This window comes from Gorilla gorilla, chromosome 10 (genome assembly GCF_029281585.2).
Source record: "Gorilla gorilla gorilla isolate KB3781 chromosome 10, NHGRI_mGorGor1-v2.1_pri, whole genome shotgun sequence".
Taxonomy (NCBI): domain Eukaryota; kingdom Metazoa; phylum Chordata; class Mammalia; order Primates; family Hominidae; genus Gorilla; species Gorilla gorilla.
This window is the reverse complement of record NC_073234.2, coordinates 136367727-136870672: the sequence shown is the minus strand read 5'-3', so window position 1 is coordinate 136870672 and position 502946 is coordinate 136367727. Positions and strand designations below refer to the sequence as shown.

General features: G+C 47.1%; 8 protein-coding genes, 4 long non-coding RNA genes and 3 other non-coding genes across 40 annotated transcripts; 8 read left to right on the top strand and 7 right to left on the bottom strand.

Moving 5' to 3' along the window:
* Positions 1–2390: 2390 nt before the first annotated feature.
* RNF34 (ring finger protein 34) lies at positions 2391–26619 on the bottom strand. 5 transcript variants are annotated; one of them, XM_063694429.1, is made up of 8 exons: positions 26454–26576; positions 23892–23957; positions 21591–21855; positions 10331–10549; positions 8798–9205; positions 6383–6475; positions 5939–6140; positions 2391–3356 (listed from the first exon to the last, which is right to left on the bottom strand). In XM_063694429.1, the coding sequence occupies exons 4-8, from the start codon at positions 10532–10534 to the stop codon at positions 3166–3168; spliced, it is 1098 nt and encodes a 365-aa protein (XP_063550499.1). In that variant the 5' UTR covers positions 10535–10549; positions 21591–21855; positions 23892–23957; positions 26454–26576; the 3' UTR covers positions 2391–3165. The 5 variants fall into 5 exon arrangements, with proteins under 5 accessions (XP_063550499.1, XP_055214203.1, XP_030856751.1 ...); XM_055358228.2 differs by lacking the exon at positions 21591–21855 and adding an exon at positions 24581–24637 and having other exon boundaries at positions 26454–26556; XM_031000891.3 differs by lacking the exon at positions 21591–21855.
* A 6919-nt stretch (positions 26620–33538) lies between these two features.
* LOC129525903 (uncharacterized) lies at positions 33539–51575 on the bottom strand. The gene is made up of 2 exons (XR_008670446.1): positions 51169–51575; positions 33539–34425 (listed from the first exon to the last, which is right to left on the bottom strand). It is a non-coding gene; the product is annotated as an uncharacterized lncRNA (long non-coding RNA).
* A 27601-nt stretch (positions 51576–79176) lies between these two features.
* On the top strand, positions 79177–123242 carry ANAPC5 (anaphase promoting complex subunit 5). 2 transcript variants are annotated; one of them, XM_004054034.3, is made up of 17 exons: positions 79177–79883; positions 84146–84225; positions 85022–85131; positions 85996–86188; positions 89911–89977; positions 94580–94681; positions 96250–96440; positions 100539–100620; positions 101297–101386; positions 103470–103651; positions 104742–104877; positions 111492–111566; positions 112132–112253; positions 113306–113413; positions 113490–113637; positions 122040–122202; positions 122908–123242. In XM_004054034.3, the coding sequence occupies exons 1-17, from the start codon at positions 79677–79679 to the stop codon at positions 123117–123119; spliced, it is 2268 nt and encodes a 755-aa protein (XP_004054082.1). In that variant the 5' UTR covers positions 79177–79676; the 3' UTR covers positions 123120–123242. The 2 variants fall into 2 exon arrangements, with proteins under 2 accessions (XP_004054082.1, XP_004054083.1); XM_004054035.4 differs by having other exon boundaries at positions 79481–79883; positions 103509–103651.
* An 11076-nt stretch (positions 123243–134318) lies between these two features.
* On the top strand, positions 134319–193145 carry CAMKK2 (calcium/calmodulin dependent protein kinase kinase 2). Of its 9 annotated transcripts, none has more exons than XM_055358217.2 (17): positions 134319–134453; positions 156455–156984; positions 160085–160132; positions 161446–161499; positions 162338–162389; positions 167075–167208; positions 170665–170701; positions 175192–175213; positions 175358–175446; positions 177345–177544; positions 178103–178156; positions 180796–180869; positions 180956–181043; positions 182100–182228; positions 185590–185690; positions 186214–186256; positions 190288–193145. In XM_055358217.2, exons 2-17 carry the CDS (start codon positions 156514–156516, stop codon positions 190327–190329), a joined length of 1638 nt encoding a protein of 545 aa, XP_055214192.1. In that variant the 5' UTR covers positions 134319–134453; positions 156455–156513; the 3' UTR covers positions 190330–193145. The 9 variants fall into 9 exon arrangements, with proteins under 9 accessions (XP_055214192.1, XP_030872495.1, XP_030872497.1 ...); XM_031016635.3 differs by having other exon boundaries at positions 189961–193145; XM_031016637.3 differs by lacking the exon at positions 190288–193145 and adding an exon at positions 186700–187244.
* Positions 193146–196714: 3569 nt separating this feature from the next.
* On the bottom strand, positions 196715–220892 carry P2RX4 (purinergic receptor P2X 4). Of its 2 annotated transcripts, none has more exons than XM_055358223.2 (12): positions 220603–220892; positions 213622–213769; positions 208926–208997; positions 208744–208816; positions 207877–207973; positions 202293–202373; positions 202040–202181; positions 201807–201943; positions 198307–198400; positions 198138–198203; positions 197728–197823; positions 196715–197297 (listed from the first exon to the last, which is right to left on the bottom strand). In XM_055358223.2, the coding sequence occupies exons 1-12, from the start codon at positions 220734–220736 to the stop codon at positions 197271–197273; spliced, it is 1167 nt and encodes a 388-aa protein (XP_055214198.1). In that variant the 5' UTR covers positions 220737–220892; the 3' UTR covers positions 196715–197270. The 2 variants fall into 2 exon arrangements, with proteins under 2 accessions (XP_055214198.1, XP_055214199.1); XM_055358224.2 differs by lacking the exon at positions 220603–220892 and adding an exon at positions 217236–217334.
* On the top strand, positions 220879–268644 carry LOC129525898 (uncharacterized). Of its 2 annotated transcripts, XR_008670441.2 has the most exons (4): positions 220879–221052; positions 227270–227372; positions 231507–231521; positions 268340–268644. It is a non-coding gene; the product is annotated as an uncharacterized lncRNA (long non-coding RNA). The 2 variants fall into 2 exon arrangements; XR_008670440.2 differs by lacking the exon at positions 231507–231521.
* P2RX7 (purinergic receptor P2X 7) lies at positions 242766–298041 on the bottom strand. 2 transcript variants are annotated; one of them, XM_019039068.4, is made up of 13 exons: positions 297779–298041; positions 275794–275962; positions 274601–274669; positions 269773–269845; positions 268237–268333; positions 265377–265457; positions 264642–264771; positions 263206–263342; positions 255334–255424; positions 253599–253664; positions 253365–253514; positions 250355–250456; positions 242766–246507 (listed from the first exon to the last, which is right to left on the bottom strand). In XM_019039068.4, the coding sequence occupies exons 1-13, from the start codon at positions 297901–297903 to the stop codon at positions 246010–246012; spliced, it is 1788 nt and encodes a 595-aa protein (XP_018894613.1). In that variant the 5' UTR covers positions 297904–298041; the 3' UTR covers positions 242766–246009. The 2 variants fall into 2 exon arrangements, with proteins under 2 accessions (XP_018894613.1, XP_018894612.1); XM_019039067.4 differs by having other exon boundaries at positions 242773–246507; positions 269644–269845; positions 297779–297997.
* Positions 298042–310480: 12439 nt separating this feature from the next.
* Positions 310481–319715, bottom strand: LOC129525893 (uncharacterized). Of its 2 annotated transcripts, XR_010129437.1 has the most exons (5): positions 319035–319715; positions 314228–314337; positions 313863–314037; positions 313551–313694; positions 310481–311648 (listed from the first exon to the last, which is right to left on the bottom strand). It is a non-coding gene; the product is annotated as an uncharacterized lncRNA (long non-coding RNA). The 2 variants fall into 2 exon arrangements; XR_008670435.2 differs by lacking the exon at positions 319035–319715 and having other exon boundaries at positions 314228–315058.
* A 4288-nt stretch (positions 319716–324003) lies between these two features.
* Positions 324004–324134, bottom strand: LOC115930319 (small nucleolar RNA SNORA70). Its single transcript, XR_004066959.1, has one exon. It is a non-coding gene; the product is annotated as a small nucleolar RNA SNORA70 (small nucleolar RNA).
* Positions 324135–345686: 21552 nt separating this feature from the next.
* LOC115930351 (small nucleolar RNA U13) lies at positions 345687–345790 on the top strand. Its single transcript, XR_004066987.1, has one exon. It is a non-coding gene; the product is annotated as a small nucleolar RNA U13 (small nucleolar RNA).
* A 3788-nt stretch (positions 345791–349578) lies between these two features.
* On the top strand, positions 349579–349679 carry LOC115930365 (small nucleolar RNA U13). The gene has a single exon (XR_004067000.1). It is a non-coding gene; the product is annotated as a small nucleolar RNA U13 (small nucleolar RNA).
* A 17583-nt stretch (positions 349680–367262) lies between these two features.
* LOC129525892 (uncharacterized) lies at positions 367263–380063 on the top strand. The gene is made up of 4 exons (XR_008670432.1): positions 367263–367423; positions 371274–371486; positions 374793–374948; positions 379098–380063. It is a non-coding gene; the product is annotated as an uncharacterized lncRNA (long non-coding RNA).
* A 25445-nt stretch (positions 380064–405508) lies between these two features.
* On the top strand, positions 405509–423485 carry OASL (2'-5'-oligoadenylate synthetase like). 2 transcript variants are annotated; one of them, XM_004054030.5, is made up of 6 exons: positions 405509–405982; positions 411012–411294; positions 413145–413320; positions 415976–416217; positions 419649–419796; positions 422720–423485. In XM_004054030.5, exons 1-6 carry the CDS (start codon positions 405785–405787, stop codon positions 423215–423217), a joined length of 1545 nt encoding a protein of 514 aa, XP_004054078.3. In that variant the 5' UTR covers positions 405509–405784; the 3' UTR covers positions 423218–423485. The 2 variants fall into 2 exon arrangements, with proteins under 2 accessions (XP_004054078.3, XP_055214145.1); XM_055358170.2 differs by lacking the exons at positions 415976–416217; positions 422720–423485 and having other exon boundaries at positions 405736–405982; positions 419649–419759.
* Positions 423486–427793: 4308 nt separating this feature from the next.
* On the top strand, positions 427794–482308 carry C10H12orf43 (chromosome 10 C12orf43 homolog). 7 transcript variants are annotated; one of them, XM_063694413.1, is made up of 8 exons: positions 427802–427956; positions 433131–433173; positions 433351–433449; positions 437889–437962; positions 439190–439280; positions 439794–440011; positions 463151–463281; positions 473552–482308. In XM_063694413.1, the coding sequence occupies exons 1-8, from the start codon at positions 427812–427814 to the stop codon at positions 473564–473566; spliced, it is 816 nt and encodes a 271-aa protein (XP_063550483.1). In that variant the 5' UTR covers positions 427802–427811; the 3' UTR covers positions 473567–482308. The 7 variants fall into 7 exon arrangements, with proteins under 7 accessions (XP_018894661.1, XP_004054076.1, XP_063550483.1 ...); XM_063694412.1 differs by having other exon boundaries at positions 439791–440011; XM_063694414.1 differs by lacking the exons at positions 463151–463281; positions 473552–482308 and adding an exon at positions 445185–446023 and having other exon boundaries at positions 439791–440011.
* HNF1A (HNF1 homeobox A) lies at positions 443075–465356 on the bottom strand. Of its 2 annotated transcripts, XM_055358168.2 has the most exons (10): positions 464834–465356; positions 455111–455310; positions 450532–450718; positions 449833–450074; positions 447823–447974; positions 447494–447695; positions 446563–446754; positions 444875–444996; positions 444637–444781; positions 443075–443202 (listed from the first exon to the last, which is right to left on the bottom strand). In XM_055358168.2, the coding sequence occupies exons 1-10, from the start codon at positions 465157–465159 to the stop codon at positions 443075–443077; spliced, it is 1896 nt and encodes a 631-aa protein (XP_055214143.1). In that variant the 5' UTR covers positions 465160–465356. The 2 variants fall into 2 exon arrangements, with proteins under 2 accessions (XP_055214143.1, XP_055214142.1); XM_055358167.2 differs by having other exon boundaries at positions 444637–444996.
* Positions 482309–502946: the final 20638 nt, after the last annotated feature.

The window sequence follows — 502946 nt, the reverse complement described above, 5'->3', positions numbered from 1 at the left end:
CCTGGGAAGCTGAGGTTGCGATAAGCCAAGATTGCGATAAGCCAAGATTGCGATAAGCCAAGATTGCACCATTGAACTTCAGCCTGGGCAACAGAGCAAGACTCTGTCTAAAAAAAAAAAATTGTTTAAAATTATCCAGGCATGGTGGTACGCATTATATGCCAGCTCCTGGGGAGGCTGAGGCGGGAGGACTGCTTGAGCCCAGAAGTTAAGACTGTAGTGAGCTCTGATCATGCCACTGTACTCTGCCTGGGTGGGCAACAGCAAGACTCTGTCTTTAAAAAAAAAAGGGGGGGGGAGGGGGTAGAAAGGCATGCCAGTTTAAAAATTCAAATTCCAGGGGGAAATGCTTGCCCTCTGCCAAACAAGCCAATTTCCAAGTATCAAGCCTGTTACACTAAACATTTCTGTTGTCTGACATTTCTGTTATCTGGCTAATAAACCAGGGTTACTTCAAACTACTATCTAAAAAATCCACCAAGCATTTTGTACTCTTTCTATAAAGAAGCCACTAAAACTTAATACACAAATCTAAGAGTAAACATTAAACTGCTTTAAGCTAAGACTGTTATAAATCTGAATTTTTGAATTTAAGTTTAGACAAAACCAGCACCTACTGCTTAGCTTCTATGGCCTGGATTTAAAGACTTGCCACCACCAAGTTACCAATTTGGAGGAAATGTTAAAATTTCCAGAGTCTCATGAAAAGATTACTTTGGGAGGAAGAGGCGGGTGGATCATGAGGTCAGGAGATCGAGACTATCCTGGCTAACACAGTGAAACCCCGTCTCTACTAAATATACAGAAAAATTAGCCGGGCGTGGTGGCAGGTGCCTGTAGTCCCAGCTACTTGGGAGGCTGAGGCAGGAGAATGGCATGAACCCAGGAGGTGGAACTTGCAGTGAGCTGAGATCGCGCCACTGCACTCCGGCCTGGGCGACAGAGCGAGACTCTGTCTCAAAAAAAAAAAAAAAAAAAAAGTTTAGACAAAAAGCACAAGTGCCCACAAAACTCTGGCAACTTATGCTGCTTCTAAAGGGAAACCATGACCTGCTCAAGCCAGTTACTACCAATTGTGGTTGCAGACAAACAAGTGGGAGGCCTTGATTTACATGCTTTGATCTTCAAAAGCAGAAAATTTTTTTCTTTACTATTAGCCACACAAACTTTCTGCCCAAAGCACAGGGGCATCTGCCTCCTGGTGTTCACAGGTATTTTCAGCTCTGTTGATGGACTAATAAATTCTGAGCACCCAAGGCCATATGTGTTACTCACTGCAGAGTCAGGAGATAACAGACTCTGAGAAGTGGCCACTCCCAGCTGCACTGAAATGACAGCTGGTCTCAACTCAACCATCCTGAGTCAAGTCAAGTTGGACCTAAAAGAGATTTCACAACATTTCTGCATAATAGCTCAAGTTCCTCTTTTTTTTTTTTTGAGATGGAGTTTCGCTCTTGTCGCCCAGCCTGGAGTGCAATGGCACGATCTTGGCTCACTGCAACCTCCGCCTTCCAGTTTCAGGCGATTCTCCTGCCTCAGCCTCCTGAGTAGTTGGGATTACAGGCACCCGCCACCATGCCCAGCTAATTTTCGTATTTTTAGTTGAGACAGTTTCACCATATTGACCAGGCTGGTCTCGAACTCTTGACCTCATGATCCACCCGCCTCAGCCTCCCAAAGTGCTAGGATTACAGGCATGAGCCACCACACCTGGCCCAAGTTTCTCATTTCTTATGTGGTACTGGAAGGGTTAAGAGCAACTCTGGCATCAGAGCTAGGTTCAAATTCTGCATAGCCACTTTTTAACCATGAGGTTTTAGACAAGTCTAACTTCTCAGGTTAGAGAAGCAAAGCAATGTTTATTTCAGAAAGTTGCTTTGAGGACTGCAGAGGCAACCACAGCACCTAGCGCAATACCTGGACACAAGAAACAGCACATCAGCAGTTAACCTTACTGATAAGCAAGCAGGAAATGTAAGCACTGTTGCTCATGTGGCATTTTTTTTTTTCTTTTTTTTCTTTTTTTTTTTTGAGACAAGGTCTGGCTCTGTTACCCAAGTTGGATTTCAGTGGCGTGATCTTGGCTCACTGTAACCTCCACACCCAAGGCTCAAGCCATCCTCCTACCTCAGCCTCCTGAGTAGCTGAGACTACCATGCCTGGCTAATTTTTTCCAAAGACAGGGTTTCGCCATGTTGTCCAAGCTAGTCTTGAACTCGTGAGCTCAAGCATTCCTCCAGCCTCAACCTCACAAGGTCCTAGGATTACAGGCGTGAGCCACCGCACCTGGCCCCCATGTGACATCTTTGAAGGTGCTCCCACCATCTCTTCTGAAGAGGGGTGCTAGGCCAGGTCACCTGATTTAGGAACTGACCAAGACAATGTAAACAAAAGCTTTTAAAACTAATTTTATTCCTAAAGTTAAAATCAGCTAGCGGGTAGCACTGAAAATACACCTTCACTATACAAAACAGTGTAAACTGATTACACATTAATAAGGAATTTAGCACACACACTTCTAATAAAAGAAGCTAGATGCAGCCCTTGCTATAAAAAGCTATACCTGAACAAAAATGGACATGTGAGTCTAAGGCCCTGGCAGTCGACTAGAGAATGTCAGTTGTTCCCAATTATGTTTAAATGCAGAAACAGCAACAATGTGGAAACTTACATTCATCAAATGTTAGCATTTAAAATATACATGACTAATAAAGTGAACATTCAGAGGAGCCACTGCTCAGCATGTTCCATGTTGGCCACTTGTGGACACTGATCTCATCCAAAGAGGACAGAAGTTTCAAATATCTGAGCAGTTTAAGTTAAAAATAGGATGAAGGGGAAATAAGAGAACAGGATAAGTGTCCTCCCAAGACAGCAGTGGCTGATGCCCACATGGTGCAAACAGGCTGACTTCAATGAGTGTTCACGGGATGTGTGATAAAGCCCAGCTGAGCCCGGGAAGCTCACGTGTCCACAGGCAGACAGGTTCACGGCATGGACCAATGTTTCCACAACTCAGGATGGATCTTTCTGTCCCCACTTAGTAGTCAAAATAATGTTTTAAAATAGCTTCAGCCTTTGAACAGTAACTTTCCAGTCCCTTCTGTGCATTGAAATGTTTGGGGTCAAGTTTGGGGGTGACTGTCCTGGTGAGGGGAGCCTGTTTCAGGACTTGAACACGTGCACGGCTCGCACCACATACTGCCGGCAGATGGGACACTCACTCATGCGCTTGCCGCACTTGGTGCAGGTAACCATGTGCCCACACTCCAGTAGGACACAGTCGATGACGGCATCCATGCAGATGCGACACAGGCTGTCGTCTTCCTCATCCTGCAGCTGCAGCCGCTCGCCATCTGAAAGGCAACAGAGAGCTAAGGCCTCGGCTTCAGGCATGGCCAGCCAGCCACCCTCCCAGTCCGAAGCTGAGCAGCCACCTGCTGAATGACCACTGCAGGCCCAATGCCACCCCAGTGTTGTACAAGAAATAATCCCAACTTCTCTGCACTTTGGTTCTCTCCACTAGAAATAGCAATGATAAAAGCTATACCTCAGGGTTTTGTAAAGAATAAAATGCTTGATGAACCCAACAAATGTTAGCTATGTATTTCTATTTTCTGTCTTTGTCTAATTCAAGACATCTGTGATAAGGATATATTACTTCTGTAACTAGAAAAAGAAACCCTCAGGTGGTCTTCTGCAGATGGGCTTTGTAGTCAGGATGCTATTGGAATTTAACTCAGTTGCCCCAGCTTTGTATCCCTGGGAACATCACAGTCTCTGGAGCCTCATCTCAGTAGGAAAAGGAGCCTTAGTTCCCCTCTTAGGAAAGTTAGGAATAATTGTGCATCCTTCCCTCCCGAGCCTTAAAATCATCTCAAGCCATCTGTGTTCCTGGCCCTGCTGAAGTCTAACTTGAAAGAGATGGGCCGTCCTGGCTCTTGGCCCACCTTTACATCTGAGAAAATCCAGTCTGTGAATAAGAAAGACGATGAATAAGTTAAAAAAAGTTAACCCCAGCCTGAGATTTGGCCATAGGGCTATGGATTTGGGTGCTTCCCTTTCTACAGGTCAGAGGAGATCAAAGGGAATCATGAATAGTTGGAACAGAACAGGAATTCAAGCTTGAAAGGTCAGTAGTCTCTAGATTTAAGAGAAATGTTTTACTGCCATTCATGGGGAGAGATTCTTGTGATCTGGGGTCTTAGTTCATGGCCCACGACTACTGGTGTGGACCTGGGGAGAAAGGATCTATGGGATGAGATGGCAGATATGCCAGTGGAGAAGGCACTAGGCAACTCAAGATGAAATCAGAGTGGGCCTTGGTCTCCCCTTCTGTGTGGAGGGTTCCTTCCCACTCTTTAGAACTTAGGAAAGCAGAGGAGCCAGTATCTTGTCAGGGATATGGGAACAATCTTGGTAGTGACTTGGAGCCAGTCAAGCTAGGAAAGATGCCAGCTGTGCTCAAAACAAAATGTGTGTTCCACCCAAGCCAGAGATTGAACTAGGGTTAGATTATGCAGTGAGTTAATGGAGAAAGACACTGGAAACCATGCTGTCATAATAACAACCATGTTATATCCTACACCGCAAAGTACTTAAGGGTGGGAATGGCATTATCGTTGTGCACTATACATAGTTGCTATTTACATTTATGAAGTCAACTGACTTCTCCCCTCACTGCCAGAAAACCATTTCCCAGCCAGCAGCCTACGACCTCTGAAAGCTCTGAGGATGAAGATTCCTGCATCTACCATTGTGACATCATCTTTGAAGTAGGATTGCCAAAATATTTTGTGCATATTCTGGGCATAAACCTGTTCATCAACAAATGCTGTATTATAACCAGCTTTTAAAGGAGAAAACTCAAGATGATAAAAGTTAATGATGGGAGGGCTGTTTAAGCTAGATAGGAACATAAGATTTGTTAGTCTGAACACCACTGAGGGCCAGGCATGGTGGCCCACGCCTAATTCAGCACTAGTCTGGGCAACATAGTGAGACCCTGTCTCAATTTAAAAATATTAAGTACATATATATATTTTTTTACAATTAAAAAGAAAAAAATAAATACAACTGAATTATTTTTTCTTGTCCATAAATGTTCCGTGGCTTAATCGTGTTACCAGCTGAGGAAGAATTTCTGTGCCAAATTTCATCAATGTATAGTTGAGAAGTTTTTGTTCTGTTTTATTTTGTTTTGAGACAGTCTTGCTCTGTCACCTAGGCTGGAGTGCAGTGGCATGACCACGGCTCCCTGCAGGCTCAAGCAATCCTCCCCCCTCAGCCTCCCAAGTAGCTGGGACCACAGGCTGGTGCCACCACACCTGTTTTTTTTGTTTTGTAGAGATGGGATCTCTCTATGTTGCCCAGGCTGGTCTCAAACTCCTGGGCTCAAGTGATCCTCCTGCCTCAGCCTCCCAAAGTCCTAGAATTACAGTTGTAAGCCACCAAGCCCAGCCTAGTTCAGAATTTCTTAACCTCAGCTTTTTGTGACTTACACAGAAATCTACAGATAGTTGATGCTAAGAACTATGTAACATCTGGGCTATAGGGAATTTTCCCCCTACTGTTAGATTTAAAAGTTGAGAGAACCAAGGTACTGGCCGGCCAAAGGCATTAGTGAGAAAATAAGCATTTTTACAGAGACGAGGAATTTAATTAGGGTTGTAACAAATAGTTAATTATAGTAAGAAAAACCAAATTGAATAATTTTCTAACTCACTTGGCAGTGGTGGTCTCGCAGCCATAATGAACATCACATAATGAAGTTACTACTTTCCAGATCTATAAACAGGCTCATGTAACTAACTGATACTCAGTAAAATGGTACACAGCTTTCTCAAAAATAAATTTGACTTAATTGTGACAGAAACAACCCAGTTTTTAAAAGCCTAAGGAAAAATACTATAGGGAAAAAATGAAAAGATAAACCTACAGGACTTTTGGTTTTCTTCATTCTCTTTGTATAACCGGTTTACTTTCTCTACCAGTTCCCATTTTTCACAACAGCCAGAATAGTTGACAAAATTCCGAGCCAGAATTTCCTTCAGCTGGCGCACGCTCATTCCTTCCACATCATCAAGGCTTGACAAGTCAGACAGCGAAGCTCTCACTCTCTCCTTGGAGAGCCCGGGGTTCTGAAACCACAGAGCATCCATTAGCCCTGGTCCCATAAGTCCAGACCCTCCCCATTCTAAACTCATCACTGGCCCTGAATATTCTCCCAGCCATCTCAGCAGTCCTAGAAATGTTTCAGTATACTGTCCTACATTCAAACCAGAATAAACATCCTGTACTAATCTAGAGAAAGTCCGCAGGGCACTGTCCCTTCCTGTCAGGTTGACATGTCAGGGAAACCAAATTTTATAGGTGGCCTCACCCGATCCTCCGCGTTTTCTTCTTCATCATCATCATCCTCATCATCGTCGTCATCATCATCTTCTGTGTTTGCTGAAGTGATTTCACTTTGTACCTACACTTACACAACGTATCTGATTAGGTCAGGAATCAATCCGTATTTATCACTAGAGAAAACCTTGTCATCGATGCTCCCCATGATGACCAGAAAGCCAGCATAATGCACATCTTTGGATTCAGAATGCTGCTGACCCTTCCAAAAAGTTGGGCCCTACAAAATTGCATGAAGAACCTACCTTCCATAAAGTTAGCTCAAAACACAAATTCCTGTGTGTGTGTAAAGTTATAAAATCTAACCAGAGTATTAACTCTCTCAGGAAGGTCCCATAATGGAATGCCAAAGCCATTAAGGATATGGGACAGCACTGTGTCATTATCAAAGTACCTGCAAATGGCTAGTTTAACTGGAGCCTGTAAGATGCAGACAGAAAAAAGCTAAAACTCTGATGGGTCAGCCCAAGCATCAGGGGCACCTGATTTGAAAGATCTCAGTCCTACCACAGCATACTTAGACAATCTAATTCCAACGAAGGCTTTCTAGACTTCACTGATGGCTGAGGCTAATTCTAGTTTTTAAAATTTCTCAATCAGAACACTTTAGAAAACACAAATCTCTTCAGTTTGGGTTATGTACCTGCCTTCACATATTTTCTTTTGACTATATTTGACAATAGCTCTCCAATAAGCTAGGTCGGTTCCCAATTTCAAATATTCCACCCTACTGATTGCCAGGCACCATACTGTAGCATCCAACAATCCACACCACCCAAATGGTGGTGTATACCCAAAAGGGGTATGTAAGTCAGCTGTGCCTTATGTTTGCAGCATAAATATGCCAATTCTCATTTGGGAGAATAATAAAACTCCTGGCTTGGACTTATCTAATTTACGACTACAGTATGTGTTGCTTGACGACTAGGAGACGTTCTGAGTAATGTGTCCTTAGGCGATTTTGTCATTGTGCGAACATCAGAGTGTACTTCCACAAACCTAGATGGCACAGCCTGCTACACACCTAGGCTATAGGGCATGGCCGGCTACGAAGCCGTACATCACGTTAGTGTACTGAATACTGTAGGCAGCTATAACACAGTAATAAGTATTTGTATATCTAAACACAAAAAAGGTACACTAAAAATATGGTATTATAATCTTACAGAACCACTGCCGTGTATGTGGTCTATCACTGATCAAAACATTATTAGAGGACACAGGACTATATCTAGAAGGCAATTAGACCAAATTTCCCTCTGCATTTATTCATTTACTAATTAAAAGACACTCTTGGCCAGGCGCGGTTGGCTCATGCCTGTAATCTTAGCACTTAGGCCAAGGCAGGTAGATAACCTGAGGTCAGGTATTCGAGACCAGCCTGACCAACATGGTGAAACCCCATCTCTACTAAAAATACAAAAATTAACTGGGGTGTAATCCTAGGTACTCGGAAGGCTGAGGCAGGAGAATTGCTTGAACCCAGCAGGGCAGAGGTTGCAGTGAACTAAGATCTCGCCACTTCACTCCAGCCTGGGCAACAGAGTGAGACTCTGCCTCCAAAAAAAAAAAAAGTCTTGCTATGTTGCCCAGGCTGGGGGTACAGTGGCTATTCACAGTTGCAATCATGGTACACCTGCAGCCTCGTACTCCTGAACTAAAGCAATCCTCCTGCCTCAGCCTGCCAAGTATCAGACTGCAGGCTCACACCACCGCATCCAGCTTTCCTCTACTTTTAATAACCCCCTTCTTCAGAGAAGAAAATTAAGCGTGAAAAAATTTGTTCAAAACATTTCTTTCAGCAGTTTAGAATCACTCACGTACAAGTAAATATTAATTACAAGCCTTTACATGTTATTCAATCAGGATGTCCAAGGACCTCATTGGGACAATATTATTAATTACAATTAGTAAATAACTACATTTTTTCACTAATTCAGATGGCTCTTTCATTAACTAAATTAGAACAATTTCACTGTAGCAAGACAAATGGGCATTAGGCTAACTTACACTACTGATTGTTTTCTGTGGTCACTGAAACACGTGCACTAACACATAACACTACAAATGTGTATGTGCTACTTTTTCACAGCCCTTTCTTCAACAGTTAGTGTCTAACTGTGTAAGATAGAGAAATTAACTAAGGCCAAGAGACTGATGAGCTATTTTGGGACCCTTCAGACAGCAGACTTTGGAGCCACCTAGCACCTCAGCAGACACTATACATCAGGACAGCCTTTAAGTGCAGAGTTCAGCTGGGTGTGGAAGCTTCACTCCAGCACATGACTTGAAGTTTATCAGAAGTCATCAAGCACTAAAGGCCCCACCATATACGGCCAAAAATAAGCATGTCGGGCCCTGGGTGTAATTAGTTACCCCCTCGTACCTGTGCCGGCACTCCAGATCTGGATGTTTGCTCTCCATCCATAAGCTCTCCCTGAAACGAAGACATAGTAGCAGAGGGGGCTGTATAGTTTGAAAAAAACGAACGTGTAAAAAAGCTAGAAGTCTGGGACCTTGAAGAATTCAGACTGCTTGTGTCCATGTCGTCCTCAGAGCCTAGTCCATGATGGCACAGTACTAGATCCACCAAGTCTTCTTTCTCACGACAAGTATCTATGGGTATATTTCTCAGAATGAGATACTGCCGCAGGTCCTTCACCTTCAGTCGCATTAACTGAGGGCGCTGAAATGCTGTCTCTTGTAATAAGTGACAAGTAGAACATCTACGGAGATTTTCTTGTAAGACTGAACAAACGGAGCAAAAATCCTTCTTGCAGTCACAGCAAACATGCTGAAGAAAGAAAAGCATTTGATGACAGCAAGATATAAACCATATGAAAACATGAGTTTTCTTTCTGCCTTCTATTAAAATTTAATTTTAGTTCTTAGTGAAGTCCCCAGTGGCACCAGACTATTTCCAGAGGTATTTTCATGTTTCAAAAGCCATGAAAATCAAAATATTCATTGCCAAGGCAGTCTGGATTCACAGAAGTTCTAATATAGGGCTTTAAGAAAAACACACTCTTGTGTTAATGAATTAAGACCTTTCCACCCCTTGGTATAAACATGTAATTAACAAAACAGAGCTTGAACCACACAGAGCAGAAAGCAGAATCACACTTCCTGGTCTTTTCCTACATGAACAATTTCCTCCATTTAAAGAGCAGGAGACAAAAAGCATAACAGACTGACAGGGAAAGAGAAAGGCAACTGATCTCTCAAGGTGAATCCAAGAAAATACAGGACCCACTAATACAGTAATCTGTAAACTACACAGCCTAATCACAATCAAAGCCTTGCCACTAGAGAAGCTTAAAGAGGGCACTAAGATGTGGTCGTTTCTGCTCGCTGCATTGTTCCCGCAAGCTAACATTTTTTTTCCTTAAGTATTTCAAAAGACTAAACTAAAGATCAAAGAGAGCAAGGAGGCCTACCAATATGATGGGTCTCTGAATGACTTTCCATCTTAGTGAAAATAACTGTTAGCTAAGTATTTTATGTTGAATCTCTAAAGAGTAGTTAATTTATTGCATTCATTTATTCATTTGAAAGTTAAGGTACGGGATACTTTTTTGAAACTTGAATCTGAATCATAGTTACGGTAAATCATTTGTGAACAAAACTACAGACTAATAAATTTCTTGCTTTTGGAAATAAACATAATAGAAAATAAAATGATACAAACAGGTCAAAGTTCAGGAGAAAGGATGCCTGAACATGAGAAACAATGTCTATAAAACTTGAGCAGTAATATAATCCCTCCAATTAAGTATTTTTCTAGATGGAAAATGGCTAATGGAACTAAGCTTTTGATATTTTTATAAACAGAAATGAAAATTCAATAGCTATTCAAAATAACCTACAATCAAGAATTCTGACCCATGTGTCTTGTTATGTAACATTTCATCCAACTCACCTTCTTTCTAAAGACTGAAAATGAAAGCCCACAGGCTTTACAAACTATGTTGGGCCCTTCCGTAGCTGCTGGTGGGTAGGTGGAAAACTCAGGGTTTGGTGTAAATCTGAATGGACCGGTGGCTCCTGCAAATGCTGACTGCTGGCCCCTGACAGCTCCAGTTCCCATGACTTCATTCAGCAGCCCACAGCACGAAGCCCACATAGACGTGGCGCCCGCCTAAAAAGGAACACAAATCCCACAGTTTAAAGCTAAGTGGAATCTGGGCTCTCTGGGATCCTCGGGGAATGCTATTCTGGAGAGGTAAGTTTGCCCTCAATAACTTTGAGATTACTATATTCCTCTGGGCACTGAAATTTCAAGCCATTTGGAAAGAATTTTCTGCTATTTCCAAAGAATATCTGGCATTGCCAATACCCATGATCTCTTGTTTAACAAAAAGAGAACATGATCCAAATTTTACAGAACAAAAAACCTCCCTACCCACCCAAAACAGATACATGTACACAGGCATGTAAAAAAAAAAAAAAGACTGGACAAAAGTCTGTCCTGTGCTATATTTGGGATATGCATATACTAAAAATTCTTTGTTTTTCATCTGAAATTCAAATTTTCAGGCACCCTGTATTTTACCTGGCAACATTAGGCTGGTGGCCATTGCACCACAGTTCTACAGTCTAAGGCAGATTTTCTCAGCTATTATTTAACAGAAATAACATCAATTTATCTATTTAAAATAAATTTATTTATTTAAAAACAGGGTCTCACTGTCACCCAGGCTGGAATACAGTGGCGCGATCTTGGCTCACTGCAACCTCCACCTCCTGGGTTCAAGCGATTCTCCTGCCTCAGCCTCCCGAGTAACTAGGATTACAGGCACACGCCACACACTTGGCTAATTTATTTTTAGTAGAGATTGGGTTTCACCATGTTGTCCAGGCTGGTCTCAGATGCGTGGCCTCAAGTGATCTGCCTACCTTGGCCTCCCGAAGTGCTCAGATTACAGGTGTGAGCCACTATGCCAGGCCCATAAATTTAAATTACTTCATTTCCTTAAACCTCTGTTTTCACATTTGTAATTGGGTATAATATACTATAGCATATGTAAATAATTTTTTTAAATGACTTGGAAAACATCAAAACACCAACTGAAACTCTCTCTAGATTTTTTTGTAGCTGAAGTTGTAGACAAACCAGAATAGATTTTAATGTATTATGTGTAATTTATTTTCTCTGAAATTTTCTCTACTTTCCAAATTCTTCTCTTTCTTGAGATGGAACTTCACTCTTGTTGCCCAGGCTGGAGTGTAATGGTGTGATCTCGGCTCACTGCAACGTCCGCCTCCCGGGCTCAAGCGATTCTCCTGCCTCAGCCTCCCCAGCAGCTGGGATTACAGGCATCCGCCACCATGTCCAGCTAATTTTTTGTAGTTTTGGTAGACACAGGGTTTCACCATGTTGACCATGGCTGGTCTCGAACTCCTGACCTCAGGTGATCCACCCACCTCGGCCTCCCAAAGTGCTGGGATTACAGGCATGAGCCACCGTGCCCAGCCTCCTAGCTTTCAGCGAGGGCCAAAGGCACGAGAATTGCTTGAATTCGGGAGGCGGAGATTGTTGTGATCCGAGATGAAGCCACTGCACTCCAGGCTGGGCGACAGAGCGAGAGTCCGTCTCAAAAAAAAAACAACAACAACAACAGGAAAGTATTTTTTTATTTTACCTTTTCAAACTGAAGATAGTAAACATAATTTTTAATGAGTTGATAACCATCATGACCTTCCAAGGCGTAAGGGCTATTTCCTACTCCACTAAATGGCCCAGAACTAATGTATTGCTTTCTATGGTTTTTTCCTTGTCTCTTCCCTCTCTTTGAGCCACCAGGGCTATCACTATACCTGCCCAGAGTAACCTGTCTCCTTTTTACTGCAGTCTCAGAAACCTGATAACCATGCTTGTCCCAAGTATACATAAAAGAATAAATTTTCAGCGAGGGCCAAAGGCATTTTCCCATGCTTAAAATAAAAGCTATAGTGCTTAGAACGAATAGGCTTTTGCCTTTGTCCTAATTCTTAAGCATATTCTAGAATCTAGATAATGTGATAGGTAATGGAAGTCGAGATAGCTGAGGTATTAGTTAAAATGGCAGCACATAATAATACAGTTCCATTTATTTTATTATCTGATTCTGTCAAACATTTTATAATAGCATGTAAAACGCTGGACTGTTTGTCCAGCAAGCTCTTAAAACAAAAAGCAAATAAAAAGCCCTCAACCTTAAAATGCAAAAGGCAATTTGGAATGCAACAGAAGGATAATGGCTGTTTCTGCTATTACCCAGAAGTAATGTTGTATTATAAAGAAAGGAGAAGGTAAAGAAGAAACCACAGCACAAGGTTCAAACAGTCTGAAGTATCAAAGCCAAGGATTTCAATATTATAAGTCTTCACACCCTATAATTCTCAAGAAACAGTGATGCCTTTAAAAGTCAGGTGAAGCCGGGCGCGGTGGCTCACACCTGTAATCCCAGCACTTTGGGAGGCTGAGGCGGGTGGATCACGAGATCAGGAGTTCAAGACTAGCCTGGCCAACACGGTGAAACCTGTCTCTACTAAAAATACAAAAAATTAGCTGGGCGTGCTGGTGGGGCCTGTAGTCCCAGCTACTCGGGAGGCTGAGGCAGGAGAATGGCGTGAACCCGGGAGGCGGAGCTTGCAGTGAGCCCAGATGGCACCACTGCACTCCAGCCTGGGCAACAAAGCGAGACTCCATCTCAAAAAAAATAAAAAAAGCTGGGCATGGTGGCAGGCTTCTGTAATCCCAGCTACTAGGGAGGCTGAGGCAGGAGAATCGCTTGAACCCAGGAGGCGGAGGGTGCAGTGAACCAAGATCGCGCCACCGCACTCCAGCTTGGGCAAAAGAGCAAAACTCCGTCTCAAAAAAAAAAAAAGGACAGGTAAAATTATAACAGTCCATACCTTTAAATGATTATATACCTCAAACTCTACAGCCATGGTGTGCTTAAAAGCATGAAAATCTGGCCAGGCTCAGTGGCTTATGCCTGTAATCCCAGCACTTTGGGAGGCCAAGGAAGGTGGATCTCCTGAGGTCAGGAGTTCAAGAACAGCCTGGACAACATGGTGAAACACCGTCTCTACTAAAAATACAAAAAATTAGCTGGGCGTATTGGCAGATGCCTGTAATCCCAGCTACTTGGAAGGCCAAGGCAGGAGAATCACTTGAATCCGGGAGGCAGAGGTTGCAGTGAGCCTAGATCGCACCATTGCACTCCAGCTTGGGTGACAGAGTGAGACTCTGCCTCGAAAAGAGGAAGGAAAAAAAAAATAGCCTGGGCACAATGGCTCATGCCTGTAATCCCAGCACTTTGGGAGGCAGAGGTGGGGGAGCAGATCATGAGGTCAAGAGTTCGAGACCAGCCTGGCCAACATGGTGAAACCCCGTCTCTACTAAAAATACAAAAATAGCTGGCGCGGTGCCCAGGCACCTGTAATCCCAGCTACTCGGGAGGCTAAGGCAGGAGAATTACTTGAAGCCAGGAGGCAGAGGTTGCAGTGAGCCGAGATCACGCCACTGCACTCCAGCCTGGGTGACACAGCGAGACTCCATCTCAAAAAAAAAAAAAAAGCATGAAAATCTAGATTCACTAAGAGTTAATTTAAAGTTAGTGTTCAGCCAGGCACAATGGCTCACATCTGTAATCTCAGCACTTTGGGAGGCCAAGGCGGGTGGATCACATGAAGTCAGGAGTTCGAGACTGGACTGACCAACATGGCAAAACCCCATCTCTACTAAAAACACAAAAATTAGGCCAGGCGTGGTGGCTCACGCCTGTAATCCTAGCAGTTTGGGAGGCCAAGGCAGGCAGATCATGAGGTCAGGAGATCAAGACCATCCTGGCTGACAAGGTGAAACCCCATCTCTACTAAAAAAAACAAAAACAAAATTAGCCTGGCATGGTGGCGGACACCTGTAGTCCCAGCTACTCGGGAGGCTAAGGTGGGAGAATGGCGTGAACCTGGGAGGCAGAGCTTGCAGTGAGCCGAGATTGCGCCACCGTACTCCAGCCTGGGCAACAGAGCAGGACTCCATCTCAAAAAAAAAAAAAAAAAAAGATTAGTTGGGCATGGTGGCACGTGCCTGTAGTCCCAGCTAGTCGGGAGGCTGAGGCAGGAGAATCGCTTGAACCCAGGAGGCGGAGTTTGCAGTGAGCCAAGATTGCGCCACTGCACTCCAGCCTGGGTGACACAGCGAGACTCCATCTCAAAAAAAATTAATAATAATAAAGTTAATGTTCTTTTAAGTAAAGGATTCAATCCACAGTTCTTTAGAGTATGCACTCTTAAAACCGGAAAAAACTTTGTTCTAAAAAATTTAGTTTGCACGTTACATTTTTTGGGGAAAAAAATACCTCAACTGCAGAAAGTACTCCCATGATAAACTTCTCTTCATTCCAGGGTTAACAGAAGTGCAGTTTTACAAGTTTAGCTTCCTACTAATGTAGCTACTAAACCAACAGCTCTCTTAGCTTTTATCCCCCTTCTAATTCATATCTGATGTTGCCTCCTGGACTACAGTGAAAGTTCCTCACGGACAAAAACTTTTTCTCCTGCTCCTCTTTCCACCATGGTATGACTGACAAGTAACTGTGTAAAAAATTCCTATTATCTCTTCACAGACAGTGTAACATTATAAAATTTTACATGCTATTTGGAAAGTTCAAAATATGTTTTCTTGGTAAAGAAAACCAAAAATCTCAAATGACACCCCCTTTTAAAAGCAGCACTGTCAGAGATTATGACCTTTGTATCAGGGATAGTTTTACAATGAATTAGGGAAGGATACAATTTTTCAAACCATGTTAATGAGTATGAGCCTTAAAATTCTAGGCTGAAAATTTTTTTTTCAACTACACAGCTCTGGTAAAGGGAATAGAAGGACTTATTTTGGGAAAACAGATGGATTCTCTGTGTAGATACCAATTTTGGAGGGGGACAATTTTGTCCCATTCCTCACGTTTCTATACAAGGAAGGGAATTTCCTCTTTGTTTCCCAGAAAGAAAATGAAGAAAAACACTTAATTTAGCCCTCATTATAAAATAAAAAATTAAAAACAGGCCAGGAATGGTGGCTCACACCTGTAATCCCAGCACTTTAGGTGGCCAAGGTGGGAGGATTGTTTGAGGCCAGGTCAAGACCAGCCTGGGCAACATAGGGAGACTCTATCTCTACAAAAAATAAAATTAGCCAGGTGTGGTGGCATGTGCCTGTGCTCCCAGCTACTCGGAGGCTGAGGCAAAAGGATCTCTTGAGCCTGGGAGGTTGAGACTATGGTGAGCTATGCTTACGCCACCGCACTCCCGCCTGGGTGACGGAGTGAGACCCTGTCTCAAAAACAAACAACAAAAAAGCCCAAGCCAACCTCCAAAGTGTCCCAGGCAAAAATGTTGCTATAACCCAATATTCAGTACAACTCAGACACATATTAACTACTGTCAGCCAAATACTACAGGAATAGAAGGTAAAGAAGCAATCCTGAAAAATTCAGGTTGCAGCCTCATTAGAATCTCTGAACTTAAATTTGGGCAAAATCTTCCAATAAGAATATGATCTCCCAGTGAGAGAATAACCTTAGCATCATATTGAAGGGCAAATCCACTTATAGTTATCATCTCTGAGAGGAGCATTTGCAACACTCCAGCCTTCTGGAAAGTTCAGAAATTTGAAGCAGGGGAAGCCCCTGTCACTAGTATATTTGAAGTATTTTTTTTTTCCCATCCAGCAATTTTTTTTTTTTTTTTTTTTTGGTGGTTTTGAGACAGAATCTTGCTCTGTTGCCCAGGCTGGAATGCAGTGGCACAATCTTGGCTCACTGCAACCTCTGCCTCCTGGGTTCAAGCAATTCTCCTGCTTCAGCCTCCCGAGTAGCTGGGATTACAGGCACCCACCACCACACCCAGCTAATTTTTGTATTTTTAGTAGAGATGGGGTTTCACCATGTTGTCCAGGCTGGTCTCGAACTCCTGACCTCGTAATCCGCCTGCCTCAGCCTCCCAAAGAGCTGGGATTACAGGCATGAGCCACCATGCCAGCCCCATCCAGCATATTTGAAAATTTTAATTTCCATCTCCCCTTTAAGCCCCATATTTCCTGGCATCCCAGTGCTGAAATGAACATAATTCCTTTTCTTTTTTTTTGAGACGGAGTTTTGCTCTTGTTGCCCAAGTTGGAGTGCGATGGCACGATCTTGGCTCACCGCAACCTCTACCTCCCAGGTTCAACCGATTCTGCTGCCTCAGCCTCCTAGTAGCTGGGATTACAGGCATGTGCCACCATGCCCGGCTAATTTTGTATTTTTAGTAGAGGCAGGGTTTCTCCATGTTGGTCAGGCTGGTCTCGAACTCCTGACCTCAGGTGATCCACCCGCCTCGGCTTCCCAAAGTGCTGGGATTACAGGTATGAGCCACCACGCCTGGCCATGAACATAATTTCTTTACATTCATTTTAGCACTGAAGTGCCAGGTAACACCAACCCCCGCTGCCCTTCATTGGAACAGGTGTTTTAGTCCTGTACCTTCGTAGCTGCTGTCAGTACCTCTTGCTAAGGAATTGCCTAGGGTTGTGAAACTGCCCTTAAGAGAATGGTTTTCAGCCTTGGCTGCATGTTGGACTCACCAGGCAAGTCTTTAAAAATACTGATTCCTGGGGTCCCAGCCCCAGAGATTCTGATTTCACTGGTCTGTGGTGCAGCCTGGGCACCAGAATTTTTTTGAAAACTCCCTGGGTAATTCTGATATACAGGCCAGGTTAAAAGCTTAAGACCTGCTCAGTCAAAGGGAAGATGTCTTCTTCCTGCCTACACTGTTTCAGCTGGAACATCACCCTCCACAAATTCCTGAGTGGAAAGGGCTGTGGTTACTTTGGAAGCCTGTGGCCCTAGAGTTCTGGAACTAATGCCTCGGCAACATACTCCCCAAGACCTGTCTATGTGTTTTTCTGTTGTGGGATATGTAGTATTTCGCATCCCACTTTGGTTTTACCCAATCCTTTAAGAAAGGGTCAGCTAAGTTTTGGCCAGGTGTTGTGGTTCATGCCTATAATCCCAGCAGTTTGGGAGGCCGAGGCCAGCAGGTCACCTGAGGACAGGAGTTTGAGACCAGCCTGGCCAACATGGTAAAACCCCGTCTCTACTAAAAATACAAAAATTAGCCGGCGTGGTGGTGCACGCCTGTGGTCCAAGCTACTCGAGAGGCTGAGGCAGGAGAATCGTTTGAACCTGGGAGGTGGAGGTTGCAGTGAGCAGATATCACACCACTGTACCACTGCACTCCAGCCTGGGTGACCGAGCAAGACTCCATCTCAGAAAAAAAAAAAAGAAAGGGTCACCTGAGTTTTTAACAATCTGATTCTTCAATGAATCCCTTTCCTTTTTACCACAGATTGGCCTGTAACTTTTGCTGGACTTTGGTGCTCTCCTTGATTTTATTTGCTCTTTGCTTTTGGGCCCCAACTTTTATTTCCCACCTTAACTCCTCTGCACGTTTTCTTGTGTGAAATCTCCCAATATGAGGAGAAAGTCAGTGATTTCTGGGTCTATCAAAAGCAGCCACTGTTCAAAGTATTTTTGTCCTTCTTCACCTCCAGGCTGAAGAATCCATCCAGAAGATAAATCCTTCCAAGCTTGGACTCCATCTACCTGGCTCTCCTTTAGTATGTTTCATCTTCCTGTACTTTCTCATAAATTTCAGAAATTTATTCTGCATGCCTCCTCAGGGCAAAGGCATCTCTACCTACAACTGTCACCTTGACACTCACCTAACAGTGCTTGAAGTGTCCTATACTGATCTTTCCCCTCTTAAATCTGTACACATTTTCTAGTTTTTATTTATTTTTATTTTTATTTTTTAGACAGAGTTTCACTCTTGTTACCCAGGCTGGAGTGCGGTGGTACGATCTTGGCTCACTGCAACCTCTGCCTCTTGAGTTCAAGTGATTCTTGTGCCTCAGCCTCCCAAGTAGCTGGGATTACAAGTGCCTGCCACCACACCCTGGTAATTTTTTGTATTTTTAGTAGAGATGGGGTTTCATCATGTTGACCAGGCTGGTCTCCAACTCCTGACCTCAGGTGATCTGCCTGCCTCGGCCTCCCAAAGTGTTGGGATTACAGGCGTGAGCCACCACACCTGGCCATTTATTTTTATTTTTTTAGAGATGGGGTCTCGATATGCTGCCCAGGCTGATCTCAAACTCCAGGGCTCAAGGGATCCTTCTGCTTCAGCCTCCCAAATCACTGGGATTACAGGCATGAGCTACCACGCTTGGCCCACATTTTCTGGTATGACTTGACAGAACCTATAAAAGCAATTGGAGAACTATTTAAAAGACAATTTCCCCAAGGGTTTATTGAATCTGAGCTCTTACAGTGGAGAGGGGGACAAGGGATGGGGGGAACATATGCCAATCTATTTTCTGAGCTCTTCACACTCTGCCTCTGTTATATTTCCTTGGAACCCAGTTACCATATCCGGTAGGGTCATAACCAACAAGGATCCCTCTTCTGCACCCTCCTTTTAAAAGCTTTAGAGACCTAAGTTCATGTTCTTTCCTGTTCCATTTCTGTCTTCCCTATACTTTAAGATCTTCCTCCAGTTAAATTAGCCTGTATTCCTTTATTTTTCTTTTATTCATTCATTGCTTCCATACTGATAGTAAGACTGAAGCATCTTCTACAAACCACTCCATTTCCTCCTAGATTTTGAGAAAACTCAATTCCTGGAAAGACAGCATACTAGGCGTAGCCCTTGGGCTTCTGAATTTGCAGTCAGTTCACCGAGTTGTTGTATACTAGGCATACGCCTTTGGCTTCTGCATTTGCAGTCAATTCATTGAGTTGTTGTATACTAGGCATACCCCCACCTTTGGCTTCTGACAGTATACTAGGCATACCCTTTTGGCTTCTGAATTTGCAGTCAATTCACTGGCCTCAATTCCAAAGTGGTGCCTTCTTTATGGAAGGGTCACCATCCATTATTTGTCCACTGGGGGAAAAAAACCCTACAGTTACTCCTCCGTGAATAAAGCCCAAAGCCAGATCTCTGAAAAGTCTGGAACTTTGAAAATGCAAGCCATGATCTGGGCTTTCATGACCTACTTGGGGACCTTAGTTGGCAGCAAAACTCCATGGGTTATACCACATGAATCCAAGTGGCATGTAAGAAGTATAACCCTTTTTCTAACAGTTTAGAAAGAACAATAATCTGGGGGGAGGGGGAAGGAGGGAGGAAAGGAATAAGGGGTGAAAAACTAACTGTTGGGTACTGTGTTCACTACCTGCTGGCGGGACCAACTGTACCCCAAACTTTAGCGTCACTCAATATACCCATGTAACAAGTCTGTACATGTACCCCCAAATCTAAAAGTTGAAATTATATTTTTAAAAAAGAACGATAATCGTGAAGATAGCTAAATTTCCTCTCTTGACCATGAATGTAGTTTAAAACAACATAGAGAATAAGAGAATGAGGCAACTGTCTGCCTATGCCTAGCACAAAACTCCAAGCTCAGAGAATTCACCTGTGTTTGGAGTTTATTTTCTAGCCATCAGTGATTACTAAAAATAAATGACTTGTTCTTGATAGTCTAATCCCTTTCCTACCCACTCTCTTAAGCCAAACCTGCTCTCAGTAGAGCCACCATAGGACCATGGTCTGCCTGGCTTGTATCAGTTAAAAACCAGGTATCGTATTTAAAAACTTAACACCTAGCCCGGCGCGGTGGCTCACGCCTGTAATCCTAGCACTTTGGGAGGCTGAAGTGGGCGGACTGCTTGAGCTCAGGAGTTCGAGACCAGCGTGGGCAACGTGGTGAAACCCCATCTCTACTGAAATACAAAAAATTAGTCGGGCGTGGTGGCAAGTGCCTGTAGTCCCAGCCACTCGGGAGGTTGAGGCACAAGAATCACTTGAACTGGGAGGCAGAGGCTGCAGTGAGCTGAGATCACGCCACTGCACTCCAGCCTGGGCAACACAACAAGAGTCTGTCTCAAACAACAACAACAACAACAACAACTTACACATTCCATAATAAGAAATCAAATTCTAAAACCTGCCTGGACTGCCTCAGACACCTAGATATCCTCATGTCATTCTGGTACCCAATGCCAGTTCTCTCTTTTCTTCAAAGACAGTGCACCAAGATTTTAGGGAGCCAGTAACAGTACCTTTTTTCCACATCCAATTTGGAGCTAATTAAGAAATAAGACAGGCCGGGCGTGGTGGCTCATGTAATCCCAGCACTTTGGGAGGCCGAGGCGGGCAGATCACAAGGTCAGGAGATCGAGACCATCCTGGCTAACATGGTGAAACCCCGTCTCTACTAAAAATACAAAAAATTAGCTGGGCGTGGTAGCAGGCACTTGTAGTCCCAGCTACTCAGGAGGCTGAGGCAGGAGAATGGGGTGAACCTGGGAGGCGGAGCTTGCAGTGAGCCGAGATTGTGCCACTGCACTCCAGCCTGGGCAACAGAGCAAGACTCTGTCTCAAGAAAAAAAAAAAAAAGAAATAAGACCGAGGCCGGACACAGTGGCTCACGCCTGTGATCCCAGCACTTTGGGAGGCCGAGGCAGGAGGATCATCTGAGGTCAGGAGTTCCAGACCAGCCTGGTCAACATGGTGAAACACCGTCTCTACTAAAAATACAAAAATTAGCCAGGCATGGTGGTGGATGCCTGTAATCCTAGCTACTCAGAAGGGTGAGGCAGGAGAACTGCTTGAACCTGGGAGACGGAGGTTGCGGTAAGCAGAGATTGCACCACTGCACTCCAGCCTAGGTGACAGAGCAAGACCCTGTCTCAAAAAGAAAAAAAAAGCAAGAAGACAAATGGAAATTAAAATGTTTGTTTTTACTGATAGCATCAACTGGAGAACAGGACCTTAGCTCTGTAGCCAACAAGTCTGGATAATATACAGCTGACCAAGAGCAGCTTACCAGCTAGTTGACTGGAGACCAGAACTCCATCTTCACTACAGGAAGACAAATGTAAGAAGGTCCCAGAAAGTACTGAGCCAAGCATGTCAGTTCCTTCACTGAAACTCCTCAATATTCAAGTCCCTCTTTTTCCTCCCATAGCAGAGACTGACAGTGTTTCTCCCATACTGTTCCCTCCCCAAAAATGAATTAGAAGCCCCCTCCCCTCTGTAGGAGCAAAGGAGAGGAAGCAAATGGGAGGGGAAAGAATACAAACCTAAATAATCTGCGTAAGAGTAGGAATGACAGTTTCCAGCCAATAAGGTTATAAGGACTCTCTCAGGTTCCTCAGTCAGAGTCAAACAATATAAGCCCATGAAACATCATTACAGTCAACAAAAGCAAGAGGAAAGGTGTTCTGTTTCTTTGCAAGAGCAGCAGCCCAGCTCTCTTTCTGGCACAGTGCCAGGATTTTCAAATGGCCTCAAGGTTCAGCTGTCTTTGCTTCTGTGTGTGTATAATCTAATATGCTTTCAGAATCCCTGTGGGGAGAAAATACTTCAAAATGCTCAATTTAAAGAATTCACAAATTTACCACAAATTTTCAACCCTAAACTTTTAATCATTCCATTAAATATATTATCAACCAGCCAGACTAGAATGAAGAATCAGAAAAGCTATGGTAGTTTCCATGAAGATTAAATGACAGGCTGGGCGCAGTAGCTCACACCTCTAATTCCAGCACTTTAGGAGGCCAGAATCACTTGAGGTCAGGAGTTCAAGACCAGCCTAGCCAAGACGGTGAAACCCGGTCTCTACTAAAAATACCAAAAAAAATTAGCTGGGCGTGGTGGTGCACACCTGTAGTCCCAGCTACACAGGAGGTTGAGGCAGGAGAATCACTTGAGGCCGAGACTGTAGTAAGCTGAGATGGTGCCACCGCACTCCAGCCTGGGCAACAAAGAGAGACTCCATCTCAAAAAAAAAAAAAGATTAAATGACAGCCAGACACAAGAGAAGTATAGGGGGAGAGTGGGAAAAGAAAGTTTATGAATATGAAAACAGACAACTAGGCCAGGTGCCATGGCTCAAGCCTGTAATCCTAGCAGTTTGGGAGGCCGAGGCAGGTGGACTGCCTGAGCTCAGGAGTTTCGGACCAGCCTGGGCAACATTGTGAAACTCCGTCTCTACCAAATACGAAGAAAGAAAAAAAAAAAAAAAAATTAGCCGGGCATGGCAGCTACTTGGGAAGCTGAGGCAGGAGAACTGTTTGAACCCGAGAGGCAGAGGTTGCAGTGAGCTGAGATCGTGCCACTGCACTCCAGCCTGGCGACAGAGTGAGATTCCATCTCAAAAAAAAAAAAAAAGAAACAGAAAACTAAATGATCTAAGTCATTCACTTTTTATTAAACTAGGTAAATAGCAAGGTAATAATAATGCCATAGACTCTTCTCGTAAGAGTCTATCTTGCTTGCCAAAACTCTAATATGTTACTACACAGTCATTCACTTTTTATTAAACTAGGTAAATAGCAATGTAATAATAAAGCCATAGACTCTTCTCATAAGCGTCTACCTTGCTTGCCATAACTCTAAGTTAAATATATTATTTACACAGCTATTTTAAGGATGAACCTAGAAGTTTTAAATTCAAAAATAATTGTCTCGGATGCTACATGAATCTACAAGGACCAAGGAGCGATACTATTCTTCTATCAATGAAAGCTTCCTCAGAGAACTCACCCACTATATGTCCAGGGTTTGTTTCAAACTCTGGACAACCTTCAATTTGCTAAAACTCAATGTCCTGTGTTAAACGACAGGAAAAAGATGTATTAAATCTTAGCAACGGTGATATAAAATAATCAGTTTTACAGTTTAATCTTGGTTAGGTTAAACTTTCCTACATAACTAAAAGCAAAGCAGAAAAAACAGTTGATAAAAAAGCAAAATCTTTATCCTTTTATTTTTTGTTTTGGTTTTTTTTTTTGGAGACAGAGTCTTGCTCTGTCACCCAGGCTGGAGTGCAGTGGTGCAATCTCGGCTCACTGCAAACTCTGCCTCCCGGGTTCACGCCATTCTCCTGCCTCAGCCTCCAGAGTAGCTGGGACTACAGGCGCCCACCACCACATCCAGCTAATTTTTTGTATTTTTAGTAGAGACAGGGTTTCACTGTGTTAGCCAGGATGGTCTCAACCTCCTGACCTTGTGATCTGCCCGCCTCGGCCTCCCAAAGTGCTGGCACTACAGGTGTGAGCCACCGCGCCCAGCCTCTTTATCCTATTTAGAGCCATTTGAGAAACATATGCTCCTTAGAATGTGAAAGGATTTCTTATCAAAACTGCTGCTTCAACTGAAATACAATATGCAGGGACCTAACTCTTTCTTAGTGACCAAATATCCGACCACATACCACAAAGGAAGGAATTCTACATCCTAAATTATTTCTCTCATACCATTTGGACATTAAGCAGGTTGCAAAAACAGATGATGAACTCTAAAATGTAATACTTTTAGACAAGACATTGGCCAAACTGATAGATTATTACAATAACGTGTGCTATAGATATAAATGTTACCTTCCTCATGCTTGGGTTTTTGTTTTCTTTTAACAGTATACTTGATCCTTAGCACCACTCCCCCACCTTTCAGAGAAAAAAAAAGGAAAAGGAATTACATTCAGTAGATTACTTTCTCCTTGATATCTCATTTTGAGCTTGGAAGAACCCAGATTAGCACAATTAATGGTGAGATCAATATAAATAAGGAAAAATGGGAAAGAGGATTAAATCAAATTAACACAGGGCACCAATTTGGATTTTTTTTTTTAATCCCTTATAGGAAGTTGATTGGATGTTACTGCAAGGTTAAAAAGTTACTTGAGTCTGAGAGGTTTAGAAGTTTCTAAACCAAACCAAACCAAACTAAACCACCAAAGGGAGAAAGTAAATACCCATTCCGTACATATACTAAAACCAGCTGCTCCAGGTTTGAGTGAACATGTACTTATCCATATAATTGCTTAGCTTTTCTTATTTTTAACTGCTTAACTTTTTTTTTTCCTTTTTTTCTTTTTAAAATAATTTTTAATCGAGACAGGGTTTTGCTATGTTGGCCAAGCTGTTCTCGAACCCCTGACCTCAAGTGATCCATCTGCCTTGGCCTCCCAAAGTGCTGGGATTATAGGCGTGAGCCACTGCACCCGGCCAGGTATACTTGCTTAGCTTTTAATGTAATTTTAATTCCACAGAAAGAAGTATTTCCTTACATGAACTTTCACATGTTAGCATTCCATGACATCAGGAATCAGTCTCTGCCCAGAAATCTACAGATGAGCATACCCACAATTAAACAATTTCAATATAAATCAACATTAAGTTAAATAATAAACATTTAACAGCCCAAATCCTAAATGGTGTAAATCCAGTTTCACAAAAACAAAAGCATCATTTATAACTGTCATCTTGCACAGGCTGATGTCTATTCAGGTCCATATTTTGCTTCTGAAAATACGTATCTTTTCTATAATTTCAATTGCCACCAAACTTTGTTTCTAAAATTTCATCTTGGAAAGTAGTACCTTCCACTTCAATTCAAAACACACGTCTGTTTTCAAAGAACTTGTTTAAAAATTTCAACACTGGACCTGTCTCTAATTCTTTCCTTCGATAGCTAGTTCCTTAATGGGCCACAAATTTAATATTAATAAAGATACTGATTCTTCGAGGCATTATATATAAAGATCCCTGCTTTGTTTTTGGATCTTAACACAGCAGAGGGTGGTTTTCAGGAAATAAAGCTACTTCTAGATACTTTAATAGATATTTCAAGCTGTAATAATATTTTATAACCAAACTGGAAAGTTAAAAATAAGCTTTTACAATATCCTCATACTTCAAGGCACAGTTCCAAAGTTACCTATTCCAAAAATATTCCTTGCTTTCTGTAGCCAGAAGTATCCTTTCTTGCTCCTGTGTTTTGTCCCTGCCTTTTTTTTTTTTTTGATACCCATAGCCTTCTGCCTTGTAATATGGTTACTTACAAATAACTCTTGTTTTGAATGGTAAACTGCCTTCCTAAGGGATGAGACTGTATTTTGAATTACTTCTCTTCACCATGTCTCCCTCTTGGCTAACGCACAGAAAACGTTCAACAAAACGTGCTGAATTTCTGTGACCAGCTGACACTCTTTTTCAATCTTCCATAGTAAACCTTTGACGCTTTATGGAGACAGCGTTAATCTCGCAGCTCACCTGCTAGGTTACCCACCCCCAGCACACCTCTGCACTGAGATTAACGAAATCGTCTAGGTCTGAAAGTTATCATCACCTTATGACTCATCCCACTTGGTTTGAGTTCGGCTAATGAATCAATACCCTGAACTGACTGCTGTTCACAAAGCTCTTCAGAACTCTCAGTGATCGGGTTGAGTGAGAATCATCTCTCAGAAGTAGGCCGGAAACCCCGCTCCCCTTCCCCCTTTTCTTCAACTTCTCATCAGTAATGCTCCCACGCTCTCACTCCCACCTTGGAGAACTCAAGCTGCTAAATTCCTTGCTGCGTTTACCTAGTGGCGATGGAGGCACATCCAGCCTTCTCTAGGTCGCGGCCCCGACGTGCAGCCTACGAAGCACCCCTTCCGGGTGGCATCCCCACCCTGAGAGTTCTTTAACCCGTTAGCCTGGCCCTAGCCTCACCACCCCCTGCACCCCTCCTGTTCTCCTCGGTCCCACGATGTCCCTAACACTTGGATTAGTTCAAGGACTCGGGGCGGGAGAGGGCACGCCGCGAGCCAAGGGACCGAGGCTCAGGCGAGCCCTGGCGGCTCTGCCTCAGGCCCCCGAGGAGGCGCACAGGGCCCGGCGCAGAGAGGGGCCCACCCGGCGCGAACGCTAGGGGCGCCCGGCTTCTCCCCACCGCTCGGGTCGCTGACGGGGGTGGCACTGGAGGAGCTCGAGAGGGTCCGGCAGCCTGCCCTGGCTCGGTTGGGGCACCTGAAGCCAGGCAAGCGACCCCCCTCAGCGCAGCTCTCCGAGATGACGACTAGGTAACCGCTAAGGCGGAAAGAAAGGAGGCGCTTCAGGTGCCCTGGCTGGATAGGATTGGCGAGGAGGGTCTGTCCGGCTCCACCGGCCCCTCACCTTCATGGCCGCGACCGCCTCAGCTCGGCCGGCTCTACCAGGAAACTCAGCACCATAGCAGCTCCTCGCACTGCCGACCTCCTTTCCTCTGGGCGGCGATTACGGCGCCCCGGGAGGCGACCGAGCGTCCGGACGTAAGGGGCGTGGTCACGCTCGCCGCGTGCCCCGGTAAAAGCGCAGAGCGGCGGCCAAGACGACCAATAGGAAGCCGACTTTCGGGAGGCCGGTCACCAGAGCCAATGAAGCGACAGGGATTGGGCGGGGCCTCTGGCGTTCCTCCTGGCTGGGAGTGCGCGGGGAGGATTCTTTTCCGCCCGGAGCGAAGACCTGAGGACTTGGGCGTGGCGGAAGGCGCGCTTCGGCGCTGCTTTCTCGGTTGGGTGTTTGAAATGGGAGACAGCGTCCCTGAGGAAGCTGCTGCGGCTTTCTGGGCTAGGTGGTCAAGTTTCCGGGGAGGGGAGCGCGGGAAGGGCCGTGGTGAATTTGAACACGCCGGTTGGCTCGAAGGCTTTTATGACCTTCAGAGCAGGGCCTCAGATTTCCTTCCCAGACGTTCCCGCGTTCATGCTCGGTGATGACCTCGGGGCTCCTCACTCGTGGGTCCGGTAAGGAGCGGCAGCTGCACTCGCTAGGACGCGGCCTTTAAAAACAAGACTTATTGAAAACACTTAGAAAACCAAGGGCTCTCAAATCCCAAGTGCTCTTTGAAAAGCTGTATTCAAAATAACCAAAATCGTAGCATAATAAAAGAATTTGCTCGAGTCTTGGAATTGCCTTTGGACAGAGAAACTGAGGTTGTAAATTAAGGTATCGATTTCTTCAGCTGTACTGGATGACAGTTTATTTTCCTACACCTTTTTTTTTTTTTTTTTTTTTTTGACAAGGTTTTGCTCTTGCCCAGGCTGGAGTGCAATAGTGTGATCTCGGCTCACTGCAACCTCCGTCTCCCGGGTTCAAAGAATTCTCCTGCCTCAGCCTCCCTAGTAGCTGGGACTTCGTGCGCCCGCCCCACGCCCGGCTAATTTTTTCTATTTTTAGTAGAGACTGGTTTTCACTGTGTTGGCCAGGCTGGTCTAGAACTCCTGGCCTCAGGTGAGCCGCCCACCTCGGCCTTCCAAAGTGCTGAGATTAGCCACCGGGCCCAGCCGATTTTCCTACACTTTGTAATCTCACCTCCAACTTAACCAATATTTAAGATTTTAAACATGAAAAAGTCAGTTCGCTCTTCATGAGGACCTAAGACTGTTCTGTTATTTATATACATTATAGATTTGCTTCGACAAGTTGTGCTATATTAGATTAAAACACACGGAGAGAGAGAGAGTGCGTGGCAGGCCACTTCCTTAGACTGAAATAATGCATCAGAGTATGTATTTCTCTTGCTTCAAGTGCTGCTCAGATAATGTCACTTCTTATCCATAATAGTCCTAGGTTTTCTTTTTTGGAAAAATGTACAGAAAGCCTTTCATTCACGATGCAGGACGCAGCTGAGCTTCATTGGAAGAGAAAGTATTAATTAATTCTCCTAATGATCTAGACACAAAGAAACTCAATAAAAATGTTCTTGGGGTACAAAGCCATGGTTGTCCCTCATTAGAAAAGGCCTGGCAGGTCTCCCTCCAGAGTTAATAAGCACATGAAAAGATGCTCAACATCATTAACTATCAAGGAAATGCACATCAAATCCACGGGTACCGCTGTGCGCCTGCAAGGATGGGTAACATTAAAAAGAAAGAAAATAGATGGTGAGGTTGTGGAGAATTTGGAATCTTCATACATGAATGGTGGGAATGTAAAATGATGCAGCTGCTATGAAAATGTCTGACAAATCTTAAAATTTTTTTTTTTTTTGAGACGGAGTCTCGCTCTGTCGCCCAGGCTGGAGTGCAGTGGCGCGATTTCCGCTTACTGCAAGCTCCGCCTCCCGGGTTCACGCCATTCTCCTGCCTCAGCCTCCCAAGTAGCTGGGACTACAGGCGCCCGCCACCGCGCCCGGCTAATTTTTTGTATTTTTAGTAGAGACGGGTTTCACCGTGTTAGCCAGGATGGTCTCGATCTCCTCACCTCGTGATCCGTCCGCCTCGGCCTCCCAAAGTGCTGGGATTACAGGCGTGAGCCACCGCGCCCGGCCCAAAAATGTTAAAACATACAGAGTTACCGTAAGACTCAGCAATTCCACTCCTAGGTGTATACCCGAGAGAAATGAAAACCTAGGTCCACAGAAAAACGTACATGCTAATGGTTCTTAGCAGCATTATTCATAATAGTCAAAAAGTAAAAACAACCCAAATGTCCATTATCTGAGAAATGGTTAAAGGAAATGTGGTCTCTCTATGCAGTGGAATATTATTAGACCAAAAAAGGAATGAAGTACTGATACATACTGCAACATGGATGAACCTTGAAAACATCATGCGGCTGGCTGAGTACAGTGACTCACTCCTGTAGTCCTAAGGCTTCAGGAGGCCGAGGCGGGCGGATCACATGAGGTCAGGTGTTCGAGACCAGCCTGGCCAACGTGGTGAAACCCTATCTCTACTAAAAATACAAAAAAAAAAAAAATAGCCGGATGTGGCGACGCACGCCTGTAATCCCAGCTACTCGGGAGCCAGAGGTGGGAGAATCTCTTGAACCCAGGAGGTTGAGGCTGCGGTGAGCCAAAATTGCACTACTGCACTCCAGCCTGAGCGACAGAGCAAGGCCCTGTCTCAAAAAAAAAAAAAAAAAAGAAAAAAGAAAAAAATAATAATGCTAAGTGAAAAAAGCTAGATACAAAAAGATTACATATTGTATGATTCCATTTACAGGAAATGTCCAAAATAAGCCAATCCATAGAGATAGAAAGTAGAGTAGTGATTAAGGTCTCTGAAGGAGCAGGGGGGAAATGGAGTGACTGCTACTAGACACAGGTTTCTTTTGGGGTAATGAAAACATTCTAGGAGGCTGGGCGCCGTGGCTCACACCTGTAATCCCAGCACTTTGGGAGGCCAAGGCGGGCGGATCACGAGGTCAGGAGATCCAGACAACGGTGAAACCCCATCTCTACTAAAAAATACAAAAAATTAGCCGGGCATGGCAGCAGGCGCCTGTAGTCCCAGCTACTTGGGAGGCTGAGGCAGGAGAATGGCGTGAACCCGGGAGGCAGAGCTTGCAGTGAGCCGAGATCATGCCACTGCACTCCAGCCTGGGTGACAGAGCAAGACTCTGTCTCAAAAAACAAAACAAAACAAAACATTCTAGGCCGGGTGTGATTGCTCATGGCTGTAATCTGAGCACTTTGGGAGGCTGAGACGGGAGGATCACCTGAACCCGGGAGTTCGAGACCAGCCTGGGCAACATAAGGAGATTCCCATCTCTACAAAACATAAAAACAAAAATTAACTGGGTATCGTGGTGCACACCTGTAGTCCCAGCTACTCGGGAGGCTGAGGTAGGAGGATCACTTGTGCCCAGGAGGTCGAGGCTGCAGTGAGCCACTGTACTCCAGCCTGCGTGACAAAGCGAGACCCTGCTCAAAAAAAAAAAAGGAAAAGAAAACGTTCTAAAATTAGCTATGTGAATGGTTGTACAGCTCTGTGAGTATACTAAAAACTACTAAATTGTATAATTTAAACGGGTGTATTATATGGTATGTGAATTATATCTCAATAAAGCTGTTAATATTGAGGAACACAAAAAGAAGAGTTAATGCAGCTGGAAAGTGGCCACAGAAGGACAATGAAAACAACAAAGGCTAGGGAGAAACTTAAGTATCAGGGGAAAATTTAAAACAGTGCAATACTTGGGAAGACTTGTCTTATTTTGTCCCCAGCACACAGATCTGTACCTAGCATAAGCAAGCTCCCAGTAAATTGTGTTTGGTTTTTTGTTGTTGCTGTTGTTTTTGAGAGAGTCTCCCTCTGTCACCCAGGCTGGAGTGCGGTGGTACAATCTCTGCTCACTGCAAGCTCTGCCTCTCAGGTTCAAGTGATTCTTCTGCCTCAGCCTCCCGAGTATCTGGGATGACAGGCGCGTGCCACACACCCGGGTAACTTTTTTATTTTTAGGAGAGATGAGGTTTCACCATGTTGGCCAGGCTGGTCTCAAACTCCTGACCTCAAGTGATCTGCCCACTTTGGCCTCCCAAAGTGTTGGGATTACAGGCGTGAGCCACCGTGCCCAGCTGAATTGTATTTTTTTTTTTTTTGAGACGGAGTCTCGCTCTGTCGCCTAGGCTAGAGTGCAGTGACGCGATCTTGGCTCACTGCAACCTCTACCTCCCAGGTTCAAGTGATTCTCATGACTCAGCCTCCCGAGTAGTAGCTGGGGTTACAGGTGTGCACCACCATGCCCAGCTAATTTTTGTATTTTTAGTAGAGGGGTTTCACCATTTTGCCCAGGCTGGTCTCCAAGTCCTAGCCTCAAGAGATCCCCCTGCCTCAGCCTCTCAAAGTGTTGGGATTACAGGCATGAGCCACCACACCCACCCATCAATAAATGAGTGAATACTTTTTTTTCTGGAAGGTGGAGAAGGAAAATGATTTTTTTTTAAAAAAAAACATAAGGCAGTAAATAGGTTACACATGAGTTTACAATGCCTTCCTACTTGAAGTTGGGACCTTCTGAAGTTGAGAGAGATTTGTGCTTAAATATCACTCTTTTTTCAATGAAAGAGATGCATTTTGTGATCATAGTTTTTTCTTTGTTTCAAATTTAATGACCCTCTTTTTTTTTTTTTTTTTTTTTTTTGAGATGGAGTCTTGCTGTGTCGCCCAGGCTGGAGTGCAGTGACGCAATCTCGGCTCACTGCAAGCTCCACCTCCCGGGTTCACGCCATTCTCCTGCCTCAGCCTCCTGGGTAGCTGGGACTACAGGCGCCCACCACCACGCCAGGCTAATTTTTTGTATTTTTAGTAGAGACAGGATTTCACTGTGTTAGCCAGGATGGTCTTGATCTCCTGACCTCGTGATCCGCCAGTCTCAGCCTCCCAGAGTCCTGGGATTACAGGCGTGAGCCAGCGTGCCCGGCCAATGACCCTCCTCTTTCAATTGTGTACTAATTGTACCAATTGTGGTTCAGGAAATTTTTGTCTGTTAAGTTATGATCATAACAACCTAATACTTTGTATTTCAGAGATAAAAAGTAGGAATGCCAAGACACATGGGATAATTTATTGCAACTCAATGCAATTGAGGATGCATTGGATCCTTAGGATGTAGTGGGGCCATTTTCTGAGTTGTTTCTTTTTAGCACCTCAAAAAATTATTTTATTGAATTCACAATGTGCTGAAAGTCAATTAAATAATTTCAAACCTCTCTCAATGTCAAGAAGAAGCAAAAGTTTCACTATCTAAATTTTTGAGACCTGGCATGGTAGCTCACTCCTGTAATCCCAGCACCTTGAGAGGCCCAGTAGGGGGTTCGCTGAGCCCGGGAGTCTGAGACCAGCCTAGGCAACATAGGGAGACCCCATCTCTGCAAAAAACACACACAAAAATTAGCTGGGTATGGTGGCATGCACCTGTGGTCCCAGCTACTTGGGAGGCTGAGGTGGGAGGATCATGTGGGCCTGGGAGGTCACGGCTATAGTGAGCCATGATTGTGTCACTGCACTCCAGCCTAGGTGACAGAGTAAGACCCTATCTCAAATACATAATTAGGTTGGGCATGGTCTCTCACACCTATAATCCCAGCACTTTGGGAGGACAAAGTGGGAGCACCACTTTCAGGCAGGAGAACAGGGTCTGGAGACAGGGAGCCTAAGGCCAACCCGCAGCAGACTTCTTGGAACTGGACCAAAAGGAAAACCCCACCTCTCCATGCCCAAGTGATAAGGGGCCAGAGGTTCCTCGCTCTACAAAATCCCCTCTCCCTTAGGTCACAAACAGTAAATGCCTCTAATTGGTAGAGGGCCAAGCCTTCACTTCAGCCTTTGATTGGTTGTGGGCAAATCCTTCATTTGCATAGGATGTAAGCAATTGGAAGCCTCTAAAGGGTACCTAGGGATGTTGCGAAATTCTTTTAGTTTAATAAAAACCCTAAAGAACATTGCAGCTGGGGCTCTTGAGCTGCTTGCTTGAGTCCGCTCCCACTCTGTGGAGTGTACTTTCATTTCAATAAATCTGTGCTTTTGTTGCTTCATTCTTTTGTTGCTTTGTGCATTTTGTTCAATTCTTTGTTCAACGCGCCAAGAACCTGGACAACTCGCAATCAAGACTTTCCATTCGGTAACAGCTTGAGCCCAGGAGTTGGACACCAGCCTGGGCAACATAGTGAAACCCTGTCTCTACAAAAAATAAAAATTTAGCCAGGTGTGGTGGTGCACGGCTGTGGTCCCAGCTACTCAGGAGGCTGAGACAGGAGGATTACTTGAGCCCAGGAATGTGAGGCTGCAGTGAGCCGTGATTGTGTCACCGCACTCCAACCTGGACGACAAAACAAGACCTTGTCTCAAATAAAACTAATAAGTCCAGGTGCAGTGGCTCATGACTGTAACTCATGACTTGAGAGGCCAAGGCAGGCAGGTAACTTGAGCCGAGGAGTTTGAGATCAGCCTGGGCTCTACAAAAAACACAAAAAATTAACTGGGCATGGTGACAGGAGCCTGTAGTCCCAGCTACTCCAGAGACTCAGGTTGGAGGATCACCTGAGCTCTGGAGGTTGAGACTGCAGTTAACCGTGTTTGCACCACTGCATTCCTACCTGAGTGAGAAAGTGAGACCCTGTTTCAAAAAATAATAATAATTAAATTTTTGTAAGTTACTGAATAATCTTTTTCAACATGATGTGTACTTAAAAGACAATAGGCCAGGCGCAGTGGCTCACGCCTGTAATCCTAGCACTTTGGGAGGCCAAGGCGAGTGGATCACGAGGTCGGGAGATCGAGACCATCCTGGCTAACACGGTGAAACCCCATCTCTACTAAAAATACAAAAAAATTAGCCGGGCGTGGTGGTGGGCGCCTGTAGTCCCAGCTACTTGGGAGGCTGAGGCAGGAGAATGGCGTGAACCCGGGAGGCGGAGCTTGCAGTGAGCCGAGATGGCGCCACTGCACTCCAGCCTGGGTGACAGAGCAAGACTCTGTCTCAGAAAAAAAAAAAAGACAATAGGGTAGAAGGCTTTATTATTATCCTAACAATGGAATCACCCAATGATAACAAGTCATAGAAGGAAGATAATATGCCTTTTTAAAAGTTGGTTAGCAACTTGTTGTATTAAGCCATTTCTTATTCTAGAAAACGTCAAACATATTTAAAGTAAATAGAATAATACAATGAACCCTCAGATACCCATCACCCAGTTTTAACAGTTCTCTACATTCTGCCATTCGTGTCTCATCTCCAGCATGTGTACCTCTCTACCCATGCCCCACCACTCTCCCATCTAAGCTCAACTGCATCATCATTAGACGAGTGCCCAACTCTGGTTGCCTAGATATGAGCCAGATCAAAATATTTGAGAATTGGATCTGGTTTGCTATGTTTTTATTTATCCTTGGTCACTTTAACAAATATAACTATTTTACCTACTCAAAGTAATCCATCTTTTTTGGACTCATTGCATAAGTTTTATAATATAAAAGATCAAATAAACTCTAACCATCCCTGCTTAACCTGAGTTTGCAAATGCCAAAGTTGTAGATAGGTCATAAAGTTGACTCAATGGTAGAAATGACGAAGTGTCTCTTCATCTGAATGCTTAAACCAGCTCCCATCTGAATCCGGACTGTGATTGACTTCCGCTACAGTAAAAATGGTTTCAACAATACTTATTGCACTTTAGAGAAACATCTCTGCAGCTGGAGAACAGATGGCTCCCCAGAATCATTTTCTTTTGGACTGATAACATCTTTTTGGAATTCTGCCAGTGAATTATGCTGTCAGCTCGTACATGTAATCTTCTTCTGCCTTACGTCTCTCCCTCTGTAAAATGGAGAAAATGGTTGTGAACCGGGAACTTATGTCTTCATCTTTGCCAAATAGCTGAAGAATCCTGAAAGTGAAACAGAAACAGAACTTTCTGTGGTTCCCAGGCCAGGCACGGTAGCTCACGCCTATGTCCCAACACTTTGGGAGGCTGAGGCGGGCAGATCACTTGAGTTCAGGAGTTTGAGACCAGCCTGGCCAACATGGTGAAACCCTGTCTCTACTACAAATACAAAAATTAGGCTGGCATGGTGGTGCGTGCCTGTAATCCCAGCTACCCAGGAGGTTGAGGCATGAGAATCACTTGAATCCAGGAGGCGAAGGTTGCAGTGAGCCGAGATCATGCCACTGCACTCCAGCCTGGGTGACAGAACGAGACTCCGTGTCAAATAAATAAATTTAAAAAAAAAAAAAGGCCAGGCACGGTGGCTCATGCCTGTAATCCCAGCACTTTGAGAGGCCAAGGCGGGCAGATCACGAGGTCAGGAGTTCGAGACCAGCCTGGCCAACATGGTGAAACCCCATCTCTACTAAAAATACAAAAATTAGCTGGGTGCGGTGGTGGGCACATGTAATCCCAGCTACTCAGGAGGCTGAGGCAGAATTGCTTGAACCCGGGAGGCAGAGGTTGCAGTGAGCCGAGATCATACCACTGCACTCCAGCCTGGGCCACAGAGCGAGACTGTCTCGAAAAACAAAATAAATAAAATAAATAAATAAAGTGGTTTCCAGAGAGTGAGACAAATAACACAGGGCCAATTGATATTTCTCTGAAGTTGGAGCACTTTACAGGCTTTTTCTCCAATAACCCTCCTTAGCAGGCAGAAAGGAGAAAGGGTTTTCTTCTTTTCATGGCTTGGGAAGGTGAGCTGTCTTGCCTGAGGCTCAGTGAGGCAGTGATGAAAGAAGAGCTGCCAACTCTCCTATCCCCAGTCCAGCATGATGCTCACCGGAATTACGATTCTTCCAATAAAAAGACAGACCTTCCAAAACAAGTTCATTCTTGTACAGTAAATCTACATTCATATACGTCTTAGTCCATTGGTGTTGCTATAAAGGAACACTTGAGACTGAGTAATTTAAAAAGAAAATAGGTTTATTTGCAGGGCTGGGGGAAATGGCTCACACCTGTAATACCAGCACTTTGGGAGGCTCAAATGGGAGGATCACTTGAGCCCAAGTGTTATAGACCAGCCTGGGCAACACAGCAAGATCCAGTCTGTAAAATCTACCAGTGAGTCGATTTTATGACCTATCTCCAACTTTGACATTTGCAAACTCAGGTTAAGCAGGGGGGTGGTTAGCCAAGCGTGATGGCACATACCCATAGTTCTCACTACTTGGGAGGCTGAGGCCAGAGGATCACTTGAGCTCAGGAACTGCAGGCCATCCTGGACAAGAAAGAGAGACACTGGCTCTAAAAAATAATAAGTAAATAAATAAAAATTTAAAAGTTTGCCAGGTTCTCATCTTGCTAACAGTTGTATCATAGTATGGTTTTGCTTGAACGGAGTCTCACTAAGATCTAGAAATTCTGAACTTAAATAATGAGTCCTGGCAGAGCACAGTACCTCACGCCTGTAATCCCTGCACTTTGCGAGGCCCAGGCAGGCGGATCACCTGAGGTCAGGAGTTTGAGACCAGCCTGACCAACATGGTGAAACCCTGTCTCTACTAAAAATACAAAAAAATTAGCAAGGCGTGGTGGCAGGCACCTGTAATACCAGCAACTCTGGAGGCTGAGGCAGGAGAATTGCTTGAACCTGGGAGGTGGAGGTTGCAGTGAGCAGAGGTCCTGCCACTGCACTTCAGCCTAGGCAACAGAGTGACACCTCGTCTCAAAAAAAAAAAAAAAAAGAGTCCATCATTTGCTATAAAGTTTTTGAGCTAGAAGGGCCCTTCAAGGTCACTTTATGTACTTTCTCAATTTACATTGACAAAGTGCCTCCCAGAAGAGTTAAGTGTGCTCAGGATCACACATCTAGCTACAGGCAAAGATGGGACCAGAAGCCAAGTCTGACTTAAGCGCATGCTTTTTGCTGGCAACTTTGGAAAAAATCCAACCATTCTTTGCTCTAAATTCAAAGACAACCCAGGCTTCAAAGATGGAAACTATCTGATGACTCCTTGATAAGGATGTTGGGAATTTACCTAGACAAATCTTATACTCCAAACTACAGTAACTTCTAAACCAGAAAAGGGTTTAAACATATTTTTTAGAAAACTAAGAGAAAGCATATCATGTATATTTCAGATATAACATGAAACAGGTTTCAGATTTCTTTTCTTCTTAAACAATTTTTTGGCCAGGCACAGCGGCTCATGCTATAATCCCAACACTTTGGGAGGCTGAGGTGGGCGGATCACCTGAGGTTGGGAGTTCGAGACCAGCCTGACCAACATGGAGAAACCCCGTCTCTACTAAAAATACAAAGTTAGCCGGGTGTGGTGGCGCATGCCTGTAATCCCAGCTACTCAGGAGGCTGAGGCAGGAGAATCACTTGAACCTGGGAGGCAGAGATTGTGGTGAGCCGCGATCACACTGCTGCACTTCAGCCTGGGCAACAAGAGCAAAACTCCGTCTCAATAAATAAATAAATAAATAAATTTTTTGAGTCAGGATCTTACTCTGTCACCCAGGCTGGCGTGCAGTGGCACCATGATGGCTCACTGCAGCCTTGATCTCCTGGGCTTAAGCAATCCTCCTGCCTAAGCCTCCTGAGTAGCTGGTATTACAGATGTGCACCATCACATCCAGCTAATTTATTATTATTTTTTGTAGAGACGGGGTCTCCCTATGTTTCCCAGGATGGTCTCGAACTTCTGGGCTCAAGCAGTCCTCCTGTCTCAGCCTCCTAATGTGTTGTGATTACAGGCGTGAGCCACCGTGCTGGGCCACCCGCTCTACTCTCTTGGTTTTTCTTCTGTCTCTCTGAGCAATTTCTTCTCCATCTCCTCTACCCACCCTTCAAGTTTTGGTGTTGATACAAGTATTGCAGGCCTTTCCACTTCTCACTCGACAGATTCTCCTGGATGACCTCACCCTGTAACTCCAGATAGGTAACCATTCTCAGGAATTCCCTGTCTAGGTCTGTATATGGGTCTCCTGAGCCTCTGCCAATCCGTCTCTTCCCTGCGTTTCAGATTTGTCAGCTCAGTACCCACTTCCTTCCAACCCATGCTCCTCTTCCTGGGTTCCCTACCATGCTCTATGGCACCATGCTAGAGAACTGCAAGTCATCCTTGACTTTGCCTTTGAGCAGCTCTAGCCTTGTGCACCACTCACATCCATCTACTTCTTCATCCCCTTGGCCCATGGCTCTTACTGTTTCTCTTGCTTCATTGCAGCTGCAGGAGCTTGAGCTCCCATCTGCACTACCCCACCACCCCCACCACCTGCTTAGTCATCCCCACTTCTGGTTTGCTCTCTATCCTGAGGACAAAAGCCTCTTTACACGAAAAGTCTGACTTTGTCTTTTCCTGTTTAAATTCCCTTGGGATGGTGGGGCAAAGCGGCTCATGCCTGTAATCCCAGTACTTTGGGAGGCTGAGGTGGGCAGATCAGTTGAGGCCAGGAGTTCAAGACCAGCGTGGCCAACATGGTGAAACCCTGTCTCTACTTAAAATACAAAAATTAGCCAGGCATGGTGGTGTGCACATGTAATCCCAGCTACTTGGGAGGCTGAGGCAGGAGAATCACTTGAACCCAGGAGGCAGAGGGTGCAGTGAGCCAAGATCTCACTCACAAATATGTGTGTGTGTATATAAATACACACACATACACATACACACACACACATTTATTCCTTTAGGGTTTCCCAATGGCCTCATGAAAAAGTCCAAATTTATTAAAATATGGTTACAGAGTCCTTTATCGTCCATTCCCTGCTCACCCCTCCAGTCCTACTTCCCACCACCCTCACCTCACAACCTCCACTGTAACCATACTGAACTGCTTGCAGTGCCCCAGTGGGTCATACTCTCCTACCTCTGGGCCTTTGCACAGGCAAGCTCTTTTGAGATGTAAATTCCCCATCTCTTCCAAGTTCAGAGGAAGCGCTTCATTGGCTTCCTGGACTGGCTATCTTTAATCAACCTTTAGCTACCAGCTCTGTAGACTTTCTCAAGGAGCTGTACTCTTAACTTCTAAAGTTGTCAGGCACACTGATACACATGTACATCATACGCGATACTCACTGTCATACCGTATTATAATCGCTATTTTGCTACCTTGGTTTTTCTTTTCTTTTTTTTTTTAAATTGAAGTGCAATTAAGGTATAATAAAATGCATGAAACTTAAGTGTTCAGTTCAGTGAGTTTTGTTCTTGTTTTGAGACAGAGTCTCCCTCTGTCACCCAGGCTGGAGTTCAGTGGCGCAATCTCTACTCACTGCAACCTCCGCCTCCCAAGTTCAAGTGATTCTCCTGCCTCAGCCTCCCAAGTAGCTGGGATTACAAGCACACGCCACCGTGCCTGGCTAATTTTTGTATTTTTAATAGAGATGGGGTTTCACCATCTTGGCCAGGCTGGTTTCGAACTCCTGACCTCATGTGATCTTCCTGCCTGTGTTGGGATTACAGGCGTGAGCCACCGCACCTGGCCACTTCGGTGAGTTTTGATGACTGAATACATTCATGTACTCACCCAGAACAAAATAAGAACATTTCTGTCATCCCAGAAATGTGTGTGTTTGTGTCTGTGTCTGTTCCTCTCTAGTCAACATCTCCTCCCATCCACAAAGGCAGCCCGCTGTGTAACTGGTTACTTGTCTGGATAGACTTTACACTCCATGAGGGCAGTTACCATGTCTACCTTCTTTTTTTGCCCAAGCTGGAATTCAGTGGCACAAACATGGCTCACCAGAGCCTTAACTCCTAGGCTCAAGCAATCCTCCTGCCTTAGCCTCCTGAGTAGCGGGGACCGTAGGCACATGCCACCACACCCAGACAATTATTGAAAAAAGTTTTGTAGAGACAGGGTCTCCCTATGGTGCCTAAGTTGATCTCAAACCCCTGGGCTCAAGTGTTCCTCCCACCTCAGCCTCCCAAAGTGCTGGGATTACAGGTGTGAGCCACCACACCTGGCCTCCATCTTCTTTATACATTTCAAAACCTAGCACATAATAGACAACTTAATAAATATGAATGAATGCATAGAATATTGATAGAATGGATAGAACTAACTGCTAGGTGTGGTGGCTCACGCCTGTAATCCCAGCACTTTGGGAGGCCGAGGTGGGCAGATCACCTGAGGTTGGGAGTTCGAGACCAGCCTGACCAACATGGAGAAACCCCGTCTCTACTATAAATACAAAATCAGCCGGGCGTGGTGGCAGATGCCTGTAATCCCAGCTACTCAGGAGGCTGAGGCAGGAGAATCGCTTGAGCCCGGGTGATGGAGGTTGCAATGAGCCAAGATCGTGCCATTGCACTTCAGCCTGGGCAACAAGAGTGAAACTCTGTCTCAAAAAAAGAAAAAAAAAACTGCAGTGATTACATTAATTTATTGGGATATTTTAGAGATTAACATCACTGACTAATAAAAATAGTTAAGAGGCAAAATATAGAAGTCTCCTGTCTCCTTGAGGCTTTGTTCACCCCTGTGCTGGTAATGAGACCCTTCTGTTGAAGTTACAATTCAAGGATTAGGCATTCCATCCCCAATAACAGTTGGCAAAAGTCAAAATAAATATTTTTGGATTCCACAAAATTTGAATTTCACACTGAAGTGATTCAATTTTAAAACATATTTACTTCAAGTCAAGTGTCCAAGTACCATACAAGTAATAATATCATCTCAAACAGCTACAGAAATGTGAAAATACAACATTTCAGACATTCACCAACAGACGTCACTGATACGTTGCAGTTATCGTATTTAGCATAAGCTTCAGGTATTAAAAGTAGGCCAGGTGCGGTGGTTCACGCCTGTAATCCCAGCACTTTGGGAGGCCAAGGCGGGCAGATCACTTCAGGTGAGGAGTTTGAGACCAGCCTGTTCAACATGGTGAAACCCTGTCTCTACTAAAAATACAAAAATTAGCCGGGCGTGGTGGCGCATACCTGTAATCCCAACTACTTGGGAGGCTGAGGCACAAGAATTGCTTGAACCTGGGGAGGCAGAGGTTGCAGTGAGCCGGGATCACACCACTGCACTCCAGCGTGGATGACAGAGTGGGATTCTGTCTCAAAAAAAAAAAACATGTAGATTAAGTCAACTCTCCCCACCCTCTTGAGAAGTGCTGACAGGGTCGAGAAGACGATAAATGGGACTAAGCCTTTTTTCAAAGCTCATAATCAACACATTTATTAAAACCTTAATTGTGTGTAGTGCTATGCCATGCTAAATGATTCACACAGAGAATTAGCTAAACCTTGCCTCTCTCCTCTAACAGTTTACAATCCAAGGCAGACAGGCTGACGCTCTTGCACATTTATAGCCAAATTAGACAGACACAATGAAATACGAACATTATCAACTGATAAATGAATAAAATAGACATTCAGGGAGGGAGACATTCAGATGGTTGTGATAAGAAGAGTTGCCTTGAAAATTCCAATTTCAGACTATGCAGGATAAAAAGATTAGTACTCTTATCCATCACCACCTTCATTTACAATCATGTAAGAATATACATGTGCCTAGGCTGGGCACGGGGGGCTCACGCCTGTAATCCCAGCACTTTGGGAGGCCGAGGTGGGTGGATCACAAGGTCAGGAGTTAGAGACCAGCCTGACCAACATGGTGAAACCCCATTTCTAGTAAAAATACAAAAATTAGCCAGGCATGGTGGTGTGCGCCTGTAATCCCAGCTACTCAGGAGGCTGAAGCAAGAGAATTGCTTGAACCCGGGAGACAGAGGTTGCGGAGAGCTGAGATTGCACCATTTGCACTCCAGCCTGAGCAACAGAGTGAGACCGCATCTCAAAAAAAAAAAAAAAAAAAAAAAAGATACATGTGCCTAATAATTGTTCCCAAAAATGTCAACCTTTGTCCATCCTCATTCTGAAACCCTTACACCTTCTAGAGTCACAATACTTGTAGCAGTAATTTTTTTTTTTCTTTTTGAGACAGGTTCTTGGTCCGTTGCCCAAGCTAGAGTGCAGTGGCAAGATGATGGCTTACTGCAGCATTGACCTTCCTGGCTCAAGTGATCTTCCCCCCTCAGCCTCCTGAATAGCTGGGACTACAGACACCATGCCAGGCCCGTCTTTTTTTTTTTTTTTTTTGTAGAGACAAGATCTCACTATGTTACCCAGACTGGTCTCAGACTCCTGGCCTCAAGCAATCCTCCTGCCTCGGCCTCCCAAAGTGGTGGGATTACAAGCATGACCCACCATGCCTGGCTGCCTGTAGTAGTTTTGTAAGACTATAATTTCAAATGGTATTCTTGAACACACATCTGACTATGTCTTTGCTAAAAGGTTAATAAAATAGCCTTTTCTTTTCAGCACTGCTGCCAAGATTTCCAAAACAGCTCTTTTGATCTTGCATTGATATTTTTTTTGTTTCAACTGATTCAATTCTATTTAATTCTTATCTCCCCTACTTCAATTTTTTTTTTTTTTTTTTTGAGACAGAGTTTCGCTCTTAGTTGTCCAGGCTGGAGTGCAATGACAAGATCTCAGCTCACTGCAACCTCCACCTCCCGGGTTCAAGCAATTCTCCTGCCTCAGCCTGCTGAGTAGCTGGGACTACAGGTGCACACCACCACACTCGGCTAATTTTCATGTTTTTTTTAGTAGAGACGGGGTTTCTCCACGTTGGCCTGGCTGGTCTCGAACTCTTGACCTCAGGTGATCGACCTGCCTTGGCCTCCCAAAGTGCTGGGATTACAGGCCTGAGCCACACCACCTGCTGAAGCTAATTCTTTAGAATGGCCCCTTTAATTTGAATGGCTAATTATTACACCATTAGACACTTGAAAAAAATACTTTTGGCCAGGTGCGGTGGCTCAGCAGTACACATATGCAGGTGTGTATATTGATATGACACTCACAGAAGAGTTCTTGGAATTTGCTCGATGTTTATAGCTGGGTGTGAACAGATAGTCCTGAAGCTGAAAGTGGAAACTCCAGTACCTAGATTCAGATCCATGTTTCAAGTCACTCTGAATATCACTTTTTTTTTTGTTTGAGACAGGGTCTTGCTCTGTTGCCTAGGCTGGAGTGCAGTGGCAGTCACGGCTCACTACAGCCTCCACCCCTGGGCTCAAGCGATCCTCCTGCCTCAGCCTCCTGAGTAGCTGCAACCACCAAGTGGGTGCCACCACACCTGGCTAATTTTTGTAATTTTTGTCGAGATGGAGTTTTGCCCTCTTGCCCAAAGTGGTCTGGAACTCCTGGGCTCAAGCAATTCTCCCACCTCAGCCTCCCAAAATGCTGAGATTACAGGCATAAGCTACCACACCTGGCCTGAAAATTATCTTTAAAATGACCTCAGATGCCTGGCTGAGTAATGTGTAGGTACTAGAATAGGCACAGGGGTGCCATAAAAAATGTTAGTAGATGAATGACATAATCCAAGTTTGTTGGTTTTCGTTGTTTTTCCTGTAAATGAATGACCCCTAATAGAAATTTTCAGTTCATGACTGTTAATGGGGATGGGGGAGAAATGTCCAGATCTGTTGTAATCCTTAGCTTTCTAAAATTCTTGCCCAGCTTCTAAAGCACTGCTCTCCAAATCTTATTATGTCTAAGAATAGAAATATCCTGGAGCGCTGACCTGATAGAAGTATTTTTCAGTTGTTTGGTAGTGTTCACCTTGACTCTTATTAGAAGAGAGGGTAGCATAGATTGGGATGCCTTTCCAAAAATATCGAAGCCTTTATCCAATATGGAATCACTGTCCCACAGCAGTGAGAATTACCTTGAGCAAAGTTATCCTGCTTAGAAAGTTGACTATAAAGACGGCTATGAGGACCGAAATCTTAATTTTCTTTTTTTTTTTTCTGATTACAAAAGGAAAATGCATTATTGTGAGAAATATAGAAAAGTGTACAAAAGAATATTAAAATTACAATTCCACTACTTAAAGATAAGCAGTACCAGCATTTTGATGTACATCTGACAATTACAATAGCCAGACTTAACATTTACTGAGTCTTCTAATTTTTTTTTTTTTTGAGAAAGAGTCTTGCTGTGTCGCCCAGGCTGGAGTGCAGTGGCGCCATCTCGGTTCACTGCAAGCTCCACCTCCCCGGTTCACGCCATTCTCCTGCCTCAGTCTCCCCAGCAGCTGGGACTACAGGCGCACGCCTCCATGCCCAGCTAATTTTTTGTATTTTCAGTAGAGATGGGGTTTCACCGTGTTAGCCAGGATGGTCTCCATCTTCTGACCTAGTGATCCACCCACCTCGGCCTCCCAAAGTGCTGGGATTACAGGTGTGAGCCACTGCGCCCATCCGAGTCTTCCAATTTTTAAAAAGGCCAGAGGCCGGGTGTGGCACACACCTGTAGTCCCAGCTACTCGGGAGGCTGAGGCAGGAGAATCACTTGAACACGGGAGGCAGAGGTTGCAGTGAGCCGAGATCACGCCACTGCATTCCAGCCTGGGCAACAGAGCAAGGCTCTGTCTCAAAAAAAAAAAAAAAATCTATCTATCTATATCTATATATAGACAGAGATATATATGCTGGCCGGGTGTGGTGGCTCATGCCTGTAATCCCAGCACTTCGGGAGGCCGAGGTGAGAGGACCACCTGAGGTCAGGAGTTTGAGACCAGCCCGGCTAACATGGTGAAACCCTGTCTCTACTGAAATACAAAAATTACTATTTGGACATGGTGGCTCACACCTGTAATCCCAGCACTTTGGGAGGCCGAGGAGGGCGGATCATGAGGTCAGGAGATCGAGACCATCCTGGCTAACATGGTGAAACCCCGTCTCTACTAAAAATACAAAAAATTAGCCGGGCATGGTGGCGGGCGCCTGTAGTCCCAGCTACTCGGGAGGCTGAGGCAGGAGAATGGTGTGAACCCAGGAGGCGGAGCTTGCAGTGGGCCGAGATCACGCCACTGCACTCCAGCCTGGGCGACAGAGCATGACTCTGTCTGAAAAAAAAATAAATAAATAAATAAAAATAAAAATAAAATACAAAAAGTAGCCAGGCGTGGTGGTGTGCACCTGTAATCCCAGCTACTCGGGAGGCTGAGGCAGGAGGATTGTTTGAGCCTGGGAGGCAGAGGTTGCAGTGAGCCGAGATTGTGCCACTGCACTGCAGACTGGGCAACAGAGCTTGACTCCTTCTCAAAAAAAAGAAAAAAAAAAAAAGCTAAGCACTATGCGTTAGAACACAGATGTTCTCATTATTTTAAAGACATGGGGGTCTTGCTATGTTGTCCAGGCTACATTCAAATTTTTCCAGGGAAAGGGTGTATCAATTTGCATTTCTATTGGTTTTGTATAGAAACAGCCCAATTCTCTGCACTCTGGTCAGCACTTATTAATTTACTCAAGTCTTGGCCAATACTGTGTCTATTTTATTGATTTATTTATTTGAAATAGGATCAAGCTGGGCATGGTGGCTCATGTCTATAATCCCAGCACTTTGAAAGGCCGAGGTGGGCAGATCACCTGAGGTCAGGAGTTCAAGACCAGCATGGCCAACATGGTGAAACCCCATCTCTACTAAAAATACAAAAATTAGCCTGGCATGGTGGCAGGCAACTGTAATCCCAACCCTAATCCCTGTAATATTCTGGAGGCTGAGGCAAAAGAATTGCTTGAACCCAGGAGGCGGAGGTTGCAATGAGCCGAGATAGTGCCACTGCACTCCAGCCTGGGAGACAAAGCGAGACTCCGTCCCCCCCCCAAAAAAAAAAAGAAATAGGATCTCACTCTGTCACCCAGGCTGCAGTGCAGTGGCACAATTATAGCTCACTGCAGCCTCAAACTCCTGGTTTCAAGCAATCCTCCCACCTCAGCCTCCTGAGTAGCTGGGACTATAGGTACGTGCCACCACATCTGGCTAATTTAAAAAAAAAAATTTTTTTTTTGAGACAGAGTATCACTCTTTCACCCAGGCTTGAGTGCAATGGTGAGATCTCTGCTCACTGCAACCTCCACCTCCTCGGTTCAAGCGATTCTCACGCCTCAGCCTCCCCAGTAGCTGGGATTACAGGTGCCTGCCACCATGCCTGGCTAATTTTTGTATTTTAGTAGAAATGGGGTTTCACCATGTTGGCCAGGCTGGTCTCTAACTCCTGACGTCAAGTGACCCACCTGCCTCAACCTCCCAACATGTTGGGATTACAGGCATGAGCCACCACCCCCGGCCAAAAATTTTTTTTTGTAGAGGTAGAGTCTTGCTATGTTTCCCAGGCTGGTCTTGAACTCCTGACCTCAAGCAACCCTACTGCCTCAGCCTCCCAAAGTGTTGGGATTATAGGTATGAACCACCATGCCTGGCTTTTTGAGTCTAAATAATGGCATTTTTCTTATTTTGATTTGCATTTCTTTTATTTTTGGTAGAGTTAAACATTTTTCTTTTTCTTTCCCTCCCATCTTTATTGAGGTGTAATTGACAAATAAAAACTGTATATATTCACGGTGTACAATATGATGTTTTGATATATTTATACACTGTAAAATGATCACCACAGCCAGGCGTGGTGGCTTATGCCTGTAATCCCAGCACTTTGGGAGGCCGAGGCGGGCGGATCACCTGATGTTGGGAATTCGAGACCAGCCTGACCAACATGGAGAAACCCCGTCTCTACTGAAAATACAAATTTAGCCAGGTGTGGTGGCCCATGCCTGTAATCCCAGCTACTTGGGAGGCTGAAGCAGGAGAATCGCTTGAACCCGGGAGGTGGAGGTTGCAGTGAGCCCAGATGGCGCCACTGCACTCCAGCCTGGGCAACAAGAACAAGAGCGAAACTCGTTGTCAAAAAAAGATCACCACAGTCAGGCTAATTAACATATCCACCACCTCATGTAATTACCATTTTTTTGGTGGCAAGAACACTTAAGTTCTATTGTGTTATAAAATGTCAAGTATACAATACATTGTTATTATTATTTATTATTATTTTTTGAGACGGAGTCTTGCTTTGTCGCCCAGGCTGGAGTGCAGTGGCACAATCTTGGCTCACTGCAAGCTCCACCTCCCTGGTTCACGCCATTCTCCCGAGTAGATGGGACTACAGGCGCCCGCCACCATGCCTGGTTAATTTTTTGTATTTTTAGTACAAATGGGGTTTCACCATGTTAGCCAGGATGGTCTCGATCTCCTGACCTCGTGATCCACCCGCCTTGGCCATCCAAAGTGCTGGGATTACAGACGTGAGCCACCGCGCCCGGCCTACATTATTATTAATTACGGTTACCATATGCTATATTTTTGATCTCCAGAATTTATCTTATAATTGAAACTTTCCTTTGACCAAAATTCTCCTGTTTCTCCCTCCCTATGGCTCTTGTCAACCAACTTACTCTCGTTTCTATGAGTTAGACTTCTTTGGATACCACACATAATGAGATTATGCAGTGTTTATCTTGAGTTGAACGCAGTGTTTATCTTGAGTTGAACTTTTTTTTTCCCATCAAGCCAATTGTTTTAGCGTCTTTATGTATTTTAGAAGCAAATGAGAATTGTAATGGATAAACAGGCCTTCAGCATTGACTAGTTTGGAGCTAACTCTTAGAATACAAAAAGGTAGTTCCTGGCCGGGCACGGTGGCTCACGCCTATAATCCCAGAACTTGGGAGGCTGAGGCAGGTGGATCACTTGAGGTCAGGGGTTCAAGACCAGCCTGGCCACCATGGTGAAACCCCATCTCTACTAAAAATATAAAAATTAGCCGGGCACAGTGGCACGTGCCTGTATTCCCAGCTACTTGGGAGGCTGAGGCAGGAGAATAACTTGAACCTGGGAGGCAGAGGTTGCAGTGAGCCGAGATCACTCCACTGTGCTCCAGCCTGGGCAACAGAGCAAGATTCTGTTTCTTTTTTTTTTTTTTGAGATGGAATCTTGTTGTGTCATCCAGGCTGGAATGCAGTGGCACAATCTTGGTTCACTGCAGCCTCTGCTTCCGGGTTTTAAGCAATTCTCCTGCCTCAGCCTCCCCAGTAGCTGGGAATATAGGCACGCACAACCACGCCCGGCTAATTTTTGTATTTTTAGTAGAGGCGAGGTTTCACCATGTTGGCCAGGCTGGTCTCGAACTCCTGACCTCACATGATTCATCCACCTTGGCCTCCCAAAGTGCTGGGATTACAGGTGTGAGCCACAATGCCCGGCCGAGACTCTGTTTCCAAAAAAAAAAAAAAAAAAAAAAAAAAGGAATTAGCATTCTACTCCTAAGTATATACTCAAAAGAACTGAAAACAGATACTAAAACAAATACTTGTACATGAATGTTCATAGCAGTGCTATAAACAAAGAGTCAAAAGACAGATATATCCCAAATTTCCATCAACTGATGAATGGATTAAAACATTGTGGTATATATACACAACAGAATATTATTCAACCATAAGAAATGAAGTACTGATACATGTTACAACATGAATGAATCTGGGTAACATTTTACACTAAGTCAAATAAGCCAGAAACAAAAGGTTACATATTGTATCACATCCCCCCCTTGTTTTTGCAGGGACAGGGTCTTGCTCTGTTGCCCAGTCTAGTCTCAAACTTCTGCTCTCAAATGATCCTCCAGCCTCTGCTTCCCAAAGTGCTGGGCTTACAGGCAGGATTCACCATGCCTGGCTCAGTCTATTTGTATGAAACGCCCGGTATAAATGAATCCATAGAGACACAAAGCACACTGGTGGTTTCCAGGGGCTGAGGAGAGTGGAGGAATAGGGAGTAATTGCTTAGTGGACACAGGGTTTCCTTTTACGGTGATGAAGAAGTTTTGAAACAACGTAGAGTTGGTGGTTGTACATCATGGTGAATGTACTAATATTACTGAATTATTCACTTTATTTTTAAAATTTGTATTTATTTTGATGGAGTCTCACTCTGTTGCTCAGGCTGGAGTGCAGTGGTGCAATCTCTCCTCACTGCAACCTCCACCTCCTGGGTTCAAGTGATTCTCCTGCCTCAGCCTCCCGAGTAGCTGGGATTACAGGTGCTCACTACCACGCCCAGCTAATTTTGTGTGTGTGTGTGTGTATTTTTAGTAGAGACAGGCTTTTGCCATGTTGGCCAGGCTGGTCTCTTAACTCCTGACCTCAGGTGACCCGCCTGCCTCGGCTTCCCGAAGTGCTGGGATTACAGATATGAGCACCACGCCCAGGCTGAATTATTCACTTTATTTATTTTTGAAATGGAGTCTTGCTCTGTTGCCCAGGGTGGAGTGCAGTGGTGCAATCTTGGCTCACTGCAACCTCCACCTCCCAGGTTCAAATGATTCTCCTGCCTCAGCTTCCCGAGTAGCTGGGATTACAGGTGGCCACCACCACACCTGGCTAATTTTTTTTGCTTTTAGTAGAGATGGGGTTTCACCATGTTGGCCAGGCTGGTCTTGAACTCCTGAGCTCAGGTGATCTGCCCACCTCGGCCTCCCAAAGTACTGGGATTACAGGTGTGAGCCACCATGCCTGGCCAAATTATTTACTTTAAAATGGTTAACTTGATGTCATATGAATTTCATCTCAATTTTTAACAACCTAAACAAAATAAAAGAATTTGCTTTGCCACTGGGCACAGTGGCTCATACCTGTAATCCCAGCACTTTCAGAGGCCAAGGCAGGAGGATTGCTTGAGCCCAGGAATTTGAGACCAGCTTGGGGCAACATAGCAAGACCCTGCCTCTACAAAAAAATTAAAAAATTAGCCACGCAAGGTGGTGCGTGCCTGTGGTCCCAGCTACTCATGAGGCTGAGGTGGTAGGGTGGCTTGAGCCTGCACAGTGAAGGCTACCATGGTGATTGCACCATTGCACTCCAGTCTGGGTAACAGAGTGAGACACTCAAAAAAATTTTTCTTGGTCTTTTTTTTTCATTTTGATTTTGTAAAAAGTTTGATAAGTTCTCCAATATAGTGGAGCCATAGATAACATTCAAAGTATTTTTTCCCTAGCATGTTTCTATTTTCAATCTTCATTTAATCACTAGCGTTAACATGTAGAAAGTAAACCAGGCACAGTGGTTTACGCTTATTATCCCAACACTTTGGGAGGCTGAGGTGGGAGGATGGCTTGAGGCCAGAAGATCAAGGCTGCAATGAGCTATAATCATACCACTGCACTTTAGCCTGGGTGACAGAGTGAAACCCCATCTGTTAAAAGTGGAAAATTATGGGCATGATGTTGTTGGACTTAATTATACCTGAATGCTTTTCCTGAAAGAAAAAGAAAAATCATGTAATTTGAGTTCTCAGGATAATCTGTACTTAGGAAAAATCAAATCCAGAAGCTTACTATCCTTTTCCTATTACTCTAGAGTGGCCAAAGAGGAGTTAAAAGATTAGCTGGAAATTTACATTCCAAATGGATTAATTATTAACAGAGAAACAAATGAAATGTTCAATCATCTGTTCAAGACTGTTGCTTGGCACCTGTTTGCCAAATGTGCTATCTTCCTATTTATGTTTACCATTTGTGTAAAGAGATTGGAATCAGGTATATTTCCAAGGTGTCTAAAATTTGAGATGGAAGGCCCCAGAGTTTGGGTGTTAATCTCCACCCCCTCCGCACCTTCCCCACTTCCTGCCTATTCCCCAAATGTTGTCCACTGCCTATTCACCATTGGTATTTCCGAACAAAGGTTCAGAAAATATTTTGGAATGGGCTCACGCCTGCAACCCCAGCACATTGGGAGGTCAAGGCAAGAGGATCACTTGAGTCCAGGAGTTCAAGACTAACCTGGGTAACACAGTGAAACCCTGTCTCTATAAAATAAAATACAGCTGGGCATGGTAGCTCACGCCTGTAATGCCAGCACTTTAGGAGGCCAAGGAGGGTGGATTACTTGAGGTCAGGAGTTCGAGACCCGCCTGGCCAACGTGGTGAAACCCTGTCCCTACTAAAAATAGAAAAAATAGTCAAATGTGGTAGTACATGCCTGTAATACCAGCTACTCGGGAGGCTGAGACAGGAGAATTGCTTGAACCCAGGAGGCGGAGGACGCAGTGAGCCAAGATCGCGCCACTGCACTCCACCCTGGGTGACAGAGCAAGACTCCATCTCAAAAAAATAAATGAATAAAATAAGATATAAAAATAAATTTAAAGAAAACAAAATATCTTAGGCTGAGTGCAGTGGCTCGCACCTGCAGTCCCAGCACTTTAGGAGGCCAAGGCAAGCAGATTGCTTGAGCCTAGGAGTTTGAGACCAGGCTGGGCAATATGGTAAAACCCCGTCTCCATAAAAAATGCAAACATTTAGCTAGACACGGTGGTTGACACCTCTTAATCCCAGCACTTTGGGAGGCCGAGGTGAACAAAGTACTTCAGGAGTTCGAAACCAGCCTAGCCAACATGACGAAACCTCATCGCCACTAAAAATACAAAAATTAGCCAGGCGTGGCGTCGCTCACCTATAATCCCAGCTACTCAGGAGACAGAAGAATCGCTTGAACCCAGGAGGCAGAGGTTGCAGTGAGCCAAGATCACGCCACTGCACTCCAGCCTGGGCAATAGAATGAGACCCCCCCCGCCCCCCCAAACAAAATACTGACATGTAGTGGGGGAAAGGGAAACAGACATACTTTGAAACAATATATTACAAAGGAGTTAGTGATGATCAAGAATATCAAATTACTCCCCAAATTCAAGGTTAGGGGTCAGGGAGACCTTTTACTAACTACGATATACAAATCAAGAATCAGCGTCAGTTTTGGCTAGGCGCAGGGGCTCCCACCTGTAATCCCCGTACTTTTGTGTCCGGAAGTGGTGGGTTCTTGGTCTTACTAACTTCAAGAATGAAGTGCGGACACTCGCTGTGAGTGTTACAGTTGTTAAAGGCGGCGTGTCTGGAGTTTGTTCCTTCTGATATTCCGATGTGTTCAGAGTTTTTTTCTTTCTGGTGGGTTCCTGGTCTCGCTGGCTCAGGAATGAAGTTGCGGACTTTCGCGGTGTTACAGCTCTTAAGGCGGCGCGTCTAAAATTGTTCGTTCCTCCCGACAGGTTCGTGGTTTCGCTGGCTTACATGAGTGAAGCTTCGCAAACCTTCGCGGTTGAGTATTATAGCTCATAAAAGCAATATGGCCGCAAACAGCGAAATAACTAAACCAACCACACAGTTGAGAAGCACCCCAAGCAATTGTCGCTGCTGGCTCCGGCAGCCTGCTTTTATTCTCTTATCTGGCCCCACCCACATCCTGCTGATTGGTCCATTTTACAGAGAGCTGATTGGTCTGCTTTACAGAGAGCTGATTGGTCCATTTTGACAGGGTGCTGATTGGTGCATTAACAATCCCTGAGCTAGACACAAAAGTTCTCCAGTTCTCTACTTCCCCTCTAGATTAGCTAGACACAGAGTGTCCATTGGTGTATTTACAAACCCTGAGCTAGACATAGGGTGCTGATTGGTGTGTTTACAAACCTTGAGCTAGATACAGAGTGCTGATTGGTGTATTTTCAATCCCTTAGCTAGACATAAAGGTTCTCCAAGTCGCCACCAGAGTAACTAGATGCAGAGTGCAGATTGGTGTGTTTACAATCCCTTAGCCAGACTTAAAGATTCTCCAAGTCCCCACCAGACTCAGGAGCCCAGCTGGCTTCACCCAGTGGATCCTGCACAGGAGCTGCAGGTGGACCTGCCTGCCAGTCCCGCGCCATGTGCCCACACTCCTCAGCCCTTGGGTGGTTGATGGGACCGGGTGCCATGGAGCAGGAGGGACAAGCTTGGCTCGTCCGGGAGGTTCCGGCCACCAAGGAGCTCAGGGCGGGGGGAGGCTCAGGCATGGCGGGCTGCGGGTCCCGAGCCCTGCCCCAAGGGGAGGCAGCTAAGGCCCTTCGAGAAGTCGAGCACAGCAGCTGCTGGCCCAGGTGCTAAGCCCCTCACTGCCCAGTGCCGGCGGGGCCGGCTGGCCGCTCCGAGTGCGGGGCCCACCGAGCGCATGCCCACCGGTAACTCGCGCTGGCCCGCAAGCGCCGCGCACAGCCCTGGTTCCCGCCCACGCCTCTCCCTCCACACCTCCCGGCAAGCTGAGGGAGCCGGCTCCGGCCTTGGCTAGCCCAGAAAGGGGCTCCCACAGTGCAGCGGCAGGCTGGAGGGCTCCTGAAGTGTGGCCAGAGTGGGCGCCAAGGCCGAGGAGGTGCCGAGAGCGAGCGAGGGCTGTGAGGGCTGCCAGCACGCTGTCACCTCTTGCTTTCGGAGGCCGAGGTGGGCGAATCATGAGGTCAGGAGATCGAGAGCATCCTGGCTAACACGGTGAAACCCCGTCTCTATTAAAAATTAGCCAGGCTTGGTGGTGGACGCCTGTAGTCCCAGCTACACGGGAGGCTGAGGCAGGAGAATGGCATGAACCTGGGAGGCAGAGCTTGCAGTGAGCGGAGATGGCGCCACTGCACTCCAGCCTGGGCGACAGAGCACGACTCCGTCTCAAAAAAAAAAAAAAAAAATCGGTGTCAGTTTGAAGGATAAGGTGATAAATTTCTTTAGTTTTACCAGAAATGTGGTTAAGTCTCAAGTGTCGGCAGGACAAGCCATGCCAACAACTGTTAAAGCAGGCTGGAGACACTTGATGGGTCAAATTACATCAGCATCTCCTCCAGAGACTGAGATTTACTCTAGTTGAAACCTTCCCTGACCATCATCCCTGATGGATGATTTTTTCCCTCCCATCACATCGGCATTCACTCCTTTCTTTTTTTTTTTTTTGAGATGGAGTCTCACTCTGTCGCCCAGGCTGGAGTGCAGTGGCGCGATCTCAGCTCACTGCAACCTCTGTCTCCCAGGCTCAAGCGATCATCCCACCTCAGCCTCCAAAGTAGCTAGGACTACAGGCGTGTGCCACTGCACCCAGCTAAATTTTTGTTTGTTTGTTTGTTTTTGTTTTTGAAACGGAGTTTCGCTCTTGTCGCCTAGACTGGAGTGCAATGGCGCAATCTTAGTTCACTGCAACCTCCGCCTCCCAGGTTCAAGCGATTCTCCTGCCTCAGCCTCCAGAGTAGCTGGGATTACAGGCGCTCGCCATCACGCCCAGCTAATTTTTTGTATTTTTAATAGAGATGGGGTTTCACCATGTTGGTCAGGCTGGTCTCGAACATTCTGACCTCAGGTGATCCACCTGCCTCGGCCTCCCAAAGTGCTGGGATTAGAGGCATGAGACACTGCGCCCGGCCCGGGCTAGTTTTTGTATCTTTTGCAGAGACAATGTAGCCACGTTGCCCAGGCTGGTCTTGAGCTCCTGGGCTGAAGCGATCCACCTTCCTTGGCCTCCCAAAATGCTAGGATTAGAGGCATGAGGTATTGTGCCTGGCCTGTTCCAGAATCTTTGACCTAAGAAGATAATTGCTGTTACTACCACCTCCTTCCTTCCAGATTTTATTTTTCTTTCTCATTCATCTACTGTCTTTCTAGTCTTGGCCCTTGCCGGCTCACGCTTTCTTCTTTTCCCCAAAATACAGTTTTGCTTAACATATTTTCCCTGATTAAATTCACCCTAGTCTGCCTACTCTTGAGGACTTTTTTTGTCTGAATTCTTTCAGCATGAGGTTGGAAGAGACTTTAGAAATATTCTTGCTCAAATGCCTGCAAGTGTATCAATCCACGCTTGTATCTTTTTTTTTTTTTTTTTAATAGATAGAGTCTTGCTCTGTCACCCAGGCTAGAGTGCAGTGGTGCAATCTCAGCTCACTGCAACCTCTGCCTCCCGGGTTTAAGCGATTCTCCTGCCTCAGCCTCCTGAGGAGCTGAGACTACAGGCACATGTCACCACACCCAGCTAATTTTTATATTTTTAGTAGCGAGGGGGTTTCACCATATTGGCCAGGCTGGTCTCGAATTCCTGATCTCAAGTGATCCGCCCACCTCAGCCTCCCAAAGTGCTGGGATTACAGGCGTGAGCCACCGTGCCCGGCCTGTATCTTTTGACATAAACGTAAATCTCAACAATTTGTGTGGGTTGGGAAAATGTCTGTCTGAATTAGTGAAAAGTCTGAATTATAAAAATTTTGAAAGTGATGTGATTGTAGCACATCTAAGTGTGTGCGATAACTCTGAATAGACCAAATACAATTTAGGAAAATTGAAATTCTTAGAAATTTGCTTTTACACGGCTGGGTGCGGTGGCTCATGCCTGTAATCCCAGCACTTTGGGAGGCCAAGGCGGGCGGATCATGAGGTTGGGAATTCGAGACCAGCCTGGCCAATATGGTGAAACCACGTCTCTACTAAAAATACAAAAATTAGTCGGTCATGGTGGCGTGGGCCCGTGGTCCCAGCTACTCAGGAGGCTGAGGCAGCAGAATCAGTTGAACCCGGGAGGCAGAGGTTGCAGTGAGCTGAGATCGCATCACTGCACTCCAGCCTGGATGACAGAGTGAGACTCTGTCTCAAAAAAGAAAAAAGAAATTTGTTTTTACAAATAGATAATTATGATTTACCCTGCATTCAATAAGAAATTTATGTTTGTACAATGCTTTATAGTTTTCAAACACTTTTTTTTATTATTTATTTTGAAGTAGAGAAGGCAAGTGTTATATTTCCAATTTCAGAGGGAATAAGAAAGCTAGTGACATGGCCAGGCATGGTGACTTGCACCTGTAATCCCAGTACTTTGGGAGGCCAAAGTGGGCAGATGATTCCAGCCTAGGAGTTTTAGACTAGCCTGGGCAACATGGTGAAACCTGGTCTCTACCAGAAAAAAAAAAAAAAAAAAAGAAAAGAGGAAAAAAAATAACTTGGTGCAAGAGCAATTGCGGCTTTTGCCATTACTGTCAATGGTAAAAAACCGCAATTACTTTTGCACCAACCTAAAATACAAAAATTAGCTGGGGATGGTGGTGCACCCCTGTAATCCCAGCTGCTTGAGAGTCTGAGATGGGAGGATCACCTAAGGCCAGGAGGTCAAGGCCACAGTGAGCTGTAATTGTGTCACTGCACTACTGTACTCCAGCCTGGGCAACAGAGAGAGAGAGAGACGAAGGAAGGAAGGGAGGGAGGGAGGGAGGGAGGGGGGAGGTGGGGGGCCGGTCCCGTTGGCTCACACAAGTAATCCCAGCACTTTGGGAGGCCGAGGTGGGCAGATCATGAGGTCAAGAGATCAAGACCATCCTGGCCAACATGTTGAAACCCTGTCTCTAATAAAAATACAAAAATTAGCTGGGCATGCACTCCTGTAGTCCCAGCTACTCGGGAGGGTGAGGCAGGAGAATCGCTTTACCCTGGGAGGCGGAGGTTGCAGCGAGCCGAGATCACTCTACTGCACTCCAGCCTGGCAAAAGGCGAGACTCCGTCTCAAAAAAACCCAAAAAACCAAAAACAAAGAGAGAAAGAAAGGAGAGAGGAAGGAAGGAAGGAAGAGAGAGACAGAAAGAAAGAAAAAACAGAGGCCAGGCACGGTGGCTCATGCCTGTAATCCCAGCACTTTGGGAGGCCGAGGCGGGCGGATCATTTGAGGCCAGGAGTTCGAGACCACCCTGGCCAACATGGTGAAACCCCGTCTCTACTAAAAATCCAAAAATTAGCTGGGCATGGTGGTGCACATCTGTGATCCCAGCTATTCGGGAGGCTGAGGCAGGAGAGTCACTTGAACCTGGGAGGTGGAGGCTGCAGCAAGCTGAGATTGCACCACTGCGCTCCAGCCTGTGTGACAGAGCAAGACTCTGTCTCAAAAAAAGAAAAAAAAGAGAAATCTGGTTTCTATTCTGCCACGAAAGGGATGGGTGACCCCCAAGGCCTCAGTTTCCTTATCCTAAAGAACTCAAATTATTTTTGAGAAGGTCACCAGCCAAGTAGCTTTTATTATAAAATGCAGATGTTCATATTTTTTTCTAGTGTGGTAAAATTCCCTTAACATAAAATTCACCATTTTAACCTTTTTTTTTTTTTTTTTTGAGACAGAGTCTCACTCTGTCACCCAGGCTGGAGTGCAATGGCACGATCTTGGCTCACTGCAGCCTCTGCCTCCTGAATTCAAGTGATTCTTCTGCCTCAGCCTCCCAAGTAGCCTGGATTACAGGCACACACCACCACATCTGGCTAATTTTTGTATTTTTAGTAGAGATGGGGTTTCGCCATGTTGGCCAGGCTGGTCTTGAACTCCTGACCTCGTGATCCACCCCCCCCCTCCTCAGCCTCCCAAAGTGCTGGGATTACAGGCGTGAGCCACCACGCCCGGCCTTAACCATTTTAAATGGTACAATTCAGTGGCATTTAGTACCTTCACATGCAACCATCACCGCTATCTGTTCCAGAACATTATCATCTGCATATGGATTATCCGGAAGAGTTAAATCCATAGAGACAGGAAGATTGGTGGTTGCCAGGGGCTGGGGAGAGGGGAAAGTGGGCAGTGATTGCTTAATGGGTACAGAGTGTCTTTTAGGGGTGATGAAAATGTTTTGGAACTAGATGGAGATGATAGTTGCCCAACATTGTAAATGCACTAAATGGGACTGAATTGCTCACTTTAAAATGGTTAATTTTACCTCAATTTAAAAAGAGAAAGGGGAAAAAGATAGCTTTGTTTATTAATTAATTAAGCACTTCAGCTGTAGAGAGAGAGAATTTAGATTAATGGGCTAACTCAGTGAGACCCAGCCTAATGCCCCCATTACATCTACAGAACTGTGCCCTGAGATTTTAATAGTGGAGACCAGTTAGGCTATTCATGAGCTTTTACGTCTCAAAGTATAGTTAGAGGACTCGTATTCTCAACATCACCTGGGAGCCTGTTAGACATTCACAACCCCAGGCTGCCCCAGACCAACTGAACGAGAATTTGTACTTTTTGATTTTATTTTGTTTTTGAGACTGAAGGAGTCTCCCTCTGTCGCCCAGGCTGGAGTGCAGTGGTGCAATCTCAATTCACTGCAACCTCCGCCTCGTGGGCTCAAGCGGTTCTCCTGCCCCAGTCTTCCAAGTAGCTGGGATTACAATGCATGCCACCACACCTGTCTAATGTTTGTATTTTTCGTAGAGATGGCGTTTTGCCATGTTGGCCAGGCTGATCTCAAACTCCTGGCCTCAAGTGATCTGCCCGCCTCAGCCTCTGAAAGTGCTGAGATTACAGGCGTGAGACATCGCGCCCGACACAGAATCTGTATTTATTTAACAAGCTTTCCAGGTGATTCACTTGCACGTTAAAGTGTGGAAAATCACAGTTATAGGAACGCTGAAGTGGTACAAGCTTACCCCACTCTAGGCAACCAAATATATATTAACATAATTTCAGTTCTGTTTTTGTTTTTTTTGAGATGGAGTCTCACTCTGTCACCCAGGCTGGAGTGCAGTGGAACGATCTCAGTTGACTGCAACCTCCACCTCCTGGGTTCAAGCAATTCTCCTGCCTCAGCTTCCCGAGTAGTTGGGATTACAGGTGCATGCCACCATGATCGGCTAATTTTTTTTGTATTTTTTTTTTAGTAGAGATGGGGTTTCCCCATGTTGGCCAGGGTGGTCTCAAACTCCTGACCTAAAGTGATCCGCCGGCCTTGGCCTCCCAGAGTGCTAGGATTACAGGCCTGAGCCACTGTGCCCGGACATAATTTCAGTTTTTTACGGAGGATGCATTGCGGTATGACTGCTTGCTTAACAGGCTCCCATTAGTCTTTAATTTCCAATCTCCCTTAAGGCACTGGAAAATTTAACCACCATCAAAAGATTTAGCCATGATTTTCAAGAAACTCAGCTTCTGAGTAGATGAAAGTCTTTACAATACAAAACACACACCAGCGGCCAGAAAATGTTAATATAAGCTTCCAAGTCAGCCAAGGAAATTGCCTTCTTATGTGAGATGTGGCAGAGTTTATTTAAGGAGTGACGTACCTGTAATTCCAGCACTTTGGGAGGCCGAGGTGAGAGGATCACTTGAGCCCAGGAGTTTGAGAGAAGCCTGGGTAAGATAGGAAGACCCATCGCTACAGAAAATTTTAAAAACATTAGCTGGGTGTGGTGACACGTGGCTGTGGTCCCAGCTACTTGGGAGGCTGAGGCGAGAGGATCACTTGAGCCTGGGAGGTCAAGGCTGCAGTGAGACTGGATCAATCATGCTACTGCACTCCAGCCTGGGTGATAGAGTGAGACTCTGTCTCTGAAAAAATAAGCTAAAGAAAAAAGAGGCCGGGCACGGTGGCTCACGCCTGAAATCCCAGCATTTTGGGAGGCCGAGGCAGGAGGATCACCTGAGGTCAGGAGTTTGAGACTAGCCTGGCCAACACAGTGAAATCCCATCTCTACTAAAAAGACAAAAATTAGTTGGGCATGGTGGCGCATGCCTGTAATCTCAGCTACTCAGGAGGCTTGAGGCAAGAGAATTTCTTGAACCCAGGAGGCAGAGGTTGCAGTGAGCCGAGATTCCACCACTGCACTCCAGCCTGGGCGACAGAGCGAGACTCTGTCTCAAAAAAAAAAAAAAAAAAAAAAGAAATTAAATGTTTTAGAGTACACCTCTGAATAGGATTTTTTTTTTTTTTTCGAGACAGGGTCTCACTCTGTTGCCTCCGCCTCCTGGGTTCTACCGATTCTCCTGCCTCAGCCTCCCAAGTAGCTGGGATTATAGGCGCCCACCACAATACAGGGCTTATTTTTGAATTTTTAGTAGAGATGGAGTTTCACCATGTTGGCCAGGCTGGTCTCGAACTCCTGACCTCAAGTGATCCGCCTGCCTCAGCCTCCCAGTGTGCTGGGATTACAGGTGTGAGCCACCGTGCCAGCAGGATTCTTTTTTTTCTTTCTTTCTTTCTTTTTTTGAGACGGGGTCTTCCTTTGTCACCCAGGCTGGAGTGCAGTGGTGCGATCATGGCTCACCGCAGCCTCAAACTCCTGGGCTCAAGTGATCTTCCTACCTCAGCCTCCTGAATAGGTGGGACTACAGGCATGCGCCACCATGCCTATCTAATTTTTTTTTTTTTTTTTTTTTTTTAAGTAGAGAAGCGGTATCGCTATCTTGCCCAGGCTGGTCTTGAACTCTCAGGCTCAGGTGATCCACCCACCTCACCCTCCCAAATTGCTGGGATTACACATATGAGCCACTGTGCCTGGCAGTGAACAAGATTCTCAATGAGTGATTTTAAAGAGGCTGTTCCCTTCAGCCTAGGGTACCCCACCTTTTCCCTGTGCTTTGTTCCTGTCTTTAGTACTTCCTCAGTATCCCAAACTTGAAAATCAAAAGATACAAAGCTAACACGATGATACCCATATTCTACCTAATTTTATGGTAAAATTTGCTTGGTTTAACTTTCTTTTTTTTTTTTTTCTTTTTTAAGATGGAGTTTCACTCTTGTTGCCCAGGCTGGAGTCAATGGCACAGTCTCAACTCACTGCACCCTCCGCCTCCCAGGTTCAAATGAGTCTCCTGTCTCAGCCTCCTGAGTAGCTGGGATTACAGGTGCGTGCCACCACGCCCGGCTAGCTTTTTTTTTTTGTATTTTTAGTAGAGACGGGGTTTTATCTTTTTGGTCAGGCTGGTCTTGAACTTCTGACCTCAGGAGTGATAGGATCATGGTTTGCTGTAGCCTCCACCTCCCAGGTTCAAGTGATCCTCCCACCTCAGCCTCCTGAGTAGCTAGGACTACAGTTGCACACCACCATGCCCAGCTAATTTAGTTTATTTTTTGTAAAGACAGGTCTCCCTATGTCTCCGCCCGCCTCGGCCTCCCAAAGTGCTGGGATTACAGGCGTGAGCCACCACGCTGGCAGTTTAACTTCTTTTACCAAAATTTAAAAACAAATACATTTAACAAATATTTATTGCATGCCAATTACATACTAGATGCTGCTGCATGTATGGAGATTTAGTAATGACCAAAGAAAAGGGAAATATATCAAAATGACATAGAAGTTATCACTGGGTTGTGGAATGATAGTTTTGCTATTTCTGATTTATCTTGTTCTCCTTTTCTATATTTTTGATGTTTTCTGCAAACAGTATGTATCACTTTCTATAATACCTGAGAAAATATGGATCGGCTTAGTGGCTCATTCCTATAGTCCCAGCACTTTGGGAGGTAGAGGCTAGAGGATCGCTTGATTCCAGGAGTTCGAGACCAGCCTGGACAACATAGGGAGACCTGTCTCTACAAAAAATAAACAAAATTAGCTGGGCATGGTGGTGTGCAACTGTAGTCCTAGTTACTCAGGAGGCTGAGGTGGGAGGATCACTTGAACCTGGGAGGTGGAGGCTACAGTGAACTGTGATATATCACTGCACTCTAGCCTGGGCAACAGAGCAACACGCTGTCTCAAAACAAAAAGAAAGACAAAAAAAGAAAAGAAAAGTAAAAAGAAAAAATATATAATTATTTAAACGTTTTAAAAATAAATCCAGTGTTATGTCAATTTTTTGTTTGTTTGTTTTTTGTTTTTTTTTTTTTGAGACGGAGTCTTGCTCTGTCACCCAGGCTGCAGTGCAATGGCACGATCTCGGCTAACTGCAAGCTCCGCCTCCCGGGTTCATGCCCTTATTCTGCCTCAGCCTCCCCAGCAGCTGGGACTACAGGCGCACGCCTCCATGCCCAGCTAATTTTTTGTATTTTTAGTAGAGACGGGGTTTCACCATGTTAGCCAGGATGGTCTCAATGTCCTGACCTTGTGATCCGCCCGCCTCGGCCTCCCAAAGTGCTGGGATTATAGGCATGAGCCACCGCGCCCGGCCCACTATCAGTTTTTTGTTGTTGTTGTTGTTGCTGCTGTTGTTTTGAAACAGAGTTTCGCTCTTGTTGCCCATGCTGCAGTGCAGTGGCACAATCTTGGCTCAGTGCAACTTCCACCTCCTGGGTTCAAGCTATTCTTCTGCCTCAGCCTCCTGAGTAGCTGGGATTAAAGGTACCCGCCACCACGACTGGCTCATTTTTTATATTTTTAGTAGAGACGGGGTTTCACCATGTTGGCCAGCTGGTCTGAAACTGCTGACCTCAGGCGATCCACCCACCTTGGCCTCCCAAAGTGCTGGGAGTACAGACATGAGCCACTGTGCCTGGCCACTATCAGTTTTATTTTAATGTGGGATAGTGATTTAAATATTTATATATAAATATATGTTTTCGTATATTTACCAATATATTGTATATAAATTATATAATATACTGTATAGTATATATTATATGTTTATATGTTATATATAATTTTATACATATATGAAAGTGTGTGTATGTATATATATGTGTATATATATATGTATGTGTGTGTGTGTATGTATATATATATATATATATATATATATATATATATATATACTTGGACATTGGGTTTCACTGTGTTGCCCAGACTGGTCTTGAACTCCTGGCCTCAAGCAATTCTCCCACCTTGGCCTCCCAAAGTTCTGGGATTACAAGGTATGAACCACCATGCCTGGCCTGATAGTAATTATAAAAACTGTTAAATTATTATGCTTATCTACATTTTTTTTTCTTTTGAGACAGAGTCTTGCACTGTTGCCTGGGCTGGAGTGCAGTGGCATGATCTTGGCTCACTGCAACCTCCGCCTCCCAGGTTCAAGCGATTCTTCTGCCTCGGCCTCCCCAATAGCTGAGATTATAGGTGCCCGCCACCACGCCCGGCTCATTTTTTTGTATTTTTAGTAGAGACAGGGTTTCACCATGTTGTCCAGGCTGGTCTCGAACTCCTGACCTATGATCCACCTGCCTTGGCCTCCCAAAGTGCTGGGATTACAGGCGTGAGCCACAGCGCCTGGCTTTATCTACAGTTTTTTTGTTTGTTTGTTTGTTTGTTTGTTTGTTTGTTTTTTGAGACAGAGTCTCACTTTGTCGCTCCGACTGGAGTGCAGTGGCACAATCTCGGCTCACTGCAACCTCTGCCTCCTGGGTTCACGACGATCTTCTGCCTCAGCCTCCCGAGTAGCTGGGACTACAGGCGCCCGCCACCACACCCGACTAATTTTTTGTATTTTAGTAGAGACGGGGTTTCTCAAACTCCTGACCTCAGGCAATCTGCCTGCCTCGACCTCCCAAAGTGCTGGGATTACAGGCATGAGACACGGCACCCAGCCTCAGTGCACCTTTAATGTACTCTCTAAACAAATTAATCTCTTCTTTTCTTTGGGATAATGGATTCATTCTCTGAAAGCTTTCTGTCCTCTAAGAAAATGTCCATTCTTTTATTCATTAATTGACACAAATTAAGACCATGAAGAAGTGTTTCCTTCCTTTACCCCATACACACGCAGTGAATAAAATACTCATTCAAAGAACTCAAAATGACCAGAAGACTAGAGAAGTTTTCTGGCAACTTAATTGCTTTTGTGGTTCAAGACCATTAAGAGCCTGAAAAGAAAGAGAGAATCATGTAGTTTTTAATACTGAATGAATAATGCTCAGAAGTTCCAGAAGCTTATGGGAAACATGAGCTCCAATGCTCTGGCTGGGAAACATGAAACCACTTTGAATTTTCCGATAAATCTGGCTTAACAATGACTCATTAATCATTCCCTCAAAATTGGGCTAGGCTTTAGAGCGAGTATATCCCTGACCTCTTGTAGAAATAGGGATTTATTTTATTTTATATATCAGAGATGTTGCCCAGGCTGCTCTCGAACTCCTGGGCTCAAGCGATCCTTCTGCCTCACCCTCCCAAAGTGTTGGGACTACAGGCAAGAGCCACCATGCCTGTTTTTGTTTTGTTTTGTTTTGTTTTTTGAGATGTACTTTTGCTCGTCACCTAGGCTGAAGTACAGTGGTGCAATCTCAGCTCACTGCAACCTCCACCTCCCAGGTTCAAGTGATTCTCCAGTCTTGCCTCCTGAGTAGCTAGGATTACAGGTATGTGCCACCATGCCTGGCTAATTTGATATGTTAAGTAGAGACGGGACGGGGTCTCACCATGTTGGCCAGGCTGGTCTTGAACTCCTGACCTCAGGTGATCCACCTGCCTCAGCCTCCCAAAGTGCTGGGATTACAGGCATGAGCCACCGCCTGGGCTGTTTTTAAGGACTAAATAAGAAATTTGTCCTGATCAATCTCTGAGACTTTGGAAAGTTCCAGCTTTGAATTCTAATATTAGGAAGGTTTTTTTAAACTAATTTTTTAAAATTTATTTTTGAAATGGAGTCTCGCTCTGTCACCCAGGCTGGAGTGCAGTGATGCAATCTTGGCTCACTGCAACCTTGGCCTCCCGGGTTCAAAAGATTATCATGCCTCAGTCTCCTGAGTAGCTGGGATTACAGGAGTACACCACCACACGTGGCTAATTTTTAATTTTTTTAGTAGAGACGGAGTTTCACCATGTTGGCCAGGCTGGTCTCAAACTCCTGAGCTCAGGTCATCCACCCGCCTCAGCCTCCCAAATTGCTGGGATTACAGGTGTAAGCCACTGCACCCAGCCATAAACTAACTTTTTTAATTGATGCATAATATTTGTTTGTTGTTTTTTTAGACGGAGTCTCTCGCTGTTGTCCAGGCTGGAGTGCAGTGGCGCAATCTCGGCTCACTGCAACCTCCGCCTCCCGGGTTCAAGCAATTTTGTCTCACCCTCTCGAGTAGCTGGGACTACAGGTGCACGCCACCATGCCTAGTTAATTTTTGTATTTTTAGTAGAGATGGGGTTTTACCATATTGGTCAGGCTAGTCTCGAATTCCTGACCTCAGGTGATCCACCCCCCTCGGGCTCCCAAAGTGCTGGGATTACAGGCATGAGCCACTGCGCCCAGCTGATGCATAGTATTTGTACATATTTATGGGGTACATGTGATATTTTGTTATGTACATAGAATGTGTAATGATCAATTCAGGGTATTTAGGGTATTCATCACCTCACATATTTATCATTTCTATGTGTTGGGAAAGTTTCAAGTCCTTTTAGCTATTTTGAAATATATAATGGGCTGGGCGTGATGACTCATGCGTTTAATCCCAGCACTTTGGGAGGCTGAGGCAGGTGGATTACTTGAGATCAGGAGTTTGAGACCAGCCTGACCGACATGGTGAAACCCTCGTCTCTACTAAAAATGTAAAAATTAACAAGGCGTGGTGGCAGGCACCTGTAGGACCAGCTACTTGGGAGGCTGAGATGGGAGGATGGCTTTAGCCCAGGAGGCAGAGTTTGCAGTGAGCTGAGATTGCACCACTGCACCCCAGCCTGGCAGACACAGTGAGATTCCGTCTCAATAAAAATAAATAAATAAATAAAAATTAGACAAAAAAATCGACTGTAAAGGGGATGAGAACGGACTGCCTTGAGTGGCTTCTCCTTTGGGGTATTCTTCGCCTTTCCCTGTGTTCAGGATTTTTTGCTATTTTTTGCTCTGTAGCTCTTCTGGCTAAACAGGCAGGGTTTATTTCCTGACCCTTGAATCTGGGCTGTACTTAATGCTTTAGCCAAAAAAAATGTGGCACAAGTATTGTGTGCCACCACTGAGCTTAGGACTCAAGAGACCCAGATGTTTCCCCTTTTGCTCTCTTGCACCTCCACCTTCACCGCAATATCATTCTCTGGGGTAGCCTGATGGGGAAGAGACAGAGAGAAACACTGTGGTCACATCCGTTCTAGATTGGCCACTCAGCCAGCCCTCTCATCTGTGATCCAGCGTCCCCAACAAGATCAGCAAGGCTCCCCAGCCACCCACAGATGTGTGAACAATTATGCTTATTGTTATATCACTGAGGTTTTGTAGTTGTGACACAGCATTATTGTGGCAGTAGAGACCTGACGTATTGCCGTTATTTGGCATTGCATTGCCAAATAATCCATTATCCCATTATTTGGCAATGTGTCAGTTCCCTACTGCCACAATACATTATATGTATTCATCAAACATTACAGGTCCAGGAAGTCTTTCACACTCAGATGTATGCTTTTTTTTTTTTGAAATGGAGTCTGACTCTGTCACTTACGCTGAAGTGCAGTGGTGCCATCTTGGCTCACTGCAACCTCCACCTTCCCGGTTCAAGTGATTCTCCTGCCTCAGCCTCCCGAGTAGCTGGAATTACAGGCATGTGCCTCCATGCCCAGCTAATTTGTGTATTTTTAGTAGAGACGGGATTTCACCATGTTGGCCAGGCTGGTCTCGAACGCCTGGCCTCAAGTGATCCACCTGCCTCGGCGTCCCAAAGTGCTGGGATTATAGGTGTGAGCCACCGCACCCGGCCAAATGTATACATTTTTTAAAAACCAAGGAATTAACATCCGATAAGAAGGAAAAGCAATGAGCAAATGTAGTTTCTACTTCTATTACTGAAAGTAGCCAGTTCTGCTGGCAACTGCCAGTTAAACATTGAGAGTAAGTCAGGGTGGCCCCAAGGAAATGAAAAAGGAGAGTGTAAAATTATGTAATCTTTCTCTGATTAGCACTAAGAGATATGGGAAGTGGGTTTAACCAAGCAAATGATGAGAGTTGACAATAAAAATGTAAACTCAACCCCAAATAATTTGTCCATTGATCCTTCAGCAGCAGATAGTGATGTCTACTTTGGATGAAACAAGCGGTCCAGAGACAACAATGAGAATTCCTTTCCCCAGGGAGGGAGGTCAATTCAGTTCGTGAGCCTTGAGAAGCTGAAATGCTACCTTGGATCTGGAAATACTTAGTGATGCTTATCAGGCTAGCGATCGAGTTTCCCCAGCAGCTCAGTTAATTACCCCGAACTTTCTGTATTGAGTGAGTCCTAAGACTCTGCGTGACTCTCTCAAAGTCAGGCCTCATTTTATTCAATAGGAGACATTTTTCCCCCTTTCAGCTGGATTTTCTTGGATTATCAAAAGAGAGTGTTTATGCATGCACACAGGAGAACCGGTTCACACATTACATTTTCCTTGCCCAGAGGAATCAGAGCAATTATCCATTCCCTCTAACATCATGTCTCAGAATTGTAGGGTTAGGGTTTGTCATTTTCAGAAGTTTTAGATCTGAGCAGCAGCAGGTCAGCATGCGTGCGGTGACACTGCTGGGTTTCCCATCCTGGGTGGATGCTGGGAATGATGTGTCAGCACTTAGCTGCTGGTGAACTTCTGTCTAATGAACAATGGAGAAAATTGGCTCTAGCTGGCACAATTCTACTTGGGGTGTACAGTGTTCAGAGATACATGAAATCAGGAATATAATCATCCATTACTCAGAATAACTTTAAAATCTTTGATAATTATTTAGTTCTTTCAAAATCATCACATTGCTGAACATGATTCATGGTTAAATAGCAAGCTGGGTTTCTCATGCTCATTGAAATGTAGAGTCATTGCTGGTGGATGTAAAATGGTGCAGCCACTTTGGAAAACAGTCTGGCAGTTCCTCAAGAAGTTAAATGTAGAGTTAGCATACAACCCAGAAATTCCACTCCTAGGTATGTAACCCAAAGAACTGAAAACATATGTTCATCCAAAAACATATATGTGAATGTTCATACCATCACTATTCACAATAGCCAAAAGGTGGAAACAGCCCAAGTGTCCATGAACTGTTGAATGGATAAACAAAACGTGGTCTATCCATACAATGGAATATTAGTCAGGCATAAAAAGGGATAAAGTCCTGATCCATGCTATGGTGTGGATGAACCTCAGAAACATGAAGCTAAATGAAAAGAAGCCAGACACAAAAGGCCACATACTGTATAAATCCATCGGAATGGAATTTCCAGAATAGGTACATCTACAGAGACAGAAAGTAGGTTCGTGCTTGCCAGGAGTTGGGGGAGGGAGAATAGGGAGTGACTGCTACTGGGTATGGGGTTTCTTTTTAGGGAGATGGAAATGTTCTGGAATTAGATAGTGGTGGTCGCAGGCTTCTTTTCCTGGCTCCCGAGTCACCCTGATGGGTTGAACTAATAGGAGACCCCACAGGGAGATTGGAGGACAAGGGAAAAGGAGAAGCTTCAGAATTTCTTGCCCTTTCTCTCTGCCTCAGGCAACATCCTCCAACAGTGGCTGTATTTTACTTGGCATCACCAACTCCTTCTCAGTGGCTCTAGCTGCTCACCACTTCCTTTGTCCATTTTGACCTGGGAGTGGCATGATCTTGTTACTCATTCTCTCTCTCTCTCTTTCTTCTTCTTCGTCTTCATCTTCTTCTTCTTCTTTTTCTTCGTCTTCCTCTTCCTCTTCCTCTTCTTCTTCTTCCTCTCTGTCTCTCTCTCCCTCTGACTCTCTCACTCTCCCTCTCTCTCTCTCTGAGACAGGGTCTTGCTCTGTTGCCCAGGCTGGAGTGCAGTGGCACAATTGTGGCTCACTGCAGCCTTGACCTCCTGGGATCCTGAGATTCTCCCCGCTCAGCCTTCCAAGTATTTGGGAATACAAGTGTGTGCCGCCACACCCAGCAATTTTTTTTTTTTTTTTGAGACAGAGTCTTGCTCTGTCACCCAGGCTGGAGTACAGTGGCAGGATCTCCAGCTTACTGCAACCTTTGCCTCCTGGGTTCAAGCACTTCTCCTGTCTCAGCCTCCTGAGTAGCTGGGATTACAGGCGTACGGCAGCACACCTGGCTAATTTTTGTATTTTTAGTAGACATGGTTTTGCCATGTTGGTCAGGCCAGTCTCGAACTCCTGACCTCATGTGATCCGCCCGCCTTGGCCTCCCAGAGTGCTGGGATTACAGGCATGAGCCACCGTGCCCAGCCCACATCCAGCAATTTTTAAATTTTTTTTGTAGAGACGAGGTCTTGCTATGTTGCCCGGGCTGGTCTTGAACTCCTGGGATCAAGCAATTCTTCCTCCTTGATCTCCCAAAGTGCTGGAGTTATAGGTGTGAGTCACTGCACCCAGCTTTATTGCTAATCTCTGTCCCATTTGGGTTCTTAGATCTTTCATTACTTGTGGAACCAATTCTCTGTATTCATCTTTTTGTTTGTAGCTTCTGTTTCCTGCCTGCACTCTGATGGATAAACCCTTCTAAGGGCTGTATCAATTCATATTCCTTCCAGTACTGTGTGAAACTGTCAGTTTCCTCCAAACCTTACTGCATTTTATCATTGTGGGAAATTGTGTCCCCCGCTTCTACCTGCCCAAATTTATATGTTAAAGCCCTAACCCTGAATAACTCAGAAGGTAACCTTATTTGGAAATAGGGCCATTGCAGATGTAGATTAGTTAAAATATGGGATCCTATGAATCAGGGTGGGTCTCTAATTCGATATGACTGGTATCCTTATAAAAGGGTGAAATATGGACTGGACGCGGTGGCTCACGCCCGTAATCTCAGCACTTTGGGAGGCCGAGGCGGGTGGATCACCTGAGGTCAGGAGTTCGACACCAGCCTGGCCAACATGGTGAAACCTCGTCTCTGCTAAAAATACAAAAATTAGCCAGGTATGGTGGCGGGCACCTGTAATCCCAGCTACTTGGGAGGCTGAGGCAGGAGAATCACTTGAACCCGGGAGGCAGAGGTTGCAGTGAGCTGAGATTGCGCCACTACACTCCAGCCTGGGCAACAGAGTGAGACTCCGTCTCAAAAAAAAAAAAAAAAAAAAAAAAAAAAGCGGGGGTGGAAATACGAACACAGGTATGCGTACAGGCTATGTGAAAATGACCATCTCCAAGCCAAGGAGAGAGGCCTGGAACGCATCCTTCATTCATACCCTTCAGAAAGAATTGATCCTGCACACACCTTGATCTTGGACTTCTAGCCTCCAGAGTTGTGAGGCAACACATTTCTGTTGATTAAGCCACCCAGTGTGTGGTGCTTTGTTATGGCAGCCATAGCAAATAAATACTGTTTTTTCGTTAGGCATTTTTAAAAACACTCATGCACAAAAAAGAATTGATGTTTTAAACCGGGCACAGTAGCACCTGCCTGTAGTCCTAGCTTCTAGGGAGGTCGAGGCAGGAAGATCACTTGAGCCCAGGAGTTCAAATCCAGCCTGGGAAACATAGCAAGACTACATTTGTAAAATAAATAAATAAATAAATAAAATAAAAAATAAAGACAAAAAGGGATGTGTTATGACAGATCAAGGATATAACAGGGAGATACAGGTGCTGGAGTCTATGGGGAAGAAAGCAAGAAAGAGGACTGAAGTGGTGGGGAGTCTTTAACAAAGAGGAGGTTGGGCGCGGTGGCTCATGCCTGTAATCCCAGCACTTTGGGAAGCTGAGACGGGTAGATTACCTGAGGTCAGGAGTTCGAGACCAGCCTGGCCAACATGGTGAAACCTCGTCTCTACTAAAAATACAAAAAATTGCTGGGCATGGTGGCATATGCCTGTAATCCCAGCTACTTGGGAGGGTGAGACATGAGAATCGTGGGAACCCAGGAGGCAGAGGTTGCAGTGAGCCAAGATCATGCTGCTGCACACTCCAGCCTGGGTGACAGAGCGAGACCGCATCTCAAAAAAAAAAAAAAAAAAACAGGCAAAGATAGAGGTAAGCAAATAAAAACTAATTAGGTGGCAGCCTGTAATGTCCTTCCATTTAACTAACATGTATTGAAGGCCAGGAGTGGTGGCTCACGCCGGTAAACCCAGGACTTTGGGAGGCCGAGGCAGGAGGGTCGCTTGAGCTCAGGAGTTTGAGACCAGCCTGGGTAACATAGTGAGACCGTGTCTCTACTAAAAATCAAGAAAATTAGCCGGGCATTATGGCATGTGGCTGTAGTTCCAGCTACTTGGGAGACTAAGGTAGGAGGATCACTTGAGCCTGGGAGACGGAGGCTGCAGTGAACTGTGATTGTACCACTACACTGCAGCCTGGATGACAGAGTGAGACCACCATCTCAAAAAACAAAAAAAACCCCAAAACAACCCAAAACCATGGACTGATTGTCATGCCAGAAGCAGGGTGGTCTGAGGGGCACCCAGAGGTCCCTGCCCAAGCTTGCTGAAATTCAGCCACTCAAATGTTATTTTTATTTTTATTTTTTGAGATAGGGTCTGGCTCTGTTGCTGAGCCTGGAGTGCAGTGGCACGATCTCAGCTCACTGCAGCCTCCACCTTTGGGGCTCAAGTGATCCTCTCACCTCAGCCTCCCGAGTAGCTGGGACTACAGACGCTCACCACCATGCCCAACTTTTTTGTTTGTTTGCTTTTTGTATATTTTGTAAAGATGGGGTTTCGCCATGTTGGCCTAGCTCATCTCGAACTCCTGGCCTTAAGTGATTCATCTGCCTTAGCCTCCCAAAGTGCTGGGATTAAAGGCGTGGGCTACCATGCCCAGTCTCACAAGTTTTTTTTTTTTGAGGTGGAGTTTCGCTTTTGTTGCCCAGGCTGGAGTGCAATGGTGCGATCTCAGCTCACCGTAGCCTCCGACTCCCAGGTTCAAGCAATTCTTCTGCCTCAGCCTCCTGAGTAGCTGGGATTATAGGCATGCACCACCACGCCCAGCTAATTTTGTATTTTTAGTAGAGACGGGGTTTTCTCCATGTTGGCCAGGCTGGTCTTGAACTCCCGACCTCAGGTGATTCACCCGCCTCGGCCTCCCAAAGTGCTGGGATTACAGGCGTGAGCCATCGCACCCGGCCTAAGTTATTTTTTGTTAAGCGCTATTTTATTCTGTGGCCCTGTGAGAAGATTAAATACTCTGAAATTTGAAGACACAGGTTCATTGCAGCATTACTCACAATAGCCAAAATGTGGAAACTGCCCAAATGTCCATCCATGGGCAAATGGGTAAACAAAATGTGGTCTCTCCATACAATGGAATATGATTCAGTCATTAAAAGGAATGGAGTGGCCGGGTACAGTGGCTCACGCCTGTAATCCCAGCACTTTGGGAGGCTGAGGCGGGTGGATCACAAGGTCAGGAGATTGTGACAATCCTGGCTAACACATGAAACCTTGTCTCTACTAAAAATACAAAAAAAAAAAAAAAAAATTAGACGGGCATTGTGGCGGGCACCTGTAATCCCAGCTACTCTGGAGCCTGAGGCAGGAGAATGGCGTGAACCCGGGAGGCAGAGGGTGCAGTGAGCCGAGATCGCGCCACTGCACTCCAGCCTGGGAAACAGAACGAGACTCTGTCTCAAAAAAAAAAAAAAAAAAAAAGGAATGGAGTACTGACACGCTGCAACATGCATGAACCTCGAAACAACGTTATGCTAAGTGAAAAAAGTCAGATCCCAAAGGCTGCATATTGTATGATTCTGTTTATAGTAAATATCCTGAAAAGGCAAATCCATAGAGACAAGAAGCAGCCTAGTGATTTCCAGAGGCTGGGGAGAGGGGATGGGAGAATGGGGAGTCACTGCTGAAGTGCGTGGGTTTTCTTTTTGGGGATGATGAAAAAGTTCTGGTACCGAATAATAGTGAAGGTTGCATATCACTGTGAATGTACTAAATGACACTGAATTGTGTACGTGATTAAAATGGTAGGTTTTTTTTGTTGTTGTTTTGTTTTGTTTTTTTGAGATAGAGTCTCCTCTGTCACCCAGTCCGGAGTGGAGTGGTCCGATCTCGGCTCATTGCAACCTCTGCCTCCTGGGTTCAAGCGATTATCGTGCCTCAGCCTCCTGAGTAGCTGGGATTACAGGTGCGTGCCACCACGCCTGGCTAATTTTTGTGTTTTTAGTAGAGATAGGGGTTTTGCTGTGTTGGCCAGGCTGGTCTCGAACTCCTGATCTCAAGTGATTCGCCCGCCTCACCCTCCCAAAGTGCTGGGATTACAGGCATGAGTCACTGCGCCTGGCCTAAAATGGTAATTTTTTTTTTTTTGAAAGACATGGTCTCACTGTGTTGCCTAAGTTGCTCTCAAACTCTTGGGCTCAAGCAATCCTCCTACTTTGTCCTCTCAAAGTGCTGAGATTATAGGTGTGAGCCGCTGCTCCTGGCCCTAAAATAGTAACGTTTACGTTTGACCTTTAAATTATTATTATTACTGTAATTATTAGAGACAGGGTCTCCTTCTGTTATCCAGGCTGGGGTGCAATGGTATGATCATAGCTCACTGCAGCTTCAAATTTCTGGGCTCAAGCCATCCTCCTGCCGCAGCCTTCCATGTAGCTAAGACTACAGGTGTACGCCACCATGCCCAGCTAATTTTTGTACTTATTTTTGTAGAGATGGGGGTCTCACTATGTGGCCCAGGCTGGTCTCGAACTCGTAGCTTAAAATGATCCTCTTGCCTTGGCCTCCCAAAGTGTTAGGATTACTGGTATGAGCCACTGTGCTTGGCTGACGTTAATTTTTTTTTTTTTTTTTTTAGATGAGGTCTCAGTCTGTCACCCAGGCTGTGGAGTGCAGTGGCACGATCTCAGCTCACTGCAGCCTCCACCTTTGGGGCTCAAGTAATCCTCCCACCTCAGCCTCCTGAGTAGCTGGGACTACAGGCATGCACCACCATGCCTAACTAATTTTAGTAGAGATGGGGTCTCACCATGTTACCCAGGCTGGTCTCTAACTCCTGAGCTCAAGTGATCTACCTGACTCGGCCTCCCAAATTGTTGGGATTACAGGTGTGAGCCACCGCATCCGGCTGCTGGCTGACTTATTTTTAAAACATTTTTTTTTTTGTTTGTTTGTTTTTGAGATGGAGCCTCTCTCTGTCACCCAGTCCAGAGTGGAGTGGTCCGATCTCGGCTCATTGCAACCTCTGCCTCCCGGGTTCAAGTGGTTCTCATGCCTCAGCCTCCCGAGTAGCTGGGATTACAGGCTACTGGGATTACGCCTGGAATCCCAGCACTTTGGGACGCCGAGGCAGGCGGATCACGAGGTCAGGAGATCGAGACCATCCTGGCTAACACGGTGAAACTCTGTCTCTACTAAAAATACAAAATTAGCTGGGCATGGTGGCAGGCGCCTGTAGTTGCAGCTACTCTGGAGGCTGAGGCAGGAGAATGGCGTGAACCCGGGAGGCGGAGCTTGCAGTGAGCCGAGATCGCGCCACTGCACTCCAGCCTGGCGACAGAGCGAGACTCTGTCTCAAAACAAACAAACAAACAAAAAATTTCTAAATAAAAATAAAGAGTAACAAGTCAGAATTTTAGCACTGCAGATGACTTAACACATCATCTAGTACAGACCTTTCATTGCGAAGGCGATTAACCCAAGAGAAAAAACTAGGTTGTTGCCTTAATTACAGAGCTGGTTTCGAGGCCAACACTAGAACCTGGGGGTTCTGATTCCCAGGGTAGCTCTTTTGTCTCATCCATCACAAATATTCTTGAATCATGGTTTTTCTCATTATGCTTGATTCTATTTCTCTTTGCAGATTGGCCTTCTTCTCTTTCTCTACAGGCAGCAAAGAATATGCCATCTACATACAGCCTTGCTTAGCAACCTCAGGAGAAAGGGAGCTCTTCTTTCTCTAGAGTCCATAGCGCAATCCCAGAGAAGCGTTGATTAGCAGTGCTAGGGCTCCATGCCCATCCCTGTATCCAGAGGGACATGTTCTACAACTTCGTACAAATTAAAAACAACACATTTTTGGGGAGGACAGTAGAGTATGCTGGGCAAACTAAATAAATAAAAATAAATAAACCAAAGTCCACTGCAGGTTACAAAGCCCTGCTTCCTTTATTACCTTGGAGTGCTGCTTTGAAATATTGGTGTGAGGAACAGCATTTATAGCAGCCAATGACCCATCTATAATGGCAGGTCCTCCTTAGTCTCCTGGAGACAGAGACTGGTTCGTCAAAGGGACTTCTGGCTAGTTTCTTTCTTTTCTTTCTTCCTTTCCTTCCCTTCATTCTCTCTTTGTTTTCTTTTTCTTTTTCTTTCTTTTTTTTTTTTTGAGATGGAGTCTCACTCTCTTGCCCAGGCTGGAGTGCAGTGGAGTGATCTTGGCTCACTGCAACCTCTGCCTCCTGGGTTCAAGCAATTCTCCTGCCTCGGCCTCCTGAGTAGCTAGGATTACAGGCATGCGCCACCACACCCAGCTCATTTTTTGTATTTTTAGTAGAGATAGGGTTTCATCATGTTGGCCAGGCTGGTCTCGAACTCCTAACCTCAGGTGATCCACCCGCCTTGGCCTCCCAAAGTGTAGGGATTACAGGCATGAGCCACCGCGCCCAGGCCTCTGTCTTTTCTTCCCTCCCTCCCTCTGTTCTTTCTTTCTCTCTCTCTCCTTCCTTCCCTCCCTCCCTCTCTCTTTCTCTTTCTCTCTTTCTTTCTCTTTCTTCTCTCTTTCTTTCCCCTCCCTCCCTCCATTCTTTCTCTCTCTCTCTTTCCTTCCTTCCCTCCCTCCCTCTCTTTCTCTTTCTTTTTTTCTCTTTCTTCTCCCTCCCTCCCTCCCTTCCTTCCTTCCTTCCTTTCTTTCTTTCTTTCTTTCTTTCTTTCTTTCTTTCTTTCTTTCTTTCTTTCTTTCTTTCTTTCTTTCTTTCTTTCTTTCTTTCCCCTCCTTCCTTCCCTCCCTTCCTTCTTTCCCTCCTTCTCTCTCTTTCTCTCTCTCTCTCCCTTTCTTTCATTTTGATACAATGTCTCACTGTCACCCAGGCTGGAGTATAGTGGCATGCTCACAGCTCACTGCAGCCTTGACCTCCTGGACTCAAGTGATTCTCCCACCTCAGCCTCCTAGTAACTGGGACTACAAGCACACACCACCATGCCTGGCTATTTATTTATTTTTTTAATTTCTTGTAAACACAGAGTCTTATCATGTTGTCCAGGCTGGTCTTAAACTCCTGGGCTCAAGCAATCCTCCCACCCTCGGCCTCCCAAATGCTGGGACTACAGGCATAAGACACTGTGCCCAGCCTTGGGTAGTTTCTTATGACAATTGTTTTCCTCCACGAGGTCAAGCACCTAGTTTGTATATTCACTGCTGTACCCGCATGGACTTAGCACAATGTCTGGCATATAGTATGTACTCAAAAATATTTGTTGAGTGAATGTAAGGATTTGCAGCACAGTTGACTCAAAGGCATATTGACAATAACTGAGCATATACTAAATGTGTCAGAAACTAAGGATGCAAAGATTTTTTTTAAAAAGCAAACCTGCTCCCTGCCTATGACAGTCCATCAGAGGAGGCAGTTACTTAAGTAAGTCATTGATATAAAATCATACACATAATAAATGAAGCTTGAACAAAGTGCTACAAAAATGGTCACATGATCTCTAAGATGATGGAGTAAGTCCAAAAGAGTTCAAATGTTTTCAGGGTTTTGATATTTAGCCATGTTCTTTTTTTTTTTTTTTTTTTTTTTTTTGAGAAGGAGTTTCGCTCTTGTTGCCTAGGCTGGAGTGCAATGGAATGATCTTGGTTCACTGTATCCTCTGCCTACTGGGTTCAAACGATTCTCCTGCCTCAGCCTCCCAAGTAGCTGGGATTACAGGCATGCGCCACCATGGCCGGCTAATTTTTCATTTTTAGTAGAAAAGGTTTCACCATGTTGGTCAGGATGGTCTCGAACTCCTGACCTCAGGTGATCCACCTGACTCAGCCTCCCAAAGTGCTGTGATTACAGACGTGAGCCATGGCGCCTGGCCTAGCAACATTCTTAAAATCAGATATATACATATAGGAAAGTCTAGGCCGGGTGTGATGGCTGGCACCTGTAATCCCAGCATCTTGGGAGACTGAGGTGGGAGGATTTTGTGAGCCCAGGAGTTACAGACCAGCCTGGGCAACACAGTGAGACTCTATCTCTACAAAAAAATTAAAAATTAGACACATGTGGTGGTGCATTCCTGTGGTCCCAGCTATTCGGGAGGCTGAGGTGGGAGGATCGCTTGAGCACAGGAGGTGGAGGCTACAGTAAGCTGTGATCATGCCACCGCACTCCAGCCTGGGCCACAGAGTGAGACCCTGGCTCCAAAAAACAAAACAGAACAAGACAAAAAACCCAATAACGATTGATGAGGATTGTAGTGAGTTGGAAACGGCATGCCCTAAATAAAGGTGGCTTATTTATTTATTTATTTATGAGACAGAGTCTCACTCTGTCGTCCAGGCTAGAGTGCAGTGGTAATCATAGGTCACTGCAGCCTTGAACTCCTGGGCTCAAGGTATCCTCCGGCCTCAGCCTCCCAAGTAGCTGGGATTACAGGTGCATCCCAGCATGCCTGGCTAATTTTTGTATTTTTAGTAGAGACGGGGTTTCACCATGTTGGCCAGGCATGTGTCAAACTCCTGGCCTCAAAGTGATCCACCCACCTCTGCCTTCCAAAGTGCTGGGATTATAGGCATGAGCCACCACCTCCAGCCTATTTATTTATTTATTTATTTTTGAGATGGAGTTTTTGCTCTGTTGCCCAGGCTGGAGTGCAGTGGCATGATCTCAGCTCACTACAACCTCTGCCTCCTGGGTTCAACCGATCCTCCTGCCTCAGCCCCCCGAGTAGCTGGGATTACAGGCACCCGCCACCATGCCTGGCTAATTTTTATATTTTTAGTAGAGACAGGGTTTCACCATGTTGGCCAGGCTGATCTTGAGCTCCTGACCTCAAGTGATCTGCCTGCCTTGGCCTCCCAAAATGTTGGGATTACAGGCATGAGCCACTGCTCCTGGCCAAAGGCAGCTTATGCTGTGCATATCCAGTCAGTTGTTACCATCTAGGAATAAATCATGTTACCAAATTTTCTAATTTTTCAAGTGAAGCTGGAAATGTAGTTCTTTGTTGGCAGAAATATTCTAATTTTTAAGTGTTGGCAAACACCATGCAAAGCAAATAAAATATATCTAATGAGCCGCATTTAGTTTAGATTGCAACTTCAGTTTGCAACTTCTGGCTTAGAAATTCATCCCTTTTGGTCCCCAGCACCTAGAACAGTGCCTTAAATATAGCAGGAGCTTAGCACAGAGTTACTGAATAAATGAATCAATGGCTTGAAAGTCTTACCAATTTAGAGTAAAATTGTTATTTAGGATTTTGTAAAATTACTTTCCTCTTTCCATTCATTAAGTGTTCCTACTCAGGATTTTAAGGTTGAATACTAGTTTATTCCATACAGACCCTTTGTCAAACCTTATTTATGGTATACACATATGCAAAAATATTCTAAAGAGCTGGGAGATTGTAAGTATGCTTTTTCATTAATAGAGTGAGGCATAAAAATAAACCGAGGCAAAGAAAGAGGTTAAGTAAGTATTAAATTCCTGGCAAAAGCCAGCTTCTCCTTTCACAAATAAAAGATAGTTATATAATAATTATGTATGGTAACTAAAACATACAGAGTTCTCAAGATAGGAAAGCTTGTATTTCAAGATATCAATGTCTTCTTTTTTGATAGCATCATTTAGCTTATACATATCTGCCTTCTTTTTTGTTTTTGTGAACTAATAATGCATATTCATTCATTATTCATTAAACAAATAGCGATTGAGAAAACAAAAACCAGGCATGAGGCTGCATGCAGTGGCCCATGCCTTTAATCGTAGCAATCTGGGAGGCTGAGGCAGGAGGATCACTTGAGTCCAGGAGTTTGAGACCAGCCTGGACAACATCGCAAGACCTCGTGTCTACAAAAAATAAAAAAATTAGCCATGCAGCCAGGCGCAGTGGCTCATGCCTGTAATCCCAGCACTTTTGGAGGCGGAGACGGGCGGGTCACCTGAGGTCAGGAGTTCAACCAGTTCAAGACCAGCCTGGCCAACATGGTGAAACCCCATCTCTACAAACAATACAAAAATTAGCCGGGCGTGGTGGTGCGTGCCTGTAGTTCCAGCTACTCGGGAAGCTGAGGCCGGAGAATTGCTTGAACCCGGGAGGTAGAGGTTGTAGTGAGCCGAAATCGAGCCACTGTACTGCAGACTGGGCGACAGAGCAAGACTCCGTATCGGGGAAAAAAAAAAAAATTAGCCATGCATGGTGGCGCAAGCCTGTAGTCTCAACTACTCGTGAGGCTGAGGTGGGAGGATTGCTTGAGCCTGGCATTCCTGAGGGCGAGGGGGTCTCCTGCCCTGCTCATGTCTAATTACCTACTTTAAGTGGAGGCTGAGGTTGCAGTGAGCCGTGAGCGTGCCACTGCAGTCCAGCCTCGGTAGCAGAATGAGAGAGAGAGAAAGTATAATTTAAACAAACATAAAAATGGGCACAAGGCAGGCCGGGCGCGGTGGCTCACGCCTGTAATCCCAGCACTTTGGGAGGCTGAGGCGGGAGGATCACGAGGTCAGGAGATTGAGACCATCCTGGCTAACACGGTGACACCCCGTCTCTACTAAAAATACAAAAAATTAGCCGGGCGTGGTGGCCGGTGCCTGTAGTCCCAGCTACTCGGGAGGCTGAAGCAGGAGAATGGCGGTGAACCAGGGAGGTAGAGCTTGCAGTGAGCAGAGATCGCGCCACTGCACTCCAGCCTGGGCGACAGAGGAGACTCCGTCTCAAAACAAAACAAAACAAAAGGCACAAGGCACAGTGTGTGCATGTGGGTAGCCAAAGTTGAATGGTATGTGGTTTTTCTTTCAAGGGACATAAAGACTAATAGGGATACCAGATCATTAATAATAATTCAGGGTATAGAGAACTAAGTGTCTTGGGAGAGGTACAAATGAACGGAAGGGGAATTGTGAAAAATCAGGTTCAAAATGTTGGCTGGGGATTGCTTTTGGAGGGCTTTGAAATGCAGAGTATAGATTTTGTAGTTTATTAGGTAGGAAACTGACTCAGCACATGGAGGTGATATTGCTAATCTTCTATTTCACGTAAGGATACACTGGCAACCTGATCTGGCTGTCTGCAAATGGCATTTGTGAAACGCTGAAGAAAAATCTCATGTTCCTATCTTTAAAAAGACAGAGTTAAATGAAACTCCTAAACATTTGAGTTTAAAAGTAACATAATGAATTAAATACATACTTTAAGGGTGCAAATTTAATTTCGGTACTTTTAAACACAATCATTTAAACATTCTATTTGAACTATTTTCAAATTACATGAACAAGCCAGGCGCGCTGCCTGTAGTCCCAGCTTCTCGGGAAGGCGGGAGGATCGCTCGAGCCCAGGATTTGGGAGGGTGCAGTGCTCTTTGAGGGCGCCTACGAATAACCACTGCCCTCCAGTCTTGGTAACATAGCGAGATATCGTCTCAAACAACAACAACGACAACCACCACCACCACCACCAACAACAACAACAACCAACAACAACAACAAAACCACTTTGGGAGCTCCTCAGTCCTTTCAGCCCCGACCCCAAGCATCGACTTCCCCTCCCATCCGGTCCCTGTCCACGTAGCCTGGGAACCTGCTCCCACTCGGCAAAAGTTTCTGTAGGGAGTCAGTCTTTTGGTGCACCCCTCCCCGCACTCTTGTACATTCTGACTGGCTGTCGCTCTCCCATGTGCTCTGACAGACTGCTCTGATTGGTTAACAAATGCCGCGAGCACGCGGATGTCTGTTTCCTGGGATATCGTGAGGGCGGGCGGAGATGCAGACCCGGTAGTGTTGTGCCTTGTGGTGAAAACTGGCGGCAGCGCGCCGCGGGCCCGAGACTTAGTCTCGGGCCGCCATGGCCAGCGTCCACGAGAGCCTCTACTTCAATCCCATGATGACCAATGGGGTTGTGCACGCCAGTGTGTTCGGCATCAAGGACTGGGTGACGCCGTACAAGATCGCGGTGCTGGTGCTGCTGAACGAGATGAGCCGCACAGGCGAGGGCGCCGTCAGCCTCATGGAGCGGCGGAGGCTCAACCAGCTGCTCCTGCCCCTGCTGCAGGTGAGAGGCGCCCGCTGGCTCCTGCTCGTGCAGCAAACTTTTACTGAGCATCTGCTCTGTGCGGAACCCTGGGCTTGGGGACACTCGTGTCCATTAGATACTCTCCCTGCCTGGAGGAACGTGAAGAAATAAAGATAGCTACTACCGGTAGCTAACACGTACTGAGCGTTTACGGTGGGCCAGGCGCTTTACATGCAATTTTTTTTTTTTTGCAAGTTCATGTCTGGCTCCAGTATTTATTAGCTGAGAGTTAGAGTCTCAGATCCTGTATCTTCTTTAAAATGGGGCTATACAATAGAGCGTTGGAGACACAGGGATAAGTCATACAGGCTCCCTATCCTAGAGGACCGTAATAAACAGTAAAAATGCCATAAAACCGGGCCGGGCGCCGTGGCTCACGCCTATAATCTCCGCACTTTGGGAGGGCAAGGCGGGTGGATCACGAGGTCAGGAGTTCGAGACCAGCCTGACCAACGTAGTGAAACCCCGTCTCTACTAAAAACACAAAAAATTAGCTGGACGTGGTGGCGGGCACCTGTAATTTCAGCTACTCGGGAGGCTGAGGCAGGAGAATCGCTAGAACCTGGGAGGCGGAGGTTGCAGTGAGCCGAGATCGCGCCACTGCACTCCAGCTTGGGCGACAGTGCAAGACTCCGTTTCAAAAAAAAAAAAGGCATAAAGCCAAGGAGGAGCACTGATTGAATACTTAACTGTGTGCTAAGCACTTCACTTAAAATTTGTTTTAAATTATTATTATTTTTTTGAGACAGGGTCTCGCTTTGTCGCCCAGGCTGGAGTGCAGTAATGTGATCGCGGCTCACTGCAGCCTCGACCTCTCAGGCTCAAGTGATCCTCCCACCTCAGCCTCCCAAGTGGCTGGGAGTACAGGCGCGGGTCACTACGCCCAGCTAATTTTTTTGCATTTTTTGTAGAGACGGGATTTTGCCATGTTACCCAGGCTGGCCTTGAACTCCTGGACTCAAGCAATCCTCCCGTCTGGTCTCCCAGAGTATTGGGATTACAGGAGTGAGCCACTGCGCCTGGCCGTCATGTGTTATTTCATTTTGCAGACACAGGTTTAGCTCAGATAATTAAGTTCCTTAATTCATTTGGGTCTCAGTTTTCTCTCTGTAAAATGGGAACAATAGTAGAAATTGTTACTAGCATGTAGTAAATGCTCAATATTACTAGAATTTTCATTTTAGTGTGTTCACATATGGCATATACCTTCTCCTATATCAGTTGTGGTTTTTCCATTTATATTCATGGTTACGTGAGTGATGGCCTTCTCCCCCATTAGACGGTAACCTCCACGAGCTCAGTACTTAGTCCTGTTTTTGTTTACTGGTACATCCCCAAAGCCTCCTAGAATGCCTGAGTAGTTTTTTGTAAAATGAATGAAATGTGATAGAGGTGGATGAGCGCACTCATGGAAAGGATTTTTTTTTTTTTTTTTTTTTTTTTTTTGAGACGGAGTCTCGCTCTGTCGCTCAGGCCAGAGTGCAGTGGCACGATCTCGGCTCACTGCAGGCTCCGCCTCCCGGGTTCACGCCATTCTCCTGCCTCAGCCTCCGGAGTAGCTGGGACTATAGGCTCCCGCCACCACGCCCGGCTAATTTTTTGGATTTTTAGTAGAGACGGGGTTTCACCGTGTTTGCCAGGATGGTCTCGATCTCCAGACCTCGTGATCCGTCCGCCTCGGCTTTCCAAAGTGCTGGGATTACAGGCATGAGCCACCGCGCCCGGCCCGAGGATTTCTTACAGAAAGTGTGAAGCTGTGCCTTGATGGATAAGCATTGTCTGTTGAGTAACAGTGATGGCAGAAACAGACCTGGGTTCCTGGGCCTCCATATTATGGGATCTTAAAAGATAAACCTAATAAAATTAGTATCTAGAGTTGCATTTATGTTCCTTAGTATAGTTTATAAAGGATTTTTAAAAAAATTTATCACTTGTATTTGTGGGTGAGGGGAATGGGAAGAGGGGAGAACTGAGGACACCATGGTTAAGAGACTTACCCAGTTAAATAAAAGGGATGTCTTTATAACTTGTAGCTCCCAGGGCTAGCCACGTTTGCTATTATTATAAATGCATTTCCCTCCATTATTAAAGTTATAATACTAAAATTTTGGTAAATAAAAGGCCGGGTGGGATTACACCTGTAATCCCGGCACTTTGGGAGGCTGAGGTGGGTGGATCACTTGAGGTCAGGAGTTCGAGACCAGCCTGGCCAACACGGTGAAACCCCATCTCTACTAAAAATACAAAAAAAATTAGCTGGGCATTGTGATGTGTGCCTGTAGTCCCAGCTACTCGGGAGGCTGAGGCAGGAAATCATTTGAACCCAGGAGGTGGAGGTTGCAGTGAGCTGAGATCACATCACTGCACTCCAGCCTGGGCATCTGTCTCCAAAAAAAAAAAAAAAATAGAAACAGTGATTCTGGTCTCTTAACTCTCACCTTCCTGCTCATGTTGTTTTTTGCTGTTTGGAATTCTTTCTGGTTTTTAACCTGGCTAACTACTATATAGTTATTTTATTTAATTTTTTATTTTTAAATTTATTTTTTTTTATTTTTTTAGAGTGGTGGGATCTCACTCCCTCAGTCACCTGGGCTGGAGTGCCGTGGTGCAATCCTAGCTTACCATAGCCTCCACCTCCCAGGCTCAAGCTATCCTCCTACCTCAGTCTCCTAAGTAGCTAGGACTACAGGCACCTGCCACCATACCTGGCTAATTTTTAAATTTTGGTAGAGATGTAGTCTCCCTATGTTGCTCAGGCTAGTCTTGAACTCCTGGGCTCAAGGGATCCACCTGCCTCAGCTTCCCAAAGTGCTGGCATTACAGGCATGAGCCACCACACCTGGCCCCCTACTGTATAGTTTTAATCAAAATGTATGTAGAGTTCATCTAGTAGCATCCCAGCCAGACCTCAACTCCTTTACTAACTTTGATTTCTTAAATTAGTTAATTTTTGGCTGGGTGCCTAGACTTTGGGAGGCCAACATGGGAGGATCACTTGAGCCTAGGACTTCAAGAGCAGCCTGGGCATGGGATTTCACCATGTTGTCCAGGCTGGTCTCGAACTCCTGACCTCAAGTAATCTGCCTGCTTCAGCCTCCCAAGGCACTGGTATTACAAGCGTGAGCCACTGCGCCAGGCCCCGAATGGTCTTTTTAATGGCTGCATTATATTTCACAGTAAGAAAAGCAACATAATTCAACTCTGTATTATAAATTAAGTCTTTATTGGACTTACAGGCTCCTTTCAGTTTTTCTTCATTTCAAACAATGTATGCTAAAATAACTTCCCTAGAAGTGCAATTGCTGGGTTATCCACATCTAAAGTTGGCATATATGCAGTCATCTTATTCTCTGAAAAAGATTCTAAATTTAGTTTTAAATCTCAACTAGACTGTAATCTTCTTGGTAGCTGAGGTTGCATACTCTTTGTTCCTTGTGGTACTCTTTTTTTTTTTATTGGAGACGGAGTCTTGCTCTGTTGCCCAGGCTGGAGTGCAATGGCGTGATCTTGGCTCACTGCAACCTCCACCTGCCAGGTTCAAGCCATTCTCCCGCCTCAGCCTCCCAAGTAGCTGGGACTACAGGTGTGTGCCACCATGCCTGGCTAATTTTTGTGTTTTTAGTAGAGACGGGGTTTTGCCATGTCGGCCAGGCTGGTCTTGAACTCCTGGCTTCAGGTGATCTGCCCACCTTGGCCTCCCAAAATGTTGGGATTATAGGCATGAGCCACTGTGCCCGGCCTCTGGTCGTACTCTTTATAGACTTCAGCACATAGTATGTCTGCCTACCTTACAAGGTTTGGGAGAAGATCAAATGAGATTGTGTTTGTGAAAAATAGTATTTGTATAGTGTTTTCCAGTTTACAAAGCACTTTGTATTATCTTATTTAATCTTTGCCAAAAACAAGGGAGATATTATTATCTCCATTTTACTGATGAAGGAAACTAGGACTCAGAGGTCACAATTTTGCAATGATTACAAAGCTAAGAAGGAAGGAACAGTGGATCCTCAGACTATAAATCCTATGCTTTTTTTCTATTTTAGACCATTCCACTGACTAGACAAAAATGGTATGCAAATGTGAAGTATTACTTTAGTGTTTTAGGTAGATAGAAAAATCCTTATTTGCATATTTGGAGTGATTATTAAAGCAGAGGGGTTGATAAATGAATTTATGTTTGCAATTCTTTATCAGTCTCCAGCTCTTTAAAATCCATACCTCCCTATCTCTCCTTTACACAGGGCCCAGATATTACACTGTCAAAACTTTACAAGTTAATTGAAGAGTCTTGTCCACAGCTGGCAAATTCAGTGCAGATCAGGTAAACTTCATTTTCTTCTTTATATATGAAAAGGTGTGAAGGTAGATGAAAATCACAAAAGGGTATGTGGTAGTTAATTCTTTTAAAAAGATACCTTTATTACCCTAGGTTGTTTTCCCAAGAGCCTTTACTTAATTCTTTTTTGTTGAAAAATGGATAGCTTTTTTTTTGGAGACAGGGTCTCATTCTGTTGCCCAGGCTGGAGTACAATGGTGCAATCAGGGCTCAATGCAGCCTGGACTTCCCGAGCTCAGGTGATCTTCCCACCTCAGACTCCCAAGTAGCTGGGACTACAAGCATACACCACCAAACCTGGCTAATTTTTTGTATTTTTAGTAGAGATGGGATTTTGCTTTGTTGCCTAGGCTGGTCTTGAACTCCTGGGCTCAAGCAATCCGTCCGCTTCCACCTCGCAAAGTGCTGGGATTACAAGTGTGAGCAACTGCACCTGGCTGAAAAATGGGTAACATTAAGCATACTGTTTTATAGCTTTTTTCCCCAAATTTTATTATTCTTTATGGATCCATCTTACTCTTTTTAGTCATTGCAGATAATTGAATGTTTATTGGTTGATGTGATAGTTTGACAAATTTTATGATCAAGAAAACAACAATGATACTTTTCAGAAATACGGGAGTAACATTTTGAATTATGAAGTTTGTTTTATGAGCCACCATTTTATACAAATCTCTGAATTGCCTGTAAAATACATTATTTGAGGTAATTGAGGAATATGAAACATGAGAAGTTATTCAAAGGGCATTTCTAAAATATGCACCTCGATTTTCTCATTCAGAATCAAACTGATGGCTGAAGGCGAGTTGAAGGATATGGAACAGTTTTTTGATGACCTTTCAGATTCTTTCTCTGGAACTGAACCAGAGGTTCACAAAACAAGTGTAGTAGGTATGAAACTCTTCTAAGAAGAGCAGAGAGTATTTTCATTGAAGTGAGCAGCTTTCTAAGTCATGTCTATCATTGTTCTGCTATATCTGTGAACAGACACAGTGGGGATGTTGGAGGTGTTGCAGTTTGTATTTATTGCCTTACTGTTTTGATCTATATTTAAATCATTAACTGTGGAAAAGCACCTTCTGTTTTGTCTACAATAGTAAGAGTCAGAGCCTGGTGCTGGGGTTTTTAGGGGTTCCCAGCTCTTTCTCACAGTCCTCTGGATCACTTGCCTGCATGGTCCATCTGTAAGTGAGGGTCACCAGCCCAGACTTATGAAGAGAGGTAAGTAAAAATACATTATTGATATAGTATGCAAAGTGAGGGCATACGTGGTGTTTCTTTGATGCTTTTCTATTAGCTTTATCCCATGCTCTATCCCTCTGGCTTTTTTGCATGGTAATTTTTATGATATTCAGCGTGAGCTATTTCTCTGTCTCTTCCTATGTGCCAGGCTCTGGACGTGTAAGATAGACATGGAATTTCCTCTTATGGAGATTACCTCTGGTTGGGGGAGCCAGTTGGTAAAAGTAAACACATAAATATCATTTCAGATAGTGTAACAGCCATGAAGAAAGTGAAATGGAAGCCTTCAGGTGGAGGTGGGGTGGGTAGATTGTGCCCTGTATAAGAAGAAACCAGCTTTGTAAAGGACTGGGGAAGAACATTCCAGGAGGAGGGAATGGCAACTGCAAGTGTCTCTTTCTTACTCTTCTGAAGGAAGAATTGCAGCAGACAGTCATTGCCATTGTGGAGTTGCCATTGTGTAGCCTGGATGTCAGTTAATGCTTTCCCCTTGTCTCTCGTCTTATTTTCTAGGTTTGTTTCTGCGTCACATGATCTTGGCCTACAGTAAGCTTTCTTTCAGCCAAGTGTTTAAACTGTACACTGCCCTTCAGCAGTACTTCCAGAATGGTGAGAAAAAGACAGTGGAGGATGCTGATATGGAACTGACCAGTAGAGATGAGGGTGAAAGAAAAATGGAAAAAGAAGAACTTGATGTATCTGTAAGGTAATTTGGCTTTTCTGACAGGGATCCTTTTCCTGTGAAATAGTATAATTTCAAGTGCAATAAGTCCTTGTTCATTTAGAGTTCACCTGCTGGCTTATGCCCTTTTTACCCTTCCAGATCTGGGAAGTTAACTGATAAGGGCTGCACCAGTGGGTCCCTTGCCCTCTGACTTGTGATTGGCCAACGGGAGGCACTGGCAGGAAATCCCAAGGGCCAGGGAGAATGACGTGGAGTGTGGATTCATTGGCTCCCTTTCTTGGGGGTCCTGGGGGGCTGGCTGTAGGGTCACAGCTTCTGTCAGGTCGCTCTTTCTGCACTCCTTCAGGGGGTTCGGTGACTAGGAGCAAGTGTTTGCAGGCCCCAGGTGTTATCAGTCCTGGGGACTGTATTGTGTCTTATGACTTCTCTGTCCTTTCCCCTACTTTTGTCAATTGATCCTTTGTTAAACTCTTCTCAGACTACTCAATTTGAATGTGTTCTTTGTTTTGTGCTGGGTCCCTGACTGGTATTGTTCGTCACATCAGAGTGAAGTAGCACTTGATTAATTCAGTGAAAATTTATTGAATGCCTTCTAAGGTCTAGCCTCTAAGGAAGCTGTTGTAAGGAAGTTACTCACTTAGTTGGTCAAGCCCAAAATGCAGTAGTATCCTTGATTCCTCCCTGTCCTTCACCCCAGTCCCTCAGCAGATCCGGTCAGTCCTTCCTCCCTGCTATGTTTGGAACTTGTTCACTTATCTCATGGCCACTGCTACCCCTGGAGTCTAAGCACCCAATCTCTACCAAATCTACTCACCAAATCTGCACTAGCATCACTTTTCTCCTTGACTTAACTCCTGTCTCCCTACATCTGTTCTTCAGGCAGCATCTGGGGAAGCCCCTAAGAATATTAATCAGATCCCAGCACTTTTCTGCCTAAACCATTTGGAACTTAGAGAGGAGTTCGAGCTTACCATGGCCTCAGTGCCTGTATAACCTGGCCCAATGAACTTCCCTGACCTCTTTCTCTTTACTTTCTCCTTCACTCTCAGCATAGTCACTGCTCTGACTTTATCCTTCAGTTTCTTGACTACTCCAATCAGTTTCTGCCTCAGGTTGCCTACAATGCTCTTCCCTGGCTTTTCACCTCATGTGCTCCCTTTCACCATTCAGATCGCAGCTCAACTTTCCTCAGACGGGCCTCCCTGACCACGAGGTAGCCCCTATCCCAAATACTTTCTTTTTCTTTCTTTTTTTTTTTTTTTTTGAGATCGAGTCTCACTGTCGCCCAGCCTGGAATGCAATGGCACGATCTTGACTCACTGCAACCTCCACCTCCTGGGTTCAAGTGATTCTCCTGCCTCCACCTCCCAAGTAGCTGGGATTACAGGCGCCCACCACCACACCCGCTAATATTTTTGTATTTTTAGTAGAGATGGGGTTTCACTGTGTTGGCCAGGCTGGTCTCAAATTCCTGACCTCAGGTGATCCACCCGCCTTGGCCTCCCAAAGTGCTGGGATTACAGGCGTGAGCCACCGCACTCGTCCCCAAATACTTTCTATTTCTTTATTCTTCCATACCTCTCATCACTAAGTAACCTTCTTAATTTACGTGCTTGCTTGCTTATCTGTTTCCCCTGCCTCTTCACCCCTTGAGAACTGAGGCCCTTCTCTGTCTTGTTTGGTCACATTTCCCAGTGTTTAGTAGAGTGCCTGACTCACAGAATGTGTTCTGTACCTGAATGTTGGATGAATCAATATATAGTCCATCACCCATACTGGTAACTGGCCCAGTAACACACTTTGTATTAACTGTCCTTCCTTTTGCTGTTTTACTTCTCCTTCCCCAACTACTGTTATCTGGGATTGCTTCCAAATAAACTACTTGTACTTGCAGGCAAAAAGATATGTATGTATTTCATATTCCCTGATGTCAAAGAGCCTGTGATCTGGTGAGGAAGGCTGACAAGTAAACAGATACACTGTCCAGAGCTCTGAGAGAAGTAAGCCCCACCTGCCCTAAGGAGGTGGTCAAGGGACCTTATCATTTCCTGGGAGCTTATTCTTTACAGCATTGCAGGCTGTTAGGCTACTGTAATCCCCAGGGTGGCAGGGGGTGACATTGTTTATAAATAGGGAATGCTTATCGCACTTTCTATGAGTAGTTTTTGTACTGTTAAATGATTTGTTCAGCACATATTGAGAGCAAGAGGATAATAGTACCATTAACTGCTCCCCAAAACTCATTTCCTTACAAATGCTTCTTGTCTGTGGAAAGACAACATAGTGTGGGGTTAAGAGTCTGGCTCTGCAGTCAGATCCCCAGGTTGGCCTGCTGCTCCTCTGCCTTTGGTCTCTGAGACCTTGGGCAAGTTACTCACCGTTTCTGTGCTTTGAGCTCTTTATCTGCAAAATGGGGCTCATACCCCTTCCCCAGAGGGTTGTCAGAATTAAATGATAAATTCATATAAAGTATTCAGAACTGTGCCTAGAAATGTTAACTATTATTATTCTCTACTTTCTCTTTTAGTTAGTTGCCCTCAGAAATGCTTCTAGGCTACAGTATAATCCTTTTTCTAGCTACTTTATATGCTTAAAGTAGCAAAGTGTCACTTCTGCAGAAATGTTAAAATTCAGACTTTTCTTATTTGGGTTGGTTTTCTCTTAAATTAACTTGATTTATTTAGGTCTAACTCCATCTTTTTGTTTTTATCTTATTCTAAGAAGTCATTTATGTATAATCCAATATATTTTCTATAAAGGTATATGGTTTCAGAAAATCATGCATATTTAGTAAACTGAATTTCATCGTGAAAATTGAAGAAATGTATTCTTTAAATTTAAATCTAACGATTATAATTCTTTGTCTAAAAGAAATTACTTTGTTAGAGAACCTTTTTATTTTACAGGATGTACTTACATATATTTCTTAGTTCTTTTTTAAAGGAAAATTTCAATTGTTTTCTTTTTGTGATCTTTTCTTTTTGAGATGAAGTCTCGCTCTGCTGCCAGGCTGGAGTGCAGTGGCGTGAACTCGGCTTGCTGCAACCTCCGCCTCCCAGGTTCAAACAATTTTCCTGCCTCAGCCTCCTGAGTAGCTGGGACTACAGGCACGCACTACCACGCCTGGCTAATTTTTTGTATTTTAGTAGAGACAGGTTTTCACCATGTTGGTCAGGATGGTCTTGATCTCTTGACCTTGTGATCCACCTGCCTTGGCCTCCCAAAGTGCTGGGATTACAGGTGTGAGCCACCGCGCTTGGCCTCCTCGATGTTTTCTTTTAAGAGTTTTTAATTTTTTTTATTTAAAAATGTATTATTTATTTTTTATTACTAGCAGGTGGAAGGAAGATCTTCTAAGAGTTTTACGGTTTTTGGCCTCACATTGAGGTCTTTGAGTCCTTGTGAGTTAATTTTTGAATATGGTGTTAGCTAAGGATCCACCTTCATGCTTTTGCATGTGGATGTGCAGTTTTCCCAGCATCATTGGTTGGAAAGGCTGTCCTTTCCCTATCAAATGGTCTTGGCACTGTTGCCAAAAACCATTTGACCATGCATGCCAGGGCTTCTTTATGGGCTCTGTGCATTGATCTCAACATCACTTTTTATGTTTTTCTTTCCTAGTTCTGAGGAGAGAATTAAATTTTTTGAACTCTTTCGATACAAGAATCCATCTGATTTTATAAATGTTATCATTTTCACTTTTGTGTAATTCTTTACTATTTTTGTTTTTTTATTTTTTCCAGAGAAGAGGAGGTATCTTGCAGTGGGCCTCTGTCCCAAAAACAAGCAGAATTTTTTCTTTCTCAACAGGTATGTGAATTCTGTAATTTATCATGAACTTCTCTTCTAGTCCTGTGATGTGTGTCGTGGCATAGGCCCGTTATGTGCATAGGTTTGTTGGTCAGTCTGTGTCAGCCTTTACTCTTGGTCCCCTCTGCTTCACTAACGAAGCACTTGTAGCTCTGTGCCCCTTCCTATTTTGTGTGTGATTTTATTTTTCTATTAAAGTTATAATCCAGGTTTCATTTAGTAATGGTATGTGACTAACAGCCTAAAACACTGTGATTTAACCCTTCTCTCAACATTTTATTATAGACATTTGCAAACATAAAGAGAGCCTGAAAAGCAGTGTATGGTAATTACCCATACCTATTACCTCGATTCTACAGTTAATATTTTTGTTCTGTTTATTACTTATCTAACCACTCTCTATTCAGCCACCATTTCATCTTATTTTTCGATATATATTTCCAGTTGCAGATATTAATACACTTTGCTCCAAACACTTCTCTCTTTTTTTGTTGTTTTTGAGACAGAGTCTTACTCTGTTGCCCAGGCTAGAGCATTGCCCAGGCTGGAGTGCAGTGGCACGATCTTGGGTCCCTGCTACCTCTGCCTCCCGGGTTAAAGCTATTCTCATGCATCAGACTCCCACATAGCTGGGATTACAGGCGTGCACCACCACACTCGGCTAATTTTTGTATCTTTAGTAGAGGTGGGGTTTCACCACATTGGCCAGGCTGGTCTTGAACTCTCGATCTAAGGTGATCCACCTGCCTTGGCTTCCCAAAGTGCTGGGATTACAGACATGAACCAGCGTGCCCCAAACATTTCTTTTTTGTTTCTTTTTTTTGAGACGGAGTCTCACTCTGCCGCTGAGGCTGGAGTGCAGTGGCATAATCTCAGCTCACCGCCACCTCTGCCTCCCAAAGTGCTGGGATTACAGGTGTGAGCCACCATGCCCAGCCCAAACATTTCTTATGGATGCTTTTCAGCCATATTTTTTCATTTTCTTGGAAACATAATCTGAACATTTTTCTGTGTTATTTTCAGCATAGAATTTTTAGTTTTTGCTCTATTTTTCTAGTTTTCCCTAATTTTGTTATGAGCTTTCTGCAGAAAGATGTAATGTTTATATCTAGACAAAAGTGATGGAGGCTGGGCATGGTGGCTCACGCCTGTAATCCCAGCGCTTTGGGATGCTGAAGCAGGTGGATCACAAGGTCAGGTGTTTGAGAGCAGCCTGACCAACATGGTGAAACCCTGTTTCTGCTAAAAAAAAACCACAGAAAAATTAGCCGGGTGTGGTGACGCCCGTCTGTAATCCCAGCTACTTGGGAGGCTGAGGCAGGAGAATCGCTTGAACCCGGGAGGTGGAGGTTGCGGTGAGCGGAGGTTGCAGTGAGCCAAGATTGCGCTACTGCACTCTGGCCTGGGTGACAAAGTGAGACTCCGTCTCAAAAAAAAAAAAAAAAAAAAAATTTACGGAATTAACTCTGCAGATGAATTTCAAACAGATTAGAAAAACCTGTCTACGTGATTGGTTAACTGTAAGGAAAAAGTACAGCTGGATCCTTCCTTACCTTACCTTGTACCTCAGTATATTACAGATGGATTACAGGGTTAAATGTAAATATTTACAGTTTTAGTTAGATAATTAGGCTAGAATGAGCTACACATTGTTGTTGTTGTTGTTGTTTTTTTTTTTGAGACGGAGTTTTGCTTTTGTTGCCCAGGCTGGAGTGCGGTGGTGATCTCAGCTCACTGCAACCTCTGCCTCCCGGGTTCAAGCGATTCTCCTGCCTCAGCCTCCTAAGTAGCTGGGATTAGAGGTGCCTGCCACCACAGCTGCCTAATTTTTTGTATTTTTAGTAGAGACGGGATTTTGCCATGTTGGGCAGGCTGGTCTCAAACACCTGACCTCAGGTGATCTGCCCACCTCGGCGTCCCAAAGTGTTGGGATTACAGGCGTGAGCCACTGCGCCTGGCCAGAGCTTTCTAACATAAAAGCTGTGGAATACTTCAGAGGCTGAGGCAGGAGAATCGCTTGAACCTGGGGAGCGGAGGTTGCAGTGAGCCGAGATCACACCACTGCACTCCAGCCTGGGCCACAAGAACGACACTCTATCTGGGAAAAAAAAAAAAACAAAAAAACTGGAAGAAAACATGTAGGAGAAGATAATTTGATTTTCAGAATAAAAATTGAAAGCATCTCCATGTCAGGACTTGTTTTAACATAATTAACAGGCAAACAGGATGGGCGTGGCAGCTCACGCCTGTAATCCCAGCAATCTGGAAGGCCAAGGTGGGTGGATCATTTGAGGTCAGGAGTTCGAGACCAGCCTGACCAACATGGTGAAACCCCGTCTCTATTAAAACACAAAAATTAGCTGATGTGGTGGCGTGTGCGTGTAGTCCCAGCTACTTGGGAGCCTGAAGCAGAAGAATCGCTTGAACCCATGAGGCGGAGTTTGCAGTGAGCCAAGATTTCGCCACTGTACTTCAGCTTGTGCGACAGAGCGAGACTCCTTCTCAAAAAGAAATAAAATTAAAATTAAAAAATTAAAAGGCAAATAACAAAGGTGTTCTTGGGCTCCAATACTTTGGGAAAAAGTATTTACAATAAATATGACAGTGAAAGTTTAGATTTTGGTTTTGGTTTAGAAATCATATTTTCAGGCCGGGCACAGTGGCTCATGCCTATAATCCCAGCACTTTGGGAGGCAGAGGCAGGTGGATCACCTGAGGTCAGGAGTTTGAGACCACCCTGGCCAACATGGAGAAGCACTGTCTCTACTGAAAATACAAAAAATTAGCCAGATGTGATGGTGGATGCTTGTAATCCCAGCTACTTGGGATGCTGAGGCAGGAGAATCACTTGAACCTGAGAGGTGGAGGTTGCAGTGAGCCAAGATTGTGCCACTGCACTCCAGCCTTGGCGACAGAGCAAGACTCTGTCTCAAAAAAAAAAAAAAAAAAGAAAAAAAAAAGAAATCATATTTGATGATGAGACAAAGTTTACAATATAAAATGAAAACAGGAAATAAAGTTACATATCATATTCTGATTTTGCTAAAAATATAATGTGTATATACACATTATATAAATTTGGAATACACCCCTGTATTATATATTGTGATTTTGTTAAAAATGTAATGTATACACAATATATGTTTACAATACAGGGTATATTGTAAATTTATATAATATGTAGACACATATTTTTAACAAAATCAGAATATGATATGTAACATATACACACATACAGAACAAAGACTAGGATAATATACAATAAAGTATTAATAGCGTTATTTCTGGGTAGTGAGATTGCAGAAGATTTTTGTTTTCTTCTGTAGGTTTTGTATATTTTTGGAATAATTTTTCCCCATACTACACCTACATAATAATTTGTTTTTTGTTTTGTTTTGTTTTGTTTTTTTGAGACTGAGTCTTGCCCTGTCACCCAGGCTGGAGTGCAGTGGCGTGATTTCGGCTCACTGTAATCTCTGCCTCCCGGGTTCAAGTGATTCTCCTGCCTCAGCCTCCCGAGTAGCTAGGATTACAGGTGTGCGCCACCACACCCGGCTAATGTTTTGTATCTTTAGTAGAGACAGGGTTTCACTATGTTGGCCAGGCTGGTCTCCAACTCCTGACCTCATGATCTGCCCGCCTCGGCCTCCCAAAGTGCTGGGATTACAGGTGTGAGCCACCACGCCTGGCCAATAATTTTCTATAATGACATAAATTAACAATGGAATTAGAAATTATTTTTACTTTAAAAAAAATTTTTTTAAAGAAATTATTATTTTTAAATAGAGATGAGGTCTCAGTATATTGCCCAGGTTGTTCTTGAACTCCTGGGCTCAAGCGATACTCCTGCCTCAGCCTCTGCCTCCCAAAGTGCTGGGATTACAGGCATCAACCACCACACCCTGCCCTTAGAAATTACTTTACTTATAGAAAAACTCATCTAGGTAAAATTGGAGTTAAGTGTCTATAACCCAGTTAAATGTAAACATTTAATTTGTAGCTAACTTTCTACATATTTTATATAATTGTTGCTGATATCATCCATATGAAACAAATAAGTAGAGCTGGGGCAAGCCACCTGGCTCCCATAAGGCCCCATACAGGCACTGGAAATACAAGAAGCAAACACATTACCTGCCTGGAAGGAGCTTACAGTCTGGGGTGGGGTCAGATTGGCAATTTTACTATAGTTTGATAGTGCCACAGGAAGGGTAAGTGCAGAGGGCTTATGGGAGCATGGAGGGGCTTATAGGATCTCACCTTCATCTAGAAGGTGACAGAAGCAGGTGGCCCAGAGGATGAGCTAGGCGTGGGCATTGGTTTGCTCAGCTTTGGGTAGTATATGGCTGGGGAGCGATGGGTGGGAGGCTTGGTGTTTCTGGAAGAGGAAACAGTGTTGTAGATGGTCAAGAGGAGAGCATGTGGCAGGGTCCACCTTCAGTGTTACCTAGAGTGAGGGAAGGCCAGCCAAGGCTGGATGAGGGGCCAGAGCCTGAAGGGACCCCTGTAGAAAAGAAAATAATCAGGTGATGCTAGTTAGTATATCTTTTCATATGTTTATTGACCCTTTCTTTCTACTGTGTTACCATTTTTAAATTTCAGGCTTCTTTGCTAAAGAATGATGAGACTAAGGCCCTCACTCCAGCTTCCTTGCAGAAGGAATTAAACAATTTGTTGAAATTTAATCCTGATTTTGCTGAAGCGGTAAGTCTTTCCCAGAATTTGTTGCTGTGTTGGAAAGGAATGACAAGGCAACTTTTTTTGTTTGTTTGTTTTTGGAAACAGAGTCTTACTCTGTTGCCAGGCTGGAGTGCAGTGGCACGATCTTGGCTCACTGCAACCTCCGACTCCCTGGTTCAAGTGATTCTCCTGCCTCAGCCTCCCAAGTAGCTGGGATTACAGGCACGTGCCACCACGCCCAGCTAATTTTTGTATTTTTAGTAGAGATGGGGTTTCACCATGTTGGCCAGGATGGTCTTGATCTCCTGACCTCATGATCTGCCCGCGTCGGCCTCCCAAAGTGTTGGGATTGCAGGCGTGAGCCACTGCGCCTGGCCAAGGCTACTTTTTATATTGAGTAGCTATGCAAATGAGAATCAGCCCATTGGCCCAGGTTCTTGAAGGAAATCGTGTTCTTGGTAGGCAAACAACTCGGTATAGGTTGCAAAGCTCCTCCCTCCCTCCCTGGACCATAGGCGATTTCTTCTTACTCTTGATGTTCTCTTTCAGTCATCATCCTCCTGATGTTGTAAAGTTTGGACTGGAGATAATATACTAGACTGATGCAAAAAACAGTGTTTGTTTGTTTGTTTTGGAGACTGAGTTTCGCTCTTGTTGCCCAGGCTGGAGTGCAGTGGTGCGATCTTGGCTCACTGCAACCTCTGCCTCCCGGGTTCTCAGTGATTCTCCTGCCTCAGCCTCTCGAGTAGCTGGGAGTACAGGCACACGCCACCATGCTCAGCTAATTTTTTGTATTTTTAGTAGAGACGGGGTTTCATCATGTTGGCCAGGCTGGTCTCGAACTCCTGACCTCAGGTGATCCACCCTCCTCGGCCTCCCAAAGTGCTGGGATTACAGGCATGAGCCATCGCGCCCAGCCTAAATGACAGTTTTGAGGCTGAAAAACTCTTTTCCTTTCTCTTCTTTTGTCAGTGTTTATTTTTAAAGTTCTAATATTTCCATTCCTTAATGGATTTTTTACTCGGAAAATTTTCTTAAATAGTATTTGGATTTTCCATCTGACTTTGGGTGCAGAAATATATCTATTTTGCTTCCTAGTAACTGAGATCTGCCTGTTAGGGAAGTTTCCGTGATTAAAAAAAAAAATGAAAATAATTAACTTAGTAAACTAGTAAGTCTCAGTGTGTTTTAACTTGTACATTAATAAAACTTAATTTTATAATTTGTATATGAATTCAGGTTTTAGGATCTTTAATTCTGAACTCTCAGTTTTCCTCAATATTTGAACTAGGTAAGGCCCGGTATTCTCATCTGTCACTCATGTAACCAGTGGCATAGTGGAGTATATTTGAGATAAAACTGACACAAATACTAATGGAACTCCCATTTTTAATTTGTGGACTCCTTCTAGGGGGAATGTGTCTTGAAGCTGTTTTATTCTGCCTCTAGGGAGAAGATTAAGCTAAACTATGACCATCTTATTAGAAGGGTATGGGATACACTAGTGTTTGTAGACGGTGGAACTCTCTGCAGTTGTCTTACACCAGAGATATTTACAGCGTTTAAAATACATTGATTATTTCTTGTTTTAGCATTATCTCAGCTACTTAAACAACCTCCGTGTCCAAGATGTTTTCAGTTCAACACACAGTCTCCTCCATTATTTTGATCGTCTGATTCTTACCGGAGCCGAAAGCAAAAGTAATGGGGAAGAGGGCTATGGCCGGAGCTTGAGATACGCCGCTCTGAATCTTGCCGCCCTGCACTGCCGCTTTGGTCACTAGTAAGTTTATAGACCTTTGTCCTTGTGCAAATTGAAGAAACCGATGACAATAAAAAGTCTGCTTTTTGGCCGGGTGCGGTGGCTCACGCCTATAATCCCAGCACTTTGGGAGGCCAAGGCGGGTGGATCACGTGAGGTCAGGAGTTCAAGACCAGCCTGGCCAAAATGGTGAAACCCCATCTCTACTAAAAATACAAAAATTAGCCAGGTGTGGTGGCAGGCGCCTGTAGTCCCAGCTACTCAGGAGGCTGAGGCAGGAGAATCACTTGAACCCGGGAGGCGGAGGTTGCAGTGAGGCGAGAGCACGCCATTGCACTCCAGCCTGGGCAACAAGAGTGAAACTCCGTCTCAAAAAAAAAAGAAAAAATAAATAAAGATTTGCTATTTTGGGAGAAAAGAAATGGAAGAAATGAATTTTCAAATGTTAATTGTGATGCATTTTTAAAAAATGTATTTTTTAAAAAGAAGATAGGAAAGCAGCTCATCAACCTGGACTAGTCAGTAACTTCCATAGAGGGAACCTTATTGGCACTGGAACAGAGTTTATGAAAACCTTCTGCCTAAATAGTCTGCCCCCTAGTGTCACTATGTAACATTGCCGTCTTAGTGCCTAGCCTCTTTCATTGCTTCTAAGAACAACAGGCCGTTCAGTGAAAAGGAAATTAGGTCATTAGGCCAGAGAGTCCCTAAAGGATTTTTTGGAGGTAAAAATGGGGATGCAGAAGCTATTTTTAGTATTTCAAAAAGCCAGAAGGCAGTTGTACCTTTACTGGATGAAAGACTACATAGGCTTACTAAAAGTCATGTTTGCTTTCAGGTAGAATTCAGGCTGCTCAGTCAGGTGACACTGGTTTATACTGTTGCCTCAGTGTGCCTCTGTTTTTAATGAATAGAAATAGGAAAATCGATCAATTATTTTTTAGTAAATAGAATTAAGTAGATAAAACAACTTTCAAAACATGGAGGCTATCTTGGAAATAATGAAATAATGTAAATAATGGTGAAAGGTGGGAAATTACTAATTCAAAGATCCCTTCACCCCCCCACCTGCCCTGTGGCTTTTTACCAGTTGAGAGAAGTGTGGTCTTTGCTACAGGCATCCTTCTATACAGACTATAGCGTGTATTAATGGGAGCATAGTGTTCACAGTTCAATAATGGAGACATCTATCCCTTTCTCTGTGTGTCAGCAGCACCTAGGGAATTCTTTTTATTTCTGGTTGTCAGGTTTTTGTTTTTGTTTTTAAGAGACAAGGTCTCACTCAGTCACCCAGGCTGGAGTGCAGTGGTGTGATCATAGCTAACTGTAACCTCAAACTCATGGGCTCAAGCAAGCAGTCCATCTCAGCCTCCTAGCTGTGACTACAGGCATGCACCACAATGCCCAGCTAATTTTTTTAAAAATTATTTTTTGTAGAGGTAGGATCTTGCTTTGTTACCCAGGCTGGTCTCAAACTCCTGGCTTCCAGCAATCCTCCCACCTTGGCCTTCCAAAGTGCTGGGATTACAAGCATGAGCCACTGGGCCCACCCAGTTGTGAGGCTTTAAAAGGGATGTAGACAAGCTGAAGCTTGTGTGGGGAACAGTCTCAGGGTGTTGAGACACTCAAAGCCATATCATATAAGTAACGTGGGAGGGATGTGAGACATGTTTAGCCTGGAAAAAAATGACTTATCCAAGCATGTGTTTGACATCTTCATGTAGTGAAAAGTCATGTGAAAAGAGCTTAGATTGATTGAGGGTATGGCTACGGGAGAAGATTGAGAGCTGGTAAGTAAGTGTAGGTTAAAGGACAAAATATTTCTGCTCATTATAAGGAAACAGTTTCCCCTTATTGAACCCTCTGAGGAAGGTGTCAGTGGGGTGCTGAGGCCTAGACCAAAGATGTTATTAAGGGTATTCAAACATCAGATTGATAGTTGTACCCAAAAATGTTTAAGGCTCCTCAAAACTCCATGATTTTTGCAACATTCCATGATATCTTGTAATAACTAACTTCTTTTGGTCTTCCCACATTTAATAACCTCTCGATCAGAGCCTTTCTTTTTTTTATGTACTCAAAAATAATAGAAATGCCATTTTTAATATTTACCAATAACCTATTTAACTTAGTAAGGAACTGCTTCCCCTGGGGGTTAGAAATTTGTACACAGCCTTCTGGATACAAATAATCTTTATTTAATTAATTAATTTATTTGTTTTTTGAGATGGAGTCTTGCTCTGTTGCCCAGGCTGGAGTGCAGTGGCTCGATCTCGACTCACTGCCATCTCGCCACCTGGGTTCAAGTAAAAAATTCTCCTGTCTCAGCTTCTTGAGTAGCTGGGACTACAGGTGCATGCCACCATGCCCAGCTAATTTTTGTATTTTTAGTAGAGATGGGGTTTCACCATATTGGTCAGGATGGTCTCAAACTCCTGACCTCAGGTGATCCACCTGCCTCGGCCTCCCAAAGTGCTGGGATTACAGGCGTGAGCCACTGCGCCCGGCCACAAATAATATTTTGATGAACAGAATTTCTTCTTTTTATTTTTAAAAATATAGAGACAAGGTTTCGCTATGTTGCCCAGGTTGTTCTTGAACGCCTGGTCTCAAGTGATCCTCCCACCTTGGCCTCCCAAAGTGCTGGGATTATAGGCATAAGCTACTGCACCCATCTCAGAATTTGTCTATGTTTACAATATTATCAATGGGTAGACAGCTAATTGCACAGAATATAAATGAGGAGAGGTAGATTTTTATTAATGTGTACATTTTCCTTAATTCCTGATTTACTCAGTCCCAGGCTTCTTTGTTTCTGGTCTTGGATCTATGGGCCTGTGTAAATCTTTGTCACTTAGCTAAAAGGATTTCTTGAAAATCCTTGTAGTTGTTTATTGAGCATTTACTGTGTACTAGGCACTATTGTAGGTACTAGGGATACAGCAGTGAAAAAGAAAAAAAAAAACCTTGTTATAGAGCTTATATCAGGGGAAATAGGGAATAAACAACGCTAAGCATAGTTGTAATATCTCAGATAGTGATAGACCAGCATAAGAGGTTAGAAAGTGAAGATGAAGTGCTCTTGTTTTCCTGAGTAACACTCTTACTCCAGATACATATACAGATCACTCAACTCCTTCAATTTGTAAATCTCTGGTTAAATAGAAAGGTAGCAGAGCAGCCCTCCTTGATCTCTGCCAACTTAATATTTGAACAGAGATTTAAAGGAAAAAATATTACAGAAGTGGGAATCCTCAAAATACTTTCTAAAACTAGCTTTGGGCTGGGCACCATAGCTCATGCCTATAATCCCAGCACTTTGCGAGGCCAAAGAAGGAGGATCGCTTGAGGCCAGGAGTTAGAGACCAGCCTGGGGAACACAGTGAGACTTTATCTCCTTAAAAACATTAGCTGGGCATGGTGGTATGAGCCTGTAGTCCCAGTTACTTGGGAGGCTGAGGCAGGAGGATCGCCTGAGGCCAGGAGTTTACCAGCCTGGGGAACATAGTGAGACTGTATATCTATTTTTTAAAAAATTAGCCGACCAAGCATGGTGGTGAGTGCCTTAGTCCCAGCTACTCAGGAGGCTGAGGTCCATCGCCTGAGTCCAGGAATTCAAGGCGGCAGTGAGCTGGGATTGTGCCACTGTACTCCAACCTGGGTGACAGAGGGAGACCCTGTCTCTAAAAAACAAACAAACAAACAAACATAAAAGTGATTTTGAAAAAATGATAAAAGTAACAAATGCACATAGTAAGAAAAAAGGTCAAATAATGTAGGAGGGAATGCCATGAAAAGTAAAATATTATATCCTCTCCTTGCCCTTCCCCTCAGCAGTGGACCTTTAAAATAAACATCTTAGAAGCGGAGATAAAAGCCTTTGCTTTATGCCCTTTTCGTAGCAATTCCCCTTAGAAGAGACATGTCCTATATTTCCACTGTCAGTGTTTTCTGCTGCTAGGGTTGGGGCATGCCTCTGAGAGAATAAGCCCAGAAATAGTTACAGCTTCCAACCCAGAGACCTGCATTTGGATGACTGTGTACAGATGACTTCCTGCTATGGTTGCTTATGCATGTTTGTGATTATTAATGGGATATTAATGTTTAGTCTGTCATTAGTCAACAGGCAGAGCTCGCCCTGCAGGAGGCAATTAGGATTGCCCAGGAGTCCAACGATCACGTGTGTCTCCAGCACTGTTTGGTGAGGCCATCCTCTGGTCTTGGGAGTTTTGTTCACGGGTTGAATTGGCCTTCACAAGGCCCCATTGAATTGGGTTGTTTTGCAGTTGGAGCAGAGATCTTCAGCAGCAAAAGGAAACAAGTTAGGTGGTCATGGGAATTCAGAAAGGGCAACTTATCTTTACTTACCTTTCTTAATTCATGACATCTGTTTTGCTTTTGGCATATATCTGCTCTACAAAGTTTAATGCAACTTGCCATGAAGGAAGAGAAACCTTTATCACATTTAGCACTGGCATTAACAAAAGATGTATACTACACTTAGTAACTGGGTGAGATGTTGTCCTGTAATAGCAAAATCACCAGGGCAAGTGGAACACAGAAGCTACTTGACAAGCACCTGAGAATCTTATTTCTCAATTAAAGGCCATATAGGAGCTTCATGCTTTTTTTTCTGAAACACCTGCCACTCAGTGGCTGTCAGGTGAAGCAGAACAATGACTCATTTATTTCAGCCTGGTTTTAATGATGTTGATATGTTTGACAGGTCTCATTGAGATTCTTGATATTTCTTGAAAGAGTATTTGAGAGGATTCATTTTGTCCCTTTTAAATTCTTTCTTACGACCACATTGATATTTCACTAGAACATCAGCCATTGCCACTGTTATGATATATTTTGATGATTTCTCTTGCCAGAGCTGGCTTTATGTGCTGGGGCAGAAGAGATCCGATAGCTATGTTCTGCTGGAGCATTCTGTGAAGAAGGCAGTACATTTTGGGTTACCGGTAAGGCTCATCTTTCTGTGAGATTGTTTCCATAAATGGTCGAGCCTTTGTCTCTTTTTCTGCCCACCTCTGTCATTAACCAGCGATAGATTAAGTTCAAAGTGTGGTTTTATTCTTGGCAGTTTCATATGACTTTAATTATTAATCAGACCACTAAATTCTGTGTGGTAGGTTTCTCTCTGTTCCCTGTATCCTAATAACATCTGTGGAAATTCCCTTTACCAATTTGATAAGAGATCGTTGTTTAGTTTATTGAGCAACATTAATTTAGCACATAGTCACTTAGAAAAATTTTAGCAAAGGCTTATTTTCAAACCAGGGATTGGTGAACTTTCCCGCCCTTGGGCCAAATCTGGCTTTCTGCCTACTTAGGGGCTTCAGGCTGAGTGGATTTTACATTTTTAAGTGATTGCGGAAAAAAAAAATCAACAACAGAGAAGAAATACGTGACAGAAACCAAGTGTGGCCTGAAAAATCGAAATTATTTACTCTCTGGCCCTTTACACAAGTTTGCTGATCCTTGTTTTAAACAATAAACAAAGCCAGGAACCAGTAAACCTGACAGGCAGATTTGTCCTTTCTCGTTTTGAGTGATAGGGAAGGCCGTGAATTATAGTCCTCAATGACATACACAGAGGGGCATTGAAAAGGCTTATCTGGCTGGGCGTGGTGGCTCACACCTGTAATCCCAGCACTTTGGGAGGCCGGGGTGGGTGGATCACCTGAGGTCAGGAGTTCGAGACTAGCCTGGCCAACATGGTGAAACCCTCTCTCTACTAAAAATACAAAATTAGCTGGGTGTGGTGGGACATGCCTGTGATCCCAGCTACTTAGGAGGCTGAGGCAGGAGAGTCGCTTGAACCTGGGAAGTGGAGATTGCAGTGAGCCGAGATTGTGCCATTGCACTCCAGCCTGGACAACAAGAATGAAATTCCATCTCAAAAAAAAAAAAAAAAAAAAAAAGGAAGCACAAGCTTGGAGAACCTTATTCTCTCTCAGAAACACCCATTGAAAACTAGACCATAGGCAGTGGGATTGCTTAAGCATTCTGTCTTATGAAGTTTGTGACAGACTTCAGTAAAATGGAAAGTAATTACGGGTATTAATTTAATGTATACACTTTAAAATCGGCCTGGCGTGGTGGCTCACGCCTATAATCCCAGCACTTTGGGAGGCCGAGGCGGGTGGATCGTGAGGTCAGGAGTTTGAGACCAGCCTGACCATTATGGTGAAAGCTCGTCTCTACTAAAAAGACAAACATTAGCTGGGCGTGGTGGTGGGCGCCTGTAGTCCCAGCTACTCTGGAGGCTGAGGCAGAAGAATTGCTTGAACCTGGGAGGCGGAGTTTGCAGTGAGCCGAGATTGCTGCACTGCACTCCAGCCTGGGCGACAGAGCAAGACTCCGTCTCAAAAACAACCCTAAAACCAAAAAACAAATCTGTAGCTTGTCCATTGATTCACACTTGGGAAAGAAACTTATACGTACAGAATTGATTATAATGACAAAAGTGGCTCCTTGAAGTAAGCGCAGGCTTAACTACAAGTTTTGCCATGAATTTAAGCTGGCATTTTTTAGTTGAGCTTTCATCCTTGAAGATGACACCAAAAGTTAATGACAAGATAATTTTGTTGCTCATGATAGGCATCCTTTTTTGATCTCCTATTACATATGTGCGCAGCACTGTTTGACATCTATTATTTCATTGTAATCCTTACGATAATTCTTTATGATAGGTTTGATGCCCATTTTACAGATGAGGAAGCTGAGGCTTAGCTAAGAAGCTAAGTGACTGGCCCTAAGTCACACAGTAAGTAGCAGAGGCAGTGTTTAAGTCCAGGTCCATCTAATGCTAAAGCCCTGCTGGCTCTTTCCCGTGTACCCTCTGCCTCTCTCCCAGACCCAGTTTTTCAGGAACACATCTCGTATGGATCAGGGTTAAGGCCAGGTTATAGGTACTTTCCTTTTAAATAGTGCTGTCACTGTGCATGTGCTGAAATGTGAAATCCACCACATTTCTGAAGAGCAAAACAAATTCTGTCATGTAATCTCTATCTTGGGTCGTGGGTATATCTGTCCCCTTAGTACCTCGCCTCCCTGGGAATACAGTCCCTTGTTCAACAGAGAGCTTTTGCTGGGAAGACGGCAAACAAGCTGATGGATGCCCTAAAGGACTCCGACCTCCTGCACTGGAAACACAGCCTGTCAGAGCTCATCGATATCAGCATCGCACAGAAAACGGCCATCTGGAGGCTGTATGGCCGCAGGTAGGTCTCCCAAGGCCCTGGGGGTGTGAATTCTTTAGAGAGAAGCAGGAGCTAGCAAGCTGGTTCTGTGAAAGGCCATACATACAAGATTTACCTGCCTTGGATAGATGTTGTTCCTGCAGGGGATTAGACAAAATGTTTTACAGTCTAAAACATTTTGTATTTTGCAGAGACTGAAAACTTTTTTCCCATGCATGTTCCTTCTTACTCCTCCCAACCACTTTGTGAGGTAATGGGTGGGTGATCTCCATGCTGGGAGAGTAAACCAGGGTTCACACATCTGATCTACCCGCGATCACAAACGCAGTTAACAAGTGACAGAGAAAGGACTCAAACCCACGTCATCTGACTCCAAGCACCGGGCTCCTCTGCTCTGTGACAGGAACCTTTCTTCCTGTTTATAGGAGGCATGATCCATGGTTGCTCTAGTTGAGTGTCACCTGAACCCCAAAACTATTGTGTAAAGAAAGTTGCTTTTCTGTTAACTGAGGTGTTTTCTGTGGAATATTTTCAGCTTATTGTGTACTTTCACATTTAGCCACTTTTAGCCTGGAAGTAAACTTTGTTGCCGCATTTTAATCCTGGAGTTCTGTCGCTACCTCACCCCTCACTTAGTCTGTTTCTAGGAATTCAGTAATGAAAGGAAGTGCCTTTTTTACCAGTCTTGTTTTTGTATTTCAGATAATTTTTTGGCACGGTGTGCTCTGAAACAGCTGCAGACACTGGCCACTGCTTACATTGCCAGAGCAGCCTGTGCCAGGATGGCATCGGGTCTGAATTCACCCGTGAAAACTAATTAACATACTATGACTGCAGGGAACAAGGGGTGGGGGCGGGGGGATCTGGGAGCGTGTACTCCCAGCTGTGCCCTAACCACTACGTGTCTCCTCGCGCTGCACATCCAGGATGCTTTTCTGCTTTTCTTATCCTGAGGGCAAGGTTGCTGGCACTGGGAGGCATCTGCTCCCAAGAAAGCCAGAGCCTGTGAGGTGTATGACTTTACGCCTCCACTCAAGATAGCTGACGGGCATGGCCAAAGCGCAGCCAGGTCTGCTGCTGAAAGGAAATCCTGTTCCCTCTCCCCACCCAGCACCATGGCACTGCAACAGGCCCAGATGTTGCTGAGCATGAACAGCCTGGAGGCGGTGAATGCGGGCGTGCAGCAGAACAACACGGAGTCTTTTGCTGTCGCACTCTGCCACCTCGCAGAGCTACACGCGGAGCAGGTAGGCAGGTGGCCGGGCCCACGTGCTTCTGGAGCAATGGAGGCTCTACCATTTCTTTCCTCTAATGCTTGAGGAAAGCACTGGACACGTGTTGGACAGGTCTGCTCGACACTGTGGCTGAAAGAGTGAAATCCCACCAGTGGAAGGGGACCAAGGGTGGAGTCTGCAAAGTTGGTTGAATTTGGGGTCTTTTTTTGGCATCAGTGAAGGGAATTCTAAGAGGTCAGCCAGTTTCATGTAACTAAGGAAATAAATAGGATTCTTTGACATTTAAGGTAGTAGAGGTTTGTGTGTCTGAGATCATAATAACTAATGTTGGTTGTAAATTTGTTCTGTGCCAGTCCGTGTGCCTATTTTATGGGTACTGTCTCATAGAATCCACTTCATGGGCTCAGATTTGTTGTTGTCCCTATTTCACAGAACTAAAGACTGAGGTCCTAGGGGCTAAATCCTGTATCCAACACCTGTAAATGTCAGAGGCAGGTCTCCAACCGAAACCTGGTTGACTCCAAAGAAGAGCAGTGGGAATGGGACATAATCTTGATGACTTACAGCCCAAGTAATTTGACGAGATTCTCTTTATAAGGGATCAATTAAAGTATCTCTTCTGCTACTGTAGGCTTTATCTTCCCTTTATTCAAAATATCTTCTTTCATGGGAAAGAGTCAGGGAAAGCTATTTTATCTAAAGCCCTCCATCTCAGTAAACACTGCTGTGGCAATCCAGATGTTTCCTTGATCATATTTTTCTCTTCCTCTTTGTGATACCTGTTACTGTTAGATTGCATCATAACACTCAACATTCCCTAATTGCAGCCTAAAGATTTTTGGGTGGTTTCCACTCCTTTCAGAAATCTAGACATACTTCCCTATAGCAAACATGTTAGCATTTTACAGTCTCTTACATGGCTGTGTAAACTGAGGGGTGGGTGGGCCCTGACTGATGGGTTCCACAGCGCCTTTGCCAGCTGGTTTCTTCCCATGTCTGGGAAGCACCGCCCATGTTTTCTGAGGTCGAAAGGGCTAGCTGGTTGCTTCCACTGGGAATGTTGCAAGTCTGTCTCTCGCTTGTTTCTTCCCTCTTCGTGGCACTGGCACCTCCTTAACATCACTTCTCTTCCTTTCCTGGTGCCTTGGATAAGAGAAGCATCTGGTAATGAATGAGTCGGTGAACATATTGAAGTATTTAGTTTTTTTGAGACGGAGTGTCGCTCTGTTGCCCAGTCTGGAGTGCAGTGGTGCGATCTCAGCTCACTGCAACCTCTGCCTCTGGGGTTCAAGCAATTCTTGTTTCTCAGCCTCCCGAATAGCTGGGACTATAGGTGTCCACCACCATGCCCAGCTAATTTTTGTATTTTTAGTAGAGATGAGGTTTCACCATGTTGGCCAGGATAGTCTTGAACTCCTGGCCTCAGGTGATCTGCCTGCCTCAGCCTCCCAAAGTGCTAGGATTATAGATGTGAGCCACCATGCCCGGTGAAATTATTTTTTTTTACTATTAGAATAGAAAACTACTTTTCAAAAACCTTAGTCTTGGTTCAATTCTTTTTTTTTTTTAATTTTTAATTTTAAATTTATTTTTAATTTAATTTTTTTTTTTGAGAGGGAGTCTCACTCTGTCACCCAGGCTGGAGTGCAACGGTGTGATCTCAGCTCACTGCAACCTCCGCCTCCTGGGTTCAAGCGATTCTCCTACCTCAGCCTCCCAGGTAGCTGGGATTACAGGTGTGTGCCACTACTCCCAGCTAATTTTTATATTTTTTGTAGAGATGGGGTCTTACCATGTTGGCCAAGCTGGTCTCAAACTCCTGACCTCAAATGATCCACCCGCCTTGGCCTCCCAGAGTGTTGGGATTATAGGCGTTAGCCACTGCGCCCAGCCAATTTTTAATTTTTTTTGAGACAGGGTCTCACTGTATCTCCAGGGCTGGAATGTAGTGGTGCAATCACAGCAAACTGCAGCCTCAACCTTCTGGGCTCAAGTGATCCTCCCACCTCAGCCTCCTGAGTAGCTGAGACTATAGGAGTGTGCTACCACACAGCTAATTAAAATATCTTTTTGTAGAGATGAAATCTCACTCTGTTGCCCAGGCTAGTCTCAAACTTCTGGGCTCAATCAGTCCTCCCACTTCAGTGTCACAGTGTTGGGATTACCACACCCAGCGTATTTTTTATTTTTTTAAGAGATGGGGTCTCACTGTTGCCCAGGATGGAGTGCGGTGGCACGATCATAGCTCACTGCAGCCTTGAACTCCACCTCAACCTGCCTAGTAGCTGGGACTACAGGTGCACACCACCTCATCCAGCTAATTATTTTAATTCTTGTTTCTTAGAGATGGAATCTTTCTATGTTGTGTTGCCCAGGCTGGTCTTGAACTCCTGGCCTCAAGTGATCTTCCTGCCTTGGCCTCCCAAAGTGTTGGAATTACAGGTGTGAGTCACAGTGCCTTGTGGCTCAATTCTTTAGCCTTGTAACTTTGTTCAAGGCCATTTGTTAGAATTTTGTGTCTTTTTTTTCTGGGAGTAAGACCCTAAAAAGTAACCATGCTCTTTGGGTCTATATTAATAATGCCATCTTCATCTCCCTTTCACCTCTGGGCTTATGTGAAAAACCTGCTGACCCAATCATTGTTTGGCTTCAACAGCCAGGGTGTGTTAGGAAGCCTTTTAGTACACAACTAGAAGGTAGCTGCCTTTTTTTTTTAAGTCAGTCCTTTACCCCTTTCTTCATCTTGCCTTAGATCTTTCTAGTTTTAGAACATCAACCGTGTGGATATATATACTTACTGGGCTGATGACTGTCACATTTTTAATTAGACAAGTTAGACTCATACTTGTGAAATTAAGTTTGGCCAGCTGCAGAGAAGGCAGCTTTATCATGAGTCTCCAGTTACTCTTTTCTTTCTCTTGTATCTGCTTCTGAAACTTTCCTCCAAGTAAATTGGATGGTGCACGTTGTTTTGTGGTATGAGAGTGATTGGGGTTTCGGTAAGCCCATAAATAAGTTATGGGGCTCAGAACTGCTTTCTGAGCTTCCTCTTGCAACCCAGAGGAGGTAGAGTGAATTCTTTTTCTAATATAACCATTCTCCTTTGCTCTTTCCATGTAATTCTAGCTCATCTTATATCACTCCTCTCTCAGTCTCAGGAATTGCAGGCCACGATGGGAATATTTTTGGGGGATACTGCAGGATCTATATCCCCATGCCCGACTCCCTGTGGCAGTCATGAAAATAATTGGCGAGACTGGCCAGTTAAAATCACAGGAATAATGATCTTTTATTGTAATTCTATGTAATTTCTGCTTATTCACTTCCAATAAAAGTCCACATGTGGCCTGAGCGTCTATGTAGACAAAAAGTGTATTACCTCATGAAAGGATTGAGACAAATTGAAAAGATTTCAGGATCAATAAGATAAACCTGCCAGCTGGGCGCTGTTTATCTTTATACTTGTAATCCCAGCACTTTGGGAGGCTGAAGCAGGTGTATCACTTGAGCTCAGGAGTTTGAGACCAGCCTGTGCAACATGGTGAAACCCCGTCTCTACAAAATATACAAAAATTAGCTGGGTGTGGTGTGTGGTGGCACATGCCTGTAGTTCCAGCTACTAGGGAGGCTGAGGTGGGAGGATTGCTTGAACCTAGGAGGCAGAGGTTGCAATGAGCTGAGATTGCACCACTACACTCCAGCCTGGGCAGTAGAGCAAAACCTTGTCTCAAAAAAAAAGATAAACATCCCGACAATATAAGAGTATAAAAAAATCATGAATGTACATTCACAGAAAAAGCATGGCCCAAAAACATGAAAACATTTCAATCTAGTCATTGAAATTAAATTTAAAGCAGTTAAGGTACTACTTTCACCAATTATATAAGCAAAGATACTTCAGTATTAGAGGAAGAAAAGCACATAGAGTTCTGATATGAAAGTACTTGGTACATTTATATAGAGTAATTTAGTAATATATCTCAAAGAACTTAAAAGTGCCTGTCATTTCCACTTCTAAGGTTTTTTGTTTGTTTGTTTGTTTGTTTTTGTTTTTGAGATGGAGTTTTGCTCTGGGGCCAAGGCTGGAGTGCAGTGGCGTGATCTCAGCTCACTGCAACCTCTGCCTCCTGGGTTCAAGCGATTCTCCTGCCTTTGCCTCCTGAGTAGCTGGGATTACAGGCACCTGCCACTGCGCCCGGCTTATTTTTTTGTACTTTTAGTGGAGACGGGGTTTCACCATGTTGGCCAGGCTGGTCTCAAACTTCTGGCCTCAAGTGATCTGCCCTCCTTGGCCTCCCAGAGTGCTGGGATTACAGGCGTGAGCTACTGCACCCAGCCTACTTCTAAGGTTTTATGCTAAGGAAATAATTGGACAAGTATGCAAAGCTCGATGCACCAAGATATTCATTGTAGCATTTTTTAAATGGAAAATATTAGAAATAACCAAAATATCAAAAACCAGATTATTTTCATGTACCATAATTGATTTTCCCGATAAAATACTATGATGATATAAATTTGTATTTATTGACATTGAAAGATTTATTCATTCAACAAATATTCATTGGATGACTACCATGTGGTAAACAGTGTTATAAGTAATTTATAAAAATATATGTAAGCCGGGCATGGTGGCTCATGCCTGTAATCCCAGCACTTTGGGAGGCTGAGGTGGGCAGATCACCTGAGGTCAGGAGTTGGAGACCAGACTGGCCAACATGGTGAAACCCTGTCTCTACTAAAAATATAAAAACTAGCTGGGTGTGGTGGTGTCTGCCTGTAATCCCAGCTACTTGGGAGGCTGAGGCGAGAGAATTGCTTGAACCTGGGAGGTGGAGGTTGCAGTGAGCCGAGACCACACCACTGCACTCCAGCCTGGGTGACACAGTGAAACTCCCTCTCAAAAAAAAAACAGGCCAGGTGCGGTGGCTCACGCCTGTAATCCCAGCACTTTGGGAGACCGAGGCAGGCGGATCACGAGGTCATGAGATCGAGACCAGCCTGACCAACATGGTGAAACCCTGTCTCTACTAAAAATACAAATATTAGCTGGGCGTGGTGGCATGCACCTGTAATCCCAGCTACTCGGGAGGCTGAGGCAGGAGAATTGCTTGAATGCGGGAGGCAGAGGTTGCAGTGAGCTGAGATCACGCCACTGCACTCCAGCCTGGTGACAGAGTGAGACTCTGTCTCAAAAAAAAAAAAAAAAAAAAAAAGCAACAACAACAGCAAAACCCAAAAGTAATTTGTCAGCCGGGCACATTGGCTCATGCCTGTAATCCCAGCACTTGAGGAGGTTGAGGTGGGTGGATTGCTTGAGGCCAGGACTTTGAGACCAGCCTGGCCAACATGGCAAAACCCTGCCTCTACTAAAAATACAAAAATTAGCTGAGGATGGTGGCGCGCGCCTGTAATTCCAGCTACTCGGGAGGTGGGGGCTAAGACATCAGAATTGCTAGAACCCAGGAGGGGGAGGTTGCAGTGAGTCAAGATCACGCCACTGCACTCCAGCCTGGGTGGCAGAGCAAGACTCTGTCTCAAAAAAAAAAAAAAAAAAAAAAAAAGGGATTTTGTATAGCCAGGTGTGGTGGCATGCACCGGTATTCCCCGCTACTTGGGAGGCTGAGATGAGAGGATTGATTGAGCCTAGGAAGTTGAGGCTGCAGTGAGCTGAGATCAAACCATTGCTGCACTCCAGCCTGGGAAACAGAGCAAGACCCTGTCTCATAAAAAAAAAAAAAAGGTAATTTGTTTGTTCTTGTTTACATGTATTTTGTAAGTGTTTTTCTAGAATGGATATGTCTTACGTGTGTAATTAAAAAAAATTTTTTTTTTTGAGACGGAATTTTGTTCTTGTTGCCTAGGGTGGAGTGCAATGGCACGCTCTCAGTGCACCACAACCTCTGCCTCCTGGGTTCAAGCGATTCTCCTGCCTCAGCCTCCCAAGTAGCTGGGATTACAGGCGTGAGCCACCATGCCCAGCTAATTTTGTATTATTAGCAGAGATGGGGTTTCTCCATGTTGGTCAGGCTGGTCTCGAACTCCCAACCTCAGGTGATCCACCCGTCTTGGCCTCCCAAAGTGCTGGGATTACAGGCGTTAGCCACCATGCCTGGTCGTAAAATTTTTTAAAAAATAAATTGTATTAGCCTTTAAATAATGGCCCTTAGAACTTTGAGTCTCTGGCCGGGCATGGTGGCTCACGCCTGTAATTCCAGCACTTTGGGAGGCTGAGGCAGGCGGATCATGAGGTCAGGAGATTGAGACCATCCTGGCTAACACAGTGAAACCCCGTCTCTACTAAAAATACAAAAAAATTAGCCGGACATGGTGGCAGGCACCTGTGGTCCCAGCTACTCAGGAGGCTGAGGCAGGAGAATGGCGTGAACCCGGGAGGCGGAGCTTGCAATGAGCCGAGATCGCGCCACTGCACTCCAGCAGGGCGACAGAGCGAGACTCTGTCCCCCCCCCCCAAAAAAAGAAAAGAAATTTGAGTCTCTGACCAGTATCTCTCAGGTTGCTGCATCAAGAACGGGAACAGGTGAATCTGTCACCATCTGTGCATGGTACAGCAGGTGTGGATTCCACACAGGTTATGCTGATCAAATTGTGTGTTTCTACTTTAGGGCTGTTTTGCTGCAGCTTCTGAAGTGTTAAAGCACTTGAAGGAACGATTTCCGCCTAATAGTCAGCACGCCCAGGTAATCTGCCTTTTGCATGGCAATAGATTTATTTCTGATAAAAATAGCTTTTATTATAATATAAAGTGGGACATAATCTCCCTTCAGAAAAATAATATTGAGCTAAAAAGGAACTTGTCAAAGGATGCTTACAAGTATGATATTATTTATATAAAGTTTAAAAACACAGGCTCATACTCTATGTTGTTTAGAGACAAGGGTATATGTTGTAAAAGTATAAAAAACATGAATGAGAATGATAAATACCAAATTGAGTGCCTACTTTGAAAAAAGAGAAAAAGACGTAGAATTTGCAAAGGACTTCATTGGTATCTAATAGTATATGAAGCAGATAAAGCAAAATGTGAGTTGACAAAGTTGATGGTTGGCACACATGTATCTGCTATTTTATTCTCTGTGCTTTTTCACATACTTGAGATATTTAAAAAAAAATTTAAATCCCCCCAAAAAAGAATGTGTGTGAATTATTGTAAGGATATTTGCTAAGCAATCCAAAATACTTTCATATACTCATTAAGATGAACATTTGCCATTTTGTACTTAATTGTGTTTTTTTTCTTACTAGTTATGGATGCTATGTGATCAAAAAATACAGTTTGACAGAGCAATGAATGATGGCAAATATCATTTGGCTGATTCACTTGTTACAGGAATCACAGCTCTCAATAGCATAGAGGGTGTTTATAGGTAAGAAACCTTGAAAACTCTAACCCCAGAATAAAATAATTGTTAAATGGTTTTGTTTTTGTTTTATATGTGCATTAATTTATTTTAGCTTAGAAAAAAACTTTTTTTCCTATTTATTACTGGGAATAAGAAAATACAGGTAAGCAGCTGGGCGTGGTGACTCACACCTGTAATCCCAGCACTTTGGGAGGCTGAGGCAGGCGCATCACTTGAAGTCAGGAGTTTGAGAGCAGCCTGGCCAACATGGTGAAACCCTCTCTCTACTAAAAGTACAAAAAATTAGCCGGGCGTGGTGGTGGGTGCCTGTAATCCCAGCTACTTGGGAGGCTGAGGGAGGAGAATTGCTTGAACCCATAAGGCGGAGGTTGCAGTGAGCCAAGATCGCACCATTGCCTCCAGCCCAGGCAACAGAGTGAGACTCCATCTCCAAAAAAAAAAGAAAATACAGATAAGCAAAATGAAGAAAATAAGTATCTCCCAGAGATAATCATTAACATGCTGTTATCTATAATTCCAGAATTTTTCCTGCATGCGTGTGTGTGTGTGTATGTATACACAGCATGCTCACATACATGCTCACACACACATTCATACACACATACAATTTATTCTTTCAACAACAAAAACATTTTTTTTTTTTGAGGCAGAGTCTCACTCTGTCGCCCAGGCTGGAGTGCAGTGGCACGGATCTCAGCTCACTGCAATCTCTACCTCTTGGGTTCAAGCGATTCTCCTGCCTCAGCCTTCCGAGTAGCTGGGATTACAGGTGCCCACCACTACGCCCAGCTAATTTTTTGTATTTTTAGTAGAGGCAGGGTTTCACCATGTTGGCCAGGCTGGTCTCGAGCTCCTAACCTTGTGATTCGCCTGCCTCGGCCTCCCAAAGTGCTGGGATTACAGGTGTGAGCCACCGCGCTCAGCTTCTTTCAACAAAAATTAAATCAGGCACAGTTTTTTCCCTTGGGAGGTTTATAGCACAATTGAATAAATTGAGATTCTTACCCTCAAAGTGACTAGTTAAAACCCTTGTGTTCATTTTGATTCTGTTTCAGGAAAGCGGTTGTATTACAAGCTCAGAACCAAATGTCAGAGGCACATAAGCTTTTACAAAAATTGTTGGTTCATTGTCAGAAACTGAAGAACACAGAAATGGTGATCAGGTAAGGGGTCTCTTGTGCATCTCACGGAGATGTGGTGGTGGATCTTCTCATCCTGTGTTTTCCTCTTTACGGTCAGTGTCCTACTGTCCGTGGCAGAGCTGTACTGGCGATCTTCCTCCCCTACCATCGCGCTGCCCATGCTCCTGCAGGCTCTGGCCCTCTCCAAGGAGTACCGGTTACAGTACTTGGCCTCTGAAACAGTGCTGAACTTGGCTTTTGCGCAGGTAAGCCGATCTCTGTTTTTATAGCACATATTTGTGCTCAAGAGCTGGTGAGTCTGTGACTACGTTTGAGTATTGAAAGGATAATAATGAGTTTTCATTTGTTCATATTGACGTCTGGAAAGGTAGTCTTCCTGTGCAAGCCCTCCAAGGAGGCCTGTGGAGGTGTGAACCTGGTGACAAACTGACACCTTCCAGTGGCACTGGCTTTCCTGAGCTGTGTATTCAGTAAGGAGGACTCGCCTCTTCAGTGAGAACACCTGCGTCATATTAATGATTAGCTGACACAGAGTGATGCTTGATTTAGCAACAAGGGGATGTGAATAAAGAAATGAGGAACACAGATGTTCATTGAAAGCTTTTGGAAATCAAATTGTATTTTATGTTTGTTTTCTTTCTCCCCCAGTAAAGGCCATGAAGGAATTGACTCTTCATTTTCATCTATATTCCCTAGTACCTTATAGGCCCTACACATAGAAGGCTTTCAATAAATATTAATCAATGAATGAGTGAAGGTCAAACGCACTGGAAGAATTTATTAATTAAAGTGGAGGTTCTCCAAACTGGCTGTACATTGGAATTATTGTGGAGATTTAAAAAATATCTTCATACCTGAGGCCTTGCCTCAGACCTACGGAGTCAGAATCTCTAGGGGTGGAGCTAAGGAATCTGTTTCTTACCACCTTCCTCAGTGATTCTTTTTTTTTTTTCTTGAGATAAAATGTACATGGCCAGGTGTGGTGGCTCATGCCTATAATCCCAGCACTTTGGGAGGCTGAGGTGGGCAGATCACAAGTTCAGGAGTTCGAGACCAGCCTGGCCAGCATGGTGAAACCCCATCTCTATTAAAAATACAAAAATTAGCCGGGCATGGTGGCACGTGCCTGTAATCCCAGCCACTCGGGAGGCTGAGGCAGGAGAATCGCTTGACCCTGGGAGGCGGAGGTTGCAGTGAGCTGGGATCGTGCCACCGTACTCCCAGCCTGGGCAACAGAGCGAGACTCCATCTCAAAAAAAAAAAAAAAAGTATGTAACACAAGATTTACCACTTTAACCGTTTTAAAGTGTACATTTCAGTGGTTTTGAGAATATTGACAACATTGTGCAACCATTACTGCTATCTAATTTCAGAGTATTTTTTTTACACAAAAAAGGAAACTGTACCCATTAAGCAGTCATTCCCCAGTCGTCCCTTCCCCCAGCCTCTGGTAACCTCTCACCGGTTTCTGTCTCTATGAGTTTGCCTATTCTGAACAGTTTGCATAACTGGACTCATATAAATGTGGCCTTTTTTGATTGGCTTCTTTTACTTAGCTTGATGTTTTCAGGTTTTATCCATGTAGCAATAGGTATCAGTGCTTCATTCTTTTTCATGGCTGAAGAATATTTCACTATATGGTTAGATCACATTTTGCTTATCCATTCATCAGCTGATGGGCATTTGAGTCGTTTCCACCTTTTGGCTGTTATGAATAGTGGCTCTTTACATTTCTGTACAGCTTTTGTTTGAATACCTGTTTTCTTTTCTTTTTTTTTTTTTTTTTTTTTGAGGCAGAGTCTCGCTCTGTCACCCAGGCTGGAGTGCAGTGGTGCAATCTCGGCTCACTGCAAGCTCCGCCTCCCGGGTTCATGCCATTCTCCTGCCTCAGCCTTCAGAGTAGCTGGGACTACAGGCGCCCGCCACCACGCCCAGCTATTTTTTTGTATTTTTAGTAGAGATGGGGTTTCACTGTGTTAGCCAGGGTGGTCTCGATCTCCTGACCTCGTGATCCGCCCACCTCGGCCTCCCAAAGTGCTGGGATTACAGGCGTGAGCCACCGCGCCCGGGCTTGAATACCTGTTTTCATTTGATGCCTACGAACGGAATTGCTGAGTCATGATAATTTTGTGTTTAACTTCTTAAGGAAATGCCACAGTGGCTGCACCATTTTGTTTCAACCTGCAATGTATGAGGGTTCCAATTTCTCCACAATCTTGCCCACCCTTGTTATTTTCCATTTTTAATTATTACATCCTTCCTAGTGGGTATGAAGTGGTGTCTCATTGTGGTTTTGATATGCATTTCTCTAATGACTAATGATGTTGAGTATCTTTTCATGTGCTTATTGGCCATTTGCATATGTTCTTTGGAGAAACGTCTATTCAGATCCTTTACCTGTTTTTTAACTAAGTTGTTATCTTTTTGATGTTCACTTGTAAAAATTATTTATATATTGTGGATACTAGACCCTTATCAGATATATAATTTACAAATATTTTCTCCTGTTCTGTGTTTGGTCTTTTCACTTTCTTGATAGTGTCTTTTGATATACAAAAGTTTAAAATTTTTATGAAGTCCAACTTATTTTTCTTTTGTTGCTTGTGCTTTTGGTATCATGTCTAAGATACTGACAAATCTAATGTCATGAAGATTTTCTTCTATGTTTTCTTCTCACAGTATTATAGTTTTAATGCTTATGTTTAAGTCTGAATAATTTTTAGTTAATTTTTGTATATACTGTGAGTTAGGGCTCCACTCTTATTCTTCTGCATACGGATGTAGGTTATTCTAGCACCATTTGTTGAAGACTCCTCTTTCCCCATTTAATGGTTTTGGTACCCCTGTTAAAAACCAGTTGATCAAAGAAAAAAAAGAAAACAACTGATCGTAGATATATAGGTTTATTTTTGGACTCTCAATTCTATTCCCTTGATCTATATGTTACCCTTATGCCAGTACCACATTGTTTTGATTACTATAGCTTTGTAGTAAGTTTTGAAATCAGGAAGTGGGAGTCTTCTTTGTTCTTTTTCAGGATTGTTTTGGCTATTCAGCATCCCTTGCAATTATATGTTGATTTTAGAATTAGCTTGTTCATTTCTGCAAAAACAGTAGTTGTAATTTTGATAGGGATTGTATTTGAATCTGTAGGTCAGTTTGGAGAACATTGCCTTCTTAATGCTATTCTCTTCCAACCCATGAACACAGGATGTCTTTCCTTTTATTTGGATCTTTAACTTACTTCAACAATGTTTTGTAGCTTTCTGTATATAAATCTTTCACTTCCTTGGTTAAGTTTATTCCTAAGTATTTTATTCTTTTTGATGGTAATTTAAATGAAATTTTTTTAAACATTTATTTTTGGGTTGCTCATTGCTAGTTTATATTGATCTTATATCCTGCAACTTTGCCAAACTTATTACCTGTAACGGGTTTTGGGGATTTTTTTTTATGGTTTTGTATGTATAAGATCATGTCATCTGCAAATAGAGATAGTTTTACCTCTTCCATTCCCACTTAGATGCCCTGTATTTCTTTTTCTTGCTTAAATGCTTTGAGTAAAACTTCCAATACATGTTGAATAAATGTGGCAAAAGTGTGTGTCTTGGCTCGGTGTCTCACACCTGTAATCCCAGCACTTTTTGAGGCCAAGGCAGATTTCTTAAGGCCAGGAGTTCGAGACCAGCCTGGACAACATGGTGAAACCCCGTCTCTACTAAAAATAGAAAAATTAGCTGAGTGTAGTGGTGGTGCATGCCTGTAATCCCAGCTGCTAGGTAGGCTGAGGACTGAGAATCACTTGAACTCAGTCCTCAGGAGCTGGAGGTTGTAGTGAACCGAAATCATGCCACTGCACTACAGGTTGGGCAACAGCAAGACTCCCTCTCAAAAAAAAAAAAAAAAGTGTATGTCCTTATTTTGTTCCTGTAGGGGGAAAGCGTTCAGTCTTTCATCATCAAATATCATGCTAGCTGTGGGTTTTTCATAGAGGTTGAGGAAGTTCTCTCTATTCCTAGTTTATTTAGTGTTTTTTTTCATGAAAAGGTATTGGATTTTGTCAAATTTTTTTTTTCTGCATTGATTGATTTGATCATATGGGTTTTTGTTTGTTTGTTTTTGAGATAGAGTGTCACTCTGTTTCCCAGGCTGGAATGCAGTGGTGCAGTCTTGGCTCACTGCAACTTCTGTCTCCCAGGTTCAAGCAGTTCTTGTGCCTCAGCCTCCCAAGTAGCTGGGATCACAGGTGTGCACCACCATGCCCAAGTAATTTTTGTATTTTAGTAGAGACAGGGTTTTGCCATGTTGGTCAGGCTGGTCTCGAACTCCTGGCCTCATGATCCACCCACCTCTGCCTCCCAAGGTACTGGGATTACAGGCGTGAGCCACTGCGCCCAGCCCCGATTTTTTCTTTCATTTTATTTATATATTTGTGTATTGAACTACCTTGCATTCCTGGAGTAAATTTCCCATGGTCATAGTGTACGTTCCTTTTAACGTGCTGTTGGATTTGGTTTGCAAGTATTTTGTTGAGAATTTTTGCATCTGTATTCATAAAGGATGTTGATCTGTGGTTTTCTTGTGATATCTTTCTTTGGCTTTAGTATTAGGGTAATAGTGGCCCCACAAAATGAGTTAGAAAGTATTCTCTCTTCTCCTTTTTCTGGGAAGAATTTGAGAAGGATTGGTGTTAATTCTTTTGAAGTTTGGTAAAATTCACCAGTGAAGCAGTCTGGCCCTGGGCTTTTCTTTGTTGGAAGTTTTTTTGGTTACTAATTCAGTCTCTTTAGTTGTTATAGGTCTATTCAGATTTCCTGTTTCTTGAGTCAATTTTAGTAGTTTGGTCTTTCTAGGAATTTGTTCATTTTACGTAGTTTATCTAATTTCTTGCATAGGATTGTTCATGGTATTCTTGTATAATCCATTTTACTTTTGTAAGGTTGTTAGTAAAGTCCCCAGTGTCATCCCTGACTTCAGTTATTTGAGTCTTGTCTCTTTTTTCTTGGTCAGTCTAACAGTTTATCAATTTTGTCGATCTCTTCAAAGAACCAACTTTTGGTTTTATTGATTCTCTCTATTGTTCTCTTAGTCTCCATTTTGTTTATCTCCACTTTAATCCTTATTTTTTCCTTGGTTCTGTTAGTTAGCTTTAGGTCTAGTTTGCTTTTCGTTTTCTAGTTTCTTTCTTTTTTTTTGAGATGGAGTTTAGCTCTTGTCACCGAGGCTGGAGTGCAATGGTGCAATCTTGGCTCTCTGCAACCTCCGCCTCCCAGGTTCAAGCAATTCTCCTACCTCAGCCTCCCGAGTAGCTGGGATTATAGGCGCATGCTACCACACCTGGCTAATTTTTGTAATTTTAATAGAGGCGGGGTTTCGCCATGTTGGCCAGGCTGGCCTCAAACGCCTGACCTCAGGTGATTCACCCGCCTTGGCCTCCCAAAGTGCTGGGATTACAGGCGTGAACCACCGCGCCCGGCCTCTTTTCTAGTTTCTTAAGGTGGAAGATTCGTTTATTGATTTGAGATCTTCTTTCTTTTGTAATGTAGGCCTTTACAGTTATAAATTTCCTTGAGAACTATATTTCATAAATTTATACTTTATCCCACAAATTTCATAAATGAGAGTCTGTGTATTTTTTTTGTTTTTTGAGACAGAGGCTTGCTCTGTCACCCAGGTTGGAGTGCAGTGGCACAATCTTGGCTCACTGCAACCTCCGCCTTGTGGGTTCAAACAATTCTCCTGCCTCAGCCTCCCAAGTAGCTGGGATTACAGACGTGCACCACCACACTAGGGTAATTTTTTTTTTTTTTTTGTGACAAAGTCTCGCTCTGTCGCCTAGGCTGGAGTGCGGTGGCGCGATCTCAGCTCACTGCATCCTCTGCCTCCCAGGCTCAAGTGATTCTTCTGCCTCAGCCTCCTGAGTAGCTGGAACTACAGGCATGTGCCACCACACCGGGCTAATTTTTTTTTTTTTTGTATTTTTAGTAGAGATGGGGTTTCATCGTGTTAGGATGGTCTCGATCTCCTGACCTCGTGATCTGCCTGCCTCGGCCTCCCAAAGTGCTGGGATTACAGGTGTGAGCCGCTGCGCCTGGCTACCCGGGTAATATTTGTATTTTTAGTACAGATGGGGTTTCATCATGTTGGCCAGGCTGGTCTCGAACTCCTGCCCTCAGGTGATCCACCCACCTTGGCCTCCCAGAGTGCTGGGATTACAGGCATGAGCCACCGCGCCCAGCCAGAGTCTGCGGTATTTTTATACACCTCATTGCATTTTCTAATTTCCCTTGTGATTTATTCTTTGACACATTGGTTACTTAAGAGTATGTTAATTTCCACATATTTGTGAATTTTCTGGTTTCCTTCTGTTACTGATTTTTGATTTAATGTGATCAGAGGAGATTCTTTGTATGATTTCATTCTTCTTAAATTTATTGAGTGTTATTTTGTGGCCCAAACACAGTCTGTCCTGGAAAGTGTTCCATATGCACTTGAGAATAATTTGTATTCTGATGTATCATTGGGTGGCATGCTTTATATATATATATGTTAGGGCCAGTTCATTTGTAGTGTCATTCAAGTCTTCTCTTTCCTTGCTGATCTTCTGTCTAATTTTTCTATCTGTGATTGAAAGGTGGGATATTGAGCTCCCCAACTATTATTGTGGTTTTTGTTTTGTTTTATTTTGTCTGAGACAGAGTCTCACTCTGTTGCCCAGGCTAGAATACCATGGCACAATCATGGCTCACTGCACCCTCAACTGCCCGAGCTCAAGTGATCCTCCCACCTCACTCTTCTGAGCATCTGGGATTACAGGTGTGCCCTACCATAACCAGCTAATTTTTTATATTTTTGTAGAGATGGGTTTTTGCCATGTTACCCAGGCTGGTCTCAAACTCCTGGTCTCAAGAGATCCACCTGCCTCAGCTTCCCAAAGTGCAGGGATTACAGGCATGAGATACTGTGCCTGGCCTATTATTGTTGAATTGTCTATTTCTCCCTTCAATTCTGTCAGTTTCTGCTTCATACGCTTTGGAACACTGTTGTTTGGTTTAATTGTTATATCTTGATGAATCGACTGTTTCATGAGTATATAATGTCCTCCTTTTTCCTTGTCTCTTGTAACGGTTTTTAACTTAAACTCTATATTGTATGATACTCATATAGGCACTCCAGCTTTCTTGGTTATTGTTTGCATGGAATATTTTTCTATCCTTTTACTTTCAGCTGATTTGTGTCTTTATTTTATTTTTTTAGAGACAGGGTCTCACTCAGTCGTCCAGGCTGGAGTGCATTGCTGCAATCATAGCTCACTGTAACCTTGAACTCCTGGGCTGATGGGATCCTCCCAACTCAGTCTCCCAAGTAGCTAGGACTACAGGAGAGCACCATCATGCCTAACTAATTTTTAAAGTACTATTTGTGTCTTTTAATCTACAGTGAGTCTCTTGTAGACAGCATACAGTGGATACGTAAAAAAAAAAAAGTTTGTTCTCACAATTTCTGCCTTTTAATTAGAGAGTTTAACTCATTTACCTTTAATGTCATTAATTCTAATTTGATTTTTTTTTTTGAGATGGAGTCTCACTCTGCCACCCAGGCTGGAGTGCAGTGGTGTGATCTCTGCTCACTGCATCCATTACCTCCTGGGTTCAAGTGATTCTCCTGTCTCAGCCACCAAAGTAACTGAGATTACAGGTGCGTGCCACTATGCCCAGCTAATTTTTGTATTTTTAGGAAAGACAGGGTTTCACCATGTTGGCCAGGCTGGTCTCAAACCCCTGACCTCAAGTGATCTGCCCGCCTGCACCTCCCAAAGTGCTGGGATTACAGATGTGAGCCACTGCGCCTGCCTTGTTTTCTATATGTCATATCTTTTTTGTCCTTCAGTTCCTCCATTACTGCTTTCTTGTGTGTTAAGTAGATGTTTTCTAGTTTTATTTTGAGACAAAGTCTTGCTCTGTTGCCCAGGCTGGAGTGCAGTGGCACGATTGTGGCTCACTGCAACCTTGACCTCCTGGGCTCAAGTGATTCTCCTGCCTCAGCCTCCTGAGTAACTGGGACTGCAGACATGTGCAACCATGCTCAGCTAATTGTTTTAAATTTGTTTTTTGAGACAGGGTCTTGCTGTGTTGCCCAGGCTGGTCTTGAACTCATGGCCTCAAGTGATCTTCCTGCCTCATGCTCCCAAAGTGTTGGGATTATAGGCATGAGCCACTGTGCCCAGCTCTAGTGTACCATTTTAATTCTCTCTCTCTTTTTTTTTTAAACATACTAACACCAACCGGAATCTCTTGTTTCTTTTGCTTTATTCTTTTGAGTTATTTTCTGAATTGTTACCTTTCTCCCACCTAGTTCAACCCCTCAGAATCACCAAGCTAAAGGATATTAATGCTGGATCTTTTTGTAAAGACAGGAACCTTTCCATAGTGTGAATAACCTCCCCCTGCTATATTTGTCATAGTCTGAAATCAGATTGTCACATGTTGTGTTTTCTAGGAATGTGGTTCCTGTTTTAACGTAGTACATGTCAGGTAAAAGGTAAGCCAGAGATAGCCATTCAGGAGAGAACTGCGAGAAACGAAACGCTTCCTGGTGAAGGGCAGTGGGTTTGGGTATGTACAGTGCCATGATGTTTCTTTTTCAGCTCATTCTTGGAATCCCAGAACAGGCCTTAAGTCTTCTCCACATGGCTATCGAGCCCATCTTGGCTGACGGGGCTATCCTGGACAAAGGTCGTGCCATGTTCTTAGTGGCCAAGTGCCAGGTGGCTTCAGCAGCTTCCTATGATCAGCCGAAGAAAGCAGAAGGTAGGAAGCTATAAGAAGACTGTTAGGCAATGCTATTCCAGAAAGCATTGAAAGTTTAGGACCCAGAAGAAGAAAAGACATTAAATTTGGGACAGCATTTAAGTTCTGAGTGTTCACAAATATATATTAAAATTTCATGCAGCATTTAAAGTGCTTTCACTTGCATGCTTGGCAGAAAGATTGAGGACAAGTGAATGGCAATTTTAACCCTATAGAGCCAAGTACCAGGCTAGAAGTCAGGAGTTAAAGACCTTTTTTTTTGAGACAAAGTCTCACTCTGTAGCTCAGGCTGGAGTGCAGTGGCATGATCTCGGCTCACTGCAATCTCCGCCTTCCAGGTTCAAGCAATTCTCCTGCCTCAGCCTCCTGAATATGTACAGGCGCACACCACCATGACTGGCTAATTTTTGTATTTTTAGTAGGGCTTTCTCCATGTTGGTCAGGCTGATCTTGAACTCCTGACCTTGTGATCTGCCCACCTCAGCCTCCCAAAGTGCTAGGATTACAGGCATGAGCCACTTCGCCCAGTCTTAAAGACCTTTTTGAAAACCTCACCCTAGTGGTTTGTTTTTTCTCTCTCAAAGAATGGAGAATATAAAAGAATCTTCTGGTAGTTGTTGAACAAATAAAACTAAATACCATGTTTTGAAAACTATACATGAAGGGTTGAGTTAAATGTGTGTGTTATTTTCCCCTTTCCGTCAGCTCTGGAGGCTGCCATCGAGAACCTCAATGAAGCCAAGAACTATTTTGCAAAGGTTGACTGCAAAGAGCGAATCAGGGACGTCGTTTACTTCCAGGCCAGACTCTACCATACCCTGGGGAAGACCCAGGAGAGGAACCGGTGTGCGATGCTCTTCCGGCAGCTGCATCAGGAGCTGCCCTCTCATGGGGTACCCTTGATAAACCATCTCTAGAGAGGACATCCCTGCTGGGCTGCTGTGCAGAGTATAAGATTTTGGACTTGTTCATGTCCCCTCTCTCCCTATAAATGATGTATTTGTGACACCCTATCTTGTCAATAAACAGCATTCTGATTAGTTTGTCTTATTTTGTTGCTAGTAACTACATATTTGTTTTATTCCCCTTTTCTTCCCTTTTGGTAGCAAAGGACACCAACTTTTTCTTAATAAATGGGTATTTTGCTAACAAGTTAGTGCAAGCATCTCAGATTATGTTCTCTCTGGGCAAAATTGCCAATATCTTGATTAGAAATTGTACACACTCCATCATTATGTAAATTCATTTAGTACCTATTCTCAGACAAGAGCTCTTCCTGGAATTGGTAGCTCTCTCCAGGGTGGTCAGTGCAGGTCTGTATGAGGCTTGGACTTTCTTCTGAGGCCTCCCTGCCTTGTTGGACTGAACCAGCGCTTGTGGTTCCTGTGGCTGCTCACGAGTACTTGTTGGTCCCTGACTGGAGATTAAGAAGGAAAAGATTTTTTCATAGTTTTTGGACCAGTGACCAGGAGCATTTTTCAGTCCCTTTCTAGGTGTTGGCTTTCTTATATATTCTGCATGGGCACTTTTTTTTTTCTATATTTAACTCTATAAATGAGGGATGATGATAAATTACATCCAGGAATTCATCATGAGTAAGGTGATTATAAATTAAGGGGGCCGGTTGCGGTGGCTCACGCCTGTAATCCCAGCAGTTTGGGAGGCTGAGGCGGGCAGATCATGAGGTCAGGAGATGGAGACCAGCCTGGCCAACATGGTGAAACCCCATCTCTACTAAAAAGAAAATACAAAAATTAGCTGGGCATAGTGGTGCATGCCTGTAATCCCAGCTACTCGGGAGGCTGGGACAGGAGAATCACTTGAACCCAGGAGGTGGAGGTTGCAGTGAGCCGAGATCGCACTACTGCACTCCAGCCTGGTGACAGAGCAAGACTCTGTCTCAAAAATATAATAATAAAAATAAATAAGAAAGGGTCCAAAGCTCAGAGGTGTGAGATGCTATCACCAAATATACAGTGTATTATAGTTTACATTTCTTAACCCTGCAAGTAAGCAGGAGCCAGTTATTGCTTTTTCTGTTCATGAATTTCTTACCCTTCAGTGTTCACAGAAAAATGCCATTGTTTCAAGTCCAAAGCAGCAGCTATATCCAAATAGTTGTTTTTTTGTTTTTGTTTTTGTTTTTTTAGGTGGAGGCTTGCTCTGTTGCCCAGGCTGGAGTGCAGTGGCGTGATCTTCACTCACTGCAACATCCACCTGGGTTCAAGGGAGTCTCCTGTCTCAGCCTCCCAAGTAGCTGGGACTACAGGCATGCACCACCACGCCTGGCTAATTTTTGGATTTTTAGTAGAGATGTGGTTTCACCATGTTGACCAGGTTGGTCTCAAACTCCTGACCTCAGGTGATTCACCTGCCTCAGCCTCCCAAAGTGCTGGAATTACAGGCGTGAGCCACCGTGCCCGCCCCAAATAGTCTTTATAAAGCAACAGGGAACCAACTAAATTTTGCAGCTCCTATTATTGGTTCTTTCTCTGTTAAATTTCCCATCAGAAAGTTTTTCTGATGGGAAGTAATTTCTCTTCAGGGCTCTTTGAAGCAGTGTAAAACAGTTGTATCCATTATGGTACATTTGCTGGCCAAAGACAGCTGCTCAGGAAACAAGAGACTTGGTGGAGAGATAGAGACTAATTGGTATGTTGACTGAAAATCTTAAATTCATTTGAAAGGTTATATATAGAGATGGTAAACATTGAATAATATTAAACACTATGTAGTAAAAAGTAATTCTTCAGCCTGTAATCCCAGCACTTTGGGAGGCTGAGATGAGTGGATCACCTGAGGTTAGGAGCTTGAGACCAGCCTGTCTAACATGGTGAAACCCCGTCGCTACTAAAAATAAAAAAATTAGCTGGGCGTGATGGCGGGCGTCTGTAGTCCCAACTACTCGGGAGGCTGAGGTGGGAGAATCACTTGAACCTAGGAGGCAGAGTTTGCAGTGAGCCGAGATCACGCCATTGCACTGCAGCCTGGGTGACAAGAGCTAAACTCTATCTCAAGAAAAAAAAAAAGTACTACTTCCTCTTAGGAGGTAACTGTTATCAGTTCCTTTTTATTCTTTCAAGTATATTTTTTCATCTGATGTCATTTTTGATTAATGTATTTAAAGTAAGAGCCTTTCAATTTAAGAAGTGGCCTTAGCTACTCTGCCTCAGCAGAAGGTTGAACAAATGGGGTCAGGTTGTTCAGGTGACCCCACAGATACCAACATAAAAGCTTGATGTCATCACGCCTGACCAGGACCAGCTATGCAACTCATGGAATCCAGTGCAAACTAAAAATGTGAGGCCTCTATTAAAAAGTAAAAATTTCAAAGGCTGGGTGTGGTGGCTCACACCTGTAATCCCAGCACTTTGGGAGGCTGAGGTGGGCAGATCTCCTGAGGTCAGGGGTTCAAGACCAGCCTTTGCAACATGGTAAAACCCCATCTCTACTAAAAATACAAATATTAGCCAGGCATGGTGGTGGGCGCCTGTAATCCCAGCTACTTGGGAGGCTGAGGCAGGAGAATCGCTTGAACCCAGGAGGCGGAGGTTGCAGTAAGCTGAGATCGCACCACTGCACTCCAGCCTGGGGCGACACAGTGAGACCCTGTCTCAAAAAAAAAAAACCATAAAATAATTTCAAACGGCAACGGCAGAGCCTTAAACCAATATAGGGCCCTTCTGAGCCCACAGCCCTGCACAGTTTGCACACCTGAAAAGCCAGCCTGCCCAAAGCGCCTCTCAGCTGATGGCAGCTTCACCCTAGCAGGGAGACAGGGCCTAAATCCAAAGCTAATAGAAGGGATCTGGGGTCTCCTGCTATCTGTGACTTAGATTTGTTGATTGAGGGGCTTGTCTCCTCCCTGATAGAAGAGTGGGTTGAATGAAAAGTAGAGACATTTGTGACCCCAAAACTCAGAACTGTCAGGGTGACAGCTAACTGGCTTTTCTCCTGATAGAGCATTTGGTGGGGGGAAAAAAAGGAGTCAATAATTTCATAATGATGTGATGATGAGTGGTTTAAAGGTATAAGAATTGATCATCTGGTTAAATGGGGAAAGGGTTAAATGAGGAGAGAATTGAAACTTTTTTTTTTTTTTTCTTGAGATGGAGTCTCGCTCTATTGCCCAGGCTGGAGTGCAATGGCGCAATCTTGGCTCACTGCAACCTCTGCCTCCCAGGTTTAAGCGATTCTCCTGCCTCAGCCTCCCAAGTAGCTGGGATTACAGGAACCCGCCACCATGCCCAGCTAATTTTTGTATTTTTAGTAGAGATAGGGTTTCACCGTATTGGCCAGGCTGGTCTCGAACTCCTGACCTCGTGATCCACCCGCCTCGGCCTCCCAAAGTGCTGGGATTACAGGCATGACCCACCGCACCTGGCCGGAATTGAAGCTTTTTAAGCAGCAGGCATTCGGTTCTATACCCGAGATCTTCAGGATATATCCTCTAAGGGAGAGAAGGAAAAAGGTGTTCTGACGTGGTGGCACAGTGCGAACTCTACCCAGCAGCCGTGTGCCCTGTTTTAAGTTCTTAGCTATATTAACACGTTTAATCTTCACAGTAATTCCAAGAGTTAGCAATAGCATAAATTCCATTGAACAGGATAGGATGGAGGCATAAGGGGGTTAAGTTACTTGCTCAAGGCCACACTGCTGATAGGTTCCAGGGCTGGGCCTACCCTTAGAATTTTCAAAAGTACTGTCCTGTTTTTGTGAACATTGTTTTTCAGTTTGTTGAACACATAAACGATAATATTAGTTGTTATTTACGTAGTGCCCAATATGGGCCAGACACTGCTATGTACTTTCACACATACCATCTTTAATGCTTGTGAGCTAAACATCATCTGTGTTTTACAGGCAGGAAAGCGGGCCCCGGAGGTTGGGCCTGACCCAGCCCCCACCTTGGTGAGGACCAGAATCAGGATTCAGCCCCAGGAGTGACGGGCTCCACAGCCTAGGCTCTTTCTCACATCACCAGGCTGCCTTTGTATTCACCTCCATACTCTGAATATTTCTACTTGTTCAAAGTGTTTTAAATTTGGTCCTAATATTTTTGGGTGGTTACACTGGCTTTTTTTTTTTTCCTGTTTCTTTTTCTTTCTTTCTTTCTTTTTTTTTTTTGAGACCGAGTTTTGCTCTTGTTGGCCAGGCTGGAGTGCAGTGACGTGATCTTGGTTCACTGCAACCTCCGCCTCCCGGGTTCAAGCGATTCTCCTGCCTCAGTCTCCCTGCCTCAGCCTAGGATTACAGGCATGCGCCACCACGCCTGGCTAATTTTGTAGTTTTAGTAGAGACGGGGTTTTTCCATGTTGGTCAGGCTGGTCTACAACTCCTGACCTCAGGTGATCTGCCCGCCTTGGCCTCCCAAAGTGCTGGGATTACAGGTGTGAGCCACCGCACCCGGCCATTTTTTTTCCTCGAAGATGTATGCCGAGACAAATGAAGAGCCTCCTCATCTGTGCCCCCATCACTTCTTCTATGATGTTGTTTATGTTTGGGACTAGTAATCTCACTGCCTGTTGAAGGGAAACTTCTCAAGATCTTCTTCTTTCTGACAGCATTTTTCTTTTCTTTTTTAGAGATAGTTTCACTATGTTGCCCAGGCTGGCCTTGAAATCTGAGGCTCAAGTGATCCTCTCGCCTCAGCCTCCCAAGTAGCTGGGACTGCATGCGCGTGCCTCTGAGCCTGACTTGACAGCATTTTTTTCCTTTTCTTTCTTTCTTTCTTTTTTTTCTTTTTCTGAGACGGAGTCTTGCTCTGTTGCCCAGGCTGGAGTGCAGTGGCACGATCTCAGCTCACTGCAACCTCCTCCTCCCGGGTCCAAGCGATTCTCGTGCCTCAGCTTCCTGAGTAGCTGGGACAACAGGCACGTGCTAACATACCTGGCTAATTTTTGAATTTTTTAGCAGAGACAGGGTTTCACCATGTTGGCCAGGCTGGTCTCGGACTCCTGACCTCAAGTGATCCCCTGCCTTGGCCTCCCAAAGTGCTGGGATTACAGGCATGAGCCACCGTGCCCAGCCCCACAGCATTTTTCTGTCTTTTTTTTGAGACAGAGTCTGGCTCTGTCCCTCAGGCTAGAGTGCAGCGGCCCGATCTCGGCTCATTGCAACCTATGCCTCCTGGGTTCAAGTGATTCTCCTGACTCAGCCTCCTAAGTAGCTGGGATTACAGGTGCCTGCCACCACGCCTAGCTAGCGACAGCGTTTTTCTACTGTCCTGGTGAATGGGACAAAAAAATTCAACAAGTGCTGTAAATCAAAGAAAATGACCCAGGCAAGTCTCAATCATTTTAGGAGGCTTACTTGCCAAAGTTAAGGAACTACCTGGGAGACAGGTGTATGCCTTTCTCCGAAAATGATTTTGAAGGCTTCAGTATTTAAAGGGGAAAGGGCAGGATATTGAGAAATACACAATTTTCATGTGAGAGTGGGTAGGGGAAAAATAGTCATTCATCCCTTCGCCTGGCTTGGTGAATCTGAATTTTTTTGTTTTTGTTTTTGTTTTTTGTTTTGTTTTGAGACGGAGTCTCGCTGTTGCCCAGGCTGGAGTGCAGTGGCGCGATCTCGGCTCACTGCAGGCTCCGCTCCTTGGGGTTCACGTCATTCTCCTGCCTCAGCCTCCCGCGTAGCTGGGACTACAGGTGCCCGCCACCTCGCCCGGCTAATTTTTTGTATTTTTAGTAGAGACGGGGTTTCACCGTGTTAGCCAGGATGGTCTCGATCTCCTGACCTCGTGATCCGCCCACCTCGGCCTCCCAAAGTGCTGGGATTACAGGCGTGAGCCACCGCGCCGGGCCGAATCTGAATTTTTATATAAGATAACATAGAAGATAGGGCCAAGGAAGCAATCAGATACGCATTTGTCTCAGGTGAGTAGAGGGATGACTTTGAGTTCTGTCGTATGTCCCCCGCACCTGTGAAGATAAGCTATCCATTTACATTGCCTTGGAGAACTTCAACAGAACTGCTTTAGGGTAAAGATCTTGGGGGCCGCCAGGAATTTTCTTGTGGGCCGCCAGGAATTTCCTTGTGGGCAAAATGTGAGGGAGGTGTGTCGCTTTTCATCTTTGTAGCCACCTTATTTAGGAACCAAAATGGGAGGCGGGTTTGCATGACCCAATTCCCAGCTTGACTTTTCCCTTTGGCTTAGTGAGTTTGGGGTCCCCAGATTTCTTTTCCTTTCCCAGTACATTGGTGTGATGAATCCTGCTGTCTGCATCTGGATGTTCAAGGTTTGGGAGGTGGAACATTCCAGTGAGCAACATGAGCAGCACACAGTTCAGAAAGGAAGGATGAAACCTCCGCAGGAAATTACAGTGCTGTCCTTGGGGGTGAGGTAATTTTACACTCTTGCTTCCAGCCCTTCCCTTGTACTGTTCAAGTTTTCTGTAAAAATATGATTCAGATGCTTTGTTTACTTATTTTCTTGGCAATCTGTTGTCAGGACAACAAGATCTGTTTGCCTAGAATAGAATTTTCTGGTGTTCTTGGAGGAGAAAAATCCAAAAACCAAAACGAATTCTTACTTTCATATTTCTAAGAAGAAAATGATTTCCTTAAGTGGGATTTTTTTTTTTAAGACGGAGTTTAGCTCTTGTCGTCCAGGCTGGAGTGCAATGGCGCAATCTCTGCTCACTGCAACCCCTGCCTCCTAGGTTCAAGCGATTCTCCTGCCTCAGCCTCCCAAGTAGCTGGGATTACAGGCATGCGCCACCATGCCTGGCTAATTTTGTATTTTTAGGAGAGACGGGGTTTCTCCATGTTGGTCAGGCTGGTCTCAAACTCCTGACCTCAGGTGATCCACCCACCTCAGTCTCCCAAAGTGCTGGGATTACAGGTGTGAGCCACCGCGCCCGGCAGTGGGATGATTCTTAGAAGAATTGCAACTGTGAGACCAGGCAACAAGAGCAAAACTCCGTCTCAAAAAAAAAAAAAAAAAAAAAGAATTGCAACTGTGATGTTTCTGTCCTGTTCTAATTAACTTTAATAAGGAAGGCACATACATTGATGGGGGTTTTAGCTCTGTGCTAATTTTAATTAGTTAGCATCATTGAAGACTTATGTACCAAGCACAGAGCTAGTATCTTTACATACATACATCATTAGATTTAAACCTCATGGGAAACCTGTGAGCTAGATACTATTATTATCCCCATTTGACAGCTGACGAAACCAAATTGGGAGAGATCAAGTCATTTGCCCAAGGCCACAGAGCTGGTAACTAGTGAAACTGGGATGTGAACAAAATCTATCTGACTTCAGGGTCATTGCTGTCACCCACAATGCGGAGAGTATACAAAGGTTTCAGATGTGGTACCTGCCTAGACGCCAGGAAGATATAGGTCTATTGGCAAGTCAAAACACAAGAGTGAAAAAGGAAGGAATAAAGAAGGAAGGGAGGTGGCTGAGCATCAAATAAATGGTACAGTCCTTGCTTTAAGACATCAGAGAGAGGAGAGGGCAGGGAGGGCCTGGCTCACAGCATTTCAGGAAACTATCGGGAAAAGCAACTCTTGAGCTAGGGTTTGGATTTGTAGGGGCGCTTCCCAACCTTTCTTACTTAATTGGCTTTTAAGTTTACACAGCTGTGTGTATATTTTAAGTTTCTGCCTGTGTGAGCTACAGTGTTCTAATAAAACACAGGCAATTTAGTAACATGATGTAAACATACAGAATTGTTTAACAAGTACCAGGAAAAGACATCCAGTAACAGGAAAGGACACCCAAATCTATTTTGGTTACCTTAGTAAAGCAGGGTTGCCAAACTATTTATTGCCCATAAGCTAAATCTGTCATGCCACCTGTTTTTTATGGCCTGCTAAGAATGGTTTTTACGTTTTTCTTTTTTCTTTTTGTCAAGATGGGTCTTGCCATGTTGTCCAGGCTGGTCTCAAACTTCTAGGCTCAAGTGATCCTCCCCCCTCGGCCTCCCAGAGTGCTGAGATTGTAATCACGCGTGTAGGTGTAAGCCACCACACCTGGCCTTTCACATTTTTCAATGGTTAAATAAAAACCAAAACAGTATTATTTTGTGACTTATGAAAATTATATGAAATTCAGTTTTCAGTGTCTGTAAATAAAGTTTTATTGGAACACTGCCGCATGCATTCATTTACTATTTCCTGTGGCTGCTAGGATGGCAGGGTTGAGTAGCTGCATTACAGAGCCTATGGCTTGCAAAGCCTAAAATATTTACTATCTGGCCCTTTACAAAGTTTGCTGACCCTGCCTTAAAGTGCCCCAGATAGTCTCCACCAGCCCTGATACATATTTTTTTGGGGGGGGAGAAAATATGAGAATATAGAAAAATACGGGACTATGCATCCCCCATTCAGAATTGACTGTTGCTAACAGTTTGCCATTTGCCTCACAGCCATTTATAAGCACTAAAAGGAATAAAACTTTACAACATTCCTTATGCTCCCTGTCCCGTTCTGTGCTTTTTCCCTTCTTTGTCATGAATTTAATGTATATTCTTCTCTTTGACTTTAAAAATCTTGTATGTAAGCATGTGTCCATGAACAGTATCTACTGCGTGGGATTTTAAGGTACACACAAATTGTGCATCATGTTGTATTCTGCAACTTGCTGTTTTACTCAACATTATGTTTTTGGGATTTCCTTATGTCAGTACAGATCCAATGCACCCCTGTTATCTATTAGATGGTATTCCATCAGACAACTCTAATGAGTTTCATTTATTCATTCCTTTGATGAACCTATAGGAAGTTGTTCCCACGTGGGTTTTTTTTTTGTGTTTTTGTTTTGTTTTGTTTTGTTTTTGAGATGGAGTCTTGCTCTGTCACCCAGGCTGGAGTGCAGTGGCATGATCTCGGCTCACTGCAACCTCTGCCTCCCAGGTTTCAAGCGATTCTCCTGCCTCAGCCTCCTGAGTAGTTGGGATTACAGGCGCGCGCCACCATACCTGGCTAATTTTTGCATTTTTTTTTAGTAGAGACGGGGTTTCACCATGTTGGTCAGGCTGGACTCGAACTCCTGACTTCGTGATCTGCCCACCTTGGCCTCCCAAAGTGCTGGGATTACAGGCGTGAGCCACTGTGCCCAGACTTTTTTTTTTTTTTGAAACAGTCTTGGTCTGTCGTCCAGGCTGGAGGGTAGTGGTGCGATCTCTCTGCCTCCCGGTTCAAGTGATTCTCGTGCTTCAGCCTCCTGAGTAGCTGGGATTACAGGCACCGCCACCACACCGGGCTAATTTTTGTATTTTTGATAGAGATGGGGTTTCACCATGCTGGCCAGGCTAGTCTCGAACTTCTGGCCTCAAGTGATCTCTCCGCCTGGGCCTCCCAAAGTGCTGGGATCATAGGCGTGAGCCACCATGACCGGCCTCAGGTTTTTGCCATTTCCAACAAATGCATGCATGTTGAGTAACATCAGAAGAGGTGGATGGCCGAGCATGTTGGCTCATGCCTATAATCCCAGCACTTTGGGAGGCAGAGGCAGGAGGATCACTTGAGCCCAGGAGTTTGAGACCAGCCTGGGCAACATAGGGAGAACTCTGTCTCTACAAAAAATAGAAAAAATTAGCCAGGTGTGGTGGTGTGTGCCTGTAGTCCCAGCTACTCAGGAGGCTGAGGCTGGAGGATCACCTAAGCCTGGGGAGGTCGAGGGTGCAGCGAGCAGTGATCGTGCTGCTGCACTCCAGCCTGGGCAACACAGAGAGACCCTGTCTCAAAAAAAAAAAAAAGAAAGAAAATGGGAGTGGGCCGGGCGCGGTGGCTCACACCTGTAATCCCAGCACTTTGGGAGGCCAAGGCGGGTGGATCACGAGGTCAGGAATTCAAGACTAGCCTGGACAACATGGTGAAACCCCATCTCTACGAAAAATACAAAAATTAGCCAGGTATGGTGGCCTGCGCCTGTAATCCCAGCTACTCGGGAGACTGAGGCAGAGAACTGCTTGAACCTGGGAGGCAGAGGTTGCAGTGATCCGAGATCGCGTCACTGCACTCCAGCGTGGGCGACAGAGCGAGACTCCGTTTCAGAAAAGAAAAAAAAAAAAAAAGGGGGAGTCGGGGTGGAGCTCTCATTGGCTCGTTGCATGTGAGTGTCCCTACGGCCTAGAAATACCAGAGAAGCGCATCGGAACGGGCTGGAAATCCACCCAGTTGACTAGAGGGCTTTGAACCTTTTATTAATTTGGAGGTTGACTCTCCTGTCAACTCGATTCCCTTTTGGCTGTTTGGCAGGGTCAGTGAGACATCCCCTGGGTCGCTCGACCCCGTAGGACGGTTCAGGGAGCCATCCAGGTCTTCGTTTCTCCTCTTCCCCGCACAGTGCTGTTATCCAGCTGGGGGACCCAACGCACACTTAAGGCTCCAGCAAAGTAGGTGCCAAAAAGGGGAGAATGGGAAGAATATGCTGTATTTCACAAAAAGCATCTAAGTAGCCATCTGGAAAAGCCAGAATGAACTTCAATGGTGCATCCAGGTGGGCTGGGGATGGGAGAGGAACGCCTTCCCCCAGCCTTTAGGGCCGGCCCTGAGCAAGTGGTCAGTCGGCAGGCAGCTGCGGAAGGGGGCTCCCCCGAGTCGGTGGTGGCCCAAAGTCCAGGCCGCATCCACCGCCCGGCGCCTAGCGCAGGGGCAGCAGCCGGGTCGCCAGGAGGGGCCCCGGGTGTTCTTGCCGGCTTGGGGGAACTTTCCCAGGGTCAGCCCGGAGGCGCCCTGCAGCCCCGGCATTTGGCTAAACAAAGCAAGCGCTGCCGGCGCGGCCCGCCCGAGGGCGCCGCGGGAAGAACCTGGGCAGGTGCGCGCCGCGGGCGAGCGGGTACAAAGTTGCGGCGCCACCTCCTGTGCTCCGCGCCCCTCCAGGCTCTCCTCCCAGCCGCCTCCGAGCCTCCCGGCCGGGCCTCTCTTCCCCCGTTCTTCGCCTCCTCCCTTTCTGCTCCTTGCCCTTCGCCTCTTCGCTACTTTCGTCTTTGCATGCTCCCGCCTCCCCACCCCTCCCCGGCGCAGGGCCGAGCCGGCGGGGGCGCGCAGGGGGCGGTGCGCGGCGGGCGCGGGCGGTTCCGCGTTCGGGTTTCCCGCAGCCGTGGCCAATCCCCGCGCTGCCCGGGGCGGCGACGCGCCCAAGCCGAGCCGGGCGGCTCCTCCGCCCCCGCCCCCCGCGCGCCCGCCGCCCGGGCGGAGGAGAGGAGCGCGCGGCCGCGCAGAGCAAGCTGAGCCGAGCCGAGCCGAGCTGGGGGCGCAGAGCGCGGGAGGCGGCGGCGGCGCGGAGCCCAGGTGAGCTGGCGGTAGCCGGGCCCGGGGCAAGGGACGCAGCCGCCGCGGCCCCGGGCGCCTGCTCCGTTTCCCTCTAGTGGCGGGGGACCGCCGCCGGGATGGCACACAAAGCCCCGAGGCTGGCCTGGGGCTCTCAACACGGAGGGACCCCACGTGCGCCTCCCCACGCCCCGCCACGTGGAGGGACACGGTCTCCGACAGCCCTTCCCCCGCGTCCTCGGGGCGCCCTGGGCCTCGGGATGGCCTCCTCGGCTGGGCCGCGCCCTGTCCGGGTGGCAGGGGCGGTCCTGGAGTTTGGAACCGCTGTCACCGGGGGCCGGGTCCGTCAGGGTTCGTGGAGGCGGCCTAGGCCCAGCCCCTCGCGTTTGACAGGTGGGGAAATCTGGAGCGTTCCGGGGAAGAGAGGACCAGCGGACTTGGAGCACCCCCACCCCGCAGCCTGCCTGTCTCGGGGCAAACCCAGGCCCTGGTGGCTTGGACACCAGGTGGCAGGACCCTAGGCCAGCAGTTGTGGGGACCTAGGGGACCTTTGGCTGTCTTCGGTCTGCCCTTTGCCCACCCCCACCGCACCTCTTCTCTCAGCCGGAGCCTCACAGGCTTGGTCCTTCTGACCTAAATTCACCTCGGGGTTGCAGTATGCTGTGAATGCGGAGAGGCGTCCGCCTGACTCTCGGGGACACTGGACCCAGCCCCTCTCAGCATTGGGGCTCGGTGCCTGGGGTGCCACCCGACCCAGCCTTGAGCTTTTCCTGGCTCTCCCCCAGCCCCTGCACTGCCTAGCTGGGGAAGTGGGGTGCTTTCACAGCTCTGCCAGCCTCCCCTCCTGGCCGCTCTCACTTGGTGCTGGACAGGATGCAGCTCAGCCCCTCCGATCTCCCCGAGAAGGCTGAGCTTTGGGGAGGGCGTCTCAGTGCTATCAGCAAGAGAGGGATACCTGGCCTCCGGATGGGACCTGCAGCGTCCATCTCCCTACATGCTACTTTTACCTTCCCCAGCCTGGTGTTTGGAGTCTCCACGCAGGGGATAGAAACTTCAGGTGCCCTAGAGCTGTGCTGCCATTTACCACTCTCCCTCCCCTAGCTCTGCCCCCAGAGGAGAGAGAAGAGGATGGCTTTTTGTCCCCATAAGCTCCTTTGTTCCTTGGAGGAGGCGGGGGCTGCAACAAGGGGAGGGCTTTGGGGGAGTTAGCCACCCTCTTCCCTAATCACCCCACGAAAACATGCAGTTTCAGAATAAATAGTGTGCATGCCATGCAAATGCAGCTTTAGGGCAAGCCCCACATACCCCTTCCAGACTGCTGCTCATACACCCTTCCTATGGAGGAAGCAGGCATTGGTGACACACACCCTTCCTATGGAGGAAGCAGGCATTGGTGATGAGGACGCAAAACATATTTTTGTAATGAAGAGTAATAGCCATCATTTGATGAGCCCCTAACTTGGATAATAATAAGAATACTTATTTATTTAATTTGAGACGGAGTCTCACTCTGTTGCCCAGGGTGGAGTGCAGTGGCACAATCTTGGCTCACTGCAACCTCCGCCTCCCGGGTTCAAGCGATTCTCATGCCTCAGCCTCTCCAGTAGCTGGGATTACAGGCGCCCACCACCATGCCTGGCTAATTTTTGTATTTTTAGTAGAGAAGGGGTTTCACCATGTTGGTCAGGCTGGTCTTGAACTCCTTACCTCAAGCGATCCGCCTACGTCAGTCTCCCAAGTGCTAGGATTACAGGCATGAACTGCCACCTGGCTCTGGACAATAATAATATTAATAGTATTAAAAACTAACATCTATTGAGTTCTTGCTGCCTGCCAGATTCTGTGCTATGTGTTACATGCATTATCTCATTTAATGCCTACCAAATCCTACAACGTAGGGAATTTTAACCCCATAGTAGAGATTAGGAGATTGAGGTTTACAGAAATCCTGCAGTGTTGCTAGGATTTAGCCCCATTTTATAGAAGGGCTCAGAGAAGTTAAGTAACTTGCCCAGGGTCACACAGCCAGTGCAGGCATGTCAGGCCTTAGAACCTTTGTGCACCTGTTCAAGAGCAGAGACCCTGGCAAGGCTGTCCTGAGCTTCTTGAGGAGCCCAGGTGTTTGTTTTGTTTTGTTTATTCACTACATCAGTGTTTGCTGATGCAGCTCTATGCAGGGTCTGTAGTACTGCCCATCCTTAGGTGTGGCTAATGGGCTGGTAGCCAAATATAGTCACTAATAACAATGCACTAGTTCTCATCCGGGGGTGGTCCCACCCTCCTGGCAGGGATTTGGGAAAGTGTGGGGGCGACTTTTGGTTGTCAAAATGATGCTATGCACTCCTGGCTTTTAGTGGGCAGGAGTCAGGGATGCCTACTAAAGTGTCCTGTAGGCAGGCCAGGGCCACGACATAAAGAATCACCCTCCCCTGGCCGGGCGTGGTGGCTCACGCTTGTAATCCCAGCACTTTGGGAGGCCAAGGCAGGAGGATCACCTGAGGTCGGGAGTTTGAGACCAGCCTGGCCAACATGGTGAAACCCCGTCTCTACTAAAAATACAAAAATTAGCTGGGCGTGGTGGCACACACCTGTAATCCCAGCTACTTGGGAGGCTGAGGCAGGAGAATCGCTTGAACCTGGAAGGTGGAGGTTGCAGTGAGCTGAGATCGTGCCATTGCACTCCAGCTTGGGGCACAAGAATGAGACTTCCTCTCAAAAAACAAACAAAAAACAAAAAAAAAAATCACCCTCCCCCAAATGCCAGCAGTGCCACTGTTGAGAAACACCACAAGGAATGAGTGCTGTTGTGATCGAAGGAGCACAGGGCACTGAGAGTTCTGGAGAAATCTCCTCAGACTGGTGTGAATCTGGGAGGCTCCCTGAAGGAGGTGTCATTTGTGCAGAGCCTTGAAGGATGGGCCAGAAATGGGAGATTGGATGGGAGTAGGAGGGGAAGGGGATAGGGTGGGGTGACCTAGCAGGGAACTTTGTGCAGTAGCCGGGGGTTTCCTCTTTGAGAACCTCATGCTAGATGGAAGATGAGTGGCCGGACACCACTCTCAGGGGAGAGGACCAGGCCAAGTGGGGCAGGCCAAGCCTGTTTTCAAGGCATTTTGGCTCAAATTTTAACATGGGCCACAGAATCACCATTATTCTATCAACTCATTTTATGGAAGGGCTCTTTATGTGAAGGGCTCAGAGAGGCTGAGTAATTTGCTCAGGGTCACCTGTAATCTTCTTCCTGCCCCAGCATACTTTCTTCTGGTGGTTATGGGAAACATTTCATTTCCTGATCCTGGGGATTTGGGGCAAATGCTATTTCAGATTTTCCTTTAAATCAGAGGGTCTTATATTGCTTATTGCTTTGCTTTGTTTCTTTTCTTTTCTTTGAGATGGAGTTTCCCTCTTGTTGCCCGAGCCAGAGTACAGTGGTGTGATCTCGGTTCACTGCAACCTCTGCCTCCCAGGTTCAAGCGATTCTCCTGCCTCAGCCTCCCGAGTGGCTGGGATTACAGGTGCACACCACCACGCCTGGCTAATTTTTTGTATTTTTAGTAGAAACGGGGTTTCACCATGTTAGCCAGGCTGGTCTCGAACTCCTGACCTCAGATGATCCGCCTGCCTCAGCCTCCCAAAGTGCTGGGATTACAGGCGTGAGCCACGGCGCCCAGCTTTTTTTTTTCTTTTTTTTTTTTTTTCTTTTGAGATGGGATCCCACTCAGTTGCTCAGGGTGGAGGGCAGTGGTGCTATCATAGTTCACTGTAGCCTCCAACTCCTGGGCTCAAGTGATCCTTCTACCTCAACCTCCAGAGCAGATGAGACTACAGGTGCATGCCACCATGCCTGGCTAAAATTTTAATTTCTTTATAGAAACAGGGTCTTACTATTTTGCCCAGGCTGGTCTCGAACTCCTGGACTCAAGTGATCCTCTGGGCTCAGGCTCCCAAAGTGCTGGGATTGGATTATAGCCATTGTGTCTGGCCTACTGCTATTTTTCTTCCATGTTTTGCTTTCCCACTCACTTCTTCCCTTTGGATGGGGTTAGAGAACCTGGATATGGGGTTCAGGCCGGCTGGCTGCATGGTGCTGCTGCAGCCTCAGCCTTGCGTCTGTGTCTCTTTCCTGACAGTTGAGGAAATTGCATTTCCCTTTTGAAACCGACCTTCTTTCAGGCTGTGCTTGTTACCTTACTGACCTGTTAGTAGAGATTCGTAACGGCTTCTTTTTAAAAAAATTGAGGAGGGCTGGGCACGGTGGCTCACGCCTGTAATCCAGCACTTTGGGAGGCCGAGGCGGGTAGATCACTTGAGGTTAGGAGTTCAAGATCAGGCTGGCCAACATAGCGAAACCCCGTCCCCACTAAAAATACAATAAAAATTAGTCGAGCCTGGTAGCTTGTGCCTGTAATCCCAGCCACTCGGGAGACTGAGACAGGAGAATCGCTTGAACCCGGGAGGTGGACGTTGCAGTGAGCCAAGATCGTGCCACTGCACTCCTGCCTGGGCGACAAAGCAAGACTCCTTCTCAAAAGAAAAAAAAAATTGAGGTGAAATTCACATAATATAAGCTTAACCATTTTATTTTATTTTGTTTTATTTTATTTATTTATTTTTTTGAGACAGAGTCTCACTCTGTCGCCAGGCTGGAGTGCAGTGGCGTGATCTCGGCTCACTGCAACCTCCAGCTCCTGGGTTCAAGCGATTCTCCTGCCTCAGCCTTCCGAGGAGCTGGGATTACAGGCATGTGACACCACGCCCAGCTAGTTTTTGTATTTTTAGTAGAGATGGGGTTTCACCATGTTGGCCAGGATGGTCTTGATCTCTTGACCTCGTGATCTGCCCGCCTCGGCCTCCCAAAGTGCTGGGATTACAGGCGTGAGCCACCGTTCCCAGCCCAAACTTAACCATTTTAAAGTGAACAATTCAGTGGCATTTAGTACATTTATAATGTTGTACAACCACTACTTCTGTCTAGTTCCAGAGCATTTTCATCACCCCCAGAGGAAACCTTGTACCCATTAAACTATCACTCTCTCTTCCCAGTGCCCCTCCCCGCAGCCCCTGGCAACCACCAGCCTACTTTCTGTCTCTCTGGATTTGCTTGTTTTGGACATTTCATATAAATAGAATCATGTAATATATGACTTTTGTGTCTGGCTTCTTTCATTCAGCATCATGCTTTCAAGACTGATCCATGCTGTAGTGGCTGTCAGTGCTTCATTCGCTTCTACGGCCCAGTACTATTCCATTGTGTGGATGGACCGCATTTTGTGTATACATTCATCCATTGATAGACATTTGGGTTGTTTCCACCATAAGGGCGTCTTAAGGCTACTTTGTCCATTCCCGTGTCTCTGTAGCCCCTCAGTTAATGAACTTCTCGGCATAAGACATTTTTTTGTCACTCTGTTTGGAGGGAGCAGGTGATGGAAGAAAGGTTTCTTGAAATCACTCAGGAACCAGTTTCCCAACCCAAGGTTTTCGGGATTCCCTTCATTGCACCCTTACCTACCCCTTGCAAGAATCGTGGCTCCCCATTTAAACCCATTGCTGGCCAGGCACAGTGGCTTACGCCTGTAATCCCAGCACTTTGGGAGGCCGAGGCGGGTGGATCACTTAAGGTCAGGAGTTCAAGACCAGTCTGGCCAACATGGTGAAACCCCGTCTCTACTAAAAATTCAAAAATTAGCCGGGTGTGGTGACACACGCCTGTAATCCCAGCTGCTCTGGAGGCTGAGGCAGGAGAATCCCTTGAACCCGGGAGGCAGAGGCTGCAGTGAGCCGAGATCAGTGTGACTGCACTCCAGCCTGGGTGACAGAGTGAGACTCCGTGTCAAAAAAAACCCCACAAAACAACAGCAACAAAACAAACCCATTGCCTCCTGGATCAATTCATGGTCATTTCATTACAATTTTCAGGGACAGTTTTGATTTTATTCAGTTATGATGATTTTTTGTTTGTTTTTGAGATGGGATCTCACTCAGTCGCCCAGGCTGGAGTGCAGTGTTGCCATCATGGCCCACTGCAGCCTCAACCTCCCAGGCTCAAGAGATCCTCCTGCCTCAGCCTCCTGAGTAGCTGGGACTACAGCCCTGCGCCACCACGCCTGGCTAATATTTTTAATTTTTTTGTAGAGACAGGGTCTTGCTTTGTTGCCCAGGCTAGTCTCAAACTCTTGGGCTCAAGTGATCCTCCTGCCTTGGCCTCCAGAAGTGCTGGGATTACAGTTGTCAGCCATTACAACCAGCCCTGTTTTGTTAAATGAAGGTCTCCATGTGATTTTATTAGTATATATTTTGTGAGACTTTTTTCCAGTTAAGTAAATCCACAAAGTAGAGAAAACCAGACAGATAGTGCCACGGCCCTGTGGCCGTGAGTGGAGTCAGCCCATTCTGTCCTGATAGCTTTGCCAGGAATACCTGCCAAGAAAGCAGAAATGGAAAGCTGGCCTGAGAGGAAGGCCAGCAGATATCAGCTCCTGAACCCTTCCATGTTCTAGACAAGGGAAGCGAGTACAGAAAGGAAGGGAGGACGTGATCTTTGCGGAACAATTACCTTGAGCCACACTGTGTACCAGGGACTGCCATAGAGAAGATCAACTCTATAGCCACCCTCTTAGGTAGGTCTGGCACCATTTCACAGATGAGAAAATCAAGGCTCAAGGTCCTCTGGGATCTGTATCCTTTCCTGATGTACCTTCTCTTCCTGAGGTCTTAGGCCTCTCTTGGCTCCCCCCTGCTTTTTTTTTTTTTTTTTAAAGACAGGGTCTTGCTCTGTCCCTCAGGCTGGAGTGCAGTGGCATGATCTCAGCTCACTGCAAGCTCTGCCTCCCGGCTTCAGGCGATTCTCGTGCCTCAACCTTCCAAGTAGCTGGAATTACAGGCACGTCCCATCACGCCTGGCTAATTTTTGTATTTTTAGTAGAGACGAGGTTTCACCATGTAGGCCAGGCTGGTCTCGAACTCCTGACCTCAGGTGATCCGCCTGCCTCAGTCTCCGAAAGTGCTGGGATTACAGGCATGAGCCATCGCGCCCAACTTTGGCTCCTTGTACTGGCAAATTATGCTCGTTTTCTGATGGAGTGGAGTCCACCTTCCCCGGCAGGTTATGGGATGGAAAGCATTTCCGAATAGTTTTGGGCTCTGAGAAATAAGATTTAGAATTATTATTTGTTTTCTTCCCTGATTGGACCCCTTTCTCAACAAAACCAAGATAATAATAATAAAAAAGACATCTTTAAAATGATGTGAGTTCTGTTAGATTTTGTAGGGAAGACCCCTGGCTGCTGCTTTCCCCGTTGGGGACGTTAGTGATCCAAATGGGAAAGGGATTATTTTAGCTGCCAGTGTTTCGGTTTCAGTCATGTTTGTAGTATTGCCACTGAAGTTTTTTTTTTTCAATTATGAAATATTTTAAGCATAGAGAAAAGCCAAAGTTTTGCTTTGTTTTTTTGAACTGGCTCGCTTTTTGGAAAGCTGGAAGGAGGCCCAGGAGGTGACGGAAACGGGGCAGAATGGGGCGCCCTGGCTCTGCAGGCTCGACCCTTCACCCAGCCCGCTCTTTTGGTTGGGGTGGGGTGGGGGGGTTGGTGCTGGTGACAGGCTATACCCTGGGGAACTGAGAAATACTGGGACTTGGTTCCTGTCCCAGGTGCGTGGTCTCGGAGCCTTTTGGAAAAGATGAACAATTCTGACATCCTTTCCCTTTTGAAAAGGAATGAAAGAAAATGAGAAGATTCTGTTGTGCCCCCACCCCCACCCCACCCCATCCTGAAAGCTGCTGAGCAACTATTTTTATGTTGCCTCTTTTTATCCTGGTGGCTTCTGTAAATAGTTGAGAGATGGCAGTTGCAGAGATAAAAATGCTAATTCCAACCTGGAAAAGAGAGGGATGGTGGTCCTCGGAGGAAAGGGGGGTGGGAGTCAGTGGGGAGGCCAAGGTGTTGCCCCTCTGCCCACGTGGCTTAGGCGTGAGGCAGGAACCCAGCGGGTGGGGTAGGAGCATTGTGGGTGGTGCCTGAGAGAAGCTTCTGTTAGAGAAGTTTAAATGGGGAACCAGTGTTTTGCGGGGGCCAGGGTGCAGAAGGGAGAGCACACTCCCTTTTTCATTTTTGAAATGTGCTTTGGGGTATTGCCTTCAAGGCTTCTGGCAGAGAAATATTTTATTCGGTTCATCCTGGACAGTTCTGCCCTCTAGGTCCAGGTGTGGGGATGTTGGGCCCCGCAGAGCTGCAGAGCTGACTCCCTGCACTCTTCTTGTCCCTCAGCTGAGGAGGCTTGCAGCTAGATTTAGCATGATGTCCAAAAGGTGGGGAGGAGGGAGGGAGAGGGGCCGTGGGTAGCCCAGGCACCGATGCCTGTGGGTTTCGAGCTGGCCCTCTCCATCTCTGATTTGCCAAGAGCATGCTGGAGTAGAAGTCTTTTTCTTGTTCATTACAAACTGAAATTCCAGTTGTTTTCCAACCTCTTCCTTTGGTTCAGTGAAAGATTGGGAGGGATGCAGTGGGGGAAGAGGAAGGAAGGAAGATGGTTTCTACACTTTATTTCCAAATACCTCCCTCCCCTAAACACATACCCAAACTCACCCACACATTCGTAAGCTCCTCACACTTCAAGGCTGGGGCCACCCATGCACACCTGGCTTTATTTTTATTTATATTTTTTAAATTTAAAAATTTTCGAGACAGAGCCTTTCTCTGTTGCTCAGGCTGGAATGCAATGGTGCAATCATAGCTCAGTACAGCCCCAACCTCCTGGCCTCAAGGGATCCTCTCACCTCAGCCTCTGACGGAGCTGGGACCACAGGTGTGCAGCACCACACTTGGCTAATGTAAAAATTTTTTTGTGTGGCGATGGGGTCTTGCTGTGTTGCCCAAGCTGGTCTCGAATCCTGGCCTCAAGCGATCTTCCTGCCTCGGCCTCCCAAAGCACTAGCATTATAGGCGTGAGCCACCACTGTGCCTGGCCCACAGCTGGCTTTAGATGTCTGACTGCGTGACTGGGGCCATTCTTTCAGTGATATTTCATTACTGACTAAGTAATAGCTGCCTAAGAACTCTTAAGACAGTTGGCCCTGGCAAGCAGCAAGACAGGGGACCTGCTTACTCTGTGAGCATCCAGGGCCTCAAGGGTCACTGGGCTGCAGGGCAGGCCACCTGGATCTCCTCCTGGCCTAACTGCGAGCCTGCTGGGCTGCCTGGATGAGGTCTCTGAGTCTCAGTGACTCCATCTGCAGCCTCTGTTGCGCTGATTGCAAAAGCCATGTGAGAATGTGCTCTTATGACACATGGAAGCAAGGATGTGAAATGATATGCATACGCTATTTTTAATTTTGTAAAATGTGATGCATATGGACAAGGGCTAGAGGGGAAGATGAAGAGTTAGCATGGCAGGATTAGAGATTTAAGAGATTTCGTTTTAAAATAAATTGAAACCAGCTAGGCACAGTGGCTCATGCCTATAATCCCAGCACTTTGGGAGGCTGAGGCAGGTGGATCACTTGAGCCCAGGAGTTTGAGACCAGCCTGGGCAACATGGCAAAACCCCATCTCTACCAAAAATACAAAAAATTAGCCAAGTGTGGTGGTGTATGCCTGTAGTCCCAGATACTTGGGAGGTAAGGTGGGAGGATCACCTGAGCCCAGGAGTTCGAGGCTGCAGTGAACTATGATTGCACCACTGCATTCCAGCCTGGGCAATAGAGTGAGACCCTGTCCCCAACCGCCCCGCCCCCCCAAAAAGGAAGCCAATTGAGGGCCGTGAATTCAGTAACTGCCAAAGTTCTTTCTTGGCAACAGCTTCTATATAGTGAGCATTCACACTTGTGCCCTCCTGAAGCACTCAGTAGCTGGATGATTGTGGGCAAGTCAGCCAGGCTCCCTGTGCCTCAGTTTCCTCACTGGTGGAACAGGGATAATAGCAGGACCTATTTAGCCAGGCGTAGTGGTGCGCACCTGTAGTTGCAGCTACTTGGGGGGCTGAGGTGGGAGGAATGCTTGAGCCCGGGAGATCAAAGCTGCAGTGAGCCAAGATTGTGCCACTGTACTCCAGCCTGGGTGACAGAGTGAGACCCTGTCTCAACCAAACCAAATCAAACCAAACCAAACCAAACAAAACAGTATCTATAACTCATAAGGTGGTTGTGACAATTAAATAAGATGATCAGGATTAGAAGAGTGCCAAGCACTCAAGAAGGCTAACCATTAGTATCACTGCATCTGCAGCAATGCGATTCTTGTGTTGAAAATGCCAGTTTCTTCTCCTCTCCCTGTTCATCAGCCCTTCCCTGCCCCATCCTTGACGTTTTAAGATTAAAAGAAAGAGAAAAGCAGTGTTGGAAGTGCTGGTTTCTGCCTGTCAAGGTGAAGGCTGTCCAGGTTGCCAGAGGCCTTGTAGCTGCCTGGCAGTTTGGCTTGGATGAGAGCCCTGGGGTGTAGGGAGACAGCAGCTTCCCTGTCAATCAGCTCTGTCATTTGTAAGTCAGGGCCCTTGACTGTAAATGATGGAAAACTAATCACGAAATAGCTTAAGCAAAAATGGAAATATGTTGGCTCATGTAGTTAAAAATTGAGGTACATGAGCTTCAGGCATGGCTGAATCCAGGTGCCTAAACAGTGTCTTCAACCTCAGCTCTTTTCCATCCATTACCTCTCTTCTCTCTTCTTAGACTTCATTCTGAGGCAGGGTTCTCTGCAGCCCCTGGTAGCTTTAGGAATATATCCTCTGAGCTCTAGGTTCAACAGAAAGGACATTCTTTCTTTTCAACACTTCCACAAAATCACAGAATAAGACCCAATAGACTGACTTGGGTCACACATCTACTCTCTTTTTTGAGACAGGGTCTCACTCTGTCACCCAGGCTAGAGTGCGGTGGCATGATCACGGCTCACTGCTGCATCAACCTCCCCAGCTCAAGCGATCCTCCCACCTCAGCCTCCCTAGTAGCTGGGACTACAGGTGTACGCCACCACGCCCAGCTAGTGTTTTTTTGTATTTTTGTAGCGATGAGGTCTCGCCATGTTGCCCAGGCTGGTCTCAAACTCCTGGGCTCAAGGGATCTGCCCACCTCAGACTTCCACAGTGCTAGCAGCACAGGTGTGAGCCACCATGCCTGGCCCACACATCTACTCTGTTTCTTTTTTAGATAAGGTCCTGCTCTGTTGCCCAGGCTGGAGTGCAGTGGTGTGATCTTGGCTCACTGCAACCTCCCCCTCCCGGGTTCAAGTGATTCTCGTGCCTCAGCCTCCTGAGTAGCTGGGATAACAGGCATGCGCCACCATACCTGGCTAATTTTTGTATTTATAGTAGAGGTGGAGTTTCACCATGTTGGCTAGGCTGGTCTTGAACTCCTGGCCTCAAGTGATCTGTCCGCCTTGGCCTCCCAAAGTGCTGGGATTACAGGCGTGAACCACTGTGCCCGGCCTCATATCTATTCTTGAGTTACCCACTTGACCAGAGCAATTGATAGCCAGCTGGCCAGGCTTGAGTCACATGCAAATCTCTGAAGCTGATGGTGGGGTCAGCCCTGTAGGGCCACCTCTCATATGGAGGGATGGCTTCCCAGACATAAATTGGGCTGCTGTTATCAGACTAAAGAAACTTCAACTCTAGGCCAGCTAAAGAAAGCTTCTGACCTTCTGAGTGGCCTTGGGACAGAAGAAATAAACAACAACTTCTAGCCAGTATTTACTGAGTGCGAGCAGTGTCCTAGAAAGTTCTAGGCCCGGGAATTCAGCTGTAAACAAGGAGGGCAAAGCCACAGCTCTCATGAGTTAGTCATGTCCATGTTCCTGTGCCCAAATCCTGTGCATTTCTCCTCCAAGCACTTTGAGACCCTGTGCTTTCGTTCTCATCTCTCTCAAACACAGGTCGAGGTCCCAGGAAGGCAGAGGAATGGGCTGCCTGCCCAAATCCCTTGTTAGAGATTTTGGTCCAGCCTGGACTTTGTTCAGGACGCAATATGTGGACATGGCAGGGCTATGCCTGTAATTGTTGGCCCCTTCCTGAAAAACTCAGCCCAGCCGGGTGCGGTGACTCATGCCTGTAATCCCAGCACTCTGGGAGGCCGAGGCAGGTGGATCACTTGAAGTCAGAAGTTCGAGACCAGCCTGGGCAACATGGTGAAACCCTGTCTCCACCAAAAAACACAAAAATTAGCTGGGCATGGTGGCGTGCCTGTAGTCCCCAGCTACTTGGGAAGCTGAAGCAGGAGAATTGCTTAAACCTGGGAGGCAGAGGTTGCGCTGAGCCGAGATCACGCCACTGCATTCTAGCCTGGGCAACAGAGCGAGACTCCATCTCAAAAATAAGTAAATAAATAAAAATAAAAATAAACAAGAACAACAAAACTCAGCCCAATTGTCGCCCTGCCTAGAACCACTGCGTGACTTTGGGCAAATCAGTAAATCCTTCTGAACCTTCATTTTCCTCACTGGTGGAATGAAATGGTCAGAGCAGGTGACCACTGATGTGCACCTGTCTGCACTGACATTCAATGACTTGAAAGCAGGGGCTGCAGACTCAGACACCTGTAGCGGAGAGGCAGGGCATGAGATGTGGGCCGAGGGGAGGGCGTGGGCCGTGGCAGGCAGCCTGTCCTCAGCTTTGGAGAGGCACTGGGAAGTGGTGAGGACTGTGGCGTGCTGGCGAGTGTGTCCCCTGCCCAGAGCTGCAGCGAGTGGTTGCCAGGATAGAACACAGGCCCAGTGCTATCAGTGTGCAGTTCTTCAAGAGAATCTGTAAATTTGCACTTTTATCTGAAATCTCCTGGCTCTGAAATGTTGGCATCTCATTCAAACAGTTATTTATTTATTTATTTATTTAGCAAAAGGATCTCATTCTGCCACCCAGGCTGGAGTGCAGTGGTGCAATCATAGTTCACTGCAGCCTCCAACTCCTGAGCTCAAGCCATCCTCCCGCCTCAGCCTCCTGAGTAGCTGGGACTACAGGTGTGAGTACCACGCCCAACTAATTAAAAAAATTTTTTTTGTAGAGATGGGGTCTCACTATGTTGCCCAGGCTGATCTTGAATTCAGCATCAAGTCATCCTCCCACCTCGGTCTCCCAGAGTGCTGGGATTACGGCCATGAGCCACCACTTCAAATAGCTTTGAACCTGGTGTAAGGCCAATATATCGGTGGCCAGATGTCACACAGGAGTCACCATTTGCAACGTTTTTGTTCTAGGGACTATGATAAGGATGGGGTCTCTGAGGCCTGAGATATCTCTATTGCCATCTGACAAGGGAGGGCCTTTGTTTTTGCGGACTCAGTTGTTTCAGTGGCCCCAAACTAAAGAGCCCTGAAGGAGAGAGCCAGTTGTAACAGTTGGTGTCACTGGATCTGATAACCCTGCTTAGCTGGGCTAGGGCCCTGGGTCTGAAATATTCTAGCACCGCCTCTGTGGATGCAGCTGAGCCTCTCAGGTCTCCCGCTAGAGCTTTGGGAAATGCCTCAGAGTCTGTGGCCTCCAAGGCAGCCAGCTTCTCTGAACCCCACTGGTTGGGTGGGGTGCTGTATTATCTTCCTAGAGAAGCCGTGACCAAGTCTCACACTCGGTGGCTTAAAGAACAGAGATATTAGGCAGGGCATGGTGGCTCACGCCTGTAATCTCAGCACTTTGGGAGGCTGAGGCGGGTGGATCACCTGAGGTCAGTAGTTCGAGACCAGCCTGACCAACATGGTGAAACCCTGTCTCCACTAAAAATACAAAAATTAGCCGGGCATGGTGGTGGGTGCCTGTAATCCCAACTACTCAGGAGGCTGAGGCAGGAGAAGCACTTGAACTTGGGAGGCGGCGGTTGCAGTAAGCCGAAATTGCGCCATTGCACTCCAGCCTGGGGGACAGAGCAAGACTCTGTCAAAAAAAAAAAAAAAAAAAAAAAAAAAAGAACAGAGATATATTCTGTCATTTCTGGAGGCCAGAAGTCTGGGATCAAGCCTTGGCAGGGTTGGTCCCTTCTGAAGGCTCCGAGGGGAGTCTGTTCCAGGCCTCTCCTGGCTGCTGGTGGTTGTTGATAATCTTTGATGCTCCTTGGTCTCTAGAAGGAGCATCGTCTCCGCCTCCATCTCCGTGTGGCCTTCCCCCTCCGTGCTGGCTGGCTGTGTGTCTACCTTTCCCCTTTATTGGACTAGACCTGTTGGACTGGGGCCCACCCTAATGACCTCATTTTAACTTCATAATCTCTGTAAAGACCTGTCTCCAAATAAGGCCACATTCTGAGGTCCTGAGGGTTAGAACTGCCACATAACTTTTTTGGGGGACACAGTTCAACTCACAGCAGGGTCTGAGCCCAGTCCCTGTAGCATTGCCCTGGGCTGCCCTCTCGTCGTCATCATCCACTTCCCACAAAGCTGTAGCTCTTCCAGCCCCTCCTTCCCCACTTTGTTCCTGCTCCCGGGCTCCAGACCCAGGGAACTTGTTTCTGTTGCCTCCACTCTCCCGCCTCTTTTCCACAGAGGGCCTTCTCAGAAGCTGTTTCCTCTGCTGGGAACAAGTTCCTGCTCCTTTAGTATCTACTCACCCTGTAGGTCTCAGCCTAATAGACGTTCACCAAGAGGGGCCTTCTTTCACCCACCGCCTCCCTTCAAATCTAAAGTGGTCCCCTCTGGTGTTCTCTTTGATCATATCCTGGTCTTCTGCCCCAGTCTGTGCTTATAGATTCACTTGGGACTTACTTTTTCTTTTTCAAGATGGAGTCTCACTTTGTCACCCAGGCTGGAGTGCAATGGCCCAATCTTGGCTCATCACAACCTCTGCCTCCCAGGCTCAAGCGATTCTCCTGCCTCAGCCTCCCGAGTAGCTGAGATTACAGGCGCCCGCCACCACACCTGGCTATTTTTGTATTTTTAGTAGAGACGGGGTTTCACCATTTGGCCAGGCTAGTCCTGAACTCCTGACCTCAGGTGATCCACCCGTCTCGGCCTCCCAAAGTGCTGGGATTCCAGGCGTGAGCCACCACACCTGGCCTTGTGCACCTACTTTTAAATGTTGGTCCCCCTCACTGGACTGTCAGTCCCCTCGAGGGCAAAAACCACATCTGTTTTGTTTATCCAGCACGTGATCATTGCTTTATAATTACTACATGAAAGAACAAATGAATGAATGAATGAATGAATGAATGAACGCATTTCCTTGAGGACCTCCGTGGGCCTCAGTTTCCCCATGTGAGACAGGGTGTGGCTGAGCCCATTTTCCCAAGGAGGACATTGATGTCCCGGGCAAGACATTGTCCGTAGCCTTGGCAGGATCCTCGGAGCTGTTTTGGGCCTTTTTCTTGTGCCTGGGATGAGGCAACCTCAGGGGAGCCTGCACAGGTGTGTCCGGGCTTGGGAGCACCTCTTTGGCACCCACTGGCAGCTTGCTGCGCGGGAGGTAGCGGATGCAGGTTGGAAACAGCCCCTAGGAAATGAGAACGTGTTTCCTGGAGGCCTGCGCCTATCGGGGGACCTGCCCTGATAATCACATAGGTTCTTTTCTATTTTCCTAAGCGTCGGCTGGCTTGAGAAATAAAGGGACAGAGTACAAAAGAGAGAAATTTTAAAGCTGGGCGTCTGGGGGAGACATCACATGTCTGTAGGTTCTGTGATGCCCCACAAGCCACAAAAACCAGCAAGTTTTTATTAGGGATTTTCAAAAGGAGAGGGAGTGTGCGAATAGGCGTGGGTGACAGACATCAAGTACTTAACAGGGTAATAGAATATCACAAGGCAAGTGGAGGCAGGGCGAGATCACAGGACCACAGGACCCAGGTGAAATTAAAATTGCTAATGAAGTTTCGGGCACCATTGTCATTGATAACATCTTATCAGGAGACAGGGTTTTGAGATCAACCGGTCTGACCAAAATTTATCAGGCGGGAATTTCCCCTTTCTAATAAGCCTGGGAGCGCTATGGGAGACTGGAGTCTATCTCACCTCTGCAATCTCGACCATAAGAGACAGGTACGCCCCGGGGAGGCCAGTTCAGAGACCTAACCCTAGGTACGCATTCTCTTTCTCAGGGACGTTCCATGCTGAGAAAAAGAATTCAGCGATATTTCTCCCGTTTGCTTTTGAAAGAAGGGAAATATGGCTCTGTTCTGCCCGGCTCACCGGCAATCAGAGTTTAAGGTTATCTCTCTTATTCCCTGAATGATTGCTGTTATCCTGTTCTTTTTTCAAGGTGCTCAGATTTCATATTGCACAAACACACATGCTGTACAATTTGTACAGTTAATGCAATTATCACAGGGGCCTGAGACGATATACATCCTCCTCAACTGACAGGATTAAGAGATTAAATAAGACAGGCATAAGAAATCACGAGGGTATTGATTGTTGAAGTGATAAGTGTCCATGAAATCTTTACAATTTATGTTTAGAGATTGCAGTAAAGACAGGCATAAGAAATTACAAAAATATTAGTTTGGGGAACTAATAAATGTCCATAAAATCTTCACAATCCATGTTCTTCTGCCATGGCTTTAGCCGGTCCCTCCCTTTGGGGTCCCTGACTTCGGCTGGCTGAGCCTATTTTCCCAAGGAGGACATTGATGTCCCAGGCAGGACATCGTCCGTGGCCTTGGCAGGATCCTCGGAGCTGTTTTGGGCCTTTTTGTTGTGCCCGGGATGAGGCAACCTCAGGGGAGCCTGCACAGGTGTGTCCGGGCTCGGGAGCACCTCTTTGGCACCCACTGGCAGCTTGCTGCGCGGGAGGTAGCGGATGCAGGTTGGAAACAGCCCCTAGGAAATGAGAAGGTGTTTCCTGGAGGCCTGCGCCACTCAGCTTCCTGGCAGAGGAAGGAGCGTTTCCCTCATCCTGGCCCAGGTCCCGGGTCCATCTGCTCCAGGAAGGCTCTGGTGGCTCGTGATGAGCTGCCCTGTGAGAGGGAACAGGGTAGAGGCAAGGCCTTGGGGGATGGCCTCTGCCTGGATTTCATGGGGAAGGATGCAGGGCCAGGGCTGACATTTTGTCAAATCCAAGCAACTTTGCAAAAAAGTCCTCTCACGCTCCGCCCTCTGGAATCGAATGCTTCACTGTCCTTCCCTGGCAGAGGGCCTGGTCCTGTGAGGGTTACATGGTCAGGCGGTTATCTCCATGCTGGGTGCCTGATGAGAGCTCAGTTGAATGTTAGCTGTTGCTGTTTCCAGGCTAAACTATTGTCTTTTTGCATGATTTCTTCTGCACAGAGTGTTGGTAGCTTTCATCAGATCTTTGTAGGGTCTGTGACCCCCAAACCGTTCAGGACACTGGCCTAGACTCTGTAGGTGTCTGTGAGGCCAGAAGCCCCTGGATGCATCTCTTCCTGTCAGGGCCTGCGTCCTTGGGGCTCCTCTCTGCTGAGCTCTGGGGTTTCACGCTTGCCCTGCCAGCGCCGACGTCCCTGCCCTGCGTCTGAGCTGTCTCTCCTCTCCATCCTCCTCCAGACCGCAGAGGCCGAGGCTCCTTCAGAGCTGTGAGGGAGGCCCGGGCCAGATGCCAGCTTGCCAAGGAGGCCGATTAAAAGCAGCCTTGCTGGGGGCGGATGGCTCGGTGCCCTTGGCCTGGTGTAGAGTTCGATAAGCAATTGTTTTCCTGTTGGTGAGAAAAAAACAAATCTCCATTGACTTCCCCAGGCACTGCCCGGCCTCATTTTCTTCTCAGGAACTCTTGCAGCCCTATCAGAGGCAGCTCTAGGATGGGGGAGAGACTGACTGCCTGCCCTGGGGGACACAGGCCACACAGCCAGGGCTGAGGGACACACTTAAGAGCAGGCCAGCTCGCTTGGACGTCGGTCCTTGTGGGAACATTCCAGAGCATAGGCTACCTACCAGAGCAGGCCATGGGCATCTGTATTAGTCCGTTTTCACGCTGCTGATAAAGACATACCCAAGACTGGGCAATTTACAACAGAAAGGTTTAACTGGACTTGTAGTTTCCACGTGGCTGGGGAAGCCCCATAATCATGGCGGAAGTCAAGGAGGAGCAAGTCCGGCCTTACATGGACGGCAGCAGGCAGAGAGAATGAGGAAGATGCAAAAGCGGAACCCCCTGATAAAACCATCAGATCTCGTGAGGCTTACCACCATGAGAACAGTATGGGGGAACCCGCCCCTGTGATTCAATTATCTCCCACTTGGTCCCTCCCACAACACACGGGAATTATGGGAGTACAATTCAAGATGAGATTTGGGAGAGGACACAGAGTCAAACCATAGCATCCAACAGGTGTTTGTTGAAGTAATAGTTTTTGAGTACTTAACCACGTGCCGGGCATGATTCTGAGTGCTTGGTTCATCTAATCCGATGACTATCAGATGGGCACCAACTTTACAGGATGTCAATGACCTTAAGCTGTTGAACTTCAGGGTATCTGAGTTTCCTCTTCTGGGACATAAGGATCATGAGAAGGAGAAGTAAAGTAGCAGCAGTTAGGGCCATAGAGAAATATCAAACTTGAGTTGTATTCTCTCATTGATGGGGAAACTGAGACAAGGACAGAGTTGATGATTTCTTTCTCAGATACAGTAAGGGGGAATGGGGGACAGAGAAATAGGAGATGAGACCAACTGCTCCCCTCTCCTGACCTCCTGCCCCGTCTGATCCCGTAGCATCCTAGGCCTTATCATCATAACTCCGATCATGGTTACAGGTATTTTCTTTCCTTTAAAACACTTTTTTTTTTTTTTTTTTAGATGGAGTCTTGCTCTGTTACCCAGGCTGGAGTGCAGTGGTACAATCTTGCCTCACTGCAACCTCTGCCTCCCGGGTTCAAGTGATTCTCCTGCCTCAGCCTCCTGAGTAGCTGGGATGACAGGTGCCCAACACCACGCCTGGCTAATTTTTGTATTTTTAGTAGAGATGGGGTTTCACCATATTGGCCAGGCTGGTCTGGAACTCCTAACCTCAAGTGAGCTGCCTGCCTTGGCCTCCCAAGGTGTTGGGATTACAGGTGCGAACCACTGCATCTGGCCTGAATTTGACTATTCTAGATACTTCATGTAACTGAAATCTTACAACACTTCTCCTTTAGTATCTGGCTTGCTTCACTTAGCGTATGTTTTCACGGTTTGTCTGTGTTGTAGTGTGAGTCAGAGTTTCCTTCTTTTTTGTGGCTGTATAGTATTCTGTTGTATGGCTCTGCCACATTTTGTTTATTCATTCGTCTGTTGATGGACACTTGGTTATACCTTTTGGCTATTGTGAATGATGTTGCTATGAACATTAGTGTACAAGTATCTGTTTGAATCCCTACCTTCAATTCTTTTGGGTCTATACCTAGGAGAGGAATTGCTGGTTATATTGGTAACTCTACGTTTAACTTTTTGGGGAGCCACCAGACTGCCTGATTGTAGTTTGAATTTGCAGTTCTCTTACTATGAGGTTGAACATCTTGCCGCATGATTGGACTCTTTGGCGTTCTCTTACCACACACTCTGTGTGCATGAGTCAGGCCCGTGTCAGGGCTGGGATGTTGGGTTTTTCCCTTTTGCCTTTCCTGTTGGGCTTTCCCTGCCACATGCCTGGCATAGTAGCTATTCCATCAGTTCTTCTGGAAGGACCGTTGCGAGAGCGCTGAGGGACATTTTCTGCCTCTCAGCCAGATCCTCCAGGGAGTTCTGGCTTTCCGCTGTCTGTACCTTCCTCTCTTTTACCCCACTGCCTCCCAATGTCATCGGAGATACCATTTTATTCATTCATAAAATCTCTGCTGAGCCCTCACTGTTTTCCTGGGACATCTAGAGAGACCCTCCCCCCCGCCCTTTTTTTTTTGAGATGGAGTCTCCCTCTGTTGCCAGGCTGGTGTGCAGTGGTGCAACCTCAGCTCACTGCAACCTCCGCCTCCCAGGTTCAAGCAATTCTCCTGCCTCAGCCTCTCCAGTAGCTAGGATTATAGGCATGCGCCACTACACCTGGCTTATTGTTGTATTTTTAGTAGAGACGGGGTTTCACCATGTTGGCCAGGATGGTCCAGAGAGACCCTTTGTGATGTGGGTGATTAGCATGGAGTGGCCATCATCCACAGGTGTCTGTCCACAAATGTACTCCCTGAATTCCAGTGGTACCTGTGACATTTGTCCAGCAGAATTTGTCAAACACGTTAAGCAAAGGTTAATGTTCTGTCCCAGAGACGGTAAGAATTGACAGCCTAAGGGGATGTGTTAATCTTTTTTATTTTTATTTTTTGAGATGAGTCTTGTTCAGTCACCCAGGCTGCAGTGCAGTGGTGCGATCTCGGCTCAGTCACTGCAACCTCCACCTCCCGGATTCAAGTGATTCTCCTGCCTCAGCCTCCCGAGTAGCTGGGATTACAGGTGCCCACCACCATGCCCAGGTAATTTTTGTATTTTTAGTAGAGATGGGGTTTCACCAGGTTGGCCAGGCTGGTCTTGAACTCCTGACCTCAGGTGATCCACCTGCCTTGGCCTCCCAAAGTGCTGGGAGGATTATAGGTATGAACCACTGTGCCCGACTTCTCTCTCTCTTTTTTTTTTTTTTGAGATGGAGTCTCACTCTGTCATCCAGGCTAAAGTGCAGTGGCGTGATCTCGGCTCACTGCAACCTCCGCCTCCCGGGTTCAAGTGATTCTCCTGCCTCAGCCTCCTGAGTAGCTGGGACTACAGGTGTACATCACCACACTTGGCTAATTTTTGTATTTTTAGTAGAGATGGGGTTTCACCATGTTGGTCAGGCTGGCCTTGAACTCCTGACCTCATGATCCACCCGCCCTGTCCTCCCAAAGTGCTGAGATTACAGGCGTGAGCTGCCGTGCCTGGCCTTTTTTAAAAAATTGAGATATAAGTTCATGTAACATAAGTTGGCCATTTTGAAGTGTATAGTTCAGTGGCATTTAGTACGTTCACAATGCTGTGCAACCATTACCTCTATCTAGTTTCAAAACGTTTTGATCACCCCAAAAGGAAACCCTGTGCCCACTAAGCAGCTATTCCCCACACCCACTAATGTCACCACCCCCATAGTCCTAGGCAACCATTAGTGTACTTTCTGTCTCTGTGGAGTTGCATATTCTAAAAATTTCATATAAATAGAATCATATATATGTGACCTTTTGTGACTGGCTTCCTTCAGTTAGCATAATATTTTAGAGGTTCATCCATATTGTGGCATATACTTGATTCCCCCCGACCTTTTTTTTTTTTGAGACAGTCTTGGTCTATTGCTGAGGCTGGAGTACAGTGGCATGATCTCGTCTCGGCTCACTGCAACCTCCGCCTCCTGGATTCCAGCGATTCTTCTGCCTCAGCCTCCTGAGTAGCTGGGATTACAGGCACACGCCACCATACCCGGCTAGTTTTTGTATTTTTAGTAGAGACGAGGTTTCACCATGTTGGCCAGGCTGATCTGGAATTCCTGGCCTCAAGTAATCTGCCTGCCTTGGCCTCCCAAAGTGCTGGGATTACAGGTGTGAGCCACCGTGTCCAGCCCTGACCTGCATTGTTAATGCCCAGCATTTAAAAATAAAAAGTCAGGCAAACTTATTAACCTCCTTAGGGCTTCTCTTGGGAAAAACAAAGGGAAGACCAGCAATAGTAGGCCCAGATTCCTGCCGAGCAACAATTGGCTTGAGCTGGAAGCAGCTGTCAATTCTGTAGGGGACATGTGTGCTCTATTTGGGGGTTTTCTTATACTTGTTCCAATAGGAATTGAGTTAGGAATTATTGTCATTGTATGTGAGAAGTAGTTCCAGCTACTTGGGAGGCTGAGATGGGAGGATCACTTGAGCCTAGGAGTTCAAGGGTACAGTGAGCTATGATCGCACCACTGTACTCCAGCCTGAGCAACAGAGAGAGGGAGAGACCTTGTCTCAAAAAAAAAAAAAAAAGAAAAAAAAAGAAAAAATAATAAAAGAAAAAATATAAGAAGATGCAGACTCTGCTTTTCTGTATAGACTCAGAGATCAGATCACACCATGTTTTGCAAGATTTTTTTAGGATGTCAACTGGAGGCAGGAATTAGACAGCAGCCTGGGCCAGGAGGAGAGGGGATCCTTTCCTGTCCCTGCCCATAGGAGCTGGGCCAGCTGACCCTTTCTCTTTCTGCAGGTGGCTCCGCTGCCGGATGGGAGTACCCCAGTGTGCTGGATGAAGCTGGCGCATGCACCATGTCATCATGTGTCTCTAGCCAGCCCAGCAGCAACCGGGCAGCCCCCCAGGATGAGCTGGGGGGCAGGGGCAGCAGCAGCAGCGAAAGCCAGAAGCCGTGTGAGGCCCTGCGGGGCCTCTCATCCTTGAGCATCCACCTGGGCATGGAGTCCTTCATTGTGGTCACCGAGTGTGAACCGGGCTGTGCTGTGGACCTCGGCTTGGCCCGGGACCGGCCCCTGGAGGCCGATGGCCAAGAGGTCCCCCTTGACACCTCCGGGTCCCAGGCCCGGCCCCACCTCTCCAGTCGCAAGCTGTCTCTGCAAGAGCGGTCCCAGGGTGGGCTGGCAGCCGGTGGCAGCCTGGACATGAATGGACGCTGCATCTGCCCGTCCCTGCCCTATTCACCCGTCAGCTCCCCGCAGTCCTCGCCTCGGCTGCCCCGGCGGCCGACAGTGGAGTCTCACCACGTCTCCATCACGGGTATGCAGGTGCGTGAGCCGGTGGTGAGCCAGGTCCTAGGGGTCCCTGGTGCCCTTCCCTGCCCCTAGCAGGGCCTCTGTGGAAGGTTGGGCTCCCCCAGAAGGATCTGAGTACCACGGTTGACCTAGGAGTTGACTCCAGGGAACCTTGGGGGCGGCTGGGGCCAAAAAGAGGCCCTAGGGGGGTCGTGAATCAGCATGGGGAAGGGAAGGCAGTCAGCAAAGGGTGGGTCATGGAGCCGGTTACCAGTGTGGAGTGTGGGCCGCTGGGGCTTTTTCCTTCCGGGGGACCCTGGGGAACAGCACAGAGCAGCAGCCTCAGTCATCCCACCAGGGGCAAGGGAGCTGGGGTGTTTATACTCATGGGTGAGGGCTGCTGGGGCAGGTGTGTGTGACCCGCTGTGGGTGTGGACAGAGCAGTTGCAGGGCCCGAGGGAGCCTCCAGCAAAGAGACTGAGGTGTGGGCGAAGGTGTGATGGAATGAGGCGGGTCACTGAGAGCCTGGCGATGACCCGCCTGGCCGAGCGTGTGTTGGCACCAGGCACTGGGTTCAGCACTTGCTGTGCATTTCTCACAGGACCCTGACCGTAAACCCTGCCGGGATAGATTAGAACTCAGATCCTCACCAGGGTTCACAGGGCCCTGTGTGGTCTGACCCTTTCCCATCCCTCCTGCCATTCTGCTGCCAGCTCCCTAAGCTCCCTCTGTTCCTGCCTTCACATTCCTCGGAATCCAAGCTCTTGCCTTGGGTCTGTACTCTCGCTGTTCCTTCTGCTTGGGACCACCTCCCCCACCACCCCATGCCAACTTTGTAAGGCCTATTCCGATAATGTCCAAGTCTCAACTCCAGTATCACCTCCTCCAAAAGGCTTCCCGGGCCACCCTCCCTAAAGCACCCTCCAGCCTCTCTCTGCCCCATGGCCCTATTTGCTTTCCTTCATAACATTCATCAGCATCTGATTATCTGTGTGTTGGTTTAGTTGTTTATTGCCTGTCTCCACCCAGCCAGAACGTAAGCTCCATAGGATCATTTCATCCACCTCCACACCCTATCCCATCCCCAGAGCCTAGCACAGTACCTGGTGCATAGTAGGAGTGCAAAAATATTTGTTGAAGGAACGAATGAATTTAATTGGAAGAAGACCCAACATCAGGATGCCTTTCTAAAGGGGCTTTTTGTTGTTGTTGTTGTTGAGACAGAGGGTTGCTGTGTTGCCCAGGCTGGAGTGCAGTTGCGTGATTTTGGCTCACTGCAACCTCCACCTCCCAGGTTCAAGCTATTCTCCTCCCTCAGCTCATGAGTAGCTGGGACTACAGGTGTGCACCACCATGCCCAGTTAATTTTTTTTTTTTTTTTTTTTTTTAAGTAGAGATGGGGTTATGCCACGTTGGCCAGGCTGGTCTCGAACTCCTGACCTCAAGTGATCCACCTGCCTCAGCCTCCCAAAGTGCTGGGATTACAGGCATGAGCCACTGTGCACTGCCAAAGGGGCTGATTTTGAAGGGGCTATAGGGACTACATTTTGAAGGCCAGGAAAAACTTTCATAATTGGAGATGGGGCCCTGGAGAGTTGAGAGGAGGGAGAATTCACAGCATGAGCCAAAAACAGAGCTAGGACCTATGAGCAACGGCTCCTTTTTAGCTTAGCTTCTTTCACAGCATCATGATTTTGAGATTTATCCATGTTGTGGCGTATATCTGTAGTTCCTTTTTATTGCTGAATAATTTCAATTGTATGGACGTACCACAGTTTGTTTATTCATTTACCTGTTGAAGGACATTTGGATTGCTTCCAATTTTTTATTATTACAACTAAAGCTGTTATTAATATTTATATGCAAGTCTTTGTAAACACATTTTCACTTCTATTGGGTAGAATGGCCTGTGGTACGGTAGATGTTTGTTAAGAAACTGTCAAGGCCTGGTGCAATGGCTTATGCCTGTAATCCCAGCTACTTGGGAGACTGAGGCGGGAGGATCACTTAAGACCAGGAGTTTGAGACCAGCCTGGGCAACATAGCAAGACCCATCTCTACAAAAAACAAAACAGGCTAGTCCCAGTAGCTCACGCCTGTAATCCCAGCATTTTGGGAGGCCAAGGCGGGAGGATCACCTGAGGTCAGGAGTTAGAGACCAGCCTGGCCAACATGGAGAAACCCCATCTCTACTAAAAATACAAAGAATTTAGCTGGGCGTGGTGGTGGGTGCCTGTAATCCCAGCTACTTGGGAGGCTGAGGCAGGAGAATTGCTTGAATCTGGGAGGCGGAGGTTGCGGTGAGCCGAGATTGTGCCATTGCACTCCAGCCTGGGCAACAAGAGCAAAACTCCATCTCAAAAATAAAAAAAAGCCAGAGTTTTAATTTTGGTGAAGTCCAATTTATCATTTGTTTCTTTTGTCTGTACCTTTTTTGTATTATCTAAGAAACCCTTGTCTACCCCAAGGTTGCACAGACTTGCTTTTCTTGTATCACTTTATGTTTTTACAGGACAATGTAGCCAAGGATTACTTGTTTGATTTAAAATTTACTTTTTAAAAGTAGGAACAACCTTCTTTAAAAAATGGGTTTTACAAGAGTCCACAGTGTGTGGTTACATTTTGACAAAGTACAACAAGCAAAATCAGTATTGTTAGAAGTCAAGAGAGTGGCCACCCAGGGGAGGGCAGAGGTGCGAGTGGCTTCTGGGAGCTGGGGATGTTCTCTTTCTTGATTTGGGTTCTGGTTACCTGTGTGTGTTTAATTTGGAGAAATGTATCAAGTTGCAAACTTTTTTTTTTTTGAGATACAGTTTTTACTCTTTTGCCCAGGCTGGAGTGCAATGGTGCAATCTCCGCTCAAGCAACCTCCACCTCCTGGGCTCACGTGATTCTCGTGCCTCAGCCTCCTGAGTAGCTGGGATTACAGGTGCCCACCACCACGCCTGGCTAATTTTTATATTATTAATAAAGACGGGATTTCACCATGTTGGCCAGGCTGGTCTGGAACTCCTGAACTCAAGTGATCCTCCCGCCTTGGTCTCCTGAAGGGCTTATAGGCGTGAGCCACCGTGCCTGGCCTCTAGTTGCAAACTTAAAATTCATTTTCCACATGTCTCTGCTTACTCTCTAGGACTGTGTGCAGCTGAATCAGTATACCCTAAAGGATGAAATTGGAAAGGTAAATATCCCCGGGGCTAGGCTGGCTTTCTGCATTCACCAGGGGCGTTCAGATACTGTGGAGGGAACGGGGTAAAGCTGGGAGCAGGAGAGGAGTCTTTGAAGGCGAGATTGGTGGAGAGGGTTTTGTCATTAATGATCTAGGTTTTTGGTTTAGTTTTGTTTTCTTGTATCTTAAAATTAAATATGTTTCTGCAGAAGCTCAGAAAGCTTCCAACGAAATTCCATATCGCCTTGGTGATAGTTACATCCCCAATACATTTGGGGTTTTGTTTCACCCCGAGGTACTCTGACATCTAGTTTTGCTTTTGTTTTAGCTAATGGGGGGTATCATCACCATGGTCAAAAATCCAAATGCCAGTAGAAAACAAGTAAGTAATATAAAGGAGTGAGGCTTGCCAGCTGTAAGGTAGTAGGGAGTGGTAAGGACGGTGGCAAACCATTAACATATGGAAATGAGGGCTACATATAGCTAGATCTTTCCATTTTTTCAAAAGAAACTAGGAATCTTGATTTTTTTTTTTTTTTAGACAGGGTCTTGCTCTATCACCAAGGCTGGAGCGCAGTGGCGCAATCTCGGCTCACTGCAACCTCTGCCTCCTAGGCTCAAGCAATTCTCCTGCCTCAGCCTCCCAAGTAGTTGGGAGTACAGGTGTGTACCACTACACCTGGCTAATTTTTGTAATTTTTGTAGAGACAGGGTTTCACTATGTTGCCCAGGCTGTTCTCAAACCTGACCTCAAGTGATCTGCCTGCCTCGGGCTCCCAAAGTGCTGGGATTACAGGTGTAAGCCACCGTGCCTGGCAAGGAATATAGATTTTTATATCAGACCTTTCTGTTTTTTCTGAGACTGAATTTCACTGTGTCGCCCAGGCTGGAGTACAGTGCCGAAATCTTGGCTCACTGCAGCCTCTGCTTTCGGGTTTAAGTGATTCTCAAGCCTCAGCCCCCTGAGTAGCTGGGATTACAGGTGCCTGCTACCATGCCCCGGCTAATTTTTGTATTTTTAGTAGGGATGGGGTTTCACCATGTTGGCCAGGCTGGTCTCAAACTCCTGACCTCAAGTGATCCGCCTGCCTCGGCCTCCCAAAGTATTGGGATTACAGGTATGAGCCACTGCGCTCCGCCCAGATCTTTCTGTTTTTAAATCTTGGCAACTAATCCAAACTTTGTAAAAACCTGGGCTCCAACAAAATACAGTTGCGGGACAGATTTGACCAATGGGCTGCCGGTTTGCAACGTCTGTATTAGGGTTCTCATTTTGCAGATCTTAACTTCTGGATAGTATGTCATGGGCATCTCCCTTTATCCAGGGCTCCTATGGTGTCGTCAAGTTGGCCTACAATGAAAATGACAATACCTACTATGTGAGTATCCGCATTCTCCTCCCTGCCCCCATCCTTATCCACAGAAGAGCCTCCTTTCCAGCACTCAGCTTCCTGGAAAGTTTTCCTAGCTGTTGTCTCATTTTATTCTTAGGTCATGTTTATTTTGTGCCTTAGGAAGGAAGTGGTATGTCCATTTTACAGATAGGAAAATGGGGAGGTGAGGGGATTGACCCAGAAAAAGTTACTCATTCAGCAAAAGGCTTTTATGCCCTTCCTCTGAGCTGTCATCTCTGCATCCTCCATAGTATTGAGAACAAGGCAGCAGTGAGACAGATGCCTGTGTGGGTGGCTTTGGAGTCAGTCCAGCGTAGTTTTGAACCTGACTCTATCGTGTGCCAACCATGTGACCTTGACAAGTGATATTTCCCCATGTGTAAAACAGCTGAGCCTCAGTTTCCCCATGTGTAAAACAGCTGAGCCTCAGTTTCCCCATGTGTAATACAGCTGAGCCTCAGTTTCCCTGTGTGTAAAACAACCAGTCCTGCCCCTCCTTTGCCCGTCGCTGCAGCTCACTTGTGTTTTGATTCGATGGCAGCAAGTCCCGAGGCTCGTGGTTTCCCAGCTGAGAGAGGCGACCGTGAGCCTCAGGAACACCTCAGGGCTGGAGGCACCCCAGGAGTCCAGCCTCCCTACAACCCCATGGCTGCTTGACCCTCTCTGGTAATGAGGGGCTCACTCTGTTGACCTGAGCCTGCCAGGGGGCCAGGAGCTTGGGCCGGCTTTGGAGTAGAGGAACCCCCACTGCGCCCTCCTTCCCCTTTTCCTCCGTGCTTTAACCAGGACCTGGCTAAAGGTGCTGTCCTTCATTTTCCTGCAGGCAATGAAGGTGCTGTCCAAAAAGAAGCTGATCCGGCAGGCCGGCTTTCCACGTGAGTTTGGCGGGCCTTTGTTCTTAGGTACAGGGGCTGGGACAAGACAGGGCAGAGCCCCCTGAATGGGAACCATTGCACTGGGCATGGTGCCACATGTCTGTAGTTCCAGCTACTTGGGAGGCTGAGGCACAAGAATTGCTTGAACCTGGGAGGAGGAGTTTGCAGTGAGCCAAGATCGCACCACTGCACTCCAGCCTGGGTGACAGAGCAAGACTCTGTCTCAAAAAATAATAAAATAAAAATATTTATTAAAGTTATATAGGTATCAAGTCAAAAAATCCAATAGAGGAAAACACTGGCAATTCCTCAAAAAGTTAAACATGGTGTTACCATATGACTCAGTAATTTCACTCCTACTTATATACCCAAGAGAACGGAACATCCATGTTCACCCAGGAGCTTGTATGTGAATGTTCATAGCAGGTTTAGTCACAATAACTAAAAAGTAGAAACAGCACACACGGCTTCAGAAAATGAATAGAGTATATATGCATCCAATGGAATATTCATCCATGAAAAGTAATATGAATAGAGTATATATGCATCCAATGGAATATTATTCAGCCATGAAAAGTAATGAAGTACCAATTCATGCCCCAACACAGAGGGGTCTTAAAGACATTATGCTAAATGAAAGAAGCCTAACACAAAAGCTCACATATTACGTGATTCTGTTTATGTGAAATACCCAGAATAGGCCAATCCATAGGAACAAAAGTAGATTTGTGATTGCTAGGGGCTCTGGGGAACAGGGGAAATGAGGGGTGAATGCTGATAGATATCAGATATGTATATAGATATTTAGGGAGGCATTGAAAATATTCTGCAGTTGGCTGGGCATGGTGGCTCACACCTGTAATCCCAGCACTCTGGGAGGCCGAGGCGAGTGGATCACTTGAGGTCAGGAGTTCAAGACCAGCCAGGCCCAACATGGTGAAGCCCTATCTCTACTAAAAATAGAAAAACTAGCTGAGTGTAGTGGTGTGTGCCTGTAATCCCAGCTACTTGGGAGGCTGAGCCAGAATTGCATGAACCAAGGAGGTGGAGGTTGCAGTGAGCCGAGATCACGCCACTGCACTCCAGCCTGGGTGACAGAGCAAGACTCCATCTCAAAAAAAGAAAAAAAAAATATGCAATAGATAATGATGATGGTTGCACAACCTTGTCAGCGCTAAAAACCATTAAAATACACATTTTAAAATGGTAAATTTAGCAGGGCATGGTGGCTCACACCTGTAATCCTAGCACTTTGGGAGGCCAAGGTGGGTGGATCACGAGGTCAGGAGTTTGAGATCATTCTGGCCAATATGGTGAAACCCTGCGTCTACTAAAAAATACAAAAATTAGCCAGGCGTGGTGGCATGCACCTGTAAATCCCTGGCTACTCGGGAGGCTGAGGCAGGAGAATCGCTGGAACCCGGGAGGCGGAGGTTGGGGTGAGCTGAGATTGCGCCACTGCACTCCAGCCTGGGCGACAGACTGAGACTCCATCTCTCAAAAAAAAAAAAAAAAAAGGTAAATTAAAAAAATTTAAATACCATGAGGTATTTGAGTTATATCTACCAAAAAAAAAAAAAAAAAAAAAAAGGGCCAGAGCACAGGAGGGCTCATCATGGAGACCAGTTTCTTGCTGACCTCTTTCTTTCTCCTATAGGCAGCCTTGGCTTTTAGCACTTTTAGTTGCTGGTAGCTCCTGTGTGTGGTCAGATGATAGGCTGCAGGTGAGCGTATCAGAAGCTGCTTCAACATAAGCTCCCTGCCAGCATTGCTGGGCAAAATGTCAGCTTGGGCCAAAAAGAGAAATTAGATAAGAACAAACAGCCGGGCGTGGTGGCTCATGCCTGTAATCCCAGCACTTTGGGAGGCTGAGGCGGGTGGATCACGAGGTCAGGAGTTCAAGACCAGCCTGGTCAAGATGGTGAAACCCCATCTCTACTAAAAATACAAAAAAGTAGCGGGGCGTGGTAGGCACCTGTAATCCCAGTTACTTGGGAGGCTGAGGCAGAGAATTGCTTGAACCTGGGAAGCGGAGGTTACAGTGAGCCGAGATCGCGCCACTGCACTCCAGCCTAGGCGATAGAGCGAGACTCCATCTCAAAAAAAAAAAAAAAAAAAAAAAAGAGCAAACAAACCCCATCCTAATAGTAGTAGGACCCTGGTTTATCCTGCTTATCCAAACGCTGCACCAGGTCATAATCCTCACGTCACTATTATCAATTTTTGACATCTGCTTCTGGCTTCTTCCAGTGACAGTAGAGGATTTCGCTTGCTTAAACACTCCTTACCTCCTGTCTTAACAAAATAATAAATGGTGTCCTGTAACAACGTACCAGAGACTGGGTGGCTTAACCTAACCGATATTTATTTCTCACACTTCTGGAGGCTGGTTCATAGTTAGCACCATCTCAGGCCGGGAGCGGTGGCTCATGCCAGCACTTTGGGAGGCTGTGGTGGGCAAATCACTTGAGCCCAGGAGTTTGAGACCAGTGTGGTCAATGTAGTGAGACCCCTGTCTCTACCAAAAATTTAAAAATTAGCTGGGCGTGGTGGTGTGCTCCTGTAGTCCTAGCTACTCGGGAGGCTGAGGCGGGAGGATCCGTTGAGCCTGGGAGTTCGAGGCTGCAGTGATTCTTGATTGCGCCACTGCACTCCAGTCTGGTAGACAGACCCTGTCTCAAAACAGACAAACAAACATAGGTAGTGCCTTCTGACCGCATCCTTACATGGCAGAGGGGCTAGGCAGCAATTTGGGGTCTTTTTTTTTTTGAGACGGAGTCACAGAGTCTCACTCTGTCAACAGGCTGGAGTACAGTGGCGCAATCTTGGTTCACTGCAACCTTCGCCTCCTGGGTTCAAGCGATTCTCCTGCCTCAGGCTCCCAAGTAGCTGGGACTACAGGCGTGCACCACCACACCTGGCTAATTTTTGTATTTTTAGTAGAGACAGGGTTTGGCCAGGATGGTCTCGATCTCCTGACCTCATGATCCACCCACCTCGGCCTCCCAAAGTGCTTGGATTACAGGCCTGAGCCACTGCGCCCAGCCTGGGGTCTCTTTTATAACAGCACTAATCTCATTCATGAGAGCTGTATCCTCGTGACCTACTCTTCTCCCAAATGTCCCATCTCCTAATACCATCACGTTGGGGATTAGGTTTTGACATATGAAGTTTGGAGGAGCACAAACATCCTGACCGTAGCACCTCCCTTTCCCCAGCAGGCAGTGGAACGCTCTCCTGATGGTCAGCTCCTCTGTGGACACACACCCACCACTTTCCCCTCTCTCCAGCTATATGGCGAGTGTCTCCCACCTCCCCACGCCCTCCCTTTTCCTTTGAACTCAGCTTTCCTCCTTTCACATCCTCCCTCTGACGCCTGTACTTTTGCCTTTGCTTTTCCAAGGCCGATCACATCCCTGTTCTATTCTGTTAGTCACACTCAGAGCCTTACTTACATGGGATGTGTGCCATCGTGAGGGTTTTCACTGTGGGCCTGTACATCCTTGTGACTGCCTATTGTTTACTGCAGGATCAAGCCGTGGCCTGAGTGCCTCTCCTTTCTAGATAGCCTTTTGTTTTTCTCTCCTGATGCTTGCTTCTTTTCTTCTCCCTGGCTTCATTTTACATCAGTGCTATTTAGTTTTTGTTTTTTTTGTTTTTTGTTTTTTGTTTTGATAGGGTCTCGCTCTGTCACCCAGGCTGAGTGCAGTGGCATGATCACTTCTCACTGCAGGCTTGATCTTCCTGGGCGCAGGTGATCCTCCCACCCCAGCCTCTTGAGTAACTGGGACCACAGGCACGTGCCACCATACCTGGCTAATTTTTTGTGATTTTTATTATTATTATTATTATTTTTGAGACGGAGTCTTGCTGTGTCGCCCAGGCTCGAGTGCAGTGGCGCTATCTTGGCTCACTGCAAGCTCCGCCTCCCAGGTTCACGCCATTCTCCTGCCTCAGCCTCCCGAGTAGCTGGGACTACAGGTGCCCACCACCATGCCCGGCTAATTTTTTGTATTTTTAGTAGAGACAGGGTTTCACTGTGTTAGTCAGGATGGTCTCAATCTCCTGACCTCGTGATCCACCCGCCTCGGCCTCCCAAAGTGCTGGGATTACAGGCATGAGGCACTGTGCCCGGCCCTAATTTTTTGTGATTTTTATAGAGTCAGGGTTTTGCCGTGTTGCCCAGGCTGGTCTTGAACTCCTGGGCTCAAGAAATCCACCCGCCTCAGCCTTCCAAAGTGCTGGGATCACAGGCATGAACCATAGCGCCCAGCCAGCCATCTGTGCTATGAGTTAAGGAGATAAGAGTTAATGTTTATGTCCATTTTATGGACTGCAAAAACTGAGCCCAGAGAGGGGAAGTGATTGACTCACCCTGGGTGTTGAGATTGCTGAGCTAGACTGCAGTTGCCTCAGCACTCCTGCCTTTCACTGCAGGGCATGGACTGGGGATGTGACGGGAAGGAGGGAATTCATAGGACGGCCGAGGGCTCCGCCCTCACTCACTTCCAGCAGCAGAGGAGACAGAGGAGGAGAGGGCTAGTTAAAGCCCCTGGTGGCAGCAGCCACTCCAGCCCTGCAGAGTGGCTTTTTGGCATCCCACCTTTTGGCATCCCACCTGCAGCTGCCCTCTGCGGAGGAAAGTCTCTTTGCCCTGACCCTGGGTCTGTTTTTGTTTCCTTCAGGCCGCCCCCCACCCCGAGGCACCCGGCCAGCTCCTGGAGGCTGCATCCAGCCCAGGGGCCCCATTGAGCAGGTGTACCAGGAAATTGCCATCCTCAAGAAGCTGGACCACCCCAATGTGGTGAAGCTGGTGGAGGTAAAAGGGTGGAGGCGCCCAGGAGGGAGGGAGGCCCTGGCTTTGTTAATACCCAAACACCCTGCCACTGGTTTCCAGGGAGAGCCAGGTCACACCAGACCGCTCACTGCAGGGCTGAGTTGTATTTACTGCTCCCTAAGGGTATTTGTTACTCACATTAACTATTTTTTCCCTTCTTTCTTTTGCCTGCTTTGTTTTTCTGTCAGATATTTATTACTCTCATTTTACAGACAAAGGAATTGAGGCTCAGAGGGATCCCTTCACCCATGTCTGTCTCTTTGAAGCTGGTTCTCTTTCTACTTACACATATGGGTAGTCGTAGCACAAAAGCACCCACACACATGATGTAAACAAATGGCATGGCTGTGTTCCAGTAAAACTTTATTTACAAAAACAAGTCCGGGTGCACTGGCTCATGCTTATAATGATAGCACTCTGGGAGGCCGAGGTGGACAGATCACTTGAGATCAGGAGTTTGAGACCAGCCTGGCCAACATGGTGAAACCCTGTCTTTACTAAAAATACAAAACAAACAAACAAACCAGACAGAGGGCTGAATTTGGCCCACATGCTGTAGTTTGCCAGCCCCTGCTCTAGATCAGCCGTTCTCATACTTTTTGGTCTCAGAATGCCTTTGTACTCGATTAAAAATACAAAAAAATTAGCTGGGCGTGGTGGCGGGTGCCTGTAATCCCAGCCACTTCGGGAGGCTGAGGCAGGAGAATCGCTTGAACTGGGGAGGCAGAGGTTGCAGTGAGCTGAGATCACGCCATTGCACTCCAGCCTGGGCAACAAGAGTGAAACTCTGTCTCTAAAAAAAAAACTTTTTTTGAAGACCCAAAAGCACTTTCACTTATATGAGTTATATTTATTAATATCTACCACATTGTAATTTAAAACTGAGAAAATTTAAACTATTAATTATTTAAAAACAATAGGCTGGGCACGATGGCTCACGCCTATAATCCCAGCACTTTGGGAGGCTGAGGTGGGAGGATCACCTGAGGACAGCAGTTTGAGACCAGCCTGAGCAACATGGCGAAACCTTGTCTCTACAAAAAATTTAAAAAATTAGCCCGGTATGGTGGTGCACGCCTTTGGTCCCAGCTATTCCGAAGGCCGAGGTGGGAGAATCGCTTCAGCCCAGGAGTTCGAGGCTACAGTGAGCCATGATTGTGCCACTGCACTCGAGCCTGGGAGACAGAGTGAGACCCTGTTTCTAAAAAAGAAAAGAAAAAAACAAAAAGAGAACAATAAGCTTATTGCGTATTAACATGAGTAATACATTTTTTTTTTTTGAGACGGAGTCTCACTCTGTTGCCCAGGCTGGAGTGCAGTGGCACGATCTCAGCTCACCGCAACCTCTGCCTCCTGGGTTGAAGTAATTCTCCTGCATCAGCCTCCCAAGTAGCTGGGACTCCAGGTGCCCACTACCACGCCCGACTAATTTTTTGTATTTTTAATAGAGATGGGGTTTCACCGTGTTAGTCAGGATGGTCTTGATCTCCTGAACTCGTGATCCAGCCGCCTTGGCCTCCCAAAGTGCTGGGATTACAGGCGTGAGCCACTGCACCCGGCCGAGTAATATATTTTTATGAAAAATAAAAAGTAGAAGAGTGGCTTCATTTTTCATTTTTGCCTTTTTTTGGGTTACTGTTTGGTTTGATAGGAGACATTTGGATTCTCATCTCTGCTTTTGCATTCAATGTTTTGTGACATCACATATCATCAGGTTTCTGGAAAACCCTGTAGACTAGTGGAGAATGATAGTCAAAAAGGCAAATACTGTCTTCGTTTTAAAGTGAAAATAGTGAACCTCGTAAACTCCATGAAGCATCTTGGGGATCTGCAGACATCTCCAGATTGTGTTTGGAGCACCTCTGGTCTAGACGACAAGGACTTGTCACCGTGCTGGATGTTCAGAGTGCCATGGGAGTACAAAGCGGGGGCAGCCAGCTCACTGGGAGAAGCTGGGAGAGGCCTCTTAGAGGAAGTGATGTTTGAGATGGCCGTGGTGGTTCCTGGATGAGAAGTCACGGAAAGGCATCGCAGGGCAGGGAGCTGCATGTGGAAAGGGCTGGAAGCCTCTGTTTGGGGGAGTACACGGTGCCTTCGGGAGATGTGAGGGCTAGCTACCACTTTGCCTGGGACTCATCTGGTGCAGAACTCTAGGCGGACAAGGCCCTGGGTGTGCCTTCCCCACAGGGCATGGCTCAGGGCTTCAGGCTGCTAGCCCAGGCTCTGCCTAGGGTGCCTCCCTTTCTTGGGGCCTGTTGTCTTATTGATCTTGGGTGACTGGAGAAAGCGGACGTGATGGGGGAAGAATCAGGGGGATTAGTCTAGCCAGGGAGGCTGCATTTGTTTCTTCCCAAAGAAGAGAGATGGCAGTTGCAGGCCATCACCACCGGTCACACTGAGTGACACAATCTCGACTCACTGGTGCTAGAGTTGGCCATTTTCGAGGAAGCCCAAGGGCATTTGGTTAGCGAGGGGCCCTGGGTCCTGGCAGGGTGTCTTTTCTCTCCGCTGGCCCTATGGCATTTGGCCTTTTCACCCAACAAGACTCTGCCAGCCCATCTGTTTGTTCATTCATCAGATATTCCCTGGGCACCTTCTGTATGCCATGCCCTGTACAGGACGCCACCGAGGAAATCAAGGTGGATGTAGCCTGGTGCCTGCCGTTTGGAGAGAGAGAAAGTGCTGTGGCTGTTCTGGGCAGGGAGACATCATTTCCTGTGGGGTTAGGGGCAATGGGGAGGCTTCGTGGAGTCACTTGAACCCAGATAGGATTTGAATTTTCACCCTGAACACCGTTGTCTCCTAGGAGATGGGTTGGATTCTTTTTTTTTTTTTTTGAGACAGAGCCTTGCTCTGTCGTCCAGGCTGAAGTGTAATGGTGCAATCGTGGCTCACTGCAACCTCCGCCTCCCAGGTTCAAGCGATTCTCCTGCCTCAGCCTCCTGAGTAGGTGGATTACTCAGGCATGCACCACTACACCGGACTAATTTTGTATTTTTAGTAGAGATGGGGTTTCTCCATATTGGTCAGGCTGGTATCGAACTCCCGACCTCAGGTGATCCGCCCGCCTCGGCCTCCCAAAGTGCTGGGATTTCAGACATGAGCCACTGCGCCCAGCCGGAGATAGGCTGGATTCTTATTCAAGCATGAGATATTTCCAGGGGAGTATTTTGGCCCCTCCCTTTTGCGACCTCCTTTCTGAGTGTTCAGATCCTTGAGGATCAGACAGAGAGGCATTTATTTTCCGAATAGCCATTAGGATCTCACACTCTGGGGGTTTTCCCTATCTTCCATCTTAACTGGGAAACACGCTGCCAAATGCAGCCCTCCTGTTGGCAAACGCAGCCACGTGGATGCTGCCTCCTCCCTGCTCATATCTGTTCTCTCTTTTTCTCCCCCGCCATCCGTCTCCTGCCTATTCCATGTGGCTGTGCCAAGGTTCTGGATGACCCCAATGAGGACCATCTGTACATGGGTAAGGAAGCCCTTTTCTTCTGCCACCCTCACCCAGGCACCACACCTGCCAATGCTCAGGGGTCCTCTCCAGGCAGCCTGTGCCCTGGCACCTTCCACCAAAGACAGCTTTCCCTTTCCTGGTCCAGCTGGCCCCACCGGAGGCCACACCCCTGGTTGGGATCAGCAGGCGGAAGGGAGTTCTTGCTGGAACTTTATCTGATCCTATTCATTCATTTGCATGTATTTATTTTTTTTGAGTCAGGGTCTTGCTCCATTGCCCAGGCTTACAGTTCAGTGGTGTGATCACAGCTCACTGCAGCCTTGATCTCCCAGGCTCAAGTGATCCTCCCACCTCAGCCTCCTGAGTAGCTGGATTATAGGCATGTGCCACCATACCCAGCTAATTTTTAAAACTTTTCTAGAGACAAAGTGTCACTATGTTGTCCAGCCTGGCCTCAAATGCCTGGGCCCAAGAGATCCTCCTGCATTGGCCTCCCAAAGCATGTATTTATTGACAACCTCCTATATGGTGGGCACTGTTCTAGGTGGTACACAGAAAAAAGGTAGAAAAACAATTTTATATTTAATTTAACATTGTATAGGAAAAACTATAACCAGCACCCCAAACTCATAATTTCATGGATATTATCATCTAGGACAAGGCTAAAAAATTAAAAACTGAGTCAATTTAAAGAAAAACATTCAATAAATGATTGATGTGGCATATAGGTATGGCCAGATTATAAACATAGTAGGCAAATAAATGAAGTTTGGGGAGATACAGCAGAAATCACAATATGCCAAAAGTCATTTTGGCCCAGAATGGCATTCTTAGCATAATTCTCTCACTTGGGACCCCAGATCCAGGTCAGAATGGCTTTGAGCTCTTTCTGAGGCGTGCCTTTGTTCATTCAACAAATGTTACAATTTGTCAGACCCTGCTGTAGGTTCATCAGGGACAACATTCAAAACCCCCTGTCCTTGGGGAGCACACCTGAGTGTGATGCATGGGTTTTGAAAGTGACAACACCGTAACAAAACAAAAACCCCGAGCAGGACACGAGGGGCTGCCAGTTTTGGGTTGGGGGATGGAGAAATACAGTGGCTCCCCAGGGAATGTCTCACCAAGGTGACATTTGGGCAGAACAGTAGGGACCAGGTGGCAGAAGGTATTTTACAACATTGTAAAGAACTTGGATCGGGCACAGTGGCTCACCCCTGTAATCCCAGCGCTTTGGGAGTCCGAGCGGGTGGATCACCTGAGCTCAGGAGTTTGAGACCAGCCTGGGCAGCATAGCGAAACCCCGTCTCTACTAAAAATACAAAAATTAGCTGGGCATGGGGGTGTGCACCTATAATCTTGGCTACTCAGGAGGCTGAGGCACGAGAATCACTTGAACCTGAGAGGCGGAGGTTGCAGTGAGCCAAGATGGCACCACTGCATTCCAGCCTGGGCAACAAAGTGAGACTGTCTCAAAAAAAAAAAAAAAAAAAATTGGCTTTGACTCAGAGAGTGATAGAAGCCATTGGGGGGTTTGAGCTGACGGGTGGAATGAGAATAAAGAGAACATGGTCCAAGCCTCAAAGAGGAGTTTCGTGATCTGCTTGAGCTGGGCAGCTGCAGGGACAGTTTTTCACTCCTCGAGGTGGCAGTTGCAGAAAGCCATGCTAATTTGGGGTATGTGATTCCAGTGGTTTTGAAAATCCTGACACGGTTATATTTTACTTTCCAGCCACAGCCGTGTGAGCCTGAGACAGACAGGGCAGTGCATGAGGCCAGGTAGTAGGTATCAGGAAGGGTCTGCAGCTACAGGCCTGACATGCAAAGGGCAGAAAACTCAGTCCAGGTGCGGTGGCTTATGCCTGTAACCCTAGCACTTGGGAGGCTGAGGTGGGAGGATTGCTTGAGGCCAGGAGTTTGAGGCTGCAGTGAGCTATGATTGTGCCACTGCACTCTAGCCTGGGCGACAGAGCAAGACCCTGTCTCAATAAAACAAAAAAAGGTGGGGGAGGGGGCTGGGTGTGGTGGCTCATGCCTGTAATCTCAGCACTTTGGGAGGCCAAGGCGGGTGGATCCCCTGAGGTCAGGAGTTCGAGACCAACCTAAAAATACAAAATTAGCCAGATGTGGTGGCGCATGCCTGTAATCTCAGCTACTTGGGAGGGTGAAGCAGGAGAATCACTTCAACCTGGGAAGCGGAGGTTGCAGTGAACCGAGATCATGCCATTGCACTCCAGTCTGGGTGACAGAGCTAGACTTTGTCTCAAAAAAAAAAAAAAAGGTAGAAAACTCGATCTCTATTTCTAGAGGTTAAAAAATTCCCACCCACTGCTCAGCCCCAAAAGTGGTTGAACTGTCAGCGACTGAAAATAGACCTGTTTCAACAGGCCACCCTCCCTCATGCCACCTGATTTATGGTGCTTGGGTGGGTGGGAGGATGGTGCAGAAATTCATGAAGCTTGCAAGTGAAGACTTAAATAACCAAGGCGGGAAAGGCCAGAGCTGAGGGGGCCAGCGCTGGGTTGTCTGTAGAAGCTGTACCTTAACAGCATTGCCTTTGTTTTTAACTACAGCCTGAAGCAATGGCAAATCTGCCCTAACTCACACTGGTTGATGAAACTGAAGATGGAGAAGGCCTGGGAGAGTTCAGTTCTTTTCCTGATCAGAACCTTTAAGCCTTCTTTTTGGCTGAGTAGCTTCCCTGTTCCCCTTGGCCACCTCAGCCCTTGGAGAGCTTTGAAACAACCCTTTGGTTTCATTTTTTAAAAAATTTTTTGCCTGTAATCCCAGCACTTTGGGAGGCCGAGGCGGGTGGATCACCTGATGTCAGAAGTTCGAGACCAGCCTGACCAATACGGTGAAACCCCATCTTTACTAAAAATACAAAAAATTAGCCGGGTGTGGTGGCAGGTGCCTGTAGTCCCAGCTACTCGGGAGGCTGAGGCAGAAGAATTGCTTGAACCCAGGAGGCAGAGGTTGCAGTGAGCCAAGATCGTGCCACTGCACTCCAGCCTGGGCAACAGAGCAAGACTCCATTTAAAAAAAAAAAAAAAGTTTTTTTAATTTTTGTGGGTACATGGTAGGTGGATATAGTGATAGGTTACATGAGATCATGAGATGTTTTAATACCAGCATGCAATGCATAATAATCCCATCATGGAAAATGGGGTATCCCCTCTGGTTTCTATTACATGCTCATCTCATTGTGGGTGTATGATTCCAGAACAACAAGCAACCCCAGAGTCATCCTCCACTGGATTTTGAAATCGACTGTGCTCTTTTTTTTTTTTAACTTCCTAAAGTACAGCCTTGTATTCCAATTTATGCTTGTCATAGCAGAATCAAATTAAATAACTATACCACGTGACCCAGCAATTCCACTCCTAGGTATATACCCAAAAGAACCAAAAACAGATATCCACACATGAACATATCCATGTACACGAACGTTCATTGCAGCACTTCCCAACAGCCAAAAAGTAGAAACAGTCCATATGCCCCTCAACAGATGAATGGACAAAGAAAATGTGGTCTATCCATACAATGGAATATTATTCAGCCATTAAAGGGAATGAAGCACTGATCCATGCACCAGTGTGGATGAACCTTAAAAACGTGCTAATGATGCTAAGTGAAAGAAGCCAGACACAAAAGGCCACATAGTGTACAATTCCATTTATATGAAATGTCCAGAACAGACAAATCTATAGAGACAGCAAACAGATTGGTGGTGGCCAGGGGATTGAGGGAGGGAAGAATAGGGAGTGACTGCTAATGGGTATGAGGTTTTCTTTTGAGGTGATGAGAATGTTCTGGAACTAGATAGTTGTGATGATTGCCCAACATTGTGAATATACTAAATGCCACTCAATTGCACGCTTTAAAAATGGGTAATTTTATGTTACGTAAATTTCATCTCAAAAAAAATTTTTTTTTGGGACATTCTTGCTCTGTTGCCCAGGCTAGAGTGCAGTGGCACAATCTTGGCTCACTGCAACCTCCGCTGTCCAGGTTCAAGTGATTCTTGTGCCTCAGCCTCCCAAGTAGCTGGGATTACAGGCACCTGCCACCACGCCTGGCTGATTTTTGTATTTTTAGTAGAGATAGGGTTTTGCCACGTTGGCCAGGCTGGTCTCGAGCTCTTGACCTCAGGTGATTCGCCCACCTCGGCCTCCCAAAGTGTTGGGATTACACTGGCGTGAGCCACCGTGCCCAGCCCCCTGCCTTGTTTTCTTTGACCAGTGGATCCTGGGCCAATTTGAGCACTAGAAGTCAAGCCAGACTGTGGGCCTGGGGACGTCAGAAATCCCTGGTTCTTTGCCTTCTGATGGAAATTTAGCAAAGCAGGACCTTGGCCAGCTTGGTTCAGTGGACTGTTCCTCTCCCCAGCTCTCATACTAGTTTCTGTCTTTCTTGGTGTTTCTGGAGGTGGTTGGGAGGTGGGGAGGACAGAGAGAGATGGATGTTCAGTTTCCCATGTAACAGTTTCACCCTTTTCTTCCCTACAGTGTTCGAACTGGTCAACCAAGGGTGAGTGTCCCAGCTCCCAGCAGGGGTGATGCAAGAAGCTTCTCTAGCTGCATAGCTGAGTGAGGTGCCACTGGGCTCTGCTCATGAGAGAGGGCAAGGGCTGGCGGGTCTGCTTTGTGTTTCACACGAGTGTCGACCTTTCAGGCCCGTGATGGAAGTGCCCACCCTCAAACCACTCTCTGAAGACCAGGCCCGTTTCTACTTCCAGGATCTGATCAAAGGCATCGAGTACTGTGAGCAGGGCCTGTGGGAGGGCTCTCACCCAGCGGGTAGTTAGCATTCTGAGCGTGGGTGCAAAGTGGAAAGTGTCTTATTTTCTTCCTGGAGCACAGGGAGGTGGGCGGGTGGATTGGGGTTCTCTAGAGGGACAGAACTAATAGGAGATATATATAAAATTATATATATATAAAGGGGAGTTTATTAAGTATTAACTTACACGATCACAAGGTCCCACAATATAGGCTGTCTGCAAGCTTGAGGAGCAAGGAGAGCCCATCTAACTCTCAAAACTAAAGAACTTGGAGTCTGACGTTTGAGGGCAGGAAGCATCCAGATAGGAAAAAGACATAGGCTGGGAGACTAGGCCAGTCTCACCTTTCACGTTTTTCTGCCTGCTTTATATTCGTTGGCAGCTGATTAGATTGTGGGTCTGCCTTCCCCAGCCCACTGACTCAAATGTTAATCTCCTTTGGCAACACCCACACAGACACATCCAGGATTAATACTTTGTCTCCTTCAGTCCAGTCAAGTTGACACTCAGTATTAACCATCATAGTGGGAAACAGAATTGTGTGAAATGCAGTATCAGGGCCAGCTGCAGAGAGCCACCCTATGGCCATGGCCCAGGCGAGCCAAAACCCTTCTTCCTGCCACTTGGCAAAATGAAGAGCAGTAGCAATAGTGACTATTTAGCACTTTCTATGTGCACCAGGCACTGTTTGGGGCTCTATTTTTTTTGTCTCTTATTCCTCCCAGTGACCCTGGGATCAGGGTCCTGTTCACCTCCTGGAACCTTAGCTTCCTCATCTGTAAAATGGGGATAACATATCTCTCACCAGGGCTGAGATCAGCCAGTACACATCAGTGGTTTGATTGGCAGGTGTCCTTTCTGCTTCTGCTTGTTAAACATCTTAGCTCTTTTTTTCCTTTGAGATTCTTGCCCTGTTGCCCAGGCTGGAGTGCAGTGGCGTGATCTCAGGTCACTGCAACCTCTGCCTCCTGGGTTCAAGCAATTCTCATGCCTCAGCCTCCCAAGTAGCTGGGACTACAGGTGTACGCCACCATGCTTGGCTAATTTTTGTATTTTTTGTAGAGACGGGGTTTCGCTATGTTGGCCAGTTTGGTCTTGAACTCCTGACCTCAGGTGATCCGCCTGCCTTGGCCTCCCAAAGTGCTGGGATGACAGGCGTGAGCCACCGTGCCCGGCCACCACGTTATCTCTTATCCCTGCCTGTCACATAGGATGGTTGTGAGGTTTAATTAAATGTAAAATGTGAATGTGAAACACAACGCAGGGCCGGGCCCCTCACTTGGTGCTCTGCTGCTGCTTTTACTGAAATCATCTTCATCATCATCATCACCCCAGAAATGGCAGTTGGGTCTTCCAGGCCATAGAACTGTCCTGTACCATGGGCTGATATCCAGCCAGGAGGAGTTAGCCAAGCGCCCAGTTCTGTGTGTGGTTCACATTTCAAATCGGCGTGCTCAGGTCGTTGTCGGTTTGGTAAATCAGTTGAGTATTGGCTGTTGGTAAATGAAACTATGTTTCACTGTCAGTTTCACTCCTAGCTGTGAGCCAAGCCCAGCAAAAACTTTCCATGCACTGTCACTTGTGACTTAATAAATAACAGGTGATTACAAATTGCTATTGGCAGTGTTTTATGTGTCATTGTTGAGAAGGGGTGGGGTGATGGTGGGCTGGGACTTCCTTGAAGACACTTTTCCCCTCATCTTTTAGAGCATGTCAGTGCCCAGCGGGTTTGGGGAGCAGAAAGTTGGAAAAGGCCTGGGGCTGTGGGAGACAAGGCATCAGAGGGGTGCCATGCCTGTGTCTCCAGGCCATGTGGCCGCATAGAGGTGCTCACGAGGTTTTCCTGCCCCTATCTCCCACCTGCTGTCTACGCCTCCCCAGTACACTACCAGAAGATCATCCACCGTGACATCAAACCTTCCAACCTCCTGGTCGGAGAAGATGGGCACATCAAGATCGCTGACTTTGGTGTGAGCAATGAATTCAAGGGCAGTGACGCGCTCCTCTCCAACACCGTGGGCACGCCCGCCTTCATGGCGCCCGAGTCGCTCTCCGAGACCTGCAAGATCTTCTCTGGGAAGGTAAGCTTGGGCCTGCCTCAGCCACAGAGTTCTGCCTGTGTTAGTGTCTTCTGGATTGTAAGCAGCAGAAACCCAACGCACACAGGTTTAAACAGTGAATCCCCTGGATCAAGATACTGAGGGGTAGGCTTCAGGCTTGGCTAGATCCAGGGACTCAAACAGAAACCATCTCTCGCCATCTTTCAGTTGTTTTTCTTATTTGGTTTCCTCCACAGGTGGGTCAGGCACCCAGGGACCAGGTTACTTTCTATCATTTGCCAACCTCAGTGGCAAGAGCATTCCTCATTCTGAATAGTGCCTGTGAAAACCCTGGGGTTGGCTCTCATTGGCCCAACATGGGTCATGTGCCCATGCTTGAACCAATCACTGTGGCTGGGGGTAGTGGTGCTCTCATTGGCCTGGCCTGGATCCTGTGCCTGCCCCAGAGCCTAGGAGACAAGATTGGTCCCGCCCCAACTCCAAGGGCTGAAAGTCAAGAGGTGGTTCCCCAAAGGAAAACTGGAGGATTGGAGGCTGGACCGCCCCTTGTGCCCTCACACTAAGCTCTTTTTCTTGCAGGCCTTGGATGTTTGGGCCATGGGCGTGACACTATACTGCTTTGTCTTTGGCCAGGTAAGAGGGTGGGGTGTCTGTCCCCTCAGTACTGCTGGGTGGCCCCTGGGTTAATAGTCACCCTTGCGGGGAGACAGTACTTACTTATTTAAGAGTTATTTTAGGCTGGGCATGGTGGCTTACGCCTGTAAACCCAGCACTTTGGGAGGCCGAGGCAGGCGGATCACCTGAGGTTAGGAGTTGGAGACCAGCTTGGCCAACATGGTGAAACCCCGTCTTTACTAAAAATACAAAAAGTTAGCCGGGCGTGATGGCACATGCCTATAGTCCCAGCTACTCAGGAGGCTGAAGCAGGAGAATCGCCTGAACCCAGGAGGCGGAGCTTGCAGTGAGCTGAGATTGCACCATTGTATTCCAGCCTGGGCAACAAGAGCAAGACTCCGTCTCAAAAAATAAAATAAGAGAAGAGTTATTTTATTTCTACACCTAGAGCTCAATGTGAAAAAGGATGCCTTCCTAAATATACATGTGTATGTATGTCATGATCATATCTATGAAAAAATGATCTGTTAAAACAGAAGGATTGGCAGAGGCTCTAGAGTTTATAAATAGTTGATAAATTTAGGGCAAGGACAGCAGTTCTGCCACCTCTCCCATTTCTGAGCCCAAGGCAGACATCACTAATCAATAACTGTGCTCGTTCCTCCTGAGCCTGATACTGCTCTGATGTTCTTTCCATCAGGGTATTCCTGGAAGCTTTTGTCAGAGGGGTAGCATTGGAATGGAAGTTAAAAGCTGTTTACCATTATTGATTTAGGGAGTGCTGTTTGGGCTTTTCTGTTGTTGTTATTTTGTTATTATTGATATCTGGGGGCTTCTCTCTCTATTTTTTTTTTTTTTTTTTTTTTTTTTTTGAGATGGAGTCTTGCTCTGTCACCCAGGCTGGAGTGTAGTGGTGCGATCTCGGCTCACTGCAACCTCCGCCTCCCGGGTTCAAGCCATTCTGCTACCTTAGCCTCCTGAGTAGCTGGGACTACAGATGCCAGCCACCACACCCGGCTAATTTTTGTATTTTTGTAGAGATAGTGTTTTGCCATGTTGGCCAGACTGGTCTCAAACTCCTGACCTCAAATGATCTGCCAGCCTGGGCCTCCCAGAGTGCTGGGATTTGGGATTACAGGTGTGAGCCACCATGCCTGCCCTTCTCGTTTTAACTCTGAAGTTCAGTTTGATTATGTGAGCAATAAAAACGTAGATTTTTCCCTTTCCTGAGCTTGTGTTCTTACTGAGGAAAGCCTAAGAAACTGGTCCCATGAAGAAGTAAAGGAGTTTATACCGATTGCTTCTCAATATTTGATTAGAAAATTTTTCAATCATGTAGCAAAGCTGGAAGAACTGTCCAGTGAACACCCACATACCCACCACCTGGATTCTACTCTATTAACCTTTTCCTGTGCTTGTCTGTTCATTCCTTACCCATCCCTCAGTCCATCTGGTTTCTTAATGTATTTCAGGGTAAGTTACCACCATCTCCACTCTTCCTTCCAAATGCCTTAGAAGGCAGTGATTAGCTAGAGCTCAAGTCACTGCTCTTAATGAAATCGTTTTCCTTAGACAGGGGTGGTTCAGGTACCTCTCTGCCACCTTCTCCAACATTTTCAGTGTCCCGTGTAAAGATTCCTTTTCCAGCACACATGACCAAGCTGCTCTTGAGTCAGGCCCTCAGCTGGGTGAAAGCATCGATTTGTCACCCAGAAGGTGGTGCAAAAATAGGCTTCAGAGTCAGCTGAATCTAGGCTTAAATCCCTCTTCGTACTTCCTGGGACACATTATTTCTCTGAACTTCCGTTTTTCTCTTCTGTAAAATGAGAATACTACTTATCATTTCTGATGACTTCTGAGAGGATTGACAGAAATAATTCAAGTATCCATTAATTCAGCGGGTATTTATTGAGCCCTTACTTTGTGCAGGAACGCGCCTAGGCACGGAGAGTCCGCAGTGAGCAAGACAGACAGAAATCCCTGCCTTCTTGGAGCTAACGTTCCCGTGGGAGGGGTTACACAATAAACAAATCTGTACGATAACGTCAGGGATAAGTGCTACGATGAGGAGTGACGTGGTCGGTGGCGGCATTGGGGGTTGTCTGTTTTAGACAGGGCTTCAGGAAGGCCTCCCTGAGAAGGAGAGCTTTAGTCAGACACCTGCATGGTGGGAGAGACCAAGCCACGTAGATGTTGGTGAGAAGAACATTCCAGGGACGGGGAACAGTGAATGAAAACCTCAGGGCAGGGCGTGGCGCGATCCAGGCTAAGCCCTTGAAAATCACTGCTGCTGCCACAGAGTCTTTTGTGTTATTCTTGTTGTTCCTGTTGTTCACCTGGCAAGTGGGTGACGAGCAGTGTTTGCTTTGGTGTAAGTAGGTAAACTGAGGCCCAGCTACAGAGGGAGCCTGCAGTGTGCTTGGGAAAGGCTCTAGCCCTTCGAGAGGGCCATTCCTGGCTCCGCCCTGCGTCGGCCAGGCCCCACACCCCTGTGTCTGGGCCATTCTCGGGGAGAATGGGAGCTGCTTGCCCCCTAGCCTGGGCCGCAATTGTTGATTTCTCTGCTGTATCCTATGTGAAGTGGCACAGCACAGGTGGCCCTCGAAGGGCAGATGTGGCCACCATTGACTGCCACTCTGTCCCTGGCCTCTTTGCAGTGCCCATTCATGGACGAGCGGATCATGTGTTTACACAGTAAGATCAAGAGTCAGGCCCTGGAATTTCCAGACCAGTGAGTATCTCCCGCCGTCCCGCATCTCTCCTGTCCGAGTTCTTGGCGGTCCCGTGTCTCCCACCCTGACGCCTCTCCATCCCCAGGCCCGACATAGCTGAGGACTTGAAGGACCTGATCACCCGTATGCTGGACAAGAACCCCGAGTCGAGGATCGTGGTGCCGGAAATCAAGGTACCCTTGGCTCAGCCTGTGCCCCGTGCTTGGAATTGTTTGGCTCAGCCCTGCCTCAGCCAGACCCCACACCCTTGTGTGCACAGCACCACACCCTCCTTGGCACCACTGTTCTCCTATGCCCCAGGGCCTCTGAGCTGCTGGGGGCTGTCGAGGGCTGGGGAGGAAGATTTGGGCGTTGTGTGCACTGTGACTGTGGGAGTGGGATCTATGACCCACCAGCCTGCACTTGCTCTGATTGGCGTGGGCTGATGGGATCCACCCTCTGCAGACCAGCATGGGGCCTCCGTGCTCCACACCCTGCTCCCAGAGCTCAGGTCCTTTCCAAAGGCCAGTCCCTTTGAGAAACTGCAGTGAGGATGGGAGGAAATTAATGAGCAATTCGACCTCCCCAGCCTGCTGAATCCCACCCTCTTGCAGAAAGCACTTTTAGGAAAGTGTATTCCCCTACACATCTCCACTAATGCCACACACATATATCTGGCCCTTTAGGAAATCTAGAGATTTGCCCTGGGACTTCCTAGGCAGCTAGCTAACTGGCATTTGAAGGTCTTAACAGAAGGCAGCCCAAAAAGTCATGGATTGGGGCTTGGACCCCAGGGGACAGGCCCCTGCCTGGGTCCTCTCCTGATCGTGTCCTGCCAGCTGGTCCCACCATGCCTCCAAGCCTCTCTCTCCTGCTGTGAGATGGGGAGAATGCTGCCTGCTGTGCACTGAGCCTCCCAGGTGTCAGGGATTGTGGCTGAGGAGTGATGGATGCTCCTTGGGCAGCCAGGCAAGGCAGATGCCAAATTCCCATCACTTCGGCCAAGACCTGGGGCCGGATGGAGAATCGCCCCACTCCCATTTCAGCCTTGTAGCTCCTCCCATCCTGTCTCTCCGTCTTCACGTTTCCGCCCCTTTGCTCACCCCTGCCCTCTGCTCGCCAGCTGTTTTGCATGCCTGACCACAGGCCCTCGCCTCTCCCTCCTGCATGCCCTCGTGGCTCCGCTCGCTGGCAGGGCCCCCCGGTAGCCAGCCACACCTGCCCCTCACCCCTCCTGTCATTCGTTGAAGCTGCACCCCTGGGTCACGAGGCACGGGGCGGAGCCGTTGCCGTCGGAGGATGAGAACTGCACGCTGGTCGAAGTGACCGAAGAGGAGGTCGAGAACTCAGTCAAACACATTCCCAGCTTGGCAACCGTGGTAAGGTGGATGGACCCCTGACCCAGAGCAGGGACCCAGGAGCCTGAGGTGGGGCCTGGCCAGGACAGGCCGGACACAGGCGGGTGCCCGGGAGTCAGATGTCCGGGGGCCGCCCCTAATCCACAGCTGCTGGCCTCTGGGCCTTGGTCATGTATCAGGCCAGGTGACCCCTGCATCTTCTGAGCCAGGTTCCATGTTACCATAGGAAGGGGGAGATTATCCTTCTGGAATTCCTGCTTTCAGAGCTCATCGGGGAGAGGAACTAGGAGAAGTACCAGGCAGGGGCAAGGGTTGGGAGCCTGAGCCCAGGTCTCTAAGCCAGGATTCCCGCCTAGCTGGAACTTTAGGCTCCAGGGTGGATGGCGTAGCATATCTCATGTCTGCTGTGTGGGCAGCCACCAGGGGTAGGGGCAGGGACTTCCACGCACACACTCAGAAAGTTCTGCCCATCTCCTGAGAGTGAGAATTGCTTAGGAGCAAGTAGGTCCCCTTTTATGGCCTTGAATTTGGATCCTGACCCAGGAAGAAGGAGCCAGAATGTAGAGTCCTCAGGCCTAACCTTGGAGGCTCTGGGAATCGCCACTGACCAAGTCCCTGTCCAGGAGGGCAGTTAGCTCCAAGAGGGAGACCAAGAGTCCCAGGGATCCAGGTTCCAGGCAGCAGGCTTGGGGACAGAGACCAGCAGGTTGTCCCACCACAGCCACCTCGAAAGGCATGGTTGCAGTTGGCCAGCACTAGTCCCAGTGGGCTGGCGGGCCCCTGGGCTCTGGGAGGGACCCTTGAGACTGGCTGGAAAGGCACAGAAGGTCCAGCTGTGAAGGATTGCCCCTGTAGGAGCCCAGATGCTGCTCCTGCTCCTCCAGCTTTGCACCTCTCTTCTCTGCTTCCCCACACACTTCCTCTCTCCTCCTCCCAAAGCTGAGCCCTGGCTGGGGCATCCATCCACATCTTCCTCCACTCTTTCCCCACCTGGGGCTGTGCATGACCTTCACTGTTGAAGACCCACCCACACCCACTCACCCTTCCTCAACCACTCCTTGTGCCCGTAGACGAGGAGACAGCTGGCATCGGACTCTGCACCCACCATGGGTTACTGTGTTCCAGGCTCAGGAAGTTCTCAGTCCTGAATCAGTTGCCCTCCCTTTCCTTCCCGGGTCTCAGGGACGGGTTCTTGGGAGAAAGCATCTGGCCCTGGAGGTCTGGAGTAGGCATTCATTATTCAGGAAACACTTGTTGAACACCGAGTGGTTTCTCAGGCCTGTGCTGGGAGCAGGGGCTGGGTGGAGTGATGAACAAAACCCCCATGGCCTCTGTCATGCTTGAGAGGCAGATGCTGGTCAAACCAACAAATGTATGTACAGTGCAGTAGAGGGACCGCAGGACATGCCCCTAATGGAGGCACACTTGGACCCACTGGGAAGAAGTGGATAGACACCGAGAGGATGGTAGGGTGTTAACTCCGCCGAGAGAGGGCGGACGGGCTAACACACACTGGGTGGGGCCACTGAAGCAGGGCAAGGAAGGTGGAGGGAGGGTGTGGCGAGGTTTTACATCTTTACTCCAAGAGCATGGGTTTGAATCAGGGTTTGAACCAGGGCAGCTGGAGCAGGGATGGGCGGGTAGATACTGGGAAGTGGTCTGACTTGGGACGAGATGGCAAGGTCCAGGCCCCCTGCATGTGTTCATCATTTAGCAAACACTCACGGAGCAGCCAGTGTGTGCCAGGCACAGGTGTCAAAGATGAGCTTAGCCCAGTGCCTGCTCTCGGGGGTGGGGGGCTAGGGGGCTGGGGGAGGGGCTCCTGGCCTTATAAGAAAGATGGACCTGGGAAGAATCAGCCTCCCGTGTGATCAGAGGCCAGTGCAGAGAGATGCAAGGGCTGGGGGCTTCACAGAGGAGGAGCTCCTGCTCTGGGTTGACAAGGCCACAGGGGAGGCGGCAGGGTGGGCTCACCTGGGGAGTGACATCTGCTCAGATGCAGAGGAAAGAGGGGCTGGCATGTCCCAGTGACTGTAAGAACCTCAGTAGGGGAAGAGGCCTTCATTCTCTCTCTTTTTTTTTGAGATGGAGTTTTGCTCTCGTTGCCCAGGCTGGAGTGCGGTGGTGTGGTCTTGGCTCACTGCAACCTCCGCCTCCCAGGTTCAAGCAATTCTTCTGCCTCAGCCTCCCGTGTAGCTGGGATGACAGGTGCCTACCACCATGCCCAGCTAATTTTTGTATTTTTAGTGGAGATGGGGTTTCTCCATGCTGGCCAGGCTGGTCTCAAACTCCTGACCTCAGGTGATCCACCTGCCTCAGCTTCCCAAAGTGCTGGTTACAAGCATGAGCCACCGTGCCCGGCCCCCCCCGCTCCTTCTTTTAAATTGAGGTAGAATTCACATAACATAAAATTAAAGTGAACAATTCAGTGACATTTGGGACATTCACAGTGACATGCAATTATCTCCTCAATAGTTCTGAACATTTTCATTACTTCACACCCCCGCCCATCAGCAATGACTCTCCATTCACCTCCCCCCAGCCCTGGCACCCACTCACCTGCCCTCTGTGTCTATAGATTTGTGTATTCTGGTGGAATCCTACACTCTGAGGCCTTTCGGGCCTGGCTACTTTGATGTAGCAGAAGGTTTTCAGGGTCCGTTCGTGTTGTAGCGTGGATCAGTGCTTCACTCCTTATGGCTGAATCATGTTCCATTGCACCGACAGACCGCTTTGAGTTTATCTTCTTCAGTTGATGGGCATTTGGGTGTTTGCATCTTTTGGTAAATCAGTGTTTCTTAAACACTTATTTTTCTTGTTAGCAGCAAATGCTTAAAAAGTCAGAAGCTCTGTGAATTCCCAAAACAGCTTGAAGGGGCACCGTGCCCTGGTTGGGGTGGGGTGAGGGGCCCAGTGACTCTTATGGGGCCTGCAGGCCATTCCCTTCATGGGAAATGGCAGCCAAGAGCATCACCAAGAATGACTGGTTCAAGTCCTTGCTCCAGAACTTTCCGGGGCTCTCTGGCTGACCACAGGCCAAGTTCCAGACCCCTCTGGGTGGGGATGCTGAGTCAGGGAGTGAGGGGACCAGATCTGGGTTTTGGAAGGGATGGGAGGGAGGGAGGTGGAAAGCAGGGAGGCCTGGGAGAGACGCTGAGCAGTGGCTGAGGGTGTGGTGCAGGACAGCACCTTTTCCCAGAGGATTCTTTCGGCGGGGGTTGGTTGCGGGGTGGTGCTGCCCAGTTTCTCTCAAAGTCTGCCATCGGTCACCAGCCCTGGGAGCTGGCAGGGGCTGGGGAGAAGGAAGAGGGAGGATGTTGCCCAGAATCGCCCCCACATGGCCAAGCAGTTGCCTGCCACCTCCTCTTTTCTCCCTCTTCAGATCCTGGTGAAGACCATGATACGTAAACGCTCCTTTGGGAACCCATTTGAGGGCAGCCGGCGGGAGGAACGCTCACTGTCAGCGCCTGGAAACTTGCTCACGTGAGTGGCCGCCTGCCTTCTTGGGTGGGGGAGTGGTGGCTGGAGGCTAGGCTTGGGGCAGCCCTGCCCAGACCACTCTGTATAGGTCCTCCCTGAAGTGGTGCCATCTGGAGAGACTCAGATGAAACCCACCTGGTGCACTGGGACAGTCAGCACCCCAATCTGGGCTCAGCCCACCTCCTTTTGCTGACAGCTAATCCACCTGAAGTTTACCTTTCTCGGGGACTTGCACTGTAGCTGGGGGCTCTTGGTCAGTCAGAAGAAAAGCACTTTTGTGGCCCAGGACCGTGAGTGCCTGATGGGGAGGTTTGAGGCTCTGTGCTGGGCGAGCAGTGTGGTCTCACTCAGGACCCTGTGTGTCCATGCAGAGAGGTGTCCACTCATCTGCTGTCAACGCCACCCTGGCTCCAGCTCTATGAAGCTGGTGTTTGGGGTCTGAGTGTCTCTGGGTGGGGGAACGGGCATCCGATGGATCCCAAGGGTCCCTTCTCACTTCCCTTTTCCCTCCCTCTGGTGATTCCAGCAAAAAACCAACCAGGGAATGTGAGTCCCTGTCTGAGCTCAAGGTAACGCCCGCCTGCCTGTGCCGTAGCCTCTGCTGGGGCCTGAGGGGGGCGGGTGGGCAGCTGCAGAGCACGGGGGCATCCTCACCCGGGCAGATGCTCCTTCCAGCCTGGGCTGCTGTGGCCCGGCTCACCGCGGGCCTCCAGACCCAGTATTAGAATGAGGGGCCTCGGGGGCTTGGACCCAATGGTGGGTCATGCATGTGGGCTGGGGCTGCGGGTGCATGGCGCTCCAGCTGGAATGCCTGAGAATGCACCCAGGTCTGAAGATCCTGTGTGGCACCCATGTCTTCTCAGTGCACGTCAATGGTGTTGAAGCTCTGTCACGGGGCCCATGGGTGCCCCCCCGAGTCCGCATGGTCAGCACATAGGTCAGGCATGCTGCACTGTGTGGCTCTTCGCTAGGGGCTCTCCAGCCTCCACTTCTCTTTCTTTGATGTGTTTAGACCTAGAAAATAAGTCCCCTTCCTGCCTGTTGCAAAGTAACGTAAGAGTTCCCTCACCTGAGTGGATGCAGACCTTCTTGCTGTCAGCCACCCTTCCTTCATACACATAGCCAGCCCAGGTGACCAGAACCTCCCAGGACAGATGAGGCTTTGTGTCCTTATGAGACTGGGAGAACCTGCTGGGCACCCCTGCTGCAGGTGCTGTGGTGGGTGGGGACCCCACTGCCCTTCCCACTGAGCACATCGTGGCCGCCTGACTTGGTGGGAGCTCCAGGCAGTCACTTCTGTTTCTTAAAAATAGCTTTATTGAGGTACAATTCACATACCATGTAATTCACGCATGGGAAGTGTATGGTTCAGTGGTTTCTAATACAGACTTCTGCAGCCATCACCACCATCAACTTTACGACATTTTCATCAGCCCAAGAAGACACCCTACACTCCTTAGCTGTCCCCATCCAACTCCCCCCCCACCCCAGTAACCACTCAGAATAGGTATGGATTTGCCTATTCTGGACGTTTCGTATAAATGGCGTCATACACTACATGGCCTTCTGTGTCTGGCTTCTTTCTCTCAGCATCATGTTTTCAAGGTTCATCCATGCTGTACATATATTAGTGCTTCATTCCTTTTCGTGGCCAAATAATATTCCATTGTATGGACGCACCTCACTTTGTTCATCCATTCCTCTGTGGATGGACTTGTCTCCACCTTTTGGCTATTGAATGAAGACTGATGCTATGAACATTTGTGTACAAGTGTTAGGAGTTGGCTTACGAGATGAAATGGATTGACCAGCAGGCTGGATGCAGTGGCTCACGCCTGTAATCCCAGCACTTTGGGAGGCCGAGGCAGGTGGATCATGAGGTCAGGAGTTTGAGACCAGCCTGGCCAATATGGTGAAACCCCGTCTCTACTAAAAATACAAAAATTAGCCGGGCATGGTGGCGCACACTTGTAGTCCCAGCTACTTGGGAGGTGAGGCAGGAGAATCACTTGAACCCAGGAGGTGGAGGCTGCGGTGAGCTGAGATCATGTCATTGCACTCCAGCCTGGGCAACAAGAGCAAAAATCTGTCTCAAAAAAAAAGGCTGGGCGCGGTGGCTCACGCCTGTAATCCCAGCGCTTTGGGAGGCCAAGGCAGGCGAATCACGAGGTCAGGAGATCGAGACCATCCTGGCTAACACAGTGAAACCCCGTCTCTATTAAAAATACAAAAAAATTAGCCAGGCGTGGTGGCGGGCGCCTGTAGTCCCAGCTACTCGGGAGGCTGAGGCAGAAGAATGGTGTGAACCCGGGAGGCGGAGCTTGCAGTGAGCCGAGATTGCGCCACAGCACTCCAGCCTGGGCCACAGAGCGAGACTCCGTCTCAAAAAAAAAAAAAAAAAAAAAAGAAAAAGAAATGGATTGGCCACCCATCCTGTGGGAGTCAGGGCTTGTATGGTAATCTAGGAGGGGCACCTGTTTGGGAATTATTTATGCTTTTGAGAGAAACCTTGCCCTTCAGCATAGAGCAGGGAAAATGGCAGTCCTTCAGAACTGGTCTTCAGCAGTCTCAGAAGGCGGACACAGTCCCCAGCTTGTGCCCAGACAGACGCCTGGGCAGCCCAGCCTTGGGTGTGAGCCTCACGGATGATGGAGTGGAAACCCAGCGGGCTGGCCTTTCCTCGGCCTTCCTCCTCTCAATCTCCATTTTAGGGTCTGCCAAACTGGGGCTGCCTCCTGTCTGTGAGCAAGTCTGCTGTTGGTTTCTTTCCTATTTTCCTTCTTTCTTTTTTTTTTTTTTGAGACAGGGTCTTGCACTGTTGCCCAGGTTGGAGTGTTGGAGTGTAGTGGTGTGATCTTGGCTCACTGCAACCTCTGCCTCCTAGGCTCAAGTGATTCTCCTGCCTCAGCTTCCTGAGTAGCTGGGATTACAGACATGTGCCACCATGCCCAGCTAATTTTTGTATTTTTTTAGTAGAGATGGGGGTTTCACCATGTTGGCCAGGCTGGTCTTGAATTCCTAACCTCAGGTGATCCGCCTGCCTCAGCCTCCCAAAGTACTGGGATTACAGGCATGAGCCACTGCGCCTGGCCTTCGTTTCAATGAGATCAAGATTGCAAGACACCAGCAGATGGAGACTGGCCCCAAAGGGCTATGCTGCCCCTTCCTTTCTTCACCTGGGATCCCCTGCCCTCAGCCCCCAGCAGGTGGGATGCCTTGGTCATGGGAGCTCACAGAGCTGATTCAGGCACTGGGGGTCTTGGACTGGAGGCCTGCCTGCCGTCTGCAGTAAGACCCAACCCCTACCAACAGGCAACTGCGAGGGCAGAGACTGAGGGCCTGACCTAACGTCTAGTTACAGCGCCCCCCTCCCCAGGGACCTTACCCACATTCTCCATCAGAAACATAGCAAGCCAGACATCACGCTTCCTTTCCCTTGTGTAAGGACAGTCTCCCTCCTGGACAGGAGACACGGATTGTTGTGGGGGAAGGACAGACAGTAACCCATGTGGCATGCCCAGTGACCTCCCTAAGAACAGGGGAGCTGTGTGATGGTGGTGAGGGGATAGGCTCGGGGATTCCCCTCGCACCTGTCACACCATCCACGCTGTCACACCGGCGGCTCCAGCCTGGGCTCTTCAGGGAAACAAGGGCTCTTCTCCTCCCACTTCCAAGAGGGAAGGGGCCTCCTCTTCTGTCTGAGGTGCTCCTCCCTCAGGGCTGGCTGCAGGAGGGCTGAGGCGGGAGGATCCCTGGAGCAGTTGTCATCAGCCCTTTCTTGAGGGCCAGCTGTGTGCCAGGCCAGGCAGGGGAGGCTCTGATCACCCCCACACACAAGGAACTCAACATCTGGTGACTGAGGACAAGCGTCACAGTCCCTTCCCTGTAAGAGCTCACAGCCTAAGTGGGGGATCGAAGTACCTAAAAACCTGGTATGACAGGCGCCGTGGGGTGGGGGGTGCCTTCTACTTGGGATTTGTGCAGTGAATTTTGGTGTTACATAGTTTTGGAACTGTTGTACGGTTCCTTGCTATTTTTGGCAAATGATGCTGGTCTTTCATTTACAGAGGGGCTGGGTGCAAAGTCTCCTTTGAAAAATTTATGTGAGCAAGGAAAAGGGGAGAGGATCTCAAAGACTGGGTTACGTAGATCACGTTCCCGGGGGTGCGCGACGGCCCACTTGGGCAGGGGGCCCAGATGTGGGAGCAGCTGGCTCAGGGCCTCGCTGGCATTTCTCAAGAGTCTTAATGTTGGTTTTCTGTTCGGTGAGCAGGAAGCAAGGCAGCGAAGACAACCTCCAGGGCACCGACCCGCCCCCCGTGGGGGAGGAGGAAGTGCTCTTGTGAGAGGCAGTCCCTGCGTGGAAAGTTGCGGGGCCCCCGCCCCCGGCTCCCCCGCACGCATGCATCCACTGCGGCCGGAGGAGGCCATGGAGCCCGAGTAGCTGCCTGGATCGCTCGACCTCGCATGCGCGCCGCGTCGCCTCTGGGGGGCTGCTGCACCGCGTTTCCATAGCAGCATGTCCTACGGAAACCCAGCACGTGTGTAGAGCCTCGATCGTCATCTCTGGTTATTTGTTTTTTCCTTTGTTGTTTTAAAGGGGACAAAAAAAAAAAAAAAAAAAAAGGACTTGACTCCATGACGTCGACCGTGGCCGCTGGCTGGCTGGACAGGCGGGTGTGAGGAGTTGCAGACCCAAACCCACGTGCATTTTGGGACAATTGCTTTTTAAAACGTTTTTATGCCAAAAATCCTTCATTGTGATTTTCAGAACCACGTCAGATATACCAAGTGACTGTGTGTGGGGTTTGACAACTGTGGAAAGGCGAGCAGAAAACTCCGGCGGTCTGAAGCCATGGAGGTGGTTGCTGCATTTGAGAGGGAGTAGGGGGCTAGATGTGGCTCCTAGTGCAAACCGGAAACCGTGGCACCTTCCAGAGCCGTGGTCTCAAGGAGTCAGAGCAGGGCTGGCCCTCAGTAGCTGCAGGGAGCTTTGATGCAACTTATTTGTAAGAAGGATTTTTAAATTTTTTATGGGTAGAATTGTAGTCAGGAAAACAGAAAGGGCTTGAAATTTAATAAGTGCTTCTGGAAGGGGATTTTCCAAGCCTGGAAGGGTATTCAGCAGCTGTGGTGGGGAAACATTTCTCCTGAAAGACTGTACGTGTTTCTTCATGACAGCTGCTCAAAGCAGGTTTCTGAGATAGTTGACCGAGCTCTGGTAAATCTCTTTGTCAAATTACAAAAACTTCAGGGTGAAATCCTATGCTTCCATGTACATTACATGGCTTAAGATTAAACAAAAAAAATTTTCAAGTCTCTAACTAGAGTGAACTCTAGAGCACAGTAGTTCAGAACCTATTTAGAGCTTCCAGGATATATTTCACAGCTTCAGGCATGTGATCAGTTAGAGCCGATGAAACCTACGCCCGCCTGTATATATATTAGCAGCTTGGCTAGTTCATAACCTGTATATTCTAAAGACTGCTAAGGTTTTGTTTTCATTTTAAATCCTAGCTGATTGTTGTGGTCAATGAAATACCCAGTTTCTGGAGGGCCAGGTGGGAAATGCTTTCACTGGACCAACACACAAATGATCATCCTGAGGATCTGAGCTTCCCTAGACTCCACACAATAACCTTGGGGCACCCTTTTAGAGAAGACTGTTGAAACCCACTGCACTCCTTGGGGTATGAGGAAACCAGGGCTTGGCACAGGAAGTTCCCCTTTGTAGCTAAAAGTCCAGAAAGAAAGGGTTCATCTTTTTGACTTCCAACTGATATTGGGAAGTTTGGTTGAGGTTCAAGTGTGACTCCTTCCAGAGCCACAGGTAGGGGAGTGTGAAGTTGACGGGGAGGAAAGCTGGAAGCACTCTGCCCTGGGAGATTCCCAGCTCTGCTTTCCAGCGCTTGGTGGAATCTGGGCTGGGGAAAGACGGCACCGGGAAACTCTGCTTCCCCATTGTTTCCATCTGATCAGCCGTGGTGTGAGGACTTCTCAGACAAAGGCAAGGCCTCGTGCCCCTGCCCAGCCCATTCATGGAGCCCTGGGCCTTCTTGGCTTCCATAGATCCTAAGCTCTTGACTGTAGTTTAGCCAGACTTGTTTTGCTATCTTATAAGCAGTTCAGAATTAGGGAATGCTGGTTTTGAAGAGCAAAGGACAGGTAGTCTAGAGAGGGTCGTCTGGCCTGCTTGCTGGGTCTTTGTAACCCAGCACTTCCTCTTGCCCTCCTGGCTTTACGTTTATGGGGAGAGGACTCAATAGCTCCACCCCTTCTGGCACCAGATGGGGCTTGGTTAGTTTGCAATAAGCACCTTGCAGAGGTTAAAGCCGACGGGTCCCTAGTCTTAGGCCCAGCCTGCTTGTGTGGGCTCTGGCCTGGCGTGGTGGCTGGCCCAGGGGGCAGCAGTGCTCAGAGCTTCTGCAGGGCTTCTCTTGTTTACACAGCTGCATCAGACAATGCCATTTCTCCCCACCACGGAACCTTCCATCTAAGATTTCTTCCAGGGAATGCCAGCAATCAGGCAGCACCCAGCTGTGGGGGCAGTGGGGTGGGGGAGACCCACATTGATGACTTTTTTTTTTCTTTTAATGAAGAAACACCAAAGAAAGCTGTGGAAAGGACCTGCCCCACATGAAAAGGATAAGCCAAGATGGCTGTAAACACAGAGCATTTGAGCTGCCACTCTTGGAGCACATTGATTTTTCAAAAGCCAGCTCTGTCAGGAAAGGAGGTGCTGTTATGAGCAGCTCTTCCAGTGGGCAAAGAGGACGCCCATAATTTCTTCCATTGCTGGCTCATCTGTGGGACCAATTTGGTGTAAGCAACCTGTGGCCTGCACTTGTGGCCTCGAAGGAAGCACAAACCCTCCATCCACTTCCCATTTCCTCTGCCCTTTTCCACCTCCCCCTTCCATCCCACCAGCTGCCAGTGGCTCCCAGAAAGCCTTATTGAGCCCCTTGTTGACACTTGGGGCTGCGGAGGCCTCTCCCTACTGGTCTGGCCTTTCCTGAGAGGCAGGTCTTCCGTCCTCAGAGCCTTTCTGGAACAAGGAGAATGCCTGTGCAGGTGGACACACAGGCCTGGCCTGTCGCTCTCACTTGTCTTCCAGCGGGGAGCTTCACGTTGCCGAGTGGAAGAACCAGGACCTCCACTTGCTTCCAAGGTGCTAGGGAAGTTTCAGGGTATGCTGGTTCCCCTCTCCAGCTGGAGGCCAAGTTTCTGGGGACTGCAGACTTTTCTACTCTGTGATCGATTCAATGCCCGATGCTTCTGTTTCATTCCCGACCCTTTCTACTATGCATTTTCCTTTTATCAGGTGTATAAAGTTAAATACTGTGTATTTATCACTAAAAAGTACATGAACTTAAGAGAAAACTAAGCCTTTCGTGTTTTTCCACAGGTGTTTAAGCTTCTCTGTACAGTTGAAATAAACAGACAGCAAAATGGTGCCAAGCCTGGGCCTCTTCGGGAGGTTTGTATTGGTGATTTATTTAGGCCGCCTGCCCTGATGTCTGTATTCCTTCCTCAGGCTGACAGCGAGGTCAGACGCCCAAGTCAAGGCTAATGTATTCAGCAAATCTCTAATTTAGAGCATGTCCTAGGACCTTGCTACTCAGTGTGGCTCCCAGACCAGTAGCGCCAGTGTCACCTGTGAGTAGGTTAGAAACGCAGGTGCTGGCTGGGCGCGGTGGCTCACGCCTGCAATCCCAGCACTTTGGGAGGCGAAGGTGGGAGGACTGCTTGAGCCTAGGAGTTCGAGACCAGCCTGGACAACATGGCAAGACCCCATCTCTACAAAAAAAAAAAAAATTAAAAAATTAATTGAGTGTGGTGTGCATGCCTATGGTTCCACAGCTACTCAGGAGGCTGAGGTGGGGGGATTACGTGAGCCCTGCAGGTCAAGGCTGCAGTGAGCTGTGATCATGCCACTGCACACCAGCCTGGGCAACAGGGCGACACCCTGTCTCAAAAATTAAAAGAAAAAAATAAATGCAGATGCCCAGGCTTGGCTTAAACCTGCTCCCCAGGTGACTCGTCTGCGTGCTGAAGTTTGAGCAGCACTGCTTTCGCAGGCAGGTAATTGCAAGATTCTGGTGGAGGCCAGATAGGTGGGCAGCCCCCGAGCAGTCTCAGTCACACTGAACTATGGCCTGGTATGCCACATGACACTTTACCCCACGAGGTAGGGATTAACCTCGTTTTATGGATCATCGTCTGTGAGGTGAGGCTCCAAAAAGTTAAGTCAGTTGTCCAAGGGTTAGAATTTGCCAGCAAAACCCTTCTGGTTTTCTTTTTTTCTTTTTTGAGACAGGGTCTCGTTCTGTCACCCAGGCTGGAGTGCAGTGGCAGTCTCGGCTCACTGCAGCCTCCACCTCTCAGGCTTAAGTGATCCATCCACTTTGGGTTCCAAAGTAGCTGGGACCACAGGGGCCCACCACCACGCCAGCCCCCACACCCAGATAATTCTTAAATTTTTTATAGAGACAGAATCTCACTACATTACCCAGGCCTGGTCTCAAACTCCTGGACTCAAGCAGTCCTCCCACCTCAGCCTCCCGAGTTGCTGGGACTACAGATGTGCACCACCATGCCTGGCTATTTTTTAAATTATTTGTAGGGATGAGGTCTCACTACCTGTTGCCCAGGCTGGTCTCAAACTCTTGGACCAAGTAATCCTCCTGCCTCAGCCTCCCAAAGTGCTGGGATGACAGGCGTGCATCACCACACCCAGCATCCTGCTGGTGTTCATGGCATCTAGAAACACACCCGCCCCTCACCCCAACACTGGCTTGCTTTCACCTTTGTTTTAGAAAAGAGGCTAAACAGCATCTCCCCCACTTCGGAAGACAGCCAGTGACCATCACTCCTTGACGAGCAAGATTATAAACACACCCATTGCCCTTAAGTCTGTTTTGTGCTGCTGTTACAGGGACCTAAGACTGGGTAATTTATAAAGAACAATAATTGATTTCTCACATTTCTGGAGGCCAGGAAGTTCAAGATCAAGGTGCTGGCAGGTTTGGTATCTGGTGAGGGCTGCTCTCTGCTTCCAAGAGGGTGCCTTGGTGCCGCATCCTTTGGAGGGAGGAACACTTGTCCTCGCGCGGCAGACAGTGGCAAGGCAGACGGGGGATGAGCTCCCTCTCTAGCCCTCGTATAGGGCACCGACCCCATTCATGAGGGCAGCGCAATCCTGACTCAGTCACCTCCCCAAGGCTTCACCTCCCAATAAGGTTGCATTGGGGATGAAGTTTCCCACATGTGAATTTTGGTAGACACATTCAGCCCATATCACCATTCCTAAACATTCCAGCTTCATTTGACCCATGTACCTAAGCAAGCACTTTTTTTTTCAGACAGGGTCTCACTTTGGTGCCCAGGCTGGAGTACAGTGGCACCATCATAGCTCACTGCAGCCTCAACCTCCTGGGCTCAAGTGATCCTCTGGCCTCAGCCACCCAAGTAGCTGGGACTACAGATATACACCACCACACCCGGCTAATTTAATTTTTTGTAGAGATAGGGTCTCACCATGTTGACCGGGCTGGTCTTGAATGCCTACGCTTAAGTGATCCACCTTGGCTTCCCAAAGTCCTGGGATTACAGGCAACAAGCATTTTTTTTAAAAGGCAGCATGAACCAGAGCTTCAATAAAGGGAGTTGGTAAACTTTTTTTTTTTTTTTTTTTCCAAAAGCAAGAAAAGCCCAGGTTGGCCATTTATCCAGCAGAAGCAGAGTATTTCTAAAATAATGGTTCCTCTCAGTACTTGGAAGTGAATTCATGGCAGAGGCGAAGGGCAAACTGCTTCCTCTAGGGGGATTCTGAATACCTGATGCAGAATTCAGCTGGTGTGTGGCTGGGTGCAGTGGCTCATACCTGTAATCCCAGCACTTTGGGAGGCTGAGGCGGTGGATCATGAGGTCAGGAGTTCCAGACCAGCCTGGCCAACATGGTGAACCTCTGTCTCTACTAAAAATACAAAAATTAGCTGGGTGTGGTGGCAGATGCCTGTAATCCCAGCTACTTGGGAGGCTGAGGCAGGAGAATTGCTTGAACCCGGGAGGCAGAGGTTGCAGTGAGCCAAGATCATGCCACTGCACTCCAGCCTGGGCAATAGGGCAAGACTCTGTCTCAAAAACAAAAAAACACAAACATTTAGTTGGTGTGAAGCTGCAGCTGGAAATAGCATCATGAACATTTCGAACCTGTGCGGAGCTAGGTATGCGTGCTGCTGCTTTTGGTTGGAGACTTTTGGGAAGCAAACAGGGAAGGGAGAGGAAGCCACTTCCATGTTACCAAAAATTGTGTTACCCACAGCATAGAATTGTAATTTTATGTCAAAATGGAGGCACAGGTAAGATGTCACTAGAGAAAAAGTGTCCTGTGAACTGTACAGGAAGACAAGCTAATGACAAATTATTAGGCTTTAAAAAGTAGGCAGCTGGGTGCAGTGCCTCCAGCACTATGGGAGGCTGAGGTAGGAGGATCGCTTAAGCCCAGGAGGTGGAGACTGCAGTGAGCAGTGATTGCGCCACTGCACTCCAGCCTGGGTAATAAAAAAATAAATAGGCCAGGTGTGGTGGCGCACACCTGTAATCCAATCACTTTGAGAGGCTAAGGCAGGTGGATCATTTGAGGTCAGGAGTTCGAGACCAGCCTGGCTGGCCAATGTGGTGAAACCCTGTCTCTACTAAAAATACAAAAATTAGCCAGGCATGGTGGCATGCACCTGTAATCCCAGCTACTCGGGAGGCTGAGGCAGGAGAATCGCTTGAACCCGGGAGGCAGAGGTTGCAATGAGCCGAGATTGCACCACTGTGCTCTAGCCTGGGCGACAGAGTGAGACTCTGCCTCAAAAATAAATAAATAAAGAAGTAGGGGAAAATGTGCATAAGTGCCAGAAACAGACCATCCCATGGACCTTTTCTGAGCACAGTGAGCCGGACAAGTGGATTTACTGGTTGTCGTAAAAGGGTAGGAAGGAAAGTTCTAGCACATGCTATGAGACAACAGACAGGGATTAAGAAAATCACGCTTTAATGTCTGGTCCTCGATCACCTTAGCACAGCGCTTCTCTGAGGAGAAATGCCAGCTCTGCTGCATGGCTGCAGGGAATGGTCGGAGGAAGCCTGCAGCCCAGGCCTGCTACAAGTCTAGTGACTGCAGCCAGGCGGCCTCCCCTGCCGCATAAAGTGCTTGAACAGAGCCGCCGTGCCTCAGAGGACTGGGCCTGTCCTGGAGAGAGCTGGAGACAGGAGGCTTCTGAACAAAGCCAGCTCCAGCCCTGAAAGCCACAGCAGTGCCACTGCGTCGGGCCAGCGCTCCCCCGACAACCCCAGGTTGCGGGAAAAGCAGAGTTGACCCAGCCAAGAACAGACTGGTGACCTCCTGGGCCGAGTGGGCAAACAGATCCTGCACACAACACACAGGAGCTGCTGGGGAACCCTGAGTGCTTGTGGAGTGGAGACTCAATCAGATTCCAGAAATTTCTCTGGGGTGATGTGGTGGCCATTTCTCCCTCCTCCTCCTCTCTGTTCTTCGATGGGGCTGTGGAGAGCCCAGGTGTGGGGTAGGCCTCACTGGTCCAGCTCACTAGCAAGACCCTGCAAAGAAGGACACAAGCAGATCAAGGTGCCCCTGGGACCCCTTGTGGCAGGCGGGAGGGAGGTGCGCTCCTGGGACTTCACCGCCAGGGGTTCTCAAGTTGGTCCCAGGCCTGGAACCCAACCCTTCCTGTTCCGCAAGGTGCACTGAAGTAGTGTGTGCCCACAGGCATTCTCAGAGCATGCATTATCATTAGCAACCTGAGATGTCGCTCATTGAAACGAGGCTGGGTTTAAAGAGTCAATCTAGTACAGGGGCCTAGGGATGGAGCAGCTGCTGAGAGTGGCAGGACTGCCCGGGTTAACGGGGACACCACGCCACACTGGTGCCAGCCTCTGCAGAAGGGCCTCCCCAGACGGGCCCACGGCCAGGGCTCCCACACCTGGGAGATGAGAGGCGTGTGCCTGCTGGGGGCCAGGAGGGGCCTACCTGCTCGTAATCTTCCACATATTTATATTTCTTCTCCCGATAGTAGAGTCTTTTCTTCATGCAGTAGAGGACTATGATGTCACACAGCACAGTCGCCTGAGTTTAGCACAGGGTGAGAGTGAGCCAGGATGCTTGCAACCCATCAACCCATCTTATTCTTTGCGTGCCCCTTCCTGAGAAGCCTGGAATCTTTACTGGAATGGAAAGGCACTCCCATCTCTTGGGAGAAGGCTGGGACCTGAGGGGGGTGGTCTTGGAGAAGGGAAGGTGGGAGGAGGGCTGGGGACCAAGGGAAAGAAGGTAGGAGGGTCAAGTCTAGAAACACATCTGAGGTCTAGGGCCCAGGGCCAGGACCCCAGCCCAGGGTCTCACCTCACCGTGAGGGTGAAGGCAGGGCCTAAACCACTCACCATGCCTAGCAGCGCCAGGCCAGAGCCGATGTTGATCATAGTGGGGATGATGTCAAATTTCCCTGCCTGCCAAGACACAGAAAAAGAAAAAAAGTGTTTCTGCAGGGGCAGGGAGAGGCCCCTTGTCCCTGCAGGGAGTGACGGAGGAGAGCCAGTGGCGGCGAGCTACCTTCCCAAACACGATGATGTCGAAGCGGATGCCATAGGCCTTGATGAGCGTGCGCTGCTCGTTGCCAGCCAGGTCTCTGTAGTACTTGGCAAACCTGAGGGGAAGGAGGATGGATCAGGGGGAGATGGCTGGGGCAGGACCCTGGGCCCTGTGAGAGAACGTTAGAGTGGAGCTGGCATGGGCGAATGGTCCACTCTGCCGGCTGAACGGACGCTGGAGCGGCTCGGGGCCTCTCCTGGCTGAGGCGGGCTGTGCAAGCAGGAGGATGCGGGGCCCACGAGGTACAGGGGCACAGGGAGGCCTCCTTCTCCAGCTCCACTGTCCTCTCCTGAACCTGAACAGTTTGCTCTCAACATCCCACCTGGTACATCCTGCCTGCCTCCCTCAAGGGACCCTGACCTCCAACATCTAACAGTAAGAATGTGACCAGCCAGCATTGCAGGAGGGGACTAAGCCAGCCCCAACACAGCATCAGTGCAGGGACTTTTTTTTTTTTTTTTTCTTGAGATGGAGTCTCCCTCTGTTGCCAGGCTGGAGTGTAGGGGCACCAATCTTGGCTCACTGCAACCTCCACCTCCCCAGTTCAAGCAATTCTTCTGCCTCAGCCTCCCGAGTAGCTGGGACTACAGGCGCGCACCACCACGCCCAGCTAATTTTTGGGTTTTTTAGTAGAGACGGGGTTTCACCAAGTTGGCCAGGATGGTCTCAATCTCTTGACCCAGGGCTTTTTTAATTTATTTTTTTATTTTTTCAAAGAAACATTGATTCTGTGCACACAGTCTTCAACAACAACAACAACAACAACAACAACAACAAAAAGAACCACTCGTTCGTCACACAGATAAAGAGATGAACAAAATGTCGTCTGTCAACACAACAGAATATGATTTGGCCATAAAAAGAGACGAGGTACTGACACAGGCTACGACATGGATGAAGCTTGAAAACATCAGGCTAAGGGGAAGGAGCCAGACGCAAAAGGCCACATATTGATTCTATTCATATGAAATGCCCAGAAGAGGCACATCTGCAGAGACAGAAAGTAGACCGCTGTTGCCAGGGGCCGGGGGACGACAGAAGGGTGCAGGGTTTCTTTTTGAGATGACGGAAATGTTCTAAAATCGACTGTGGTGAAGGCTGCACTTATCTGTGAATATAGTGAAAACTATGAATTCTGCACTTCAAATGCGTGAGTGAACGGTATGGCATGTGAATTGCATCTCAATAAGACCATTTAAAAACATATGGCTGGGTGCGGTGGCTCACACCTGTAATTCCGGCACTTTGGGAGGCCGAGGCGGGTGGATCACTTGAGGTGAGGAGCTCGAGACCACCCTGGCCAACGTGGAGAAACCCCGTCTCTAATAAAAATACAAAAAATTAGCTGGGTGTGGTGGCGGGTGCCTGTAATCCCAGCTACTCAGGCGGCTGAGGCAGGAGAATGTCTTGAACTCGGGAGGCAAAGGCTGCAGTGAGCTGAAATCGCACCACTGCACTCCAACCTGGGTGACAGAGCAAGTCACTCCCTTAAAAAAAAAAAAAAAAAAAAATATATATATATATATATATATAAAATGGCTATATATATATAAAATAATGGCTACATATACAGAATGCTATATATATATAATGGCTACATATATATAATGGCTATATATATATATATATATGAGAGAGAGAGAGAGCGAGCACGCGAGAGAGCGAGCACACGAGAGAGCGCACACGCATGAGCAGGGGATGGATGGTTGGTGAAGAACCGTCAAGACATACCATCTGCTGCCCCGTGTTCTCCAGGGATCCATCAGGAGCCTCGGCCCGCACCCTAGCTCCATGCTCTATCTGGCCCACAACTTCCACGCCATGGGCCAGGCCTGGGAGACTCAGGCAGGGCCTGGTGCTGCCCGAGGTCGGGGGATAGGCGTCCTGAGGTCTTTCCGTTTCAGGGCTCTGACCTAACCTTGAGGTTTCCACAAGAAGTGTGTGACAGTAGAGATGGAATAACACAAATCTAACTGCTGGAAAAGAAAAATTCAAATATCTGCTTTACTCAGTGAGCCAGAAGGTTCAAAAGGACAGCAGATCCCACAATTACAGAGGTCTTAGGATCCCGTATGGCTCGGATTCCACACGTCACCACTAGGGGGAGGCAAGTGCAGCCCGAAGCACCGCTGAACGCGCCCAAGGATGGTCCTTGCAGGGCCTCTTTTTTTTCCCCCTGAGACGGAGACTTGCTTTGTCGCCCAGGCTGGAGTGCAGCAGTGCGATGTCGGCTCACTGCAACCTCTGCCTCCCTGGCTCAAGCGATTCTCCTGCCTCAGCCTCCCAAGTTGCTGGGATTACAGGCATGCGCCACCATGCCCAGCTAATTTTTGTATTTTTTTTAGTAGAGATGGGGTTTCGCCATGCTGGCCTCAGGTGATCTGCCCGCCTTGGCCTCCCAAAGTGCTAGGATTACAGGTGTGAGTCACTGCGCCCGGCCTGGAGCGCCTCCTTTTTAAGGACTGTGAAAAATGCAACAAAGGGTACGTGGAAATTTACCTGGCTATAGATTCTGATCATGAGATCATCAGCTGTAGTGGGTTGAACAGTGTGTCCCCCAAAATTCACATCTACCTGAAGCTTGGGAGTGTGACCTTATTTGGAAATAGGATCTTGGCAGACATAATTTGTTAAGATGAGGTCATACTAGAGTAGGGTGGGCCCTAAATTCAGTGACTGATATCCTTACAAGAAGAAAAGACACAGAGACACATACAAGGCAGAAGGCCTCATGACAGGAGAGGCAGAGACTGGAGTGATGCATCCACAAGCCAAGGAACACCGTGGGCTACCAGAAGCCAGGAGAGACAAGTAAGGACTCTCTCCAGAGCCTTCAGAGCGAGCACGGCCCTGCTGATGCCTGGATTTTAGGTTGTGGCCTCCAGAACTGTGAGAACTGTGAGAGAATCAAGTCTTGTAGTTGCAAGCCACTGTTTGTGGGACTCGCTTACACCTGCCCCAGGACACTGAGATGCCAGCATTTGCAGCAGGGAACCCAGCAAGGCCTTTCAGGGGCCTCAAACCTGTGTCCCCTGCACTCTGGAGATTCTGGCACAGGTTCAACCTTTGAGAAACCAATTCCTGGGCCAGGCCCCAGAGGCCTTTGGACTGGAGGATCACAAGATCATCCGCTCCTTGAGGCAGTGAATGGAGGTCATGGCTGAGGCTGGTGCTGGAAAGCTTAAGCCCCCAGCTTCTCCTGGCTGCTCTAAGAACCATCTCAACATGTTTCTTGCGGCAGGAAAGGGCAAGGAGGGGTCTCGGGGGCCGGGATGGCCCCGGAGCAGGACACCACTAAAGGCATTTTCCCAGCATGGCCTTCTCGCCGCCTTGGACGGGGGACCGGCAGCCTGCCCTTGGGGTGCTGCCTGAGTGCTGGTCTTCAGTGGGCGGCCCACTGGCACGTACCCAGCCACCAGCACCCCCGACAACATGAGCGAGGGGCCCAAGCTCACGCCCACCTGAAATTGTAGCCAGGAGATACGTTGTGCTCAACGTCCCGTGTATCAAGGCGGCGGAAGGAGTACCTGGGCAAGCAGAGGGAGGCGGCTCTGTCCAGGTTGCAGTCCCAGTTGACCTGGATGCCCATGATGCCTCCCTGGGGATAAGCAGCAGAGACACGGCAAGGGTTTCCTCAGCACCTGGCACGAGACGCCTCCAGGGCTGGGTCAGCAGAGCCAGGGCCCGCACCCACCTCCACGGCCATGTCCTGGAAGCTGTGTCCTGCGTTCTCCACTATTTTGCCAAGACGGAATATGGGGCAGAAGGGATCTGTTTTAGCATCATAAATGCATGACTTGAGGTAAGTAGTGGTGATGTTGGGAAGGATATTCCTCCTAAGGTCGAGAGGAAGCAGAAAATCAGAGTGACGAAAACCTCAGAGAAGAGAGAAGAGCCAGAAGTTTCTCCAAGACCCTGGTGAACTCACACACCTGGCCACCACTTACTTGCTGAAATTAAATTTGGGATACCAGATGTTGTTCTTAACCAAAAGAGTGAAGTTTTCTGCAGCCTTTAAAAAAGCAGGTCTGAAAAACAATGATAACATTACTGTTAATAAAATACAAATATATACAAATACTCACATACCCATGTTATATATATATATATACACATATATATATGTATTGTGTGTGTGTGTGTCTGTGTGTGTGTGTGTGTGTATATATATATATATTTTTTTTTTTTTTTGAGATGGAGTCACTCTGTCACCTCGAGTGCAGGCTTGAGTGCAATGGCGCGATCTCAGCTCGCTGCCACCTCAGCCTCCCGTGTAGCTGGGATTACACAGGTGTGCGCCATTATGCCTGGTTAACTTTTTTTGTATTTTTAGTAGAGACAGGGTTCCACCATGTAGGTCAGGCTGGTCTCCAACTCCTGGCCTCAAGTGATCCGCCTGCTTCAGCCTCCCAAAGTGCTGGGATTACAGGCATGAGCCATCAAGCCCAGCCTATATATATTTTTGAGACAGGGTCTTGCTCTGTTGCCCAGGCTGGAGTACAGTTGCATGAACACAGCTTCTTGTAGCCTCGACCTCCCAGGCTCAAGGGATTCTCCCACCTCAGCCTCTCAAGTAGCTGGAACTATAGGTATGCATCACCATGCCTGGCTAATTAAATTTTTTTTTTTTTTTTGTAGAGATGAAGTCTTCCTACATTGCCCAGGCTGGTCTTGAACTCCTGACCTCAAGCAATCTTCCCACCTCCGCCTCCCTGTGCTGGACTACAGGAGTGGGCCACCATGTTCAGCCCCCATGTAATATTTTTAAAAACATATACACACATCTTACAATGTCATTTTGTCAAGAAGATGAAACACGTCTAGCATTTTCTACACCCTTCTGCATGCACACTCTTCTCTTCCAAGAGAAGACACTGAGCCGAGCCTTCCAGGTTCTTCCCCTCAAGGAAGGGCAGGCCCTTTCCCCCAAGGCGGTGAAAACTGAATTGCTAACCAGGGAGGGGATTTGTGGCCTCACTGGAAATCAGTAGGCCTGGCTTTGGGGCCGCAGGCATTCTCCAGGGAAAGAATGAAGGCTGGGCAGATCCGGTTTTACAGGTCAAAGCAAAAGTAAATTTGCCTACAGGCTGGATCCTGACCTGTCTGAAAAGTGCACAAAGCACCCGCCAGCAGGTGCGCCCGCCTCTTCTCAGAAGTGCCACGTCAGCTCCTGGCTGACAATACAAGTTGAATCTGTCCCCAAGGGGACTCCATTTCTTTGGTGAATTTCTCCTGGAGAATCTGGCACTGTATGGCTAACCCTTCTGTGGGGGATGTTCCCCTGATCCAGGTGGGATCTTTGGAAGGACAACATCAACAGTCTTCCCAGCCCTGAGACAGGAACAAGGCCAGTGACAGGGCTGCACTCGGAGGAGAGCTGAGCCTGTCACCACTGCTGTCAGAGAAAGGCTGGGACCAAGGGGCTTCTCTCAGGTTTTTTTTTTTTTGAGATGGAGTCTTGCTCCTGTTGCTCAGGCTGGAGTGCAATGCCGTGATCTCGGCTCACTGCAACCTCTGGGTTCAAGTGATTCTCCTGCCTCAGCCTCCCGAATAGCTGGGGTTACAGGCGTGCACCACCACGCCTGGCTAGTTTTTTCATATTTTTAGTAGAGATGGGGTTTCACCATGTTGGTCAGGCTGGTCTCGAACTCCTGACCTCAGATGATCCACCCACCTCAGTCTCCCAAAGTGCTGGGATTACAGGCATGGGCCACTGCGCCTGGACTTCTCTCAGGTCTTCAAAGTCCCCACTCCCTCAAGAGGGATGGCTTACAACAGGGGTGTTCAAGTTTTTGTCATTTCCTGTACCGTAACACCCACACACACACCTGTGTACCTCACATGTAATACTTTAAGATCAACTCACCTTTTTAGAGAAATTGAGATGAAATTCACATAACATAAAATTAACCATTTTAAACTGGACAATTCTGTGGCATTTAGTACATTCATAATGTTGTGCAATCATCACCTCTATCTAGTTCCAAAACGTTTTAGTTTTTGTTCTGTTTTTGAGACAGAGTCTTATTCTGTCACCCGGGCTGGAGCGCAGTGGCATGATCTTGGCTCACTGCAACTTCCGTCTCCCAGGTTCAAGCAATTCTCGTGCCTCAGCCTACTGAGTAGTGGGATTACAGGTGCGCACCACCACGCCTGGCTAATTTTTATATTTTTAGTAGAGAGGGGGTTTCACCATGTTGGCCAGGCTGGTTTTGAACTCCTGGCCTCAAGTGATCCACCCGTCTCTGCCTCCCAAAGTGCTGGGAATATAGGCATGAGCCACTGTGCCTGGCCAATGTTATTTCTTATATCAGTGTGCACTTAAAAATCATTTTACACCGCATTAGATCTGTAACAGTGATGTCCAATAAAAGTATATTGTGAGGCCAGGTGTGGTGGCTTATGCTGTAATCCCAGCACTTTGGGAGGCTAAGGCAGGTGGGTCGCTTGAGCCCAGGAGTTCAAGACCAGCCTGGGCAACATGGTGAGACCCTGTCTCTACAAAAAATAAGTTAGCTGGGCATGGTGGTGCGCCCCTGTGGTCCCAGCTACACAGGAGGATGAGGCGGGAAGATCACTTGAGTCCAGGAGTTCGAAGCTGCAGTGAGCCATGATCGTTATCACTGCACTGGGTGACAGAGCAAGATCCTGTGTCAAACAAAAAGTATCTTATGAGACACAACTACAAGCCACACTCCAATTTAAAGTTTCCTAATAGCCACACTACAAAGTAAAAGAAACAAGTAAAATTTTATACAATAACCCAAAATATTACTTCAACATGTAACCAACATAAAAAAATCAATGAGATATTATACATTCTTTTTTTCATAATAAATATTCAGGCCGGGCGTGGTGACTCACGCCTGTAATCCCAGCACTTTGGGAGGCCAAGGCAGGTGGATCACGAGGTCAAGAGATCGAGACCATCCTGGCTAACACAGTGAAACCCCGTCTCTACTAAAAATACAAAAAAATTAGCTGGGTGTGGTGGTGGACCCCAGTAGTCCCAGCTACTCGGGAGGCTGAAGCAGGAGAATGGCGTGAGCGCAGGAGGTGGAGCTTGCAGTGAGCAGAGATGGTGCCACTGCACTCCAGCCTGGGTGACAGAGCAAGACTCCATCTCAAATAAATAAATAAATAAATACAAATAAATAAAAAATAAATACAAATAAATAAAATAAATAATAAATATTCAGAATCGGGCTGGGTGCAGTGGCTCACACCTGTAATCCCAGCACTTTGGGAGGCTGAGGCAGGTGGATAACCTGAGGTCAGGAGTTCGAGACCAGCCTGGCCAACATGGTGAAACCCGCATCTCTACTAAAAATACAAAAATTAGCAAGGTGTGGTGGGGGGTGCCTATAATCCCAGCTACTCAGGAGGCTGAGGCAGGAGAATCACTTGAACCCGGGAGGCAGAGGTTGTGGTGAGCCGAGATCATGCCACTGTACTCCAGCCTGGGCGACAGAGCGAGACTTCGTCTCAAAAAAAAAAAAAAAAATCCAATTCGATGATAAGTGCACTTCCTATGGACAGCCCATCTCCTTTCGGACCCAGCCATATTTCAATTTTCAATAGCCACGCGTGGCCAGAGTCTCCTGTGTTGGAGAGCACATCTCTGTGAGATCCTCTCCAGCTCTAAGATGCTAGGATTCCTTTTCTTTTTCTATCTCCTTCCTTTGCCTTAGCAATCTCTAAATCTGCAGTTCTCAGCCTTTCCTTCTGTCTCAACACACCCAGGATGAGGTTCAGTGGCTTCCTGCTCCCCGGGGCTCATGGAGACCTTGGTCTGAGCTCTCGGTGAGAAAGGCCCTAGGCTGCACGCACTTCTCAGAGCGCTGCCCGGACTCCACCCCATGAAGCACAGCCAATTACAACCACGAAGAATGTTATTCTAGAGCAACCTTGAACCTGGCTAGTTTAGTTGATTTTTAAATTTTTATTTATTTATTTTTTAAAATTTTTATTTTTTGAGACAGAGTCTCTCTCTGTCGCCCAGGCTAGAGTGCAGAAGAGCGATCTCAGCTCACTGCAACCTCCACTTCCCAGGTTCAAGCAATTCTCCTACCTCAGCCTCCCAAGTAGCTGGGATTACAGACGACCGCCACCCTAACCCTAATTTTTGTATTTTTAGTGGAGACGGGGTTTCTCCATGTTGGCCAGGCTGGTCTTGAACTCCTGGCCTCAGATGATCCGACTGCCTCAGCCTCCCAAAGTGCTAGGATTACAGCATGAGCCACCGTGCCAGGACGAACCTGTCTAGTTTAGTTTAAAATACACTGTAGCAAACATCCGTTGTTTTCTTCCCAGCATCTGCTCCCAGCTTTTCTGGTAACAGAACCCCAAATGTCCTTTGGAAGCCATATCTCCCCGATGCTTGCCTATGTCACTTGGGTGGGTCTGACTCTAGCCCCAGCTGCAGAGGTGGGCATGTGACCCAGGCCTAAGCTGATAAGCAAAACCCATTCCCCAGCCACAGAGATGGGTTGAGAGATATGGCCATTGATACGATGATGGACAGGTCTAGAATCTCCAGGGACAGCTGGAAAGGGAGACTCAGCCTTGGGGGGCTGTAAGTGCAGCGCTGCCTCCTGGGCTATGCTGTGGGTCCTGCGAGTGAAGCTGGCACGGCGGGATGCAGAGCCAGGAAGGGAGACTAGGGCGTTGTCCTTTGTCCCTCACTCTGTCGCCCAGGCAGGAGTGCAGTGGCCTCTGTCGCCCAGGAGGGAGTGCAGTGGCACCATCTCAGCTCAGCAACCTCCGCCTTCCCAGGTTCAAGAGATTCTTCTGCCTCAGCCCGGCACGAGATTCTCCTGGCCATGCTGGATCTTTTTGGTCAGCCGGACAATACACTGCCCCCCCGCTATACACGCATGTGTATGTGTGTATGTGTTTGTGCACATGTGCTTAAGGCACTGAGAACTGTTTCCTGTCAGTTATTTGCAACCGACAGAGTCCTAACATACAAGGAAGTCAGTCACCTGCACCCTTCTCGTGAGTGACAGACTACTTGTGGCCCATCTTGCCACTGATGGTCTCTGCCTTGTGGTTGAGAGCAGTCATCCTAGGGCAGCCTGACTTCATACAGACACCAGAAACACACAAAAAGCCACAACACACAGGTGTAACTCCTTGACCACCTCTGCTCAAGGCTGACACGTAGAGTTGAAGGTGCTTCCGGCTGGGTGTGGTGGCTTCTGGCTGGGTGTGGTGGCTCCCATCTGTAATCCTAGCACTTTGGGAGGCCAAGGCAGGTGGATCACTTGAGGTCAGGAGTTGCAGACCAGCGTGGCCAACATGGCAAAACCCCGTCTCTACTAAAAATACAAAAAATTAGTTGGGCGTGGTGGTGGGTGCCTATAATCTCAACTACTCGGGAGGCCGAGGCACAGAAAATCGCTTGAACACGGGAGGTGGAGGTTGTGGTGAGCCAAGATCGCACCACTGCACTCCAACCTGGGATACAGAGTGAAACTCTGTCTAAAAAAAAAAAAAAAAAGGCACTTCCTTCCCTAGGGCTGGACTCACTGTGGCACGTGTGTGTCATCCTCCACCGGGCACCAGGCTGCCACCTCACACGTCTTGACGGACCCGTTGAAAGCTACGCATCTGCCTGTTGAGACTCCTACAAGCACAAGGGTGGCAGGGGGGTCCCATGTCCACAGGGGTCTCCTATTTTCTACCTTTTTGGAGTAGAGAGTGAGAGCCCCATCCAGCCTCCCATGCAGCCAATCTTGAGCTGTGCAAATCTGGGATTTAGACAGTGTCAGTGTCCAGGAGTTAGAATCGGAGGAAGACAGTTACCTGTGTGCCAGCCACATCTCAGCCAGGGTGATGCCAAGCTAAAGAATGGGACAAGAGGCCAGGCACAGTGGCTCATGCCTGTAATCCTAGCACTTTGGGAAGCTGAGGCGGGTGGATCACCTGAGGTCAGCAGTTCGAGACCAGCCTGGCCAACATGGTAAAACCCATCTCTACCAAAAGTACAAACATTAGCTGGGCGTGGTGGTGCATGCCTGTAATCCCAGCTACTCGGGAGGCTGAGGCAGGAGAATTGCTTGAAACTGGGAGGTGGAGGTTGCAGTGAGCCGAGATCACGCCACTGCACTCCAGTTTGGGTGACAGAGCGAGACTCTGGCTCAAAAAAAAACAAAAACAAAAACAAAAAACAAGAAAAAACAACAACAACAAAAAAACAGTAGGGCAAGAGCTGGGATGGCTTGTGGGGCTCCAATGACAGCAGTGAATGTAGAGGGGGTTCCAGGACCCCAGCCTCGACACCTGGCTCACCCAGGGTCATGTGAAGGAATTGGGAGGATTTCTCTATCAGAGACGCTCCACAGTGGGGGCGATCTGCTCAGGGGCCGCCCTCCCCAGGAGGCCACAAGCTCGTACCGTTGCTGTGGGTGCCAGCAGAGCCGGCAGTACAGCTGGCATCTGATTTACACACAGTGGTCGCATCTGGAATCTGGAAAAAGAAGGAGCGAAAAGAAAGTCCACGGGGCCCGGCCCCACACACAGGTGGACAGGTGTGGAGAGGGGTGTGGGGCCTGGGGCTCTTCCCGGGGGCCTCCTACCTCGGGGCACAGGCCCTGGGTCTGGTTCATGGTGAGGATCACGTTGGTCATGACGAAGAGGGAGTTTTCCTCCTGCAGAGGGGAGACAGCACGGGCAAGTCACGCTCAGAGGACTCACGGAGAGCCAAGAAAGGCAGACGCTGACTGAAGAGGACAACTCAAACACTGACCGCGTGCTCTCCCGCTCTCGCCCATCAAATTTTATAACCTAATGGAAAACGGCGACTCAAACAAGTCCTTGTACATAAATATTCAGAGCAACACTTTTCACAAGAGCCAAAAGGTGGAAACAGGTCGGGCGCGGTGGCTCAAGCCTGTAATCCCAGCACTTTGGGAGGCTGAGGCGGGCGGATCACGAGGTCAGGAGTTCAAGACCAGCCTGGTCAACACAGTGAAACCCCGTCTCTACTAAAAATACAAAAATTAGCCGGGCGTGATGGCGGGCACCTGTAGTCCCAGCTACTTGGGAGGCTGAGGCAGGAGAATTGCTTGAACCCAGGAGTCGGAGGTTGCAGCGAGCCGAGATCGCGCCACTGCACTCCAGCCTGGATGACACAACGAGACTCTGTCTCAAAAAAAAAAAAAAAAGGTGGAAACAGCCCAAATGTCTGTCCTAGTCTAGTCACACGATGGAATGTGATTCAGCCATGAATAAAAAGGAATGAAGGGTCCAGGCATGGTGGCTCACACCTGTAATTCCAGCACTTTGGGAGGCTGAGGCAGGCGGATCACCTGAGGTCAAGAATTCCAGATCAGCCTGGCCAACATGGTGAAACTTTGTCTCTACTAAAAACACCCACACACACACACAAACACACACACACACACACACAAAAGGAGCCGGGTGTGGTGGCGGGCACCTGTAATCCCAGCTACTCAGGAGGCTGAGCCAGGAGAATCACTTGAACCTGGGAGGCGGAGGTTGCAGGGAGCCGAGATCACGCCAGTGCACTCCAGCCTGGGTGACACAGTGAGACTTCATCTCAAAAAATAAAATAAAGGAATAAAGCACTGACACAGGCTACAACATGGATGAACCCCAAAAACATGATGCTGAGTGAAAGAAGCCAGACACAACGGCCACACAGGATACAATTACATTGATGTGAAATTTCCAGAACAGTCAAGTCCATAGAGACAAAGCACTTACGGGTTGCCAGGGAGTGAGAGAAGTGGGGAATGGGGAGTGGTTGTGTAACATACGAGGCTTCCCTTTGGGGTGATGGAAATGTTTTGAACTAGATAGAGGTGATGCTTGCATAACACTGTGAATGCACTAAATGTGCTGAATTTTTCATTTTAAAATGGTTAATTTCTTTCTTATTTATTTATTTATTTGAGACAGAGCCTTGCTCTGTCGCCCAGGCTGCAGGGCAGTGGCACGATCTTGGCTCACTGCAATCTCCGCCTCCTGGGTTCAAGCGATTCTCCAGCCTCACCCTCCTGAGTGGCTGGGACTACAGGTGTACACCACCACACCTGGCTAATTTTTGTATTTTTAGTAGAGATAGGATTTCACCATGTTGGCTAGGCTGGTCTCCAACTCCTGGCCTCAAGTGATCTACCTGCCTCAGCCTCCCAAAGTGCTGGGATTACAAGCATGAGCCACTGTGCCTGACTTAAAATGGTTAGTTTCTATAAGTGAATTTGACTGCAGTTAAAAAAAGGGGGGGGTCTGCAAACTGAAACAATGGTTTCTCATCAAACTTGACTTATTGAGAGAAAGAGCCAACAAGTGCTAAAAACATTCCCTGCCAACCAGATTATCTCAGAGGAATAAAAACATGAGGCCTCATGGGGCTCAAATCTGGCTGGTTTTCTTTCCTAACTGAAATTATAAATAAAACATTCTAGAGAAGACTCCGTCAGGGTCAGCAAGTGACATTTCTCTTTGAGAACGTTCTGTTTCCTCCTTATACATATGAAGGTGCCAAATAATTGATTTAGAGTTTCTGGAAAGCAATTTGCTAGGGATGAGACTGAAGAATTGCTGATAATGACCTCCTCATATAAGGAATAAAAGGCAAAGACCCCAAAAGATTCTAGTTGGATCTTCCTCTCACTGGGGGCTGGTGTCCATCTATCTAATCTAATCTATTATCTGTCTATCTATCTATCTAATCTATCCTATATCTATCATCTGTTTTCTATTTGTCTATTATCTATCACCTATCTAATCTATCCTATCATCTATCTGTCATCTATCCTATCCCTTTTCTTTCTTTCTTTTCTCTTTTCTTTCTTTCCCTTTCTTTCTCCTATCCTATCATTTATCTATTCTTTCTTTCTTTCCATCTAACTATCTATCCATCCATCCATCCATCCATCCATCCATCCATCCACCACCCATCCAATCAAGATGGGGTCTCACTATATTGCCCAGGCTGGTCTTGAATCCTGAGCTCAAGTGATCCTCCTGCCTTGGCCTCCAAAAGTGCTGGGACTACAGGCGTAAGCCACTGCGCCTGGCTGGGCCCAGGCATTTTAAAAGGAGATGCCCAAAGCTTTTAGCATTTCACACTCCTGAGAATAACAGTCAGTAGTGGGAGCCATCTTGGGGATCAGGGCAACTCAGAAACCAACCAGTCTGTAGACATCCCCAACCCCACGGTCTGACAAGTGGTGGAAGCTCTAGGAATAGCTGGCGTCCTCCAAAGGCCTAGGGCAAACTATGTTGGGAGACAAGGAGAAGGCCACAGGAGGAGGCGTGAGGATGTGGCATGAGCTGCAGCCTCTCTCCCGCCACCTGTCACGTTCCCAGGTGTTCAATGTACAAACACACTCCGCATCTGGTGTTAGAGAAGGCCGCTCCTACGATTCTCCTGAGTTATACTTGGAACAATCCAGTATGGTCTACTTTTCGTTTCCTATCTCTCCTTCTTTCTCTCTCTTTTAGAGTTGGGGTCTTGCTCTGTTGCCCTAGCTGGAGTGCAGTGGCGTGATCACAGTTCACTTCAGCCTCAAACTCCTGGGCTCAAGTGATCCTTCTGCCTCGGCCTCCAAAAGTGTTGAGATTACAGGCATGAACCACCACATCTGGCCTGTTTCCTATCTCTTATCTACTTCAAATTAAGGGTAATTTCAGTCTGGAGATGAGCCAAGGGGCTGCAAATAGATGACTGTGTTCCACCTACAAAGAACACAGACGTCATGAAAGCTCATGAGGAAAGCCCTGGGGAACTCACACGGCCCCCGCCCAGATCCACCACGGAAGGCTGAGTTGTGGGTGCTCCTTTCCACCAAGGGACAAAAGCGGGGCTTGTGCCCTTCCTCATCTGCCCAGTAAACACACCGAGCATGACATTCCCAGAGCTCACCGGGATAAGGCTATGCCTGCACAGGAGGCAACCGTCTCTCTGCTGAGACAGGTGCATGCTAACAGGACTGCCCCCTCCAGCCAACTGCAAATCCCCTGTTCCACTTGATCTTTTTTTTTTTTTTTTTTTTTTTGAGACAGAGTCTTGCTCTGTCACCAGGCTGGAGTGCAGTGGCACTATCTTGGCGCACTACAACCTCCGCCTCCCAGGTTCAAGCGATTCTTCTGCCTCAGCCTCCCTAGTGGCTGGGACTACAGGCGCATGCCACCACACCCCCGCTAATTTTTGTATTTTTAGTAGACAGGGTTTCACCATGTTAGCCAGGATGGTCTCAGCCTCTTGACCTCATGATATACCGGCCTCGGCCTCCCAAAGTGCTGGGATTACAGGCATGAGCCACCACACCTGGCCCTTCCACCTGACTTTTATGGCTCATTAGCTCGGTCTCCTCTCTGGGCACCCCACAAGACCCTCTCTTGAGGAGGCAGGGGGAAGAACACACCTGAAGAAAGAGTTTCTGGAGTTCTTGTTTTCCCTGGCAAGAGCTCTGAGCCAAGAGTTGGCAGCTTATCTCTACTGGTCGCCCTCGGTCCCTTAGCACATAGGCCATCTGGAGGGCTATGTCAGGGTTTGACTGTGCGGTGCAGAGCTGTTACCAGGACTAAAGAGTCAATGTTTAACTTGGAGCTTTGCAGATTAACAGCCTGAAGACTAGTATGCAGCAGTAAACAATGTCTTCCCTTCCTTTTGCTCCCGATGGAGTCCTGTGCTGCTGTCTCTGTTTCCTTCTCGTTTGGGTTTTGGTCTCTAATGGTCTCTAATTCTTTTCTTTTATTTTTATTTTATTTTATTTTTTTTAAAGAGATGGGGTTTCAACACATTGCCCAGGCTGATCTCAAACTCCTGGGCTCAAGGTATCTGCCCGCCTCAGCCTCCCAAAGTGCTGGGATTACAGCCGTGAGCTACTGTGCCTGGCCTAAAGTTTTTACACCGTCTGAAAAGATTTACCTCGTGGATTTGGGACAATAATGCAAACCCAAAATGTGGAAAGGTGATATTTCCACTTGAATTTCTATCATGATTTAAGACATTTGTTTTCTCATCTTTCAGGGCCTGAGAGAGACCGAGATGTCCACCTGGAAAGCTTCCTGTCTTTCAGCCTGCCATGCTTTCAAGCTGAGGGACCACAGCTGCCTGGATACACTCTGTTAGATCCTAAGCTGAAAAGAGATCTGGCTGCACCGTTTTCTTGGACTAAAACAATCATTCTGGGCATTGGTGATGTCAGGACTCAGGCCACGTCAATCATTAATCAAGTGTGCAAAGTCAGTAAAGAGCAAGGTGTCAGTGTTAGACAGAAGACACAGTGGGAGACACACCTGAGCTGGTATCACATAATCCGCCACATCCCAGATCCGGAATCCAAGTTTAGAAGTGTTGGTCACAGCCACGCCCTTGACCTTGGTCGTAACGGAGCTGACCACGGAGTCAGTTTCCTGGTAGCCCTTTTCCCACACAAACACCCACCTATAAAATAAAACAGGCCTCTTAAATTGCCATTAGGATTCAATGGATTTGAATTGATGGGGAAGCTTCTGCTGGCCAGTGGCTGGAAGTACGGTGTTGACTAACTACATGACTTTCTACAAGCTACGTATCTTCTAGGGGACTCCATTTCCACTTCTGCCAAACGGGGATAGTAGCACCCAAACCACAGGAGGGTTTGCGGGAAATAAATGAGATGGTGCAGGTAAAGCACTCAGCACACTGATGGCACAGAGAAAACGCTCGATGAATACTGTCTTTATTACATTTGAGCACTTTCTCTTTTTTTTTTTTTTGAGACGATGTTTCGCTCTTGTTGCCTAAGCTGGAGTGCAATGGTGCGATCTTGGCTCACTACAACCTCCGCCTCCCGGGTTCAGGCAATTCTTCTGCCTCAGCTTCCCAAGTAGCTGGGATTACAGGCATGCGCCACCACGCCTGGCTAATTTTGTATTTTTAGTAGAGACGGGGTTTCACCATGTTGGCCAGGCTGGTCTCGAACTCCTGACCTCAGGTGATCCGCCCACCTCGACCTCCCAAAGTGCTGGGATTACAGGTGTGAGCCACTGCGCCTGGCCCTTTGAGCACTTTCAATGCCTGTGACCTATGGGAATCACCAAGAGATAATACAAATTATAACAGTTACCACTGGAGTGTTTATAGGCACCAGGCACTGATCTAAGCTCTTTATATGTATTAACTCATTTAATCTTGACCACTTTATGAGACAGATATCATTATTTTTACTTCCATTTTACAGAGGAGGAAATGGAAACACAGAGAGGTTAAGTCACTTGCCAAAGGTCACACAGCTAGTGAGTGGCAGAGTCAGGATTTGAACTCAAGCCAGAAGCATCTGAAGCCTCTTCTCTCACCCACTATGCTCCACTCTAAGCTTGTCTAACCCACAGCACACAGGCCGCATGCGGCCCAGGATGGCTTTGAATGAGGCCCAACACAAATTCGTAAACTTTCTTAAAACGTTATGAGATTTTTTTTGTGTGATCAAAAAAAGTTTTGTTTTTTAGCTCATCAGCTATTGTTAGTGTTAGCATATTTTATGTGTGGCCCAAGATAATTATTCTCCTTCCAATGTGGCCCACGAAAGCCAAAAGATTGGACACCCCTAGGCTACTCTTTCTAAAAAAGAGAATTCTACCCTTTAAGGAACTTTTAAGAGTAGTTTCTTACTTTTCCCCCAAGAATTCTGGTCACATATATGGTTCTCTCCTCTGAAGTGGGACTATGGCTACCAGTTTGAACAATTAAAAATCCAAAGGGGCTGGGTACAGTGGCTCACGCCTGTAATCCCAGAACTTTGGGAGGTCAAGGGGGGAAGATCATTTGTGCCCAAGAGCTCGAGACAAGCCTGGGCAACATAGGGATCTCTACAAAAAATAAAAAATTAGCCGGGCATGGTCAGTTTTGATTATAGCAAGATGGACAAAAGCAAAGCATTTACTGCTTTAAAGATTCTCGTGACTGAGACAGTGAATACGTCATAAGGAATCCTACAGAGCTGTGCTGTGCAATAAAAATCCCAGCTACTTGGGAGGCTGAGGTGGGAGGATCACTTGAGCCTGGGAGACGGAGGCTGCAGTGAGCTGTGATGCCACTGCACTCCAGCCTGGACGACAGGGCAAGGCTCTGTCTCAAAAAAAAAAAAACAAAAAAAAACAACCATCTATAGGCATTAGCTTATAGGGGTTAGGACAGACTGGAGGCAGAGGTCTTGGCTCATGGCTCAGCTCCACCATTCACGAGGCATAACTTTGGCCAAGGCGCTTAACCTCATTGTGCCTCAGTTTTTCCCATCTATAATCTGGGAATGATAGTAGAACTTCACAGGATTCTTGTGAGGGTAAAAGAATTAATGTAGGTCAAATGTTTACAACAATGTTTGTGAGTCATCGTTGGTCACAGAGCAAGTACTGACACCGTGGAAATTGGCCAGTACTACAAATCAGAACCCCTCCCCTTCGAACTGCTGTTAAACATCTACTAGAGACTATCAGTGTTGTTATTTATAGAATCAGGAAATGCTAGGTTTCTCCTTCTTCTAAGTCCTAGATGCTGAGACTTCAGAAATTCACTGGTTTCGTTGAGGTCAGGAGTCCAAGACCAGCCTGGCCAACATTGTGAAACCCCGTCTCTACTAAAAATACAAAAAATTAGCTGGGTGTGGTGGTGGGTGCCTGTAGTCCCACATACTCGGGAGGCTGAGGCAGGAGAATCACTTGAACCCGGGAGGTGGAGACTGCAGTGGGCTGAGATCATGCCACTGCACTCCAGCCTGGGCAAGAGTGAGACTCTGTCCCTCCACCAAAAAAAAGAAAAGAAATTCATGGTTTTGTTACTTATGAGTTTGTGTGATCGAGCAGTCTCCAAGTTCATTGCCCAGCCTAGAGATGGGCTTTCCCCCCATGGGCTTTTCCCCTGACAAGTCCAGGGCTTCTAGGAATTCAGCTGCAGTGTAAGCTTCCATTTAATTCCAGTCTGACACCCAAAAGCTTGGGGCAGGAAGACTGATGTACTCATCAAGTACAGTGAGTTGCTTAATTGAGAGACACAGGGTTTCATGCCACTCATTATCATGTGATTATTTCCTCCTCATATGATTGTTAACAGAGTTAGATAGATGAGAATTGCGTGTTCGGTCTTTTTTTGAGGGAGGGTTGCTGTAGGAGGAGACCACAATTTCTCTAAGATGAGTTGCATCAAAAAGTTAAGAGATGAGGTTAAAAAAAAAAGAGCCTTAATGCAAGTCCTGAGTCAGTTTTGATTATAGCAAGATGGACAAAAGCAAAGCATTTACTGCTTTAAAGATTCTCATGACCGAGATAGTGAATGCGTCATAAGGAATCGTACAGAGCTGCGCTGTCCAATAAAAACATAACGCGAGCCACATATTTTTTTTTTGAGACAGGCTCTGTCGCCCAGGCTGAAGTGCAGTGGCACAATCTTGGCTCACTGCAACCTCCGCCTCCCAGGCTACAGCAATCCTCCCACCTCAGCCTCCCAAGTAGCTGGGTCCACAGGTGTGCGCCACTATGCCAAGCTAATTTTTCGTATTTTTGGTAGAGATGGGGTTTCACTATGTTGCCCAGGCTGGTCTCAAAATTCCTAAGCTCAAGGGATCCACCTGCCTCAGCCTCCCAGAGTACTGGGATTACAGGCGTGAGCTACCACAGGGCAAGACCCTGTAATTTAAAAGTTTCTAGTAGCCATGTCAAAAAGTAAAAAGAAACAGAAAGGGCTGGGCACGGTGGCTCATGCCTGTAATCCCAGCACTTTGGGAGGCCGAGGCAGACAGATTGCTAGAGCTCAGGAGTTCGAGACCAGCCTGGGCAACATGGAAACCTCATGATTGTAGAGATGAGATTTCTCATCTGTACAAACAAACAAACAAACAAAAACACAATAATTAGCCAGTCGTGGTGGTGTGCACCTGTAGTCCCATAATTCCAGAGGCTGAGATGGTAGAATCACTTGAGCCTGGGAGGCGGAGGTTGCAGTGCATTGTACTCCACTCTGGGTGACAAAGCAAGACGCCGTATAAAAAGAAAAAAAGAAAAAAGAAAAGAGACAGGAAAAATTAATTGTAATGATATATTCTGTGTAACCCAATATATCCAAAATATTTTAACATGTCATCAATAAAAAATGTATTCATGTGATAGTGGTACTCTTTGTTTTTTTTTGAGACAGTGTCTTGCTCTGTTGCCCAGGCTGGAGGGTGGTGTGATCACAGCTCTCTGTGGCCTCAACCTCCCAGGCTCAAGCAGTCCTTCTGCCTCAACCTCCCAAATAGGTAGGCCTATAGGCGTGTGCCACCATGCCAGGCTAATTTTTGTATTTTTTTGTAGAGGCAAGGTCTCGCTGTGTTGCCCAGGTTTGTCTGAAACTCTTGAGCTCAAGCGATCTTCCCACCTCAGCCTCCCAAAGTACTGTGATTTCAGGCATGAGCCACTGTGCCCAGCCTCTTTTTCTGTACTATGTCTTTGAAATCCAGTGTGTATTTTAAGGTTATAGCACATCTCAGTGTAGAGTAGGAACGGTTAAGTGTTCAACAGGTGCAAGTTACTAGTGGCTACCATACAGTGCAACACCACTATGGGTATTTTCCGCAGTTGTAATTTTACAGGTACCCTAAGGTAGATGTGCACTGATCCTCCCACTAGCAGCAAATGCCAAAAGCAAAAAGCTGCAGGGGAGCTCCTGCCCCCAAATGCTTCAGGTCCAACCAGGGATGTGAGTTCAGTTAACTGGCTAGCAGTGAGTCTCCAAAAAAAAAAAATAAATAAAAATAAATAAATATATATATATTTGAGATGGAGTTTTGCTCTTGTTGCCCAGGCTGGAGTGCAGTGGCACAATCTGGGCTCACTGCAACCTCCACCTCCTGGATTCAAACGATTCTCCTACCTCAGCCTCCCACGTAGCCGGGATTACAGGCATCAGCCACTAGGCCTGGCTAATTTTTTGTACTGTTAGTAGAGACGGGGTTTCACCATGTTGGCCAGGCTGGTCTCGAACTCCTGACCTCAGGTGATCCACCCGCCTCGGCCTCCCAAAGTGCTGAGATTATAGGCATGAGCCACCGTGTTCAGAAAAAAAAAAAAAAAAAATTCTTTTTTTTGCACACCTCCATCAGTACAATTTACCATTTTAACCTTTATTTTTCTCTTAGAGATGGGGTCTCGCTATGTTGTCTAGGCTGGTCTTGTGTCCAGGCTGGTCTTGAGCTCCTGGCCTCAAGCAATCCTCCCACCTTGGCCTCCCAAAGCACTGGGACTACAGGTGTGAGCCAATGAGTCCAAATCTGGGTGTGGGCCAGGTGGTTCTGATGTTGAGTCTGCACCTGGAAAGCCATCCTCTTGAATACTGTCTGTATCTACTGCTGCTGCTGACAGATATTGGAAGCCAAACCTGCTTGGGCTTCCCTTGGGCAGTGTTAAGATTCCAAACCTCACCCCAAAGACGGGGGGATCTGTTACTTTTAAACAATTCCTCAGATGAGTCTTCCATGATCAGGTAAACTTGGGAAACACAGTTCATTGGTTCCGAAACGTTGCTGAACATCAGAATTACCTGGGCAGCCGATCATACTCTGCAGCAATTAAATCAGAAGGTCTGGGGATGCATCTGGGCGCGGTGGCTCACGCCTGTAATCCCAGCACTCTGGGAGGCTGCAATGGGTGGATCACCTGAGGCCAGGAGTTCAAGACCAGCCTGGCCAACATGGCGAAACCCTGTCCCTACTAAAAATACAAAAATTAGCCGGGCATGGTGGTGGGTGCCTGTAATCCCAGCTACTCAGGAGGCTGAGGCAGGAGAATTGCTTGAACCAGGAAGGTGGAGGTTGCAGCGAGCCAAGATTGCACCACTGCACTCCAGCCTGGGCGACAGAGGGAGACTCCATCAAAAAAATAAAGGGTCTGGGGATGGGAGCCAAAGATTCTCAGATGGTTCCAATGTGCAGTTTGGGGACCACTGCACTAGGCAATACGTGTCAGCCCAGCAGCTGTAGCCACCAGAACACCCCAGGTAAGCCTTTAAAGTGGCCCCAGGTGGCAAGGTAATTATCATCTTCTCTCTCGCGTTGTATTCAATTGTAACAGGTGCCAGCCCCGTGCGGGGGCTCACGCCTGTAATCCCAGCACTTTGGGAGGCTGAGGTGGGCGGATCACCTGAGGTCAGTTCAGGAGCAGCCTGAAACCCCGTCTCTACTAAAAAATACAAAAATTGGCCGGGCGTGGTGGCGGGCACTTGTAATCCCAGCCACTCAGGAGACTGAGACAGGAGAATTGCTTGAACCCGGGAGGCAGAGGTTGCAGTGAGCCGAGATCGTGCCATTGCACTCCAGCCCGGGCGACAAGAGAGAAATTCCGTCTCAAAAAAATAAAAAAATTAAAAAAGTAACGGGTGCCTTCAAGTACAATGGCACATTCAGCGAGGCCTGAGGGCGGCAGGGCATCTCTAGCCTAAGGGGGCAGCATGGGGAATGACTGACTAGGCTAGGGCAGGTACCACAAAAAGCCCCACAACCCCACAAGACAAAGGAAGCAAACTTTAAACACTCTTGAAGTCTGACCTTGCTACTACCACATAGTGATACTGCATAGTGATCAAAAGAAATGACCAGAAGCCACCCACCCAGAAGGAACCAAGCGGAAATTCCAAGCTTTGGTTTTGTCAGCAAATCAGCAGGATGGGAGGTGGAGAGCGAAGATTGAGACGTTCAGGGCGAAGCCCCTACAGCCAAGGGGCACTATGGGGGGTCAGGCAGGAGAGGGTAACAGCCTAGCCAGGCTTTGCCTTTATTTATTTTGTAAACAGACGGGTCTCGGACTGTCTCCCAGGCTCGAGTTAAGTGGTGTGATCATAGCTCACTGCAGCCTCAGCCTCTTGGGCTCAAGCGATCCTCCCACCTCAGCCTCCTGAGTAGCTGGGACCCCAGGCGCGCGCCACCAGGCCCGGATGATTTTTAATTTTTTACAGAGACGGGGTCCCACGATGTTGCCCAAATTGGTTTCGAACTCCTGGGCTCAGGCGATGGTCCCGCCTCGGGCTCCCAAAGTGCTCGGATTACAGGCTTGCGCCACCGCGCCCGGCCCAGGCTGTGGCTTTAAAACAGCAGCAAGCAGCCTCCCGCCCCCGGGGCCCCGGCGCGGCGGCTGGGGCCCAGGGAAGGTGTCACCGCCTCGGCTCGCCGCTCCCGGACTCGCCCAGGTGACCGAGGCCAGGATGAGCCGCCGCACGGCGCGGACGCGAGGGCAGCACCCGCGGCGCCCCCCGCACTGCCCCACGCTCACCCGATGACGTAGGCCAGGATGAGCAGTTGCACGGCGCGGTTCATGAGCCCCACTTTGCGGCTGCGGATGAGCACGATGCGCGGCGTGTCGTACTCGAACAGGAAGGCCGCCAGCGCGGCGCAGCAGCCCGCCATGGCCGCGCCGCCCGCTCCCAGTCCCCTAGTCGGTCTGGGTCCCAGTCCCCGCTCGGAGCCCCGCCCAGTCCGCCTGGCCTGCTCGCGGCGCCGTCATCGCGGAGGAGGGCCCGGAAGGAGGCAGCACGGGCGGTCGGGGCCCGGGGCCCAGGGGAGGGCGCCACCTCCCCGTCGGGAACGATGACCCTCTAGGGGGCATGGAACTCGCGGGGAGGGAGTGGCCTCGCCCTTGAAGACGAAAGGCTCCTTCAAAAGGCGGGCGAGGGGCCGGGGGCGGTAGCTCACACCTGTCATCCCAGCACTTGCGGAGGCCGAGGTGAGAGGAATCTTGAGTTAGAGACCAGCCTGGACAACATAGCGAGACCTCGTCTCTATCAAAAATATAAAAAAAAAAAAAAAAAAAAAAAAAAAAAGCGGGCGTAGTGGCGCTCGCCTGTAGTCCCAGGGAGGCTGAGGTGAGAGGATCGCTTGAGCCCAGGAGGTAGAGGCTGCCGTGTGAGCTGTGATCGCGCCACTGCACTCCAGTCTGGGAGACGAAGCGAGACCCTGCCTCAATAAACCAGAAACCAAAAAACAACAAAAAAGGCGAGTTGGGGAGTAATGACCTTCTCAGGAGGGCCAGAGAAAACAAAGGACCCTTTCGGGGAAGATGGGGTCCGCGAAGAGAGAGTGACCTCCCATTTGGGACAGAGTTCAAGTGAGGGGTAACGAGCGACCTCCCTTAGGGGTCCTGATAGGCGCCAGGGATTTCCGTAGAGGACCCCGGGGCTGTGCGGAGTAGCCATCGCTCACGAGTGCGGGCTCCTAAACTTGGGCAGCTGTGGTTGGGGGAGCTGGGGCCGCGCTGTCCTTAGCCTCTTGGGGAACAGCCTAAATATCAGGTGTCCTGTGAGCCCTGGGTGAGAGCCACACGCCCTGTAAAATACCCCTCCTGGATTTGAAGCCTGGTCGCATTCTCACTCCAAATACTTCCTTAGTTGCAGCCCAGGGGAGATAATTCTGTGGTCATCCTTTCCACTGAGAAAATGCTATCACAACTTTAGGAGAGAAAATAGTGAAAGGGGGGGAAACAGCCACCGTTCTACCCCATGAATACAATTTTCCGCATGTGTATCTGTTCATTCCCTTCAGATACGTTTTTTCTTTTTCTTTTTTTTTTTTTTTGAGATGGAGTTTCACTCTTGTCCAGTCTGGAGTGCAGTGGCGCGATCTCGGCTCACTGTAACCTCCGCCTCCCAGGTTCAAGCAATTCTCCTGCCTCAGCCTCTTGAGTAGCTGGGATTACAAGTGCCCGCCACCACGCCCAGCTGATTTTTGTATTTTTATTAGAGACAGGTTTTCACCATGTTGGCCAGGCTGATCTCCAGCTCCTGACCTCCCATGATCTACCCACCTCGGGCTCCCAAAGTGTTGGGATTACAGGCGTGAGCCACTGCGCCTGGCCCAGATGTGTTTTCATAGGTGAATGTTATATTTAGTTTCCCAGAAAATATTCATAAGCACATCCTTTATGCCAAGTACTGTCCAGTGAACAGGACAAGCAAAATATCCTGCCTTCATGCAGCATAAATTCCAACAGGTAATTGGTATAAAGTTTTGGTTTGTAATCATAGTCAATGGCTGTGCTTTTCATTTTCTGATTCGCACTACTTGGTTTCTGTGTTACTGCAGACTCATCATAATGATAATTTTTAATCCATGGACCATTTCTTCCGGAAAATATACCACGATGTCTCTAACCGCTCTCATCTGCTTGCTTCTTAGTTTGTGGATCCTATGCGTAATCTTTGATACAACATTTTTAGCTCATTTCCTGGATGTGAGATTCCTAAGTAAGCCACACCAACTTGTTTTTCCAAATATAGAAAGGTGAATAATAAAATTTGCAGAAAACAGGCAGCATCTGCCTCTAAGAGATGGAATTCTTAAATTAGAGGGAGGAACAGAGATGCCCATGCCAGCCTTGGTCCAAAATGGTCTCAGGAAAAGGTGGTGGTATTTTATTCATTCATTTGACAGAAATTTACTGAGTGCCTGTTGCGTGCTTGGCACTTTTCTTGATGCTAGGGCTATAGAGTGGACAGGTGAGGTCTCTGCCCAAATGGAGTTTGGTGCAATTGGGAAGCCTCAAATTATCTGTAGAAGAAGAAAATTCCATTGCTAAATCCTCATTGGAAGGGGACTTAAAAATCATTTCCTTAAGAATCAAAACATGGCTGGGCACGGTGGCTCACACCTATAACTGCAGCACTTTGGGAGGCCGAGGCAGGCGGATGATCATGTGAGGTCAGGAGCTGGAGACCAGCCTGGCCAACATGGTGAAACCCCATCTCTACTGAAAATATAAAAAACTTAGCTGGGCGTTATGGCAGGTGCCTGTAATCCCAGCTACTCGGGAGGCTGAGGCAGGAAGAATTGCTTGAACCTGGGAGGCGGAGGTTGCAGTGAGCTGAAATTGTGCCACTGCACTCCAGCCTGGGTGACAGACTCCATCTCAAAACAAACAAACCCCAAAAAACACCAGGCACGGTGGCTTACACCTTTAATCCCAGCACTTTGGCAGGCCAAGGTGGACGGATCACCTGACATTGGGAGTTCGAGACCAGCCTGACCAACAATGGAGAAACCCTGTCTCTACTAAAAATACAAAAATTAGCTGGGCGTGGTGGCGCATGCCTGTAATCCCAGCTACTCAGGAGGCTGAGGCAGGAGAATTGCTTGAACCGGGGAGGTGGAGGTTGCCATGAGCTGATCATGCCATTGCACTCCAGCCTGGGCGACAAGAGTGAAACTCCATCTCAGAAAAAAAAAAAATAATAATGGCAGCAATCAAAACACATTTCCAGCCTTCATTCATACTTACCCTATAGTAATGAGTTAGTCCCAACCTCACAAATCTTGAATTTAGATGGTTTGCTTGTGTTTTGGAATGGGGTCAGTTAAGAAAAATGTAGAAATGCAAGTTTTTATAAATTACTAGTTGGTAACATCATTAGGCCTGACCAAAGAAGCTGATCCTAAAAAATGATTTGGAAAAGTTATTTTGTTTACACTGTTGCCCTTGGTTTATCTCTTTTTTAAAAATAACTTTATTGACCAGACATGGTGGCCCATTCCTATAATCCCAGCACTTTGAGAGACTAAGTTGGGAGGATTGCTAGAGCCCAGGAGTTTGAGACCAGCCTGGACAACATAGGGAGACCCCCATCTCTATAAATACTTTAAAAATTAGCCAGCCATGCTGGTGCATGCCTGTGGTCCCAGCTACTTGGGAGGCTGAGGCAGGAGGATCACTTGAGTTTAGGAGGTCAAGGTTGTAGTGAGCTGCAATTGTGCCACTGCACTCCAGCCTGGGTGACAGAGTGAGACCCTGTCTCAAAAACAAATAAGGAGGCGGGATGCGGTGGCTCACACCTGTAATCCCAGCACTTTGGGAGGCCGAGGTGGGTGGCTCACTTGAGCTCAGGAGTTCCAGACCAGCCTGGGCAACATGGTGAAACCCCATCTCTACAAAAAGTACAAAAATTAGCTGGGCATGGTAGCACGCACCTGTAGTCCCAGCTACATAAAATTTTTAAAAAAATAAATTGGCCAGGTGTGGCTCACACCTGTAATCCCAGCACTTTGAGAGGTTGAGGTAGGTGGATCACTTGAGGTCGGGAGTTTGAGACCAGCCTGACCAACATGGTGAAACCCCATCTCTACTAAAAATACAAAAATTAGCCGGGTGTGGTAGCGCATGCCTGTAATCCCAGCTACTTGGGAGGGTGAGGTAGGAGAATTGCTTGAGCCCAGCAGGCGGAGGCTGCAGTGAGCTGAGATTGTGCCACTGCACTCCAGCCTGGGTGACACAGTGAGACTCTGTCTTAAAAAAAGTAATATAATAATAAGGAAAGAGAGAAAATTAAAAATGGATCAAAGACATACATATAAGAGCTAAAATTATAAATCTCTTTGATGAAAACAGGGGCAAATCTTAGTAACCTCGGATTAGACAGTGGCTTTTTAGATTTAGATTTTGTTGCCTAAAGCAAGGCAACAAAAGAAAAAAATAGATAAATTGGACTACTTTGTCAAAACCGAAAAGTTCGTGCTTCAAGGTTACCATCAAGAAAGGGAAAAACCCACAGAATGAGAAAATATTCACATATCCTATATCTGTTAAGGATCTAGTATTTCAGATATCGTAAGAACTCTTACAACTCACCAATAACATGACAACCCTATTTAAAAATGGGCAAACATATCTGAATAGACATTTCTCCAAAGAAGATATACACATGAGATCAATAAACACAAGAAGATGCTCGATATCATTATTGTTAGGGAAATGCAAATCAAAGGCACAATGAGGTACCATTTCCTCCCCACTAGCATGGTTATAATTAAAAAGATGGACAATCAAAAAGCTGGCAAGGATGTGGAGAAACTGGAACCCTCACACATTACTCATGGGAATGTAAAATGGTCCAGCTGCTTTTTACTCGTGGGAATGTAAAATGGTCCAGCTGCTTTGGAAAACAGCAGTTCCTCAAAATGTTAAACATAGAAATTACCGTAGGACCAAGATATTCCTTTTCTAGGATTTCCCCAGAGAATTAAAAAGATATGTTCTGGGCGGGGCTCAGTGGTTCACGCCTGTCATCCCAGCACTTTGGGAGGCCGAGGCAGGTGGATCACTTGAGGCCAGGAGTTCGAAACCGGGCTGGGCAACATGGAGAAACCCCATCTCTACTAAAAATACAAAAATTAGCCAGGCATGGTGGTGCATGCCTGTAATCCCTGTAATCAGCTACTCAGGAGGCTGAGGCAAGAGAATCACTTGAACCTGGGAGGTGGAGGTTGCAGTGAGCTGAGATCGCGCCATTGCACTCCAGCCTGGGTGACAGAGCGAGACTCCGTCTCAAGAAAAAAAAAAGAAAAGAAAAGATATGTTTGGCATTTGACCTTGTCTCTTTAACCTTCCCATGCCCACTTGGGTCTCTTCCAAGCACAGCTTCCTTTCCCATTCTAAGGCATTTCAAATAAACTTCCACCCCTGCTCTGAAAAAGAAAAATGTTCATGCAAAAACTTGTACATGAGTATTCATAGCAGCATTCATAATGGCCAAAAAGTGGAAACAATCTAAATGTCCATCAACTAATGAACACGTAAACACAATGTGGTCCATCCATACAATGGAATATGATTCAGCCACAGAAAGGAAGGAAGCACTGACATGCGCCACACCACGGATGACCCTTGAAAACACCATGCTGAGTGAGAGGAGCCAGATGCCACAGGGCACTTATCGTATGATTCTGTGTGTAGGAAATGAATAGGCAAATCCATAGAAACTGAAAGTAGAGGCCGGGTGTGGTGGCTCACGCCTGTAATCCCAGCACTTTGGGAGGCTGAGGCGGGCAGATCACCTGAGGTCAGGAGTTTGAGACCAGCCTGACCAACACAGAGAAACCCCATCTCTACTAAAAATACAAAATTAGCTGGGCATGGTGGCAGGCGCCTGTAATCCCAGCTACTCAGGAGGCTGAGGCAGGAAAATCGCTTGAACCTGGGAGGCGGAGGTTGCGGTGAGCTGAGATCACGCCATTGCACTCCAGCCTGGGCGACAAGGGCAAAACTCCATCTCAAAACAAAACTGAAAGTAGATTAGTGGTTGCCAGGGGCTGGGGGAAAGAAAGGATGGAAAGTGACTGCTGATGAGGACAAGGTTTCCATTTAGGGTGATGAAAATGTGCTGGAAAAGAAAGTGGTGAAGTTGCGGAACCTGTGAATATAGTAAAAGCCGCTGAATTGTACATTTAAAAAGAGTAAATTTTATGGTATGTGAGTTATGTCTCAGTAATAATTCCAATAAACAGGGAGTAAACAACCAAGGTCTCAAGAAAAGCAAAGTATGTACCACGAATCCATGGGGCCAGACCTCATATTCCTTCGTCATAGGGGAGCATCTCAGGCCCTCACACCAAGCTTACCTTTTTTTTTTTTTTCTTTTTGAGACAGGGTCTCCCTGTGTCACCCGGACTGGAATGCAGTGGCATGATCTCGGCTCAGTGCAACCTCCGCCTCCTGGGTTCGAGCAATCCTCCCACCTCAGCCTCCCAAGTAGCTAAGACTACATGCACACGCCACCATGCCCAGCTGATTTTTTGTATTTTTGGTAGAGATGGGGTTTCACCAGGTTGCCCAGGCTGGTCTTGAACTCCTGAGTTCAAGCGATCCATCTGCCTCAGCCTCCCAAAGTGTGGGGTTACAGTCGTGAGCCACCGCGCCCGGCCTCTTTTTAGTTCAGATGGGATTGGAGCAGTTTCGATTTTCTTGTTCCTTTGTTGCTGGTGAAGCCAGTTCATCAGTACCTGCTTTCTCTAGGCTGTCATTTCTCGCAGAGGTGGTGCAGCAGCTGTTTTTATACTATGTGACCTTATCTTCCTGGCCACAGCTGACTGGACCACAGGTGGGAAACTGACCCAGCCGGGCCAGCCTCTCCTCTGGCTTTGGCATTGGGATAGTGACAACTCTTTCTTCTCTGCAGGTGACTGGAACTGATTTGACATAACCATCGTATGCATGGAGAAGCTGAGAACAGTAATCTGCAGAAGCAAAAGTATGAAACAGCCGGGCAAAGATGCACAGAAGTGAGAGAGACGAAGAGAACGGCCTCTGGTTTCTGTTGAGCTTCCACTTCTTGGTTCTGCCCCCTCCCCCCGTTCACCTTTACCTTTGAGATACCCCCATAATCTCATAATAAATGTTCATTTTTTACTTAACCTAGTAGCCTTCTGAAACTTGGAATTGAAAAGACTATGTCTATGGCCCTAGGATCTAACAGATGAAAAATGTATTATGTCACCAGTAACGTAGGTGGTAAAACAAACATTTGTTTGAATGCAGCAAATTAGAAAGAGGTGGGACGCGTTGCCCCAGGCCACCAATACTAAGAGCAGGGATACACAAATAGCCCATAAAAAAGAAATGTTTCTATAAAAAGCAGAGCCAAGAACTCCGAAAAGCTCATCAGTTTGGGGCCATTTAGTTTAGAGACCTCAGTGTGCCTTAGGGTGTCATTTGGTTATGGTTATGTAAGACTGACATTTGTTACAATGGCCTTGAGCCGCAAAAGGCCAGTCAGAAGAGACAGTGTCATTTGCTTAGGAGAATCTACAATGAAAAAATGTTTAAATTAAATGTTTAGGCATTTAAAGATGTAAGACTCGCTTATCTGGCACATAGACATTGTGAAATACGTCATTGTATAACAGAATGACAGATACGTGTGGCTCACAGTATAATTATATATACTTCCAGAAACAGAACGTCTAAATAAAGAACAAGTTGATAGCAGAAGTGAGGAATAAATTATTTTATAATTTTGCTGTTGCTTTCCCCGGGTAGTGCTTGAGACTGAATCTATTGTGGAACAACAACAAAAAAAAAAAAGCAAAAAAACAGAACAGAAAAACCCTGACTCTTATCTAACAGGCCATATGTTGATCACAGATAATCCTCTCAACCCTATCAGACCCAACATCCTTTTTGTTTTTTTGACACAGGGTCTCTCTCTGTTGCCCAGGCTGGTGTGCAGTGGCGGGATGTCAGCTCACTGCAACCTCCGCCTCCCAGGTTCAAGCAATTCTCCTGCCTCAGCCTCCCAAGTAGTAGCTGGGATTACAGGCATCCACCACCATGCCCTGCTAATTTTTGTATTTTTAGTAAAGACAGGGTTTCACCCTGTTGATCAGGCTGGTCTCAAACTCCTGACCTCAGATGATCCGCCCACCTCGGCCTCCCAAATTGCTGGGATTACAGGCGTGAGCCACCATGCCGGCCACTTGTATTATGGTTTTAAAGTGTAAGACTTCTTTATATATTCTAGATACAAATTCCATATCAGATATATGATCTATAGATGTTTTCTCCCATTCAGTGTGTGGGAGGAATTACAGGTTGTTGAAACGGAGGAGAGGGGGAAGGATGATATTCCTGCAGATGAGCTGGACATATTCTAATACCTGGATCTTGACATCTTAGCACATTTGACGTTCGGTCTTTAGGCTGTAAAAGACCTCAGAGATCACACCCTTTGATAGGCAGCGTAGAATAAAAGGTGGATGGGGAATGACCTGTGACTGCAAGAGGCAGTGTGGGGGAATTGTCTGATACTGCTGAAAACAAGAGGCAGCCCCAAATTTCATCAATCCTGTATGTGATTTTCACAACAAATTTTTGTTTGTTTCTTTTTTAATTTCACAATGAAATTTCATGTCACTGTGCCACAAAGAAAAAATTGTAATATATAGAATGGAAATAATGTAAAATCTATATATTTTATTTTGTTTTACTTGGTTGAAAATGTGTAACATTTATGATTTTTTTTAGTTTTTAACTTTTTTTATTTTTATTTTTTTTTGAGACGGAATTTCGCTCTTGTTGCCCAGGCTGGAGTGCAATGGTGCGATCTGGGCTCACCGCAACCTCTGCCTCCCAGGTTCAGGCAATCCTCCTGCCTCAGCCTCCCAAGTAGCTGGGATTACAGGCATGCACCACCACGCTTGGCTAATTTTGTATTTTTAGTAGAGACGGGGTTTCTCCATGTTGGTCAGGCTGGTCTCGAACTCCCGACCTCAGGTGATCTGCCCACCTGGGCCTCCCAAAGTGTTAGGATTACAGGCATGAGCCACTGTGCCCCACCCGTTTTTTAAAATTCTTAAAAAAAAAAAAAAAAGAAATGGGGTCTCACTATGTTGCCCAGGCTGATGTCAAACTCCTGGCCTGAAGCAATTCTCCCAGCTCTGCTTCCCAAAGTGCTGGGATTACAGACATGAGCCAGTGAGTCCAGCAAGGCAAAACTATTGAAAAGCTTTTTTATTATTTATTTATTTATTTATTTGGAGACAGAGTGTTGCTCTATTCCCCCAGGCTGGAGTGCAATGGCGTGATCTTGGCTCACTGCAACCTCCATCTCCTGGGTTCAAGCAATTCACCTGCCTCAGCCTCCCAAGTAGCTGAGATTATAGGCGCCCGCCACCACACCTGGCTAATTTTTTATATTTTTAGTAGAGACGGGGTTTCCCCATGTTGGCCAGGCTGGTCTCGAACTCCTGACCTCAGGTGAACCACCCGCCTTGGCCTCCCAAAGTGCTGGGTTTATAGGTGTGAGCCACTGTGCCCGGCTGAACGAGGCTCCATCTCAAGATAAAATAAAATAAAAAAATAAAATAATGATAGTATGCTGTGGAAAGATATTCAAGATAATTAAATGGAAAAATATTACAGGGCAATATGTGTACTGGGTCTTCAAATTTTTGTGTTTATAGAAAAAAGTGTGGCAGATCATAAGTTAAAATCTTAACTGGTTTTTCTGGGAAGGGTAAAACTATAGATGATTTTTGCTCTGCATACTTATCTGCATTTTTAAAAATGTCTACTCTGAAGTTGATTACTTTTCTTAAGAGAAGGCCGGGCACGGTGGCTCACACCTGTAATCCCAGCACTTTGGGAGGCCAAGGTGGGCCGATCACGAGGTCAAGAGATCGAGACCAGCCTGGCCAACATGGTGAAACCCCACCTCTACTAAAAATACAAAAATTAGCTGGGTGTGGTGGCGGGTGCCTCTAGTACCAGCTACTTTGGAGGCTGAGGCAGGAGACTCGCTTGAACCCGGGAGGCGGAGGTTGCAGTGAGCCGAGATTGTGCCGCTGCACTCCAGCCTGGGTGATAGAACGAAACTCCATTTCAAAAAAAAAGAAAAGAAAAGAAAAGAAAAGAAAAACAATTTTAAAGCTACTCCTAAAAATGTTTATGAAGTATATTTAATTATGTGGAGGAAATGCTTATGCTGTAATGTTAAGTGAGGAAAAAGGCAAGGCAAGATACAAAACAGCGTGTGTTAGAATCTAAATTATACACATCAAAAGAAGAGAAGCATCTTGCTTCATCCAGGGAGAATGATTTTTTTTTTTTTTTTCATAGAGATGGAGTCTCACTGTTTTACCCAGCCTGGTCTTGATTCCTGGGCTCAAGCAAACCTCCTGCCTTGGCCTCCCAAAGTGTTGGGATTACAGGTGTGAGCCACCGCGCCTGACCAGAATGATTCTTTGAATCAATCTCTTTTCTTCCCTAGTATTTGTCTTTAAAGTGCTAGATTAGGCCAGGCGCGGTGGCTCATGCCTGTAATCTCAGCACTTTGGGAGGCCAAGGTGGGCAGATCATGAGGTCAGGAGTTCAAGATCAGCCTGGCCAACATAGGGAAACCCTATCTCTACTAAAAATAGAAAAATTAGCCAGACATGGTGGCATGCACCTGTAGTCCCAGCTACTCAGGAGGCTGAGGCAGGAGAATGGCTTGAACCCGTGAGGCAGAGGTTGCGATGAGCCAAGATCGCACCACTAAACCAACAGAGGGAGACTTCGGCTCAAAAAAAAAAAAAAAAGCCTGTAATCCCAGCACTTTGGGAGGCCGAGGTGGGTGGATTATGAGGTCAGGAGATTGAGACCATCCTGGCTGACACAGTGAAACCCCATCTGTACTAAAAATACAAAAAATTAGCCGGGCATGGTGGCACGTACCTGTAGTTCCAGCTACTTGGGAGACTGAGGCAGGAGAATTGCTTGAACCCGGGAGGCGGAGGTTGCGGTGAGCTGAGATTGCGCCACTGTACTCCAGCCTGGGTGATAGAGTGAGACTCTGTCTCAAAAAAATAAATACATAAAAATAAAAAGCTTACAGTGATTTGAATCCCACTCAAACTGTGTATTTGTATCTGTTACAGACAGAAGCAAGGAAGGTAAGTCCTTGGCTGATCAGCCCTCTGATTTACCTGGGACTGAGAGGTTTCCTGGACAAGGGACTTTCTGTACTAAAACCGGGAAGGTCAAGGCCAAACAGGATGAGTCGGTCACCTTCAGAAGGATTCAGTCAACGGACTTCAGGAAGGCTGATGACAGGTTGTATTCAGGCCAGAACTCCATAAGCCATTGACACCCTCTCCTCCTTCCCTTGTCCACACCAGGCTTCACTCTGGAGAGAATGGCTAAACCTGTACTAGTTAAACTCAAACCTTCCTTGAAAGACAGTTTTACAGGGCGGTGGGGCGGTGGGGGTGGGGGGTCGGGGAACCAAGGAAACAAAGAACCTTGAAACAGATCTGTTAGAAAAGAAGGGGCTATTACAAGAAGCAGGGAGGCTTTCCAGGAAATGTAGCTTCCAAAACCCTGTTTCTGGCCGGATGCAGTGGCTCACATCTGTAATCCCAGCACTTTGGGAGGCCGAGGCAGGCAGATCCCTTGAGTCCAAGAGTTCAAGACCAGCCTGGGCAACATAGCAAGACCCCATCTCTACAAAAAGTACAAAAAATTAGCCAGGCATGGTGGCACATGTCTGTAGTTCCAGCTACTCAGGAGTCTGAGGTGGGAGGATCCCTTGAGCCCAGGAGGCGGAGAGCTAAGATCATACAACTGCACTCCAGCCTGGGTGACAGAGCAAGACCCTGTTTCAAAAAAACCCAAACCAGCCGGGCACAGGGCTCACACCTGTAATCCCAGCATTTTGGAAGGCTAAGGTGGGTGGATCACCTGAGGTCAGGAGTTTGACACCAGCCTGACCAATATGGTGAAACCCCATCTCTACTAAAAATGCAAAAATTAGCCAGGCGTGGTGGTGGGCACCTGTAATCCCAGCTACTTGGGAGGCTGAGACAGGAGAATTGCTTGAACCCGGGAGACAGAGGTTGCAGTGAGCCGAGATCGCGCGACTGCACTTGCTGTGGGTGACAGAGTGAGACTGTGTCTCAAAAACAAAACAAAAACCATGGGGAATTTTTTTTTAAGGTGTGAAAAAAAAATAGAAAACTACATTTCTTGTGATCTTGTATCAGACATCTTCGAGCTTACCTGAAAGTTTGAATCAAAACAAAATAACAAAGTGTGCCTTTTATATAACTTGCCTCGTTGTGAAGACCCATCTGCTTTTTTCTCTGGTGAAGACAGATTTTCTGAAACACGCAGTGTTGAGTCTTTCCCATCCCTCAACAATTACTGGATTATTAGCTACATAAGCATTCTCCAGCAGATCTAAATCTGACACAACAAGAATGCACGTTTCTTTGGCTCTGAACAGCATTTTATCTTTTGAAAACCACCTTCACGTGAGTGATACTCAGAATCCCATTTTACAGTTGAGTAAAAGCTGAAACTCATTTGTGTCTGATAAAACATTCTGGAGGTCTCCTTGCAAATTTTTCTGGTTCATTATGCCTCCCTTTATCCTCCATAAGATAATAGTTCATAGCCTATAGTCCCAGCTACTCAGGAGGCTTGAGCCCAGGAGTTCAAAGCCAGTCTGGGCGACATGGTGAGACTATGTCTCTAAAAAATAATTTAAAAAAAGATAGCCGGGCGGGGTGGCTCATGCCTGTAATCCCAGAACTTTGGGAGGCTGAGGTGGGCGGATCACGAGGTCAGGAGTTCGAGACCAGCCTGACCAACATGGTGAAACCCTGTCTCTACTAAAAATACAAAAATTAGCTGGGAATGGTGGTGGGTGCCTGTAATCCCAGCTACTCAGGAGGCTGAGGCAGGAGAATTGCTTGAACCCGGGAGGCGGAGGTTGCAGTGAGCCGAGATCATGCTGCTGCACTGCAGCCTGGGCAACAGAGCGAGACTCCATCTAAAAAAATAAAATAAAATAAAAAGATAATAATTGGTCGCTAAGAGGGAAGGAAGGAAAGCAGGACTCCTCAGACTCCAAAACTATCAACCTGTTATAACATTTTGCATTTTCAGTTGTTTTAGAGGTTGATAAGAATAACCTTTAAGTCCACATAAGAATCACAAAATGTTCTGTTGAGATTTTCCCAATTATTTATTTATTTATTTATTTATTTTTGAGATGGACTTTCGCTCTTGTTGTCTAAGGCGTTAGGTGTGTGAGCTACACCCCGAGTCATGAGATACATGGCGTGCAGTGATGTCAGCACAGCCAACAGGAAGTGTTTGTGGAGAGTAGCGCCCTATCCCTTTCTTCACTTGCTTCCCTTTTTCTCGTTTTTCTATCTCATGAGTTCCATTCTCTGGGCAATAGGAAATTGAGAGGGAAGTGGGGTGACTCAGTACAGTTAGTTTCTTTTGGCTTTCTTTGAAGCCGCCCTGCTTCTTGCAATAGCCCCTTCTTTTCTAACAGATCTGGGTCAAGTTTAACTAGCACAGGTTTAGCTACTGTCTCCAGAGTGAAGCTTGGGATGGACAAGGGGAGGGGGGTGGGCATCAAAGTAGGAAATTGAGTGGGAAGTGGGGGACAAAGTACAGTCAATTTCTTTGGGTCAGTGGAGGATAAAAGTTGCTTCTTTCCTGCCCTAAGAAATATCCAGAATGCTTATCTCTTGCCTTTAGTCATTTTACCCTAACCCAATTAGGGTTAGCATTAGGGCTAAGGTTAGGGTTAGCCTTAGGGTCAGCCTTAGCCTTCCATTTGGACAAAATCTGCCATTTGGCCGGGCGCAGTGGCTCATGCCAGTAGTCCCAGCACTTTGGGAGGCTGAGGAGGGCAGATTTCTTGAGGCCAGGAGTTCGAGAACAGACTGGCCAACATGGCAAAACCCCATCTCTACGAAAATACAAAAATTATCTGCGTGTGGTGGTGCACACCTGTAATCCCAGTTACTTGGGAGGCTGAGGCAGGAGAATCACTTGAACCTGGGAGGCGGAGTTTGCAGTGAGCCAAGATCACGCCACTGTACTCCAGTCTGCATGACAGAGTGAGACTACAGCTCAAATAATAATAATAATGATAATAATAATAATAATATAAAAATAGCGTGAGCCCGGGAGGTGGAGCTTGCAGTCAGCCAAGATCACGCCACTGCACTCCAGCCTGGGCAACAGAGCGAGACTCCGTCTCAAAAATAAATAAATAAATAAAATAAAAATAAAAAAATAATATAAATATAAAAAATAAAGTTCTGCTTTAGCTGTGTGCCACCGATTTTCACATATATACATTCATTATCCAGTTCTATTGAGTCATTTAGCAATATTTCTTACAATATTTCAATCAGCTTCCAAATATTTTAAAAATCTACCTTTTAAAAATTAATTTCTGGCTGGCATGGTGGCTCACGCTTGTAATCCCAACACTTTGGGAAGCTGAGGCAGGCAGATCACCTAAGGTCAAGAGTTCGAGTCCAGCCTGGCCAACATGGAGAAACCCTGTATCTACTAAAAATACAAAAATTAGCCAGGCATGGTGGCAGGCGTCTGTAATCCCAGCTACTCGGGAGGCTGAGATAGGGAGAATTGCTTGAACCCGGGAGGTGGAGGTTTCAGCGAGCCGAGATTGCGCCACTGCACTCCAGCCCGGGCGACAGAGCGAGACTCTATCTCAAATGAAAAAAAAAAAAGAAAATGAATTTCAAATTTCCTTGAAATGTGGTTAGAGAACCTGGTCTGTATCATATTGCTGTTGGGAATGTATTGAGGAAAATACATGATGTAATGCATATCTGTTGTTATAACCCTTCCTTGTGCATCCTAAAAAGGAATGGGCCAGGCACGGTGGCTCATGCCTGTAATCCCAGCACTTTGGGAGGCCAAGGCGGGCAGATCACCCGAGGTCAGGAGTTCGAGACCAGCCTGGCCAACATGATGAAACCCCGTCTCTACTAAAAATACAAAAATTAGCCAGACACAGTGGCAGGCGCCTGTAATCCCAGCTATTTGGGAGGCTGAGGCAGGAGAATTGCTTAAACCCGGGAGGCAGAGGTTGCAGTAAGCTGAGATCGTGCCACTGCACTCCAGCCTGGGCGAAAGAGTGAGACTCCATCTCAAAAAAAAAAAAAAAAAAAAAAAGAATGTACCTTCTATATCTGATAGCTTGAGTGAGGCCCTTTCTGAGGAAGTCCATCTGAGCTGAGATCTGGATGTCAGGAAGGAGCCAGCTCTCTGAATACTTTTCCTAGGAGAAAGTATTCTAGGCAAAGGGAATAGCAGGTGCAGAGTCCCTGAGGTAGGAATGAGCTTGATATGTTCCAGGAACAGAAGGAAAGTCAATATGAATGGAGCATAGTGGGCAAGGAGGAGAGTGATGTGAGCTAACCCCTTGAGAGACAGTCAGAGGCCAGATCGAGTAGGGCCTTCGAGGCCAGAGTATGGACTTCAGCCTTAGCTAATGCAGTACAGTCACTGACACCTACGGGTGGTTTGCCGAGCACTTGTCAGGTACAAATTGGTCTCATCTTATACAATGGAGAGAGCATTTTGAGATTATTATCATTATTACTTTTTTTTTTTTTTGAGACAGTCTCGCTCTGTCACCTAGGCTGGTGTGATCTTGGTTCACTGCAACCTCGGCCTCCCAGGTTCAGGCAATTCTCCTTGCCTCAGCCTCCAGAGTTGCTGGGATTACAGGCGCCCGCCTCCACGCCCGGCTCATTTTTGTATTTTTAGTAGAAATGGGGTTTCAGCATGTTGGTCAGGCTGGTCTTGAACTCCTGACCTCATGATCCGCCCAGCTCGGCCTCCCAAGGTGCTGGGATTACAAGTGTGAGCCACCGTGCCCGTCCCATCCTCACATTTTGAGATTAAAAGTACCTTACAGGCTGGGTGTGGTGGCTCACGCCTGTAATCCCAGCACTTTGGGAGGCCAAGTCAGGAGGATTATTTGAGCCTGGGAGTTTGAGACCAGCCTGTGCAACATGGTGAGACCTCGTCTCTACAAAACATAAAAAATTAGCCAGGCATGGTGGCATGTGCCTGTAGTCCCAGCTACTTGGGAGGCTGAGGCAGGAGGATCAGTCGAGCCCAGAAGATTGAGGCTACAGTGAACTGTGTTCATGCCACTACACTCCAGCCTGGGTGACAGAGTGAGACCTTATCTCCAAAAAAATAAAATAAATAAAATAAATAAAAATTTTAAAAGTACCTTAGAGAGCATGCTTAGCCTAATCCTTTTCTTTTGCAAATAAGGAAACGAAGAAGAGTTCTAAAGTGTTCTCACAGCCAGGGTCTGCGCATCCCTCTGCCTCTTCCATAGACAAGCTCCTGAAAAGGAGGACTCAGTTCTTACAATTTCACTCAGATGTTCTTGAAGGAATCTTATCTTCTTATGAACTCCTTTGTAAAGAAAAATTACTCTCGCCCCTCCCATTTACTTTTTTTGTAAATGTAGATTTTTATCAATCGGATTTTCTTTCTTTTTTTTTTTTGAGATGGAGTCCTGCTGTGTCGCCCAGGCTGGTGTGCAGTGAGTGGCATGATCTCGGCTCACTGCAACCTCTGCCTCCCGACTTCAAGTGATTCTCCTGCCTCAGCCTCCTGAGCAGCTGGGACTACAGGCGCGTGCCACCACACCCAGCTGATTTTTGTATTTTTAGTAGAGACGGGGTTTCACCACATGGCCAGGCTGGTTTCGAACTCCTGACCTCGTGATCCACCCGCCTCGGCCTCCGAAAGTACTGGGATTACAGGCGTGAGCCACCGTGCCTGGCCCATTAACTATCTTGCTATGGCATCATTTAAAATAGCTGCATACCCTTCTGTTATATGACTGTGCCATAATTTACTTAACCAATCTCCTCCTGTTGGACTCAGAAGAATTTTTAAAAATTCATTTAACCAGGCTGGGGGTGGTGGCTCACACCTATAATCCCAGAGCTTTGAGAGGCCCAGGCGGGAGGATTGCTTGAGGCCAGGAGTTTAAGGCCAGCCTGGGCAACATAGGGAGACTGTATCTCTACAAAACAAAAACAAAAACAAAAACAACCAAAAAAAAAAAAAAGCAACAAAACCCCCCATATATATATATGTATATATATATATATATCTTCCTTTTCTTTCTATCACCACCACCAATTCAGTAGCACAAGTGGCTTACTGAGTCACTCCTATATGATCCCAGCTGACTTCTAAATGATGTCACTTCCCCAGGCTTCCCCTCCCATCCCACGTCCTCATGTCGGTCTGAGGGATTTTTTTTTTTTTTAAATTTTTGAGAAGGAGTCTCGCTCTGTCACCCAGGCTGGAGTGCAGTGGAGCGATCTTGGCTCACTGCAACCTCTGCCTCCCAGGTTCAAGTGATTCTCCTGCCTCAGCCTCCCGAGTAGCTGGGACTATAGGTGCATGCCACCACCCCTGGCTAATTTTTTGTATTTTTAGTAGAGACGGGGTTTCACCGTGTAAGCCAGGATGGTCTCCATCTGCTGATCTCGTGATCCGCCCGCCTTGGCCTCCCAAAGTGCTGAAATTACAGGCGTGAGCCACTGCACCCGGCTGGGATGTTCTTAAGTCACTGCTTTTCTCATGTCCTCTGTCAGCCCCAAGAACGGCTCCATCTTAACTTTGCAACTGGTTCAAACATCTCAGCCTTTTTTTCTCTTTGAAGGTTTCCCCAAATCAGTCCCATTTAATCTCCCTCCACTATGATAGTCATTTGTTTGTGGGCCTGGCTTGTGCCGCTGGTCCTGTTGGGAATGCCTCCTCTCATCCCGCTGTTTCCAGCCCCTTCCTCCAGTGAGGGCCCGCTTACATCTCACCAGCTTCATAACCCTCCCAAGGCTGTGCTTGCCTGTGTGAATTTCGCCTTTCTTTGAGCGTCTGTTTCAGTGAGATGGAACCACCCAGTTTAGGAGGCAGTAAGAAAACAAGCAAGACTGTGTCTCTCACCGCATAGTTGCACTGGCCATCTGACAGGTCCTGGAGCACACTCATTTCTTTTCTTTCTTTTTTTTTCTTTTTGAGATAGATTATTACTATGTTACCCAGGCTGGCCTCAAACTCCTGGGCTTAAGGGATGATCTCTCGTCGCTGGGACTACATGTGTGTGCTCCTGCACCAGGCTCTGGAACACTCTTATTTCTCTCTCACCCCTCAGCTTTATGTTTTCCGTCCCTCTTCCTGGAATGCCCTTCTTTCAACTCATTACAGCTGGCTCCTTCTCGATATTCAGATCTAGTGTAAATGTCACTTCCTTGGAGACACTATCCCTGCCCCTTGTCAGAAGTAACTCCCTTGCTCCTATCACAGCATCCTGCTTGTTTCTTTCAAACTGTATCCCAAGCTGTCCTCACTGCATTTCTTTTCACCGTGATTGCCTGTCTGCCCCACTGCACCTAACCTCCCAAAGAGCTTGTCTTATTCACCTGTTCATCCCTAGCTCCTGTACAGTGCTGGGGTGCTCAGTAAGTGTTTGCTGAATGAACAGATGAGATTGGACAGAATGGGGAAGGAGAAGGGAGACATCAAGGTATCCTTTGCATTTCTGGCTTGGGAAGTTGAACTGATGGCAGGTGGTGCTACTGGCTGATCTTGGGAGCTCTGGAAGTCACATGTGGGTGGGGTGAACTGAGATCATGATTTGTCCTTTATAGCTCTTTGAATTGCCTCTAAACCATTTAAGTATAGAATATCTGGAGGTGGTTAAATATATGGGCCTGGAGCTCAAGAGCAATGCTTGGGCACCATCCAAATCATAAGAATAGCTACCATGGCTAGACATGAGAAGCTGCCCAAAGCCACGTATTAGTCTGTTCTCACGCTGCTAATAAAGACATACCAAAGACTGGATAATTTATATAGGAAAGGTTTAATTGACTCACAGTTCCAATGTGTCGCCTGGGGAGGGCTGGGGAGGCCTCACAATCATGACAAAGGCAAGGAGGAGCAAAGCCACATCTTGCATGGTGGCAGACAAAACAAGAATGAGAGCCAAGCAAGAGGAGAAACCCCTTATAAAACCCTCAGATCTCGTGAGACATATTCACTACCACGAGAACAATATGGGGGAAACCGCCCCCATGATTCAATTCTCTCCCACCAGGTCCCTCCCACAACACATGGGAATTATGGGAGCTAACAATTCAAGATGAGATTTGGGTGGGGACACAGCCAAACCATATCAGGCCAGTTGGCCGATAAGTGACCAAGCCAGGATTTGAACCAGGTGGTTTGTTTCCAGTGCCCATCATACCACTGGGCTGAGATAGGTGTGTAAGGGACAAAAACCAAGATGAGTTCCTTGCCTCTGAGGGTCTTATTGTTTTTGGGGGGAAATAAAACATAAATACTCATAACTTACCAGACTGGAAGGGCTTGCATAAGAGCCCTGTTAGTTTTAGTTGACCCTTATCCAAGCTTAAGTGCGGTGATTGTTTGGTTAAAATGGTAAGTCAGTGTCAGCCACTTCCTCCGATTCCTGAAGCCTTGGGATCATGTGACCATGATAATTCATTAAAGTTAGCTAAGGATGTGGGAAATGCAAAATCCTCTCCATAGATCATCATTTATTTTGGAAATATGATTCATAGCCCTCAGGAATGGAAAACAGGAAGCTGAAAAGTCACAGTAAAAGTGAAAGAAGATAGGAATTTCTAATCTATTCAAAAAAGAGAAGTTGAGTCAGGGGATCCTCAGGGATTCCTGAATGACGACTGCATGGGATTAGAACATGGGTTGAGAAACGTACAAGCAGCAGAGGGTGAAACCCCACTCGGTGCATTCCAGTGGGTAACTTGAATAAATGGGGGTGGTGGTCATGGTTCATTATTGCCTCTAGTAGGCAGGGCTTTGTGTAGACCATGACTTTTGGTAGAAGCCAAACGAAGATTAATTTTTTAGGGCTGCTGGTTGGCCTGGAATTAGGGTGTTTTTTTTTTTTTTTGAGACGGAGTTTCGCTCTTGTTGCCCAGGCTGGAGTGCAATGGTGTGATCGTGGCTCACTGCAACCTCTGCCTCCCGGGTTCAAGCAATTCTCCTGCTTCAGCCTCCCAAGTAGCTGGGATTACAGGCGCCCGCCACGATGCCCGGCTAATTTTTTGTATTTTTAGTAGAAACAGGGTTTCACCATGTTGGCCAGGCTGGTCTCGAACTCCTGACCTCAGGTGATCCACCCACCTCAGCCTCCCAAAGTGCTGGGATTACAGGCGTGAGTCACCGCACCCAGCTGAATTAGGGATGTTTTAATAACCTCTTTACCTCAGTGGTGAGGGAGGGATTCCCAGTTCCCACCCCAGGGTTATGGTGGTAGCTGAACACATGACACCCAACACTGGGCAGATGAGATTGGCAGCAGTTTTTGGTCACACACACTCACATCTCGGGGAGGAAGACCCCACATGCCGTGCAGGGCCACACAGAAACAGAGTGAACAACCAGGGCCAGTGCGGGGCAGGCTTTGTAGCACCAAGAGGGTGAGGAGGCCCTGGTTCCCCAGAGGATGTGACTGGCTCATTTGGACAACTCCATGGGTTAGTAGGAGACTCACACCTGCCGCTCAGGGATTAGCAGGAACTGCATCTGGTCTTTTTGATAAGGAAGGCTGTTTCACTGGGTGCCCTTTGCCAAGGGAGGACTGGGAGAGAAACTTGGGGTGAGGCACTCCTGATTTCACCTGATGTCAAGGCAGCACCTCATATTAGAGCTTAATTTTAGGCCTTACACCGCAGGGTGGGTACCCAGTGGGTCCTGCTGACTGCCCTTAATCTCCTGATTTGGTGCACTCCTTCCTGTGATCTGAAGCTCAGCACACAGCCTCATCCCTGCCAGCTTGGGACAGGGGCCATTCCAAAATTCAAGGCCACCACAGCTTTTCGTCCTTTTCTCTTGCTGCTGATTTGTTTTCTTTTTTTCTTTTTTTTTTTTTGGTGACTTCCCAAGAGGAAGAGGAGGGGAGAAAAGAGAAACTTGGCCGCATATATAGCGCAAATGTTTCATGGAGTAGGGAAAGACTGAAACAAAAACAAAAACTGTATCCACCACCACTCCCAGCTCATTTTCCACACAGCGATCACAGTGATCTTTAAAAATTAATTTGGTGGCTGGGCGCTGTGGCGTACTCCTGTAATCCCAGCACTTTGGGAGGCTGAGGCTGGTGAATCACTTGAGGTCAGGCATTCAGCACCAGTCTGACCAACATGGAGAAACTCCGTCTCTACTAAAAATACAAAAATTAGCCAGGCGTGATGGTGGCACACATGTAATCCTGGCTACTCAGGAGGCTGAGGCAGGAGAATTGATTGAACCCAGGAGGTGGAGGTTGCAGTGAGCTGAGATAGTGGCATTGCACTCCAGCCTAGGCAACAAGAGTGAAACTCTGTCTCAAAATAAATAAAATAAAATAAAATAAATTAATATGGCTGGGTGTGGTGGCTTACACTTGTAATCCCAGCACTGTGGGAGGCTGAGGCCGGTGGATCAGTTGAGGTCAGGCATTCGAGACCAGCTTAGCCAACTTGGAGAAACCCTGTCTCTACTAAAAATACAAAAATTAGCCGGGTGTGGTGGCAGGCACCTGTAATCCCAGATACTTGGGAGGCTGAGACAGGAGAATCGCTTGAACCCAGGAGGCAGAGGTTGCAGTGAGCTGAGGTTGAGCCACTGCACTCCAGCCTGGGCAACAAAGCAAGACTCCATCTCAAAAATAAAAATAAAAATAAAAAAATTAAAATTAAATGTGATCTTACCAGGTTCCTGCTTAGAACCCTTATGTGGCTTAGGTCTTAGGATACAGACAAACTCTACCGTGGCCCACAGGCTCCAGGCAGCCTAGCCCCTGCCTGCTTGTCCAACTGTGACTCATGCCTTACTTCCCTGTACTGTTTATGGCACAGTCATACAGTTCTCCTTTAAATTCTATAAACCTGCTCTGCTTTTCTTGCCCCAGGACCTTTGCACATACTGTTCTCTGCCTAGAATGCTCTTTCCTCCCGCATTCACTAGTTAAGTAATACTCATCCTTCAGATTTTAGCTAAAACATTCCTTCCTCAGGTAGGCTGATCTCCCCAAATAGGCCAAATTTCCCTACTATAAGCTCTCATGCCATCATTTGCCTTTTCACCATTATACTCAGCACAAGTTGCAAGATGCCATTTGCTTGAATTATTTGATTAATTTCCATCTCCTCATATCTCTATGAGACTGGCTACCTTATTTATCCTTGGTCTCTAGAGAGTGCCTCATTGAATAGTTGTTGAATGAATGCGTCAATGAATGAGTTAACTGTGATTTGGGGACCTTCTGAAAAGAAAGGAAATGAAGATTTAAATAAATTGTATACCTTTTTTTAATTATCAAAACAGTCACATTAAGGACACTTACATTGCCAGGCTAAAATCAGGAAGGGTTTAAAAAGTTACTCCCCTTTAGAAAGAGAAATGCATGTCTATTACCAATGCTATGTGAAATCAGCCAAGAGAAAGCAGATCCCTTCTCTTCTGACACAGAAAGGAAGCCATGAATACTGGCAATTACCGTAGCAGAAGTCTGTCTTTAAGTATAAGAAAACAGATCCTACAAAACGTGACTCTCATCACCTTTGGTGGTGACATTTTCTACAGTAAACTAAAAATAATACAAATATGACGCCTGTTATTGTAGGACGTGTCTGACATATTACACACAGTTGAAGTGACACATCACTCTCTCACCCAGAGCCTCAGTGGGGAAGGTGATGGAAAACAGTAGATGGATCCAGTGATTATTTGTAATTTCACATTCTGACTCCATCTGTGGCCTCATTAAGGTGATAGAAACATACTAGGAATAAGGCACCAAAAACAAAGGTACAAAGGCCCAGAAGCCATCAGAATGGAAACTTGTAACAGTGACATAGAATTCGTGAAGTAAAGAAATGTAAGCTCCAAAGAAATCATATATAGTAATCCGCTTTTTAAAATATCTTTGTAAAGGTAGTAAAAATCAAAGTTCGATCTGGCATAATTAACTTGGTTCCTGAGTTTAAAGCCAAATAAAACCCTGTATCAAAAAACGGTTTTATTCATGCTGTTTTACATGAATATAGTAGAAAGCTGCTGGTTTTTAAAAGGTATCAAAACGGTAACTCTTAGAACATGTATAAAAAAATTCACAGATCCTTCATCAGTCACAATATTTAATAGTGGTCTCTAAACTATTCGATAAAATAGCTATTGTTTAGAAACAGATAAATAGCCAACTCTAGTGACCAAACCAGGAAAAGGAAATCCTGAAGCAGGATCCTAAAACCTGTCACTGTGCATTTTCATATTCTCAGCAGCTGATGTATGGAAATGGTAAAAGTGTGGTGTGGGTTGCTTTTGAAGCAGCTAGCACCCAGACTGCGTCAGTTCTGATTGGCTGCAAAGTACAGAGTGTTAATGGCATAAAGCCAGCTTTTTAGTCACTTTCAGTCATAGAATTGTTTTGTTGTTGTTGTTGTTGTTTTTTGAGACAGAGTCTTGCTCTGTTATCTAGGCTGGAGTGCAGTGGCACTATCTCGGCTTATTGCAACCTCCACCTTCCAGGTTCAAGAGATTCTCCTGCCTCAGCCTCCCAAGTAGCTGGGATTACAGGCGCCCACCACCACACCCACCTAATTTTTGTATTCTTAGTAGAGACAGGGTCTCACCATGTTGGCCAGGCTGGTCTCGAACTCCTGACCTCAGGTGATCCACCCGCCTCAGCCTCCCAAAGTGCTGGGATTACAGGCGTGAGCCACTGAGCCCGGCCTTCAGTCAAAGAATTGTGATGAGGATTGGAATGCATTGGGTAGCTCAGCAGTTAGATTTGATAGATTCCAAGGCTGGTCTGGTGAGTTACCTGATTTGGTCTATAGCCCTTCTAGAACTGTCCAGTGGAAATCTAAGTTCCTGAGGCTCCCAGGGTTGGTCCGGGCTCCCTGAGAACATTAGAACCAGGGAAGGTATGGGCTGAGTCTGTGTGCCCATTCGTCAGGCTTGCCCTCTGTTCCAGTTACCTGTTGCTGTGGAACAAATAAGCCCAAAACTTAGGGACTTAAGATAGCAATGTGGTTTTCTGGATTTATGGGTCAGTTCTCACTTGGGATGTATCATGCGGTATCAGTCATATGTTAGTGGAGTCCAGAATCACCTGAAGGCTTCTTCTCTCTCAAGTTTGGTGACTGGGCTTGGATGGCTTGAAAGCTGGGGCTGGTCAGGCACTATCCACGTGACTGCTTCGGCTTCCTCACAGCAGGGCAGTCTCAGGATAGACAGACATTTTTTTTTTCTTTTTTTTTTTTTTTTTTTGAGATGGAGTCTCGCTCTGTCACCCAGCCTGGAGTGCAGTGGCACGATCTCAGCTCAATGCAACCTCCACCTCCCAGGTTCAAGTGTTTCTCCTGTCTCAGCCTCTTGATAGCTAGGACTACAGGTGCCCGCACCATGCCCAGCTAATTTCTGTATTTTATTAGAGATATGGTTTCACCATGTTGGCGAGTCTGGTCTTGGACTCCTGACTTTAGGTGATCCGCCCGCCTTGGTCTCCCAAAGTGCTGGGATTACAGGTGTGAGCCACCACACCCGGCCAGGATAGGCAGACTTTTAAATGGCGTCTGGCTTCCCCGATAGCAAGAGTTCCAAGGGACAGCAAGTAGAAGCTGTCAGCCTCTTAAGATCAGGATCTGAAACTGACACAATGTCACTTCCACTTTTGGATAAAGCAATCAGAGCCACCCATATTCAAGGGGAGGAGATAAAACCCTTAGGTCTTGGGGGACTTGAGTGTCAAAGAATTTGCGGCCACCTTTAGTCCTCCACATTCTCCAGCCAGGATGAAAAGGGTTTGTTTTTAGTTGGACATTATCCTAGTCTGACCTCATAATGAAATGTTTTGCATTCGTGTAGATCTTTACACATTAAAAGACAGTTCATGTGCACTGTCTCAATTTGTCCTCACAATATCTCTGAGATAGTAGTTGGGCAATGAGGAGACAGAGGCACAGAGGTGAGAGGCCTAGGGTCACACAACTTCCTGGGGACAGAGTTGAGACTTACATCTCAATTTCTTTGCTCTCAGTCTGTGCAGAGAGATTCTGGTTTGTTTAACCAGGTCACTTTGCTCTCAGACACAGAGAGCTATAGAAGATGAAAGCATATTTCCCTTTGGCTGAAAATGTGGTCACAGAGTTTTGCAGGTGAAATTCAAGTTGCTGGTAAATGTCATGTTAACATGGCTACCGCGGCCCCTGCTATCGGTAAGGACTTTTTTTTTTTTTTTTTTTTTTTTTTTTTGAGACAGTTTGCTGTGCCTCCCAGGCTGGAGTGCAGTGGCACAATCTGGGCTCACTACAATCTCCGCCTCTCGGGTTCAAGTGATTCTTGTGCCTCAGCCTCCCGAGTAGCTGGGATTGCAGGTGCATGCCACCATGTCTGGCTGATTTTTGTATTTTTAGTACAGACAGGATTTCGCCTTGTTAGCCAGGCGGGTCTCCAACTCCCGACCTCAGGTGATCTGCCTGCCTTGGCCTCCCAAAGCGCTGGGATTACAGACGTGAGCCACTGTGCCTGGCTTCAGTAAGGACTCTTGAAGCCACTGTACTGCCCTTCACTCTTGGGAAACTCTTTCCGGATCCTCCAGCGGCAGCAGCTGGGCAGGATGGCAAAGTCAGCCATGTCCTGGGAGCCGAAGCGCCAGGTGGTGTAGCACCTGTAGGCACAGTGCCGCAGCTGGCTGTTGGTGGAATCCACATCCAGCGCCAGCAAGGGCTCCTGGTAGAGCAGGAGGAACTGCAGGACATGTCTGGACAGGACCAGCTTCCTGAACAGCTCTGAGGTGGTGATGCAGGCCCCCGGCTTTTTCCGGCAGCACAGCTCCTCCAGGCACCTGTGGCTCTCAGGGAGTTGGGATGGGAGGCAGCTTCCACATTGGCACCAGACGGGGCTATCCCTGGATCTAGGAGTCGCCTCCTTTCTAAGCAGCTGTATCTCCTCTGGTTGCCCAGGAATTGGGGGTGTGTCATGGAGGGCCAGGGGCAGCCTGGACAAATCTGTGAAGTCCATCGCAGGTCTCTGAAAAAGCAAGTTTCCAAACCTATTAGCCATGACAAGCCCTCAGGTTCTAGGTTCTTTAATTTTATTAACTTATAAAGTTACATTTAATATTAAATGATTTATAGTAGCCATCATTTATTAGGTGTAGATATCAGGACCATTCATGTGTTCTGTAAGCATTGCCTCATTCAGGCCTTTGAAGACGCTTGTGAGATAATGTATCCTTGTCTTTATTTTACAGATTTTTTTTTTTTTTTTTTTTTTTGAGAGAGGGTCTCACTCTGTCACACAGGCTGGAGCACAGTGGTGTGATCTCGGCTCACTGCAACTTCCACCTCCCAGGTTCAGACAATTTTCATGCCTTAGCCTCCTAAGTAGCTGGGATTACAGGTGCAAGCCACCATGCCCAGCTAATTCTTTTGTATTTCTAGTAGAAACAGGATTTCAACATGTTGGCCAGGCTGGTTTGGAACTCCTGACCTCAGGTGATCCACCTGCCTCAGCCTCTCAAAGTGCTGGGATTAGAGGCATGAGCCACTGCACCTGGCCTATTTTACAGATACTGGAAAATGAAATTCAGAAAAGCCAGGCCTCTGTTGAGATGTCACCTCTTGTCCTGACCACCCTATCTAGCAGCTTTTCTCCCACATGATTCCCTTATCACTCTGTGGTATTCCACATTCTTCACAGGACTTAGCACTATTGGAAATGGTTTTTGTGTGTTCGTGTGTGTACTTTTTGTTGTTTTTTTTTTTGAGATAGAGTCTTGCTCTGTCTCCCAAGCTGGAGTGCAGTGGCATGATCTTGGCTTACTGCAACCTCCACCTCCTGGGTTCAAGCGATTCTTCTTCCTCAGCCTCCTAAGTAGCTGGGACTACAGGCGCACACCACCACGCCCGGCTAATTTTTATATTTTTAGTAGAGACAGAGTTTCACCATATTGGCCAGGCTGGTGTTGAACTCCTGACCTCGAGTGATCCACCCACCTCAGCCTCCCAAAGTACTGAGATTACAAGCGTGAGCCACTGCACCCGGCCATGACTTAGTTTTTAACAAAAATATTTAAAAAGTAAAAATAAAAATAAAAAATGTTAAAAATAGAAAAAAGTATATAGAATAAGGATATAGAGAAAGAATTTTTTTTTTTTTTTGAGATGGAGTCTTGCTCTGTCGCCCAGGCTGGAGTGCAGTGGTGTGATCTTGGCTCACTGCAAGCTCTGCCTCCTGGGTTCACGCCATTCTCCTGCCTCAGCCTCCCTAGTAGCTGGGACTACAGGTGCCTGCCACCATGCCTGGCTATTTTTTTGTATTTTTAGTAGAGACGGGGTTTCATGTTGGCCAGGATGGTCTCAATCTCCTGACCTTGTGATCCGCCTGCCTCGGCCTCCCAAAGTGATGGGATTACAGGCATGAGCCACCAATCCCGGTGAGAAAGAAAATATTTTTATACCACTGTACAGAGTTTAAAAAATTTAAAAATTTATAAAGTAAAACAGTCACAGTAAGCTAAGATTAATTTATTATTGAAGAAAGATAAATATTTTGAAGTAAATTTAGTGTAGCCTAAGTGTACAGTGTTTATGAAGTCTACTGTAGTGCACGGTAACAACTTAGGCTTTCACATTCACTCACCACTCACTCACTGACTCACCCAGAGCAACTTTCAGTCCTACAAGCTCCATTCATGGTAAGTGCCCTATGCAGATGTACCATTTTTAAGCTTTTATATCATATTTTCACTGTACCTTTTCTATATTTAGATATACAAATCTTACCATTCTGTTACAGTTGCTTACAGTATTCAATACAGTAACATGCTGTACAGGTTTGCAGCCTAGGAGCAATAGACTACACCATATAACCTAAGTATAATAGGCTATTCTATTTAGGTTTGTGTAAATAGAGTCTATGATATTCAGACAACCACAGAATCAGCTACTGATGCGTTTTTCAGAACATATCCCCATCATTAAGTGACACATGACTGTAGTTCACTTCATACACAAATCCAGCAAGAACATTACAAGAATGGAAACACTTTGGTCAGTCTTTCTCAAGAAGAAATGTAAAAATCCTAAATATTAGTGAATGGAATTCAGCAATAAATACAAAGAATAGTACAACACATTCAAATTGAGTTTACTTCAGGAATGCAAGGTTGGCTTAATATTTGAAAATCAATCAGTACAATTCACCTAACAGAAAAAAAGAAGAAAACTCATTGATATTTCAAAAGGAGCAGAAAAAACTTTTTTTTTTTTTAGATGGAGCTTGTTCTGTTGCCCAGGCTAGAGTGCAGAGGCGTGATCTCAGCTAACTGCAGCCTCTGCCTCCCAGGTTCACGCAATTCTCCCACCTCAGCGTCCCAAGTAGCTGGGATTACAGGTGTGCACCATCACGCCTGGATAATTTTTGTATTTTTAATAGAGACAGGGTTTCACCATGTTGGCCATGTTCCTGAACTCCTGACCTCAGGTGATCCGCCCACCTTGGCCTCTCAAAATGGTGCAGTCTTGGCTCACTGCAAGCTCTGCCTCCCAGGTTCATGCCATTCTCCTGCCTCAGCCTTCTGAGTGGCTGGGACTACAGGTGCCCGCCACCACGCCTGGCTATTTTTTTGTATTTTTAGTAGAGATGGGGTTTCTCCATGTTGGTCAGGCTGGTCTCAAACTCCTGACCTCAGGTGATCCGCCTGCCTCAGCCTCCCAAAGTGCTGAGATTACAGGCATGAGCCACCATGCATGGCCATTTCTGTTGTTTTAAGCCACTTAGTTGGTGGTAATTCAGCCCTAGGAAATTGAAGATGCCCAGCAACCAGAACTGCTGGGGAGATTGAGAATGTGAGCAACCATTTTTCAGCACTGTTTGTTAGTATCTCCTAAAACCGAACATATGTCTGCCTTGTGACTCAGCAATTCCACTCTTAGGTAACTGCCCAGTAGAGTGCCATATGTTGAGCATAGCAGCGTTATTGGCATTAGCCCCAAACTGGACACTACCCAAATGTCCATCAACAGTAGGATGGCTGAATAAGTTGGATATTTATAAAACAGAATTATACAATGAGAATGAACTATACATGGCGTCATGAACAACTCTCACAAAAATAATGTTGAGTAAAGGAAGCCAGACACTCAACCGAGTATATACCGTTTACATACTACATGATTCAGTTTTTAGAAAATTCTAGCCGAAGTAAAATTAATCTTTGGAAACAGGATAATGACTACTTTTAAGAGAGGGCAGTTGGTGGGCTTGGTACAGCTGAGGTGGGAGGACTGCTTGAGACCAGCCTGGACAACATAGTGAGACCTCGTTTGTAATTTAAAAATATACATTTTTTTTCTTTTTTTTTTTGAGACAGAGTCTTGCTCTGTCACCCAGGCTGGAGTGCAATGGCACAATCTCGGCTCACTGCAACCTCCACCTCCTGGGTTCAAGCAATTCTCCTGCCTCAGCCTTCTGAGTAGCTGGGATTACATGTGTGCCACCACACCACCCAGCTAATTTTTGTATTTTTAGTAGAGACGGGGTTTCACCATGTTGGCCAGGTTGGTCTCGAACTCCTGACCTCAAGTGATCCACCCGCCTTGGCCTCCCAAAGTGCTGGGATTGCAGGTGTGAGCCACCGTGCCCAGCCAAATTTTAAAAATTAAAAAAGGAGAAAGAGAGGGTAGTGATTGGAGGGGGACATAAAAGGGACTCCTGCTAGTAATTTTCAATTGTTTAATCTGAGTGCCGGTTACGTGAGTATGTTTACTTTGTTAAAATCCATCAGTTTTGATTTGTACAAGTTTCTAGATGTGTTTATATTTAACAGTAAATTTTCTTAAAAAAAAAAAAAAGACAAAATGATTTAACTTACTGGGACTTCTTGGCCCTTGACATCTTGCAGACTTCTCCCTAGTAGCTGCTGGTTCACCATCCTAATGTGGGATTCATCCACAAAGGACACATACTTTAATGTCTAGGAAAAGATGGTTTAAAAGTTTACCCATTTTTGTACAGAATTATCAAGAATTGCCTATCTAAAGGCAACTGTAATTCCTATTTGCCAAATGATAGACTATTGAATAAGCTGGCTCAAAACTCTCATTAACCAAGAATTAATGATTTCTGAGTCTAAAGGTAAATCAGAAATGGAACCCCATGCTTTTTTTTTTTTTTTGAGTTGGAGTTCACTCTTGTTGCCAGGCTGGAGTGCAATGGCACAATCTTGGCTCACTGCAACCTCCGCCTCCCAGGTTCAAATGATTCTCCTGCCTCAGCCTCCTGAGTAGCTGGGATTACAGGCATGCACCATCATGCCCAGCTAATTTTGTATTTTTAGTAGAGACGGGGTTCCTCCATGTTGGTCAGGCTGGTCTTGAACTCCTGACCTCAGTTGATCCGCCCGCCTTGGCCTACCAAAGTGCTGGGATTACAGGAGTGAGCCACCACGCCAGGCGGAACCCCATGCATCTTAATTTGTAAATTCAACACAGCCACAGCTTACTGCTTAATGTTTTTACATTGGACCCCCCAATTGCTGCATAAAATTTCTTTGTTGTATTCTGTCAATTTCAGTAACTCTAGATTCAGTATCTCCAGAAATTTGTACTATTGCAACTTAAATTATTTACATGTTTGTTAAATTTCATCTCATCTTGGGCCATGAAGTGGTGATTAGTTTTAGCTGCAAAGATGAAATTTTATTTCAAATTGTGAATGCATATACAATGGACAGTGAATTGTGCGTCAGCTGCTGGAACAGGACAATCATGTTCTTGGATGAGAGAAAGACAAAGAAATCGTCTTTGTTTTTTTTTTTTTTTTTTTGAGACGGAGTTTCGCTCTTGTTGCCCAGGCTGGAGTGCAATGGCGCAATCCTGGCTCACCGCAACCTCCACCTCCTGGGTTCAAGCGATTCTCCTGCCTCAGCCTCTAGAGAAGCTGGGATTACAGGCATGCGCCACCATGCCTGGCTAATTTTTTGTATTTTTAGTAGAGATGGGGTTTCTCCATGTTGGCCAGGCTGGTTTTGAACTCCTGACCTCAGGTGATCCACCCTCCTTGGCTTCCCAAAGTACTGGGACTACAGGCGTGAGCCATCACATCTAGCCAATCGTCTTTGTTTTTAGATACCAGAGATATATCTTTGGGGAAAATCATGGAGTTGAATGCAGAGGACCTGCTTGATAAAGTCTGAATTAATCAAATCAAAACAATACAGATGACGCTAAAATCTCTTTGACTACTCCTACTCCCCCACCCTAAGCTCCTTTCCAGAAGCAGCCACTGGTACAATTTTGTGTACATATATACACCCACACATATGTATATGTACGTGTGTGTGTGTACACTTGTGTATATATAGAATATACATGCAGAAAATATATAGATTAGCTTCTGTGTTTAATGATTTTTTTTAACCTATATATCATATAACATATATTGTTCTACAGTTTGCTTTTTTTCTTTTAACAAAATGTCTTGGCGATCTGCTCTTGTCAAGTCCTATAATTTTTTTTTTTTTTTTTTTTTTTTGAGACAGAGTTTCCCTCTGTCACTCAGGCTGGAGTGCAATGGCATGATCTCAGCTCACTGCAACCTCTGCCTACCAGGTTCAAGCAATTCTCCTGCCTCAGCCTCCCAAGTAGCTGGGACTTCAGGCGTGCACCACCACACCTGGCTAATTTTTGTATTTTTAGTAGAGATGGGGTTTCACCATGTTGGCCAGGCTGGTCTCGAACTCTTGACCTCAAGTGATCTGCCTGCCTCAGCCTCCCAAAGTGTTGGGATTATAGGCGTGAGCCACTGTGCCCAGCCTTGGGCCAATTATTTAACCTTTCTGTGGCTCAATTTCTTCATATATAGAAAGAGATAATAGTAGCATCTGTCTACATCAGGTTGTTGTGAAGATTGAGTGAGTTAATAGATAAAGCATTTAGAAGTGCTGTGTAAATGTTTGCCATTATTATTATCTATCTCATTTTTTTAAGCTGGTGCCTGGTATTCCTTTCTATGGATTTACCATAGTTTCACCATTCACCTGTTGGATATTTGGTTAGATGCTATTTCTTCACTGTTAATAATCATATATTATTGATAATTTAATAAACAATCCTGCTTTGAACATCTTGTACTCATGTACTGTGGGTACTCATGTGAGTGTTTCTCTAGGGCAGGTATGGAGAACTGAAAATGCCAGGCTGTAAAGTATGTCCCATTTAAACATTAGTCACTGCCAAGTTGTTCTCCAAAGTTGTTATTTTTCTTTTCTTTTTTCTTTTTTGGCTATACCAATTTAATAAATGACAAAACAGGCTGGGCTCAGTGGCTCACACTTATAATCCCAGCACTGTGGGAGGCCGAGTGGGTGGATCATTTGAAGTCAGGAGTTTGAGACCAGCCTGGCCAACATAGCTAAACACCATCTCTACTAAAAATACAAAAATTAGCCAGGTGTGGTGGTGTGCCCCTGTAGTCCCAGCTACTTGGGAGGTTGAGGCAGGAGAATCACTTAAACCTGGGAGGCAGAGGCTGCAGTGAGCCGAGATCATGCCACTGCACTCCAGCCTGGGTGATAGAGCAAGACTCCATCTGAAAATAAATAAATAAATAAATAAATAAATAAATAAATAAATAAATAAATGACAAAATTGGCAAGTCCTAGACATAAAAATTTGCCTTCCCTCTATCTTGCCCCTCCATTTTTGTTTCTATTCTTCTCTAAGACCAAAAAATTTATCTGAGAGTTGGTTGATCAGGGTAGAGCCCAGCGACGTATCCACTACAGGATGAAGCCTGTGATTTGGGCCTAATTTTCGTGCATTTCTGAGTGATTTCATGGAATCTCTCCGTGTCTTGGTGTCCTGTGAACACAGCGGCCTCACCGGCTTTGGCTCCACAATGGACTCGCACTTCTTCCTGTAGTAGTATTCGTTGACCACACAGGGCTGACAGCACTTGCACCAGGGATAAATATGGGAGCGACAGCAGTTACTGGAATAAGTGTCGATGAGGAAGTCGATGAACACAGTGGCCTGGGGAAAATGCAGACAAGTGCCGCGTTAGTCACTTCCTTCTCCAAACCATTTTCCTAAAGCATGGAAAAGAGAATCTCTTACCAGACCGAAGTAGGAGAGGGTTGAGCCGATGTACACAACCAGCTGGATAATGTCAAATTTTCCTCCCTAAAAACAGAGTGGGAGAGTTTACTCAGGTGAAATTCAGAGCAACGCTCTTTTGCTTCAACGTGCAATTGTTGGTTCTAGCAGGGAGCGGAGCCTCATGCTGTGACTTGGATAGATGCGTTCAAGTGCTGGCTGAGGCAGAGACTACGCAGACTGAAACTGACTCTCAGGCATCCTGCTTCAGCCGTGCAGGGTGTACTTGGACCCATAAAGGTTTTACATGAGCAAGCACTGGGGCCCACACATTAAGGGGAGACCCCTGAAGGGCTATCATTTCTCCATACAAGGTGAGGGTTTCAGACAAGCTTCTCCTCCAAAAGGTTTGACATTACTTCAGAAGCAGAGGGAAGGAATGTCTGGGTGGCCTCGTGGGTTTTTTTTTTTTTTTTTTTTGAGACAGAGTCTCGCACTCTTGCCCAGGCTGGAGTGCAGTGGCGCAATCTCGGCTCACTGCAAGCTCCGCCTCCTGGGTTCAAGAGATACTCCTGCCTCAGCCTCCCAAGTAGCTGGGATTACAGGTACCCACTGCCACGCCCAGCTAATTTTTTGCATTTTTAGTAGAGACAGGGTTTCACCATGTTGGCCAGGCTGGTCTCGAGCTCCTGACCTCGTGATCCACCTGCCTCAGCCTCCCAAAGAGCTGGGATTACAGGCATGAGCCACCGTGCCCGGCCCAGCTTTGTGGTTTTTATTCCCAGTGGTCTTTGCATTCTCTCAGCTATATCTTATTGCTTCTAGTCCTGCTTATCACCGTCTTACATAGATAACATGCTCTTGGACAGGATGTCGTGGGATATGTTGATTTTTGCATAGCTGGCATCTTTTCCTTCCATCTTCAGAAGGCAACACTCCAATTTTCTTTTCAGTCCATGTAGTGTGTGTGTGTGTGTGTGTGTGTGTGTGTGTGTGTGTGTGTGTTGAAGGGGCTGGGGTGTTGGCCTCTCTGCTGGCCCCTGGGCTAGGTTAGGGCTGGTTTGACACTAACCACTGGGAGTATGGCATGACGCTGGTCACAGTGATTAGTTCAGCAGTGGGCATGTCATCCATAGTGGGCCAATCAGAGCCAATGACATTTGTCTGAGACCTTTGCTGAACCTTCTGGCAAAGAGGTGTTTTCTTTTCACTGAGGTTGCTAAACTGGTCAGATCGAAGGTGCTGCCTGATACCTTCATAGAGAGATGGCTGCCAAGACCAAGGAGGATGTATGTAAGACACGGAGGGTGGCAAGTTCTTGATGATGATGTTGTTGTTTGAACACCTGGATCCAACCATGCTTGTAGCTTAAAAATAACCCCTGGATTTTTTCAGTTACGTGAACCCAAAAAAGCCCACTCAAAACTTTTTTTTTTCCCCTTAAGCCAATTTGAATTGGATTCTGTTACTTACAAACTATTTTACAGAGAGATTTCTTTCTCTCTCTTGTTAAGTATCAGAGTATTTTTAAAGCCGAATGTTAGAATTGCTTTCCAGGCCCACTCCTGTACTCATCAGATGACTCATTCAGGGACAGCAGCCCGAGAACATCTTCTTCTTCTTTTATCCCATGTGCGAAATGCCCAGTGCTAGCTGATGGCTGAGACCAAAACCCTTCCCTCCATGGAGGCCCCACAGCAGTAATTAGGACACAGTCATAGGATGCCGGTGCCCGGAGCTGGGAAAGGAGACTTACGGTGCCAAAAACCAGGATGTCAAAACGGATCCCGAAGACTTTTATCAGAGTCCGTTTCTCAACATTGTTTTCCTTGTAGTACTTGGCGTATCTGTAGGAAGAAAAGGATCTGTATTTATAAGATCTCTTTGAAAGTGCTGGGTTTTGGGTTTGTTTTTTTTTTTTTTTTTTGAGACGGGGTCTCACCTCTGTCACCCAGGCTGGAGTGCAGTAGCAGGATTACCACTTACTGCAGCCTTGACTTCCTAGGCTCAGGTGATTCTCCCACCTCAGTCTCCCAGGTAGCTGGGACTACAGGCATGCACCACCGTGCTCGGCTAATTTTTTGTATTTTTTGTAGAGACGGGCTTTTGCCATGTTGCCCAGGCTGGTCTCGAACTCCGGAGCTCAAGTGATTTGCCTGCCTCAGGCTCCCAAAGTTCTGGGATTACAGGCATGAGCCACTGCATCTGGCAAAAAATACTGGTATTTTATGGAAGGAAAAGCCAAAACAGTGGCCCATCTAGTCCTCCTGGTCTGTCCCCTGGTTCTGTGACAGGTGGCAGGGGAAGGAACACAATCCAAAGCCCTGGGTCTCTCTCCAACCACCTGGAACCAAAGAGCAGTCCCCCCTCCCCGTGTCACCACCTGTACCTGCATCATCTCAGAGTGACGGAAAATCAGCTTGTCGCTTAAGATTAAAATGCACATTTTAAACCAACACAGGATTAACAACAAGCAGAGAAATTAAAAAAAAAAAACTTCAAGCAATATGACTATTCCTTAAGGGGGAAGAAGAGGTTTGGCATCTAGAACAAAGTGGGAGTGGGCGGGGGTAAATATTGCATACTAATTACCGGACTGGAGACAGGCACACCTCAGCAAACTGTATTTTCTTAGATTCTGTGTATGTCTATTTGGCAATCATTAATCACAGGGCCAAACTAAAGGCTGAAGTTGTGTTTTTTGTTTTGTTTTGTTTTGAGGTGGGGTCTTGTTCTGTCACCCAGGTTGGAGAGCACTGGCATGATCAGAGCTCACTGCAGCCTCCACCTCCTGGGCCCAAGTGATACTCCCACCTCAGCCTCCCAAGTAGCTGGGTGGGACTACAAGCGTGCACCACCGCAGGTGGCTAATTTTTATTTTTAAATTTTTTGGCCGGGCACCGTGGCTCACACCTGTAATCCCAGCACTTTGGGAGGCCGAGGCGGGTGGATCACTTGAGGTCAGGAGTTCAAGACCAGCCCGGACAACATGGTGAAACCCCATCTCTACTAAAAATACAAAAATTAGTCGTGCATGGTGGCAGGCACCTGTAATCCCAGCTACTCGGGATGCTGAGGCACAAGAATCACTTGAGCCCAGGAGATGGAGGTCGCAGTGAGCCGAGATCGTATCACTGCACTCCAGCCTGGGTGACAGAGCAAGACTGTCTCAAAAAAAAAAAAAAAAAAAAAAAAAGAAAAGAAAAAAGAAAAAAGCTTTTTTCAAAAATGTTTTGTAGAATCAGGATCTCATTCCTTCAACCAGGCTGGAGTGCAGTGGTGTAATCATAGCTTGTTGCAGCCTTGAACTCCTGGCTTCAAGCCATCCTTTCATCTTGGCCTCCCAAGGCTGAAGTTGTTTACATCTCCTCTGCAATCCAGCTTTTGTGAGGGTGTGAAAATCATATTACAAACCCTCCAACCAATCCCTCAACCACCTCCTTTTCTAACTCTCCAGTATTTCTCCTTAGGGACAGGTAGGGTGAGGGCCAGACATTTAGAGACCATTCCTGTAACTCAGAACCTACTGGCATTATTCAAAGTAGTTAACCCTAAGCTGTTTCCCTAGTCCTGCCTTGCCCTTCCACTGGGTAACACAGTAAAGCTCTGGACCATTCTTTACCCTTTATTCTGCCTCTTGAGCGGATCTGGTACTTCCTCCTGTGGCCCTGTCTAGCGTGGCATGGCCTGGTATGGCCTGGCATGGTGTGGTGTGGCCCCATCTCTTGGGAAAAGTATGTAATAAATTCTTCTTGGCCAGGCGCAATGGCTCACGCCTGTAATCCCAGCACTTTGGGAGGCCAAGGTAGGCAGATCACCTCAGGTCAGGAGTTTGAGACCAGCCTGGCCAACATGATGAAACCCCATCTCTACTAAAAATACAAAAATTAGCTGGATGTGGTGGCAGACGCCTGTAATCCCAGCTACTCAGGAAGCTGAGGCAGGAGAATCACTTGAGCCCAGGAGGCAGAGGTTGCAGTGAGCCGAGATCACACCACTGCACTCCGGCCTGAGTGAGAGAGTAAGACTGCCTCTCAAACAAACAAACAAACAAAATATTCTTTGAGTGGCATTGACCTCTCTCTGTCATCACTCAGTACTAACTTTAAAAATTAAGCGCCAGGCACAAATCATCACAGTCACCCGTGATATGCAACCCTCACCAGTGCTGCAGTCAGGAAAAGTGGTGTGTTTTGTTTTTCAAGAATAATTAAGGAGGCTTAAAACGAATGCTTCATAAAACTTTTAAATCTGCCCCTTCTTCTCACCACATTTTGATGATTCTTTTTAGATAAGGTTACATATACATGTATATTTTTTCTGAGTTATTAACTCACCATCTAGTTACAAGATGTAGGGAAAGAAGAAAGCAGATGGCAGATGTTCTGCCAAAAAATAGTAAGAAACATCTGAAACTGTTTTTAAAAAACCTCTCAAAACCTGACATTGAAATCAATCAGATATTCTCAGGCACTTTAGTGGCTCTTTCTGACTGGAGGGAATTCAATTTCTTTGCATGTGACTATTTCAAGAGAGCTTTTTCTCCTGCTGCTGTATTGAGTGATTTATCTTTGTTGTTGTTGTTTGTTTTTATTTTTTTTGAGACAGGATCTGGCTCTGTCACCCAGGCTGGAGTGCAGTGGCTTGAACACAGCTCACTGCGGCCTCCGCCTCCCGGGCTCAAGTCATCCTCCCACCTCAGCCTCCCGGCAGCTGGGACTACAGGTGCAAACCATTACACCCGACTAATTTTTAAAAATTTTTTATAGAGATGATGGTCTCACTGTGTTGCCCAGGCTGGCTTGAACTCCTGAGCTCAAGTGATGCAAGCACCCACCTCAGCCTCCCAAATTGTTGGGATTATAGGCATGAGCCAACGTGCCCAGCCAGTGATTTGTTTTTTAATATGCAAGCAAGCATGCATCGCCACTGCCTGCCCTGGGATTGGCATTATCTCCCTATGTGAGTTGGTTTGCCTGGGAAGGTTAACATTGTGTAGTAAGCATGTGAATTTCTGCTTCCAGAGTCTTGTTACGGTGGCTCTTAAACTGAAGGCAAGAATCACTTGGGGTGATGGCCAGGCGTGGTGGCTCACGCCTGTAATCCCAGCACTTTGGGAGGCCGAGGCAGGCAGATCACGAGGTCAGGAGATCGAGACCATCCTGGCTAACATGGTGAAACCCCGTCTGTACTAAAAATGCAAAAAATTAGCTGGGTGTGGTGGCAGGCACCTGTAGTCCCAGCTACTCGGGAGGCTGAGGCAGGAGAATGGTGTGAACCCGGGAGGCGGAGCTTGCAGTGAGCCGAGATCACGCCACTGCACTCCAGCTTGGGGCACAGAGCAAGACTCCATCTCAAAAAAAAAAAAAAGAAAGAAAGAATCACTTGGGGTGAGTGTGTTGAGAGGCAGACTCCTGAGCCCCTCACCCAAAGAGTGGTTGCAGAAGCTCTGGGATATTTCTAGGAGTCTGTATTTCCAGTACAGGTACCAAGTGATTATTCTGATGCAGGTAGTCAGTGGGCCATGCCCTGAGAAACATCGGGCCTTGAACAAGAGTGTTTTTCGTACACTGGGATGGGTTGAGCCCCCAAATAAGATATGTTCAAGTATCTAATCCCTAGTGGCTGTGATATGACTTTATTTGGAAATACAGTGTTTGCAGATATAATTAAGTTAAACATCTCAAGATGAAATTATTCTGGATTTAGGGTAATCCCCAAATCCAATGACTAGTATCTTTATAAGATAAAGGAGAGATCAAATCGCTTGAGCCCGGGAGGCAGAGGTTGCAGTGAGCCGAAATTATGCCATTGCACTTCAGTCTAGGAGACTGGAGTGAAACCCTGCCTCAAAAAAAAAAAAAAAAAAAAGAGATTGAAGACATAGAGACACAGTGGAGAAGGCCATGTGAGGATGGAGGCAGAGATTTGTGTGACGCTGCTATAAAGTTATGGAATGCCTGGAGCCACCAGACGCTGGAAGAGGCAAGAGAGGACCCTCCCGTACAGAATCAGAGCGAGTGTGGCCCTGCTGACATCTTGATTCCAAACTTCTGGCTTCCAGAACTATAAGAAGATTAATTTCTGTTGTTTTAAGCCACCACATTTGTGGCAATTAGTCATAACAGCCACAGGAAATTAACACAGACACATACTCCTGCTGGGCCTGAGAAGCGCGTCGTGCATTCTGGGTGGCCTGATCCACTTCACACAGGTCGTGCATAAGCGGAATCACCTATTCACTGAATAAGGACATTTCGCCACAGGTCATTTTCTAAACGACAGAATTCTGTAATGTGATCAACTTCTTCAACTTCCTATGTTTTAGAAAGTTATATTTTCTGAAATACCTCCTATAACCTGTGATTTCCTTCTCTTTTGTGTGTCTGCTGGAAAATAACTTGTCCACTTACTCATCAGACCTCAACAATTTATTTATTTATTTAAGTTTTTTTTTGAGACAGAGCTTTGCTCTGTCGCCCAGGCTGGAGCGAAGTGGCATGACCCCGGCTCACTGCAGCCTCCACCTTCCGGGTTCAAGCAATTCTCCCTGCCTCAGCCTCCCAGTAGCTGTATTACAGGCACCTGTCACCACGTCCAGCTAATTTTTGTATTTTTAGGAGAGACAGGGTTTCACCATGTTGGCCAGGCTGGTCTCGAACTCCTGACCTCAGGTGATCCTCCTGCTTCGGCCTCCCAAAGTGTTGGGATTACAGGCATAAGCCACTGCTCCCGGCCCTCAACAATTTATTTTTGGCCAAAGATTTCTTCTGGTGCTCAGTCCAGACAACAAATGCTCTACCACTTTGTTCTAAAAGAATATTAACATCATAACTGGCTGAGGCCTTCAGAGGGCTCAGGTCTCTCCAGGAGCAGATGTGCTTGTGCTCAACTCAGTCGCTGGAAGGACATTTGCTGACACCTGATTGGTACACTGCCCCGCATGCTGCTGCTGAAAGCTAAAAAAAACACCCTGGAAGGGCAGTCAGGGGACCATTCATCCTGTCCTCTCTTCTTATTGAATGGCCATAAGCCTATTCAGCACAGCGGCAGGGGATGATCAAAAAGTTATCACAATTAGGAGCTGGTTCCATTGCCTTGGATGAAATTCCATTGATCCAGAGGAAGCAAAAAGCATCAGCCTGCCTTTGAGTCAAGGGTTTCAAACTCAAATGTCTACAGGGGCCACGCAGATGACAGAAATGAGTGATGCGGGCCAGGTATAAGCACTAAGGAGTGGCGGGGACAGTGATGAACCAGAAAGCCCAGCCCCTTTCTAAATAGGACCACTGATACTCAGCTCCAGCCAGTGGCCACCATGTAAGGGTCTCACTCTGTCACCCAGGCTGGAGTGCAGTGGCACAACCACGGTTCACTACAGCCTCAACCTCCCAGGTTCAAGCAATCCTCCTGCCTCAGCCTCCTGAGTAGCTGGGACCAGAGGTGCAGGCCCCCACACCTGGCTGATGTTTTAAAAATTATTATTTGTAGAGATGGGGTCTCCCTATGTTGCCCAGGCTAGCCTCAAACCCCCGGGTTCAAGTGATCCTCCCACCTTGGCCTCCCAAAGTGCTGGGATTACAGGCATGAGCCACCGCACCTGGCCTGTCTCAAGTTTTAAAACATCATGCAGGCCAAAAAACAAAAAAACAGAAACAGAAACACATTTAAGGGGCTGCCTGCCAGTTTATGAAGCTGCTTTGAGTAATATATAAGGAATACTCCGTAACACACAGCACATGCAGAACTTTGCATAAGATCTTTTCTACTGAAGACAGTATTTCAAAGCCCATGAGGAGAACTCCCACCCAAGTTACTTCAGATAATAGGTCGGTATGAAAGGAATGATACAGTAGAATGGACAGAAGGAGTAGGATCCTTAAGGTAAGAATGGGACTCACTGGAACAATAATAGATGACTTTGAAAAAGCACCAAATAAAAATCCCAGAAATGAAAATTATAGGCCAGGTGCAGTGGCTCACACCTGCAATCCCAACGCTTTAGGAGGCCAAGGCAGGTGGATTGCTTGAGCCAGGAGTTTGAGGCCAGCCTGGGCAATATAGTGAGACCCCGACTCTACAAAAAAATTTTAAAAATTAGCTGGGCATGGTGGCGTGCACCTGTAGTCCTAGCTACTCATGAGGCTGAGGTGGGAGGATCACTTGGGCCTGGGAGGCAGAGGTTGCAGTGAGCTATAATTGCACCCGGTCCACTCCAACCTGGGTGGCAGAGTGAGACTCTGTCTCAGAAAAAAAAAATGAAACATTATAACCATAGGTATTTTTAAAAATAAAAAGCATATGATAAAATGTTCACAACCTTTGATTCAATAAGTCTAGAAATTTATCCTAAGGAAGTAACCTGGAATTCAAAGAGAAGTTTATGTGCAAAGATGCACACTGTGGTTACTTGTAATAGAAAAACTGGAAGCAACTCAAATATTCAATCATGGAGGCGTGGGTGAGAAAATCATGAGATGGGAAGGAAGGGATGGAGTGTGAGTGTGGGGTCAGAGTGACGTGGGTTAGAATTATGCAACATGTACTATCAGCTGTGGGTCTTGGGCAAATCATCTTCCAGAAACAATATCTTCCTTCCAGGGTTGTTGGGAGATTTAGGGATGGCGACAGGGAGTGCTTGGTATATGGAAAACCCTCCTTGGGCCAGGCGCAGTGGCTCATGCCTGTAATCCTGGCACTTTGGGAAGCCAAGGCGGGAAGATCACTTGAGGTCAAGAGTTCGAGACCAGACTGGCCAACACAGTGAAACCCCATCTCTACTGAATATACAAAAATTAGCTGGGTGTGGTGGCACATGCCTGTGGTCCCAGAAACTTGGAAGGTGGGAGGATCGCTTGGACCTAGGAGGCAGAGGTTGCAGTGAGCTGAGATCGTGCCATTGCACTCCAGCCTGGGCAAGCAGAGTGTGACTCCATCTAAAAAAAAAAAAGAAAAGAAAAGAAAAGAAAACACTCCCTGAATTGTAGCAGTTGTTATTTGTTCACCTACAAAATGGAATGTTATGATCATTAATGTGATGGTTACAAAGAATTCTGAGTGACTGTGGTATGAAAAACCCCGCAGAATACCACAAGATATATATATATATATATATATATATATATATATATATGCTATGATCTCATAGGAGCTGTATGAAATAATTGGTACAGATGAGGAAAATTCCCCCGAGGGTTGTTATTGATTATTTCAGGGTAGGGGAATTATGGGTGATTTTGATCCCCCTCTATGCTTTTCTGTTTCCCAATAGTTTTGTTTTATAAACAGTGTGCATCCGCCTGTAATCTCAGCTACTTGGGAGGCTGAGGCAGGAGAGTCGCTTGAACCTGGGAAGCGGAAGTTTGCAGTGACTGAGATGGCGCCATTGCACTTCAGCCTGGGTGACAGAGCGAGACTCCATTTCAAAAAAAAAAATAAGTAAAAAATAAAGAGTGTGCATCTCTTTTGAGAATTTTAAAAAATTATGGAAAAAATTCAGTTATCACCTAGTTCTTAGAGAAAGTCTTTTTTCATTCATCTTGTCACCTTGGAAACCAAAATTAGTCTCACCAGTTCCTGGGAATGCGATTCAGCCACTGGGTGAGTTTGACCTGGGCCTTGGAGTTACCTGAAGTTGTAGCCAGGGTACAAGGACACGTTGGTGGTCTTGTCATCAAGGCGACGGAAACTGTATTTGGGACGGCAGTGATGGAACCAACGGTCTAGGTTGCAGTCCCAGTAGATCTCAATGCCCATTATTCCGCCCTGAAGGATCAACAAGGGACAGTCTCTATGGCTGCTGGGTGTGAGTTACGCAACCGCCAGACATCTCCCTGCATAGCCACGATTGCTTAAGGTTTTTAGAGGAAAAATGCTGATTGAAGAACCGTGTGTACAGCCCCACCTAACTCGCACAAGTATTATTGTGGCAGCCACAATCGCATCTCCTCACTCTCCCTACCCCCGTCTGGGACACATCACTGTTAAACTCATTGTCCTAAAATACAACTTTCAACAGACCACTCCTGTACCCAAACACCTTTAATGCCCCCCACGCCCCCATTAAAGATCAAGTCCAAACTTATTAGACTGGAATTCAGGGCACTCTATCAAATATCTTTTCTGCTTTACCTCCTAGTACTCCCCTAGGGAAAGCTCTTTGCAGATGCGAATACATGAAGGATTTTTTTTTTTTTTTGAGATGGAGTTTCACTCTTGTCACCTAGGCTGGAGTGCAGTGGTGTGATCTCGGCTCACTGCAACCTCTGCCTCCCAGGTTCAAGCGATTCTCCTGTCTCAGCCTCCTGAGTAGCTGGGATTACAGGAGCCTGCAATCATGCCCGGCTATTTTTTTTTTTTTTTTTGTATTTTTAGTAAAGATGGGCTTTCACCATGTTGGCCAGGCTGGTGTTGAACTCCTGACCTCAGGTGATCCGCCCACCTCAGCCTCCCAAAGTGCTGGGATTACAGGCGTGAGCCACCGTGCCCAGCCTAAATGAAGGATCTTGAGATGGGAGATTATCCTGGATTATCCAGTTGGTCCTTAAATGCCCCCTCTTGTAAATGCTCTCTCTCTTTGTAAGACAGAGGCAAAGGGAGATTGGACACAGGATAGGGAGTGAAAGTGGCCACTGAGGCAAGATGTTATGCTGCTGGCTTTGAAGAAATGCAAGGAATGCAGCTCCAGAAGGTGGAAAAGCTGAGGAACTGGATTCTCCCTTAAAGTCCCGGAGGGAGCACCGCCCTGGCTCAGGGAAAATCATCTCCAACTTCTGATCTCTGGCAACATAAGCAAATATGTGTTGTTTGAAGCCACTAAGCTTTGGTAACTTGCTACGGCAGCCACAGGAAAGGAATACGCCAAGTAGCTCTCACTCATAAGGATTGTTTTGGGATTTGACGAGGTAGCGTAGGTAAACTCCTTAGCGCAGCGGGTGGATTTACTAAATGCTCAGTAAATGTGAGCCACATTATGAAGACCCAGTGGCCCGGCCTCTTGGCTGTTTGACATCCTCCATCCCTAGACACACAGCCCCACATCCCAGTGTACAAAGCACCACCAACCTGAATTGCCACATCTGAAAAATTATCGCCTGTTTCTCGGAAGATGTCTCCTAGTCGGAAAATGGGACACTGTGGATTCTGAGTCTTGTGGAAGGTACAAGTGATGTTTAAACCTGGCAAGATGTTTCTCCTGTGCATAATTAAAAGCAAACAAACAAACATCTCGATTGAAAACAGATCTGTCTCTTTCCCAGGAGTGAGCCAGTGTGGTGGAGAGGTTCCATGAAAGCCCCAAATGATCCCTGCCTCCTGGGACCCCTGGGCAGTGGCCTCTCACACTGGACCAGGGTTGATCTGTGTGACCAATGGCATATGGCAGAAGTGTTGGGGTCTCACCCCCAAAGACTGTGGCTTCCATCTTGGTTATACTCTTGGTTGCTTCCTCTGTCTCTCTTGGGTCACTTGCTCTGGGAGAAGCCAGCCACCATATACCAAGGATACTCAAGTGGTCCTAGGGCGAGGTTCACATGGTGAGGAACTGAGCTCTCCCACAAACAACCGTGTGAGAGCTTGGAAAAGGGTTCTCCAGCCCCATTCAAGCCTAGAAATGACTGCAGCCCTGGTTGACAGCTTGGCTACAACCTGACAGACCTTGCAGCAAAGTCATTCCCAGATTCCTGACCCACAGAAACCGTGGGAGACAATAGGCGTTTGTTGTTTCAGGCTTCTGAGGTTTGGGATAATTTATTACTCAGCAGTAGATAACTAAGACAGCCAGGCAGCCTGGGCACTTACGTGGTGTAGTTGTGGCCGGGGAAGTCGATATTGTTCTTGATGAGCACAGTGAAGTTTTCGGCACTGTTCAAGAGAGCAGGCCTGGGAGAGAGACATGAAAAATGGCCATTAGTGACGGTGGGGACCGAGGGAGCCCATGGGCCAGTGGGACCAGAGGCTTCTGGTTTCTTGGCCTGGTCTTTGGGATGCATGAAGAGAAATGGATACAGCAAACCTAGTGGGCAAAGCATTCTGAAACTCTCCACAAAGCCCCTCCAGCTCCTCCAAGAAGAATTTCTCCCTTCTTGAGATCTGATATGGTTTGGCTCTGTGTCCCCACCCAAATCTCATCTTGAATTGTAATCCCCATGTGCCAGAGGAGGGGCCTGGTGGGAGGTGACTGAATCATGGGAGTGGACTTCCTCCTTGCTGTTCTCGTGATAGTGAGTGAGTTCTCACGAGATCTGATCATTTAAAAGTGTGCAGCACATCCCCTGAAACCCGCCTCCTGCTCCATCATGGTAAGATGTGTTTGCTTCCCTTTCACCTTCTGCCATGATTGTAAGTCTCCTGAGGCTTCCTGTTAAGCCTGTGGAGCTGTGAGTCAATTAAACCTCTTTTTTTCATAAAGTATTTGGTCTCAGGTAGTTCTTTTTTTTTTTTTTTTCTGAGATGGAGTCTCACTCTGTCACCCAGGCTGGAGTGCAGTGGTGCGATCTCGGGTCACTGCAACCTCCACCTCCCGGGTTCAAGCGACTCTCCTGCCTCAGCCTCCCGAGTAGCCAGGATTACAGGCGTGTGCCACCACACCTGGCTAATTTATGCATTTTTTAGTAGAGATGGGGTTTCACCATGTTTGCCAGGCTGGTATCGAACTCCTGACCTCAAGTGATCCGCCTGCCTCAGCCTGCCTAAGTGTTGGGATTACAGGCGTGAGCCACTGCACCTGGCTAGGTAGTTCTTTGTGTGAGAATGGACTAACACAAGACCCAGTGGCATTTACTGTGGCACCTCTCACACTGATGTAATTACACATTCAGGTATGTACAGTGGTTGAGACTTGCTCCGTATCTGGGACTTGTATTTTACCTAAAACTTAGCAAAGTCTCTTATGCGTAGTTACGTATGAAATAAATATCTAACACCTACTACGTGGTGATGGATGTGTTGAATGAATGATTAAACGAACCATCTTAGCTAATTCATATAATATATGAGAAACTGAAGTTCAGGGAGTTGCTTGCCCAGGTCACGTCAAAATCCAGCCCAGAGGCAGGCACACTGGAGATGCAGTTTATTTAATGAGTGAGTTGATGGCAGAGCTGGAACTGAAACTGCAGTCAGTCGAGGGCCGCTTGTCTTGAACAAGGACTACCTGAGTGGAGGCTGCTGTATCTCCCAGAGCTGGGTGATTCCTTCTGTGACAAAGAAATGCCCCTGACCGAGAAGTGAACCTGAGTGGAGCTATTAGCGATTGAGAATCACAAGGGGTGATGCTGCTGAGCGCACCCCCCATCCTGGCATTGGGAAACCTTCGCCTGAGCCTTCTACAGGCCAGCTTGGGGCAGTTTTCTCTTTGCCCCACGATGCAGAGGGAATGATCCTGAATCACATCGGTCTAGAACTGCGCTGTCCAATATGGTAACCACTAGACATGTGTGGCTATTTAAATTTAAATTAAATTAAAAATTCAGGCTGGGAGCGATGGCTCATACCTGTAATCCCAGCACTTTGGGAGGCCAAGGCAGGAGGATCGCTTGAGCCCAGGAGTTCAAAACCAGCCTGGGCAACATAGCAAGACTCTATCTATCTATCTATTATCTATCTATTTATCTATCTATCTATCTATCATCTATCATCGATCTTTCAAAAATTCAGTAGTCGCATTTCATGTACTCAATAGCCACATGTACCTAGTAGCTGCCCTATTGGACAGCACAGATACAGAAATTTCCATCACTGCATCAAGTTCAATTGGACAGTGCTGGTCTAGAACCACCACACTTCTAGGGGTAGATTGTGTGTGTGTGTGTGTGTGTGTGTGTGTGTATATGTGTGTGTGTGTGTATGTGTGTAAGCCAGGCATGGGGCTTACCTTACAATAACTGTACAAGTATCATCTCATTTAATCCTTACAACAGCCCTATGAAGTTGGTGAAATTATTATTCTGCTTTTACAGGTGAGGACACTGAAACTCAGAGAGGTTAAGCCATTTTCCCAAGGACACACAGCAAAAATGTGTTAGAGCTAGGAATTGAATCCAGGTCTTTCTAACTATTCTCTGCTGAAATACATCAGCCCTTGTGGCTTCTGAGATTTAACATTGTGACTTTGTGTATTGAAGCGAAGCATCAATACAAGGGACCACCAAATCTGTATGTCATTGTAAGCATTTAATTTGAGAAAACTTCCTTTCCCTCCCCTCTTTTACCCTCACCCCTTTTCCTTTTTCTTCCCCTTCCCCTTCTCTTTCCTTGCTTCGTCCTTCCCTTCCATCTCCCTCCTTCCTTCCTATCCTTAATCACTCAGTATGGACACTGACAAGTCAGAAGGGATCCTGCTGTGGCACTACAGGAGGGGGTCTGGGGGTATCCTGGAAGATCTGGGGGAAGGAAGGGGGCCAGGGACACCCAAGGATGCTGAGGGTAGTAGCTATTTACCAGTTGGTACAGGATTGTTACAATAGTTTACCAACCACCATGGCCCTCCCAGAGATACTAGTTTGTGCCAAGCAGTGCATCCAGAGCGCAGGGGTCCCCAAGCCGGTAGGACCCAGGACTTTGCAGGGCTGTGCTGAGAGGGGAAGGCCCAAGCAGCCTTGGCAAGGCCTCATCTGGTCGCCGCTGAGGGCCACTGTGTCTGTCTCCCCATGCGACTCACCGGGGGGCCTCTTCCACTGCCTCGATGGGGCACCAGGCAGAGACTTCACAGGTCTTCTGTTTCCCTTCATACACTACACACCTTCCGGTCTGAATTCCTATAGGGGTCAAAGCATCGTAGAACCACAGATGTGAAAGAATTGCGGAGAGGACGTTCTCCAGGAGGGACATCATTAACTCAACCCGGGCGAGAGACTAGGCTCTGACCAGGCTTTCCAACCCACGCAGCTTCAGCTTCCATCAAGCCCATCCTAACCACAACGAACACAAGGCAAGGCAAACAAGCAAAACATAATAAAGATCAGAGAGAATACAGAAAGACTGTGGATTCTGCTGGCTCTTTTGTTTCTTTATAAGAAAAGGTGCCCATGAGGGGAGCGGAACAGGTGTATGCTCTCACTTAGTATAAATGGACTAGAACATGGCCTCTCAAAGGGGCAGAAGTCCCTCAAGGGGTACACAGCCTGTCCAGGATGCACAAAGCCATGAAATCAGCATGGCACATCTTCCTGGAGTGCCAGGATGATTAATCAGTTTCCAAGGGAGAATTAATTAAATAGTGAGCAATGTTAAAATAACTTTTATACCAACTCAAATACAAATACAGTATGGAGTAGAATGCAGTAATGGGCGTATGCCTTTTTGTATGTGTTTGCATTATAACCACTGATTTTTTTTTACTATTTGCAGTATTTTTAAAATTGCCCTGTGCCTTTTTTTTTTTTTTTAAGGGGTCTCGCTCTTTCACCCATGCTGGAGTACAGTGGCACAATCTTGGCTCACTGCAACCTCTGCCTTCCAGGTTCAAGTGATTCTCACGTCTCAGCCTCCCAAGTAGCTGGGATTACAAGCGTGTGCCACCATGTCTGGCTGATTTTTGTATTTTTAGTAGAGACGGGGTTTCACCATGTTTTCCAGGCTGGTCTCGAACCCCTGACCTCAAGCATCCATCTGCCTCACCCTCCCAAAGTGCTGGGATTACAGGCACGAGCCTCTGCACTCGGTGCCCTGTGCCTTTTTAAGTTAAAATGTGAGATAAAGAAATTCTGCAGGTATCGCAATAGCACTGCTCTTAGATATAAATAAAATCAAAATCAAAATCAAAATAAAACAGTACAAAAAATGTTTAAAAAATAAAATAAAAAACAAAAAAAATTCTGCAGGTTAATATGGGTATTGCTGCCAGGTTCCCTGGGGGTAAAACTTCATGGTCCTCAACCTTTGAGGAAATTCAGGGGGAAAGTTTAGAATACTCAGATGATGCTATAGGCCATGTGAATTTTCTACCGATTAGAATCCTGAACCTGCTAGGTTTTTAGGAGCTTCTTCTCTCACTGGAAAACTGGAGTCATGTTTACAGTCAGCAGCTGGTCTGCTGGGGACAGAGCCGAAGCATGGGCAGACTCACCTATGGCTTGGTGATGGTGGAAGAGGGCAGCTGAGAGCAGAGGCTGAAGACCTGACCTGGGCATCACAAATGTCACCAAGATGCCAGACCATCCACCCCTAGGGTCTCGGGAAAAGAAACAGAAGGTACCTTTGCTCTGCGGGTCCATCCATCCCTTTTTACAACCTCGGTCAGAGGAACAGAGCGTCCTGCGGGTGGGATACTGCAGATAGAAGGATGAGAGAGTGGGGAGTAAGTGACGTGTGTTACTAAGACGTGGAGAAGTGATTCGATATCCACCAGAATGTGCACACGAATGCTTATAGCAGCACTACTCAGAATCGCCAAAAAAGTGGAAACCACGCAAGTGGCCACTGACGGATGAATGGACAAATAAAATGTGGTACATTCATACACAGAATCTTATTTAGCCATAAGAAGGATGAAGCAATGACACAGGCTACAACATGGATGGACCTCAAGAACATGATGCTGAGTGAAAGAAGACAGACACAAAAGGCCACACCATGTACGATTCTATTTATAGGAAATGTCCAGAATAGGCATCTATAGGGACAGAAAGTAGACTGTGGCCAGGGACAGGGGAAGGGGAGAATGGGGAGTGACTGCTACTGGATTTGGGGTTTCCTTTGTAGGTGATGAAAATGTTCTGGGGGCTGGGTGCCGTGGCTCATCACGCCTGTAATCCCAGCACTTTGGGAGGCCAAGGCGGGCAGATCACCTGAGGTCGGGAGTCTGAGACCAGCCTGCTCAACGTGGTGAAACCCCGTCTCTACTAAAAATACAAAAATTATCAGACGTGGTGGTGTGGGCCTGTAATCCCAGCTACTAGGCAGGCTGAGGCAGGAGAATCACTTGAACCTGGGAGGCGGAGGTTGCAGTGAGCTGAGATTGCATCACTGCACTCCAGCCTGGGTGACAAGAGCAAAACTCCACCTAAAAAAAGAAAGGAAGGAAGGAAGAAAGAAAGAAAAAGAAAGAAAGAAAGAAAGAAAGAAAAGAAAGAAGAAAATATTCTGGAATTAGACGGTGGTGATGGTTGCACAACTCTGTGAATATACTAAAAACCACTGAACCGTATGTACACTTTAAAATGGTGGGGTTTATGGTATGTGAATTATATCCCAATACAAATAAATAAAAATGGGAAAAGCAGAGGTCTGGGCAGCTAGGGATCACTTTCAGGGATGCTGGCTGGGATGGAGGACAGGTGGCTTGGTCCAAGTGGCCCTGTGGCTGAAAGCACTGAGCAGGGCAAACAGGTGCGGAGACTCAGCAGGACACATGGAACTGAGAGACATTGGCCAGGACACTCGCCTGGCCCAAGAAAACGAGACCAGCTGGGTCTCAGGGCTGAAGGACAGAACACGGAAGAGAGAAATGAGCTGCCCTGGTTTGTGCATATTTTTCTTCCTGTTTTCTAGGGAGCAGGCTTCATGGCCAGTCTTGGGGAAGCCAGAGCATGACATAGGTGTGAAAATAGCCTCTGCTCCTTGTCATCTGTGCAATTTGTGGCTTCTACAGTGATTCAGGTCAAGGACCTAGGTCTTGGACCCAGGTATATCTGGTTCAGCAGTAGCTGCACCATTTTCTAGCTGAGAGACCTTGGCCAGCTCACTCACTTCCCTGAGCCTCAGTTTCATCATCTGTTCATCTGTAAAAGCAGGGTGAACAGATTTGTCTTTTTTTGGAGACAGAGTCTTGCTCTGTCAACCAGGCTAGAGTGCAATGGTGTGATCTTGGCTCACTGTAACCTCCACCTCCTGAGTTCAGGCAATTCTCCTGCCTCAGCCTCCTGAGTAGCTGGGATTACAGGCACGCACCACCAAGCCTGGCTAATTTTTGTATTTTTAGTAGAGATGGTGTTTCCCCATCTTGGCCAGGCTGGTCTTGAACTCCTGACCTCATGATCTGCCTGCCTCGACCTCCCAAAGTGCTGGGATTATAGGTGTGAGCCATCATGCCCAGCCAACAAATTGTCTTGCCTGGTTGTTGTGAAGATTAAATGAGTTATGAAAAGAAAGGGTTTAGCACATAGTACATGCTCAATGAATGTTTCTTGTAGTTTTCAAACTCTCTCATGATCTCTTTATTTCCCAGGCTGCCTTGTCACATGGCATGCTGTTGGTCTCCTCCCCTTGTGACTCCCCAGATTAGATTATGAACCCTTTGAATACAGAGCCAAGGTCATATCTTTGCAGCCCAAGTGCCTGGCAAATAGTAGGTCTTGATAGTCATGGAAGGAATGAATGTGTGATCATTCACTGTGGCTCATGGAAAGTTACATTTTCATTATCAACTGGAGATGAATCTCAGGAAAGAAGAGAAATCGGTTTTATTTTGCTCTCCAAAAGGAATTCTAATTTTGTTTTTTTAAAAAAACAGCATTAGTTTTGTTTTAATCTCTTTTGTGATTGTTGCATGGATTAAAGATGGCCACAAATTCTTGGTCACTTTCTCCATTGAGAGGTGGAGTGTTTCCCCTACTTTCTGAAGCTGAGCCTGTGCTGTGACTGCAAAACCAATAGAAGCAGCAGAAGGAATGCTGTTGCCAGTTCCAGGCCTACGCCTTAAGAAGGACTGGAAGCTTCTATTTTTTTGTTTTGTTTTGAGGAACCTGAGCCACTATTAGAAAGTTTGACTACCCTGCTGGAGAGACAATGCGGACAGACCTTGAAGAGAGGGTAACTCTTAGGGGTTCCCAGAGAGGAAGAGATGTCTAGCTATCCCTGGGTGCCAATTGAGGCTCCAAGGGATGCCAACCCCAGCTGCCATCTGACTGCAGCTCCTTGAGAGATCCCTGGTGAGACCAGCAGAAGAACCACCCAGCTGAACTCAGTCAACCACTGAACTGTGAGAGTTAATAAAATGCTTGTGTTAAGCCCACCATGATCAGGGTAGTTTGTTTTGCAGCCACAGATAACTGGAGCAAATACCTATTCATGTTGGTGTGTAACTGGAACTTGGTCATATTTACCGAGACACCCCGAGATAGAGGGGTGTTGATGGGCAGAGAGGAGGCAAATGCCCAATTAGACCAGCCCAAACCAGCCTGGAGCATAAGTTAAAATCCCAAAGAGTCACATGTGCTCTCTGGGCTGGAAGTGCTTCCAGGGAACCTGTTGGGTTCCAGTCACTCTGAGTGACATCCTATCTGAGGAGTAACATGTCATTTGAATCATAACAACTGACATTCATTGAGTGCTTATAATGTACCATGCCTTGTTTTAAGCGTGTCACAGGTATTCACTCATTTGTTTCAATGATCCGAACAGCTAGGTTTTGTTCTCAGCCCCATTTTACAGATGCACACAACTTGGCACAGAGAGGTGAAGAGTCACCTGCCTGAGGTCACAGAGTTAAGAAGTTTAAGTTTTGAACCTTTAGTGGTCTAGCTTCTGAGCCCAGGCTCTTAATCTCTGGGCTATTCTAACTCTTTTTCTTCCAAGTCTCAATAAGTCCAAAAGTGTCTTTATGTGTACATGGAGGTAAAGTGTGGTGTAGAGATGACCAAAGGATGGGACAAAAGGGAAACAGGCCCCCAAACTGGATTGGAGACGGAACACTGCTGGGAAGGGAGACAGAAGGGAGGGCCTGGCTGGCCTGGCTGTCAGAGATTTCATCTGAGCAGCACGGACAGTTAACGGGTGATGAGGACAAAACAAATGTAGAAAGCTCTCCTTTTAGAGGGAGTGTTATCAAGATAGACACCAAGGGAATGTTATCTTGGTTCTGAATTTGGGTACAAATGATGGCAAAGACTGTACTCAAAGACAGCACTTTTGCCCAGAGGTCCTGGACACTCAGGAAGCTAGACCTTGTTGCCAGAGTGGGCCCGTGAGCAAAACTCCACCGGCAGGGCTGGTCCTGCTCATCAGTGGAGGATCTGGCTGGGTATCACCAGCGCTGCTGCAACGGTCAGTGTTGGAAATGGTCCCTGGTACAGCACAGTTACGTTACCTGAGAGGGGAGGCTGGGAGGTTGGGAGTTACAGGTAATGCCTAGCAGTAACACGCTGGTATAGATAAACTTAGAAGAAAAGCTGGTTTAAGAGCAGAGAGCAGGATGGTGAGGTAAAGAATAGGACAAATACAGTTTTTGTTTTGTTTTGTTTTTAGAGACAAGGTCTCACTATGTTGCCCAGGCTGGTCTTGAACTCCTGGGCTCCAGTGATCCTCCTGCTTTGGCCTCCCAAAGTGCTGAGATTATAGGTGTGAGCCACCGTGCCTAGCCCAGAATAAAACAAATATGATTTGATAGGGAAGAAGCTCTTCCAGAAAGAGGCGGCTCTTTGGAGAGGGCAAAGCCAAGTTGGGAAAGATTGTCTGGGGTGGTGGCAGGGAGTCATGGGGGCACATGCATGTGATGGAGAGGCTGAGACTCTAAGAAGTGGATGAATGAGCAAGAGAGCTGTGTGCCAGGGTTTTCCAAGACCAGCCCTGCAGACAGTTCACTGTGAACCATGGTAGGAGAAGCTGTGAGTGAGGACACTCAGGTCCTAACCCTGGCTCTGCCTGCAGCAAGCTGTGTGACCCTGGGGGAAGTCACAACATCTCTGAATCTGTGTTCTGGTTTGTAAAATGCCATTTTTCTCCTAAAGTCATTGTGAGCCTCAAGTCAAATGTGAAATGTTGTGCAAATGCCAAGAATCACCATTGTCATAAGCTGCGAAGAGAGCCAGAGATAGAAAGAGCAGGGTTGCCGTCTGCATGGGTCCCTAGTGCTAGAACCAGAGACCGAGGCAGGCAGACAAAGATCTGGTGGCCATGGAGAGACACTGCCATGTGTTCTCTCCCTTCCTCCACTCAGCCCAGCCCTACCCCACAAAAGAGGCAGGTACTCAGTAGATATTTGTGGGCTCAAATACGCCCCAGGGTCCTCATTTCTGCTTCTTCTGACTTGCACCTCCCCCAGGAACTCTTACCACCTGACCCACCACTCCAGGTCCCCTCCTTACCTCGGGACACAACCGCTGCTCTTGGCCTTCTGTTTTGAGAAAGTTTGTCATCACGAAGAAAGAGTTCCCCTGTGGAGAAGGAGAGGCTAAGAAAATGCAAGGCCTTTGAAAAGAGAACTACTTAATTATAATAATCCAGCTTGCTGGGAGAACCTCTCCACTTTTCTAAGCTTCTAGAAATCAGGATCTGTGGGCAACTTGGAATATGCCAAGGGCTTAATATCAAAGCTGGATGAGCAGCCCTGCTGAGCTGAGGGAGAGTGAAGGAGCATTTGAGTGGGTTGAAGAGTCGTTTACCAATGCAGTCTCAAAAGCAGCCTTTTCATGTTTTTGTCTTTGTTTTTGTTTTTGTTTTACACAGTAAAATCTCATTAAATTGAAACTCAGGAGACCTGGGGAGGCGAGGGTAGGGGAGCAGCCTTCATCACAACACTGTTCAGATTTTCCCGGACTTTAATGAAAGGGCACTAGGGCATCCCACCACCTGAGCAATCACAGGATTTTAATGACCCACTGTTAGAAACAAACAGCAGCTTGGGCTTCATGGGTCTTTGCAAAGCATTTTAGCTCCCCAAGCCGCAAACATGCCCCTTTGTCTCTCTCGCCCCCTTATCTGTTTTTTGGACTCCTCAACCCTACTTTAATTTCTCTTTTTTGGCAATTCTGCTTTCATTTTCCCTGCTTGCAAATCTAGAAGTCACACGCCTTCTCTCAGTGACCGATGCCTTTCTTCTTTTTGTCATTTACATCCTTTCTTTGTGGAAAAATGTACCCAAGAATGGTCTCCTGGAGTCGTTTTTGTTGATGAAATGCTACACAATCTAGAAGGGCTGGTACTCTTTGGTAGAAAGTTCTCTGTCCTTCTGAATCTCGGCAGACCTTGCTGGCTTGGTGGCAGTGCCTCTAAAAAGCTGCGGGTAAATCAAGCGCGAGTGAATCAAATCCTGTTTTCAGTGCACCAGGACATGAGGCTATTTTGAGAAACCCTGTAGGACTTGATAAAGCAAAGAATCATCTCCTGGATCTCACCCAGTTTTGCAATTTTTAGGTTTTCTCAGTTGGGATGTTCACAGAGCTTTTAAAATAGGACCAGCGTTTTTTCTGGAGTGAGGCTGTAGATCCTAGGGGAAGGGAGCAAGGCCCTGGCGACGGTGACCAGCGATGAGCCTGGGAGAATGCTACGAGGTGCTTACCTGCAATGGGAAGGTGTAGTCTGCCGTGTCAAAGACACTGTGCACCAACTTCTTCACTCCGTTCTCCACGATCTCCTCTTTCACCTCTGCTATCCCCTTCACTTTGGTGTGCACAGAACTGATGACAGGCTCTTTCCGCTGGTACAGCTTGTCACTCACCAGAGCAAAGCTAAATGGCAGACATGGGAAAGCATCAACGGGAGGCATAGCACAGCGGGTTGGGATGCAGGCGTTGGAGGATGCAGGCACTTCTGTTCCAATCCTAGCTCTGCTGCGTGACTTGCTTCCGTGTGACTTGTTTTCCCTCTCTGGATAATGGGAAGAATAGTCATACCTGCCTCATGGATTGTGAGGATGAAATGAGAGATGTCTGCAGACTCCTTTGCCCAGTATCTGGCACATAGCTAGCACTTGCTACAGGAAAGCTACTGCCCCCAATCCTATTCTTTAATATTCCCTAACATGGACCCTCATAGATAGGACAGCTTCTCACGTCATGAAGTCTCGCCCCGGTGGGTTCGCCAGCTTTGTCTGGAGGCTCAGTAACACATCAGCACCTTCCAGTCTAAGGCTGTGTCTGGTGCATTTTCAGAAACACCCACCTACTTTATCAATAACATTGAAAATGGCAGCTACTCTCTCTCTCTCTCTCTTTTTTTTTTTTTTGAAACAGAGTTTTGCTCTTGTTGCCCAGACTGGAGTGCAATGGTGCGATCTTGGCTCACTGCAACTTCCACCTCCCAGGTTCAAGTGATTCTCCTGCCTCAGCCTCCCAAGTAGCTGGGATTACAGGCGTGAGCCACTGTGCCCAGCCTCTCTTTTTTTTTTATTCCAGAGAAAGGGCCTTGCTCTGTCGCCCAGGCTGGAGGGCAGTGGTGTGATCGTAGCTCACTGCAGCCTCCAACTCCCGAGCTCAAGTTGATCCTCCCACCTCAGCCTCCTGAGTAGCTGGAACTACAGGCATGTATCACCATGCTCAGCTAGTTTTTATTAGTTTTTATAGAGATGGGGGTCTCTTTATGTTGCCCAGGCTGGTCTCAAACACTTGGCCTCAAGCAATCCTCCTGCCAACATGTTGAGCCTCCCAACATGTTGTGGTTACAGGTGTGGGCCACCACACCAGGCTGCAGGAGTTACTCTTTATTGAGCACTTCATATGTGCCAAGTACTCTGCATGCACCATCTCCTTTAATCATCACAACAGTAGGAGATAGTTACCAGGATTACCGGCATGTGCCACCTCACCCAGCCTAAAGGGTTTGTTTTATTATGTTTTTTTGAGATGGAGTCTTGCTCTGTAGCCCAGGCTGGAGTGCAGTGACTCCATCTCAGCTCACTGCAACTTCTGCCTGCCGGGTTCAAGTGATTCTCCCGCCTCAGCCTTCCGAGTAGCTGGGATTACAGGCACATACCACCACACTTTGCTAATTTTTGTATTTTTGGTAGAGACAAGGTTTCGCCATGTTGGTCAGGCTGGTCTTGAATGCCCAACCTCAAGGGATCCACCCACCTTGGCCTCCCAAAGTGCTGGGATTACAGGTGTGAGCCACCGCCCCCAGCCCTAAAGGGCTTGTTTTAAAGGCTTTATTGACTCCTTCAGACTTTATTTATTTAGTCCCTTCTATCTGCTCAGCTGCTGAGTGATATTAGCAAGTCTAAGATGATGGCTGCCCTCTATGAGCTGACCTTGGGAAGCTGAGACAGAGTGGGCCAAGACTCAGTCCCAGCTGTTCTCCACCTTGGCTGTGTAATCACCCAGGGAGCTTTCAGGTCCCCAGTCCCATCCCTGGAGACTAGGATTCCACAGGTCGGGGGAGTTATCCAGATACCCACATATTTTTTTAAAGTTCCCAAGTGATTCTAATGCATAGCCAGGGCTGAGAACCAGTAGTAGGCTCCTGAAAAGATAGCTCAGATTTGACAATAGCAAGTACATTTGAAGAAGAGCATTCCCCATGGCCCAGCAATAAAACTCTTACATTTGTGCCCTAGAGAAACTCTTGTACATGTGCCGGAGGAGCTATGGACAAGAATGTTTCTGCAGCATTGCTTGTAAGAGGGAAAGCAGGAAATAACCTACATGTACTCAAACAACGAATGGATAAATAAATTGTTGGATTCATACAATGAGATGCTTTGAGCCAGGCACAGTGGCTCACACCTGTAATCCCAGAACTTTGGGAGGCCAAGGCAGATGGATCACCTGAGGTCAGGAGTTTGAGGCCATCCTGGCCAATATGGTGAAACCTCATCTCTACTAAAAATAAAAATTAACTGGGTACGGTGGCGTGAGCCTGTAATCCCACCTACTCAGGAGGCTGAGGCAGGAGAATCGCTTGAACCCGGGAGATGGAGGTTGTGGTGAGCTGAGATCGTGCCACTGCACTCCAGCCTGGGCAACAAGAGCAAAGCTCCATCTCAAAAAACAAAACAAAACGAAACAAAACAAAAAACAAAGAACAAAAATTAGCTGTGTGTGGTGGCACATGCCTGTAGTCCCAGCTACTCTGGAGGCCACAGTGGGAGGATTGCTTGGGCCCAGGAGGTCAAGGCTATAGTAAGCTGTGATTGCACCCCTGTACTCCAGCCTGGGCAACAGAGTGAGACCCTGTCTCAAAAAAATAATAATAAAATAATTTTTTAAAATGAGATGCTTTGCAGCAGTGAAAATGAATTGACTAGGCCTGACATAGTGTCTCACACCTGTAATCTCAGCATTTTGGGAGGCCAAGGCGGGTGGATCACTTGAGGTTAGGAGTTCAGGACCAGCATGACCAACATGGTGAAACCCTCTCTCTACTAAAAATACAGAAAATTAGCCGGGTGTGGTGGTGTGTGCCTGTAATCCCAACTACTCGGGAGGGTGAGGTAGGAGAATCATTTGAACCGGGGAGGTGGAGGTTGCAGGGGGCCAAGGTCACATTACTGCACTCCAGCCTGGGCGAGTAACATTGATGAACCTTGAAAACAATATAATTTATGGCTGGAGTTCAAGCGATTCTCCTGCCTCAGCCTCCCAAGTAGGTGGGTAGCTTGTGCCACCACACCCAGCTAAGTCAAAGAGACCGGTCACAAAAGGCCACATATTGTATGATTCCATTTATATGAAATATCCAGAATAGGTAAATCCACAGAGACAGAGAGTAGATTGGTCGTTGCAGGGGACAGAGTGGGGAGAAATGGGGAGTGACTCCTGGGGGGCATGGGGTGTCCTTTTGGGGTGATGAAAATGTTCTGGAGCTAGATAGAGGTGGTGGTTGCACAGTACTGTGAATGTCCTAAATGCCACTGAATTGTTCATGTTTACAGTGGTTAATTTTATGTTATGTGAATTTCACCCCAATAAAAAATTATATTTTTTACATATGTAGACATATATGTGCTGTAGAAATATTAAAACAAACAAGGGCATTAAAAATGTCAAATTCAGGGTTTCTTTTAGGCTGGGCATGGTGGCTCATGCCTGTAATCTTTGGGAGGCCGAGGCAGGTGGATCATCTGAGGTCCTGGGTTTGAAACCAACCTGGCCAAACCCCATCTCTACTAAAAATACAAAAATTAGCCAGTTGTGGTGGCGTGTGCCTGTAGTCCCAGCTACTCCGGAGGCTGAGGCAGGAACCCTGGAGACGGAGGTTGCAGTGAGCCGAGATGGCGCCACTGCACTCCAGCCTGGGTGATAGAGTGAGACTCTGTCTCAAAAAGAAAAAAAAAAAAAAGGATTTCATTTAGAGATGGAGTCTTGCTATGTTGCCCATGCTGGAACACAGTGGCTATTTCACAGGTGCAATCAGCACACGACAGCCACAAACTCCCGGGCTCAAGTGATCCTCCCATCTCAGCCTCCCGAGTAGCTCAGGCTGCAGGATGTTTATAAAGCGAAAGGAAAGAGAATGGGATGAAGGATGAGTTTGCAGGGAGCAAAACTGGATTAGTAATGCTTTATTTCTTAAGTTGGATGGTGGTACGTGGGTGTTATATTATGCACAATACATTTTAGTATTTCTATAACATTTATTTATTACTTATTTGAGACGGAGTCTCACTCTGTTGCCAAGGCTGGAGTGCAATGGTGCGATCTCAGCTTACTGCAACCTCCGCCTCCCAGGTTCAAGTGATTCTCCTGCCTCAGCCTCCCAAGTAGCTGGGATTACAGGCATCCACCATCAGGCCCAGCTGATTTTTGTATTTTTAGTAGAGATGGGGTTTCTCCATGTTGGTCAGGCTGGTCTTGAACTCCTGACCTCAGGTGATCCACCCGCCTTAGCCTCCCAAAGTGTTGGGATTACAGGCATAAGCCAGTGCACACGGCCAACATTTATTTAAAAAGAAGGATTTTCAAGAAAGATGTTGGGGTAAGATACCCAGATTTGAGACCCAATCAGCACATACGAGACATAGCTATTAAATAGAATTCCATAGACAAATATGATAACACTTGCTCATTAATACATTTCAGCCCAGCATCCCAACACATACATGGTGCATGCAGCGCTTTCTCATGCTGGATGTTGCAACGTTCTCCTGGAACAACACTGGGTCATGTGACCCACCATTTGGGAAGCTCAATTCTGATCTCTCATATTTATCCCAGAATGTGCAACATATGATCGATCAGCCTTAATGGAATCAGGCCCTCTCCTAAACAGAAAACCTGTCTCTGTGTCATCATGAACATGTAAATTTTAAGAATTAAAATGCTTCAGAGCTGCGTCAAAGACAAAAAGGGAATGAAAGCGAGTTTGCACACTTTACCTGTCGGGGGGATCCTGTGATCATGAAAGTGAGTTTGTAGCGTCCTCCCTTTGGAAAGAAAGTGCTAATGACCATCCCAGAAATACTCTCCCGACCTTGCTTGGTGACTAAGGTGAGCCATGTCACCCCTCCAGGTGGTAGGTTTAATCCCTGAATGAAGAGAGAACTCCCAGCCTCCCCCATCCCCATGACCTTTTTGCTCTAAGAGGCTATAATGTTATGCATTCTGTAGAAGGCAAAGCCGCTGGTACCTGGAGCTAACGGGAGTGTGAAGGACCTAGGGATTTCACTGGGCTGGGGAGGATGGGTAAGTTGTGGGGGTGTGGTGGTGTGCACCTATAGTCGCAGCTACTTGTTAGACCGAGGTAGGAGGATCCCTTGAGCCCAGGAGTTCAAGACAAGCCTGGGCAACATGGTGAGACTCCAGTCTCTAAAAAAGAACAAAGCTGGAAAGATTTTGGGAAGTAGAAGAGAGCTAATGGGAGAGAAGCCAGGGCCACTGGTATGGTTTGGCTGTGTCCCCATCCAAATTTCATCTTGAATTATAGCTCCCATAATTTCCATGTGTTGTGGGAGGGACCTGGTGGGAGATAATTGAATCATGGGGGCGGTTTCCCCCATACTGTTCTCGTGGTAGTGAATAAGTCTCATGGGATCTGATGGTTTTATAAGAGGTTTCTTCTTTTGCTTGGTTGTCATTCACTTTTTGCCTGCCACCATGTAAGACATGCCTTTCGCCCTCTGCCATGATTGTGAGGCCTTCCCAGCCATGTGGAACTGTGGGCCCATTAAACCTCTTTCCTTTATAAATTACCTGGTCTTGGGTATGTCTTTATTAGCAGCATGAGAACAGACTAATACAGCCATCAAGGGGCACTCACAGGCAAGTCTGGCTGAGGAGGAGCCCTGGAGTGGCAGGGAAATAAGGATGGAGGGTGAGGTTGGGCCCATGGGACCCTCAGGCTGCTTGCTCTGGACCCACCAGATGGAGGTGAAGGTGCCCACCATAAAGTCGTTCTTCAGAGTCTCAATCCACATGCTCTGAATATGAGTGACTGTCACAGACTTACACTGGCATCACAGGTGGGATGGGCCCCATGCCAGCGTGGTTAGATTGCTCTTCAAGCTCTGCAGGGAGGACCTCCCTTTCAGCAAAGTTCCTCTCCGTCTTACAGCCCCTGGGCTTCCAGCGCAAAGGTAACATCAAAGGGCTGAGCCCCCAAAGTGTATCCCTTGTATCTCTTAGCTCACACCTAAGCCAGGCCAACAAACATCTTCATGGACCCCTAAAGAACAGTAGCGCCAGGACTGTGCCTGCAGTGCGGCACAGAGAAGCTTGGCGTGCAGCGTCTGCATCTCTTATTTAAAATCCCAAGAGGATAATCTGATCAGGTCCATTGCTGGTCCACCCGGCCATGGTGGGGGCTCAGCAAGGGGCGAGGACCCAAGAGATGCTCTGAGAAGAAAGTGGGGGAGAGCCAGCACCCCCAGGGCAAGTTTAATCCCGATTGTATTAGTTTCTGGTTGTTGCTCTAACAAATTACCACAAACTTAGTGGCTTTCAACAACACTAATTTATTCTTTTGCAGTTTTGGGGGTCAGACTCCTAAAGTCAGTCAAACAGGGTAAAAATCAAGGGTTAAAAAGAAAAAATATAAATTAAGATCACAGCTGGGTGCGGTGACCCATGCCTGTAATTCCAGCACTTTGGGAGGCTGAGGCAGGTGGATAATTTGAGATCAAGAGTTTGAGACCAGCCTGGGCAACATGGCGAAACCCCATTTCTACTAAAAAGGCAAAAATTAGCTAGGTACGGTGGTGGGTGCCTATAATTCCAGCTACTTGGGAGGCTGAGGTGGGAGAATCGTTTGAACCTGGGAGGCGGAGGTTGCAGTGAGCCAAGATTATGCCATTGCACTCCAGCCTGGGTGACAGAGCGAGACTCTGTCTCAAAATAAATAAATAAATAAATAAATAAATAAATAGATCCCAGCCCAAGTCATTCCCATAGGCAATGGGAGTGTCTTCTAGATATCTCTTTATGTCAACACCTAGACACACAAATAGATATACTGATGTTACAAACGTGGCTGCAAGCTGTTTTTAACTTGTTATTTTTGTTCAATAATATGTTATTAGTTCTTTCTATGACAGTAAAGATAGATCTGTGATAAAGATAGATCTATGATACACAGTCATTTTCAGTGGCTAAAGAGTATCTTAGTGTTTAGATTGAACATATGAAATGGCCCATTTTGGCTGGGCTCGGTGGCTCACGCATGTAATCCCAGAACTCTGGGAGGCCGAGGCAGGCAGATTAATTGAGGCCAGGAGTTCAAGACCCACCTGGTCAACATGGTGGAAACCCCATCTCTACCAAAAATACAAAAATTAGCTGGGCGTGGTGGTGCACACCTGTAATCCTAGCTACTTGGGAGGCTGAGGCAGGAGAATCGCTTGAACCTGGGAGGCAGAGGTTGCAGTGAGCCAAGATCGTGCCACTGCACTTCAGCCTGGTGACAGACTGAGACTGTCTCAAGACAAACAAACAAACAAACAACAAAAAAAAACTGCCCATTTTGCATTTTGTAGGCCATAGCTATAGAATATAGTCAGTTCCATATGGTTCAAGCTAAAAGGTACATTGTGATAATTTGTCAACCAGCCTCTGGGATGGATATTTACTGGAACCTTTGTTCAATTTTCCCAATTATAAACATTTTTTGGTAACCCTAATATAGTCCTTACCACGTGCCAACCACTCTTCTAAGTCCATTTTGCTGACATATATTAACTCTTGCAATCCTTACTCTCCCCCACCAAAAACAAAAACAAAAACAAAAACAAAAAACCAACTCTATAAGGAAGGTACTATTATTACCCCCACCTAATAGCTGAATAAACGGTGGCATGAATGAAGTGAGAAGCTTGTCCAAGGTCACATGGTAAATAGCAGCACCAGCTCCAAACACAGCCATGTAGCTTCACAGCCTCAGCTTTCTTAAATGCTACATACAGTGAATGGAATACTTTTTTGAATTTCCTTTTCAAATGTTCATTGCTGGTGTAAAAAAACCCACACAATTAATTTTTGTGTGTTGATCTTGTTCCTTGCAACTTGACTGAATTAGTTTATTTGCTCTAACAGTTTTCTTGTGAATTCTTTGGGATTCTCCCTATATGGGATTGTGCCACCTGTGACTAAAGATAGTTTTACTTCATCCTTTATAATCTGGATGCCTTTTATTGCTTTTTCTTGCCTAATTGCTCTGGCTAGAACTTCCAGTACACTGTCGAACAGCAGCGGTGAAAGCGGGCATCCTTGTCCTGTTCCTGATCTCAGGGAGATGCACTCAGGCTGTGCTCCTCAACACTGTGCTCACTGTCTGTCCACCCCACATTCATGTTGCCAGGAATCCCTGCACAAGCTTCTTCTCACCCCTAAGACATTAAGTCCATAGGACAACTTCTGGGTCAAAGGGTATGCACATTTTATAGCTGAGTTCATTTTCCCAAATCACAAAAACTTGAACCATTTCATGCTTCTATCAGCAAAGCAAGAGTGTGCACACTGCCTCTTCAGAGGGGCTTGGCCCGGCTCAGTGGCTCACGCCTGTAATCCCAGCACTTTGGGAAGCTGAGGCGGGTAGATCACTGGAGGTCAGGAGTTCAAGACCAGCCTGGCCAACATGGTGAAACCCCATCTCTACTAAAAATACAAAAATTAACCAGGCATGGCGATGTATGCCTGTAATCCCAGCATTCAGGAGGCTGAGGCAGGAGAATCACTTGAAACCAGGAGGCAGAGGTTGCAGTGAGCTGAGATTGCGCCATGCCCTCCAGCCTGGGTGACAGAGTGAGACTCCATCTCAAAAAAAAAAAAAAAAAAAAAAGAGAGGCTTGACCAATAAGAGGATGGTCATGTGAACTTGGCTGGGACAGTAGAGGGTCTGGTCACCAGGCTGGGAGCACAGGGCCCGTAGGATGGGGGCTGTGAGTTTGAAGAAGAGGACAGACATAGTAGCAGTGTGTAGCCATTTGAAGAGTAGAAGAGGGACACAAGGCAGAACTCTAACCAAAGGCAAAAGTTACAGGGAGATAGATTGTGGCTCAGTATAAGGAAGAAATGTCTAACAGGGCAGTCCCAGAGCAGAACAAGCTTTCCTTGTGGTTGCTGCTGGTGATGGTGAGGAAGATGATGATGATAATTTTCATTTACCCCATCAACTTCCCTTTCTCTCCTGTCCCATTTCCATCTGCATTTAAACATCATTTCTCATCTTAAAAATGCCTCCCCTCCCCAGCTTAATCCATCCTACCACCACTTCATGCCTCTCTTCTTTATAGCCAAGTCCCTTGAAAGAGTGAGTCACCAGGCCGGGTACGGTGGCTCACGCCTGTAATCCCAGCATTTTGGGAGGCTGAGGCAGATGGATCAAGAAGTCAGGAGTTTGAGACCAGCCTGGCCAACATGGTGAAACCCCGTCTCTACTAAAAATACAAAAAATTAGGCGAGTGTGGTGGCACATGCCTGTAATCCCAGCTACTTGGAAGGCTGAGGCAGGAGAATCACTTGAACCCAGGAGGCAGAGGTTGTGGTGAGTGGAGATCACACCATCACACTCCAGCCTGGGCGACAGAGGAAGACTGCATCTCAAAAAAAAAAAAAAGAAAGAAAGAAAGAAGAAAGAAAGGGTGAGTCATCACGTCCACTTCCACATCTCGATTCACTCACTCCTCTACCCACTCTAGTCTGGTTCCCACCCCCATCCCTTCTCTAAAGCCTCTCTTGCCAAGTAAACAACAACGTCATTGTCACTAAATCCAATAGATACACCACGGACCTGACCTTCCTGGAACTCTCAGCAGCAGTTGACACTGACTGTGACCATGCCCCACTTCCCTCGCCTCCTTCCCTTAGCTTGCAGGGATCCACTTGTGCCTGACTTTCATTGGATCACCGTGGCTACTCCTCAGAATCTTTTGGGGACTTCTGCACTCCCACGCCTTAAAGGTTAGCACTCCTTTGGGGCGTGTTCTAGGCCCTTTTGCTTTCTCATCTACATCTTCTCTTGCTGGTCGGTTGCAGCTTCTTCCAGGGTTCTGGTTGCCATCTATATGCTCTTGATATAGAAACCTACATTTCAGCTGCAGATTTGTATATCCAACCATCCATTCAACATCTCCATTTGTACATTCCATAGACACCTCAAACTCAATGCCTTCAGTCCTGACCTCATCTTCCACCCCAAATTGGCTGTTTCTCCTGCATTTCCTATCCCAGCAAGTTATTCCAGTACCCATCAGTTGCCCAAGCCAGAAGCATGGTGCACTCTTTGACTCATCCTCTCCTTCTTGTCCACTCACCCGTTCAGTTGCCAAATCCTACTGTTTCACTTCCTAATATGCTCAAATTCATCTACTTCTCTCCTCTGCCTCTATCACCTCCCCAGTCCAGGTCGCCAACAGCTCTCAGATCTGGACATCCCAATAGTCTCCTAAATGCCCTCCCTTCCTCCAGTCTCACCCTGTCCCCTCTACTCTCTACACTGCAATACTTTAGTGAGAGCATAGACTTTGGAGTGAGGTTCAGTCTCAGCTCTATTGCTTACTGACTACACGACCTTGGGTAAGTGACTTAATCTTTCTGAGTCATTGTTTCTTCTTTTGTAATAAGAGGATATTAGGGCTGGGTGCAGTGGCTCATGCCTGTAATCCCAGAACTTTGGGAGGCCAAGGCGGGTGGCTCATTTGAAGTCAGGAGTTCAAGACCAGCTTGGCCAACATGGTGAGACCCCATCTCTACTAAAAGTACAAAAATTAACCAGGTGTGTTGGTGCACGTCTGTAATCCCAGCTACTCAGGAAGCTGAGGTAGGAGAATCGCTTGAATCCGGAAGGTAGAGGTCGAAGTGAGGCGAGATCGTACCACTGCACTCCAGCCTGGGCGACAGAGCGAGACTCTAACTCCCTTGCAAAACAAGAGGATATTAGTATTCTATTGGGCAGTGTTTCTAGTTCTAAACAACAGAACTCACTCTGCTGAGTTTAAGAAGAAAGATTGTCCAGAAAAGACAAATCTCCAGAGGCAGAGAATAGATTCATGGTTACCTGGGTTGAGCAACCACCAGGAGGAAGTGGGAGTGGGGAGTGACTGTCAATGGGTGTGAGGGCTCTTACTGGGCTGATGAAATGTTCTGAAACTGGATTGTGATGATGGTTGCACAACTTGGGAAATTTACTAAAAGTCATTGAAATGTATATTTAAAACCGGTGATTTTCTGATATGTAAGTTATACCTCAAAAAAGTTGTAAAAAGAGACTTTCTTTTTTTTGAGACGGAGTCTCACTCTGCCACCAGGCTGGAGTGCAATGCCATGACCTCGGCTCACTGCAACCTCTGCCTCCTGAGTTCAAGCGATTCTCCTGCCTCAGCCTCCCGAGTAGCTGGGATTATATAGGTGCCTGCCACCATGCCCAGCTAATTTTTGTATTTTTAGTAGAGACGGGGTTTCACCCTGTTGGTCAGGCTGGTCTCGAACTCCTGACCTCAGGTGATCCACCCACCTCAGTCTCCCAGAGTTCTGGGATTACAGACGTGAGCCACCGCGCCTGGCTGATTTTTTTTTTTTTTTTTGAGATAGGTCTCACTCTGTCTCCCAGGCTGGAGTGCAGTGGCACAAACACAGCTCACTGCAGCCTCAACCTCCCAGGATCAAGCAATCCTCCCACCTCAGCCTTCCCAGTAGCTGGGACTACAGGCACGCAGCACCATGCCTGGTTAATTTGTTTTTCTGAGATGGAGTTTCGCTCTGTCGTCCAGGCTGGAGTGCAGCAGAGTGATCTCAGCTCACTGCACCCTCTGCCTCCCAGGTTTAAGTGATTCTCCTGCCTCGGCCTGCCAAGTAGCTGGGATTACAGGCACCTGCCACCACATCTGGGTAATTTTTGTATTTTTTTTTTTTTTTTTAGTAGAGAGAGACTTTCACCATGTTGGCCAGGCTGGTCTCAAATGAACTCCTGAACCCAGGTGATCTGCCCACCTGGGCCTCCCAAATGCTGGGATTACAGATGTGAGCCACTGTGCCCAGTCATCTTTTTTTTTTTTTTTTTTTTGAGATGAAGTCTCACTCTGTCCCCCAGGCTGGAGTGCAGTGGCATAATCTTGGCTCACTGCAGTCTCTGCCTCCCAGGTTCTAGCGATTCTTTTGCCTCAGTCTCCTGAGTAGCTGGGACTACAGGTGCGCGCCCAGCTAACTTTTGTATTTTTAGTAAAGACAGGGTTTCACCTTGCTGGCCAGGCTGGTCTTGAACTCCTGACCTCAAGTGATCCACCTGTCTCAGCCTCCCAAAGTGCTGAGATTACAGGCATGAGCCACTGCACCTGGCCAAAGTTAACGATTTTTGAGATGGCAAGATGACCCTGTGTCATCCAGGTGGGCCCTGAGTGCTATTACACGCGTCCTTATAAGAGAGGCAGAAGGAGATTTGACACACACACAAAGAGGAGAAGACCATGTGAAAACAGGGCAGAGAGGTCTGAAGATGCCGGCCTTGGCTGGGCACAGCAGTTCCCGCCTGTAATCCCAGCACTTTGGGAGGCCAACGCAGGAGGATCACTTGAGCCCAGGTGTTCAAGACCCACCTGGGCAAGACGGTGAGACTCCATGATATGATAGAGTTGACCTGACCCAATCACATGAGCCCCTTAAAAGAAGAGAGTATTCTTCTTCTGGTCCCGGGAGAGAAGTCAGAGATTTGAAGCATGAGAACAATGCGTTGTGTCATAGCAGGCTTGGAGATGGAGAGGACCACGTGGCAGGGAATGTGGGAGGACTTCAGAATCTGAGAGTGGCCCCAGGCTGACAGCCAGTGAGGAGCAGAGCCCAGTCCTGCAGCCTCAAGGGATTGAATTTTGCCAACAACAAAAATGAGTTTGGAAGTGAATTTTCCCCAGAGTCTCCAGGCAGGAACTTAGCCTGCTGACGCCTTGATTTAGGCCTGTGGGACTGTGTTAGTTTCCACTGCTATGTAACAAATAGAAACTAATACAGCCTCAGACACCCCTCATTCCATAGGGCAGCTCACAGTCTGCAGAGGGACAGAGTGGGGCCCTCTAAGCCATGGGGTCCAAGGAAGGGGATCCCCTATTGTATGGGTCAAAGGGCAGTACTTCCCTCCATTCCTGAATTTGAATTCTGTGCACACCCAGCATCCAGTGTTATTCCTTGTGTATCAAAGTGTTGCCTGGGGCATATGTTTGGAAAGCTTGGGTCTCCTGTTGTGTCCTAGCTGCAAGGGAAGCTGGGACATTCAGCTGTGACATGGATTGTGTGGTGGAACTCATAACACAGAGCGTTCCCTAAACATGGTTAGGCTGTTCAGGTCATGATCACCCACTCCCACAACCAATCTTCCAGGATTATGTAGGAAAATCAAATAGGCCAATACATGTCACATGCTAAGAACAGAACCCGGCACATGCTAAGTCCTCAGCAGTACTCAGTAGGTGTTATATTTCAAGCAGAATGATCTCTCTAAAATGAAAATATGAGCATAAAACCCTTCATGTTTTCTGTTATGTTTCAATATTTTCTAATAAGATGCTGGGGGCTGGGGGACAGCTCTCCATGCTTTCTCAGTACCTGTGGGATGCAGCTCAAGGCGCTCCATGATCAGGCCCCTGCTGGCTTCCCCAGCTCCACCTCGGCCTCGCCTTCTCTGCCACTGTACCGGCCAGCTGGGGGCCTGTGAAAAAGCCAGACAAACTGCTCCTTCCTCTTCCCAACACTGTGCTACCCATGCAGCGGGGCTGGGAGGCTCCAGCCCAGGGTGGGAAGCTGGACTGGGGCAGCATCCCCGGAGGCCTGCGGGTGCAGGAGAGAAACCTCCATCATTACCCCTTGAAACAAGAAAATCAGACGCGGAGGCAGCTTTTCATAAGTCCACAGCCATTCATTTGAAAGAATCATGCTTATCTTTTGACATGATGTGTTTCCAGCTATTTTGGTGTTTTGGTGTTAGACATGAAAAAAACGATGCGGATAGATGGTAGTAGGCAGGTGTTTTAATTGCTTGCCTGATATCCTTTATTTATGTATTTATTTATTTATTTATGGGGTCTCACTCTGTTGCCCAGGCTGGAGTGCAGTGGTGTGATTTAGGCTCACTGCAACCTCTGCCTCCCAGGTTCAAGTGATTCTCCTGCCTCAGCCTCCCAAGTAGCTGGGATTACAGGCATGTGCCACCATGTCTGGCTAATTTTTGTATTTTTAGCAGAGATGGGATTTCGCCATGTTGACCAGGCTGGTCTTGAACTTCTGACCTCAGGTGATTCTCCTTCCTCAGCCTCCCAAGTAGCTGGGATTACAGGCATGTGCCACCATGTCTGGCTAATTTTTGTATTTTTAGTAGAGATGGGATTTCGCCATGTTGACCAGGCTGGTCTTGAACTTCTGACCTCAGGTGATCCACCTGCCTCAGCCTCCCAGTGTTGGGATTACAGGCGTGAGCCACCATGCCTGGCCCTTTATTTATTATTTTTTATTACATATATATTTTAAGACAGGGTCTCAGTCTGTCACCCAGGCAAGGGTGCAGTGGCGTGATCACAGCTCACGGCAGTCTCCACCTTTGCCTGGCCTCCTTCACAGTTCCGTGTTAGTCCTCAAGCCTCTCCTTGGTCTTCTTCAGGTTGGTAAAAGGCATCATCGTTCCTCAGGAATCTAGAGCCATCTTTCACCTCCTAGCAAATCTATCATTTCTGCCTCCAAAACACATCTCAGCTTTGTCCACCTCTCTCCAGCTCCGCCAGCCCATTCTAGCCCAAGCCTCTATCTCCTCGCATCTGGTGACTCCAGGAACCTTCTCACTGGTTCCTCACCGTCATTCTTGTCCCACCACACTCTATGCTCTGCACAGTGGCCCATAAGGCTTCTAGAAACCTGAGTGAGATGGTTTTACTTCTCTGCATAAAACTTTTCAGTGGCTTCCCATGGCACTGAAAATCAAATAGCAACTCTTCCCCTGACCTGCCCTCAGCTCCGGCTGCTCCCTCCTCTCTCCCCAGGTTCTGGGACATGCTGTCCTTGCTGTTCCTCTTGTGTTTCCAGGTCTTTGCATTTACTGTTCTCTTCGTACCATGTGTCACGTGGCTGGATTCTTCTCCTACGGGGTCACTTCCCGAACTGGGTTATCTCTGACCCCCTCAAGCTCTAGCACATCACCCAGGTGTCAAGGGTGGGATGAGAATGTGGCAGACCTCCTGCTTCTACTTTTCTGAAGACAGTCAGGGGCAGGCTGGGCGCAGTGGCTCACACCTGTAATCTCAGCATTTTGGGAAGCCAAGACGGACAGATCGCTTGAGGCCAGGAGTTCGAGACCAGCCTAGCCAACATAGCAGAACCCCATCTCTACTAAAAATACAGAAATTATCTGGGTGTAGTGGTGCACGCCTGTAGTCCCTACTAGGGAGGCTGAGGCAGGAGAATCGCATGAACCCAGGAGGTGGGGGTTGCAATGAGCCAAGATCGTGCCACTGCACTCCAGTCTGGGTGACAGAGGGAGACTGTCTCAAGAAAAAAAAAAAAAGATGGTCAGGGTCAGAGGGGCCATGCTTGGGTTGGATTTGGATTTGCTCCTCCTGGCGTCTGGGGCCTCCCCGGCCTCTGTGCTGGGCTCACTTCTACTCAGCTGGAGGAGGCCCAGACTCACAGGTTTGTGGCCACCCACTGGGAAACAGGTGTCCAGCCAGGAGCTCCATTTTAACAGCCACAAACTAGCACAGCAGCACCATATCCACGGCGACAGCCAGCCTGGGCCCAGGAATGACAGCATAGGCTCATGTTGGCGCCAGTGGAGGCTGACTGGGCAGTGGCGAAGCAGCAGCTCTGAGTGGAATTGTTTCCTGTGCCTCTCTCAATCTTCCTTAGTCTTCTGTGGCCATTGGAAAAGCTTCTGTGAGGACTGGTCTCCAGGGAAGAGGGAAATCCTCCAAAGAGAATGCAACCAACTTTTATTCCTTTGCTTACAATCTTCCCATGGCTTCTCAACCCACTTGGAATAAAATCTAAAGAATTATCCAGCCGGGTGCGGTGGCTCACGCCTGAAATTTCAGCACTTTGAGAGGCCGAGGCGGGCAGATCACCTGAGGTCAGGAGTTCGAGACCAGCCTGGCCAACATGGCAAAACCCCGTCTCTACTAAAAATACAAAAATTAGCCGGGTGTAGCGGCATGCACCAATAGTCCCAGCTACTGGGGAGGCTGAGGTGGGAAAATCACCTGAACCCGGGAGGTCGAGGCTGCAGTGAGCCAAGATCATACCACTGCACTCCAGTCTCGGTAACCAGAGTGAGAACCTGTCTCAAAAAATAAAAAAGAATTCTCCAAAGTGGTGCCACCATAGGCGGCTTGGTTTAAGCAACAGCTTGGTGGTCACAGAAACCAAATAGTAGTAAAGTACCAAGGTGAGCTGGCAACCTCCATGGGCCAAGAAGCACGTCCCAGATGAGGAGCAGGGCTCCTGGTGGGACTCAGGAAGGGGCCGAGGTAAGAATAGGAGGTCAGCAATTGCTGATGGAGTCTCCACAGCCCAGCTGCAGGGCTGAGACAAGCCAGGACTAGAGAGGTAGACTTAGAAATCCCTAATTTCTGGCTTTTGGAAAGACCTTGTAACAGATCACTGATTTTTGTCTGCCTACCCTCCCCACTTCCTTTTCCCATTTTGTCTGGTCACAGAATCTTCCTTCCTAAGGAAAATCCACTGGATGTGGTTCACGTAGGGCTCACACGGCTCCCTCGTCTTCTCCCTACTTCCTGCCACGGGAGCCAGCACATGACCCAGGCTGGCCAATGGGATGACACCTTGGCCCTGGCCACAGTGATTGGTTCAGGGATGGATCTGTAACTCACATCTGATCAATCAGAGTCTTTCCTGGGACTTTCTTAGCAGAGCTATCAGGAAAGACTTGTTTGCTCCTCTGAGGTTGTTAAAAGAAGAGAATGTGGGGATATCTTGTACATACAGAGTTGTTCAAGAAGGAAGCCAAATAGAAGCAAATGGAGCCAGGATGTAGGGAGAGGGATCCGTCCTGATGACATAGTTTGAACTCTTATCTTCATCCACGTCCGAGGACAGCACCATCTCTTCAACTGGCCAGTTACATGATCCAATAAATTCCCCTTTGAGGCTTTGTGGTTAACATAAGTTGGGTTTCTGTCACTTACTGCCCAAACGATCCTGGCTGACACAGACCTGCTTAGCATCCTGTCTACACAGATCTCCAACACAAACTCCTCTTGGAGCTGCATCCTTGCCTTTGAATCCAGATCTGAATTGGTTGTGAGAATAGAAGAAGCTGAACAGCCTCTTGGTTAATTTCCGCCATAACCAGTCCCTGCTTTGTATCCCATTTTCAATGACCGAGGCCCTGTCTCCTTATCCTGGCTCTTAGTCCTTCCAGCCCCAGTAGGGACAGCTGGCCAGAACCTGTCACTTGCTGCTGTATCCTGAACATTGCTCGAGCCTGTCTGGATTTCCACCTGTGGTCCACACCAGTCCTACTTGATGCAAAATACATTCCCCAATTCCTATGCCCCATGGGTCTACCCATTTCACAGATGGCTAAGTCATGGTTACACGAACTTAAGGCTTCACAGAGCAACTTAAGGCAACATTTCCCAAACTGTGTACTGTAAGACTCCATTTGGCCATTTAGTGAGATGTTAATAGATAGTCCATTAACCAAGAGGAAAAAAGCAAAGCTGGTGATAGTTTTTTCTTCCATTTTATATTTTAAAATACAAACTGTAGAGAAACTTTTATATGAAGGTTATCTTCTAAAGTTGGCACTTAAGATGAAAATCATGGCTCATCAAAATTGCCTTTTAAACCCTTAAATTGTCCACAAAGCATAGCAAACACCTCCCACTTCCCAGTGGGTCTGCTGGAGCCAATTTTGCCTCCAGATCTAGAACAAGTTGCTGTTTTTACAGTTTTGCTCCAGGTGAAGGTGAAGGAGTTGACTTATTTTAGGGGTCATGTGGCTGAAAAATATGTACCTAGATTAATAAGTAGAGCAGCAAGATGCTCGCTAAAAAGCACGTGGGAACAGAGACTGACGGAGGGAACACCAGATGCCAGTATCCCATCTCACAACTACTCCAGCGAACCCGGTTGCTGAATCATTGCATTATTTACATTGTTCTCTCTCTCTCCATATCCCCATGGAACATGTATAACTGAATTTGAGGGAGTTAAATACATGTAAGTTATGATTTCACCATGTGAAAGAAAAATATTTATCATTACAAGGTGTTCTCATAGTAATCTGTTTTTAGAAATTTTATTATTATACAATAATCTGAAGAAATTGAAGGCTGGGCATGGTGACCCACACCTGTAATCCCAACACTTTGGGAGGCCAAGGCGGGTGGATTGCTTGAGCTCAGGAGTTCAAGACCAGCCTGGACAACTATTGTGAAACCCTGTCTCTACCAAAAATACAAAAAATTAGCTGGGCGTGGTGGTGTACACCTGTGGTCCCAGCTACTCGGGAGGTTGAGGTGGGAGGATTGCTTGGGCCTGGGAGGTATAGGTTGCAGTGAGCTGAGATCACACCACTGCACTACAGCCTAGGTGACAGAGTGAGACCTCATCTCAAAAAAAAAAAAAAAAAAAAGAAAGAAAGAAAGAAAAGGAATTGTAGGCCAGACACAGTGGCTCATGCCTATAATCCCAGCACTTTGGGAGGCCAAAGCAGGAGGATCACTTGAGTCCAGGAGTTTGAGACTAGCCTGAGCAACATAGGGAGACCCCCATCTCCACAAAAAAAAATAAAAAATTAGTCAGACATCATGGCGTGTGCCTATGGTCCCAGCTACTTGGGAGGATGAGGCAGGAAGATCACTTGAGCCTCAGAAGTTGAGGCTGTGGTGAGCTGTGATCATGACACTGCACTCCAGCCTAGGGCAACACAATGAGACCCTGTCTCTACAAAAGAAATAAAAAGATTGTATGCTGGGCCCAAGAATGTCAGGAAGTCCCATCACCTGCTACATGAAATTGTGACATACAATCTATGTATTAATGCAGAAGGGGGCATTTACTAATTATGCTCTTTACCATTGGTCCTATGATAGCTGGTTTAAGTGATATGTCTTATTTTAGATTTCAGCACATATATATATATAAATATATAAAAATACATATAAATATATAAAAAATATAAATATATAAAAATATATGAGATGGCAAAACCCCATCTCTACTAAAAATACTATATATATATATATATATATTTTTTTTTTTTTTTTTTTTGAGACAGAGTCTTACTCTGTGGCTCAGGCTGGAGTGCAGTGGTGCAATCTTGGCTCACTGCAACCTCCACCTCCTGGGTTCAAATGATTCTCCTGTCTCAGCCTCCCGAGTAGCTGGGATTACAGGCACCCACCACCATGCCCGGCTAATTTTTGTATTTTTAGCACAGATGGAGTTTCCACCACGTTGGCCAGGCTGTTCTCAAACTCTTGACCTCAAGTGACCTGCCCGCCTTGGCCTCCCAAAGTGCTGGAATTACAGGCATGGGCCACCGTGCCGGACCCAGCGTATATGTTTATCATTCAATATTTGTTGAACAGTAAACATATGAATCGAATAATAATAATCCTAATAATAGCATTATTAATAATAAGAACTAACACTTAATCAGGGATTACTATATGCCATATATTTCTCAAACAGCTTTGCATTTATTAGTTCATTTAATATTCCTATCAACAATTCTCCCCATTTTACAGATGATGAAACCAAGGCTCAAAGAGGTGAAGGATTTTTGAATCCACGTTTCCAGATTTCAAATCCTGAACTTGGACGTGGTTACTTTGAGGGTCAGAGCAGAGGATATACATAAAAATACATACATGTATTTTATATACATATATACTATTATATAATCAAAAAGATTATTATTATTATTATTATTATTATTTTGAGATAGAGTCTTGCTCTGTCACCCAGGCTGGAGTGCAGTGGCTTGATCTCGGCTCACTGCAACCTCCGCCTCCGGGTTCAAGTGATTCTCCTGCCTCAGCCTCCCTAGCAGCTGGGATTACAGGCGTGCACCACCACGCCCCACTAATTTTTGTATTTTTAGTAGAGATGGGGTTTCACCATATTGGCCAGGCTGGTCTCAAACTCCCGACTTCGTGATCCACCTGCCTCGGCCTCCCAAAGTGTTGGGATTACAGGTGTGAGCCACCGCTCCCAGACTTAAAAAGATTATTTTTTAAAAATAGATACTAGTTATGGAGCTCTTATCCTATGTCAGTCATCATGATAAGGGCTGTTCATGCCTTTTTTTTTTGGTTAATTGCCACAACCCTATGAACAGATGCAGAAACTGAGGCTCAGAGAAGTTAATGACTTGGCCCAGAAGACATTGCCAGTATTATGAAATAAGTTACCCTAACTCTTAGTAAACTACACTGCCACTCTCTATAGATACAAATTGCCTTCATCATCATTATCAATCAGCACAGAGAATAAGAGGCAGTCACCATCAGGGAAATTCAAATCACAACCACAGTGAACTACCACTTCACACCCACTAGCATGGCTATAATAAAAAAGACAGACAATCAGCCGGGCGTGGCGGCTCATGCCTGTAATCCCAGCACTTTGGGAGGCCAAGGTGGGCGGATCACTTGAGGTCAGGAGTTTGAGACCAGCCTGGCCTACATGGCGAAACCTCATCTGTACTAAAAATACAAAAACTAGCGAGGAGTGGTGACGCACATCTGTAATCCCAGCTACTCGGGAGGCTGAGGCAGGAGAATCGCTTGAACCGGGGAGGTGGAGGTTGCAGTGAGCCAAGGTTGCGCCACTGCACTCCAGCCTGGGCAACAGAGCAAGACTTCATCTCAAAGACAAAAACAAAATGACAACAACAAAACCCAAAAAGACAGATGATAACAAGCGTTGGTGAGGATGTGGAGAAATTGGATCCCTCATACTCTGCTGATGCGAATGTAAAAAACTGCAGCTGCTGTGAAATTCAGCTCCACATTCCCCCCAAAGGTGAAACATAGTTAACATATGACCTAGCAATTTTACTCTTAGGTACATATTCAAGAGAAAGGAGAATATATATCCACATAAAACCTCGTACACAAATGTTCACGTGGCATTATTCATGATAGCCAAAAAAGAGAAACAACCCCAATGTCCATCAATGGATGAATGGATAGAAAAAAGTGGTCTATCCATGCAATGGAGTATTACTCAGCCGTAAAAAGGAATGAAGTATCAGCCGGGTGCAATGGCTCACGCCTGTAATCCTGACACTTTGGGAGGCCGAGGCAGGCAGATCACTTGAGTCCAGGAGTTTGAGACCAGCCTGGACAAAATAGTGAGACCTCGTCTCTTTAAAAAAAAAAATTGAATGAAGTATCAACACATGCTACAACATGGATGAGCATTGAAAACACGCTAAGTGCTACAAAGGACCACAGATTATGTGATTCCATTTGTATGAAATGTCCAGAATCGGCAAATCCATAGAGGCAGAAAGGAAATTGATGGGTGGGAAGGAGGAGGAACAGTGTTGGAAATGATGGTGAAGGAGTGTGGGATTCCTTTTGAGTCGATGAAAATATTCTAAAATTGATTGTGGGGATGGTTGCACAACTCTGGGAATAATCTGAAAATCATTAAATGGTACCCTTTAAATGGGTCAATTGTATGGTGTATAGATTATATCTCAGTAAGTTTCTTTTAGAAGAAACAAAAACCAAAAAGCAGGGCCTTCCTGACGTTGGTGAGGACCTAAGGTTATAATATATTTTCAAGCCTGGTCCTATTCCTCCCAAGCATGGTGACTCAGATGCCAGCATGATCACCAGGCGTGCCCTGAGATCCTCGCCTCCTCCCTGGGGATCCAGGGTGTTGCCCTGCGCTTTCCTACCTTCCCCAGGCACGCCCTGCCCTGCGCGCCCTGGCGGGCCTGAAGTAGAGCAGAAAGGAATCCCGCTTGTCCTGTGGCTTCTCTCTGCTGCAGCCTGGCACTGTTTCCTCTTGCCTGCTGCTGCTTCCTCCCTCCCGCCCAGCTGGCTGTGAGAGCACGTCTCAGATTCGAAAACCATGTGAGATTCAGAATGTGCACCTGAAGCTGCCCGCTGGGGCTTTCTGTGCTGTCGGCCACTGCAGAGATCTGGGTCCTCCCCAGATCCCACTTACCAAACGTAGGAAAAGATGATCACGTGGAAGAACCACTTAATGGTGCCATAATTCATGCTCTGGATCCGAGTGACTTTGTTCGTCTCATACTGGAAAACATCACTGCAGCTGCAGCAGGCCGGCATGGTGACAGCCTCCCTCCCTGCGCGGAGCTGGACCAGAGCTCTACTCTTCCTGACAGGGCCACAGCAAGCCCCCTCCCAGTAACTGCAAAATGAAACGTACTGGTTTTTAGCAGGAGTCTTTAACTTCAAGCTCCTCCAATGACTGCAGAGTTGGGGCGGGCCCTGGCAGTGGCCCCACATGTGGCTGTGATAAACAAGAAGCGCCAAGTCCTACGGGCCTGGCTGGCAGATGACCTCACCCCAGCTGGCCTCCCCCAGATGCCTACACAAAGATGGTGTTCAGAGGATGGGCATTTTTAGAATTCTCCCTTTTCCCCCCTTTCCTTTCACTTTTTTGGTCTCATGTCTGTTGGGAGAAAGGGGCAGCCTTGCAAATGTCACAAGACTGGGAGCTTCCATTATGCCTCAGAAAAGGACTGAGATCTTTCCATTGCCTGAAGCCCCACTCAGAGATTGATTCATTCATTTCTACAACCCTTTATTCAGCCCCTGATGTATAGGAGCTCTGGGTAAATGAAGATCTCCCCCTCTTCTTCCACCGCCCCTTATAATACTCTGGTCTGCAGTTGGTGGGGGAAATCAGATTTGCAGGGGTAGGGGTGGTGGGGGTGGAGGGGCTTTATTTTTCTGCCAGATCTTTCATGCTTGACCCTCTGAGTTACTCTCCACCCTCCTCTGCACCCCGGAAGGTCGATCTATGACCTAGACCAATCAGCCAAAGATCACCAGGGACACAGTGGCAGTCCAACAAAGTTAGGTTTATTGACCTGTTCAGTGAGGGACACCACCCACCAGAAGAGCTACTGCACATCACCAAACAAAGGAAGACAGCAATTTATTATAGGATTCCGAGGAAAGTGGAGTTGAGATAAAATCTAAATGAAGTCATGTTTTGATGGACTCAAAGCAAAACAGGTTTGTACAAAGCAGTCAACTTCAGTCTGGATTGCAAAGAGGACCCAGGGCCCTGTTTCCTAGGAAGCAACATAGCTAAGATAAATGTCAAATGTGTCCAGAAAATCTTTATCTGAAGCTCTGCTCCTGAGTTGTAAATTGAGGCTGCTTCTCTGTGTCAAGATGACTTAAATCTTCCAGGCAAAATTGGGATATTTCAGTCTTAGTCATGTAATTTCAAACAGCAAAGTTTCTGAAGGTCTCTGATTTTAAAGGACAATGTTTCAGCAGTCACTCAAAGATGCAGGGTTGTATTATCACTTTACAGCTACAGAGAATTATTGTTCCCTGTTATCTTTACAGCTGGCTTGATCCATTTCTGTTATTCCAGCCTGCTAAGTGGCCGGGTAGATTTTCAGTTTTTCAGTCTAAACTAATTGTACTTTCCCACACATACAAACTGCATCAGGGTTCCCCTCACCTTCTGGCTTCCAGTTCCGGAGACTGGAGAGCAGTGAGGATGGACGTGACTCCCTGGCCCTGCCCTTCTCAGTTGCATATAGGCAGGGCTTCTGGGCACCACTCCCTCCTTTAGTCCTGGGAGTGGTAAGGGCTCCCCACTCTTACCAGCCCCAGGAAGCTCACTATCTCCCATTGCTTTTTCTTAACTCTGTCCACACCTTTGTAAATGGTTCCATCATTAGTTGCCCCACTTGAGTATGCCATTGCTTTCCTGCCGGGAATCTGAGTGATACGGTCATCTTCATCTGTAAAAAGAGATTCACAGGTAAAGCCTGATGCTTAGAACATAGGCTCTAGGGGACTAATGGCCTGGCTTCCGATCCTGGCTTCACATCTTACCAGCTCTGTGACCTTGGACAGCTCTGTTTATGCTATTCATTCACTCATTCCCAAGAGCACCAGGAATAGTAGATATGGCAGTGAACAGGCAGACAAGTCAAATGTCCATCAACTGATGGATGGATACACAAAAGGACAAAAGTCCATACAAGGGAATATTATTCAGCCATAAAAAGGAATGAAACACTGACCCATGCTCCAACATGGATGAACCTTGAAAACACTACGCTTAAGTGAAAGAGGCCAGACACAAAAGGATACATCTTTTACGACTCCATTTATAGGAAATGTCCAGAATAGGCAAATCACTTCAGTGTTGCTCTTGCTACCACTCAAAGACATCTATTTTCTTGTCTTTCTTTCTTTCCTTCTTTCTTTCTCTTTCTTTGTCTTTTCTTTCTTTCTTTTTTTTTTTTTGTTTTTTTGTTTTTTTGAGATGGAGTCTCCCCCTGTTGCCCAGGCTGTAGTGCAGTGGCAAGATTTTGGGTCACTGCAACCCCTGCCTCCTGGGTTCAAGCGATTCTTGTGCCTCAGCCTCATGAGTATCTGCAATTACAGCCATGCGCCACCACGCTCAGCTGATTTTTGTGTTTTTAGTAGAGATGGGGTTTCACCATGTTGGCTAGGTTGGTCTCGAACTCCTGGTCACAAGCGATCTGCCCGCCTTAGCCTACCAAAGTGTTGGGATTACAGGCATGAGCCACTACACCCGGCCTGTTTGTTGTCTTTCTGCTGCACTCTTGCACTGGTCCCTCATGCTCTCCCCTCTCCACTCCTTCAGCCCTTGTCCGCTATTTCATCACTGCTACCTCCTCCACTCCAGGGATTCTGTTCTCAATGAGGTTACCAAAGACTTCTCAGTTGCCAAACTGGGTGGATATATTTTATTCCTTATGTTACTTGATCTCTTGGATGCATTCAACATCACTGACTACTTTCTGCATCTTGGACCAGTATTTTCCCTTGGTTTCCATGACTTTCCTGGGTCCCATGTTCTCCTGGTTTCTCATTTGTACTTCTATGACTCTTTATCTTATCTTTCTTTTTAAAAAATTAATTTAATTAATTTATTTTAGAGACTGGGTCTTGCTCTGTCATCCAGGCTGGAGTGCAGTGGCGCAATCATAGCTCACTGCAGCTTCAAACTTCTGGGTTCCAGTGATCCCCCTACCACAGCCTCCTGAGTAGCTGGGACCACAGGCACATGCCACCAAGCCTCGTTAATTTTTTTTTTAAATTTTGTACAGATAGGGTCTTGCTATGCTGCCCAGGCTGGTCTCGAACTCCTGGCTTCAAGTGATCCTCCTGCCTCAGCCTTCCAAAGTGCTGGGGTTACAGGCATAAACCACTGCATCCAATCTTTGTCTTATCTTTCTCTGGCTCTCTTCTCCCTGTAAATATCAGTTCCAGCAAATTGTCTCTCAGCACTTCTTATGATTCTATCAGGATAGGACAGGTTATGCTGCAATAACAAAGCACTCTCAGTGTCTCATGGCTTATAGCGGTGATGAATTAATTCTCACTCACACTATATGTCCATCATGGGTCTCCCAGAAGGCTCAGCTCTCTGTAATCACTCAGAGATCGAGGCTAACGGAACAGCCATTGTCTTGAACTCTTTAATGAGAACTCTGGAGAGTCTCACAGCAGCAATGAAATGTTCTGACCTCGTGATGGAAGGAATATAAAGTTACCACAAAAAAAAAAAATTGAGGATTGAATAAATGGTGGATTTCTTAGTCTTGTGAGTGTGTGGGTGTGTTTACAATTTACAGAAAATCAAGTGACATTCTTCAACAGAAAAGGGAGGTTTTTTTTTTGAGGAAACACTTATCTCGCAGACTGCAAGTGCAGGAAATGTGCCCAACCTCATGAGAACCTATTAATAGAATCAGAAACCAAACTATCCTGTGCCGAGATTGCTCTTTCAGTTTGTCTGAAGCCCGCCTCTGTTTGTCTCTGTGTGCCCATTGTGAGTCTCTCTAAACACTGGCTTCCTCTGTTTCTGCCAGGGCACGTGGTTCAGCAATGCTCTCCAAGTTAGGTTCCACAGTTCAAATGCAAGCCCAGATCCCCTGCCCAGTTCCAGAACTCAAGGGGAATGAATCTGATTGGCCTAATTCTTTATCCCTGGTCCAATCAGCTATGGCTGTGGGCGGGGCCATAATCACACATGGCGTCAAGGGCCAACCTCCGTTGGGGGAGAAGGGAGAGAGGAAAGAAAGGAAGATGGGGAGAGAGAGAGAGAGAGAGAGGAGGGGGGTGGGAAGAGAGAGAGAGGGAGAGAGAGAGAGAGAGAGAGAATGAGAATGTGACTCTCAGAGAATAGAGGCTCCAAGGCTGAGGGACTGCTGGTTAAATACCCGTTCCTCCCCCAGGTGGGACAACTCTGAGACAAGTCTAGGCAGTCTCCAGAGGGCCTGAGGGGATCTGAGCCCAGATGACCACAGCCATGACCTGCTCTTTAATTAATTAATTAGTTTTATTTATTTCCAGTGTCTTGCTCTGTCGCCCAGGCTGGAGTGCAGTGGCACGATCTCGGCTCACTGCAACCTCCGCCTCCCGGGTTTAAGCGATTCTCCTGCCTCAGCCTCCCTAGTAGCTAAGACTACAGGCGCGTGCCACCACTCGCGGCTATTTTTTGTATTTTTAGTAGAGTTGGAGTTTCACTATATTGCCCTGGCTGGTCTAGAACTGCCGACCTCAAGTGATCCGCCCGCCTCAGCCTCCCAAAGGGCTGGGATTAGAGGTGTGAGCCACTGCGTCCGGCCTCCTGACCTACTCTTTAATGCTTCCTGTGTTGACTGCCTTCCCTTCCCTGTCTCACTTCCCCACTCCTCTTCCTGGGTCACCTCCCAAACAAACTACTTGGACCTGAATCTCGTCCAGCCTTATGTTCTGGTGTTAAAGAGTCTGTCTGGAATTTACCCTGAGAACAATAGGTGGGTTTATAAACGGGTGTGCATGGTCTCATTTGCAGCTCAGTCAGAGCACTCTAGCTGCACCATGGAAAATGGGCAGAAGCGGCAAGAGTGGAGCCACGGGTCTGCCCAGGGAGAGGGTAGAGTGACACGGAGGGGGACCGAAGACAGATCCCTGAATGACACCAACACCAAGGAGACTAAGCTGAGGCAGAGTAGGGAGGAGAGGAAAGCCGGGAGACAGTGAGTCCCCAGAGGCCATGGGATGAACACTTCACAAATAAACCGGTGGCCACGGAGATATTGAGAGCGATGGTAAATCTGTGTAATTAAAGCAGCTCTAGTAAGGGAACTGACAGATACATTATTGGAACAGAGTGGAGTCACGTATTAAACACAAAGATAGGTGCAGGCCGGGTGTGGTGGCTCATACCTGTAATCTCAGCACTTTGAGAGGCCAAAGCAGGAGGATTGCTTGAGCCCAGAAGTTTGGGACCAGCCTGGGCAACATGGCAAAACCCTGTCTCTACAAAAAAAAAAAAAAATTAGCCAGTTGTTGGAGTACACACCTGTAGTTCCAGCTTCTCGAAAGGCTGAAATGGGAGGATCCCTTGACCCTGGAAGGTCAAGGCTGCAGTGAGCCAAGATTATGTCACTGTACTCCAGCCTGGGCCACAGAGTGAGACTCTGTCTGCAATAATGAAAAAAAAAAAAAAAAAGAGTAGGAACTTAGTGTGCAATAAAAGCATTTAAATCAGGGGAGAAAGAAATTTCTCCAAATAGGATCTTTAAACAATTGGCTGCTCATTCAGGGTAGGTCAGAGGAGACAGGAAAATGTACTCAAACTTTACAGATTTGCAAAGGTGTGTAACTATTTAAAATGTGATAGAACTGCCATGGGTAAACTGAGTCCTTTCCCTACTTTGTGTCAGTTGCAAAGGAAGAACACACAGATTGGGGGGTTGTGGGGAGGAAGGCAAGCAGGATTTATTCTTTGGCCAGAGAAGGAGAAGGAATGACCTCTTGCTCCAGAGACACCTCCTCCTCCCCAAGTTGTGGGTAGCTGGGGAATTTTAAGGAGTTAGATATGGGGCGGGGAGGTTTGTCTGTTTGTGCAGGGAGGAACTTTAGATGTGCAGGTGCAAATCATAAACATGTCACTTCACAGGATGCATGTTTAGAAAATGGCAATTTTCTACAAAGATTAGCCAGGTGTGGCGGCACACACCTGTAATCCCAGCTACTCGGGAGGCTGAGACAGGAGAATGACTTGAACCCAGGAGGTGGAGGTTGCAGTGAGCCAAGATTGCACCACTGCACTCCAGCCTGGGCGACAGAGCGAGACTCTGTCTCAAAAAAAGAAAAATGAAAAAAAGAAAAAAGAAAATAGCAATTTTCTTCTCTGCGTGGGAATTTTGGTATTATAATGATATATTAATGGTCTAAAGATAACAAGGAGTCCCTGATTCTGCGTTGCTCTGGTTTCCATCAGGCTTTACCTTCCTCTGATAATTGGCAAAAGGTTCTGAAGCTCCCAGGCCATCTGGAGTCCTTGTAAACTAGCATACCTACAGGTAAAGAGACTGAAAGAAACTGTTTAAGAAACGAAATGGAGCTTTTGCAGCTATCTACTGCTTAAGAAAATAATGAGTGTTCAGCTGGTTTGCTCTCTCAGCTATTTCTCCAGGACTGCCCCAGCAGCAGAGTCTCCAAAAGTGAGCAAAATCAGCTACACAAAATGGGACATGCAAGTTACCCATCTGTTTGTGTTGCACACATTTTGCATGAAAGGTAGAAAATGCAAACAAAGGTAACTGGACACTCCTTGAAGTTACTTAACTGATGACGACACCTCACTCTCTTCTCTACGTGGCTGGTGTTCCATTTTTCCTCCCACAGATGCTGTGAGCATGTCAGTACCAGTGGGGCTTTGCAGCCATGATACAAGGCTTTTCTTCTCTGTCATGTGTACAGAGCCATGTACCACCATGGAACCAATGTTCCAGCCGTGGTTCACTGTGTGGTTTCCTTCTTCATAACTGCCACGACTAAAACAACATGTCAAAGCAATATTTTTTTCCTCTTTATTTCTCCGGGGCAATTTCTCAGTGAATGTGCCTTTTTTATTTCTTTTTCCTTTTTTTTTGAGACGGAATCTCACTCTGTCGCCCGGACTAGAGTGTAATGGTGTGATCTCTGCTCACTGCAACCTCCGCCTCCTGGGTTCAAGCGATTCTCCTGCCTCAGCCTCCCGAGCAGCTGGGACTACAGGTGCGCGCCACCACACCCAGCTAATTTTTTTGTATTTTTAGTATGCATGAGGTTTCACCATGTGGGCCAGGCTGATCTTGAACTCCTGACTTTGTGATTTGCCCGCCTTGGCCTCCCAAAGTGCTGGGATTACAGACGTGAGCCACTGCACCCTGCCGAATGTACTTTTTTTTTTTTAACTCTATCTTACTTCCTTCTCATCACCTAATTCAGAATTCCTATAATAGTTGGTCAAGAGTCTATTGCCTAGTGATGTCAGAGGGTTAGCAGAAATCCCAGTGCCTTGGTATCCACAAATGTTTTTCTTTTAGTTATGCTAAACTGGTGCTGCCTAATAGGGCAGCCACTCACACATACTTCAATTTAAATTAATTAAAATGACGTAAAATTTAAAATTATTGTTTTCAGCTGTACAAGCCATATTTTGATAGCCACCTGTAGCTAATGGCTACCATATTGAACAGCAAAGATATACAGAACTTGCCCAGCAGTATAGAAAGCTCAACTGGACAGTGCTACAACAGTTGCAGGTAAGCAAGGAAGGTAAGGATAGTCCCAATCAGATAAATGGCATCTATTTTGTGTGAAGCCTTGTGTGGTGGCTCACACCTGTAGTCCCAGCTACTTGGGAAGCTGAGGTGGGAGGATTACTTGAGGTCAGGAGTTTGAGACCAGCCTGGGCAACATAATGAAATGAAAATTAAAAAAAAATTTTTTCTGTGTGAAATAGGAGGCACAGTAGTCCTCCTTGGGGACAAGTCCACAGCTACTTGGGAGGCTAAGGAGGGAGGATCACCTGAGCCCAGGAGGTCAAGGCTGCAGTGAGCCATGATTGCACCACTGCACCTCAGTCTGGGCAACAGAGCAAGACCCTGAAAAAAAAAGAGAAAGAAATAGAGAAAGAGAGAAAGGAAAGAAAGAGAGAGAAAAAGAAATAGGAAGCAGAGTTGCTCGAGAGTGAGAGGGAAGGCAGGTGGGTGGGATGGTGGGATGAGTATAGAGAAGATTCGAAGGAAGGAAGGAGGGAGGGAGGGAGGAAGGAAAGAAAGGGAGAGAGGAGAAAGAAAGAAAGAAAAAAAGAAAGAAAGAAAGAAGAAAGAAAAATAAAGAGAAAGAAAGAAAGAGAAAGAGAGAAGGAGGGAGGGAGGATGGAAGGAAAGAGAGAGAGAAAAGAGAAAGAAAAAAAGAAAGAAAGAAGAAAGAAAGAAAGAGAACGAAAGAAAGAAAGAGAAAGAGAGAAGGAGGGAGGGAGGAAGGAAGAAAGGAAGCAAGGAAGGAAGGGGAGGCAGAGGTGCCTGAGAGTGAGAGGGAAGGCAGGCAGGTGGGACGTGGGATGAGTGTAGAGAAGATTCAAAATAGTTGCTATGGTGAATGGGAGGAGAGAGCCAACAGGGAAAACAGGAATTCCAGAGTAGTGGTGAGAATTAGAGACCATGAATTTGTTATTGCCAACAGTCTAGGTGACTGAGATTATGGTAGAGGCCTGGGCCTTCCCACCAACAGGAACCGCCTCCCACCTCCACACTCAGTAACCACCAGGACTTGCCAACTGGTTCACATAGTTTTAAGATGTGTCATCATTGGTATCTACTATGTTTGTTATGGTGTCGACATGTGTTACTGGGACAGTAACTAGTCAGGTCCAAGATACAGGAGCAAAAAGCTGATTCAGTTGCTCTGCCCATAGGTCACCCTCCCCTGGGGCTTGCACCCCTGCCAGGCCACAACACGGGGCAGGAAGCTTCTCTTTGTCCCCTAACTCAACTCAGCCACTGGGAATGACTTCGTTCATTCAACTTAATCTGGGTATAACTACGCTACCTCCTTATGAATGCTGGATTTCTTTTAACCTCAAGATCTCCCCTCTGTTCCCCTCTACCCAAGCCAAATACCCATGCTATCCTTGGGAACTTTAAAAAATATCTATCTCCTAGTCAAGACAGCTGGCCGCTTCACATAACAACGCAGGTCTTCTGCAACCCTAAACAAAGGCTGGAGATGGATGGGGAAACGCTCTCCTAATGGTGGATGGGTAGAGAGACGTCTGAGGTTTCTGGAGGACAGAGGACCTATTGTTTTCTCCACCAGTCTAAGCAGAACAGGTATAAAAACAGAATGGAAGGAAATTTACATTGATCCAGGACTGGGCTTTTGCTGCAAGTTGCAAATTAAGTTATTTAGGGTGCTTTTGTCTGAAAGTAGCAGAATGCCTGACTCAAGCTGGCTTAAATATGAAATAAATTATTATTTCATGTATTAGGATATCCTGGGGGAAGATACTTCAGATGGGGTTGATTTAGTGGTTTGACAACATCATCAAAGATCTGGGTTCTTCCTGTCTCTGTGCACTGCCACCCTTGTTGCTGGGTTCATCCTCAGAAGGAAAGATCATCAGTTCTTTTGTCTCTTTCATGGGAAAATCTTTCCCAGAGTCCTCTTTACCCCACCTCACTCTACCCTCTAGAACTAGAAGTGAGTCACATGACTGTTTCTCTCCTGATAAGAGACAGGGAATGACCATGACCAACTTGGACCAACCGTCTGGGTTGGAATGGATGTTGGGGAGTCGTTCACAACATCCATGACTGGGTATAGCAAAGATCATGGAATCTAGGCTGGATGGGAAAGGAATTGGAGGAAGGAGGGTCCTGAGAGGGAGAAAGTGGAAGGGCCAAGGGATTCTGGAGTTCAAAGAACTGCTAAGCTGGAATGATCAAAAGAACAGAAGGTACAAGTCTGTGATCAGAGAAATGTGAGACTTTAGAGGAAGATTCATTCCAGGAGAAACTGAGGGCCAGTACATGGTCCAGGGAGATGGTGGCTAAAGTAGAGTGGAGGTGAAGGTCATTGGAATAAGAAGGGACAGGAGCTGAGGGGCCAGGAGTTCGGCCAGGTCCTGGGTCATTAAAGTCACCAATTTGGCGGTAGGAACTGGGGCGAGAAGGATAAGCCAGTTGCCAAAGCCCTCTGAGAATAACAGTTGATTGATTGATTGAGGAGTAGGCATGAATAAAGGTTGATTGATTGACTGAGGAGTAGGCATCATCAATGAGAAGGCACAGAAGGTGGTACAGCCAGATATCAGGAACCTCAGTGCTTACTCAAGATGGCGGACTATGGATCTGGAAGTAGAGGTGTGGAGCATAGAGGACACCATGGGGGTGGGAGACGGACCACCATCCCCTGGGAAGGGCTTCGAGGACTGTCAGGGAAGAGCCAGGTCTTACTCAGGGCAGGAAGTAGAGGGAACTTTGTATGCAGAGGTCAGGACCTTAAAAATAAAGAGCACACTCCACTCTTCCCTTTCTCCATCTCACAGGCTGGAATGAGAATCTGTAGGTGAGCCACCATTTACCCAGAGTTTGGGTCATATCCCTACCCGGTAATCGGTAATAGAAGCGTGCTTGAAACAATCCTTCCCACGTGTCCGTTAATCCTTAGAGCTCGTCCATATCAGGGGTGTAGCAGACACTCCTAGTTGCCCATTCAAAATCCATTTTAGGTAGGGCAGAGTGGCTAATGCCTGTAATCCCAGCACTTTGGGAGGCTGAGGCAGGAGGATCCCTTGGGCCCAGGAGTTCGAGACCAGCCTGGGCAACATAGCGAGACCCCTTTTCTCTACAAAAAAATAGAAAAAATAACCAGGTGTGGTGGGCATGCGCCTATAGTCCCAGCTACTCTGGAAGCTGGGTGGCGGTTGCAGGGGATCATTTGAGCCCAGGAGGTCAAGGTGAGCCATGATCACGCCACTGCACTCCAGCCTTGAGTGCTCAGTGAGACCCTGTCACAATAAATAAATAAATAAATAAAGCATTCTATTTTCCTTATTAACAGAATCCCCAATTTTGTTCAGGTTTGAAACCCTTGAGAAAGACAGCTTCATCCCCAATTCAGGAGTATCACGTTAGTCTCATTCTGCTTGTGGTTGACTCGTGTAGGAATGGATATGAAAATGAGTATATGGCTATGAAACGTGAGAGGAAACTTGTTGGGGGGCTTCTAAAGAAAGATGTAGGGGCTCGGCACAGTGGCTCACACCTGTAATCTCAGCACTTTGGGAGGCTGAGACGGGAGGATTGCTTCAGATCAGGAGTTCAAGACCAGCCTGGGCAACATAGTGAAGCCCGTCTACAAAAATGTTAAAAATTATTCAGGCGTGGGTGGTGCACACTTACAGTCCCAGCTACTTGGGAGGCTGAGGTGGGACGGTCACTTGAGCACGGGAGTCAAGGTTGCACATTGCTGCACTCTAGCCTGGGTGACAGAGTGAGATCCCATCAAGGAAGGAAGGAGGGAGGGCAGGAGGGAGGGAAAGAGGAAACCAAGGAAAGTAGGAAAGAAGCCAGGAAGGAAGGAGGGAAGGAAAGAAGGAAGGAGTCATTCCTAAGAAAGAGACACAAGAAGAGATGGGCTTTCTGAAATGACATGCTCTGGATGGTAGAGCAGAATGATGGAAAGAACTTGGTTTGAACCACTGAGTTAACTAACCCAGGAGCCACCCTACCTTGGGACTTCTCTCTCTCTCTCTCTCTGAAATATTGTTTAAGTCGTTTTAACTGGGCTTTCATTTACTCTTAGCCAAAGAATTCTGTGATGATCAGAAGACTGACCACAGCATCCCTGCAGAACAGAGCCAGACAAATATCCAGGCAAACATCTGCCTGCTGGAGGCAGCCTGCCTGGGTGCTGGGATCAGTCTCAAATCTAGCACACAATGGGCCACCCACGCTGGCATCTTTCCTATGGTGTCCTTGCCCTGGCATCTCCTGGTCATCGATAGGTCTTGGAATAAGGTACTGGAATGTGGCTCAGGTGTCTACTACCTTATAGAACCAAAGCCTCAATTCCCTTCCATTTTCTCATTCCCCTTGAGAGTTCTGGCAGCTTCTCCTTTAGTCCAACTAACACAGAAGAGATGCTCTCATTCAAATAATGGATGGGTTGACTGCCTCTAACTAGTCCGCCCTTCCTTCCTTCCTTCCTTCCTTCCTTCCTTCCTTCCTTCCTTCCTTCCTTCCTTCCTTCCTTCTTCCTTCTTCCTTCCTATCTCTCGCTCTCTTTCTTTTTTGAGACAAGATCTTGCTTTGTCACCCAGGTTAGAGTGCAGTGGCACCATCATAGCTCACTGCAGCCTCGACCTCCAGGGCTCAAACAATCCTCCCACCTCAGCCTCCCAGCAGCTGGAACTACAGGCATGCACCACCACACTGGGCTAATTTTTGTATTTTTTGGAGAGATGGGGTTTCGTCATGTTGCTGGGCTCAAGAAATCTGCCGCCTTGACCTCCCAAAGTGCTGGGATTATAGGCGTGAGCCACTGCACCTGGCCCAGAATTTCATTTCTTTTAAAGGCTGAATAATAAGTCTGTTGTACAGATATTCCACATTTTGTTTGTCTATTAATCCGTTGATGAACATTTCGTTTCTTTCCACTTTTTTGCTACTGTGGATAATGCTGGTATAAACATGGTTCTACAAATTCCTATTCATGTTCCTGCCTTCAATTCTTTGGGGGGATATAGCCAGTAGTAGAATTGCTGGGTCATGTGGTAATTCTGTATTTAAGTTTTTGAGGAAACACGTTTTGTTTTTTCTTTTTTATTCTTTTAACACAAAGAACATTTCTTCTGTGTTTTTATGTAATCTACCAAGATAGCCACGCGTGCCTGATAGCATCTCCTTTTAAACCCAAAAGCTGAATAAATCACCCTTGGAAGGGGAAATATCTTCCTTGTATCAGTGAGTCACCACCTCTCTCGCTAAAGCAGAAATAAAAATTATTAATTTAATTCCAGCTGGGCACATTGGCTCATGCCTGTAATCCCAGCATTTTGGGAGGCCAAGGCAGGCGGATCATCTGAGGTCAGGGGTTCGAGACCACCTTGGCCAACATGGTGAAATCCCGTCTCTACTAAAAATACAAAAATTAACTGGGCATGGTGGTAGACTCCTGTAGTCCCGGCTACTCAGGAGGCTGAGGCAGAGGAATCACTTGAACCTGGGAGATGGAGGTTGCAGTGAGCCGAGATCACACCACTGCATTCCAGCCTAGGCAATGAGTGAGACTCCGTCTCAAAAAAAATAAAAATAAAAATAAAAAAATGTAATTCCAATAGTGCATTTTGCTACAGAGGATAGAGAGGGGAAGCAGAATAAAGTTATGCTGAATAGTTGGACATTTAGGACATGAGACAAAAAACAGAAGCAGACAGACTGAGAGAAGGAAGAGAGGAGCTGAGTTATGGGGCTGTGGCGTGAAGACCACAAGCCCCAAGACTCCCTCGAGTGATCCTCAATAGAGAGTTCCTCCCTAGTCCTGGACTCCAGGAGGCCTGACTCATTTACAACATGTCTTCTTGTTTTCTATGAGATCTCGTCTTCCATATTTCTCTCTGAGCATCCGCATAAGAAGCCCTAAGTGTGTAACTGTTCAAACAAATGCAGCTAAAACACAGTCTCATTCCCTTGGTCCCCACCAAACTGACAGCACCTTCATGTCAATAACATTGACTCACTTGGGCCCATTTTGTTGAGCCAGTGACATGGCACTCATCAGAGTAGTCGTCTCAATCCAGCTAAAGAGCTCCAAGCCAAATGGAGAAGCCAGTGGAATGGGTAGGAATGGGGCGGAATGGGATTGTCACCATGCTGGGGAATGGAGATGGTGACATGGGATAAAGCAGGTACAGCAAGCAGGACGTGAGGGCCAGAGCCGAGGGGTCTGCAGGTCAGGAGGATGAGCTCAGGATCGCTGGCGGCCCCAGGAAGGTGTAGGGAGGGCACCTTGGCTCTGCCCACCTGCAGGAAGAGAAGAGGGGATGGCGATAGAGTCCATGATTGAAGATCTCTGTACTTCTCCCTGCCCATGGCATAGCTCTTACCCAAACTCCTTCTTTTCACTGGCCTTTTTATCCAGTCAAACCAAATTTCCCTTGGCTCTCGCTCTCTCTCTCTCTCTCTGTCTCTTTCTCTTGCTTTTTTTCATACCCACCCCCATTTCTCTTATGCCTAGAACAGTCTCCCACTTAGCATCTGCCTGCCCAGTTCTTTGCCTTCCTTTACAACTCCACCTACCACTTAATTTCTCTAAGTGGCTAATTAACTGAAAGTTGAATAATTATACCTCTTTCCCCAAAACACATCTCTGAAATCCCACATGCCCCTGGGGTTGCGATCCATGAAGAAAGGTCTCTGACTACCTAATTTTCATTAAGGGAATTCAATGAGATGACTAATTACAAACACCATGCCTGATATCTAATACTGTTCAGTGAACTGCAGCTATTAATTAATAATGATATGTTATTAATAATAATAAAATAATAATATGATATAAGCTCTTAGAAGACAAGGACAGTGGCTGCTCTATGCCAAGTTTCAATAGTCCAATATTCAATTTTTTTTTTTTTTTTGAGACAGAATCTCGCTCTGTCACTCAGGCTGGAGTGCAATGGCACGATTTCGGCTCACTGCAATCTCCATCTCCTGGGTTCAAGCAATTCTCTGCCTTAGCCTCCCGAGTAGCTGGGATTACAGGTGCCTGCCACCATGCCCAGCTAATTTTTGTATTTTTAGTAGAGACAGGGTTTCACCATCTTGTTCAGGCTGGTCTTGAACTCTTGACCTCGTGATCCACCCACCTCAGCCTCCCAAAGTGCTAGGTTTATAGGCGTGAACCACCATGTCTGGCCTCAGATATTTAATTGTAGCAGAGATTGATAGACTTTTCTGCCATGCCCAGCTTCCCCCTCTAGCTCAATTTGAGATCACAGACCTTCATATCCATAGCTGTGGCTTATTGGACCAGGGTGAACATCTGCCCAGGAGAGCAAGACTATTGGCTGGTCAGTGGCCAATTGGGACTGCTCTATTGAGAATATGAGCCATGTGTAGCGGCTCATGCCTGTAATCCCAGCAATTTGGGAGGCCAAGGCAGGAGGATCACTTGAGGCCAGGAGTTCAAGACCAGCCTGGGCAACATAGCGAGACCCTGTCTCTACAAAAAAAAAATTTTTTTTAATTAGGCATGGTGGTGTGTGCTTGTAGCCTAGCTACTTGGGAGCCTGAGGTGGGAGGATTGCTTTAGCCAAGAGGTTATCTGTAGAGATGAGGTTTCACTATGTTGCCCAGGCTGGTCTCAAACTCCTGGGCTCAAGCAATCCTCCCATCTCGGCCTTCCAGAGTGGTAAGATTACAAGCGTGAGCCACCAGACCCAACCCCAGCTCTGCCATCTCTATGGTGTTACCTTCATCAGCATGATCCAAAATGGTTCCCACCAGAACTGAATTCTAAAAAGGCTGGAAGCACTTTAGGAGGCTGAGGCAGGTGGATCACCTGAGGTCAGGAGTTCGAGACCAGCCTGGCCAACATGGTGAAACCTCATCTTTACTAAAAATACAAAAAATTAGCCGGGCGTGGTGGCACGTGCCTATAATCCCAGCTACTTGGGAAGCTGAAGCAGGAGAATTGCTTGAACCCAGGAGGCGGAGGTTGCAATGAGCCGAGATTGCACTACTACACTCCAGCCTGGGTGACAGAGCGAGACTCCGTTTCAAAAAATAAAAATAAAAATAAAAAATTAAAAGCCTGGAAGAAAGAGGAAAGGAGAAAGAGAGGGCATGTTCCTCCCTTGAAGGATGGGATCTGTCACTGCCACTTGCAGGTCATTGGCCAGAGCGTAGTCACATGGTCACACCTACCTGCAGTAGAAGGTAGGAAATGCCGTCCTCATTCTGCTGACCATGTTCCCTACCGAAAATCGGGGATCCAGACATTGAAGACAACCAAGAATTCCTGCCACCAGTACCCATGAAACAGTCCTCTGAGCTGGGGCTGAATGAGTCCTACACATGGAAGGAAATCTTTGAGTTTCCAGGGGATCTGGGCAGCTCTGAGGCATATAACATAGCCCAACCAGGAAAAAGCTCCCAAAAGAGAATTTATTTGTCCAGGAATGTACAGGCAAAAAATCACCATTCTGTGTTTTTCCATGGGGTGGAGGCCCGACCAACCTCATGTGGTTTGTTCCGTCCAGCTTGGCACTGACAGAGGCTGGTGGGGGCTGGGGGAGGGTCTGAAAATCCAGGGTCTCAGGTATGAACTATTGCTCTGATCAACTGCTAGGCTGTGTCCTGTGGGAATGTGCTGGGTTTCTACATGACCCAGAGGTCACTGATTTCACAAGATCTGCAAACAATCCAATATTCAAATATTTAACTATAGCAGAGATTGATAGATTTTTCTGCCATGCCCAATATCCCCCTCTAGCTCAATCTGAAATCAACAGACCTTCATATCCACAGCTGTGGCTTATTGGACCATTCCCTGATCCACCAGCTGAACGAGAGTCATACTGTCCTCTGAGGCTCCACCATACCTGGAATAGACATCTCTTGGTTGGACCATGCTTCCTGTGTTCTCAGTTGATATGGCTCAGATTGAGCTGTCCCCTTCTGCAAGTCCCAGGGGCAGGTCCAGGATCCAGTCCTAGACAATCAAAGCACAATTTTTCCCTGGCTACTGTGCTTTGTTCAAGAGCAGGCACATGATTCAGGTTGGTCTGAGACAAGTCTTGGAATTTTGGCTAAAATCATTGAAAAAGTGGTGCTCTTTGAGTTGGAGTTGCTAAGCTGGCAGGATATAAGCCTAAAGCTCTTGGTGGCCATCATGCCAGCAGGGAATTAAGTTGACTCAGAGAAAACCAGAGGGTAATGATGGAGGGATTTCTGATGACATCATTTGAACACCCTGATCAAGCCATACCTGAAACCTCACTAGATTTAGGAGCTAATAACCTCCCTTTATTGCTTAAGCCAATTGGAGCAGGCACACGTATCACTTTTGACCAAGAGTCTTGGCTAATCTAGCATCTCTGTGTCCCTTCATAACGTGGCTTCTCACTTTGTATCTGATGTGGCAATTATTCCTGAGCACAATTAATGCGTCCTCCTTGGCTACGAGAATTTTTTTTTTTCTTTTTTTTTTTTTTAGATGGAGTCTCTCTCTGTTGTCTAGGCTGGAATGCAGTGGTGCAATCTCAGCTCACTGCAACCTCCACCTGCTGGATGCAAGTTATTCTCCTGCCTCAGCCTCCTGAGTAGCTGGGACTACAGGTGCATGCCACCACGCCCAGCTAATTTTTATATTTTTAGTAGAGACAGGGTTTCACCATGTTGGCCAGGCAGGTCTCGAGCTCCTGACCTCAAGTGATTTGCCCTCCTCAGCCTCCCAAAGTGCTGGGATTACAGGCATGAGCCACCGTGCCCAGCCAGCTATGAGATCTTGAAACCAGAATTCCTCCTAGGTGCCAGGCACAACTCAGGTGTTTGGGGAATGCATGGTGAATGAGTGGCTGGATCGATGAATGGATGGACTGACAGATGGAAATAATTAAGATAATACACGTCCCTCCAGAACATCAAGCCTCCAATTGCAGCCTATGCTTCTCCAGGCCTTTCTCAGAATCCTTGCCCCATTCTTGTGTTCATTCACTGAGGTAATAAATGTTTATTGCTCACTACGCCGTGTGAGGCTCTGTGCCAGGGAGTGTGGCGCAGTGGATTCCTCAGCCTAGGCACTGTGGACACTTTTGTTTTTTGTTTTTGTTGTTATTGTTTTTGAGACAGGGCTTCACTCTGTGGCCCAACTGGAGTGCGGTGGCACAATCACAGCTCACTGCAGTCTCAACCTCCTGGGCTGAAGCAATCCTCCCACCTCGGCCTCTCAGTTAGCTGCGACTACAGGTGCATGCCACCATGCCTGGCTAATTTTTTTGTATTTTTTTGTAGAGATAGGGTCTTCCTATATTGCTTAACCTGGTCTCTTAATCTTACTCTGGTGGCACCCGGGCTCTGGAGTCATTATGGACCTGGATTTGAACCCCAGCTCTGCCCCTTCATCTTGGTGTGACCCTGGACAACTTGCTTAGCCTCTCTGGACCTTGATTTCTTCATCTGTAAAATGAACATTGGTGGCATTTTGCCCATATAGTTGTTGCGAGAATAACCAAGATAAAATGACCCCTTACTATGTGCTGTTTATAAATGTTAGCTGTGATTATGCTTTTGCTTTCCAATTTAACTAGCCAGGTAGGTAGGTAAGTAGGGGGAGAGAGAGAGGGAGAGAAGGAGGAAACAGCAAAAATAAAAGCATTTTTTTCTCTGATAATTTGAGGAAAATATACTTGTCTAGACCAGTGGTTCTCAACTAGGGATGACTGTGTGCCCCAAGGACGTTTGGCAATGTCTGGAGACATCTTAGTTGTCATGACTGAGGGAGTGCTACTGGCATCTGCAGCCAGGAGTGCTGCTAATATATAGGACAACCCCTGTGACAAAGAAATATCTGGTTCCAATGTGCACAGTAGCCAGGCACGGTTGCTCACACCTGTAATCCCAGCACTTTAGGAGGCTGAGACAGGAGGATAGCTTGAGCTCAGGAGTTCAAGACAAGCTTAAGCAATACAGGGAGACCCTATCTCTACAAAAAATACAAAAAAATTAGCCAGGCATGGTGGCGTGTGCCTGTAATCGCAGCTGCTTGAGAGGCTGAGGTGGGAGGATTGCTTCAGCCCAGGAGGTTGAGGCTGCAGTGAGCTGTGATTGTGCCACTGTACTCCAGCCTGGGCCATAGAGTGAAACCCTGTCTCAAAAACAGCAACAACAAAAACAAAAAACAAAAGTGTCCACAGTGCCTAGGCTGAGGAATCCTGGTCTATAATACATTGACATCTCTGATATTAAGGGCCACAGTGCAAGGTACAGTGTCTGGCACATAGTAGGTGCTCAATGAATGTTTGACAACCACATGAATGAATGAATCAATCAATCACAGAATGAGTGAATCATCGAATGAATGAATGATTATATAGTTCATTTGTCATTTGCCTGAGTGCCTGGGACAGGGCTGCATCCGAGCAGCTGTTCATTAAATAGGTATGGACAGGTTCCTGTAAATGTCCCCTTCTGAAGCAGCTGGGGAGTGAGGTCCTGGCGGGGGAACACCCGGCCTCACAGCTGTGGTTCCAGGTCATGATAAATTGCTGTGGGAAGCCACATTGCAGACAGCTCATCACACATTGTAATGGATTCATTGTCTTCTCTCGTGGCCCCCTTTATCTCAAACTCTCAGCAGACAAGGGTTAAAAGGGACTGAACTGAGTGAGGGCCTGTGGATGCTGCTCTTCAGGAAAAGGAGGGAAAATGAGCCCAGACAGGGTCATCGTTAACCGGCTCCAAGGTCAAGAGCCGGTTAGAACTTTAGAATTAGAGACAGGGGCAGGGATGGCGGCGGGACCCTCTTCATCACCACACCCTATCTAATTCATTTATTCAACAAATATTTATTGAGTACCAGAGACTCTTTGGGCATATGTGAGTTAACAAAACAGATGAAATCCTTACCCTGTTGGAATTTATATTTTAGAGAAGCAGGATGAACAATGGACACATAGGTCGGACATACCATATGTGAGGGGCCCTGTGCATTAGGAGAAAAATCAGGTAGGGAGGGAAGATAAGGCATGTTTGGGGTTGAGTTTTTCCATTGAGGTGAAATTCACATAACATGAAATTAATCATTTAAAAGTGAACAATTGGCCGGCGCAGTGGCTCAGGCCTGTGATCCCAGCACTTTGGGAGGCTGAGGCGGGAGGATTGCTTGATCCCGGGAGTTAGAGACCAACCTAGGCAACACAACAAGACTCCATCTCTGTTTTTTTTTTAAGTGAACAATTGAGCGGCATTTAGTTCATTCACAGTGTTATGTAACCACTATTTCTGTCTAGTTCCAGAACATTCTCATCACCCCAAAAGGAAATCCCATACCCATTCAGCCATTCCCCCTCCTCCAGCCCCTGGTAACCATTGCTTTTCTTTCTCTGTATGGGTTTGTCTGTTTTTGGATATTTCACATAAATGGCATCATACACTATGTGGCCTTTTGTGACTAGCTCCTTTCACAAGAATCTCACCTTGTTTTCAAGGTTCATTCATGTGGTAGCATGTGCCTTTCATTCTTTTTTATGGCTGAGTAAAATTGAATTACATGGATAGACCACATTTTGTTAATCCATTCGTCTGTTTAGGGACATCTGGGCTGTCTCCATCTTTGGCTATTGTGAATAGTGCTGCTGTGAACATTTAGGTTACAAGTATCTGTTTGAGGCCAGGCATGGTGGCTCACGCCAGCAGTCCTAGCACTTTGGGAGGCCGAGGCGGGTGGATCACTCGAGATCAGGAGTTCGAGACCAGCCTGGCCAACACGGCGAAACCCCATCTCTACTAAAAATAAAAAATAAAAATAAAAATGGTATCTGCTTGAGTCCCCATTTTCAATTCTTTGGGGTAAAAACCTAAAAGTGGAACTGCTGGGTATATGGTAATTCTGTGTTTAACTTCTTTAGGAATGGCCAGTTTCCCACAGCAGCAGCACCATGTTACACTCCTATCAGTAATATACAAAGCTTCCAATTTCTTCATCTCCTCACCAATACTTGTTATTTTCCATTTTTAAAATAACAGTCATCCTAATGATAGGAAGTCGTGTGTCCTGTGGTTTTGATCTGTGTTTCCCTAATGCATATCATTACGTGGTGAGCATCTTTTCATGTGCCCATTGGCCGTGTATATGTATCTTCTTAGATAGTCCTTTGCTCACTTTTGACGTCGGTCATTTGTCTTTTTGTTACTGAGTTAAAAGCATGGAGCTAACTTATTTTTATTTATTTTTATTTATTTATTTTTTTTGAGACAGTCTCACTCTGTCGCCCAGGCTGGAGTGCAGTGGCGCAATCTCGGCTCACTGCAACCTCCGCCTCCCAGGTTCAAGTGATTCTCCTGCCTCAGCCTCTCAAAGTGCTAGGATTACAGGTGTGAGCCATGACGCCCAGCCTGAGCTTTTAAATAGGGTGATCAGAAAAGACCTCCCTAAGATGATGACTTTTTTTTTTTTTTAAGATGGAGTCTCACACTGTTGCCCAGGCTGGAGTGCAGTGGCGCGATCTCAGCTCACTGCAAGCTCCGCCTTCAGGGTTCACGCCATTCTCCTGCCTCAGCCTCCTGAGTAGCTGGGACTACAGGAGCCTGCCACCATGCCCAGCTAATTTTTTGTATTTTTAGTAGAAACGGGGTTTCACCGTGTTAGCCAGGATGGTCTACGATCTCCCGACCTCATGATCCACCCACCTTGGCCTACCCAAAGTGCTGAGATTACAGGGTGAGCCACCGCACCCGGCCAGATGATGACTTTTAAGTGAAGACCTTAAGAAGGTGATGGGGGATGCCAAGGTGATATCTGAGAAGAGCATTCCAGGCAGAGAGGATGGCACATGCAAAGGCCCTGAGGTAAGTCACTTTCATTTGTCTGTAACTCGGTTTTCCTCTCTGCAAATGGGGAGGAATAAAACCATGAAGCATCACATCAAATGCTGGCAAATTATCAACACCTGGGTTCGCCCACAACTCTTGCTCTTAAGCAAGATACTTAATGTCTCAGAGCTTCCATTTGCTCACCTGTAAAATGGTGATAATAATTGTACCGACCTCACAGTGTTATCAAATTAAAAGAAATATGATTTGCCAGGGCTTGGCACCCAGTAGTGTTCAGAAATGCAGGGTTTGAACCCAGACCAGGTGGACTTCCAGTCCTGAGGGGCGATCACAGCTCACTGCAGCCTTGACCTCCCAGGCTTAGGTGATCATCCCATCTCAGCCTCTCAAGTAGCTGGGACTACAGGCACGTGCCACCATGCCCAGCTAATTTTTGTATGTTTCGTAGAGATGGGTTCCACCTTGTTGCCTAGGCTGGTCTCAAACTCTTAGGCTCAAGTGATGTGCCTGCCTTGGCCTCCCAAAGTGCTAGGATTACAGGTGTGAGCCACTGTGACTGGCTCCCCTCCCTCCCTCCCTCCCTCCCTCCCTTCCTTCCTTCCCTTCTTTTTTTTGAGTTAGAGTCTCACTCTGTCCCCCAGGCTGGAGTGCAGTGGCACAATCATGGCTTACTACAGCCTTGAACTCCTGGGTTCAAGCCATCCTCCTGCCTCAGTCTCCCAAGTTGGGATTACGGGCAGGAGCCACTGCACCTGGCTCAGTTCCCCTCATTTCTATGGGAGAATCTGAAGGGTTTCATAGTGTGGGGGCCTGTGGTCCATCCTGACTGCTACCCTGTACACACACGTGTGTCTGCCCAACAAATACCGTTCAGGGAAATAACGAAACACAAGATCAATCTTTTTCAACACAAGTTACCATGGTGTTTTGCTTTGTCTTGTTTTTTGGTGGCAAATAGATTGTGGGCCTTGGGGTCTCAAGTGAGTGCTCAGATCCCAGCTTCCATGCTTTACTGGTTGTTGGACCTCCGGCAAGTGTCGTAACCTCTCTGAATTTTAGTTTCCCGGCCTAACTTACAAAGCAGTTGTAAAGATCCAAGATAATTTTTGTAAAGCGCCCAGCACCCAAGAGGACTTTGGGCCTTATGGGGCCACACAGATGGTTATCCTGGTATGAAGAAAAGAACAAGAAACCCGAGCAGTTTGGGTGGCAAGGGAAGAACAGGAGAGAGAAATTCCAATCAGCCTATTTAAAATGCCGTGCAGAGCCTAGTGAGAGTGAAACCACAATCCACTAGTTTCCAGCCTTTATTTTTCTCCCTCTAGAAAGAACTAGGAATTAGGAATCTCAAATTCGAGCCATCACTTTGTCCAAAGCTAACTCTGTGCCCTTGAGCAAATCCCTTCCACTCTCTGCCTCAGTTTCCCAATCCGTTTGTAAAGACCTTTTCCTCTCTGTAACCATGGTGGTGCTGCTACTGACCAGCAGAGGGCAGTGTTGCACCAACATTCTCTATGGATCTGCGTTGCTTTTGCCTGACCTTGGACGGGAACATTGAAATCATTAATTAGTGGTCAGTGTCATCCTCTTTTTCAAAAAGCCTTATTTTATCCTCAGTGCATAGTCAGAACAAGGTCTTGCCACAGTGTACAGATGAGGAAGCAGAGCCTCAGAAACATAAGAAACTTAATTACTGGTAATTTTGGTCACACCACATCCTAAATTTAGACTCTCAGAATGGTATGAACCCATTGCTGTATGTCTGAGCAGCAAAGCATTGATAATCCATTACCTGCTTTATGCATCGTGAAGCACTTTCTGATCCTCAATATCAGACAATTCTCATCTTATTCTCCTCCAGTTTATAAATGAGCAAACTGTGGCTTCTAGAGGCTATATCATTTGACTTACGGCTTTTTTTTTTTTTTTTTTTTAGAGAGGCCCAGGCTGGCCTCGAACTCCTGGCTTCAGGTGATCCTCCCACCTCAGCCTCCTAAGTAGCTGGGATTACAGGTGTGAGCCATTGCACCTGGCACCAGCATATTCACAATCAGTTCCGTCTAAGAAGCTGTTTGGTGGACTCCCAAAAATATTAGTTTAAAAATTGCAGAGCCTGGCGTTTTGCAGTTTTTATGTGATGAAATGTACTGAGTTCTCATATAAATATTGCTCCTTGTTTTGCAAAAGGAATTAGGTCCCTTTCCCTGTCTCAGCAGCTGCACCAGTTATTAGCAATCCCCTAGGGAACTGGAATAGCTTTAGCTCAACAGTGGTTCTCAAAAGGGACTATCAAATGACACACCTGTCCCCAGCTCCAGATTCCGATATCCACACCCCAAACATCCAATCACTGTTTTTCGTAGTCTTTTGATGTTTTTTGTTTTTGTTGTTTTTGGTTTTGGGTATTTTTTTTGAGACAAAGTCTCGCTCCGTTGCCTGGGCTGGAGTACAGTGGTGCCATCTCAGCTCACTGCAACCTCCACCTCCCAGGTTCAAGCTATCCTCCTGCCTCAACCTCCCACCATGCCTAGATAACTTCTGTAATTTTCATAGAGATGGGGTTTCACCATGTAGGCCAGTCTGGTCTCAAACTCTTTTTTTTTTTTTTTTGACAGAGTCTCGCTTTGTTTACCAAGCCAGAGTGCAGTGGTATGATCTCGGCTCACTGCAACCTCCACCTACCAGGTTCAAGTGATTCTCTGGCCTCAGCCTCCTGAGTAGCTGGGATAACAGGTGCACACCACCGTGCCTGGCTAATTTTTATATTTTTAATATAGATGGGGTTTTACCATGTTGGCTAGGCTGGTCTCGAACTCCTGACCTCAAGTGATCCACCCACCTCGTCCTCCCAAAGTGCTGGGATTACAGGCGTGAGCCACCAGGCCCAGCCTAATTTTTTGTATTTTTAGTAGAGACAGGGTTTTGCCATGTTGGCCAGGCTGGTCTCAGACTTTTATCCTCAAGTGATCCAGCTGCCTCAGCCTCCCAAAGTGTGGGGATTACAGGCGTGAGCCACCGCACCCGGCCTTCTGCTTGATCAGTTCTGCTGTTAAGACTGTGATGCATTGTTCAGTATGTCAATTTCATTTTCAACTCTAGAATTTCCTCTTGATTCTTTTTAATTATTTCTATCTCCTTGTTACATTCATCTAATAGGAAATCTGAATTCCTTCTCTGTGTCATCTTGAATTGCTTTGAGTTTCCTCAATACAGCTCTTTCAAACTGTCTGCCTGAAAGGTTGCCTATGTTTGTTTCTCCAGGATTGGTCCCTGGTGCCTTATTTAGTTTGGTGAGGTCATGTTTTCCTGCGTGGTGTTGATGCTTATAGATATTCATCAGTGTCTGAGCAGTGAAGAGTTAGGCATTTATTGTAGTCTTCACAGTCTGGGCTTATTTGTGCCTGTGATTCTTGGGAAGGCTTTTCAGGTATTCAAAGGGACTTGAACCCCGAACCCAATAACACTGTAGTTCTGCGGACTCATAAAGGTACCACCTTAGTGGTCTTGGAGAAGATCCAGAAGAATTCTCTGCATTACCAGGCAGAGATTCTTGTTCTTTTCCCTTGCTTTCTTCCAAACAAATGGAGTCTCTCTCTCTCTCTCCAAGCTAGGCCTCTTGGAACTGGGGGTGGAAGGACACAAGAACCCCTGTGGCCATCACCACTGGGACTGCACTGGTTCAGACCTGAAGCAGCCCAGCACTGGGTCTCACCTAAGGTCTGCTAGAACTGCTACCTGGCCATCACCTGAATTCACTCAAGGGCCTGGGGCTCTACAATCAGCAGATGGCAAAACCAGCCAGGGTGTTGTCCCTCCCTTCAGGGCAGTGAATTCCCTGGGAGGGTCCAGAGATGCTGTCTGGGAGCCAGGGATTGAAGTCATAGACCTTAGAATTCTATTCTAAGATAGAATAGAATTCTATAGATGTACCATTCCACTGCAGGTAAGCTGGCACTCAAACCACAAGACAAAGTCCTTCCCACTCTTCACTCCCCTTTCCTCAGTCAGAGGAACCTCTCCTTGTGGCCACCACTTCCACCAGCCTGCAAGGAGTTCTGCCAGGCCACTGCTGATGTTCATGAAAACCCCGAGGGCTCTTCAGGCAGCCTGCGATGAATGCTATCAGGCCTGTGACTCATCCTTCAGGCAGTGGGCTCCCCTTGGCCCAGGGCAGGTCCGCAAATGCTGACCAACAGCCTAGGCCTGTACTCAGGGACCCCAAGAGCCTGCTTGGTGCTCTACCCCACTGTGGCTGAGCTGGTACCTAAGGGGCAAGACAAAGTCCCCTTTACTCTTCCTCCTGCTTTTCTCAAACAGAAGGCCTCTTTCACTGTAGCCACCACAGCCGGGAATGTGCTGGATCACACCTGAAGCCAGCATGTCTCAGAGCCCAGTGCCCACAGGTGGACGGGAAGTAGGATTTAGTGGTGAGTATTAAGAAGGGGCAGCACAGCGGAAGCCCTCACGAGTGCAGGGCCCACTACTTGTCCAGAGGGCCACAATGAGGATGTACTTGACCCCACACCCATCTCAGATGAGCCACTTCTCAGCCACCGTGTCTTCAAATTCATCTTCATTGAACTTGGTGAAGCCCCACTTCTGTGAGATGTGGATCTTCTGGCAGCCAGGAAACTTGAACTTGGCCCTGAGCAGGGCCTTAATCACATGTTCCTTGTTCTCCGGGTTCAAGGCGGATGGACATGATAATTGGCCACTGTGAACCCTGGCCACGGTGCCCCGGGGCTTTCCGAAAGCACCTCGCATACCTTTTTGGAGCCTACATTGGGGTAGTGCAAGGTCAGAGACATGAACATCCATCTGAAGGGCCTCTCTCCAAGGTCCCTTAGAGCAGCCATACAAGAAACAGGCTGCATACACCACCAAGGAAGCTGCCGTTTGCAGCCATTGCACACGGCCCCCATGAGGCAAGGAACTCAGCCAGCTGAGTGGCTGTAGATGCCCGCAGCATATTACCTGGCTATGGCTGTTGGTTATACAGAGCCCAGGGGCTCCTTAGTCAGCAGATGATGAATGCTGCCAGGTCTCTGCTGTGATGGGACAGCACTGAGTTCAATGTAAAGTCCCCAAGTTGCTAGCTCTCCCTCTCCCAAATGCACAGATCTGTCTGTGCCACATGGCCATTGCCAGGGGTGGGAGTGGGGGGTGGCCCAAAGAACTCCCTTAGCTGCCCCGGCTAATGTCTCAGGAGGTTGTGTGCCCCTGACTCCACAGTCCACCGGTTGTGAGCCCAGCTGGGCACTCGGGTTTGCCTGTGAATTGCAGTCCTGATGGCCTAAACTGCCCCTCAAGTCTGCTAAGGGCCCCAGAGCACTCCAGCTCGCAGTGGCAAGGCTTGCCAGAACTCAAGCTCCAACTGCTAAGATGGGCAATTCCGGTGAGTGCCAGTCCAAGCGCTCCTTGTGTGAGCCAGTGTCAGCAAAGTACACCTCGGTTCTGCTTTCTGCTGTGACAATGCAGCACCGAGTTCGATGCGAAGTCTCACAATCGCTATGCTCTCCCTCTCCAAAGCACACTGATTCTCCGTGCCACGGGGCTGCTGCTGGGGGGTGGGGGATGGGTGGCATCAGCAACTCAAGACTGTCTTTCCTGCCCTCTTCAGCATCTCTTTCAGCGATATAAGGTTAAAACCGGGTACTGTGATTGTTCACCTGATTTTTGGTTCTTGCAATGGTGCTTTTTGTGTGTAGTTAGCTGTTAAAATTTGGTGGTCCTGTGAGGAGTCAAATGATGTAGGTTTCTTTTTTTTGTGTGTTTGTTTTGGGACAGATCTCGCTCTGTCGCCCAGGCTGGAGTGCAGTGGCGCGATCTCGGCTCACTGCAAGCTCTGCCTCCCGGGTTCACACCATTCTCCTGCCTCAGCCTCCCAAGTAGCTGGGACTACAGGCACCCGCCACCATACCCAGCTAATTTTTGTATTTTTAGTAGAGACGGGGTTTCACCATGTTAGCCAGGATGGCCTTGATCTCCTGACCTCGTGATCCGCCCGCCTCAGCCTCCCAAAGTGCTGGGATTACAGGCATGAGCCACCGCGCCTGGCCAAATGGTGTTGGTTTCTATTCAGCCATCCTGCTCCACCCTCTGTGATTTTTTTTTTTTTAATTGAAAAGCACAGGCAAAGTTTGGTGGTGGTGGTGGTGGTAGAGAGAATAGTGATTATTAGCAGAAAAAGAAAAGAGCTCCAGGATGCTGTCCATATTTAATGTGCAGGCCTCCTGGCTGGATCATATTGATGGTTCAACTAGAGGGACAGGGTCGCCACTATCCCCCGACTACTCCATGTCATCAGACCTCTGGCTCCTCACAGGGCCCAGGTACATGGGACTCTGTTTTTTCTTTTCTTTCTTTCTTTCTTTTTATTTTTTTTTGAGACAGAGTCTCACTCTGTCACCCAGGCTGGAGTGCAATGGTGCCATCTTGGCTCACTGCAATCTGTGCCTCTGGGTTCAAGTGATTCTCCTGCCTCAGCCTCCCAGGTAGCTGGGATTATAGGCATCTGCCATCATGCCTGGCTAATTTTTGTATTTTTGTAGAGGTGGGGTTTCACCATGCTGGCCAGGCTGTTCTCGAACTCCTGACCTCAGGTGATCCACCTGCCTCAGTCTATCAAAATGCTGGGATTGTAGACGTGAGCCACCATGCCCAGCCAGGACTCTGTCTTTTCATTGTGCAGTCCTACAGACCTTCTCCTTCATCTGTACCTGTTTCACTAGCCAGGGCACCAGTCTCCTGAGGACTGCCTAGGTAAATGCCCGGATTAATTTGCTCCTGTAAGACATTTATAGACACTCTCTGTGGACAGATCATACACTCAGCAAAGAGCAGCAAACAGGTCTTAGCACCCTGTGAACCTGATCTTGGGAGGGGCCCCACACCCTCTCATATCACCCTCATTTAGTCTTATTTATACAAGTAGCAAATTTAGGACTCAAGATCTGCCCTGTGTCAATGTCTTTCTAGGCATTTTGTTATCTGAAGTTTGTTATTTCTCTGGAAGAGATCATGGGAATAATAGCACCTGAGGTCTTCTGTCACAGCATGGCACGTCAGGGTCTTCTCTACCCGAATGTGAGTTTTGCTGGATATAACATTCACGGCTTACAGTTTCTTTTCTTAAATATGTACTCCATTTTCATCAGGTACAAAGTATTGCTCTCAAAAAGGTAGATTCTAATTTCTTTCCCTTATTATGTCACTTGCGCTTTTTTGTCTAGAAGCCCAGAAATTTTTATATTTTAAAACCTGGTATTGTACTAGAATATGACTAATAACCTGCATTAGTCATTCTGAATCAAAATTCCATGCACTCTCTTTTTTTTTAAATTTATTTTTGAGACAGAGTCTCATTCTGTCGCCCAGGCTGGAGTGCAGTGGCATGATCTTTGCTCATTGCAGCCTCCGCCTCCTGGGTTCAAGTGATTTTCCTGCCTCAGCCTCCCGAGTAGCTGGGATTAAAGGTGCTCGCCACCACACACGGGTAATTTTTGTATTTTTAGTAGAGATGGGGTTTCACCATGTTGGCCAGGCTGGTCTCGAACTCCTGACCTCAATTGATCCACATGCCTTGGCCTCCCAAAGTGATGGGATTATAGGCGTGAGCCACCATGCCTGGCCCATGCACTCTTTCAATAAGCAGAATCTTCCAGTAAGGGTATACTGAATTCATGGATAACATACTCTGATGTACCCAATAATCACTGGGCCAAGAATTGGCTTTTATTTTATTTTAGTTGCCACTTCTGTTCCATGTGACTGTCAGCAGATTCTTCTCTTTACCGGATCTAAACAGACCTCATTGGTAAAACTCTCCATTGAAAACACTTTATAGATGGATGAAAGTGAAGCCAGGGCTCTGTCAAGCCTTTGCTTTTTATATTGTAGGAAGAGGGACTTGATTTCCCAGAGAAAGCCAAATCAGGGTCAGAATGACAAATTCTTGGCTTTTTCTGTGTGTGAAGAAAGAGAAAATATAAGCAAATAGATCTGAACAAGGTATTATATAAATGAGCCCAAAATGGGTCTGTATTGAATATCCAGTGCAATGAAACTGGAGATGAATAGCAGAAGGAAAACGGGAAAATTCAAAAATGTGGAAATTAGCAACACTCTTTTTATTGAGGTAAAATATACACATATAATTTGTCATCTTTACTTTTATTTAGTTTTCTTCTTTTATTTTTTATTTTTGAGACGGAGTCTTGGTCTGTCACACAGGTTGGAGTGCAGTGGCGCAATCTTGGCTCATGCAACCTCCACCTTCCGGGTTCAAGTGATTCTCCTGCCTCAGCCTCCTGAGTAGCTGGGATTACAGGTGCCTGACATCACACCTGGCTAACTTTTGTATTTTTAGTAGAGATGGGATTTCACCATGTTGGCCAGGCTGGTCTCGAACTCCTGACCTCAGGTGATCTGCCCACCTCGGCCTCCCAAAGTGCTAGGATTACAGGCGTGAGCCACTGTGTCTGGCTTTACTTTTTTTTTGAGAGAGGATCTCGCTCTGTCACCCAGGCTGGGGTGCAGTGGCTTGCTCATAGGCCACTGTAACCTTGCACTCCTGGGCTCTAGCAATCCTCCCACCTTGGCCTCCCAGAATGCTGAGATTATAGGTGTGAGCCACTGCGCCTGGCCATCTTTACCATTTTTAAGTGAAAACTTGTGGTAATAAATAAAGTTACATATATTCTTTTTCCCCCTTGTATCTCCCTTTCCCTCTTCTCTTTGCTGCTTCTGTTAACCATCAATCTGCTCTCCATCTTCATGAGCTCTGCTTATTTAGCTTCCACAGGTGAGTGAGGACATGTGATATCTGTCTTTCTGTGCTTGGCTTGTTTCTCTTAACATAATAGTCTCCAGGTCCATCCATGTTGCTGCAAATGACAAGATGTCATTTTGTACGGCTGAATGTTTATATGCCACATCTTCTTTATCCTGGGATAAAGCAAGTCTCCTGCTTCACCCTCCTGAGTAGCTGGGACTACAGGCACATGCCACCATGCCCAGATAATTTTTTATTTTTTGTAGAAACAGAATTACATCGTGTTGCCCAAGCTTGTCGTAACTACTGGCCTCAAGTAATTCTTCCACCTTGGCCTCCCAGTGTGCTGGGATTACAGGCATGAGCCACTAACACCCAGCCACGTTGGCCATTTTAATGTCTGCTTTTGAGAAATATCTGTTCAGATCATTTGCCCATTTTTAAATTGGATTATTTGTTTTTTTGCTATTGAGTTGTTTGAGCTCCTTATATATTCTGGTTATTAATCCCTCGTGAGATGGTTTGCAAATATTTTCTCCTATCTGATGGGTTGTCTTGAAGTAGGAGGTGGGACTTGATGCCAGTGGCAGGGCTCAGACATCAGACCAGATTGAGGACTAGCTAAAACAGGGAAGAGGCAAAAGCATCTCTCCATAAGACTTGGTCACCATTGTGCCATGTTAGTTTACCATTGCCATGGCAACATTTGGAAGTTACTGCCCCCTTGCATGGCAACAACTCAACGACCTGAAAGTTACTACCCTTTTTCTAGAAATTTCTGCATAATTCACCTCTTAATTTGCATATAATTAAAAGTAGGTATAAATAGGGCTGCAGAACTTCCCCTGAGCTGCTGCTCTGGGCACACTGCCTATGGGGTGACCCTGCTCAACAGGGAGCAGTACCTCTGTTACTGCTGTACACGGCTGCTTCAATAAAAGTTGCTGCCTAACACCACCAGCTCGCCCTTGAATTATTTCCTGGGCAAAGCCAAGAACCCTCCCGGGCTAATTTTGGGGTTCACCTGCCCTGCATCAATCTCTTCACTTCATTGTTCCCCTTATTTTTTAGCTTGATGTAATTCCAACTGTCTATTTTTGCTTTGGTTGCCTGTGCTTTCGAGGTCCTACACAAAAAGTCTGCCTAGAGCAATGTCCTGGAACATTTTCCCAATGTTTTCTTCTAGTATAGTTTCATAGTTTCAGATCTTAGATTTAAGTCTTGCTGGGCATGGTGGCACAGGTCTGTAATCCCAGAACTTTGGGAGGCCAAGGCGGAGGACTGCTTGAGTTCAGGAGTTTGAGACTAGCCTAGGCAACATGGCAAAACCCTATCTCTACAAAAAATACAAAAATTAGCTGGGCATGGTGGCGTGTGTCCGTATAGTCCCAGCCACTTGGGAGGCTGAGGCAGGAAGGTCACTGGAGCCCAGGAAAGTCAAGGCTTCAATGAGCCAGGATAATGCCCGTGTACTCCAGCCTGAGTGACAGAGCGAGATCCTGCCTCCAAAAAGTTTTAAGCCTTTATTCCATTTTGATTTGATTGTTGTGTGTGGTAAGAGACAAAAATAGTTTAGTTTCATTCTGTGTATACTTATCCAGTTTCCCCAGCACCATTTATTGAAAAGACTGACCTTTTTCCCCATGTATATTCTTGGCACCTTTGTCAAAGATGAGTTAGTTGTAAGGCCGGGCGCAGTGGCTCATGCCTGTAATCCCAGCACTTTGGGAGGCTGAGGTGGGTGTATCACCTGAGGTCAGGAGTTCGAGACCAGCCTGGCCAACATGGCAAAACCCTGTCTCTACTAAAAATATAAAAATTAGCCGGGCACGATGGTGCATGCCTGTAGTCCCAGCTACTCGGGAGGCTGAGGCAGGAGAATTGCCTGAACTTGGGAGGTGGAGGTTTCAGTGAGCTGAGATCATGCCACTACACTCCAGCCTGGGTAACAGAGCAAGAAGACTCCGTCTCCAAAAAAAAAAAAAAAAAAAATTTGTTGTAAATTCATATGCATGGATTTATATCAGGATTCCCTATTCTGTACTATGTGGTCTGTTTTTATGCCAGTACCATGCTGTTTTGGTTACTATAGCTGTGTAGTATATTTTGAAGTCTGATAGTGTGATGCCGCCAGCTTTGTTCTTTTTGCTCAGAATTGCTTTGGCTAGTTGAGGTCTTCTGTGGTTCCACATAAATTTTATATATTTTTTCTTTTTCTGTGAAGAATGTCATTGGTTTTGATAGGGATTGCATTAAATCTGTAAATTGCTTTGGGTAGTATTATAATTTTAACAATAAAATCCTTGCCATCCATGAACATGTAATATCTTTCCATTTTTTGTGTCCTCATTAATTTCTTTCATTAGTGTTTTATAGTTTTCCTTGTAGAGCTGTTTCACTTCTTGGTAAATTTATTCCTGTGTGTTTTATTTTTATTTTGGTGCTATTGTAAATGAGCTTCCTTTCTTGATTTCTTTTTCAGAATGTTCTTTGTTGGTGTATAGAACTGGTACTAGCCTGGGCAACATGGTGAGACCCCATCTTATCTCTACAACATTTAAAAAAAATCTAGCCAGGTATGCACCTGTGGTCCCAGCTACTTGGGAGGCTGAAGTGAGAGGATCGCTTAGGTCCAAGAGATCAAGGCTGCAGTGAGCCATGTTCGTGCCACTGCACTCTAGCCTGGGCAACCCAGTGAGACTGTCTAAAAAAAAATTAGAAATGCTACTGATTTTTGTATGTTGATTTTGTATTCTGCAACTTTACTAATTTGTTTATCAGTTCTAACAGTTTTTTCGTAGAGTTTTTAGATTTTTCCAGGTATAAGATAAGTCATCTGTGAAGGCTTATTTGACTTCTTCCTTTCAAATTTGTATGCCCTTTATTCTTGTTCTTGCCTAATTGCTCTGTCCAGGACTTCTAGTATTATGTTGAATAATAGTGGTGAAAGTGAGCATCCTTGTCTTATTCCAGTCCTTAGAGGAAAGGCCTTCCATTTTTCCTCATTCAGTACAATGTTAGCTATGGGTTTGTCATACATGGCTTTCATTTTTTTTGAGCCATGTTATTTCTATAACCATTTTGATGAGGGTTTTTAATATGCTAAACTTTATAAAATTATTTTCCAGCATTTATTGAAATAATCATATGGTTTTTGGTTTTGCTTCTGTTTATGTTATGTATCATGTTTATTGATCTGCATGTGTTGAACCATCCTTGCATTCCTGGGATGAATTCCACTTGATCATGAAGCAGGATAGGTAGTCAAAGAAGTAACCATGTTCTCAGGATGCAGTAACTGTGGTGACTATACAGTCAACACAATAAGCCTCAGTATTTGCATTGTAATTGAGCTCATTCAAGCAAAGCTGTCTTCAGTAGGGACTTTCCCCTCTAGAGAGCATGAACAGTTTGATTTTACCTGTCCTCAAACTGACCCTTTGCTCATTATAATAGTAAAAAAAACCACCCCTGGGTGGAGATTTAAGATGCGAATGAGACATGCAATGTATGAACAAGCACGTACAGCTAATGTGTGCATGGGCAAGAAGACCGCCCAGAAGATGTTTACTACCAACACCTCTTCCAACCCTTTATGAATAATCATGTAAGACTTCCATAAACGGAGTCTTCCTAGTGCCAGTTTTTGCTGTCTCGCCCTTATAAGCAACAAAATTCTCTCTTCCAGGGTATATTATCTATTTTGCACCAAACTTTCAAAATATTATTATTATTATTATTTGAGGTGTAGTTTCGCTCTTGTTGCCCAGGCTGGAGTGCAATGGCATGATCTTGGCTCACCGCAACCTCTGCCTCCTGGGTTCAAGTGATTCTCCTGCCTCAGCCTCCTGAGTGCCACCATGCCCAGCTAATTTTGTATTTTTAGTAGAGACGGGGTTTCTCCATGTTGGTCAGGCTGGTCTCGAACTCCCAACCTCAGGTGATCTGCCTACCTCGGCCTCCCAAAGTGCTGGGATTACAGGCATGAGCCACTGCACCTAGCCCAAAATAGTCTTTTTCTTTTGCAATAAATTACTCTATGTTGCATCTCCTTTGCTGTGTGTCTGTTGTTTAAATTTTTTTAAACTAAGAAGACAAGAACTGAGGTCTTGCATCAGCCATTAACAATCATGGTGAATGGTCTTTTTGATGTGCTGTTAGATTCAATTTGCAGTATCTTGTTGAGGATTTTGGCTCTATGTTCATCGGGAATATTGGCCTGTAGTTTTCCTTTTTTGTTGTTGTTGTGTTCTTGTCTGATTTGGTATCAGGGTAATGGTGGCCTTGTAAAGTGAGTTTGGAAGTGTTCCCTCCTCTTTAGTTTTTTGGAAGAGTTTGAGTACGATTGGTAATGGTTATTCTTTAAATGTGTAGTAGAGTTCAGTAGTAAGCAAAACAGCATGTGCCTTTGGCTCCTGGAGCAGAGGATCCCTGTCTCTCAGTGCACGCACCATGCCTGGCATGGAACTGGCCTCGGACTCCACTTGCAGCCTTAATAACTCCCTTCTTTGGATTTTGCTCTCTTATATTTGCCTTTTGTAGAAGGCTGAGAAGTAAAAAGGAAAAATACCACTGGACTCACCTTCATGAACTAGTTTCAAAAACTTTCTGCTCACAGAGTAAAAACACTTCATATTTAGAGCAAGGAAATGAATTAACCCTAATCAGTTTAAAATCACCCTCACTAGACCATACTTTTTTCTTTTTCTTTTTTTCTTTTGAGATGGAGTCTCGCTCTGTCGCCCAAGCTGGAGTGCAGTGGCGCGATCACTGCAACCTTCACCTCCCAGGCTCAAACTATTCTCCTGCCTCAGCCTCCAGAGTAGTTGGGACTACAGGCGTACACCACCACAATCTATTTTTGTATTTTTAATAGAGATGGAGTTTCACCATGTTGGCCATGCCGGTCTCAAACTCCTGACCTCAGGTGATCCACCCACCTCAGCCTCCCAAAGTGTTGGGATTACAGGCCTGAGCCACTGCACCCGGCCCACAGCAACTGCTTTGAAAGGGCTTTTTCTCTATGATTAGGAAGATCCATGTTTAGAAGCTTGGTAAATAAATCCAAAACCTCTTCCCAGACAATGAATTGACCATTCGATGTCCTATTTTTTTTTTTTACCTTTGCTAGTCACTGTATCAAAAGTAAAAAATATTTTTATAATCTTACTATTTTTCTTATATCACAACTTACATAAATGAGATGCACTTCTTTTTAAAAATTTTTCAAAAGCATTTTGTTGTGGTTTTAGATGATTTATAGGTGATCAGTTGAAGAGTGAGAAGAGTGAGAATGAAAAAACCAGCACATGTCAGGGAAGGCTGGGGAAGGGATTTGATTATATATTTAAGTGATTGAATTAAGTTCTCTCTCATTTCCTGGACAATAGTTCTGTTTTTTTCAGATTATTCTGATCATTTCAAATTAAAGCGAAGACACATGATCAGTTCTCAAGTCTCAAGGAAAAATAGAAAAACATGCAATTCTAGCTGAACATGGTGGAAAATATTTTGTTAGAGGTCCTTTCATAGGGCCTTTGTCCAGATGTTTGGACCAAGGCCCCCGAGGGCATGGAGAGCCAGCCTGAAGGACAGCGTAGGATGTGCCTGCAGGGAAGGTCCTAGCTCACCAGTGACAGAAGAGGCAGACTCCCCTTCTTCCAGGCCTTGGTCTTCTACATCCTAGCTCAGTGGTCATTTATTTGTCAGGCCCTTCATTTTACTGATTTAATAACGTGTTTAAGGCAGGGTGTGGTGGCTCACGCCTGTAATCCCAGCACTTTGGGAGGCCGAGGTGGGTGGATCATCTGAGGTCGGGAGTTCGAGACCAGCCTGACCAACATGGAGAAACCCATCTCTACTTTAAAAAAAAAAAAAAATAGCCCGACGTGGTGGCGCATGCCTGTAATCCCAGCTACTTGGGAGGCTGAGGCAAGAGAATAACTTGAACCCATGAGGTGGAGGTTGCAGTGAGCTGAGATCATGCCATTGCACTCCAGCCTGGGCAACAAGAGCGAAATTCCGACTCAATAATAATAGTAATAATAATGTGTTTAAATAATTTATCTCATATCTCTGCACCTTCACTCCATTTCTTTTCAAAGAAACAGAGAAAAACAAAAACAAAATGTCATAGTTCTGGGCGGGGCACGGTGGCTCACACCTGTAATCCCAGCACTTCGGAAGGCTGAGGTGGGTGGGTCATTTGAGGTCAGGAGTTTGAGACCAGCCTGGCCAACACGGTGAAACTCCACCTCTACTAAAAATGCAAAAATTAGCCGTGCGTGGTGGCGGGCACCTGTAGTTCCAGCTGCTTGGGAGGCTGAGGCAGGAGAATTGCTGAGGGAGCCCGGGAGGTGGAGGTTGCAGTGAGCTGAGATTGTGCCACTGCACTCCAGCCTGGGCAACAGAGCGAGACTCTGTCTAAAAAAAAAAAAAAAAAAAAAAAAAGTCACAGTTCTACTTGACCCAGCAGCAGGCTTTAAAACCAGAGGCTTTAATTCTCCCAATTTCCTCATTTGTCAAAATGCAGAAGCCAATCTAAGTAAATCACCTAGAACGGCAGCAAGCTACATAAGTTCGGGGCTGAAATGTGATATTTCTTCTGAATCTCTCTTTTCTTACAACATCAGAGAAATGCGTAATAAATAGCACCAAACCCAGGGGCTCCACATTTATTCCTCTTTCCGGAGGAAATAAATTCTAGCCACCATATTTCTCAATAGGAACCGATATGTAAGGAGAATGAATTTATTCATTCATGACTCATGTATTCAATCCTGATAAAAATACTTTATTCTGGTCTTCAATAGCAAATATGACCGGAGAGCCAGAGGGTCAGTGGTCCTGCTCTGAGCTGTGCAGGTGGGGCTGTCTCTGGGTAGTGGGAGGGTCGGGTGGGTGTTTCTGACCTGGGCATCTTTGCCCAGAGGAGCAGAAGTGAACACACGCCCTCCCACAGGGCTCTTCTGCTGACGTGGTTTGGCAGGACGGTTACGGCTCCGCTTAGGGTCCGCAGCTGGGCAATGAGGGGACTGGAGGGGCCTTTCTCAGGTAGTGGCGTCTGGTAATCAGCAGATGGCGCCCGAGGTCGCTGGGCCCGCCCCGCCTGCGGGTCTTTCTGGTTGACTCCCCAGGCTCTTGCGTGGGAACTCACCCCTGAGCACTGAACGCAGTTCCTCAGTCCGAGACCTCCTCACTCTCGCAGGACGCACAGTTGCACACACAAGTCCCTCACCTGTCACGACCCACGCTCTTACATACTCTCCCACTCCCACCCACACCCCCTCTCTCAGATGTGTGCTCCAGGATTTCCTCTCCACCCACAGCCGCAGACGCCCCCACGGTTCGTGCAAATGTGCACACTCGGTGCAGCAGATCCCTGCCTCCTGCACACGTGCGCGTTTTTCCAGCCTTGCACTTTATCTCACACGTTTTCTCACCCAGAGACCCCATTTCAGACACACACACCCTCTCAACCTTTTCTCTTGCCTCCCAACCCCTTAAAACGGAAATCCTTTATTTCCTCCGGAATTTGCTCACTTCGTGGAATGCCGGTCTGTCTTCTGGCGGATCCTATAGGGCAGCCCTTTCCTGCCCCTTGGTTCCAACAGCCCCTTTCATGCCAGTTTTTGTCACGTGCCTCTTACCATGCTGAAGTGAAATTGACCCAGCCATCACAGAATGCCCTAACTCAGGGGTCTGCAAACAATGGCCCCAGAAAGGCTGTTTGTTTTCCCCCAGCTTCATCTGAATATGCTTGAAAAGCAAACATTGTATATATTTAAAGTGGGCAACCGGATATTTAATACACATTGTGAAATGATCACCGCAAACTAAAACACCCACCATCTTACATTGTTACCACTTTCTTTCTTTTTTGGAGGTGGGGTGGTTAAGGATCTTAAGATCTACTCTCTTAAGAAATTTCAGGTATACAATAGAGTGTTGTTACACGCTGTACGTTACATCTCCAGAACTTACTCATCTTGTATAACTGAAACTTTATACCCATTAAACAACACCCCATTTTCTCCAACCCTCAGTCCCTGGCAACCACTATTCTACTCTACTCTCTGCTTCTATGAGTTTGGTTATTTTAGATTCCACATATAAGTGAGATCATGCAGTATTTATTTATTTATTTATTTTTATTGATGTAGAGTCTCGCTCTGTCACCCAGGCTGGAGTGCAGTGGTGCCATCTTGGCTCACTGCAACCTCTGCCTCCTGGGTTCAAGCGATTCTGCCTCAGCCTCCCGAGTAGCAGGGACTACAGGTGTGCACCACCACAATCTATTTTTGTATTTTTAATAGAGATGGAGTTTCACCATGTTGGCCATGCTGGTCTCAAACTCCTGACCTCAGGTGATCCACCTGCCTCAGCCTCCTGAAGTGTTGGGATTACAGGCGTGAGCCACTGTACCAGGCTGAGATCATGCAGTATTAGTCTTTCTGTGCTTACTTATCTCACTTAGCATAGCAGGTTCATCCAGGCTGTTGGAAATGGCAGGATTTCCTTCTTTTTTGGAGCTGAATAATATTCCATTGCGTAGACATGTTTCCCTCATCCATTCATCTGTGGATGGATGTTATTTTCCATAATGGCTGTACAAATTTACATTTTTACTAACAGTGTACAGTGTTCCCTTTCCCCCACATCCTCAATAACAGTTGTTATCTTTCCTCTTTTGGATAATAGCCATTCTAACAGGTGTGAGGTGATGTCTCATTGAGGTTTTGATTTGCATTTCCCTGATGATTAGTGCTGTTGAGCACTTTTTCATATACCCGTTGGGCATTTATATGTCTTCTTTTGATAAATATCTGTTCAGGTCCTTTGCCCATTTTCAATCAGGTGATTTCTTTTTTGCTACTGTGTTGCATGAGTTCCGTATATATTTTTGATATTGCCTCCTTATGAGATGTACGGTTTGCAACGTCAGGAAGCTTTTCCCCTGTGTTTTCTTCTCGTAGTTTTATGATTTCAGGTCTTACATTGAAGTCTCTAATCCATTTTGAGTTGATTTAGAATATGCAAAGGAAGCACTTGAAAAAGCCAGCACTAGGTTGGGCAGATCCCTCCTGTGGGAAACTGACTTGGGATAAGAGCAGGACTGCCTGGCCCCCCATTGAGAGGTGACAGCGTGCTGGCAGCCCTCAGCAGCCCTCGCTGGCTCTCAGCGCTTCCTCTGCCTGGGCTCCCACTTTGGCGGCACTTGAGGAGCCCTTCAGCCCACCGCTGCACTGTGGGAGCCCCTTTCTGGTCTGGCCAAGACTGGAGCCGGCTCCCTCGGCTTGAGGAGAGGTGTGGAGGGAGAGGCGTGGGCGGGAACCGGGGCTGCGCGCAGTGCTTGCGGGCCAGTGCGAGTTCCAGGTGGGCGTGGGCTCGGCAGGCCCTGCACTCGGAGCGGCCGGCCAGCACCACCGCCCCGGGCAGTGAGGGACTTAGCACCTGGGCCAGCAGCTGCTGTGCTAGACTTCTCGCCGGGCCTTAGCTGCCTCCCCGGGGGACAGGGCTCAGGACCTGCAGCCCCCCATGCCTGAGCCTGAGTCTCCCCAACCTCCACCCCGCCCCGGTGGGCTCCTGCGCTGCCTGAGTCTCCCCGACAAGCGCTGCCCCCTGCCCCACAGCGCCCAGTCCCATTGACTGCCCAAGGGCTGAGGAGCGCGGGCGCACATTGCAGGACTGGCAGGCAGCTCCACCTGCAGCCCTCGTGCGGAATCCACTGGCTGAAGCCGCTAGGCTCCTGAGTCTGATGGGGACTTGGAGAACCTTTTTGTCTAGCTAAGGGATTGTAAATACACCAATCGGCACTCTATATCTAGCTCAAAGTTTGTAAACACGCCAATCAGCACCCTGTGTCTAGCTCAGGGTTTGTGAATGCACCAATCGACACTCTGTATCTAGCTACTCTGGTGGGGACTTGGAGAACTTTTGTGTCTAGCTCAGGGATTGTAAATGCACCAATCAGCACCCTGTCAAAATGGACCAATCAGCTCTCTGTAAAATGGACCAATCAGCAGGATGTGGGTGGGGCCAGATAAGAATAAAAGCAGGCTGCCGGAGGCAGTAGTGGCAACCCGCTCAGGCTTGTTTTCACGGGGTAGAGGCTTTGTTCTTTTGCTGTTTGCAATAAATCTTGCTAGTGCTCACTCTTTGGGTCCGCACTGCTTTTATGAGCTGTAACAGTCACTTTAAAGGTCTGCAGCTTCACTCCTGAGCCAGTGATACCACAAACCCACGGGAAGGAAGAAACTCCAAACACGTCCGAACATCGGAAGTAGCAAACTCCAGACACGGGGCCTTTAAGAACTGTAACACTGGCCACGAGGGTCCGCGGCTTCATTCTTGAAGTCAGTGAGACCAAGAACCCACCAATTCCGGACACAGTACCTGGTGCCTCTCTATATCATCTCCTCTGAAGGCAAGTATTTGCCTACAGAGTCTGCTGAGTATTAAGTGCAACACACACTGCAGGGCCTTCCCAGAGCCCCACTCGGATTCAGGCGGATTCTTATGCAGATGGTGAAAAAGGAGGTCAAAAGTTTGAACCGTGAATCAATTGCTGTAAGTTTCTCTATGATATTCTCCCAGCAAGATGTCTTTCTTGTAATGACTTGGGAGAACGTTGACTTCAGGATAGGAGAGTGTTCCTGAGGAGTCGGCACACTTTATGGCCGGCCCCAGGCCGTGGGTCAGAAAAACCCACAGCTGGCGACACCATTCTGTGCAGCGGGAAGAACCATCAGTTGAAGGTACTGTGGAAAATCAGTTAAGCTCATTCAATCATCCTGGTTTCTGGTGGGTTCAGTGTCCCATATTTAAGACAAAACTCTGACACTGTTATGCTGTGGTCTTCTTTGAGTTCATCTGTGAAAAATCTAAATTGTTAAGTCAATCGCTAGTCTTACAACTAGAAAAGAAACATACTATGTAAACTTGGGACACTTCACAGAAAGCAACGTCTCAATCTAATGTTATTACACATTCAGGTGACTGTTAAACATCATCTGAGATGAGCTCTTCTCTGGGCTCAGCCACATCTGTCAAGATCCCAAGAGAATCAAAAAGTTGAAGTGTGAATCAATTCGTATGAATTTTTCATAAATCTTGCCAACAAGATGTCAACAGCTGTCTTTATCCTCATATATTTGGGAGGATGTTGCCTCCAGGATCTGACAGTGTTTACAGAGGTGTGGGCACCATCTATTGCTGGCCCCACGCAGTTCGTCAGAAAAACCAACTGGCCAGATAATTTGAGTTCATCCCAGAAAACCATTCATTGAAGGTGCTGTGGAAAGTCAGTGAAGTTCATTCAATCATCAAGATTCTAGGGGGTTCTGTGTCCCGTACTGAAGTCAGAATTTTCACTGTTACGCCATAGTCGTCTTGCAGTTCATCTACACACATTTAAAATGAAGTCATTGCTGTTTCTGCAACTGTGGAAGTAAAGATGTATTTACAGTTTAAAGATTGATGCCCTTTTACTGGAAAGCAACGTCTCAATCTTACGTTGACGCATTCAGCTGAGTGTTAAACATCCGCTCAAAAGAGTGTTGCCAACCTTAACTGAAATAGTCATTGTGTAGAACAGTTTGAAATTAACATGAAAATGGAACAGACAGAACAGAAAGGTCTCAGATCCTTTGTCCACCGTTTTCTTTTCTTAACCCCATTTTCAGTGGTGTGGTCCATGTGTGTAACAATGACTAAACCAATATGGATACATTGTTACGATCTGAAGTCAGGAGTTTGCATGGAGGTTCACCGTGTTGTGCCCTCTATGGGTTGTGACAAACTCCGAATGCCATTCACCACCCATACGAAGTAGCTGCATGCCCTAAACACTCCCTGTGTTTCCCCTGTGCTTCCCTCTCCCCTTTGCCAGAAGCCCTGGCAACAAGTATCCTGTTCACTGTCTCTAGAGTTTTCTCTCCCAGAATTGTATAGGCTTGGAATCATGGAGTAGGCAGCTTTTTCAGACGGCCTTTTCGTCCTCAGCAATATTCATTCACTGCCAGCATCTGTCTTTGAGGTCACCCCATGGTCGCCACTCCCCCTTCCCAGCCTTTCCTTGCGAGGTCTCTTGTTGGCTCCAGTGGGAGCTTCTTCCCATCTGCGCAGGCCCTTCCAACGCCCCCCAGTGTCAGCAAGGCCTGGACCAGGGACACCAGCAGCCCCCTGCACTGGGGTCCTGTGGCTCCACCCCAAGTTTGAAATTTCCCAGTAACCCTGCAGCCACTGCCCAGCCAGTTCTGGTATAGACATCAGGGAAAAAAGGATCCTCCATGCACTCAGTGAAATTTCACTCCAACCTTCTCAACTGAAGTCTAAAGTTTCACTACAGATAATGTTGCCAAGAATGTGGAAAATCTGCCTCCCATCACCACCTCTGCCAGCCACGGCTTCTGTGTGGTGGGGCCACATGCACTATGTAAAATGACAAAGGGGCTTCATCAATGGCTGAGCATCAGGGCAGGCGCATGGCTCTATTCCTAGGAGGAGGACATGTTAGGTTGTGCATTGCAGGGTGGGGAAAGATCAAGTCAGTGTAGTGACAAAGAAATCCCCACCTGATTCCCTGCCGAACCTCCTGGGTGAAATAGGTGTCTGCTGGCTTCTGAGGGCCTTTGCAAGAAAATAGGATTCTTGTTTAAGCAAAAGTAGATGTAAAATGAGGCATACTATGGCTTGAGGAACCGTTTGGATCATGAACACCATGTGAAATGCTTTGTATCATCATAGAAATCCATTAGCCTGCAATTGAGCTCTTGATATTTATCCCCACAAAGCAAAAAGACGAGACTGCTCCATTGGAAAAGGGTCACTTTTGCCTACAGAAACGTGCTTCTCATAACAAGGCTGTCCTAGACATTTCTTACTCTCTAGAACACAGTTTCCCAGTGGTGCTTGAGAAAAAACCCAAGGTGAGGACCTCAATGCTAAAAGCAGTGACGACAAGACCAAGGACTCCAGGAATCCAGAGATGGCCGCTCGGTGGACTCTGTGGGAGAAGGCAGGGCTGAGGCCCCAGGCTGGGCCTGCGGAGGGAGAAGATATAGAGGGATAGAAGGAAGTCGCAAGGGTCCCCGGGCCCGGTGAGTTGGGGTTGGGGAGGATGGATTCCAGGGTTTTAATGTCAGGAGACTCATGACATCATCATCCCCTGAGTTCAGTGATTTTCCTGCTCCTTCTAAGTGGGAAAGAGCAGGGGGGACGGTCCTGGCTGGAGTGACCCTGCATGGACATCGCTGACATTTCTCAAGAGAGGGGAGTCCCTTCCTGTTGAAGCTGTGACAGGAGCTGGGGACGGGCGTCTTCATCATGCTGTGTGACAAAGCAGGCCTTTCCATCCTGGAAGCTGGCGAGAGGCAGAGAGTAGGAATCAGGTTTCCGGTCCTCTGAGCCAGACTAGGGGACATAGTTCAGCAGGGATGGTGTCAAGGTCAGGCCAGACACGCAGAAGTTCCCAGGCTGACCTTTCTGGGGCTGGACAGAAACCAGTTTCCGTCTTCCACCTGCTTCCGGAAGTTGCCTGTCAAGCGCCCTCTGTAGACAGCACTAGCCAAAGATTGCCTGGCTCAGAAGTGCATTGAAACTGAAGGCAGTGTGGCCCCACCTGGCCAGGGCAGCTGCTCACACTGTAGCTCCCTGGCAGGAGCGAGGGCACCGGCTCCCGTTCAGGGCAAGCTCAGCAAAGTGATGGAGGCTGATCCCAGAGCCCAGATCATCTTTGATCCTCCGTTTCACGGCCCAGAGGACGTGGGTTTGAGATTTTCTCTGAAATGGTCTTAGAGTTCTCAGGTCCAAACTCTGAGTCCTCGCACTCCTGGGGATCCGCATTGTGGCCACAGCTGTTCAGTGCAGGGGCAGGAATGTGCCCTCCGCATTTCCTCTCATCACAGCGCTCAGCCCTGGGCAGCCTGTCTTAGGCCACATGAAGGTCTCATGAAAACACCCCTGGGCTGGGCTCTAGCTCAAGTGGGCAAAGTTTCCCTCCTCACACTGTCCAGCCTGTTGGACCTTCTCACTGAATGAGGCGTTTTCCCAGGATCTGACCCAAGTCAGAGGGTGGTGAGGGTGGGCTCCTGCAGACCCTGGGGTGTCCATTTTCCTGGGGTTTCTCTGCTCTGATCCTGTCTAGACAAGGTTGGTTTCACTTCTCTACATGCAAGTGTACCCCCCTCCCCACGGCTTCCCTTTGGGCCAAGGCACTGTCCTCATGGTTGTATCCCCATATCTCACACAGTGCCTGGCCCTTGTGCAGGTGCTAAAAAAATCCTGTTTCCTTGCAGAGGCCCTCAGAAGCCACACATGAATGATGGGATCAGAGCACCCAATCCCACTGCAAGGAAACACCCAGGGAGGGAGTCATATCTTCCTCATGTTTGTATCTCTAGAGCTGCACCATCCAGCATGGGAGTCGAACCTGGAGCTGCTGTGTATAACTCATTCATTCATTAGGGCAGTTAATCAAAATAAAATGAGAAATTCCAATCCTCAGTCACACTGGCCACATTTCCAGTGCCCCACAGAGTTTGTGCCAGTGGCCGCCTTATGCAACAGCACAGAGAACATTTCCATCCACACAGAACACACTCTTGGGAACCTGCTCTGAGCCTGGCATGGGGTCTGTTCATGGAACTCATCTAACTAAGAAACCTGTGCGTCAAAGTTGGAATTTCAGGGGAATGGGACTGGAGGAAAGAGCTCTAATGATCCAGTGGAAACGCGGAAGTGGGAAGATGAAGGGGGTGCTCTCTCCTGAGGGTTTGCACCCGTGAGCTGTGTCTTGTTGGAGACTCTGGACTCCACAGAGTTAAAGGAGGGTTGAACAGACAAAGAGAGAGCAGGGTGGTCTTGTGCGATCCAGCTTGACCTCAGCTGGAGGAGGAGCGATGGATGAACCTTCCTCTGGAATAATTGTCTTCCCACTTTTGTCTCTAGAGACTCCATTGTCAACAGAAGACATGATTCAAGCAGTGATGAAGAAGACACTCCAGGTTTAAAACAACCCAGGAGGGACCCAATGGAGGAGGGTGCCTGTAGCAGTTGGGGTTGGCCTGCTGCTTTAGAGACTGAGGAAGTGGGGGATGAAATTAGAAAGTGAAAGGAAACGTGTATGGAAGGCTGCTTTATCCTTGTCATCATTACTGACTCAATAGGGAGAGGTTTGGTGCCTCTGGGCTTTGAGTGTGCGTGTTTGTCATCATCTTTTCTTGCTGTGGTTTTTTAAAAATGATCTTTCCCGGAAAACCGTGTCTTTCCTGCCTTTGTGTCAGTAAAACTCCAAAGTCTTTGGTGATGTTTGGCAGCACCACCTGAGTCTTGGTGAGGAAGAATGTGAGCAAGGAGGTGCCCATGATGTGCTGGAACATTCACTGCCTCTTCCCAGCCAGGCCTGAGTCGGGGATGCTCAGACAGCTACTCAGATCTTTCGTCCATAAAGGGAAAGGGAAGCAGGGAGCTGACGGGCTTCACTGATTGAGATAGCAGAGCACCAGTCCAGCAGGCCTCCTCCCCAGTTAACTCGCCTTCCCTGCTCGTAAGAGTTTGTCAGTTATGGTGAAGCTAATTCTTTGGGAGGCTCTGTCCTGTGGGTGTGGCTGGCTCGGGAGTCCTGAGCTCTGAGCCAGTTGGGGGTCAAGCAGGACACTAGTCATTCAGGGTGGTCGCTGGAACATCTGGAAACCTCGCCTTGAGATTGCGAAGGTGCTGGGGAAGGAGTGGCGCAGATTGGACACCCTGATCCTTCAAGAGGCCTTTGTTTGGGGTCACCTACATCATATTTTGGGTCAAGGATTACAGTAGCATGAGCGATCTGTGCCTTAAGGATGTGTTCCTGCTGCCGATAACTAGCCAGAGCCCATCCCTTTGTTTCGGCCCATCCCTTTGTTTCCCTTAAGGAATACTTTTAGTTAATCTATAATCTATACAAATAATGCTTATCACTGGCTTGCTGTCAGTAAATATGTGGGTAAATCTCTGTTCGGGGCTCTCAGCTCTGAAGACTGGGACTCTGCTGATTTCCCACTCCACACTCTATATTTCCGTGTGTGTGTGTTTAATTCCTCTAGTGCTGCTGGGTTAAGGTCTCCATGACAGAGCTAGTCTCGGCATGTTCTTTTCTCGTTTTTAGTGCTGAGTAGTACTCCATCATATAGATGTGCCACATTTTCTTTATCCATTCACCAGTTGATGGACACTTGAGATGTTTCTGTTTGTTGACTGTTTGAAATAATTCTGCTGAGAACTTTTTTTTTTTGGTCTTTTGTGAACATATATTGTCATTTCTTCTGGGAGAATTTCCAGGGGTGGAATTGCTAGGAGAAATGGAAAGTTGATGTTGAACTTCTTAAACAGCTAAAGATCTCTTTCCAAATTGATGGTATCAATGTACGTTCCCACCAGGATGCACACTGCCAATGTTATTTATGACAGTGAACTGCAGGTTGCAGCCTGTGGTGGAAAATTACATATAAAGATTGGAAAGTAAGGGATATGATGGTCGTTATTTTTCTTGTTAGTTTCAAAGTCACAAGCACAAAGATGTAAGCAGGTGTAGCTGCCTCCTCCATCCCCAGCACTGGGAACAGTGTTCGGCCCCACATTGAGCAGCCCTGCCCCATATAGGGCAGCACAAGCCCACCTCCTTGAGGTTGGCAGTTTCTGCAGCACCCGTGGGCTCTGGGAGCAGACAGGTGGCCCCAGACCTGAGTTCCAACTTTGTGTCACTCAGCAGCACAGCCAGAAGGAGAGGGGCCCGAGCGCGCCACACACTATGGGGGAAGCTTCGGCCTGAACAAGTGGGACTTCCCTAAACAGAGGACTCCATGGTGACCCAGAGACCCAGTGCTGGAAACAGTTGTCTCTTTGGAGGCACTGTTGCCCCTCCCTTGAGTCACATCCATGGAGAATCACCCAATCAGAAACCTCTAATTCTAACTTGGGGGCCCAGGGCTGCCCCTTGCTTCAAGTCTGGACCAGGATCTGACTCTAGAAACCCTGCTTCTCTCCTAGCATGGAGAGGAGAATCATCAACTCTCCCGCCTGCCAGTACCCGGTTTGAGGGTTCTGCTGGTCACAGAACTCCAGGGCCGTTCACCATCTCATGCTCCTCCAGATTGGGATCCCCTCCCTTTGGGTCCAAGAGGGGAATGCACGACTCAGAGGAAATCTTCCTGGAGCCAGTGTCCATCATCTTCCCAGGACAGACCTTGTGTGAGTGGCATGTATTTATTTTTTCCTTTTTATTTGTACAAATTCATGGGGAAAATGCACAATTTTGTTACAGGCATAGATTGTGCAGGGGTCCAGTTTGGGTTTCTAGGGTATCCATCACCAGAGTAATGAACACTGAATTTATTGACCAATTCCCCATCATCCTTTGCCTCCCACCCCCTCACCCTTCTGAGTCTTCGTTATCTATCATCCCACTCTCTCCATCCATGTGAAATTGCTCCATGAGCTCACAGAGATTGAGAGATAATTAAGTACATAGACTCAGTGGCATGCAGGGAAAAGGAAATGTGCATAGTTGATAAAAGAACGATTCCTGGAGTTTGACAATGTTACCTGCTGAGGAACACTGATTTTTTTTTTTAATTCGATGTGTAGAATGTGGTTTTTATGGCAGTCTCAAACAACTGTTACAGCAGCATCTAGAAGCGTCTGGTGACTGAACTAGCAGAAATGCATCGGTGTGCCATTTCACATCAAGAATGGGAGTTTAGATCCTTCTGTAGTTCATAAGCATGATGATTGGATTTTCACGAGCACGTGTGAAATGTGCCTTCCCAAAACCTTGTTACAATATCAGCACATTACCCATCTAACAATCAAGAATGGAAGGAACTTTTTCTTGTCAAATGTTTACCATGTGTGTGTCCACACTATCAACTCTATATGATGGGGCAGGTCCCTTTTCTCCTGTAACTTGTTTTTACAAACACAATATAATAATGTGGAGAGAGCAACTCTGTTTCTGAAGCAAGACAGGTGCTCAGAAATCATACCCTTGTACATGAAAAATACATGTCTGGATGGGAGCGATGGGAACCCAGAGTGAGGCTGTTGTTCACTTGAAAATTTCATGATGACCTGTCCCCACAGCCAGGCGCCGATCAGCATCTTCGCTTCCATTTCAGCTGTCATCCTGTGAGTGGAAGAGGTCGCATTAGCAGCTGGGAATTTGAGAGACTTCTACATAGAGTTCTCGAGGATGTGAAATCTGAAATGCTGTGGACAGACAGGTTTCTCAGAGAGGGACTCTTTCCAACCCCTGCAGGGCCTAGGGAGGGATGAGGAGTTTGTGGAAGCTGAGTCTTGGCGAGGGAGGCTATGAGCAGGAAGGTGCCCACTCTGTGCAAGTGCAGCCAGCGCCCCTTCTTAGGCAGGCCTGAGTTCACCCTGATCTCATTGCTATCAGAATTATGGTCAGTGAGACAGTGGGGGTCACTGTCTTCACTGATTCTCCCACTGAAGCACCTGCCCAAATGCCACATCCGCAGTGAATTCCCATTCCTGCTCGTCCAGGCCCGGTCAGTGGAAGGGAAGTTCATTCCAGCACAGTCATCGTGCGGCAGTTGGTTTGAATATCCTGAGTCCTGAGGCAGCTTGGGAGCCAAGCTGGACCCCTGGGCACTTGGAGTAGTCAACTGGCCAGGATGGCTCACCACGAGGCCCCCGACAGTGCGAAGATGCTGGGGGAGGAGGGCACACCATTGAACTTGTCCTTTACAGAGGCTTGCTTTGGAGGAAACTGTCATATTTTGTGTCAGGTATGGAAACCTGAAGGAAGGAGGCTGTGTTAGGATTTGAGGTCGTCTGGGATCAACCACATCTTCCAAAGTGTTATAGGTATGAACCGCGTGCACCCGGCCCAGATATGTTCCATGAGAGGGAAGGGATCACCCCATGTAAAGAATGAAGTGAGCCTCTATCTTTCACTTCCCTAAAGCCATGCAAGCTCCTTGTCTGCATTCAACCACTACCAAGAGTCTGGCTTGTTCTTTGGAACATTTAATGAGTGAATACTTTAGCACACTTAGAGGGAACTAGTCTATTTAAGACTTCACCTGAATTCAATCATTTTTAGCCTTCAAGCATAACAGAGACCATATTAACTTTTGAACCTCTCAGAACCAGGCACTGAGGCATAGAGAGGTCTATACAACGTAGCCAGGTACCTAGAGCTCCTCAGTGGGATTTGAACCCAGCCAGTGAGGCTTCAGGCGCTGTGCTCTTTCTCACTGGGATAGGCTGCCTCTCTCTGTTGCCTCACATAAAAGCAGATATTTGCCCACACAATCAGTCTGTTGGGTTTTCAGTGCAAACCAAACTGCAAGCTCTTCCTAGAGCTCAGCTGAGATTCAGGTGGCTTCCTATGGAGTTGCTTGAACAGGGGTTTCAAAGTTTGAACTCTGACTAAATTACTAAGAATTTCTCTATGAAATTCTGGCAGCAAGATATCAATAGTTGTCTTTCTTGTAATACATTTTGGAGCATGTTCTGTGCAGGATCAGAAAGTAGTACCTGAAATGTCAGCACAGTCTATATTCTATTGCTGGACCAACGCAGTGGGTCAGAAAAATCCACAACCAGCCACACAACCAAGTTCATCCAGATAAGCAATCAATGGAAGGTACTGTGGAAGTCACTGGAGTTCATTCAATCATCATTATTCTAGTTGGATCAGTGTCCCCTTTTTAAGACTAAACTGTCCAATTTACTGTCTCTATAGTTTTCTTTCTCAGAATATTATGCACTCAGAGTCATGGAGAAGGCAGCTTTTTCAGACTGACTTATCTCACTGAGCAACACACCTTGACTGCCAGCACCTGACTTTGAGGTCACCCCCATGGACACCACTCCCCCTTCCCAGCCTTTCCTTGCAAGGCTTCATGTTGGCCCCAGTGTGAGATTCTTCCCATCTGCCCAGGCCCTTCAGATGTACCCCTGGGGCAGCAAGGCCTCCACCAGGGACACCACAAGCCTCCTGCACTGAGGTCTTGCAGCTGCACCCCAACTATAAAACTTCCCAGTAACCTTTCAGCCACCGCTGAGCCCATAGTGGGAGTCCTTGATGGACAGCAGCATGCAGCCCCCACCTCTGACCGCTGTTTCCAGTTTGGAGATCTGGTAGCCCAGCTGCAGCTCCAGCCCCAACCTCTGCTCCAGGGCCCACCTGCCAGGGCAGCCCAAAACACACTCAGCTTTGGAGGTTCATCATCTACAGATTCCATCTTGGTCACCCCCACTAGCACCCAGATGTTCTTTGTTGTCCCTCCTTCATCCCCCTGGTTCACCCACTGCCTCTGGCTCTGCAGCTGCCTCCTACGCCCGCAGCACTGGGAACAGTGTCTGGCCCCACATTGAGCAGCTCTGCTCCGCATTGGGCAGCACAAGCCCAGCTCCTTGAGGTTGGCCGTTTCAGCGGCACTCATGGGCTCTGGGAGCAGACAGGCGACCCCAGATCTGAGTTCCAACTTTGTGTCACTCAGCAGCACAGCCGGAAGGAGAGAGGCCTGAGCACGACATACCCTATTGGGGAAGCTTCGGCCTGAACAGGTGAGGCTCCTCTAGCTGGAGGACTCCATGGTGACCCAGAGACCAGGAACAATTGTGTCTTTGGAGGCACTGTTGTCCCTCCTTTGAGTCACATCCCTGGAGAGTCACCCAAGCAGAAACCTGTAATTCTAACTCGGGGGCCCAGGGCCACTGAAAGCAAGGCAAACCCTAGGCAGAAGTCCAGGCCAGGCTCTGACCCTAGCAACCCCGCTTCCCTCTGGGCACAGAGAGAGGAAACCTCAACTCTAAGGCCTCCCAGTACCCTGTCAAGGATTCTGCTGGTCACAGAACTCCAGGGTTGTCCACCAGCTCTTCCTCCTCCAGACTGGGACCCACTCCCTTTGGGCCCAAGAGGGGAATGCAGGACTCAGAGGAAACCTTCCAGGAGCCAGGGTCCATCATCCTCCCAAGATGGACCTTGTGTAAGTGCCATTTAGTTCTTTACACAAATAAATAAATGATAATTTATAAATAATAAATATAAATACAATGTTGTTATAAATATTTTACTTATTACAAATGAAAAAATTTATGAATAAATAGTATTTTATTTATTATAAATAAAATGTTATTTATTCTTTTTTATTTGTACAAATTTATGGGATACATGTGCAATTTTGTTACAATCATAGATTGTGCAGTGGTCAAGTCAGGGCATTTAGGGTATCCATCACCAGAGTAATGAACATTGAATTTATTAAGCAATTTCCCATCATCCCTTCCCTCCCGCCCCCTCACCCTTCGGAGTCTCCATTATCTATCATCCCGCCCTCTGCATCCATGTGAAATTGCTCAATGAAGTCACAGAGACTGAGACATAACCAAGTACGTAGACTTCGTAGCATGCAGACAAAAGGTAATATACATGGGTGATAAGAGAACCATTTCTATAGTTTCACAGTGTTTCTTAGTGAGGGACACTGAATTTGTTAAATTGAATTTCCACCATGTGTTTTTTATTCAATCTTAAGAAATTGTTAAAGTAGCACACCTACAAATGACAGTAACAGCAGAGATACATAAGCATGGCTTTCCTAATGAAGAATACAATGTCAGATCCTTCTGTAGTTCATCAGCATGATGATTGAATTTTCACGGGCACATGTGAGATGTGCCTCCTCCAGGTTTTCTTACATCAGCACATTACCCAGCTCACAATAAAAAATAGAAGGATCTTTTTATTCTCAAATGTTCACTTTGTGTGTCCACACCGTCAGCTATATAGGACGGGGCAGATCCCTTTTCTCCTATAACTTGTTTTTATAAATAGAAATAATAGTGTGGAGGGAGTGATCCTGTTTTGAAACAAAACAGGTGCTAGAAACCACACGCTTGTACCTCTAACAATACACATGTCTGGATCGGAACGGTCGGAACCCAGAGCCAGGCTGTGTTGTGCATTTGATCATCCCAGGGTGACCTGTCACCAAGGCCTCGCACTGATTAGCATGTTGCCTTTTCTTCCGTCACCCTGTGAGTGGAAGAGTTCGCGTTAGCAGTTGGCAATTTGAGGGACTTATCCATAGAGTCCTCCAAGATGGGAAATGGAAATGCTGTGGACAGGCAGCTCCCTCTTAGAGGACCTGTCTGGATATGCATTGTTTTGGGGCTGCCCACATTCCTGTCCTCAGATAACAGCACTTCCTCCCCTCTCCTTGCAATTAGAGAACATCTGCTTCTCGACACTAATTGTGATTCCAACTGGGGCCATCCGTTTTAGCACTCTTCCCATGATCACCTGAGACACAGGTATGCTATGAGTCCCAATCCTGGCCAAACGTGGTACTTCAGCCCATGACCACAACTCCTGACCTGCAAACATAGAACCAAAGTCCAGTTTATTCGAATGCTTCCCCTACAGGTGGAGGGAATGGATGAGGAAGAATTCTCAAAATAGACAGAACTGTAAAACTATGAGCTTGAAACATGCAAATAATGGCTTTTTCCTCCAGAATTTGGAGAGGGACTGTCCCCCAACCTGCATGTCCTAGGGAGGCATGAGGATTTGTAGAAACTGAGTCCTGGTGAGGAAGGATGTGAGCAGGAAGGTGCCCACTCTGTGCAGGTGCAGCCACTACCCCTTCTTAGGCAGGCCTGAGTTCACCCTGATCACATTACTATGGAAATTATAGACAGTCAGACAGTGGGGGTCACTGTCCCACTCACTCAGTGGAACGGAAGTTCAATCCTGGCACAGCCATCATGTGGTCATTGGTTGGAATGTCCTGAGTCCTGTGGCACCTTGGGAGGCAAGCTGACCACTGGGCACTTGGAGTAGTCAACTGGCCAGTTAGGCTCAGCACAAGGCAGCCGACAGTGTTAAGATGCTGCGGGAAGAGGTCGCACGGCCTGCACACAGGCTTGATTTGGAGGAAACTGTCATATTTTGGGTGAGGGATGAAAACCTGGAGGAAGGAGGTTGTGTTAGGATTTGAGGTTCTCTCTGGGATCAACCACATCTTCCAAGATGTTATAGGTGTGAGCCACGGGTGCGCGGTTCAGATGTGTTTTGTGAGAGGAAAAAGATCACCACATGTGAAGAATAAAGTGAGCTTCTGCATTTCACTTTCCTAAAGCCCTGCAGGCTCCCTGTCTGTATCCAACCACTACCGAGAGTCTGGCTTGTTCTTCTAGGCAGTTCATGACTCAACACATTAGGGCACTTAGGAAGCACCAGTCTCCTCAAGGCTTCACCTGAATTCAATCATGTTTAGCTTTATAAGACAACAGACACCATATTAATATTTGAACATCTCAGAACAGGGAACTGAGGCACAGACAGGTCTATACGACATTCCCAGTAGACGGCTCCTCAGCGGGATTGGAACCCAGCCAGTGAGGCTCCACGCACTCTGCTCTTGCTCACTGGTACCTGCTGCCTCCCTATATCATCTCCTCTGAAGGCAGGTATTTGCCTACACAGTCTGCTGAGTACTAAGTGCAACACACACTGCAGGGGCTTCCCAGAGCCCCACTCGGATTCAGGCGGATTCTTATGCAGATGGTGAAAAAGGAGGTCAAAAATTTGAACTGTGAATCAATTGCTGTAAGTTTCTCTATGATATTCTCCCAGCAAGATGTCTTTCTTGTAATAATTTGGGAGAACATTGACTTCAGGGTAGGAGAGTGTTCCTGAGGAGTCGGCACACTTTATTGCAGGCCCCAGGCCGTGGGTCAGAAAAATCCACAACTGGCCACACCATTCTGTGCAGTGGGAAAAACCATCAGTTGAAGGTACTGTGGAAAATCAGTTAAGCTCATTCAATCATCCTGGTTCCTGGTGGGTTCAGTGTCCCATATTTAAGACAAAACTCTTAACACTGTTATGCTGTGGTCTTCTTTGAGTTCACCTGTGAAAAATCTAAATGGTTAAGTCAATCACTAGTCTTACAACTAGAAAAGAAACATACTACGTAAAGTTGCGACACTTTTCATAGAAAGCAACATCTCAATCTAATGTTACATATTCAAGTGAGTGTTAAACATCATCTGAGATGAGCTCTTCTCTGGGCTCAGCCACATCTCTCAAGATCCCAGGAGAATCAAAAGGTTGAAGTGTGAATCAATTTGTATGAATTTCTCATAAATCCTGTCAACAAGATGTCAACAGCTGTCTTTATCGTCATACATTTGGGAGGCTGTTGCCTCCAGGATCTGACAGTGGTTACCAAGGAGTCAGCACCATCTATTGCTGGCCCCACGCAGTGGGTCAGAAAAACCCACAACTGGGCAGACAATTGAGTTCATCCCAGAAAACCATCCATTGAAGGTACTGTGGAAAGTCAGTGAAGTTCATTCAATCATCAAGATTCTAGGGGGTTCAGTGTCCTGTATTGAAGGCAGAATTCTCACACTGTTATGCCTTAGTCTTCTTGCAGTTCATCTACACACATTTAAAATGAAGTCATTGCTATTCCTGCAACTGGAGAAGTAAAGATGTATTTACAGTTTAAAGATTGATGCCCTTTTACTAGAAAGGAACATCTCAATCTTATGTTGACACATTTAGCTGAGTGTTAAACATCCGCTCAGATGAGCCTCTTCCTGAAACAGTGTTGCCAACCTTGACTAAAATAGTCATTGTGTAGAACAGTTTGAAATTAACATGAAAATGGAACAGACAGCACAGAAAGGTCTCAGATCCTTTGTCCACACTTTTCTTAACCCCATTTTCCAGTGGTGTGGTCCATTCCTAACTCCAGAGCTTATAGCTTGCAGTGAATGCCAAGAATGAGTTCTCAGACAATTCCAGCTGAGTGGGGCCAGAGGGAAGCTCTTTTAAGAGAGTCCCCTCAACCAGCATCCGCCCCCCAAGTATTTATTGAAAGGGCTTGTTAAACCACAAACATCCACTAGATGGCTTTTTTGAGGTCAGGTCGTGAGACACCTGTGGCCTTGGAAATGCACTGGGACCGCATGCTCAGGAGGCTGTTTTCAGCCTTCCCTATCCCACCACACACTCCGCTCCCTGTCCTGTTTGCAGGGTCAAGGAGTTTCAATCTCATGCACAAATAAGTAGCACACAGTGCCTCAGTATTTTTCTATGCCCCGACATCAAATGCCATGTACATAAGCTTGAATATGCTGCCATGCGCCCCCAACAGTAACAATGACCAAACCAATATGGATACATTCTTATGAACTGAAGTCAGGAGTTTGCATGGAGGTTCACTGTGTTGTGCCCTCTCTAGGTTGTGACAAACTGCGAATGCCATTCACCACCCATACGAAGTAGCTGCATGCCCTAAACACTCCCTGTGTTTCCCCTGCGCATCCATCTCCCCTTTGCCAGAAGCCCTGGCAACAACTGTCCTGTTCACTGTCTCTAGAGTTTTCTCTCCCAGAATTGTATAGGCTTGGAATCATGGAGTAGGCAGCTTTTTCAGACGGCCTTATCCTCCTCAGCAATATTCATTCACTGCCAGCATCTGTCTTTGAGGTCACCCCATGGTCGCCACTCCCCCTTCCCAGCCTTTCCTTGCAAGGTCTCTTGTTGGCTCCAGTGGGAGCTTCTTCCCATCTGCCCAGGCCCTTCCAGCGCCCCCCAGTGTCAGCAAGGCCTGGACCAGGGACACCAGCAGCCCCCTGCACTGGAGTCCTGTGGCTCCACCCCAAGTTTGAAATTTCCCAGTAACCCTGCAGCCACTGCCCAGCCAGTTCTGGTAGAAATCAGGGAAAAAAGGATCCTCCATGCACTCAGTGAAATTTCACTCCAACCTTCTCAACTGAAGTCTAAAGTTTCACTGCAGATAATGTTGCCAAGAATGTGGAAAATCTGCCTCCCATCACCACCTCTGCCAGCCACGGCTTCTGTGTGGTGGGGCCACACACACTGTGGAAAATGACAAAGGGGCTTCATCAATGGCTGAGCATCACGGCAGGGACGTGGCTCTGTTCCTAAGAGGAGGACACAGTAGGTTGTGCATTGCAAGGCGGGGAAAGATCAAGTCGGTGGATCCCATGAAGAATCCTCACCCGATTCCCTGCCGAACCTCCTGGGTGAAATAGGTGTCTGCTGGCTTCTGAGGGCCTTTGCAAGGACACGGGATTCCTGCTTAAGCAAATGTAGGTGTAAAATGGGGCATACTATGGCTTGAGGAACCGTTTGGATCATGAACACCACGTGAAATGCTTTGTATCATCATAGAAATCCATTAGCCTGCAATTGAGCTCTTGATATTTATCCCCACAAAGCAAAAAGACGAGACTGCTCCATTGGAAAAGGGTCACTTTTGCCTACAGAAACGTGCTTCTCATAACAAGGCTGTCCTAGACATTTCTTACTCTCTAGAACACAATTTCCCAGTGGTGCTTGAGAAAAAACCCAAGGTGAGGACCTCAATGCTAAAAGCAGTGACGACAAGACCAAGGGCTCCAGGAATCCAGAGATGGCCGCTCGGTGGACTCTGTGGGAGAAGGCAGGGCTGAGGCCCCAGGCTGGGCCTGCGGAGGGAGAAGATATAGAGGGATAGAAGGAAGTCGCAAGGGTCCCCGGGCCCGGTGAGTTGGGGTTGGGGAGGATGGATTCCAGGGTTTTAATGTCAGGAGACTCATGACATCATCATCCCCTGAGTTCAGTGATTTTCCTGCTCCTTCTAAGTGGGAAAGAGCAGGGGGGACGGTCCTGGCTGGAGTGACCCTGCATGGACATCGCTGACATTTCTCAAGAGAGGGGAGTTCCTTCCTGTTGAAGCTGTGACAGGAGCTGGGGACGGGCGTCTTCATCATGCTGTGTGACAAAGCAGGCCTTTCCATCCTGGAAGCTGGCGAGAGGCAGAGAGTAGGAATCAGGTTTCCGGTCCTCTGAGCCAGACTGGGGGACATAGTTCAGCAGGGATGGTGTCAAGGTCAGGCCAGACACACAGAGGTTCCCAGGCTGACCTTTTTTGGGGCTGGACAGAAACCAGTTTCCGTATTCCACCTGCTTCCGGAAGTTGCCTGTCAAGCGCCCTCTGTAGACAGCACTAGCCAAAGATTGCCTGGCTCAGAAGTGCATTGAAACTGAAGGCAGTGTGGCCCCACCTGGCCAGGGCAGCTGCTCACACTGTAGCTCCCTGGCAGGAGCGAGGGCACCGGCTCCCGTTCAGGGCAAGCTCAGCAAAGTGATGGAGGCCGATCCCAGAACCCAGATCATCCTTGATCCTCCGTTTCACAGCCCAGAGGACGTGGGTTTGAGATTTTCTCTGAAATGGTCTTAGAGTTCTCAGGCCCAAACTCTGAGTCCTCGCACTCATGGGGATCCGCATTGTGGCCGCAGCTGTTCAGTGCAGGGGCAGGAATGTGCCCTCCGCATTTCCTCTCATCACAGCGCTCAGCCCTGGGCAGCCTGTCTTAGGCCACATGAAGGTCTCATGAAAACACCCCTGGGCTGGGCTCTAGCTTGAGTGCGCAAAGGTTCCCTCCTCACACTGTCCAGCCTGTTGGACCCTCCAACTGAAGAAGGTGTCTTCCCAGGATCTGACCCAAGTCAGAGGGTGGTGAGGGTGGGCTCCTGCAGACTCTGGGGTCTGCAGGACCCCATTTTCCTGGGGTTTCTCTGCTCTGATCCTGTCTAGACAAGGTTGGTTTCACTTCTCTATGTGCAAGTGTACACCCCTCCCCTATGGCTTGCCTCTGGGCCAAGGCACTGTCCTCATGGTTGTATCCCCATATCTCACACAGTGCCTGGCCCTTGTGCAGGTGCTAAAAAAATCCTGTTTCCTTGCAAAGGCCGTCAGAAGCCACACATGAATGATGGGATCAGAGCACCCAATCCCACTGCAAGGAAACACCCAGGGAGGGAGTCATATCTTCCTCATGTTTGTATCTCTAGAGCTGCACCATCCAGCATGGGAGTCGAACCTGGAGCTGCTGTGTATAACTCATTCATTCATTAGTGCAGTTAATCAAAATAAAATGAGAAATTCCAATCCTCAGTCACACTGGCCACATTTCCAGTGCCCCACAGAGTTTGTGCCAGTGGCCGCCTTATGCAACAGCACAGAGAACATTTCCATCCACACAGAACACACTCTTGGGAACCTGCTCTGAGCCTGGCATGGGGTCTGTTCATGGAACTCATCTAACTAAGAAACCTGTGCGTCAAAGTTGGAATTTCAGGGGAATGGGACTGGAGGAACAAGCTCTAATGATCCAGCAGAAACGGGGAAGTGGGAAGATGAAGGGGGTGCTCCCTCCTAAGGGTTTGCACCTGTGAGCTGTGTCTTGTTGGAGACTCTGGACTCCACAGAGTTAAAGGAGGGATGAACAGACAAAGAGAGAGAGAGCAGGTGGTCTTGTGCGATCCAGCTTGACCTCAGCTGGCGGAGGAGGGATGGGGCCTTCCTCTAGAATAGTTGTCTTCCCACTTTTGTCTCTAGAGACTCCATTGTTAACAGAAGACATGATTCAAGCAGTGATGAAGAAGACACTCCGGATTTGGAAGAACCCCAGGAGGGACCCAATGGAGGAGGGTGCCTGCAGCACTTGGGGTTGGCCTGCTGCTTTAGAGATTGAGAAAGTGGAGAATGAAATTAGAAGGTGAAAGGAAACGTGTATGGGAGGCTGCTTTGTCCTTGTCATTGTTCACTGACTCAATAGGGAGAGGTTTGGTGCCTCTGGGCTTTGAGTGTGCAGTGTTTGTCATCATCTTTTCTTGCTGTGGTATTGAAAAATGATCTTTCCCAGAAAACCACATCTGTTCTGCCTTTGCCTCCGAGAGACCTCACAGCCTTTGGTGATGTCTGGGAGCACCTCTGGGAAATGTGCACAGAGATTTTGGGTTCGGTTTTGGGCACCGACCTGCAACGGACAGAATCTAGGGTACATGACTCCTTCTCAGGCACCACGGGAACCGGGGACCAAACACCTACTAGTGAGTGCAGGTGAGGGGAGAGGCTGGCCCTCTCCCTCTGCAATTTCAGGCTTGTGGCTGCTGCTTCCTGGTCTATTCCTGGTTGAAAGGCTGTTCCCTTGGGCTGGACGAGGTAAAGAATTCTCCCCTGGGATAACGACAGATGCCCTGGCATCCTAGAGAGGCAAGAGGAAAGCACATTTCTGGCCCCCAGCTGTCACCCAAATTCCAAATCCTGGGATGAGGAACAAAACCTGGATTTACTTCCATTTGAGAGGCCCCAGTCCCGCTGCCCCTGGAGACCTTCCCCATTGGAGAGGACGTGTGAAGGGGTGCTGGGCTTGCTGCACACTCTGAGTATCACAGCCTCAAAGACTTGATCCCTGGAATCCTCCAGGCCCAGGACAGAGTCCTTGGCAGCAAGGAAAGGGCTCTCTGCACTCTCATGCCCATGGCTCTGGCCAGACTGCACTGCCCTGCTGCCCACAATCCAGCCTCTTCCCTGTGCTCAGCCCTCCTGGGCACCAGGTTCCCTCCCCGTCCTCCCACGACTTGGAGGAAATCCTGAATGCTCCCCTCAATGAATGTGGCCATGATCCCGCCTGTTGTAGACTCCCTGCTACCTCACTTATAAACGAAGGCAATTTCACAAGTTACATGACCCCTAAGCTTGTGTTCATCCTCTCTCATGGGCTCTGGAATTGTTGTGAAGATCCAATGTCTCCCCAGGTACTCAAAGTGATCCCAGGCCCAGAAAACACTTGACACAGTGAGTTGGATGTAATTCTCTCCCATAGGACCCAACATAACTCCAGGCCGGTGGGAGGCTCTCCCTGGGTTGGTCCGTTGGGTGAATTAATGAATGAATTGGAGGTAGTGGCAGTATGCCCTCGGTGACTGCATTGGTGATTGCAGAACAATATGAATGGTGGCAGGTGACAAGGAGAAAGGAATTGGGTGTTACTCTGGAGAATGGAAACAGGCTTTGAAGTGGGGAGGACAGAGGGAAGTCCATGTTATGCACAGAAAGTTACGGTGAGAAACTCTCAGAGGAACAGGATGGCCCAGACAACCCTTCCTGGTCACAGTTATGAAATGTGAGGACCGGAAAAGTGTGTTGGAGATCAGAGGCCCACTCCTCCTTGTAGATATAAAGGGACCCAGGTCCTGGGAGGAGGTGACTAGAGATGAGGACCAGGAGACTCCCGGGATTGGGCTCCATCATCCCAGGAGCAGCAGGAACCCAGGTTCCCACCTGTACTCTAACTCTCCCCACTTCCCTTTCTCAAGGCAACCCCATTCCCCTTCCTGCAGGAGTCCACGCAGCCAGGTATGTGCAAATTTCAAAGGGTCTGAGAATGGAGGCAACAGCATGCCTGTCATTGAGTTCCTGTCTCATTTTCTTTCATCCTCTCTTTCCTTTTCATCCCCCCTTCCATTGTCAAGAGCTTCTCTTTGGAGCCCTACCCCATTCCTTCTTCCCTCTGTTAGGATTGTCATCCTGAAGGACCTGGTCCCACCCAGGCGGCTGAGGTCCTGGGTCTGCATTGTCGATAAAACCTCTCCTAGGCATCCTGCCACTGTCTTGGTAGCTGACCCCAGGCCGCAGCATTGAATCCTGCTGAGCAGCTTCAAGTGCTCCAGGCAGGGAGCTGGGTTGTCCTTGGGAAGAGCTGGGCTCTTCCTGCAAAAGGGGATCCCAAGTAAAGTCTGGGTCTGCCCTGGACACCCCTCGCGGGGCTTTGTCTGCACTGGGGGGCTCTGACATGCACAATTCCTCTCTTCCAGAAGTCAGGACATTCTCCCATTCTCCTTGCAGGAGAAAACATAGAGGACATAAAGCTTGAACAGGCAGAAGAAATGGAAGTGTGTGAGTGTGGAGGGACAACAAACAGGAAGAGGGGAAGCCAGGAAGTGCACATGGTCCCATTGTTTCCCTCACTTTCTTGCTGATGTGTTCACCAAATCAGTGAACTCCATCCGGGAGAACCCTGGAGCGGCTTCTCTTAAGGGGAACCCAACAGGGGCAGATGAGAGGACGCTGAGCACCCATGCAAGCAAGGGGAGGATGCCCTGAGATTGTCCTGCCACAGCAGAACGATTTTCTTTTTTGTTAAAAAGCACGCAGGCAAGTTGGGTTGGGTGATTCGACAGAGAAAATGATTATTAGGGGAAAAGAACAAAGAGCTCCAGAAAGCTGTCCACAGGAATGTCCCGGTTCCTGACCCCATCCTGCTGAGGGTCCTGGTGGAGGGGCAGGGTCACCTCTCCCACCCCTGTGTCATCAGACCTCCTGGTCTCTCAGGACCCAGGTGCAGGGGACTCTGGCTTTTCATCCGGAGACCCAGAGACCTCCTCATTTTCATGCATCTTTTTCAACAATCCAGAGACCAGACTCCCGAAGGCTGCCCAGGGGAACGCCTGGGTTAATTGGCTGCTGCAGGACCTTTACAGGTACTCTCTGTGGACAGACAGCACCCTCAGTAGAGAGCAGCAACTAGGCCTCAGTGCCCTGTGGATCTGACCCAGGACGTCAGCACCAGGTCACCTTCCAGGGCCTGAGGAGCCTTCTAGGTCCTGCACACCCAGCCCAGAGAGCCCCTCCAACCCCCTGCACCCCCCTCCTGTGCCTCCCCAGTGACCCCTGTGCCTGTGTCTGTGTGGCAGATCCTATACCGACACACAGGCTGACCCTGATGTGCAGATCTCACCCAGGTCTAGGGGCGATCTGGAGGCTCACAGGCTGTGAGGAGGACTAGTTAGACTGGAGCCTCACGGGTTGTGAGGAGGACTAGTTAGACTGGAGCCTCACGGGTTGTGAGGAGGACTAGTTAGACTGGAGCCTCACGGGTTGTGAGGAGGACTAGTTAGACTGGAGGCTGCTTCACCTCATTGAGCGGCAGTTCATTTTTGAATATTAGAGATTTGGGACTGTGCTGAGAAATGTTCATTTTTAATGCTGGTGGGTTTCCCAACAACTAGTTTTATTTTTAAAATATTTTCTATACAAGAAAAGATAAATCAACAGCAGCCTAGAGAGAGGCAGGCCTTGATGCCCTGCTCTGGGCTCTACACTCTGTGCTGCGGTCGTGTTTCCGACTGTGGAAGCCCAGTGCTCCTGAGAAGTTTCTCTCCGGTTTCTGGCCCTGCCCTCAGACTTCCTTAGAGAAAGCCCCCCAGCCCCACTGTTGGCTTCTCCAGGCTCTCCCGGTTTGTCCCGCGCCTTCTGAGGATGCTGCCCCCCTTACTCTGGGCAAAGTATGTGTCGTCTTGTGCTCAAAACATACATGGAGTAAGTGGTTTTTTTCTTGAAACCTGATGTTGCGTGTGATTCCCCTCCCCACCCACAGCAGGCTGCCAGGGTGCTGGTGACTTTCTGTGTGTTGAACTGGGGTTGGTAAGACACGTGGCTCTAAAGAGCAACAAGGCTGTACACTTCCTATTTGTGCACCATACCATAGGTAAAATAAGCATCAGTTTCACAACAAAATAGAGCAAAATTCTTTTTTCCACAAAGCCAACTTCAGGCACAGGTTGATTTCTACCGGATGTTGAAGGTAGAATGCCAGCCTCCTCCATACTCTTCCAGAGACTAGATGTAGGGACTCATGCTCGCTGCCTTCATCAGATCAGGAGACTCTTGGCCCCACCCTAGCAACAGACACTGCAGGGAAGGGGAATGTCAGGCCAACGGCTCTGGAGAGTGTTTGTCAAAATCTGATGCAATCTTCAGCAGTCTCGATGTCGATATGTCTGCAAAGGAGGGCAGCTGAACTCTCACGGTGGGATCTGCATGGGGTTGAGAAGGACAGGGCCCCCGGCTGTCTGGGTGCAGCTGGGGAGAGTGGTGAGAAGGGAGGTGCCATCGGGCTCCTGGTATGCACATTTGGCGACAGAGGCTTCCTGGAATGCACATTTAGGGACAGAGGGAAGGAGGCCCTGGGTGGTCCTCAGAGAGGAGCGTGGGGTGGGTGTCTTCAGGCTGTGGCAATGCACAGATCCCTCTAGGAGGAGACGGACTCTGCCCCTGCCCCTGCAGGGTCTGGGGAGGGAGGAGGAGCTTGTAGAGACTGAGTCTTGGTAAGGAAGGATGTGAGCAGGGAGGCGCTCAGTATATGCTGGAGTAGCCACTGCCTCTTCCCAGCCAGGCCTGAGTCCAGGCTGCTCAGACAGCTGCTCAGATCTTCAGTCCATGAAGGGAAAGGGAAGCAGGGAGCTGGAAGTCTTCATTGATAGAGGCACCGGAGAACCAGCCCAGCAGCCCTCCTCTCTAGTTAACTTGCCTTCCCTGCTCATAAGAGTTTGTCAGTTACAGTGAAGTGAATTCTTTGGGAGGCTCTGTCCTATGGGTGTGGCTGGCATGGGAGTCCTGAGCTCTGAGCCAGTGGGGAGTCAAGAAGGACACTAGTCATTCAGGGTGGTCGCTGGAACATCCAGAAACCTCACCTTGAGGTGGCTCATGGTGTGAAGGTGCTGGGGCAGGAGTGGCGCAGATTGGACACCCTGATCCTTCAAAGGGTCTTCATTTGGGGTCAGCTGCATCATATTTTGGGTCAAGGATTACAACATAGATGCAGGAGGTTGTGTCAGCCACCTCCTGCAGGACATCACCTCTCTCCAAAGTAATTCTGGAACAAGAGGATTTGGGAAATGGGGTGAGGGAAGCCCTGGGTCAGGCACCCAGGGCATGATCTAGAGGAAACTGGGCTTCAGGGATCTCTGTCTCCAGGAAACCAACTACGTTCCCGGCTCAGCCTCATCCCTCCTTAGTATTGTGACGCTGGGTATGTCACTTAGGCCCTGTCAATTTTAGTGTCCTCAACTGTAAAATGTGGGTCACAGCCCTGCTCTGCCCACTTCACGGGGCTCCTGTGAGGGTCATGAGGGATGACAACAGATCCTCTTCAGGAGCTAGAAGTTCCTGCCCATGGAAAGGCTGGAAAGTGACTCGTGACTTGTAGCCACTCTGGAGGCAACCACTACTACAGATCTCCTTCATTCCCTCAGACATTATGTATTTGAGCACTTTTCTAGCACTTATGAAGTGTCAGTCATTTTTCTGTTGGCTTCGTCTGGGTCTGCTTCTAGGTAGGATCCGAGCCCAGGACATCAGGTACCTGCCACTTGCTCTAAGTCACTGAGCTCAGCTGCCCTCCTGAATTGTCTCATTAGAGTAACGTCCCCACGCAATCATCCGGGTGTTATGTGACGTGCTCACAGCACCTCCGGACGCCTCCTGCTAAGCCAGCTTTGACTCGGTTGCTCCCCGAGGCAGCTGTTGGAGACAAGTGTGACTTGGGAAAGGTGAACACCTGCCCACTGTCTCCTGCCTGCACCGTATCAACAGGGGGCTCTATTTTCAATGCATTTTTCCAAAGCTCATGGCTCAGAGATACAACAAGAACAGATCATGAAAGATTCAAATCCAGACTATGCCAGAAAAGTGATCTGGGCTCAAGAAAACCTCCTGGCCATTCCCAGAAGCATCCCGTCGGCATCTGGGCAAAGGCAGGAGGAGCCTCAGACATCACCACCTGCCACCTCCTCCACTGAAGGCGTCCTGGACCTGAAGCTATCAGGAGATGGGAATCATTGCTGTGGTTTGTACAGCAGGGCCTGAGTCTTGGTGAGGAAGGACAGGAGCAGGGAGGCGCCCACTCAGAGCTGGGGCAGCCACTGCCTCTTCTCAGCCAGGCCTGAGTCCAGGCTGCTGGGGCAGCTGCTGTGATCAAGAGGAGGCACTGAGACCCTGACAGCTTGCCGGCTTCACTCCCTACGCTGCCCAAGCCCCAGCCCAGCAGGCCGCTTTTTCAGTGAAAGAATCTGCACTGCCCAGCAGCCCGGTTTGGTCAGTTGAAGGTGAATCTGATTCAAAGTCCAACGGTCACGTGGGCAGTTGGTGGGGGACCTCCTGCATTCCGAGTCGGTTGGGAGTCAAGGAGGCTACTGGTCATTCAGGGCAGTCACCAGACCACAGGGAAGTCTCTTCACAAGGCAGCCACAGAGTCAAGTGTGGTGGGAGACAGACACAAATTTGGACCCCACGCATTCAGCAGGGCTTCATTTGGGGGAAAGTCATCACATCTTGGGTCAGGGGTTGAAATGTAAAGCTGGGAGTTGAGTCAGGGTTTGGGCCCTTCTCTTGGGCCAAGCACCTCCTCCAGGCAACAGTGTCTCCCTGCAGCAGCCGTGGGGGTGGGAGGATTTGGGAAAGGAGTGAGGAGGTTCCTCGGTTCAGCATCCAGGGCATGATCTAATGGTCTTGATGCAGGCAAACTCCAAAATTGGACCTTAGGCCACGACGGTCCTTGGATTTGCTCAGGAAACAAGAGCCAGCCAATGGTGAAAGCCGGCAAGTTTGTGTGAACAACAGTGTCTGCCAAAATGGCTGTTCCACAGACAGAGCAGTGCTGTCCCAGAGGCGTGTAGCACCAGTGGCATGATGGCTAGCTTTATTTATACCTACTCCTAATTATATGCCAATTAAGGGGTGGGCTATTCACGATTTTCTGGAAAAGAACCAGGAGTCCCGGAACCATATGGTAACTTCCGGGTCATTGCCATGGCATTTGTAAACTGTCATGGCCCTGGTGGGGGTGACTCAAGAGTATACAATAGAATTCCTAGTCCTAGCTGGTTTGGGCCGGTTTCTTTGCTACATCTTGTTTTCATCAGCAGGGTTGTGATAGTTGCTCAGAAAGTGAGTCCTGTTGATCTCCTGCCTCAGTCTCAGGTGTTCAGGGATCTCCATCCCTTGGGAGCCAACTAAATTCCCTGCCTGAGCTTCATTATTCATCAGTGTTGCTATTCTGAGCACATCACTGAATCTCTGTCAATTTCAGTGCCCTGAACCATAAAGTAAATGTTACAGCCCCTGCTCTGCCCATCCAGGAGGTGTAAAGTGTCGTGCACATGCCCATGTGGAATAGTAGGGCCCTGTCCTTCCCCCGTCTGTCACCCTCCATGTTGCTTCTCTGGGGGTCACCAATGCTGCTTGTCTTTTTTATTTTTCCAGATGTGTAATCATTGAACACTTAGGTAGGCAGCGCTTATGAAGTACCTGTCATTTTTCTCCAGGCTGTGTCTGTGTTTACCTTTAGCCTTATAACATGATAGTACTAAGCAAGCCCTAGTAACATGTTCTCACCCCAGAACAGAGAGCTGAGGACAAAGGGACTGAGTGACAGTCCCAGGCACACGTGGCTTTGATCTCAAGCCATCAGGCACCAGTACCCATGCTCTGGTCACTGTGTTGTGCTGACTTTCTACACTGTCATCTGGAGAAAGCCACTGTTCCCACACAATCTGTCTGTGGGGTATTTTAGGCACACCGCACTGCAGGATCCCTCTTCCTAACTCCACTTTCATTCAAATGCCCCACTGGACAGTTAGTGATAAGAAGATAATGGATTCCAATAAAGGATGTACATGGGGATGGATTCTTGGGGAAGAAAATGTACCCCCTGGCCCCACAGCTGTTCAGCAGCATCAAAACCAGATCTGGCTAAAGAACGAGGCTAAGCCTCAAATATCATCCTGTACAACCCCCTCCACTGAAGTGCCTGCGGGAATTTAATCACTGAATTTATTCACTAGCAATTGTTGCAGTTTAGTGCATCATATTTAGAAACAAAATAAATTGTTGTCATATTCTTTTGTATTGATATATAATGAAATATAATTCACACTCCATAAATGCACCTTTTTGAAGGATACAATTCAGTGGTTTTTAGTATATTCTGGTTTTGCCATCGTCCCCACTACCTAATTCCAGTACTTCACCACTCCAAAGAGAAACCCCTTGCCCATGTCAGCCAACCCCATTCTCTCCACACACCCTGCCCTGCCAACCTCTAATCTGCTTTCTGTCTGCGAATTTTTGTATTCTGTGTATTTCATATACATAGAATCATACAATGGGCTGTCTTCTGTGTCCTGGCTTCTTCAGTAGGCAGAAAGTATTCACGTTCACCTGTGTTGTGGCCATACCTGGACCTCACCTGTTTATGGTGGAATACCATCCGTTGTGTGAGCATAACTCGTTTCGTTTTTCCATTTATCAGTGATGGACAGATGCGTTATTTTCATTTTTTGGCTACTATCAATAGTGCTGCTATGAACACCCATCTTCGAGTTGTTGTATAAACATATGATTTTTTTTTTTTTTTGAGATGGAGTTTCACTCTTGTTGCCCAGGCTGGGGTGCAATGATGCGATCTCGGCTCACCACAACCTCCGCCTCCCAGGTTCAAGCAATTCTCCTGCCTCAGCCTCCTGGGTAACTGGGATTACAGGCATGCACCACCACACCCGGCTAATTTTGTATTTTTAGTAGAGACGGAGTTTCTCCATGTTGAGGCTGGTCTCGAACTCCTGACCTCAGGTGATGCGCCCGCCTCGGCCTCCCAAAGTGCTGGGATTACAGGTGTGAGCCACCGCACCCGGTGAACATATGATTTTTATTTCTCCTGGATATATATCTAGCATTGGAACAGCTAGGCCATATTCGTAGCTCTGTGAGTAACTGTCTGAGGAATCACCAAAGTCTTTTTTCCTTTTTCTATTTGCACAGGCAATGTGGGAAGGTCCCAATTTCTGTAATCATTGCTAACACTTGTGTTTGCTTTTTAAATTATAGCCATGCTAGTGGATGTGAAGTGATATTTCAGGGGTTTTGATTGGCATTTCCCTATTAACTAATGATTTTAAACATGTTTTCATTTATTTATTGCCAATTTGTGTATCTTCTTTAGGGCAGTATCTGTGCAAATCCTATTTAAATTTTGAAAATTTGTTAGACATTTTATTTTTGATTTGCTAGTGTTCTTTATCTCTTCTGGATAATAGACCTTATCAGATACATGAATTGCAGATAATTTATTCAACTCTGTGTTTTTGTATCCCTTTCATGATGGTGTTCTTTGAAACACAAAAGATTTTAAGTTTGGTGAAGTCCTATTTATTTTACCTCTGGTTGCTTGTACTTGCGGTGATACATGTAAGAATTCATTGCCAAATGTAAGAAAATGAAGATTTATGCCCTTTTTTTCTGAGATTCATATAGTTTAGCTCTTTTATGTTTTTTGTTTTATGTTTTATCAAAGGCTTAAGCCTTTAATCCATTTTTAATTTTTTTTTTTTTTTTGAGACAGAGTTTCGCCGTGTCTCCCAGGCTGGAGTGCAATGGCGTGATCTTGGTTCATCCCAACCTCCGCATCCCGGGTTCAAGTGATTCTCCTGCCTCAGCCTCCCGAGTAGCTGGGATTACAGGCATGTGCCACCATGCCTGGCTAATTTTTGTATTTTCAGTGGAGTTGGAGTTTCACCATGTTGGTCAGGTTAATCTCAAACTCCTGAACTCAAGTGATCTACCTGCCTTCGCCTCCCAAAGTGCTGGGATTACAGGCATAAATTAACTTTTGTGTATGGTGTGAGTTAGCTGTCCAACTTCATTCTTTGCATGTGGATGCTCATTGTCCTGGCACCATTTGTTGAAAAGAATATTCTGTCTTTGGCCTTGCCACACTTTTTAAAAATTGACAGTAAATGTGAGGGTTTACTTCCAGACTCTCAATTCTATTTCATGGATGTATACATCCATCTTTTCACCAGTTCTGCACAGATTGATTATACTACCTTTATATTAAGTTTTTAAGTTGGGAAGTCTGAGTCCTTGTTCTTTTTTAAGATTATTTTCTCTACATTGGTTTCTATTCCTTTATGAGTTTTGGGATCACCTTGTCAGTTTCAAGGCAGCTGGAATCCTTACAGGAATTTGCTGAATCTGTCAATGAATTAGGGGAATATAACATCTTAAGTATAAGTACTCCAGTCTGTGAACATATGTCTTTTCATTTTTTAGATCTTTTAAAATTTATTTAAATGATGTTTCATAGTTCTCAATGTACAAGTTTTGTACTTCTTTTGATGAATTCATTTCTATGTATTTATTTGTTTGTTTATTTATTTATTTGAGATGGAGTCTTGCTATGTTGCCCAGGCTGGAGTGCCATGTCATGATCTCAGCTCACTGCAACTTCTGCCTCCCCGGTTCAAGAGATTCTCCTACCTCAGCCTCCCAAGTAGCTGGGACTACAGGCATGTGCCACCACTCCTGGCTAATGTTTGTGTTTTTAGTAGAGACAGAGTTTTACCATGTTGGCCAGGCTGGTCTCAAACTCCTGACCTCAAATTTTCCACCCACCTCAACCTCCCAAAGTACTGGGATTACAGGCATGAACCACAGTGCCTGGCCTCTAAGTATTTATTTCTGATGCTATTGCAAAAGGAATTTTTTCTTAATTTCAAGTTCAGATTGTTTATTGCAAGTTCATAGAAATACAATTGATTGGTTTATCAGGCCTCCAAGCCTTGTCAAAGGTTTATTATTATTATTTCTCAATATAGGATTATGTTCAAAGAACCTTGAAATCTTCTCTTATGGACAAGTGGAAGAATAAACTCATATAAACTTTCTGGAAAGCAAGTTGGCTAGTTATCAAGATCCTTAAAATGCACCATATCCTTTGACACAGTAATTCTTGCCCAAGAAATTTTTTTTATTTCATTGTAAGTTGACAATTTATAATTGTATATATTTATGAGGTGCAAAGTGATATTGTGATTTACAAATATAATGTGGGATAATTAAATCAAGCTAATTGATATATCCACAACCTCAATTACTTATCATTTTTGTGGTGAGAAAAATTATTACCTGTTGATTTTGTATCCTGTAATATTGCTGAACTTGCTTATTAGTCCAAATAGTTTTTCATTTATTTCTTATGGTTTTCTATACAGTGTCATGTCATCTGCAAATTGGGACAGTTTTATTTCTTCCCTGCCCATTTGTATGCTTTTATTTCTTTTTCTTGCCTAGTAGTTGTAGCTGGAATTTCCATTACAGTGTTGGGTCAAAAGTGATGAGAGTTGGCCAGGCGCAGTGGTTCACGCCTGTAATCTCAGCACTCTGGGAGGCCGAGGCAGGCAGATCACCTGAGGCTAGGAGTTCGAGACCTGTCTGACCAACATGGAGAAACCCTATCTCTGCTAAAAATACAAAATTAGCCAGGTGTGGTGGGGGGTGCCTATAATCCCAGCTACTCAGGAGGCTGAGGCAGAATCGCTTGAACTCGGGAGGCAGAGGTTGCAGTGAGCCGAGATCATGCCATTGCACTCCAGCCTGGGCAACAAGAGCAAAACTCTGTCTTAGAAAAAAAAAAAAAAGGCGGGGGGCGGGGGGTAGGGTGAGAGTGGACATCCTTATCTTCTTTTAATATCGGGGGAAATTTTTCAGTCTTTTACCATTAAGTATAAAGTAGTGGTGGGTTTTTCATAGATGCCCTTTATAAGGTTGAGGAAGTTAGCTTCTATTCCTAGTTTTTCAACTATTTTTATTATGATAGGGCGTTGCATTTTGCCAAATCATTTTTTAGTCTATTGAGATGATTATACTTTTTTTGTTTTGTTTTTCTGGTTGCTTGGAGTTTATTTTCCGCTTGGTGCCAGGTGCACAGTTTCAGGTATCAAGAGAGCTCACAAGTACTGGGGCGGTAGGGAGCGGGGCTTTCTCACTCCTTTTTAGTGTCTGCTGTTGTTGATGTGAAAGTCAGCTTGCTGCAGCTGCCTAGTCCTACAGGGTGAGGAGCTGGGAGGGAGACAGACAGGGCCTCTGGTGGCCTAGCCCCTCCATAGGCCTGGGGCTGGTGGTGGCCACTCAGGTCAGGACGGGGGTCCAGGATGGGGCTGTGCTGGACTGGCCACCGGGCTGCTTCCTCGGGGTCTCCCGAGCCAGGCCCCAGGTGGTCATGCTGCTGCAGGCCTGGGGGGTTCCGGGTGCTCTACTGACTCCAACACCGTGGCCATGAACAGGAGGGTGGACTTCCCGAAAAATAAGCTGGCCCACCAGTGACCTGGGTCAGCCTTGGGGAAAGCCGGGGGGTGGGGGATGGCTTCCCCAGGGCACTTGGTATTGCCACAGGAGCTGCTGCTGGAAGTGGAACCCAGGCGGCCTGGGCGGCGACCCCTCTCTGGCCTTGGCACACGATCACAGGTGGTGGGGTCAGGGGCACTGGGCCACGGAGCCCATTTGCAGAGGAGACCTGGGGAGGCTGCTCCATGATCAAGACACGGGCGCACAAGAGATGATTATGCATTTTTAACCTTGTTTTATTAATATGGTATATTAACATTGATTGATACAAATCTTTGGAACCAACCTTGCGTTCCTAAAATTAATCCCATTTGGTCATCATGCATCATTCTCTCTTTTTTCTTTTTCTTTAGAATTTGAGACAGGGTCTCACTCTGTCGTCCAGGCTGGAGTGCAGTGGCTCTCCATAGCTCACTGCAGCCTTGACCTCCCCAGATTCAGGTGACCTTCCCACCTCAGCCTCCCAAGTAGCTGGGACTACAGTAGTATGCCACCACGCCCAGCTAATTTTTTTTTGTATTTTTTGTAGAGATGAGGTTCCACCACGTTACCCGGGCTGGTCTTGAACTCCTGGGCTCAAGTGATATGCCTGCCTTGGCCTCCCGAAGTGCTGGGATTACAGGCGTGAGCCACCCTGCCCGGCCCGTGTATCATCTTTTTTGTTGTTGTTGTTGCATTCGGTTTGCAAGTATTTTGTTGAGGATTTTTTGCATCTGTATTCATTAAAGATATTGGTCTGTTGTTTCCTTTTCTTGTAATGTCTTTGTCTGGTTTTGATATCAAGGTATTAACCTTATAGAATGGGTTGTTGGGAAATGACCCCTCCTCTTACATGTTTTAGAAGTTTTTGAAAGACTTAATTCTGTTATAAACTTTTGGTAGAATTCACCAGTGAATCAATCGTGCCCTGAGCTTTTCTTTATGGGAATTTTGACTTTAAAAAAAAAAATTAATAGCTCAATCTATACCTTGCTATAGGTATATTCAGATTTCCTTTTTTTTTTTTTCAGTTTTGTTGGTTTGTTCCTTTTTTTTTTTTTTTTTTTTTTTTGAGACGGAGTCTTGCTCTGTCGCCCAGGCTGGAGTGCAGTGGCGTGATCTTGGCTCACTGCAAGCTCCGCCTACCGGGTTCACGCCATTCTCCTGCCTTAGCCTCCCGAGTAGCTGGGACTACAGGCGCCTGCCATCATGCCTGGCTAATTTTTTGTATTTTTAGTAGAGACAGGGTTTCACCATGTTAGCCAGGATGGTCTCGATCTCCTGACCTCATGATCCACCCACCTCAGCCTCCCAAAGTGCTGGGATTACAGGCATGAGCCACCGTGTCCACCCCATACATTTTATTTATTTGGACATACTGTCTCATTTTTACTTACATAACTTTACCTGTGCTCTTTATTTCTTCATGTTGATTTGAATTACTCTCTTGTCTTCATTTCAGCTGGAAGGACTCTGTTTAGTGTTTCTGATGGGGCTAGTCTGACAGCAATGAATTCTCCAAATGTTGTCTATCTGGGAATGCTTTAATGTCTCCATTTTTTGAAGGACACCACTGCTAGATATAAAATTCTTGGCTGACATTTATTTTTCCTTTCAGAACTTTGAATATGTCATCCCACTGCCTTTTGGCCTCCATGGATTCTTCCTTTCAGCTTTATTGTGGTATAACTAACAAACAGCATTGTTTATATTTTAAATGTACAGTTTGTTGATTTGATACACATATGCATTGTGAAATGATTACCACAATCAAGTCCATTAAGACATTCATCACATTATGGTTACTTTTTTGAAATAAGAATTCTTAAGATCTGCTCTCTTAGCAAATTTCAAGTATACAATACAGTACAATTAACTACAGTCACCATGCTATACATTAGATGCTTAGAACTTATCTTAAACTGAAAGTTTGTAGTTGTTAATCTTACCAATGATCCTTTATACATGATGATTTATTTCTTGCTTATCGCTCTCATGATTTTTCTTTGCCTTTGGCTTTTGATTAATTTATTAAGATGTGAGTTTATGCTACTTGGAGTTTATTGAACTTCTTGCATATTTTGATTAGTGTTTTTCATAAAATTGGAGAAGTTTTTGGCTATTATAACTTCACATATTCTTGTATCTCCTTTCTCTCACTCATCTCCTTCTGGGACTCTCTTTATGCATACGTTGGTATTGCTTGATAGGGTTCCATAGTTCTCTGAGGCTCTTTTATTTTTTTTTAACTTACTATTCATCAGGCTAGATAATCTCAGTTGACCAATCTACAAATTCACTGAATTTTTTGCCTGCTGAAATCTGCTGTTCAGCCCTGTTGTGGGTTGAATCATGTTCTCCAAAATGATATATTCAAGGCTCTCTTACTTAGTCCCTGTAAATATGGCTTTATTTGGAAATACGGTATTTGCAGATGTAATCAATTAAGATGAGGTCATGTTGTATTAGGGTGGGCCCTAATCCAGTTACTGTTTCTCTTATAAGAGCAGGGAAATTTGGACACAGGCACAGAGGAAAGAAGGTCATGTGATGACACAGGCAGAGATTGGAGTGGTGCAGCTGCAAGCCAAGGAAAGCCAAGGATTTCCAGCAACCACCAGAAGCTAGAAAGAAGCAAAGAAAGATAATTCCCTAGAGCCGTCAAATAGAGCACAGCCCAACTGACACTTTAACTTTGGACTTCTATCCTCCAGCAATGTAAGCAAATAACTTTATGCTGTTTTAAGCCACTGAGATGATTTGTTTTGGCAACCCTAGGAAACAAATACAAACCCCTCCAGTAAATTTTTAGTTGTAGTTTTAGTTTTCAATCCCAGAAATTCTATTTAGTTCTCTTTTATGATTTATAACTTTATTACTATTTTCTATTTGATGAAACATAATCGTCATACTATATTTTAATTCTTTATATATAGTTTTATTTAATTCTTTGAATACATTTAAAACAGCTAATATAATCTTTGTCTAGTAAATCCAATGCCTGGACTTCCTCATGGATGGTATCTATTGGTTGCTTTTTTTCTCTAGTGTATCAATCAGCCTGTGTTGGAGAGGCCCTAGAGCACCACAGGTTCAGTGATTCTCTAGGATAAACCACTGGACTCAGTATATAGTCATACACCTGGCTGTGATTTCTTATGGTGAAAGCACACCTAGCAAAATAAACAAGAAAAAAGGTGCATGGGGCAAAATCCAGAGGAAACCAGGCACAAACTTCTAAGAATCCTGTCCAAACAAATCACACAGGCACAGAAAATTTCTCCAACAAGTTGCGACAACACGTATGAAACATTGTCCACCAGGGAGGCTCACTAGGGACTAAGTGCCCACAGTTTTTAACGGGGACTGGTTATTTGGTGTCCTCTTCCTAGCCCATACCTAAATTCCAGTATCCCAGATAGAAAAATATCTTTGGCAAGAACCATAGTGTTTGTGAAAGCATTTTAGGCACAGTGAGCTCCTCTTATCGGAGAATGGGACCCCTGCGCATTTTCTAGATACCCAGGAATGTGTCAGAACTTTTCACAAGCCATATGGTCATCTCACTTCCCAGCTTTTCTTTTAAGCTTTTTAGTTAGTCTATTGTTTGCCCCAACTGTAATCCACCACTTCAAGCAGCCACAAAGTTAAATAATTGCCTCTCATTGTTTTTGATAGTTGTGCCACAGAAAAGGCTTTTTTTTTTTTTTGCCTTGGACAAACTTCAAGTCAGATCAAATACAGTCTAACAAGGTGGAATCTTATAGAGACTTCAAATATGACTTCAAATAGTGATAATTCTCTGGGAATGAGGCTTTGAGGGAGCTCCAGTCCTATTCTGCTCCCTGCAGTGGCTGGCAGGTTGCTGGTCATGGCAAATGTGGGCCTTAATTTTCTGGGTTACCATGGAACTGCAGAGTAGGAAATAGGACTAGAGAAAATTAAACTGCCACAAAACTCACTGCTCTTATTGAGATTCTGCTTGGTTTTTAATCAACACCCTCTGGATTACTGCAAGCTTTTGGCTAATTTCTAGAGGTCTAAAAATATTAATAGTGATAATTTTTGCCAGTTTTGCCATTGATTTTTTTGGAGGAGAGAATTCTTGGAGGTCTTTCATTTGCTGTTTTCTCTAAAGTTATCTACTGAATCACATTTTTAAAAAGATCCTACGACCATAATGTATGACTAGTTATACTTGGAAGTTTGTAATCATCACAATTCAGTGTAAATTGTATCTCAAAACTCCTCTTGTCTGGGCGTGGTGGCTCACACCTGTAATCCACTTTGGGAGGCCGAGGCAGGTGGATCACCTGAGGTCAGGAGTTCGAAACCAGCCTGACCAAAATGGAGAAATCCCGTTTCTGCTAAAAATGCAAAATTAGCCAGGTGTGGTAGTGCATACCTGTAATTCCAGCTATTCTGGAGGCTGAGGCAGGAGAATCGCTTGAACCCAGGAGGTGGAGGATGCAGTGAGCCAAGATTGCTCCATTGCACTCCAGCCTGGGCAACAAGAGCAAAATTTCATCTCAAAAAAACAAAAAACAAAAAAGAAAAAAAACTCCTCTTGCAGTGGTGTTCACATGATTGAGTCAAATATATGAAATTAAACCTAAAAATAGAAGAAGTTCTCAATTTAGGGATAATTTCCCTAAAATATTATATTGAATAACATGATCTGGTTAGTCTGGTTCCTCTAGGCAACATCCTACATTCAGTTGAGGTTGTTAGGGGGCCTTTTGCTTAGTTGTGTTCTCCCTCTTTTTTTTTTTTTTTTTTTTGAGATGGAGTCTCGCTCTGTCGCCCAGGCTGGAGTGCAGTGGCGCGATCTCAGCTCACTGCAAGCTCCGCCTCCCAGGTTCATGGTATTCTCCTGCCTCAGCCTCCCAAGTAGCTGGGACTACAGGTGCGCGCCACCACACCAGGCTAATTTTTTGTATTTATAGTAGAGATGGGGTTTCACCATGTTAGCCAGGATGGTCCCAATCTCCTGATGTCGTGATCTGCCCACCTCAGCCTCCCAAAGTGCTGGGATTACAGGCGTGAGCCACCACACCCAGACTTTTCTTTTTCTTTTTGAGACAGGATCACGTTCTGTTGCCCATGCTAGAGTGCAGTGGTGCAGTCATGGCTCACTGCAGCCTCAAACTCCTAGGCTCAAGTAATCCTACCCTCTCAGCCTCCTGAGTAGCTGGGACTACAGGTATGCACTACCAGGCCCAGCTACTCTTTGTATTTTTTGTAGAGATGAGGTTTCACCCTATTGCCCAAACTGGTCTCGAACCCCTGGGCTCAAGCAGTCCACCTGCCTTGGCCTCCCAAAATGCTGGGATTACAAGTGTGAGCTACCACTCCTGGCACTTGCCTATTACATCCCAGCTACATGAGAGGCTGAGGTGGGAGGATCACCTGAGCCTGGGAGGTCAAGGCTGCAGTGAGCCGTGATCGCACAACTGCACTCAAGCCTGGGTGACAGAGCAAGACCCTGTCTCAAAAAAAGAAAAATATATGTATTCCCCTAAACTGTTCACCCCCTCAGGAGATGCACTGGTGAAAACATAGTGATTTTTTTCCCCTAAAGACTCAGTGAATAGCCAGCCATTTACATACACAATGATAGATAAATTCGTCTATGAATTCACAAAGATTGGGAGATAACTAAATGCATAGTAATATATAGAGATAAGTGGAAAAATTAACTTTGATAATTATATTGTTAGAGAAATATGATTTTTATTTAATTAAAATATTAAATATTTTTTATTTTTAATAAAAAATATATTTTAAAAAGTAAAAAAATATGATTTTTATTTAATATCAACTAATGCTATCTTTTATCTAATTCCAAACAGTTTGTTTATAGGTTCTAGAAATATTAGATCTCTCAGGAATGGTAGAAATATGACTTTTTCGGGAAATATGACTTTTAGAAATACAACTTTTAGAGAAATATGATTTTTATAACTGAATATCTATTTATGCTGTCTTTTATCTAATTCTGAACAGTTTGCTTATTGCTTCTAGAAATATTAGATCACTTAGGAATGGTAGAAATATCTGGTGATGGAATTTCAAGAATGGGAACCTCTGGCCGGGCGTGATGGAGACAGAGTCTCACTCTGCACCGCGCTGGCCAGATTTTGGTCTTTCTTATGGGAAACCTGAGTTCCTGCATTAGAGGTATGTTCACACTGGCCTGTTGAATGCTGTCCTCTTAAATGTATTTAAAAATTATCCTCTGTATTTTTCGTATGTGGTTATAAATGTGTTTTGGGGATCTATTTTATTCCTTAATGTATATATTTGATTCTAGCATCAAGCAGGTTCCCTTTGAATTTTTCCTTTAAAGAACATGTGTTATTTCCTATTACATCCTGTACCCCTCAAACTGCCCAATTAGGTATACTCCTGGGGAAAATATGGCAAAGTTTGTTGTAATGCAGTTTTTTTACCTGATTACGTAGCTACTAAAATAATTAATTTCAAAAATTTGGAGCAAACCTAGAAAGATGCAGATGTCTTTGTGGCTTTTCACACAATCAAGTTTACCTATCTTTGCTTTTAATATGTCTTTCCTCTTGATGAAATGTTTATTTAGTTTAGTAAACTTGGGATATGTCATTTATATTCATAAATCAACTTTTTAAAAAAGAGATAATAAGAATGTGTATTGTCTATGTGTTCGTGTGTAAAACAAGACCCACTTTTATTTTTTCTTATTTATTTTATGATTTGAGTTTATTTTATAAATGAGTTTATGCAGAATCATAGAGGTATCAACTACAGTCAATCACCCAACCTACTTACCTTTCCAAAGGCAAATATACTCAAGTACAATCATTTTTTTCTCATCCAAAGAGTAGCCCATATTGAATAAAGATAGGGACATGAAATGAATCGGTAGACACTATTAACCAAGAAGATACAGATTTATTCACACCAAGAAACAAGTAAGTCATATGGATATATATATAAAGATAAATTTAAAAATAATAAGGTGATAATTTTACAAGTTTGCATATAGAGCTGCAGCTCTGAAAAACTGTTTATATTGTTTTGATATATTGTGTGACTTGTTTCCCTAACCCATCACCCGGAGTTCTTCCCAAGAGCTAAGATATTGTTGGTTCCATGACTCGTAAGCAATCTAAGGTTAGAGGCACTTACATTTGTTAGGAATAAATAAGGCAAGATGATATTTTTCACCACTTTTAGCACAGCAGACTTGTCAGTAGATAAGCGGCTCCACCCGGGACACTGGTATTCATCTCATTCGCACATCTCATCTGTTGACCATGACTCAAGCAACTGGACCACTCTGGAGGACCATAGTGCCCTTTTTAAAAATTTTTTTTTGTATTTTTAGTAGAGACAGGGTTTCCCCATATTAACCAGGCTGGTCTCGAACTCTTGGCCTCAGGTGATCCACCTGCCTTGGCATCCCAAAGTGCTGGGATTACAGGCATAAGCCACCGTGCCAGGCCTCCTAATGTGCCCTTTTATGTGGAGTGGCCATTGAGTGTGCACTCAGCCAGACACAGACAGCACTTTTGAAAGCTTTATCTGAGTATTTCAAAATTGAGTATGATTTTGGATAAAGTGGTTGGTTGTAGACCCAGCAGGAAGATGTCATAGAAAGAACAATGGCTTGGGAGTTCGGAATCCCGGGCTTGCATGAATCTTTGAGCTTGTTAAGTTGTGCAATCTAAAGCAAGGCATTTCACTGATAATTAAGCTTCGTGAGCATTTGCACTGATAACATTATACACATTGAACAATTCAGAAGTCACCACATACCTATGGCATGGCTTACTCTCACCTTTCACCGGTTGGAGAAAAAGAGACAGAGATGAATGTGATCAAGTTTATGAGCTCCTAAGTAAAAGAGCCAAGATGGGAACCCAAGCATGTGGCTCCAGCACCGAGGCTCTGAGCAACGGATGCACCATCATCACTCAGCTGTGGGACCACCAGTCACTGTGCAAAAGAGTTCCATCATCTGTATGTATTGACACGTCTGGAATTATCTGAGCCTATAGAGTTCCTACACACTATCCACAATATATGCTAGTGTCAGTGGGCACATAGCCCAGCACAGGTATTAGTGCATAAATACCACAGGTTTATCATAGCCATTATGTGAAACCCACTTAGAAAGCCCAAATGCTTTCGGACAGCTCGTAGATTTTGAGAGCTCGGGGACACCACTTGGGACAGCCAGTAAAATTCTTTCAGTGCTTGGCCACTCCTCAGCACCTGTCCCAAACTGATAAATAATGAGAAGACTCTTTTTTTCCAAATGGAGTTTGGCTCTTGTTGCCCAGGCTGGAGTGCAGTGGCACCATTTCGGCTCACTGCAACCTCCATCTCCCGGGTTCAAGCCATTCTCCTGCCTCAGCCTCCTAAGTAGCTCAGATTACAGGTGCATGCCACCACGCCCAGCTAATTTTTTGTATATTTAGTAGAGAAGGGGTTTCACTGTGTCGGCCAGGCTGGTCTCAAACTCCTGACCTCAGGTGATCCACCTACCTCGGCCTCCCAAAGTGCTGGGATTATAGGCATCAGCCACCGCGCCCAACCAGCACCTATTTTCCTTGAAACATAACAACTCTCTCATCTTCATCCTAAAATGTTCAAAGCATATTAAAGGGCAAAAACCACAGTATGAAGAGACAGAGCATGCATCAGAGCCAGACTGCAATATACAGAGATTTGATGATTATCAGACTGATAACTATGATTAATATGCTAAAGGCTCTAATGGAAAAAGTGGACGAGATTCAAGAACCAATGGGATTTAAGTAGAGAAGTCAAAACTCTAAGAATCAAAAGGGAATGCTAAAAATAAAAAATGCCATAACAGAAACGGAGAAGGCCTTTGATGGACCCGTCAGTGGACTGCACGTGGTTGATGAAGAAATCCGTGAACCTGAGAAAATGTCAATAGAACTTCCGAAACTGAAAAGCAAGAGAAAAAAAGACTGAGGAAAACGGAAAAAAATATCAAAAAATTGCGGGACAATTACAAAAGGTATAACATCTTTGTAAAGGGAATTCTAAAAGGAGAAAAATGAAAGAAGCAGAAGAAATATTTTAACTAATAATGGCTGAGAACTCACCAAAATTATTGACAGACACCAAGCCATAGATCCAGGAATCTCAGAACACCAAACAGGATAAATACAAAGAAGTCAATATCTTATCATATCATATTCAAATTTTGTAAAATCAAAGATAAAAACTTTGAAAGAAGCCAGGCACAGTGGCTCAGGCCTGTAATCTCAGCGCTTTGGGAGGCCGAGGTGGGCTGATCACTTGAGGTCAGGAGTTCGAGACCAGCCTGGCCAACATGGTGAAACAGTCTCTACTAAAAATACAAAAATTAGCTGGGCGAGGTGATGGGTGCCTGTAGTCCCAGCTACTCAGGAGGCTGAAGCAGGAGAATTGCTTAAACCCAGGAGACAGAGCTTGCAGTGAGCCAAGATCACGCCACTGCACTCCAGCCTGGGCAACAGAGCAAGACTCCATCTCGAAAAAAAAAAGAAAAAGAAAAAAAAAAACTTTGAAAGAAGCCAAAGGAAAATATACATACTACTCATAGAGGAACTAGTATAAGAATTACACTGGGCAGGGTGCAGTGGTTCACACTTATAATCCCAGCACTTTGGAGGCCAAGGCAGTAGGACTGCTTGAGCTCAGGAGTTTGAGACCAGCGTGGGCAACATAGAGAAACCCCATCTCTACAAAAAATACGAAATATTAGCAAGGCTTGACGGTGTTTGCCTGTGGTTCCAGCTATTTGGGAGGCTGAGGCAGAAGGCTCACTTGACCCTGGGAGGTTGAGGCTACAGTAAGTCAAGATTATGGCACTGTACTCCAGCTTGGGCACCAGAGTGAAACCCTGTCTCAGGAAAAAAAAAAAAAGAATTACATTGAACTTCTTGTCAGGAACCACATAAGAAGGAAGAGAGTGGAGTAAAATACCTAGTGTTGAAAGAAAAAGCCCCCACACCTAGAATTCTGTACCTATCAAAATTATCCTTCAAAAGTGAAAGAGAAATAAAGAACTTTCAGGTAAGCAAAAAATGGTGGGGCATTTTGGAAGAATATAGATTTCCATTTCATAAATGCAGAAAGAATGAGGGAAATGGAGAATCGCATTGAGGCAAAATTCATCAGTAATTTATCGCCAGTAGATCTATCTTGTAAGAAATGTTATTTAAAAAAAAAAAAAAAAACCTTGTTCAGAGACAAGGAAAATAGGTCAGAAACAACATCACTTTTGAGCTGAAATTTTTGTTCACTATTTTATGTCATTTTTCTTTAAAGGGATCTGGAAAATTGTAGAAGCTCCACAAACCCTGGATAGGCTTTTGCAGCCAGCCGTGAGCTTATCCCGCCCCTCTCACTCCACCTTATCCACCCACATTTCCAAAAACCCAGTCTTATTTTGTGACCCAGAGTCACAAGTTCCCCAAACGTGCTCAATACGTATGCTCCCAACAAATGGCAAAATCTTATTTGTACCATTAACGAAAAGAAGAAGAAAATCATTCTGGCATTTTGTTGATGATGGTTGGGATAAGGGCAACTTCGAACTTAGAACCCTGAGTGGAACCGCTTTTTGTACTTCCTGGGAATACCTGTTGGAAACAAGAATTAAAGAATGTGGTTACAGCCGGGCGCGGTGGCTCACACCTGCAATCCCAGTACTTTGGGAGTCCGAGGCAGGCGGATCACCTGAGGTCAGGAGTTCAAGACCAGCCTGGTCAACATGGCGAAACCCTGTCTCTACAAAAAATACAAAAATTAGCCAGGGGCAGTGGCTTGTGCCTGTAATCCCAGCTGCTCAGGAGTCTGGGGCAGGAGAATCATTTGAACCCAGGAGGCAGAGGTTGCAGTGAGCCAAGATCCCACCACTGCACTCCAGCCTGGGCAACGAGAGCGAGACTCTGCCTCAAAAAAAAAAAAAAAAAAAAAATTAAAAAAAAAGAAAGAATGTGGTAATTAGAGGCAATTCAGGATTATCCAGTCTTCCCTTGAAGAAATATATGCAAGGCTCTAAAATGGGAGCCAGATGGAAGGAAAAGTTGCAGGCTTACTGGGGAGGTGGGAAACACCCGGATCCCAGTCCCACATGTGACTTGAGAGCTGAGAGGCTGATGACTAGATGCCCTGCTGCCCCAGGGCTCCCTTCTGACTGATCTGAAGGCTGGAGATTTTCCCTACACTATCCCTTAGCACCCAGCATGATGCACAAAAAACAGGAATTCAATAAAAAGGTTTGAGATGTGACTCTTGTTTAGGATGTCTTTTGGTCCTCAAGAATCTTCCACAGGAGAAGCCAAGCATGGTGGCATGCACTGTAATCCCAGCTATTCAGGAGGCTGAATGAAGCAGGAAGATCCTTTGAGCCCAGGAATTTGACTCCAGCCTGGGCAACATAGCGAGACGCCCCTCCATCTCTAATAAAAATTTTGAAAAATAAAAAAAAAGCATCTTCCACAGCAGAGATTCTTTTTTTATTTTTTTGAGACAGAGTCTGACGCCCAGGCTGAAGTGCAGTGGCACGATCTTGGCTCACCGCAACCTCTGCCTCCCCAGTTCAAGCGATTCTCCTGCCTCAGCCTCCCGAGCAGCTTGGATTACAGGCACCCACCACCACGCCTGGCTAATTCTTTTGTATTTTTAGTAGACATGGGGTTTCACCATATTGGCCAGGCTGGTCTCAAACTCCTGACCTCAAGTGATCCACCCGCCTCAACCTCCCAAAGTGCTGGGATTACAGACATGAGCCACCGTGTCCGGCCCCATAGCAGAGATTCTTAACTTGGGGTCCAGGAAGCCCCTGAAATTGCATGCAAAATATTAGCATAAACATGTTTTTTAGAGGGAGGGCCCCTTGCATTCATCATTTTCTCTGGTGCTCACGAGAATCCAAAATGTTAAGAAACACTGGGGTAAATGAAGAAGCAAGCACCTCCGGGAAGGAGGTCCCGCACCACCATGCACAGAGTGTCTGCAATGCAGAACCAGAGGGGACCTTTGGGATGGTCCACTGTGGTTGAGCCACCATACTCAAAGATGGGGACCCTTGATAGATGCCTTGACGGAGCAAGCAGAAGGTCACAGGGAAGTTCTCTGTCCTCCACCATCTATCCCTTTTATGGACTAAAAAATAGTCACAAGATTGAAGTGCTTTTGCTTCCTAGGAAACATGGTGTCATTCATTCATTTATTCAGCCAACATTAACTGAGGCCCCACTCTGTGCCAAGATCTGTGCTAGACCCTGGGACCACGTGCTTCTCACCCTGAAGATTCCCAGTAGAGAAGACACATAAACTGCCCGTAGAATGGGGCTGCCTTATTCATTTATGTATTCTCCAAGCCTCGCCCAGTGCCCAGCACGTAGTAGGAGCTCAATAAATAAGAAGTGCCTTGGGCAGTAAGATAATGTCGTGGGTAAACCTCTGGCATTTAGAATCAGAGAACCTGGGTTTGAATCACAGCTTGTCCACTTCTTTGGTGTGTGACTCTGGGCAGGCCACATCATCTTGCTGAGACTCGATTTCTTCATAATGTAACATGGTGTGAACCTGCATCACAGAGTCTTGTGGGGATTATGGGAACTAAACTGTGAAAAGAGGCTGGGTGTGGAGGCTCGCGACTCTACTCCCAGCACTTTGGGAGGTGAAGGCAGGTGGATCACTGGAGCCCAGGAGTTTGAGACCAGCCTGGGCAGCATAGCAAAACCCCATCTCTACAAAAAAAAGTACAAAAATTAGCCAGGCGTAGTGATGCATACCTGTAGTCTCAGCTACTCAGGAGGCTGAGGTGGGAGAATCACTTGAACCTGGGAGGCGAGGTTGCAGTGAGCCCAGATCATGCCATGCACTCCAGCCCGGGTGACAGAGCCAGACCCCATCTCAAAAAAAATAAAAGAATAAAATAAACTGTGTAGAGAGCCTGGTATACACAAAGTGCTTGATAAGTATAGCTATTGGAGTTAATATCAATACCATAATGTCAAAGAGCCCTGGTAAACACTCTGGGCTCATGTCTGCCTTCTGAAAAACAAGGATTAAGCAGATCCCCTCTGTCTCTTCTGTACTAGGATCCTAGGAACTACAAATGGTGATTGTTTTAGGTGGGTGTGGAGCATCATCTTGTGGAAGAGAGGAAAATTGACAAAAACATCGCAGTTTCCTATTAAGAATATATATTGGAATTCACAGTTTTTAAAATATAAGTACATATACCAAAAATGCCCTAATGCAAGGTGATGCCCAAATCCAATCAATTTTTCCAATGGACTAATAACAAATATTTGCCAGGGAGAAAATAAAAATGTGTTTCAGAATCACATGGATCAATGGGGAAAAACATAAAAATAAATGAAAAATAAAAATATATTGGCATAGCCCTAATTACATAAGCTTAAGGGAAATCAAATATGCACTTCCAATATTTTGTTAATTTATTTAGATACAGCTATACATTTGTACATGTTATGGGGTAATATACAAATATTACTCTTTTCCACTTTCAGTTTTCAAAAAGATTTTGTAACTCAAGCTCTTCACAGGCATCTCCCACTTAGTGGTTTTCCCTCTCCAAGGCAATTTTTGAATCTTCTAAGCCTGTGTTTCAGGGCTCAGTATTTTTTACTCTATTAAGCAGAATGGGAGACAGGCTGTCATGAATCTGCACATTTTTATTTTTAATTTTTTTTAGACAGGGTCTCATTCTGTTGCCCAGGCTGGAGTGCAGTGGTTTCATCACAGCTCACTGCAGCCTCGACTTCCCAGGCTCAGGTGATCCTCCCACTTCAGCCTCCCTAGTAGCTACAGGCACATGCCACCATGCCCGGCTAATTTTTTTGTATATTTTGTAGAGATGGAGTTTTACTATGCTGCCCAGGCTGGAAATCTGGACATTCTTAACAAACCTCAGTGACATATTTATGCGTTGTTAGGGCATTTTTAAAATGCATCCTATAGGTGCATACTTACGGCCTCCACAGTATCAATGTGGGATTTACTTTCTTTCCTTTTTTTTTTTTTTTTTTTTTTTTTTTTGAGACAGTCTGGCTGGAGTGCAGTGATGCCATCTCGGCTCACTGCAACCTCCGCCTCTGGGGTCAAGTGATTCTCCTGCCTCAGCCTCCCAAGTAGCTGGGATTACAGGCGCCTGCCACCACGCCTGGCTAATTTTTTTGTATTTTTAGTAGAGACGAGGTTTCATTATGTTAGCCAGGCTGGTCTCAAACTCCTGGCCTCAAGCGATCCTCCCGCCTCGGCCTCCCAAAGTGCTGGATTACAGGTGTGAGCCACCGCGCCTGGTCGCTAGTTGAGATCTTTAAAAGCCAATGTGTCTACCACGAACTGTCAGTTTGCTCTTCAAAATGAAGTTCTTGAGAGAACAGCGCCCCCTAAAGACAATTTTTTAAAAGATTACCTCCTTCCTGTGGATTATTGGTTGGGGGATAGGGGAGATCTAAATATACGCAACAAAACAAATAGTAAAGGGGTGAGTATGTCTTTGCTTTTAGAAAATAAAGAGTCAATCCCAGGCCACAGGACTCCCCGGGCTCAGCCCAAGCCCCCATCCCCTCACCCCAAGGAGCCAGCGCCTCCTGATCCCGGGGCAAACACTACTGAGTTCCCGTAGGGAGACAAGGTCTCCTCCTGCAGCAGGAAATAGGGGATGGAGAGGTGGGGGCAGCCCAGCTCCAGGACACCCTGGGAAACTCCCAGCCTGAGGACCTTCCTCTCAAGGAAGCCCAAGGGGCACTTGGCTCCATCTCCAGCCTTTTTTCCTGGCAACCTTAAATGGAAAGAGAAAATTCCTCTTTCAAAGCTCAGCAAATTTTATGTTTCCAATTAAAACAAAACAAAACAAAACAAAAACCCAAACAAGCAAAACAAAGCTCAGTTTCAGTTTCCATTCTCAGCCGGCAGGAGAGATGGCTGCTGAACTAAGGCAGCCCAGCAGAGGGAGGCTCAGCTGATGCCTGGAGGGCCCCCTAGCCCTCTCTGCACCCTAAAAAGAGGAAAATAAGCTTAGTGATTCTTCCATCTGTGGCTCATGCCTGTAATCCCAGCACTTTGGGGGCCCAAGGCGGGCAGATCACCTGAGGTCAGGAGTTTGAGACCAGCCTGGCCAACATGGTGAAACCCCGTTTCTACTAAAAATACCAAAAATACCAAAAATTAGCCGGGCGTGGTGTCAGGTGCCTGTAATCCCAGCTACACAGGAGGCTGAGGTGGGAGAATCGCTTGAACCCAGGAGGCAGAGGTTGCGGTGAGCTGAGATCAAGCCATGGGTGACAGAGCAAGACTCTGTATAAAAAAAAAAAAGAAAAAAGAAAAAGGGCAGCTAACTCTCTCTCTAACCCACACCATCTCCCTGCCCTTCTGCAGTTCTGTGGCCTGCTGGACAAAGGCTGGGAGTTGCCCCTTACAGGGCTGGGCAGAAGCAGAGACGATTCATTCCTGGTCCCACAGAGATGGCAGGCTTCCAGGACCTGTATGACACCCCTGGGGACTGGGTGTCTTCATAAAACATCCTTCCAGTCTGCCTTTGTAAAACAGCCTCCAGCCCCAGGGAGACTGGAAGGATGAAGTGAAGGATGCCGGGCATTGAATTGAGCAGTTCTTGAGGGATCAGTGCTTCTATAATGAGCTGATTCTGGACCAAGAAGTCAGGGTGCTGAAGATGGCAAAGGTGAGCATTCAGGAACCCCCGGGGTTCAAATCCCAGCTCTGCCCTATGGGACTGTGGGGCTGTGGGATAGGTAAGGGATGAGTTATTTTGTCTCTCTGAGCATCAGTCTCTTCCTCTCTAAAACTGGTTTCTAATGAACAATAAACGGGATAAAGCATAGAGAAGTGCTCTCAAGCAGTAAACTATTCTACAAATCTGGATGATGATGATGATGATGATGATGATGATGATGATGACTTGGGATCCAGCTCTCTAAGTGTCAGGGAATCAAGTGGACTATGGATAGCAGGTTTGTATAAAATTTATGTCTTTTGGCCAGGCACAGTGGCTCACACCTGTAATCCCAGCACTTTGGGAGGCTGAGGGGGGAGGATCACTTGAACCCAGGAGTTGAAGGCCAGCCTGGGCAACATAGCAAGACCTCATCTCAATTATTTAAAATTTTAAACTTTTTTATATATTATTTTTAAAAATTTTTAAAGAAATTAAAATAAAATTTATGCCTTTTGTTTCCTCTTTAACAAGCCCCACTTTACCCCTAAAGTCATAAAGATCATCTATATTTTCCTTCTAAAATGGCACTGACTGGCCGGGTGCGGTGGCTCACTCCTGTAATCTTGGTACTTTGGGAGGCCAAGGCAGGCAGATCACGAGGTCAGGAGATCGAGACCATCCTGGCTGACATGGTGAAACCCCGTCTCTACTATAAAAATACAAAAAAAAAATTAGTCAGGTGTGGTGGCGGGCGCCTGTAATCCCAGCTACTCGGGAGGCTGAGGCAGGAGAATGGTGTGAACCCGGGAGGCAGAGCTTGCAGTGAGCTGAGACCGCGCCACTCCACTCCAGCCTGGGTGACAGAGTGAGACTCGATCTCAAAAAAAAAAAAAAAAAAAAAAAAAAAAATTAAATAAAGTAAAAAAATAAAATGGCACTGACTGATTTTGTTAGAAACTACCTAGCAATTAGGTAATATCAGAGGGTACTCTCTGGGTTCAGAGGGTTTGTTAGAGGCTGACCATGGAATCAAATACCTATTTATAGCATGGTTTCCCCTGGGAAAGTACTAAACTATAGTTCAACTTTTAACATATCACCCTAAATCAAAAATGCCTTAACCATAAATCTAGATTTGGTTTATTTTGCTAGAATGAAAGACATCTAACATTATCTTAAGCAAATCAGACTTCACCTGGGAGTGGCAATGGCTGCCGAGAATACGACTGAAAAGGAAGGAAATGCAGCTTTAATGAATCTTCAGGCCAGGCACAGTGGTTCTCGCCTGTAATCCCGGCACTTTGAGAAGCCAATGTAGGCAGATTGCTTGAGCCCAGGAGCTCAAGACCAGCCTGGGCAACATAATGAAAACTTGTCTCTACAAACAGTACAAAAAAATTAGCCAGGTATGGTAGCATCCACCTGTGGTCCCAGCTACTCGGGAGGCTGAGGTGGGAGGATCACTTGAGGCCAGGAGGTCGAGGCTACAGTGAGCTGTGATCATGCCGCTGCACTGTAGCCTGGGTGACAGTGTCTCAAAAAAAGAATCTTTAAATACGGGGTCGAAGGCAAATAATCAGGAGTGTTACTAGCAAACCCTGAGCTTCAAAACAGAAATTCAAGCTTCCATGGTTGCTTAAAAAGATACAACTTTGCCCTTCTGGCTTTTGACTCGTCCACACATCTGAATGTGCCCTAAGGTCCCTCTGCTGTAGAGCTCTGGCAGCATCTTTGCTTTCCAGATCCAAAACAAAAACACAAAGAAAAGGGGAATCCCGATCAGAACCAGAAATGGAATGCATATTCTCTTAAGAATGGGTTTGAGGGTGTTCAAGTATTTTAACATATGTTATAATAAAGTTCTTCTACTGATTGAAAGGCACTGTCTTGATGGGAGGCGCACCATTCATATGACCTCAAACACTCACAACGTGAAGTTCCTATTCCCACCTTTACGGGGATGTGTTTCAAATGGAGACTATTTGTCTGTATAAGAAAAAAATGTATTTTACCTTTCCTCTTGCTCTCTCAACCATCTCTATTTCCAGAGGTGGAAATGCCCCTAGAATACCTATTTCCACCGGTTTTGACCAGCACAGAAAATGCCTACAACAAAGTTATCTATAGAGCTAGAGATCCTGTTTGAATAAACATCGGTAAACAAGCAACAAGAAGGACTTTGTTTCTGTATTAGGAAGAAGGGAGTACATTGCACATAATTCAACATTTGCTTGAGCTTTTTAAGCACTAAGTTTTCTTCCTTTCTGTTTTTCTTTTCTTTTTTTTTTTTTTTTTTTTGAGACAGTATTGCTCTGTTGCCCAGGCTGGAGTTCAGTGGTGGCACAATTTCGGCTTACTGCAACTTCCACCTCCCAGATTCAAGCAATTCTCGTGCCTCAGCCTCAGCCTCCCAAGTAACTGGGATTACAAGCACGCGACACCACACCTAGCTAATTTTTTTTTTCTTTTTTTGTGTTTTAGTAGAGATGGGGTTTCACCATGTTGCCCAGGCTGATCTTGAACTCCTGAGCTCAGGCAATCCACTCGCCTCGGCCTCCCAAAGGGCTGGGATTACAGGTGTGAGCCACCATACTCGGCCTTTAAGTTTTCTTTTCTTTCTTTTTTTTTTTTTTTTCTTGAGAGAGAGTCTCACTCTGTCGCCCAGGCTGGAGCGCACTGGCATGATCTCGGCTCACTGCAACTTCCTTCTCCCATGTTCAAGCAGTTCTCCTACCTCAGCCTCCCGAGTAGCTGGGATTACAGGCATGCGCCACCACACCTGGGTAATTTTTTGTATTTTTAGTAGAGACGGGCTTTCACCATGTTGGCCAGGCTGGTCTCAAACTCCTGACCTCAGGTGATCCTCCTGCCTCGGCCTCCCAAAGTGCTGGGATTACAGGCGTGAGCCACCACGCCCAGCCCTAAGTTTTCTTAGTTGCATTTTAGTCTTCTGGCTTTCATTCATCCTTATTAAGACAAGAGTGCTGTATTTTTCTAGAGTCGAATATACTGGTTCCATTTGATTTCCTACCATGAATATCTTGGAGAGTCTTCTGGGACCAGGGACAACGTTTGCAAGGACATCTCTTGCAGTACTTAGTCACTAACTCCACCTGACACCGATATTCTTCCTTTTCTACTATTCTGTGTCCTCTGGTCAAGGAATCCAATGTCTAAATTAAGGTTACAGAGGAATCTGAAGTCAAAATTGCTTCATAATGTTTTTAATTACAAAAATCATACATTGAGTCACAAAAATATAGGAAAATACCAAAAAAAAAAACTCAAATGAATGCCCTTACTATTCATAGATAAGCACCATTTATATTTTAGTGCACTATGATCACATTTTCAATGTTTATAAAGAACTAGAAAATATTTTATTTCATGTGTAACTATAAATATACTTATTTCAAAAGTGATTATAAACTTCCAGTGCCAGCCAAGATGTAGTAAACATCTCACAAATTACAACTAAAACTCTGGACAGACGTTAGAAAGCAAGTACTTGAGGACTCCAAAAACTAAATAGCAGGCAGGCAGATTAGGGACTGAAGTCAAATCTTGAATAATCTGTAACAAGAGTGATGGCTGGGCGCGGTGGCTCATGCCTGTAATCCCAGTACTTTGGGAGGCTGAGCCAGGTAAATCACTTGAGGACAGGAGTTGGAGACCAGCCTGGCCAACACAGTGAAACCCCATCTCCACCAAAAATTATAAAAATTAGCCAGGTGTGGTGGCCCATGCCTATAGTCCCAGCTACTCGGGAGGCTGAGGCATGGGAATTGCTTGAACCCAGGAGATAGAGGTTGCAGTGAGCCAAGATCATGCCACTGCACTCCAGCCTGAGCAGCAGAGTGAGACCCTGCCTCAAAAAAATAGATAAACAAAAGAAAACACACACAAAAAAGACATGCAACACCAGTGGATATCAAAAGCATTTTGCTAAGTGGGGGGGAAAAGCCAATTTCAAAAGGTCACATACCATATAGTTCCATGTATATAATATTCTCAAAATGATAAGACAACAGAGATGGAAAAGAGGTTAATGGTTTCCCTGATTTCAGGATGGAGGAGGGGAGGGAGGTGGGTGTGACTATGAAGAAGCTGCATGAGGCCCGTCTTGGCAATAATGGAATAGTTCTCCATCTTGATTGCAGTGGTGGTTACAGGAATCCCTGCATGTGATGATATGCCACACAACGAATACAAACATTGTATTGATGTCAATTTGCTGGGTTTGACATTCCACTATAGCTGTGTAAGATATGAGCATTGAGGGGGACTGAGTAAAGGACACACCAGACGCCTCTGTCCTATCTTTACAACTTGCTGTGAATCTGTAATTACTTCCAAATTAAAAGTCTCAAAAATGGTTATACATACACACATGCCTCTACACATACGAAATAGATGTATACAAAATATATGCACAACAATATGTTTCAGTCAGAACTGTTCATAGAATTTTCTATGATGATAGGAAGGTTCTTTTTTGTAGACAGGGTCTTGCCCTTTTGCCCAGGCTGGAGTACCATGGCACAGTCTCGGCTCACTGCGGCCTCAACCTCCCTGACTCAAGCGATCGTCCCACCTGAGCTTCCCGAGAAGCTGGGACTACAGGCATGCAGCGCAACCCCTGGCTGATTTTTTTGTTGACACAGGGTTTTGCCCTGTTGCCCAGGCTGATCTCAAACTCCTTGGCTCAAAGCAACCTTCCTGCTTTGGCCTCCCGAAGTGCTGGGATTACAGGTGTGAGCCACCGCACCCTGTGGGAAGGTTCTATATATTCACCGTCCAATACAATAGCCACTATTTCTGGGCAGCCCTTGAGCACGTCAAATGAGGTCAGTAGGACCAAAGGACTGAATGTTTTATTTCATTTCATTTTAATTCATTTTAATTTATTTATTTATCTATTGGAGACAGTGTCTCTGTCACCCAGGCTGCAGTACCAGTGGGGTGATCATGGCTCACTGCAGCCTCAAACTCCTGGCCTCAAGCAATCCTCCCACCTCAGCCTCCCAAAGTGCTGGCAATACAGGTGTGAACCACTGCTCCCAGCATAATTAATTTAAATTTAAATAGCCACGTGTGGTTCTTGGATACCATGTTGGGTGATACAGGTCTTGCTGTACATTTATGGAGCGATATGCAAGAAGCTTGTAACTGTGGTTGTCTCTGGAAAAGGAGTTTTGGGCTTTAAGAGGAGTGGAGTTTTACATTTTACTTACATCCTTTGAAGTGTTTACCGGGTATTTAATTTTTTTGAATCAATGAAAAAAGTAATAATACTCAGCAAAGACCATGATGTATGATGGAGACCAAGGGCTCCTTTGGGACCTGGGTGAACAGCCTAACCTGGGTGCCTCTGGCTTCATTCCTAACCCCAAAGCATCAGATCTCAGCAGAGGTGACACTCACCCATGTCATCCTCCACAGAGCGTCTCCACAGGGAAGGGGACGATGCTGAACTACAGCTCCGACCTGGACCTGATTCTCTTCCTGAGCTGCTTCTCCAGCATCCAAGACCAGGCACAGTTGCGAACCGTATCATCAGCTTCATTGAAGAGAATTGGTTCGCTGTAGCAAGAGCCTGGCCTGCAATATCACTGTGGTCTGGCACAGGGAGGGGACAAGGGCCCCTGACTCCCTGTCCCTCCAGGTCCAGTCCAGGAAGAGCAGCGGAGTCATTTGGATGGATAAGCTCCCGGCTTTCGATGCTCTGGGTAAAGACAGCGACAGGTCGGGTCCAGAGAAACTAGTCAGGGCCCCTTTGCCAACCTGGCCTCGGGAGGCTTGAGAAAGTGGAATCCAGTGGGAGAGAGTGGAGGTTGCCCTTTTTCAGGGAGACAGGACTGGAGCGATACCTTGGAGATTAAGTCCTCCCATAAATGCATGTGTTACCATATTCCATCATGGCCTGGGGAAATAAATGGGACTTCCAAATGATGGATTCCCACCCAACCCAAGGAGGTGATTTCTCTCTAATCCTTTGGGATTAGAAAGGTTGCTTGCAGGGTGTTGGGCACTGTTTTTTTTTTATGTTTTTTTTTTTTTTATTTTTTGAGGCAAGGTCTCGCTCTGTTGCCCAGGCTGGAGTGCAGTGGCACAGTCTCTGCTCATTGCAACCTTCATCTCCCAGGTTCAAGTGATTCTTCTGCCTCAGCCTCCCGAGTAGCTGGGACTACAGGCATGCGCCACCACGCCCGGCTAATTTTTGTATTTTTAGTAGAGACGAAGTTTCACCACGTTGGTCAGGTTGGTCTCAAACTCCTGACATCAGGTGATCTGCCCACCTCGGCCTCCCAGAGTGCTGGGATTACAAGTGTGAGCCACCACGCCCGGCCTCCAGCATTTTTTAAGAGAAAAAAATGGAAATAACCTCATTGTCTAAGGATACCGTACAATGCTAGGGATAGCCATTTTGTTTGTTTGTTGTTGCCATACTGTGCTATACTATTCTCTTTTTTGTTTTTTGAGACAGGATCTCCCTCTGTCCCCCAGGCTGGAGTGGTGCAGTGGTGCCATCACAGTTCATTGCAGCCTTGACCTGGGCTCAGATAATCCTCCTGCCTCACCTTTCTCTGTGGCTGGAACCACAGGCATGTGCCACCACATCAAGCTAATTTTTTTATGGTTTGTAGAGATGGGATGCAGGGGGTATCACTCTGTTGCTCAAGCAATCCTACCAACTCGGTCTCCCAAAGTGCTGGGATTACAGGCGTGAGCCACCACACTCAGCCCACCTGTTACATTCTGAAGTGTGGTGTCCTGCTTAGAACCTCCTGGTTGCAATGCCATGTTACTCAAGGACAATAAAATGGTTCCTGATGAGTACAAACATGATTTTCAACAAGCTTCAGAGCTCAGGGGCTTCAGATATTAATAAAAACAATAACATCAATAATAATAATAAAACCACCATTTACTGACTGTTAATTCTGTTCATGATCTATGCTAAGTATTCTGCATTTTTTATGTAGTCTTTCCAGCAATTATTTTAATATACATTAAAATGTATATTAAATTTCTTAAATATTAAATTATTGGGAGGCAAAGGTGGGTGGATCACTTGAGCTCAGGAGTTCGAGACTAGCCTGGGCAACGTGGCAAAACCCCATCTTTACAAAAAAATACAAAAGTTAGCTGGGCGAGGTGGCACTTGTCTGTAGTCTCAGCTACACAAGAGGCTGAGATGGAAAGATTGCTTGAGCCTGGGAGGCAGAGGTTGCAGTGAGCTGAGATCGCACCACTGTGCTCCAGCCTGGGTGATAGAGTGAGACCCTGTCTCAAAAAATAATAATAATTAATTTTTTCTGATTATCTGAATATCACAATAGACTTATTTTTAAAAAAATTAAAGCAATGCAGAAAAGCATAAGGAAAATGATAAAATTCACATGAAATCCCTGAGAGAATACCAATAACAGTGACTATTCTCTCCTGCCTTTTTTTTTTTTTTGAGATGGAGCCTCAGTCTGTCATCCAAGCTGGAATACAGTGGCGCGATCTCAGCTCACTGCAACCTCCACCTCCACCTCTCTGGTTCAAGTGTCTCTCCTGCCTCAGCCACCCGAGTAGCTGGAATTATAGGCACCCACCACCAGGCCCAGCTAATTTTCTGTATTTTTAGTGGAGATGGGGTTTCACCATGTTGGTCAGGCTGGTCTCGAAATCCTCACCTCAAGTGATCTGCCCGCCTCGGCCCCCGGAAGTGCTGGGATTACAGGCGTGAGCCACCGCGCCTAGCCTCTCCTGCCTCTCTTGAAATCTATATGCGTACGGTGCACGCAGAGCTTACATAAGTGGAGTCATATCATGCATACTGGTTTTGTAGTCTACCTTTCAAAAAAATGCATTTGTTTGGGACTTCTCAACTAGAACTTTTGGGAGCTATCTATTAATGTAATTTGCACATTTTCCCATTGAGCTGTCTGTCTTCCTTATCAGATTTAAGAACTCTTTGTAACTTGTAGATATTTACCATTATTTTTCTTTTTTCTTTTTTTTTTTTTGAGATGGAGTCTCACTTTGTCGCCCAGGCTAGAGTGCAGTGGCTGGAGTGCAGTGGCACAATCTCAGCTCACTGCAACCCCTGTCTCCCGGGTTCAAGCAACCCTCCCTCCTTGGCCTCCCAAAGTGCTGGGATAACAGGCACACCTGGCCTGAGGATATGATCTTGAGTGAAGCAACCTCCCATTGTCTGAGGGCAATGCTCTGGCAGGGACTCAACTAGGAGCTGTTAGCAGCAACACTCCCAACAGCTGGGAAATGAGTGCCCCAGTCCTGAAGGGGCATCTGGTGGCAAGTGCCATCATCCTCATCCACTGCACTTCAAATCTGTGTGCTCTATTGTGTGTGAGTTACATCTCAACTGAATAATCTGGGAAAAAGAACGACTCAGCCAGGCACGGGGCTCACGCCTGTAATCCCAGCACTTTGGGAGGCCGAGGCGGGTGGATCACTTGAGGTCAGGAGTTTGAGACCAGCCCAGCCAATGTGGCAAAAACCTATACCTACTAAAAGTACAAAAAAAAAAAAAAAAAAAGGCCGTGGTGGCATGCACCTCTAGTCCTAGCTACTAGGGAAACTGAGGCAGGAGAATCACTTGAACCCGGGAGGCAGAGGTTGCAGTGAGCTGAGATCGTATCACTGCACTCCAGCCCGGGCAACAGAGCAAGACTCCATCTCAAAAAAAAAAAAAAAAAAAAAGACTCCCAGATTTCTAGCCACTGCTAACAGTCAACCCTGCTCTTCTTTCTGTTCACACTCATCTCATTAAAATTCCAATTCGAGATTTGTCTTCTCATTAGAACAATAGCTCACATTTATTGAGCACCAACTGTGTGTCAGGTGCTGGGCTGAGTACTTTCCATCTATCCCTTCTTTGGAGCACCACAGTAGGCTTAGGATGTAGGTCCTATTATCATCCCCATTTTCCAGGTGGGGAAACTGAGACACAAATAGTTTAGATGACTTCCACATGCACACAATGAATACACTTGGATTTGAATCCAGACACTCTGGCTCCAAAGCTCATGCTGCGACTACTTTGCTTTGCTGTAAACTCACCAGGAATGAGGGACCGTCTTATTCAGCGCTGTCTCCCAGTGCCTGGCACAGTGGCTAACACATAATAGGAGCTCAGTAAATACATGTTGAATGAACGGATGAATTTAAGGAGGACCGAATGAAGTATTGGATGAGGTCTGGAACAACACGACACAGGTGAAATTCTGCACCCAGTGCCTAACACACAAGTGCTCACTAAATGCAACAGCTACCAGCTGTTATTAGCTCCTTCCACTGCCCCCTCCAAATTCTCCCTGCATATCCTCATGTTGGAGTAGAGGGAATTCTAAAGAGTTGTATTCTTTCCAGTCCTGGAAGTTCCCTCACTCTTGGTTCTATACCAGGGCCAACATGGCAAAAACAGAATGCATGTTTTGGCAGAAATTGCTATTTTCCCTCGATATCCTTTCTCCCTTTCTTCCATAGCAATAGAATTTTTAGTTAGGCACATTGCCAAAGGCTAAAGACTACATTTCCCAGCCTCCCTTGCAGCTGGGTGTGACCATGTGATTAAGTTCTGACCATTGGCGTTTTTCATATTTTGTGCATAAATTTGCATGTTTATCCCTGACAACATTTGCCATTTGCCTGTTGGTTTCAGAATCCCCAGGAGCTATCTCCCTCCTGCTTTAGAGTCAGGAAGGAGGATGGAGAAAATGTTGTGATATTAGGCATTGAGACAATTTTTGTGCAAGTTTCTGTCCTTTGGGTAGGTTGAAAACTGGATGCAGCTTTATTCCGTGGTGCTCCAGATATCACAAGGAGAAAGTCCCTAAGACCCAGAAGTCCAACTGAGCTGTTTTGCCAGAATACAAGGAGACGAATTATGGTAATGATCAGGGACGGGGCTCCACAGTTTTCCTACCTTTAAACAGGGAGGCGGTCACAATTCTGTGGAATTCTAGGGGCCTATAGAAAACAGGCTGATATGAGTTAGCAAGAGCCCAGTATCACTGGGGAGACCAGGAGGCTCCCAGTGAATTTCATTCAGCTCCAAGAAGAGATTCAGAGAAGGAAGTCTTAAGGTTTCAAGGAGGAAGGACCTTGGGCTACTGACCCATTTCTTCTACACCCTGGTTTACTTGCCTTTCTATCCAGCCCAGACCCCATGGTCAAGCCTGCCAGTCACTCCCTAGTGGATGCCTTCAATTTTCTGCCCATTTATCCTTCCAGTCCATTCGCTCCTGGAACATAAGGACATTTTGGGTTGCAAGTGACAGACACCCAATTCAAAATAGTTTAAGCAAAAATAAGTAGAATGGGCTGGCTGCGGTGGCTCATACCTACAATCCCAGCACTTTGGGAGGCCAAGGCAGGAAAATCACTTGAGGCCAGGAGTTTGAGACCAGCCTGGGCAACATAGATATCTCATATCTACAAAAAATATAAAAGTTAGGTAGGTGTGGTAAGCGCACATCTATAGTCCTAGCCACTCGGGAGGCTGAGGTAGGAGGATCACATAAGCCCAGGTATTTGAGGTTACAGTGAGCTATGATTGTGCCACTACACCCCAGCCTGGGTGAAAGAGTGAGACCCTGACTCTAAAAATACAAATACAAATACAAAATAAATAGCATATAATGGCCCGTCAGAGTCCAGGGGAAGCTAACATTAGGTACAACTGGACCGTATTAGTCAGGGTTCTCCATGGAAACAGAACCAATAGGGTATATGTGTAGATAAAGAAGAGGGGATTTATTAGGGGAATTGACTGCATTAGTCTGGTCTCACACTGCTATAAAGAAACATCTGAGACTGGGTAATTTACGAAGAAAAGAGGTTTAATTGGCTCACACTTCTGCAGCCTGTACAGGAAGCATTGCAACTTCTGGGGAAGCCTCAGGAAACTTACAATCATGGCTGGAGCAGGAGCAAGAGAGAGAAGGGGGAGGTCCTTCACACTTTTTTTTTTTTTTTTTTTTTTTTTTTTGATACAGAGTCTTGCTCTGTCACCCAGGCTGGAGTGCAGTGTCATGATCTTTGCTCACTGCAACCTCCACCACCTGGGTTCAAGCAATTCTCCTGCCTCAGCCTCTCTAGTAGCTGGGATTACAGGTGCCCACCACCAAGCCCAGCTAACTTTTGTATTTTAGTGGAGACAAGGTTTCACCATGTTGGCCAGGCTGGTCTTGAACTTCTGACCTCAAGCAATTCACCTGCCAGCCTCCTGCACACTTTTTTAACAACCAGATCTCACAAGAACTCACTATACAGTATCAAGGGGGGATGGTGCTAAACCATTCATGAGAACTCCACCCCCATAATCCAATCACCTCCCACCAGGTCCCACCTCCAACACTGGGGATTACAATTTAACATCAGATTTGGGCAGAGACACAGGTCCAAACCAAATCATTGGCTCAGATGATTACGGAGGCTTAGAAGTTCCAAAATATGCCGTCGACAAGCTAGAGACCCAGAGGAACCAGTGGTGTAAGGCTCAGAGTCCGAAGATCTGAGAACCTGGAGCTCTGATGTCTGATGGCAGGAGAAGATGAATGTCCCAGCTCCCAAGGAGGATGGCAAAGCCATCACCCTTCCTTCACATTTTGTTCTGTCCAGGCTTTCAGTGGATTGGACGGTGCCCACCTACATTAGTGAGGGCAGATCTTCATCCCTCAGTGTACTCATTCAAATGCTAATCTCCTCTGGAAATAGCCTTACAGGCACACCCAGGGATAATGTTTTACTCTCTGGGCATCCTGATACCTAAAATTAACTGTTATGTGGATCCAGGAGTCCAGATGATGCCAGAGGGGGTGCCAGCTGGTTTATGTGCCAGGCCAACTCTCCCTGACAATCACACACACAGACCTGCATAGCACTTCAGTTACACCGACCCATTTCCGCAGAGCAGCACAAAGACTACAGGGAAGCTAGAAGCGGACGTGGCGGGGATGCCTGCAGCTGCAAGAAGATGCCTGGGAACAGACACAGAAACTCTCGCTCCCAGATAAGCAAAACACAGCAGCACAAAGGCAGCTGTTTGAATAAATTCATTGGAGAGTCTAAGGCAGCAATCCGGACCAAGCTGTAAAGGAGGTAAGACAGAAATAATCACACAACAGACAGGTCTTAAAGGTACTGGGGTTCTCCGCCCGGCCCGGTGGCTCACACCTGTAATCCCAGCACTTTGGGAGCCTGAGGTGGGTGGATCACCTGAGGTGTCAGGAGTTCAAGACCAGCCTGACCAATATGGTGAAACCCTATCTCTACTAAAAATACAAACATTAGCCAGGGATGGTGGTGTGCACCTGTGGTCCTGGCAACTCAAGAGGCTGAGACAAGAGAATTTCTTGAACCCGGGAGGCAGAGGTTGCAGTGAGGTGAAATCATGCCACTGTACTCCAGCCTGGGCAAGAGAGCAAGACTCCATCTCAAAAAACAAAAGGTACCGGGGTTCTCACAGCTTAATGGAACTTAGCTTTTTTTTTTTTGGCCTCTGACCTTCTAGTTGAAACAAAATTAGTTACCAATAGACTTAGGCGAATGCCATACGGCACATAGGGACATAACCTCAACCTATATAAGCACTAAGAAAATGGTAACACTTTGAGTTGGTCTGGTGGAATTATCTCCCTGTATCTTGTTACAGCAATAAATTCCCTTCTTTTCTAGTTTCTCTGCTTCTCGTCATTGGGCCTCGAGAAAATGCAGCCGGACCCGGCTTGGTTCTGGGCATAGTGAATCACTCCACGACACCCATTTTTCTGTTCAATGATTCTGTGACTTGGCTGAGCAGTTTTCCTGGTCTGATCTGGCTCACCTGCCACAGGAGATCTACACCAGCTCCACTCACATGTCTGGCAGTTGGTTCAATATCAGCTGGGAAGGCTGGGCATGGTGGCTCAAGCTTGTAATCTCAGCACTTTGGGAGGCTGAGGTGGGTGGATCACCTGAGGTCAGGAGTTTGAGACCAGCCTGGCCAACATGGTGGAACCCCGTCTCTACTAAAAACACAAAAAATTAGCCGGATGTGGTGGCGGGCGCCTGTACTCCCAGCTATTCGGGAGGCTGAGGCAGGAGAATCACTTGAACCAAGGAGCCGGAGGTTGCTATGAGCTGAGATCATGCCACTACACTCCAGCCTGGGTAACAAGAGCGAAACTCCGTCTAAAGAAAAAACAAACAAACTATATATATATATATATATATATAGCGTGTGTGTTTGTGTGTGTCTGTCTGTGTGTGTCTGTGTGTATATGTATATATATATGTATGTGTATATATATATATCAGCTGGGAAAATAGGGCTGCCTTCACCGCAGGTTTCTCCTTACCCAGTAGGCCGACCTGAGCTTGTGCATGTGGTCACTGGGCTCTGACAGGAGCAAGAGAAAGGGGAAGTCCCCCTAGGCCGGCACTTTTTAAGCATCTGCTTGCTTTGCGTTTGCTAATGTCTCACTGGCCAAAATGAGTCACATGGCCAAGCCTTGATCTGAAGGAAATAGAGAAATAAACTCCACCTCTTGCGGGGAGGAGCTGCAAAGCCAGCCTTGCAGAGGAGTGTGTATACAGGGAGGAGAGGAAATTGGCAGCATTATTCTATGCATTGTTAGCCTTTTTTTTTTTTTTTTTTTTTTTTTTTCCTGAGACGGAGTCTCACTCTGTTGCCCATGCTGGAGTGCAGTGGTGCGATCTCGGTTCACTGCAAACTCCGCCTCCCGGTTCAAGCAATTCTCCCATCTCAGCCTCCCTAGTTGCTGGGATTACAGGCACCCGCCACTGCGCTCCGTTAATTTTTTGTATTTTTAGTAGAGACAGGGTTTCACCATTTGGCCAGGCTGAACTCGAACTCCTGACCTCTCAGTTGATCTGCCGGTCTCAGCCTCCCAAAGTGCTGGGATTACAGGCATGAGCCACCACACCCGGCCTGTGAGCCATTTTCTTCTATAATCTCTCTCCATGAATAGGAAATATGGCCCTGCTTTCTATCAAGGCATTCTCTGCCACCTCATAAGACACATCTGTGGGTGCCTACTCACCCTTTAGGATGCATGAGCAAACCTGCAAGTTCAAGGGAGTTAACACCCCATGGAGCAACCCATAACCAAGGGGAAGGCCAGAACCAGTGGCCCCTCTTCTACCTCTCAGATGGACAATTTTTTTTTTTTTAAACAGGGTCTCACTCCCTTGCCCAGGCTGGAGTGCAGTGGAGCGATCAGGGCTCACTGCAGCCTTGACTTCCCACATTCAGGAGATCCTCCTATCTCAGCCCTGTCGGAGGTAGCAAGACCCCATCTCTACAAACAATTTTCTGAAAATTAACCAGGCATGGTGCCTGTAGCTCTACCTACTCAGGAGGCTGAGGTGGGAGGATCACTTGAGCCTAGGAGTTCGACACCAGTTTGGGCAACATAGTGAGACCCTGTCTCAACAACAACAACAAAAAAAAACAATTTAAAATTAGCCAGGTATGGTGGCTTGTGCCTGTAGTCCCAGCTACTCAGGAGGCTGAGGTGGGAGGATCACTTAAGCCCAAGAGGTCGAGGTTACAGTGAGTTGTGATCATGCCACTGCACTCCAGCCTGGGCGAATGAGCAAGACAACATCAAAAAAAAAAGAAGAGAAAAGAGAGAGAGAGAGATGAAAGAAAGAAAGAGAAAGAAAGGAAGGGAGAAAGAAAGAAAGAAAGAGAAAGAAAAAAGAAAGAAAGAAAGAAAGAAAGAGAAAGAAAAAAGAAAGAAAGAAAGAAAGAAGGAAAGAAAGAAAGAAAGAAAGAAAAAGAAAAAGAGAAAGAGTTCCTCAGATTGGCTTTCTCTGCTTCCTAATCCCCCACACTTACCCCTTGAGATCATTTCCCAGAACAAACCACCTTCGTGCAACCCCTTGTCTCATGCTCTGCATTGAGGGGAATCCAAGCTAAGACAACACTCATCTTTGTGTCTCTTTCTCCTGCTCAAAACCTAGCTCAGCCCCTTCCTATCCACTGGCTCTTCTCCCTCCCTGCAGATGCCTGCTCAACTGGGTGGTATTTTAACAAACCATAAAACCAACATATTACTGATTTCATGTTCCCTTTTGAAATCCTCAAATGTCATCCAACATATTAATGATCAAATAATTGAAAGCTATGTAACCCTCAGAGATTTCACGAAGTCGAACAAAAAACCAATAGGTTAAGGTCTGAATGTTTATTGTTTGAATAACTTCTATATTGCCTTGAAGTTCATTGTCGGTCATCATAACCACATGGCAAATGTTTGGAGTCTTAACCGATTGTTGACTTAGCTTTGTGAAATTGTCACTGCTCTTTAAATCCTCATAATATGGTATTGCTCAAGGATCAGGTACTACCAAACATTGGAAATATAAGAACTTTTATAATTTATGTAATTAAAATATGTGATGCTTTCCACTTGGGGTTAGCCAGTTTGAAAAGTTAAATTGGAATGTGTCATGATGGACAAACTCCTTGAAAGAATCATCTGCACTTCTGGTCTCCATGCCCCCCACCCCACCCAGCCTAATCTGGCTTCAGCTCCCTCCTCTCCCCTAAAACTGCACCCACCTTGATCACCAGTCGTTTTCTTGAGTACTTCTCAGATCTGTATTTCTTAACTTTTCAGAAGCATTCAGCAATGTGGGTGGCTTTTTTTTAACTCTGGTTTTGTGCCCACCTCTTTGGCCACCCCAGCAGGTACCGCCTAAATTTCTCTTCCTCTGCTCATCACTTAAATTTGGGGCTTGGCCAGGCATAGCAGTTCATGCCTGCAATCCCAGCACTTTGGGATGCTGAGGTGGGAGGATTGCTTGAGCCCGGGAGTTCGAGGCTGCAGTGAGCTATGATTGCACCACTGCTCTCCAGCCTGGGAGATGGAACGAGACTCTGTCTCTACATTAGTTCATTTTGGTGTGATTCATTCTTCCCCAAGGTACCAGTGACCATGGGTATACTGAGGGAAATCAAATATGTCTTTACATGGAGCAGGTCACTCGCTTCTCATCCTTGGGTACTACCAAATCATTATCCAAAATGCACCCCTCGAACTCCCCACAGCCATACCCACTCCTCCTTCTCTCCTTGGGAATGGTGGCCCCAACAGTTACTCAAGGACACAAGCCAGAGAGCTGGGAGTCATCCCTGTCTTCTCCCTGCCCCTCACCTATAGTCAACAAGAAGCCCTGCCCACCCTTCTTCCAAAATAGACCTAGAATCCAACCCCTCTTCTCCACCTGCACTGCTTCCAGCCTTGTCTTGGGCCTCACTGCTTATCACCTGCACCCCTGCGAAGTGTCCTAATGCATTTCCCTGCATCTGCCCTTGCCCTCTGCGGTTCGTCCTCACCACGGAAGCAGCCAGACCAATCTTAACTCCACTACATGCCACTCCCCTAAATTTGCCACTGCCCTCAGGACAAAAAGCAGATTTACCTGGCATTCATTTAACCCAGTGGATCATTTCCATTTCTTCTTCTTCTTCTCCTTTTTTTTTTTTTTTTTTTTTTTGAGACAGGGTCTCACTCTGTCACCCAGGCTGGAGTGCAGTAGCATGATCATGGCTCACTGCAGCCGCGACCTCCCTGGACTGAGGTGATCCTCCTACCTCAGCCTCCTGAGTAGCTGGGACTATGGGCACTCACCATCATACCTGGCTAATTTTTGTATTTTTTTGTAGAGATGGGGTTTTGCCATGTTGCCCAGGCTGATCTTGAATTCCCGGGCTCAAGCGATCCTCCCACCTTGACTTTCAAAGTGCTGGGATTTCAGGTGTGAGCCACCATGCCCATCCCATTTCCTCTTTCTTAAAACAATATCTTCACTTGGCCTTCAAACCATCACTCCTGATTTCTCTTCCACCTCACTAGCTACTTCTTTTCCTTCTTCTTTGCTGGACTCGTGCAACTCCCTAAACTCCGAATAATATTAAGTGCTCTGGGGCTCAGTCCTGGGTCTTTTTCTCTTCCTGCTGTGTCATCACTCCCTTGGTGATCTCATTCAGTGTCATGGCTTTAAACATCCCTATGCCGGTGACCCCCACATTTTATCTCAAGTCCGGACCTCCTCCCTGTAATACAGACTCGCATATCCAACTCCCCACCACATATCTCCACCTGGGTCTCTGACAGACACCCCAAACTTCAGCTCCAAAACTGAGTTCCTTCCTCATCTCCATGCCCAGCCTATCCCACCTCAGTTAAGGGCAGTTCAACCTTTCTGTTGCTAAGGCCAAAAGCTCTGGACTTAGACCTTGACTCTGATCTTTCTCTCTCATCATACTGTACCCATTAGCAAGACCTGTCAGCCTTAGAGTCAAAATATATCCAGCGGAATGACATGATGTCCAGATTCACTTCCAAATAACACAGTAGGGAATCTAGGGATGGGGGTAGAATTGAAACCAGACTGTCTATAAGTTGATCATTGTTGAAACTGGTGACGGTACATGGAGGTTCATTGTATTATTCCACTTTGGTTGAAATTTTCCAAAATCAGAAAAATTAAAACATACTATTTCACTGCTACCGCTCTGATCCAAGTCAACTGACCTCTTGCCTGAACTGTTGCAGTAGCCTCCTAATCATACTCCTGCCTCCACTTTCACCTCCACTCCACCCTCTGCTTCTAATTTAATTTCCTCCCAGCAGCCAATGTGATTAATCCCATTAAAATGAAAGACCGTGTCACCCCTCCACTCAAAACTCTCCAATGTATGGTGTCAGACTCCTACAGAACAACAAAAAATGCTCCCCAGTCGTTCCCCATTTCATTCAGAGTAAAGCCAACTCCTAACAGTCGTCTTCAAGATCCTATCCACTCCTGCTCCTTGTTTATGGAATAAATCTTTTTAAAAAGATCTTATATCCTGGCTGGGTGCGGTGGCTCACGCCTGTAATCCCAGCACTTTGGGAGGCCGAGGCGGGTGGATCGCCTGAAGTCAGGAGTTAGAGACCAGCCTGGCCAACATGGTGAAACACCATCTCTACTAAAAGTACAAAAATCAGCTAGGCGTGGCGGCGGGCACCTTGAATCCCAGCTGCTCAGGAGGCTGAGGCAGGAGAATCACTTGAACCTGGGAGGCAGAGGTTGCAGTGAGCCGAGATTGTGCCATTGCACTCTAGCCTGGGCAACAAGAGTGAAACTCCATCTCAAGAAAAAAAAAAAAAAGATCCTGTATCTATTTGCCTTGCCACCCTTTACTACTTAAACCGCACTCCCTTCCACTCTCTGCTCTTGATCACTCCGTTCCAGGCACACTGATGTTCCTTATACTTGCCACCGGGCAGTACCACCACAGGGTCCTCGTACTTTCCACTCCTTCTGCCATGAAGAGTCTTCTTCCTTCTGTTACACACGTGGCTCACTCTTTACCTTCTTTTTTTTTTTTTGAGACGGAGTCTCGCTGGAGTTCAGTGGTGCGATCTTGGCTCACTGCAAGCTTTGCCTCCTGGGTTCACGCCATTCTCCTGCCTCAGCGTCCCGAATAGCTGGGACTACAGGCGCCTGCCACCATGCCCGGCTAATTTTTTGTATTTTTAGTAGAGACGGGGTTTCACCGTATTAGCCAGGATGGTCTCGATCTCCTGACCTTATGATCCGCCCATCTTGGCCTCCCAAACTCTTCACCTTCTTATGTCTTTGCTCAGATGTCTCCTTTTCAGGGAGGCCTTCCCTAATCACCTTATGTAAGACTGAAACCTAAATACATGCCCCCAACACACACACACACACACACACACACACACACAACCTCTTAATCCCTTCTCTTGCTTTGTTTTTCTGCTTAGCACTTATCACCATCTTCTTTATTATAATTTTACCTATTTATCCTATTTGTTGTTTGTCTCCACTACCAGAAAGAAAACTATCTGCAGGTAGGGATTTTTCACTACTGTTTGTTCACTGTTGTATCCACAGCATCTGCCTGGCACAGAGTAGGCGCCCAGTAAGTATCTGTTGAATGAGTGAACGAATGAGTGAATGGCACTCCAAGATTCAATCCTGCCCACCTGTCCAGGTACATTTCTAACCTCTCCCCTGCTCACCCTTTCATCCCAAGGCACACAGCACACTTGAGTCCCTGGCATATCCTAGCATTATTTATACTTCTTAGCCTCTATGCTGTACCCTCATCCTCCTGGCTGGAGTGCCAGTCTTTTTTATTTTTGATTTGGAGAGAGTCTCATGCTGTCACCCAGGCTGGAGTGCAGTGGCACCATGATAGTTCACTGCAGCCTGAAACTCCTAGTCCTCCCACCTCAGCCTCCCAAGTAGCTCGGGCTACAGGTGCACACCACCACACCTAGCTATTTTTTTAAAAACTTTTTGTAGCGACTACTCCAGGCCACCACTGCCTCTCACCTGCACCACTGCGCAGTGTCCTGACCATCTCCCTACATCTGTTCTTGCCCTTGCAATCATCCTCACCACAGAAGCAGAGAAATTACAAGTGTGGCAAAGGGCAGACCGGAATTCAAAGCCAATGTGGAGTGGGGAGTTGGATACATGAGTCTGGATTTCAGGGAAGAGGTATGGATTTAAGATACAAATGTGGGAGTCACTGGGTGTGGTGGCTTACGCCTGCAATCCCAGCACTTTGGGAGGCCGAGGAGGGCAGATCAGGAGTTCAAGACCAGCCTGGGCAACATGGCGAAACACTGTCTCTACTAAAAATACAAAAAATTAGCCAGGCGCGGTGGCGGGCTCCTGTAATCCCAGCTCCTTGGGAGGCTGAGGCACAAGAATCGCCTGAACCCGGGAGGCAGAGGTTGCAGTGAGCCGAGATTGCGTCACTGAACTCCAGCCTGGGCGACAGAGTGAGACTCCATCTCAAAAATAAACAAATAAATAAAAACAAAATTAAAATGTGGAAGTTGCCAGAGTAAAAACATTTAATCACTGGCTGAAATCACCAAGGGAGTAAGTCTAGAACAAGAAGAGAAAAGGACCCAGGACTAAGCCCTGGAGCACTTAATATTATTCAGAGTTTGGGAAGTTGCAGGCGTCCAGCTATGTTGCCCAGGCTGGTCTTGAACTCCTGGCCTCAAGTGATCCTCTCACCTTGGCCTCCCAAAGTGCTGGGACTACAAGCATGAGCCACCACGCCCAGCCCGGATCCCCGGTCTTTAAGATTCCTCTCAAGCAGGTGTCTGCTAACACCAAAGGAAACTCATCTGCCGGCTTCATGTTTTCATGCTTTTTTCCTACTTAACTCATCGCACTGGACTTTTGGAGTCTCTTTTTTCTGTGTCTCCTCCACCATTCTGGGAGTCCCCTTGGAACAGGAACCTCATTTTATTTTGTCTTCTTGGCTCAATGCATGAACTTCTTGGTTCAGTGCGTGAATCATAATACCTGTTAAACCCACTCTATGGGCCAGGCGTGGTGGCTCACGCTGTAATCCTAGCACTGTGGGAGGCCGAGGTGGGCGGATCATTTGAGGTCAGGAGTTTGAGACCAGCCTGACCAAAATGGTGAGACCACGTCTCTACTAAAAATAAAAAAAAAAAAATTAGCTGGGCGTGGTGGCACATGTCTGTAGTCCCAGCTACTAGGGAGGCTGAGGCAGGAGAATCGCTTGAACCCGTGAGGCAGAGGTTGCAGTGAGCTGAGATTGCACCACTGCACTCCAGCCTGGGCAACAGAGCAAGACCCGGCCAAAAAAAAAAAAAAAAAAAACCCAAAAAACAAAAAACAAAAAAACAAAAAAACCCACTCTATGAATAGTGAGGGTCAAAGAGGTTAGAGTCTGGCACAGGTAGGCTAGAATTCTCAGTCTGTTCTCTTGGGCTCCAGATTCTCACTCCACCACCTGAACGTGAGTGAGTCCCTTCCGTTCCCAAGCCTCAATTTCCTTAGACAGATTTAAGCAGTTGAATTGACCAACAACTATCCAACCCCAACCTACTGGGCAAGTTGCCTCCTTTGGGGTCAAACACTATCCAACTTCAGTTTCCCAACGTCATAAAAGAGAACTCTAAAAGTTGAGAATCGAAACTGATAACAGATTGACTAGACGGCCGGCCTGTTAAGGTGGCCCCAGATATTCCAGCCTCAGCCCAGAGTCCTCCTGTGCCCCTACTGCAGCAAGAGGGTCTCCAAGAAGGGGGACCCGGAGTCAGCCCATCACACCTGGTTTCCTCTCTGCTAGGGTCCCTCCTCCCATAGAGCACTGGAGGGCAGCTGAGGAGGAGCTACCTTAAAAAAGGAGGTGTGTGCCAGGGAGCTGGGTAGGAGCCTGGCTATATATCTGCCCAGCAGCGGTACTCTCGGGACAGAGATGGCACTGATGCAGGAACTGTATAGCACACCAGCCTCCAGGCTGGACTCCTTCGTGGCTCAGTGGCTGCAGCCCCACCGGGAGTGGAAGGAAGAGGTGCTAGACGCTGTGCGGACCGTGGAGGAGTTTCTGAGGCAGGAGCATTTCCAGGGGAAGCGTGGGCTGGACCAGGATGTGCGGGTGCTGAAGGTAGTCAAGGTAAGACTGGGCTCCTCCAGCCCCCACGCAAGACAAAACCCAGTATCAGAGTCCACGTCCCTGGGGATGCTGGGGACCCCTGTCCTCCTTATCCCTAGCCCATGCTGATGACATCTCAGAATACCCCATCCCACCTAGCTGTCTACACCCCACTGCACCACTGCCTTGAGTAGAATGAGTCTAGTAATAATAGCTCACATTTGGGGGCTCACTGGCCTAACCTCTTAACATACACTATCTCTAATTCTTGCGCTCTGTGAGATAGGTACTATTCTTTGCCCAGTTTACAGATTAGCAAATGGAGGCTCAGAACCAATACAATGCGAGGTCCTTGGTTGGATCCTGGTGTGAATGAACCATCTGTAAAATACAGTTTGGGGACAACTGGCCTAGATATCAGATAGTATATATATCTGATATAGGAAATCATTGTTGATTTTGTTAGGTGTAACAGTAGTTTTGTGGTTATCAGAAGGTTCTCTTTGGTTTGGACACGAACACTGAAGTATTTTAGGGGCAAAGTTCCTTGGCGCCTATAATTTACTTTAACGTGGCTTAGATTAAGCACATGTAGCCAGGAATTTAGACTTGTTGAATCAACTAGTTGGGTATATGAGTGTTAGTTGTATCATCTATTTTTCTATGTGTTTTAACTTTTTGATAATAAAATGACTTTTTTTTTTTTTTAGAGACAGGGTCTCGCTCTGTCACCCAGGCTGGAGTGCAGTGGCACAATCACCACTCACTGTAGCCTCAATCTCCCTGAGCTCAGGTGATCCTCAGCCTCCTAAATAGCTTGGGATTACAGGCATGCACCACCATGCTCAGCTAATTTTTGTATTTTTTGTAGAGATAGGGTTTCACCAATGTTGCCCATGCTGGTCTCGAACTCCTGGGATCGAGAATATGCCCACCTTGGCCTCCCAAAGTGCTGGGATTACAGGTGTGAGCCACCATGTCTGGCCGGCCAATAAAATGATATTTTTTTGAGACAGAGTCTTGCTCTGTCACCAGGCTGGAGTGCAGTGGCACGATCTCAGCTCACTGCAACCTCTGCCTCCCAGGTTCAAGCAATTCCCCTGCCTCAGCCTCCCAAGTAGCTGGGACGACAAGCGCCCACCACCACGCCTGGCTAATTTTTTGTATTTTAGTAGAGACAGGGTTTCACCGTGTTGGCTAGGATGGTCTCGATCTCCTGACCTCATGATCTGCCCTCCTCGGCCTCCCAAAGTGCTGGGATTACAGTGAGCCATTGCACCCGGCCTAAAATGATTTTTTAATGGAGGCTCAGAGAGGTGAGGTGACTTGCCCAAGGTCACACAGTGTTGAAGCTGGGATTTGAACTTGACTCAAGGGACCCAAGCTCCCCTCACTGAGATTTTTCCCCAAGCCCTTCCTCCAGCTGTGTCATGCCACCGCCTGTGCTAGCTAAGATCAAAATTCAAGAGGGTCAGAGCTAGAAAGACTTTGGAGAATCAGTCTCACCAATGACTCACTTAAATAATTAAGTAAACCGAGGCACAGAGAGGGTGAGAGATACCCCAAGGTCACACAGTGAGTTGGTGGCAAAGGCAAGACTAGAATTAGGACCCCTGACTCCCAGCCCAGTGCTCAAGTTCTCTCTCTAGGGGCAACCAACTTACAGAGGGATCTAGAAGCCCTGGGCCCCTACCCGTTCTTTGCACCTATCCCCAGCATATGAAGCCTGATACAATTTATAAGTGAGAAACCACAAATTTTGATATTAGACAGACTCTTCGCTTCTTCCCTTACCAGCTGTGTGGTTTTGACCTTCCCACTCGTATTTCTCAAACCCACATTCTTTTCATCTGTGATTGGGGCATCATCATCATCTCTCCCTCACCAAGCCAATGGTGCAATGCAGGCTGAATGATTCATGCATGATAAATGCTCAGAAACAGAAGCATCATTATAATTCTTGCCAAGCTTTCTTCTGGGCCTGAGACTCAAGTCTGACTCTGGCAGACCCTCCCAGACCACCCCCTCCCCAACAACCTTGAGAATAAAGTGGAGGAAATAAGGAATGTCTGGTAAGAGGAGGATGCTACAAGAATAAGTTTATTGTGTGTGTGTGTGTGTTCCACCACGCCTGGCTAATCTTTGTATTTTTAGTAGAGACGGGGTTTCATCATGTTGGCCAGGCTGGTCTCGAACTCCTGACCTCAAGTGATCCACCCACCTCGGCCTCCCCAAATGCTGGGATTACAGGTGTGAACCACTATGCCTGGCCAAGAATGAGTTTTTACGGCAGGAAATGCTATTTACCTAAGCCTCAAATACTTCCTGCACATCATAGCCACTTTTCCTCTTGAAACCACTAAATGGTAGCAATCCCCAGTGAGCCATGACTAATGAGGAATAATATATCTTATTTAGAGTCTAAACCCTCCCGATCCCTACCCTCTGAAAATCTAGTGAGCGGAGCTGGTCCACATAAGGGAATGCTCGTCTTCAAATGAATTGTGCTTAAATAGGTTTAAAACCAAAGCAAATCAGGAAGCCTGTTCTGGATGTGTTCTTTTCTCTCTGCCTGGATCTTACCAGTGGGAAAGGCAGAAAGGGAAGTCTACGCCAGGCACAGTGGCTCACGCCTGTAATCCCAGCACTTTGGGAGGCCAAGGTGGGAGGATTGCTTGAGCCCAGGAATTCGAGACCAGCCTGGGCAAAATGGTGAGACCCCCGACTCTACAAAAAATATATAAAAAATTAGCTGGGCATGGTGGTGCATGCCTGTAGTTCCAGCTACTCGGGAGGCTGAGGTGGGAGGATTGCTTAAGCCCAGGAGGTCGAGGCTTCAGTGAGTGAAGATCATGCCATTGCACTCCAGCCTGGGCAACAGAGCAAGACCCTGTCTCAAAAAGAAAGGGAAGTCTAGACTGGCCTTCGGGGGGAATGTGTCCTTCATTCACACACAGGGTGCCATCTCCAACCGTCTCCCGGGGGTGGAGGTGCTGGGTCTGAATGCCCATGGTCCCTTGGAAGCAGGGCCTGGCTCACAGCCTTGGGTCACGAGGAAGAAAGAGGCGGAAGAACCACCCACTACTTGAGTTCTGGCTCTTTCTCTGACTCTGCTGCCTTCTGGCTGGGAGACCATGGCAAGCTCCTCACTGCCTCAGTCTTCTCATCTGTACATTGGAGATAATTCTCCTAGTACCCACCTCAATACAGGAAGTGAAGGGGTTTTTTTTGTTTTTTGTTTTTTTGTTTTGTTTTGTTTTGTTTTTTTTTAGATGGAGTCTCGCTGTGTCGCCCAGGCTGGAGTGTAGTGGCGAGATCTCAGCTCACCACAACCTCTGCCTCCTGGGTTCAAGCGATTCTCCTGCCTTAGCTTCCCCAGTAGCTTGGATTACAGGTGCACACAACCACACCTGGCTAATTTTTCTATTTTTAGTAGAGATGTGCTTTCACCATGTTGGCCAGGCTGGTCTCGAACTCCTGACCTCATGATCCGCCCACCTTGGCCTCCCAAAGTGCTGAGATTACAGGCATGAGCCATCATGCCTGGCTGGGAAGTAAAGATTAAAAGGAATAATATGTATACAGGGCTCTCAGGGGTGCCAGACACAGGGCGTGCTCATGTCATCCAGCATCCGTGCTCATGTCACACAGGGCATGTTATATCATCCAGCAACAGCTGGAATCTGATTCTTGTGCAGTGACTCCATCCACCAAGAAAAGTAGCCCTCTGGGGGTCTGATGCCTCCCTAGCAATTCCACCTCCCAACACAGAATGAGAAGGAGAGGAGGCCAGAGAGTTGTGGCGCTTTGCATACCAGAGGCACCAGGGCCTGGAGAGCTCATCTAGAATCTCAAAACATCGAAAAATCCCTTCTCGACCTTCTTCCACTACTAACAGGAAAACTGACCCCCCCGGCAGCAGAAGAGATTGTCTAAGTCAGCTGGATAATGAGAAGAAAGAGAAATGTATTGCTGACTTCCTGTGTGCCAGGCACCCCACCAAACGCTTGGCATACATTATTTCATCTGATCCTCCCAGTAGCCCAGTGACTCTTGTTCCAACATTACTTTCATTTTACAGATGAGGGTCTTAGGAGTCAGAATGTTTACCCAGCTAAGAAACAGGGAAGAGTCAAGATCTTTTTCAGGCTGCTCCATTTCGCAGCCTATGGCTCTTAAATCCACCAGGCAAACTTGCTCCTTGCTTTATAATGTCATGAAATTATTCAGCCCCACCACCACTCCCAGAATCCTCAAACAACCCTACGGAGTAGATGCTACCATTCCTCTGGAGTTGGCCTTATTCTGTGGATAAGAAGACTGGGTCTCAGCAGCAATGTAGTGTAGTAGATAAGAAGCTGGGCATTTGGGGAGGCCAAGGTGGCAAATCGCTTGAGTCCAGGAGTTCGAGACCAGCCTGGGCGACATGCCAAAACCCTGTCACTACAAAAAATACAAAAATTAGCCAGGCATGGTGGCGCAGGCCTGTAGTCCTAGCTACTTGGGAGGCTGAGGTGGGAGGATTGCTTGAGCCAAGATCACGCCACTGCAGCCCAGCCTGGGCAACGGGAGTGAAACCCTGTCTCAAAAAAAAAAAGAGGCTGGGCTCTGAGGGCTGCAAACTGCGAGACCTGGGACAAGTGACTAATGAGGAGAAAGATAAATGTGTTGCTGACTTCCTGTGTGCCAGGCACCCCACCAAACCCTTGGCATACATTATTTCATCTGATCCTCCCAGTAGCCCAGTGACTCATATTCTGCCATTGCTTTCATTTTAGAGATGAAGGTCTTAGGAGTCAGAACGTTTACCTAGCTAAGAAACAGGGAAGTGTCAAGATCTTTTTCAGGCTGCCCCATTTCTCCATCCCATGTCTCGAGATCCTCCAGACATCTCAGTTTTCTCACCTGTAAAGTGTGGGTATTAGTACTACCCACAACCCATCCCTCAGCGGATGGTGAGCATTCAGTGAGACAGTGCATGTGAAGTGCCGCAGGGGTTGCCTGGCTCATGGCAGTGGGCCTCAGGGTGACGGGGCTCTGTGTTCTGCAGGTGGGCTCCTTCGGGAATGGCACGGTTCTCAGGAGCACCAGAGAGGTGGAGCTGGTGGCGTTTCTGAGCTGTTTCCACAGCTTCCAGGAGGCAGCCAAGCATCACCAAGATGTTCTGAGGCTGATATGGAAAACCATGTGGCAAAGCCAGGACCTGCTGGACCTCGGGCTCGAGGACCTGAGGACGGAGCAGAGAGTCCCAGATGCTCTTGTCTTCACCATCCAGACCAGGGGGACTGCGGAGCCCATCACGGTCACCATTGTGCCTGCCTACAGAGCCCTGGGTAAGGGGAGGGGAAGCTCATCCGACTCACACACTTGCCCACCCCAGGAGACTTCCCAGTGTCTCACCTTTACTCATGGCCACGTGCACACACCCACATTTATTCATTCCATCTGTGTCCTATGCTTGGGGCTGGGTTATTGCAGTGCACAGGATTAACTCAACTCTGGCTATCATATTGCTCAACTTGGAATACAGAAATTGACCAAAGAATTGCAGAGATAAATACATGATTGCAGCCTGGGTGCGGTGGCTCACGCCTGTAATCCCAGCACTTTGGGAGGCCAAGGCAGGTGGATCATGAGGTCAGGAATTGAAGACCAGCCTGGCCAAGATGGTGAAACACCGTCTCTACGAAAAATACAAAAAATTAGCTGGGTGTGGTGGTGGGCGCCTGTAATCCCAGCTACTCAGGAGGCTGAGGCAGAGAATCACTTGAACCCAGGAGGCGGAGGTTGCAGTAAGCCAAGATTGCGCCATTGCACTCCAGCCTGGGGAACAGAGCAAGACTCCGTCTCAAAAAAACAAAAAACCAAAAAAACAAACAAACAAAAAACATGATTGCAAATGGTGTAAATGCTCAGAGAAAAAGAATGGGGTGGCCTGGGTAACCACAGAAAGGGTGCTCAGGAAGTGACTTTCTGGGGAAAGAACATTCAGGAGGCTCTGACACCCAGTGAGGGGAAGGAGCTAAAAGTGGGAGTGGGGGTCTGTCACTGCATTTTATAGAAGCAGATCCTAAGACATGGATGTGAGGATAAGCAGTTTTTTTGGGTATTCCTCCCAGGAAACACCGGTAGGGAAGTATGGAACTGAGATGGGAAAGGCAAGAATTCAATACAACGTGCATCCATGGGCAAGTCACCACCCTGAGCTTCATGTCCTGGGAGAACTCACAGTCCCATTATGGAGCGAACCTCTTCGGGATCCCAAGTGGGACGCTGGCGTGCTTACTCACCAGCTTCCCAGCCGCCACTGGTTGGGGGCTGCTTTGGGAGCACTAACTCAGTGGCCCCTGTTGTTTGTCCTCGGGCAGAGTCCTAGGTGTTTGAAGTAAAACCTACATGCTGCAAGCCCAGATCCTAGAGGTTTCATCTCATGTGCTAACTCCTATCAGCTGTAGTGGCTGGCTGCGTGGAGTTGCTCTTTGGAGAAGGTGTAAGAGACAGGATCTGATTTTAGCAAGGAAGAGGGTGCTGGGATGTCTCAGTGATGTGTACCATGGAACTGGTTCCTGGTTCTCCCTATGAGTTTATATATATATATTTTTTTTTTTGAGACGGAGTCTCGCTCTGTCGCCCAGGCTGGAGTGCAGTGGTGTGATCTCGGCTCACTGCAACCTCCACCTCCAGGGTTCAAGTGATTCTCCAGCCTCAGCCTCCCGAGTAGCTGGGATTACAGCCCGCCACCATGCCATGCCTGGCTAATTTTTCTATTTTTAGTAGAGATAGGATTTCACCATGTTGGCCAGGCTGATTTCAAACTCCTAACCTCAGGTGATCCGCCCACCTCGGCCTCCCAAAGTGCTGGGATTACAGGCTTGAGCCACCACACCCGGCCTGCCTATGAGTATTGAAAGAGATCCAAAACAGATATTAAAGAAAATGAGGGACATTGAGGACATCCAGGGAGGGGCCTGATGCATGGAAAGCCCAATGTTGGTTCTCCAGAGTAAGAATTTCACAAAAAGGACAATTAGACAAGGCAAACCTTTGGTTTCTGAAGACATGAGGTCTCAAGTGTCCCTGGAGGGATAATTCCAATGTAAAGGCAGGCTCTCCCCAAAATACTACTTACCACCCTCTGGCTTCCTCAGTTCCCAATCTCTCCCTTTGCTCCCTCACTCCTCAGGGCCTTCTCTTCCCAACTCCCAGCCACCCCCTGAGGTCTATGTGAGCCTGATCGAGGCCTGCGGTGGTCCTGGAAATTTCTCCCCATCCTTCAGCGAGCTGCAGAGAAATTTCGTGAAACATCGGCCAACTAAGCTGAAGAGCCTCCTGCGCCTGGTGAAACACTGGTACCAGCAGGTGAGGGGGCTGCCAGGATGGCAGGGGCAAGGAGAGGGAAGAGGGTGAGGAGGAAAGGCAGGGCCTGATTTTCATCTCAGGAAACTGCACCCAGGGGAAATGGAAGCAGGTAGAGAGGGAGAGAATGCTAGTCTTTTGAAATGTAAAGTGAAACCGTCAGTGAAGAAGGTGGAAAAGGAGGAGAGGAGGAGGAAGAGGAGAAAGAAACAGAGAAAGAAGGAGAAAAAATAGGTGCTCTACAGTATTTCAGTAAACTAGTTATTTTTCTTTTATTTTATTATTTTTTTTTTGAGACAGGATCTTGCTTTGTTGCCCAGGCTGTAGTGCGGTGATGCAATCACCACTCACTGTAGCCTCCACCTCCCTGGATCAAGACCTCCCTGGCTCAAGCGATCCTCCCACCTTAGCCTCCTAAGTAACTGGGACTACAGGCATGCACAACCATGCCCAGCTAATTTTTTTTATTTTTCTTTTGTAGAGACAGGGTCTCACTATGTTGACCAGCCTGGTTTCGAAGTGGTCTCAAGCGATCCTCCCACCTTGGCCTCCCAAAGTGCTGGGATTACAGGCACAAGCCACCACACCCACCCCACACGTTCTTGTTACCCTTTAATTACAGTCTAGGCCTGGCAGATGTCAACTTCGCCGGGTACTGTGGCCATTCGTCACAGCACGTTAAGGACTAACAAGAGGAAGGATTTCTTTAATTCCACCCCAGGAGTCAAAAAGAGAGCATGTGTGAGTGTAAACAGCCCTCAGGGACATTTCTCAGGCAGCAGCTCAGTCAGTTTTGGAAACAAAATCTTCCCCCGAGATAACGGAAACTCCAACTGCAGAACAGAACTCAGAGACAAAAATCATTTATTATATAAAACTTGCAGAGAAGTTACAAGGGAATCAGACAGCAGAAGGAAAGATTTGATCCAATAAAAATAAAATAGGCCGGGCACGGTGGCTCACACCTGTAATCCCAGCACTTTGGGAGGCTGAGGAGGGCAGATCACGAGGTCAGGAGATCAAGACCATCCTGGCTAACACAGTGAAACCCCATCTCTACTAAAAGTACAAAAAATTAGCTGGGCGTGGTGGCGGGCGCCTGTAGTCCCAGCTACTTGGGAGGCTGAGGCAGGAGAATGGTGTGAACCCGGGAGGCAGAGCTTGCAGTGAGCCAAGATCACGCCACTGCACTCCAGTCTGGGCAAGAAAGCGAGACTCTGTCTCAAAAAATAAAAATAAAAATAAAATAAAATATAACAGGGATTTAAAGAAAAAACAGTTACCGGCCAAATGTGGTAGCTCACGCCTGTAATTTCAGCACTTCAGGAGGCTGAGGTAGGAGGATCACTTGAGCCCAAGGGTTCAAGACCAGCCTGAGCAACATAGTGAAACCCCGTCTCTACAAAAAATACAAAAATACAAAAATTAGCTGGGGGTGGTGGTGGGTTCCTATAGTCTCAGCTGCTCGGGAGGCTGAGGAGGAAGGATCACTTGAGCCCGGAAGGTGAAGTAAGTTGAGCTGGGTATTTTTTTTATCTATTCACTAAGGCTTACATCTTACTGATTACAGGCATCCTACATTTTATATATCATCGAAGTTTTAAGAATGTAACGTTTCACTAATATTGAAGAAAATAAGTTATATTACCATGAGTTTAAATTTCTAACAAAATTATAATGTTATTAGTTATGGTTTACAAAATTGAGTGTTAAGGATGAATTTGCAAAAAGTTACAAAACAAATTAATTAACTTATAATTTTTTTTTTTTTTTGAGACAGAGTCTTGCTCTGTCGCCCAGGCTGGAGTGCAGTGGCACAATCTCAGCTCACTGCAAGCTCCACCTCCCAGGTTCATGCCATTCTCCTGCCTCAGCCTCCCGAGTAGCTGGGACTACAGGTGCCCGCCACCATGCACAGCTAATTTTTTATATTTTTAGTAGAGACGGGGTTTCACCGTGTTAGCCAGGATGGTCTCGATCTCCTGACCTTGTGATTCACCCACCTTGGCCTCCCAAAGTGCTGGGATTACAGGCGTGAGCCACTGCGCCCAGCCTTATAAATACATTTTAATTCAAAATTGAATTTCTAAAGTCAGGGATAAAGTTTTTTTGTTAGTAAGTCAGTGACCTATAGGAAAGGCCCAAGGTTTCATTTATTTGGGAGATGAGAATTATACAAGATGATTCTGTGTTTGTTTCAAGGCCAAAGTGTTATAGCTTTTTTTTTTCTCCTCTGACTTTGGAATGTGAGCTAATATTCATATATGATGGCCATAGGAAAATATGTCAGTTTTACTTCCACAAATCAAACTACTGAATTTTTGACCAAAATTTTCACTTTCTGGCTAAATATTAATGTATCGGTGAAATTCTTTTTTTTTTTTTTTTGAGACAAGTTCTCGCTCTTGCCCAGGCTGGAGTGCAGTGGCATGATCTTGGTTCACTGCAACCTCCTCCTCCTGGGTTCAAGCAATTCTCCCGCCTCAGCCACCCAAGTAGCTGGGATTACAGGCACCTGCCACCACACGTGGCTAATTTTTGTATTTTTAGTAGAGACAGGGTTTCACCATGTTGGCCAGGCTGGTCTCGAACTCCTGGCCTCAAGTGATCCACCCGCCTGTTGAGTCTCTCTCTCTGTCTTCCCATCTCTTTCAACAGTATGTGAAAGCCAGGTCCCCCAGAGCCAATCTGCCCCCTCTCTATGCTCTTGAACTTCTAACCATCTATGCCTGGGAAATGGGTACTGAAGAAGACGAGAATTTCATGTTGGACGAAGGCTTCACCACTGTGATGGACCTGCTCCTGGAGTATGAAGTCATCTGTATCTACTGGACCAAGTACTACACACTCCACAATGCAGTCATTGAGGATTGTGTCAGAAAACAGCTCAAAAAAGAGAGGTACTGGACCACTGTTTGCCCACCAAATCTTACAGAAAAAAAGAGAGACGGGCTAGCGTAACGTGGCACAGAGTTTTATGGATTGGCTGTATTAAGCAGTAAGGCTGCCACCATAGTTGAGCATTGACCTCCCACACCAACACAGCTGGCATCTCAAGTTGGTGGCTTATCAAAGTCACTGGGGGGCCATGGGGCGGGTAGAAGCCTGTTCCTTGTTTCCTAAGCCACCCTCCACCTTAGCTTGGCCCTCTTGCTCTCTGAAGACCATTTCAGTGCTTTGTAGGAGCTAGCATGGGAAAATGGAATCTTGGAGACTCAAGTTTAAATCCCAGCTCAGCCATTTTCCTACCGCTATGAGCCTCAATCCCTTATCCATAAGACAGGAGTAAACTGGAACCTACGATACAGGATTGATGTAAGGGTTGGAGAAAATCTGTGTTAAGGATCCACAATATCTAGCATCTGGCAGATGCTGAGTAAATGCTTATATTGGAGCATGTGCTGTCAGCGTCCCATTCATGTCCTCTCAGCCTTTACCGTTCTAGGGAAGGTTGGTTCCACTTCCAGCTGTCAGCACCTGCATCCCTTTGCCAGCAGACCCACTCTGAGAAGAGCCCTCCACCAGATCTGGTGGGAGTTGGTGGATAAATACCACAGCTCCCTCACCCAAAAGATGGAAGGAATCTGGGTCTCATTGCATAACTTTTTTTTTTTTTTTTAAGACAGAGTTTTGCTCTGTCACCCAGGGTGGAGTGCAGTGGCACAATCTCCCCTCATTGCAACCTCCGCCTCCTGGGTTCGAGTGATTCCCCTCCCTCAGGCTTCTGAGTAGCTGGGATTACAGGCACCTACCACCCACACCCAGCTAATTTTTGTATTTTTGTAGAGACAGTGCTTTGCCATGTTGGCCAGGCTGGCCTCAAACTCCTGACCTCAGGTGATGCGCCTGCCTTGGCCTCCCAAAGTACTGGGCTTACAGGCGTGAGCCACCGCACTGGGCCCCATTCCATACTCTTTCCCAAAGATTGCCTCCAGTGGACCACAGTAGTAATTACTTCAATACCCACTCTTCGTTGTCTGCCTTCCCTTATCTGTCTCACTGTCTCACTCCCTTATTTGTGCTTCCTGGGATCACTTTCCAAATAAGCCAAATCCTTATCTGGGGATCTGCTTCAGGGGAAGCCCAACCCAGACAACTCTCTGTGTTAGAAGCTCTGGGCCTGTGTAAGCAACATCACAGTATTTAGTGTTCTGTTATGTAGTATTGGGTCTCTTTTGTAAGGAAGAAAAGCCAGGTCTGCTCATGAAAAGAGGATTTATTACAACCACGGCCAGAAAAATTGAGAAAGCATCAGGACCTGAGACTCCCTCTCTCTCTCTGTCACTCTCTCTCATGAACCACAGCACTTTTCCCCTCAGCCTCTGCTTCTCTCTCTACACCTGTCCGGTCCCCTCTGCCTCCCAGGTATAAGGGATCTCCATCATCCCCATGTCCAAACCCCAGAGAGAACCAGTCTGATTACTGGTCACGGGACACAGACCCCATGTGTTGGGTCACCTGCCAGCCAACAGAATGAGCCACTTTAGATCAGTGACCCCACCCCATAGTACAGCCTGGCACTTTCAGGCAGGACTGTTTTAGGGAGCAGTCAGGGTTGGGAGGAGCCAGCCTGGAGCCCAAAGTCCAGTTCATTCCAGTAGCCTGTGTCACATTCTATTACACAGATGAAGTCGCAGCTCCCTCCCAAGCCCTGGAGTACAAAGGGCTGGGTTTTTTTTTGTTTGTTTTGGGGTTTGTTTTTTTTTTTTTTTTATGGAGTCTTGCTCTGTCACCTAGGCTGGAGTTCAGTGGCACGATCTTGGCTCACTGCAACCACCACCTCCTGGGTTCAAGCTATCCTCCCACCTCAGCCACCCAAGTAACTGGGACTACAGGCACCTGCCACCATGCCCTAATTTTTGTATTTTTGGTAGAGACACGGTTTCACCATGTTGGCCAGCCTGGTCTTGAACTCCTGACCTCAAGTGATCTGCCCACCTCGGCCCCACAAAGTGCTGGGATTATAGGCGTGAGCCACTGCGCCCCGCTCAAAGAGCTGGTGTTAATCATGGACTTGCAGTCACCCCAAGTTAATAAGCAAGCCCAAGATCTCCTTCAAGCCAATATTCTTTAAAATATTTATTCAATATTTATAGAAAGGAGAGACTTTTGGGGGCAGCCCAACCTCTGCTCTGTTGAGGAGGTAGATGGGTAAGAGCCCCATCTACTGGCTGTAAGAACTTAGGGCGATGTAGGCCGGGCACCGGTGGCTCATGCCTGTAATCCCAGCACTTTGGGAGGCCGAGGCAGGTGGATCACGAGGTCAGGAGTTCAAGACCAGCCTGGCCAAGATGGTGAAACCCCATCTCTACTAAAAATACAAAAATTAGCTGGGCATGGTGGCGGGTACCTGTAATCCCAGCTACTCGGGAGGCTGAGGCAGAGAATTGGCTGAACCCGGGAGGCGGAGGTTGCAGTGAGCTGAGATTGCACCACTGCACTTCAGCCTGGGCGACAGAGCGAGACTCTGTCTCAAAAAAAAAAAAAAAAAAAAAGAACTTAGGGAGGTCTGTAAAACAGGGACAACCACAACAATAAACAATAAAAATAACAGTCCCTACCTTATAGAATTGCTGTAAGGATTAAAATAGGTTAATCTGCATAGGATTTGGCCTTGTGCTTCAATAAATGTCAGTAGTTGGTGGCAGTGGTGTTTCTATTATCCAAAGTAATTCAGCAGCTCTAACCTTAAACTTGCAAAACCTGCTCCGAAGGTACAGGGCCCCCCTGCCTGAAAGGGCATCTGTTATTCCTCCAGCATGCCTCTTGGGGCCTCATTCTCCCCCTAAATTCCTTGCAAACACCTAAGGCACTCTCCCAAAGAAGAATTCTTTTTTTTTTTTTTTTTTTTTTGAGACAGTCTCACTCGGTCACCCAGGCTGGAGGGTGGTGGCATGATCTTGGCTCACTGCAACCTCCACCTCCTGGGTTCAAGCAATGCTCCTGCCTCAGCCTTCTGAGTAACTGGGATGACAGATGCGTGCCACCACACCTGGCTAATTTTTTGTATTTTTAGTAGAGACAGGGTTTCACCATGTTGGCCAGGCTGGTCTTGAACTCCTGACTTGAAGCGATCCTCCCGCCTCAGCCTCCCAAAGTGCTGGGATTACAGGCGTGAGCCACTGTGCCTGGCCCAGATAGGAATTCTTGGAAATAGCATTGTCTCCATCCTGTTACTCTCCTGCGGTGTTTTGGGGCCCTCTTGAACATCCCCGGGATGTGGATATCACAATTCTCAGTGGCTGGACTAAATAATTGCTGAGAAGGTTTTTTTCTGGCTTGAAGGCCTCCAAACCATTATGAGCCTGGGCACCCTTTTCCTGTGTTACAGGCCCATCATCCTGGATCCGGCCAACCCCACCCACAACGTGGCAGAAGGGTACAGATGGGACATCGTTGCTCAGAAGGCCTCCCAGTGCCTGAAACAGGACTGTTGCTATGACAACAGGGAGAACCCCATCTCCAGCTGGAACGTGAAGGTAATGGCTCCTCTCTGGGCTGTCAAGGGCTTGAAGCTCAGAATGACAGATAAACTACTCAGTATTTACTCATTCACTTCTGTGTTGATGGAGAACAGAACTTTAGAGTTACCGTTTAAGGGCCAGCTGCACCACCCACGGGCTCTGTGAACTTGGACAAATTATTTGGCTCTCAGAGCCTTGGGTTTCTTACCTTCAAATTCTTGTTCTCCTTTCCTTTCTTTTTCCCATAATCTACTGGAGAATCAGTTCTGTGTTCCTGATCATTCTTTGCGTGAGTTGGGTCCAGCCAAGTCAGCTCAATCAGCCATTCTGTGCCAGTGCTGTGCTCAGGGATGGGGTAAGGGATGTGGGCTGGGGGACAACACAGGCACAGAAATAAGACATGACCACGACGCTCGGCCAGGTGCGGTGGTTCACGCCTGTAATCCCAGCACTTTGGGAGGCCAAGACAGGTGGATCACTTGAGTTCAGGAGTTCAAGACCAGCCCGGCCAACATGGAAAAAACCCATCTCTACTAAAAAAATACAAAATTAGGTGGGCGTGGTGGCAGGTACCTATAATCCCTGCTACTCCGGAGGCAGAGGCAGGTGAATCGCTTGAACCCGGGAGCTGGGGGCTGCAGTGAGCTGAGATCGTGCCATTGCACTCCAGCCTGGACAGCAAGAGGGAAACTGCCTCAAAAAAAAAAAAAAAGAAGAAAAAAAAAAAAGACACCACCCTCACTCTCAGAGAACTCACCCTATGTTGTTAGGAAGCAAGTCCATGAGACAAACTCACACAAAACTGCCGGAATTACCAGAGAAGATGAGATACTCTGAAAACAAACAAACAAAAAATACTAAGTCATATTATTATGTGATGCCAAACCTATAGTATAGGCAGAGAGCACAAAAATCTATTTTATTAACATCACACTTTCTAGTGTGCAAAGCTCTTGTCCAAGGTCTGTCTCAGTTGATCCTCATAGGCAATTCTGTAAAGTAAGAAGGTCAAGTGTTATCACTATCTTTATTATTATTATCATCATTACTATTATTGCCATTTTACAGAAGAGAAAACTGAGGCTCAGAGAGGTTAATTAACTAAGGTCACTCTGCTAAGAGGCAGCAGAACCAGGGGCTCTGGGGGTCTGGAAGCAGAATAAATGTTAACTGAAGTCACCAGAGAAGATTCCTTTAAAAAGTTAGGAGTTGAAATGAGCCCTAAAGGCCAGTGGGAGATATAGACACTCAGAACAGAGGACAAAGGATGATGAGGGGGTAAAGGATGGGAGGCTGGGATGAGCAAGATGTGTACAGGAACAGGAGACTGAACTGCTTGGAGCAGAAGGCAGAAGCAGAATCAGAGGCTCCAGTAAGGTACAGAGAGTATAAACGGGGGGACCCGCTGGCCAAATGAGGAGGCCCACCCATGGGCTGGAAAATATACGCCTCTGGATTTTTCCTGAATATAAAAGCCATTGTAGGCTGGGGGTTGTGGCGCACGCCTATAATCACAGCACTTTGGGGGGCTGAGGCAGGTGGATCCCTTGAGCCCAAGAGTTCAAGACCAGCCTAGGCAACATGGTGAAACCCCGTCTCTACTAAAAATACAAAACTTGGCCAGGTGTGGTGGCTCACATCTGTAATCCCAGCACTTTGGGAGGCCGAGGTGGGCAGATCACGAGGTCAAGAGATCGAAACCATCCTGGCCAACATGGTAAAACCTCATCTCTACTAAAAATACAAAAATTAGCTGGGCGTGGTGGCATGTGCCTGTAGTCCCAGCTACTAGGGAGGCTGAGGCAGGAGAATCGCTTGAACCTGGGAGGCGGAGGTTGCAGTGAGCCAAGATCGTGCCACTGCACTCTAGCCTGGCAACAGAGTGAGATTCCATCTCAAAAAAAAAAGAACAAAACTTAGCCAGATGTGGTGGCACGCACCTGTGGTCCCAGCTACTCAGGAGACTGAGGCGGGAGGATCGCTTCAGCTTGGGAGGTCAAGGCGCAGTGAGTTAAGATCGCACCACTGCACTGCAGCCTGAGGTGACAGGGCAAGGCCCTGTCTCAAAAAACAAAACAAACACACACAACATTGTGCAAATATTTTTTATCTTGGCTAATCAGAAAACTTGGCAATGCCAGGCTTATATTTCTTTTTCTTTTTCTTTTTTTGTTTTCCTTTTGAGACAGAGTCTCCCTTTGTTGCCCAGGCTGGAGTGCAGTGGTGTGATCCCAGCTCACTGCAACCTCCACCTCCTGTGTTGAAGAGATTCTCCCACTTCAGCCTTCCGAGTAGCTGGGACTACAGGCATACGCCACCACACCTGGCTAATTTTTGCATTTTTTGGTAGAGATAGGTTTTGCCATGTTGGCCAGGCTGGTCTCAAACTCCTGACCTCAAGTGATCTGCCCGCCTCGGCCTCCCAAAGTGCTGGGAATACAGGCGTGAGCCACTGCACCCAGCCAAGGCTTATATTTCTTCTGGAAAGAATCAGCTAGAGGCCTGACCCTCTCCAGCATTTTCCAGGTGCTCTCCAGCCACCTGGGGCTCTCAGGCCCTGGAGTGTAGCCTCTGGAGGTGGTGAGAACACAGACTCTGGAGTCTGACCAACCTCACTTCACATATCTGCCCTGCTCCTTACTACCTATGTGATTGGTGTTCAGTAAATTACCTAACCCTGCTCAAACAGTTTCCTCATCAATAACATGGGGATAACAGTAGAACCAACCAACTAATAGAGATGCTCTGAGAATAAAATGCATTAAGGGTATGGAAGGTGCTCAGTATACAGCCTGGAAAGTGCTTACCACTCCCTAAACATTTGCTGCTGCCACTGCTGCTGCTACTATTGTAAAGATAAGGACAGATGAAGGGAACGTTTGCACATCAGACAAAGAAGTGTGGACTTAACACCTCTCCTTCTCCCTCTCCCTTCCAGAGGGCACGAGACATCCATTTGACAGTGGAGCAGAGGGGTTACCCAGATTTCAACCTCATCGTGAACCCTTATGTGCCCATAAGGAAGGTTAAAGAGAAAATCCGGAGGACCAGGGGCTACTCTGGCCTGCAGCGTCTGTCCTTCCAGGTTCCTGGCAGTGAGAGGCAGCTTCTCAGCAGCAGGTGCTCCTTAGCCAAATATGGGATCTTCTCCCACACTCACATCTATCTGCTGGAGACCATCCCCCCCGAGATCCAGGTCTTCGTGAAGAATCCTGATGGTGGGAGCTACGCCTATGCCATCAACCCCAACAGCTTCATCCTGGGTCTGAAGCAGCAGATTGAAGACCAGCAGGGGCTTCCTAAAAAGCAGCAGCAGCTGGAATTCCAAGGCCAAGTCCTGCAGGACTGGTTGGGTCTGGGGATCTATGGCATCCAAGACAGTGACACTCTCATCCTCTCTAAGAAGAAAGGAGAGGCTCTGTTCCCAGCCAGTTAGTTTTCTCTGGGAGACTTCTCTGTACATTTCTGCCATCTACTCCAGAACTCATCCTGTCAATCATTCTGTCCCATTGTCTACTGGGAAGGTCCCAGGTCTTCACCAGTTTTACAATGAGTTATCCCAGGCCAGACGTGGTAGCTCACACCTGTAATCCCAGAACTTTGGGAGGCCAAGGTGGGAGGAGCGCTTGAGCCGAGGAGTTCAAGACCAGCCTGGGTATCATAGGGAGACCCCGTCTCTACAAAATAAAAAATAATTCACTGGGTGTGGTTGTGCACATTTGTAGTCTCAGGCACTCAAGAAGCTGAGGCAGAAGAATCACTTGAGCCCAGGAGGTTGAAGCTGCAGTGAGCTGTGATCACGCCACTACACTCCTGCCCAGGCAACAGAGCAAGACCCTGTGTCTAAAAACTAAAACATAAAAATAAGTAAATCTGTTTAAAAAAAGAATTATCCCAGCCCTGCCAGGAGGAGGATGAGGAGGGGTGTGAGGACTAAATATACAAATAGACAGTGGTCACATGATGTACAATAGAATTCCGACCCACAACCTTCTGCAGCAATCAACCCCAAACCATCAGGACTTGGGCAATAACTGGCAGCGTCTCTAACTCCCCACCCCACTCCCATCCTGCTTCCTATTTATGACCAACCCAAGAAACCCAAATAAGCTCCCCAGACCAATCACATGGTTAGCCCCGCTTCTGGTGAGTGCACTTCCAGCTTCCCCATACCAACAGCCTCAATCAGGGCATCGCTGAAGCCTTCCCATTTTCCTGCCTGTCTTTAAATCTCTGTCAAAAGCAAGAGATGGGTGGCTGGTTCCTTTGCTATAGCAAGTTGGGAATAAATCGCCTTTGTTAGTTCTCATTTGGGGGCTGTTTATTTCCACAGGGCATAATGCTGTCCTAATGGTTATTGCTTGATCATTTGAGCTTCTCAACTCTAAGAAATGAGGACTGGGGAAACTGAGGCAAAAAGAGACAAAGAATGGGAGATTGAGGATGATGCAGTGTAAAAAAAAAATCACCTCAACTCCTAAAACCCATACACAAACAGTACATAATAGTCAGGAAACTGTAGGAAAGTAATAGCGTCTTTATTATCAAAGGACATCATGTGATCAGGTTTACTCCAAGCAATAAAAAGTTTCCTTTTGCCCCCCTGTTTTGCCTAGTTTTCTGGTGGGCTACTCTCCTACCATAGCATAGAAAATGCACGCTACAATTGGTTATCAACAGCCTCTGGTCAATTTAGCAATCATAATCTGTGTATTTCCCACCTCTGTTTGCCTTCAGGGACAGAAAAAGTGCCTCCTTTCCAGGAGGTAGACAGGCTGTTCCAGTCCCCATCTTTGTGTCCTTCATAATGCCCAGCACAGCCCACATTGTAGGTGGTGGGAAAATTCTTGTTTAAAATAAAAAAAAGAATGAAAAATTCAATGTCTTAGTCCATCTGGGCTGCTAAAACAAAATACCATACACTGGATGGCTCATGAACAATAACCATTTATTTCTTACAGCTCTGGAGGCTGGGAAGTCCAAGTCAAGACACTGGCAGATTTGGTGTCTGCTGAGGACCTCTTCCTGATTCATAGATGGCAGCTTCTCAGTAAGTCTTCACATGGTAGAAGAGGCAAAGGTGTCTCTAGGGTCGCTTCTTTTTTTTTTTTTTTTTTGAGATGGAGTCTTGCTCTGTCACCCAGGCTAGAGAGCAGTGGCATGATCTCAGCTCACTGCAACCTCCGCCTCCTAGGTTCAAGTGATTCTCCTGCCTCAGCCTCCCGAGTAGCTGGGACTACAGGCATCTACCACTGTGCCTGGCTAATTTTTTTTTTATTTTTAGTAGAGACGGGGTTTCACCATCTTGGCCAGGCTAGTCTCAAACTCCTGACCTTGTGATCCACCTGTCTTGGGCTCCCACAGTGCTGGGATTACAGGTGTGAGCCACCATGCCTGGCCTCTGGGGTCTCTTTTATGAGGGCACTGATCCAGTTCATGAGGGCTCAGGACCCATTATGTAATTGAAAGATTCTCCGTGGGGCCTGAAAGCTTAAGAGAATGAATGACCCCTCCCTCCTCGGGCCCAGTCCCAAGGCACAAGGCCACTTGCGCCAGCAGCATGTGTCAGCAAGATAGCAGAAGCAGGAAGAGAGCTGGCCAGAAGACACGTACCCCCTGAAGACTGAGAGAGAGGTCATCCGGGTACAACGTAGCAGTTACAACAGACTGAGAAACTTCCTGTTTACAGGAGACTATAAAACCCCTGCCCCGTCCTCATTTGGTGCTGACGCCGTTTTAAGCCTCAGCCCACCTGCACACACACTGCCTCATGTTGTCTGTTGGCTGCGCTCTTGGGGTTTGAACCAATACAAGAACCTTTCATTAATTACTTCCCAGAGGTCCCACCTCCTAATACCATCACCTTGGGAGTGAGGACTTTTTGGAAATTATCGGTATCAAAATGGAGTCACTTATGTCAAACCCTAACAAATGCCTGTCACAAAAATTATCTCAAGAAGTTCCTAAAATCTGCAGTATTATAGATAAGCCACTTGCACAAGAATATTTGCCTAACAGTGGGTGTCTCCACAATAAGCTAATGCCAACTCCTGCAACAGGCTCCTGTGATCAACGGTACTTGTTTCAAAGAAGCTTATGTGGACTTTGTCTTTTCTCCTTGCCACAACCTCTTTTAATGTGCCTATAGTCCACTATAGCATGCATATCTCAAATTGCAATTCCTTGCAATTCTGGAATAAACGCTTTATTTTGGAGAGTCAGTCTCTCTGTTATTTATTTTACGGTGTCAATTTTAACATATGAATTTTGGAGGAACACAAACATTCAGACCATATCAGTCACCTTCCTCTTCTTTGAAATAGAAAAGCTCAAGGCCAGAGAGTTTATTTTAGTAAAGTTTTGACATACCTGTCTTCAAAGATAAAACATGAAACAGCATTCCACAGACAAAAGTAAAGTGATTTTGTTCATCCTTCACTGTGAGGTATTTTAACCACAGAGATTCTAATTTTTTGGTCTTGGATGGGTCCTGGGAGTCAGTATTGTTTTTAAGTTCCCTAGAACTTAAAAACCTAGAAAACTAGGTGTTTTTCACACCAAACCCATGCGTCTGAATCACCCAGGACAGTGCCTCTGAAACTTTAATACGCACACAAATCACCAAGAGATCTTGTTAAAATGCAAATTCTGATTCAGTGGGTTTGTGGTAGAGCCCAGGATTCTGCATTTCTTTTTTTCTTTCTTTCTTTTTTTAGAGACAAGGTCTGGCTCTGTAGCCCAGGCAGGGTGCAGTGGCACCATCAGAGGTCACTGCAAACTTGAACTCCTGGGCTCAGGCCATCCTCCTGCCTTAGCGTCCAGAGAAACTAGGACTACAAGGTGCACACCACCAAGGATTCTGCATTTCTTTTTTTCTGAGATGGAGTCATGCTCTGTCACCCAGGCTGGAGTGCAATGGCGCTATCTCGGCTCACTGCAACCTCCGCCTCCCAGGTTCAAGCAATTCTCCTGCCTCAGCCTCCAGAGTAGCTGGGATTACAGGTGCCCGCCACCACGCCTGGCTAATTTTTGTATTTTTAGTAGAGATGGGGTTTCACCATGTTGGTCAGGCTAGTCTCGAACTCCTCACCTCATGATCTGCCTGCCTCAGCCTCACAAAGTGTTGGGATTACAGATGTGAGCCACCGTGCCCGGACAGGATTCTGCATTTCTTTTTTTTTTTTTCTTTTTTTTTTTTTTTGAGACAGAGTCTCACTCTGTTGCCCAGGCTGGAGTGCAGTGGCACGATCTGGGCTCACCTCAACCTCCACCTCCCAGGTTCAAGTGATTTTCCTGCCTCAGCCTCCCGAGTAGCTGGGACTACAGGTACGTGCCACCATGCCCAGCTAATTTTTGTATTTTTAGTAGAGATGGGGTTTCACTATGTTGGCCAGGCTGGTCTCGAACTCCTGACCTTGTGATCTGCCCGCCTCAGCCTCCCAAAGTGTTGGGATTACAGGCGTGAGCCACCGTGCCCAGCCTGGATTCTGCATTTCTAACGAGCTCCCAGGTGTTACCAATGCTGCTGGCTCATGGACTACACTCTAAGTAGTAAGGCCCTAGGCTATTAAAGGAAATACACATTCCTGGATTCCACCTATCAGAGATTCTGATTCTGTCAGTATTTTTTGTGAGACCCAAAAGTCTGCAGTTTAACCAGCTCTCTAAGGTGTTTCTTAGGCCCAGCTGGACTGGGAAATTACTAAAATAAATGACATGGAATCAAAACCTGGGAACTAATCCTGGGTCTGTCATTAACTCCTTAGGAGATTCCCATCCCCTCTGGAGATCTGTCATCAAGAAATGATTGGAGAAGTTAATCTCTTAGGCCCTTCTAGCTCTTGCCTTTGAGAACCGCCCACCTCCCCATTCCCACCTGGTATCCCCAACCCAGTACAGTTCATGGCCAATGGCGGTCCAAGTCTTGGAACTACAATCCCCACAATGCCTCGCGCCTCTCCTCTCACGTGAGGTCATGAAGAAGGCTTGATAACGGCGGTGTTCTCCACAATCCTTTGCGGTGGTTCAAGATGGCGGCGCCCAGTGGCACAGTGAGCGATTCGGAAAGTAGTAACAGCAGTAGCGATGCGGAGGAGCTGGAGCGGTGCCGCGAGGCGGCAATGCCGGCCTGGGGCTTGGAGCAACGCCCTCACGTGGCAGTGAAGCCAAGAGCCGGTAGGGTACTATGTTTGGGGAGACTGGCTGAGGGGCGTGGGATCTTCCTCTGGAGCCTGAGAGGATGGATGGTGAGGAGAGAGTCACTGGGACTCGACTTCCTTCCCCGAGAGACCTCCAGGGACTGGGTGTAGTGCAGATTGAAAGCATGGGCAGGTGCAGTAGGGAGGGTATTTCATTATCCCAGTCGGGGAAGCTGAGGAACCCAAATGTCTTTTGATTCTGCCTCCTTGGGTCTATCCTCACTGCCCCACACTGGGAAGGCCGCCGTCTCTTCGAGATAACTGCAACAGCCCCCTCCCGGTGTTCTAGCACCCAGCCTTTCCCCACCTCCAACACATTCTCCCACCCTGGAGGTTGTTGCCAAGAGCAGTGCCCAGCACATCACTCTGACCGTGACTCCCTAGTGCCCTGGGAATAAATACAGAACCCCGCAACATCAAGGGGCCTAATCATGGATAGAACCCAAGGGTTCTTGAATTTGGAATGAAAACATGTTGCATCTTTGCTTTCTATTCATCTCTGACTGAATTTTAGCATCTCTTTCCGTCTTGCAAGCACTAAGCCACAGTAGTTCTGGCAATACCGTTACTTTATCCCAACAGAAGTCACAGATTTTCATATCTCATTACAATCTTTGCAGATACAGATATCAATATATCATTTTATTGATGATAAGATATTGGGAAAAAAGTCATTTACACTCATCCCTGATTTAAAATGTGCCACTCTAATTTTTAGACCCAGCTCTATATCTAAGATGTAAGAAGCACATACATCACAAGTTTGGTTGTTTACTATCATGATAATTAAATTTCGGTATCATTGGTTTTCTTTGTAATCCTGTATGTTGCATTTCATGCATTTAAAACATTACTCTGAGAAGAGAACCAGGCTTCACCAGGCTGTTAGAGAAGGCTATGGCAAAGCAAGGTTAAGAACCGCTGGATTTGTTTAAAAGGACTTACAAGCCCTTTGGTGATCCATTGCCTTCCTCTCCCTTCCTTCCCTCCTGCCATACTGCACTTCCTGTAGGTAGCTTCCAGACCATAGTCTGCCCCCCTCACCCCCTAGTACCATAACCACAGTTTTCTCTGCAAGTTCTATATACAGATCTGCCTTTCCATCTCATTAGCAGTGGGAACTTGAGCAAAGTACTTAAATCTCACTGTATCTAAATTTCCTCATCTGTACAGTGCGGGTAGTGATAGTACCCACCCCATAAGGTTGAGAAGTAACTGAGATAATGCAATCTACAGTGCTTGGCACATCTTAAAGGCCCAATACATGGTGGCAAATATGTGGTTGGTCTTTCCACATGGACTGCTTTCCTCCTCCTGCCTAATTCTCGCTCTTTTTTTTTCAAAACTAGGACTCAGTCTGTTACCGAGGCTGACACAATCATGGCTTACTGCAACCTCGACCTCCCTCTACTCAGATGATCCTCCCACCTCAGCCTCCCAAGTAGCTGAGACTACAGATGTATAGTCCCAGCTACTTTTTGTATTTTTTGTAGAGATGGGGTTTTGCCGTGTTGGCCAGGCTGGTCTCGAACTCCTGGGCTCAAGTGATCCTCCCTTCTCGACCTTCAAAGTGCTGAGATTACAGGTGTGAGCCACTGTGCCCGGCTTCTAGTTTTGTTTGTTTGTTTGTTTGTTTGTTTTTTGGGGGGGTTTTTTGCATTTTTTTTTTTTTTTTGAGATGGAGTTTCACTGTTGTTGCCCAGGCTGCAGTGCAATGGCACAATCTCAGCTCACTGCAACCTCTGCCTCCTGGGTTCCAGTGATTCTCCTGCCTCAGCCTCCCTAGTAGCTGGGATTACAGGCGCCTGCCACCACGCCCAGCTAATTTTTTGTATTTTTAGTACAGACAGGGTTTCACCGTGTTGGCCAGGCTGGTCTCAAACTCCAGACCTCAGGCAATCCACCTGCCTCGGCCTTCCAAAGTTCTGGGATTACAGGTGTGAGCTACTGCGCCTGGTCTTTTTTTTTCTTTTTGAGACGCAGTCTCGCTCTGTTACCAAGGCTGGAGTGCAATGGCGCGATCTTGGCTCCCTGCAACCTCCGCCTCCCAGGCTCAAGCAATTCTCCTGCCTCAGCCTCCTAAGTAGCTGGGATTACAGGTGCCCACCACCAGGCCCAGCTAATTTTTTTTTGTATTTTTATTAGAGACAGGGTTTCACCATGTTGGCCAGGCTGGTCTCGAACTTATGACCTCAGGTGATCCACCCACCTTGGCCTCTCAAAGTGCTAAGATTACAGGCATAAGCCACCACACCCAGCCTAGATTACATTCTTGAGTGCATCTAGTAATAGCCACCAGGAGTTGAGAATTTACTTTTTGCCCCTGTTCTAAACACTTTGTATTTGTTGTCTGTTTTCATCTTCCCAGCAATGCCACAAAAGGGTGTATTAGCCCCATTTTACAGAAAACTGATTCTCATAATGGTGAAATAACTTGGCCAAGGTTGTCCAATTTGTGAGTGGCAGAACCAGGCGTAAACCCAGGCCTACCTGACTCCCAAGTCCATGCTCTTCATTGCTGCTGTGCCACTCTGCCATGGACAAGTGTCTATTGTGGTCAAAACTCCCACCCTTTGGACCATGACTGTGGAAATATAGGTCACTATTTTATTTATGTAACCTCTAGAGACAGCTCTTAAATCCAGTGATGAACTCGTCACTCAAACCACTTTAATTTTAGGGTAGCATATACTTTGATTAATTTTTCCGACAATTAATTCAAACCAAGACACTATGGCAGGATCTGGGGATACAAAGATAAAAAGAGGCAGACCACGTATTCAAGTAGCTTACAAGTCCAGGAAGGGGATGGGTATGGAAACAGTGTCCACAACACTGACTCCAGAAGGTTGGTAATCGTATTCCCATTTTATAGATGAGAAAAACAAAGGCTCAGGGAGATAAAGTGACTTGCCCGGCATCACACAGCTTGGTGGCAGAGCCAGGACTCAACTGAACTGTCTCCCTCTGTAATACCGTTTCTGTTCCCTGACGGTACCTCACCTTCATCACACTGTAGTCATGATGGAAGAGATGCTCTTCTTCCGAGTGATTATGTGCTGAAGACGAAAGACCAGGTCTTTAAAGACTGTCCATCCAGGCCCCCACATTACCCACCTCCAGGAGCATGGGGCGTGTTTAGCATTCTGTGTTGTGCTCTGGAGTACAGTGACATAGACCACAAGGTACTAGGACACAGATGCAATGTGTGTGGGTGATGACATAAACACAGCAGTGCCCCCATGGAGCTGTTTCATACACCATGGCCCTCCACTGGGCCCGGAGCTACCAAGTGTCCACTTTGTTCAGTTGGCCCCTTAAATATACAAGCACGTTTTGTCTTGTTAGTTAAGTCAGAAACCTCAGAGCTAACTTTCACTCATTTCTCACGCCCTGTAGTCAGTCCATCAGTGAATCCTATTGACTCCATCTTTTTTTTTTTTTAGACGGAGTCTTGCTCTGTCACCAGGCTGGAGTGCAGTGGCGTGATCTTGGCTCACTGCAACCTCCGCCTCCTGGGTTCGAGCGATTCTCCTGCCTCAGCTTCTCAAGTAGCTGGGACTACAGGTGTGCACCACCACACCCAGCTAATTTTTGTATTTTTTAGTAGAGACGGGGTTTCACTGTGTTGACCAGGATGGTCTTGATCTCTTGACCTCGTGATCCGCCCACCTCGGCCTCCCAAAGTCCTGGGATTACAGGCGTGAGCCACCGCGCCCGGCCTTGACTCCATCTTAAAAGTGCATCTATCTGGAGTTCACCCACTTCTCACCACATCAATTACTGCAGCAGACTCCGTGTTCCTGCCTTTGCCCCAACAGTCTCACGCTGCACAGCAGCCAAAGATGTTCTGTCAAAACCCAGGTCAGTTTATGTCCTTTCTCTGCTCAGTTCCAGAGCTCCTCCTCCTCAAAGTCCAGGTCCTCCCATTGGCCCACGTCAGGGCCCTTCATGATCTGGCCCCTCTGAGTTCTCCATCTCTGCTGCTCCCGGTTTACTGGGCAGGCTCTGGTCACACTGACCTCCTTGCTGGTTCTAAACACACAAGGCAGGCTCCAGTCTCAGGGCCTTTGCAGATGCTTTCCCTCTGCCTGGAAGGCTGTGTCCCACATGTCCACTTGGTTCACTCCCATCCTCTCTCAAATCTCTGTTCAAATGTTGCCTTATCAATGAAGCCCTCTCTGCCCACCTTTATGTAACAATCCCCAGCCCAACACTCCCCACCTCTCTCGCCTACTTTGTTTCTGTTTTTTTCCATACACTTACCATTATCCAACTTGACATTTTGTTTACGTATGTGTGTTTATCATCTCTCTCCACCAACTAGAATGTAAGCTCCTGCAGACAGTGATAGTCGAGTAAGTTGCTCAGTAATGACAACACCTGGTTAATAAAAGGCATTCAGTATCTGGTTTGAGGGAATGACCAAAAGGCCAGGCATCCCCACTGTTTTGGCTTGAAAAATGTGATCCACAAAAGAGCCATCTTCTCTCTCTTCCACGGCCCTTAGCACACAGCCAGGCAGGCATTAAACTGTGCAGTCAAATCACACTTAGACCTGCCTGTTCAGCACAGCGTGGTGGTTAAGAGGGGGCTCAGGAGTCAGATGGCCTGGGCCCTCAGCCCAACCCTGTCACTTATTGGGTATTTGACTCTGGCCAAGTTATTTTACATCTCTTTGACGTTTCTTCTGCAAAATGGGATAATTGTAATCCCTCCAATCGGGTTGTTGGGAAGATTCACTGAGTTATATGTGTTATATATATTTTAAGTTACATATATAACTATTTTAAGTTTTATGTATATATAACTAAGTTATATATATAACTATTTTAAGTTTTATGTATATATAACTAAGTTATATATATAACTATTTTAAGTTATATAACTAAGATATATATATATAAAATGTACTTACATAAAATATAACTATATTATATACATATATAACTAAATTATATATGTAACTATTTGAAGTTATGGGTATATAACTATTTTAAGTTATATATAAATATAATATATATGAGTTACATGTGTATGTATATATATGAGTTATATGTATTTTAAGCTGCTGAAAATAGTGCCTGGCATGCATTTGTTGTTGCTGTCATTGTTTCCTCTATAAATGCCCTAATTTTCATTTTTCCACAGGTGCTGCAAATAGCCAGTTGTCAACCTCCCAACCGAGCCTCAGGTACTATGCACTTTGGGTTCAAGTTTCACTTATTCAACAAATACTGATCCCCTGCGTGTGCCAGATGCTAGGCTACACGCCTGGCATTTCCAGGTGAACAAGACACACATGGTCCCTGTGCTCATGGGGACAGCTTCTGAGCGGACAGGAAGTGAGGTCTCTTTGTGTGTGTCGTAGGCATAAGGTGAATGAGCATGAACAAGATGGCAACGAGCTTCAGACCACCCCTGAATTCCGAGCCCACGTAGCCAAGAAGCTGGGAGCCCTGCTGGACAGGTAAACAAAGGTGGAGTTTCTCCTCTCTTGCCCTTGTTAATATGAACAGCAATGGCTCACACTGGCTGGGAGCTCACGGTGTCCAGGCTGGCATGGTGGCAGGCACCTGGCATATGTCATCTCCCTGCATTTATAAAGAACATTATCATGTGGGTCCTGTTGTTACCTTTATCCTCCAGGTGAGGAAACAGGCTGTCAGCAAGGAGACATGTGCCTGAAGTCACATCATCATCGCAGCTACCATTTACTGAGCAACTGTTTGTGGCCAGGCTCTGTGCTAAGTGCTTGATGTCCATTTTCTCATTTAATCCTTCTGATGACCCTGAGAGGTAGGGACTGTTATCATTCCCACTGTACAGATGGGTAACTGAGGCTCAGAGAGGCAAAGTCATTTGCCCAGGGGACGCCGCTACTAAGTGACAAAGCCAGGATTCAGAACCCAGGAGGGAACAGAATTGGGCCTCAAACCCAAGTGTGTCTGACTCCAAGCCCACATTTTTTTGTTTTGTTTTGTTTTTTGAGACAGAGTCTCACTCTGTCGTCCATGCTGGCGTGCAGTGGCACGCACAATCTTGGCTCACTGCAGCCTCCACCTCCTGGATTCAAGCGATTCTCATGCCTCAGCCTCCCAAGTAGCTGGACTTAACGGGCACCTACCACCATACCAGGCTAATTTTTGTATTTTTAGTAGAGACGGGGTTTCACCGTGTTGACCAGGCTGATCTCGAACTCCTGACCTTGAGTGATCCGCCTGCCTTGGCCTCCCAAAGTGCTGGGATTACAAGCGTGAGCCACTGTGCCGGGCCAAGCCCATGTTCTTAACCCCTGCATTATCCTGCAACCATGAGAGTAAGAGAGGAACATCAAGAAGCTCATTCCCGCCACAAGAGGGCAAGGAAGGACCGTGTTCCTATTTCTTGGGTGCCTTCTGTATGCTAGACACTGTGCCAGGTCTCTATCTTACATTCTCAGCACAGGTTGATAACCCAGTCGGTAAGGATTCAGGTTGGCATTCCTAAAGTAGGTGTCAAGGATACAACCTGTTTGAGTCCATATGGGCTGCTATAACAAAATAACATAAACTGGGTAGCTTATAAACAAAATAAATGGATTTCTCACATTTTGGAGGCTGAGAAGTCCAAGATCAAGGCACCAGCAGATTCAGTGTCTGGGGAGAGCCCTCTTCCCAGTACAGATGGCGCCTTCCTACTGCGTCCTCACATAGTGGCATGGGCGAGGGGTCTCTCTCAGACCTTCTTTATAGGAGCAGCAATTTCATTCATCAAGGCTCCACCCTCATGACCTAATCACCTCTCAAAGGCCCCCATCTCCTAATCCTAATACCTTGGGTTGAGGATTTCTCTTTTTCTTTTCTCTTTTTGGAGACAGAGTCTCCTTCTGGAGCACGGTGGCGCGATCTCGGCTCACAACAACCTCCACTTCCTGGGTTCAAGCGATTTTCATGCCTCAGCCTCCTGAGTAGCTGGGGTTACAGGTGCACACCCACCACGCTTGGCTAATTTTTTGTATTTTTTGTATTTTCAGTAGAAATGGGTTTTCATTATGTTGGCCAGGCTGGTCTCGAACTCCTGACTTCAAGTGATCCACCGGCTCAGCCTCCCAGAGTGCTGGGATTGCAGGTGTAAGCCACCATGCCCAGCTGGGGTGAGGATTTCACCATAAGAATTTGGGGAGGACATAAACATTTGGATTCTAGCACTAGCCCAAAGTGTGGCTCTAGAAAAAAGGAGGTCCAACAGCAAAGAAGTGTGAGAAACACTGCAATCTACATACCTCCACGTGTCCTTGCAGACTGCAAGCCAGAGTAGTATATTCAAGACTCTGAGAATTCCTGTAGTGAAGAGACCTGTGTAACTGTTTAGCTCAGCATTTTCCAAACTTGTTTGGCCACAGTGCCTTTGTTTCGTGGAAAACCAGTCAACAACCTGCTGAACAGGTCTGGGGATACACTGGTCTAGAGCTGTTCCTGACTGGCAGAGCCCTGGCAGGGTTTTGAAAGGGAGATGAGGCAGGATTTGGGGCCATTGTCATTCCATTCGAAGTAGATATCAAAAAGGACAAATGAGCCTTCCCAAAGTGTGAACCAGCTATTCTCCTGAGACAGAATGATGGGCCAGAGCCCCGCAGCCTGAATCCCTCAGGGTTCCCCTCAACTGGAGAATGTAGAGGAGGTGTTTAGGAAGGCAGCTGCATTTCAGCCTGTGGGAGCAGTTTTCCTTTGTGACTCTCTGGCTTCAGGCTGAACAGGGCCTGCTTGGCATTGCACTGAGTCACAGAGATGTTTCTGCAGTAGAAATGCCAGTCACCCATGGTTAGAATATTCCCTGCAGCGTTTTCATGTTTCTCCAAAGAAATCTAAATGATACCTTAGGCCAGGCATGGTGGCTCATGCCTCTGATCCCAAGCACTTTGGGAGGCTGAAGCGGGTGGATCATTTGAGGACAGGAGTTCGAGACCAGCCTGGCCAACATGGTGAGACCCCATCTCTACTAAAAATGCAAAAATTAGCTGGGCATGGTGGCGTGCACCTGTTATCCCAGCTACTTGGGAGGCTGAGGTAGGAGAATCGTTTGAACCCAGGATGCAGAGGTTGCAGTGAGCTGAGATCATGCCACTGCACTCCAGCCTGGATGACAGAGTGAGATCCCATCTCAAAAAAAAAAAGGAAATGTAAATGATACTGCATTTGGTCCCTAGTGTTAGGTCAGTGTCTCTCAACCTTGGCGCTACTGACATCTTTGACTAGCATTTGTCGTGGGGGTCTATCCTTCTTCCCATTATAGGATGTTTACCAACATCCCTGGCCTCTACCTAGTAGATGATAGTAGCACTCACCCCACCAGTTGTGACATCCAAAAATGTCTCCAGACATTGCCAAATGCCCCTGATGGCCACCATTGAACCACTGTGTGGGGTCAAGAACAGGTGTCTGGGTGGCATCATCTCTACTCCCTCTCCCCGGGTTGCTTTTCCTGAACAGGGCTTGGGGGGCGCCTTTGGCATACAGGAAGGGAGGTTAGGGAAAGCACCCAGGGCATTGCTGCGTCTGCCTCGAGGGCATTGCTGAGAGCCTTGTTCTCTGCTGTGCACAGTGGCGTCTCCATCCGCACTCACCAGACACATGCTTCCTGGCCTTGTGCCTCTAGAGAAATGTGGTTTATTTTTATGTTAGAGAGCCTGTGAAGGCCGAAGCTTTTCTTGATGACAGTCATCATCTGCATCATCATCATAGCTACCATTTACTGAGCAGCTACTTGTGGCTAGGCCATGTGCCACAAGTGCTTGATATCCGTTTTCCCCTTCAATCCTTGTGACAACCTTAAGAGGTAGGGACCTTCATCGTTCCCACTGCACAGGTGGATAACAGAGACTCAGAGGGATAAAGTCGTTTGCTTAAGGGACATAGCTAATAAGGGACAAAACCAGGATTCAAAACCCAGGTCTCTGAAGTCTGAATGAGGTCCATGAATTGGATCAATTTGCATTTCCTAGTTGTGATATTGTACTATAGCGAGGCACAATGTTACCATTGCGAGAAAATGGATGGAGGGTCTATGGAACCTCTGCGTTATTTGTTGCTACTGCATGTCTACAATTATCTCCAATTTCTTTTAATTAAAAAAAAATTTTTTTAAAACAGGTCTGCCCTGCTCCAGAAGCTGTCCTCTGAACCAGTTTTCTAGATTGGTCATATTTCCCTTTTCATGCTTGCTGCTAGGAAGCTCAGAGCAAAATGTATGCCCTCTCTCTAACAAGTGTATAGGACTTCCTGACTACACTTCTAGGTCTTTCTGTTCCTCTTGCCCTTATATGTCTTTGTCCTATTTGAAATTGCATTCATTTTGTTAAATTCTTTTCTTTTTTTTTGGAGATGGAGTGTTGCTGTGTTGCCCAGGCTGGAGTGCAGTGGCGCAGTCTCAGTTCACTGCAAGCTCTGCCTCGCAGGTTCACGCCATTCTCCTGCCTCAGCCTCCTGAGTAACTGGGACTACAGGCGCCCACCACCATGCCCGGCTAATTTTTTGTATTTTTAGTAGAGATGGGGTTTCACCGTGTTAGCCAGAATGGTCTTGATCTCCTGGCCTCATGATCTGCCTGCCTTGGCCTCCCAAAGTGCTAGGATTACAGGCGTGAGCCACCATGCCTGGCCTCATCTTGTTTTACTATGTCTTTAAAACTTCTTCAACACTTACTGGAATAAAGTGGGCTTTAAAGAAATGAAGCACTGCAGTTTGCGTGGCAGAGGCTGGTCAGCATGTTATAACCAGACCATCAGCCCTCTTACTAGGCCAGCACGCTTTCGCTTTTGCATTTACAATCACATGCCCCATCCCCTCCACTTGAAAAAGAATTTTTTTTAATTGTTTTTGTTGTTATCCAAAAATCTCATCTTAAATCAACCATCTCCTCTCCCTGTAGCTTCATTACCATCTCAGAAGCAGCAGAGGAGCCAGCAAAAGCTAAGGTACAGAAAGTCGCTTTGGAGGATGATGGTGAGTGGTTATACTTAATAGAAGCTATCATTTATTAAGCACGTAATGTGTGTCTGGAGCTGGGCGAAACAGTTTTGGTATATTCTTTTTTTTTTTTTTTTTTTTTTTTGAGATAGGACCTCTCTCTGCCACCTAGGCTAGAGTGCAGTGGAGCGATTATAGCTCAATGCAGCCTCAACCTCCCGGACCCAAGCAGTCCTCCCACCTCAGCTTCCTGAGTAGCTGGGACCACAGACACACACCACCACCCCTGGCTAATTATTTATTTTTTTTAGAGACAGGCTCTCGCTATGTTGCCCAGGCTAGTCTTGAACTCCTGGCCTCAAGCCGTCTGCACACCTTAGCCTTCCAAAGTTCTGGGACTACAGGCGTGCACCACCACACCTGGCCAATTTTTGTATTTTTTTTTAGAGACAGGGTTCTGTCATGTTGCCCAGGCTGGTCTTAAACTCCTGGCCTCAAGCTATCCTCCCGCCTCAGACTCCCAAAGTGCTGAGGTTACAGGCATGAGCCACCTCACCATTCTTTCATCCGCTCAGCCCCTGTGGTGAGGCAGGTATTATGATTGAACCCCATGTACAGACAAGGAGACTGAGGCCCTGAGAAACGAAGTCATTTGCCTGAGGTGGCCTCATCTGTGTCACCCTGAGCAGGAGCACTTTACTGCTGCCCTCCACAGCCTCGCCCATCTGCATCTGTCCTGTACCAACACATTTGCCACTTTGAAGGCTGCCTTAGGTCAGGAGCTCAAGTGCTGACTTCCAGAAGCCTCTGAGGGCTTGCTGAGCTGATGTGGCTGCTGGCTCCTGCTCCAGCGCGCCCTCCACTGGCTCCATCAGGCATCAGCATGAACCTTGGCAGATGCAGAATCACTTCGTAGTTAGATGACTGATTCCCAGGTCTTTGCCTCTGGACCAGGAGCTCCTGAGGGCAGAGGCGGGGCAGCTTCAGCACCTGGCACCTGGGGGGAGGGGCTGGCATCTGGGGGTGCTGACTCTGCTCCTTTGTTTTTTTTGTTTGTTTGCTTGGTTGGGTTTTTTGGTTATTGTTTCTTTCTTAAATTTTTTAAATTTGTGTCTTTTTAAAATTTTTTTCTTTTTTGTTTCTCTTTATCTTTTGTTTCTTTTGTTTTCCTTTTTAAAATTTTTTTCTTTTTTGTTTATTTATTATTTTTTTGGTTTCTTTTTGTTTTGTTTTTATTTGACTCTGCCCCTTTGAATCTTTTAGGTTTCCGCCTTTTCTTCACATCTGTCCCTGGAGGCCATGAGAAGGAAGAGTCTCCCCAACCCCGCCGAAAGCGACAGCCCTCCAGCTCCAGGTGAGAACTCACACCTCTCCTCACATCCCCTCCTTTTTTCTCCTCTTCTGTCTTGGTGGGTTCCCCAGAATAGCCAAGCAGACTCCAGTCAGGACCAGGCCAAGGCAGCGGCCCTGTCAGGCAGCTGGAGAAATCGTGAGCTCAGCGGGAGAGAAAGCCCTCTTGGCGGTAGCTTTGGATGTTTACTGCTTTTGAGCACCTGTCTTGGGCCAGACACCTCACTTGATCATAGTTGCCTCCTGGAACATCCCTGGGAGGCCTGGACTCTGTTAAGATCCCCATTTTATAGATGATACAGTCAGAGAGGTTAAGTCACTTAAGGAGGTCACAAGGCTGCTACGCCCAGAAGCCAGCATTGGAAGCCAGGTCGGCCTCACTCCCAAGCCTGAACTCACTACCTGCCTCCCTCTGCGGCCACCTTCTGGTGACCTGGACCGAGGGAGGACAGCGAGAGGCAGCTCTGGGGCTGTGTCCTGACTCCAGCTAACCCAGGGTACCCTCTCGTTGCAGCAGTGAGGACAGTGACGAGGAGTGGCGGCGGTGCCGAGAGGCAGCTGTGTCGGCGTCCGACATCCTGCAGGAGTCAGCCATCCACAGCCCTGGCACAGTGGAGAAGGAGGCAAAGAAGAAAAGGAAGTTGAAAAAGAAAGCCAAGAAGGTGACCAGTGTCGACTCGGCTGTCGCTGCCACCACCCCCACCAGCATGGCCACAGTCCAGAAGCAGAAGTCAGGTGAGCTCAACGGGGACCAGGTGTCGCTTGGGACCAAAAAGAAGAAAAAGGCAAAGAAGGCCAGCGAGTCCTCTCCATTCCCACCAGCAAAGAGTGCCACAGCTGTACCTGCAAACTGAACCCAGCCGTGGGCACAGGGCTCAGCCAGCTCCAAGGACAAGGTGTCCCCCCGACCCCAGGGACAAGGCATTTCCAAGCCCCACCTCCCTCTCCCAAGTTCAAGGACTGGGCTGGCAAACCCAGACTGCCCGTGAGACCCTGATGGTGATGAGGGCTTGCTGGAGAGTTGGGCCAAAAAAGTGGCTGTAGGGTGAGAAGACCAATCAAGGCCTGCCCCTCTGTGCTCCCACGGAGGGCTGGCGGGGGCGCTGTGGTTCCAGAACATTTCATGACCTCAGGAAAAAAGGAACCTTCCAGTTATTTGAGACTAGTGGCCAAGTGGTGAAACCTCCATCTCCCTAGAACTGTCTGAGGTGGGCAGGGGAAGGGAGACCTTCCCCACCACCTCCTTAGTCTGGTGTGAGAAACAGTTTTTAGAAAATGAGAGAAGGGATCCCCAAGAGGCCAAGGCCCAGAGAAACTTTTGTTCTTCTCTCCTTAGCCCACATAGACTTCACAGAATTGTCTGAGAAAGGAGAGCTTTTTCACCCCTGGCTTTCTAGAATTTTCTTTGTCTGCATTTGTGAATATACCACACGTGATGGTGTCTCTGAGCCGACCAGATTATGGAAACTCAATTGTCAGAGGACCCAAAACAAAACTTAAGAGTGATTTGGTTATTGCCTCTCTGTCAATGCTGAACCTTAAGACATTTTAAGTAAACATCCTCCTCCTCTCTACACCCCCAGGATTTGTGCATTCACCCCACCCAAGACTTCAGGAAGTGTCATAGCACTCGTGGACTAGTTTTCATGGGACAAAGGCATTCTGCAAGAAGTAGAAGCTTGTGGCCGGGTGCAGTGGCTCATGCCTGTAATCCAAGCATTTTGAGAGGCCAAGGAGGGTGGATCAATTGAGGCCAGGAGTTTGAGACCAGCCTGGCCAACATGGCAAGACCCCATCTCTACTAAAAATACAAAAATTAGCTGAGCATGTTGACACACGCCCGTAATCCCAGCTACTCAGGAGGCTGAGGTGGGAGAATCGCTTGAACCCAGGAGGTGGAGGTTGCAGTGAGCCGAGATTGCGCCACTGCACTCTAGCCTAGGCAATGGAGCAAGACCCTATCTCAAAAAAAAAAAAAGAAGTAGAAGCTCATGGCCAGGGATGGTGGCTCACACCTGTAATCCTAGCACTTTGGGAGGCCGAGGCAGGTGGATCACTTGAGCCAAGTTCCAGACCAGCCTGGGCAACATGGTGAAACCTCGTCTCTATAAAAAAAAAATACAAAAATTAGTTGGGCATGGTAGTGAGCGCCTGTGAGGCTGCTTGTGAGGCTGAGGTGGGAGGATCCCTTTAGTCCAGGAGTTCAAGGCTGCAGTGAGCTGTATAATGCCACTGCAGTCCTGCCTGGGTGACAGTGAGACCCTGTCTCCAAAACAAAATTTTTTAAAAAGTAGAAGCTTGAGGTTAAGATGAAATCTGGCTTTGTCATTAGAGTCTCAGCAGAGCAAGAAAAGCAGAGACGTGGGGTGTGAGAGCGTGGGTGCTGAGCCCGTCTCCTCTTCGCAGGCCTCTGGCCTGCCCCACTCTCCCGCTACCTGCCCAAACCCCATCTGAATGATTTGTGGACAAGCAAGAAATTTCCACTGCATTTCTCCTTGACTTTACTAAAAGTTAAATAAACGTGCCGCTCGCCCCGGCTGGCTACAAGCTGCAGGGGGTGCCGGGTCACCCCAGGCCTTTTCCTGAATCCCAGGGTGGACGCGGTACACTGAAGGCCAGGTTCTCAGCAGCAGGCCCAGGGATGTGGGACCATGCTTGCCCTGGGGTCACAGGCTCCTTTGTCCCTCCTGGCAGTGCTCAGGACCTCAGACTCCTCAGGGTGGCTGCGAACTGCCCTCAGCCAGCCAGGCCCCCAGGCTTCTGAGTGTTAGTCCTGTCCACACAGGTAGCTCCTGTGCCCTGGGGTCACCTCTTTCTTCTCCTGGGCACCTCAACTTGGCCAGCTGCTCAGGCCTTGCTCAGCTGCTCGGGCCTTGCTGCCTTGTGAGCTCAGCTACTCCTGCCCCAAACAAGGGCAGGGTCTGCAGGGCGCTTGAGACAGAGGAGCTGCCCCAGCAGGACCTGGACTTGGCACGGGTTGCGAGGCTCCCACAGGAGTAAGGATGACTTCCCAGCCCCGAAGTAGCCTTCCCAGTAGAGGCAGGAGGCCAGGCTGGCCTCAGAGGCGTGATGCTCTTGGGAACAAATACAGGAAAGCTGGAGGTCATGGGGCCTGGGAGAGGGAATCGCTGGGAACGGGAAGCCGGGAGAGCCCTGCCTGCCTTCCCTGTTAGCTTCGGCCTCCCTGGGCTCAGGCGTTGGAGCCCCAGGCTCTGGCACAGAGTAGCCACCCAGGAAATGCCTGTGTGAGTAGGTGATGGGGTCAGTACAAATGGCATGTGGGTCACTAGCTGGAAGGAGTTGGGGCAGGATGGAGTGGCCCGGTGGGTACATTGGTGACAGAACAAGGCCACGCTGATCCAGGGCCTCTCAGAGCTCAGCAGGTCACAGCTACACAGGCCTGTGTCCTGAGAAGTGTGGCTGCCAGAGTGGTATAGCGGTCCCAGGGCTCTCCATAGGCCCAGGCTGGGGGTGCCCAAGTCATAGGCTGCCCCCTTCAATTCCAAGTAAGAAGACTGTATCCCACGCAGCAGCGACAGTCCCTCCTACATCTGCCATGAACAGGCTTTGCTCCTAGCTCTCCACGACCTCCTCCTGTGCAACCCGAGCAGCCTCCATGGGTTGGGGCGCCTCAGAGCCCTCCCTTTCTGATGCATCAGAGCAGAGTGGGGAGCGAGGCACAGCTGTCCAGGAAGGGCCACGGTTGCTCGGCAGGCTCAGGTCCTCCAGGCAGGGCTGGCTGCTGCCCTCATCACCCCCCAAGCAGGCAGTACAGGCCCCAGGGCCCAGGTGCCGTTGTTACTGGGAGGAAGAGGCCATCTGCGTGGAGATGAAGGTCTCGATGACACTGTGGTTGGACGGCAGCAGGTGGCTATGGCCGTTGCTGGAGTCTGAGCTCTGGTACAGCACCAGGCTGCTGGAGGACACTGCAGAGGCAAACAAGGCTGCTGGACCCACCAGGCACCCACCCACACCCCACCTGCCTGTCCCTAGGGGTACTCGGGATGGGGAGGCAGGGCCACACCTCCTGGATCACAGCAGATAACAGGAACCCCAAAGTCACACCTCTACCCTCAGTTCTTAACAAAGGGAGCCTCCCAGCCAGGGTCCGGGGCCGCCCAGGGAGTGGCCTCAGTACATCTTAGTGTGAACACTGGAGAAGCCCCGGTGAGATGCCGAGGTAGGTAGTTGTACGTGTTGGCTTGGCTAGGCTGAGTCAAACACTAATCTAGGCACTGCTGTGAATGCAGGTGCTTTGTAGATGTGGTTAACGCCACAATCAGTTGGCTTTGAGTGAAGGAGATTACCCTGAAAATATGGGTGGGCCTCCTGCATCAGTGGAAGGCCGTAAGAGCAAAAACCGGTTTCCCAGAGAAGGAATTCTGCCTCAAGGCTGCAGAATTCACTCCCCGGAGCTGCCGGCAACAGATTTCAGGCCTGCCAGCCCCCGCAGACACGAGCCAAGTCCTTCAAATAAATCTATTGGTTCTGTGTTCCTGGAGAACCCTGACTGATGGCAATGGTTAAGAGAATGGGCTTTGAGGTGGGACCTGGGTTTGAGTCCTGGCCCTGCCATCTGGTAGCTGTGGGAGATGAGGCAAGTCCCTCCCCTCCTTGAGTGTCCACTTTCTCATCTGTAAAATGGGGGTGGTCATGGACACGCCTCATGGGGTGAATGCCAGGACACAGAATGGCCTCAGTGGCTGTCATGACAGCTGCCAGGGCCGGGTCCAGGAACCTTATAGAAAGGGGGCAGCTTGCAAAAAGGCAGGCTGCAAAGCCCACCCACCTGACTCCAAAGTGCCCACTCCTGACAATGACATCATAGATTACAAACTCAGGTGACCGCCCCACCGCCAGGGGTCATTGGAGCCGATGTGAGTGGATGCAGTGAGGCCTGGTGCACTGTTATATGGGAATATGAATTTTTCCAATTTTCCAAAAGATGCCAGAAATCTGGATTTCTATGTGAAAATTCCTGATTTTGAAATGTTGGCAACAAATTCAAAGAATGTTCACCCCTGAGCCAAGCCAAACCAAACACATGCAAGAGTCGCTTCTGGCTCACAGACCTGGTCCTTATCGTTACTCTCCACTGCCTCTAACAATTACTTCATCTTTTTCCTCAGTCCAGTCCCTGAGATGTTCTTGTAATGTGGGCCCCATCTTCCTGGGGTCGCCTGTGCCTCTTGGGCTTCATGGAACCCCACCCCACCCCTCCATGCCTGCCAGTGCTTCCTCGCAGCAGCCCTAGGCCTGCTGCATGCACAGCCCCACAGTGACGGACAGCAACAAAAGGGGTGGGACCAACATGGAAGGGGGCAGGGACAGTAAGGGAGGGGGTGGAGCCAGGGCCTCACCCGTGGGGCTGGCGCTGAGCCGGTGGGCCGGCTGCAGGTGCTGGATGCCGGCAGGGTCCTGGCTGGGGACGTGGAGGGTGGTGGCCTGAGATGCCGGCGTGTGAAGCCCGGACTCACTGGAGGCCTCAGTGTCTGAGGTGAAGACCTGGGGGAGCAGAGCAGCCTCCTGAGCCCGGGGGATGTGGGGGTGAGGGGCTCTGTCACAGGCCGAGGGAGGGCCAGCAGGCCTGGACCTTACCTGCTTGGTGGGCGTGAGGCTGGCCAGGGCGCTCAGGTTGGTGGTGTCGGTGATGAGCATAGTCTGCGGGAGCAGGCCCGTGTGGGTGTACTGGGCCACCTCGGGCTTGTGGCTGTAGAGGGCTGGCCGCAGGGGAGAGAGGGGCAGACGTGGCAGACGTGCCTGACAGCCCTAGTCCCAGGCCTCAAGACTGGGGAAAGGGGGGCATGGGGCCTGCTGAACAGCCAGACTGGGCAGCAGTTGGAGATCCAGGGCTGATTTTCAAAACTGGGGGCTCCAGATAAAGGGACAGACCCTCTCCCCATTACAGGGAACTGCTCAGCTGCGATTGATGCAGGGGAGCCTGGAGGAGGCCAGAAACCAACTCCAGCTCCTCTTGTCACCTGGAGACAGCAGGTATGAAAGGGAATGGGAGGTGGGGGTGCAGGGCTACTGTACTAAGCACGGGTGCTACGTACTAAGCGCAGGTGCTACTGTACTAAACACAGGTGCTATGTACTAAGCGCAGGTGCTACTGTACTAAACTCAGGTGCTGTGTAGTAAGTTCAGGTGGCCCCTGTCAAATCGAGCAAGGCAGAGGACAGCAGTACTTCCATCTCCAGGCCACCTTTCCAAATATAACCCCATGTTTTGCCTACAGCACCTCCAGCCACACCTCAGGAGACACATAGACCCTACGAGAGACACACAGATGCTAGGAAAATGCACATAAACCACATATTCTCACAGTGACTCAGATAAAAACGTAACACACACACACACACATACACTCTCAACCATGTACACACAGACATATACAGGCCCCAAATCTCTTAACCCAGTCCCAAATTCCAAAAAGGTCTGAAACCAAAAGATTTCCTTAAGATTGGCACTAGAGCTCATTTGGTGGCAAAACCCAGCCTGAACCTGATGTGAGGTTATGAGTGTTTAAACTGCCTTGTGGAAATCCTATCTTTGGCTGCAGAAATAGCAGTGCTTTGATCACAGGGGACTGTCTCAAACCCTGCTGGGAGTGTTATGTGATAGCTGGCATATCCACCAAATTACTTTTTCTTTTTTTTTTTGGCAGAGTCTCACTCTGTTGCCCAGGCTGGAGTGCAGTGCAGTGGCACAATCTCAGCTCACTGCAACCTCTGCCTCCCAGGTTCAAGCGATTCTCCTGCCTCAGCCTCCCAAGTAGCTGGGACACAGGCACGTGCCTCCACGCCTGGCTAATTTTTGTACTTTACTTTAGTAGAGACGGGGTTTCACCGTGTTGGCCAGGCTGGTCTCGAACTCCTGACCTCAAGTGATCCGCCCACCTCGGCCTTCCAAAGTGCTGGGATTACAGGCATGAGCCACCACGCCTGGCCCCAGATTACCTTTCTAAAATCTGAATAGATTTTAGAAATTCATATGGCCCTAAGAGTTTCAGAGAAACACGGGCATGCACACAAATGCATGCACAACCGATACACACCCAGACACGCACTGGGGATCTGCTCACACAAGCAGTCATGTGCACACACACAGATACGTGCATTCACATGGGAACACACTGTGGCCTGCAGACACCCTCAGTCACGGAAATACACTTGTCCCGGAGACACACGCAGACTGCAGCGCCTGCCAGGCACCCCTTTCCCCTGCATCCATTGACAGCCAACCTCTATCATCATCTCCTGCTGTGTGGGGCACAGGGCGCTCACCGTGGGGGCTCTGCAGCTGAGCCATGGTGGCCATGAAGGGGCTCTGGGTCACATGGCTCTGCACAGGTGGCATGAGCGGCTGCTGGTAGGAGGGGTGCAGCGGCTGGGAGAACTGGACGGGCTGCAGGGTGGTCAGGCTGCTGCCCATGCTGTTGATGACCGGCACACTCTGTGCCTGCGTGGAGGCCAGGCCTGGAGTGGAAAGGGAGGGAATCAGCTGGGTCCCCCAGTTATATCCCACCCCCGCCCAAGACCTCCCAAGGGCACCACCTCTCCATCCCAGAGCCCGTGGTTTGGAGGAGGGGGCAGGGTGGTCAGGAAACAGCCCTCCACTGGGACCTGCCACTAATTTAAGTGGCTCTGGCAAGTCATTCTCCCTCTCCGAGCCTTTAGCTCTTTATCTAGGCTACTGGGAGAGGCAGGCAGTGACTTGTTCAAAAGTTGTCAAACTGCAGTTCCCTGGAGCCCTGGGGTTCCACAGCAGTGCAAAGGCCCTGGGGTTAGCTCTCTGCTCCCCTCTCCTAGCAGCTCCCTATCTATCTTATGTACTGGGCTTCTGCATAATTGTACCTGCAAATAAGGGCTTTCTGGGCTTAATTTTTCTTCATAAAACAAAAACTTAGAAAACATCAGTCCCCCTTACCCTGCTGTAATTTGCCCATAGACCCTTCACCTTCTGAGGTACCACAGAATTGATGTATTATGCTTAGTGCCTGCCTCCCTGCTTGAGTTGCTGACATTTTGGTCTGTTTGGTTCACCCAGGTATCACTGATGTAGCACAGTGACTGGTCCAGAGTAGGCACTGGATAAATACATGTTGTATGAATGAATGAATGAATGAATGAGTCCCAGTGGCTCTTCCAGCTCCTGGATTCTGCGGTTGCCCCATGAGCCTCCCACCCAGGTGCCCACCCATCCCCACCAGCTTACCGATGACCAGGGTGGAGGCACCTGTGTTGGTGAACGTAGGACCCAGGGAGGCAGGCTCACCAGGCCCGATGGTCATGACCCCAGGAAGTGAGGCCATGATGAGGTTCTGGGGCTGCTGGTTGAGGCCTGGGGATGTCTGCTCCAAGCTGTGCAGTGCTGTCAGGGTGCTGACAGGGGGGAGGGGGCCCCCAGCTGCTGAGACCTACGAGGGGAAGCCAAGCTATGTCTGGGGGGCCGGGGTCCCCACAGGGCCTCCCTAGGGACTGCTCCAGAATCTCCCTGCCAAGGAAAGATGAGATTGGGTTTTCCTTACAAGCAAGGACACTCACCAGCTTGGCTTCTGTACTCAGCAGGCTGTGGCTGGGCTCCAGGCCCGTGGGGGACACTTGGTGCAGGGGTGTAGACACTGTCACTAAGGGACCGCCGCTGCTTGAGGGTACTTCTGCAGTCTCACTGGTCGCAGGCTGTCCATAGCGCACACCTGGAGAGGGAAGCAGTGTCCTGCCTCAGCACCCCACTTCCCTGCCCTCCCCTGCCTCCATAGCCCTCAGCACTTCAAACTCCATTGGTTTGCTTAGGCCAGCTGCCTGTCTGCCTTTATGCAGCCAGCAAATCTGCCTGTGTTTCTACCTTTTGCCAAGCCCTGGGTCAGCTGCTCCCAGTTCCTTGAAGGCTGGGACTGCATTTATTAGCTCCATTCCCCCCACTGCCTAGTGCTATACCTGACATGCAGTAGGTGCTCAGTAGAAGACAACTGAACTGAATTTAACTGAATTTAGTTGAAATGAATTGAATTGATACAATCTGAAATGAATGAATTGAATTGAATTAACCGAAATCAACTTAGGTTGAGTTGAGTGGAATGATATGAAGTGGAGTGGATGGTGTGGAGTAGAGTAGATGGAATTGAGTGGAATGAGTGGGATCAAGTGGAATGGGTACAGTCGAGTGGAGTGGTAAAGGGTAGAGAGGATGGGTGGGGAGGAATAGAGTGGAGTGGAATGGTATAGGGTGGAGTGGATGGAATGGTGAGGAATAGTGTGGCGTGGAGTGGAATGAATGGAGTGGCTAGAGTGGAATGGATGGAGTCGTGTGAACACAGTGGAGTGGAATGGTATGGAGTGGAGTGAGTGGGTTGGAGTGGAGTGAATGGAGTAGAGTGGAATGGTGGAGTATGTGAATAGAGTGGAGTGGAATGGTATAGAGTGGAGTGAGTGGATGAAGTAGAGTGGAATGGATGAAATGTGGAGTCATGTGGAGTGAATGGAGTTGAGTGGATGGGACAGATAGAATAAAATGGTATGGAGTGGAGAGGAGTGGAGAGAAGAGTGGGTAGAGTGGATGGAGTGGAGTCTAATGGAGCTGGTTGGAGTGCAGTGGATGGAATGGGTGGAGTGGAGTGGATGGAGCAGAGTTGAATGAAGTAGAGGGAGTGGAGTAGATGGAGTTGAGTGAGTGGAGTGGATGGAGTGGAGCTGAATGGAGTGGATGGAGTAAGTGGATGGAATAGAGTATGGAGTGGATGGAGTAGAGTTGAATGTAGTAGATGGAGTGGAGTGGATGGAGCCGGGTATGGAGTGGATGGAGTGGAGTTGAATGTAGTGGATGGGATGAAGTTGGATGGAATGGATGGAGTGGAATGAATGGAGTGGAGTTGAATGTAGTAGATGGGATGAAGTTGGATGGAATGGATGGAGGGGAGTGGATGGAGTAGAGCTGAATGTAGTAGATGGAGTAGAGTGGATGGAGTGGAGTTGAATGTAGTGGATGGGATGAAGTTGGAGGGAATGGATGGAGTGGAGTGGATGGAGTGGAGCTGAATGTAGTGGAGCTGAATGTAGTAGATGGGATGAAGTTGGATGGAATGGATGGAGTGGAGTGGATGGAGTAGAGTTGAATGTAGTAGATGGGATGAAGTTGGATGGAATGGATGGAGTGGAGTGGATGGATGGGGTAGAGTTGAAGGTAGTAGATGGAGTAGAGTGGATGGAGTGGAGTTGAATGTAGTGGATGGGATGAAGTTGGATGGAGTGGAGTGGATGGAGTGGAGTTGAGTGGAGTGAATGGAGTAGAGTGGATGGAGTGGAGTCGAAGGTAGTGGATGGAATGGGGTTAATTGTAGTGGATGGAGTGAATAGAGTGGAAAGGAGTAGAGTGAATGGAATGGAGATAGAGTGGAATGGATGAATGAACAGAGTGAAGTAGAGTGATAAGGAGTGGCGTGAATGGAATGGAACCAAACTGAAGTGCAAAGAGGTTTAGGTGACTGCTGTCACTGGGACAGCCCTCCCCAACCCTCCCACCTTCCCACGTGTCCCTTGTCCCCACATACCACTCACCGTGGACCTTACTGGGGGAGAGGGCAGGTGGGGGCAGGCCAGGGGAGCTGTGAGCGGGCAGCGCAGGTCCCGGGCCTGGCCCTGGGGGGGGCCCGCTGTACGTGTCCATGGCCAGCTTGTGCCGGAAGGCTTCTTCTTTGCGCCGGTTGGCAAACCAGTTGTAGACACGCACCTCCGTGACGAGGTTGGAGCCCAGCCCCTGTGCCTGTGATGGGGACACCCCTCTCTGGATGCATTCCGCCCTGCAGAAAAAGCCACCCATGAGCCTCCAGGCCAGGCTCAGAGGAACCCTGTCCTGGGCATGAAGGGGAGGGTTCTGAGAAGCTGAGCTCTGCTGGAGGGTTTGAGGCTGGCAGATCTGGGTTCCAATGCCAGGTCTGCTGTGTGACCTTGGGCAATTGACAGTCTGTCTGCCCTCAGTCTCTCCATTCATAAAGTGAGCAAAAGAGCCATAGGATTGTAGAGAGAATCGAATTGGGCGAGCATCCATGGAAGGGGTTGCTTGGTGTCCAGGGTGCAGGGGGGCTGCGAGGAATGGGTTTAGGTTCAAGTATTCTCAATTTTCTGGGCCAGGCTAAGCCAATATCAGGAGTTCTCGGCAACTGGACAGCCTTTTACAGGACCTAGAGTCACCTTCCCCTTCCCTGGCCTTGCCGCAGCCCAAACCAAACCAGCACTGTTTCCCGCCCACCGTTGTACCTATTGCACTCCTCCACTAGCGTCTCTCGCTCCTCCTTGCTAGGGTTCTTCTGCCTCTCATAGGCCTGGAACAGGATCTGCTGGGATGCTGGGCCCCACTTGAAACGGTTCCTCCGCCCCTTCTTGGTTGGTAGCTCATCACCTGTGGGCTCTTCAATCAGCCCTCCCTGCCCTGCATGGGTGAACTCTGCAGGCACAGAAAGCCGTGAGTGGGGTACTGGCCACTCTCACCTTCCCATGTCCATTCCCCTGACCTTGCCCTTGATTATTTCTCATTGCCATGGTGCTGAACCAGAGGAGCTTACAGCTAGAACTTAGAAATCATCTAATCTACTGATGACAAACACACAGCACACATGCCATCACTTTCTTAACCTGTGTTCAAGGCAAACATCACTAATCAATCCCTGAATGCTTTCCTACCAACCCAAGATATGATCTCACCATCCTTCTCAGTACAAGACTGCAGGTAAGCATTAGCATTTGTTCTGATTTGGCACATTTACTATCCCCATTTTACAGATGAGGAAGCTGAGGCTCAGAGAGCTTACATATTTTTCCAGAGTCACGCAGTAGAGCAAAAATTTGAGCCATATGTCCTCAGTGGATTCAGAATTATATTCAGCTTTCCCGACTTGAAAATCAGGCTTAAAATGCAAATGTTAGCTAGAGGAAGAGACCCAGCTAGCCTTCATCAGCTGGTACCACTTTACTGGAAACTAGTCTACCGGATTATCCCTGAGCAGGCCACCAAAGGACTGGGACACACAAGTGCTAGGACAGCACTTTATGAGAAGAGAGGAAGGTAGATTCTGAATCAGGGGCACAGCAGCAGCAGCAGGGCCCTCACCATCTCAGTGCCAAGAAACAGCAGCAGGCATAAGTGGCTAGGACTATACACCTGGTGCACCACACCTGGCTCATTTATTTTTATTTTTATTTTTTGTAGAGATGGGGTCTCCTTCTGTTGCCCAGGCTGGTCTTGAACTCTTAGGTTCAAGTGATCCTCCCACTTTGGCCTCCCAAATGTGCTGGGATTACAGGTGGGTACAACCATACCAGGCTGGGAGCTGGTAATATTCTATTTTTTATCTGTATTGGTGTGTTCACTTTGTGAAAATTCATTGAACTGTATGCTTTGGATTTGGGCACTTTTTATGTTAGACTTCATTTAAAAGTTTCTGTTATAGCAGACACAGTGATGTGTGCCTGCCATTCCAGCTACTTAAGAGGCTGAGGCAGGGATCACTTGAGCCCGGAAGTTCAAAACTAGCCTGGGCAACATGGCAAGACCTCATCTCAAAAAATAAAATAAATAAAAGTTTACATTATCAAGTATAAAAAGAGTCATTCAACTGAAAGTAGCTGAAAAGAAGAGCTCTTTTCCTTCTGAGGTTGCTAAGCTGGTAGGATGGCAGCCAGGGCTTCCAGAACCCATCTTTGCCTATATGGGGAGAGCCTGTCTGAGAATGAAGCCAACAAAAAAGAAAAGAGTCAAGAAATGCTGTGTGAACCTCATTTGAGCCCCTTGATCTAGCCATGCCTGAAGCAGCCCTGGACTCCTCACATTGCTTCAGTCAATACATTCCCTTTTCTGTTTAAATCCATTTGAGTTGGGGTTCTGTCCCCTGTTACTGAAAGAGTCCTAATACTATAGTCATATATTGACTCTGCATCTCAAATTCTCCAATTTCTCCTTAAAAGTTAAAAATCCCCCAGGGAAAGCTATTTGGGCCACAGTTTGCATCTCTATTCTCAGCTCTAGGCTGAAGTCCTTGATGACATCTCTAACTGTTAGAAATTTTTTAATGCATTTTATCGAATATTGTAAAATTTCGTCTAGTGATGGTTTTAGGAGAACACTATTTCTCTCAGAAACTAAATCTAGTTCTAACAGATTTTCAAAATCTTTATTGTTTCTTCTCATACAAATTAAAATAGTATTAAAATGTACTGTTTTTCCAAGTGTGTATTACAGCACAGTAGAGTGTGAACACCCCAATAATTGGGATGAGGGGTAGCTATAGAGTAAGGACTAGAGTTGTCTATTGCATGCATGCATGCATGCATGCATACATACATACATACATACATTTATTTGACAGAGTCTCCCTCTGTCACCCAGGCTGGAGTGCAGTGGCGTGATCTTGGCTCACTGCAACCTCTGCCTCCTGGGTTCAAGCGATTCCCTTGCCTTGGCCTCCCAAGTAGCTGGGATTACAGGTGTGCGCCACTACGTCCAGCTAATTTTTGTATTTTTAGTTAAGATGGGGTTTCACCATGTTGACCAGGCTGGTCTCAAACTCCTGCCCTCAAGTGAGCGACCTGCCTTGGCCTCCCAAAGTGCTGGGATTACAGGCATGAGCTACCGCGGCCGGCCTGCATACATTTTTTTTTTTCCCCAACAGTGATTTTTACTGCTGGTGGAAGTGTAAATTGATATAACTTCTTTGGAAGGAACTATGCCAATATGTACCCAAGATTTTAAAGCAGCTACTCTGTGTTCCAGCAGTCCACTTCTAGCAATTTATCCTACAGACACAGTCACATGTGAACATGCACTTATATAAAGAAGGATGTTTTTTGCTGCAGTTTGTTGTATTCGCAGATTGCAAAATCCCTAAAAGTCCTTCAGTGGGTGGCCAGTTAAACAAATAACAGCCAGCAGCCCTTATAAAGAATGAGATCCATCAATCTCTCAGTGCCAATATGAAAAGATATACAGGATTTATTGCCAAGAGACAAAATACAACGTGTAAAATAGTGTGTCTAGTATGTTCCCATTAATCAGAAAAAGAGCAAGAAAATAACATATCTATTGCTACTATATGCAGAAAATCTCTCTGGAAGGATACACAAGAGTCTGGGAATTCCAGTGGCTGCTTTAGGGGAAAGGCATCTAATTTTTCTTATAAACTCTGTTTTTCTTCTTTTTTTTTTAACCAAATGTGTATTGCCTTTCTTTCTTTCTCTCGTTCTTTCTTTTCTTTTCCTTCCTCCCTCCCTCCCTTTCTTCCTTCCTCCCTTTCCTATCTTTCCTCCCTTTCCTATCTTTCCTTTCTTTCTTTTTTAGAGGAAGAACCTTGCCATGTTGTCCAGGTTGGAGCCGAACCCCTGGGCTCAAACAGTCCTCCCACCTCAGCCTCCTCAGTAGCTGAGATTATGGCACACCACCATGCCTGGCTATTTCCTTTTTTAAAAACCTGGATAATTAAGGCCAGGCGCGGTGGCTCACGCCTGTAATCCCAGCACTTTGGGAGGCCGAGGTGGGCGGATCACGAGGTCAGGAGATCGAGACCACGGTGAAACCCCAACTCTACTAAAAATACAAAAAATTAGCTGGGCGTGGTGGTGGGCACCTGTAGTCCCAGCTACTCGGGAGGCTGAGGCAGGAGAATGGCATGAACCCGGAAGGCGGAGCTTGCAGTGAGCCGAGATCGCGCCACTGCACTCCAGCCTGGGCAACAGAGCAAGACTCTGTCTCAAAAAAAAAAAAAATTAACCTGGATAATTAATAAAAGAAATGACAAAAAATGTCACGTCACACATAGATGGAGGTTGGAAGGTGACAGTGCCCTTGGGATTTGGTGGGGTATGAGGCCTGGAGAAGAAAACCCACCATTCCCTGAGTAATAGGGCTCTCAGAGCTTCCTGAGTTTGCAGTGGAGGATTTCCTGAGCGTAGACCTTGCCTCTGAGCCTTTACTGATGCTGTTCCTTCTGCCTGAAACACCCTTCCCTGCGTCTCCATGGGTCAAAATTCAACTCCCACTTGAAGACCTAGTCTAAAGGTCATATTTGCAATGTGAGCCTTCCTGATACCTCTGCCTTCCTGAGGAAGAACAGGTTACTCCCCAGTCGACAGTCAGCTCAGCACCCTGAAATGCTTTGTGTAATACTCTGCACTGGACCAGGCACCCCAAAAATGCATGATAAATAGCAGCCATTATTGTTGTTGTGGCTGCTGTTGTCCCATTCTAATACATGACTCGCTGGATCATAATGAGCTTTTCTCCCACTTTCCCACTTAACCATAGGCTCTGAGAAAGCAGGGACCCAGGCCAGGTATGGTGGCTCACGCCCCTAATCCCAGCACTTTGGGAGGCCGAGGCGGGTGGATCACCTGAGGTCAGGAGTTCAAGACCAGCCTGGCCAACATGGTGAAACCCCCGTCTCTACTAAAACTACAAAAAATTAGCCAGGCATGGTGGTGGGCACCTGTGATCCCAGCTACTCCGGAGGCTGAGGCAGGAGAATTGCTTGAACCTGGGAGGAGGAGGTCACAGTGAGCTGAGGTCGCACCACTGAACTCCAGCCTGGGCAATAAGCAAAACTCTGTCTAAAAAAAGAGAAAGCAGGGACCCATTTCATTCATCTTTGGATGTTCAGGACCAAGCCTACTCCCATCCCACAGAGTGCCTGGCGCAGAATAGGTAATAAATGCAGGTTGAATCCCACTGACTTCCTTTCCATCTACCTGTCTGTGTAATGGGGATGGTGAAGCTTCCAGCCCCCACCTATGAGTTAGGGGAGAGTCCTGGGCTCTCCCAGGGAAGATGCGGGGTAGGGTCATTACTTACGCTGCGCCACCTCTCGCTGCTTGCGGACGTACCAGGTGTACAGGGCGGCCCGCTTCTGCGTCTTCATGGGAGTGCCCTTGTTGAGGTGTTGGGACAGGTGGGACTGGTTGAGGCCAGTGGTATCGACCACCTCCCGCTGTGGGATGTTGTGCTGCTGCAGGTAGGACTTGACCATCTTCGCCACACGCCACGGGTCCTCCCTGGGAGGAGGGCAAGGACAGGGTCTGCTCAGCAAGGGCTGTCTCTCCCCATAGGTGGGGCTGCGGTCCTGGGTGCTGGAACCTTGTCAACCCTGAGGGTGGGGACTGTGCATGAAAGCAGTTATGGAGCCCAGGGGCCTACACATGGACTCAGGGACAGTGAGGTGTGGTCATTTATGCCAGGACACAGGGACACAGACACATGGTCATGAGGACAGAGACTTGTAGATGCACACACATGACAAACGTGGACACAGGCCTATGGACACAGACACTGGAACAGATAAAGGTTTAGAAACATGGATACACAGACACACAACACAGATGAAGATATGTGGATAGATGGATGAATGGGTGGATGGATGGATGGATGGGTGGGTGGGTGGATGGGTGGATGGGTGAATGGGTGGATGGGTGGATGGATGGATGAATGGGTGGATGGATGGGTGGGTGGGTGGGTGGGTGGGTGGGTGGATGGGTGGATGGGTGGGTGGGTGGATGGGTGGATGAATTGGTGGATAGATGGACTGGTGAATGGATGGTAGGGTAGAGTGGATGGACAGATAGATGGGTGGATGGATGATGGATGGATGGATGGTTGGATGAATGGATGGATGGATTGGTGGGTGGGTGGGTAGATGGATGATGGATGGATGGACGAAGGAGACCTGCTGGAAAAAGGAAAGCATTAAATCTGAAAACAAGGAAAGAAATATGGATTCTCCAATTTTACACCTACTCCAGCCTGGGTGACAGAACAAGACCCTGTCTCAAAAAAAAGAAAAGAAAAGAAAAAAAGTGCATTTACTGCCAGTGATTAGGGTACAAACAGGTAGACAGATAGATAGATAGATAGATAGATAGATAGATAGATAGATAGGTCAACTTTGTGATTTTTTTCCCTAAAGGCTGTCTTAGAACTGAATCCTTTCAGGTAGGTGGGACTCTGCTTGTCCTGTGACCTTGGACAAGGAATAAAATGATGCAAATTCTGTGGGCCTCAGTGGCTTCTCTCTGTATATATATATTTTAAAAAATGCTTCCTGAAAATCTGCACCCTTGGCTGTGGCCAGGCCAGTTTCCCCACAGCACCAGAACAGGTGGCTGGTTTTTCTTTTCTTTTTCTTCCTTCTTTTTTTTTTTTTGAGATGGAGTCTCACTCTGTCACCCAGGCTCAAGTGCAGTGGCGCGATCTCGGCTCACTGCAAGTTCCGCCTCCTGGGTTCACGCCATTCTCCTGCCTCAGCCTCCCAAGTAGCTGGGACTACAGGCACCCGCCACCACGCCCGGCTAATTTTTTTGTATTTTTAGTAGAGACGGGGTTTCAACGTGTTAGCCAGGATGGTCTCGATCTCCTGATCTCGTGATCTGCCTGCCTCGGCCTCCCAAAGTGCTGGGATTACAGGCGTGAGCCACCGTGCCCGGCCGCGGCTGGTTTTTCAACAGAGTCTCAGGTAACAGGGTTGACATTCAGAGGCCTCATAGTACCAAAAATGCATGTGAACACTGGAATCCTACTCTGTGGGTTGAGATTCTCCCACCAGAGAGACTCAAGGGACCCGATGCCACCTGTGAGTCATGTCTCTGCTCACTGTGGGTCTCCCTGTGGGGGAACAGAAGGGATCAGACTGCCTGAGCCATATAAATTTTCTCTCCTCCTCTCCTGCTCTGTCTCAATCCCCGCCTCTTTCTCTCTCCCTCTCCTGAACTTATATTACCAATATATCACAGATAGGCTGGGTGCAGTGACTCACACCTGTAATCCCAGCACTTTGGGAGGCCAAGGTGGGCGGGTCTTTTGAGGTTAGGAGTTCGAGACCAGCCTGGCCAACATGGAGAAAACCATCTCTACGAAAAAAATAATAAAAATAAAAAATAAGTCAGATATTGTGGCAGGTGCCTGTAATCCCAGCTACTCGGGAGGCTGAGGCAGTAGAATTGCTTGAACCCGGGAGGCAGAGGTTGCAGTGAGCCGAGATCGTGCCACTGCATTCCAGCCTGGGCAACAGAGTGAGACTCCGTCTCAAAAAACAAACAAACAAAAAGTTACAGATAAATACAGCTCAATACAGCAGCACTGAAACAGGCAGACTGGGATTTGAACTTGAGTCTGCATGATTCCAAAGCCTGTGCTCTCCCAGGCCTCGCTGAGCAATTCACTTCTAGAATTTGTGGCTTTTAATATTGGCACAGGTGACAAATGGCACAAGTAGAAGGCAATTCCTTGCCACGTTGCTTGCCATAGCAAAAGATTGGAAGCCACCAAGGAGCCCAGCAAAAGGATACTGATTAACTAAATGGAGGTGCATCTGTTCAATGCAACCACTGAAAAAACCCCGCTGAGGAAGCTCTGTGTGCCCAGATGGAGCACAGTTTATCTGGTGTGTCTGCTGTGCTGCTATTTATGAATAATTTGAAGTGAGGTAAAAGAGGATTTCTACATATTTGTGCACGTGTAAAATACCGGAGGGCACACAAGGAACTGGGGACTCTGGTTCCTTCCAGAGGAAAACGGGGTGCTGGGGATGGGAGTGAGAAGGACAGTTTTCTCTGTTGTCCTTGTGTACTTTGTAAATTACGTAATATATACTATATATGCATATATGATATTTTTATTTTTATTTAGTTTTTTTTTGAGACAAAGCCTTGCTCTGTGACCAGGCTGGAGTGCAGTGGCGCGAGCTCAGCTCACTGCAACCTCTGATTCCCAGGTTCAAGCGATTCTCCTGCCTCAGCTTCCCGAGTAGCTGGGATTACAGGTGCGCGCTACCACACCCAGCTAATTTTTATATTTTTAGTACAGACAGGGTTTCACCATGTTGGCCAGGCTGGTCTCAAACTCCCGACTTCGGGTGATCCATCCACCTTGGCCTCCCAAAGTGCTGGGATTACAGGTGTGAGCCACTGTGCCCAGCCAATATTTATTTTTATTTATTTATTTTTCTTTTTAGAGGCTACTTGCTCTGTCTCCCAGGCTGGAGCACAGTGGCGTGATCATAGCTCACTGTAGCCTCAAACTCCTGGGCTCAGTTGGTCCTCCCACCTCAGACTCCCAAGTACTTGGGACCACAGGCACATGCCAACATGCCCGGCTAATTTTTGTACTTTTTTTTCTTTTTTCTGTTTTTTTTTTTTTCGTAGAGACAGGGTCTTGCTATGTTGGCCAGGCTGGTCTCAAACTCCTGGGCTCAAGCGATCCTCCCACCTTGGCATATATAATATTTAAAACTGAATTGTAAACTGGGTATGGTGGCTCATGCTGGTAATCCCAGCTCTTTGAGGCTGAGGTGGGAGGATCACTTGAGCCCTGCAGTTCAAGACCAGCCTGGACAACATAGTGAGACTCTGTCTCTATAAAAAAAATAATAAATTAGCCAGGCATGGTGGTGCACACCTGTAGTCCCAGCTTCTCAGGAGACTAAGGTGGGAGGATTCCTTGAGCCCAGGAGTTTGAGACCAGCCTGGACAACATAGTGGGACCCTGTTTCTACAAAAAATAGAAAAATTAGCCAGGTGTGGTGGCACAAGCCTGTAGTCCCACCTACTTAGAAGGCTGAGACAAGAGGATCTCTGGAGCCCGAGAGATCGGGGCTGCAATGAGCTGTGATTGCGCCACCGCACTCCAGCCTTGGCAGCAGAGTGAAATCCTGTCTCAAAAAAAAAAAAAAAAAAAGTCTGAGAACTCATGTTTCTTGAGGATTTACTATGAGCCAGGCACCGTGCTGAGGACTGGCCACTTACATCTTATAACCCTAGGAAGTAGACGGTGTGCCCATTTTGCAGAGGAGAAAACTGAGGCTCAGAAAGGTGCAGTCACTTGTGCAAGGTGATCTAGTTGGGACTCAAAAATATTTCATGTTGCCAGGACCACCCCACCCCCGCAGGCCTCTCCCCAGCTTCTCTCTCTCCCTTCTTTCCTGGGCTCCTAGGATCCTCTCTCCTTCATCTCCCTGCTTTGCTGAGTGCCAGTCAGAGCTCAGAAGGAAGGGCAGTACAAAGTCCAGCCTGGTGCTCTGTGGCAAACATGTTTATCTGATCCTAGAGCCAGGCTGCCTGATGCCTCCCCTCCCCCATCTGCAGCCATCGCCCTCCTGTGCCGTGTCCTCCTGTGTCCTCCCTTCCTCCCTCCTTCCCTTCTGTCTCCCACAAAGAGAATAGGGTCAGTCTTCCTCTCACCTCTTGAGAGCCTCTCCTGAGCTCAAACCAAAGATTTGCTATGTGCCGCTGTCCATCTGATTCCATGTCTGTCTGTTTCTTTCTCTCTCTCTCTCTCTCATTCTCATTCTCATTCTCTCATGCCAGGTCAAATTTAAGCTGAACTTGAAAATAAAACAAAGGCCAGCCACCCTGCACAAATACATGTGCAACCCTTAGAAACCGAAGACAGTCTTTTGAATGTGAAAATGGAAAGCAAACTGTTAAAGTGAGCTGATAGGAACGTTCCACTTTTAAACAATTCCTAGTAGAGTTGGGCAAAAAATCCACAACAAAAAAGTGAATTTTAAATGCCAGTTAGGAGACAGAGAACCAAGAGGGCATGTCTTTCCCTCTTCTGGGAGAAGCCACCTGTGCCACTTTTTCTAGAACCTACTGAATCAATGTCTCTCTCTCCCTACCCCCGACTCCCTTGCTATCACTCTCTCTTCTGTCTCTCTGTGTGTCTCTTACACACACACACACACACACACACACACACACACACACACACACACACACAGAGTCTCCAAGGGCCTGACTATTTTTGAGGGCAGATTCTCCAACTGGCAGAACTAAGAGGCCAAGGCTGGGCGTGGTGGCTCATGCCTGTAATCCCCACACTTTGGGACGCCGAGGCGGGTGGATCACATGAGGTCAGGAGTTAGAGACCACCCTGGCCAACACAGTGAAACCCTGTCTCTACTAAAAATACAAAAATTAGCTGGGTATGGTGTCGTATGCCTGTGGTCCCAGCTACTCAGGAGGCTGAGGCAGGAGGATCACTTGAACCTGGGAGGCGGAGGTTGCAATGAGCCGAGATTGCGCCACTGCACTCCACCCCCAGCAACAGAGTGAGACTCCGTCTCAAAAAAAAAAAACAAAGAAAGAAAAAGGAAAGAACTAAGAGGACAAGTCTCCAGGCATCTCCTGCTTTGACTCTAATGGGTTTGAGAGTCAAACCAATGTGGGTTCAAATCCCACCACTGTGACCTAGCCGCGCGTGCTCTTGCATGACCCACATCTGCCCTGTAACGTGGGGTAAATCCACCCCTACCTCACACTGCTACTGGGAAAATTAAATGGGCTTCAAATAGGGAGGATGAACTTAGGGCAATGCCTGGTGCACAGTAAGTGCTGAATTTGTGGAATAATATTGTCATCATCATCTTAACAATGCAGCCCTGGAGACGCTTGTCCCCACACAGCAGAGCCCAGGAGAAGTGAAGACCCGCCCACATCTTCCTCCTCTCTCTCCTACCCTTTCCGGGGTCAATCGGATGTCCAAGGCTTTGAGCCTCTTGCCCTCTGGCCCCTGGGGTTTCAGGGCATGCAAGGTTGTGGTATTCATCTCCACATCTGGAGGGGAGCTGACTTCTCAGTGTGGGGGCTTTAGACCTGGCCTTGATTCTTTGCTTAACCTCTGTGTGCCTCAGTTTCCGCATCTGTGAAATGGGGCTAATGATATTTCAGACTTCAGAGATGGGGAGGAGGAAAAAATGAGCTTAGCGCATTTTGTAAGCCCTTTGTGAACTCCAAAGCACTGTATGGAAGTGAGTTGATGGTCAACTTAAACAGCAGGAATGACTGGGGAGGGGAAAGTATGACCTCGAGGTTGCTGTATGGAGCGTGAGGTAGGAGGACCCAGGTCCAAGTCCTGGCTTGCCTTCAGTCATTTGGAAGAGTTTCATTCGGTAAGGCACTGCCTCTCTCAGCCTTAATTTGCTCATCTGTAAAATGGGATCACTAATAATAACTGCTGTATATTGCACTTACTTCATGTTTACTCTACAAGTGCCATGCCATTTAACCCTGTGGACAAGGGCTATTGTCATCTCTACCCTGCAGATGAAACTGAGGCTCAGAAATATAAAATCACCTGCTCAAGCTAGAAAGGGGCAGAGCTAGGATTAGGATGCAGGCAGTCTGGCTTTTGTTGGGGACGTCAGATCCTCTGTCCCCCTCCGTGGCTACTGTTTTCCTGAGTCTCAGTGCCCTGATGCTGCCTGATGGGCAGGATCAGAATACTTCAAGATTGGGGTTTGAAGGCTGAGGGCAGTGGCTCTGAGTGCCTGTAATCCCAGCACTTTGGGAGGCCGAGGCGGGTGGATCACCTGAGGTCAGGAGTTTGAGACCAGCCTGGCCAACATAGTGAAACCCCATCTCTACTAAAATACAAAAAATCAGCCAGGCGTGGTGGTGCATGCCTGTAATCCCAGCTACTCAGGAGGCTGAGGCAGGAGAATGGCGTGAACCCAGGAGGCAGAGCTTGCAGTGAGCTGAGATCGCGCCACTGCACTCCAGCCTGGCCGACAGAGCGAGACTCCGTCTCAAAAATAACAACAACAACAACAAAAAAGAAACACGTTGGGGTTTGAGCTGATCAGGGACAGAAAGGACCCGGGAGGACACCCAGGAAGGAACTCTGGGTCCCAGTTTCTCCCTTGGCCACGTCTCAGGCTGCTGGGCCCTGACCAACAGGGCAGCAGATGTTTTCAGGGCCTCAGAGAATCCCAGTCACTCATTCATTCCTGCTGTGCATCAGCCACTGGGCAGGATGTGGGTACAAGTGGTAAATAAGGCAACACGGGCCTTGTCCTTGAAGAGCTTCTATTTTCATAGCAGGAGATAGAAAACAAACAAATCAGATGATCACAAGTCTTGACAGGGAACCAGAGAAAGTAAACAACAGCAGTGGAAGAGAGTGACGGGGGTGGGGCCCCCTTTTGGATGGAGCAATCAGGGAGCTGAAGGAGAAGGAATCGGCCATGGGAAGATCTGGAAAGAGGTTCTGAGCAGCAGGAAGAGCACGTGCAAAGGCCCTGGGGTGGGAATTGGCTTGGGGTACTGAGGAACAGCAAAGCCAAAATGACTGCAGCAAAGGCAGTGAGGAAGAGAAAGACCTGGGAAGAGATCCAGGAATTTGGTGGGGTGGAGGGAGGGGAACGAAACCAAGGCAGGGAGTTTGGACTTTATTCCTTGGCCAGGGAGGGAAACTGAGGCAGAAGGAGAGGAACAGACTTTCCCAAGGTCACTCAGGGAGCTAAGGGGGAGATCTGAAGAAAGAGCTCAGGTTCCCGCTGTGGCCACCAACATGGGGCACCCCAGGGAGGCCTGGGACCCAGGACCCACCCTGGCTTCTTCCGAGACACTGACTTCTCCCAGGAAACAGCTTCTACTAGACATTCTGCCTTTGTACCGTCTTCCCAGCCTCAACCTCCCCGATGGCCCAGGCCTTCAATAGGGGTCCCCCGCCCCTCTCTCCCTGGCTCCTTCCCTGACCCTGACGCTGGAGGCCCCACTTTTTTCACTCAGGGCGTTTTCCGATCCCTTTTGTTACCTGAACAATAAGTAACCCAGGTAGTTAGTTATAAACTCTGCAGGAACAAGGAGCTGGTTGATAATTTATAGCAACATCTCAAATTTAAATGGAAAGTAAATAGCATGCTGTTAGCATTAAAGAAAACCCAATCGGGGCAGGCGGGAAGCACTCCAGCCTCCTTGCAAGCTTGGGGCGCCTCATTCTCTCCCGTGCCCCTTCTACCAGCTGGGTCTGAGCCCCCGCCCCCCTGGCTCCTCTGTTCTGCTTCTCCCAGTTTCTCTGTCCATCTGCCCCAATGGCCTCTCTCTACACTCTCTGCCTCAGCTTCCAGGTCTCTGCTGGTCCCTAGGAAGCACTTTGACCTCTGCTTCCCCTTCAAATGCTGTGGATCAAGCCTCCCCAACCCCACCATCCCACCAAAGGGGGCTGCTGACCGAGAGAGCTCACTCAGCCAGGTAAGAAAGCATCCCCTGCCCCCACCCTCACCCCAAAGCCCCCAATCCCATCTGGGGCCCCGGGCAGGTCAGGCCCAGCCCCACCCCGTCGGGTTGCCTTCGCCCTGGGTCTGGGATGCCTGACTCTTTGCCCCTCCCCTGCAGCTCTGGAGTCCTTTGCCCTCCTCTTCCTGCCAAGTCAGGGGGCCCTGGCTGCTCCCCTGCCCCCTGTCCAGGCCCTCGGGAGGCTCCCTGAGGCCTCTGGGAAAGCAGGAATCCTCCAGCCCTCCCCCACCCCAGCTGGGATCAGGACCTTGGACAGAAAGGAGATGGGCCCCTTTGGAGCATCTTTGGGGCTCGGTCTCTCTCTGACTCCCTGGCCACCCCCTGCAGGCCTCTGGTCCCTGGTCATAGCAATTGAGAGCACCGAACACAGTAGGTTTGGGGCCTCAGTTTGGTGAACTTCGTCCAGCTCCTTCCCGGCTCTAAGCCCCAGTTTCCCCATTTGTGAAGCAGAGTCACCAATAGCTTCTGCCCAGGACTCCTCACCATGAAGGGAAATTATTCCTGTGAAACCTCAGCGCACAGCGCCCAGGAAGTAGTGAACCTCCTCAAGCAGGCGCTGTAGGGTGGAGGTCAGGGAGCCGCTGGGGAGGGGTGGCCCCTGTAGCCCCCAGGCCATCCTTCCTTCTCCCCCACACCCCCATCCCCCACCCCCACTAGGTGGGAGGTGGGTTGGCCCAGATCTTTCCAGGCCACCATTCCTACAAGTTAATGATCACAGACCTTATCAGAGCCTTTTGCCGTTTATAAATTTATAAAACAAAAGAGAAATAATAAAGCACGTGGGTAATTAGTAACTAGGTCAGCTCTGCTGAGGAGAGGGGAGGCATCGAGCTCAGGACCCACCCAGTTCTCCAGGAGACGGGGAGTCCGCCAGCGGATGGGGATGTAGAACGGGCAGCCTCTAATGGCGCCTGCTGGTGAGGTGGGGTGCCTGTGGCCATACAGGAAAGGGGAGCAGCTCCCACCTCGAGGCTCTGTCTGCCTCAGGTAAGAAAGACCTGGGCTTCCCTGGCTAAATGCATGAGTCCCTAGGAGGCCAGGAAAGCCCCCAAACCCCAGCTTCGGGCCCTCCTCCCTGGCAGTGCTTCCTGGCCCCCGGAGCCTACCCACTGAGGACTCAGTGCAGGAGTTAGGGTCTGGAGAGTATAAATGATCAGAGTGGCTAAAAATTTCCACCACCTCCCAGTTCTCCAGGCATTTGAGTTGTGAACTCACCTGCTTTTTCTCCCATCTTGGACCCCCCTGGGAAATGTCCCCCTTGCCCAAGGACTGGGCTAAAGGCCTGGGTTCATGGGATTTGGGACTCTTCAGAGGAGCAGTTCAGGGGCTGGAGGCTCAAACCTCCAAGCAAGGACCCCTGGGCTCTCATGGGCCCTGTCCCCCTTCCCAGCAACTAGGCTAAAGGCTGAAGGTCATGGGGACTCAACTCAGAAGGGGGGCTCGTTAGGAGCTGAGGGGGGGCCCCTCTAGGCTCTCCAGGGAGCAGGGACGGGGCAGGGCTCCTTACTGCAGAAGGGTCTCCACCACGGCTTTCTGGTGGGCCGCCTCCTCAGGGCTGAGGTTCTCCAGCTCTTTGAGGATGGGTGGCGTGAAGTCTTCCCCATCGTCGTCCGTCTCGTCCTCGGAGCCCCGAGTCTCCCCCAGCCCATTGGGCAGCTCAGCCAGCTCCCCTCGACCGCCGCCGCAGGACTCCCCCTTGTCCAGGGGGCCTTCTCCAGCCAGGAGGTAGGGCCCCGGCTCACCCAGTGCCTGGATCAGTGCCTCTTTGCTCAGCCCTGACTCCAGCAGGGCCGCCAGGAGCTCCGTCTGCAGCTGGCTCAGTTTAGAAACCATGGCTCGGCTGCCACAGGGCCACGCGGCGTGGGTCCACCACGCTAGCCGCCTCCCCCACCGCGTGGGTTGCGTTTGCCTGCCGGCGGGCAGACACAAACCAAACTCCTTGCACCCACTGCCCCCCCAAAACCCCACTAGCCAAGCCCTGTGGGCACCCCCAACCCCCAACCCTGGCCCCAGCGGCCCGTGAATCAGGGCCCCTGCCTGTTCTGTTTACATTGGAGCTGGGGAAATTCTCCAAGGTTCATATTTATCCGTGTGCTTAGCGAAGGGACTGAACTTTGGACTTCAGCCCTGCAAAGTGCAGGCCTCATGGCAGCGGAGAGGGACAGGGAGCTATGGCCTGCGATGGGAGTGGGCAGAGGGGAGGGTGGGGGAGGCGCAGGTGAGGGGCCCTGAGCAGCTGGGATGGAAGGTGCTGGGAGCCAGGGAGGCCATCAGGAGAGCAGCGTTGGGTCCTACCCCCGAAAGAACCTTGTAGGGGCATCATGCTGAGACAGGAGAGCCAAAAATGCTTGCTGCTTACAAGAGCGGCAGCAGCAGGGAGCTCTAGACAGCTGGGCTAGCTCTTCTCAAGGGCAGAGGACGCTTACGGCCATTTTGGGGCCCTTCCATCCATTTTGGGACCCTTCCACCCCACTCCCGGCCTGACACCAGGCCTCCCTGTAGGAAAAAATATGTTAAGATTACCATGTGCCAAGAACAGTGCTGGCTCTGTGAGGGCAAATTCACTTCATTGCATTCTGCTACCAACTGTGAGCGGGTACAGAGATTATCCCCATTTTATAGAGGAGGAAATCGAGGCTCTGAGCGGTTAAGTAACTTGTCCAGGGTCATACAGCCAGCAAGGCACAAAACATGCAAGGTGAGACTGAGTTGAGATGAGTGTGACACTTGCCCCAGATGCAAATTTATTTTTTTATTTTTTGAGCTAGGTTCTCACTTTGTCACCCAGGCTGGAGTGCTGTGGCGCGATCATGGCTTACTGCAGCCTTGACTTCCTGGGTTCAGGTGATCCTCCCGCCTCAGCCACCCAAGTACCCAAGTAGCTGGCACTACAGGCACGCACCACGACACCCAGCTGATTTTGTGTGTGTGTGTGTTGTGTGTGTTTGGGCTGTGTGTATGTGTGTTTTTGGGCTGTGTGTATGTGTGTTTTTGAGACAGAGTCTCACTCTGTCACCCAGGCTTGGAGTGCAGTGGAGCGATCTTGGCTCTCTGCAACCTCCGCCTCCCAGGTTCAAGCAATTCCCCTGCCTCAGCCTCCGGAGTAGCTGGGATTACAGGCACCTACCACTACACCTGGCGAATTTTTTTGTATTCTTTATTGAGTTGGGGTTTCACCATGTTGGCCAGGCTGGTCTTGAACTCTTGACCTCAAGTGATTCGTCCGCCTCGGCCTCCCAAAGTGCTGGGATTACAGGTGTGAGCCACTGTGCCTGGCCTTGTGTGTGTATTTTTTGTGGAGACAGGGTTTTGCCATGCTGCCCAGGTTGGTCTCAAACTCCTGGACTCAAGCCATCCGCCCACCTCAGCCTCCCAAAGTGTTAGGATTACAGGCGTGAGCCACCATGCCTGGCAGCCCAGGTGCAAATTTTAAGGGAGTGCCAAAAAACCCAGTCATCAAGGTAAATAACATTTTTATGCAATATGTTTTTAAAATTAAAATGAATGCAAAACCCCAAAGAATTAAAAACAGATGTCTATACAAAAACTTGTGCATGAATGCTCATAGCAGCATTATTCACAAGAGCCAAAAAGTGGAAAAAACATAAATATTCATCACCTGATGAATATATAAACAAAATATGGCTTGACCATGCAATGGTATAGACATATATATTTTTGTCTTTTTTTTTTTTTTTTTTTTGAGATGGGGTCTCGCTCTGTTGCCCAGGCTGGAGTGCAGTGGTGCAATCTTGGCTCACTGCAACCTCTGCCTCCCGGGTTCAAGCAATTCTCCTGCCTGAGCCTCCCGAGTATCTGGAACTACAGGTATGTACCACCACGCCCAGTTAATTTTTGTATTTTTGGTAGAGATGGGGTTTTACCATGTTGGCCAGACTAGTCTTGAACTCCGGACCTTAGGTGATGCCCTCGCCTTGGCCACCCAAAGTGCTGGGATTACAGGCATGAGCCACCGCATCCAGCCAATGCAATGGTATATTATTTGGTCATATAAAGGAATGGAGTTCCAGTACATGCCACAACATGCATGAGCCTTGAAAACATGATGCTAAGTGAAAAAGTGGTCACTAAAGACTACACAGTGTGTGAGTCCATTTATCTGAAATGTCCAGAACAGGCAAATCCATAGAGACAGGAAGTGGATTCGTGGTTGTCAGGGCCTGGGTGGGAGAAGGGAATGGGGAGTGGCTGCTCCATGGTGCCGGGTTTCTTTAAGATGATAAAAATGTTCTACAATTGATTGTGCTGATATCGGACAACTCTGTGACTTTACTAAAACCCAATGAATTGCACATTTTAAAGGGGCGAGTTTGATGGTATGTAAATCCATAAAAATATTGTTGTAGCTTTATTGAGATATACTTACCATACAATTCACCCATTTCATGTGTGCAATTCTGATTTTTTTTTCATTTTTATTTATTTTTATTTTTTGAGACAGGGTTTGGCTCTGTTGCCCAAGCTAGAGTGCAATGGCATGATCTGGGCTCACTGCAACCTCCGCCTCCTGGGCTCAAATCATCCTTCTACCTCAGCCTCCCGAGTAGCTGGGACTACAGGTGTGCACCACCGCACCCAGCTAATTTTTTTTTTTTTGTATTTTTGGTAGAGACGGAGTTTCACCATGTTGCCCAGGCTAGTCTCAAACTCCTGGACTCAAGAGATCCTCCCATCTCAGCCCCACAAAGTGCTGGAATTACAAGTGTGAGCCACCATGCCCGGCCTCAAAAAATATTTTTTAACTAATGTAAAATAATCTGTGCCGAACAAAATAGCAAACATCTAAATAAAGACAGGCCCTGTGGCCAGGCACAGTGGCTCACGCCTGTAATCCCAGTACTTTGGGAGGCCGAGGTGGGCGGATCACCTGAGGTCAGGAATTTGAGACCAGCCTGGCTAACATGATGAAACCCCATTTCTACTAAAAATTTAAAAAGCTGGGCATGGTGATGCACGCAGGAGGCTGAGACAGGAGAATCGCTTGAACCCAGGAGGTGGAGGTTGCAGTGAGCCGAGATCACGCCATTGCACTCCAGTTTGGGCAACAAGAGCAAAACTCCGTCTCAAAAAAAAAAACAAAAAAAAACCACACACAAAAAACAGGCCCTGCCCTCACCCACCAGCCAGATGTGGCTACCAATCACTTGAAAGATGGCTAATGTCACTTCTTGAAATGATTAATTTTTAAAAAATATATTGAGTTAAATTTTTAAATTAAGAAAATTTTGGCCAGGCGTGGTGGCTCACGCCTGTAATCCCAGCACTTTTGGGAGGCCAAGGTGGGTGGATCACCTGAGGTCAGGAGTTCGAGACCAGCCTGACCAATATGGTGAAACCCCATCTCTAATAAAAATACAAAAATTAGCCTCAGGAGGCTGAGGCAGGAGAATCGCTTGAACCTGGGAGGCGGAGGTGGCAGTGAACCAAGATCATGCCACTGCACTCTGGCCTGAGTGATACAGCAAGACACTGTCTCAAAAAAAAAAAAAAAAAAAAAAGACAATTTAAAAGTTAACATTTAGGCCGGGCGCGGTGGCTCACGCCTGTAATCTCAGCACTTTGGGAGGCCGAGGCGGGCGGATCACGAGGTGAGGAGATCGAGACCATCCTGGCTAACATGGTGAAACCCCATCTCTATTAAAAATACAAAAAATTAGCCGGGCGTGGTGGCAGGCGCCTGTAGTCCCAGCTACTTAGGAGGCTGAGGCAGGAGAATGGCGTGAACCCAGGAGGCGGAGCTTGCAGTGAGCCGAGATCGCGCCACTGTACTACAGCCTGGGCGACAGAGCGAGACTCCGTCTCAAAAAAAAAAAAAAAAAGTTAACATTTAGAATAATTTTAAATTAGATTTAATTAAAATATTATATATTATATAAATATGTTATATTTAGTTTAAAATAATTTGGTTTAAAATTTTATTTATAAAAATAACTTTTTATTTTAAAAATTAAAGAAAATAACTTCACCTGTTCCATTTTACTTTTTATTTTTTTAAGAGCCAGATTCTTACTCTGTCACCCAGGCTGGAGTGCGGTGGCATGATCATAGCTCACTTCAGCCTAGAACTCCTGGCTTCAAGCAATCCTCCCACCTCAGCATCCCAAGTAGCTGGAACTACAGGTACGCACCATCATGCCCAGCTTCATTTATATATTTATTTTTTTGTTTGTTTTTTGAGACAGGGTCTCCTTCTGTCGCCCGGGCTGGAGTGCAGTGGCACAATCTTGGCAAACTGCAACCTATGCTTCTGGGGCTCCCGTGATCCTCCCACCTCAGCCTCTCCAATAGCTGGGACTACAAGCATGTGCCACCATGCCTCGCTAATTTTTGTATTTTTTTGTAGAGACAAGATTTTGCCACATTGCCCAGGCTGGTCTCAAACTCCTGAGCCCAAGCCATCTGCCCACCTCGTCCTCCCAAGGTGCTGGGATTACAGGGGTGAGCCACCGCACCCTGCCTATTTATTTACTTTTCGTAGAGATGGGGGTCTTGCTTTGTTGCCCAGGCTGGTCTCGAACTCCTGGGCTCAAGCAATCCTCTCACCTCAGCCTCCCAAAGTGTTGGGATTACAGGCATGAGCCATCTCACCTGGCCAGTAATGTATTTCACTCCAAGAACAACTCATGAATTAGGAACTGTTATAATCCCCCTTCTGCAGGGGAGGAAAGAGAGGCTCAGAGAGGTTAAATGACTGCTCAGAGTCCCTCAGAGCTGGGCTTTAAGTCCACCTGAGGCAGGCGGACGGGCTGTGCAGGACAAGCTGGCAGCCCCCGCCTTAAGGAGAGTGGTACCCTCTTTCCTCCAGTGCATTTATGTTTTATTTTTATTTTTGAGACAGAGCCTCACTTTGTCACCCAGGCTGGAGTACAGTGGTGCGATCTCAGCTCACTGTAACCTCTGCCTCCTGGGTTCGAGCAATCCTCCTACCTTAGCCTCCTGAGTAGCTGGGACTACAGGCACACACCACCATGCCTGGCTAATTTTTGTATTTTTGATAGAGACAGGGTTTCACCATGTTGGCCAGGCTGGTCTCAAACTCCTGGCCTCAAGAGATCCGCCCACCTCGGCCTCCCAAACTGTTGGGATTATAGGCGTGAGCCACCGTGCTGGGCCAAGTGCATTTTTTTGTAAACCCCCACGCAAGTTGCTTTGAGGTTGAGCAGCTTACTGCTGGGGACAGCATTCTCAAGTCCAGGCTAAACAGGGAAGATGCTGTGTGCTGTCCCTTTGTGGCTTTGAGGTTCTCCTGCTTATTCTCTTGGCTGCCTGCAGCCGCCTCTTGGTGACTTTCCAGGGAGCCAGAGGAACCAAGGAGGGTTGGCCCTGACTCCTGCCCCCAGCATGTAAACTCGTTAACTGCTGGGTCCTCAGGCAGTTACGTGGCTGAGCATTTGAGTCTGGGACGGCAGGTGGATTTGGTTGGAGAGGGAATGACAGAGATTGGGGAGGAACCTCCAGAGTCTAAAGAGATAGGTACACAAGCAGAAAGTTCCAGCCCCCAGCCTGCCTTTCCCCCATGCTCAGGGGACAAAGCTGAATTAACTCGAGGTCAGGAATGGCATTTGCATTTGCATTCTTGAGAGTCACTGCAAATAAGAGCTGTAGTCATGGTGAGTGGTTAAGGCAATGGACTAGAGAATCACTGAGAAAAAAAGCGAACAGTGGCTGGGCGCAGTGGCTCATGCCTGTCATCTCAGCACTTTGGGAGACCGAAGTGGGTGGATCACTTGAGGTCAGGAGTTCGAGACCAGCCTGGCCAACATGGTGAAAACCCGTCTCTACTAAAAATACAAAAACTAGCCAGGCTTGTCAGTGGGCACCTATAATCCCAGCTACTCGGAAGGCTGAGGCAGGAGAATCACTTGAACCCGGAAGGCAGAGGTTGCAGTGAGCTGAGATCATGACACTGCACTCCAGCGTGGGTGACAGAGAGAAACTCAGTCTCAAAAAAAAAGAAAAAGAAAAAAAAAAAAAAAAGGAACAGCCGGACACGGTAGCTCATACCTATAATCCCAGCGCTTTGGGAGACCGAGGCAGGTGGATCACCTGAGGTCAGGAGTTCCAGATCAGCCTGGCCAACATGGTAAAACCCCATCTCTACTAAAAATACAAAAATTAGCTGGGTGTGGTGGCGCACACCTGTAGTCCCAGATACTCAGGAGGCTGAGGCAGGAGAATAGCTTGAACCCGGGAGGCGGAGGTTGCAGTGAGCAGAGATCACGCCACTGCACTCCAGCCTGGGCGATAGAGTAAGAATCCGTTTCAAAAAAATCTGAAAATTAAAAAGTGAACAGTTGTTTAGTAAGTGCAGTAGGTAGGCCAAGATAACTATTAAGTATGTACTAACAAGGTAGCTGCTTGAAAAAAATAATGCACATAAATTTAAAAAAAAAAACTATTTTCACTCATTCTTAACTTCTCGTATGGATGTACTAACGGGAGGCCTGTGCCTGTTGGGCTGTCCACAGCTACTCAAAATCACCCTCATTTCCTGTTACACAATAACTTCTGCATGGCACTTGCTTTTAATCATGACAACTGCCGTACACTCAGCTTTACAAAATCATGTCATTGTGGAAAGGAAGTTCCCTCCATCTAACATTCAAACTTAACTATCCTGAGCTGGTAGTTTGCAAGGTGTCCAACAGATGTCACTGTGTTTCCTTCGCAAATTCTCTAAAATAGTCTGCTGTATCCCGGGGCATAGTAGATATTCAATAAATGGTGGCTGTGAGTTTTATCACAATTCTCTCCTACTGGGTGAGCAGCTGTTTGCAAGACTAAAATTCGGGCGAGGCACAGGCTTCCCCTTGGTCTTAGCAGCTAGCACAAGACGAGTGTCCCTTCAGCCAGTCTCAGAGCTCTTTGGCAATTCAACTGACCCTTGTCCTTCAGTCCAGACAATGCCCCAGGGCCCACCTGCATTCAAACTCGGACTGTTCTCCTTCCCACCCCTATTATCTTTTCAACTTTATGGACAGTACATGCAATTTTCTCATTCATTTTCTCATTTAACATCTAACAGCTTCTTGATATCCCCATTTTACAGATAAGGAAACCAAGGCTTTAAGAGGATAGGGACCCTAATCGGCCAAGGCAGAATTAGGATTTGAACCCAGATCCCCATGATGCCAGAATCTAAGCCTTGACCAAATATGTGTTACTATTACTTTTGTTGTTGTTGTTGTTGTTGTTCTGGGTAACTCCAACCCTCTGCTCATTGGCCTTGTCACCTCAGTGCTGATTTTGCAGATGAAGAGACTAAGGTTCCGAGGTGCTAGAGCACAGTGGTTAGGAACACACACTCTAGAGCCAGAGTGCCTGGGTTTGAGCCTTGTTCTGCCGTTTACTAGCCGTATGGCCTTGGGCAACTTGCTTAACTTCTCTTTGCCTCAGTTCCTCTTCTCTTGGGTTGTTAGGAGAATGAATGAGGTGATATCCACAGTGTCCAACACCCTGCAAGCGGCCAGGTGTGGTGGCTCACACCTGCAATCCCAGCACTTTGGGAGGCCGAGGCAGGTGGATCATTTGAGGTCAGGAGTTCGAGACCAGTCTGGCCAATATGGCGAAACCTCATTTCTACTAAAAATACAAAAATTAGCCGGGCGTGGTGGCAAACAACTGTAATCCAAGCTACTAGGGAGGCTGAGGCAGAAGAATCGCTTGAACCCAGGAGACAGAGGTTGCAGTGAGCCAGGATTGCGCCACTGCACTCCAGCCTGGGCGACAGAGTGAGACCCTGCCTCAAAAACTAAAAATAAAAAATGAGCAGTGTCCAACACCTTGAAAGCATTCCGCCTGACTGAACGATCACTGTTACGTGATTACCAACATGACGACCCCACTCCTCTTGGCCAAACTGAGTTCTCTTCTCTTGTAAAAACTTCTGCATATGAAGTCACCCATTCCATTTGACCCTTTAGCCCTCATCCTGGCATTCAAGGGCATGGACGACTCAACCCCACTCTCTAGCCAGCCTGACCTCTCCATTCCCTTCTCTGGCGTAGAGGCCACTCCCACCACTTGCCCTTACTCCCTGCCCGCTTTTGTCAGCCTGTACTGTGTTGAAGCTCCCAGGAGAGACAACTGCAGTCATCACTTTCCACTGTGTTCAGTGCTGTCAGTTCGGCCCAGCTGGAGGTATTCACATCATGGAAACAGACCATCAGATTTGGTGTGTGTGTGTTTTCTTTTGCTTTTTCAGAGAGCCAGCTGTTAAACACTAGTCAACACCTCACTGATGCTGTTCCTTCTACCTGAAACACCTCGCATTGCCGGTGAGCTCTAAAGACAAAAGGACCTGGGTCTGCATTTCCCAAAGGCAAGAATCTGGTATCACCTGCATATTATTTGCCCATATTTGAGCACCACTGCCTTTTGCATTATTTACTTAGCAGTTTTGCTCCTGTCAACTCACTTTTTTAAAACTAAACTTATTTTAAAAAGAAAAGTTTTGGCCGGGAGCGGTGGCTCACGCCTGTAATCCCAGCACTTTGGGAGGCCGAGGTGGGCAGATCACCTGAGGTCGGGAGTTCGAGACCAGCCTGACCAACATGGAGAAACTCCGTCTCTACTAAAAATACAAAATTAGCTGGGCGTGGTGGTGCATGACTGTAATCCTAGCTACTCGGGAGGCTGTGGCAGGAGAATTGCTTGAACCCAGGAGGCGGAGGTTGCAGTGAGTCGAGATCGCCCCATTGTACTCCAGCCTGGGGAACAAGAACGAAACTCCGTCTCAAAAAAAAAAAAGAAAAAGAAAAAGAAAAGAAAAGCTTTATATAATTTTAATACTCAAAAAAACAGTATCCCGGCCAGGCACAGTGGCTCACACCTGTAATCCCAGCAATTTGGGAGGCCAGGCAGGAGGATCACTTGAGGCTAGGGGTTCAAGACCACTTGAGGCTAGGGCCAACATGGTGAGACCCCGTCTCTACTAAAAATACAAAAATTAGCCAGGCATAGTGGCACGTGCCTGTAATCCCAGCTACTCGGGTGGCTGAGGAACAAAAATCACCTGAATCCAGGAGGCGGAGGTTGCTGCGAGCCGAGATCGTGCCACTGCACTTCAGCCTGGGTGACGCAGTGAGACTCTGTCTCAAAAAAAGAAAAAGAAAAAGAGTATCCCTTGCCATAAATAGCAAGCAACCATTCAAACATGGAAATGAGGCATTCACACTTGTTCTTGTTTCACACTAAGGCCCTAAGCCTAAGGAGGGTTTCTCTATGTTGGAAGGAAATTAGGCAGTGTTCAGAGGGTGTTAAAGACAGACTAGCAACTAATGGAAACTTTCTCCTCAATGTAAGCACTTTAGAAGGGACTGAAAAGAGAATGTTCTCCCTACATGTACCGTATCACCTACAATTACCTCGTGTACCACTATTTTGCAAATAAATGCCAGAGGCAAGAGTACACTTTGATGCTTTAGCCTAGCACTCAAAGCCCTCCTCGATTTGAATCTTTCCAGCCTCATCTTGCACAGCCCCTCCATACCCAGGCCTCACCCACTCTATTTGCCATCTCCAGAACATACCCCTAACTGTCTCACCTCTGTGCCTTTGTGCAAGCTGCTCCCTCTACCTGGAAGCCTCCATTTGTCAAGCTGCTGCTGTCTTCAGGATCTTCCTGGTCAGAATCTCCTGCTGTCCTCTTCTGCCATCCACAGCAATGTGAGCCTTCACTGGCTGGCCTTCCCTACTCACTGGAGCAGAGCTACGGCATCAGAATGCCCTGGACCAGGGGTTAGAAACACAGATTTCTGAGTCTGCACTCGAAGATTTTTTTTTCTTTCTTTCTTTCTTTCTTTTTTTTTGTTTTCCGATTTTTCTAATTTTAGAGATGGGGTCTCACCATGTTGCCCAGGCTGGTCTCAAGCTCCTGGACTCAGGTCATCCTACCACCTAGGCCTTCTAAAGTGTTAGGATGAGCCCTGAACCTTGTAACATGAACATTTATTAGTTATATCTGGAAAAAATATAAAGTTATTTTTATTTGGGTGATACTGCCTTCAAAAAAAACAAAAAAACAGGAGGCCGAGCACAGTGGCTCATGCCTGTAATCCCAGTGCTTTGGGAGGCTGAGGCAGGCGAATCACTTGAGGTCAGGAGTTCAAGACCAGCCTGGCCAACATAGTGAAACCCCACTTCTATTAAAAATACAAAAATGGGCCAGGCGCGGTGGCTCATACCTGTAATCCCAGCACTTTGGGAGGCCGAGGCGAGTGAATCACGAGGTCAAGAGATCAAGACCATCCTGGTAAACATGGAGAAACCCTGTCTCTACTAAAAATACAAAAATTAGCTGGGCACGGTGGCACGTGCCTGTAGTCCCAGCTACTAGAGAAGCTGAGGCAGCGGAATCGCTTGAACCCAGGAGGCAGAGGTTGCAGTGAGCTGAGATTGCACCACTGCACTCCAGCCTGGGCGACAGAGTGAGACTCTGTCTCAAAAAAAAAAAAAAAAAAAAATTAGCCAAGTGTGGTGGCACATGCCTGTAATCCCAACTACTTGGGAGGCTGAGGCAGAAGAATTGCTTGAACCTGGGAGGTGGAGGTTTCAGTGAGCCAAGATGGCACCACTGCACTCCAGCCTGGGCAATAGAGCAAGACTCCATCTCACAAAATAAAAAGCCAAAAAAAGCTCTCGACAGTTCTGTTCCCTGCCTGAGGTGTTTGTCTCAGGATCCCGGCCTGGCTGTGGGCCACAGATGGCAAAAACCAAGGTCCGTCTATTACTGGGCATCCAGGGTTTCATAATCTCTACGACCTACATGCCTGGAACTCCACACATTGCGCATGCCCCAGAAACGCTTGCCCAACGGACCCCAATCCACCATTTCTGAATGCATTTCTCATGACTTGCTGAAGGTGTCTGGTCAATCCAATTAGATTGTAAACTCCGGGAGTGCAGGGACAACGTTGACCTTCCTATTACTCCCCTCACCCCTGCCCAGCTCTGGTCTGGGCACATAGTGACCCTCAAGAGTAGCACAAAGACTTGAGGCAAGAAAAACACCTGTAGAAGGAAAAGGCTGGATCCTGGGAGCGCCTCTGTCTGCTTTGCTGCCATCCTCTTCTTCAACAGCAAAGGACACGCTAGTTCTATGCAGCAAAAGTTTCCAAACACGTTAGCCTAAGAATTTCGAGTCATGCAAAAAATAAATTCCCAGAATCACAGGGTTAAAAAAAAATCAGATTCCAGGGCCCCATCCTTGTTGTTCCTGAGTCAGACTCCCCAGTCAAAGTGCCAGAGAATCTCTTCTTTGAACAAACACTTCAGGCAATTTCCCAGGATAAAGCAAGTTTCAGAAACTCTCACACAGCTTCTTAGGTATCTCAGATATGGCTCTCGCCCTCCAGATGTTTACAAATGAAAACAAGAAATCTGGTTCCAACAAGCAAAAGCCCAGAGAGACCTCAAATACAAAGATGCAAATCAAAATTAGTAGAGAAATAAATGAGCCGGGACGTTGTACTTTGGTCGCGGGGCTGGCTGAGGTCACTGCCTGCACAGCCGACTGTTGGAAGTTCTGCGGTATACCAGCTGAATGGCCTTGAACAAGTCCCATCTCCACTCTGAGCCTCCGTTTCCACATCTGTAGAATGGGGATATGTGGGCCTAACTCACAGCGTTGTTGTGAGAATTCAACAAGAACACATCAAGCAGCTGTGAATATAGCAAGCCGGCATTTGATTAAATGTTAGTTTTCGTCCTAAGAAGAATAGCTAATATTTCTGAGCACTTACGGCCGAGCCCTGAGCTAACATTTACTTGCTCCTTTAACTCCCACAACAACCCAACGAGGTAGGATCTATTATTATCCCCATTTCACAGATGCGGAAATTAAGGCACAGAAAGGTTAAAAAAAAAAACATGCACAGGCCAGGCATGGTGGATCACCCCCTGTAATCTCAGCACTTTGGGAGGTGGAGCCTGGAGGATCACTTGAGGCCAGGAGTTTGAGACTAGCCTGGGCAACATAGCAAGACCCTGTCTCTATTAAAAAAAAAAATTTAAAGCTGAGTGCAGTGGCTCACGCCTGTAACCCCAACACTTTGAGAGGCTGAGGCAGGTGAACTCTTGAGCCCAGGAATTCAAGACCAAACTGGGCAGCATAGTGAGATCCTGTCTCTTAAAAAAAAAAAAATCAGCCGGGCGTGGTGGTGCATGCCTGTGATCCCAACTACTCCGGAGGCTGAGGTGGGAGGATCACTTGAGCCCAGGAGTTTGAGGTTGCAGTGAGCTATGATTGTGCCATTGCGCTCCAGCCTGCACAACAGAGAAAGGTCTGTCTTAAAAAAAAAAAAAAAAAAGAAAAAAGTACCCAACGTCTCCCAACCAGGAAATGGCGGAGCTGGGATTAGAGCCTCGAAAACCTATCCTGTGGCCCCAGGAGGAAATAGCCTCACGGGAGCAAAACCACCAGGTGTTTAGGGCTCATGGAAATTATACATTGGCTTCTTTGGGAAAAGTGGCCCATTCAGCTGAGCAGGACCCAAAATAGCAAAAGGGCCAAGGACAGCCCGCCTGCCCTAGGTGTGGCCCCAGCCAGGATTCCTAGCCCTGCGACTTTTCCCAGATTGGCCAACACACATCTGAACCCCTGGGATCAGGAAGTGCCAATGGCTGGGTCTTGCTAAAGCCATTTACTGTTGACAGATATCCCACCGATGGCCAAGTGCCAGTTAGTCACGGCTTCAGTGCAGCACCTCATCCCTCCCAGAAAACCATGGCTCTGGACTCCACCCACTGAAAACAGGGCTTTTGTGGGAATACAGTGGGACAAGAAGAAAAACATGCTGAACCTGATCTCCATGGGACCTGATGTGGAGTCATGTTCATTCACATCCCTGGCTTGCAGCCTCTCCACTCACAAGTTATTGATAATCGAAAAAATAAAACAACATGCGATCGTATTTCTGGGCAGATAGAATGCAAGAGCCTGGGGCACTGGTTGTTTCTGGGGAGGGGAAGGGAACCGAGAGACCCAAGAAGAGGGTGGACAAGCTAGGCACGGTGGCTCACCCCTGTAATCCCAGCATTTTGGGAGGCCAAGGCAGGCAGACACTTGAGGTCAGGAGTTCGAGATCACCCTGGCCAACATGGTGAAACCTTGTCTCTACTAAAAACATAAAAATTAGCCAGGCATGGTGGCAGGTGCCTATAATCGCAGCCACTCAGGAGTCTGAGGCAGGGGAATCACTTGAACCTGGAGGCAGAGATTGCAGTAACCGGAGATCGTGCCATTGCATTCCATCCTGGGCGACAGAGCGAAACTCCATCTCAAAGAAAAAAATAAAAGGACTATGAGTGGGAGCAGATGTAGGGAGATGCAAGGGACAGAGTATCAGGAGAACAACAGTACCTGTTCTGGGCTCTCCACTAATCAAACCCAACCACCAGGCAGAGGCATGGGAGACCCCCACGCACAGAGCAGGGTGGAGACAGGAGAAGCGATGGCAGAAGAGGCCAGACCACCACCCAATAGATGTGGGTAACTATTCAAAACTCAGATCATCTGAACAGAAAAAGGTAAATGCTATGAGCTAAAAACTTCAAGGTTCTTTGCATCAGTGCCCTTTTTTTTTTCCTGAAGTTATTTCAAGTTGGATTTCTACCACTTCCAAACCAAAGAGTCTTGCCGAACAGAGACGGAAACATGGAAGATTTCATTGAAGTGGAAACCTGGCATTATAATTGCCCACTGCTTGTAAAATTCAGGCCGGTGTGGTGGCTCACGCCTGTAATCCCAACACTTCGGAAGGCTGAGGTGGGCAGATCGCCTGAGCCCAGAAGTTCAAGACCAGCCTGGGCAACATGGCAAGACCCTGTCTCTATAAAAAATTTTGGTTTAAAGCTAAGTGCAGTGGCTCACGCCTGTAATGCCAACTCTTTGGGAGGCTGAAGCAGGTTAATTGCTTGAGCCCAGGAGGTCGAGACCAAACTGGGCAACATAGTGAGACCCCATCTCTTAAAAAAGAGAAGAAAAGAAAATCAGCAGGGAGTGTTGGCACATGCCAGTGGTCCCAGCTATTCAGGAGGCCGAGGTGGAAGAATCACCTGAACCCAGGAAGGTCAAGGCCGCAGCAAGCTGTGATAGTGCCACTGCACTCCAGCCTGGACAACAGAGCAAGACCCTGTCTCAAAATAAGTACATAGGCTGGGTGAGGTGGCTCATGCCTGTAATCCTAGCACTTTGGGAGGTCGAGGCGGGCAGATCATTTGGGGTAAGGAGTTCGAGACCAGTTTGGCCAACACAGTGAAACCCCGTCTCTACTAAAAATACAAAAAAAAATTAGCTGGGTGTGGTGGCACATGCCTGTAATCCCAGCTACTTGGGGAGGCTGAGGCAGGAGAATTACTTGAACCCGGGAGACAGAGATCGCGTCACTGCACTCCAGCCTGGTTGACAGTGCGAGACTCTCAAAAAAAAAAAAAAAAAAAAAAAAAATTGGCCAGGCATAGTGGCTCATGCCTGTAATCCTAGCACTTTGGGAGGCCGAGGTGGGTGGATCACCTGAGGTCAGGAGTTCGAGACCAGCCTGGCCAACATGGCGAAACCCCGTCTCTACTAAAAAATACAAAAATTAGCTGGGCATGGTGGCACATGCCTGTATTCCCAGCTACTCGTGAGGCTGAGGCTGGAGAATCACTTGAACCTGGGAGGCAGAGGTTGCAGTGAGCTGAGATCACGCCACTGCACTACAGCCTGGGTGACAGAGTGAGACTCTGTCTCAAAAAAAAAAAAAAAATCAATTAATTTAGCTTAATTCAACTGCTTCACCTTGGCCTACAAGGGGCTGGGCCACCCTGTCCAATCCATGATCACCTTTTTCCACTGTCCCCCTGCAGTGCACAGCAAGTCGCCTACAGCTCCTCCCATACCCACAGCCCCTTCCTGCCTGGGACCTTCGCCCATGCTCTTCCTCCTGCCTGAACCCCTCTCCTAGCTCTTCCTCCCATCAGCACCTCATTGTCATCCCTTCCCTATCCTGTGGTCTGAATGTTTGTGTCCTCCCAAAGTTCATATGTGGAATCCTAGCCCCCCAGGTGGTGGTATTAAGAGGTGGGGACTTTGGGGGCAGGATTAGTTCCCTTATCAAAGACGCCCAAGGGAGATTGTTTGTCCCTTGCACCAGGTGAGGGCCCCGCAAGAAGGTGCCCTTGCTGGAGATCCCAGACTCTATAACTATGAGAAATATTGTTTATAAGTAACCCAGTTTATGTTTTTTTGGTTTTTTGGTTTTTTTTTTTCAAGGTGGAGTCTCGCTCTGTGGCCCAGGCAATCTCGGCTCACTACAACCTCCGCCTCCCAGGTTCAGGCGATTCTCCTGCCTCAGCCTTCTGAGTAGCTGGAATTTCAGGCACCCACCACCATACCCGTCTAATTTTTGTATTTTTAGTACAGACGAGGTTTCACCATGTTGGCCAGGCTGGTCTCGAACTCCTGGCCTCAAGCAATCCTCCCGCCTCGGCCTCCCAAAGTGTTGGGATTACAAGCATGAGTCACCGTGCCTGGCCTATGGTATTTTTTTATAGCAGCAGGAACAGACTAAGACATCCTACTTCTCAGCTTAAACGTCACCTCTGCACAGAGCCCTTCGTGATACATCTGAACAGATTCTTTTCTGTGACTCTCCATCCCTGCACTGTGTTTGCTCTTTCAGGGTGCTTTTTCACATTTGTGAGGGTGTATGCATCTCCTCTTCCAGGCTGTAAGCTTCATAAAGTCTCTGTTTTGTTCGTAACTAGAACAAGCCCTAGCACCTAGCAGTGAGTGTTCATTAAACATATGAAGAATGAATCAGCGAGTGATTTCATGTCTCATCATCTCTAAAAAGCCTGTTTGATCACTTCCAGGACCAGGAAACTCCTGACATTATCAAGGATGCCATTGCAAAGTGAAATGTCATAAACATGTAGGAGTTGATTCTTTCCAGAAGCTGGCAGTCCAGGACTGGTGTGGGGGCTCCACAGTGTCACCAGAGCTTTGACCTTCCTGCTCTACCATCTTCAATGGGTGGCTTCTGTACTCAGGGTTACCTCATGGTCCAAGATGGCTGCTGGACTCTCGCCATTATATCCAAATACCAGGTAGAATAGAGGACAAAAGCAGTGAACCTCAAGGCTGAGGCTCCTGGAAGCCTCATACACTTTTACCTACTACAGTCCATGGAACATAGTGTAGTCACGGGGCCACGCCAAAATGCAAGAGAGACTGGGAAATGTCTTCATTCCAGGCAGCACGATCCGAATCTGTTATTAAGGAAAAAAATAGGAAGAATGGATATTAGGTATGTAACTAGCTACAAATGATCATGGCATCTCCGTTTATTGAGCACTTACTATGTGCTAGACACAGTCCTAAGTACTTAATAAATGTGGCCCGGTCAAACAAGATTGCCCTCTGCCCCTTCTGTAGCCAAGGACACACACACACACACACACACACACACACACACACACACACACACACACACACACACACACACACACACACACACGTACAGGAGCCAGTTGGGCCTGGCCCCCTTCACTGCGGGTACTGACATGCGAAGTCTTTGTCATATGACTCTGAGCAGGGAGGGAGCAGTGTCCTCTTAGCGTAATAAGATCAGGATTCATAACATTAAATCAAAGTGCTGTAACTCACAGGAATGTCAATTTCCTATTCAGAAGATAGAGGAGAATGTTTTCAGAAGGAAATTGAACTTTATGGTTTGAAACATGTTTAATTTTAAATATGTTGAGAGAAAACCAGCTACAGCTTGGCATGGAAACTCCTGTTGTTCCAGCCAATGCCTTGGAGAACCAGAGACCACGCCCCCTTCCTCCCTGCTGAGGAGTCAACGAACGAGACCAAAGTCCCCTGTTCTTCTCTGCAGTCAGCAGAAATCAGAGAAGAACATCTTTAGACAGTCAGCAGACTCGGGAACTGTGTACTTTGCAATTTACAAAAAGGGGCTCTAGGACTTTTTAAAAATTTTTTTACTTTTATTTTTTTGAGACGGAGTCTCGCTCTGTCGCCCTGGCTGGAGTGCAGTGGCGCGATCTCAGCTCACTGCAACGTCCATCTCCCAGGTTCAAGCTATTCTCGTGCCTCAGCCTCCCAAGTAGTTAGGATTACAGGCACCTGCCACCACACCCGGCTAATTTTTGTATTTTTAATAAAGACAAGGTTTTGCTATGTTGGCTAAGCTGTTCTCCAACTCCTGACCTCAGGCGATCCACCTGTCTCAGCCTCCCAAAGTGCTGGGATTACAGGCATGAGCCACCGCACCCAGCCTGGGACTTTTTTATTTTTACAGAGATGGGTGATGATTCATGGGACGTTGGAGATGCCCCAAGACTGGAGATATGATTTGGGGGATCCTGAGGATTGGTGACCTAGGCAAAACTTGGGGAGGCTGGATCCTGGGTATGGAGTAGCCAATCTGAATAAACACCCCTGCGCCAAAGGTTGGCACAGAAATAGTGGTCTTGCCAGCCTTCAGGGGAGGCCCACACCAGTCCTAGACTGCCTGCTTCTGGAAGGAATCAACTCTTATATGTTTATGCCATTTCACTTTGGGTTTTCTGTTCTATACAGCTAAACCTAATACTGGACTGATACATTATTATTATTTTCAGAACCAACCAAAGCTGGAATAACACTCTTGATAATGCCAGTTTCCTGGTCCTAGAAGTGAGCAAACAGGCTTTTCAGAGATGACGAGATGTGAAATCCCTCACTGATTCATGCTTCATGTGTTTAATGAGCACCCACTAGGTGCTAAGCCTTGTTCTAGTCAGGAATAAAACAGAGACTTCACGAGGTTTACAGCCTGGTGGAGGAGACGTGTATCAGGCTAGTGTGTGTAGACCAAAGGCCAGAGGCGCCCACTCAAGCATTTCCACCTACGTGAGAATCCCATAGTCTTTTTAGAAGAATAGAAATAGTAAGCCCTGAGTCACGACTGTGTTTGAATGCCACCTTACCTGAAGTCTGAGTCAGGGATAATTTGATTTCAGAAAAATAAAATGAGGCTCCTAACACCTGTCCCAAATTGCAAGGAAATGAGGGTATTCTCTTTTTTTTTTCTGAGATGGAGTCTCGCTCTGTCGCCCAGGCTGGAGTGCAGTGGCGCGATCTCGGCTCACTGCAAGCTCCACTTCCCGGGTTCACACCATTCTCCTCCCTCAGCCTCCCGAGTAGCTGGGACTACAGGCGCCCGCCACCACGCCCAGCTAATTTTTTGCATTTTTAGTAGAGACGGGGTTTCACCGTGTTAGCCAGGATGGTCTCGATCTCCTGACCTTGTGATCCGCCCGCCTCGGCCTCCCAAAGTGCTGGGATTACAGGCGTGAGCCACCGCGCCCTGTCGAAATGAGGGTATTCTCTAAGAGGCAGATGACAGAACCTACTGCAATGAATTTGTCAAGCTCAAGGCTAAGGACACAGTCCCTCCACAAGGCAACCTTCACTTCAAATGCCAGGTGCAACTGGGGAGTCCCGGGCCACCCTCACTTCTGACTGCTTGGCTGCATTGAGGGTTCCCACTACCCTCTGTGGTTCAATAATTAACTAGAATGACTCACGGAACTCAGGAAAGTGCCCCGCCTCATAACGACAGTTTTTATGATAGCAAACAGACACAGATCAGAACCAGCCACAAGAAAGGACATAGAGGGTGAGGTGCGGAAGGGGTTCAAGTGCAAAGCTCCTAGTTACCTTCTCTCCAGACAGTCACCTCCTCCCAGCTATGATGCGTGATGACACTCAGAGAATACTGCTAACCAGAGAAGCTCCTGAGGCTTTGGTGTCCAGCGTTTTTGGGGGTTTTGTTTTTGTTGTTGTTGTTTCTGAGATGGAGTCTCGCTCTCATCGCCCAGGCTGGAGTGCTGTTGCGTGATCTCAGTTCACTGCAACCTCCACCTCCTGGGTTCAAGCGATTCTCCCGCCTCAGCCTCCAGAGTACGAGTAGCTGGGATTACAGGCATGCACCATGCCCAGCTGATTTTGTATTTTTAGTACAGACAGGGTTTCACCATGTTGGCCAGGCTGATCTCAAACTCCTGACATCTGGTGACCCGCCCGCCTCAGCCTCCTGAAGTGCTGGGATTACAGGCGTGAGCCACTGCTGGCCAGTGTCCAGCGTTTTTTAGTGGGGCTTGATCCCTTACTGCCAGTGTGGCTGACCTTTCATCTCCAGTCTCTCCTGAGCTAACTCTTGTGTATCCAGCTCATCTGGAGGTTGGAACTGATACAGGGTGTTCCAAAGCCTTCATTACAGATCACGTTGTTAGACTATCTGGTGGCCAAAGGCCCCAGGCAAACACAGACACTTCCATCAGACAGGACGTTAAGGGGCCTAGAGATCACCTCCCAGCAACTGAAGGCAAAGATAATCCTCCTACTGTACATCCTTTTTTTTTTTAAGAGACAGGGTTTCATTCTGTCACCCAGGCTGGAGTACAGTGACACACTCACGGCTTGCTGCAGCCTCGACCTCCTGGGCTCAAGCAATCCTCCTGTAGCTGGGACTACAGGTGTGCACCACCACACCCCGCCAACTCTACATCCACCACCACCCTGTCCTCTCAGCCCCCAAAGTCATGAGGCTTTGACTAGGTATCAGGATGTCTTCAAATGAAAATTAATGAAAACAGTGGGCCCGGTGGCTCACGCCTGTAAGCCCAGCACTTTGGGAGGCCGAGGTGGGCGGATCACCTGAGATCGGGAGTTCAAGAACAGCCTGATCAACATGGAGAAACCCTGTCTCTACTAAAAATACAAAAAAAGTAGCTGGGCATGGTGGCGCATGCCTGTAATCCCAGCTACTTGGGAGGCTGAGGCAGGAGAATTGCTTGAACCCGGGAGGTGGAGGTTGTGGTGAGCCGAGATCATGCCATTGTACTCCAGCCTGGGCAACAAGAGTGAAACTTCGTCAAAAAAAAAAAAGAAAAAATTAATAAAAACAAAACAAAAATCCAAAGTTGGACACACACACAGAGAACACCTTAGGACAATAGAGGTATACCATGGAGTGCTGCAGCAGCAAGCCAAAGATTGCCAAGGATTACCAGAGACGTGAGACGTTGGAAAGGGCAAGAGTGGAATCTCCCCTCTCCCCCAAGTTTCAGAGGGGGCCAAGCCTTACCGACACCTTAATTTGAGGCCTCTAGTCTCTAGAAATGCAATGTGCAAGGCTGGGCGCGGTGGCTCACGCCTGTAATCTCAGCATTTTGGGAGGCTGAGGCGGGCCTTAAGGTCAGGAGTTCAAGACCAGCCTGGCCAACATGGTGAAACCCTGCCTCAAAATGCAAAAAGTAGCCAGGCGTGGTGGCACGTGCCTGTAATCCCAGCTACTCAGGAGGCTGAGGCAGGAGAATCACTTGAACCCAGGAGGCAGAGGTTGCAGTGAGCCGAGATCACACCAGTGCACTCCAGCCTGGGCAACAGCGTGAGACTCCATCTCAAAAAAAAAAAAAAAAAAAGGGCCGGGCACAGTGCTCACGCCTGTAATCCCAGCACGTTGGGAGGCTGAGGTGGGAGGATCACCTGAGGCCAGGAGTTCAAGACCAGCCTGGCCAATATGGTGAAACCCTGTCTCTACCAAAAATTCCAAAAAAATTTAGCAGGGTGTGGTGGCGTATGCCTGTAATCCCAGCTACTTGGGAGACTGAGACAGGAGAATTGCTTGAACCCGGGAGGCGGAGGTTGCAGTGAGCTGAGACCGCGCCACTGCACTCCAGCCTGGGAGACAGAGTGAGACTCCGTCTCAAAACAAAACAAAACAAAAATGCGACGTGCAGTGATGTGCTCCAGCTGGTGTGATCCCCTTGGGGATGTGGCAATGGATGGGCACCCCCAGACTTGATGATCATCCCTTTGTCTCTTACCAGCAATCCCCAAACCAATTCACAAGTTCTGTTTTGTTTTGGTTTGGTTTTTTGTTTGTTTTGTGAGACAGAGTCTCACTCTGTCGCCCGGGCAGGAGTGCAGTGACATGATCATATCTCACTGCAGCCTCAAACTCCCAGGCTCAAGTGATCCTCCCACCTCAGCCTCTCTAGTAGCTGGGACTACAGGTGTGCACCACCATGCCTGGCTAACTTTTTTCATTTTTTGTAGAGATGGGGGTCTCCCTATGTTGCCCAGGCTGGTTTTGAACTCCTGGGCTCAAGTGATCCTCCCATCTCAGCCTCCCAAAGTGCTGGCATTACAGGCGTGAGCCACCGTGCCCAGCCACAAGATATTTTTTAAGCATGGAGGTTTCTGTGCATTGGATTCCCCTCTTTGAGCTTCACCATATATATTTGTCCAAGGGCAGGGAGATCCGGTGTAATCTGCTTACACAATATTCCTGGAGAAGTTCTTCTTTCAGTAAATACTTGTACATCTCTGCGGAGTGACAGCGGGTTCTCCAGCAAACACCTTGGGGAGCCCAACCCTTTCCTGGGCATGCCCCTGTATTAATGGGAATCAAAGCTGAGAGCAGGTGGGGAGAGTACATTCTTGGCTTATCAGCTTCCGACAGAAAGGGGGAATAAAAACAGATGCAATCTTTTATTGCAAAGGGATGGGTGCCTCTAAGATCAGATAAAGCCCATATAGGATTATGCAGAAACTGGTGTAAATCTGCAGGTCATCAAGACTCAGTGTCCCCTCCCTCCCCACACTGTCCACCTCTGGGCCATTTTGCACTTTATATTTTCTGAGAAAGGAGGCAGAGGGGAAGAAGGGGTTCAAAGGTGTCAGCCTGGCTCCTGGTGACCAGCTCTGTTTAGCAGGAAGTTAGCTGGAACAACTGATTGAGCCCTGGGATAATCTATGCTGTCACTGTGGACACAGCGGAGCGGAGGGCACACACAGTGGAGGGCACACACAGCGGAGGGCACACACAGCGGAGGGCACACACAGCGGAGGGCACACAGCAGAGGGCACACACAGCGGAGGGCACACACAGCGGAGGGCACACACAGTGGAGGGCACACACAGTGGAGTTACCTCTGATCCCCATGCCCTACGGGGCTGCCACCTTCCTGCCAGGGTTTGGATCATCACAGTCATTTGCATCTTCACTCCACAGCGTGAGTGCACATACACATCTGTTTTATTGCATTTGGCCCTTATAGGAATGAGTGGGATATGGGGAAATGAAAAGGCTAAGACTGTGATCAAAAATGTAGCTCTTAGGCCAGGTGCGGTGGCACATGCCTGTAATCCTAGCACTTTGGGAGGCCAAGGTGGACAGATCACCTGAGTTCAGGAGTTTGAGACCAGCCTGGCAAACATGGTGAAACCCCATCTCTACTAAAAATACAAAAATTAGCCAGGCATGGTGGCGGGTGCCTGTAGTCCCAGCTACTCAGGAGGCTGAGGCAGGAGAATCCCTTGAACTCGGGGGTCAGAGGTTGCAGTGGGATTGCACCACTGCACTCCAGCCTGGGCGACAGAGTGAGACTCCATCTCAAAACAAAACGAATCGAATCAAATGTAGCTCTTGAAACAACCAAAACAAAGTTAAAGTTGTAAAGAGCGGAAAGTCCTTAGCATTGATCAGAATTAATTTTTGGCCAGGTGCAGTGACTCACGCCAATAATCCCAGCACTTTGGGAGGCTAAGGTGGGAGGATCATTTGAGCCCAACTTGAGACTAGCCCAGGCAACATAGTGAGATCTCATTTCTACTGGAAATGAAAAAATTAGCCAGGCATGGTGGCATCTGCCTATAATCCTGGCTACTCGGGAGGCTGAAGTGGGAGGATTGTTTGAGTTTGGGAGGTCGAGGCTGCAGTGAGCTAGGATGGCACCACTGCACTCCAGCCTGGGCAACAGAGTGAGACCCTGTCTCAAAAAAAAAAAAAGAATTCTCAATCTTCTCCCCCACCACAGCCTTCCTCAAGTAAGCTAAAAACAAACATCCTCTACATTGTTTGAGTCAAATATTGGCTTTATCCTTGACATCTCACTTTCTTTCCTATCCCATAGTCAATTGGTCCGGAAATAAAAATAAAAGTTTCCCCAGAATTAAAAAAAAAAAAAAAATCCCAAAGTTGAGTGGGCTTGATGGTATATGTTATGAGGAGTCTAGGTTTTCTCAGTCTACAGCATCAGCTTCAGTGAAGGCTGATTCCCCTCATGGTCACAAAGTGGCCGCCACCACTCACTCAGGCACCTTTGTCTCCTCTGGGGAGAAGGAGGAAATGCTCACCCTCATCAGCCGAGAGTAAGCCCCGCCTTGCATCTCGTTGGTCCAGTGGCTTAGGCCCAGTCAATCACTGGCAAATGGGGATGGAATTAGCAGCACTGACTGAGCTCATTGGATCTCAAAGTGTGGTCCCAGGGCCAGCAGCATTGGCCTCACCTGGGAACTTGTTAGAACTGCACATCCTCCAGCCTCACCTCAAACCTGCTGAATCAGAAACTCGGGGTGGGGCCCAGTGAGCTGGATTTGTTTCCCAAGCCCTCTAGGGAATTCTAATTTGTGCTCCCACTGAAGAACTTCTGCCTTGATTAAAAGCTTTGTTAACCATCCTCAAGGCCCAGGCCTGATAGTGACTTTGGAGGAAGGTGGGTAAGATGCTGTGAGTGTGGGAGGGGAAGAGTGGCCTCTTCAGTGGGTACCGCAGCTCACTCTGTGGGCGATGACATCGCAGGGACAACGTGGACCCAGGAGTCCCCATTTACAGTCCCTGGTCTGGCTGGAGACAGTAAGGGAAACCTCCTCTACGATCCCCCAAAGGAAAGGCAGAAACCCACTGGACAGAAAAGGAGAGCATCTTCACACACCTTATCCCATTTTTGCCTCATAGCTGTCCTTTAAAAGAGATGTTATTAAATTCCCATTTTAGGCTGGGGCAGTGGCTGACGCCTGTAACCCCAGTACTTTGGGAGGCTGAGGTGGGCGGATCACTGAGGTCAGGAGTTCGAGACCAGCCTGGACAACATGGTGAAACCCCATCTCTACTCAAAAAATACAAAATTCCTATCAGCTGGGCGTGATGGTGCATGCCTGTAATCCCAGCTACTCGGGAGGCTGAGGCAGAAGAATTGCTTGAACCTGGGAGGCGGCGCCTGCAGTGAGCCGAGATCGTGCCACTGCACTCCAGCCTGGGCAACATAGTGAGATTCTGTCTCAAAAATAAATAAAAATAAATTCCCATTTTAGCAATGAGGAAACTGGGGTTCAGAGAAGTTGAGGGCCGAGTGTGGTGGCTGACGCCTGTAACCCCAGCACTTTGGGAGGCCGAGGTGGGTGGATCACCTGAGGTCAGGAGTTCAAGACCAGCCTGGCCAACATGGTGAAACCCCATCTCTACTAGTAATAAAAATTAGCCGGGTGGGGTGGTGCGTGCCTGTACTCCCGGCTACTCGGGAGGCTGAGGCAGGAGAATTGCTTGAGCCTGAAAGGCAGAGGTTGCAGTGAGCCGAGATTGTACCATTGCACTCCAGCCTGGGAGACAGAGTGAGACTCCATCTCAAAAAAAAAAAAAAAAAAGAGAAGTCAAGGCTACATGGTTATCCACCGACATGGGGTCCTAATGTCTATGTCATATATGTCAGATGAGATGTCCAGTCTCTCTGCCAGTGATGTGCCAAGGGCGGGGCAGTGGGGCACTTTGCGTCAGAGGGGGGCATTTAGTGTACACAATGTGAAAGCCAGAATGAAACCAACTAGGCGGGGTGAGGTGGCTCATAGCTGTAATCCCAATACTTTGGGAGGGGTGGGAAGATCGCTTTAGTCCAGGAGTTCAAAACCAGCCCAGGCACCACAGCAAGACCTCATCTCTACAAAAAAAAAAAAAAAAAAAAAAGCTAGTGGCAGCAGCGTGAGCCTGTAGTCCCAGCTACTTGGGAGGCTGAGGCAGGAGAATCTCTTGAGCCCAGGAGTTTGAGGATACAATGAGCTATGATCACACCACTGCACTCTAGCCTGGGCAACAGCGAGCCTCCATCCGAAAAAGAAAAAAAAAAAAGAAGAAAATCAGCTAAAAGTCAGTGTGCTTTTTATTCTCACTATGCTATTGCAATTCTAAACTCTATCAGTGATAAAATACTCTTCCTCAAGTTGATATAACTTCTAAATATTTACCATAATTACCGCTGAGTTTTAGTAATATAAATAACATAATCTTATAACTACAATATAAATAAAATACAAAATATAACACAAATAATATAAATTTTAAAATAGCTTTTTTTTTTTCTTTGAGGTGGAGTCTTGCTCTGTCACCCAGGCTGCAGTGCAGTGGCGCAATCTCGGCTGTCTGCAACCTCCACCTCCCAGGTTCAAGTGATTCTCCTGCCTTGGCCTCCCGAGTAGCTGGGATTACAGGCACTTGCCACCACACCCAGCTGATTTTTGTATTTTTAGCAGTGATGGGGTTTCACCATATTGGCCAGGCTGGTCTTGAACTCCTGACCTCAGGTGATTCACCCGCCTCCGCCTCCCAAAGTGTTGGGATTACAGGCATGAGCCACCGCACCTGGCCAAAATAGCTTTTTTTTTTTTTTTTTCTTGAGACGGAGTCTTGCTCTGTCACCCAGGCTGGAGTGCAGTGGCACAATCTCGGCTCACTACAATCTCGGCTCACTGCAACCTCCATCTCCCAAGCGATTCTCCTGCCTCAGCCTCCTGAGTAGCCGGGACTACAGGCATGCGCCAGTGCGCCAGGGTAATTTTTTTATTTTTACTAAAGGCGGCATTTCGCCATGGTCGTCAGGCTGGTCTCGAACTCCTGACCTCAAGTGATCCACCCGTCTCAGCCTCCCTAAGTGTTGGGATTACAGGCGTGAGCCACCGGACTCGGCTAATAACTTATGTTTTAATAAACATTGTCACATACATGAAAGTTAATTCAGAGAATTCCCACTTCTGCAGCTCGTCCCTGGCACATTGTGGATTCAGTTATAGCCATGATGGTTTGAAGGAAGTTTATAATAATGCATAATCACTGGGCATAGTTTATAACTACAACCCCAATGGTGCTACGTATTCCTGCGTTTAAACCATAGATTTTTAAAAAATTATAGTGCAATGATTGTAAAGACAAAAAAACAGAACTTGGTCTATTTCAATTTGTCACTCTAGGGGTACATTTGGAGTTTTTATTTGTGTTTAAAATATAAAACAGTGAGAGAGTATGAACAGCAGGGTGTAATTTTTTTTTTTTTTTTTTTTTTTTTTTGAGACAGAGTTTCGCTCTTGTTGCCCAGGCTGGAGTGCAATGGAACGATCTCAGCTCACTGCAACCTCCGCCTCCCAAGTTCAAGCGATTCTCCTGCTTCAGCCTCCCGAGTAGCTAGGATTACAGGCATGCACCACCATGTCCAGCTAATTTTTGTAGTTTTAGTTGAGACGGGGTTTCTCCATGTTGGCCAGGCTGGTCTCGAACTCCTGACCTCAGGTGATCTGCCCACCTTGGCCTCCCAAAGTGCTGGGATTACAGGCGTGAGCCACTGCGCCCGGCCAGCAGGGTGTAATACTTTTGTTTAGTAAAGTTCACATGTGAAATAGTTTACTGAATTTAAATAATACCTTTAAAATTGAAATGTATTCTTCTTTCCTAATTGTTAATTGTTTTGAAATGAAGGAATGAATTAAGAAAATGATGATCATTGATGATTACATGATTGATACTGAAAATATTTTTGTCATTTAGAGGAAGGGAGGGTTTAAAAATGATGTGCTTGGGGTCAAATACAGTCCTTGAAATAAATATCTGAGGACAGGCACGGCGCAGTGGCTCATGCCTGTAATCCCAGCACTTTGGGAGGCCGAGGCGGGTGGGTCACGAGGTCAGGAGATTGAGGCCATCCTGGTTAACACGGTGAAACCCCATCTCTACTAAAAATACAAAAAAAAATTAGCCGGGTGTGGTGGCGGGTGCCTGTAGTCCCAGCTACTCGGGAGGCTGAGGCAGGAGAATGGCATGAATCCGGGAGGCGGAGCTTGCAGTGAGCTGAGATTGCGCCACTGCACTCCAGCCTGGGTGAGAGAGCGAGACTCCATCTCAATAAATAAATAAATAAATAACTGAGGACGATTTTCACACCCTGCTGGGAGTTCTGTCTTCCTAACTACAGGGCCCTAATTCCTCTACCCATTCCTCAGCTGACACATTTCAGACAACCTGCATACCTGCCCTGGTTACCTCTAGAGCCTGGTGGGGTTCTTCTAAGATCATGGCATCCAGAATGTTGAATTTTGCAGGAGAGAGAAGTGAGCACAAGTTTTAGAACCAGAGGGCCTGTATTCAAATGTTGGATTTGGCCGCGTGACCTTGGGCAAGTCATTTTCCCTCTGAGCCTGTTTCCTCATGACTACAATTTGGTGAAGGATCTTTATAATCTCGGGGTTAATATGAGGATTAGATTGGCTAATTTTTTTTTTATCATCTAGGTGTGATTATTTATGCTCTTTCCTTCCACACCTTCTAAGGAAAGACAATTCTTGCCCAGTCAGCTCCATATCTCCCCTTTATCAGGCAGAATCCCAGCAATGGGCTGTGTCTTGAGACAAAAGTTGTCAGAGAATTTGAGACCTGGGCATACCACTTCCTCTCTGCATACTATTGTGAGAGAAGAAGAAATGTTTTAAAGAAGTCTTACTCTGCACTGAAAATGTACATGCTCCAAAACCACACCTATTAGAATGGCTAAAATTAAAAGGACTGACAATAACAAGTGCTGACAAGGATGTGTGGCAGCTGGAACACCTATACATTGCTGTTTGAAGTATAAAGTGGAGGGCCGGGCACGGTGGCTCAAGCCTGTAATCCCAATGAGAGGTGACAGCATGCTGGCAGCCCTCACAGCCCTCCCTCGCTCTCGGCGCCTCCTCTGCCTGGGCTCCCACTTTGGCCGCACTTGAGGAACCCTTCAGCCCGCCGCTGCACTGTGGGAGCCCCTTTCTGGGCTGGCCAAGGCTGGAGCCGGCTCTCTCAGCTTGCAGGGAGGTGTGGAGGGAGAGGCGGGAGCGGCAACTGGGGCTGTGCGGGTTGGCACTTGTGGGCCAGCTGGAGTTCCGGGTGGGCGTGGGCTTGGCGGGCCCCACACTTGGAGCAGCCGGCCGGCCCTGCCACCCCGGGAATGAGGGGCTTAGCACCCGGGCCAGCAGCTGCAGAGGGTGTACTGGGTCCCCCAGCAGTGCCGGGCCACAGGCCGCTGTGCTCGATTTCTCGCCAGGCTTCAGCTGCCTTCCTGCGGGGTAGAGCTTGGGACCTGCAGCCCGCCATGCCTGAGCCCCCACCCGCACCCCCCCCCCACTGCCTCCGTGGGCTCCTGTGCAGTCGGAGCCTCCCCGACGACCACTGCCCCCTGCTCCACGGCGCCCAGTCCCATCGACCTCCCAAGGGCTGAGGAGTGCGGGCGCACGGCAGGGGACTGGCAGGCGGCTCCACCTGCAGCCCCAGTGGGAGATCCACTGGGTGAAGCCAGCTGGGCTCCTGACTCTGGTGGGGACTTGGAGAACCTTTATGTCTAGCTAAGGGATTGTAAATACACCAATAGGCACTCTGTATCTAGCTCAAGGTTTGTAAACACACCAATCAGCACCCTGTGTCTAGTTCAGGGTTTGTAAATACACCAATCGGCACTCTGTATCTAGCTACTCTGGTGGGGACTTGGAGAACCTTTGTGTCCACACTCTGTATCTAGCTAATCTAGTGGGGACGTGGAGAACCTTTGTGTCTAGCTCAGGGATTGTAAACGCACCAATCAGCACCCTGTCAAAACAGACCACTCGATTCTCTGTAAAATGGACCAATCAGCAGGATGTGGGTGGGGCCAGATAAGAGAATAAAAGCAGGCTGACCAAGCCAGCAGTGGCAACCCGCTCGGGTCCCCTTCCACACCGTGGAAGGCTTGTTCTTTTGTTCTTTCGCTCTTTGCAATAAATCTTGCTACTGCTCACTCTTTGGGTCCACACTGCCTTTATGAGGTATAACACTCACTGTGAAGGTCTGCAGCTTCACTCCTGAAGCCAGCGACACCATAAACCCACCAGGAGGAACAAACAACTCCAGACATGCCACCTTAAGAGCTGTAAAGTCACCCCAAAGGTCCGCAGCTTCACTCTTGAGCCAGTGAGACCACGAACCCACCAGAAGGAAGAAACTCCGAACACATCCAAACATCAGAAGGAACAAACTCCAGATACGCCGCCTTTAAGAACGGTAACACTCACTGGGAGGGTCCACGGCTTCATTCTTGAAGTCAGTGAGACCAAGAACCCACCAATTCCGGACACACCGATACTTTGAGAGGCTGAGGCAGGCGTTCACTTGAGCCAAGTTCAAGACCAGCTCGGGCAATATGGCAAAACCCCGTCTCTACAAAAAAAATACAAAAATCAGCTGGGCGTGGTGGGGCCTGCCTGTAGTTCCAGCTACTCAAGAGGCTGAGGTTTGAGGATCACTTAAGTCCTGGAGGTGCTGCCGTGATCTTGCCACTGCACTCCAGCCTGGACGATAAAGTGATACCCTGTCTCAAGGAAAAAAAAAAAAGAGAGATCAATTGCTGGGCGTGGTGGCTTATGCCTGTAATCCCAGCGCTTTGGGAAGCCAAGGCAGGCAATCGCTTGAGCTGAGTTCGAGACCAGCCTAGGCAACGTGGTGAAACCCCATCTCTACTAAAAACACAAAAATTAGCTGGGCATGGTGGTGCGCTCCTATAATCCCAGGTACTCAGGAGGCTGAGGCAGGTGGCGGAGGTTGAACCCAGGAGGCAGAGGTTGCAGTGAGCTGAGATTCCACCATTGCACTCCAGCCTGGGCGACAGAGCAAGTGGTACTCCATCTCAAAAAAATAAATAAATAAAATTAAAATTAAAATAAATATGCAACGATCATAGATCCAGCCATTTGGTTCCTTATCTGAGAGAAATGAAAGTGTACGTCTACACAAAGACTTGTACACACATGTTCATAGTAGCTTTATTTGTCACAGCCAAAGACTGGAAACAACCCAAATGACCATCAACCAGTGAATGGACAAATAGAATATGGTCTATCCATATAATTGAATGCTACTCAGCAACAAAAAAGAATGAACTACTGATACACACAACATGGACAAATCTCAAAATAATATGCTGAGTGAAAGAAGCCAGACAAAAATGAGTATATACTATACAATTTTATATACATAAAATTCTAGAAAATGCAAACTTATCTGCATGAAAGAAAGCAGATTAGTCTGGGCACAGTGGCTCACGCCTGTAGTCCTATCACTATGGGAGGCCGAGGCAGGCAGATCACTTGAGGCCAGGAATTTGAGACGAGCCCGGCAAAAATGGTGAAACCCCGTCTCCACCAAAAACACAAAAATTAGCTGGGCATGGTGGTGTGTAGTCCCAGCTACTCGGGAGGCTGAGGCATGAGAATTTCTTTCTTTCTTTTTTTTTTTGTGAGACGGAGTCACACTCTGTCGCCCAGGCTGGAGTGCAGTGGGACTATCTCGGCTCACTGCAACCTCCACCTCCCGGGTTCAAGCAATTCTCCTGCCTTAGCCCCCCGAGTAGCTGGGACTACAGGTGTGCACCACCAAGCGTGGCTAATTTTTTGTATTTTTAGTAGAAACAGGGTTTCACCATATTGGCCAGGCTGGTCTTGAACTCCTGATCTCGTGATCCGCCCTCCTCGGCCTCCCAAAATCCGCCCGCCTCGGCCTCCAAAAGTGCTGGGATTACAGGTGTGAGCCATCACGCCCAGCCAATAATTTATTGAACCCAGGAGGCGGAGGTTGCAGTGAGCCAAGATCACACCACTGCACTCCAGCTTGGGTGACAGAGCAAAGCACAGAAAAGGGAGGGGAGGGGAGGGGAGGTTAGTGATTACTTGGGAAGCAAGGGAGGGTAGAATAGCCCACGCAACTCTGCCCTGGTCTTATCAGGAAGCATGTGCTTTCTCTCCTGGAATTTTTTTTTTTTTTTTTAGATGGAGTCTCGCTCTGTCACCAGGCTGGAGTGCAGTGGTACAATCTCAGCTCACTGCAACCTCCACTTCCCAGGTTCACGCCATTTTCCTGCCTCAGCCTCTTGAGTAGCTGGGACTACAGGCACCCACCACCACGCCCGGCTAATTGTTTGTATTTTTAGTGGAGACGGGGTTTCACCATGTTGGCCAGGATGGTCTCAATCTCTTGACCTCATGATCCACCCACCTCGGCCTCCCAAAGTGCTGGGATTACAGGCGTGAGCCACCGCGACTAGCCCTCTCCTGGATTTAAATAGTAGCAGCTGCAGTGAGCATTTGTGGGCTTGGGATATTCAGTGGTCAGCAGCACTTCATTCCCTATGGAGACCTACCCTCCCTTGTGAGCAGTCACAGGAGAGTGGGTGACACACCTGCCCCCTACACAGATGTACAAACGTCCAGTTCTCCCCATCTCTGCTCCAGCTGCAATCAAATGGTGGGCACATAATCCAGGCTAGGGCAGCCACATGTTCCCTCCAGGACTTGGCCCTTGAGTGAGCAATTTGGGGCTGAGAGGAGCGATGGAGGCTGTCCGGGCCAGGCAATCACAAAAACACATGAGAAGGGCCAGCTCACGCCTGTAATCTTAGCACTTTGGGAGGCCGAGGTGGGCAAATCACTTGAGGTTGGGAGTTCGAGACCAGCCTGGCCAACATGGTGAAACCCCGTCTCTACCAAAAATACAAAAATTAGCCACGCATAGTGGCATGCGCCTGTAATCCCAGCTACTCGAGAGGCTGAGGCAGGAGAATCACTTCAACCTGGGAGGCAGAGGTTGCAGTGAGCAGAGATTGTGCCATTGCACTCCAGCCTGGGTGACAGAATGAGACCCTGTCTCAAAAACAAAAAAGGACATGAGGAAACTTCTAGGAGTTGTAACTATATTAATTATTTTGTTGTTCTTCTCCCCCCCCCCCTTTTTTTTTTGAGACAGAGTCTTGCTCTGTTCCCCAGGCTGGAGTGCAGTGGCATGATCTCAGCTCACTGCAACCTCCACCTCCCAGGCTCAAGCGATTCTCCTGCCTCAATTTCTTGAGTAGCTGGGATTACAGGCGTGCACCACCACGCCCGCCTAATTTTTGTATTTTTAGTAGAGACGGGGTTTCACCATGTTAGCCAGGATGGCCTCGATCTCCTGACCTCGTGATCTGCCCGCCTCGGCCTCCCAAAGTGCTGGGATTACAGGCATGAGCCACCATGCCTGGCCAATTATTTTGAACATGGTGATGGTTTCACAGGTGTAGGCTTATATCAGAATTCATAAAATTGCGATTGCGTGCTTTAAATGTGTACAGTTTATTGTATGTCAACTATACCTCCAAAACACTCTTTTTTAAAAATATACTCACTCTGGCATTTTTTTGAGACTGAGAAAAGATTTTAATTACTTCCAATTATATTTTTCTGCCAAATAAGTCACCATGCAGAGACAAGGCAATGAGAAGCCTTAGTTATATTTGGCTTACATATATTACGCATAGAGCTTGGTGCCTGCCTCAATAAATAGCAGCGCTCCAGATATCATCTGACTGACACAGAGGAAAACTCTCTATTTAGACTAGAAGTTGCAAACTCAGAACCCTTTAGGGTCCAAGCAGGTGAAGCAAAGCAAGACAAGTGTATACAACATGTAATGGCAGAGACTATGGCAAAAAGAATTTATGTCCAATCTAAGTGCATTTAATTGCTGAGTGCTAAACAACAGACATTGGTGGCCTGAATTGGGCAAGTCCTGGGGTGTGGTCTTGGGGGGCCTTCACTCTCCCTATAACTAGATACTCCATGTAAAATGGGTCCATGTAACTTAGTGATGTGATAGTGTGTTAGTTCATTTTCACAATGCTGATAAAGACATACTGGAGACTGGGTAATTTAGAAAGAAAAAGGGTGGACTCACAGTTCCACGTGGCTGGGGAGGCCTCACAATCATGGCAAAAGCAAAAAGCACATCTTACATGGCAGCAGGCAAGAGAGAATGAGAGCCAAGTGAAAAGGGAAACCCCTTATAAAACCATCAGATCTTGTGAGGTTTATTCACTGCCCTGAGAACAGTATGGGGGAAACCGCCCTCATGATTCAATTATCTCCCACCAGGTCCCTCCCACAACACATGGGAATTATGGGAACTACAATTCAGGATGAGATCTGGGTGGGGACACAGCCAAACTATATCAGATAGCAACAGCTGATCTTTTAGAAAATGCTTTTATTGGCGGGGTGCAGTGGCTCATGCCTGTAATCCCAGCACTTTGGGAGGCTGAGGCGGGTGGATCACCTGAGGTCAGGAGTTCGAGACCAGCCTGATCAACATGGAGAAACCCTGTCTCTACTAAAAATACCAAATTAGTTGGGCATGGTAGTGCATGCCTGTAATCCCAGCTACTTGGGAGGCTGAGGCAGGAGAATTGCTTGAACCCAGGAGGCGGAGGTTTCAGTGAGCCAAGATCACACCATTGCCTCCAGCCTGGGCAACAGAGTGAGACTCCGTCTCAAAAAAAAAAAAAATTAAAAAAATTAGCTGGGCATAGTGGTGGGCACCTGTAATCCCAGCTACTTGGGCGGCTGAGGCAGGAGAGTCATTTGAACCTGGGAGGCGGAGTTTGCAGTGACCCTAGATTGTGTCACTGCATTCCAGCCTGGGCGACAGAGTGGGACTCCGTCTGAAAAAAAAAAAAGAAAAGAAAGAAAGAAAGAAAAAGAAAATGCTTTTATTTGGTGCTCCCAAGAACTCTGTGCACTAGATACGATTATTTCCATTTTCCAGATGAGAAAACTGAGGCTCAGAGATATCACCTAGGCTCCTCCCCAGGGCCAGTGAAACGAAGACCCAGACTTACTTCTTCTTACCCTGGCCTGAGTTTTGTTTTGTTTTTTTTCCCCACCCAGCCACACCGAGATTGTATTGGCTTTGTTTATTTCCATGGGGTAAACCCATGGAAAAACCCAACTTTCTCTTCCTTTCTGAAATGACTGCTTCCAGGGGCCAGTGAAGTTTTGGAAGAAGGAGAAGGCGCACGGCCCCCTGGTGGATGCTCTCGGAACTCTAAGGGTTGGAGACACATACTTCTACCCACCTGCCCATTTCAAGTTGATATTTTTGTTTTTTGTAAGTTCTCTTTTTAAGAAGTTCATCTGGCCGGGCACAGTGGCTCATGCCTGTAATCCCAACACTTTGGGAGGCCAAGGTGGGTGGAGCACCTGAGGTCAGGAGTTCAAGACCAATCTGGCCAACATGGTGAAACCCCGTTTCTACTAAAAATACAAAAATTAGCTGGTCATGGTGGTGTGCTCCTGTAATCCCAGCTACTTGGGAGGCTGAGGCAGGAGAATCACTTGAACCTGGGAGGCGGAGGTGGCAGTGAGCTGAGATCACGCCACTGCACTCCAGCCTGGGTGATAACAGTGAGACTCTGTCTCAAAAAAAAAAAAAAAAAGAAGAAGAAGTTCATCTGTGTCCAAGAATTCTGAGATAATAATACAGGTAAATCCACTTTAAGAGATCCACTATTTAAGAACTTATTTTGCAAAATAGATTTGTTTATTCATTCCATAAATACATATAGCTGGTGTGTGACAATCTTAACAGTGAGTAGGGGCTGGGCGCGATGGCTCATGTCTGTAATCCCAGCACTTTGGGAGGCCGAGGCAGGAAGATCACTTGAGGCCAGGAGTTTGAGACCAGCCTGGCCAACTTGTCGCTACTAAAAATACAAAATTAGCCAGGCATTGTGGCGCACACCTGTAATCCCAGCTACTTGGGAGGCTGAGGTGGGAGAATCCCTTGAACTCAAAAGGTGGAGGTTGCGGTGAGCTGAGATGGCACCACTGCACTCCAGCTTGGGCAACAGAGCAAGACTCCGTCTCAAAAAACAAACAAACAAAACAAAACAAAAAAACAGTGAGTAGGACTAACTCCATGCCAGACACAGCTTCAAGTGCTTTCTAGATATTCAAATATCTGTCAAAGATATGTCAAAAAGAGCAATAATTTAGGGTGGGTTCTGTTATGTCTTATCTGCTTGGTCAGCCATAGCAAAGTACTGTAGACTGAGAAATTTCTTCCTTTTTTTTTTTCTTTTTGAGACGGAGTCTTGCTCTGTCACTCAGGCTGGAGTGCAATGATGCGATCTGGGCTCACAGCAACCTCCACCTCTGGTGTTCAAGCAATTCTCCTGCCTCAGTCTCCCGAGTAGCTGGGATTACAGGTGTGTGCCACTATGACTGGCTAATTTTTTTTGTATTTTTGGTAGAGACGGGGTTTCACCATGTTGGCCAGGCTCATCTTGAACTCGTGACCTCAAACGATTTGCCCACCTCAGCCTCCCAAAGTGCTGGGATTACAGACATGAGCCACTGTGCCTGGCTAAGAAATTTATTTCTTATAGTTCTGGAGGCTGGGAAGTCCAAGATCAAGGTGTTGGCAAGGTAGATTTTATTCTGAGGCCTCTTCTCTGGCTTGTAGACAGCTACCTTCTTACTGTGTGCTCACATGACCTCTTCTACCTCTCTTTTCTTTTCTTGTCTTTCTTTCTTTTTTTTTTATTTTTTATTTTTTTTGAAACAAAAATCTCGCTCTTGGCCCCCAGGCTGCAGTGCAATGGCACGATCTCTGCTCACTGCAACTTCTGCCTCCCGGGTTCAAGTGATTCTCCTGCCTCAGCCTCCCGAGTAGCTGGTATTACAGGCGCTCACCACCACGCCCAGCTAATTTTGTATTTTGAGTAGAGACAGGGTTTCACCGTGTTGGCCAGGCTGGTCTCAAACTCCTGACCTCAAGTGATCCGTCCACTTCAGCCTCCCAAAGTGCTGGGTTTACAGGCGTGAGCCAGCCTGCCTGGCCCTCTTTCTTCTTTCTTTTCTTTCCTTCTTTTTGAGACAGAATCTCACTCTGTCACCCAGGTTGGAGTGCAGTGGTGCAATCTTGGCTCACTGCAACCTCCACCTCCTGGGTTCAGGTGATTCTCCCATCTGGGCCTCCCACGGGACTACAGGCGTGCACCACCACACCTGGCTAATATTTTTTTTTCTGAGACGGAGTTTCGCTATAATTTCCCAGCCTCAGGTATTCCTTTGGCAACATCTATGGCCTAAGAGAGGTAGGGTGAGGGTTGAGTGGTGGAATGGGTGGTCTCTTCTCCAGGCCTCCTTTAAATGGACACCTTGCCTTCTAGTGTACCTCACCCTCTCTCCCCACCAGCATAAATATCTTTTTTTTAATTTAAGAGATGACGTATTGCTATGTTGTTTGGGCTGGTCGTTGAACTCCCGGCCTCAAGCAATCCTCCTACCTCAGCCTCCCAATGTGCTGGGATTACAGGTATGAGACACCACGCCCAGCCCATCTACAATGCCCAGCTCACATAAACATCTTGATTCAACATACAGAAAACTTCAGGAGGGCATCAATTTTTGAAGAGTCAAGGTGGTCCTATCTACAATCAACCATACAGGGAAGGGAGGGAGGAAAAGATGCCTGACACATTTAAGCACTTGCCCTGTGCCACTGTGTTTAAATTATTTCATTCATTCATTCATTCATTCATTCATTCATTCAGAGGAGGAGGAGGAGCCCCATGACACACAAAAAAAGGGCTCACCAAACCCATTTCCTCTTTCTGAGCACTGACTGGGTTACAGTTCCTAGCCCCCTTGCAGCTAGAAAGGGACATGTACTTTGCACTGTCAGTGGGCAGAAGGGATGTACCCGCCCACCAGGGCTGGTCATAAAACATCCAGTCTGATCTTTCATGCTTTATCTGTCTCCTGTCCATAAGGATGAGGGCAAAAGAGTTTAAGATGGTGGAGCCTTATTATGCAAAGGAACCCAATCCCAGCATCCACTGGAAGAAGACTGCCCAGGACTTCTACCTTCCCGGGAACATCTGCCCAGAGTCCACCAGCTGGAAGAAGACTGCCCAGGACTTCTACCTTCCTGGGAACATCTGCATCAGACTCTGTGGGGAAGGGAAATAAACCTTCATTGTGTTCAGCCAGCGAAATATTTGTCATTGTTACAGTAGTGAGCCAATCCTGATAAATACATGGTATTTGATAGACCCATTTCACAGAATGGGAAAACAGAGGCTCAGTAGATGGAGCTCACACTACTCATAAGTAGTACAACAGGGATTTGAACCAAGCTCTGTCTGACACTAGATATCCCTTTCATTGGTTCTTTTTCTGTTTTTTGTTTTTGTTTTTAAGAGATGAGGTCTCGGCCGGGCGTATAATCCCAGCACTTTGGGAGGCCAAAGGGGATGGACCACTTGAGGTCAGGAGTTTGAGACCACCCTGGCCAATATGGCAAAACTCCTTCTCTACTAAAAATACAAAAATTAGCTGAGCATGGTGGATCATCCCTCCAGCTACTTGGGAAGCTGAGGCGGGAAAATCGCTTGAACCCGGAAGGCAGAGGTTGCAGTGATCACACCACTGCACTCCAGCCTGGGCGACAGAGCAAGACTCCATCTCAAAAAAACAAAACAAAAGAGATAGGGTCTTACTCTGTCCCCCGGCCTGAAATGCAGTGGTGCAACCATATCTCCTTGTAACCTTGAACTCCTGGACTAGAAGCCATCCTCCCGCCTTGGTCTCCCAAAGTGCTAGGATTACAGGCATGGGCCATCACATCTGGCCTCATTTG

Coding starts and splice junctions, on each gene's coding strand:
- RNF34 (XM_031000891.3), bottom strand. Junction 6,476..8,797: donor GATCTGGAGTGCCGGCACAG/GTACGAGGGGGT, acceptor GTGTAAGTGTAG/GTACAAAGTGAAATCACTTC. Junction 3,357..5,938: donor TGAAGAAAACCAAAAGTCCT/GTAGGTTTATCT, acceptor GTTGCCTTTCAG/ATGGCGAGCGGCTGCAGCTG.
- HNF1A (XM_055358167.2), bottom strand. CDS start 465,159: ATGGTTTCTAAACTGAGCCAGCTGCAGACGGAGCTCCTGGCGGCCCTG. Junction 450,719..455,110: donor GCAGCGAGAGGTGGCGCAGC/GTAAGTAATGAC, acceptor CTGTGCCTGCAG/AGTTCACCCATGCAGGGCAG. Junction 447,696..447,822: donor TGAGTACAGAAGCCAAGCTG/GTGAGTGTCCTT, acceptor TTCCCCTCGTAG/GTCTCAGCAGCTGGGGGCCC.
- CAMKK2 (XM_031016635.3), top strand. CDS start 156,514: ATGTCATCATGTGTCTCTAGCCAGCCCAGCAGCAACCGGGCAGCCCCC. Junction 162,390..167,074: donor CCGGCAGGCCGGCTTTCCAC/GTGAGTTTGGCG, acceptor TGTTTCCTTCAG/GCCGCCCCCCACCCCGAGGC. Junction 167,209..170,664: donor ATGTGGTGAAGCTGGTGGAG/GTAAAAGGGTGG, acceptor GGCTGTGCCAAG/GTTCTGGATGACCCCAATGA.
- P2RX4 (XM_055358223.2), bottom strand. CDS start 220,736: ATGGCGGGCTGCTGCGCCGCGCTGGCGGCCTTCCTGTTCGAGTACGAC. Junction 202,374..207,876: donor GATGACACACACGTGCCACA/GTGAGTCCAGCC, acceptor ATTGTTTTTCAG/ACCTGCTTTTTTAAAGGCTG. Junction 198,401..201,806: donor TCTCCTGGCTACAATTTCAG/GTGGGCGTGAGC, acceptor CCTTCCCCTCAG/GTTTGCCAAGTACTACAGAG.
- OASL (XM_004054030.5), top strand. CDS start 405,785: ATGGCACTGATGCAGGAACTGTATAGCACACCAGCCTCCAGGCTGGAC. Junction 405,983..411,011: donor GGGTGCTGAAGGTAGTCAAG/GTAAGACTGGGC, acceptor TGTGTTCTGCAG/GTGGGCTCCTTCGGGAATGG. Junction 416,218..419,648: donor AAACAGCTCAAAAAAGAGAG/GTACTGGACCAC, acceptor CCTGTGTTACAG/GCCCATCATCCTGGATCCGG.
- ANAPC5 (XM_004054034.3), top strand. CDS start 79,677: ATGGCCAGCGTCCACGAGAGCCTCTACTTCAATCCCATGATGACCAAT. Junction 85,132..85,995: donor TCACAAAACAAGTGTAGTAG/GTATGAAACTCT, acceptor CTTATTTTCTAG/GTTTGTTTCTGCGTCACATG. Junction 89,978..94,579: donor AATTTTTTCTTTCTCAACAG/GTATGTGAATTC, acceptor TTTAAATTTCAG/GCTTCTTTGCTAAAGAATGA.
- C10H12orf43 (XM_063694412.1), top strand. CDS start 427,812: ATGGCGGCGCCCAGTGGCACAGTGAGCGATTCGGAAAGTAGTAACAGC. Junction 439,281..439,790: donor CGACAGCCCTCCAGCTCCAG/GTGAGAACTCAC, acceptor CTCTCGTTGCAG/CAGTGAGGACAGTGACGAGG. Junction 440,012..463,150: donor AGTCCAGAAGCAGAAGTCAG/GTGAGCTCAACG, acceptor TCTCTGCCTCAG/CTTCCAGGTCTCTGCTGGTC.
- P2RX7 (XM_019039067.4), bottom strand. CDS start 297,903: ATGCCGGCCTGCTGCAGCTGCAGTGATGTTTTCCAGTATGAGACGAAC. Junction 253,665..255,333: donor ACATCCTGGTTTTTGGCACC/GTAAGTCTCCTT, acceptor CTCTGTTTTTAG/GGAGGAAAATTTGACATTAT. Junction 253,515..253,598: donor CCCTCTCCTACTTCGGTCTG/GTAAGAGATTCT, acceptor CATTTTCCCCAG/GCCACTGTGTTCATCGACTT.